Raw genomic sequence first — 551475 nt, 5'->3', positions numbered from 1 at the left:
ATATTGTTGAGGAAGCAAACCGAAATTATAGAAATTCGATAGTACTTTGGTAATCACGGAATCGTAATCGTAATAACGATTAAATTTTTAACGAATTCGTAAATTACGCGATCGAAATTTATGGCGTTCAAAACGTTAAATCGCGGAGAAGGATTCCCCTAACCGCACGCCAGCCGGACTCTCTTTTGTAATATTAATTAATAAGGCAACTTCCGTGGACCGAGATACTTGCTGCTAATTAAGAAATACCTACAGAGCGCTCTTTTCCAGAATAGGGGCGAAAAGACGGAAAAATAAGAGGTAGAAATTCCACGCTGCTCTGGCGCCTTTGGAACGAGGTAAACTTAATCCTCGGCCAAGTTAAACCAACTGCTAAGCTTCTCATTATGCCAAAACGAGCACGCGGAGGAGAAGATGCTCGTCGAACAGAGCTACCCTTTTTTCACCGATATCGGACGATAATGTTTAATCTTCGTCTTCGAGTACACGGATTACCTTGAGAAATTCTTTAAGAGCCGACCTCTAAGCTCCACAGTATCGATATCCGTGAGTTCAACGTAAATTATAACTATACTTTCTTCCTTATTTCCGTTTCCGCTTTGCGACAGGATATTTCCCAAAGGTGTCGTTTACGGTTTAAAAAAAAAAGGAAAGAAAAAATACGGAAGAAAACTCTGGCAACTTCGAATTCAAGCGACGCGAAAGTCGACGAAAAGTTTTACGAGCGCGACAGCCGTACTGGTTGGCCGGCAGACTGGCTGGTTTGAATTGCATCAATTAAAAAAAGCCGTTCCACAAAAATTCCATAACGCGACGCGAGTGGAGGGCTGCGTGAAATGTCCCTGCACATTCGCCGCTTTCCACTTCTACCGAACAGTAAAACCTTTTCATTCTTTCGCGCCTCTTTTTCGTCGCATCACGAATAACGATCACCTCCGCGATTTAATTTGTCAATTCGCTTGCCAAACTCAACGAATCTCTATCCTCTTATAATCTTTTTCCGTAACGTTCCAACGAGTCGTAATAGATAAAATAAATAGAATAAAATAAGTGTAATAACAGGGAGTTGCGAGTGTCCGAGAGGAATACGATTCCAAGGGAAGCAACGTAACAATAGTAGACGCACCTGCAACGATAGACTTACGTAACCTGTAGCGAAAGAATGCCATCTATGTTCTCGTAATACTTTGTCCGGTGGGAAAGAATATATGAAAGAATACATACATATATTCGACCCTTGGTCGAGGATCGCGCGGCTGGGACAGAGCAACGGAAACAAGACGCGTCGTATGGACGGAGAAATTTTAGTCTCCGTGCGGTCTAATGGAAAATTAATTTTCGAATAGGTCGGTTGCGCGTAAAAGAACGTTCCTCGATACAGAGCCGATATTGTTTCGATCGTATATCCTTGTTTTAGATAATTCAGAAAAGTGTGATAAAATATGGCTGAACGAAACGATGCACGAAAAGAGCCTAATACGTAACAAAAGTGATTGAGTTTAAGAAGTGCTTCTTAAATGTTTCTTAACGTTTCGTATCGACTAACCTCGAACGAGGAAATTCAAGGGTTTCGACCTCCTCGCGTCGAAACCTTTGAAAAATCAACCGGTAAAAGGCCTCGCTACCCGCGCCGTTGAAATAGTATTTGCTCGATTGTGTTACGTAATTTAATTTAGGAACGCGATACCGTTGGGATAAAAATTGAAATAATATTTGTAACCGTTCCTCGACTTTCGCGAGGCTTTTCGAGTTGTACAATTTCTATGGCTATACCCGCGAATAAACGATAAATATATATTTACCGTATTACGTTGGAGGGAGGTATCGTTTCGAGTGCTAATCGGCAAGGATTTTTCCCGAAAAGGCACCGGGAAGAGGACGACGATTCTTCGGTGAGTTCCCGAATGAATCGAGCAATCTTGAGGTCCTTTGTTTTCGAGATCTGCCACTTGTAAATATAATTACCCCGCTCCTCTCTGTCGTCGTCTAGCCCCACTCCTGGTACTCCTTCCTCGTGCTTCCACCTGGCCCATCCCACCGTCTCTAATTTGATTCTGCGGTTGTTTTCACCCACCTTCGCCGCCTCCTCTCCTCTGTTCTGGGCTTCGCCCACGCATTGTCTCTTGTCTCTTCATTCAAATTACCCTCCGCTTTCCCATTCTCGCGCTGCTACAACCACCCTCCTCCCTGGCAGACCCCGTCGTTTTCACCCTTATTGTTGCGGTTTTATTGAATCCGCCGTGCATTGTCTGCGCGCGAGCGAGACGCGACCGTTGTTCAAAGAAAATTGGCGCGCAGTTCGAAATACGCGGATACATCCCGTCTTTCAGTAGAGGGGTCTCTCTCTGCGGCCCGATGAGAATCGAGTTTCACGGATGCGTAAGTACCGTCAAAAGGTACGCCGTGCCGCGCCGCGCCACGCCGGTACGCTATTATTCTACTCTGATAAACATATTTCTTTTTTTTTTCTACTCGTTTTGTTTTTGCAGTTGTCAAACCAGTAAATCGTTATCCGACAAAACGGTTCGCGAAAAACAAAAGGATACAAACGGTTCGTTGCAAATTGAGTTCGAAAACGTGGCTCGAAAAATATTTCATCGTCGAGACGTCAAAGCGTCGCGTCGCGTCGTTCGTCCAGAAAACTTGACGTTCGCTCTCGTATCGGAATTACCTACGAAGATCTGCTTTGTTCTATATTATCCGACATTGTCTCGTTTCCTCGAACGCATAAATATATAAGAAAGTGGTATTCGTGCCCGGAATATGTATGTTACGAGGGCCGAGGAGAAAGGCATTCGCCGGGAGGGTAACGTCGATAGGACTGCTCGAAAGGGATGCGGGAAACGTTTACGTACCAACAATCGAACGGAAACCACCCGGACAAAGTGTCAACATACAAAGACCAATTGCGTTTACGATTCTGTTATTGCTTCCGCGCGTCCCTTGGACAGAAACAATAATAAATACTTTACGTAAGTTTTACGAAACTTTTTAAGGCAGACAACGGAGATCCGTGGACAGGCTGAGAAGAAAAAACGAATGCTTCCTAACTACCCAGCGCCGGTGACTGTTGATTCGTGTAATGAAATCAAGAGTAATCGAGAGGGCGATGGCTTTTGTTCGGGAAGCAAGAATTTCGTCGCGAGACCATTAATTATACAAAATTAAACCTTCGCGAACTTTAATTAAAATGTTTAGAGTCTCGCTCGTTCAGATCGTCGGTGATATTGTATCGTGCTGATATATTAAAAGGACGCAAATTCATTCATCATGACGGTTCGATGCACCATCTCTCTCTCTCTGTACCAAAAACTATATTCTCGGTTGCGTTGGATGAAACTCCAAGAGAAACTTGACCGACAGAATAGATGGAATATGCACGATCCGCTTGAAACAATTATGAGAATCGACTTACGCGAAACGTACGACTCGACGATCGTTGACTTTCAAATCCAATAATGTAATTACTTACGCCGTGGTTCGATAATATTCGTGTAATTAAAATTCCGCGCCCTTCGGCTGCAACCTTCGTTCGAATCTCGTGCCTCTGGTACCACCATAGTCCCTGACTCTTGCGAGCAAACGATTCTTGTTTGTTTTGCAAATAAAGGGTTCCTCGTAAGGGTTGGAGAGACTTGGACGGAAAGAGAGCGCGAGGTCGGAACAGAGAGAAGACGAAAGTGAATCGTAGGGGTGAGACGGAGGGGAGGAAAGTGAAAAGGGGGTGCTGGAAAACAGAGGCAGAATTATTACATCTTTTGTTCGAAGGCTCGAACCGCCCCATTTGTGGAATTGCGGATCGCGATCCGGCCGCGATTGCAACCACTGAATGCCACGGGGTCGGCGAGGCTTTTGTTAGTTTTGACTAATTTCCGCCAGGTAATCTGCTTCAATTCGAATCTCCCGGCCGTATTAGCGCGAGGAATTTTGGTAAAATTGTCTATGCGATCGGAATTCCCGATTAGTTTACGGCCACCGACGACGGATAACCATTATTCCTATCGTTCCTACCCGAGAATCCTGACAATTTTTGCATTCCCGAATGTTCCTGCCAAGGGAAAAGGAACATCCTTTTTGAAACGGTTAGCGTGAAATTTTAATCCTCGCGAGTCGCTGGATGCATCGACGAACCCACTCGGCAACCCTTGAACAAGTTTAATTCTTGCGGGTCCCATCGGTGACTTTATCGCAAGAAATTGCCACGGCCCGGAAACAGTCGTTACAGCATCGTTACCGTAAGAACTTACTGCTAGTATTGTTACGGCTAATGTTACCGAACTTGGTTAACTTTCAGTTTTACCGCCCGATTCGGATTAAGAATTTACGGTAACGGTCGACTCTTCGGTTTATTCGCCGCCATGGAAGAACGGAGGAAACGTTTTCGAGAGACGCTTTAATTACAGCGGTTCTACGTTCAAATAAGTATCTACCTGGAAGCGAAATTAACCGTGTACCTGTTATGTTTCGAGCAACGATTCGCGTCGGTGAAAGGCGTTTATCGATTCGCGTAAGAACACGGCAAACGAAAAGAAATAGAGAGCGCGTAAGCAAAGAACAAGTCATTCAAGACTGCTGCGGTTGGAATTCAATGCATCTTGGTTAGAACCCGTCCTTGTCGCGTATAATTCGATCCGTCCATCGTATCGTCTTACCGTCGCGTCGATTCGATAAATCGGACGGCCAGGTTGGACACGAGATCGACGAAACCCGCAGGGAATCGAGCATACCGATCTCATGTGTCGTCTACTTAACACCGGATCGGGGCTTTCACCGGCAGCCAATTACATTAACGAAGAAACACAGGCCGCCAAACGAAGAAGAACAAGAGCCAGACGAGCCGGAAACTTATAAACTTCTCCCTGGTAGTTTACTATTTTTACTTCTTCTTAACAGTTTCCTCCGTAACAATATACCCGCGTCATGACGTTCCAAGTTCCGTGGCGTTCGGCTAACTTCTGCTAATAACGGCGGGACATTAATTTCGACCGATTGGACCCGGCGGACTGTAGCGACAAAGGCGAAAACACGAGGAGCAAAGACGCGTTTGTAAAGGATGAAAGAGCCTCGCTCTTCTCGCTCAGTCCGTTACCCCTCGAAACCATTCGAATTCTCATTCCGCGACGGGAGGAAGACCTATTTTAACCCTTCTTCTTTACGCCGTATAATCCTTCCCTCTGGTAGATCTCTCTTGGCGGTCGGTATAATCGTGCCACGCCGGTGTTCCCGCGGGTGCCGTTGCTCTCGACACGATTCCTCCCAAGGATGAAACGACGAAAAGTTTAATGAGACCACCGCCTACCGCGTGTCCTCGGTCGGTAAAATTACCTTTCCATTCTCTCTCGAGGACCTTGATTCGAAATTAACCAACGACTCAGCAATCGAATCTAACAATGCAAATTCCTTTTCCGATTCTACAAACGATCATCGATGCACGATATAGTCCAGGTGCGCTCTGCCACAACTGGTTCGCTTCAGCCATTTGTATCTCAAAATTATTTACTATTACATAAGCCATTACACTTTCTTGAAAGAATTTTACATCTCGGACAACGATAAGTAGAGTGCTTGTCCTACCTCGAGTGTACAAATACCTGTGGTAGTCGTTTCATCATTGAGGTAACTTAAGTGCGACGTCTCTTCGAACTCTTTGATTGGTCGAGTCAAACAGTTGTCGCGGACTGTACGATCTACTTGAACAATTCTATGTCATAAATATGCGTATATACCGTTTAGTCGAACGCACTTTAAGGTTCTGTGAAAAGTCGCCGTATACAATATCAACTGTACGCTACTGGGTAAGGCTTCACATCTGTTTCTCAGCATTCCGAAACATAAACGCGGCTGAGCACTAATGGACTAACTTAAATATGTAAGGCCAGCCTGCCCACCGGGTAGCGGGTAACAATAAACTAACACTTAAGACGTACTCAAAGACACAATGCGAAGTCACACTCTTCGTGCTAACGATCTCACCTGCCGAGCTGTAAGCTTCAAGTCTCGCACTATAGTGTCTCTAGAGACTGTTGTAACTGGTGTGGGATATAAAAAGCACGAAGGAGCAGCGAAGCAGTAGCAAATATTTAACCATGCTAACAAATATGTATATTGTTATTTTCGCGACCCATGTTTATACGAATTCGACACGGTACAATGGGCCATAATGGAAATAATAATAACAACTCGCAGTTGTTGGTTGATCATTTTTAGTCGACATTCTTTTAATAATCAATTATAGAATCCGTTGAATATACCTCTCCAAAGGCAAAGGGTTCCTTAAATGAACAATACGAGTCTACGGTACTCGCGACGTTATAAAAGCTAACAATGATGGAAATATTAGTTTTTAAAGCCGCGCAGGGTGTCGTTAACGGCCTGAACCTTTCTCGTTCGCCAGCTAAAAGTTGCTACCCCCTAGTTGCTCGTCAGTTTTCTTACGCCTCGTGTTTATAGGCTTTCGTGAGCTATAATCCCTCCTCCCTTCATATATTGCTTGATACGTATGAGAAAGAAACCGTGTTACCGTTCGTCCATTTTATAAGAAGTAATACGGCTTCGTTGCAACCGATACGAATAAATGTTTCATTTCTTAAATACCTATAATACTTTATACAGAGTGTTGTATTTATGTAAGTCGATCTACTTAGCATCTCCATTGCTTCAAGAATACAAGAAATTGTATAAGGAAGAAGTTACGCTTATATTTAACGATACTTTTGTTTTGAGAACATTTTTACTACTCTTAAATTTGGTCGTCGTGCCTCTTGATCGCTACAACCGATACGGGGGGTCATTAGAAATTTATGCGCTTTTAACAAAAGCCACGTTAGCTCGTACAGCCATTTCGCACGCAAGCGGCACTTCGCATGTCGCATTCCGGACGACTTGCCACCCTTGTTTGAACTGGCGAACCGGTGTTGCGCTCAAAGTCCGAATGCATAATTAATCGGGTTATCAATTAAAGGAGCACCACTGATTCGTGACCGCTTCGTACGGTCGAATCCCCGTTACGTCCATACTCGATCGCGACACCGAGAACGGAAACGCGTTCCTATTTTCGCGGTGACCTTTAAATCAGTCTCGTCGACCCAAATCGAAGTTACATTCGCAGCTCGTCAAACGACATCAAACAAGTTTATTTTATCGAAAGTATTTTAAGGACAATGATACTAAAAAACGTAGTAATTTATTTAGTAAATTTTACTTTACTATTACCTCGTGAACAGATTGTCGGAGAAACCTTGCTGACGTATGAAACACGATAAAATGTATGATCAGTGTCGAACGTTATATTGTTTCAACTTCATTATTATGTTTCAACGAGATATTTACGGAGAGGAGGAAAGCCCCGAAAATTCAACTTATTTACCTACGTAACCATTTAATTCTCATTGATCGAACAACACGGAGACATGTAAACGCCGTTTGAAACCAGCGAACTCAATCATTCTCTCTGTTCTACGACATGGCAAGGGCCAACACGGTCTGTGTAAATACAGGGAACCGAGTGCACTTTGCTCGATATTTAATGCGAACGTCAGATCCTTCTGGCACAGTTCCGATATAGTTCCGATCAACGAAGCGGAAAATGTATTACACGGTCTTTTTGTTAAGTGGTTCTGCACTCTTAAATAATCGACCAGGTTTAGGAGAAAAATATCGACATACAAGATTGATTAATAAAATCGAGAAAAAGATATTTCACATCATCGCACGGAAATTACGAATTATTCGTTTAAATTTACATCAGCCATCTTCTCAAAAGAGAACAATACCAGTGAATTTAAATTTCAACTAAATCTATTAAGACCTATTACACACCGTCGATCATGTCGCTGGCGACCGGTCGATGAGCGACCAGAATCAAACCAACCACCGCGCCGCGCCAACGACCACGTATGCACATAATACGTCCATATATTCCCTTATACGCACAGCGACACTGAATCTCTTTATATAACGCTACAAGTTCAATTAATGGACACTGGAAACACCAGATTCTATCAATTAAAACCTTAAATTGTGAACCTTTCACCTTATGGACTTTCGTGACACAATCTGACTGCCATACCGAGCGAAAAATTCGGAAGTGATTTTAGCGTCCTCGTCAGTTGAGAAACTATTCACTGAATTAGGATTGATGGGCAGACAGTTGTAACGTGTGGGATTGTTATAACAAGGGATTGAAATTCATTTCTAAATCTGTTGGTAATGTTGCGAGTGACACGAAAATGGTAATAAGGCTCTAGAGTCCCAGAGAAACGGGCCGAAAAAATACATTAGATGATAGGTCTACTCGTATACCTCGTCGGTGCTACTACTATAATTGCATGCGTGAATTTTTCTGTGATACGGTGGATCATGACGCAGGTCATGCCATAGGTCGATAAAGTAATCGTTCCTAGACATGAAGTACCGATTGACGGAATTTTATGTGTCACAGACGAGGTATACGAGTAGACTTTACACCACAGATGAGGTATACGAGTATACTTTACATCACAGACGAGGTATACGAGTAGAGCTTACATTCTATGTATCTTTTCGGCCCATTTTTCTGGAGCTCTAAAGCCTCATTACCATATTCGTGTCACTCGCAACATTATCAACAGGTTACACAAATGAACACAAGAAGAAGTGAGACAGAAAATGAAATTACAGAAATTTTATTGTTTTTTAACGGTACGAAAGCTGTACACACGCGTTGATCTTTTAAACATACGCATAAAATTTCGGGGAAGCATTTCTGGCCTCACATCATATTTTCGGTAAAGAATTTTTCTTTCGAAAATGCGTAGGATTTTGGGGTTATGTGTATTCACTAAAAATGATTGTAATTTGCCCTCACAACTGAAAATAAATTTTTTAGAACGATTTAAAAATTTTTTTTTTCGCCGAAAAATTTAGGCACCTAACCCCTGTCGATTTTTCTTTAAAATTTATTTGACGCTGTACGGAAATATTGTTTGATACTTTTTTTTTTGTCAGTTGAAAAACTATGGACCTGAAATGGGCTAAAAAAGTACATTGAATGTAACGTCTATGTACTTGTATACCTCGTCTATATAATACATATACATATATCAGAAAATTCAAAGCACTACAAGAGGTAACATGGAGGATTATCCATTACGCCTATTTTGGGTCTAGACTTTTGGTTTACTACATGAAACAAAGATGTGATAGGAAGGGATGACTTGTACTCTTATAGTTTATTTCAAAGTATAATCAAATATTGTAACAACTCTGTAGATTCTTCTCGCAATGTCTGTTAATGTTGATAGTTGCAAAAGAAATGTTGCGAAGTGTATGATTCTGTAAAATATTAATGTATAAATGTAATGGGATTTAACAGGCAAGTAAATAATTTTTCAATTACGCTTTAATTATGTATTTTATTAGTACATGAAATGCTTGTATAATACTATAGCTTACGCTTCAATGTAATTTTCATGTCATAGGAATTAGAGAGAAAAAGATTTTGTCATTGTAACATTCACCTTTAATCTCGATGGTCAATTTGATGCCCTATTTCCAACTTTACACTTACAAGGTTTACAACAACACTCGCTGCCAGATTTACAATCACACTTATCTGTAAAGAAAAATTATGATGCAAAATCAATGAAATATTAATTAGTAATTTGTTTCTCTATTATCGTATCGTTTCCGAGAAAATGATCATATTATACCGATTAGCCTATAACCTATAAAATTCGGGCAACAAGAAACTATAATCCTAACTGAACCGTTGTTAACAATAATTACGGTAAAATGGTAAATTATTTAATCCGGAAAAAACCACATTGTCAAACTAATAGACCGTAACTACCGGGTCACACATTCGTTCGTATTTAACTGTTCGAAGAATAAATGACACACAAGAAGAGAAACAGTATGTACAATGACGTAACAAATGTTTTCGCGTAATAACATAATCGTTGCAATTTATTTCGTAAAAATTAGAAGATGGTATATAATATTAAATGATAATAATTACCTCCACATTCGGAAGTGCAGCAATTGCACGAGTCGCCACATTTGCAATCCTGACACTTATCTGCAACATATTGACGATTTAAATTTCTAAATGCTTCTTGTAATGGGATTTATAATATTTAAAATAATGGTAATGATAACATCACAAGTGTAGATTATTCAATGTAAATCATAGGTAAATTTGTCAAACTCATAAATTGAGTGCATCAAGTGATTGAACTTGATAAATTATTTCATTACTTCCTGTTTAGTTTAATAACTACATGACCTGCTACTACAGATGTTTTAAGGTAATTCCGCGTCAACCACCAATTTCATTTTATTAAATTCTACATTCGTTTAAAAAGCACAGGATCTTCGTATACAAAATTTACATCGTAATATTTTCAGTAGAATAATTCATGAACAAATTAATTAGAAAAAATTATTATATATCATTTTTCATAACCCATTAACTCGGAAATATTTAAATACTTTATTTTGAGTATTTAAATATGATGAAATATGTACGTTCGAAACGTAATTACACATAAGAACATAAATATAATAACTTTAATGAGATTTAAAAAATCAGTCGACCATTAATTTAAAACTACAGCTTACGTTTGAATGAAATTTTATAGTATTAGAGGAATACATTATAGTTTATAATTTTGTTAATAATAAAATATCACATTTTCGTTTAGTTTCTTAACTCATATATTTTCTAGAATTTGTAACAATTCTTACCTGCACACTTGTCGCATCCTGGTCCCGGCATTTTGTTCTGGATTGTTTCGCAACTGACTCTTCGACTTCCGTACGAGCACAATGACTACTTGACTGGTCGGTTGCACTGCTTCGAATTTATCGATTACTCCTACCACGATCTCCTTTATACCGAACACCTGAACGACGTGTGCAACTGGAAATGTTCGTGCCATGCGCAAATCAGGGCTGTATTTATTCTGGTACGATTTAGATTTAAATTATTTTAACTATTTCAAATTGTTCGTTTATATTACGTGTATTTATGAAGTCGATATATACATTTTAAAAAGTCTTATTTAAATATGTTAGAATAGTAGATTTCAAAGTGGTTCCTATCCATATACTCTCGTATAAATAATTCTCGTCATATTTTGTATGACTGTTTATCAAATTGTACTGTAATGTACTGCGTAATTATGAATATTTTTATGAAATCTTCTGTAAGTACGCAATGGGCAAAGTGCTACAAATAAATTACATATGTTATCGATGGTATAAAATATTATAAAATTAAGTTATTTATTCGTGCTTAATTTTAAATATTGTTGCCTTGGATTGCTACGGAGCATGAAAATACAATCACGTCCCTGTACAATTGTAGCACGAACCCAATGGTAAACGTTACAACGCAACAGTGGGAGATAAGGAAAGATCTTTTAACGAACGAACGACGTCCCAATAGATTCCAAAAGTTTCACTGATTTAAGTGACACTAGGCTTTGGTTAAACGAAAGTTTTTGCACTACGTTTCTTCGACGAATAAAACACATATATGTATAGATGGAAATATGTATTCGATGTAGAAACGCGATACGCAGAACGCTCGTAGATTTTATTCTCTCTAGAAACGGTGTAGAAAACGTTCGTAAGAAGGCCCTATACCACTGGTGGGTGACTCATATAATTGATACATCACCTAATTTTTATTGCTTTTCCTTTAAATCCACTAGAAAGTAGAGTTGAGGAAAGAATTTTAAACGGGAATAATGTGAAATAAAATATATAAACTTCATTACAAATTCTTTTGTAAATGTAACATGCAAAGCGACATTACATAAAATATAACTTTTATTAAAAAATAATGCTTTTTTTTTAATTTGAGGTTTATTCCACATAAAAATATAAAATATTAATTATACCGTAAATATTAAAGTGCTAATTAAATATTTCTCTGTTTGTGAATAAAATTCGTTTTATTAGCTGCCTCTTCAATGTGTATACATAGATTGTGGTTCATAGTTAATTTCCAATACTTCATTATTTGCTATTATTCCTGCATTCTTCTGTTTCTGGATTGAATTAATTCTACCTGAAAATTTTTGTGTAAAGTGGATTCATATTTTATATTATTGTATACAATAATAATAATACCTTGGTGTCGAATAACAACTTTGTTTTGTGCTGACTCGATTTTGTTGACAATTTCTTTACACAAGCTCCTATCTTGGGTGATTTTGTTTCCTTTATCTATCAAACATGACATGAAGGAATATGTATAGTAGTGTATATACTATTTCCAAAATAGGAAGAAGATAATATTAAAATACATACAGTCTTAACTTGTAATGGAAGTTTGTAAGAAACTTTAGGCAGTAAAAAATCACTTTTATATGTACTGTCAACCTCAGATGCTACCAATGTGCTTGTCTTTAAAATACAAACAAAATTATAATATTTGTGACAAAGTAATTTTTACAAAATATTGCTTTTCAGGTAAATCTAGGAATATATGTATATACCTCTTTTTTATATGGTAAATGTGTTCCTAATTTTGGAGATAAATTAACTTTCAGTGACATTTTTTCTTGAGTTTTAGAATTAGTTATGTTTGGTGATTTAGTAGTTCGTTTTGAATTTCTATTTGGAGATGCTTTATCATTTTTTTTAACAAATTGAGGCGATACATCATCTGTTTTAGCACGTATATTTTTTACAAGTTGTATATCAGTACCTCTTATGTACATACCAATTGGTGAAGTTACAGTATTATAATTTGTTTTACACAGCCCTCTTGCATTTGAATTTTTCAAAATATTTTCCTCTTTTGTATCTTTTGTTGGACTACACATACTTGGAAAATATATCTTTTTTTTTTTATAATGTTTACTTGGAGAAGTTTTACCTGGTGTAAAAAAAAATTTAGCTTTTGGATACTGTGTTTCCTCTTTAATTTCTTTGTTTCTATTTCTTAATAATGGTGATTTATATGTATAAGATTTTACATTTGGACTTAAAATATTTTTCTTTGCTTTTGATGACAATTTCATATTAAAACAATCTGCATCTGAATTCTTAATTTCTTCATCGTTTTTAAAATAAACGTTTCCCTTATTCTCGAATGTAATTTCAGGCACGCAAGATTCCGAGTTCGTCAGTAAATTAAAAATAGGTTTCTGTTTTTCTAAATATGTTTGATAATCTTTACAAACTGTTAGGGTTTTTAAAAATTTAGCTTCGTCGCAAGTCAATGAATTTGATTCGTTCTCGGTAATCAACTTAAGAGACATCCCCAATGACTTTTCTTCTTCTGTCAGTTTAATATCAGCATTGATTTCTTTAATAAGTCTTGCTGTATCAAGACATCTTTTTCTTTTCTTTGCTATATCTTCTAAAAGTGTCCGTTTCAAATCATCCATATCAAGTGATATACAATTACATGTAATTTTATCATCATTTGCCATGTTAATGTCGAAGTTTTCGCTAATCTTCATAGATTTTTTATATAATTTAGGACTTAATTCTTTTTCATTTTTCGAATTGTTCATTAATGAACTTTGATGTAAATGCATATCCAATAAATTAGGAGTACTTAGAATTGTGTTTTCTGTATCAGATGTATTAGAAACATCTAATAAAGCCATTTGTTCTTTGCAAATATTTTCAATTTCTGTCATACTTAACAGAGAAGGCACTGATACACTTCGTTGTAATGGCTGAAAACATTCTTTTTCATCAGGAAATAATCTTTTACATTGAACCTCCAAACGTTCAAAAGACTCGGTACTAGATATACTTGATGATGTATTAATTAAATCATTAGTGTTCCCATCAGAATTATTTTTTGATATTTTTTGGAAGAATCGTTTTTTAATTACATCTATAGCGGATAAAGGTGTGGAAGGTGGTAGGGAATTTATGGGTGAAATTAATAATTGTTCATTTTTAGTAACTGGAATAGATTTATTACATATGGGACTTGTGAGCATTTGTTTCAAGTATAAAGGAGGTGTAGACAATGGAGATGAAGGCCATTCAGGAGAAGATTCATCTTCTATGAATTTACATATTTTTCTCAATTCTGCTGTTAATCTGCTTAAATTTACTGCAGATAAGTTACATATATCATCACCATTATTAATAATAGATTCTTCAGTGATAGTTACTAGTTTTTCATTAAATTTTCTTGGAGAATGTACATATTCAGAAGATAAAAGTTTCAAAATTTGTTGTGGTTTTGATGATTCCTTTGTTTGATTTAACCGAGTATCTAATGAATAGAGTATAGTTTCAAACTTTTTCGTTTCATTGGTTACTTGTCTACATTTAAAATTTGTATAAGTTATATTTTCTTCTGATACAGGAACTGCATCAAATTTATTGTCATCTATGTTATAATTACTATCTCTATTTGATGCTTCATTTGCTTTATTGCTTTCTAATTTTTTATACAATTGTAATATGCCCTTTTTGGGTGTAGTCAATGTTAATTCACTTACTAGTTTTTTAGATGCTCTGTTCTGTAATTGTTTATCTTTCATTGCACATTGAGGACTACAATTTTCTTTATCTTCACCTTTGTTACATGAATGCATAAAACCATTATCATATTGAAATTGTTCCTTCAAGTTTCTACTATGAAATAAATTAATACGTTTATTTAAATCTGGTTCAGAACGAACAGATGCAACAGATAAAACGGGTGTATCCAGCATAAAAGAATCTTTTGTAGAACTACTAGCCAAAATAGTGGAATGTTTACATCTCTGTGTAGAATCTTTGGACATGTATTTTCTTGTTCTTTCTTCATCCAAACTGTCTATGGAAAGCGAACAAGGCGTAGAAGAATCTATCTCAGAACTAGTATTGTTTTCTGAAAAACAAATTGTTCGATTAACAGATAAATGTATTTCAACATTTCCAATATACATAAAACATCCGTATCACTTCTGCTTACGTAAACTGTTTATCGAATCTGTAAAATCACCAGCATATCTTCGATGTCGATTCATTTTAATATTTTATTAAAATCTTAACTACACCGATGAAAACAGTTCGCACAACTTCATTCCTTTCCTTAAAACTATAGTCGTAGAATCGCAGATCGTAACGTCTGTTAGACACATTCGGATACGTTACACCGGCTACCATTAATTCATTTTGAATCTACTCACTACTCACACTATGCCAGATCACGCGTACGTGAGCTCGTGGAGTTTCGGAAACCCGACAAAGGCAAAATGACGCATGCCCTCTTTCTCGATTATTCCGAAGCTGCCCGAAGTAATTTCGGACCGCCTCGTGGAAGTCGAGAGAGAAAGGCTCACATTTGCCTTCTCGCTCTTAATAATCTCGAGTCGTGATTCTCGACTGCCCAGGCATTTTTACTTTCCGACCTATGTAGGCGCACATAAGCAAAGTACCCATAATGGAAAAAAATTTTGTAAAATTTATTTTACGGAAATACACGTTTTAAGACCCCCTGATCATATTTTAATTATTGAAAAAAAAGAAATTTTTTTTTATTGTACCCATGTATGAGCGTGTATATATGTTTGATTTGGCTTAATTTTGCATAAAAAAATGATTGTATCGATTGTATCTCGCTCTTGAACACCTAATATCCAACCTCCCGTCAACAGGTCTCCACTGGCCTCTGCTGACCGCTGCTGACCACTCTTGGAATTTCTGACAACGTATAACGATTACTACTTGTTACTGCTTGCCCCTGCTGGACTCTACTTGCCTCTGCATGCCTCTGCTGGCCTCCGTTGGCCTCTGCTCACTGTTGCTGACCACTGCTGACCACCGCTTATATTTCTGGCAACGTACAACGATTACTACTGGCTACTGCCGGCCTCTGCTGATCTCTGCCAGCATCTCCCGACCTAAGCTGGCCTCTGCCAACATCTCCCGACGTCAGCTGACCATCGTTGACCACTGCTGACCGTTGCTGACAACTTGTCACATGATGTAATATAATATAATATGTTTAATATGTATTAAAGTTTTGTATAATGTAAATCTATTGCAATAAATGATATAATTTCAAAGTATTCTATGTATTCTCATCATTTTTTACCCCTTTTTCCCTCTCCAAATCGGAAATGACATCATTTCTAAGATTTCCTGAAAATTCTCGGATCCCTGAAACTTACCGGCGTCCCTGAAACTTCTCGGAATCCCTGAAATTTCCAAGAAGTTTCAGGCAGCGGCTAAAATTCCTGGCCTGAATTTTTCGGCAAAAGTTTTAAAGAGCCGTTACGTAATATTACGTAATATTACGTAACATTACGTAACATTACGTAATAGCTCTCTAAAATTTTTCGCGGCTGGAATTTTTCGGCAAAAATTACGTAATATTACGTAACATTATGTAATATTACGTAACATTACGTAATAGCTCATCAAAATTTCTCGCTGCCAGAATTTTTCAGCAAAAATTACGTAATATTACGTAACATTATGTAATATTACGTAATATTACGTAACGGCTTTTTAAAATTTTTGCCGAAAAATTCAGGCCGAAATTCTTGCCGCTGCCTGAAGCTTCTTGGAAATTTCAGGTATTCCGAGAAGTTTCAGGAACGCCGGTAAGTTCCAGGGATTCCGAGAAATTTGCAATCTTTCCGGGGAACTTAGAAAATTTTAAAAGATTCGGAGTGTCTTATAACTAATGGAATGATTTCGATAGGAAAAGAAGGGTAAAAATGATGAGAACACATAGAATTCTTTGAAATTATATCATTTATTGCCATAGATTTACATTATACAACACTTTAATAGATATAAACATATTATATTATATTACATCGTGTCACAATTTGTCAGCAACGGTCAGCAGTGGTCAGCGATGGCCAGCGTTGGTCAGCTGACGTCGGGAGATGTTGGCAGAGGTCAGCAGAGGGTGGCAGAGGGTGGCAGTAGCCAGTAGTAATTGTTGTACGCTGCCAGAAATATAAGCGGTGGTCAGCAGAGGCCAGCAGTGGCAAGCAGAGATCACCAGGGGCGAATAGTAGCAAGTAGCAAGCGTTATATGTTGTCAGAAGCATCGGAGGTGGTCAGCAGCGGTCAGCAGAGACGAGCAGAGGCATGCAGTGGCAAGCAGAGATCAGCAGGGGTGAATAGTAGCAAGTAGCAAGTGTTATATGTTGTCAGAAGCATCGAAGGTGGTCAGCAGCGGTCAGCAGAGACGAGCAGAGGCATGCAGTGGCAAGCAGAGATCAGCAGGGGCGAACAGTAGCATGTAGTACTTGCTATACGATGTCAGAAGCATCGGGGGTGGTCAGCAGTGTTCAACAGAGGCCAGCAAAGGCATGCACAGGCAAGCAGAAACCTGCAAAGGCAAGCAGAGACTTGTAGGGGCATGCAGTAGTAAGTATTAATCGTTATACATTAGCGGAAATACCTGCAGTGGTCGGTAGCGTTCGGCAGAGGCCAGGAAAGTTCAGCAGAGACAAGCACACGCTGACAGAGATCAGCAAAGACCAACAGAGGGTAGCGGAAGTCAGTAGTAATCGTTATAGATTGTCAGAAATATAAGCGATGGTCAGCAGAGTCCAGCAGAGGCAAGCAGTAATCAGGAGCAGTCGGTAACAGTCGTTGTATAGTGTAAAAAGTTGTCGGGAGTTCTACAAAGTCGGAAAGTCGACAAAGGTAAATTGACTGCTCTCCTTCAAGAGTCTCTCAGAGATGCCAGAAAGGCACCGAAGGTGCTCTCTCACACTATGCCAGATCACGCGTACGTGAGCTCGTGGAATTTCAGAAAGTTGACAAAGGCAAACTAACACATGCTATCTTTCTCGATTCTCTAAAGCTACCCGAAGTAATTTCGGATCGCCTCGTGGAGTCTTGAGAGCTGCCCAAGTTTGCGTGTAGTAGTTCGTTACCTTCAACGCTAGATGGCGCTCATTTCTCGACCTCAAACCCTCTGGTGTTAAAACGCCCAAGTTTGTCGTGAAATCCATCTATCGTGGACGATAAGAACTATTCCACGACAAACTTGGGCATTTTAACACCAGAGGGTTTGAGGTCGAGAAATGAACGCCATCTAGCGTTGAAGGTAACAAACTATTCCACGACAAACTTGGGCGTTTTAACACCAGAGGGTTTGAGGTCGAGAAATGAGCGCCATCTAGCGTTGCAGATAACGAATTATTCCTCAACAAACTTGGGCGGCTCTCTCGACTCCCACGAGGCGGTTCGAAATTACTTCTGGTAGCTTCGGAGAATCGGGAAAGAGAACAATGTGTCAGTTTGCCTTTGTCGACTTTCCGAAACTCTACGAGCTCACGTACGCGTGAGTAGTGCACCCGGTATTCAATCTGGCATCTCTGGAATAGGGAACGTGTAGGGTTTTATAGGATTATGTTATTTTGCCGCGCCACAAATGGACTACCATAGTACTAAATATTTCTCTAGAGATCACAAGGAAAGGGAATATTCGGGAAAAGAAATTTGAATTCTACTTTAGGTTTCTTTTCATAGTTCTATTTATTATTTATAACTCTATTAACACTTCTACTGAAATGTAATCGTTACGTCACATTAATTGTTACAAATATAATAGTTGACCTTCAGCAACATAGGGTTGACCGATAACGTCGACCTTGGTTTCTCATAAGTTCTGATTCTGAACCTTTGACCTTGTACGTAACGTGATTTAAAGTTCTCTAACGTATACATATATTAAGTTGATTATAATCTAAAGTTGCTAACTGTTTAACTGTATAACTATTTATAATTTTTTAATTATTTAATTGAGAAACAGTAATATATTATTACAGTATTTTGTATTTATCGTGTTGTTACGAAGGTGTTTAAGAGTGTCGTGTGAGGTAACACGCAGTATTATCATACTGTTTTTCATTCATTACATAATCACCGATTTCATTTGTGTTATTTACATTTTACATAATATGATTTCAAATAATTTGCATTTTACGTACACATATATAATTTCCATGTACGATTTTTATGTTTTTACCTCTGTACAATGACTTCCAGTCAACATTTAATAATCGATCCTATGATATACGATGCAAAATATTCAGAATTCATAAATAATACGTTAAAAGAAACAGTTGAAAGTGTTGAGAAGGAACAAAAATGTACGTACATATTTTATAATGTTTTGCAATTATGTCACAATTTTTACAAAGTATAGTCAATGGTTTTAGTATCTGACAAAGTGCTGTTAAATTTATACAATATCTTTGGTGGTGTATTTGAAAGGGCACTAGAGTTGTATGAAAAAGGATGCGTAACTCATATTTTTCCATCTGAAACTGTCGTTACTGAACCTCATAGCAAAAAGGATAATGGTAGATATTTAGTACAAGTTAAAGGATTATCAGGATCTATATATACATTTTTTCCTGATATAAATTATTGCATTTGTGCTTCTTTTAGGTATGAGATCTTTAAATTCCTTCTAGCATTTATTAAACAAAAATTTTAGATGTTATTAAATATTAAACTTACAGATGTCACATATTAAATGAAAGATCATTATTTACTTGCAAACATGTTTTAGCAGCTTGGCTTGCATCAGTTACCAAACATAAATTGTTGTGTCAATATATAACAGAAAAACAGTTCCAAAATTTGTTATTATATCAAGTCTCTTATGAACAATATGTACCCTGATATAGAAAGTTATAAATTAGTTGCAAAATTGGGAAACCTTAAAACCACAGTACAATTATTAAAGGCAATTAATTTTACAGAGGTATTGTACTATCAAACATATTAACCTTGTGCAAAAATGAAATGTGTATATTTGACTTATTGTTAGAAATTTTTGTATTCTATTTAGAATGCTACTTGTTTTGGAACTGAAAATGGTTTAAAGGTAACAGTTGAAGATACAAAATGTATGCAAGCTAGTGCTTACATTCCTTCTTATGTGTTTCAAGAATTTAAGTTGAAAGAGGATGTAATTTTTCGAATAAATCTGAATATATTAGTAGAATGTCTTTGTATGTTTTGGAACAATATAAATTCTCAAGGAAGCTCTGTGGCTTTACAGCTTTTTTATAAAGTATGTGTAAATTAAATGTTTGGTAAAGATTTCATAGGCACAATTGAACATTAAAAATTAACAATACTAATAATTTCTAACAATAGGGTACTGGCCATCCAGTAACAGTTCTTATAGAAGAAGATGGCATTATAACAGATTGTTCTTTAAAAACTCAAGACCCTGACGAATTGTTAGACTTTCACCTTGAACCAGAAAATGTTTTAAATAAAGTAGTATTACAAACTGAATTGTTAAAAGATATTTTATTTGAACTTGATCCTACCAGTGAATTAATAGAGGTAGAGTACAATTTTACATTTATTTATTTATTTTTGCATAGATAGTTTTATAGTTTTTTATTTTTATAATTCTATTACAGTTGCTCTTGTCACCTTCTGCTCCTTTTTTTCGAATTAGTGCAGCTGGTTTAGCTGGAATTTGTCACATCGAGCTACCACATGATGGTGATTTAATAGATAGTTTTGAATGTACCTCGACAGCAACATCTAGTTACAAACTGTCACATATTAAACCAGCTATGAAGGCATTATTATGTGCGAATAAAGTTTCCTTGAGAACCGATACATGTGGATTGTTATGTTTTCAATATATGATTAAAATTGACGATGGACATACATGTTACATAGAATACTATGTAAGAGTAAATTTATTTTTATGTTTTGCTTACGTAACTGGGAAATGCATGAAAGCAATACATAAAAAAAAATATATGAAAGTATTGTTTCAGATTTCGCCCGTGGTAGATCCAGACGAATAATTTGTATTCTAAATCATAATAAAATATTGATTTGGGGGATTGTAAAAACGTGGACACGATATTACAACATTTCTTCTAATCCGAATCATCATGTTAAAACCTCGTATTATTTGTAATTGTAATTATATGTATATTTGTACCAATTTTGTTATTTATTAAAAACTTGTTCGTGCAGAAGCAACAATTTGAATTACATTGAAAGAAGCATAAAAAATATACAAAATATCGAAGTTGTTGAAAATTTATTTAATTAACATATATAGTATATGGATTATACGCATCCGAAATATTGTGCGCGCTGATTTTCATTTTTAAATCATAGCAGCAACATTTATACGTGTGTACGCATACTTTCTGCTCCCATTTTGTAAAATTCTTAGACCCTGCAAGAATTATTTTCAACGTTGTCGATGTATCGTCGATCTGAAAAATATCATTTTCTCGGATAACGAGTTTTATTCTTGGACTTTATATACTCTCGTGCATATTATATCGTCGACTTTCATGACCTGCAATACAAAAAAATTATTCACATTATTAAATTTCCTCATTTTGATGGGGTAAAAAACGTGTATTCATATAGAAGATTTGTAATCGTTTTCATTGTAAGGCCCTAAACATATAATACAATGTGTTTTCAACTACTTCTCAAGGCTTTCAAATAATTGATTATCATTGACTCCATTATTGAACTTATTAAATTGCTCGAGTCACGAATACAAGAGGCATGTGGTAATTGGCGGATCTTTTGACCAATGACAAAGGCATTGTTATTATCATTAAACGTTCGCCGTGTTATCTGTCGTGTCGTTCAACCTTGCAGAACTGCTTCCATTGCACGAAACGTAACTCAATTGAACCGTTAAACTTATAATTCTTTAATGATCCCTTATGGTGCGAGATTACGTAATTGATTATCGGGCTGTTTGTTTTTTTATTAGATTTAACGTTTGCCGTCGAATAAAGCAGTATAACACATTTCTTACCAGTTTTATTTATGCGATAAATTCAACAATTATCTCCCTTAATTTTTTCTAATCTGTTTATTAATACTGCTATACATACTGCTTTCATTTCCTTTGGCGTGAATTCCCTTTCAATCGTGGTCTGCTTCTCGCCCTTTTGTATTTGAACAAGTTTATTTCCTTCTAAACTACAGACGCTCTTTACTTTTCTTCCGTCCGGCGTTTCTTCGTCGAATTCCTCGCCAAGCTTGAATTTTATTTCAGAGTTTTTAAATGGACTAGTCGTTTTCAGTGTGTAGAGCCCGTTGTTCTCCGTTAATTCAACTACAGGACTCACGCTGCTACCCATTTTACGTACCATCAATCCTACGCCTAGAAGAAACCGGGATTTCATTTAAAACTATAGCCACAGATTTTAAAACGCTTCCAACGTTTTTCGAATATAGAAATTACAAGTTTTTGCTATTTCCACTTTGGCACGCGAGGTGATTCTTGTTTAAAATATACCTGACCTAAGGCTTTCATCATTTCGTCAAAGTTTTGGCTGGATTGCAGCTTGTAACGTTTCCCATAAAAGGCCGAAAGCATGTTTAACAGTACGAGCACGACGTGCAACCAACGAAAGTGAAAAGCAAACTGAATATGTGCCAGCTTGGCTATTATCTCGCATCTTATATTGCAAATAATGATATCGCCGAGTTTCTTATCAATTATACATATGTATGTATACGTAAGGGAGCTTCAGTTTCATTAAAACACGACGTGAAATTTTGAACTGTTTACGGAGAGTATTGTGTATCTTTGAAAACGACAATCGTAATGTTATTTAGTTCGGTCGAGTTGCACGAAGAGTATACATATGTATGTAGAATTGTCATAATTTTAGTTTTCTTTTATGTATACGCCATACATATTGCGGATGCACAAAAACTTTGATTAGCCGACGTTATACATATGTATTTTATGTAACCTACTATCGATAAGTTTTTTCTACATATGTATACCTCCAGTAGTTGCTTCTATGTATGTATACTCCATATATCTTCGTTTGAGAAAGGAATAATTTACGTTTCTTCGTTCAAGATAAATTCCACTAAATCATAATCATATAAATCACAACGACGCGACATACATATAGAATTCATGATATTTTGTTACATCTTAAGTGCACGCATATTTGACGGAACTTGATGCTATCTTATATCCGTGACTTCCCCCGCGTAATCTTATAGTTTCTTTTCTTTACCGTTCAAGTTATATGTAAACAAAACTCTGTTGTGTCTCTGTATCGAACATTTGTACAGGACAAAAAAGTTTCCAAGTTTAATTTCCAACAAATTGTATCATAAATACTTTTGCTGCTAAAGCAAGTGTAAGCGAGAATCGTACGTTTAATAGATTTTATAGTTGACGTCCTCGATACCCCCCTCTCCTGACAACAATTTTACGATGTTATTATACAGCTGATATTTTAAGATGATCTACTTTAGGAATGTGTTCTCATCACGATACCTTCAGCCGTTTTCACGCGACGACGCTGTAGCAAACAAACACAATAAAGTTAGAGTGTGATTTACTTGCTACTTTATAGTATAAAGGTTTACAAGTATCGGGGTTTCATGTGCCGGTCACTAGCAGTGATTGGAAATGGATGTTTTAACAGAATTCGTATCAAGGAAGGTAATGATTTTAGTAAATGTACATACATGTAGATTGCATTGTACAGTGTAGTATGCCGAGCAAGTAACAAGATCGTAAACGATTCGTTATTCTTATTTTAATGCAGGAACGAAGCATATCCATTTCATGCATAGGCATGTAAACGATACTGCGTGATCTTAGTCATTCGTTCTACAGTATGCATAACCTTGTAAAGATTTCTTAGTTTACAAACAAATAGTATATTTATTTTAACGAGTTGTAGCAACGGTAAAGTTTGCACTTATAATTTTGAAACACTCTGTACATATATCGTAATGTAATTTTATTAAGTCAATTCCATAAGTACCATATATTAGCGCGATTCGACTGACAATTGCGATTTATTAATCTTGCCGGTAAATTAATTCAAGTGCTAAATTGAGGTACAATCGGACTCTGTCTGTAGCACATGGCGGGAATTAAGCGTGAGGTCAGGTCGTTGCACGGCCACGGGAGCATAGTTCAACACATTAAAACCGATTATCTTATTTATCATTACAGTATGGTTCTAGACCCGGGGGACCATTCTCTTTCCTGACAAGATTTCATTTTTCGTTAAGAGGATCAGCACTTTCGAAATATTAATCGCGCGTTACATCCATCTCCCAACACCGTATTACCGAATCAGAAATGAATTTCAATCAAAATTCGAATTAGAATCAATAATAAGCACCGTTATCTTCCGTGGATCTACCGATTACTGTTACAAGTTTAAATTGGAAACGGACCATATTGTACGGCAGTAAGATGTCTAAACATCACTTTTAAAATTAGAACCATGTCGTACAATAATTTTTCTAAATATTCACGACATGCAGTTTGCAGTACATCGACGATAATAATATTCGATAACATAATATGTCGCACTGAATTTATACATACTATACATACATAGACTGTTTCGTCGGACGAAATCAACGTTAGAATGTCAAGTTAATTACAACCGAGGAATGTCCTATTATTGGTATGCGATCGGATAACGTTCTATCGATTCATACGTACCGAGTGCCTTCATAAATTCGTCGAAATTCTCGCTGCTGAACAGCTTGTATCTCTTTCCAAGAAATTGTTCGGCCGGCATGACGATCGATCGAAACTGTCTGGATTCGAGCACGTGACTGAGAATATAGGTCTAAAGGACGATCGCCTATGGTGAAATAGAGAAACGAGTAGAACGGACCCGATGTTCACTGACTTGTCGTCGGCTCTAGACTGACTAGGATCTGGGAGGACGAAGAACGTTAAAGGTACCTACCTACGTCTGTGCATTCTGAACCGACTACACACCTCTCTCCTCCTCTGTCCCACCCATCGCCTCGTTGCTTTATCTCTCTCCTTCCCGTACACCCCCTTTACGCCCTTCCTGCTTTCAATCTCTCTTACTCGTTCGACTCTCGCTCTTTTTATCCTCTGTTTGAAAACGTCCTTCTCTTTTTGCCAGTTTAGCTTGCACACGTTTGGTCGGCCCCTCTACCGGACATTTGCAGCTGCAACGCAGAGTCGCTGTTCGTCGTTCTTGTACTTTGTTCTTTTTTTTTTTTATTGCAAGTTGATAAATTGTTTTGCTGTTTTCTGCTTTCTCATTCTCTTTTCTAGTTCAAAACTCTAACACTCTTTCTTTTGAATTTTTTTTCCATCGTGTTTTTATTTATTCGGGAAATAACTATACATATGTATGTATATTTCGCTCGCTGGCAAGACGTTCATCACTTTTTAATAAACTCTCGTGCAGTTTATAGGCTCCGAAGTTTGCACTCTTGATACCTATTATATAAAGTAGCAGCTGTACATTATTACAATAAATATTTATAATTTCTCCCAACATTTATGAACAAAGTGCTCTTTTAACCATCTTTTCGAGTCTTTGCGCTTTTACTTATCATCGATGCGTAATTATTTAACCGTTTCATAAAATAACTATACCATTAATTTTATTCAATTATTCAACGAACAAACTGTGTGGAATCTCGAATTGTGCGCAAGTACTTATCTCGGAGTACGTATATCGATGCTTGCTGGTTATTGGAGAGCGAATGTCTGCACGCGACGCGTAGCCAATCACAATACTTGACACTTAAACTATGAATGTAATTATTTTTGATAACTTCCGAACACTTTCAATCGATGATTGTTATTATATGTATATGTATATTATTATACGAATAATTGCCATAAGGCATCGTAATTAAGATAGGCAATATCTTAATTAGGATGCCTTATCACGTACGAAAACTCAGGGAGGGATAGAGGAAAGGGACAATACGGGCGATCGTCCTCCCCAAAGAGATATGAAATTGAAAGAAATTATAATTATTATTAATTTTATAAATATTGTTCAGTATACGTTTGTATACGTATACGTATGTATAAACAATGGATCGAAATTCCTTTTGGATCCGCTTCTGTGCGTCTATCATATTTAACGTACGAAACAACAGATATTCTTGGATTATTCGTCGTACGATTTTCGATCGACGACAGACCATAAATCATCTAGACAGTGATGAAAGTCAGAAAGATTCTTAGATTACGAACAAAATAAGTGTTATATAATTGGTCGAGTAGCCGGCGTCGATTTCACCGCATTTGCGAAGTATCCCAGTTCCAGCATGGTCGATAACACCGCGGTAGAAACGCGACGACGTGGCCGCGGCGCGGCGTATCCGCGTCCGTTCCCACTGAGCACGGGGCCCACAATCACGTAGCAACGCGCCACTTTCGACGTTCCTGTACATACATACATCCGCGTACATTTGGCAACGTTGAAACAACGCGAAATCCGCGTCCATCGCGCGAGAACGGTGTAAACTGGTGTAAACGCAGTCTCGATCGCTCCAGCTTATTTAAAAATGTTCCTTTCCAATTTGTCGCATAGCGAATCGAAATATTCCGGTATGTTGGAATAATCTGATGCTGCATCCCGAAATATTTTCATTATTTAATCGATCGATTTATTTATATTAGAGAGCGATGCGCGTTAATTCCTACAACCGGTTCCACGGACGATCAAAACGTTATTATAAATCCGGCGCGGTCGAGGCGCGTCAGTATCACCGCATTGGAAATACGGGTACGAACCATCGATGATGGTTCGCAGGAAAGGAGGAGAGGCGATTGCGGGATCCGTCGCCTTTCAGTTCTCGCCGGTAGATTTGGCAACGCTGCGGCATAGCAGCGGCATAGATTCCGCTCCGCAACCGCAACCGCACGCCAGCCTAGCGCCATGATGCCAAACCAAGCTGGCCGTGCAACGGTTTCTCCGCAGTGACGCGCAAGCTGCCGGCGACGGCGTAACTAACATCTACATATACGTAACAGAATCGCCTGCGGGAGACGCGTTTCCGTCCAAAATTTATTTGCCATTCTTCTCGACCGGTTCTCCATTTTCACCGTTGATCTCGATTAATCGATTTCGCAACTCGTTGACCGCGAATATCGGTCCGCTTGTATCGTCTGGACGGTCGAATTAATTCCAATTGATAATTCCGTATCTTGTTCGAGACGTTGAAAAACAGTCGACGTTTCTTTTGCTAAAACCTCGTCATCCCCTTCTATACGGTATCGTCAACTAAAAGCTCGAATTCTCTCTGTCCTTCGTCGCGTATTTAACCGCAAATATCTCGAATAATAAAAAGAAACAAAAGTTCAAGAGGAACAACATTAGGGAGAGACGGAGGAGATAATTGCCAAGGGGGGTGCTAGTGGCGGTCTTGTTAATATTCAGCATGTTCGATACGGAAAAATTTATCGTGGAAATAGAGAAACGACCGGCGATTTACGATGTGAATCGTAGCGAGTACAACGACCGTAACGCCAAGATGACCGCGTGGGACGAGGTCTGCCAGGTGATGGTACCGAATTGGGCGCGCTTGACGGACGAGGAGAGAAACGTAGAAGGTATACAGCCTCTTGCGATCGATCGATCCGGATTCCTCCACTTGCACTTGCTCGGGGTGACCGTACCTACTTGCCGTCCTTTTAAGTCAATTACAATATTTTTCTCGAGCAATTATAAAACTGACGATCGTTCGATCGTTCTAATCGAATAAATGAAAAACGGGATTCAAATTGTATTCCATATGTTTTTCTCAACTTAATATTTTACTTATTTCGATTCTTTTTAATACCAATGTATACCAGACGGTGTTGTGCTTACGGTTTTCAGAGAAAAATTTACGAGGAAAGTGGAGAAATATTCGTGATTATTTCATGAAGGAGCTCAAGCTTCAAAAGTCACAGAAATTAGGACCAGCTGGTCGGAAGCGAAAGAAATACATGCATTTTGATCAGCTGCTGTTCCTCATGCCAACGGTGGAGAATAAACGGTTGGTATAGTCAGATACCGTGTTGTTCGATGGTAGATCGTTCTCTTAAACGACAAATGCACGGATAGCCCTCTCTACGTACATATATTGGTACAACTATACGTTACAGAAACGTCGGCGGAGTGACGTTAAATAATTGCAAATCCGAGGAAAGCGAGGGCGAAGTTGATAATCCGGTGATCGAGGAATACGATGTACCATTGGGCCACGCTGCTCCTTCCATAACAACGGGTAGGGACTATCTTCAACCAGGCGCATCCTATAAAATGTGTCCCCGTTATCCGAAGCAGCTTTGCGAGACGTCGTTCACGTCCTTCGATAATGAAATTCACGATATGCTGTCCTCGCACAGCAGCCAACGCGTTGCTTACGACGAGGACGATTACGACAAAATGTTTCTACTATCCTTATTGCCGATTATTCGACAAGTACCGGAAGAGAAGAAGCTAGACGTAAGGATACAGATGCAACAAGTTTTGGCCCTGGCGCTTCGTCCTCCGGACAATAAGCAGTGACAATTTCGCGCGTTTTACGCACGATCGATCGTAATTTCTCAAGTCCGGCGCTTAGAGACTTGGATACGTGAGTACGATTGTCCGCGCAATCTGTATTTTCGTTCTTATCACGAACGACGTTACGTTACGAGTGACGTGATACTATCATCGCTTTTCTCCTGCCATAAATGGCATAATGTTCGTTTCTTTTTTTACAATTTTTACCTTATTTAACGATGCACGCTTGTAGCAACGTGAGCTGCGTCTAATATCGTGGATCGTTCGTTTCATCGATATGGTGCTGCGATAACATTTACGTACGTTTAAGATGTAATTTACTACGAAAGAGCACGATTTATGGATAACACTTCGAGTACCTATATCTGTGATATTATGCGAAGAAACTTGTTTCGACAAATGCAGAAATAGAAATAGATAGGATCTATCCCCCCGTCGATGTTGCTGTATCGTTAGGAAACGCGATACAGTTTTTCGCATGCAGGGCAACGGTATATCTATGTATTTTCGTAATTTCAAATAAATATCACTGATGTGTCATCGATATTTTTTCGACACGAGTAAATGTGAAACGAGATTGTAACGAGAATGAATACGTAAGAAATAATATGTTACTTTTAGTCGATATATGGTTTGTTTGTCTTTAGGGAAGTGTGGACAGGTGGCAGCACCTGTATCGTGCTTTCGAAGCTTCTACATGTTTTCCGTACAAATAACAAAGTACTTAATTTAGGAACCAAAGTAAATACATTATAATACAAATTTCGCCACGATACATAAAACATATAACTTTACCGGTTGGACGAATTTAGTTTACTTGCTACTTAAATATCGTACCGATAGTAATATGTACATATTTGTCATCGAGTACTTGTATTTACTCATTTGATAGTAATCGCGTTTATCACTTTCAAATGAAACGATTCCAACACTCGGTATATCATTTAATCGTTTCTAATATCATGTAAATCAATTAATGTTTCTTTAATAAAATTCTACGCAAATTACCTAGTCGTTTTGTCAGCAATAATTTTTCAAGCAAAGGCGAACCTTGTACTTGATTCGTATTATATCTCATCTCCACTAGCACCTTTATTTTCCATATGTTTCCTTTTCTCACCCGTACTGTAACAAAAATGTAACCTTTTCTTTCTTTCTACACACCGCATTTACGATAGATTATGTCCGGAGGAACTTATCACGTCGAGGGTAAGAGTGTTTTCACATGGGTGTTTCACGTGGTAGCCGAACATACGAATAATTAGGTAACTTCCATCGTGAAGGCTCTTCTACACGTTTTTGCGAAAGAGTTCATTTCGTTTGTAGCTTTGCTTGTTTTAATTATCTCACTCGTATCCTCTGCGCGCGTAGCATCCTCTTGTAGTCGAGCGTAAACTGGTTCTCTCGCGACATATTTAATTATATAGAATAAAAAATACCTACTATAGAGAATTATTAATTCACGATGTCTTGTCTTTGTTCCGATGAATTTCATTTATGGTCCTAGTTTTGTAAAAACAAAGCGTAGAAGCCTATTCGGTGTCCTCGCGTTTATATTTAAATGTTCGTTATTTAAATTTTTAAATTTAAACGTTCGATCCAGTTTCGTGAAAAGATATGATAAATCCGCAAGAAATTCCGGCACAAGTGACATTTCCTTTGTCATCGGGCATTTATGACCGAACGTTGAAACAATGAGGATCGCATCGTGTCTGCACGCTATTGTCTCGGTTTTTCGTAAAATTTTTGATCGTCAAAGTGAACGAAACAAAAGATGAAACAGAGTATACCACGAAATATTTTTCAAAACACGGAAACTATTCTACCGAATGTAGAATCCGAGAATAGATTGGTTCCTTGATTTATAATAAAAGTAAATATTTTTGTTTCGAATAAAAATTCCGTTGGCAAATAATGGATTCGCGTATCGGTAAGAATAATCGGCACCAAGGTTGAACGTCAGGCACGTAAACATTCAAGGGTTGCCAGCAACTAGTGGCGTTCGTTGAAACTCTACCCTCGGTGAACCCTCCTTTCCCTTCCATTCACTCCCTCTCTGAATAGACACTTTCCCACTCTCCAACTCTCACGATCTCCACGTATGTATCAACCCCTACCTCGCGATCGTTTCTCTCACCCTCGCTCGTTCAACGTTCCCCTCCTTTCGGTGTGTCTCTTTCCCCCTTGGACACGCGCGGCTTTCTCTCGCGCGCGCGTTCTTCTGCCTCTGGAGCAACTCGCAGCATCCGTCGGCCCGCTCCGGACTTCAGTCCATGTCGAGAACGCGGCACCGTCGGGACCCTAAGGACCTTCAAGGACAGCCATTGATCCTTAGACTTGGCGGTAACGAATCGAATCTTCTCGTTGCAAACAAACAAAAAAAAAAAACCGAGAAATGGCCGCGTTCGACTTAAAAAATAATTTATTTTAAAGACCAGAGACACGTAATCTTGTTCAAGACTCGGTGGTACCCATCGGCAGCACACCTGAACTCTGATTCTCGTTTACCGCTCGAGAGAGTGGTATACATGTATATCAGAAGCGGACAAACAATCTTGATCGTTTCTCGCTAAACATTCCTCTCGCATTCGAGAGTCTCGCGACTTCCTCGACGACCCCCGTCGACACCCTCGAGTTTGTGTTTCCGGAGGATACGTGCGATCGGCTGCCCCACGAGAACGGATGCCTTAAGGGGTTGCCGGAATAAAATTAGGTAATCGGGTTTGTTGCGGATAGGAGAAACGCGTGCGAAGCGTGATCGTCGAGGAAGCGAGAGCAGGAAGGGAAGAGGAGCCACGAGGGTCCGCGGGGAGACTGAAGAAGAGGGATTTCCCGCGAGACTGCCGGGGGTTGTTGCCCAGCCCCGGAGAAGCGGACATCGGGCCCGGATGTTCGCAAGGACGAGACGCCGGAAACGCTGCCACGTTGGAAGGGAAAATATTGACGGCCGTCAACAAGTTCCTTACGACATCCCCTTTGGTTAACAAAGTCAAGTTACTGATGGTAAGTACTTTGCTCTCTGTTTAGCCTTCGTTGGCACAGTTTCTCTCCGACCTTGTTCAGAATAGTTGTTGACGCACGGCCTTTGCCACGACTATATCTATGTATTTCTAATCAGTCGAAGAAATTACTTGGAAGATAGTTCAACAGTCGAATAGTGGAATGGACGAAACAAGTGAGAATCGACTTATTATAAATGCCGTTTCGGTATTTCACGGTGTTATGATACGTTTTTCATACGTTCCGTTATGTTTCGCGGTGAATCGTAAAGAAAACCTCGTACTGTCATTGTCAGTCAGGGACAAAAAGACAACGCGAATGACGTTAGAATAGCAGCGGTGCGTTTTACACGGGAATAATGGAGCTTACAGCTTTATAATGCGACACCGTTATTTTCTCTTTGGAGAAGAAGTCGGTATGTACATGTATGTATGTACTTGAGTTTTATCCGAGCGCGGATCTTTTGGTCTACGCGGTCGATAAAACGGTGATCTTATGCAAGTGAAATGGATACTTCTGACTCGGTTTTCTGAGCCGAGAATGCAGCTCGAGTGGCACCTTTAATTGCGCACGATTATTTACATCCGTGCTTGTTTGCACACCATTACGTCTTCTTCTTTAACGTATCCAATCTCATGCCCTCGACTTTTATCTTCCTTTTTCAATTTCCCCTACAGTTTCTCAAGAGTTGACAATTCGTTGACCTCCGCGTCGTATTCGTGCTAAGAAATGGCCAGCCGGTAGAAAAAGTAATTCGAGGCCGGTGAATTTGGTGTTTTGCCAGAAAATATGTATTCCTAAGTGTATATGTGTTCCAGAGTGGCCGAGGTAATGCGAATCGATATGTTGTACATATCCACGAGTGTCCTTTTACATGCTCGTCACATTTTGTTTGAAATTGTACCAAGACCGTACGTGTTTGCCATTTGCCAAACGCGGGCACCGAAGAAACATATCGTTTTCTTTATTTTTACTTGTTGCTCGATGTAGCTCTTTCCTATACGACGAGTGCGTACGTGCGTGCGTGCGTGCGTGCGTCCGTCCGTCCGTCCGTCCGTTCATTATCGGTTTCGAGTAAATGCCCGGTTTCTATTACAGTGAAATTCCATGGAATTTACCGATGGTATGTAGTAACTATGACTACAATTGGAATGATCAAAGGGACATACCCAATAGTTTCATGCTAGATCTGAATCATAGAAACGGATACAACCAGCAACACGAAGGAAGCGCTACAAGTTTTATTCGTAATGACTGTTTTACTCGTATAGTACATCATTACCTGCACGTTTAAATATTCGAATCCCTAATTTATAATTTCTCGAAAAATAAAATCGAATGTCAAAGATATACCGATACGTTTGCAATATCTAAGAGATATACATAGTTGGAACGTTAAGAATAACAATTCTGGTGTTCTTAGTCGTAGTCTCGTTTCGTTCGCTAAAGCGTCGCGTCGGCCGAAACTTTCGAACATTGTCCTCCGTAACGAGTCTTGGACAAAGTTGTACTAATTCTGTAAGAGTTGACGCGTTCTCCGCCATTCCCGGCGTACATTTATCGTCGATGAACATTCGGTACACGAGAACACGACGTTCCGAATGCGTACGTCGTCGGAGAAGAAGACAAATGGTCAGATCGTACGCAGATGGGGTACAGCGATTGCTGAAAGAATGCACCGTTGGCCAACTTTTGCTCTGAATTCATCTGTAAGCACATGAGTACCATTTGCAGACCGCAGATACACGAGTTTTATCAGTAAGCAAACAAACAGTCTATCGAGCTGTTTATCGCTAAAAGCGTTCTATCAATTCGCGCAAACGAATCTGCACCTAGAGTTTGGCAAGTTATTGACTTTCTGTAGGAGATGAACGTTGTGCGCTTTCGTTTCAAACAATGATATTCTAGTTTTATCGAGTCGATGTAGATTTTCCTACGCGGTTTTTAACCATACTCTACAGGGTGTTCGGCCACCCCTGGGAAAAATTGTAATGGGAGATTCTAGAGGCCAAAATAGGACGAAAATCAAGAATATCAATTTGTTGATGGAGGCTACGTTAAAAAGTTCTTAATGTTTAAAGTTCCGCCCGTACTGAATTTTTTTCTCGAAAATGCGCAAGATTTCGGGGGTATGTCTATTCACCAAAAATGATTGTATTTGACCCCAGAACCTAGATATAATTTTTTTAGAACGATTTGAAATTTTTTTTTTTCGCCGAGAAATTTAGGCACCTACCCCCTGTCGATTTTTCTTAAAAATTACTTTTTCATTTTTAGTAATTTTATTTGACACCCTACAGAAAAGTTGTCTAATACTTTTTTTGTAGGTACCCATGAGCTCTACTTCAGAAAAAAGTTTCATTGAAATATATTCACAATTGTAGGAGTTATGGCTGTTTGAAAATTGGACCATTTTTATGGGGTTTTTCTCATTTTGCGGAGTCAAGGACCAACTTTTCGAATATTTTTGCGATTTGTACATATTCTTCATCAAAATACGCGTAGTTTGCTTTTTTAAACATTAAAATCGTCCAATCCGTTCAGAAGTTATAACGTTTTAAAGATTCGCATGAAAATTCAGGGTAATATTTCTGGTCAGACATTGTATTTTCGGTAAGGAATTTTTTTCTCGAAAATGCGTAGGATTTCGGGGGGAACAACTTTATCAAAGAAATGTGTCCGGTTAAACAACAAAGTATAGAAAATATATTCAAACGATTTATCGAGTTTAAAAACAGCTAGTCCTGCGGTCGAGGAACGAGTAAACTTTTTATTCGTTGGCAAAAATGTAGAAAAGTCGACGAAACATAATTTGAATACCAAAATTTATATTTAATAAAAATATTTGCAGCAACCAAAGTTTCAAATTCTTTTATAAATTATTTTTATAGTACCTTTATAAATAGCATTTTTTTGGTAGATTATACTTGAGTTATTAACAACCACGGGCACGTGAAAGCGAATTATGAAGCGATATAAATCGAATTTTTGTCGCTTATTTACCTAAATGTCTATAAAAAATCTTAGGAAGATTTTCCCGCGCGTTGAAATCCCTGAAAGTTCTAGTGTTCCGTGGTCCTCTGCATTGAAGCAAGTTCCAGCAACTCGGTCAACTGATCTTCGAATTGCGACGGTATCGATTTGGGTCACTGAATTAAAATGCATTAAGTTTTAACAGACTTTTGGCGAGATGCCCGAGGAATACATTTTTCTCATCGGGCCTAAGTTTGCTCTTAGACGTAAAATAATTAACCGCAGCGACGCGGCACGGCGCGGCGGGATGAGGCGCAACGTCATCGAAACGGGCAAACGTTTCGAGCAATTACTGTTTACTATAGCCTAGGTTGGCTTCCTTCGTTTAAACTGACGAAACTCAAATCGTAGTTTAAAACAGTCGAGCTTGAAACCGGCGCATCATATGCATATATAATTACACGCTATTAACTGTAGATTAGCGGAGCACGTCGTCGACTGGAATTTCTGTTTAAAACTGTACTAAAAATGGCTCGTGTGTCTCATTTTCGACGATACCATCGTGTCGGCCTCTTCCCAAAGTACCGGGTCACTTTGAGAACGTTAACGAGCTAGGACGAACCAAACCGGTAACCCATTATCACCGTACACGTTGGTAATCTTCGAGCTCGTCGTTTCTGAAATTGTTCTAAATAATTAAAACGAAATATTTCAACTTTCCAAAATAACCGTCGATATAAAATGAAATTTTTTACGAATGGTTGTTATTAGTGCCGCAACATTCGTTGTAAGTGGATAAATCGATACGTCTAGGATAATATACCTTAACGCGTTGGGTCCCGAGCGCATTTTTCATGCTCTTCCGTTCACATCGACCGCCTCGGATAGTCGTTAAATAAAATAAAATTGCACGCGTCTCGTTTAACAGTAATTGAGTATATAACGTAGTTTATACTAATACAAATTTGCGATTCGAAGATGTGAAAAGGTATCGGGGTTGGCATAGAACCGAGTACGTACAAGGAACAAGTCCTCAACGAATATTTTGGTATAAGATTAGTAAAATATGCTGATAAAAGTAATATCGATTATTCGCAACACTGAAGAACCTTTGTGATTAAACGTAGATCGTGATTAAACCATTTTGAAAGCGATACGCGTTCGCGGAATAGGTGAAATGTAGAGGGAGAGGAGCGAGATAGTTGGTAGAAACAAATTTTGTTCAACATTCTCGACTTAGTTTTACATTCTGTATGCGTCATTTGATTTGACATCGTCATAATACGTGTAATGTAGTTCGCATTCTTTCCTTTGGTCGTGCATCTCGGTGCTTCGTCATTCATTTGCGGTGTTCCTTTGCAGCATTTTAACAGGTATTTTTTTCTACGCTCGCGGAACGTAGAAGGGTAGAGACGCGATAGTGAGAAGAGACGCGACAGAGGAAGGGTGAATCTAATTAGGCTATCCCATTTTCCGTGGTAATTTGTAAGAGATAGGTGAACGTTCCGTTATTTTAATTCGTTCGGACTCTTTCCGGGTCTTGTTCCACGTCGAAAGGAGAAATAGCTCTCGCTATACTGTACCAGCGGTACCAAGGTCCATATCCACTTGACTCTATTTAATTTTTAATTTCAACGTAACGTTTGAATTCGATTAAAAACGCGCAGTACGTATGCGTACTTTGGTTCGTTTCGCGATAAGCATTGGAATTTCTTTTAAGTATCGGAAAGAATGTTTTCCGGAAGCGTTACGCGCGTAACAATGGCGCTTTATTGTAGAATTTATGGAGATGCTGATCCATGGTCGTTTTCAACATACCGCGAGGAAAAAAAATGCTCGCCTATAGCTGTTTTTGATGTGCGGCGCGTCTCATAACGAAATTTTCAAAGGTACAAAAGGACGAAGAATGCGCGAGAGAAGCACGTTATACAATATAACCTTTCGTCTATCAATAATTAGATCCTCGTAAACGACATGCGTAAAGGATCACGCTGAACGACGACCTCCATAAAAGTTTCATTTCGACGAGCCAGCGATAAACAAGAGACAAATTTAGTTTCTTCCAGTGAATCGTAAAAATACGGAGTGGTAGTTTCCGAAACCATAACCATTTACGAAGCCAAAACATTTAATTGATATCGGAACATAAATTTTACGAGTCTTTGTATTCGGATAATATACTTTTACATAGCTGTATATTGTGAAAAATAGACAGACACGTTTCATTTCAACAGCAACATAAATTTTCATAACTTGAACGCTAAAATATTCTTTCCGATTTCTCTATCGACCTTTCTCAATCGAAATTCCATAGCTTCTGACAATGTTTCGTTCGCGACTTACGAACAAAGCTAGAAAGTGATTCGCTCGCCAGTTTCCAGTTTGATCGTTTTATTGGAAAATTCTCGGAAAACCCGCATTACTTATGAAACGAGTAAATATCTTTCGAATTGAGTTGGATGTGTAGGAATCGGCCGACCGACGAATACTTTGAATCCGAGAATCGGTATTCGCGTGTTCTTGTCTCGCGAGGTCCGATCGAGCGTGCGTTTTCGAAGTATGTATTCCAAGCGTTTGCGCGCACAATATGATTTCTCGATCGCGTGTTTCGAATGACGGATCCGCGCTTCGCACACGTTTTTTCTAATATCGAACGCTTCTGTTCGAACATTCGTGTCCTCATTCGTATCCGAAGCGCGTAACGCTTCTTGCATCCTTTTGCCCGAAATGGAAACTCTTCCGTTCTTCCGTTGCGTTCGCACGCGAAATAGTTTGCCCTATTGTTTATCGATGGAAGAAGCTGTGTAAGCGTTTCGTACGCGTGCAGCGCGAGCTTTTCCATCGATTGGCCGTTTCAGGAGATTCCTTTTGATAAATTCTCTCGCATGGGCGATAAAACACGCGAGTTTTTTAATTAAGCTCGAGCATTAATTACGCTCGAGTTGCGCGTATGAAAAAATTGGACGAGTGTATCAATTCGGATAGAACGTAACCAACAAGAAAGAAAGATACGGCTTGGCATTTATTTTGATCGTTTTGGCGAGCAGAAAAAGACCAGAACGGAGCTCTCGGTGAAATGGTTATGAATCATTATTTTACAACAATAGCAGGCTGTTCCATTAACCGCGTCTTCGGCCGCGCTGTTTGAACACCTTGAATGCTAATTGGCTATGTTGTATTGTCGCATTTGTCTGAGTAATTAGTTCGCACGGCATCATTAATATCCAACGAGGCGAGAACATAACTTCTCGAACAGGGCAAGTTTGGAAACATTCGCGACACCTTTGTCGACGACTTAAGGGACTCGTATATGTAGGTCGTTTGCGTTATTAACGTCTTGTATTTTTCTTCAAATAAGACAACGATTATATTGCTTTTTAAATATGAATTTATCTATTTAATTAGTCCGAACGGCGTTATAATTACCAGTGTAAGGCCGAGGCCGAGTTTCGTTAAGTATATTCAAAGTGCGACGAAACGCGAGAACGTTGCGTTCGCGATAGATTAAAGTTGATTTCGGCGAGAATGGGGTATTTTTATGACGCCATCGTCCGCATTAATGCGCATTTCCTTTCTGAATATATTAAGCAAACGAGTTCGCATTTAATTCAACTTGGCCATTCGCAGTATCGTTCGCGGACGGCTGAAAGACGTTTCACGGTAACTTTGCGAGGTAACTCTATTCATTGTCTTAACTTTCTTCTGGAACTTCCAGGTTCGTGTATATGCGTTCTCCATCCTCGATTCTGGCGCTGAACACGAGCGCAGGAAACGAGGAGAGACCAAACGAAAAAATCTGCGACGACGAAGAAGTGTGTCGCGTAAGGTGAGCGTTCGAGGGATTAGTCCGGAAGCGTTGCGTGTGGTTAAAATTAAAGCCGGATAGTCCGTATTTCAAACAACGAAAATTTTACAAACAAACTGTTGGAAGAAGCTGTTGGAAATCTGCAAGACCGTTACAGGTGAAAAATACGCGTTTCAACAAAAATTAGATTAATTATAGTTTGAAACATTACCGTATTGCAATCTAATTCCGAAGCTCGAAACTTAAAGGAGAATGTTACAACTTAATTTTGACGTTCTTCGAAATTTGATATATTCACGAACCAGGCTGTCCGAGCATTTCAACAGAGCTGATTAAAGGTGAAACGGTCGGATGTAAAAGACGGAATTAAGGTGCTGCGTTGTTTATTTTACAAGTCTCTCTTCATATTTCACCTTTGTTTATATTTTACGGGCTGCCGCAGAAATTCGAAGACGATCACGATAAATTCAAGACACCGGGCTCGTTTATGAATACTCATCGTAATAACTTAGAGCACATCCGACGACGGAATTGCGGCCACTGCGCTGCAAAGAGAAACACCACTATAACCGTAAAATCATCGTCTGTCATAACGTTTCGCTATTTATCGTTGGCGTTAATAAAATATACGATCTCTGCCGTGTCTGCCGTTAGCGTTTTACGTACGGTTCATCGAAAGTTTGAAAAAAAATGTCGACTGCGCAAATAAATGTTGGTTTTGGATAATGAAACTTTTCAAAGTATGAAACTTGTGTTATCTTTATGAGAAACGATGCATGTTCTCCCATCGTGTATGTAACACGTTTTAAAATAATGTAATAAATTTTGATTTCTTTGCTCTTAAATCAACGGATGGTGTGTTTATGATATATGTATTTGGTAACAAACGGCTTCAACAGTGACTTCTGTTCCTGTATTTTCCTGTAAAGTGTTGTTATCACTGACCGAAACGTCATAAAATTAATATTACGTTACACTTGCCTTCATCGTCAAAAATAAATATACAAATATATTTATTTCATTGTTAATTCTGATTCACGGTAAATCTGTCAATTGCGATCCGGTTGTAACGAGAGTCAACGGTTTCTTGTTGCAACGAGAGAATAGAGCGATTCGATAAACCGTTAGTTTTATCAAAACCGTATTGGGCACGGTAGGTAAATACGCGATACCTGCCGGCTACGCGTTTCGCGAAATTACATGGCGTTATTTGCGGTCATACTGCTACGAACATCCAGACTATATTCGTTCGTGTAATATTGAACAATAATGTTCTCTCAAGCATTTTGTTATTAAACGTTTCCATTAATTTATTTTAGCCCTCCTAGGGAATGATATACGATATCGATCCAGAATAAAATTAATTATAATATAAAGAGGAATATAAAGTTAATAGGTTGCAAAAAAATGTGTGTAAACTTATCGCCTAACATGTTGAAAAGAAATACAATATAAGGTTATTACCCACGAGTAATACATTCCATTATTCGACGAACGCGTTTTCGTACGTCGAATCAGCGCGATTCATTCGTAAACGTCGCGTTGATGTTCGTTCGAGAGCCAGTAAGAAAAAAACAAGATAGATTGGCGGCAATTAACGCGGGGACATCACGATACGATACGACCACAGCTCGCGGCGTTTTAAATTAAGGCACGTTGCATCGATCTCGTCTTATCGACGATAATGCGGATAACACGAGTGTGTTTCGATCACAGCACGCCACCCTCGCCCAAGGACAATATCTGTGATTCATCGAATTTTTGGGGGAGCCAACATGGGGTCGTGACTCTTTGAAACGATCCGATACCGCGAAATTAAATCGCACAATCGATCACCCCCCTTCCCCGTATTTTTGTTACAGCCGCGCACCGCCCACGAATATTTTTCGCACAGGGTATGAAACTTTTTTCCCCACTTATTCGCCGCTCGATTACAATCCCGTACAGCGATTAATTTGCATATTCATCGATTGAATATGCAAACGTTTCATGTATCACGGACAACAATTTACTCGGCAATCCGTTTTCTTTGGGTATTGTATGCTCTCGACTTGATATACGTGCCGATTTCATTGCCTAATGATAAGGATCTCTTGTTTAGAGTAACGATAACGAAGTAAAATAATATTGAAACGAACCTTCTACTTCATTAGGGTAAGTTACCTAGGAATAAACTGTAAATTGTTGGATCGAGATTCTAATCGGAGTCTTGTTAATGTTATTGTAAATGTTTAGAAATGTACAGAGTGTAACCGAAAAATCTGCGTTCCTTTGTTCCTTATTCTGTCAGTTCTACGTAGAAATCTAGCACACTACGTATTCTTCTTGTCGGTCCACTTGGGGAGGACGCTCGGCTTATAATTAAAAATCTCGTTGGTAATCGTTGCACTTTTAGACAATTAACGGTCGAGCAACTGTGTTCGGTGTAATTAACCGGTAAGAAGCTCGTCCATTCCTTTTCAACTCCCCGTCGAGCTTCTTGGGAACAATTCGACGAGACTAACGAGTTTTCTTCGTCGACGCGAAAGACGAGAACCGTAATGCGAAACGTCGCTGACGCAGCGACATTTACCGAAATGCCGTCTTCTCCTGTTCGATACGTGTAAAACTGAAACGGGGAACGTTCGTTTCTCTTTACGCGTACCGGGCAGAGCGTTTCAGCGTCGCGTCGGCCCTCTGGGCAGCTTTGCCATTTATCTGCCAGCTAGCTACACTCTATTTGTCCAGATTTGCATAGACAACATTCCACCTTTTACATGGTGGAACACGATACCGTGTAACATGTACGAGCGTCCATTTGCGCGGCGCAAAGCGTTGTCTGCGCAAAAGCTGATGCAGTTATAGGTTTCCCCTGACGCGAACTTCCGCGGTGCGCGAGATGAAATTTTAACTTTCATCGTACGGTCGTTGCTCTAAGGTGCGACTTCTTACGTCGCGAGCTCATATTTTACACCGTTTATTTCGCGGTTGCCGATGAAATTTACGATGCTCGAAAATTTTTGCCGCACCGGCTCTCGTCTTTCCGTCCGTCACGCGTTCTACCTATGTAAGTACTTCCGTCGACCGTGTTCACTCCTCGTTAATTATAACGAATTCGAAACCCAAGATACGACGGTTTCGGAGCACCGTCGGGACGATTAAACGAGAAAAGCCTTAAGTGTTCTTCGTGTACCGCGTTACGAGCCGCCTTCGTGCATCATCCTTTCGAGTCGCCTTTGCTTCCTTCTCTACAAGTTGATCCAGGCGAAACGGAGTTCTCGGTAAAATGTAGCCGCGCATTAGGAGGTTTTTCAAAAAGGTGGAAGCGCGTCGCGGCCGGAAACACGTACTTTTCATCGGGTGAAAGCCCTCGGAGAGAAAAATACACTGGTATGCGTGGAATGGAGATAAAGCTTTCCCCTGGATAGGAACAGAGGCGGGGTCCACTAAATTCTTTCGAATTTAGGTTGTCGTACTTGACGCGCTCCTGCCCTTAACTTAGGACGTGATTCTGGCGATTCGAGCACGGTATACGAAAAATGCTCTACTTTGGATACCGTTTTTATTGCCAACCTTCAACTTGACTCGTATGTTGTACCTACTGTCTCGATCCGCCTCCGTATCAAACGATTAACGTCGATTGCGATTCCGCCTCTCTTTATTAAAAGATATGTAATGTTTCGAAAAAGGTCTACGTCTATGTTTCGAATACGTCACGTGTTTTCTTTCGATCGACATTGTTTTCCTTGTCTCTATGTTATAACCGTTCTTCCCGAATGTGCCGTCAGAAGATAAACTGTTATTCTACCTTGGAAGGAAAACGCGACGACGTTTATTCAATCGTCTATCGATAATTCGCATAAGATTTTGTCGCCCGAGAACAGAGTGCATTCTCTGCTAGGAATGTAAACATTGTTCATTTTTCTTGTCGCGCGCGATCATTTCCCCTCTCATAAGCGAAATTACAGTCACGTACGGCTCCGCTGCGTGAAATCGGTCGTAAACGGGTGGTCAGCCGCAGCGCTAACGAGTTCGCCCTCGACGCGTTTGTCTCCCTTTCCAACCAGCCGATTAATCGGTTAATTCTTGGTGATTTCGCGCATTCCCAATTAGCACCCAGCGAATATGCGCCACCATTCACGTTCAAACAATTCAAACTTCTCTCGTTCTGAATTTCGCGAAACCTTACCGTCGAAGGATTGTTTTCTCCGCGTTCGCAAGTCCACCTGCTGCTTTCAAACATCGCGCCAGAGAACGTCCGTTTGCGACCAGAAGTTAGGCTCTTGAGCTTTTCACGGAAAGGGGAAAAATGCCATAGCAACGTTCCCCAAATCGGGATCCACGAACGTATCGACGGTGATCCATCCGCAAGCTCCTAGAAGATAAAGAGCAACATATTAGACGGTGAAATAAAAAAGATACTTTTCGCAGTAGTAGAGAAAATTAAAATAGTATAGAAAAGGAAACTGAAAATGAAAAAGCTTAAAACTTTGAAATAACTGAAATTTCCTATTCATTGTTCGATCCGTTCTGTTTTCCTCGAAAACAATGAAAAATAGAATTTTATTCGATTTTTCGTTTCCAATGTGATAGTTTTATCCAATGTATTTTATAAAATAAATTAATTCGTTATCAAACAGTCACATTTAAATTTAAAAATATTATATCCTCGAGACCGAGCCACAATTTATAAAGTATAAACGTTTTCCTCTGAATGTGCTCGAGAAATACATATAATAATGTAATTCTACCCCGGGAAAGGGAAGTTTGAGAAACACTGTTGTGCTCCGGTATCGTATACATATACACGTATGTATTAATGGCGTGCTTCGCAGCTGATTTAGTAGGTTGTGTCTTATCTAGATATCTTGAAAAATGTTCTCGAATATTAGAAGGACTTTAGATACTGTAAGGTTGGGCAATTCTAAGTAAGATGTTAATCCCTCGTATATTGGATGGAATCAACGAAGCAGTTACTCGTTGGTTCATAAGATACAAGGTTGCTGGAATTGTTTGCTCGATGGAAGTCGAATCACAGTGCAGTCTGAACATCAAGGGAAACGGCAGCTGTATGTCGTTTACAAATTGTGCTAATCCTGAGTGAAATTTCCCGTGTCGAGCTCGGGCCCACGGGATCCGAGACGTTACGTATGACTGCATACGTTCACTTGCTTAAAAGCGACGCGCAATTTGTCGCAGAAACATGAAACATGAAGCTTCCGCGCAAACGGAATATTTGGTGTCGAACAGGCGTTAGTATTTGTGTGGAATACATACACGAGGACCTCCAACTTCGATTTAAGCAAAATCCAGTTTAGCGATAAAGTAGACGCTATTGAGAAACATACGTATCCGTTTTAGTTGCGGGGGTACGAGTTTCGGGGACTAGGGGATGAAACTATTATAAAACTTTTACATTGTAACGTTCAAACTGAACAAGTTGTCAAGTCATTAAAAACTCCATGAATTTTATACAATGTAATCGTTAGTTTGATCTACCGATAATTCAATCTTGCATCTACGTTAAACGATGTGTTTGCGACGCGTTAATTAAAGCAAATTACCAAAGAAAAACAAGGTTTAACGTGAAAGTTTGTAGGACAATTTTATCCGTAAATTTCGAGTTTTCGTAAGCAGATGAAATACACGGCCATCAATTTTGTTTGTTACGCAAATATGCAAAGCTTTATCAAAATCGGCATTGATTTCTTGTTAGCGGCCATTAATATGACGTGAATATCGAGCAGCAATTATCGTGACACTTTCCTCCTTGTCCTCGACACTCTCGCAACACTTTAAAACGCCCGGTGATCGTCCTTAGAAGAAAGATTTAAACGTTTAATGACAGCGTAAACTACTATCTCCTTTATGCAGGCTACGATGTTGTCGCATGCAAATTGTCAAGCACGCGTGGAAAGTCAGTCCAAGTTTTCTCGTTTCACGTTCAATCAAAACGCAAGACAGCGTGATCGAGTACTGTCTCTTATCTTTCTTCCGCCCAACGCTCGTAAATTCCCTTTTTCTTAGGCTGTCTCTTTTCTTTGACCCAACTTCTCCGTCGTGCGTGTTTAGTGCATCGTAACGTGGTTTCTCTCTATAATTTTCTTCTTCGCGTGTTTCGAGTTCTGAAATTGTTGATTCAGGAGTCTGTCGGGTAACTGCATTTTCAGTTGTAAATGTTAATTCAACGATTGTCAAATAACTCGAATCGAGATACTAAGATACTTACACGCAACATCCAACGATATCATCCAACGATCCATTTCTTATCCCGAAAATAGATTTGCAGAGCCATCGAGCGCGAGGACTCGTTACGCGTCTTACGCGGCTTTCCTCTAATTGCCTGACAAATTGTTTAGCATACGCTCAGTTTGCCTGAACTGGTCGTCGTTTAGATGCTCGACTGCCAACACGGGTTAATTAAGCGACACGTTCGTATCGCGAATCTTAATCGAGTTCGAATAGCTCGCGCACCTGCTGCAAATAGAGTGAAACCCCGACCCGGCGAACAAAATTATCCGTCTTTTTTCATTCGCGTAGCCACATGGAGATACACAGGGACGAGAACGAGGGAGATGGTCGAGAACGATAATAGCCGTGGTAGAGAGTGTCAATACTTTGCCAGCGTGACTATCCCTCTCGTCAGTCTTTTGCCCGTCCCTGCGGTTCACGAGTATCAAACAAAGCAATTAGCGTCGTCGCCACTGCCGATCAAGTTTCCCTTCAACGGCAAAGTATTCAAAATGAATTTAAGAGCTCGTCCTGGGTTAAGGTAGTCTTGGACGACGTATCTGTCAGCACGGCCACAGATCGAATTTAACGATATGCACCGGAACGGAACGAGTGGGAGTACTAAAGTTGGTCTCGAGCGATTCTACAGGAAGCACTCGATGGCACGGTCGAAACGCCACCTCTGCAGAGTCGCTGCGATCGAATCCCTTGAACGTGTTTTCCAGAAATAGCCTATAACCTGTACTGTGCGAAGTAACGCTTCCTAAGATTGTTAGTAATGCAATTTCCTGGAGATCCGGCAGTCAATTGCTTACGCGAATCGCCTCGCGTTGTGTTATTACATTAGTTTGCGGCAGAGTGGGTAGCCAGAGTTTGGGAAATCGTTGCGATTGAGTTAATTACATGGAAGATTGCGCAAACCAAATGTTTCTGTACAAAAATAATGTGCAATTAATAATGTAACGTTCGTAGAGAAAGTGAAATTTCTTTGTAATTAGGCGTCGGAGGTACCGGTCCGTACCGTTTGCAAAGCCGAGCGTAATACGAAAAACGAACGATCCTCGAATCGAAATAGGATACGTTCGCTTTGTCCGCGCGTGGCAGCGATGAAATGTAATTTAAATCGGCGCTCGATCCAAAGAATCGTCGTTGGGGACAAAAGTGTCACGGTCGATCAGCAACGCTTGACGGGTTAACGAGAATCCGATTTTGCCATTGCGCGCTTTTGCTCGGGAAACAAACGGAAAAAGAAGACGAAACTTCCAGTTAGAAAACTCGATCCGCCTGCCACTCCTTTTATTATTAAATTTGGAAAACTTTTTCTTGCGGTTGACTACAAATTCGAAAATCTTGGTCGGCCAGACCAAGATCGTTCGTCTAACTCTCGTTCTGGGTCAGCCATCGATGTCGGGGTGTCGAAAGACCTGCTCGGAATTTAATGAATCCAACTTCGTTTCATTCCTATTTGTACGAACATATTCTTTTATTTGTTTGGCCACCAAAGACGGTCAAGTTTTTTCCAGCCTTGAGTTTAATTCGTTGCTTTCCCGACGAAACGTGTATAGGAAAATATTTGCGCGCGAAAATTACGATAATATAAGAGGCAATATCTCTTCGGCGGGAAAACCAAATTTACGATTCACGCGATACGTGACCTCGATTTCATAGGAAGATTAAACCGATATCGTGCTTCCGCGGAAATCTTTCGTTCCGCGCGGCGAAAAAATACAGCAGTTTGGCGGGTTGTCTGCTGCGAGGTTTATCGTTATGACGTGTACGCGGCATCGAATCAACCAAGGTAAAAACTTGCGGAACAACCCGTGTTTTATTGTCGTCGGTGTACACGCGCATCACGCTCTCTAAACAGAGTTAACCGCGTCGTAACTTTCTGCGCTTGAAACTTTGGATCTTGAGCGACGTAACTTTTTTTCTTCATAGATCAAACGCGACGAAGATACTTTGGGTGTCGATATCAGTTTCTTTACCACGAACTCGTAGAAACGTCGTACAAGTTTATTCGGGGCACAAAATCTCTACATCCGAGCTAATGGAAGACAAAACTTGCCGATGCGTCCAACCCGCGCGAAAAAATTTTATTCAATGTTTTCGACTTACTTCCCCACTTGGAATCATTTTATTTACGATTGCCGCACGATTTTTCTACAACACTCTGTATAATAATTATTTTATTTTATAGCTGGTGCAATCATAAATACAAATCGTGAAATTATCTGCTTCCCTAATAAATATGAAACGAAGTAGAATTACGTCAGCCGCAATCAACTATGTATGGAAAAATTACGTCTATTTAGGTCAGCGGTTGCTGATACGTTAAGTAAATTTCATTCGGAATGATACGTTTAACTTAATTTATCAATACCTCTTTTCGAGCAACCAGTTATAATTTTCGAAAATTCATTCGTAAACAAAGTTTACATATTGCATTACCGCTGTTCAAACTAGTACTTACGAAATTACTTGTGTACAAATTTTACGATTAAAGGTTTTCCGTTGAAATTGTGAACGCTAACTGCGATTGATATCTGATTAAGTATCACAATAGCGTCAATTATTCGATGCTGATACTGTCGGGGGAACATGTTTGAAATAGTGGAAGTCATAAGCATTCAATCGATTCGTCTACCAAAGAGACACGATTACCGTAAACAGCGCTAAAACACGTTCGTGGTTGGCCTCTTAGTCGCGGTGCCGATAAACTTTGGTCATTGAAAAGCCTCTGGCACGTGCTTTCAAGTTTTCGTACAGAAAATTGCGAATAGAATATGCGTTTCTCGCTTATCCTCACAAATTATCATGGTTCCTTTTGTTATTCGCGTAAAACGAATAAATATTACTGGATTTCTCATCGCATATTCGTTCTGTAATGGCGAAAGCAAATAGAACTTTAGACTCCGTTAATCACGTAGATGTTAATTTCAGTGACATTCGAGCTATACTGCATCTTGAATATGCCTTTGAGATTTGGGTCTCGTAGCAGGTTGCGTATGTACTAGAAAGAGCACGACAAAAATTCTTTCGATCTGGGACGTACGTATATGTAGAAAGAGCGTTATGGACCATAGTTATGATAGAGTATCGCATAAACCGAAATTGCCTTCGCTCGAAACTGACAGATCGATCACCGATACGCTTTTACCGTTTAAACCGATTAATGGTTTTATTCGTTAGCCGCGTTCGATCCAAGTTAAACAAATTTTCACTCTCTTTTTTAGACAAAAGCTACGTGTTGTTCCGTCACCACAGGCTACCTCCCAACCAGTCTTTACCGAGTGTTTTATATTGTTAGTAATAAATATAATAGAATTACGCTGTCTTTCTTTGGGAGAAAATGTAATTTCAGAGTTGTTTTACTCCTCGTTTTAGCCAGCCGTGTCTTAGTGTCTTTCCCGTGTAGCGGCGAACTGTCCATCGTTAGATGCGTCGTGCCCACCTGTGGCTATCGAGCATTGCCCGATGCACTATGGCGTGCGCACTAAATTACGACCTATAAAACTCGTGTTCCGTCTCGAGTACATACAATCATCCAAGACGGAAAAATATTCTCTCCTTGATAATTGTACCGTGTCCGAAAGAAAAGATCGTTTCGTCGTGGAAATGTCGACGTTGAAAAGTATGGTTGGTTAACTCGGTCGACTCGGACTATTTACAGACGAGACAGAGTAGCGCGACAGTAGGGAACAACGAAGAGCAAGAGGGGACAAGCAGCTATTCGCCAAGGACGTCGACGACATCGATGATAACGATGACGATGACAACGACGCCGACAACGCCGATGTCAACGACCGCAGTAACGTCGATGGCGTTGCCATTCGTGTCCACGGAATCGGATGCATCGATATCGTCCACGACGTGTTCGCAGCTGCATCACCAACGCCGACGGCAAACGCAGGATGGTGGCCAGTCCCAAGCCGCGACCATCGCGACCGCCGCGACCGCCGCGACCGCCGCGACCGCCGCCTCGTCATCCGCGGGGACCAGCAAACTCTCGACGAACGTCCTTTTTTCCCTGCCCGCATCGCCGAAAAGATCTGTTGCTGTCACGTCCAGTAAGGCGCCCAATATAACCAAGTCTCAGATGAAAGGTGAGTTCTATCGAAATGGAGAGTACCGGTATTTTACTTTTATTGACGTTGCGAATGGAGCGTTTAAAATCCGACACTTTCGCTCACACGATTTCTATATAACACGCTGATAAAGAAATACGAGCGTTCGATCCTTTCTCGAAAATACGAAATACGATTTTGCAGCTGTATAAAACAGTCATCTACAAAACTAGTTGAAATCGCTGGTCGACCATCAATGGCGAAGCAGAGACGTAGCAGAGACTGAAAGCAAAGGATGTCTCGAAACGGAATCGGAATCAAAGAAGTCTGAGTCTATACATGTAGTATGTTAAAAGAGAGGACGTAAATGTGCCGTTCCTTTTTCTACAAAGTGACATACAACGTCGACGACTTAAATTCCGTTGCTTCCATTCCACATGGATTTCTTTTTTTTTTTAACGAACATTCTCGGAGTATTTCGCTCACACACGCGTTAAAAAGTCCGATCATTCGCCATAATCGTATTACCTTCTGAAAGAAATCATTCATCGATGAGACATTCGTGGAAAACATTATCGTAAAAATCCTTGCAATGGTATTATTAGGTATTCGCGATACTCGTTTCGCGTTACATACGCCTAGGAAAATGAGTAAATGCTCGTAGCACTCGAATCCAATGGTTCAATCCCGATTTAACTTTATCGTTATTTATGCCACGTGCGCAACGGTGTTTAAAATTCAATCTGCAAAAAACTGTTGCGTAAGGTCTGCCTAGATTTACGAAGCCGTCGCCTGTTAATCGTTTTCGCGGTGTCTCGAATATTTGCCGAGCATCGATTAATTCGTTCCATGGTCCGTCTTTCGTTAAAAAGATACGCGAGAGGTAAACTATCATAGAATAAAATGTACAGGAAACCGCATACTCGTGACCGGGTTAAGCGTAATCTATTTGTTTGCTCTTTCTTCCCCGTTGGCCATTACCGTTAAATCGCGTGCGTTCTTTCCTTCTTTCTATTTCTTTGTTATTGTCTCACTGGGCTTCTAGCCGGACAACAATGGCGCATAGATACGTCGGTGCAAAACGTGCTTATAGGAAAACCATAGCCGCCGGTACGTATAAAATCAATGGGCCGTGAAACGAGGCTATTAAACGGTCGAGTCAAGCACCGACGATCCAAGTCAAACCTAACCGCTTGTCCCCTCTCATCGTGTTCGCCGCGGGTATCAAACATCATGGAATGTTATCGACCGGAGCGTTTAATCAACTCGAACGACCGATCCTCCTAGCTCTCGGGTTGGAAAAAATGTCGAGGTCGAGCAGAAAGCACGATTCACGATTCACGATTCACGATTCACGATTCACGATTCACGATCCACGATCCACGATTTCTCCGGTGTCTTGGTCGGGATCAGGTCGGGATCAGGACGCATCGAAGCTTTTCAGATTTCATTCGGTGCGCGTAATTAGTCGGGTCCAGTCCGTTTCACGGCGTCCGTCGCCGTTATTCCGTTCTTTGAACTAAAAAGTAACGACACTCGAGGATACTTTCCCTCCCGAAATCGAGGTTTCTGTTAATTAAAATATCGCCATGCGATTCTATTCAGACTAGTCGTGCATTAAGACCGGAAGGAAACTCTCCCCGTAGTCGTTATGCGTCACGGTTCTTAACCGTGCTTTTCGCGTTCGCTCTAATGTGTTACAGCCCCGGCTGGTCATTATGCTTCGAAGGAGAGCGCGCTAAAAATTAAAGCGAACGTAGACTCGGTAAACGTAAGGTATCTCATTGTTATAGAATTCAGGGAGGCTTTCAGACTGTTCGACAAAGACGGCGACGGTAGTATCACGAAGGAGGAGCTGGGCAGAGTGATGCGATCTTTGGGACAGTTCGCGAGAGCCGAGGAGTTGCGAACCATGTTACAAGAGATCGACATTGACGGTGAGTTCGTCAAACTTTACATTTATAATTGATTAACCGAATTACCTGAAAGCTGTTTCAAATAGGAAACGTTTTAGTGTAAGTTTAGACCGAATTAAGTCGACCGATGAATATTTTTTAACGCAATACATCCTCAAATGGTCGTTCCATTGGCAAATTTACGATGCTTTGGTGCATCTCGTTGACAAGGTAGCGAGCATTCGGCTATTAGTCGAGAACTATGAAGTTTACCATCCGTCCGTGTAACCACGTTGTCCCACTTACAACCTTTCTGCCCAATGGCATCGCCTTAATTGCAGGTAATTTTCACCAAGTGTTCTCCCGCTTGACAATGGGAAGGACATTCGCGAGCGGAGCCTCTTTATTAAGCCAGATTCACTCTCTCTTCCTCCCGAACTCTTTCCCTTCGTTCGACCGTGCTCTTTTCCCCTTTCTGACCGACTATATCCTCATACCCCTAACGACTATTTAGACAGTAGTCCTCTTTTTCCTCGGATTCGTTCGCTCGCGTTTTGGAGCGCGAAGGAATTGCTCCAGAATCTTGGTCGAATGGTCGCACCTAGACGACAGTTTCCATCGTTTTGACGCTCGATGACAAGATTCCCTCGAATCGAGTCGAATCACCACTGAAATCTTGTTGGTCTTTTCGCTTTTGTATCGGTAGGGACCATCGAGAGGTAACCTTCGTTGAAAATTAAATTCCAATCGTTATTCTTCCAGCGAAATGCTAAAGATTGGTATACTAGAAACTAAGGTTGTCTTTTGGTTTTTCATTTTTTTTGTACGTGATGCGTACAAATGTATCGATACCTGTTGCTGATTCCCGACCAAGTAGAGAACAAACTTTTTACGCTCTAATAGTGAAACTACCGTTGGTTCTCTGTTTGCGACAGTTTCTTCCACAAGTTTCAATGGTAAAAAGTCAAAGTTTAAAAATACATTTGTAAAAACGAAACACGAGGTGTTAGTAGAGGAATAGCTTTCCGTTGTACGGTTCTATAGGGTGGCACAGTTTTTCTCGGACTAGCCGAAATTACGCGCACGTCTAAACAAACGTCGCGTCGGGTCACTGGTTCCGTCGAATTCGCAAAGCTGTCGTCGTCAATTGCGACTCGTGTTTACCGCGCGTAAAATTTTTCCTCTCTATACGTCAAATACCCAGACCCGCGATACGTAGCAAGGTGTATCCGTGGACACGTTGCTCGTGAAAAGCATCACCGCGGTGACAGAATTTTTATTAATTCCACGGTCCACTGGAACTAATGGAACGCATAGCAGCTTACCACATTGCTGCATTTCAAACGTGCTCGAAGCTCTTTTATCGTCTCATTCTTCTCGAACACGCTGCTAATCCAGTTAGTAATTATACGGATAGAGTTTTTATTAATTCCTTTATACTTTGCACTTGGAAGCAAGTATTTTTTTTTTTTTTTTTTTATTCGACCGTATTGCAGAGGAATTATACAAGTCGAACCAAGTAATATAGACCGATAGACATTATTATTCTTATTCGACGTCAAAATATACTACTAAAAATTCATCGATATCAGGGAAATGTGGTTAAAATTGTATTGCACGCAAGCGAGGATTTGCTCGACCGAACGTCAATATCGTTGTACGAGAAAAATAAATTTGTTCATTTTGTTTTCTACTCGTTCGCGTGCCCCGTTGATTCGCGAGCCTAATTTTGACAGAAATTCTGATATATGAACCACTCGCCACAATACTTGCGATTCTTTCGCGCGTTTCCTAGCTGTCGCGTGCCCTTTAATGGGAACGGTTGTCATTAGTATTCCAGAGTGTTATTCCCTCTAATCGACTGGCTCGTTTAATTCTTGCGGCGAATACCAGGACGAAGGAAGGAACGCATTTCCACCGATTCGAAAACGAATTCCCGTCGACTCGATAAGAGCAGCCGTCGAATATTCATTCGTGCGATATCTCTTCCCTGGAGGGTCACTTCGAATTTCGATACTAAAAGTATTGAAGGTAGAGAGTAGATGGTCGCAGTCAGTGTACGAGTAATTAGAAGCAGCTACGGCGAAACGAGACCATCGTGCGCGCCTACATAATCGAGACTCGTTTCACCGTGGGTGCATCTCCCGTTCGCTCCATGAATACACCGTTCTCTCTGTGTGCGTGTATGCCATCGAATAAAACAGACACGCACACTACGGATAAACGAAAAACCAAGGAGATAAAAGAGAAAAAAAATATTGCGATACACTGATGAGAACCAGCTCATAGAAACGTTCTGATGCGACATCCGCTACGTCGTTTGAATGCGCTCATCGAGAGGGGAACTTGCTATGACTCGGTTTGGGCCAACTAGTCTATGCGTATGTGCATGAGAACGCGTGGCATACGTGTACAGGTCGACCGCGGCTTTAACACATCAAATGTCAATTCAACGACATTACGTTGTGGTATTTAGCAATGCCGACGAAAGTTCCAACTGGTCGATAGCCAACACCGACCAGCAGAGTTGACTTCGAGACGAAGGACACGCCTAACCCAGACCGTTATTCGTCCGCAGAACGATTCGGAAACCAGCGAGTTTCGGAAACGAGGTCCCAATTAATTTTCACCAACCGCGAATTAATTTTCATTCATCGCGTGTATTTTGTTCCTTCCTATTAAATGATAATAGTTTCATAGTTTGTACTTCGCTTATTTATACGGGTATAAAATAGAGAATAATCCCTGTCACGCGTTAAACGTACAATCGAAAAGGAAACACCCAGCAATTTAGCAGAATAAGTAATCGCTCGCGTCGAAATTGTTTTGAAATTCTAAAATTACAGTGCTTTGTCGAAACGATAGTCGAAGAATATCGTTATTGCGAGGAAACGCGAGTTAAATGGAAAAACGATTTTTGGAAAAGCAACGTTTCAAAACACCATGTTAGTTTCCACGTTGTATCTACTCGCTGTTCGCTCTTATCGATGCCGGATATTATTGTTTTTCATTCGAGCTTCCGATTCGTACTTGATGTGTCAGGAACACGTTACGATTAAAAGTACATATTTTGTTCGTGGGGCTCTTTGTCGATGAATCTCGACCAGCTAGCTCGTCCGGGTGTTTACAATTTCCAATCATTTTTAAAGGTAAAAATCTCGTGAGAGGATAAGTCGATGGTCGGACTGCCGCGTCGTGGCCCTTGCTTCGTTTCTTTGCGTTAAAGCGTCGACGTTGCTTCGATTTACGAAACGAGGGAATTACCGGAAGTCATCGATAATCGATTCACCGGCTGGAAACATCGTGATTCCGCGTTACTGAATATATAACGAAGCTTTTGTCGGCAATCTCGCGCACTCGTTCGAGTTCAAAGCTCGGTCGGTGCGCATTTCAAAGCGACGCGTTTCACGAGAAACGTATTAGGTTCCATGATCTGTCTGCCACCCTGTCGTTTCCGGAGAATCCGAAGCCGCGTCATCTGGAATATCGATGCACGATGACTGTCTGATTGTACTCGATATATCGGACTATTCGTATGCTCGGGCCCCTGCGTCGCGTTGCGTCCTCCTGCCGTAAACGTCAAGTAAAAGACGTTCGAAAATTCGAAACCGGATCGTCGCGTCGTAGCGTAGCATAAAAGGCGAGAGTCGCTCGTTCGCCGGGGTTGCATTCGAGAACGCGATTTCATGACCGGTACAGCATTTTCCTCGCTGGAAATTTAAAACAAATTGGATAAGGATGGGGGGTGTGCCGTTCAACCGATTCTTTCTTACGTTTTTCTCGTGGCTCGACCAACGACGTCGTTCGACAAATTGCGATTCGAATAGTCTCGATTCGCTTCGTTCCCGTTTAGATTTGCCCACGTTTAGCTACGACTCTCGACTCTCGCGAACGTCTGGTTGATTTCTGTTTACACGTGCCGGATATCGCATTCGACAACAATGAATGCATTCTAAATTTAAATATACTGGTTTTCGAATCCTAATTGATGGGCCTCGCTGTTCACCAAAATCCCGGCGAGTATCTATTTCTAGCGTGACTGGCGGCCCGTGATGTAGAGCGAAACAATCGAAACGAGCGATAAGTGTGACGCGAATGTTAGGGTACCCGAAAAGGCTCTTTGACTACCAACGAAATCAATCATCATCGCGTAACGGTAAATCAATCGCAACTCTCGCATACTGGCTCAACTAACAATATCGTTTGCTATACGTGCTGGACGAAATTTCGATCGCGATCATTGCTTTTCGCGTAGTTTTCAACGTGACCCACTTTTATTTACGAGCGAGAAAGAAATTAAACGGGAAACGCATTCACCCCTGGGACAGTTTTTGCGTGTCGCAAACCGCGCTCTATTTGTTTCAATTACAGAGTGTCTTTCTGGTCCGCGTTGAAAAGAATCTAAATTCCGATGAAAATATTCAATGATTTCGAAACGTCCTTATCACTTTTCTCTACCGACTGATTTCTATGAAATTCGCGTTCAATATTTACGATTCAATGTACTACTCGAGAAGAAACTACTACCAGTGGATTAAAACCGGTCATCCTCCACGTATTGGGAGAGTACATGTTTTAGTTACAAACAATAATAAAGTTTATATAGGCAATATTAGTACAGACTTTGCTGAACATCGAAGTTACGCTCGGACCGTAATGTCCGATTTTACTAGTGCCCGAAGGTCGTAATTGAACTGCGATAACATTTATAATGTCAAGTATAGGACGACACTTACGATTCGAGAGTAAATCCTTGGACTTGGTAAAGAAGAATTAATTCGTTAAACTCCTATTAAATTGAATATTAATGCGAATCGCTGCATGGCTTCACGTATAGACACACGTTCGTTGGGTGAAGGATCGCATCCGAGTCGTGACTTTCGTGGGAAATAAAATCCGTTTAGGCCGTTGGCAAGAGGAGGAAAATCCCTTAGTGACAAACGAGACGCGTCAGCTTAAGCACGTTCGCGTTTGGCAGTACGCGTTATCTCATCTTTCTGTATCCTTCAAGAGCACGTTCGCGCGTGGCCATGTAGAAACAAACTGTTCTTACTGCCAACAAGGTTTACAACTTTCCTTCTTTAAAAATTTAAGTAAAAAATTTATCGAAGGAGGTCGTTGAAGCAACGAAAGACGACAGGCTGTTGTACCTACAAGCTCGAACGCTTTGGTACTGGTGGTTTACTTATTACGAATGGGTTTATAATACGTAAAAAAAGTCGTTACTTCAAGTTACAAGATTATTTAAGTCTTGTTAAATTTCAGACATATCGTATAATAAGTTTACCTCGAGGTTTTGCTCCCCATGGCGCAGTTGTCGACGTTACGAACGCGAGACAACAACTGTTATGCACTTTGTACACAGAACTTCTCCATTCGCCGGAGGGCAATCAACAAAAAGGATTTCCCCCCAGAAGTGACTTGCGTTTATTTAAGAGAAGTTCGTCGAAGATACGACTAAATCGCTCGATGGCTTTCAGTCGTTCCGCGCCATGAAAAATTGTAACCGCTTCATCGGAAATTTATAGGCGATCCTCATGAATTTCAACGCACCTCGCAGATTCGAATTCCCGCGGAAATCACCCGTCGAGAAATATCTAACGTTCTTCGATCGGAGAATCCTTCTTTCGTTTATGGTATTTTGTCTTTTCGCTGTTTTACGCAGGCCACGTGTCTCGTGGTCACACAAAGAGGGGTAGAAAGATGCAAATGATGGGAAACGCGATTTTCACGATGAAAGCGTCCAGAACCGAGAAAGCAGCTTTTCGTCTGAGAACTTGGCGCTTAGACTCGGAGTTGCAAAGTTGTTCGTTAATCTCTCGATGGTCGCGACTTCGGTGTTCTCACCTTTTGACGCTTCTTCTTCGCTTATTCGAACGGAACGAATAGCACGCTTCAGGTATTAGAATTCTTTACTTTGACTTGTATGTATGTCGTTGGGTAGTGTAGAAAAAAAGTTATCTGAAACAAGAGAATAAAAACGGCAATGTGTAGGAGGCTAACGGGCCTTTTGGCCTGGAAAGGACAGGGTACGGGAAAAACCCCTGTGCCCAAAGCGTAGGCCGTTGTTCCTTATTGGAAAAAGGGAAAGCGGCGAAGGGATAGGAAGGCCAAGGAGGCAATCGAATAACGAGCCTCGTGCAAAAGTTAGTTGTAGCGAGGACACTGACGAAGATTGACACGAACACTCGCGCGCGCCCTATTACTATATCACCTGTTTATTAAAATATATCAGTTATTAAGAGTGGGAGGTTTTATTTCGGACTCCTGACAACGTCCTTTTTACCCTCTACACCCTCCTACAAATGGAACGCATTGTGATGGTTTTTGTTTTGGTTCTTTTTCCAGGAGATGGAAACGTGAGCTTCGAAGAGTTCGTAGAAATCGTGAGTAACATCGGCGCGAACGAAGCCGCCCCTACTGATCAGGATCAGGAAGAGCAGGAGTTGAGGGACGCGTTTCGGGTACGTTTGCCTTTTATCTTTACCTTTTGTTCCTCGATCCTTCATCCGTTTTAACAAAATCATCACCACGGAAAATCGCGTAGATACTGTTGCATGAAACGAACATGCGCTGTTTGCTGAACGATTTAGCGATTGTACGATACCGTTCGAGTATCGATTCTCTGACCAGATCATGTACTACCGATCGAATGATTTTTATAGAACGATTTCTCGCATCGAAGTTCCGAGTGATTATACGAGTTCAAGTAGAAATTCCATTCTCGTGGTAAAATGAAATGGAATAAAATCGATCTAATAAAATATGAACGTGTTAACTATACGTATAAAGTGCTTCGAATAATGTAATTGCAAAGAGATAGACTAGCACTTACTTGTAACCGAATTTACTTATTTATGAATTATTCGATCACGAATTCGATTCATACGTATTCTGTGTACTGTGTTGCGAGTGGAATCCAAGCGCGGGCGTATCTGCGGTCTCTCGTATTAAAATTTTCGGCACACGTCCGACCGAGCGAAATACATATAAAGCCCTGATGACGGTAGCGTGCATTCCTATGCGCATATATAACTTAGTGCCCGTACGTGAGAAATAGCGATCCGTTAAGGAAAACAAATCTTTGGAAGAACCTAGCCCCGTGGACGATGGAAGTTTTGGATTTAAAATGCCGGGGAATACGCGCACGTGGTACGCCGAGCATCCTTCTTTCTGTCTTTTCAACGGGAAATAACGTCGACGCAGCTCGCGACCGTAGAAAATAAGTAGAAATCAAGTTATCGAACCGCAAACCATTTCCATCTTAAATTCACTTCGTTACTAGAGATGGATGCATCGAAGAGAAGGAAAGGAAAGGAACCAGGACCGAATGGGAAACGTCACCAATGTGACTACGTAGGTACTTGTCCGTGGAATCCTATCGCTCCAAGTGTCTCTTGTTCTACGCTCAGAGATTTAACCGAATCTGCGCGGTATTGAAGCCAGTGTAAGAAACGTAGTTGGTAAAACGGTTAAGTCAGTCGCGTGATCGAGGACACCGGTGCACGTTCCATTGTTCAAAACAGGCGGACTCTGGTACGTCTCCTTGATTCGCGCTCAACTGGTTCGCCGAGCGTATCAGATCCATGGTTGAATGCAAACGTTAATAATAATTGTCAGATAACGAGCACCGAAGGACAGATTTTCGTTCTACGGTACAAAGCTTTGGACACGCCGAGAGTTTACAAAACGTCCACAAAGATATCTCGCGTCCGCATCGTTTTGCGTCCTGACAAATTTCTGAAATCTTCTTTTTATTGCTAACGTTTCAATATTGCATTCCGCGTTTTTCTATATTTTCTGCAATGGCCGTTTCCAGTGACCGCTCGATCCGTGATTTTTCTTCGTTCTCGAGGATACACGAGCGTAACGAGCAATGGAAATTCGAAAATCAGCGTACCGAAAGAAATTTCAAAAGAACTTGAAAGCTTTGCGGGAAGCCGTTTGCCGGTAGTTGGAATTAAAGCGCGTGAAATCGGAATTTAGCGAAATCGCGTCTGCCTTCCTCAGTGTCTCATCAGACTGGTTTAAAGAAATCGTTGCTCGCGCTACGGATGCGCGGAGTTGCATCGTTCAAGAGCCCCTCGTTCGACGAAGACCGTTAACGACGAACGGAGACTCGATCGTCGTTCATTTCAAAGTTCTAATTGATAAATTGAAGTCCGAATGAGTTCCACGGGCGATGAAAGCTCTTTCGGCTATTGTGTAGCACAAGGATCGTTTCGAAGCACCGAGATTCCGAGAAGTCTCCGGAGTAATTTAAAATTCCCTGGAATCTAAGTTTTCTCGTTTGTGCCGTCTAGCTCGAATCAACTATACTCTTAAACGAGGACTGCATTTCGAGGCGTCGCGTCGCGTCGTGGAGGACAACCGCGAGCCGAAGGAATTTCTTGCATCCGCCAGGTTTCCTCAATTTTTCGTCCCAAGCTTTCTAATAATTTTGTCGAGCAGCAGGAATACCTGGCAAGATCGCTGAAACTTGAAAACGGTCACCGTCAAAGAAATACCTGCGCCTCGACGAACAACTGAAACTTCCTGTCGCGGAAGGAACGCGATTTCAGATGTCTCGGAATGTAAAATCGACGACGTTTACCGCAGGATTCTATTTGGATTTTTCGGTCGTTGCCTATTCATTCTGCAGCAGGAAAAGTTCGGCTCGCGAAAACGAAGGCGACGAGCGTTGCCGCCGCGCGTGACGTAATCAAAACAAAATCGAAACGTCGAAATTACGGTACTTACTGGAAATACGTGTTAAGTTAATGTTCTCTATCGTGTTCGACTCGTTTGCCGTTATTTCGATCGAAAGAACGTGCCTGCCATCCAGAATTCATAGAACACATTTCGAGCGCGTCCAAAGTACGAGGGTCGTTTCAAAAGTTTACGACTTTACTCACCAATAATGATACTGTCTAAGTTTTGTTCTCGTATTTTGAAATGTGATTTGTTTTATACATAACTTATAAATTTGGTGTCGATAAGTCCCATAATATGGCAAAGAAGTTAATTTAAAGAAAGTTATCTCGATAACACGAGACGATACATTGTGTCGTGATTAAATTTTTAACGAAATAAAAAAAAGTTTCGATACCGCACCATCACATATTATGATAAAAATGGTATCAGCTTGGAAGATGACCCGCGTGGTGGCCGTCCAAAAGCCGCAGGACTTTTATCCTTTCCCAAAATTGAACGAATGCGTCAAAGTTCTAGGAAGTTAGATTGTTCTCCGTCTCTTTTTCCCTTAATTATCATTTTCGATTCGTTTAAAACGATACTCGACTAGAAAATTTCCGTCCGGTAATTTGCTGAAATTTCACGAATTTTCTAACAGAATCGTTTAACGCTTCGTTGCTCCGAGTTGGTCCAAGCTTATGTTGAGTGACAACGGGAGAGAATGCTGTGTAATGTAACGACCTACTTCTATTACGTATGCATATGAAATCCCATGATTTAGTTTCGAGGAGACCGAAAGGTAGCGGACAAAGCTCGAGGGACATCGGGTAATTAAAAGTCGTTTAATACGGATTCCTTTCTCGCGTTTTCAAGTAAACGTCAAATACAAAAATTTTGTGCTGATCGAAGCAAGCATTGGCTGGTTTTCTCGGAGGAATCTGATAAGATTGACACGGTCGCGAACAAGTTTAACTTTAGGAAGTTGAAAAGGGGTTAAAATATGCATGGTAAAGAGTCGCGTTAATGGAACCGTCTTCGATCAATTTTCATATCAAGATTTGCGTTCAATATTAAGGCAGCAATTGAAGTCTAACGATGTCGCCTCAGTGAATAATTAAAGCAGCTCCGGAACCGTGGTAAACGATATTTTACCCCCGCTACGACAGCAGTCTAATCCAAATTTCGTACAAACGGTGGTATATACTTCAGTTACCGTCGGACCTATCGGTTTCTTTGCTAACTTAAACGATACCTTTTAAACGTACAATGTACAGGGAACGAAACGAACGGGAAACTCCTGGTTTCGTGCAAAAGCGTACCCCCATTAAACTCTTGGTACCGTAACTCCGCGGATCATTAATACGACTCGATAGATTATTTCAAGATTCCCGTATCGTACTTAACGTTTGTGCCGACCGAATAAAAGTACCAAGTTGTTTCTAAACGTTGGATAAAAACAAACATACGTATCGAGAAAATCTATTTCGTCTAATATTTCAAGCTAATTTTATATCCTGTGTAATTCGCACATTTTTCACAATGGCGAAATTAATTATTTTCCACGAAACTATATGGTTTGCTTATTAGAAAATTGATATTATTTGATACGGCGAAAATTCCTCAAACGATTGATCGACTATCGTCTTTTTCCTCCTCTGGGCAGAACCGTGCTCGTGTTCTGGAAGTCGATAATGTGCTTTCGACACGCGATCGTACCTATTCGTCCTCATTTCCACCGCAACGATAATGTACCACCCACGTGCAGTTATCGTACATATTAGTTAGTCGAACGAGCTTAGCTACCTCGGTACGCGTTCTATCGAAGTTACTTCGTCGTGTGATCGCTTTAAAGGCCGTTTCTTGTTCGTCCGCCACGCGTTTCCCGTCAGGCGATTCTGGTTTTCCGCGTTTCGAACATTTCGACGTGTTCTGACTGCACAACTTCCCAAAATACCCGATGCAATCTGTATTTCTTGCAACGATCACGCGACCGTTTTCCATCGGGTAACTCTCCAACACGAAGTCGCCTGTTTAACGATTCGTTTTCACAGAGAATTCTCTGCGCGTTGAAAAAGCGCCAACCGACAGAGGCATGCGATAAAATAAAACCCCTTGTTGTTTTAGTTCGAAGTAACACATTGGAAAGAAAAGTTGTTGCAAAAATATACGAGAAATACTATGACGATGCAGGAGGCAGTGCTTCGGGGCGGTTAGTTTTACTTGCTAATTACAGGTAACGTGAAAAAGTAAAATTCCGAATTTTAACCAACCCTAAACAAACCTATTATTTATTCATTGTATGTATATTCTGTTAGTCGGAGAAGAAACGGATGATTTTAGTAATGTAAATTTTTGATAATCAAGATACTGACACAATAGCTATCGTAGGGTTTGATCAAATTAATCGACGCGAATGCTTTCTCCTTGAACCTGTGACAGGAAAACGGCTTCCATCAAGATCCCAAGACACCTTTTTTCTTAAACAGACATGCGTGGAAGTTCGTATTAGAGTACCCGACGCTCTTTACCCCATTATCTCGTATATTACGGTAAAGTTCGGCCGTGGATACGCACCACTTTGTATGCATAGCGTGCGCGTTTGTGCAACCGTGGTCGCGACACGCGAAAAAGAAAGAGCAGAAACGGAGAAGTGTTTCGGTGGAACGCGGGGACGTCACAGGGAAACCCGTATCGCAAAGGGAGCGTGTCAAACCGTTGCACCACAATACATTCTAATGACCATAGCTTCGCAGCCCTTCGTAAGGACTTCCAGAACCTCCCGCCATTTTCACACTCCATTCTTCTTCCGTGATGTCGTCTGCCTACACTTTTCCAGCCATTTCGCCGCCTTTGTTGGTCGTCGGCATGTCTTTTCACCAGGCGGTCCTTTTACTAACGCTATCTCCCTCTTCTCGCCACGTTTATAGTATTTCCTCGAGCGTTTCTCGATTATCGAGGAAATCTCTGCCGTCTTCTTTGCGAATGATCCTTCATGCATATATTCAACGAAATCCGCGAATGAGAACCGTGCTCGCGGTATCAATTTAACCGTCGTCTTTCGTTTGTTCAGAGATTCGTTGCATATTAATTGGACCATACGCTGCGAATCATTCGTTCTCCTGTCGGTTAACGAGGCTCGCGTTACCATCCTGGCTCGTAGTCAATTTGCAAGCCGAGCAAACTATAGCTATCGGTATTATTTGAATTGTTATCGAACGTTTGATCCCCAAGCTGGGATATCATTTTCATCTTTCATCGGTGTACCATCGATACCAGCGAATTCTATAGTTGCGTGTGCTCTGTTTCCTCCGATTTCCTATTAACCGACTCTTCTTATCGCTCTCTTCTCCATTCTCGGAGCCATTACATGGTTACGCGCGGACGCACGCCGCTGCTTTATCGTCGCTGGACACTTTTGCCGCTCCATTTACGTCTACTTTTTATCAAAACTAATGCTCGTCCTATTCTCAAATAATTGTCTGTTTCCACTGTCTTAGAACAGTTTAATAACGCGTATTAAGAATACTAAAACTTTGGATGCGTGCAGTTCCGAAACTACTAGTGCTTTTGCCATAATTGAGGCATTGTTAGCGGCGGCAAACCTTCCTCTTTAAAATGGCTTTCGGTTTTTGACGATCGGACTTTCCGTTTCGGAGATATCGTAATTTATACGAAGGGGTAATTTTTCTTAATTCGACTATCGCTGTCTCCGTCTGACGCGTCGCGCCGGACCTCTCTTTCTCGTACGTGACTCGTGACCGAGTGGCCGAGTGACCTAGTTACTACGAGTCACGTGCGGTCAACGGCCTTGACAAGGCCGTAGTAAACAAACTCTTCGGACCCTTATATCTCCGGAACTAGCCACCGCACGCGACTTGAAATTAAAATCGCTATATCTCCGGAACTAATAAACCTATCGACTTGTTCGAACGCTCGTTTTAAAGGGCATTTCATCCCCTATCCAATGGCCATATAAACTATTATAATTTACACTGTATTTTATGTTTATTTTTACATTTTCTCTGACGCTACATACCCATAGTAGTTTCAGCACTTTCTATTGATCATACGACTGATGTGGGATAAAACTGGACTATAAATTGTTTATTTAATTGAAAATTAATTTAAATTTGTATACAGAGTGTTTGCATAATTACTATGCCATTTTTTCGTAAATAATTGTTTTCTCTGGAATTAACTACGGTATCGACATGAAAGAAAATTTGTTTTCAAGAGCGTTTTATCTTCTATCCGATGAAAATTACTAATTTAGTAATACTATTAAAGTACTAATGCACGTTTAGAGTAAAAGTATTGAATATTTTTGTATAGGTTCTTAGAATTCAATGCTTTGAGAAAAACTATGCGACATAAAAGAGAAGGATATCTTACGAATAAACTTCAAAAAACAACTTTCTATACATATAATGCAAAAATTAGAAGTGCGTTGCCTCGTAAAAGAGAAAAAGAAAGACTGGTCATTTGACCGGTCGTGGTAGGAATGAAGTATACATGAAGTGCCGGTAGGTTTAGTGTTAACGATCGGATTGCCGGACGAGCACTCGCGTCGAAAGATTCACCTCGATCCCTTTAAATCGCCCGACGCGCGCTTAAAGAGTTTAACGGGTCGGCATTCGGGTCAGACGCGACGTATCGCAGTTACCGAGTCGATATTTTAATCTCCGCGGGCTGGTTGGCGCGCCGGCAGTCGAATCGTGGCCGAGCATCGTTGAAAAAAAGCGGTAAAACGCGGAAAAAAGGAGAAAAGCGAACGAGCGAGGGCACCGGTGACGGGCCACCGAGAAAAACCTTTCAGAAACGAGGATAAAACGGCCAAAGATATACTGGTAACGTTTATTACATTTCAGAGAGGAAGACGGACAGAGAAGGAAGGGGCTAGAGATAAATATTCGCGAAAGAGGAGGACGAGACAATGAAAAACTATGGCAAGGATTGTTACGTTCGTATAGACGACTATATGGTTTCTATTCCATACGTTACAAGTTAAGCATTTTTTGCAGAACCTCGATTATACATATAATAAAAACTAGCCCGGGGACATTCGGTTTTATCGAACACCTTGCAATTTAACGGAATAGTTATTTGGCAATTTTCAGAAATTTACCAAGAAACGCAACTGTTTCCGTTTTAATCGTCGATCAAGAGATTATGCGTTATTTTTCGAAACCTTCGGACTCGGGGAATAGTATCGACGGAAAAATTAATGAACATAAGCGAGGGACTACCGTACGTGGGCATCAGCAATTCCTAACTTATACAGCGTACCTATTTTGTCTGGCTCTTACGGTATTAATCCTCTTAAATTTAAGCACACGTGCAGCGTTCGAAAATCCAGCAAGCGTAAGATTTGAATTAATTTGCATAATTTTGAAATTGCTTCAAAGTTTGAACGTAAATTTTGAATCGATTGTTTTCTACATATACGTTCCCAGTTTATAAAACTTTTGTTAGGTTGAATTTGAAAAAACTTATATCTTTATTTCGTATCGAAACGGTTCGTTTGCGTTTCGGTCAAGATACGCTTTCATGCGTATCAGTTTCCAGCTTATAATCGCTTTATAAACAACATTGACAAGTTTTACAAGATCCGACTAAAATGGCTTCAGGGTAAGAGGGTTTACGTATCGTAACAAGGATGCTGCGTTGTACCACAGCAACGATGAATATGTAAACTATGCCAAGTAAATAGCTTATCGTCCGCAGAAGAGAACAGTAAGTAAAGTAGAGAGAGAGAATAAAGCCTGGAGAAAGAATTCCACGATTCAGAATAGAGCGAACTGAGAGGTAAAGTAACGCTGTAGTAGCAGAGGACCAGGTTGAAAATTCAGGACGTGTCCCTGGAGCAACGGAGCACAAATACATTGTAGATTTGCGTGGCTGGGCCAACGGAAAGGAACAAGCGGGACAAATGTAAACGAGGAAGAGTGCGGCATGTATGTGTATGTTCATCGTGTTAACGATCAAGCTCGTTACTCGTGGATCGTGACCATTCGCTAACTAAAAATCTACCTTTCCGAACGATAATTGACCATTGCTTAATCAACGATAGTATCTTTGTAACGGCGGTTATCGATATCTGATCAATTTTAATATCACTAAACTAGACACGCGTTCCTTTCCCAACGATGGAAAACCGTCGCTCTGAATGTTTCGAATGTGAATTCACCGTCGTGTTTTGCATTTTACGATCACGGTTTTGTTTCTCATTTTCGTGGACGGTGCTGATCCTTTCTTTGTTTCTTTCTCGCGAGAGATTTAAACGATTTCTCCTGGATTCACGTAGACACGATAAACCACGCGAAGCCCGCCAAGTTTTGTCTGTTATCAGACGCGATACGCCAGAAAGAACGCGGCCATGGTAAGAGGGGCATGATTTATTTCGTGACTTGCGCATTTCTGCGTGACAAACGAGCGACGGAATGGAGAAACACGCCGAAATTTTAAATCAGAAATCGCGAAAGATAAGGCATAATCAGATTTGCCAAGAACTCACCGGATTACTGATAACAATGCCCAACAAATAAAAATCTTTTTCCCCGTCTGCAACACACAACGGGTGAAATTACTCTATCACCCTCCGAACAAATCCATCGATAGGTGGATGATCTTTGCACCATAGTGTCGGTTTGTCATACAGTAGACAACTCGAAAAACCTAGATCATTGGTTTTACCAGGGTATGCGCGTTAAATTTGAATATGCAGACGACAATGGTGTTAATTATGACGTTCGTGTTGTCTACTCGGCACTCGTACAAGTGGATACGCTTGATGAAACAATGGAATAGTTAGGGAGCTAAATGATTTGGTAATTGCTTTAATGGTTGCCCGAGTGCGATTTCCTACATTCAGCCTAGAATGGTCGGGCTTCTATCTAGTGTCTGGGATTGCCGCGTCGTCGACGCGTCGAGCGGAATTTTTCCTGCGACGACTTTCCTCGAGCCCCTTTTCCCATTTCCTTCCATGGGACAACATTTCCTTCGCTCCTCCGGCTCTTGTTCCCGGAAACGGAGCTCAGTCAATGAGTTCCACCGACCGAAGAAACAGAAAGGCGTGTAATCGTTAAACTATAATATCAGAGTCGTGGGAATAAGGACTCTACAGGGTGGATCGATTCGTGATCCGTGATCTACGATATTGTCGTTTTTGATCTCGTAACGGAAAACCTTTAAAAGAACAAACAATACGAATCTATGTATCACGGTTCTGTGTGTGCCCTTTTAACTGAAAGATAATTTATTTTATTTATACAAGAGTATCGATCAACTGCTATTTCGTATAATGCGAATGTGACTTCTTTGCTATTTTTAAGATATAAAAATTATATGTACGTTTGTTGCGACACTTGCATTTGCGGTTAATTATTAGGAAGTTAGGAACTTCTATGTTTGATTTTGGACTTGAACTCTTCGAACTATTCCTGTTTCTCAATAGCGATTGACGTATCAAAAGCCTACGTCTTGCACACCTTGGCGAGGGAAATTAACGGATCGATGAGATCTTCCACTTCCCCGAAAGTACGGTAATCGCGCATGATTCCGGCTGCACGTCTGCACGATCCACCTGAATAAATCATGCTGCAAAGTGGACGGAAACGTTCTATACTTAGAAAACTGCCTTGAGAACGCGATTTTTCTAAAAATTTGCTTCATTAATTTTCTCAATATAAAGTGTTCCAAGACTCTGACAAGAGATAACATGTTTTTATTTCTACGAACAACAAAATATAGTAACGAATTGAGCTAACTCGATACAAATGTACTGCTATTCCGCGGTGAATGCTCGGGGCATAAACGGAAAGATAAACCTAATTAGTTTGACGCTTAACGTACGAATCCTGAATCACACTTCACCATGAATCCGGGCAAAGATGGTTCTTTTTTACCTTTCGGCGCATAGTATCAGACTATGCGCAACGTACGACCGCGCAAGAATATTCGTAGAGTCGTGGTTGCGTGGCAGCCGAAATTCTTTTGGAAGATTTTATCTAATCCTTTTATACTCGGAAGAACGAAGGAAATCCACGTACGGTTTCATTAAAAAGAGAACCTGCGTCTGCGTACTACATGTAAAGAAGACCTTCTCTAAGTTGTTTCTCTACCAAACTTTTATCTTCGTTTAAAAAAAGCAGTTATAGTGCGACCCAGTTTCTAGAATTACCCTCTACTATACTGAGGCTATTGTAGGAAGATATGAGAGGAAAGATAGGACGTCAGCCCTATAATATGAGATGATATTTCGCGAAGATACGTATTATGAAGAAAATATTCGCAATGAAAATTGTTTCATTTTTGCGATGAGAATGCTATAAAAGATTATTCAAGATTTACTATATCTAAATGACACGACATCGATTCCCCCTCCAGGAGTCGGCCCAAACAATGACGTATTAACAAAGAGTCTAAATGGGCGAGCGAACACTCTCCGAGATTCCTTGCGGCGCAGTGTCTCCTTTTTGTTGTCTAGTTCAGTCAAGGCCATTAATTCGGATCTAACCAAGTAATATTCAGAAAGAGGATAACAACCGTTGCCGCTGTATTAAGCCGGGCCATCCGAAAGAGTCGAAGGCCACGGATAGCGTTCCCCAGAGCGGCATCAATTCCGATTCTATTTTCTGCGAAAGTCCAATGGTTCGAGCCGCGTCTGGAAACGGCGCGAGACGATAAATAATAGGCGGCAGCGTCGTTATTATTCCCGTGGTGGCATTTTTTCGCGAGCCTCGGTTATCACGTCGCCGCAATAGCCGAGCGCTTCAAAGAGAACCCTCTCTACTCCGAATAGCGAAAGAAAAAGCCTTCTACCATTCTCTCTGGCCGGATGTTCCATTTACCTCGAAATAAATGAATCTATTTCGCCGATTATTTTCTGTCCACGAGGTCTGTGACCCTCTTTCCATTATTTCGACCGGGCCTATTTCACGATGTTTCTATTACTTTTCTTTGTTTTCTTGTATGCTTTCAGGTGTTTGACAAACATAATCGCGGCTACATCACCGCGTCCGATCTTAGAGCTGTGCTACAATGTCTCGGAGAGGACTTGTCCGAGGAGGAAAGTACGTATTAATTGTCAGGACTTGGTGACAGTCATAATAATCTAAACAATAGTGTAACAGTTACGAATAGAAACGGTTTTTGTGTACGTCGATTACGGTTTTATTTTATTTTCGACGCTTAGAAACACTTACTATTTGCTGAATCACGAGTGACCGTCGTGCGCGGGTAAATAGTATTTAATCGCTTTGCAAGTTAATCGAACCAGAGAATCAGATCCTGGAAAATTGACGCGTCGTTTACAAACTTGCGAACAGCGAAGAAAGTTAGTCAAGAAGAAGACGATACTTTGGAAAATAAAACGAGCCGAGACGCACGACGAAACTTTTCGATCGATACCAATTCTGTTTTTTGTCGACGATCATTTGTTTCCTCGATAAATCGATTCCAATTTTTCATTCTCGACGCGTTTGTCAAATCGTTGTACAAATTTAAGGATAAAGTTTGACAAGTACGCGCGGAGCGGTTGTCCTTTGCGCGAAACAGGAATTCATTGAATTATCGAAGTGCTCAAGATCTTTGGAATTTGTATCATCGAGTGAAATTTTTCAATGGGAAAAATACGACCATCATATTTCCTGCAAAAGGATATAAGAAAAATTGATTACGCTTGAAAAAGAAAATAATGTAACTTTATATTCTTTGGAAGATTGCAACATCTAAGAAAACGTTAAGGAAACTGCAAGCGACTGTTATTACTCGAAACAGAATACATACGATACTCTTCTTGGTTGTATTTGTCTCCATTGTTCTCGTTTCTTCGTTTTCATCTGGTACGGGCAGAAAATCTACCATTTTTAATTTTATTTGACGAGTCATTACGACCTTTCGCGAATCGTGATTCTATCGCTGGATTTTTCCAAGTCATGGAAAATAAGATATGCCGATAAACAGTCCGTTCAAAGTTCTCGTTATTCCTCCGTGAGTCTGCGGCGCGTCACAGAAATGTTGTCAACTTTTTTGCAATTTAAAGCAAGCATCGCATCCTGGCGTTCGGGCCGATCGCTCCGAATCCTTTATCTCCTTCGTGATAAACTTTTGTTTCGTGTAATTACGCTCGATAACATGTTCGGTCCCATATCAAGTTTAAAAAGAATAAAACAAATCAAAATATGCAAATTCCCTGTGCGAAGGGAACTCGAAAAGTCCTTTATCGGAGTTAATTAGTGTCAGAAAGGGTTTGAAATTGGATGAAAATATTGTCAAATTCGGGACGCGTTAAGAGAGACAAGTTAATTGAAATATAATTTGAGAGCGATGCGCTTTGCTGACCGTAGCAGCTGGTTGCGCGATTACGATGTCAATTGTAAAACACTCTATCCTATAAACGATCTTATTTCCTAGAGGAACCTCCAAGAAATACGCTCATAATTTGTCGGATTTTTATAGACAGACAATGAAAACAAATAACGAACTACAACGTATTTTAATTTCGATAAAATTGTTGACATCGACTGCAAAAACGATCAAGGTACCTTTACCATCGGAAACAATTATTATCGGCACATATAAAAAATAGAACCTCGAAAATTGAGTCATATCGGATGTACAAGACGATTTAAAAAGAGTCGAAGAAGACAGGAACATATACAATAATACTTGGAAAAGTAGATGGAAACTGTCCGGTTAAAATCGATTGGTAAATTCAGCTTGTTGGAGCAATTCTCGATTTTCTATTCTTATTACCCTAACGAAAGAAGATAGGTCGATCCTAATTAGTTGAATTTTCTTATTATCTTGCATTAAATTTTCCTAAAACTTTTATCGCGAACAATCAAGGAGGTTTTTAATCTCGTATAAATTTTTCAGCTTTGCGTTAATAGCGATTGCGTACGAACGCGCGCACAAACCCCCTCCTGCGAGACGCTAAATTGAGTTCCCTCTATTCACCTCTGTCTATAGTGGCCGACGTAATAATACGTCGGTACATGGGATGGGGTTACTAATTGATCGGAATCAATTTGTGCTGTACACATAGTATTTCTGCTCGTATTAATAATTGCCGCGAGGCATTGAACCGATTACGTTAATGGTGAGAAATATCCTTCGGGAAGACTGCTGTTTGTATAATTTGTTTTAAGAACGATCGGAAGCGGTATTTTTCTAGCGATATCGAAAGAACGAACAAGTTCAGGATGGTCTTGAAATCGATTTTCCTATTGTCATTACGTGGTAATTGTCCTCGTGGATGGGGTTGTTGGAAACCCTAGATCTGTACATCTTCGTTCTTTTCAGTGGAAGAGGAAATCCTACGGAGAAATAAAGTTGGACGCTAAGGGATTTATTCTCTGGTTCTAGGACAAGTTCAACACTAAATTAAACGACCGCAAAAAAAGGGAGAGCTCGTTGGACTTGATTCGTGAATAACGGGATTAGTTGCACGTTCGTCTCTTGCTAACGTTCTAATTATTTCGATAGAGATTGATTAATATTAATTCGCAACGACGAGGATGTGTTCTTGATTGAAAATAATTTGAAAATCACCCTCAAGTTACGGGACTAGTTATGAATGAAATTCGTCTACGGGAAAATTCGCAATAAGAAAGATCGGTTGGCTGCTTTGGCATCTTGCTGAATCTTGTCAAGTTTGCGCGTTGCTATGCATCGCTACGAATAAGAATTATACCTAAAATGATAAGATCTGTTCGTCTCTATCGCTAAATTGATTTCGATGAATACTGAATTCGAATTGAATAGATCGCTCGTTCGAAATCACCGCAACAAGCCAAAAAACGTTCACTCGCGGCCAACCAATTGTTTTTTCCTCTTTCAGGTTGTACGGTTTATCGGTTTTACGCGGCGAATTGTCGGTGCACTTTTCATGACGGAAAAGTAATGCGGCATATTAATACCTCGCGCGATATCTCGTCGGACAGATTTAACGGAAATCCGAGTGCTGGCGCGGCGGGGAAGTCGAGTTAAAAATTAAATTGCACGCCCGTCGCGTCGATTAGCATACGATCGTCCATGGGTGATTTTAATCAAGCCAAATGCAATATTTGCCATGTCGGTGAACGGGTAGCGGTAATAGCGGCGATATTAATTTCCACCTTCCGTCAGTCTGTCTGACCACTCTGTAATCGTTCTGGTAAAACGTACGTAGTTGTAAAATTTGAAAAGAGAGAGAGGGAATCGCGAAAGCGGAAAACTGCCGGAAAACTAACCACCGACGGTTCTTTCTGTCCGTCTGAGAGACTTGTGAAACATTTCAGCTTGAATCAAGTACAAGATACAAGCTGCTTTCACTGTGTTTCAGTCGAGGATATGATCAAGGAAGTGGACGTGGACGGGGACGGACGAATCGATTTCTACGGTAAGCTTTCATGCACGCGTTTTGCCAATTACACTTTCCTCGTTTTGCGACCTCGGTCATGAAACTCGAACGGTACGCAGCAAGGAATCGCCTTGTGCTTCGAAACCGATAAACTTTCAATACAATTTCGTTTACCCAGCCCTACTTTGCTGGCAGCTTGATACAAATTCTTCCTCGAGTCCGACGTTATTCGGGTGTTCGAACGTTGTTCGCTAAGAATACGAACAAGTATAGATCATTTTATCGTCTTATTTTTCTAATAAAATACTTTACTCGAATAGAATCAGAACTCTGAGCAGACAATCGAACGAGGAAGCTATTTTATCGAGAATTTTCTTGTTTCAGAATTTGTCCACGCGCTCGGTGAGCCAGGAATCGACGACGACGAGGAGGACGAGGACGAAGAGATGCTGTCCCCGGGTTACTAGAATTTTACCTATTCTCGTCTCTGTGTTAGATAAAACGAATTAACGATGAGCCAACAGCGACGAACGACCGCGATTTCTGCGCCGTTTTTCCTCTGACATTCACTGTTGCGAATACAGTGCGCGGAGAAAAATTTTATCCGACGTACAGCCCGAAAAATAACAAGGAGAAACAACACCGAGAAGGTTTAGAATTCGCGCCGACGCGCAAGATGATTACGTTTCGCACCGATAGAGTGTGCCACTCTCAATTTCGAATCCAACGTTTCGATCTAGCCGCGACGCTCGCGATCTTTGGTAAATGTCAGAGGAACGTTTTGATAAGCCCTAATCGCACCTATCGTAAGATTCGTAGATACGATGTCTTGTGGAATTTTATGTTATCCGATTGTATTTTAAACTGATATAGTCGATCGATACTCGTCTCTTGTTAGAAGCACGTCTACTTCAAACAGTGATTTTACTTTGCTATTCGTTACTTGAACCGACAAAATAGTTTGTAACAGATTTATTTGTCGCAGATCCGCGTTAAAGCTTTCTTAAATTGTATGCAGCACAAAAATCTTGCGTAAACTCGATGCGAAAAGGTAAATTGTAAAATGGATATTTAAGTAAAAACCAGGTACCATGCCAATCGTGCCTGATCTATCGTACCTACGGAAACCCACGTATCGCGTAACATAAAATTTCAACAGGTCTCGTAAAATCTCAAACGTCTAACTTCCTTCGTTATCTGTGCTGAAAACTATCTACTGATAAATCTTGGTGAATCATATTCGGTGGTGTACGGTGGTGATGTAAAAAGCGAGAAATCAGCGAGGGAGGCAGGAGCAGTCCGCGAGAGAAACCTATCGACGAAACGGAACATTTATCGACTCTAATCGAGTTTCGTCCGTCGATATATGTACTCGCGACTCAATCGTAATTAATTTTTTCCCGTAAGATACGTGAATTTTTCGATTTTACTCTTGTCTAATCTAGTTCGCATTGTATCTCGTTTAAAGTAACCGTAAGAACAATACGAAACGATACCGTCAAACGATCGATCGACGAAGCTGAACCGAAAGCTACTACGCGTTCCCATCGCGACAGAGGGACGAAACATAATTTGTCGACGATCGACAATTTGCGCTTATACGTACTTTGAAAATCTCTCGATGGAATGCGACGCAAACGGCCTTCCCTCTCCGGCGGCCGATTTACGGCCGAAAACATAAACGGGGCTTTGAAACCTGGTTTGAGAGAAGCTACAATGAAATTTTAAATCGATATTGATCGCTTTGCTCTCTTCGAGCTTCGTACTCTGTACCTTATTAAACGATATTTCACTGCTACGCCAAATAACAAAAGTCGCACGCTGTTTCAAATATTTTAAAGGGTCTAATAAATCTAATAAACTAACGTTTTTTCATGGTACGTTATTTCTTACCGTTCCCGGTCCAACCGATACGCAAATAAAATGAACGATAACTCAGTCCATACTGAAAGAATTATAATACTAAAACATAACGAGGCACGTATCCACGTCCATCTTCTCGATGTTACGTGAGTTCGCGTCTCCGGAACAAAGCAATGAAATGGAAAGAGCTTAGATCAAAACGGGGTACTCGTTTCCACGACAAACAGACCGTTAACTGTCATTTATTTTTCTTAAACGTTCATTTTTATTAGCGATAAATAAACTTACATATCTTTACAGTAACAACATCCTCTCGTAACTCTCGGAAAATATGGTATTATCTATCCACGAAAATCCATGTAGATCAAGACTTCCATTTCTCGTTTCACGTTATTGTTGCCGTTTACGCTGCTGTTAACCCATGCTCTGTCGTAACGACACGCGTTTCGTCTCGCGACCGATAACGAAACGAGCCTTTAAACGAGTCGGACGACGCAAAATGCGTGTAGAGAATCTACGGCTGCGTATGTTCCGCAATGGCTGCCTACGATACGAGCCTTACTTCGTAATTCTAATAGTAGCGAGCGTATGACTAACGAAAACATAAAAAAAAAGAAAAAAAAAACACGAAAACGTAAGACTTTCTCGTTAAGTATCGTGTCGATCTATCGACCGGCACTTCGACACGAACGTTTGCGACTCTCTCGTATTTGGTTACTGGCGCGTCCAACTGTCTTACATTTTAAGTTTTTCTATGCTATCCAGCTTTTACACCATTAACTGGCATTCTTTCCGCTTGGTAAAAATATCATCGCGACTGGAATATTTTGTTCTATACACCAGTCCATCGGTCGAATGACAAGTAGAATTCAAAGTGCTTCTACGCTTACGTTGGAATCAAAGGTATCGCGCGTATTCTCATTCTTTCCCATCGACAAAAAAAAAAGGCTATACAATAGTCAAAAAATATGATTCGCCAATGATCTCGAACAAGGCGATATATGTATATATTTATAATGTATATGTATACGTATGTACCAGTTAAGAGGAAAAAGCTTTCGTTTAATGATATACCATGTTCCTTCGGCTTCCTCGTGACAAGCATATACTATGTACACGTATTTACGAGTATATGCATGCGCGAACGCGCACTTTTCTGTGCGTGCAATCGAAGTACGTACGGCTAAGAATTTGTCAGAACCTTAAGCCCACGATCTCGTTCTATCCTTCGTGCGTCTAGACCAGACCTAACCCAGGTAATTTTAACAAATCCTTCGTCGATTAGTTTCTGCGCTTTCAAGTCGGAAATCGCACGGTTCCTACTTTACGTAAAGTTTCCCTTAACGTTGCCGAATTGCCAAGGGCGACATTTTCGTTGACCGCAAAAAAAATGAACGCCCTATCGATTCGCTAACGATAATAGAACTCAAACGCGTTTTCTTTTCACCCCCGTTAGGAAATTTCAGTCGCTTTCGATAGTCAAAAAAATGATCGAAAAGAGGACTTGTCTCGACCATCGTCTGGTGACAATTACGATTTACAAAAAATTTTGTATCTTAAAATCGTAGTAACTCTAAGTATCGTCGAAGGGGGACGCGTATTCTTGGATTATCAAATCACAATTATATAAAAAATTAAGTGTTCTTTGTACCGCGTGGCAATTCTTTGAGCAGTCGAGGTTTCGGCGTATCTTGAGTCGCTGCGTTTCTCGTGTTTGCTCGTGTACCAACACCCAAGTATGTAGATGGATTAGATCGATTCGCGCTAGTTTTTAAGTCCAACCGAAACGTCGAATCGTGTACTCGCTAAGCAATATCCTTTCACGTTTTACCAGTATACCTGCTGGATTGCTAATTACAACGACAAAAGAACAACGACTCGCGTATTTCTTAGACCAACTGCGCGTAAAGAACGACCAGCTGCTTAAGTTTTTGCCGTCAGTTTCGCACAATCGCCAATATTCAAACGGTTCTCTGACCTCGAAAAGTTCAACCGAAGTCTCCAAGTGCCGTAACCATTAACGCCAAGTGTCCATAGGTAAGAAAACATTTAACCGCGCACAACGTTTTAAGTAGTTTGAAGCATTTCTGTTAGATACAGATGGATCCAGATCACATCTGGTTGAAAGACAAAAACCAGTCGATACCGTCGTCGCGTCTGCAGCTCGAGCAAAATTTCCTATTTTCGTGCGTCGAAGTTTAATTACGAATCCTCCCCTATCCGAAAATATTCCTAAACTTCCGTGAGTATTTTCGTATCAGCGAACAAGAAAACCTTTCCAGCTCACGATCTTGAAACGCTCGACAAATTCGAGCGATTAAAACTGTCAAAACACGCGCCACTGACACGAGAACTGTTCGGTAAAGAGGACGAGGCTTGCGACCAACGCGCATTTCAACCGCGAAAACCGAAACTCGTCTCCGTTTTTTCCAAGCGTCGACGATCCGTAGGTCGCGGTTCGGCTACCATCCGAACCCTTAGCATTCTCCCTCGGGATCCTGAACGTTTCCAGTGGCGACGACAGCCGCGAAACGTAATCGCCTTCTCCTGACGACAGAGAAGGTCGGCAAAGGTAATTTTCGACGATGGTGCACGGATGAGATCGAGAAACGACTGGAATCCCATCTCGCGACGGGTCTCCCTCAAAGGACCGGCTCTTCGTCGGTTTCTTCGTCGCCATCGTGTCCCTGCGATTGCACCTGAACCGCGGAAACGGCGGTCAGGGAATTAATCTTTACTCTTCGATGTCTCTTCTGTTGGTTGTTCGCGTTATTGTTGCCGCTACCGAGGCTACAACTATTCGCGCCGCTACCTCCCACGCCACAAGCACCGTCCGAATCGGTTTGTTGTCCATGGGCGTCTATCAAAGGTCGCAGAGCCGATCTCAAGGACCAAGACAGACGAGGATGGCTGCGGTCCTGCTGGACGATCAGCTCTTTGCTCTGATTCCGCTTCTGGAAAGCAATTTAAACGCATCGATTCAAGTATATCTACGGTTGGAACGAGTCGAAAAAAAATTATTTTAAAATTAACTTTCCGATTTTTTTACAAACGATAGAGCAACTCTGGTTCCGAGTTCTTAGCGGATATTTCGAAACTGAAAATGATGAAAATTTGTTGGACGGTGCTATCGATCGCGTTTAATTAAAGACGCGCTCGCGCGCGCAACCGTGACAATTATAGTTATAAATAACGAAGTTACCTCGGGAAGGTCGCATGACCCCGTTTCTCGCAAAGTCAACAGCTTCTTGTTTTCGGCAAACTGCCTCAGCGATTTCTCTCTAACGTAAACGAACGGTCTGACGACCCTGATATCGTGTCGGCGTACGTAATAGTGGGCCTTCATGGTTTTCAACTTGCCACCGTGAAACACCGAAACGAGGAAGCCCTCGGTGAGGTCGTCGAGATGCTGGCCGATAGCCAGCACGTTGTAATTGTGTCGCTTGGCGACCGAGTACAGCTTCGCTCTGATGGTTCGATTGCAAAAGCTGCACGCCCCGCTGGTGTCCAGAGGATCTTCCGGTCGATTCTCGCTGCTGCCAGTGCATTTAGAGTCGACGGTCGTTTGTTTCTCTTCGTAGAAATAAGGAACGTCTAGGGTCTTGAAATAATTAATTATCGCGATCGAATCTGATTCGTTCGCGTCCACCGTGACGGCGCCGATCTCGAAATCCACGCCCTTCGACCTCACGTAGAATCTGTATTGGTGCAACGTGTGCAACAGGGATAAAGAATCCTTACCGTTGGGGGACAAGCAGACCAAAACTCTATCGTTGTCCCGAATCATGTCGAATTCTTGCATAGCCTCGACCGTTGGTTTCCATACGTTCTTCGGTGGACAGTGCCACTGCACCTGAGACGATGCTTCGGTCTTGCCATCTTTGGACTCGAACGGCACCGCTTGATCCTCCTCCTCCTTGAGATCGCTCGAGCACTCCTCGTCTTCCGAAAAGTCGTCGCTCTGGCGAACCTGTTGCTTGCAGTTGGATTTGCTAGACATACCGGTCATGGACGCGGCTCTTGGCTTGCGACCGTAGCTGTTCGTGGAATTGGACTCGGCGCTGCTGCTGCGCTTCAAGTCCACCGAGTCTAGAGATTTGTCGCTCTCGTGGAAGGACAAGTTGATGCCGCTGTCCTGTGAACTGACCGAATTCACCGCGGAATAGATTTTGGGAAGAATCTTTCGCGCGTCACCGATATCCAAGCCGCCGCGTTCGTGAGCGTCGTCCTCGTTTAGGTCATCGTCCAGATCGTGCACCACTTCCTCGTCGTCGGTTTTCGACTGATTGCGAACCAGCTGCTCATTCTCGGCCGGTTTCATCACGTATATCACGGTCTCGTCGGAGGAACACTCGCTGGACATCTTGCCTTCTTGCTGCGTCAGTTCGCCGACCTTTCCCGAGATCTCAATCGGTCCGCTTCGTCTGGCGCTCGAGAGTCTCGGCGACGCGGACGATGGAAGGATTCTGCTCCTATCGGGAGAACCGCAACCGTTCGAGGACACGTCGGAAGCGGAAGCGTCCGGAGAGTGCCTGTGAAGTCCGTCCACCGCGTTCACCATGCATCTGATCTCGGACTTGACCTCGCTGGCCATCTCCTTGGAGAACTCCATCAAGTATTCCGCGATGTCGCTAGCGGTGAACGAATCGTGCCTGAGCTGTTTGTCCTCGGCCGACAGTTGCCCGATCGCAGCGAGGTTGCGCGAATGATGTTGCGGAGTACTCTCGGACGTGTTGGTCTCGGATAGCGCGTCGTCGACCTTTGAAATCACCTCACGAATCTCCGACTTGATTTCCGTCGCCAGCTCCTTTGTTACCTCTTTCACGTACGCGCTCAGATCGTCCTCCGATCTCTGTCCGCTGTTGGTGCAAATCGGCGACGACCTACCTCCGCCGACCAACTTTTCCGCGTAATCGCCGACGGACGAGTACGAAGACGGAGGCGAGGCCGTGTTGTGATAATTCAACGACAAGATCGAGTGACTCGGACTTTCATTGTCCAGGTCCACGTAATTTAGTTCGACTTGAATGCCGCAGCTACAATGGTGTTTTTTGTGTTTCGACGAGCTAACGTTGCTTCCAGCCAGGCCCAAGCTGGTCAAGGTTTGCGGACTCAATGGAAGCGGTGGTATAGGCGAAGACGACGAGGACGCTACTTTGCGATTACCCGAAGAAGGGTTCTCCCCGGCGCCGGTACTACCTAAGGAATTGCACCTAGCACGGCCAGCGTTCGCGTTGTCCAGCAGATCCCTTTGCTCTTTGGTCGGCCTGTTGTTCGGGTAAGGGATCGCACCGAGAGCCGAAGGCGTGACAGCTTCGCCAACGGCGAATCTGACGGGCCTCGGTGAACTCGGGCAAGTAGCCGGCGACCTTTGACCGGCGGTCGATTCGCTGTTTCGCTCGGTGCTCTGCGATCGTTCTTGTTCGTTCCGGCTACAACAGGGACTCGGGAACTTTGACTTGGTCTCGACAACGTTCGTCAGAGTCCTCTTGACGGTGCTCAAGGCTGGAAGGCTACGGTGTCTGGGCGACATGGCCGAGATCGGAGCATTTCCCGTTTGAGGAATGTCGCTGTTTAGCCGCCGGATGCTGTTGGCAAGAGCTAAGCAGTTCACTAGACTGTCGTGCGTGGTCGTCGGCGTATGATGGCCGAATCGGTTCCACGACAACGTCGGATTGAAAGGCACGTCTTGCTTCACGTTTTGCGAGTTACCGAGAAGAAGATCTTGCGCCTCGCTCGGCAACATGAACCATCGCAAACTTTCCATCCGTTCGGACACAAAATTGTGGCTACGATCAATCTGCAGAGGGTATCTCTGTGCCATTTTCCTTGCGCGGTTGAAGATATTTCGCGCGGTCTGCAAACAATCGCCGTAATTCTGCGGAACGACGCCCGACCCGGACACCCGTCTCTCGGACGCGTTCATTTTACCATCCGTATATCTGATCGAACCGAGCCACTTCCGTTCTTTGAACACGCTGTTCGTGTGATGCCGCCACTCGCCGGTATCCGGATTCAGCGCGTACTGAGGCAGCAGCTTCCAACCCTCCGTGGCTACCATTTTCAGTGCTTCCAACGCGAAGGCAACTTCCGCCTCGGACATGAAATACGGAAATGAGAGTTTCGCGAAACCCGGCCTCAGACCTTCCGCGTTTGTCTCCTCGTTCGCGTTGTTCCGCTCGCTAAAAATAAGCATAGTTTCGTTAGAAAATCTAATTTAATTATTCGTCGTGAAGCAACTTTTATTTCGGACTATATTCCTACCCCTCTATGAGAACTTTTTGGTATTCCGTGGCGAGCTCTTGGTCGATTCCCATCAGGTCGTGAGCGTAATGACCCGCGCACGCGCACCCACTGCGCGCCTGTATGCCGAAGACGTCGTTTAATACGGCGCACACGAAGTTGTGGTGAAGAAACGTGCCCCGCGGATGACGCACCATGAACGAAAAGATGGGAAGCCTCTTAACATTCTGCGAACCGCTGCCTAGCAGAATCAGTTCCGGAATCGTGCGTACGTGAGCCAACACCTGCCTAATGGGAGACGGACAGGAAGCGAGCGGGTTTCGATCTCGATAATTTTTATTTTAAAAGGTTATTCTTCTACCGTCTAGGACAACAATCGTACCTGGATATTTTATCTTGACGAGCGACGATCGCTCGCGGTGTAACGCTCTCCTTCAATTGAACCGCGAGTCCGCATCTGATGGTCTCGACGGCCCCGGCGGTGCCGCTTTCTTCGCGAAGCTCCGGGTCTCGATGATAGTGATGGGAATCCCTCATGTCTTCCGTGCCAATTTTATCCTTCAAGAGAGACCGTTTGGTCACGAGCACACCGGGTGATTGAACCCCACCGATGAACTTGTGTCCGGCGAAAATAATCGCGTCTTTGTGAACGGCTGTCTCTCCGACACCGGGCAAGTGAGGATTCATATCGATCTGAACGTACGGAGCTGAGAAGACGGAGATAAATTTAGAATACGAACAAACGCTGTTAAGAGATCAACTTTCCTAAGACAAATGCGAACGATAATGTATCTTTGTTTTACGATCGAACGATAACGTCCGATATTTTAATACCTTTCATTGTTTCGACCTCTATCGGCTGATCATTACCTGCGGTGGTGTAGTCCCAGACGCTAAGCGCCCCATACTGATGCAGAAGAAGGGTCGTAGCGACGTCGTCTGCCAAAACCCCGGTTATGCAACTCGCAGCGCTGAAGCACCCGATCATTTGCGTAACACCGTCCGCTCGCACTTTCATTAAACTTCGCTCGAGATCGTTCAGATCTAAGAAACCTTCCCGGGTCTCGGATACTCGTACTATCTGTAACGGACGTTCGAACATTAATAAACGGCGACGCTTGTTATTGTATCAAGAATCCATTCGCGAAACCGAACACTTTTATGAAAAATATTACGGTGGGTCGCAAAAAACAGCACACTAAGCCGTTTCGATCGTACTTTAAAATGCTTGAAATGTCCTCCCTCCGCGACAAAAAGTGCCATACGTTCGCGTTTTATAAATCAACGTTCGTAAGCAACGGTCGGTGAATTAGAAGCATTCTCGATAACGTTCGAGTATCGTTCTAGACCATGAAACGCTACACCGACGAGAATACTTTTGACTCACCGCTGAAAAATTCTTCCGTGTAACTTTGAGCGCGTTATATATTTCTTACCCTGACACCGTGTTCCCGCCAAGGCCGTAGATTCGCGTGATGCTCAAACGGTCCCACAAAGACGGCGGTGGATCCCGTGAGATCGAGGTGTCGCAAGAGTGCGCGAAGGGCAGCAGCCGTGCCTTGACCCGTGAACAGCACTGCATCCTGCTCGCCGGCCCCCACCGCGTGTCTGACGATGTCTCTGGCTTCGTGTCTGTAACGTCAGGATATATCGATTTGTCCTTCCGTCGACATTAACGATCGTAAAAACGCGACTGGTAGATCTACCGAGGGCGTACGAGAGATTTTCTCGTGTTTCTTGGTAGCTTTGAGGTCGCGACGTCGAGGTCGATTTATCCCACGGACGATCAAAGTCGCGACGCCGCGCCGAGAGGAGCAACGATTCCAAAAACGTCGACGGTAGTATCGAGAACACCAGCTCCCGTTCGACCACCGAAATTACACCGCATCGAACAAACTCGATGGCGATCGATATTAATCAACCTCGATTAAATACACGATTGTTATCGTGATTGTTGATCGGGCGATCAGCTGGTAAGTGGTCGGCGCTCGCGTCGGTGGATATTGATCCGGGACGTCAGTGCCAGGGAGCGGAACGCCGTATAAAACCACCCCTACGTTCGTTTGCATAAGATTTAAGGATAACGAGACTGCTCTAGCCGCGAAACGATTCGTTCGCATCCAAGACTACACATACCGTAGCCGATCGGTTTCGAACCGTTCGAGTTACGGGAAACCAACAACGTTAACGTACAATCGTTCCTACTCCGAGCGAAATAGAAAGGCAACGCTCGAGCGACGCAGAAAACGAATCGCGTTTATCGAGGATACCGTACATTAACCGGAATTGTTGTACACGCTCGTATTAATGTCGCAGGGTCATAGGAAATCGATAATTAGGAATTTTTAACGCACCACCGATCGCTGGATATTTTCCAATCCGCGATATATTTACGAGGAAGGTTCGATTTTCATCGATTTGCCGCAACGATTATTTCTAACAGAGCTATTTTCCAGCGGTGTAATTGGAATTAATTCTGGGAAACGATTGGCTCTAATACCGAACGCGGATGTGTCGTTAGTCGCCGTTAACGAGCGCGCGAATTCTGTTCGCGACCTCGATCGTTCGATGGCGTGCGTATCTTCGGAATGGACTTACCTAAACAGAGAGGACTGCAAGCTACAGATGGACGTGGACGTTCGCGTATCGCCCAGACATGGTAGCACCTCCTTTGCGATGTAATCCTCGAGAAACTGCAGCGACCTTCCAGAGGCAGTATAATCGCAGTAGACGACTGTAACGTAAAACGGAACAATCAGTCGTGGCCATAGACGAGTCGAATGCCGGGGAATCCCATTGGCCGACTTTGCTCGCACGAAAAATCGATCGGTAATCGTGACAACATCTCGCTGTAGTTTATTCGTGCATACGTTTCCGAGTACATGTTTTCGAAAATGTCAGGGAACAGCGTCGAGCGCCGTGATCTCGCCCGCGCGAATATCCGGATGTTCTCTTTTTCCATCGTTTATTTATCGTTGCTTCGACCGCGCCTTCGACACCGAAATATCCTCTCTCAAACTCCCGACAGAAGTCGTAGTTTGGTGAAACTGCGCGGCGGCGTTATTATTTGCGATCGTTGATCATCGCTCGTGAAACACCAGAGCCTTGAGAATGATCGAAACGAAACAGTGTTTGTAAGTGCTTGAAAGTAAGGTCGCGTTTGCATGAAATTTCTTTTGTCGTTTTCGCGACCTAAATTTACCTCGCGAACGATAAGCTCGCGTTATAATATGTATACATCATCCGTATGCGTGTATGTACTCGTATCGTGGACCGTGTCGTGGCGCCGAAGCTTCGTGGCCGTCGCTTCGGTTGCTATTTTCAGCGCCGGCCAGCCCGAGTTTATAAGAAAATAGAAAATGTTTATTCAGGAACGGAACGCGTTTCCCTCGATTCTTTCTCGACAAATGAAACTCGCGCCTGTTACGTTGTCGTTGTACTTCTGTAAACGCAGAGTACGAAAGAACCAGAGAAGATCTCGTTCGAAAGTTTGCGAAATACTTGGATTAGCGTACAGACACGTGCGATTATTCTGTGCCATTGATCGAGGCGGAGGAGAGCGCGGCTCCATCGTTTTGCGAGGGCAAACCGAACCGCTTTATTGCCGGGGAAAGCCAAGGTAGGCAAGGGATAATGACTCGCAGGTGTTTCTTACGAAACAGCCTGATCGACAACCAGTCGCCGCGTTACGAACGAAATTCTGCATGTGTGCGACTTTCAACGCGTTTAGGCGTACCGGAGCAAATTGTAGATGGATTTGTTTAAGGAGCGCGTCAAACTTATTACGGACGGAAATTTCTCCCTTCTCGAACGGACAAAAACCTACACCCGCCCCCCCCCCTCTACCCACTACGTATAAGATTATTGCTCTTGCTATGGTGTTGCGTGACTGAAATTTTCTGACCGCGAATTGGCCACCAACGGTAGAATTGAAAAACAATACTCGTAACCTCCATTAGGTATCGACCAAGTTAATCAAATTTAAAGTAATCGAAACGTATCGTTACTAAAGACATATATATCAATGAGTAATAACTAATTTGTAAGCGGTATAATATCGTGAACGAAGGCAATCGATATCGATAGTTTGTTGCTACGGCGCGGCGGGCGGGTTCAAGGCACCAGGAACTGCAGGGGATTCGCTTCTGGGCGTAGTTTGACCTAAATCTCGAAAGCAACAACGATTGCCCGAACGACCGTTTGACCCCGAACAACTATTCGCGTCGACCGCAGCATCGTGTCCTCCGGAACTAGACCACGGGTGTGTAGCGCGAACGAAACAGGTCGGGGAGCGAAAGAAAACGTAGAAAAGAACTCGCACGTTAAACCATAGACACCGCGATAGTCGATGACGCGTTCCTCGTCTCGGATAAACGGTAAATTACCAGCACTCCGCTTTCCAATTAGCCTTTAAGTATACGGACAACGTTGACCGACGACGGCACGCGTCCATGGGACGTTTAACTTGCTAAATGATGGGTTCCTCTTCGAGTGCGAGTTTCGAACCGCCGCAATTGCTTCGAGGAAACATTTACTTACGAATTGACCGATTTAGCCCGCCGATGAAACAAGGAAACATCTTATCGCAGCTGTTGAACAGAATAATTCTAAGGCGCGTTCTATATTTCATTCGATCATTTTGTTGGAGTGTACGTAACAGGTTCGTTACGGACATTTATGGTATTACGAGATAGTATGGATTTCCTAAGACCCGTAGAAAAATATCCTGTAAAAAAACTTTGATCGTTACCAATTACTACCATTGTCCTTGTCGCGCGCGAATGCATCGTTCGATCGTTGCATTCGCGATGCATTTCGATGTTTCACCAAAGAGGGGCGCAGGGAGCAAAGTTAATGCTCACAATTATCGAAGACAACTGGCGGGCAGGAACATCGTATCCGGTTCAAGGGCTACCGAATCAAGTTTATTTCTGTGTATCGGTAGACTTCGATAACTGGATTATGCGGAACCGTGCACCGCGACGCTCGCCCGTATTTTACGCGAATCGTTCCAGCCGCCAATCGCTTTGTTCGCTGTTATAAACTGTAAACTGGGAAATTGTCGTCGAGATCGGCTGAATCCATCCAACGAATGTATACGACCACTCTGCTTGATCATACCGTCTGCGTGGTCGTTCAACCCTCGATGCGGCCGAGCAATCAAGCAACGCAACATTTCAAGTTTTTAAGAAAGTTACGAGATATTATTTCAATTACCTACATTTCGTTTCAAAAATTTATCGAAGGAAATTAAATATTATAATACAAGGAAAGGAGATGTAGACGTTCTTGACGAAACGATTCGCACCTATCAATGTAAACGCAAAGCGAACAGATGGACGATGACAGTTTTGCAATCCTATTAGGTAGTTTTGCTTGCAATGCCTTAGTCGAATTAACATATCTAAATCTGTCGTGAAAACCAAATAAAAAGTATCGTTAACGCCTGTCCTTGATTGAAATTGGAAATATTTATATGCAATGCAAATATCTGCGCAGCGATACATGTAAAAAAAGCAGGTCTGAGTTAGGTATGGTCGGCGTATCGTTTTGTTCCGTGAAAATCTTTTCGTTTTATCGATATTTTACCATCGTGTCAATTCGACGCTCGGACAAATTAAATTGTAAAAATGAGGGATAAACGAGAATTAACCCTTCGAGTACGAGGTCCGTACTATGTGCCAATCCACAAAGCTTCGTTAATTGTTGACACTTAGTCGTCTATTTTTATGTTTACGAAGAAAATTTTATCACCTAAAGACCGTGTAGATGTCATATTTACTTAGTTTTTTAACATCTTTTTTGTGACGTACCTTCTTCAAAGATCATTAAAGTTTAAACGACAAGCTTTATCGTTTCGCTTGAGATTGACTGTTGCGTCGTACCTGAGGGATTGAACTTGACGGGACAAATCGTAGAAAAACCTACGTTATGATTTTCTTTCGTACGGATGCTCGTTCGTGAAACGTATCAAGAACGCTTGCTGCGTGGAAAACGATTCCTCCGAATTCGTTTTTTCCTTCATGAAAGCTTCCTTCCGGAGGAAGTTACGATTCGGTGGATCGGACGATCGTCCGATGAAAATAAAAATGCATCAGTTATACCGTGGACAACCGTATTTGACAAACTGTTTATCAATCCGTTCTCCTTTTCCTCGTAAATAACGTTTGTTAATATCGTGAGTACGTATTTGGTACATCGTACATCGACATGTGCAATATTGTATAAATTTAATCTCCTCTATTTTCATTTCAATGGTGTGTCACGACCTAGGGAAGATTTAGATAAGAACTGGCAGCTTCTTGGCCAGACAGCCGATAAGAAGCGAAAGCAAAACGAAAAAAGTATGATCTATGAGGCGAGGACAGGGACGATGCTGTACCGATCGCGTCAAATGCGACCCAATTTCGACTTGGATTATCCCCACTATTCTTCGTACTCGTGACGATAGTCGACGCAAACATTCTTTCGAGTTCTTGAATCGTACAGTGATACATCGATCCGGTGAACGAGTTCATTTTACCGATACAGAAAGTACTATTCGCTCCTCAATTCGATTGTAATTGACACAGCTGCTCGAATGCACTTTCCTTTGGAGAAATTGCTTCGTTTGACCTTTTAACAGTCTCTATTACTGTCATTTTGGCGAGAACCAAATCAGGTTCTTGCGAATCGATTAGGTATCTTCGGTGCTCTAAACGATACGTGAAGAAACAAATCAGTATCGTTAATCATCGTGCTTTCTTTCTTTGTATCCCTGCTTCCAACGCAATAAACAAAGGTCTTGTGCACGGTGCAAAGCACGCGCGAAGAAGCTTTTAACCTCTTGCGCTGCTACTGATTCACGGATACGCGTGACTAAACCGTACACGATAATTGGGAGTAAGGCGCGACTTGAACATCAAGCGTCTTGGCAAGGTCCCGTGCTAAGAATTCCTTTATGATCAAATCATTTGTTTTTCCTATTAGAAAAATCAGCCTAATTTATCTTTTGCAGACAATCTCCTGCGGTAAAGCGACGGAAAGTCTATCGGATCGCAAGTCAGCCTTCGCGCTCCAAGATAGACAACTTAGATTGTGCGCAATCGCAAGATAAGGTAATCGATCCAGTTTAAGTTAGTTTTAACCTAGAAATCTGTGTCCGGATAAGACGGGAGTGCTTCGGCATAAATGTTGATTTACGATCGCACGTAATTCGGAGCGGAGTGTGTACCGAACGACGTCAAGTTACACGGATAGAGTGGGTTGGTATATACGTAGGCGTCGAGGCGCTCGGTGCGGTGTCCTCTTTCGTTCCCACGCTTGACCTTCGCTGGAACAATAAATTTCAGATTGGTCGATTCACTCGCGCAACGTCTGCGCCCTGACGTTGTCTGAATCTGTTAGATGCGGCTCGGATAATTTAAGGTCAAGTTTGATCTATTCTTTTTCTCCCGCGTTCCTGCAATTTATAACGTCGACGATGTTTCCAGCTAAGTAAGCTGCGCCAACTCCATCAGATTTTCCGATCCTCGGTAACGTTACCGGATGACCTGGTTCGCAAGTAGAAAGATTCATGGTCGCGAAATCATGATTTAACCCGTCGACTCGACTCCTATTCGTTTACGAAACTGACGATGCGGCTGTACTCGAATCGTTGATCGGTATTGTACATATCTTGCGTCTATTAATTATCGTACAACGATTACGAGCAAGTATCGTGACAGAGGTTGACATCATCAGACTATAGTAGATTTCGGTGAATTGGCGATCGTGGCGCGTCTCGTGTGTATGCGTGTGCCGATGACAAAGTAAGCATGCAATAACAGACGAAGACGGTTTCGACAATGCACGGTTCCGTTCTCAGAATCTTTTACGAGCGCCAAAAAGTGTTGGTCGGAGGGGATGGAAGCCTTTCGAGACCGTGCCCAGCACTAAATTTGGAACAAGGCTCGTATCCAACGTTGCGCGGTTCGGCACAAGGCGGCGGGAGAACGTGGCTTGCGACCTAAATACGAGGGACCGAGATGTACGTGCCACCGGCTGCGGGGTCACTTCCATGAAACTGCCAGACGAAAATAGTCTTTCTTTGTTCGTTGGAGCGTGCACGGGGCGTGTTCACGACGACTGGTTGTACAGTTCCGTGGCTATCTCTCTTTCTCTCGGCGAACGTGGCGAACGTGGCGAACGAAGGTCTCCAACCGGGAAGAATAGGCGACGCGCGTGGTCCCGCAATCGATCGACACGGAAACAACGGCTGAAGGCGTGGGGCGGTTAACCGACGCGACGTATGGCGGCCAAATCGTCTTCCACTTCGAGCCATCGCGAAATCGGAAACGAACGACGCGCTCGAGGACGAAGCGTCGATCATAACTGGATCGAACTACCGTCTACCGGTCAAGGTGCTAGCGTCGAATGGTAAAAACCGAAAGCGATCGAATCGCTGCCGCACGCTTCCTCGAACCGTTTAACCCTGGACCAATTACGCATCAATGGAGACAATCCGCTTCGCGGTTGAACTTGGGACGCAAATAATGATTTACGTACGAGCGCGAAACCGGTTAACAACGCGCCGTTCGTGACCGTTCGTGGTCGTTCTTTTCATCGGTTGCATCGATCTTGCGTTCCGTGTCGATGAAACCCACAATGTTGATCGGTGCGCGTCGCATTTCCTCCCATCGACGTTTCTTCAAAGGAGAACCTGTTGGCGGATACATCCACCGAACTGTCCGGGAAACGAACTTCCTTACCTTGAGGAAATTCACATGTTAGAGATTTTAGCATGCTTCCTTATTTGATAGTTCTGTGACGAGTACTGAATGGTTCAACTCGGGCTTCTTGCCAGGAAGTTGACATCTTCCCCTCTCCGCCGGCAGATTCTTTACTACGAATCCTTATTGCTTATGAGCTATCAAGCATCACGCTACATCAGATCACCGGCCTCGTGCGCTTTACCGTCGCCCCGAAATTATACATCCGCAATACCCAGAATTGCACTTGTACTAACGTACATAACACATATCATATTTTACGTATGGATCGATTTCAGTATTATCGTTCGTTAATCTCAGCTCGCCGTTCTTCTTGGAGCTCGATCTACTTCGTCTTCTAAACTATATTTCTCCAAAAACACGTTTTTCATAAACTGTTTGCGAATCACTGTGAAATCTCAATTGTTCCTTGGTTCTATTGTTTCGTGACCTGGCACGACGAGTGTAAAGACTAGCGGAGCTAACGGTAAACTTGACCACACGGTGTTGTATCTGATCGCCAAACGTTTTTGGAGGATCCGTTCGTACGATCGCAACTTATCCGCGTAAACAGCCCATCCGTTGCACCGTACGAACGACGCAATGTTCCGTTCGGTGCAATTACTGTAACAAACTCGATAAAACCTCGCGCGTTTATTTTACGCGTCGGTCGACTTTGTAATCCCGGAGCAAACAGAAGCGATCGAGCGGCGATCCGCCTCCGGCAGTCATCGACACCGATAATTTACACGCGCGCTGGCTCGATAGACTGGGGATTCGTTCGCAATAATCGAGCATCGCCTAGCAACATTATTAACGAGATCGTACCGTGCACGATAACGTGCGTAACCACCAGAACCGCTCGAACGCCTCGATAGAACAGACGTCGATAGAACGTGGAGTCAGAGTTCAACGAGGCTGCATCGATCTCGTGCAATCCTCTATCTCGGCTGTTTACGAGAGATCGCCGATTGTTTCGCCAAGTCGAGATTCCAACTGGAATCGTTCGTTCAGCAGACACAACTGACCCGATCGACCGAGCTAATCGAGCCAACGACAAATTCCTTCCTAATATTCCGAGCGATTTCAAGTGTGTTCCTCTCGGAGTGTCGGAATAATACTCGCGACTATTCGATTCTCGTTATTAATCGTACAAATATACAACATATTTACTTGGAGGGCTTGAATCGGATCGCAAAGCAAGAAGTCTCGGGTTGACCAAGACGCGGTGCATCCTACGTTGGACCGCGTGCAGCGATACAAGGTAAGCACACGAGGCAGCCTACGTGACGAGCATGTGGCCACGCGATCAAACCACATTAGGCATGTGTTGCATTAGCACGTGGTTGGTCCGTTGGCTGCGAATTACGTAAGCACGAGGTAACGGGGGGACAATGTCAAGGCTAGACGCTGCATTGGCGTAGACGTTGCGCGGTTGCAATTCCTACGGCAAACAGTGTAGATAGGTGGATTCGCGATAACGCCTCTTGGACAGCGGGAACCAGGGCGTGACGCATTTTCATCCGACGGAGAAGCGAGCCTTGGCGGTCTAGGTGGTCGCCAGTCATTGGATGCGCAAACAGCGAGCGACCATCGATTTTGCGATATCGTGACCGACGGCAACGATTCTCGATCGCGTGGTTGTTTGCTTCGGAGGAATGCCTTTTTCTTTGGCTTTGTATCTTGGATACGGCTCCTAGAAATTTATACGCGCGTGGTGCATCGATTCATTATCCCGTGTTCCACTTTTGAGTTATGCTTTTGGATTCATACGCGAATAGGAATGTCTGGCTATAGTTTGTAATACGACAGTCACGAGCATGTGTTCGAGAATACATAACTTATGCTGAAATGCATATCGTTTTATGCTCGAATATATGTTTCATCGATCGTCCGTCGTTCTGACTGCATTTCTTTCATTCTTCTCTTACGTCAACTGGCATCGTCGACTGTAAGATATTTAAGCGGATTCTGAATCACCAAGTTATTAATAGTCATACATCTAAAGATCAGTACTATGAATGTGATCAACGAGGCTTGAGATTAAAATCAATTATCGTTACGATTGCTCTTGCGATCGAGATGTTGAACTTTACAATTTACTCCAAAATTGGATGGAGCGACCGAAAGAACGCAGAGAACTCTAAGGTACCGGTTTGCGATGGAAAAGAAGCGAAAAGTAAAGAAGCGATCAACTATTGGAAAATGATCTTAAAATAACTCCAGGCTCTCTCGAAGAGCTTCCTTCGGATTAACTCGACCGATCGATTTATATGTATTTAATATCAACGTTGACGCATCGTTAAGACAATTTAAGCGACTTCGTACGTCTTGTTTCAGTCGGAGAACGACGGCTTCCTGTTTGACAGTCGGACTGTTATTAAGTGTTTGCCGGCAGTTGTATCGATGCTCCGTCTATGCGTTAGCATTCGTGTATTGTAGATAGAAGCGCGGCATTGTATCTGGACGTTGCGTTGATGTAATATCAGCCGATTCACAGCTGTCTCACGTGAGTTAATCGTGGCCGGCTTCTTATATTGCATTGCCGCGTTTCTTTTTAATCGAGCCGACACTCTTGCGCGCGTTGGCCGTTTCCTCTTGAAAACCATCCGATTACATCGTGCTAACACCTTAGTTTTTGCAATGCTAACAACGCAACGGCGTAAATTCAAGTCTGTTTTAACGCGTTCGCTAACACGCTTGTTTTCTATGCCTACGGTCGGCCTTGACGTTTATTCAAGTTTTAGTACGAAGAACAGAAATATTCGATAGTTCGATGGTGTTTTTGCCATTGTACAACGTTCCCGATAACATTACCATTTTTTGAACATTTATAAACAATAGGGTAAAAGTCCGTTTCAATCGCTTGAAAGGAAAGTTGTTATCTCGAAACATTGCATAGCAAAGTATTCGCACTGATAAGTGTGCTTAGCATTGTTCTAGATACCGGAAGCTTTGGAGTATTTGTCCAATAACATATTCTACGAAGAGGCAACGTGACAAACAGAAGGAAAATTTTAACATTTTTTAGGTAATCGATCGTTGAGATTTTTTTGACCGTTTTCAGATACGTCGATCGACGCAACCTTGTTTACGTATTTTATCCAAGATCGTTAACAATCGCCGGAAAAAAGACGAAACGTCAGAAATTATGCAAGTCATACGAGATGAACTTGTTGACAGCAACGGCAAGCCAAACAAGGCTGTATTATCGGTATCAGAGACTCCTTTGTGCTGCTATTGCACAAAAACGATTGCGAGCAACATCGAATTTCAATTCACAATTGGTACGGAAAAGCAATCGTATTTTTTCACCGTCAAGGATTTTTACGATCCTCCGCGGTAATATGTGCTCGGGCTGGAATCGCTATCGAACGACGATAAAGATTTTAATTTTTTGCAACGGTGCCGCGAGGTCTATTCGCCCTATCGTTATCTAACGATTAACGTTCCGTGACAAAACTCTGACCACATGTTTTCAGCGAGAAATTACTGCGCAAACACTCATTTAATCCTACCGGGATAATTTTTAAATCTCTCAAGTTCATACCAGAACGAAATCAAAAGTTGTCATTCGATAATGAATACGTATAGATAGAGATATTCATTTCTTTATGTTTTTCCGCTTGCGTTAAAATACTTTGCAATGTAAAATTAACAGTTTCGCGCGCAAAATAACAAGGGAAATCATTTATCGAAAAAAAAGTATAAAATCTATCGATAACCTTCAAGTTTGGAAAGAGTTTTACTTTAGAGAAATTGTTTTCTTATTGTTGTTTGTCACGCCGAACAGAGTTTCTTCGTACATCTATAAGAAATTCTGATACGAAATTATATTTAGGCGTTACAACCGAAAGAATACATCTCTTATACTGATTAGATCTACATATATCGCGGTGACGAACACGTTCGATAATGTCACCAATGGCTTGAACGATTGGTATCGCACGCAGCTATTAACCGTTGTTTACGATAAGCCTCGGTAAATTACCCCAACGGTGCGAGCAACAGCGCACAGGAGACCCGATGGATCATATAAATAACGCCGTGGCCATTTCGACAATGTCTATTTTCATCTGGCCAACCGATTTAACCGAAAACTATTTTATTCGAACGACACGCGCCGCGACTTCGATCCGCGCTGTTTCGTCACGGACACCCCGGTTTCGCGATACGACGTGCAAAATTCAAAATTCTCGGTCGCGTTTCTAGTCAACCTCGACTTTTCGTACAAATACGAACGAACGAATCTCGTTTCTACGTTTCCTTTCGAATAGTCGAATCGCGTGCAATACTATCGAGTGGAGGTTTCGTGACGAACAGCGTTGGTCTTTATTGCGATCGCGTGCCTTATTGCACGATACGGTCGTCGATGAAACACTCTCAGAGTACGAGAATTGTCGCTTAATCCTGCTACCGCAGGACACTCTACTATTCGAACAAACTGCTGTATCAAAGCATTTCTGATTTTCTTCTATCGCACAGTGTCCGATCGCAATTATTATACGACAATCGATAATATAAGTAAGCGTGATATACGCTAGATTTGTATAATATTACACGCTGCTGTTTTAGCTTTTACGGTTCAAGATAACATGTACTAACGCCGCACGATTATATAATCATTCGTCCGTATTTATGTATACGTGCGCGCTTACGTATACGAGATGGAGCACTTAGAACAAATTGCTAGGACAACTCGCGTTTAGTTTTATAGATAGAAAAGAATGTTTCTTTTAAAACAGAACGATATATTTATTTTTATTTATCTTCTAACGGAAGATTCTAAGAAGACGAATACAATGACATACGGTTTAAGGTTATCCAGAATCGTTAATCACCTATTTACAAAGGAGAGTATTTTGTTTTAAGAAGCAGATCTACGGTGTTTATTTTCATCTACTGCAGCGTATGCTTTTATTTGAACGGTTTACAACCGTTGATTTTGTTTCAACAAGATGAACAACACACACTTTAACCATTCTCCAGTAGATCAAGATTTAATTCGTATGTATCGTGTCTAATCGATACTCACGAACTATCGCGAAAATAAGAGAACGCGTCTTCGTCGCTAATCCTCGAGAAAATGTCTGGTGCGATTTACTGGCTGGTTGTGCAGCGGCTGGTTCCTCGCGGCTGTCACATGCGAGGCTGTCAACGGGGTCGTCGGTGCAATAAAGAACAACTAATAAAACGATAAGCGTCGCGTTCTCGAATTACAACGCGCACATGCACGCAGTTGCAACGCGCTGCATGGTTACAGTTACGTAAAGTAACTCTTCTCGTGGCTGGAAACGTTGAAACAATCAAATTGCGATCGAGAGAATATTCGAAAATGCCCCGACCGATCGACGAAATGCATATGTAATTGATCGTCATAAAAAAATCGCGACTTTTGATATTACAGTTAACGTAGAGAACTTTATTTGAAGCGACTCGCACGTAGAATTGCTGCAAAGTTGCGTTAAAATGTATACAGTTTCACTGTGAAAGTAAAAGGTAACAGTGCAGTGTTATCGAGGAGCTACCTTTCAGTTTCAATGTCAAGTGCATATTACGTGGTCTTTTCATTAGGACATGAAGTCATTTCTCGTATCAGGTAGATAGAACGAATACCCTGGCAAACAGTCGTAATTAAGCTGATTATTTTCAACGTCTCGTGTTGAGTATTTCAGACATTTTCCACCGTGAATACTCGGTTGTTTACGCTCTGTGCATCGATAACGAATAATTAGTTTAATTATTGAATATAACTGTGGTCCGGAACTACATAAACAATTGAAGGATTTGCGTATAGATAGTATACAAGATCTTTCGATAGACTGTAAAAAAAGGATAAAGGAAAGACTATACTCTAGACCACTTTTTCTAAACTTATCAAACTCGATGATATAGATTTCTAAAATAGACCGATAAGAGCACAATTTAGAGTGGATGGAAGGTGCAAACCTGCAAGCAGCGCGTGTTTTGTTGTTGATAACAGAAAATCCAGACTCTAGACCTATCAAACTTTGAAACGGATTCTTATTTCTCGACACTCGATGATATCATCTACTCGTCTTTCGTATAAATAAAATTGCAATTTTATCTGTAACCTAAAATATCAGCTATTATTGTAAGGACGGTTGTCGGTGACGTCGATACGAAATATATGATATCTTGTTTATACTTGCTTCCGCAGCAAAGGAATTTATGACATAATTTGTAATTTGTCTATATCGTAAATCTAGCCTACGGTGGTGTATCGGGCTAGCCAGAATATACCAGCAGAACATTTTCGCGTTAGCTGTAAACTGACGCGCGCGTGCCAATTTTCTGAGATCATTTCGAACGATCCCGTACATCGGCCGTGTGATAGACGCGAAGCGATTAACATTCAAAATATTTGCACGACGGTTGCTCGCAAGCGACGCAACGACGACGTTTCTCAATCGTAGGATACGCGTTACGTAATGAGCATCTCCGCGCGCAACCATGCGCGAACAATACGCGTACGTGGAAACTTCTATGTACGACAGATCGAGCTCGGCTCTCGAGGACATTATCTCGACGAGTTCGAAGAACACCGACGACGCGAAAAGCCGAGCCACCGATGACGTAACAAGCACTCGCCGTGAAACAGCAAAGCGACCAACACACCGCCATTCACGCTAATTACGCCGATCAATCTACGATTCTGTCGGAAACGATTTTTCTCAGCAGACAATAAATTATCATCGTATCCTGTCGACGAGGTGCGTTTTTACGGTCGCGAAATACCTTGCTGTAGGATCCTCGTAATTCGCGTGCGTGCGTGCGTGCGTGCGTGCGTGCGTACGTGTCTCACACGATGTCGCGATAACGCACATACCGGCAAAGTGGGAAAATTGTCGATAAACCTGGCTACGTTCGCTTCGAGATCTGTATTCCGTTAAATAGATGTTTCTACGCGCGTAAATCGTGCCATTGCCGGTGGACATGTTGCGACAGAGTTAGACGAAAACCCACAAAATAACCAAACGTCCTGTTTACCTGCGACATCCGTGCCAAAATCACGCGTCAATACGCAGAGCTGCGATTCCGCGTTTACTCTCTAATGGTGATTAAGTTTCCACAAAATAACAATACAGATAGATGCGAAGGGGGAAATAAAACGATCTTTCGATAAAAATATGTATCGAAAGAATGTATGTTTGTCGGGGCATTATGCTGTTTTCACAATGTCATCGTCGTTGGAAACGATTCAGTCAGCAACGCCACGCGATTTCGACTAGCATCGATATGTCGGTTTACTTGGCAAAAGACCAAACCATGAATCGCGTCGCGTAAAGTTGGTAAACGCGGTAAACGCGGAACGCGGCCCGAGATGAGTCACCGGTGGTGTTGTTCGTTAGAAAATCGTTTAAATCGCTCGACGACGATCCGAAAAATGGCTCAACTTTTTCATGAGTTAACCGAAAAACTTTAAAAACTGGTTACGATTTCGTTCTCGTTGGTCCATCGAGAGAAAATGGGACGCGAGCACGCGGTGGTTTGCGCCCCCGATCGACGTTAGCAGTCGCCGTCGCTTTTACACCCCATTGCGACCAACTCGTAAACGCGGTACGACGCAACGTGCAAAAAGACAGAACGCCCCTTCAGGAAAGCAGAAACCGATGTTGCGCGCTTTTATCGTGTCTCTAGAGCGTGTCATGGGATATGGACGACGAAAATAGAACGTCGTCGCATGGCAAACAGCGGCCGGACACCAGGACTGCCGGAGAAACTTGTGGAATACATATATTGGCACTGCGCGGAATAAAGAAACTCTGACTTTGAACCGTGGTTCCCGTTTGTCGTATCTATTCGAGTAAATTTAAGTAGAATTGAAACACTGGTGAACGATTAGGGGAGGCGTAATCGATTTTTCGTTTCCCAGTGGTGAAAAGAAAAAGGATATTGTCGGTTACCGAATAGATAGGCGTCGGACACCTTCGTTTGAACGGTGATTCGTTAACTTAAAAATACCGTGCTCCTCTGTAAGTATCCTAGCTAGAAACCGGGGGTTGATAACAGATGCAAAACGAACCATGCAACTCCCACGCATCGTGGACAGGTAATTCCGTTGACTCAATAAACGAACGCCCAACAGACAGACGGACAACCGAACGCATATATGTATATATTCTCCGGTTGGAATAAAATAGTTTCCTGCGAAATCACTCGATTTGCATGCGCATGGATGAATAATGCACGACTGTCGCAGCGAGTTGGTTCACGCGTTTTGGATGTTACGTGACCGTTAGAATACGATTATTGTTCTATCAATAACAATAAGAACGATCGAACCGCGCGTTACGAATCGCATCGACAAAGTGTGCGTCAACGACCTATATCATCGTTTTTTGGAGGTCCATGTGCAATTATCCAATATCCGATGCCCTAGTTTCCTGTCTGCGAGTGCTGGAAGAGGTAAGACGAACGACGATCGCTAAAAAGGTATAGCGAATTCCTCGAAGCATAGACAAGTGGTATGTTAATTTGTCACCCTAGCGGGTCAAACATGTATACGTGTTATTCTCTGCTTGTTTCAGGGTCGCGTATCAAGTAAATTAAAAATGCGATTCGTTACCGAATGTTTGTAATTAAGATTATGCCTCTGACGGTTCTGTTGAACCATACGAGTTTTATTTTTGGTGAGTTCGCTGGATGATTTTATTGTAATCCGTACGTGAGAATTGCGCAAACGGAGCAACGGGAAATCGCGCGGTAAAACCAGTCACCATTCAAGGTCTACCGTTGCTGGAAAGATATTTCGCTCAGAGTGTCCATAGCACGCGGGACAAATAATACACCATTGTGTGCGGTCTCGCACTGGCCGAATCGAATACGTAATCGCCGGCGAGTTTTATGTACATACACGCGCGTACACTTATCACGGAGGAGCGTCGGTGATGTAATCGGTAACGTAAACCGCGGGGCGACGCCGGGTCTGCCGGAGTCGGCCGATGGCCAACAACCAATGGGAAAACGTGGCACGTTCGTTCCTCGGCCCGTGTACGATCCTTTCGCTGGCCTCGTTCTCTAGCTCGCGTTTATGCCCGCCCCAGGATCAAGGATACCATGCTAGTAAGAATTAGTTTGGCAACAATTCAGTTTCGGTAAAATTTCATTGCTCTTTTTCCAGTGAACCGTTCTTGACCATTCCCTGGAGAGCAAATTCCGAACCTTGACAATCTCTCGTGTTTGTTGTTGTGTACGTGATTTGGCACACGACGAACTTACCGATACGTTTATTTAGGTTTTTACACCGAATGTTGTCCTCGTTTCGATACGATTGTCCTCCTAAGGATCATGTGCATCCTTATAAAAATACGATCACCGTAGAATATTTTCGAATAATTTTATGCACGGTCGGAGACGACATTAATTCATTCTCGGTTCAGGAGAAAGTCACTAGCATCGGCTTCCTCTTACAGAAACGCTCGTAGTTGCCGCTTTCCCTTATATCGGAAAATGAATTAACGTCTTGGAGTCTGCGTATTACGCTTGTTGTAAAGATTAAATCGATATGTTTCAAAAATTTATCTTGATACCTGAATACACTGCGATGTTTCTTAAAACGACTTTGACGACTTTTTCTTACTTGGAATTTTTAAATTAACAAGATCGTATCAGGTATGACGCACCGATATAATTCTGCTCCCTATTTACGCGCATGTCCAATCTATGATGGCGGATAGAATAGATATAGCGAAGTATTAAAGTCGCGCTCCGATGACAGAAAGCGAAAGCGTTATGGGAATAAATCGCCAAACGTATTTCTTGGTGCTTGCTCAGTTACCGAATCTACATCGTGTTTAAACAATATAAAATACTAAATAATTTTGGCTCCTGACGTTCAAGCGTGTTACTTCTTGTACGACCACGAGGCATTACTTCTTCCAATAAAGCGTATCTAGATCGTGATTACATGCAACTCGGAAGCAGTAAAAGTATTTCAGGCGTCTACGAGAAAGTCGAGTAAAAAGCAGAAAAAATCAGTCTAGCAAGTTAATTGCTCCATTTAAAACCGAGTGCTTCATTCATAATATTGGAATAGGTAGGGTTGTGGGACGTATGATTGATTAAAACGACAATGATTACTGGTAAATTTATTAATGCTTTTATATCATTAGACATCGTCATTATATCGTCAGACATATACAATCGTCACTGGAGATGATTTTTGTAACATAACAAGACGGTTAGGAAATCCAACACATAATAAAACCTACTCGTTTAGATAGCAGCACGGTATTATCTCCGCGTCGATTACGTTGCAACGACTCGCAACACTTTGCCAGGCCGAAACTGAAATTCTAAACTACCAGCGTACTACGTGTATTATTTGATGCGAGAAGAGAGGGAGCGAATACTACTTTATCCACTTATCTTGATATATATATATATTTACAATTAGATTTTATTTATTTATCGTTTGTACTATTTATTTGTAAGCTTATTCCATCGGGAATTACATCTTGGCGAAAAATACGCTGCAAAGGCAGCAGAGGAATCAAACTGGAAATTTTGATGCACGGTAGAATCGATAATGCTGATTCTGAAAACGTAGCGACTGCATTAAAGCGGCAACTTAGGCGAGGCGAGGCGAGGCGATACGAGACTCAAGGAGATTCGTTATTTGCATAGCGTATCGCCGTGTCGCCTTTTCAATGGTCCGTTCTTCCGCGCGACGGGAATTTGTTCGCGAAGAAGCAAACAATAAGAGCACGGATTACTCTCTGCTTATCAAGACTCGACGAGTATTCGTAGTTCTCGTAAAAGGCGACGCGACGAGATCTAACGAACCTGGAGGGATGGAAAAACGCACAAGACGGTTCGCGTATTTGCAATTTGTCGTGAAATAAAGTGCAACAATCAACTTCCGCGTTGCGAAACGATATGCAGCGAACGAAAGAAAAATGTCCTCGTTACACCAATAGCCGGAAACCGGTCGCGATAATGTTAGAAACGTTGGCATTTAACGCCGCGATTGACGGTTGTCAGCGAAATTGGATAATATCACCGCGGAATTTCAATCTTCCCATTTCCTGTCCCGCTACCCGCTGTATTTCCTACCACGTTAATCGATCGACAGAGTCGGAACGCGTCTATTTAAGTATCACCTTCGTCGTTGCATCGATTATTGAATTCGCGTTAAACCGTTTTGCCCGCGAATGCGATGCGAAATTTCAACGGCCCGAAAGACCTTCGACTCAAAGCAGAGCTTCGACCTTCCCTCCACGCACGAAATGGGTCTTTCAGGAAGTAGATGAAGCACCGAATGGAAATTTCTTTTCACGATGACCTGAAAAATCTAATAACGACATCCTTGACCCGATTCGTCTGCTCAGGCTCGTATTCGTTCGATAGTGGACATCGGAGTAGAATATAAAGGTGGATCTGCTCGTTATTAATGTAAATACAATATTATGTTGACATCTCAGCGATTCTCGCTGAGATTCTCGAGTGTCTTGGAATTTTTATCGTATTCGACGGATAACCGGGTAAACGGAAGCGCGCGGGGCGTTTGTTCCCGTTTCCAGGGCACTCCCAGCAGTCGGCAGCGATCGATCGCAGAAGCACGATAGAAAGCTATCCCCCTAAGACTGGTCGGATAAAATCAATGAAAGCGCGTCAGTGTTCACGGTCAATCGTAAGAAGTTGCGAAGACGCAAGAATTTGCGGCTCGATAGAAAAAACCAAAACGATTGATTTTATCGTTTGCGTGACCCGAGAGATAGCATCCAACTCTACCTTCTTCTCCCCACCGAGGCGCTTTCCCTGAAATCCATTTAACGATCTCGCCAATCGGCACTCACGCAACCTAGTTTTCTAGTCGTCAGAATCAGTGACCACGACGCTACGTGGGACACGATCCGAGCGTAGAAAGTGATCGAGCGTTTCCGGCTCTCCCTGCAGGCGCTCGCGAGTCGAACGATAACGAAAGGGAAGATGCGAGAAAGAAGCTTCGAGTATTGGGGGAGGAGAGGAGGTATAACGAAGGCAGGAAATCGTGCGCTAGTGGTCGATTCGGTGCGAAGGCGAACGCGAACAAGTAGAGAGAAACCGAGAGGAAACGGCGCAGCAGAGCGCGCGGCGAGCCGGACGACATGGACAGGGACGTAGTCGTCGTCGTCGTCGTCGTCGTCGTCGTTCTCGAGCTGGCTCGAGGGAAAGCAGAAAAGAGTTTTGCTTCGACACGGTCGACTTGGTACACGTGTGTCCGCGAGCAGATGCTCGCACTTTTATACGAAGAGGATCGACGACCGTCACGAACTCGATAGAATCGCGGCTACTCGACTCGAGTCGCTCGACGAATACAAAAAGAGGAAGAAAAAGAAGAAGAAGCATGTGACGCGTGTGTGTCGGTGGAACTGGCGGGTATCGGAGGTGAGGTCGGGTAAAAGGAAGCTGTCTGCGCGATAGATAGCTGCTCGAACCAGAGAGGAGTCTATAGACACAGCTTGGCTCGTCTCCAGGGCATTGTCTTTTTTTTTACGATGACAAGTAGCCCCGAGAACTGATGCCTAGTCGGAGGAAGGGTAGCCTCCGGAGAAGGAGAACCGCGGACCGGGGAAGAACGGAAAACACACCGCGGTCTATGAATGCTTCGACCTGGAACGGATCATCAAGGGTCAACGTTCGAACGAGAAGGAGATACATACACTTTTTATTTTTTTGTTCGTTGCATTTAGATCGAGGTATAAATATAAACGGAATCAGTGCACGGCTGTAGCCGACGCGAGTCAAAGGAAATAACGATGAACGAAAGCGTTCGTTCGGCTATGCGACGAGCAAACGTTCGCGCCTTGTCGCGAGAGACTCGCGGAGCGAACGTTATTTAACAAAGACCGTTGCCTTTAAGCGGCAAGCGCGACGTGGATTTTTAATCCGAGGAATGGGTACGCAACGATGCTCGTCGCATTTCGATGCGCATGAAATGCATGCCGGCAGCCTATTATCGCCGTTTGCGCGACCTCGGGCAATGCGTGAATTGTGATCCGTCGACGCAAGGACTGGAAAAGCGCGCGCAAACGCAGTAATGGTCGTTGGAAACATCTTATCCGTCCGTTCGGTCGATAGTAATTTCTTTTACCAACGGCACGACGATTCATCACGGTAGACGCAAAATAGGAACGACGAGTCGCGATGGAAAAGCTTCGACGAGAAATTCTTCCGTTCCGTCCGACGTCGCGCGTCGTCCCGCCGATGAGCGGAAATGAAATTACACGGCGATCGATCGAAAGGTAAATTATTTGATTCCGCCAACGGAACTCGAACACCGGTATTCGCACCTTTCGACAGGCACCTAGCCAGGAATTTGCTTCGTTGGCTGAAATAAGTAACCGCTCGCGCGACGTCAGCGCGATCGTGAAAGTGCGTAGTCACGTGTTGTCTGTGCGTAATGGCGGTGCATGGCTTATTCCACTGCGAATGCATTCCTTGCTCTTTTCGGACGAGAGCGCCTTTGTATCAAAACAAACAACAAACATCGTTACATCGTTTAGATAGTTGTTCAAAAACCTCGTTGGATCAATTAAGTCTAAGAAACTGGTTCGCCTTGTTTATAAACGAAGCAGTCCGCATTCCGATTATTTAATCTTCGCCAAACTCTGATCAGAATGTAAATATCCAGCTAAAGAATGTTGATCCGGACATGTTTGTTAAATACAAACAATGCACTAAAAAGTTTCAAGAAACGTACAGGAAAATGTTTAGAATGCAAACGAGTTACGCATCGACGAGAGTGCATTTTATGAATACTGGCATATTTGACGTTTTCTCTAGTCGTTGTAAGACGCGTATAACGCTTGACGCAGTCCAATTAATTTCACCATTATTCTCCGGTAGCGAGCCAATTCCCGTCGCTCGCATACTTCCACTCTCAATTGCAAAATCAGTCGCGCGGGTTATGTTACGCGATTCGCTTAACTGTTGCACGGTGCACAGGGTTTCCACGATGCAACCGAACGACTATGAAATTGCTCGGTGCCCGGCATTTCATCGCGAACGTCAGAATACGTCGCGTACACAACGAGATGGAAGTGACTCTCTGGATGAGAGTAAAGGAATCGATTGGAGCCGACAAACGTATAAATGTGACACGTTCGTTGGGTCGGTCGAATTCTCGGAAAATCATCCACCCCCGTGGATTTTAATTATCGAGACGGAACAAAAGCTTCGCTTGTATTTTTCTCCTTTTATTTCGGTGGAACTGAAACGCTTTCAGAAATAACCGACGTATAAACTAGGACAACGTGTGTGTACAATTTTTATAGAATATTCGTTACATGGAAATTTATAAAATTTAATCTTCGGATAAAGTACTTACAGATCTATATTTATACGACTAAAGATCGATTCATTATCTTAGGAACATCCTCTATACCTATGATCGAAATTGTCTGTAAATGTACGCTGGTATTTGCATCGAGAAATGCTTTCATTTTAATTTCGCTCTTCGATTTTAGCTTCGACGAGCTAATAATACCGTCCTACTTCTAGACTGTTTGTGGGAGTGCATACATAAGAAAGTCAGTTCATAATCTAAGGTCTGTATATCGCAAACGCTTGTATCAAGAAATATGTATACTTTAGCTCGAGAAACATTTCTTTTCGTGTTTCGAAAGCCTCCCGTGTCCACTTTGGTTACTTTTTATTACATTTTCTTTGATTATTCTTTAAATATGTTCAAGTTTGATACCGTGCGTATTATGAATAAAATTCGTAATCTGTCAAATGCCATGAACGATGATATTTAGTTGTTTCCGAGCTTCCATTCCCGGTGGGCGCCGCGACGTCGTGGCGTTAGAAGCGAGAAAACATGCTACTCGACCGAGACGACTGATTCTTTTAACGAGTTCCAATTGAAAGAAAATGATGTAATAAAAACGTAATATAAACGACAGTGCACCCTTCGTAAAAAGGCGTCGAACACGATTACACCACGGATGACCGTTGCTTTGTAATTCTAATTTACGTTTCCGCTCCCGAGGCTGACCGCGTTCAGGTGGCATCGTTGAATTGCACATTCGTCTAAGAAACGAAGTTACGAATACTCGGTTGTAATTCACACAAGAATCTGTATGCCTTCGATTTCCGAGAATGCATTCTATCTATGCGATACTTGATTCTAGGTGTCAAAGACCCTGAGTGGTGGTTCCTCTAGGTTCTAGTCGGCTTCTCGTCTAATTTACCAAACGCTTTGCGTCGCCAATTACCGGCGGTTGGTTCGTTAGCACCGATCTTCAGGATCAGAATCGACAAATACGTTTAGGTCATGGACACGCTAATATTTTCGATAGCGTTCGTGGGTGTGAGTTAGTTTTACCATCGGCAACCAATCGCGCCAATGGTTAGCTTCGCCTCGTTCGATATACATAGAAATATTCCCGTTTCCCGGTATATTTACAGAGAGTCACATAGCTGGCAACTGACAACGAGACATCGCGAACCACTGCGCCGAATGGAAATAGAAATCGTAATCGGGACAAGGTGCGGAAAGCTCGTACCCTTCACGTGGTGTAGTCGTGTTTCTTTTGTTTCGACGACCCGTGCTCGATCACGATCGCTGGCAAATGTTTACCGAGCCGTCCCCATTAATTTTTCGAGCTGATCGGATTTGATTAGGCCTGGATAATAGTCGATTTTCCGACGAGATGCGATTCTTTTGGAGGAAGAAACTATATCGCGATACGTCGTTTCCGTTCGTACTCCCATTCCCTTTCAATTTATCGTCGAGAACATATTATCAACCAATGACGACTGCGCGTGTGTATGGCGTTACTAACAGAACCGTGGAAAGCGACGGTGATGTCATTATCCGATATAGACATGCAATCACGGATTCCTTTATTAGTTTTAAAAGTGAAATTAGCACTGCAACACATTTTTTCCAAACACATTTCTATAGAAAGCCTTTCTCTCCCTCTTTTTTCTAACAAATTGTGTGAAATTGCAGTCACGCTTTAAACGTGTACCACTCCGTTCGATACTCTCACCGTTCACATGCAAACCTTCTTACGGAAGTGTCACCGATTGGCAGCGCTCGAGCTTTCGTAATATTTATACATACAGAGATGGGAAAGCGACAGAAACGAGAGGCCGATGAAATTACCAAACCAGTTGTGTTGCGACGAGCAATTGCACAAATTCGCTACGAGTCTTCTATCAATATCTATCCATGTCCGAGAATTCCTCGATCATAAACACGGAACAGACTGAAACTGGGAAATCGAGCGTCCCTAGAGTTGCTCGCGAAAGTATTCAACTGCGAGCCAAACTGTTAGCGGACGTTATGTCTCGTTTATGTCGCTTTAACTTTAAGCTACACTGGAAGGAGAAAAAGTTGAACCATTCGGAGATACAACGAGAGCAATGTAATTCGGAGAGAGTGTTGCAAGGGTGTTGTGGGAGGTGGCGGATCGATAGCACGACCTTGAGACTCGTCGTCACCTCGATACGCCCGAGCAACCTTTGATTTTCATAAAAGAGAATTGCCGTTGAGAAAAGAGGACAGTTCGTGGACATATCCAAACGCGCAAGTTCTCTGGATCGGCGACTTCTTGGAGGGGATAGGGCAACGGATGAGAAACGAACCAAGAAAAAGATGGCGAGAGTCGGGTGAAAAGGGTAAAACACGGTCACCGACAGAATGTAAGGGAAGAGCTAAAAAAAAATAGGCCAAAAGTAAACCAAACGATTTTACGACGTCGCTGGCGTATGTCGTTTTATTTCGAGACACGCTATCACGATCGGCCGCCGAATTTACTTTTCTCGCTCCGGGCATGGCTATTTTTGCATACCGCGTCCGCGATAATGCACGCTTCTGCCGATCGCTGGCATCGCTGACATACGGCCATTTTGGATACGATGACGTCAATGACAAAATCTGCGAAGCGACCACGGAGAAAGGCGTGTCATCCGACGCGTTGCCTCGATCCGACATTTTTCCTTCTATGATCATGCAACCGCATAATGTCGATCAGCGACTCAATTTGTGCGAGAGTCGCGTACCGAAATTTTAAAGGCTCTCTTTTTTCTTTTCCGGACGTATTTTTTGCAACCTCGACAGAATAGATCGAGCATGTAGCAGTTTCGAGGTTCTTTTTTCTTAGGGAATGAAAAAAGCAAAAAACCATACTTGGAGCCGAATTCATTTTCATTCATAGCAAACGGGTTCTCGTGCAACAAAAGGTGTACGCTCGAAAATGCTCGAGAACGCTCGTGCAGGGCGAACGAGCATTCACCGGTCAATGTAATGTCACGTTCTCGTCGAAACGGGGAAACTTGTACGTACATCCGGTGCATGGTATTGTGCAGCGTCACGAACGACTGCACGTTCATGGTTTGCACGTATCGGGTTGAAACGAAAGCTCTTGTCCTTCGTTTCTTGATTCTACTTTTTGCTCAATGGAGTCTCAACGCTTTTATGCTTAGGTCAGGCTTTAATCGCTCGGTAGTTTCAGACACACGGAGGTGGGGGTTACGTTTTATAGGCGTATTCATCGCAAGACAAAGAAACAAGAACGTATTTATTTTTACACGCAATAATAACGAATAACGAGTTTAGAAAACCGAGAGGCAGCAAATCGTCGTTACAATTGGCAGAAAGCGGTGAAACTTTCCTTCTCGTTCTCGCTGCACGCGTAAAGCGACAACTAGTAGATAGCTATCGAGTGTCCCGTAGAGACAGCGGCTGCTTCCTTACGGTGGCCGCGGAATTTAGATAGCGACGCGTCTCTTCCGGTTACACAGCTTACGTAGTACGTAAAGTGTTACGTAACACGCGAGTATAAGCGTAACGATCTATCGTATCTACTTACGCACCATACGGTGCGGGTGAACGTTCGATGCTATTCGTGCACGTTCGGATTTTATCACGGCTGTCCTTGCAAATCGACCAATCTACAATGTTGTGCTCTGGCTACATCTGTTGTACGAACTTCTCGTACTCGTTACTTTCTCGTTCCGGAAACCGATAGAAACGCTTTTACCATCTAAATCGTGTCTACTCATTTTTTATTACATAGCATTATTTTTCTAAATTGTCAACAACTACTATGTAACACAAAATATTCTGTCGGATGATGCAGGAAAAGTACATATTTACAATTGTGTTAGACACGCAACATAGTTTCGACATCGCGTCAACGATTTAAAAAAGTTAACCATACCAGGAAAAATTATTGTAGCCTCAATATTAGAATCGATGCCGCGTCAACCACAATCTGATCGATGAATTAAAAATAACGATTCTGTAAAATGAAATACGTAATTTGCAAGCGATACACACGCTAGTAGATTTGACCGCTTTGGCCAATAGTACGCCACGGTCGAAACTGTGTCTGAGCAGAGGTGGAACTAAACCACTGCGACCAATCGGACCCGCATTTCTTAGATTCCTCGAGCAGACTTCCCGCAGTATGTGATTTGGCGAGCTTGGCTTGGCTCTTAGAAGCTTGTAACGAGTTCGAATCTACTCGTAGATACCTTTCTCGTGGCTTGCCGTATCTTGGATCTGTCAAAGATAAGCGAGCTCGATTTACTTTTCGGCAAAGACGCGAACGCATCCGTTGCCTGTGCAAAAAATCAAAACCAGAATTTTCTTTCATGTATATAGAATTGAACATAATAAAGAACGCCTGTCCACGCGAGACTTTTCAACAAATAGTACTTAATGTATCGGTCGAATTCATCTGCATGTACTTGATTGTTCGGACAGAGTTGTTTTCACAATAAAAATATGCAAATTCCTGATTACGCTTATGAATAATCAGAGGTCAAAAGAAGCAACGTTCGTATAATTCTCGTATGACGTCTTGCGAATCGTAGATAAACACTGTATAAATTGATACGGTATGTTAAAATAAATTAAAAGGTTTTAACGAACATGTAGCTAAGAAGAATAATTAGAAAGCGTCCTAGCAAAACCCTGAGGACCTTTGTCACTTCCTATCGAACATCATCCTTAACGCGACGTTTAAACCTTGAATGCACGAAATAATTTCAGCAACATCGTAGACCAAAATAGCATTCCGGCTGCACCTTTCATCTTTGCGCACTCTATTCTCTCGTATCTTATCTGTTGGAGCAAACGAATATGTATTTAGTTTGCACGTACAGTGTTACAAAGTTTGCACGGTAGAGACGTTAAGAAAAACACTCTGTGCGTTATACATATAATAATGTCTCGGAACGTTTTCTGAAAGACTCCAGGAATAGCAATGTTTCGTTTTCCGGTAATTTCTATTTAGATGTACAGTTGTAGATACTAACAATTTATTAACATCCTGTGCAATTTTGCTTTCCATAACATCCTGCAACGATCACTCGCGTTCAGAATGCCTTCACGCGTCACCAAAATTGACAAATTAACGAACATACACGAAGATGACGCACGTTCTACGATAAATTATCAACAGACGTCGCGGTCGCGTTATTCACAAGCGTAAATCATCCCAATTAAACGATTCTTTGAAAGACCCTACCGAAAAAAACCTGTTGCATCGTAAATGGTCAGCCAAAGATCAGTCCGCGTCACCGAGCACTGAAACCCGATAGAATGCGTTTCGATTGGCAGTACGAAATTCTGAGTCACGCCCGTGAATACATTCGTCTCTTTGGCTGTTGTTCTTTGGTCTCTGCTCATCCGTTTGAATCCTCGTCGATCGAGCGAGTCATTCTCCGACGTTACTGCGTCAGATACGCGTTTTCAGGAAGAAATCAGGACGTCGGAAGAGGAACCTGGTCTCCCGGATTTCATTTTATCCCGTTACCGGACTTTGACATAGATTACGATCGTTTTCCGTTCCCGTTTCCCATCTTCGTGCACGGCGAACCATTTATGCGCGCAACTCGGTCTCTACGCGTCCACTTAGTGACCTGAATCCAACCTGTGCGTGGATATTTCTCGGTAGTCGCGTTGCCCGTCAACCTCGATTAATTCTATTGCCGAAAAATGATCAGTGTATCATCGGTCGGACGCCACGGACCGTGACTATCGGAGCCGTTCTTGTCCCTCCAGGGAAACGAGCGAACGCTCGTCCGACATATCTTCGTATCGGTCTGTGGCGAAAACCGGTGAAACTCCAACACGCGTCGAAACGCCTAAGTTCAAATCGGCCGCGACACTCTGCTCGCTGTTTATCTTTTCGTGAAAGTAGATATTTTCTCTTTCTCTCTCTCTATCTTTCTCTCTATCTCCCCCCCCCCCATCCCGTTTTCTTGGCGGTACGCCGAGCAGTAATTTCGTCCTTATACAGCGAGATTACGTGCGCGAAGACCGACCGTTGTGCATTCTTTCCCACCACGAAAGGACATTATGCATAAATAACGCGCCTAGTGTGTACTGGCGCACGCGCACCACGTTACTTTTCCGCGGCGAGAAATTATTGCGGATCGCCAGCACTGGGAAATGGGTGTGGTAAAGCGATTTCGCTGGTTCTCTACCAGCCGGGCTGGGTAAACGATTTTCGATAAATCATAGATTCGATCGAGACGGAGCCAGGATGATTGAAAACAAATTACCGGTATCCGTCGAAACGTTCTTCGAGAGGTTTTACAAGGAGGTAATCATCGATCTCTATCTATTGCCGATCGGCATTCTTCGATAGAATGTTTAGATCGTCCGTGTCGGCAACAAATAACACCGGTTTCAAAAGTGTCTTTTCGATAGTTATGCTGGATTTCTATCCAGCGGTCAGTCAGACCGAGTGACTTCATATCTATTTCCAGTAGCGACGGATATTTAATATCAGACATCCGCTGTAATGGGACCTGAGATCGCGTTGCGGTAGTTTGGTACAAACAAACGTAATTGTTATCTCGCGTGTCTTATTTAACTACTGTGCGAACCAAGTATGCGATACGAGAATCGCACGACCGCTTCCACGTAAATATCCAATTTGTATCGAGCATCGAGTCCGCGAGCCGAAGGCACGAATATTAGCGAGTGAAAATATCACGAGAATTTTATAGCGTCGCGGCGTAGTGCCTGGCCGTAACAGTAGTCGTTGCAAAGATACGACACCCGACAAACTGCTGCTCTTAAGATCGTGAGAACAACATGCGTGTAGACTATACATATAAACAATGATAGGGACCGCTAGTTCGAGTTCTTTGCCGAGGGACGGTTTAGCATGCCACGCAAATTCGAATCGCAACGTAACATGATTCGCTCTCTAGCGTTTAAAAACGAACCACAGTTATACGACTCGCGAAACATGTTTTGGTGAAATTCCTTCAAATTCTATGTCGCGAGCTATTTATCTAAAGTTCCAAATCGTGGATCGAGGTCGGACTGGACGGCTTTCTGCAAAAGAGAAACGAGAAAAAACACGATAACGATTTGATAATCGGGGATCGCGCGATCTTCATTTCCCTTAGGAGCGAACCGATATCTAAGCGAATTTTACACGAGTGTGTATGTATAGGGGAGAGCACGTCTTTTCATAGCCAGAGTCGGGTAAATTTTATTTACAAATGACGGATAAAAATATTAGATCCATTCGTAAATTACCTTTTTTCTTATTTACGAATGAAACGCGAACGGAAATTTACGAATGAAATTAACATTTGTATTCGTTAGTGGTGAATAAAATTTATTCAACTTTGACGTTCGTTTACGCGAGTTTTCACAACACGCCGCGTATTGGACTTTCAGCTTTGCACGATTAATTTCGTGACTAGTCATCATCGTGTAATGCGAAAACTTGGCAATTTGCATTACCTGTATCAAAATAATTTTCGTAATTGACGACACAACATGATATAAGAAAATATTGAAAAGTACATGAGTTGTCGTTAATTATTTATTTATTATACGTATGTATCTACTCAAAAATATTTAGAGAATTAAATGTAAAACGAATAACAAATATTTTATAAATTGAGGCAGAACGATCGCCTCGAAAATAGCAGATAAATATTGATTTTCATTCGATAAGATGAATCCCCACTGTTCGTGGCTCGTGCTCGACTTGTCGTGTGATCGTCGGTCTTCTACCGTCAATCTACTCTTGTCACGATCGAAAGACTTACACGTTAAACTTTGCTCGCTGCTAAGCGACCACTCCTTCCTCTTCGCAAGAAACGAGGTCTTGCATTTATCGACGTTCTACCGAACAAGTCAAGATTCACCGATGGAAAAAAGTCGGAGTATTTCGCTAAACGAGCGAAGCGATGCGACAAATACGCTGTCAACGCACGAGGCAAAGAGTATAGCCGAATAAAGCCTCATCCGTCCCAAGTCGAATTTGATTTATGGTCGTTTTTTACCACCTTATTCGGCCATACCTTTTGTCTACCGACATTGCTTGCCACCGTCGCGTAATTACACGATGGTATTGATATTCGTAAGAGCGTATTTGGAATTTCAAGCGGCTATTCGCGAATGAACAGAAACGTATCCGCTTGAGTAATATTATATCGATTGCCGTTACTTGCTTCCCGACGCAAGTACTTGTCGTTATGCCATTCATTTTTATTGCGTTTCGCGCGAAACTATTTAAACGCAATGACGTTGGGCCGGTTTCCCATAATGCTTCCATTGGTGAGTAATTCTTCGGGATTAAAGCGAACGAAGATTGCCCAAATAATGCGCGCGCAACATCGTTATTTTCAATACGGTAGATTTGTGGGCGTTGTTCCACTATTATGTCGGGCAAACTGAAATTGGGTCGACGAGGTGTCGGTACCGTGTAACGAACTGGGTCGCGGCGCTCGTTTGCGAACTACGCCGCAGTAATCGGCCTCCGTTCGTTTTGAAAATATGTATTGCGCGTCGGAGAAAGTGAACTAGGCGTCGACGCGAAATAGCCGACATTGGAATTTGCTTGGCCGATTATCTTATCGCGTACCATACTCGCGATACGCTCTCGCGCAACAAAAATATAAACAGAAGTTCGTTTTGCGTGCGCAAACAAACAGGTCGTGCCAGAACTCAAACTATTATGTATTCAATTTCTGTCTTTACGTATTTGCTTTTATTTCAATCGGAAAATTGTCAGTTTTTTTGGATCTTCCTACTTCGTACAAAATGTCACGCCGAAACGCTCGCAGCGTCGTTTTTCGAACGTAAACAGTGGTGGGGATGAATCCGTTTCAGTTATACGGAATAAAATTATGTCAGTTATCCAAGTATTACTTGCGAATCTTTATGAGCATTCTTCTGTCGTTTATCGATAGCAATTCGAAACACGAATGGACTGCAGGTACTGTTCAAAAGCTTTCTGTTATACGAAATTGACGTTAAGTAGTAAGCGACAAGGTACTTTCGTTGCTCGAAATGAACATGTTAATCGTTAATTCCGAAGACGTGCCACGGAAGCGGGGAGGGATACGAAAAATCTGTCAAGTTAAATCAAGGACGGATGTACGGATGTACTTGAGCGGTTGACCTTGCACTTGATGAAGCTATCCACGTGGACTATATCCGAGCGATGACGGCATCGATGATGTCGGAGTAACGACGGACTTTCAATTTCGTTCTCTTTTGAGGTGTTCTTCGCACGAGTCCTTGACTGGGTCCACTACGATAACGTTATTCGCGTAGTAAAAGTGTCGTCTTATCGCGTTCACGCGTTCGGTGCTATCATTCTCTTGTTCGCATCCGAGAGGTGAGTCATTACCGTCGCCATCGTGTTGATGAATCTTCAATATTCGACAAAATCCGTACGTTTAGTTTCGATTGTAGATGATGCACCGCGAGAAATAGTACACGACTATGACAAAAGATACCATCGTGTATCTCTTCGTAGGCCAAACAATAACTCACAAACGAACGAACGATGCACCTAGACGCGCAAACTTTTAATTATCCTTTGAAACGAATCCATTGTTAAACGCAAAAAAAGGACACTCGACGCCGTGTTCGTATCTCGTTGTAGAAAGAACGATCTCAAACAACCTGGGCGATTACCGAGGCAATTACGAAACGTCGTTTATCTATTATTTACTCGACTATTCTACACCTAGATCGGCTCGACTCGGTCGAGGAACGATCACCGAAGGCGGCCGAGAGACGCTTTTCGAAAGAAATCGGATCGGATCGGATCGGGTCGGGTCGGGAACGTGAGCGTATAGCAGAAATGCAAGTGCTCGCTAATGGAAGCGTTTTAACGCGCGACGCTGGCAATTTATTTGCATCGCGCGCAATCCACTGTGCCCGGTGATCAAGAAAATGCGTACACCAAAATATCGGACTCTTCTCTTTTCTCCTTTAGCAAACATAGTCAACCGGGTAAACGGTTTGGGTAGGTACGTCTAACTCGATTAAACGATGCTTGACGTCGCGCCGTGCGTACCAAGTGCCCCGGAAAAAAAACAGAGGCCTCGACAAACAGATCCGACACCTCCGCCGAAGCTAGCGCTTCGTACTTTCGAGCAATCACGGCGTTCGTAAATCAAAGAGAAATCGAGCGAAACGAACGCGTATCGCGCGTTACGAATACGATTCTGTACGATGCTAAAAGTGATCCGGAGGGTCAAAAATGGGTGGCCTTCGGGACGATCGTAGGCCAACGACACCTGAATAACGCGACGGCGCAAACATTCGTGTCCCCTAGAATATTTAATAGATTCCGATATACGAGTTTTTGCACCAGACAGCGACGTTTACGTTGACGAACACATATATTACCGACGACTCCTTCTCTTTATCTCTCTCCCAGTTTCTCGAAAGCAAAATAACTCGATGCGAATCAATTATGCGAACGTCGTAAGCGATCAGGCACGTTCGTTGGGCGATAGAAGAGGAAGACCTCTGGCGGTGTTCTTTCCAACAGGATTTTATACGTTGCGTCGTCGTCGTGGTTGTTGTTTATTTTCGCAAAATTGGAGCAATAAAATGCGTACGCATTTTGATGCTCTTAATTCGGGATACATAATTCCAATACACAGATGCACGCGAGAGGTTTCCGCGCAGCTCCCAAGTATCGAGTTACGAAAGGTGTACGTCGAGTACACTTGTTGGGTCTCCCTCTGCTGGCTAGTATAGCGAGACTGACCAGCAACGGCTCGAGAGAACCAGGCTTCTGTGACCGATTCTAGAAAAACTTGTCCGTTCATACACGGTGGAGGTTTACCGCAGGTTTGGCCGCCGATCGTCTTTCTCGCGAAAAAGACCAACGAGAAGGGCGGACGGATAAACCCGCGGGAATACCTCCGACAAACGTACTACAGCTGGAACGTAGACAGCCACCCAACGAGCGAAACTATCGGGGTCCTGTCGTCGAACAAGAAGAAACCTTCGACTTTATCGATATATACATGTATATATTGCACCGTTGCATCGATCGCACGATGTTGACAACCTCAACGAGATGTATTTCGTGGACCGAGCTAGACGAACCTCTTTGTGTCGCGAACGATGCGTGTTGTCGGCCATGGTCGGTAAGGGGGGTGTGTGATGGAGGAGTACGAGGGGTGGGCGGGGCAGAGCGAAAGAGGGCCGGAGGGAACGGTAGGGGTAAAGACTATATTGATCACTGACCTTTCCTGCGGCCGAATGGTCCGAAGAACGTGCCATTCTTGCCGATGACGTTATCCTCGATGTACTTAAACAGTTTCGTGGTATCCTCCCCTTTTCTAGCGGCGATCGACCTGATAGGACGCGATGGCGCGGTCCTCTGGTTGACGCTGCTGACCGTACTTTGGGCGACGATGTTGGTCGTCGTCGGCGTGGACGTGGTGGCCGTGGTCGACGCAGACGTCGACGCTACGGCGACCGACGGTGCGACCAAACCCGCGCAACTAGCACTTCCAGTCGTTGGGCACGTCGTTTCCTCCGCGAGGGAATTGATCCTTCGTTGCGATCCGCTCCAACTCTTGCCACACGAGATCTTCACCGAGCAGCTCATTCTCTCATAGTAGTCGCGATTCTCTTGGTGTGCATAGTAAGAGGAGTCAGGAAGTGACGTTCGCCGTAACGCACTCGACCGTTTCATGCACTCCAAGGAACAGCGAAACCGAGAATAGAAGCGTCGTTCAACCGGAGAACAACAGGAGCATCGTTTGGATCCAAACGAAAAAGAAACGATGATCCAATCTCAGTTTCCTTTTCTTTACTTTAATTACTCTGCTGATCGACACGTGTTTAACGCGAAGACGTTAATTAGAACCGTATGACGCGGCGACGATTATCGTACCTCGACCGACGTACTCCAACAGTTATTGGAAAGGAAACGCGAGGCGTATCGCGTGCTGTTTAATTCTCCGCGCAAACAACGGAGAGAGTAATTAAAGATCTATCTAAATATTTTTCACCTTTTTTCGATGTACCAAACTTCCAATCGATCTCGACGACCCAACGGTTTTACGGTTGTCGCGCACTTGGTTTTCACTCTTCTTCGATTCCGTTTCGTTGTATATGAATTTGGAACGATACCGCGATAATAGTAGAGTTCCCAAGTATCAGACTACTTCCGTGATATTACTCGGTCAAGCAACATGCGCTACTGATACAACCTCCTTCGAAGTTGAGGCGAGACTGAATGTCTAGCGGACGAGCTGCCCGGTTCGCCAATGACGTCACATGGCCACGCAGGCGCCGTTGAGTCTCGCTTCGCTTCGGGGCATTTTCTCTGGGTTAGCTGTATGCGGTACCGCGAAAACCTGGAGCACGCTTTTTCGCCAAATTCTTTTCCGATTCATCTTAAATTGCACGACAAATTTCACGTTTACTTCTTCTGTTGTTCCGAGAAAAAATAGGTATATCTACTATGGCCAACAAACACAGCAAAAAGAAAACATTCGGTTACACGATTGTTTTCTTCTCTTCTTGTATGTACGTCGTAACTACATGTTTCGAGTACGCTTCGCTACAGGTTATACCAGATGGGGGAAGAAACGGGAAGGGGAATTGGTCCTTTTAGTTTAAGATAAATATGATTACTTCCGAAGCAGAATCTCATTTTTATGTTATTTATATATGTATATGTACATATATCGTTATATGTTCAAGTAGCGGGAAATTGATTGGTTTTACTGAGATTTCGAACGAACCTCGACAAACATGGAATCGATAAGGACGAGATCAATGAAGTCGATAAAAAAATAGTACTCGTATATGCACACACGCGTACTCATACGTCAGAGACACGCGTCCATGACGTTTTCACATGCACAAACTTAAACTACTTACATATATCTTGAAAACGAAATCGCAGACTGCAAAATAGTACAGTACCTTATAAGTCAAATCATCGATACCACAGACATTTTTCTTTTGTTACTGTAAACATATTTCGATACGCTATAAACTATTGTACAAGATAAGTTTAAATAAATTCAACAGTGATTCGATTATGATTGCTGCGAATGCGTTCCAAGTAGATATCGCTCGTGAAAAAAGACGATACGATAGTTTCGCGGGAGTTGTTTATATTAAGCACGTAATATAGAGCTCGATATCGGCTAGCGTCGTGATGTCATCGTAACGAGACAGAGCGGGGAAAAGTGCTTAAGCTTCAAAAGATAAAATTGTATATGTATCATCTAAACTATCGATTCTTCTCCTTAAAGTGCGTTTCTTCGATGGAACTTACGATCGCTAAATTGCGCGAGATGAAGGAATAGGTATACATACGCGTGCAAATTAAATGTTCGTCGGAGATATGGTGTTTTAGTTGATTTTCGAGTTTAGAATAATTTGAATAGATTGACTCTAAGTCGAATTTATATTTACGCAATGTAATCCACATCCGCTTTTATAGTCACAGATCCCTTTTCCACCATAGGGGTGGAAAATTTTCATTCGGCGTGTACAGCCTTGCGTGTTCTGCACTTACGCCACAGACGCCATATGGCCCGATACGGCGAATATAGGTCACGCCAAGACACGTGTGTTTTTTCACTAGGTAGAAAACAATTACTATTATTTGGCACATTTAACACATTGACAAAAAAAGCAACACGTGCATAAACATGTGCTGAAAAACAAAATATCTTTACATTTTTTATGCCCTCGCAACGATCGTAAAAATAAATAAAGTGATTGGAACAATGAATAAAAATGTTTGATTTTTTTACATGAGTATTCAGGCGAACGAAGCCACGAACAAACGCCAGTTTACGTATGTATTTAAAATTTTTTATATTGTTTATTCGCGAGTAAAATTTATTCAATTCGGGCCTCCATAAATATTTACCAATGAAATTTCATAGCTGTCACCTTTCCTTCTTGTATTTTTCAGAAATATCATCCATCGAAATAACGCGATTTTCCAAGAAATGAGTCATGTGAAATGCATCGACTGAATCGATGAACAAGGAAACAAGGCGATTACGTCCTTAAAATCTATTTCATGTCCCTATGCACAGGAACAGCGTATAATGCACAATTCTTTAATCGTATCCGAATAAAAGGTGTAAAGAATCGTTAGTTCTGGATGCTTTCGCGACGATTTATTCGAGTTTCTTATGATTCACGTGACGACTCAACCCCGGAATATTCTATAAACAGTCACGTTCCGCGGCTTCCGTGTAAATCGGTCAATTCAGACCCGCGCAGCGCTCTCGTTACTGTTTTTTCATTGTTACAAACATATACATATGATCCGCCTGATTCACCGTATGCAAATAAAGACACGAGCACGAAGTAGTCAAAGAGTTCGAATTCTCTCGTTTCCTCCGCAATCGTACTGCCACTACAATTACACGACCGGTACGCGCGTCCAGCAGCGATAATACGAGACCGCAAAGTCATGCATAACGACTTTCGCCGAATCAACAGATAGTACAACGCATGTTTACGCTTTCAACAGCTGTTCTTCGCGTGACTCCGTCGTGCAAATGTCCTGACTCGCTGAATAATCGATGGTCGTATATGTGTCAAACAAAGACCGACATCGTCGTAATTAAAAAATCAGAAATTTAAGAAAGATTCGAGTCGATCGAACAAGCAAGCAATACCTGAATCGGAAACAGCGACTTGTTTGCTTCGACTCAATAAAAAAGACACACATTGTTCTTGCTGTGACTTCCACAGATGTTTGTCGATAAGGTGCAGTGGATCGTGTTAAAAAAAGTTTTCTAAAGTCGCATACGATATAGAATTATTACAGCGAGGGATATAATAGGATCTACTGAAAAAATCGCGTTACCGGTGAGTCCAATTACACAGAGTGCGTCACGCAACGGTGACGAGTTATACATATACAGGTATACATATAGAATTTGATAAAATATAGAAGAAAACTATACAAGGAAAAGTTGAACAGCGTAGTATATAATATCTATTTTTCTACGACGTCTGAGCAATAGCATAGAAAAATCGATATTACCAGACATTTAACTTTTCCCTTTAGATATGTTTTTTTTTTATTGCACGACACACCTTGTGCACGAGTACACCAGAGATAATTAACGAGAAAAAAATACAAGCCTTGCAACACAGATTTCGAAATATACAATTCGGCACGGTATCTATTGACATGAAACGCACCATGGTAACGAATTCCACCCGATCTCCGTGGCTTCTTGGCTAAGCTCCCTCGTGCATCGATCACTATTGTTTCCAGCAATCCTCATAGTTACGGTTGAAATCTAACACGATGTTAAAGTTCCAAACTGTCACCAAGGAAGATCTGAAGCTCGCTGCTTCTATCCAACGCCGAAGGCAGATAGAAGAAGAGAGAAAGCAACGTATATTCAATCCTCGATTCAGGAAAATCGGGGTGAGTACCAACCACAGCTTTTTTTTCGTCCTGTACGATGGACAGCCCCGAGCCCCGTCAACTTATTATAGATCCGACTTGCGTTTGAAACGTGTATTCGACACGCGAAAGAACGACTTTATTGCATTCGGAATCCGACATAACGATCTCTGCTCGTAACGTTTGCAGATAGACAAGGAATTCTTGGATAAACAGGTCGCGGAAAAGAAGCAGCAACGCGAACTGGAACAGGCTAAAGAATCCGAGCTTGACGAGAATTTGATTCGCAGCAGTAAGCTTGCCTTGCTTCTCGAAAGACAACAAAAAGAGGTAAAAACCTGTCAATTACGCGATTAGTAATAGGGGAAACTATCGCGATGACATGTTCCACACGGAATCAGCGTTATTTAATATTACCAGCTTTGATCTTTATAGGAGAGGCGACAGAGAAACGTTGAGATTGAAAATTTTCGACGACACTACCAGCGAACGGAGGATCGACGAGATTACGACCTATACGATCCGAATACTCTAAAAAAGTGTCCGGTAACAATCGACGATGACACCTCACGTTTCGGATCGGGCTTTGTACAGAAGTAAATATTGTCTTTCCTAATTTCTTTCTGTCGACGATGTAAATACTGTATTTAATCGTCGCATTATGCAGATTCGAGGGTGAGGAAGGCGACTCGAAGGAACGCTCAAAGGCGAAGAAAGAGCAAATGAGATGGTGGATAGAAAAGCAAAAGGATGAACGTACGATGGCGGAGAGAGATCGGCAGGAAGCCGAGAAAGCGTACCAGGAAGCCGTCATCTCCAGGGACAAGCGTGCCATGACGTTAGATCGAATGGAGCGAGAATGCCGTCGAAGGTTGAACGAAGCTACCGCAACATTCAATCGAGCCCTGGTAAGGCTTTCTCCTGTTTAGTCCTTCGTAGGTACAGCGAGAAACAACAAAGCGGCAGGAACTGCGGACCAGATAAGAATCTTATTATCCAACGATTCTATTTTCCTCGAGACAAAGAGAGAGGCGAATCATGTTATCGCTCGGATGGAGATCCGATCGTCATTCCTGTTCTCGTTGATCGTCGACGTTCGCGGACAACGAGAAAGCCAAGAGTCGGATAATTAACGCTCGACGACACTCCGTCGCATTAATTGATTTAGGGTCCTCTTTCGTTAACTCTCGCGACCGAAAACGAGCCGTGAAATGTCAGAGTTTAACAGCACCGAGATCTCGTCGTTCTCGATATGTTTTTTGCTCGGCGATTAATGAAAATAAAGTGCACACACTCTACACGAGCGTGAGCTGCAACGAGCATATATGTATGTATGTAAACCTTCCTCGAAGGTGAGCACTGTTTGCTTTGGCTATGAGATTGCTATGAACGATGAGCAAACTCGGTGACGTCACCGACGTATGGTTCTCGATAATAATACGGCGAACGATCGTCGCGCTGCTTCCCCATCCTGAATCCATGCGCACCCGTCCTTGACGTTTTGCCTTCCAAGTGTCACGCTTTGTCGGCCGCGCAAATTTAATCGAATGACCACATGGTCTCTTGCCCCCTCCCGTCGTAAACAGGCAGAGGAACAGGAACGACACCGCCATTGCGAAGCCCTTCGAGACGAGGAGGACAAGAAAACGGAAATCTACAATCACGTGACTGGGGACTTCCTCATGGAAGCCAAAGAGCAGGCCGACAGCACTCGTGGACCGCACAAGCCGTTGGCCTCGCGCTACAAGGGCATGTCCGCGGACGAGCTTAAGATTTTCAGGGATGCGCAAGCATGTCAGATGAAAGAAATCGAGGTAAAAGTTGTGAAACGTTGTTTCGAAGACGCTTTAACGGCCTACCGTGAAAGGTTGAAGCGAAGCCAAGCGTTTGTCGCGGCCGTGAGAGGCCTCGGCAAACGGGAGAAAGAATTTTACATGCTCAAGGAAAGCTTCTTTTCTAGAACATTAAATTAGAAGAGAAGCAAGTGAACGAAGAATGGGACCGACTGATGAATTCGCACGCGCATACCGCGAACGAGCATCAGCGAGAAATTGATCGAAAGAGGGCGTAAGATTTTATGCTTGGAATTTTGTTGAAATAAGTAAGTTGAATCTTTCCGATATTGTTCTATATTGTGCTCTGTTGCAGGGATATTAAGAAGAAGATAGCCGAAGAAAATTTACAACTCGCGGAACAACACAAGTCCCATCAGGAGTATCTGAATAGAATTCTTTACAAAAACAAACCAACTGCCGCCTTTTTTGAACAATTTAATAGAGATGCTCGATGAAATAAAAATTTGATTTTTCACATAACAACATTAATAATATCTTTTCTATTATCAATATATACGATACAAGAAAATTGTATATTTTGTCATTTTTTTACGGTTTTACATTTCTGTAAAATTGTATGAATTACTATTAAAACCATTTATTGATGATCGATAAGTTTGGGATCTTATAACACAGACGACATACAATACGAGTAAACGTTACATTCAATGTACTTTTCTAAAAAGCTAAAGTCCTTCAAACCGTCCAGAAATTATGATTTTTTAAACGTATTTCGGGATTACGTGTATTCACCAAAAATTATTGTAACTGACCCCCGCAACCGAAAATAATTTTTCTAGAATGATTGGAAATTTTTACGTGACGCAAGATCGGAAAAAAACTCAATACGCCGTGTTTGTGCACGCGACAAATCACCTTCTATTCTGAAACATGTCCCACGTATTTGTACCAATTATGAGAATCAAAACTAATCTAGCGAAGAAACTCTATATTTGTGATTACCTACGCAACGCGAATCGCAGCCTAATTTGCTAATATTACTTAGTTTTTAATTCATAATTGTATTACCCAGCTAAGAGTGATACGATTATTAATTAAACCCTAAATAATATTACCCAGGTCTCACCACGTGGAGGTTGCTACGAATGGAGACCCGCCCTAACCGAATCCCAACCACCCTCCATTTCTAACGACCTATATATATATAACGAAATATCAACGAAAAAGCAACCAACGATGATGGCAAGCAACGCAGCAGCGAGGTTCTCAGAAGATTTTGCCGGATATAGGCCAACGACAAGGAACAAAGACGATCGAATATGAATTCAATATTCTGACCAAAACGAGATTCACACACAACCAAACACATAGCAAAGTGTTCCAACTCATTCCTATTCAATCAGCTCACAACACAGATGAACATATGATTTTCATTCTTGCCCTGTCATTCATTACACGTTATTAACAATTAAATTCAAAAATTTCAAATCGTTCTGGAAAAATTATTTTCGGTTGCGGGGGTCAATTACAATCATTTTTGGTGAATACACATACTTCCGAAATCCTACCCACTTTCGAGAAAAAAATTCGAGTAAGTACTGAAAGTTTTGGGTAAAAAAAAAGACTTTCGAATCGTCTTGAAAAAATTATTTTTAGTTGCAGGGATCAATTGCAAGCATTTTTGGTCAACAGACAAACCCCCGAAATCCTATTCAGTTTCGAGAAAAAATTCCTTACCGAAAATCTAATTTCTGGCCAGAAATGTCTGCCCGAATTTTCATGCGAATCTTTAAAACGTCATAACTTCTGAACGGATTGGACGATTTTAATGTTTAAAAAAGCAAACTACGCGTATTTTGCTGGAAAATATGTACAAATCGCAAAAATATTCGAAAAGTTGGTCCTTGACCCCGCAAAATGAGAAAAACCCCATAAAAATGGTCCAATTTTCAAACAGCCATAACTTCTACAATTGTGAATATATTTCAATGAAAGTTTTTTCTGAAGTAGAGCTCATGGGCACCTACAAAAATGTATTAGACAACTTTTCTGTAGGGCGTCAAACAAAATTACTAAAAATGAAAAAGGATTTTTTAAGAAAAATCGACCAGGGGGTGGTGCCTAAATTTCTTGGTGAAAAAAAAAAATTTCAAATCGTTCTAAAAAAATTATTTCTAGGTTCTAGGTGTTTGGCCATTTTATATGTATATGTCGCAACACTAATGCAAAGCGCCTGAAATATAATCGCGATTCGTTCGTACTATTTGCAACGCGATTAATATTTCGCAACTCTAACGCAAACCGTGATCGATTCTTATTCGCGATGCTACTCTGAAAGAAATCGCGAAAAATTCTCATAGTACGCAACTCTAAATGCAACTGCAAAACTAATTTGCAGAATTATCTAGACAAACAACGCGAGTATCATTCATGTCTCGCAACGCTAATAGCAAACCGTGATCAGTTCTTGTTTGCGACACTAACTTGTAAAGCAAACGCGAAAAATGACCGCAACTCTAAATCTAATCACCGTGAAGTTAAAATACTAGCAACGCGATCGTTCATGATTCGCAACGCTAATGCAAACCACGATATATGCCCAACTCTGGATCTGTAAAACTACAGATATGTATAGTATACTACAACTACTGGCAAGCGCATTGACAAAAGTAGTAACAGAGAATGACTCTTCATCTTCATCCGAAAATGAAGATGAAGAGCCATTTGTTGCTGCCCATTCTTGCGACAATTTGTCAGGGCCTCTTCGTAACTCTTCTTTCTTCGGCGGTCCTGCCGATACCTGAAACTTACGTAAGACTGGGCTCGAGATTTTGTGCAATACGTAGTCTTCCAACAATGCACGAATTGTTGGAAGAGCGCACGTGGTGAATCTCGAGGGGTACGAGCGTTTCGAAAGGGGCCTAGCCACGACCACGAACACGAAGAGCGACTTCAAGAATCGAAAGTACATATATGTATGTATAACAACAAAACAAACGGTAGAGACCGTTTGGAATGTCTAACTTTTCAACTCCCGAAATCGAACTACAGGTACAGGACTGCCACGCGAAAACGCGCCTACCCGAGTTACTAAAGTGGACAGTCCTGACCTGACCCTACCTACTTAGATCTAACACGCACACACACCAGAAAGTAAGCTACCTACCTACCTAACGCTATATTTAAAAAATTCCAAAATGCATTCTCTCAACACACACACTCCACGGTTCTCATACAAAATGTTCGGGCGCGGCCTAAACTAGGGAGGAAACCCCGGGGTTCCTCCGACACCCGAACATTGCAAACATTCACACTCTAAGATACGTATACATATGTATACCAGACCCTGAAATCGACTGACAAAGGCTAGTGATCTTTGCGTACTTACTATATTATATGTATATACATATACATTACGTTATTTTCGTCTAATAAAATGCTTGATAAAATATACTATTTTACGAATACTATTGTATTATATATTTTTAATATAATTCATATATAACTGTTCAATCTATTGTTCAATATATCAATATGGAAAAAATATCTATAAATTGAAATAAAATTGTCTTTGCAAAGTATAATGAATTTTTAAACGACGCAAATCCACATCCTAACCACAAACACACACATGTAAGAATTACGTCGCGCACGATACACTAGCCAATATCAATCGCATACATGTATGATTGGTAATTATTATAAACTAAGTCATCGTGCCCATTGCCTTCACTCATGCAAGTAGCACCTGGGCACTTGAGTGAGATTTGGCAATTAACACGGAAAAATAACCTGAAAATCCTGCCTAGAAAAAATGGTTAGAATCTAAATAACGATCTATAACGGACTAGATTTTCTTGTTTCATTTTAATATGTGAAATTGGTATTTAAAAAATGTATTTCTCTAAGAGAATTCTACTACTGAAAATTTCATTATAAAGAGAAATGACACTAATCATGACTTTGAGATAAAATAAATTACTTTGAAAATCTAAGATAAAATATCTAACCAAATTGATAAAAATATGTAACCCTCGGACGATTCAGTCGTCAAAGCATATTTTTAAAACGTAAAAATAGTACATAATGTATGTTGCTTTGATTCTAGAATCTATCCGTCCCGAAATATCTTCTTGCATATTAATCGAATCATATTTTTTAATAAGTAAGAAAAGACTTACTCATTAAAAATCAAATTAATTATAAAACGATGTAAAAGACCATATCGATATTCATTCTAAAATGAATGTAATTATAAGTAAAACGTATTACAAGCGTGACTCTATAATATACTTTCAATAGTAAATATTCGTATCAAAAATGATTTATCATACTATGATATTTATATTAAAAATCGCGATGTACAAGAAGACTCTAAATAAAATATCCTACGTAAGATAAAACAATATGTGTTACTACTCGCAGGTATAAAAATACTTGCGGTCAATTCACTTGCCAAATAAAGCACGTATACAACCAATCACTCATGTCGATTCGGATCTTTCGTCCTACGACATGGGGACCGGAGGAATAAAAATCACATGCGACTCACCCGATCGTTGACTGCGATGGAGAATACCTGTGCCACGCGTCCAGGATGATGCTGCTGCCCAGGGTGAATCACCGACAAAGTTGTCTGCCTGGTCCTGTAGAAGTCATCGATTCGGAGATGAGGCTAAGAAACTGTAAAGGAGAAGAAAACAATTATAATTTCTTGTTAAAATTATAGAAAGTTTTAATTTCATATAAAAATTTCAAGATATTCAAAATTGAGCGATACTTACATTTTTCTCTCGTGGAGAATCGCTTAAAATTCCTCTTCAGTGATGCACTGATTCTAATACCGATAACGAATGAATTTAATTCTCAAAAGAAAAATTCTAATATATGTGAAAGACTAATGTTAGTTAATTTACGCAATCGAAAATCAACATCGGCGAACAAATGATTCTACAATCGCGACTCATAAAGAAAAATGAACCCCGATGCTCTGAAAGATATTTACATATGTATGCGCAATAAACACTGACTCTACTTTCGCGTGTCCCTAAAATCCGAACGATAATCTACAAAAAGCAGCTGTGCTTTGAAAAAACACGAAACTCTAAACAACGTAAACACTGCATTTACTGGCCGCATTGCGCTCGGCCCTGAAAATTCCTGGAAGAAAAGGTGATAAGGGCCACAAGAAGTAACAAATAAACACGTCCGTGGTTCCCTGCTTGGTTTCTCGATGGAAATACTGTTATCGTTTTAAAACTACAAAGACATCGTGTAATGAAAATTTTCAACAAATATAAATTTCAATGTTAAAATATTGTTCATAAATAGAATTCAAATTATTATTATAGCTTTTTGTTATTAGAGTTGTAAGTACGATCACATTGATTATACCGAATTGTAAAATATTACCCGAATTCTATAAATATTCTGAAACTTTCCAAAATTAAAGTTTCTTTCCTACTGATGTCTCACTAGTACATTCTAATTTCACATTTACTACGTTATTCTACGCTTACACATAGAACTGTATACAAATGCAATGCAATAATTTATAAAGACAGATTTGCGAACAATTAATTAGTTATTCGATATCCGGAAATATGTAATCGCGATCAAAATATAGGAAAATACACATTGTTCTAATTTAACGACGCCATTTTAAATAATCACACGATCGAAATCACGTACGCGTCACGAATCGAAATAGGAAAAAGTTCGATTAAATCTTTTCCTTTTCAATCCTAACCCAGGCCTATTATACAATTATACGTCGTACTTACAACAAACAATAACTTGATCAAAAAATAAGAATGTATAAACCCGAATGTATACGTTACTTGTAATGTAGGGTTAGATTTTACCAATATGTAATCCGCGCCAAATTCCTTCAACTCGATATTTCCAATCATCCTGGCGTCCTTCCTTGAAGTCGACTTGGAATTAGAGGCAGTAACAGAAATAAAATACAAATTACGATCAAATTCATTAAATAAAGATACTTGCACATACATCGCAATTAAACAACGATTAAATTCGAAACATGCTGTAAGAAATTGTAATTTAGAGAGATATAATGATAATTGAGGTTAGTTATCGATATCGATGAAAAGGCGCGAAACCGATTCAACTATTTTCACGTTATCGATTAAATTTGTAGTCAAAATGTACTGATATTAAATAAAGGCACCGACAGAGAGTGACGGAGAGTAATCGTAGAGATTAGAAGTGTCTAGATATCGTTAGGGTAAGAGTATGTACGTACCTTATTATATACCAGACTCCAGACAGGTCTAAACAGGTCCGAACACGTTTACTTTCACCGAACGAATGACGACCCCGTAGTGCCCCCCCCCCCCCCGCACCATCTGTCGTCACCTGTAGCCAATTGAGCGAGGAGTGGGGAAGGGGTCATCTCTCGACTTTCGAAGGCACGATTAAACCCTGAATCATGAATAATTTTGATGATACCGTGTGGTCAAGGTTACTCTAGGTAGAAAACAATAGTAAACGACATGCAATAAAGATTCCAGGCTAACATTTAATCACTTAATGGTTAATGTCACGTTTTACTCTTGTCACTATGCGAAACATCCGTCTTTCGATATTTCTTAAAGATTAAATTCTCGATCGATAATGGCGGTTCATAAGCATTAATAATGTGTACATGCATATGTATACTAACTTTCGATCTAACTTTCAATCAATACCGTATATTCAATCGTATACTCTATAAGTAATTTTCAGTCGATATTGTACCATCGTTTTTTGTAGCTTTCATATTTTGTAAGAATAGACAAATTTTACAGATGAACGCACGAATTTATAATATTTTATTTTATTGTAATGCTTTAAATATACTACTGAATACTGAAATTGTATTATTCATAGTAATCTACATACGTCCATACATGCCTGTTGATAATGAAAGAATTGTTGATGTTTACGTGAAGAACGTGAATGACGAATCGTTTAAATTATGTCGCAAACATAAATTAAACGAACCATATATTTATCACAATGGTCTCTCGATTGAGATAATATTGTAAAGTATAAATTCTTGTAGCGATAAAATGCTCGATACAGAACAGGATAATGCTTTGAAACAAGGGTTAGTTTTGAGGTTATACAATTTGTGTTTACAACATCTTTACGACAATTATTCGATAAACTTTCTTTTATCGACAGCACTGAACGAGATATAATACTCGAAGAACATCAAGCGATCGTGGAGGATCTCAAACGGGACTTGGAATTATGCAAGGTATATTTTTTTAATAAAATTAACTGCACGCTATACATGCTTCTAAAGGCTGTGTTTTACAATCTTTAGGTAGAACAAAATAATATACGAACCGAATTAGAAATTCTGCAAAATGAAAGCCCCAAAATTAATAATATACATGAATCTTTTAATCGAATTCGTATGGAAGAATGCAATAGCCAAGATACGTATAAGAAAGAAATAGCAAATTTACAAGAGTGTATTGCACTATTGGAAACCGAAAAAGATTCGGTTCAGCAATTGTGGCATATTTCATTGAATACAGTAAGTTCCTTAGAAGAAGAATTAAAAAGGCTTCGTACAGACGAGAAAAGTACACAATTTTATCAGGAACATGCAAATGCTATTAAGGAGAGTTATTCTGAAGCTATTAAAATGTTGGAGGAAAAGCTTTTGCAGACCAAAAATAATTTTGTTAAACAACAAATGCTGTATCAAAAAAGTAAAGAAAAAGTTGAAAATTTAAGTAAAGAAAAGAATGAACTTTTGGAGAAGTTTGAAAGTTTACAAAAAGATGCTCAAGATAAAGGTCAGTAACACATATTTGTAATGTTTTGTAATAAAGTGGGAACATTATTGTTATGTTTTAAAAGATAGGAATAACCAGGTGATGATAGAGACACTGAAAAAAGAATTGGCTTACACTAAAGCAGAGACTAATAAAATAGTACAAACGAAATTGGATTTGGAAAAAAAATTGAACGAAGTTAAGAGATATGCTGACAATATAATGGAAAAGGATAAGGAAACCAAGAATAAAATGGCAGAAGCCATTGAATTAATAGAATCTGCAGTTAAGGAAAAGGATTTAGTACTTCATCGTGAAGTACTTGTTTTGGAAGAAAAGGCCAGAGTGGAACATCGGTTATCGCTAATAGCAAATGAATATGATGCAAAGATACGAGAATTAAATAAAAAAACGCAAGAAGAAATTGAATTAAGTACAAATAAATATTTAACAGAAATTAAAGAGCTTAAAATAGAATTACGAGAAAAGACAGTATCGATAGAAAAAACTCAAAGAGAATTGAAATTTGCAGAAGAGGCATTGTGTAAAATACGTAAAGACTGCGACGTAAAAATATTGGATTACGAGCAAAAAATAAAACGCTTAGAACTTCAGTTACAGGTGTATGATGAAACGATAGCTAAGAATAGGTATGATATAGAAATTAAACAACTGAAAGAAAAAATTACTACTCTCGAAGGCGGGCTAGTTACTTCGAACGATAAGTTACAAAAATTGGAACAACACAGTATAGAAAATCAAATAAAAAAAGCGGATCGTGAAAACAAAGACATAACAAAGCAATATTCAGATTTAGAAAGTCAATTGACTAAAACATTAGGCGTTAAAGAAAATCTCGTATTGCAATTAAAGTCACTGAAAAGCGATTTTGACTATGAAATACAAAAAAGAGATAATGAAAGGCATTCTCTTGAAAATAAAATTCATGAATTGGAAGTTAATCTTCAGAAAACAAACTGTACAAAAGAATCTAAATTACAAAATGCTTTGGTCGACGAAACAAATCCGTATATGTCCGATATAAAGCAGAAGCGTACTTTGGATATAACGTAAGCGAACGAAGCTTTATAATATTTCTAACTTTCCTACACGTAATATTTCTATTCCAGGGTAGAAAATAAGTGTCATTGCTGCCAAATGGTTTTTTCGGATCATATGAATAAATTACAAGAAAAATTTGACAAAAAAACGAAAGAATTAATCTATCACGTTCAAGTTCATCAGAAATTAAGTAAAAAGTATGAATATGTTATACATACATATCTAGATAACTTGATTTCTTCCGCCAGAAGGCTTAAAAGGAATCCTAAACATCACGACGATAATTTCGTGCATGTACAGTCGTCGCTCGATGTAAAGATCGATACATATCGCTATTGCTTTATCAATCGATCATTGTTGACAACTACTAAAACGGAAACGACTATTTGAAGAAAGAAACAGAATAAACAGAGAACTCTTCGTCGAGTTACGACTGTAAACGCATACGGGATTATCGCTGCGGTGCTTAGATGACGACGTTCAAGTCGCCTGACAGAAGAATCACCTTGTGTGTTGAATTTTATTTTAGATGGAGAGACGAGACAAAATTATTGACGGCTAAATTTCAAAGAAAAACTAAAGAACTTAAATGTAAATTAAGTACACTACAAAAGGAAAATCATGAATTAAGCACAGAATTGTTAACTTGCAAGCAGCAAATGGCGCAACATACATTGCAGGACATACAAAGGTACGTGTTTGATGTATTTTTATAATGATACTACATTCTAAAACGACTAAATGTGTTGTTTTAGATTTAATGAAGCAAATGAAATAAGGTGACAATATTTATCTGAACAAATTTTACACTGGATATCTGATTGTGTACATATTATAAGAGTATGTAAATTTATTCACATTAAAAATACATTTTTCACTACAGATACATTTTCCGTCTTTTTTTTTAAACATTACCTATCTATTGATGTTGTATTCAATATTCTGCTTACTCTTTGGATATAATACACGCTGTAAATAAACTTGGAAACCAATATAATATTTCATTTTCACCTTGTTCATCTAACCATGCCAGTCCTTCTTTTACCATGTGATCCAAGGCTTTTTGAGCACGATCTAATTCCCATCGTAAATCTTTGCAGAGCATAGATTTTGAAACATATGCATTACCAGATAAACTAGTTTGTTGCAATACAGCAGTATGATCCATGCTTAGTTCGCCTGGAACAGACTGTACCAAGTATTTACCCCTTCCAATTGAGACAACTGAAAATCCACTTCCAAAGATTCGTAATTTCTTAGCTGCAGCTAATAAATCTTCATTTGTTATTTCTTGATGTTCTTTTCTACGACCTCTGGCTTGAATCAATCTTGTTCTAAGTTCATCCAATGATATCAAGCCACCAGTTTTATAATTTGTAGCCATGCAAACTTCAACAATCTGCACAGCAAGTTCATAGTAAAAGTCTCCTATGCCAAGGACCGACCAAAAGCCTTTTCCAGAAGCTAAAGGGTCTACGCCGATGGATGCACACATTTCGGTAAACTGTCGTCGAAATCGTGCATTCTTTTTAATTTCATTTTTATGCTTTGTTGCAAATTCCTCTAGATTGACACGAAAAGTTTCCATTTGTTTTGTCATTTGCTCAAATTGGTTTTCTTGAATCTCTGTTCCTTTATCCTTATATTTTTCTTGCTCCAGTTTTTGTTTTTGAATTGCGCCAACGCCTGCTTTTCGCCTCATCGTGTAATTTATGGTACGTTTCGGATTACAAGTATACAATTAAAAATCGTTTATCAATGTAAAATCGAAATTATTTTATCCAGCTTTCAAGCAATTAAGATAACTGTCATGTTCCTTCCAGTATGTAATTAGTTTCTTTTCCGAAAATACAACCTAGTATCGAGACATCGACATAATACACATTTTCACTATCGACATTTTGATGTACAACTATTTCTTAATTATAAAATTAAACATCCAATTCTAAAATAGTATAGTACTTTATCGTACATAACAAATGTTTAATAATTACGGAAATGAGTACTGTAATTCGATGAATGGTGCGTCGTATTTTGAATGTTTTACACGAGGTGTCAGTTGGCCACTAATATCAAAGTCTAAACATGGCGTCAGCAATGGATATTGACGATGAAGAAAACGATTTACCAACTTCTAGTAGCAGTAAAGGAGAGAAAAAACGTTTCGAGGTCAAAAAGGTGAGACAAAATGACCAGCGAATACCATGTTTCACAAAATATGTATAAATATTATACATTTTAGTAGTGTGATTACTGAATCCTAACCTTATTGCTTTGTTAAACACATGACTTGTGTTCGTTTTAGTGGAACGCTGTTGCACTTTGGGCATGGGGTATGTGCTTAAAAATTTTATTATCTTGATGGATTCCTACTAATTACAATATAGTTACGGTAGATCTTCATTTATGATATTCATCGTTAATCGTACACTTAATTGTTTTTACAGATATCGTGGTAGACAACTGCGCTATATGCCGAAATCATATAATGGATTTATGTATAGAATGTCAAGCAAATCAAGCATCTGCCACTAGCGAGGAATGTACTGTAGCTTGGGGTGTATGCAATGTACATATTTTAGATACACATTTAGTATCAATTGGAATAACAATATGTTTTAACACTTTTATTTTAATATTTTAATCATTTTTTTTCGCATAGCATGCATTCCATTTCCATTGCATCTCACGTTGGTTGAAGACTCGACAAGTTTGTCCATTGGACAATCGGGAGTGGGAGTTTCAGAAGTGAGTAAAAACATACAACAATACATAGCAGGCTTATTAAAGTTTTTGACTATTGTTTGTGCATTTATAGAAAAAGCACAAAAGAATCTAGCAAATTCTTTTATCGTGTGTTATTTAGATACGGACATTAGCAAAATGTATTCAGCTACCACAAGCATCGGAACCCTCAAGAATGTCAAAGCCAACACAAGTTTAATTATGTGTTAACAACAATAAACGGTTTGTTGTTACATGGGTGCAGAAAATCAGTGATATACCTATGAGCGTTTTAGAAGCTCTATAAAAATGAAAATAAAGAACTAAAAATTTGTTTCAGTGTTTAGAATGTTACTGCACGAGCATCAAGTGCTACATGTTTTAAGATGGAGAAGTAAATCCTAAAAATACGAGTTACCGAAACTTTCTTATTCTGTCGGTTATGCATTATGCCACAATGTAACTTATAGTCTTAAGTACTTGAATAAAGAAAAAACTGTAAGAAATACAACAATTTCTTACTTAACCTTGTATAATGTTACCCACTTTTAATATAGGTCTATTTAGTTACTAATAATCTATTAACCAAAACTGCACACGTATTATCGAACAAAATCTTTTATATTTGAGATTGAAGAGGAGGAGAAAGAGTATCTTAGGTTGATGCATTTTTCCGCGAATTTTTTTTACCAAATCTCCCAATAATCCGCTTACCTGATTTTAAGAAATACCGTCCGGCAAAAGTTTAGTCCTCGTTTCTAGGAACGGTGATTTCGCCTAACTTACTCTTCAGCAATAATTTGTATTTTTCAAATAGACATTGATTTTGTCGAAACTACGTAATGTAACACATGCAGTAACCTAACAAAATTTACAAAAAAAATCAATTGTGAAAGTTATACGATTTTTACAGATACAGACATACGAGTATCGATAATCGATATTGGCTTCTTAATGGCTAGATCCAGTGTGGCCAGATTTGACATAATTGAGTATATCGACGGCGACACTAGTAACGACGAATTTCCTTAGCGTCTAACAGAGACATGATCTAGAAAGTGTTAAGTTTTGATAACTCGTATTTTTGGAACTTGCTTCTTGATGTACTTGATGCATTTGATGTTCGTGCAGTAAGATTCTAACCACTGTTTAAAACAAATTTTTAGTGAAGTTGCTTCCATCGAAGTAGCAGCGACAGCTTCTCATAATAATAGCTTTTACGTTGCACTGGCCTGCACGGTTATCTTACTCTCACGCTCTTATCATTAATCGACGCTATTATGGGTACGTGGATTACCAACTAGACATTACGGTCGTACTTCGCCGCGACCTGTGACGTCACCGTCGAGGCCAATCGATCGCTCTGAAATCATCTCGGAATCTCTTTTTCAGTTCCAGCGTATTCAAGAGGCACGACGGCCAATACTTATCAAGCGGTAGAACGCGGCTTCTAATCCGGGCATACAGCGAAAATTACATCCTCGACGAGCAAGCGACATTCACGCGTACCTGCAAGGGGGGAGCATTAGCCAGCCATTCTGGCCTCTGACTTTTCTTCATATGTACCATCCACATTCCCATTTTTATTAAACTCTTCTTTGTGTAAAAGTAAACACGGTCTGATACTTCCGAGGGAAATGGGATTTATTTAAACTTTAATTTTTCTGCATACGGTTTCAGGTTTCAAATAAATCGCAATAAACAAACGACGCCGATAATACTGTCCGCTCGGAAGGTTCTTCAACAATTTTCAATTGCACGTTCAGTCCCGAACTCGAATTTCGCTTCGTTGGTAAATATTTATAATTGCAATATATTGAAAAAAGGTGATCCTTGTTTGCCAGAGATTGGGAAAGGTTGGGGGTTGCAACGATTGAGTGGGTGTGTAATAATCCTGTGTATTCGAGTGGAGTTGGAATAATTTTCAGAGAACCAGTTTCGCACAATACATCGTAACCGGCGGCTGCTCAAAATATTTACCTGGTTGCGAGAGATGGAATATAAATACGATTTGCGTCTTCGTCCCGAGATAGAACGCGATAGAGGGTTAGGTTAGGGGAACGGTCATAGGCAGGTCGAAGGGCGGTACGAAAGATGTTTTGGGTGGAGGTAAAAGAGATGAAGGATGGGAGTACGAGTCGCGAAAGCCTCATTTCCGGCGGAAACAGAGGTTCCCTCACCCTAGCTGCGAGTAGTCACCCTCTCGGCCTCTTGTCCTCCTTGTCTCGTCCAGATGGCGGCAGAGTCCAATCGAATTAAATACATTCCCGAGGATCGTCCAATCGACGACCTCCGATGGTGGTTTTTGTCTGGTAGTTGTTCTGCCAATACCGCTGTCATTTCTTTTTCTTTCGTGTAGCACCGACATGATCTTATAATTTGCTTCTTGGTAATTGTTTCTCCTTTCCTCTGGTAATTTTAATAGTATCGACTATGGCATCGACATACCCGGTGTATCGAAAATTTATTAAAGGTCCGCGTAGTTAGAATTAATTACGCGTACTTAAATAAATAAATAAATAAATAAATCGTGATTATAACGACAAGAATAATTTTATTTAAATACAGCAACAAGGAATATTTAACCGACGTATAAATCACTGACTGAGTAAAGTGTCTCGAAGTCTAAATCTATTCTTCTTGAGTGCCATTAGAGAACACGTCTTTAAAAATAAATTTGAGGGCTGCTCGGAGTCAGCAAAGGGTTGCTGGTGTCGCGTTCGTTGCTCCAGGTTTATGATATAGTTGAAATGTTTTTTTAGAAAAACGTTGAACCCGCTTGACTTTGTACAGAATTGTTTTAAGCATGCATCTGGTCGATCGAACGAAGCTTGAAAATATTAAAATTTTATTAACGATGCTAATGTTTCATTTATGCTTCTCACTCAGTGGACAAATGTATTTTTGCGTTTCATAATTTCACGTTCAATACGTTCTCGTCGTCCTAGTAATCGTAGGTAGACGAGAGGAAGAAGAGAAAACCAATCGTTGTAGGTGTAGTTTCGCGGAAGATTATTTTGCTGTTGAATTCGCGAGAGAGAAAAGCGTTTTCCCGTTATTGGTTGTTGTAAGCGTATTTTAAAACGCTGCGGGACCGAGGCTCTCCGCTGGTTGTACGTTATATTATTTAAAAAAAGTTCCCCTGCCGGTATAGACCATCCATTATCCGCAACTTGGATAAATCCGCCTGGGCGTTCTAGCTCCTTGTGTTTGGCGGATATATCAAGGTTTGTCTCGTCTCGTCGCTGTTGCGTTTTCTGTTTTCTTGCCATCTGTTCCCTTTTCCATCACGGACTTTCGAATCCATGGGAGGCTCTAGAGCTGTCGACAGGTAAACCCGATAAATCGCGAGATTTTTCCGTGGTCAGCCAAAGCGTCGCGTCACCATCGGAAGTCGTCACTTTTGAGACAAGTAAGATAAATATCAGCTGTTTCATTTTCTTTGCTTCATAAACGGGCTCCGAACTTTGGTTATATTACCTTTTCAACGTGTTTTGCGTATTATTATAATAATTTGGTCGTTAATAATAATCAATACCTGCGCCGAGTGTTCAATTCGCACTGAAACGATCATTAATAGCTATTATTAGATTACGTGTTATTCTATCATTCGACGCGATTCGACTTTAATTCGATAACGGATCGAAGCGAGTAAATGGAATATAAGAAGGAGACTGAAATTAATCACGGGTAGTTACCCCGAACCAATACGTTCGATTCGAGACGAAATTTTGGGAGGAACGATTCCAAAAACGCATCTAGCACAGGAAATGAAAGATTTCTCCTCGACGTAGAGAGATTTCTACGGGTGCGATGCAGATTGTACTGGTAGTGGTAGGGTGACAAGGTAGGGAATCGTAAGAACGGTAAATCCTCGTTAAATCCACAAAAAAAGTAACAGAGCCTGTGGCGAGCGTTAGGGAGCTGTGACACGGTACTAACATTTTCTTTTCTTCCGTGGTTCGTCCAAGACTCGTGCGGTCTTTTGCAAAATTCTTCAAAGTTACTTACGCATTTTGTCGTTGCTTTTTTCAGACGTAACACAATGTAATTACGCGCATTGTATCGAAATAAGTGGTCGTAGTTTGATAATTTATTTGATAATAAATCGCGATAAAAGCAGAAACGATCGTAGAACGTTTTGAAACCCATCAGTGGTGCTTGATAATGTCGATAACCGAAAATAAAGGAAACAGCACGTAAATGGACGGGTTTTGATTCTCGTGGAGAATTTATTTACACGGTGTACTGCAATCGAGGTTCGCAATCACGACTCGCGGGAGGCGGAAGGACAGTAAGTGGAGCATTAAGTTGGAAATTTCGGAACACGATGTACACGGGCAGACCGTATACACGGTATTCTTGGCGGACGAGTCCGAGAGCACTCGATAGGCTAAGTAAATCAGAGGCCTTTGGTCAAGAGTAGAGCCTCCACTCCGTTCGGTATGGGAGTGGGAGAAGCAATAGCGGCGGCAGGAGCAACAAAGGGTTGGCTAAGAGCCTCTTCACCCACCGTTCGCTCGCTTTCTCCAACCACCGAAGCATCACCTACTTCTCGTTGCAGCGAGGCTTGCCTGGTCCCGTGATGTGATTGCTACCAAATGTGTTTACCGTAAACCGTATCAAACTGTCGATGTCCACCATCACCGTTAGCTCGTGTCTTTTCCCGTGTACATCGATAAAAGAGTACGCACCTCTATCGATTCGGCAATCGCGTCGCGCTGCGTCGGCCAGCCAGGAGCTTCGGAGCGTCTTTTTCGCCCTTTGTCACCCGGTAGCTTACAAGTTCCACGCGATGGCAGAGGGTAGCAGACACCGTCGGGAAGTTTGCCTTCTACGACCTGTAACATTGTTATTTGCGAAAGGTCGCCTGCTTTCTCCTTCTTCTTCCTTTCGTTTTCTCTCTTTTTAATAGCCCGGTAATTAAAGGGAAGGTTGAAGAGGAACGCAATTTCGCCGGGTTCGTTCGAGTTTGCTTTTCGCGTAGCCCAATACGTTCGTTAAACGATGCTCGACGTTTGTACAATTTATCGATCCGTAAATTATATACAAGGGATGGTTTTCGATCGTTATACGTAGATAAATCGTTGACTTCAATACGGCGTTTGTACAACGCTGGTGGACCTGCACTTGTAACAGGTCTTCCATATCTCGAACAGGCATATGGCAGAGTGAAATCGATAGAATATAGCAAGCGGCATAGAAACGTGCGTAATGATCGTCCACGCCCAAACGCCGAAAAATTGTAAATGATCCGGTCGAACCCCAGCGCGGGATTTTTCTAAAGTGTTCACCGTCCACAGGGCAATGTTGACGACTATCAGAAAGGTGATTAGTTCTTTGCCAGGCTTGTCGTTTCTCGAGCACCGTCTTCCCCACGCGATCTAGAAATTGAAAGAATTCGTTCCGTTAATGTGATTACCCGCGACGGAAGATCGAATATCTTACTTTAATGAGCAAAGTTTGGCTCGTGCTCTGCATCAGGGCCAATAAGTCTGTAAAAAGCGACAGCACCCAGATCGGTCCCATCGTCAATATGTCACCGACAACACCGAACAGACAGTGCAGATAAACTCCGGCTTGAGCCGCGGCCAATAATGTCGTGTCCAAGTCTGACGGCTTGATGATCTTTTGTTGCAAGGCTTGCAATTTCAGAGTTCCGGCGATCGATGCGATCATGCCTGTAAATTTCATGCTAACGAACACGTTGCTCGGTTATAAAGATTGTATACGTACGCCATCGTGAAATCTACCTAAACCGAGTATAGTCGCGTCTAGCGCGGTCACTTGCACGATAGCTATATTCATTTTGGCCTCCTTCAAGACGAAGAACATAATCAAGCTGAGTATCGTTGCCGCGACGACCAGAATCCCGCCGAAAAGACCTCTGAAAATATTTCGGTGATCAAGCAAAGGTGCGCGCATAATCGGAATCTCTTAAAATCTCAACGATATCGCATTAACAAATTAATCGAATAGCCTTATCGATTTAATTAAATTCTTGTCTGACCTGTGAGAGCTGCTGCAGTCTATGCTAAGATGATACGAAGATCTCGTCGGACTCTCGTTCTTTGCATCGATCTTCTCGTTCACCCTCTTCCACATCTCGAACAGTATCACCGCGCAAATTAAACTGAATTCAATTGTGCATGGAAAAAGGAACGGGCTCGCGTCTCTTAGAAGGGATTTTAAGATCCCGTCCTCGTCGTCGTGCGTATGGCCCAGTTGATCGATTTCGTGTTGCGTTTCTTCGACGAGTGCCTTGGAAAACAAACGGAATGGCTGAGGGCACGTAAAAAATTCACGATGCAGTCGATCGCGTATCGAAAGCAGCCGGGCTGCGAAATTACTGTTAATATCTGTCGCGTTTCTGTGCGCGGAATTAAAAGCCCGATGTCGGAATAATTTTGCTGATGATAAACACGATTACTTCGATTTTCCTGGGAATCTGGGAATCTGGAATCGGGAATTGGGAATCGGGAATCAGGAATCGGGAATCGGGAATCGGGAAACGGGAATCGGGTCTCTGTTCACCGCTAGCGCGGGATACATTTCCACAAATATTGGAATAAACATTTCATTCGACTTTGATAAATGTTGAGTGCTGTTAATCGATACTATGCTGGAATTGAATGGTCATCGAAATGTAATGAACATCAGCGGAGCTCAACCTTTCTTCTTTTATCGGTTCCGACAAATGCAAACGAGTACCTGTAACCATTCGCAGAGATTGGTCGCGATCATATGCATCAGACCTATCTTTGCGAGGGCTGTGTGTTTCGACATGCTGAGACTTCTGCTGTTCAGGAATATGAAGTGCATCTGGGCCGTGACCAACAGCAGTCTGGCACCCGGTGTAATCGCCCTGAACGGACCGGAAGCTATTTCCGCCCCAATTTGCAATCCCGTAAATACCAGCGAGCCAGCGCCAAATCCCACTGCGCCGAGCCTCAAACAAAAGCTACCGTACTGTTGCATCTGTGAAACAAAGATTTTTACAGTAAGCGTTGCGTAGTCGAACGCGCCACCCCGATTAGAAATCGTCCATCGAGCCACGAATCGGTACGGTCGATGGAAAATGTTCTCTGTAAATTATTTAACGCGGAGGATATGCCAATCGTTGCGACAGGTAATCAAATCGCGATCGCCCTACATCTTACAAGTAATTAGTTTCGAAATGTAAAAGTTACCTGATCGACGTTCTCGCGGTCACCTTTCTCGTTGAACGCGTAACTCTGTTCTTTATTCTCGTTCTTCCGTGCCAGATTCTTTACGGCTTTGTCTCTCAACATGATGACGTACATCGCGATCACGAAAGCGACGCTGACCAAATACAGATACAGGTAAAATCCCTGCAGAAATAAATCATTTTATCCTTCGTATTGAGCGAAGGAGCATAATCAATCGTAAAAGATTAGAGAATTAGGGAAATTCGTGAACAAATTTTCGCCACTGACCTGATTCAGAGAAGGCGGAACTCTTTCGGTGACGCTGGCTGTGATCGGTACGGTGATTCCAATGACGATCAGCAATTTTGCGTAAAGGGTGCTTACGATCGATATCATTTCCCGGTGGCATTTTCGCTTCTCCGCAGGTTTCGATCGTTGATCCACGATTTGCTGTTTAGCAGCTGTTGACGAAAGTTTCGGGAACATTCTTTTAATTTGGAAACATCGAAGGTATCGAAATTCCAGTAGGTACGGTGCGCTTACTTTTCGCGGCTTCCAGAGCGTTGATGGGCACGCAAGCTGCATTGACGGGCGCCAATGGTAAGAAGTTTGGTCGTTGCTTTTGCGCCTCGTCGTTTTTCTCCGCGTGAGTTTGATTGTTCAGAAGCGGCGTTTGTGCCTTGTACCCTGGCGGTTGTCCCGTCAAGAACTCTTGATCCTGAGGTATACAGGACGGTAGGGACATGTTACTGCCTATTCCTGAAATCAACGCTCTGCGGAAGGGAATGAGTTCTCGTTTCTTACGCGTATCGAGTCCAGCCTGATTAGTATGTAAATATGATTAAAAATATATCGGTGAAATATACTCGATGACTGTCGCTCGTTTACAGGACGTCGATGACATTTGGCTGCGCTCGGCGTCGCTTTCGCATCGATACACTGAACGATATAAATTTAAACGAATCGCTGATGCATCGCGTCGAAAATATTTCGTTCGAAAACTGGATTCAATGATCGTAAAATTATACGCTATTCGCGTGGCTGTGCGGCTGCGTTTTACGGCACACCACGCGCGAGAGGTATCGTATTTTAGTCTCGATACGCTATTAATAACGGGGGCGGTGATTCGCGCGTGACAAATGAAAAATACGAAGGAAAATTAGAAAAAGAGTTGACATTACCCGAGGAGACCCCTTCTATGGTTTATAACGGCAGTCAGGGACATGCTTTGTCTTCGGAGATGCGAGGTTCTTCCTCGAGGCGATGCAGCGTAGTCTTTTCCATCAGCCTCCGACATGGTTATCGTTTGCATCGCGCCTCGATTTTTGAATTCCGAACTGTCACCATGTTACGATCAAGATTATCGTCGTACAGTTTCGTGTAATTTCATTCTAAGCGTTACTTACTTTGTTGTTATATTCGATTGATTATTCATCGTTCCTGTTCTAATTCGATGAACGCGAACGAGCTGAAAAAGAGAACGCGTTTATACATGTACATATTATACAAGACACGGTGTCTTCGTTTTTTTTACTATCATTTTGGAATACTAGAATGTAGGTACGTAACGCACGACGTACATTGAAAAGGTATTTCTCCGTTAAAAAGTTATTTCTCCTTTCTTCTGGCAAATGTTGCGTAACAATCGTTTCGGTTTATTCACCGACAATGCGTCAAACTTCCTAGTTTGTTCCGGGGTTGGGTAAACTCGCCGCGCTGTATTTGCTCGGCTGTTCTCGCGGAGAAAACTTGGAAATTTATTCCCGGGGAAATTCGCTCGCGTTTTGAATTTTTAGTAGGCTGGCCAACTTCTTTCTTCGCTGCGCCTCGTGGCGTTCAAGCGTCTAGAAGAAAGCGATTCTCTCAACTTCGATCCAAGGCCCAACGGTAACAAATTTTTCCAACCATGGTTCTCTCTCTCTCTCTCTCTCTCTCTATCTATCTATCTATCTATCTATCTATCTATCTTTTATACAAGGGGGAGTCGGCGATTATCCATGATGTACTTATTGCTAAGCTTTGTTTTTTTTATCCCTTAGGTATGATACAGTTTTGATTCGCTAGAACCGTAAATATGGAACCTCTTTTTCATGGACGACGAGGGTTGCGAATCTCCTTGAGCGAGTGTCGATTAGCCACGAGTCAAGAATCAAGGATTCGATGAGTAACCGTTTTGCTTCTCGAACAAGGAGGACCAGATTTTCTCATTTATCCCTGTTTACTTTGAAAACAAACGACCATATGTTTCTGAAAGTTAAGTATTACTAGGAGTTACTACTAGTTAAAAACTCGGTCCTCCGTTCTTGCATCGAAAACAGTTGTATAAATCTAAGAAATTTGTTTCCACTCCGATTGTTTCCAATACTTGATTTCCATGTTTCTTCGACTGCGGTACAATGATCCAAGTATAAAGTTGGTGTATAAATAGGTTTGCGGATAAAATGATTGACTCACCCCCGTAGGTTGGAAGGCTCGTTCGAGGCGGCTGTATTGTTTGCAGGTTGTTCGGGACGTAAATCTGGAATTCGTATTTCATTGAAGGCGATTCTCGACTATGTGCCGGCGACACGGTCGACACTGGCTGTCGTGTAACCGCACCAACGTCGGCAACTTTCCTATGAATCGCGTTAAACGAATCCCGGTGAACCGTGCGATTCTATCGGCGCGTCAGTCGAAGGAAATGCTCCGCTGCGGGCTACTCGCGGTAAATGCCTAACTGTTCTCGCGGCATGAATCGCACAAAAGCCACTTCCAGCACGCCTTTGCGGAAGACGAGCGCTTTTATGCGTCCGTCGACGACGCGTTGTGCGACGTGGCCGCGAAATCTCAAACAACGAGTATCTTTTGCAGGCCGCGGTCGTTCTCGAGCGTCACACTTTTACAGGTCGTCGTCGAACCTGATCAAGATTTGCAACGGGTCTCTTTTACGAACTTTTTTGTGTCAGCAATCGCGCGCTTCGCGATTCAGAAATTGCTTATCGTCGATGAGGGGGCGGCGAGGATCGACAACTTGGGCGGTGGTTCGCGTACTTGTGATGGAAAAGACGAAAGGATGCAGCTGGTGTACGTTTCAATCTGGAAGGTCAACGACAAACAAACAGATGTCGTCGCGAAATTAGCGACAGATTGCGAAAAACGGTGGGAATCGAACATCGTGAATGAGAAACACACGCCTCTATACATACATATGTATGCATCCGTTAAATCCGTACATTAAGACTCTGTATTATTAATGCGAAAGATTCAACGACAACATGTTCGCCGATCGATATTCTAAATGGATGTAATTCGCTGTAGCTGTCGATTGTTTATTTATGCGGAATATTTCGAAATGCGAGCAACGGTAACGCGGCGATTCGGTGGCCTCGACATTTGCATTTGTATTGCTTGATTACCTCGGAATTCAATTTCTCTTGCGGTTCGAGGAATAATCGAAGCAAGAAATGACGTACATATTTAGTATTTTCGAACCCTAAAGCCAGCGATGATTTGCGCGGCGCGACACAGCGCGCGGTACCCGACGATTATAACATTAACGGTTATCGAGTTCCGTGGATCGTGGCGTAAACGAAACGGGTGTTCGCGCGGCTCGCGGCTTGATCAGAAGACATGTAATCGGCGTTCAGGTCGGTGCACGCGTATCTATATGTTCTGATGATGGTGACCGAACGTTCTGCATAATTTTACGAGACTTTCGCGGCGGCCGGCGAGTTTATAGGCTGATTTTCTGACGCGTAATTCGTACAAACGAGCCGGTTAAGTGGAGTGTAAGCCGTTAATGAAGCCAGTATTATCATCCGCGGGGAACGACGCGATGCGTTTGTCGAAACAGTTCGAAAATTTAGACCATGTTCGCTAAAAGGTACTAATTGTAGGCGCAGCCGATAATAGTTAGTACCCAGGGCCTAATTATCGTTCCAGTACGCTGGTCGATCGATTCGACAAATCCTGATTTAAGTTGGCTCGCCGGTGTCCTTGCCACTTTCGATCTCTTCCGCCGACCGGCCAGCGATTAGACGTAAACGATTCTATAGTCGCGCGTCGTCCTTTTCACGGATCGCTCTCCGCGAGTAATCTACGAAAACAAAGAGAGAACGATCGAACGAGGCGCAAAGTGGTACAAGTGCGAATTAAATTCCCAGCAGAGTTCGGTTCGACGAGAATAATTCTGCTAGAATCCGTCGGTTTGACGGCAACCTGGCGCTGAATAATAATGTCTAGATTAGATGCGGTCCTGGTTTAGTAACCACATTTTACCTGTGACTCTGGGAGATGAAAGTAGTTCATCGGCAGACTTTCTATATGCATAAAATTGAAAAAATAAATCGAACAAATCGACTATTCGTCGGTCGGGAGAGTTTGCCGTCCATCGTATCCTGGACCTGGAAAGATGTATCCAGCGACAAATCGAATATGTACGAATTACGGTAGAACGTTCCGGTCCGTATTGTAATTAGAGAGAAAAACTATTCTTTTTGATGGGGGGGGGTTCTTGGTCGTGAGAGACGTTCAAACGAGGCTCGCTTTGTCCAAGTTTTCCATTCGGGCATAAATGATATATAAGGGTAGAGAAATTGTTATGGATTTTTATTTTTCAACTATTCCGTGGAATTTAATATTGTCCTTTTAACGGTCTTAATGGTAGGAAATTCAATGGATGATTACGGTAGCGACTAAACGAATGCTGGGACGGTGCATAGGTGAGATTTCATCCTCGACGAGGTCGCTAATGACGGGAACAGTCCTGGCAGCCCGGCGAGTAATCAACCGGAAGCGAACTCGTCGCTCATCCGAGCCAGAATCCCTGCCTATCCAACCTGCGGCCTTTTCGTGCCTCGATTCTCTGTCGCTTGTCTCTCCTCTCCCCGGGTTCCGAGCTCTCTCTTATCGGGCCATTCAGTCGGGTTGCCCTTTCGCGAGACTTCTCTTCCCGGGGGCGGAACCAGGGAGAACCGGAAGTGCCCGGATATGAGTTTCCGGCGCGGACAATTTGCAACGCAAAATTGAATGATCGACTCCGATAACCGTCGACGCTCGTGCCTACCTATGTAGCTTGTCACGCTTCAAATTCCAAAGCGGCGGCGTTGTCGCCGAAGCGTCGACAACGACCGATTGCCTGCCGCCATTACAACGATTCGTTATCGTCATTACCGGGACTTGGAACGAATCTCGCAGAGTCCTTTCGCAGGCCTCGGGCAAGACGTTTCGCCGAGTAATTTTCCACCCTTTCCAGATTTATTTTCCTCTGGTGTGCATCGGTATCGGTAATTATCGATGTTCTTGTTCTTAAAAGCTGTCCTCGAGCCGAGTGTCGACAGTGTTGAAAAAAATCGCTAATTGAAATTCGAGACGGTTAAAAGTGACGTTGCGATAATAAGCTGTTCCTTTGTGCACACTTTCTCGTACAAGGTGCAAAGAGAGAAGAAGGGCAGCAGGTTCAGGTCCATTTGCCGTACCAGCGGACACGGAATAAACTGTTTCGAGGAAATAAAGGTGAGGTTGCGCGGCAGCGGCAGCGGAGGAGGGTGGATAGAGTGGATCGAGGGCGAGAGGATAGTCACGGGATTGATTTGAATTGTCAAAACGGTTGGCTGACTGCGAGTCGGTTCCTATTTTTGAGCAGCGAACCCTCGCTATAAACTCGACCATAAATGGCTATTTACCTCTTCTGGACCGCTTGCTGAAGCTCCTGTCCCTGTTCCACTCAGTAGCCATCCAGTTACTCACGCCTCCCTTCCCTAACTGTTCGCCTCGTCTCTCCCTCTGGCTCTTGCAGCCACTCTCACCCCTATCTCTTCGAGCGATGCCCGTACAGAACGGTGGCGCGGCAGTTTCGCCCGACAATGTCTATTGGAAGATTTATTCCAATATTTTCAATTAAAGTTAGACAAAGCCGAGTTTGATAACGCCTGCGTATTTCGCCGCTCTAGTTGCGGAGGTAAAAATAATATAGTACGCGCGAATGATCAGGAGTGGCTTTCATCGACGCCACCCTGCGCCGGGAGAGGGATGCTCAGGGAGTGAGTTTCGGTAGATGGTGAACGCGTCCGATGGGACGGGTCGACGCGCGCTCGAACAAGGAGAGTCGCTTCTCCGCGAAGAATACGGGATTTCGCTTTTAGTATCAGAGAGCCAGCTTACGGGCAGCGTTTTGTTCGATTTATCGATGTAATTAAGTACTCTTTGACCGAGAACAAGTTGCACCAGCGAACTCATTTTCCGCGCGGCATCGGTGGTAAATCTTTTCCCACCTATTCGAGGCGGTATCGTGTATTCGGTGGAAAAATATAGTAGAAATAATAGCCCGAACTCAAAAACGAATTCTGTATAGTTTTTGGACAGTGCAAATTTAGACAGTTGTACGAACAGGTACATCAAGAGTAAATCCTCGATAATATTCCGATGGCGTTGGAAAACGCTTCGATGATCAAGAGACAAAACGTCGTTTCTACCGTGGGCGATGAATTTGTTCAAGCGGAATTCTACTTTTCGTTCGATTTACAATTAACCTGTCCAATGGGGGAACGATTGTACGAAATAGAGTTGGTATTTTCCGTTTTCCCGACATTCAGTAATTATTCAAGTTGCATAGTTAAATGATTCGTTGACACCTATGACGATAAGGGAGGAAATTATCGTTGCGCAAGTTAAACGGTTGAATGTCTTAATTAACGGTGTAGCTGCACCGTGACTACCGCATTTGTAATTAATTATGCAATGGTAGTTTCAGTCATGCGACGTGCATCGATAAAGTTCAACGATCCACCGAGCTTACGAGTATACCATCAAACGACGTTGTCGGATGACCTCTTTTTAACATTCTCAGGTAAACGCGCGATGTCGTTTCTTTCGTATTAATCGTTTAAACCGTTGGATGATCCAGAGTAAAAGTATAGTCGTGCATCTTGCATAGCCAACAATAATTAGATGCCTACTGGAATACCCGCAAACGTCGCGCGACTGTCACGACAGCTGTCATCGCCTTCTGTTGGCACGTCCGGGTCTCTGTGTGTGAGAAAATGAAAGCGAGAGAGAGGTATAACAGAGCGATGAGTGAGAGAAAGAGAAACCTAGCGTCGGCACACTGATTCGTTCGGACAGTTCGATCATTGCGTTCTATACTTGCGACCAGACTGGAACGCGTAGTATGGCGGTCGAAGGTGGCGAAAATGAAATTTGAGTGCCATCCGGCGGATTCGATCTCTATTTAGGGTTCGGTGTAAATTTTTGTTCCAGCTATGGTACAGCCATCGCAGTTACACTTTCGATTTACGTGAGTTCAGGTTTCTAGAATTGGAGATCTATCGATCGGCGAACGTTCACGGGCCAAATTGAACGGTACGACGCGACGCGGTGCCGGTCGATTCTTTCGGAAATCAAAGTGGCAACGGGAACACGATGGCGCGCATTACTACGAGTTAATATTCTTCCATAACGTGTCGTTTCTTCGGGGATGCTTGGTACGCGTGCGAGGAACTCGTTCGAGCGTGAAACGCTACTCGGCCTCGAGCAGGTTATTCTTATCCTGCGAGTTCATCCCGAAGGTTGAAGGTGCACGCATGCACTCGCGAGAGGCAAAAATCGATCCCGCCTCGGCTGAATACAGCACCACTAGGATGACCCTTAATAACGCCAAGTACGGGAGAAGGGATAGGAGGGAGAGGATGTTGGTGGAAGCGCAAGGACGAAGATGATAAAAAGGAACGCCAAAGTGGGAGATATCGAGTAATCGAAGAACAGAAATGGCTCGTCCAAGTAATAGGGTCGCAATAGCGGAACCAGGTATTGTGCTTAAGATGCTGGCGAAACTCGATGAAAGGAAGCGAGTGATTCTGCGAATACGAGTAGCGATTCGTGTAGAAAATCGATAACCGTCGTTACCTGAAACTCTCTTTTCGAGAGAACGATCTGCCTGTTAATTTCTCAAAGAATTCCGTCTCTGGGAAATTGAAACGTTCGAGGCTTTCGCGGTTAAAGTTTTTACGGTCGACGCCGTTCGTCGAGTCTTCCTCGATACAAACTATTTCGTTAGATTTGTCTAATCGGGATGCGATTTATAGCCAGAGGCGTCGAACGGAAACGATTGGAGTTGGTAGATCGTTTATGCTATCGCAGTTTTTCTATATTTACGCGATTCGTGTTACAAGTTATTTCAAACCGGACGAACGGTCGATGCTCGCGATACGGATTCACGTTTCGATGTCGCTCGGACTTTGGTGTCAGGATAGAACAAAAATAACAATACGAGAAAAAAGGTGAAACCAATTTGTGGATACAGGAGGGTGCAAAACCGGGGTCCCGATAATGTTTTTGACGTTTCTTTCGTGAAACGCGTCGCGTTTCCGCGTCTCGTGACGCGACGCGGTGACACGAAAAATTTTTACCACCGCGTCGCGGCGTCGGCCTCCTCCCTGCCTCCGATGGGAGGTTTCGGGACGTTTAAACGATTCTCGCGCGTGCGATACGAATTCGCACGCGTGTTCGATTCGACCACCGATTCGGCATCGCTATTCACACGAAGCGACGAGTATTGAACGGTAGTGGTTCGTGCGGAATCTACCCGAAGCGTACCAGGCAGCTCGAACACACGCGACAGCCCGTATCGACGCGTTCGTGTACGGGGGCACACGCACACGTACACGATCACACCATGCACGGGCACACGCACACGGCGACGTTGCTGGCTCGTCCAGTCGTTCGTGGATGATAGACAATCGCGGGTAGTCTCGTTATTATGCCGTGCGCGGTGTGATTTCCAATATGTTGCGACCGCCGCGACGACCGTCATAGCAGGCTGTCGAGCTTCTCTGTTCGGCCTTGGACGTTCAAATGACTGGCTGTGCTGTTGCGAGAAGAGTGCTCTGCTCGTTCGACCTGTCGCGTTAATGGCCAATAAGCGACACATTTCCGATTGTCTCGACCTCGTTCGGAAGCGTAACGATAGAATTGGTATCGCGCTGACGCGTCATCCAACGCCACCGATGTGCTGCGCGCAGGTAAATAGCAGCAAACGGTGTAACGAGGGATAACGATAACGATGTTACCTTAATCGGATATTAACCCCGCCGAATAACGACCACCCTGTTTTCTTGTTCCTCTCCTCGGGTACCGGGATAGCTGGGCCAAAGCACGGAAATCTTGCAGGTTCGTTTACGTTCCAGGATCACGACGAGGCGGTGGGTGGTTGTTAACGAACGGCTAATATCCGAACTAGTCACATTTCTAATGTGAATTCGTGTGTCGCGGAACACGCCGCGCCGAAAAGCGGAAAGAGTCGACGCGGATGGATGAGAAGAGCAGCCAGAGAAGGTTCAGGAGGAAACTAAGATTGGGACGAGAGAGCGGGAAAGAGATTGCCACGCGCGGTGGCAACGTAAACTGCTAATGCCGAACCGAGTGGTAATACCTAATAGCAGCCCGAAGCGGTGTCGGGGCCAACTCCTTCTAAGTGAATTAACCCCGAGTTAATCTCGAGTTAAGTAAACCCCTAAGTAGACCTCGAATGTCTTCCGTTCTTCCTTTCCTGCGAACATCGCCCATCGCCCATCGCCCATCGCCCACCGCCCACCGCCCACCGACCTCCGCCAGCACACCTCTCTAACGCAACTCGGAGCAAGTACATGGCGCAAGTACCGTCGTACGATCGTTAACGATTAGGATCTTCGAACCCTTGGCGCGGTTATCAGTCACGCTAACTTCGAAGCACCTTTTTCTTTTAGTTTCCCGCCCCTTTCCTCTCGATCCTAATCCAGCGAAACGAGAACGTCGCGGCTCAGCATCGTTCGATAATTTCTATCAATTTATTCCGTTTACTCGGCCTTTGTCCATTAATATTAACGATTAAGAGTCACGACGATCGGCCATAGCGTTACTTTTTCCACGAGGTTGCGACGTATTAATCATCTCGCGACCACGCTGCGACCCTGTCCTCGCATCATTTTTCCTCCGTTTCAGAATTTGCTCTTTTTCCGTCTGGCGCCGAGGCTCGGGAAAACTACGGTCGACGTTACCTTTTCTACGATTTTTCGCGCACGCCATCGGGCAACATCTATCTTCTGGACACCGTTGTCGTATTTCCTACCATTAGACCGCTTTGTTCGACGCAAGGCTGTTCGTACGGCCGAACAAACGAAACGCGAAACGTTCGTCTTTGTTGCTGATGCACCGTCGTCGTGGTTGCAGATCGTGCAGGTTTCGTTGACAACGAACCAAGTCGTAAAGAACGGCTCGCCTGTCACGAAACCCAGACGTCTGCGTCCATAATTCCCGTCACCTGTCGTCGACCCTTCGATTCGTGATGATCCTTCGTTTTCTTCTTCCGCATCTCGTATCGATCCGTTTAAAGAAACGTCGAGGAACGATGGTCGATCGTTGGACGATCCGATGCCACGAAACTGCCGGTCGCATAATTGTTATCAACTTCATTTACATCGCATTAACGTCTAACGGAATTACAGTATGCGCTCGTTATCGGGCCCGAACGTTAAATATGGTTCGCATTTAATCGGCGTGCACGGAATTACGCCGAACGTGCAACAAAATTATAATTCGCTGGTCTCGTTCGAATATTTTCTCGTTTAATTAACCGTCGAATATGGATAATAAGCACGATCGATGCGCATCGATCTCCCTACGATTATTTCTACCTTGGACGACTAGAAAAATAGAAAAACAGAAAACGTGTTCAACACTGATATCGGTTGTTCGTTTAATTCTCTCTGGGGGACATAAAAGTCTTTTAGAGTCGCTATCTCTTCGGTAACAAAAGTTCGAAAAAGCGGCCAATATCGTACAACGGGAGGATGTTGGTTTCCGTGTTGCTACCAAAGCAAGTAGGCAATAGTACGACGTTATCGCGAAAATAATGTATTCTACCGTCGCGTCGGTCAGGGGTGAGAAACCGATGGGCTGCAAGCCGCATTTAGCCTCTGCTCAAACTTGCTCGGCACGCAGAGCGATAGGAAAGCGATATCGTACACAATCGTTTTACTTCTACAATGCTTCTACGCTTCGCTAGCCATCGCATCTGCTCCAAAGGAAAGTAAGTGGTGCGAGTAGTCGCTAACATGCTGATAGTGGGAGATCCGGTTAACCGAAGATGAAGTTTGTGCGGTCTCTGGCGGAGAAGTTGGTTGCGTCGTGTCGCGTCGGTCCGATTGTATAAGGGTATCTCTTTTACGAGCTGTAAAGGAATGCAATCTATCGATATAATGTAGACATTACTGTAAATTACGTTGCGGAATAATCTCCGTTGGAGGTTGAAACTACGTTAAAATAAGAAAAATAAAATCCCGGTTCTAATGGCCCAGATGCACGCGTCCGGTCAAACTACTTCCGTGCTTGTAGTATACCGATAGTAAACAAGCGATAGATTGTAATGGATAATAATAGAGGAACCGAGAGTCGAGAGAGCGACAGGAACTTGATGAAATTCGGACGATACTTGCTCGAAAGACAGGGTGTCTCAGGGAGAGAGGTCTCCTGTTTGCTCGTTGATACGCGAAGACGCTCAGTGTTGTACGAGCACGTGTACGCGTGCCAATCATCGATGCAGAGTTTACACGCTGTCTTCGTGTATACATAGATGTGCATGTGTGTCGAGATGCGTCTGTGCCCTTTAGCTGTGAAAAAGTTCCTCGAAAGCACCGGGAAAGAGTGCTTTTTGAAAAGCGTAACTGACAGGCCTTCCTATTAGTAAACGAGGAAATATTGGACGGAAGGCTGGAGCGAGACGAGGCGGGAAGGAGAGGCCGCAACGATGGGAGACCGGGTGGAGCGAGGCGATGTGTAGATGCAAAGGGAAAGAGACAAAGCGCGAACAAGTCGAGGCGTGGGGCCAAGTACTCGGTTCCTGGCTTCTTCTTCTTTTTCTTTTTTTTCTTTTTTACATTAAGCGGCTAAATTTCCGTGTGCCAGCTATGCTGAACATTCGCCCGGAAAGCCGGCCGCTCGACTCGCGTCCTTTGATGTGCTCGAGCAGCCTTTTGGTTGCACACCATGAAAACGCGAATCGATTCTGCGCCGATTCGCGTCAAAGCGTAGGAGTTTCGGTTTCTCCCATCCGTTTTCAGATTTTTCCGGAAGCCGCCGCGAGGCACGATTTGCGTCACTTCTAAACGCCAGCAGCAAGGTATCGCCTGTTTCTGTTCGACTCATAAAAGTTGGACAGATTTTTCCCGCGCATCGGAAATGCCTTTTGACCTTTAAGTGGCGCGATACATCGATCGTCCGCCGCTAGCATATCCCGTTAATAAACCTTGTTCTCCGAAAAAATAAATAAACAAAGAAAACGCGGACGCCTTAACGGTACTTTTTCTACCCGATATTATGATCATCGTCTACGCGTCTACTCGTTTGCTTTTATCAGTCGGACGGTGTAACGTAACGTTTCATCGAACGATTGACCCGATTGACGTCCGCCCTTGCGCCTCTACCCCATCACCGTCGCTCCCCCGTGTTTCTCATTTTCCGCATACGCGTCCATTGTTCGCCGAGTAGGAAGGCACGAGAGAGTGGAGCGGAAATCAGCGTGTGGATCGTGACCAAAGTTCGACCTTTGCCACCGTTTGTCCCGAAGGCATCGTGCCGCGGAACAATGCGACAGCATTCTATAATTATGTTAAGTGCGCCGCTGGAACACGGCAACTAAACTACCACCACCGCCCGCGTACTTGGTTTACAGAGATTCCCTCTTGTAGACAACGAAGAGGGGGAGCGCATATTACGTGCCGGCCTATAACCTAACTCTGTTACGGAACAGCGCGACCGACCATCCCTGTGTGATCAGACGGTAACTAACCGCATCCCTGTCGGGCGCGCGCTCCCGCACCCACGATCTCGTACTTATCGTCGAGTGTGCCTCGTGTGTCGAGAAACGGTCAATTTCCCAGTAAAATCGTGTATTGCGTTCGTCACGGCGCGACGCACCGTTTCATTTCGATTCTCACCGCACGGAATTAAGACCCGGCTTCGATTGCTTCCGATCACAAACGTGTAAATAAATATTCGATTAGCTCGTGTTACCTCTAACAATTGAATCGCCCGATAGAGTTTCGAGTTTTCGTCTCGAGCTACGTATGCACGCAGCGTTTCGTTTTCCGTGCGGTAAAAGCGGAGGAATAACGTCGCGAGATCACGCGATCGGCTGACCGACACTTTATTTCTGATCGTGCGCCGTTTCTGTTTCCAATTGACACCAGTTCGCAAATTGCAGAACCGGCTACTCGATCTATCGTTGCTACGATAAAATCGTTACCAATTAGCGGAACCTAACGAACAAAATAAATCTTGTCCTTTTCGCGTATCGCCCTTTGGTCTTTCGTTTGGCTACCGTAAACGCGGTCTCGTAAAGCCGATTAACTGCAACAGATATCGCAAAGAGAGTCTCGCCGTCGCGTGCTCGCAATGTTTCCTCGAACTTTGGAATTACGCGTTAGCTAGTAATTATCATCGAGGCTCGAACGTACCTGCGTATCTGGAAATATCGAAACTGGTGTCAGCGGGAACCAGGAGTAAAGAGGGATCGGAGCTGAATCGCTGATGGCTGACGTATCTGCATTCCGCAGTGACGGCAGACAAGCACGTATATCAAATAATTAGATTTCAGGCTGAAACGTCAATAACCATGTCAAACCATTAACCGTACGAGACCCTGTCGGCCGGTTCGTTACTGGTTGGTCGGCGGACCGGCCGATCGACGGGGAAGCTGCCAACCTCCAAGCCGCGCGCCTGTCTGCCTGCCTGGCTGCTCGGATGACTGCTCGCGAGTTTAACCATGTTAGCAAACAACTCATTTAACAAAATTACAGCCCGGAGCGTCGCTTAAAATCGGAGAAATAAAATTACGCGTAGAAGCAAAGGGGTGGTCCAGTGGAAAGTCGGATACCGAGAACGGATGGGGTCAGTCTCGCTTTTCAACTCTGCTGCTGCTGCTGCTCGAATTTCCGACCGTGGTCGCTGTCAAACCGAGACCTATGTTTCTTTAGGAATCCGCGAATCTTTCGCCCGATAACGGAATCGAATGCTAAGTACATCGTCTTAGAGCCTGTAAAATTGCTACAAACGGTTCGTCGTAAGTCTCGGGAATGAATTTTATGGTGACACGTTACGACGGAAGTGCTTCGATCCGATCGTTCACGTTGTTGAATTAGGATTCGGATGCTCGAGAGAATGTCGGTTAACGTTTGGGTAAATTGTAATAGGCGACTGGCTCGAGCGAGAAACGTCGAGGAAGGTAAAATGGTCGCAGATAAAAGGCGACCGGCAAGGCAGACGCGCTCAGATAGCGGAACTATAGGTTTGTTTAAAGCGCGAAGGAAACGTCGGCGATGTCAAACGTCGCGGCACCAGCGAAACAATGGATGACGTCGCGCCTTCCGCTCGAGATACGATTCGTCGTAGTCGTCTCGTCGGTTGCCTGTACGCGTTCGCGGCTAGGCAATCGCGTACAATTGTGCACGCGCACACATTGTGGCCCGCAGAGCGCGCCAACAGCCGCCGAGAGACGGTGCGCGACTATCGGTGCTTTGCCATCTGACAGCCTTCCCTCGACTCGGCTTCTCTCCATTCTAACGTTATTGTTCCGCGTGCACCTATACAAACGAACATCCTCTCTCTCTCTCTGTCAACTCGCGTGCAGCTAGGTGACGAGCAAACTCTTCGAATCGTCGCTCGACCCTTCCTACTTCCTAGTTCTTTTCAACCAGGAAATTAGAACGCCGATGTTACTTGGACTGGACGATTGCCGGTAATCATGGGTCGAATGTTTTCGAGGGGAATTGCAATTATTTCCGAATGCGCGCAAATATTGTACGTACGCATCGCGTCGTTGGCAAATATTTAATATATGGACGACTGAAACGAAAACCAGTCTACCGAAAATATCAGAGAAACAAAATGTCTTTTCTCTCGTGAAGGATTTTATTTTCTCGCAATAGTTTGTCGTTATTGTCGTTTCCCGACCATGTTGTTACTAACCGAGTCCACTGTTGGAAATATTTTAATAAGTGTGCCGAGTACTCGGGTCATCGTGACTTTCGCAATTTGAGAAATTGCGTATACCACGGTGACGGAAAGACAGGAACACGACAGGGAACGAATATGGACGCGCGGTGTACTTGAAAATTTCAAAGTGCCAATTATGAAATTTCGCGATCCTTGATGCCAACAGAGGGCCGTACGCGTGCACATTCTTTAAATTTTTTTTCAGATTGGTCGCGGCAAGCATTTATATTTGAATTCCTCGCATAACTTTCCACGCTTGTTTTCGTTATGTTGCGAAAACCGCCAGCGGAAAAGTTCTCATCGATCGTTCGTAGCGGTCAGACGGAGCAGAAAAGAATAAATTACGCAACAAACAAAACGCGTTGCGCGTTAACCTTTATCGCCGAACAAACAAACAACAGTTTCTTAGTTTCTACTTTCTCTATTGCCGTGGCGTTCATCTTCCTTCCTCTCGCATCGCCGGTTTCCTCGGTGTCGTCGTTCTCCTCTATCGTTCTTTCATCCAGAGATCAAAAGGTTCCCCCTGGTTCCTTATTTAATTAAACTTTGCGAAAAAGACGCTAACGAATACAAGTATCTCGATGCATTTCGTAAAAAAAAATACGCTCCACCAGTCTTTTTCCCGCGAGATTGCATTCTCAATATACATACACCGACACGTCTCCAGGCGAGGCGAGCGATCAAATCGGTCGCAGTAGAGCGAGTCAAGCCTTTGGCGGACATCGGACAACGAGACACCAAGGCGCGCGCTGGCGTACAACTAAGTAGAAGGCAGCGTTCTTGATCAGACCGTGCACCGACGCGACGACTTCTTTTCGCGACTCCACGATTCAGCTTGCTTTGTTAATCTCTTATTAGGCTGATTGTATCGAAATTAAGATTAGGGATTATTTAATCAATAGGAATCAATGAAAGAAAAATGTCGTGAAAAGGGGAAAGCAGCCAGAGGATTATTAACTGGCGGTTATCCGCTTATTAACGAAATTAGTTCTCATAATAAATTAATTTCATAATTGGACAATTTAATATTCTCAATTATACGCATTAATAATTAGTTTGAATCAATTGTATTTCGGTACTATCGACACCGGTACACAAACAACGGTTTATAAGAGTTTTCGAAAGGCCGCGGGGTGAAAAACAGAGATTTGGATTCCGTCTTTGGACGTTCAAGTAATTTTTATACAAGACTACAACGATCAAAGGTCGATTTCCATTTCCGGTCTCATCGCGGTTTCCAATTAAAGATCTCGCAAAAGTTTCCAACACCGCCCACACCAATTTCCTCGCGCTCGCCCGACAAAGCGGGTACATGGGTACAGAATTATCAACGAACAAAGCTCTCCTTCACTTTAATTCTCGATGTGTAATCAGACGTGAAACAAATGAAACCTAAGGTGCCGCGGGGGTGTTAGATTGTTGTTGATCGGTCTGAAGGAGGCGCGTGGAGGGCCCTCTGACTCGTATAAATCAATGTCCGTGATTGCGGACATCGTGAGAACGAGAAATTTTTCCGGTAATTAGCTCGTCCCGGTTTTAGGGACGTAAAATCGAAGCATTATTCAAGGATGGTTATCGATTCGATGCAGGTTGAACCGATTCGAATCGAACGAATCACCGGTCGTTTCGTCTCCAATACGCGATGTTAATTTTCGTTACTTTCGCGTAAATAGGCGTTAGGTTTAACTGCCCGTGAAGGCGCGGCGACGAGCGCCATAAATTTTGCCACATCGACCGTGTGTTCGTACTTTTGCCGGACCGTGATCCTGTAAACCATTTTGCGAAACTCTGGAAAATAGAGAGAGAGAGAACGAGTTTCGGTTCGCTTCCGTTAAGCCCACTAACTGAAATATCGCCTCGATAACGAGAACGTATGCGCAATGGAAAAAGAGATCGTACTCGTGCAAAAGGAAAAAAAACGAGCGAGCGGGACACGAGAAGCGTTACTGTATCTATTTGTACCAGTGTACCCGATACAGCCGTATAGACTCGGCCGTACATAGACCGGTATATACCACTAGATACACGTACGGGTGTGTATCATGACCCGAGAGCGGAGAGCTTATCGGGATCAATGGTCGTTTAGTATCATTTCGGTCGAGGGCTTAAGCGTTAATTTTTGCAAATAAACTGGGTGAACCGTGCAACGGTCGTCGTGTCGATTCGGCCGTACACTCGGTATTTAGCGAATTTACAAGCAGTCGATCTATTTTGGATTTGCCCGCGAACTTCGGTTCGAATTCGATTGCGGTTTTCTCGATGATCCATTTAGCGCCGATCATGGCCCGCGCGATCCTGCATTAATTACGAATCTCGAAACGGTTACGCGCCAGTACAACAGGGAATAGGCTAGATTGGAAATTCCCAACAATCACTCGTTTCTCTTCTATTTCTATCGGTTTCGGTTAATCGCTTCTACAGTCGATATTTTTTTCGAAGGTCGTTTCAGAAATCCCCGAGCCGAGCGCGCCATGCGCCGCCTCGTTTATCCAAACGATCGCGGAAGCGTAGACGCGCGTTAATTATTTATACTACGCGGATTGAATTCAAGCTTAGCTATCTTGAAATTGGATACGAACGATAATGGTAACGCGACGTTATTTTCTGCCGTTGATCCTTTTGTTCGATCTGATTTGTACCACCACGAATTTCGAAATATCGTCTCACGGTCACGGTTCCTATCGAAAGTTAAAATCTGCGTGGAATACTGTTTTTATAATTGAATAAACTTGTATGGAAAAGGCAGAGTAAAGCAGATTGTTGGTTGATCCGGGCGTTCAGGTTCTTGGTTTGGTACGACTCTCCCGTATCCTTAAGTCGACTTCTCAAAGGCGAGTGGGAAACGGTTACACGGTAAATGGTCCCAATTATCAGGTCCAATCGGATAACCTAATCCCGGAAGCGATTCCACGAGCTGGCGCAGCTGGTCTGCGGTTTAATCGCGACTCGTCATAGCTAGGATAGCGGCGGGCGCTAGAGCGTGGACCGAAAAACGGCGAACACGAGGCTGCTGGGCTTACGCGGACGGTCCAGAGGAGCTTAGTATGCGTTGCACGGATGCCCCGCGCGTATATCCATTATATCACGATCCCTCCTCTCTTCTTCCTTCGTCCTGCGCTGCTATATCCACTGGAAGAGATTTTCTCCCGGATGGTTCTCCGCTATTATCCGGGTGCTATCCGTTTCTCTCCTCTCTTCATACCCCATGTACGCTCTCCTTTATGTGCACCCGTTATATGGAAAGGTATTTACCCGAATGCGATACCGGCTGTGCGGCTCACGTGTGTGCCCGCGGCGCGGAGCGGAGCGGAGCAGTTCGCGCGAGTTACCCACGGATATATCCGAGAGCAGTCTGCGCAAAGCGAACCACCTATGGCCCTGCTTCAACCGCAATCCAATGCGAGTAGAACGCGTTAAAATGCAATCGCGTGTGTTTCGTGCGTGCGCGTTCGTACGTGTACTAGGAGAGTCGTGATATGCACCAACGCGTCTACATACGTAGCACTCGGTCGTGACGCGATTGCTCGAGCGCGTCAACCGCCGATCTTTTTACCCAACAATTAGAAACACATCGTTAAAATCGAATCGAGTTATTACACGTTCTTTAAACTCTGTAATCTTGATAGACAAACATTTCTCGCGCCCCTGCTATTTCGCGTTGCTCGGCCATATTTTTAGTCGCTAATGGTGTCTGCAGGTGGACGGCTACGAGCATTGTTCGGGCCCCGGAAGAACCAGACGCCGCGCGACCGGTCCTGCTCGAATTGCCTTCAAGGGTGTAAAATAAAATTTTACAACGTTTCGAGGCTTCGTGTCTAATTTGATCGTAACCCGTTTTCCCACGGGGCCGCTATCACGCTCCATTACGAGGGAATTTAATTTTTTCCTCCCACTCTGTCCGCTCTTTCTCGTTCCAACGTCATTAACCGTTACCGCCGACAATTTCGGTCGGTTTTCGCAAACGATTCTCGTAGACACTGATACCGAACCGTTTTCCAGCGATCGCGATGGGAATAGCGTTTAGAAGGTAGAAGGGTGACCCGAGCGTCTGGAGACTGTTTCACCTAAGTCCAGATATCGTTATCGTTGCTGGCCGCTATCGAAACTATCTCAAGAACCTTAATTGCGACAGCTTCTGTAATCCCGGAATTCGGCGCGAGCGATTTAATTATTCAACATTTTCTCTCCTATTATGATTATTCTCTGTTTTGCTTCGGGTAACAGCCTGTAACGATTCCAGATAAAAGTTTCGATCGTACCTCCTTCTCATTACGTGGATAGATCCAGGATTGAACTTTTTTTTTCTACGCCACGGAGCAGCCTGACAGACGTATCGTTTTCCTCGATTCGCTTTTCCTTTAACTCGTTCATTTGTTTCGTTTTCTCCCGATCGGGTGGACGCGTTCAGACTCCGACGAGTAAATGGTGGAAAGTTTCGCGCGGATAGGAACAAGTTCGTCCAACGAAGCGTACAGAGGTTTCCGCGAAATTTCACGGTGATTTTATACCATTTGAATCACGACATACTTGGTTAATGTTCGCGAAGAAAGCAACAGTCCGTTAATTTGTCATGGGGAAATGGATTTATCAAACGCGAAACTAGGCGACGCGACGCGACGTTTCGAAGCTACGTCGCCATCGGTTTTGTTTGTTGCGTTTCACGAAATTTGATTTCGTTCTTCGCGAATAGAGTTTCGCGTCGAACGTAACGTTATTTCGAACGAAAATTTCCGTGGCGTCTAACGCTGATTACGCGCTGCTACCGGTTCGCGTGGTGATTTTGCCCTTTAGTCGCGATCGGAGGAAGCGGACGCGATTCGAAACGTGTTTAATCAGCGCGGAAAAGTATGGATATTGGCGAGAAATTTCCCGGTCTGGAATCAATCATTTTCTGAATTCATCGTTGCCCCCGTTCGCATTCGAGACCCAGACCACCGGGTGGATGGCGGCTGCTTCAGCTCTTCACGGTTCCTTTCACGGCACACTCAATCCCCTTCCTCGGCGAACGAAAATACGTAAACGAGGATAGACGTATGTATATACGTATATAGAATCGAGGAATATGTGCGTCCTCACCGATGAAATCGCCGGGAGTTTGTTGACGATATTTTATCCAAGGTATTCCATCGAATGTTATTAAGGATCGTTTCTTTGACCGTTCCTAGAAAATATATTCCAACGATTGCATCACTAGACGCGTTCGAGAATTCGCTAAAATTTCAATCGGATCGGGGAACGTTGAACATTCTCGATCGTGCGGACGTCGTATGCGGTTGCATAGGAAACATTTGTCCGGGAGTGATCGTCGGAAGACGTTGGTAAACGGAAAAGATGTTAAAAATAAACGATACACGATTGATCGATCTCGCGATCGAGTCAGTTCCAAACCACATGGATACACGCATACATTTACCTTTCAAAGATTAATCACCTTTCCATGCCGTTTCGGGTGAACCGTTTCTATCCCCTAAATCCATCCTCTAACTCCGGCCATAGTAACGGTCTGGTCGTTCGATCGGGGCCCGTTTGATTATCGATCCAGCGCCGAATTATCGCTGCGTCAAAGTATCGTTGTTCGCTCCAGCAGCCAGCCCGTCTCTCTTCTTCCTTCCCTTCCATTCTCAATTTGGGTTTTCATTCTCTTTTCCCTCGATCGTCCCTCTGGCTCGCTTCGGAAGGCTGCGCCTCGAACCCCGTGACTAGTGAACCGTGTAAGAGGCTCCTTGCTTTTTCTAATCTAGCTACCGGGATTGACGGGCACGATCGAGCTTTAAGCAGCAATTTACATGTAAGCTTCCACCTCGTATCTCGACTCCGGCGTAATTACTTTCGCGCCAGGGGTAATCGTTGCCTGTCTTTACCAGAAAATATAGAGGCACGAGTAGCGCTCGATGATCGTGTTGACATCATTCTTCGCACGGCGTGTTTTTCGATGGGGATATTATCGATCCGTTCCGACCGCACGAACCCGAGGATAATGCTTTTTCGGATTTTAACGCGTCACTTTTTGGAAACGTATCGTACACACAGCTAATTGATCGTAACACGCAAGAGTTTGCCTTCTCTTATTGCGTCCAAGATTTGTCGCCTGCAGACCAAATAATCAGACGCCTTGGAAAACCAAACACTGCGAGAAAATAAAAAAAGGGCGAAAGTAACGCACCATCGCGCAACTGTCGAACGATTGGTTTATCCGTATTCCCGACGATTAAGCTATCCTTTCGCGTCGTATGTTTAATTATTCCGCATCGTTCACGGTGCCCTATTTATACGCAGCGATTCCATAAGCGGTCAGAATCGTTTTATTAAACAGCGAGAAAAAAAAGATCGGAGTAACTCGGTATCGGAAATCCTTGCAAATTAATTTCTATTACGAGCGAAGGATATATTGTCACTATCGTCGGCTACGGTTGATTCGCGGTAATATCGATCGAACGGAAACTGAGAAAAAACTGTTGACCGTGAACAATCCTACCGAAATACCTACGTATCTCTTCGTTTTCGTTCGGTTTCTCCGCTATCACTATTTTCTATTCGTGGGCCAAGCTCGTAGCGTCCATTCGTGCATTTGGCGCAACGAGACCCCCTTTTATCGGTTTCCAATTTTTCTTTTCTCTCGCGGAGAAGGCGACGTTCGGCCACCGGCACAAGAGCCGAGTCAACGTCGAGAGCGTAATTGGGACGAGTTCCGGAAAATAGAAAAAAAACTCCCTAGTGCCTGACCATCGTAAATTCAGCGGAGAAAAAAGAAAAAGAAAATACCAAATTGTCCACGTTACCACAGATGCAAGGAAACGAGCTGGACTCGATTCGACATCCGACCGATTTAATGCGAGGACGGCCGTTTTACCGATCGAATTATATTTTGTCCGCGATAGCATCGACAAGTATTTCCGCGCCGAGTGTACAGCAACACTTTGATGATCTTCGACAGCGTGTCCCGGACCGGAAAAGACCGTGCTCGTAAATACATATACGTCTCTCAAAGAAGCAAACTAGATTCGACGTCGGCGAGGTATAGAATTTTCCTCAGTGATCCTCTTACGATATGCGCAGAAAATTCGACTGGAAGGGTCGAGAGGATCCGGTTTCGCGCCACCGGGTCCTTTTCCTCGGTGGTGGGGGCAGGCTTCGCCGCGGGTATAACGAAATGTTCCGGCGAGGAAAGGTAACTCAGTGAAATATCATGCACACACAATTTCACTTTGTCGAAAGTTTCTTCCCGGTCCCGGACATTATAACGGCGCTTTGTTATCCATCGTCCCATGGTCGTGCGTTCGAAACTCTAACTTTCTGAAACACTGCAACTCGTGGAAGCGACGCGAGGCGACGCGACGCCACGCGACGGACAAGCCAAGACCTGTCTGCGAAAAAGAAAGCTGGAAACCGAAGGTAGTGTAAATTGAGCTTACAATCCAATCAACCACCCAGCCTCCTTCCAGTCTCGTTGCCTCCCTCTTTCCCGGTGTCTCGAGCTGGTCGAGCTTCGTCAAGTCGAGAGACGGAAGTAAAACGAGGAAAAAAAGGAGAGAGGAGAGCAAGCGGATGGGGAAAGGAACGGGAAGAAGATCGCGCGAGACGGCGCGGATGGAGAAGGAGAAAGAGACGAAGACGGTCGCGACTAAGGAAGAGGGCGGATAAGAAAGTGGAAATAAGAAATAGCCCCGCAGGGTTCTAGCAGGGATCACGAGAAAGAGATAGAGAGCACTCGGGAGCACGCAGAAATTTTCAAGTACATTTTTGATGGGATTTTTAAACGAGCCTCAATTGCGTTAAACGTTACGGTGCTCGACTTAAGGCAAGATTTCCTTAAACGATGTTTCAGGTTCTCGGGATCGTTGGGCCGCCTCGTTAAGGGATGAAGATTAAGCCGGCGACGTCTTGTATCTCTTCTTTCGTCGCGGTATACTTACTGGGCGTATTAAGGAACGGCGATTTCACTCTTAATCTGTTCGAACTCCCGCAATCTTCCGCTTCCTCGTTTGAGGTATTAAAACGAATCATCGGACGATCCGATGATACAACGACGACTAAAAATTGGAAAACTTTTACTCTGTTTCGGGGAACAATTTCTAACCAGAGAGAATTAACGACGATTTATATTAACGAAAGTGTCATATAAATCCTGGAAATTTTAAGAACAAGTTTCACTGGTTAACTGCCCGATAGTTGATTACGAAAAAAAGAGAAAAGAGACAAGGGGAAGGCAAAGGGACCACGAAATACGTTACGATTGCAAAGGTTTTGCACGGAAAACATTAAAATCGGACATTGGTGGAAAGGAGGCTGAGAGAAGCGGCACGAGGAGCGCCGTATTATCTCGACGAGAACGGAAATCGACAGAGGGAGCAATAGAATCTGCAGCAGCCGACGCTGTTACGAGTTTTCATTCAATTACTAATGCTGCCACGACCTCGGGATTCGTTCAATTCGGCCTACTCACTCTCCAAACTCGATCGTTTTATTACAAATTCGATGCGAATTCGTTTATTTCATGATAATTTACAAAATTTATGGAATCAACATTTTTGTTTGAATAATTGTGATTATGATTTTGTTAGTTAATGGCAACCGTTGTCGACGATCGAAATTGTTTTAGATTACGAATAACCCTTACCGGCGACGGAAATTATCTTTTATTATTGCCAACTATCGCCGATAGTGAAAATTGTGTTTCGATTACCAATAATCACTATCGAAAGCAAGAATTTTATTTTGGTTAAAGTTAACCAATATCAACGACGAAAAAGTTTTCTAGTAACTTTCGATCATCGTAAATTTTGAGTAGCATTATCGATAGCCATTATCCATGAAAATTCTAAATCAAATCGATAGGTACAAAGACACGCGCGTCGATATCGACATCGAATTGACGGCTCTATTGCTATGAGAAAAAGGTACACGCCACTCGATTCAGCGTGGAAAGAGTTTTTTCAGCTTTTTATCGGAATAGTTAAAAGTGCATATTTCGTAGTCCGTTTGAATGAAATGTGTTACTTATGTTATGGTAGTTTGGTGAGATCGGTTCAAGGCACGTGTACCGTTTCAATTGCAGCAAACGGTCGATAGCTGTCAGTTTCTCGAGGCACGGAGTGGACTCTAGAGGACCGAACTACGATACCTTACTCCCCTCCTTGAAACGGAAGAGATATATCGAGATCTTGGGTCAATGTTTCGTTACGATGGGAAATTTTGTCGAATGATCGATATAAATGCGTATGCGGCGCTGACGGTGATACAACAACATTATGGTCACGTTGTTCTCGTTATCAGCGGTCGATTAGTAGTCGTCTCATACCGGGCCTTCGCTAATGGATACTTATCGAATTAAAAGTTTGGTGTGCCGCGCAATCTCGCGGTGCTAAGAACCTAATTGGCATTTAATCCTGTTAGCGGGGACGCAAATGCCTTCGGATAGTCTGGCCAGTGATGATGCGCGTCACATACAGATAACGGCCGCGAATCGTGTATTTCGGCTAGCTTGGCACAGTTTGCCAAATAATTAGTTCGTAGGAAACAAGCGTTCGCGCGTCGACGACATTCTGTAACGATGTACGGTTTCGTCTACTCACTCAACGATTCGATATAATTACGTTCGTCTCTAGGTTGTAAAAATGGAATTTAAAAGTTTGCTTTGCTGCGCAAGGCGTACTCCGATATTCAAACGCGACGAAATGGAAACACGTTACGCGTACGCAGCGAAGCTATTTTCCGATGCGTCGACTTTGATAATGTTTGTTACGCACGATACGCAACAATTAATATTTTTCTTTGTTTTCAAGCTGCACGATAAATATAAAATCGACGATGAAACGTAACGGTGCGCCGAGCCACGTCCAATATGGAATTACGCGTTCGATTTGATCGGTAAACCAGTCAATATCAAAGGTCTCCACGTCCCGTTTCACTGAACGTGTACCGTATACGCGACTAAAAACTACAACACGAGAGAATCTCGTATCCGTCGATCCATACCGATGCAAAACCGAGTCAACCATTTCGTCGTCGCTTACGCTGGTGTCGCTCGCTCGACGTTCATCGATTCGCGGCGGGAAGTATTCTATCGATTGGACCAGTCGTTGATAGAACTATCGGGTAAAAGCTTCCCTTATTAAAAGAAACGATAAGCGAGCTGGCGTGTTGCGTTTTAAAAATACATACACGGTCGTGTAATAATAAATTAAATAGGAAAACCTGTCGTTAATATCGATAAACGTTCACGCGGAAGAAATACGATTTATCGATAAATGAAGACGTAACAGAGAGGCGATTAACAAAGTGGAGTTTGTATGGGACGAGAGAAACGTTTCGTCGTTTAATAAAATAACAATCGTTAACGCGGTTTGTTTACGAATATCGAGTAAACTTTTGATTCGAGATAATCGAAAGGACGCGACACGAAGCTGTTCTAAGCATCGATTTAAGGGTAAGCGAGTTTGAACATTTGCAAATTATTCGATGGTAATATTACCATGCATCGTGCTGTGGTAGTACTACCATTGATCGACTCAAGTTGCCAACGAAATAGAGAGATCGTAGTTACCTGACAGTTTCTTTTGTCGGGTCCTCCAACGTAGGTCGTTTCGCTCGGCGGAGAATTTAGTTTGGTAGAATGGTCATCTGGTCGATCGTAGATTGCTCGCATCGGTCTATCGGCAGTCACAGGCTAGTCTTTCGCGCGTGGATGAGCAGATATCGGAGAAAGAGGCGGGTGTACCAGGTTCGAACGGGTTACGTTGGAAGAACGAGTGGGTAGAGAGGGTGCAGTGGGTGGTGGTGAGGGGATGAGAAAAAATCTGGCTGGAAGGTGCGGAAGCGCGTTGAACCAAGTACGTGCTTTCCTTCGAGAGTTTGGCGCGCGACTGTGCTACTGAGGCCAACCCGGGCCACCATCAACCCTCTTATGGCTCTGTCCCTTGGTTCCAACCCCTCTTTACACCCCTCTCTCTACGCGCCACTCATCTCTCCCACCCTGTTTGGCACTCCCACCAGAATTCTGAGCGTGACGTACATACCCCTCTGGTTCCCTCCCTCCTCGTACCGTTACTCTCTCCCTTTTTCTCTAGCGGGTTCTCGCGCTTCCAGCCTCTCCTTTCGTTCCGTGATCGTTCTCCACCCCTTCTTCATCAACCTCTCTCCAGCGTCCACCTCTCCCGCGCAGCTTCATTACAACACCCTTTCCTCCGTGAGCAGCTTCATACCCCTTGTCTCTACCATCGACTGTCCTACTCTCTCACCTCTGGCCACTTGCTGGGTTACCCACCCCTATGCTGTCCACTCCCTCTCTCTCTCTCTCACACACACACACACACACACACACTCACACACACATACAGAGCTTCTGTTTTCTCACTCCGCGTCACCTTGCTTCCCGATTCTCCTTTGTTCTAGCTCTTTTTCACCTACTCGTTATATCTATTTCTCTAGCTGTGTAACTGTACCTCTCGCTCCGGTATTTCGTCGCCTGCCTCTTCTTTCCACCGTTACGACGCGTCGCGTCGTTCGATCCTCCTCTTCTTCCCTCTCGTTTTTCTTGGTCCTGGTGCCGTTCCTCTCACACTCCTTTTTACATCTAGACCCTGCGTTCGCCGTGTTGCTCGTCGTCCTCGACGCGTCTCTCTCGTGAGAGCAACCCCTTCCTTGAACTCCATCGTGAAATCACCAGCGACGTGGACCGACGGTTAGGGACGGTGCGCGCGCCGCGATTCAAAACTGCGGTTAGCAGGGGTCGCCGAAGATAAGGATGAGCCCTAAATATAGCGACATGCTGCTTAAAAGATCCTCACACCCTCCGGGGACGGCTCCTTTTCCTTGCCTCGCGTGCTCCGTTTAGCGCCGCGTCATCGCGAATTCTCCGAACTTCCCGCTCGAACGGTCAACAGCCACTAAACCGTCAAATGCGTCGTACGATTTCGAAACGCGGGACCCACGTACGTTGTTAATTCTGCAATCTTCGGGTAATGGGATTCAAACGTTGGATTCTCGCGAGCGGGAAGTTTCAAGACCGACCGAGAAAGAAGATACGCGAACGTTCAGACTGAAAAGTTTCAAGACCGACCGGGGTACGCGAACGCTGTAAACTCGGAGCACGTCTCGCGAGTGTTTGAAGCACCGGAATCGATGTTGATACGATGTAAAACGGGAAGCGATGGTAAATAGTCGTGTGCTTTCCGACCTCCCTTCGCGTAATTCAAACTCCCCGTTCGAGTTTAATAAAAACTTGAGCTCGACGATACAACTCGAAAGCAAAGAATATTTTCACCAAAGACAAATCGTATCTCGTTACTGTTTTCCATGTCCGAAACGTTTCTTCTTAATTTTACGAGCTCAGCGCCGTTCCAATGTTTTCACCGACAGGTAAAGCGTTAAATGTTGCACACGATGCAAGAAGTATCGGCGTGCGGACGTGCGTCGCAGCGTGACGCGTGTATAAATAAAGATCGGCTAAGCCTCGTCCTGGTCTGTAATTACGACGGAACTAAGCTGGGTATTCTGCGGATCGGTGATCCTTCGTCCTGGGCGCGGTACCGCCGTGGGATGGATCTCCGCTCGGCTAAAACCAATTTGGAATTAATGTAACGTCCTGCGAAATTAACGCGATGTCGTCCTGCGTCCCTCGAACCTCGACGAAACGTCATCGATAAAAATCTTTCGCTTTAGATGAATTTCTCTTCCGGGCCAAAGAGACGAGAGGACACTGGTCCGGAAATTGTACCGACATCTATGAATTTAAAGGTATTTAACGGGAATTAAAAACTATGGAAAACGTTTCGTTCTATTTAATATACAGGGTGTTCGACTACCACTGGGAAAAATTTTAATGGGAGATTCTAGAGGCGGAAATGAGACGAAAATGAAGAATATCAATTTGTTGATTAAGACTTCGTTAAAAAGTTATTTTTAACTTTTAACGGGGGTCAATTACAATCATTTTTGGCGAATACACATACCCTCGATATCCTACGTACTTTCGAAAATTTCGTCCGAAACCTTTAAGAGTATTTACTTAAATTAGTAAAATGGCAAAGGTGCGATGAAATTGTTGGTTTTCCTGACAGAGTTGATACTGCTAATGAATGCGAGTCACGTCGACGGTCTGATTTACCGTGTAGCAAGGTTGTACCGGTAACAGCGTAGCCGTAGGGCACGGGGATTACTCTTGCGAGATTAGATACCGAATCGCGGTGCGTTAAACGAAAGGCGACATCAGAACAATAAGTACTCTCTTTGCTACTTGACGTAGAATCGAAAGAATCGAGAGGTAATCATTTTTTCCGTAAGTAACGGATTCGTGGAAAATTTAATGAATCGTTTCGTGAATAGGGATCGTTTAAGGAATATTTAACGAGTCGCGTTAGAGAATCGTCGACGGAAACGAAGGCAGTTCGTGGAAACGCAAGAGGCTGGTATCCTATTCGGCATTAGATGGCTATTGTTTCGACGGCGATTGTTTGTTACGACGACCGACTGTCGGGGTTGGCGGTTTTAAAATATTCACTAATATTCCCGTCCCATTGTGACTTCTCCTTCGTTGTTTCTCGAAATTGAAAAACACGTAACCGTGGTTGTTTCGTTAGCGAGAACTAGGCGTCCGATTATGCGTCTTCGTAACAGAGCGCAGTCGTTCGCGAAACTATAACTGGAACAACGTATAATTAGTTCGACACACGAATTTCAATTAAAGTTCGGTCCGCTCGTTCAATTCTCCGCGAGGAGGGATCACTGTCGACGAATCGGGGTTACGGGAAGCAGCAGGGGCCGCGGGGATAGATTTAATTTAGTTTTAATTTAATTCACGAACGCAACAACGTTTCCCAAGTGTCGCGTCTCGTTGTTTTGGCCGATCGAGGAGAGAAAGAAACAACAGGCGAGGGATTATCGAGGAGCGCGACTGGCGAGGAACATGAAATTAGGAGCAGAAGAAGAAAAGTGGAGTGGGCGAGGAGAGGAGGAGTCGGTCCGATCGTGCCAGGGTGGGTGGAAAAGAGAGTCGGCTCTGGGTCTGGCTCCGACACCGGTACATCGGCAACCCTTGCCGATAAACTGACACGTACGAAACCCTTTCCCACCCGGTCGGCAGTTTACTCGCGGTTCACTTGTCATCGGCAAAGATACAAAGATAATTGGTCATTGGGGTATGCCGTCGCACGAGACGGAGCGAGATGGACGAAACCAAGTACTTTGAAGAGACCAAGCACTTTGAACAGATTTGCTTTGGCCGTTGTTTCGGCCTGGTATTTTAGTTTAGATCAAAAGACTGACGCTACTGGCCAATTCAGCCGTACCTAAGCTGCCGACTCTCTCTGTCTCTCTTCCATCAGTGTTCCCTATGATCCTGTCTATTTATCTCTAACTACGTTCCTGTGGATCACCGTTGCGGCGGTGGCTGCTCGAATTCTGTTGCATATATGAATATGCATTTCGCCGCCGTGTCTACCTTTGATATCTCGTATAATTCGCGCTTGGACGCGGCGCGAAAGGGGCAGGATCAGAATTGGACTAAATTATCTGGCTCTTCGACAACCATTTTTCCCCCCTTGGCTCGATTAATAGATTAGCACGTGGCAATGGCGATAAACTACGTAAGCTAGAGTTCGTCCGGTTTATTATCGAGGAATCGGTCATCCTTCAACTGGATTCCGTGTCGCTTAGTTTTGCGACTCTGGTAGTTCTGGATGTTGCTAGAATTTTCGACTCTTTCCTAAAGTATCGTCGGATCCAGCGACTTTGCGGTATCGAATATAATGAGGAGAGAGAAGATCCGTAGAAGAACGAAGAAGAGAGACTGATGGAAATGGTAGGACGAACGATGACGGGGTTCGGGAGGCGGGGAAGCGACATCGTCGAAGCTAGGACAGACATGTACGGTTCGCGGATTTGCATGTCAATGGCAAGTAATATAAATTACACGTAATTACCTTGCCGTTCGAGAGAGCCGTGAATTTTATTCGAGTCTATTTCGAGGCGCAGTCACTTGGAGCGAATCGCGAGGGAAGATCGGATCGATCTTGTCCGAAAGCCGAATTTAATCGTACGAGAAGCCCCGTGATTTTGTGGCTATCGGTTCTGGTGATTTGTATTTTAGGAGTCTGGAATTGGAACGGCTCGCGGAACCGAGTACCAACCATTCTCGACTCAAGTAGTTAGGATTCCGTTGTTTGACGCGTCGGTGTACAATTATAATCGTGGAAACGTATGCGGCGCAGTTACAAGAAACTTTTTCAGTAAGTTGAATCGTCCAATTATTGTCCGTGTTTTCCAAGTCTAATAATAAACATCGAGCACGATAACGAACCCCGTTCTAGACGCCAACAAGCTATAGCGGTCGAGCATCTTCCGACAGTAACGTATCTAGAATACGCGCTCCTACGTTCCGTGTCTCGAGCAGCCCGACAACGTGCTATTATTTCCAAACGCGCTCGTATTCCACCGTAAACAGAGAACACCGCCCTTAATCCGGCGCTTTTAAGACGCTACGTCGACTCGCTTCATCGCTTTTGGATTACATCCAGTGGCTGTTACCTGTTACGGACCGCGCGATATTAATAAATAGAGAATGTAAATGTCCAAAGTGTACCTCAGAATTTTTTATCCGAAATTTCTACGCTGCTCGACGATTGTTAGAGGCTCGATATTTAGCTCGCGCGAAGCGGTCTTTAAGATTCTAGGCTCCTTTTGCGCCGTCCGTTCGCGTGGCGATACCATCGCGGTGTTTAATCTTTCAAAGTTTTTTCCTCGAAATGGTTCGCCGAAGTTTTCCAGTTTGCCGAGAGGAGGTAAGCCGAGCGGCCGCTAACTTCGACGCCCCGGCTCTTTTTAATGTTTATGCTTTCGAGGCGCTTAACGCGGCCCATGAATATGACTACTACTAGGCGCGCCTTCCTCCAGTCGGAGTTTTACTTGCCACGGGCCGACTGAGATAATTAGAGAAATATCGCTTAATAAAGTTTAGCTCGCTCGAGCACCGAAAGGTGCATCGCACCTGATCCTGCCCGGCGCGGCGGTACCCCTGGCTCCCATCCTTATTCGTTCCAGCGAGGATATCTGCTCGCGGGGGGACGTTAGCTGCTGGGATGGGGTTCGCGCTGAAAACATGCACACCTAGTATAATCGAAAGTTTGCCAAGTGTCTGGCAACGGGGCTCAGCTTAGTCGATCCAAGGTACCTTCTCCGGCAGGAAACACTTGTAATTACACGAAACTTGAAGTTTCTCTTACTTTGATTTCAATCTGGCCTGCGTGAAACGACGCGTAAGGTGTCCTTTAGCAACTTTCAAACGAATAATCCATTCTCGGCCAGCGTTCGCGAGATTATCTCCGTTTGCTCTGTACAAGTTCATTAAGAACGAGAATCGGTCGATTGTACGTTTCTGCGTATTTTCGAAGCATGCCATCCTACAAGATTTAAACGACCGTGATTTTAACGAGACTCTGTACGAAGTAGACGACGAAACAACGATTCCGGGTCGCAGGAGCTAACGATTTACAAGCTATAAGTCAACTTGGACGCGCAATTATCCCCCCTTCACCTCCAGCCGACAGAAACCCTCTCTATCATCGTTCGCCACGGGATTCCTGTCGTAATTCGACCCCGCAGGGTTATATCTTCCGAAAATGACAAAAAATATCGGAGAGAGGCGCTTTCGGACCACAGACGCAGTCCTCGTTCGCTTAAAAAGCTTGGAAAATTGCACAAGCACCACGATCTCCTCTATTTGAATTATCTTTAATAAGAAATTCCTGATACGCAACAAAGATTTCGCTATCATTGCCTTGTAATACAAGATCCGTTAGGGGTTACGCGCGAGTGTTAGTCTCTTTGCTGCCCGTGTCTGTTTTTAACAACAGCTTTTCGTCTATCGATCGTACAAGTATCTTGTAACGTATCGCGCTTGAAACTAGAAAACTTTGTCGTCCGATCGAGTTGATAAAGTATTCGGATCAAGTTCCAGAAGTTTATATCATCGACAGAAACGAAAGAACGAACGAACGAAGATAGGGAGACAGAAACGTAGAATAAATTGGCAGCCGTCTATCGCAAGAAACGAATTATGCAGAACGTTCTAATAAACTGTAAGAGATCACATCCTTGCTCGCAGCGTAAAGTCCATTTAGCGTTCAGTCGTAAGTATTGTCTCCGCGAAATGGAACGGCTAGCGACGGGAAAGGGTCATTCTCAATTTGGACGAGCTAGAACTCGAGGGAAACGACGATCCTTGAACGTCGTAGCGTGACCCGTGCGGCTGATATCGGCGCAAAGTAAAGGCTTTGACCGAAGCACCGTATGTAAATATACTTTGCAGCCTTCTCTGCAATGATACCGTCCTATGCCATCCCCGGACAAGGCTTCCTTATCGATCTACCGCATCCGAGTCACTCCAATCCAAAGAAGGAACGAAACCACCTAGCAGGGTCGTCGTGGATTCAAAGCGGAGAAGGCTGACCCAATACCAGCGTTATCTAGCTTTCCTGTAGTTGGAGTGTCTGGCATTTCTACGATTTTAACACATTACTTACCAGCAGCCGATTAATAGGCTTTACACTGACAGAATTTTCGATCCCCGAATTTTTAAGAACCGCCCCGAGGTTGGACGCGTTAAGGGTTCCACAAATAAAATTCTATCGTTTTTTTGTATTTTCACTGCAAGCAAGTTTGCAGTTGAGCGATACAAGGTGCTCGATTAAAATGAAACGAGGCTGGCTAATCGAGCGTATATTTTTTCGTATATGACAACGTGTCGATGAATCGCGTCCTATTTACGGTCAGTTTGGAACAACGCGACCGAGGGTCCACGCAAAGGGCTAAAAAAAATAGGAGACGACGTACATTCGTCCGTGGATGAGGAGGGTTTGGTGAATCCATCTGGAAACACCGGACGGTCACACTTTACCCTGCTTGCGTCATTACGCTCGCGCACCTTTTCTTTCGCACTTCCGTCTAATTGCTTTGCTTACGTGCGTGAGGGAAGGTGGGGAGGACCGGGAGAAAGGGGGGAGGGGGGGGGGGGCGGCGGCGGCGGGGGCGGCGGGGGCGTTACAAAGTCACGTGTCGGCGGTGCCATTACTTAAAACCGAGCCGCTGGAAAATTTCTCTCGTTTCCCTTTGTCGAACGCAAAATCGTAGAAACGTACCTTCAATTTCACTCCCCGTAAACGTTTCTCTTCATCCGTATTACACAGGGTTAGAACCACCGCGGCGGCGGCGGCGGTAAAACAAGAATTTTGTCTCCATAGGAGCGAACTGACCGCGACGCGACGTTTCTTCGATCCGGTGAACCACGTCCACGCATGGAACCGACGATCAATCGCAATTGATCGCGGGATTACCGTGTCCGCGAACCCACCGACTGTCGGCGTGCCATCGGGTCAAAGGACAACGAGAGACTGGCCGATCCGCGAGCTGGACGTCGTCGACAACACGCCGTCCTTTGCCAATAAAACGGTGACGCGCGACAGAAACAGAAGAATCGCGTTATGCCACTGTGCCACGGCTGTGTAACTATGCCGGGAGCAGCCGTGATGGGAGCGGCCTTCCGGGTGAAGCCGGATGTTCGTTCAAGTCTATTACGCGTCGCTGTTCAACATTGTGCAATGCCGACGTTCGGGGAGTTTGTTCAAGTTTAACGGGAATTTGAAGAATGGGGGGGGGGGGGGGGGAGAAGCTAAAATACAACTGAGCTCGTCGAACCGTGGACAACGGGAACGCCGCGTAGTCTTTAAAGTATAGTTGTCGTAGTTTTGTATTATTTTTACGTGCTTTTGAAAGCGACGCGTTTCAGCTATTCGATTTTGAGCTCCTTCCGCCGCGTCGGTGCTTCTTCGTTTTCATTAAACCTGACAGACCCGTTCCTTTTTTCCTTATCTTCGTATCGTGCTTTTCCGTTCGCTCGGCCATTATCCACTTTCCAGCGGATAACTTGCTTATTAAACAAAGCCAGGATCGCCCGTCTTAACGATTTAATCAAGAAGCCTGGGAAAATGTGTTTACTCGCGAACGTGCTTTGGTTCTACGTTGAAAATTCGATGAATCGTCTCGAAGATGCTAGTTTCGGGTAAACGTAAGATGGAATGGTTCCTTCGTTTTCGCGCGGAAACGGATAAAAGGGGAAAAGTCGATTAATATTCGTAGTAGAGTTGTAGTTTTGCCGATCGTGAGCGGAATAGTGGAGAAAGAGGCGGAATTGGCCGAGCGGACGAGAAAGATGCCGAGATAGAGGACGAACAGACACATTTCTGTTATACGTACTGTCACAGACTTGACGACAATAGATCGAACTGCCGCGAATGGTTGGGCAGGAAGCGCTTCCCATTTCGTTTGTGAATAGCTACGTACGCGCTCACACGTTTCGAGTTCTTGTGTAAGTCGAATGAACGTAGCGAACCGGATCGCCCTAGAACCGCGCTTCTCTGGGACCTATGTTCCGGAACAAAAAACCGGCCGTCCGATTCGATCACTCGCCAACTCTGCTCCTTTCGTAATCGGGTACGTCGTGTTTGTCGTCCGTCCGATGATCAAATTAAAGGTTCCGATACTGGCACACGCGCGCGAGTTACGTCTCGTAAAATCCTCCTAATGACGCGCAGAGATTCGCACCTGGTTCGCCTCTACGCGATGCGCGAACTGAATCTTGATCTTGTCGGGAATAGTTGGCTTGAAAAGTAGCGATTCGAAGTCGAACGGTGGAAAAGCAGAGTTTTTAAATGCAAACTGGATCGCATGAATAAAAGATCTCGGCCGGGAACGAGGACCGGGAATGCCAATGTAACCCGACAGCAACGTAGTTCCGTTACGATCGGTAATTGCTAATGTAGCACGATGCTGATCGTTACACGCCTGTAAACACGTTCTCGGATCGATGGAACGGTCGTTTTCGATCAACGATAAACGTTTCTTTTTCGGTTTACGCTCCAAGTACAGAAGAATTTCGTTTAGAGAGTAAAATCGAAGATTTAAATTGAAGTAATTAATAGGTAGGCGCACTGGGGGAGAAGGCCAGAAAGTTTCCTATTGTCAGTCGGGAGCGTGCGGCTTGTTAAATTTCTCGGTCGAGCGCGAGTCTATATTCCAAGCGAAGTGAAACGGATGGCCAATGATGACTCTCCGTCCATCTTCTGGCTCTGCGACTTTTTCTCCTTTCTCCCTTCCGACGACTTTTTCAGAATCCTTTATGCTTCTTTTTTAAGGACCTTTTTTATTCTCTTCTGCCATCTTTTCCCCTATCTTCCCTCTTTCTATGGACACCAGCTCGTGCGAAATCCCTTGAAAAGGAAGCATAAAGACCAACGCAGCTAACGAATAAAAGAGTCGCGACACAGAGATTTTATAAAAATTCTGCCCCGCCTTTTTTCGAATTTAATTAGGGAGACTCGAGATTCGTAGAACGCGATAGAAGCGTCTCGGAGGTATGTCAGCGAAACGTGCAATCGATGTTGGTTTTCTAACAGTATTAATCGCGTTATTCTACTCGCCTCGGTAACGATTTCTCGTCGGTCGGCAGCGGAAATATCGATTAGCGGTAGCGAGAGGATAAATTGTAAACGAGGCGATTTAGGATTTCTCATTTTCGTTGAAATTTTTCCGGTTTCGAATCGTGAATAAAGACTGTGATTTTGTTATGCGTTCCTGCTGTCGCGTACAGACAACCGCAGGACACCCGGTCTTCGCGATACGTTTCCAATATCCCTCGACGTCTCGTTTGCATTGTCGGTTGTGAAATTATTGACATCGGTAGTAACGAGGACGATTCGTTCCTCGGTCAAAGGAATCGGTTGGATTGACATCGGTCCATGTTGGGTGCGATTCATTATCGTCACGTTGAAAGCACCGTTCAGCCTCGTTTCGCTAGCGTAAAATAAGCGAGAGTTGTTCATCGTCTAAAACGAGAAGCGTTCCGCGTTATTCTTTTCTTTTCTGCAACGGTGATCGTTAAACGACGTGTTCGCGCTAGTTTATCTATGGTTGTCGTTGACGAGAATCATCCTCGAATATTATGACCGTTTGGTGTGTTCCGTTTCCGAGCGAGGTCGAAATACGATCGATGCTTGATATTCGTGCAAATAATGATACCGAATGATCTGCCAGAAATTCCTCGCGGCCGGTACGTTCGTACGAGGCTTCAGAGGTTAACCCCTTCGTTTCGGACGTGAAACGGTGCTTTTGACATCGTGTCATTGACTGGTCGCATTTGTTACGCGCACGCATTTGGCTCGTGTATAAATGAAACAGAGGCGAGAGATTCTGAAACCGGTTGGCTGGTAGGCGTTGATTTTGGACGCTCATTTTGCATTCGTCCGACGTTTACTGCTTCGCAATTAAATGTAATTAAAATATTCATGAATCGGTTCGATTTAAAACGACGAAACAGAACGAGACAAGTTTCGAAATTATATAAATATTGGATCGAATACGTTAACACAAGGGGAAAATATGTAGAATGAAAATCGTGGGTACTGCAAAAAAATATACCGGATACGAAAGGAAAGAAACATAGTAAATCCGTTCATTCGACATCGTCGTCGCTGTCGACCACTCTGAGATTTTTAATTTCATCCATGTCCAACTCGAGATGCGCAAATGCTTCGTCGTCCTCTATCTGCCGTAAAGCTTTAAGATCCATTGATACGATTGTCTTCAAAGCCTCCGGTGGTGGAACCTGTAACAGCAGGTAAGAGGATTTCGACGCATCCTTGCATAATACAATATCATAATACTCGGAAGCGGTAGCTTTAATTATCCGCTACCTTTAGCATGCTATACATTAGACGAAGGTTGATTTAGGAACAAATACAATGTGGGACGTTTAATACAGGTCACCTGGATAACTTGTTTACTTTTAAAGACAGACGAGATAATTCATATTTTACGTTAGAATATTACTTTATTCCAGGCGGTGAGTTATACTCGCGCGATGATTAGTAGCGACAAAAGGCTACGAATACGCTTAGTCTTTTAAAAATGGCCAGCAAATATCAAGTGGGTTTCAATCGGACGAACGAAGCGGCTAAAGCGTGGGACTTTGATACCGTTTCCGCTCTGTATTGTGTCACAATCCGAGCATTACGAGCCAGTGCCCTATCCTGTTCATGTATTTTACATTGCATCGTAGCTAAAACGGAACGTCACAACACGCGTACCGAGGATTCCACACCACGCATTAAAACTTTTATTCTTTCGCTTCTAAAATTAATTCCTTTTCTCTAAATCGATCGGGCTAAGTCGCTTCGTCGCTAAGCCCTACGATTTACATTAAATTCTACATACAACTTCGATAACTGTATTTGAATAAAAAATTCTACCCAGAATAGGAAGAGTACTTCGAAACTGGAACGATAGTCTAGCCAACATTTCATTGCCTAATTGACACTAAAATTACCTCCGGGTGCCGTTGAAGCCATTCAACGAAACCTCTCACGCTTTTCAGATGCGTTATATCCTTCCAAACCACGTCCATCGTTTCCAGATCTTTCGGCACGTACTCGCACTGCAGCCAGTTCTTTTTAACCTGATTATTAGGTGGTACAAATTGAAGTTTCCAAGGCAAAGTGGTCCCGAAGGCTTTTGTTTTCGCGGGTGTTCGTTCCGCTTGTGCATCTCTCATGACGTGTTTCCTTGTCATGGAGAGCTTACTCGCACCGGGGGAGTTTCTTGTTAAAGCCACCTCCGCGGGCACTACTGGTATTTCTTGAATCGATACCTGTTTACGGAACCAAAGAATTATGCATCCGAGCGCTTTACGGAACGAGATTGCTGCATCGTTTCTCAAGCAAAAGAATTAATGTTACAATTTACGACATTTTGGTACAATAACTATCACGTATACTGTATGTCCATTTAACCTGCATCGCTCTACAAGCTTCCGCGTTGAAATCAATTTCGAACGTATCTCTGAGAACTTCCTCGTCGACAGTCTTATTCGTTCCACCTAAAGTTTCGAGCCACTGGCAAAAGTCTCTGCATATCTTTGTTAGCACGTTGTCGGCTCTCATTTTAAGGGTTGCGTCCGGATCGTAGCCTTCGAGGTCGGACTTTGTCAAGGGACGCCAAGTAATAACCTATCGAATAAAATTTTTATTCGAACGTAACCTTGATTATCAATCCGATATCGCACCTTGCGCCTTGGTTTCTTCAAAAATAGAGCATATGGATTGTATCTACGTTGACCCAGTTTCTCCGCATTGCTGAGTGATTCGATGTCTCTCGGTGTTGGTGGATGCACCTTGATAATTACAAAAAGAAGTAGCTTCAAAGGATATAATAAAGTAGAACAACTTTTTCAAGTATAAATAGCGAGCTGTCAATGATGAAACGTTTTCATTAAAGAAAGATGCAAACCTGCCTCTAAAGACGTTACACTGTAGTCGTCGCAGGACTCTGTTTCGCCATTATTATGTATCCGATCGACACGATTTCTCGCATCTGTATCCTCGAACGAAATCTGCTTCAGCGTATACCATTCTGGCAATCCCAGCAAAGACGCAACGAGATTATAGGACTTTTGAGGTAGGATTCGTCTCAGGAGGCGGGGGTTGCAAGAGGGCGACTGATTCATAGATAAAAGTAAGTCGGAAGGAAATTTCTCGGGGCACAAATAAAGCCTAGAATCTACTAACAATCTCGTCAATTTCGCGGCCAGTTTGTTATGTCTTTCGTTGTTCGAATCCAAGTTCGTAGCATGTTTCGCGAGGCGTTCCGAAAACTCTTTGCACAATGTTTCTAACATACTTGCCGACGACGCGTTCTCTTTGAGATTATCCAAGAATTCGGCGATCTCATCGGTCCCTGTGAGTGGCAGTTTCGTGGCAGATATTGAGCAGTCTGGTACAGGGGTAGCTTTAGAGAAATCATTGTTCCGAGTCGAGTCCAATTCTTGTAATTCGTTCCTTGTCGCGTTATCGGACACAGTATCTCTCGATACGGTAAGGTTCAAGACACTGGTTCCTCTTTCGAGAACATGTTCTTTTCCCTCGATGAGTTCTGCGTTTTTCAGTGACAGGTTCACCGAAACAGATTTCGCTTTGGTTAAAACTCTGCTAACCGGTGAATCGTTTTTTTCTCCGCTACTTGTTTTACTTTTATTCGCAATGTTTTTAGATATTGATTTTGGTTTTTCTGGGATATCGTCGTAGTCGTCGCTAGAAGCGCCCCTCATCGTCGATGTCTCGATCAGAACAATTCGATCTTGTAAGCTCGTTGGCTTTTTGTTTCTTAAGGCTCGTAGAGGTTCCAAACTGGGTCTAAAAATCGTAGGAGCGTGACAAGGTGCCAAATACTGGGACTTTGATTGGTCGTCACCCACTGAAACGGCAAACGAATCGTTCTCGTCGGAACTTTCGCTGCGAACCGAAGTAGAAAGTTTCGATCTTTCTAAAGGCGCGGCTTGCTGCGTAACGTTTGTAGCGTGCTTCAAATTTTTTTTTACCAGAGTTAAGTCACCGTCTCGTTGATCCTCTTTGGTTTTCCGTGTGATTATTTTTTTCGCAGATTCTGAATCTAGAACACTTTTCCGTTCCACTGTTTCCATTGTTCTTCCATGCTTTCCCTGAGTCAAGGAAGAAGTATCCTCGACGATTAGACTTTCAGGACCACTGTATATATGCATATTGCACGTTGCATCTTCGATCTCGATTTGGTGATTTAATATTTTATCTGTTTCGTCTTCGTAATTTAATATGCTCGTAAAACTTGACTCGCTCTCTTGAAAAGTAGACGAATCAACGCATGCATTCTGCGAAATTATTCTTTTCTGTAAAACTGTCATGGGAAAAGAGATCTTTCGGTCTAGCGGAGTTTCGAACGATTTGTACATGCACACTAAACATCTGTCGCGATTCTTTCTGGGATAACCGGACAACCTAGGAATCGATTCGAGAACACGACTCGAAGGACCTTTCCAGGGCTTGGGGTGCACGAATTCAACACTCGGCCCTGACGTAAAACGCGTCCTGGAGGAAATTGTCTTCGACATTGTCTTTTTCAATTTTGAAGTCGTACTTTCGATATCGGTATCTGTAAATCGTGAATCCTTAAGCAACTCTCTTTCCAATTTCTTTTCCAATAATTCTTCCTGCTCTTGTGTGAATTTCTCACTGTCTCTGGGTGTAAATAATTTCATACTCTCATTGTGATGCAGTAACGAATTATCGTTTAACTCGGCAAGTAATTCTTCGGATAAATTCTCGATTATTTTTGGTTCAAAGTTCAATTTTTTATTTGGGGTTAGACGTTTTAGTGCTTTGTAAGCGCAACGAATGGAATACTCGAAGGAATCCTGATCCTGTACAGAGCTTTGAACTTTTTTTCTACCTCCGTCTACTGTATGTAAACTTTCGTCTGTGTTCATTCGCGCAATATCGTTGCGGAAGTAATTCTTGGTCGATCCAGCAGATTTTGTTTCTAGAGAGAGTCTTCTTTGCGGTAATTTAGGTAAAATAGCTCGTGAACTCGATAATGGATGAGTCGAGAAATTTTTGTTTCCTATTGGTTCAGTTTGCACATTAAATGGAGTACGAATACGATTTGACTTTCCGGAAAAAATTCTTCCGAGACTAGGTTGAGGTTTAGGACTACCTAATTTTGAAATTTGTGCAGCTTTGAACGATGTGTCTAGATCACACGATGCAGCCGGATTTTTTGAAGGAGCTTCGGCTGGAACTCTCGATATTGACATTGGAAATGATCCTCTACCGTCATGACGATCCTTGCTCGAGTCAAACTTGGACTTGAAAGGCGACAATTTATGCAAAGAGTTTTTGAACACTTTACAACTCTCTATAGGACAATCGGAAAAAGAATTTAAATTAGGCGTTTCGTTGTTCATGCGCGTATCGAGGTTGACGGGCATAGTTTCAGTTTTAGGAAAAGAATGACAGAATAATTCAAGGAAAGGATCTCTTACTACGATCATTTTCTTCTCTTCATCGTTGCAGAATTTTTCCCAATATTCTTTCGACTTTGGAATTGGATACTCCCACCTGACAATAAAACAAAGAGTTTTCGAGGAACTGAATTGCAAGAGAATGAAAATATTGTCGCACGAACCGCGTACTTTCTTCCACTGAGTTTCATTTGCCTGCGTAACGTTATGCACTCTTCGTATTTCTGTTTGAACAAATCACTCATTTTACCGGAATTTCTTCGAATATAACGAATTCGCGAACATCGATAAATATTCCCAAGAAATGTTGTCTTTTAAACCCGGTGTACGGTCTGCATCGTGACATCTACTGAGAAATACTTTTCCACGTAATTTCGACTATCGATCAAACAAATTTCGACCTAATTCAAATCATGCGAACAGAGCGAGAATAACTTGTACGCTAACGGTTGCTAAAGGAAAAGATGACAATAGCTTCTGAAGGTATGTGGCGACAGTGCCACCACAGACGAGGTATACGAGTAGACCTTTCACCACAGACGATGTATACGAGTAGACCTTACACCTTATGGACTGAAAGTGGCCCAATCTGACTGCCATACCGACCTGAAAATTCAGGGGTGATTTTAGCGCCCTCTTCTCATGGATGCTGGTCAGTTGACAAACTATTCACTGAATTAGTATTGATAGGCAAACAGCTGTAGTGTTTGCGTAAATACATGTGAGTTGACTATGGAAGGGATTAAAATTCATTTCTGAATCTGTTGGTAACGTTGCGAATGACGCGAAAATGGTAATGGAGTTTCGAGAGCCCATAAAAATGAGCCGAAAAAATACATTGGTTGAAAGATCTATTCGTATACCTCGTCTTTGACAATACTCTAGAATCTTTGATGAATCAATGAGAATCAAAACTAACCTAGCGAAGAAGCTCTATGTTCATGATGACCTATGCAAGGCGGATCGCAGCCAATTTGCTAATATTATTTAGTTTTTAATTAATAATTGCATTACCCAGCTAAGAGTGATACGATTATTAATTAAACGTAAATAATATTACCCAGGTCTCACCACGAGGAGGTTGCTGCGAATGGAGACCCGAAGGGAGATAGATGGAATCCAAGTTCCATCGATCTCCCTTTTACATCCTTAGAAACTAGATTAGTCATGCCAAGTAATTATTTTGTTTAAAAAGGGATGAAGCTAAATTGTTGGAGGCGCGACGCGACGCGATGCTGAACCGTGCAGCAGATCCGAGGATCGAATCGACACTACCCTTGGTAGATTGATTTCTATTTCTAGAAATCGATCTATCATTGGCAGGCGACTAGATCTTTCGGACAAACTGGACGGCCGATCACATGTTTCGTTTGACGAAACAGTGGTGACCGAAGCAAGAAACGAGAGAACGAGTCGAGAGAAGCTACTTGTTAAATAATTACTTGGCATACGCAGATACACTAGAGACTTAAAATTAACGTCGAAGTTCAAGTCTAGTCAAGTTGAATCTAAAATTCGGACGATAGAAGGAAACAAAGTTCCTTGGATGTTGTACCAAGCAATTATATGGTTAAAAAGAGGGATGAAGCTAAGTCGTGGGATACGCGACGCGACGCGATGCTGAACCGCGCAGCGGATCCGAGGATCGAACCTACTGCCCTTGCTAACTCGATCTCAACAAGAAAACAGAGAACTGCAACCCCGAATCGAGGTCTCCATTTCTCCAACGCAACCCGCCGGGAGCCCGAAGGACCCGACTTAGGCTGTCTGACAAAGAGAGAGTACCTGAGACAGAGTCGACTTCCGCTGGAAGGTGTGCGTTTCCGCAGAATACGGAAACTCCACACCTTCCAGCGAAGTGCCGTTTTCCCTCGATCAAGCTTACCAAGGGAAGGCGATTAGATCTGTAGGACCAGATACACGGCCGATCACATGTTTCAATCGATGAAACAGCGGTGACCGAAGCTACGAACGAGGGAACGAGAAAACGAGAAGCTACTTATTCAATAATTGCTTGGTAAAACGCGAAAATATGTACAATAAAGAAATCTTGGACGTTAATTTTAAGATTCGCGACGAAGCTTAAATCTAACCGACTTGGAATTAAATGTCCCTCGGCGGATGTGGCGTACTCCCTCGATGTCCCTGCGAATAATCTGAAACTAAAATTGATACCCATATTAGTGACATACGAAAGGAAATTTAATAAACACTATAATTAGTCGTGCTGATGTACCTAAAAGTGAGAATCTATAAGATTCTCGATGCTAGACCTACCTAAGGAAATGTACAAAATTTACACATGTTACGAACAAAGTATTCTACCTATACTTGCGTAACGAGAGTATAATGTCGAAGTAAAATAGCAAATGTCTACAAAAAATTGTCCGAAGAACCATACAAATTTCAAAGACGAACAGAAACAAAGATTGAAAATCCAACGCAGAATTGAAAATCCAACGATGAAATCAAAGAATGAAAATACCCAAGAATTAAACAAAATATCTTAGCGAAATATAACAAGAATAAAAATCTTATTCTAATTAGTGACATCGAAATTCATAAAATAATATACAAACAAAAATGGTACATGATCCAACACAATTATGCCAATTCAAAAAATAAGGCAGAAGTAGAAATAGAGGAGGAACACATAATAACCAGATAAAACCGGACAGTAAAACAACACCGAATTATGAGCAAACAAATAAAATAAACTGGTCAATTCTGTGATAATAACATAAACAAGTAAAGTGAACTTACTACTTGTTGAGCATTAGTTACCATTACCAAGGAACCAGCACCAGAGGTCCAGCTGTAACATAAGAAACGATTCGTAATTTAGCAAAAGCGTTGGACAGTTCCATAACGTTGAATTGGTATCAAACGACAAAATAGAAGTGGGGAGAGCAATTTTAAATAGTTCTTACCAGTGGTCATCACGGTCCGGCACTGGTCAGTAGTGGTCAGTCATCGGATCTCCACTGGTCAGCACTGGTCAGTAGTGGTCAGTTCTGGTCAGTTCTGGTCAGTCCTGGTCAGTCCTGGTCAGCCCTGGTCAGTCCTGGTCACTCCTGGTCCCCCCAGTGGTCAGCGGTGCACGAATGGCCTGACTTCGGCCCGCGAGACCCGATTCCCCTGGATGCTCCAGGGGTACTGAAGAATTTGTCCAGCGGTAGTCTTCGAGTGGGGAAGTCGAAGAGTGGGGAGACAGTGTCAACGTGAAGAGTTAAGAACCGCTTGGTCTAGAGAACAATACTATTTCAATTGGTCCCACCTCTTGACCATTTCTGGATCTTCACTGGATCGCTGACCTTGATGTCAACCTCACTGTTGACCACCAATGACCACAAGTTAGCGACCCATTAAAACCATTACGAAGATTAAAGCCTTCTTACGAGGTTCCCCTTACAATTTGATGCATGGTCTTTTTAACATTTTGTTTCACTTTGGAGGAGAGTATCTTATGTTATAAGACACTCGTGGTACAGCGATAGCGTTCATCCCACTAACGATAGGTCTAGTCTTTACCTCGGATTTCAGCTGTTTCGAAAGCAAGAAAGAAAGACTCACATTCGCCTTCTTTCTTGAATTCTCGCAGGTGTCCATGCGTAAATACATGTGAGTTGCGGTATACGTATCATTGAGATACATCCTTAGCTATTTTAATAATCTTGAAATTTTTAAATAATCTTAATCGATTGATTACTCCAATGAAATTAATCGATTAATGCCCAATTATGAACCGTACAGCTTTCATTTCGTTAAAAAATAATAAAATTTCTGAAATTTCATTTTCTGTCTCACTTCCTCTTGTATTCATTTCCAAATCTGTTGGTAACAGGTAACTGAAAATTCGGTCAGTTGAGAAACTATTCACAGATATCCGTTCTCTACCTTTCCAATATTGCGAGGGTGACCGAGGGGTGTCGCTACTGTAGTTGCTTTCAGCGCAGACAAGGTATACGAGTAGAAGAAGAGTGAATAGTTTCTCAACTGACCGCCATTCGTGAGAAGAGAACGCTAAAATCACCTCCGGCTGTGATTCTTACCACAGACCTCGTCTATGTTTCCTATCATAATAAGCGCTATGATCTTCTTCCATATTCTGTTGGTAATGTTGCGGGTTTACTTGTATACCTCATCTATGATTTAATCTTTTAGTGGGCAAAGCAGGATTTTTTAAGTAAACGTATAAGAAATTTATTGACAATATTTTTCGATCGAATTGTTTTGCAATAGCTACGTTGATATTCATTATATCCGTTCTCTACCTTTTCGATACTGCGAGGGTGACCGAGGGGCGTCACTACTGGACTTGCTTTCAGCACAGACAAGGTATACGAGTAGACCTTTCACCCAATGTATTTTTCCGGTCCATTTTTCTGGGGCTCTGGAGCCCCATTATCATTTTCGTATCACTCGTTTCAGGTCGATATGGCAGTCAGATTAGGCCACTTTCAGACCATAAGGTGAAAGGTCTACTCGTATACCTCGTCTGTGCTTACACCTTATGAACTTTCGTGGTCCAAATTTACTGTCATATCAACCTAAAAATTGAGGGGCGATTTTAGCGCTCTCTTCTCATGGATGGCGGTCAGTTGAGAAACTCACTGAATTAGTGTGATAGGCAAACAGACTAGTGGTGTGTTACAGCATATGAGTTGAGAAGTATGAATTATTTGCGATTCTTTGATTAATTAAAGTTCTAAATAATTTGCATCTAATCATCGAAGTGAATAATGTTAACAAATTCAAGGGCCTTCCTCCGTCGCGCCACCTAATTTGCGAGCGTTACCGAGCACAGCCGAAGGGCCATCATTCGTATTCTGAACATTAACCTAGTTAGACGTGACAAGACGTATCGGCGTTTCGCGATCGAGGTGCGTAATTCTAACCTATATTCATATTTCGTCATTATTACTACTCGCGTTTTAATTACGATCTCTTGCAATACGGTTTCGATTTAATCATTACTCAACTATAATAATCGTTTATGAACTTTAATGGATCTTTATTTCGTTTCTGTTACAGTCTCTTATTGGAATTCGAAATCAAGAAATTCCTTTTCGAAATATGTACAAGAAATAATAAGACGTGTTCAGATATGTCAAGACGTGTCGGCGTTTCGCGACCATCAAAGTACGTATTTCTAACCTTTTGATATTTCCTCGTTATTATCAATTATTGTTTAATTATGATTCAATTTGTATTTTATTTCTGTTGCAGTCCTTGATTGAAATTCGACGCCGTGGAAAGTTTTATTGGCGCGTAAACGACACCATAACAGATGGCAGACAACTCGACAAGTTTTGGAGGGAATATTGGTAACGTTGAAACTATTATAACAAAAATTAACGTATATATGTATATTTATACATTTTTATTTCTTTATTAAATTATTCCTTGCAAGCATGATTATAATTTTCTAAACGGTCATTGTTAAGATAAAATATGCAAATCGTTGACAAACTTTTTATCCACTTCGATATGTATCGAAGCATATAGAAATGGCGTCGGTAGATATCAACGATAAATTGGAATAGTTTATATTTAACTGTATTCTGATCGCGATTGAATATTTCCAAGTGTTATTTATTTAATTGATTGTTTATATTTCTTTCTTTATGAATTGTTGTAATTGTAATTTGCATACATTTTCGATGCAAGTTTAAGAAAACGTAGAAACTACATAGTTGGAATATGCTATTCAAGCATAAATAACCAATGAACTTTAATTGTTGCAAATTTCGGAATATTTATAAAAATTACGGGATATTCCAACGTTCGATAAAGTAAACATAATCATGCTTACAACTCTAACTATGAAACTTGGTGATATATTTATAAATTTAACAATTACTTGTACGTAATTATTTTCGTATATAATATTTTATGATTGAAATCTCATTGATTGAGAATATTTCGCCTTCGTGGCATTGAACTTTTACGTGGCAAACTAAAATCGTATTTCTATTGACGAACTCTAGTAAGAAGAAGAAAAAAGAGAACCAGTAGGCAAAGTGTACAGGTGTATACATATATGTATATAGATTATAAGATAAACGAGCGTTTTGCCGTGTCCTAATAAATATTATCGAGCTCCGAACGTGCATATACTATACATACAGGGTGTTCGGCCACCCGTGGGAAAAATTTTAATGGGAGGTTCTAGAGGCCAAAATAAGACGAAAATTAAGAATACCAATTTGTTGATGGAGCCTTCGTTAAAAAGTTATTAACAATTAAATTCAAAAATTTCAAATCGTTCTGGAAAAATTATTTTCGGTTGCGGGGGTGAATTACAATCATTTTTGGTGAATACACATACCCCCGAAATCCTACCCACTTTCTAGGAAAAAATTCGAGAAGGTGTGAAATTTTTCGACGGAAAAAAAAAATTTCAACTCGTTCTAAAAAAATTATTTTCGTAGCTCATTTCTAACTTTTCGATAGCTTCTCTCTTAAATAGGTATTCGAATTCCTCGCCAAAGGAAGCATAAATAACCAACGAACACTCTGAAATAAGTAACTCTCGGCACAGATGAGGTATACGAGTAGACCTTTCACCTTATGGAAACATAGAAATTAGGCTGGAAATAGACGAGCGACATTTTCTCGTTGCGATGTCGCGCAGTGATTCTATGTTCTTCCTTGTTTTGCAATTAAAAGAATAAAGACAGAGAAAAATCGTGGTTTCTATGTCCGTCCTGCTTGTAGTAACTGCAAAACAAGTAAAAACATAAAATTGCTGCTATATCAAGAAACTCGTCTGAAACAAACGAATGAGTATCCCAGTATAATCCTTAATCTAGTTGACAAAACACATTCCGACCAGCGGGTTGCTAATTGGCTCGAGATCGGTATTCTAACTACGGCCTCATCTATTGGTCAATCAATCTTCTCCATTCACTCGTTCATTCGCGTGGTTCGGCAATTCTCGAACGTGTCGCTGACTAAGATCGATATTTCGAAATTCTCGTTCGCGGTATATCGCCGTCCGGATGGGTCTTTGATCCACAGCGGTGCGCAGTGCGGGACTCTACCGGGATACGTGCTGGAATGAGTAATTCGTGGTTCGGCGGAGTTTGACAGTTCGCTAAAAAGCTCTCTGTATCCGCAGGAGGTGGCTGGCAGTCAAGAGAATGCGTCGTGCCGGTGTATCAGTGCGTCCGTGTGCCTTCGGTACGGGACCCGATACGAGGCGCGCGGTTCTAATGCCGTGTTCACACCGGCCGCGATCCTCACCGCAAGCAGGCCATTAGCGTGCGCGAAATTCAACAACCGCGCGCACGTCCGCCGATCGTTTTCGACGCGCTTCCGATATATCGCACTGGCTCAGCTATCGTCCCTCCAATATCTTCCAATGCAAACGATACACTCGGACGATTATTCTTAAAACGAACACCCATACGTGATTCGTGAATTGAATCTTTCCATCCCTCCCAACTGGGCCGATATCAACATGCATGCACACCTCTATTGTTCTCGATCGCTCAATTAACAACTGCATCCATTGTAGAGTACCCGAAACGGTGAAACTAATATACTAGAAACTTATCGATGTCCGCGGGGTATTATTAACTATCGTGTAACAGTCGCGTCGTAGAGACGCGCATCGACGTAACGTTGATTAATTTTCCGCGCGGTAATCGTTTTCTCGGAGGGTATGTAGCTCGACGTGTATGTACGTAACTTTGGAACATTACCGGTGGTCGATGTTTTGCGAGAACGTGACTAATAAAGCTAATACTTGGTCGTGACTTGGGCGCAGAGGGGAGCATGCATCCTCGTCTTGTCCGCGAATGTTCGCATACGGCTTAAAGTCAGCCGGGACCCCGGAATATTTGCGTAGCTAATGTCTGAACGGTATCGGGTATCAGTGTGCTCTCGGTGCACATTGCTCCGACAGGAAACAGCGATGTGACCAAGTTAGTTTCGCGAACCTGATGATGAGGATAACGCCAAACGAAAAACAACACGAGTCCGATGGGATCAAGGCCCATCCCACGTTCTTCTCATTCTTTTCTGAGATCGGTATCGCTATTTGTGGTGGATAGGTTCGCGCTGGGAGAGTCTTCAGATATAAAACTCAATTCTGCTGTTGTATTAACAAGACTTTATTTAAGCACATTGTGTTTTCTTACTTCTTGCTTTCTCGTAGGCGTCGAACAGACTGGGCCTTAAAAAATCTCTGGGCCAAGAAGAAGGGGTTGGCGCCAACTTAGATCTTACTTAAACTAACTAAAACTAGGGACTTAACTAGATGGCGCTTGCTACGCCTGTGACGTTAACCGCCATATATTTTCTTTTAGTGGTACCATCTTTTAGCTGTTGGAATTAATAAACGGTAATCCCCTCTGCGTTGGCTAGTACAGTAAATATCAGCCAACGCACGCAAACCGGACAGTCTCTTTCGAGCTATCCTTGTAGTAAACGGTCACAACTTTTTCTCTGATTATAATTTTTATGGAACGTTGAAACGCCCGGTCGAAGTAGTTAATCCGGATAAAACAAGGGGCTCGTAGGAATATGGGGGGGAAAGGTTGGTATGCGGTATTACCGTGAGCGCCGAGTTAACGTACGGGGCTGAAACAAGGTGAGAGCTTTCGGAGCTCCCGGACAGCTTTAATTTAACTGCTGCATACGTCAGACATATTAAAGATACTAACTCTTAGACTCGCGTAGCCTCGTCGTTGTTAACCGGACCGTAGCTTCTTGAAACTGGCTCTTGGAGCGTCTCGTGAAATTTTATATCGACTATCGTTTTATCGGAACACCCTCTTGTTCGGCGGTTGAGAATTTTGAAATTAAAGACGCGACCGAGAATCGAACGGGACGTTTTGTCGCGTAACGCGTACACGAAATAGGAAATCGAGTCTGTTCGAATCGAATAAAGCGAAGCTTGGACGAATCTGGTAGCAAAAGAGAGGTGATTTTCGACGACGAAATAAATCGAACATGTAGAATAAGATTTGATCGTACGAGGCTTTGTTCTCGGGAGAACTGTCGTTTGATTTTGCTGACAATAATATATATATATATATACTCGGACTGTACTCGGCGGGGAGAAAATAAAACGGCCGAGCGCACCGATCTATCGATTATTCATAGCACAGCCAGTAATTAGAATTTTTTCGCGGTAACGTTAAACCGATTGGGAGACGCGGTTTTGGCGCAGCGGCGCGCACAGGTTGGCGGAATAAATTTCAGAACAATCGGTCTTGGGCGAAACGTGATTAGAAAGGTAACTTTGTTCGCTGATCAGCCGGCTCAAGAATTTCAACCCCACCGAAGTGGATTCCTCCAGAATTAAGGTAACTCTTGTTACACGCTCCGTTTGTCTCGATCGAAATAATTTACCGCGAAGGTGAATCGAACAAGCGCCACGCCACCGAGTTCGATTTGTTTTCACCCGTTTGCGCAACACGGCCGAGCCTTCGTCGTTCCTTGCGTGCATCCCCCTTGAACCGTTTCATCGAATTACGATTTCGTTGCTCGTTCGTCAACCTCGCGGTACACCAGCCCCAGTCGCGTCTCCCTCTCTCGCGATCTTTTCCAAGTTAGGTTTCGAATCGTATCGGCGAGTCGCGAGCTTATTACACGAGATACCGGTAGAAATTACTTTGGCCGTAACGACGTCGAAAGAAAAGCTGGGTAAGATCTCTGCTGGAAGTTGACGCGAGTCGTAAACGGCGAAGAGCACGCCGCTCGATTATGGAAAATCCCCTGGTGTCTCGTTCCTCGCCTCTGATATTGTCGTCTTTACCACTCCCCTCGCCGTACACATCCGAGACATAGCGAGAGACCGGACGTCTTACGCGGATCCATGGGTTGGCATACTCGCAAGTGGAACAGACGGGTGCGGTGGGAGGAAGGGCTTGAACCAGAGGACGAGGAGAAACGGGGTGGCAGAATCAGAGGAGAATGGACCACCCCCTGTTATCAGCTTGCAGCCAGCCGCCTTCCCAAGCCGACAAATTACTACATCCCCACCATCGCTATTCTGGTACCAAATCAAGCCTCATACCGGATGCCCATGTCTCTCCGTGTCCTTCGCTCTCCAGTGAAAGATTCACCCCCCTGATGCCTTCGGTCCGGAAGCTCGTGTTGCGGCGAACGCCCACAGCGACCGAGATGTCAAACAATCGCGGTTTATTCTGTCCAAGCTTCTTATTCCTTTCAGTGAACCTAACGGTGTTATAAGCCTCTCGTATCGATAAAATCCTCGCTCTTCCTTACCTATTCGTTTATTCGTTTCAACTACTCGTGCTGTAAGCTGAAAATTCGAGTAAATTTTCTTCGCTATCGCGTAACTAACAAACGACTACTCATGCTAATCGAATCGATTGCCGTTTATCAGGACGTAACGCGATCGTTCAACAATTAGAGTCGGTAGAGTCGAGAGTCCAGAGTCGATGAACGAGACACATCGGTTGCAAATTTGTTGTTGGTTCGCTAACGAACGGGTAATCCGAACCATAGATTTGCAACGAGCCCCTTCGAAGCGTTTCGATAAAGATTCGTCCCCTTCGGTCGCGATCGAGCTAAATGGGTTCTTTAACGAGACAAAAACTGACTAGATTTCCAGCGACAATAGAGCCAATGTAATCCTTTTCCTTGTTTTTTTTGTTCGTCGTCGCGAATTACCGGCGGTTGCAAGCAGCCGCGGCATCCGGCGCAATTTCTCGCGAAACACGCCGGAATTTTTCAACCGATAACGTATTGTTAATAAACCTTAACCATTTCTCTCCAACTACGTTCGTCGGATGGAGACATCGTCGTGGATGTAAGAGAGGTATGCCGGTAAAAGCGGAACGACGTCGAAACGTATGACCGCTGATTTATAAAGGAAATAATTTCGCGAGCGCAATTTCTTACGTCGGGTATGCGAGAGCGTAGCTCGAACAGCTATGGGGGCTCATCTACCGTTAAAATTCATTACTTCTGCTAACGGTTGCCTTTAACGTCGGGCTGCAAAACCGAGGCTTTTTTAGCCGACACCCTCTGGCGTCGTTCTTCTCTATATGTTCGCGCGAGGATCGAGCGATCACATGCTCGGAACTCGGACGATACCGCGCGGGATCTTTAGCGAAATGTTTTTAGAACGCCAGTGTTAGATTGTAGCTACGATATGATATATGTATATTTACATGCACCGTAGTACTGAAATTACACCGGGGCAATTTTTGCCCGTTGTACTTTCGTAATTTAGCCGTTTCGTCCACAAGTAAAGCGGTCGCTGTCCATACAATAACCAGGTCAGTTGCACTAAAATTTTTATTGTTCCAGACCAAGTTGCGCGGACTGGAAACCGACCAGTAGGAAGAATAGAGAGAGAGTAACGAACCGGGTTTACTCTGGCGACCGGTAAGCTTGTTCGCCGTTTTTCCCGACGAAACGTTTACATATTTTACGAATGCGTGGAACTAATCGACGAGTTGTTCCGCGAGATGTATCAAATTCTCGAATCAAACCTCTGCAACATTTACTTTTCCGCTGATTTAGCTGTTGCTTTTAGATATTGATTATTGGTGGTCGTCGATTGCGTTCCTGCACGTTCGATGCTCTTTTCATTGTTCGTTGATCCGAAAGTTTGGGTAAAAAATATTCCGTACCGTAATACCTTGAACCGGTTTAATCCGTATAAATTGACAGTTATCAGACGAGTAGAGTTTAAAGGGCAGAGTAATTATCCAATATTTGGGAAACAATAGGTGCTTTTTTGCTACGAATGCAAGACGCGATGCTCTAGATGTGGAATTCCTGATAAAATACTCACGATTCGTCGTCGCCGCCACCGCCGCCGTCGTTCTAAGACCAAACAGAGTACCTTGTAGGACGGACAACAATGTGAAGGAAGGAAGAGGGCACGGTGAAAAAAAGGTGGCGTAGACTTGCTGAAGGCGGCGAAAAAGAAGGAATAAGAAAGTTGATGAAATATTGGAGAGCGGCTTAGGCGGGACAATATTCTGTTGTAAACCGTTCTTTTCCCGCGCCAATAGATATCGTTATAGAGCGTAGTACGCGTACCTTGGTGTATCTCCGTTTTCTTTTTCTCTCTTTCGATCGTTCGAGTTAGCCTTCAATTCGTAGAAAATAAAATATCGTTAGAGATATAAAAAATTGGTAAAACCGTGAGATTGTGCAATTTATCCGGATGGAAATGCAAGACGATACAAATGTTGCTTCGGCGTTGTAATATTTTTTCGCGCACATTTCCAGTTTTATCGTCGCTGGGCAGACACTCGATTATAGATAGTTCGGCTGTAATTTCATCCGTTTGTCGAGATCGTTCCAAGTGTCTGGAGTACCATTCATCGGTAGGACGATTCTCTTCTTCGATTTGCAATAAACGGGTGGACATCTCTTTTCATCGTTCGCCCGCGACGATTCTTTCCCCGCAATTAAATCGCAGGGAAAAATCTCGGCCGAGACAAAAGGCGTCCGGCTTCTGCATTCCTTCTTTGAAATTCGCTTTTCTCGATGGTCCCCCCTTCTCTTTCTCCAAGCGGATGATGGAGGACCACTTCGACCGAGAAAGAAAGTCCTCCGGGCTCGTATTTACGTGCCAGTTCAGCAAAGTACCCCCTCGTGCTTGTAACACCATCGAACGATCAAATGTCTTGGAATCGTCTCGAGCACCGTGAACCGTCGTGTCGCCGATAAATCTCTTCGATCCTAGTCTTCGATTTCTAACCTCCGGTCCGTCGCGTCGCTACGAAGCCAACGTATCTCTAGATTAATCAAACGATTTGACAACCTCCAGTTACCCGGATAATTAATTAAAATTCCATTTAAAGACGCTACAGCTGCAGTAACTTCCGTAGGAAGTTCCAACCGTTTCAGCTAATTTCCCGCACCCTTCCGTCCGTCCCAGAGGGCAGAGAGTTCGGAGAGTCTAAAAATTCGATGGTAAGGGTGTCGACAACTATGAGCCAACTTTTGCATTCGTAGTTCGTTACTCACCCTCCCTTAGTTCCTCTCTCTCTCTCTCTCTCTCTCTCTTCTAGCCAACGAGAAACGCCGAAATTCCTTCGTACAGCTGACGAGGGAGGAAAGTAGAAAAGAAATAACGTACGACATTTCGGCCGGCGCGGCGTGACATTTATTAGACATTAAGTAGTAATACCCGCGAATGGGACGGACGGGACTAGCCGGGTAATAAGGGTGGGCTAGGAGAGCCGTCATACTAATTGTAGTAATTCCGGCATCCACTTTGGATATTTAATTAAGTTTCCGCTGACAAGCATCTACTTAGTGGGGAGAGGCAAGGCGGTTCTTACATAGCGACGCGCTCGGTGCTCCCTGCTTCCATCAACCCTCTGCTTAGCTACTGTGTAACCTACCGACCTGCTTAACTCCCGTCTCGAAACCTGCACCGTTCACTAATTATTTAGTATCTTGCTAGCTACTCGCCTTTATTTCGGAAAAAAGGACGGATTAACCAAAGTTTATCCTTCGTCTTCTAGAATGGTACGTCGAATACTCTGAAACGTGAAACGTGAAACGTCGAATAGCAAAATAAAGGATTTATAACACGTACAAGTTTTTATTTTCGTTTTCACGTAGATGGCCGACTTGTTAACTAAATCGGTTGCACGTTGTAACGCATAGAAATTAATCGTACGCGTAAAATCGAACAAGACTGTCTTGGACTATGGTTGTTTGACCGATATTTCGCGATAGTTTATGGAGAGCAGATATGAAAGTGAGGATTCGCGGAAGCGTGGCCACCGCCTGAATATCGGTGCAGACGATCCTTCTCTCGAGCGACCGAGGGACAGTATTCCTTCTATTATCTATTGTCCGGGCCAAGATTTTAGTGGGGTAGTATATAAGAGGAGCTAGACACGAATGCGGTCTTCCATTCGATTTCGTAAAGTATGAAGCTATCAAACCCAATGGTCCGCAAAGGCCGACGCAATTACCAATAACTCTTTGACATGCTCCGTCTACGTTTCTTTTTCCACTTGAAACATTTTCGTTGCACCGTCTCGCATGACCCCCTGTACCAGAATTCGTCAGAATTGTTCGCGGAAATCGAACCGATCTCTTGTCTCCCACCGAAGAGACAAATGTGTCCGGAAATTTTTAGGGGACATTCTGTAGCGCATGCATCGAACCGTCGCGTCGCGTTGCGTCGATTTTATTTCGAGGAGGCGAGGAAACAATAATAGAAGAGCATAATGACGAGGAAGAAAATGTTGCTTCACGGCCCGATAGCCCTCCCGAATTCCTCGTTTCTTCGCAAAATAATGATTCTTCCGTTTTCGAGTGCCGAGAAGTTTCATTTCGCGGACCGATCGGTTCGCGGAACGAGCACAGACGTCGAAGAAGGACGTCAGAGTCTCTTTTCGCTCGGATGAATTTCTCCAGTTAAGTAATCCCTGCTCGTGGATTCGGAATGGAAACAGTGCGAGCGCACGGATAAGAGGGATAAGGATCCTCTAACACCTCCTTCTGCTTTTCCTCCTGCTGCTCTCGTCCGTCTTTCTACTTGAGCGCAATCCTCCGTTTCCTGCTTCCTCGCATAGAATGTTCGGGGAACTCGTAGTTCCCGGTCTGATATCAGCCAGCCATTGTTTACGGAATATCGAAATTCTATCGTGGTCTAATACAGCAAAATCGACATTGCGGTGAGTTTAAAATTAACCGGTTCTAATACCGCGTCGACAATGAAAAGTCAAGTAACGGAAACGGGGGACGCGAAGGCTAAACGTTGACGCGGAATTTAGAAAATGGTTTACTCGGCCGAGAAGACGGAAACAACGTATCGATAAGGATTAGTTGGCGGGGAAATTAAAAAGGAAATTACTTTCCGGTTTCGTTCAGCGTGCAATAAAGCGTGTGTTCTTTCTGCGCCGAGCTCTTTTATCGTTAACAATGGTAACAGCACGGCACCGTTCATGTCTTCACCCGTCACAGGAATGCTATTATTGACCTGCTACGAAGGAACGAATATTTTTAAATGGGTTCGGTTCGATTCGATTCACGATTCCGAATTAAAACCGTTAGCGATGATTATTGGTAACTACACCAAAGAGATAAATACGGTGGTGATATAAGGTTGGGAAGACGTATAGGAAGGCGAGGATTTCAAGTTGGGTATTACTTAGTAAATTTGAAAATACATATTCATGGGAGGAGACATCGTAGTAAGGGATGAGCGAACGGGAAGGATTTCGATCGCGTACACGTCGCATTAATTATAGCTGTTACATGCGTGTCGGTCGGAAAGAGGCGTACAAAGGGCGTACGTCTAGAGATACAATTACAACGGTCCTTATGTACGCACGGTAACGCAGTCTGCTCCTCCTATAGTCATGCTAAACAACAGGCTGAGCCCGTGCAGGGGCATCTCAAAGTGACGGCAGCGTGTGTTTGTTGTCGGACGTTGGACGTCCATGAATAATTAATTTGTTTCTCGAACTGTCTAGCAGTCGATTCTAACGACACAGCGTTGCCCCTCGTCGGAGAACGGGCGAAACTTGCAGTTCCGAGTGCGAGTTACGCTAGACGTACTGGCAAATAATTCGTCGAGGAATCTAACTCGACGATAGATTCAAACGGTTAAACGTTGCGCGAGAAGTAATTGGGAAGTCTGGATTAATTAAGGCTGTTCGTCTGTTGGCAGCCTTGGTTGCCGACGAAAACCAGCTGCAATTTTGCGGGGACTTTCCAAGTTTCCCACGAACGTATTGGCGTTGTAAACCGCCCGCTAACGATCGCGATTAATCGACGAATAATTTCGACGCGTCTTCGCGGTGAATTGCGCGATTAATTATTCCTCCGAGACAGAGTCCCTTGTTTCACCGTCTAATCGGACGTCCAATACGGTTTTCCGCCGATGTAAAGGCAATCAACGATATCGTAAAAAATAGAAGAGAACTGCAACAAATCTAGATTAAAGTTTGTACTCTCGCGGTGGCCGTGAATGGCACGCGGTGGCACGGAATGATCCATTCTACATGAATTACATTCATCTCGATCTGGCAAGCTAATATATCGTTCGAACGATACTGGAGCGCAGATTCGGGAACGAGTGATACTTTATTTTGTTTCTCCGCTACCTGTTGGCTCTTACGATAAATTAAAAAACTAGTTCAGACAGGTCGTCGATACCAACGAATGTTTCAATCTTGCGAATCAAATTTTCTCGCCTAAAGGGTGAGAAAGGTTAATCCGAAGTGTTTGATATCCAAGCAAATCTTTTCCTTGGATGGTAAATGACGATTGTTGGTGTTTCGAGCTCGCGCCGCGCCGCGCCACGCCGCGCCGCAACGACGATAGAGGGGTAACAGTTGCTCGATAAGAAAGGTAAATAGCAGTGTAGGATAAAGTATCGCGCGTTAATTAAGGCAACGTTCCAATTAACATTTCCGTGGGTGGTCGCACGCGCGCGTGGCGTCCGGACCACGGCGAAATTTCAGATCGACCGGCTACAATTTGGACGAGCGTTAAGCACCGTCGTATCATGCATAATGCACGGAACATCGCGCGCCGGCTGGCCTTCCGAATATAAGTGGCTCCCGTTGGAAACGCAAGCTTTCCATCCGTCCCGCTCCGCCAGGCGCCGGTGTTTCCTCCTCTGTTTCTCTCAATTCGTCGTCCCGGGTGCTAAGTACCTTGGGAGAGAACAGACGGAGGAGGCTGAACAAGCCGGATTACGGATTAGGATCAATTTCGAGTAGTTCAGGGATATACACTGTCTTGCTCACGGCTGGCGCCGAATTCATTCTCTGGCGCTTCCTCGTTTTAAACGCGGCAACGTTTCCTGCCGTCTTAAATCAGTCGGATAGCTCGGTACTCGATCCAAGACGAAAGAAGATCGACGCGCTTTATTCGGGGTTGGCACGTTACCGAGAACTCGTCAGGCCAGCTCGCGTGCCATTGTTCCGTCCGTTTAATAATATTTACTCCTAATACCGACAAGAACGTACGATAGTTTTTTAACAAATTTAACGCGTCTTTTATAGACGCAAACGTTATGGGTCGCCCAAGTATCCAGAACGTTATCTATCTAAAGTGTAATTCGATCAAGTTCGATACACCAAGAAGGACAAATTTCGACGATTGAATTTCATCGCGTCGGTACGTTGTTTGAATGAAAAATGTCTGGTAGGAAGAATCGTTTTCTGGGCGGACGACGGAGAGCTTGTTTGTCATTTCGTACGTAACGCGTGCAACGGCGGCGTTAACTAAAATCGAAGTGATTTTGCGCCGGCAGGAGGCGTCCACCGATCCAGACGAATAAACTATCGGAATATTGAAACATCGGTTCTCTGTGAGGGTGCGGTAATCGTTCGTGGATAAACGTGCACGTGCGCAAACGAGCAAATCGCCGTGCGCGTCGAGGTTCTGTGTATGTGTGTGCGCGCACGGTGCTATAGTCACGAGAAAAGCAATCATCTCGGCCGGACGCAATCAGCTCCTAACACACGTTCCGCAGAGGTTCCATACGTTGCTGGTTGGTTCCGTCCTGGGCGTACCAAAGTCGTCTACTGCGGGACACCCGTTATACGGTGGGCGTAACGCGAAAGTAGGTACTGGCTCTGCGAGGGGATCTTTTCAGATATCAAATTATGCAAAAAAAGAAAAAAAAACCGAATAACTTGAAAAATGCTTTCGCTTTATCGAAACACAATTCGTGACTGCTGATTTTGTTCCTCAGTCAAACTATCGATACCGTACGGGAGCGAAATCGAAAATCTTGGTACGGATGTTGTTAGGAATTAAAGTTGCTACTCTGTTAATACGCAACTTAATCTTCTCCTGGTGTACGTGCAGTTCAAACTTCGTTATTACTAACGAGGGTCGACTTCTCCGGAAATTGTCTCGTCTTCGGTTGAATGTTGATCGTATAGTACCCATTTCTCATCGCCGATGACATCGCCAATAGAATTCGGTCTTCCTACAGAATTTTTCTTTCGATAAAACAGCGATAAACAAACGAAGATTCTGTACGCAAACAACGAGTTTCCAAACGATTCGATTGATCGTTAATTATTTTTGCTATATATGTTCCGATAGAACCTAGCTAGCGGATTTCGGGATAATGCAATCTTGCCAAAGCCTCGTCAATTCCGTGACAATTTCGACGTTGCTTTCGTCCGCACTTTTTTTTCTGGATCGTACGACGAGTGCATTGCCGCCGGTCTCATCGTCGTACGAACGGAAATTAAGAAAATCGTGTCACGCGAGAAGTTTTGTAGTTTTGATAAAGAATCGAACCACGCAGGGGTTCGAAAGATCCAAGTAAAAGTCCGACGCGTTGATTCGCGGATGACCGTCGGTTTTTAAGGCAGTCGGGGTGAGGTGAAATTTAATGTCGAGGTCGAGGCATAGTACCGTTGCGTCACGGATTTTCGAGACGTTTCTCTTGGTTGCAATTTATGCTGTTTCGCTGGAATGGGCGAATTAATGTCCGTCGTAAATACAGGGTGGAATGTTCAGGGAAGATGCACCGGTAAACTTTGGATGACGGCAGTTAACCGAAATCAGGCCGAATCGATTATAACCGTCGAATCGTTTCAGCGAGATAGCATGAATCGACAAGGGGAATTTAATAGAAAACTCGTCGCTGCGCGTCGCCGAGCGTCGCGTGAACGTTGCGGCGTTCGATTCGCACCCGTGGTAGTTCATAAGTCGAGTTTCTTCGATAGGAGGGCACGCTCGAGGGTGAAAGAAAGACAGGGTACCAGGGGTTGAGAAGAAAACGGGAAAAGAAAAAGCGGCGGTCTCTATGGAAAGGTTGCGAGGCTCGCGAGACTTTTTGCTCTGATCGTTAATGTGAAATTTCTAGAGGGTGCGAGGAACCTCCGCCGGATGTCACGTCACTGACTTTCAATTTCCGGGACGCGGGCGTTGGTACGTCTTACAGAGAGAAATGATAGGCACTGCATCTGGTCTACGACTACGATACCTCGTGTACTCTCCGAATTGATTGTCACTGCGACGAAGGTGCAAGATGTATGCCGGTTTCGTACGTAAATCGATTCCTGGTGCCGCGACGGAACGAGGGCCGATCGAGAGTCAAATATTTCGGCGACTGCGTTCGAGTACGATAAAGATCCGTTTTCTACGTCAATGGCCCTTCTACGTCACTCCGCAATGGTTCCAACTTTGTTTTCGTACGTTTACACGGTTGGAAAGAATAGCAACAAGTAATTGATACCGCGCGTCGAATTGCGAGGAACGCTCGATTTTCGCTTCAGGCTCTCTCTATTCTACTCGAACGCGTAGAAATGTTGCGGTAGAAAGATTTGCGTTCGTAAGAGACTGTTTCGTGTTATTCGAAATTAAGCGGGACAACCCTATCGAACGAGCTCGGTGTGTTAAACGACGTAGTTAGAGTGCGTCTGTCTTGGGCGTTTAACAACATCGGAAATAGCCGTCCCGTCCGAACATAACCCTCAGGCAGAAAGGTCCAATTCCTCGTAGAACACAAATAGTCTGCACTGCACAGAGCACCGTCCGGAAATTTGAAAGTTGACGTAGCTTTCGGGGGTAGAGCGCGGATGCGGTGAGTTCGCGACATTGAAAAACTGATGGGAGCGCGTAATTCACGATAGATTTGCGATAAATTCGAACCGATGAACGACGTAATACTGCAACCAGCTAATGGACGAAACGATGAAGCTAATTCGACGCATACACATCAGTCGTACACGCGGTCCATCGTACATTTGTTATCGCGAAATTAATATACTTTGATACGCGATACGCGATACGCGAAAATATGTTGGCGACATTTTATTACGAACAGACGCGTCGTAATTTCATTTCGCTGTATGTTAACGTTTACCAAGTCGATTCTACGCACACGTAATATCGCGTTGGAATTTTCGACGCGATTATTACGCGTAAATAAACGTTGATAATATTATATAAATATTTTCTTTATCCAAGTTGCGGTCTGTGCGTCTGCAATGGTCTTACTGGGTACTCGTTTTGCATCGCCCAACCTGTCCTGTTCCTTGTTATTACGACATGTTTCGATATCAGCTTCGTACAAGCTCCTCGGCCGAATCTCCACAATGCCCAATATCATCTAATCGTAACCGTGCGAATAGCTTTTTGTGGTCCTTTAGTCGACGCGTTGCGACATCCAGTTTGCCGTTGTCGCAATTTTAATACAGATTCTGAACCATCCAGGACAGTATCACGCCGCGAAATAGAGTGCCCGGTGAGTGTGCGGAGCAGATATCGTGTAAGTCGGACTTAAAACCCTCTTCGGTACTTTCGCGGAACAACTTGCACTTCCAACGGAGGGACCGACTGTGGACTAGCGTGCAAGCACGTCTGGTATTCGCTGCAAAAAGTATTTCCTTATTCGTCAGCACACTGTTCGATCGATGGACAAGGAAAATGAAAGTTGGTCTTTTTCAGTTTATCGACAATTAATGGCTATTATTATTATTGGCACCTTTGATACCTTGGTAGCCAGAAAATTGGGGAGAAACGTGTCAAACAGAAATTACACGATGTGAAAGAAGCCATCGTACTACGGTAATTGTTTGTAACTTTGTTTTAATAATGGAACGTTACGGTCCCGTAATTTCCAATATATCGAAGATGCTAAAAAATAATTACGCTCCGAAGAATATCGTATCGTCGATTGGGTTTATTTTTAAACGAGTGAGTTATATACATATATCAGTATGTATATACTATAAATGTCACCCGCCATTGATCGTTCGTTTTGATCTATTTAGTATGAACCAAGTTAATAGATAGCGCGTAATTACCCGCTGATCATTATTCAGCCCGTTCAGTGCGTTATCGTGTCCGAGTCGATCAACGATTCGATCGCGTGGTATCTCGTACACCATCTGCGGACAGGATGATGTAATAAAGGGTGCTGTCAGAGAGGGTGGGGATCGTGGAGGTTAATCGCTTAACGTACCTATTCTTCGTTTATCGTTTCTCGGTTGTAACCAATTAGTTCAGGGTTCGATCGACGTGTATCTAAACACTGCGTGAATTTTATTGTCCAATTTTCTCTATACATATATTGTCGTACTCTACCATTTAGTCAACCTCTTGACCATAGTTTACGCATTTCTAATTACATTAATAAAAAATGAATTTCCTACTCTTGGTAGGATTATTATGAAAAGAATAAAAATAAAAACGTTGCCTCCAAGTATTTTCGCGTTCGGTGAGGGCGCTTAAGACCAGCCCAAAGCATCGAAATGAACGCAGGCCAAGGGGTTGGCTCTGATATAGCTGAAATCGTCAAGGAGGAACCTGAAAGATCCTGAAAGTTCTGATCGGCCGTAGTTTTTGCATCAGGTGGAAATTTTTCAGAATACAGGGGGATTCGGGTTTCATCGATGTATGCGTAGCGTGTATACGTATTAGACACAAAGAAAGGGTAAAATAGCGGTGTACGGGACGGGAGTTCGCATTGTTGTCGAGGTGAGCTCGTTGGTAATGAAAAGAACTCCAAACTCAGTCTCTCTGTGGTTTACCTTTTCTCGTTCTCTCTTCTTCTCCGTCTCGAATTTTTCTCTCTTTGTTTCCGTAACCGGCGCTCTCTCCTTCGCTCTATTCCACCTTTCTTCCCGTCTGTCTCTCCCATTATGCTAGAGATGCCCGGGGAAGAGATGCCAGTACCTGGTCCCGCCTCTCGTACTCCAGTTCGGCTCGGTCTCTTGTTTTAATCACGGCGCCACAAAGTACGCCATTGTCTTCTCAGTATCGGTCTGAGAAAGCGTCTCAGGAACGGGGGTATGGCCATCTCTATGCATGGTCCAGTGGGAGCAGATTGTAGAAAAATCCGTCTGGGAAACCGCTTGGCTCGACGCCGAGGGTACACCTGTTTCCTTGTTGCCGCTAATCCGGCCAGATCAAACATAAATGAGAGGGGAATCGTTGTTTCTCGAAGCGTTTCATTAAATTTCCTCGTTTTGGGCGAAACGTCGCGTCGGCTCGCGCTGTTCGATGAAATCGACGACGACAACGACCGGCCATGTCCGTTTTTCGATCGAGCACGTGTCGCGAATTTCGATTCGACGCGCGTCGAGTTTCGCGTGCAAAATCAACGGACGCAAAATCGAGAACGTAAATCGCTACAGCAAATCGAGGATACGCGTGACGTAAAACGTAAACGTGGATAGAAGGTGGACAGGACGAGAGTGGGTGGCGTCGGGAACCGTGAACGCTCGAAACGATCGCTTCCCGCTGGGAACTTGTAAAACGTTCGGTTTTCGAGTGGACACAGGCCTGTAGAATTGGTTTGTAACTTCATTTCGTTCGCGCTACCCGAAAGCACGAGTCCACACATGGCTGTGAGAAAGCTTCTGGGACACGAGCTGTCCGCGCCAGATACTATCGAACTCAAGTTGTAGAGCTGCCCGGGTTCGATCGACACTGACAAACCTGCTCGTATTAATCGCCGAAATTACCTAACTAACTGACCATACGTGATCTTTCTCGTTACCTTTCGCTTGGTGCGTTGCTTACAGTTAAATATACCAAGTACCAATAATGAACCTCGCGCAACGCGAGACACTGTGAAACGCAAGATTCGGAGACAAACGCCCTTAAAGGAAGCATCTACGTACCTTGAGGGACGAAGGGGCGCGCACGGGGTCGGTAAAGGTTAGATTGGCGAGAGAGCAGGGGAGAGCAGGGAAGTAATTTCCTTGGCGGAGGCGTGAGAAGCATGACGAAGGGGTGGGTAGAATGCGAGAAGGTGGTCCAAACTAAACTAAATAATATTGATGGCCAACGGAAATTGAAAGCCGTTAAGGTCTTGAGCGTTGCGGTGCGAAACGGCGTCGCTGCATAAATAAGACGACGTACATTAGGTTCAGTCCAATGTCTCTCATCGTTCGATCGGTCATTTTTTCGCGTTATACAAACGAACACGAAATCAAAGAAGAAATCGTAACAAATCGAAAATAATCGACTTTGAAAATTCATCGAGTACGCGTGGGACTAGGTGCATACGTACCATTTGGACTCGATCGTAAGTAGAAACAGCGCGTATTGGACAAACGCGCCGGAGTAACTGAGATTCCAGTTATCTCGAAAACGAAGCCTCGAGAACGAACAAATTTTAGTTTTCATTTTCGATTTATTTTTTCATGTAGAATCAACCCTAATCGGTCGTATCATCGATATTCTGTATAGTATTGGCAGGGATGCTGGTACACCGCTATACACGGGAGGACTACCAGAGAGTGGGGAAAAAGTCAGTTTGCGTGGACAACGGTATCAAAGAGGTTATGATCTACTGGAAAAGACGGTTAATCACGAGTTGTAGGGTGAGAATAAAGGGACGGTAGGTATCCAAGCGACTTTCGAGCGGCGCCACGCAGAAACGCCAAAAGTTTCTCGGAACAAGGCTCGAATCGTTGGTTCATGCAAATTCGACGTAGACGTATAGCGTAAATGCTGAAAAATGGCCGGCTTAAAATATGCGAGAGTGTACGGCCGGCGATAGGTGAAACTCCGCCGCGCAACACGCGTAATAAGTCGGTCGATGTTTCGGTCCTTCTTCTTTTTCTTCGTCGAGTCGCAGACCGTCCCCGGTTTGTCTCATCAACCGACACTTTTCTATCGTGCACGGGGGTTCTCGATTCCTCTGCAGGACTAGATACATCGCGTTTATGCTGCAAATTTCAAAGTAGAATTATTACACGTTTCCTGGGTCAGGTATGTGTGACAGAAGGGTAAGATTTTAGGTAAATAAAAATTGGGGCGAAAGCCGTGTTCTGTTTTCTATGTTTGTAAGAGATGTTGGTAGATACTTTTTATTTTTGCGTACGGTACCCACGAGATAAATTTTGTTGGCTAATAAATCCTCGGCTAAGCTTATACGCGTTAAAAAATTACCTGTTGTAATTGTGCGTTCCGAACTTGCTCCGAAAACTGGTGAGCTGTTGAACATAATTATGTTCTCTAATATTGCCGAATTTTCTCAGGTATACGTCAAAGTTGTAGACAATAAAAAGTCCTATATATTCCTGATTTGTTTGAACACGTATCGGCCTCGAAAGGATACTAATTGTTCGTCCACTGCACCTACGTCTGATACCTCGCATACCGTTTTGTAATTTTGTCTGCGTTTCTAGCGACATTCAGGAAAAATACGTCGTGCTTGCAACGTTGATTTCTTCGCAATTTCAATGTATCGTCTCTTGCGATATGTCTGGCATTGCGACGCAACAGGCGTCTTTATTTTTGTACCAAAAGAAGGATCCAAAGAATTTGAATCGAGATATCGAGAATGTGTTATTTCTTCCTCGACTAGCGTTCCTCTTTATTTTTTGAAATATCGATATCGGTTTATACGCGTATTAGAACATAATTTATATTTAATAAACATGTGTCATGATGTGCCGGAACATCATCCGTCGATAAATATATAGTATTCACTGCAGTTGCATAGAACGCTGTCGATGGTTTTTAATTCACCGACAATCTCACGTCACGGTGTCGTTAATTAAGATCGATCGGGTAATCAGCATCAAACGTTTCGTTCCGCAAAGGTTGATGCGCTCCTCCCGTTTCAGCGTTCATGCGAAATTTTATAACGATCAACAGGTTATGGATGCGTATTCATAGCGATACACAATCCCCACTCCTCTGTGTTTGTATCGCGGGTACATTTTGCAATTAATATTCGATTCTCATTATCGTACGTTATAACCGTTTAGTACTAATTACAAGTAATGGGGGAGTGCGGTAACAACCGGCGGGCATCGTTTTCGAAAGGCCTCAGCGATGCGTTTTCATCGCAGCCTAGAGGATCCAGTGCGCGTACGGTGGAGGTTCGAGACGCAAAGGAATCTCACAATCAGTCATTTGAGATATCGTTTGGGCCCGCGGTTGAAAAGGGAGAAATCTCGCCTTGGCTTCATTATCCTGACAATGGTCGAGGCTGCGGTCCAAAGCGCCAACCCTCCATGGCCTCCTTCCGACCCGTACCGTCAGCTTTTCCTTTTCCCTCCCCGTCGACCCTTCGCCAAGCCTTCGCCAAGCTTACCCCTCGAGCACCGAAAACCATACAGACTCCGCACCTCTGCCGTCTCTTTTCCTCCCCATCGGCATCCTGACCGGCCGATGCACGCATAATAGCAGCGAAGCTGTGCCATAAACCGGTATCCTGTCATAAAGGCCTCTTCAATCCGGCCACCACGACGAAAAGGGGAATCAGAATGGGAATGCTCTCCGTCCTTCTACCCCTTTTCCGAGTCGCCGCTTCTTCTTCCCTTCGTCTTTCCATTCTCTCATCGCCGAACCTCCGAAGATACCTCGGCAAACCAGACGATTACGAATTTCCCGAAATCGTCAACAACAGTGAAAAAGGTTCAGCTTTATTTTGAGAAATCTCTATATTTTTTCGAGAATGAAAATAATTTATTTAGAGTGATACTATTACCGTAGATTAGAAAACATTTCTTTTGTTGACGATTCCTGTCCACGAATAAAAATAACAACGAGGGAGGAAGCACAAGGGGGTTCTTGATCTTTTAGCGTGCCGGCGCGTTTGATTCACAAGGATAAGATAGTTCCTTCTTAATTGTAACACCGCTGCTGCCTGCCTGCCACATCTCCCTCCAACTTTTCTAATTCTATGTTTTCAAGTTTCTTCTTTTCAGCGACATCTGTTTCCGTAGTTTCCTTTTTTCATTAAAAAATTTTCTATTTTTCGCCGGCCTGGAATATTTTCTGCAATTTGGTTTCTTTCCGTCGCCCCCTCGCGCTACGATCGTCTTTATTTTGGTTCTCTTTCACGTTTCTTCTCGACCAAAGCGCATCTCTCGCATTGTGGTTTAATTTCAAGCGATGAAACGGTTCGAATCGTTCGCGTTGGAAGACGTCGGACTATAAACCTGGAACACAGTCGGACACAATTTTCAGTGATATTATAGTTCCTGGAAAGGGAAGATAAATTTTTATGCAACAAGATGACTGGCCTGCGAGAAATAAATTCAACTCGATGGTATCGGTGTCTCCGGCAGGGTGTACGCTATACGGATAACCCCGCGTAAATGCTACAACCTTGTCCTTGTTCGTGTTCGCAGGCCGTAATAAAAGATCCGAGAACTCAAGAAGGAAAGACGAATAGGCGCGTATAGCGAACGGAAAGAAGAGCAGGGCCGCCCGTAGATAGGGACAGACTTACGAGCGGCTTATATTTCAATTTGTTCAACCTCGAATAAAATCGCGTTTTACGAGACATTGGGACACCGTCGTCCAACGAGTACCCTCGTTTCCTCGGTGTACCGTGAACACCATTTTTCCCTCGTTAATAGACCCCCGTTACGAGTAACTACCTGGGAATCCATGGAGCCGGGCTGATTCCTGTAAACTGCTCCAGTAACAGCACAGCGAATTAATTTGCTTGTTCGTTTCGCGATGCCGCGCCGCTTTCTCCGCAGCGAAAAGCGAACTCGCGATTTTTGCGTCGGACGTGGATTAATTTTCCTCTCGAAATACGTTTGTTGCGCTACGCATTCCTTTGAATTAACACCGTGATATTTTCTTCCCGCGTCTACGATTATTCGAAAAGAAAAATAAATGAAAAGGAATGCTTTTCGCGCGTGAAAGTTAGTCGACCAAACCTCTGTGCGTATGAGCTGTTTAAGATCAATGGCGCGTATAAGTTTGGTATAATCGAGACATTGAAAATGTTAGGTCTTGGGAACAGCCTAAGTTTTAGCCAACGAACGTAATGTCATTTATTAGGGGTTCTTGCTCCGGCTGCTGATTGCCCAGATAACTAAGGTGTCGGTCTTACATTATGTAGAGAGAAGCAGTTGCCGGGGGACGAAGGAAAAAGGGACGCGGGAAAGAGAAAAAAAAGAATTTTACGTTTCGTCCTAGGCTCGCTAGAAGACTCGTCGGTAAAGCTCACCGACGATCCCTGCCTCGGAAGCAGTGGGAGGAGGAATGAGGGACTTCATTTGAAAACTTATATACGTACATATATACGCAGGGTGTCATGCAATTGGGACGAGTTATACCTCGAATTTGGTACGAGATAAAAAAATTTGCAGAGGGAAAAGTTGAATGATATGGTGATGTCTACTTTTTTACGACTTCACTTTTTTAAAAAATGCAAATGCACAATTTTTTTTACTCGTATCAATACCTCGGAACGTTCCGCGTAAAAAAAAAGTATTAATATCTTCCACGAAATTACGACTTATCAACGATACGAGAGCACAAACCTCTCGTTTCTGCGCCTTTATGGATATTTTCAGCAATCGATACCTCGGACAGAAAACTCGAACGACAATTTCGTTATTTTTCATTTCTTTCTTATTCTAGCATGCAAAATCACCCTTTAAAGTTTCTGACACCTGTTGCCGTTCATTCTGTATAATTTAAATCATACGGTATCCATCGTGCACAAACACATTGTTCAAGTAATTTATAACGATTTAATTTTTAGTGTCTTTTATAGACATTTGCCAGGGCCTTTAATCCAGAAAAGTTCCTATAGATCTTGAACGTTTGATAATTGCAAACCAGAACTCGGCCTTCCCGAAATCTCATGCAGAGAATATTGCTTAAAGAAATCTCGTACCTAGATTCTGCTGAATTTCATCCGCAGGATTCGACTTTTCGCGATTGTAGAATTCACGAATCGGAAGCACTCGATGCAAAAGTGACTATCAAACTCTCTCTGGCGCGTGCAATCAGCTGCAAGAGAGGTGTCGCGATCATATGCGAAATGCAAGATCGTCGAGATTGCTCGCAGCCTGAAGGCATTCGACGATCGGACCGAAGTACTTCCGTCTAAGTTGGTTTCGAACGTCGGTTAAGAACTATGTATCTTCTCCGTCGATCTCCCTTCGGATCTACTTTCGTTTCGATCGATCGACGCGACCCTACACGAGAGAAACAATCCATCAATCCGGTCTAGGATCTTTTATCCTTGTGCTATAGCTTCGCTGTCGTCTTGACTGTTACCGGTAAAAATCCCAGAAATCACGAACGAGAAACAAAAGTAAGAAGATGAATAGACGAAACGGGTAGAAGAGAAGGAAACACAGGGAAAGATCGATCCTATATTTTGCGATTTCCATTTTCGAAGCGGCATTGTTTCAGCCCCGACAGAATCGTTCTATCGCAATCGGTTCGCTCTTCTGCCCCATTCTTGCATTCGATCCCGATTACTCGCGTACCATTTGCCTGGTGACTTAATCGATCGAGCGAGGAAAAGCTGCGCACATTTCGCAAGACCGATTCAGTGGCACACCGTCAAACGGTCTGCAACAGGTTCGTGTGCCGTGATTTAACTATCGTACGAGACAGATTTCTGAAAGAGGATCTTACGTTGCGCGATGTCGAGGAATCGTCGCTGGATCCTGCGAGCAAACAAAACGAAAAAGACAAATAATTTCAAATCTATTCGAGCTTGCAATACGTACGTTAACCATAGAATGACTTGTTCTTCGCGAGTTCGGTTTGTGAATTTCAAATGTGTCTGGAATTTGCAAACTATTCCGTGGTAGACCAAACCGTATCGCCCGAGTTACATAATGCTGTGATTCCTATTTTCACGCTTCTGCGTTAAAATGTTAGGATTCGATAACGGTATCGCGATGTTCGTACAATTTATTAAGTGACCCGGAGATACGATCCTTCGCAAATACGACACTCGTCGCATGCCGGCGAACCCCCGAGGATGGGAAGTAAAGCGTGGATGATAATGCGAGCAGGTATGGTTCGTAGCGTAGGACGCACAAGCGGTGAAAACAGAAAGTTTATGGCGGGAGGCGTAACTTGCAAGAGAAAAAAGGTGCACCTGCAGCGAGGAAAGTGTCGCAATATCGCGCGCACAATTTCCTTGTTTAGGTGACACTCTTGTTTATCAGCATTATATTAACGGTTATTATTTTAAAGGTTACATTGAATTCACCCAAGTACACCTACGGTGGATTAGTAGAGACAGGTGAATTAAAAATTCAGAGGAGGGAGTTCCAACAAAATAATTTCGAGGTTTTCTAGAGGCTAAAATAAGACGAAAATCAAGGATACTAATTTGATTGATTGAGGCTTCGTTAAAAAGTTAGAGAAACATTTCCGGCCATACAGTATATTTTCGATAAGGATTTTTTTTCTCGAAAGTGGATAGGATTTCGTCGAACACCCTGTATACTCTCTCGTTTGCTTCCATTAAATGTTGTTGAGCGTTCGATCTTCTGTGATTAAAAAAAACAAGAAAGCTGACCGTTTGGAGCTATAACACTCTGGAGGTTGCCAGGTCGTATAAACATGTTCGAAATTTTCGAATTTGACAAACCACCCTGTATATTTGGCCGCTATATTTATGGCTATATCCATTGTACTCGACGAAATATTTTGTCGTTTTCGATTGTATGGCAACTTGTACCGATAGGAGATACTTGTCACTCGTACGATGACATCTCAAGGAGCTTATCCAGACAAGGGTAGAGGAAAATAAAAGCGATAAAACCCATCAAAGAATAGGAAGAGAGATAGAGATAGGGGCTGTTTAGCGGGAAAGGATAGAAAAGGACAGGGTGAGTAAGAAAGGAATGGAAAGAGGAGAAATTGGAAGGGAGAAGGGGTCGGTGCATGCGCAAGAATTTCACACGTGAGCCCGCGAATCCGCGAGAGGCTCACCTCGGGCGCCAGACGTCCAGGCGGTTCAGTGTCGTGCGCGATTTCGAACGCGACGCTCGGCTGCATCTGGTCATGACGGAGTTCGTCGCGCGGAACTGATACTTTCGATCTTTCTAAACCGTGTCATACAACCGGAACCTCCGACGGGCCGTGCAAAACAATTCGTTCCGTGAACCATGAGCGAGGAACGGGTCGAAAGAATCGTTCCGGGTTCGGGTCGTAAGGGCTATCGTAAAGGAAACTCAGGGCTCGGTTGTCGATGATGAATCATCGTTGAAGACGAACAATTAATCGAGACCGCAGCCTTGCAACGACAGGAATAAAATTCTCGAGCGATCGCTTTGACGCTAGAGGGGGAAAGAAAAACGAACGCCGCCGGTCAGAGAGATGGAAAAAAGCGGGAAATAAATTTTCTGGGGGGATTGATGGGTAACGCGTAGGTATAATTAAAATCGGTAGCTAGTGCGAGTTCGGGGTGGAACGGTCGGTAGAGTAAATTTTCTGACAGATTAAACTGAGCCGTAGCAGTAATTTTCCCATTAGCGGATGAACGGTGGTGCTCGTGATTCTGCGGGTAAACTTGGACTTCTCGTGGCGTGGGAATGATCTAACCGAATCAAGGCTTCCGGCAGTTCCGAAAGAGTACGGGATTCGATACGAAGTACCGGTGAAATGCGAGTTCGAAAACCGGGATTCGAGAATACGGTTCTAAATCGATTATGGTAGTTACCCCGAGCCCGATAACATCGACGGCTATCGCGTGGTAGTCCTCATTATCTTCGGGATCGTTATTATCGCGCGATAAATCGTCCGCGACTACGATTAACTTAACCCTCGCCACAGTCTCCGAATAGCCGAACACCGGACACCGGACACCGGCGTGCGGTGTCTTGTGTGTACCTGGTGTACACGATGGAATGCCTCGCGTAATGACTCGTAATTGCGCGAAGGAGGAGTCGACGTCGTACTGGAACGATTCAAAGAATACCTAACGCCGCTTTCTCACCCCAGCCTCCGTTCACGGTTTGGCAATCATGATTAGGTGCACGCGACTTTAAGAATTACTCGGTTTAAGTGTAGTGAACCGGGGGGATAAGGGGTAACGGTGTAAACGCCGATTTCGCGGCCAAGACACCGTTATCGTGATCCAAGCGGGTATTCCTCGATGTCCCGCGTAAATTACAGATCAATCGTGAGGTTGTTGTCGCGATCCACCCACCATCGAAGAGGATTCAACGAGATTTAATTAAGGGGTAGGTGTCAGTTCCGCGCTAGCACCTAGTCAACGCGGACGCTGGTGCTCGATTTTATTTTCAACGTTTCGTTCTATCGCCCCTTCTTCTTCGCTCGACCGCCCCTTTTTATTCGTTCTCGCGCCGTGTTGCGTCGCGTCGCGTCTCTGGTCGGGTCGTGGTCGCGCATCATTCTCCTTAATGTCCGTCGACGACCCGTATTTCCTACTGAAAAACGTACTATCTCGCCGTTGGTTCCTCTTCCTTTTCTGTGCACTCGTTTTCTCGCTCGTTCGCTCGGGTCCCCACAGCTCGATGAGCTTTCATCCTCGAAGCTAACGAGCTCGATTACGCTCGTCGGATTTCTTTACGACGACGGCCGTGTTCTGGAATCACCGTTCATACGCTGCGATATCGATCACGCCAGGTTCTGTGGCGGTCCTTGGCTTTAGCGCGAAAACCCGAATCGCGGGAAATTTCGTTTCGCAGGGATACTCGTTTTCCTTCTGTTCGGTCGAACAGACACAGAGGCGGTATCGCGTTATCGCGCCGCGTCGAACCGTTATAATATCGTTGTTATTTCCCCAAGGTCGCGATAACAATTTTCATAGTAAAACGAACATATTCCAAGCATGTCAGCGATGCATTCAATTTGGCTAGAAACGTCACCGATACGGAAAATTATCAAAATGCAACGCTAAAATTTCACCGAAGCCATACGCGTATGCTGGAAATTCTTTTTAGAAATGATCGTTGGAAAAATTCTCTAGAAAAAATCGTTGTAAAACCTTTCTGATACTGTTCAAAATCCTGCGTGTACGGAGCTAGAATTAATAAGAGAATCTCGCGAACCAAGACTACAGTTGTAAGACGCATACTTGGCTTGGAATTCCTACGGAAGCATTCATCATTCCCGTAACAGGCTTCATTAAACTAGCTGAATATGTTTGAACTTCATTCGTCGTTGCTTCACGGTCAAACATTTCGCGTAATTGAAATTCAACGTAATGAAATTTCACGTTCCCCCATATATTTGGTTTCGCAAAAAAAAAGACAATCCTTTTTTCCTCGGATAAAAGAGCACGGTTCAAAATTCGCGAGCGGTCAGTCATTCTCGAATTCGTTTCACTTTCAGAGCAACATGGATACGTCGCCGACGTTAAGTATCGGTGGATCGAGGGCCAGAGCAGCTCTTCTGACTACTAGCGGCACCGGAACCGGAAGTACCGACAGACGAGTCGTCTTCTTAGCAAGTCAACCGAACGTTGGAAGTACTCTCGAGACCAAGACTTGGCCGCATCATTGGTCGCCTCATACAGTAAGTCAACCGACTAACAATATTTTAATAAAGTTTCCGTATCTCTATGAGATGTCGTAACGATGCACGGTATAAATAACCTCGACGAATTATTTCGTTCTTTGACTCGCACTGCTCGACTCGTGCTCACGTGCCTTTTTACATTCAAAACGTTGTTGCTCAAAACCTGAACAACCTCTCGGCTTTACCCATTGTGGTGTTACACTCGTAGTTTGCATCTAACACGCCTCGCAATTCATTTATTCTTAAGTACGTACATTTTAAGCGAATTATTAATTTAACAACGATGGTTTCAATCTTGTAGACACGCGTATCATCGAGATAGTTTCGGTAAATGGAAAATTTCATTGACATTACTATCTCGAGCAGTATTTCCAACTGCTCGAGAATAAAGCATCGAGAAAAATGATATGATTCGAGTTTACAGTTTATCTTATGAGATGATGCTTGATCCGACCATAGAAAGTACGAATGATACTTTTGCGAAAGAAAGACATCGTTACGAGTTCACGAGGAACGTCACCATCCAGAGAGAGTGTGTGCGAGAGAGAGATGGTAAAAGGGAGAGGTCAATCTTGGCCGTGCGTGGCTTTATGAGCACGTTTCCTCGTAACTCGTCTATAGTATAGGGTGCTATCAGAAGTCTTTGCTTAACCCATACAGAAATTTGCATAGTTATTCACCGGGCAGGATGGGAGTTGTTATAGGCCAGCTTCGAGAATTCCAAAAGCAAAATTACTCGGACCTGAGCGTCGCATTTTCTCCCCTGTTGTCCAACCATTTTCAGGCAAACTTTAAACGACAAATTTGTACTGCAATAGTATCGTTAAACATATACATTTATGTATACCAGTCATTACTCTACGCGCGTGAAAGGAATTTCCCGGCAGAACCAGAGTCATTAAATGTGTGCTTAATTCGTTTTTATTTCGCGTAACGCGTAAATATGGGAGAAAACTGAAAATATATTTTTAGCCACATCATACCAGAAATCTTTTACACTCGAATAAAGGTGTTTTCGTGTTAACCCATTGAAGGATAACTTACTTCGTAATGCTTATCAAAATACATTTGTATCATTTTTGAATAAATATCTAAAATATTTTGTATGTACGAGGTTGGTAGATATTTTTCCAATATATGTATATGCAGTTTTATCTCAGCAGCATTGATCAAGTCGTTGATAAAATACACACCTGTCGTTCTATCGCCGTACGAATAAACGCGCGATTTTAGCACGTCAGCCAGAAACAATTTCAGTCGTACATTGTCGAGTAAATTTGACTTTTGCAAAAATCGTTCGCGATTTGTTCGTAGTTTTCGTCTGCTTGCTTTTGCTCTATGTCTCTTCCCCCCCCCCCCCAAAGATATCTACAGGCGAACGTCAATGAAAGTTCCTATTCCCACGAGCAAAAATTTCTGAGTTTCCGCCGCGGACACGAAGTTCACCGCACCGATTTCCCTACGCCTGTAAATCAGGATCGCTCGATGACATTTTTCCAGGACCATGTTCTCCATTTTTCCCTCTACCTGTTCCCCCCTCCCCCCTTCCCCCTCCGCTCAACCATGCTCTTCTCTCTTTCTTCCGCATTCGTGGATATTTTCTCTCTTCGTTCCACAATCCTCTCATATCTCTTTTTTTCACGACCCTAGGGCTCGAGACTTTTCCTCGAACTCCCCCTTCGGTACCATTCGCGCAGCTCGTATATCCGCCGACGTCCATTCGTATTCCATGGTCCGCTATATCTGGCGTATCAACTGTTTTGTCAGTTTTCGCCGCGGTCGACGAATGAATGGGACTTCTTCTTAAACTTCTTCACCTTCGTTAAAATTATCGGTGCCCATTCGTAGTGTCCTTCCTACGGTATATCGAACAGTCGGTAATGCAAAAATAATAATTCTGGGTTTTCGTTGATCCGCGGAATATATACATATATACAGGGTGTTCGGCCAACCCTGGGAAAAAATTTAACGGGGGATTTTAGAGGCCAAAATAAGACGAAAATCAAGAATACCAATTTGTTGATGAAGGCTTTGTTAAACAGTTATTAACGTTTAAAGTTCCGACCGTACTGAATTTTTTTCTCGAAAATGCGCAAGATTTCGAGGGTATGTCTATTGACCAAAAATGATTGTAATCGACCCCCGCAACTGAAAATAATTTTTCCAGAACGATTTGAAATTTTTGAATTTAATTGTTAATAACTTTTTAACGAAGCCTCCATCAACAAATTGGTATTCTTGATTTTCGTCTTATTTTGCCTCTAGAATCCTCTATTAAAATTTTTCCCAGGGGTGGCCGAACACCCTGTATATCTTTGCATTTTTGACAATTTCTCTGTTAGCTGTTCAGTAGCGGCTGCTATAAAATTAATCTACCTTGCGTTCCTATTGTCGTTCACCAGCCTCCGATGAAAGAGCAACTTTACATTTTTCGTACTTTACATTTGAATCCGGCGTTTTACAGACGATAGATAGACGTAATTCCGAGTCACTTAGGAAATCGTTTAAGAAACAATGCTACTCCGAGGAGCTACAACTTGCACACCTTTCGGAACATAATGTATTCGACGGTTGATGCACTTGATCGATTCTCTTATTCCTGTGGCAAGAAGTTCTGCGAGTTTTGTTAGGATTTCTTCTTTACCGTAGGATTGAAAAGATGAAGTTCATCGGTGCTTCCTAGTGTAAAGTACGAGCGTCAACAATCGTTTGAATTATTCAACCATTCTACCGAGCTAACGCTACGTAAATCCAAACACATACAACAGAGCTATGATAAAAGCTTATTTTCAATTCCAACACAATTACGATTTCGAGGCTCTCTAAAGATTTCGATAGACGAATCAGCCGGGAAATACTCTAGTCCCTTGAACGTACAAAGCTATTTATTCTCTGAAAGATAGTTGAACCTTCGTAATTCAATTATCGTCAATTATACAAATGGTAGGCGTCCTAAAGTATGAATCTATCAAACGGAGAAATTATTATGTATCGGAAAAATGTATATACGGGTCAGAACATCTGTCCATCCGAAGTATTTCCGTTCACAATTTCTATTGATTTTAGACTATTAGTAGATTTTATTTAATACTATTCTTCTTTCCAAGACAATTTCTTGACTTGATATATTATCGTACGTTCAACTGCACAGAGATAAGCTTTAGTTTGTGGATTTATTGACAAAATAACATCGTTGATTGCAAAAAAGAAAAGCGTAACGCTTAAAACTAAGCTTCCCAGGACTTGGTTTTTAATTACACGTATATTTGAAAATCGATTATTCGCTTCAACTTTTGTACGTCTTGTTTTCAAAAAGTTAACAACAAGCGTACATGTCGTTCTTCCGTACGATATATGTTTCTTCTATATCCCATACATATGACCGTAATATGCTGTTTATTGGCAAAGGCATTACACATATAAATTTCAACATCGAATTTTCACATTTGTGCGAAACAGTTTAGAGTTGTTTTGATAGAGATGAGTTACTTACAGCAAGACAAAATAATTATGACCTAATATTATAAAGAAAGAATGGTATATACGATAACGCGTTGCTCCTTATGCGGTGAAAGTTTTGTGTGCAAGTATTTTCTGTGTCTAAAAATAAGAGAAATATTTGAGATGAAGAGAGTTTCTGTTCCACCGTCTATATCTGTAGTCCGTGGAGAACATTATTTCTGCATTCAGAGAATGAAAAGTTGGGCATATTCGAACGGGAAAGTTGGACGCGCTCGTCTCGCATAGAGACAATGTAAGGTGTACTCAAGTTGATTGAGCTACTGCGATTTCGAAGGCGTTGATGTATGGGAGCCTATTTATTTGGATTCAGGTCGAACGAAAGGCCCGTCCTGTCTTCCGTACAACGCTGCTTAAGTGGCGGAGGTACACGAAGTTCGGGGTTGACACGGAGACCGGGGGACAAGGGTACTGAATTAGTGCCACTCGAGTACAAGTCGACGAGATTGATGATTGCTAGTCTCACCCCGTACCCCTCTTCTCACAGTTCCCGAAGAAAATCGACGTTATCGAACCCCTTTCGGAGAATTACAATTGGTCATATAATAACTGTCGATGGAACGAAACGGCGCTTCGGGTATTATACCATTGTCTAGTCAGTCTAAACGACCGTTCTAAAATATTCCAATCGAGCGAAACCGACTGAAAATGTCTCCTACGTTGAATATATTTGCTTGGCTGAACGAACAGTGTCGAAAAAGCGGAAGGCTTCGACGATAACCTCAGAAATTGCGCCTATTAATGTACCTATAACAATGACCGTGCTCTTTCTCCTTGCGGTAATAAACTTGTAGCATTATTACCGTGGCAGCGGTACATTCGCGACGAGCACTCTCTCTTGATGGCTCTTCTACTCGCGTTCATACGCGCCTTATTGATCCTTTTACCGCGTCGAATAATATCCTCATGAGGCAGCCATGCTCGCAAAACTGCCACACTTCATCCGACAATTTTAGAGATTCTGAAGCGCAGACGTAACCGCGAGATGTTTCTCGTTTACGCGACAACGCGTGAAATTAACGCATTCCGCGAATACGTTTCGTTGTCGTCGGTCTGGAATATCGATGTCTTCCGATGGATGGAAAATACTTGACGTGTACGATGGAACCAGACTGGGTATATGTTACCTTTGCATCCATAAAACCCGTCTCGTCGTGCAAGCTAGCTTTTTCGAGTAAAGTTGCAACTTCTTCAAGGGCGGAAGAGCAGTCTTGGAATGGAATTCTTCGGGAACTGAGAATACGCGGAACCCCATGCTCGGCCGGCAAGGATCTAACCGGTAGAATGAGTTGGCTTTGACCCCCTACCGCCCTCACCTTGAAGCAAATTGAAAATGGGAATTGGTCCTTTGAAGTTCGAGCAACGAGCCGTCCATAATCTTCTTAATAACTTTCCCTCTGCCTCTTTTTCCCTCTTCCAAGGATCATCTTGATTCCGCCGTGGACTATCTCTTTCCTGGAGATTGCTCGCTACATGGTTTCTTAGGTACGTATGCTGCTACCGGATGTTAGTATACCCCTTGTAATATACCAACGAACACCATAGAAAAGAAACGGGGAATCTCGATTCTCGTGTGTCCGCGGATGTATTAACGTTTAAAGGACGATTCTGGATTCGAAAAGACAAATAACTAACACTGTAAAATTAAACACGATTCAGAACCGGAAAGGATAGTTTAGATAACGTTTTAAGCTTACGATTCCTAATACTGTATGGTCGTTATAGAATTTTCGAGAGATTTCTACATTTATCTAACAAAGTGTAGAAAATATTTGGTTCGATTTTAAGAATTATCTGCCAGTGTGATCCCTTGCACAATGATGGAATTATCGCGTTAGAGGAGCGATTATTGCATCATCTTTTCATCGCAAATACACCTAGCGAAACCCTGATGCGGATGTAAAGTAGATCTCGAAATTACCTGTCTGTTTAATTAGGAAGCCCCATAAATATCAAAGGCCAGTGCGCGGTCCCTTCGCATTCATTGAGCCAGAGGCTAGCGTTAAACACGACAAACGCTTCAAAGTGATTTATTAATGGTTGTAACATACGTACCAACTATGTGGGTGGGTGGTTCACGAGCGTTGCGCGTTCACAAGCGCACCCGGTACCCTCGAAGGAAATATTTTTTAACGAGCGCAACATTTTCTTTTTACCGTTTCGCTAATGACTCGGCACTACGGGGGAGAAATTAAAAACGATTTTCCCTCGCGAAGCGTTTCTCTGCCGACTCGTCAAAGAAAATCGTACACTAACACGGACAAGAAATAATGCACGGTCGAAGACGAGAAGTAACCCAGTTCTCGAATATTTTTCTTCGGTTCCATCTTTAAATGTTCAATTCTTGAAAACGTTTTCACGAGTGGCGTTTCTCGTTACGCCAATCACTGTACAGGAAGACAAAATACGACAGACGTGGCAGTATTTCCTGTCTTTGGTACCTACTGCATTTAACTAATAATTTTCTATCTCGCGATCCAATCGAGGTAAATAATTTCACATAGATTTGTCAGAGATTCGTCACAGTTTTAAAGAGGGCAACATCTGGGCAAAGGTTCTTAAAAAATCTCGGGCATTTCCAGTCCCTTCTGTCTCCTCGGTGTGAAATTAAACGTTCTAATGGCTTAAATTACGATTCCACGAGGATTTCACGTTTTTCTATTCGGCGTCCATATTTTATTCGATCAGACGTCAGGTCAGAAGCACCGTTGCGTCTCCACGGAGTTTCTCGCTCCGGGATCTCTGGTCGATTCTTTTTCCTTCTGGCTCCGTCGTGAAAAACTCGGCCGAGCGGAGCCAGTGCATGCACATTTCTCTCTCTCTCTCTCTCCCTCTCTCGATGCTGCGACAATAATAAAGTAGCCGAGTGAAGCGAAGCCTGGAAAATAGGTACCGTAAACTGAATTCATCGCTCGGCGTGGGCGCGCACACGGACTTGTCGTTAACATAGCCGCCTATTAGGACTTACGGCTTCCTTTTCTCTACGTGTGCACCTACGGAACGTTACACTTCGTCCATACTCTCAAACGTGCCGTGTATCGTGATACTTTGCTCGCGATCGATATCAACGCTTTTCTCGTAAAAAATGTGTCAGCGAACGTACGGTTTTGCATTCGTTTGACGCAATTATGAATTACCGGGTCGATTCTTTCGTTAACAAATTCTTGAGAGTGATTCTCGGAAGAAGAACTTTTTCCTATCGGAATAAATGGCAATTTACGTGCATCTTGTCAGCATGTAAACTTATCCTTCGAGTTTTGCCCTTTCGAGGCTGACGACTCGTTACCAAAAATAGACGATGCTGTCGTCAATTCTGTTTACCTTGGGCAAAATATATCGTTACTTTGCTCGTAGCTAAGCATACAAGAAACGACATCAGGCGCGAAACGAAGGGGAAAGGAAGAACGACAGGGAACACCTGCCGTTCCATATCGTGGTTAGGCAGGTACGAGCGAACCGTTAATTTCATTTAGCGCGAACCACGAATTCGATTTACGTCGTGCCTGACAATCGAAATGATCGTCGACACCTCGACATTGGCTGCCATCGAACCGTTTCTGCTTTCCATCCCGCGTTGTCTGAGGGCCCTGCATTTCCGATATTCGTAAAACGTTCTCGAGTGCCGATAACACACGAATTCACCGCGTTACGTTTCGAAGCAGTACACGCATTGATGATCAGACATATAAATCGTTGAAATAATGGCTCCACGGATCGTTAGGAAGTTCATACAGCGATTGTTTTCGTTGATATTTGTTAATAAAATTCGAGACTCGAAGTCTCTTGCAAAGTAAAATGAAATTACTTAATCGTTTCGATTAGTTGTTTAAACTTAACAGAATATAAGAAGAATCCATCGTTTCAGATTTCTCATATTTTCGAATCATAGAAGGAACAAGTATTTAAAGACTTTTCTTGCCCCAAGTATATTTGATCGCAAAGACTTTTTCTCTTGGGTCTTTCTTTCTGAATAGAGTCCATTACTTGTACAACTCTCCCAGGAACGAAACCCGGAGAGAAGGAGACAGTTTGCAAGGAAGTATACTTTCAAATGGTTTAGGTATAACATTCAACATGGAAATTGGTCTATAATTTTTTACATGGACCAGCGAATGTTATGAAAATTTAAAGGTTAGAAAGTCTGGTACGGTTATTTTGTCGAGGAACGAATTTCAAAACGAAGCGAAGCGCGTGATACTCGCGTCGTTGACGCGCCACGTACCGTGCGGTAGGTTGTACCTGCTCGTAAAGAGAATTTTGGATTCTGAATTAACAGATGTAATTTCGTCGACTGCACGAACGTTATCGTTGTAATTAGAAAGTGGAAATGCCCACAAATAAACAGAACCGAAAATGACGTTCTCGATGCCAAAGCTGAACTTAATAACTATACGGATGGGCACCGAATTAGGCGGTAGTAGTCAATTTTTCCTTGGGCTGTACGGTCGAAGCACACTAGATAATCCATACGATCAAATTGAACTCGATCCTAGCTTGAGTTGCCGCATGTGATAGAAATTGTCCTTTTATTTTTGGCTGTTTTACAAGCTTGCAGAGTAAAAATCGTAGTTGGAAAGACGTCTAGACCGGTAAAAGAGGATTAAAGAGCCTGGTGGAAGAAAAAGCTGGTGCAACGAGTAGCTATTTGCACGTAATGTTTCTTTGGTTGTATCCGCTATGGTCACCCCCAAGAGAGAAAGAGGCGTGTCGATCGACGTCGTGCTTGACCCCGGAAGACAGGTCGTTAATTTTTTACACACCCCGGCAACGAGGCTGCAATGCAAACCACCGGCCGTCTTTCACGTGCCGTGAACCGAAGCGATTAAAGATGCACATGCAAAGTCCTGCGTGGCGCGGCTGGTAACGCGTGGAGAATTTCGCGCGGAACCTTATCCGGTATCGCGCGCCTGCGAGTTTGCTCGATAGCGTGGCATAAATCATTTGGCAATTTGAAACGGGGCTGAAAAGGAATCCGACACCGGCGCGATTAGTTTCATCGGTGAAGCATGGACGAATCTTTTTTATCGATGAACTCCTCTCTCTCTCTCTCTCGATGAGGTCGCGAACGCGAGCAGGCGAAACTCTGGGTATTCCTGGGAGAGGTAGATAGTCGCGGTATACATATACAACACTTGACCGAACGTATTTCGAAATTTGACACGGGGACGCGTTTCCGGTGCAGCGCGATCATTTGTTTGCTCCTTATCCGAGCGTTCTTTAGGCGAAAGTTGGGTCGAAGGCGCGGCGGAGTGCGGCTGTAATTCCGCCGCGAATCCTGCAAACAGAAACGCTACTCCGATCTCGAGTAAAAGGGGAGAAGGCTCGACAGCGAGTAGTTAAGTACCAGCGAAGGGTAGTCAGGTTTAAGCGCCACCTGTGCTTGTCAATTAAGTTTACGCGTCTCTCGGTCCAACGTTGTATACAGCTTGCCAGCCAGCTCTCACCATCACCCTTAGTTATTCTCGCTCTCGACGCTCGAGCAGTTCCGGGCCGCACCCCTCCTTCTTTCGCTCACCCTTGCTCGTTTCTGTTGCCCTTTCTTCCAGCCCGTTACTCTTTCCCGCCTCTCCTTTCACCGTACACTCGTCCTTTCGCTTTTCCGTTCCTTGATCCCGGGTTATCGCGATCGCGACCGTCGCGTTGCGAATTATTTGCCCGCAAATATAAAAATGTTGCCGAGCAATACCGTGACCGCGATTACCTTCCGCTCGAAGAACACGCTGCGCGGCTTTTACCCGTGTTACATATCACTCATGTATGGGACCGAAACGTTTGTTGGCTTGGGCGTTGGCCCGGTCATCTAGCATACAACCCCTTGAAAGGGGTTGACTCATGCCATACATGAGCGCCCGGCCCAATTTTCATTGCCTTATATGTATGGTAATGCCCCGCCACTGTAAGGGCTCAATTTCTAGTATATGTATAAGGGCCGCGTTTTCTCACTCGAGGAGCTCAGTTTTTCCTAAAAACTCTCGACACAACGTCTCAAGCAACGTACCTACCTTAGCGGTTTCGTTAGTGAGTGTCCTTATAAATCTAACCCCGTGGCTCCCAGGGTATAGAGCCCCTGGTTCGTCCGGAACTTTTTTCTCTCTCCCAACCATACCTAAAACCACCGGTCGAGTACTGCCCTCGACCGAATCCAGGATCTCGCGCTCGCGCTCATAACACCCGCGTACCTAATGAATGCGACGCGAAACTAAAGCCGTGTAATAACGCGCCAGGATTCCTGGATTAATATAAAGAGAAAGGAATACAGAAAACGTCGCCGCGCCGCGTGGCGCCGAGTGCCGCGCACGGTTGAAAACCTCACTGAATAACGACGCGGAAGGTCCTCGATGAAAAAGAAACAAACGATATGCTTGGGCTTGAAATTCGAATCTCGGTTTTTGGATACGATTGATAAAAACCTCGTGCGTAGATATATGATACGCGCTCGTTAAACGACGCGGAAATGTTCGTGCTCGTTCTTGGAAAGAAACCCTTATTCGCGAATATTGAAATGGACTATTCGAACGGGTCGTGACATTTTTCGGTCTTTTTTCGGGTATATGGTAGCCCTTCGAATGCTGTCCGTGTCACGATTCGTCGCCGTCTTTCGAGTAACAGCCGTTAGCCGAGGTGATTTCGCCCTTTTCTTTGGGTAGTTACTGCTCCGGTGTCTGTTTAGGAGCGCTTCGCCTGATTGTAAAACCCGCCATTTCCGCGGTTCGGATCGAGCCAAATCGGAAGGTACGAGTCTTTTACGATGCAAGGAATCTTGTGTATCACCCACGTATACCCCGCGAGTAAGTATGCCACGTGTTTACGCGTCGTTTCGCGGCTCACGGATCCCTTGTAACTTTTCGTCGCGTGGCACGCAACAGAATTATACAGTATCTGCGAACATGGCGGCTAACAATGCGACAATGTCGCATATCGTACCATTTTCACGAAATCCAAATATCGTTCCTTTTAGAACGCATTCTTCCGTTTACTATTTATGCTTATGTAATATAAGATGAGGATACGCCGATTAGCATTCGAACACAGGCTCGAAACGGTATCGTATGCGATCCACGTAGGCAGCGAAACGCATCGAAATAGCGAGTATCGCGTCAGAGAAAAGAGCAGCAAGCTGTGGTTGATTGTAAAGCGCGGCACTCTCGCGAGTCGTACGATGTCGATAACGCTTTGGGTATTGTAACTGGCGCATAATGGCCAGGAGTCTCGCAGGAGCGCGGGACGGGCCGGTTGCGTTGAACGCATATCCGAAAAATCGGTGTTTGTTATTGCCGAGGGTGCATGTATACACGGTCCTATCCGGTAGCGTGTGGTCCGCCTCGATATCCGGAAAAATGCACTCACAGATATTGCGCCGACACGAAAGTAGCGCTCGACCATCCGTAGCTCTTCCTCCATGGCTGAGTGCACCGAATTGTTATTGCCGAACAATCGATTTCTGATTCCAGTAGTCGTTCAAAGTCTCCTCCGAGGACCGTTCTTCTCGTCTTTGTTTCCTCGTCACGGTTTAGCCTCCTTTCTCTATTCTTCTCCTTCGACGTCTCCTCCTTTATTCTACTTGTTAATTTTGCCTCGATATTGCTACTCTTTATTTCCAGGACGTTACGATCGACCAATCACCGAATCGATGATTTCTACTTACGAAGTAAACGCGTGCTTCCGTTAACGCAAACGATTAAGTTACCCGAACGCGACAACCTTTATGCCTGTATCGATGTCGCTTCTAGTTCGCGGACAATCGCCAATCGTATTAATGCATTTTCCATGTTTGCGTTATTTGTACTACGGTTCTTGGAACGATATCAATATCAGGAGTAAATATTTCACTTCTTGTTGGCATCAACGGTACCGAAATACAATGTCGTGTACCGCTCGACAATTTCCAACGCAATGAAATTAAATTCTTGTAGACGGAGAATTGTGCGCGATAGAACCGCTATGGAGTTAGCTGGTCCGAAAATAATTACGAACAAATAATTAATTAATTAATGGAGTTCGGTCCCTTTAATTACGACCGTCTTGGATTCGTTCGATCGGGTACTGTCTCGGATACGACGGGTGGTTCTTCTGGCGCGAAAAGAAGAAACTGACTAGTAGTCGGAAAATAGCGTCAAATATCCTCGCGTATTTCGGCTTATCGCGCGTCAAGCGCAACTTGGATATTTCTTGCTAATTGAATTTGTCAGCGCTAATTAAATGTAATTGTACCAATGCGTGAATTATTATTCTAATTATGAGAAGCTGCAATTGCACTTTCTATAAAGGAACTATAGGAAATATATAGCAAAGATGAAAGGAGATAATCTTCAGTTTCCACTGTCTTAAAACAGTTTAACAATGCGTATTAAAAATACTAAAACTTTGAACGCGTGCAGTTCCGAAACCATTAGCGTTTCATTAATTATTGAGGCATTGTTAGCGACGGCAAACCTTCCTCTTTAAAATGGCTTTTGGTTTTTGTCGATCCGACTTTTCGTTTCCGAGATATCGTAATTTATACGAAGGGGTAATTTTTATATTCCACCATCCACGCTCTCTCCGCCTTAGAAACGTGGATTAACGCATATTAAAAATACCAAAACTTTGAACGCGTGCAGTTCCGAAACCATTAGTGTTTCATTAATTATTGAGGCATTGTTAACGGCGGCAAGGCCTCCCCTTTAAAATGCTTTTTGGTTTTTGTCGATCCGACTTTCCGTTTCCGAGATATCGTAATTTATGTAAAAGGTAATTTTTCTTAATCCGACTATCGCTGTGTTCGTCTAGCGCGTCGGTGCTCTCGCACGCTCGTGCGTCGCGCTGACCTATCTCGCGTACGTGACTGCCGTGACCTAGTTCCGCGTAGTGTTTCCAAGAATTTACTACGCGCTACTACTTACGCGCGCGCGGTCATTCTTCTCGCGTCAATGAAACGTAAACAACGCTGCGGTCCGTCGTATCTCCGAAACTAGCCACCGCATCGACTTGAAATTAAAATCCTCATATCTCCGGAACTAATAAAGATATCGCCTCGTTCGAACGCTCATTTTAAAGGGCATTTTATCCACTATTCGATGACTATACCAACTGTTTTTAATTATACTGTCTTCTTGGTTTATTTTCACATTTACTTTTACGCTATGGATCAAACGAAGTTTTAGCAATTCCTATTGGTTATACGACTGGTGTGCGATAATACTGGATTATGTATTTAATTGAAAATGAATTTAAATTTGAGTACAGGATGTTTGCGTAATTACTAGCCAGCATTTTTTCGCAAGTAATTGTTTTCTACGTATGAGAAAGACTTTAAGCCAAGTGAACTTTCGTTCGGTAACGCTTCACTCGCAAGGAACATCGCGTTAGCGTACCTCGCCAAATTCTTTTTCGTTTTTCCATATATTATACTGCAGCGGTTGGCAAACGGTTCGTGGGCCACATCTGGCCCGCCACGTATTATTGTACGGCCCGTGAGGAAAGAATTTTTTTAAATTAAATTTCGTGGAAGAATCACGAATAACCGATATTAGGTAATAATATTAAGTAAAAATCTGTAATTTTCAGGTAGAAAGGCTGTTGCAACTAAGAAAAGAAAAACTCGCTATAGCTTAATCTTTCGATGGTATAAAACATCTCGATAATAGTCGCAACGTTCGGTCCACTCCACGACTTTTAAACAAGTTTCTCGACTTGTCTGCGGATGTTGGCGAGCACACCTCACGCGACTAATCCAAACCACTTGCTGGAGCTCCACACTCGTTCTGCCAGTCTCTCTTGCCCGCTTCTTCTTCGTATTTCGTTTCCATCCGACAGTGAGTCCACGAAAACCTCGGACTCTCTTCTTTCCGCTCGTTTTGGTTCACCCCTTTTTAAGCACTCTAATTTATTAGAGGAAAAATCTACCAAGGAAAGGTTGCATTTCATGATTTCTGGCGAAAGGATCGTGCTCGATTATACATATAGTCTTGCGCGTCTTTCTCCGTCGAGGATTTGCCGAAATTTGCCGTACGCGTGCTGTTTGTGAAAGACGGAGGAGGAGGAGGAGGAAGAGGAGAGGGTAACGGCGTTCTCTAGCGAGCGTAAAAAATATTACCGGTGGTACTCCCGTGTTCGTATATCCAGCGCTTTAGGTACGATCAGCATCAAACTCGATTTCGCCTGGATATAAATCTCGGAGGCCCCGACAAGGTGTATCGTGCTTTTCCAGAAGGTTATAGGGAGTCTTCGTGCCGGTTACACGGTGGTAGTTGTGGCGTCGAAACGACACGAGGCACGGCTTGGCTTGGCGAGGCGCGGCGCGGCGAGGCGAAAGAGAGGAAGAACGGAGGACAGGGGGTTGGGAGTCGAGCGCACGAATATAGATGGCAGGTACGTGTTGTCCTGGCCAACCAACCCCCGAGCTGCACTCGACTGATTTACTACCCTCGTCTTTGGCTCCGGGGGTATCGGATTCGTCGAAGGTCCGGTCGAGGGTGCCAATCGAAAGTTGTATTAAAACGACGATGCTTTACACGATACGCGCGGCCATGGAAATTCTTCTTCCGCTGTCACTTGTCGAGCTCCTATAACGGAGCTCGAGGAAAGAACTTTTTCACGAGGGCAAGTTTTTCTGGTTACGACGACGATACGTCGCGTCGTCGCCGAGATCTCCTTACCTCTGCTTTTATTGCGGGAAAACGGATATGTCAAACGGCTCGGGGACGATTCGCGGGAAACCAAGGCCGAAAAGCTTTACGATTGTACGTTGCTCTCGATGCACGGTGATGAAACGCTCCGCGGACGACGCGGAGGAAATTTACGGTGGAGAAAAATCCTATTTGCGCATCCACTTTTCTTGTAATGACAACGCTACGCTACCGATCGTAACTCCGCTATCGTTCTCTCGTCGAATAACAAGAAATTCTTTTCTTTTCTCTATATTTACAGGTTTAATGGTCGGTAGTTTATATTTTATTTATTTATATCAAAAGAATATTTCAGAGGAGAAAAATTAAACCATTTAAAAAGACAATAAGCTCCGTCGTAGTCTATGGACACGCGCTCGTCGAGTTTCCTTTCCTTAAAAAGATAGACAATGCGAATGATCGAGTGGGAGAAAAGAGCCGCAACCGTGTCGTTAAAAATTCACGGGCACGACGAGACGAATGGCGGCGATCCTTATCGCGGGTTGTACAGGCCACTATTAACAACCGCCGCAAAAACCTGCAATCTGAGGTAGAAGATAAATCGCTCCTCGTTGCGCCACGATCTTCTGTGTAACTTGACGTAACCGCCATTTGTTCGGTGCTGCGGTTTTACGTTTCACAGGCCGAAAGAATTCGCACCGCTGTTATCGTCTCCCGTGTCGACGAGATCACGATGAATCCGCCATCGCGAGCAAGAGAAAATATATTGCGAGCAATAGGGACGATAGTTGGGCAAAAATGGGATTGCCGTTTGTTCGCATTACGATATCCGGAGATTATTGGATCGGTTTTGGTCAAATTGTCCTTCTCCGACTGGACGTTATCCTTGTTGCGTGGGAGCCTTTAAATGCCTCGTTTATACAAAAGATTTTCGAGCTGTCAGGACGCGTGACATATTCTCCGTGAACCGTGTCCTTTATCTACAGGACAAGAGAAGCTAAAGTCTTTGTCGGTAAACGAAAGAGAGAGAGAGAGAGAGAGAGAGAGAGAGAGAGAGAGAGAGAGAGAGCTTTTTCCCTTTGAAAAAATAAGGAGGAGAGCAGGCAGCTGCTCTTACGCGATTTCAACAGCGAGAAGCTTCGAAATAGAAAGATACGTTGGCTTTCATCGGAACATAGGGACGATGGCTCAATGTTGAAATAACGCAATCTGAATATCATACAAGCCACATAAATAAATCGCGAGAAGGGACCGAGTAAGATATCCCGTTGCGATGAAATATCGCCTCCGGATGGCTTCTGCGAGGGAAGCCAGATTAGGATTCGGATGCAGTCGTGACCTTACTCCCGTGGGATGCATTCTCGGTGGAATAGGCCGGTGGAAAGGTTCCGCAAGTAAGGTCAGGTGTATTATAAAATTTCCTCGACCCAGAAGGAGAGAACATTTACACCGGTTGACCTTTCGGCCAGGATCCTAAATAAATCTTGATTTATCTTTGGCCGGGCAGGATAGAAAAGTTGAAAATCGATCGAAGCGCGTCCGATGAGAATCCTCGAATTATCGCGAAGACAAGAAATTCGACGAGCGTCACGTACGCTAAAAATTTCCTTGGTTTCCGGTCTTTGAAACATCCACTACATAGATCGAAGACTCGTATGCGCGAGCGAATCAAACGTTCGAAATAGGTCAATGTTTTTCATAAAAGTTGCTGGAAAGGACTCGCGTATCGATTTCGATATTCATGAAATCTAATATTAAACGCGACTCTCGTTCCTCCGTTTACCGCGTTTGCTCTTTGTTCTTCGTTCTCGTCTCGGTAATCTTTGGAACAAGTTCCAGAGACGAATCGTCCCTGGGGAGAAAAACCGAGGCTCGTCCGTAGCCACGGTGTTTGCGCAAACAACGAACGGGGAGCAGAGTATGAACTCGTGGAAATAATACAAGAAACGATACGACGCTACGCGACGGCCAGGATAATGCGCGGCCGTTTTCCTTTTGCCAGTGGGTTCGTACGAACAATCGCGAATTGGGGATCGTAAGAGCGCGAACGAAAGTAATACGTCGAAAGCCGTAAAATTGGCGGAATAGCAGTAAAAGCGATATATTCCGGTTTTAAGCAGTGGTAAAAAGGATACGGGTTGACCCTCTTAGAAAACGGTTTTACTTTCCGGCGAAACGACACCGACGTTATGGCTAATAACCGAAAGGAAGGTGTACGGTTATTCGAACCGTGGCACGACGCTCTCGGGACGAGCCAGAGTCGCGAGAATAACGATGGTCGATGCATCGCAAAAATATCCGATCGAGGTCGACGACCAGAAGGTGACGCGTCACGAATTCGCAAACGCAGTCCGACCTAAGCCAAAGGTTAGATCGGAAAACCGCGAGCCGCGAGTCATGTTGGCGGTACGCCTCGGAAAGGCGACGCGGGCCGTCGTGTACGGTGTCAAAGCAAGCCTAGAAAGAAGGATGCACCTTGGTAAATTCTTTGGGAGGACGTGCGTGTCAGGAGTCCGGTCACGTCTTAGGATCCTGGCGTGAGACACGAGTTTATGTAGCTACCTTAACCTTTGCTTTTTTCCCCTCTCTTTAGACCCTTTCAAAGTGTATCTCGTGTCCCTCTTCGTGACTGCATCCCAGATGCCGCTAAGAGAGAAAGAACTACGCTACTCTTTCCGGATTTTCTCGACAACTTTGCGATACGTTAAGTTTCAGTTTCGGCCGGCACGCTACCCGCTACAGTCTGTCGCGGAACGAAAGTTTACGTTGATAGAGACCGGAACGTGGCCCTTCTAAATAAAATGGAATACCTACCGTATCGCGCTTTGGCTTGTTTTTGGCTCCGGTTCTATTAAATCAAGCTGGTAAATCCCTGCGCGCGAACTTGGTTCGTTTGATCCATCGATCGATGATACGTACTCCGTTACCGTTTCATAAATGTATTTCCGGCGATATACTTTATTTACAAAAATTAAGAAAAAAAACAACCGAAACGAATAGCCACTAAAAAGTTTTCGACAAGAAAAACGGACGGAAAATTAGTATTTGGAATGGATTCATACGTTGGACGAAGGAAATAACGTTTTAGCCAGAACGGAGCGGCGTTAATTCAGAAATCCGGGAAATAGACGTTGGTGTAGAGCCAGCCGGGAAAAGTCGAACGGTTTTTGGGGGAAAACAAGGCCGGACTGCTTGTTCGAGCGGTTATTTAGTGACGCTGGTCGGGCACGTTATTTGAACGGACACCCTCGGTTTGTTTAGCATTTTACAACTGACGGGTCCGGTGCTCGCCGCAAATGTATACGTTAGCGCAGCAAATTTTGCAATCGTTTCTCCGTCCGACCTCATTTACGAAACCTGCGATAGCGGTTAACGGAACATTAATAATACGTCCGATCGATAATTGGTCGGCTCTGGTTCCTCGAATGATCGCGTAACTCCACTTTCCGTCATCGCAATCGATGATATTTCAGCGTAACAGTTTCGAAAGATACACGCGGTTTCGAATAACCCATTATGCGCGTTACACGATCTTTTATTCAACTTAACGGCAACGAAGGCGCAAAATACGTAGAAATTCTAGTGCACCGAATGTCCGCGTATGCTAGTATTTTTTGGACGTAACGATCGTTGAAACGAGCTATTTATTTAATTATTACCAGGAATTATGTATTTCAATTAATATAGTAGTCTTGCTGTACGTAATTAAATATAATCAAGGCGGGATTGTTCAATCTTTGTAACCAATGTAACACGATCCATTGAAAATTACATCCATTCGGCTTAATCATTCCGGTAATGGAATCGGCAACGTTAGTAGAACAATTTCGAAATTAGTCCAACGAGCATCATTCAGATATTGCGTCGACCGTTGAACGGATATAGAAAGGCTTTTTGAAAAATACAAAACGGTATTTTAACGCTTTCGTAATGGTCTAAAAATAAGAACTACATTGGTTCTTGAAATGGAACGAGAATGAAAAGGAACGAAATTGCTTTGGAATATCATGCTTGCAACTTGCCTGAAACTGAAACAAGTTTACATGGTACAGGCGAAGAATCTACCTACCATTGTTTCGTACGAGATATTTTAAAAACAAAACCAGAACATTTTTTCATTTCTCATAAAATTCGAATGAATCATAGAATCGTTTGGTTCCCTATAAATATAAAATTACACGAGCGGCTGCGAATTTCCTGCTGCCGTTCTTGTTCGCGTCATTCCATCGAATATAAGGACGACGCAACGACCAACATTCGTTTCCCCGCTGTAAACTTCGGAAATGCACTTAACGAAATCGGAAAGCAGGCTTCCAACTTTGCGACTTTTCTTTCTTTACTTTGCGCCGCGGCGCCGTTGTCTTTCCAACGCTTTCCTGATAACCGAACGAACGCTTCGCTGGTTCGCGTACAAAGCGTTAATTCATTACGGAGTTTCCTTCGTCAATACGTATGGAATTATTGCTGCAACAATTTTTCCCGTTAGCATTCCCGGCTTTGGGATGGATTTTTATTTGATGTTTGTGCGATATTATTCATTCTAAAAATACATTTATTCGATGAAGACTTTCACGATTCGTTTGCCCGAAAATATTAAACATTTACGCTGTTGGCAATGTTCTGGCAAAGTGTCAAACTCTGCGACAAACACTCTAGATTTCGTAAAAATTACACTTGTAATTCCAGGTCCAGAGAGTAGTTTGCGGTTATTTGATTTTTGCTTTACAACGACGGAATAATAATTGTTCAAATTAAATTTTTCATGAAAAACTGTTTGCCTTTTTAACAAATAACGAACGGAATGAAATGTTTAAAAAATTGCAATTATCCTGTCCAGCGTTTCAAACATCAGAGTTTCGAGAAAATCGCGTTTACTTTGTAATGGTACAACGACCAACCTCGCGCATCGTTTGCGTTACCGGGCTGCGAAATACGTAAAACTAGAAATTGCAAAATGGAAGCTTGTTTTGTTGGGAATAATTCTCCGTAGATCGTCGAAAGTTCTGGTCAGGAGGAAGACGTTTGCGATGCAAGACACACGGAAATCGAACCGAACGACTACGAACCAAGACGTCCTCGTAATTCCCGCGGTCGGTGGCGCAAGAGGGCTCAGTTCATTTGAAATTTTCCGGTCGAACGGTTCGAAAATTCGTAACCTGCCGCGGTTACGATAGAATCGTCGAATCGTATTAGCCTTCCGATCGAAGGCATCCGTGTAACGTCATTACCGCCGCGCCGGCCAGAATCTCGTTCAACAATACCACCGCGTTACAGCGTTCGGAATCGCGCACCATAAACGTTTTCCTTTATCGCGGTAAGCAACGAGCACGCAACATCTGTCAGACCGCGGAAAAGAGGCTGTATTTTATTCGGAAGTAAATCCCGCAGTCGGCGCGTTACGAGATTTCTGTTTTTTGACCGAAACTAGGCAGTGTGCGCGCGTGTGTGTGTAGTGACGGGGGAGGACACGGGGTCCGTCGATTCCATCAAAGGGCAAAGAGAGACACGCTTGCTCTTTCCAAACGACAACGATTACGTCCGCCGGGAAAATTTGACCGGAAACTCGGTGGCTCGGCGCGACTGAGGAGGCACAGGGATGCGGGAAAAATGGCGAAGGGAAGAGAGGGGGCCAGGAGAACGAACGAAGCCAACTGGACGAGAGCAGAGAGGGAAAGCGGAGGGAAGGTTGGAACGGGGTCGAAAACGGAAAAAAAGATATCGCCTCGCGGTGGACGAGGAGATTGGCATTCACGGTTAGTGAAGCTTCGCTGGCCGCGAATGGAGAACGAGGTTTTCGGCTGGGATGTGCTGGTACAGGGAGGGGACGGTTGGCCACGGGGTTCGGGGTCGGGGGCAGGTGGGCCAGGGGGAGGGAAAGCACCTATCCGGCACGGTCGGTCAATTTAAACGGAAAATACAAAAAGTAAATTAGCCGGACAGAACGAGCGTTCGGTGGTTTGGCCGATGCACTCCAGCTAGCCGAATGCGAGCGCGCGTCACGTGTGTCGGATCGTGCGGTGCCTGCGGTTCGCGGATTTTACGGACACCCGGTATATTATTAGAATAGGACGCGGCGCGGTACCGCTAGGGGAACACGCCTGCCTCTGCGCGACGCGTGCGTGTGCGAATCGAAACGCCATATGTCCCTGCGACGCGTCATTATGTGCGCTAAAATGTATCCGGCTACTCGATATTAGCGCCATGAAAAAAACAAGGGAGAAAATATGAAACTCTCGTGATATCGGCCTTGACTTTCGTTCCCATGTAACTTTTACACGGAAAACACGCTCGGTACGGAGATCGGTGCGCTCCGGTGCGCTCCGGTGCGCTCCGGTGCGCTCCGGTGAATTTATGAATATACAAAAAGTTGGTACTGTAGCGTCACAACGGGGAAACGAGTTTTTTTTCTTTTTCTACTTTTTCTCGTGATACGACATTCTCGCCGTTGCCATCGGTGTATCGACGTTCCGTGTATAGGTAGTAATTTTTTATTATGAAAATCGTGTCCGGTCGAAACAAAAACTTGGATAAAGGAATTTTTTTTACAAGGTACAAGTCTCGGGATTTCAGGTGCCTTGACACGCCAGATATCGTACAGTTTTTACGCGAGAATTTTCAATGGAATTACGCCGTTGGGGGCTTTTCATTCCGCGCGCAGACTTTTGCGTCGATTACTCGTCGCGCGGTCAACGAACGAGTTAATAATTCGTCACACCGGCTGAAACCTTCGGCGATGTTTGTCCCCGTTCTCGTCAGACCGTAAGTTTCTATTAAGCACCAACCCCTAACGTAACTCCTATTCACGATATTCCTTGAAGCGCGACGGATTTTATTAAGAGGGCACCAGACATTAAACATACCTCTTGTTTCCCCTTTCTTTCTTTGTTCCTTGAGCGCACTTTGTTCTCTGGAGGAAAAATTCCTTCCCTTACCTTCTCTCTCGCGTTGAATTTCCCGCTACTTTCCTTCGTCTTAGCCAGCCATGCCGCTGATCCTGCCACACCGCTTCGGTTCCTATAATCCGCACGACGGATACAAATTTTTCTCCGCTGTACAACCCTCCGCCTCCATTTTACCAGCAGCGTTGCGCGCCGCTCGCCCTGGCAAAATGTTGCTCGGCCGCGGAAATAAATTACTGTTCGCGATTCGGATGATCTACGCCGGAGTTTTAAACGAGCCCCGGAAATTCGTTATTGTTATTATCGTCAATCGGAGTACGGCCGGCGCTATCGATTCACCGTTTTCAATATTAAATCTCGCGATGATATCAGTCTACGCGCAATATACTTTGCAAACAATCCTCGACCTAGGATTAGGGTGAAAATCGTTTGAATAAAAAATGTTCTCATTCAAAAAAAATAACTGTAATATTTCTGGGGTAAACGTTTCGGAGACTTGACAGGTTTACATTGTAGAATTTATCCTCGACGATGGAACGACGAACGGACCACGATTCAGATTCATCGGCCATTATTTTCTGCAATAGACAAGTAGCTCGAACGGTGCTTTATTTCGTTCTCTTTCGTATCTATTCTTTTTTCCTTTTAGGATGTAAATTACCGATCAATGATTTCATGTAGTCTGGAAATCCCTGGGGTTCTGGCGCGTATTCCACGAAGCGTTGCAAAATACGTACCTGCAGTTCTCGTTTGCCGTGGTTGTACGGCGGCCAAGCGTGATTAACAATAGCTCTTCGGCGCTGTTTCGTTTGTGGTCTGTTCGTTACACGGGCGCGATATTTATATTAAAATTCGCGAGCTGCGAAAGTCGGTTTAAGGAAATTTTAAGGCAGAATGCTGGAAGAACGCGTTACTTTAGCGGGTAAGCCCAGACATTTTGTCGGATGGACTTGTTTTCTAGTCTCTAGCTTTTCTTTTTCTTTCGTAACTCACTCGAATCACGCGTAAAATTTTCAATTCTGATATTTGATATTACGCGTTGTTGTTGTCTCTGTTCGAAATACGATACGCCACGATTTTTGTAGACAATTAATTTGTCGTGAAGCCAATAAAAGCAGACTATTCTTTCCAACATGACGTTTACCGGGTTTTTATCGGTCAGGGAACCCAGGGTGGGAGCACCCTCTTGTTCGATTCGTCTTTTTATTAGGAGTAAGGAACAAGCACCGATAATCAGGAGTGGCGCGGTTGGGAGGGGGGGGGGGAAATGAGAGGTAAGCACTTGGGCGGAGCAGTTTTTGAAAATTTATTACGTCGCTCTTTAAGCATTAGTAACCAAGCAGACGCTCCTCGGCGATATCGCTGATTCATCGATATCGTAAATAGAAGTTTAATTAATTCGCCGGTCGGTTAACCCGGCTGACAGGTCGACGGAAAGGAGAGAAGATTGGGATTACGCCGACGGTATAAGGGCTTGCTTTAAGCTGCCGTAATATACCCTGGCCTCTTATGTTCCGAACCGTTTCGAAGGGGCGGGTTATGCGAACCAGCGGGGTCAGCAGATAGAAACTAGACCGGATACGACGGATTCGCTAATGTCCACGATAACGACCTGAGAATCGTCGTCGAGACTCACGGTCACCGCGGCCGACCAGCTAAATAACGTTGACCGTGTCAATAAAATCGATAAAACATTCGACGCGCGAACCTCTGTGACCTCTTTCTGTTCGACGAATTTATCGTCTTGGTCGATTTAACGAACCCATGAATTAGCAGGTCTTTTTAACGGGGCAAAATTTATGAGCAGAATTAAAATTAAATATCGCCGCGTCTCTATAACCGACCGACTTGGATGTGCTCGGTCATTTCACCTTCTGACGTTCGTACAGAACGTTCGATTATTCAAACTCGTGTTCGATTAATCACGCTTCGACGCGATGAAATCTGCTGACTGACGCTCGTATCGAGACGTTTAACCATGTAGATGCGGTTAACCGTTCTTGTATTCGAATAAAATATTTGTTATAATGGTGGTAGTAGTATTATAGTGGTGATAGTCTGATAGTTTCGATCCGATTACGGGACAAAATTCCTTGCTTCGGCTTCGTGACGTTTACGTACTATTTTTTAGAAACGAAAGAACCCAAGATATTTCTGAAAAATTAAAGATAGCACACATGTGCCGTCATTTTGTCCGGAACTTTACTTGGTCATCGAAACGGTTCTTCATTATTTCTGTAGATAAGTGGTTTACCGTGAGAGAGTAGTCTTCCGTCAGTCGTCGTTTAGTCGAGAGTCGATAGTGTATCTTCATGGACGTATCTCTGCCCGTTCTGGGGAAGTATAAAGTTCCTTTATTTATCATCCAATACTCTTAAGGGGTCCTCCTCGTTTCTGAGACTCGCCCAACCCATACACGGCAGTTTTCGATCCAATCGAATTAGGAGAGTCCACGTTAATAATAAGATAAGTTTCGATAACATGAAACTGAACGAATCACCTGCTGCCGCTGCTGCTGCGTCTTTTTCTATCGATCTACAGTCGTATGAATCTGACGTGCGAAACAATCCATATTTCATGTTCATGTTCCACGATAGTTTTAAAACACCAGTGAAAAATACCAGTCGAAACTGCAAATAATTCCGCTGGGCGTTTTAATAATTATAAATGTAATGACACGAGTGAGTTACCGAGAACATGGGGCGAATCGTCGGCTGAATTTTTTAATCGGTTTCGATGAGTCACGACAAGATTGCTGACAATATCCGCGAACGTGAATGGGCTACTCCATTCTTTACAATCTCCGATCGTCCTCCTCGAATTTACGGTGCGAGTCGACGTCACGCGTAAATCTCCGCAGACGCGGTTCATGGGAAATTGGAAAAACGAATCCGCGATTGGTGATTCATCCGGGCTAGCGTACATCGATGCATATTTTAATGACGAATGGAAAGGCGCGATCGTTCGTGGCTTCGCGACAAATCAATCCAACCGTTTTGTATTACCTCGATTTCACTTATTTTTTCTTTCTCAGTTGTACATTTTATTCTTCGTCGATCTTAATTATTTCCACCTTGTACTGTTTTTCCTCGAATAATAACGATAAAAGATAGCGTTCTAATAATTATTGCGGTGTCTCGCAAAAGTCACTTTGCTATCTGGTTACTTTCAGATCGTCTGTTCGTCGCCATGGAATGGGTGGATCGTCGTGTTTGAAATTATATTTTAACATAGTAACGATATGTAACAGAGATCAAAAGAGCGAACATTTTTCTAACTGTCGCGTTTTTGTTTCGGTATAGAAACGTTTGCAGAATTCGCAAAAAGCCCCGTTGAAACGTTTGAAAAACGAAAGCATGCACATTTTGATTCAATGGTCGGGATTGATTTTCGCGAGAGCGCGTTGCTTAATCAAACGCGGGAATCGACATGATTATTAGAACCGTAAAAGAATATCAAGGGTTGTTCTTTCGGTTTTAAATGTACAATTACGCGGAAATTGCGCGCGAAATCGCTGCCCATGGAAATTACGTAACGGCGTAACGGGACGGCGGGAAGGATAGGGAGGGGAGTGCGGGGGGGGGGGCAGAGGAGAGAACATTTCGAGCAGAGAAATGGGAATTAAATTTTCATAGATCGTTATTGCAGCCGACGTTCGTCGCAGATTTCCCCGGGTCTGTTCGTTCGTCTCCTCCATTAAACGGAAACAAACTGTGGTACGGCTTTCTTTTAATCTGAAAACGTCCAAGACGATAAATTCGTTAACACGGTGATTTACATCGATAGGAGCAATGGTAATACCGTAGATCAGCGATCGAGCACATATATCCTGGTTACTGTTCGACGTAGGTTTATTGTCAGAACGATACGCTCGAGTTAATCAATAATTACGCGAACCGTGTTCAGAGAGCATCTCTAATATTCCTATTGTCTTTGAACAGACGTCTCGGCCGGTTGTCGGTGCACGGGGATTCTATAGGGAGAAAAGACAAGGTCGGAAGTGGAAATGGTTGGCATCCAAAGTTGGTCCCGTCTAATTTCACCGTGTCATTGTATTATGTACATAGGGAAGAGACGCAAGCTCGTTCCCGTGCGAATTTATCTGTGCATACGCTCGTATAATATAATACAACTCGATACCGTCTTGATCTAAGTTTCTAGCCGCACGGCGTGCTCGTGATTAATCCCAGTTATATGGGAGGAGTCGTGAAATCATCACGAGGCTTTGCCCAAGTTCCGTCCGTATTGGTGGAAGAAGCGATACAGAGACCGACGATGCAACCGTCACGTTGGTAAACTTCGGAGTTGCGACGAATCCGGTTGACGACATTAGTTGCCCGATGTCGCGATTAAGCGTTGCAATAAGCAACCATTTGCGTTTAGCGGTGCAGGGACGTCTTGGATGAGAAATTGAATAACATTTCACGCGGAGAAGGCGGTACGAGTTCGAGCGTGTTTCGCTTCCGGAATACTTTAACCAGTGTTCCGAATCGAGCGCAGATTACGGGCAACAAAATCAAAGGAACAGCATGAGCATCGTCGATCGTCGTTCTCGGAGAAGCTTAATCGAGCAACGTCGGTGAAGGAAAGATCCCAAAGTTGGCCGACTCGCGTTACGAGAGCGCGGAGCGTACTTGTCGCGCGTAATCTCAAGATTGCAAACCGGAACGAAGGAAAGGAAGGTTGGAAAAGAAATAGGAGGAAAACCGTGAACGGGGAAAGAGACGGGAGCGGGGGTGGGAGGGAGAGAAAGAAGATGGAACGGTAGCAGGAGTCTATCCGTAGGAACGTGCGACTAAATGAAAGGAATGTAAATCATAAAAAGTTACGAGCTTTTAAATCTCCTACAAGGTGGTGCACGTTCGCTTTAATTACCTTACATCTCTCATTCCTCCCTTGGCCTCCCTTGGTCGTTCTCTACCCCATGCAACGAACGGCAGAGAGAGTCGAATGCATTCCTTCCTTTTGCTCCTTGCTCTCTTTCCCTTCTTCGGTCTCTTCTTATTCCACCTCTCATTTGCATTCCGCGAAAACGAGTATCTTCTTCTCCCCCGCTGTACGGTCCTCCCTCTATCTCGTTCCTCCGTTCTGGCATCTCTACCGGTGCCGGTGTCTCGCTAGCAGAAATTTCCTACCGCGAATAGATCACCTTCAGGGCCGCACGCTCTTGGGGATAATTAGCTACGTGGCCGTGGAGCACTCACGTCCTGATATGCGGTGTGTACCATAGAGGAAAAGGAAGAGGAGGAAGAAGCAGGACGCGCAGGGCTAGGGATGCGCGCAGACCGAAGGAAACGGAAGAAAGACAGACAGTGGCGAGACGAGAACGTGCTGGAAAAACCATACATACACGTTCTGGGTTCGTTATTAACGCCGTCGTCAAGGGATTCACTCGCGAAAGCTGTGCAGCGAAGATATGCAATCTTGCCAGGAAGGGCTACAACCTACAACCACCGCGCGGAGGATTGCTTTCAAAGTGATCGCGGGATAAGTGAAACACATTCCTTTCCGTCACGATGTCTTCCCTATGAAGCAGCTATCTCCAAAATAGGGACTATCCGTCCTCTTTCTTTCTCGTTATTTCCCAGCCATTTACCTCGAAAGTTGCACCTATCAGACGGCTGGTGGTAAGATTCGCCTCCCGTTTTCTACATTCAATGTCGCAGCTTTCTGATCGAAAAGAACGTCTAACGCGAAACGTTGTTCGAACACCAGCTGTGTGCCGAAGTTCGTTAGCGGAGGACTCGCCTCTCTTCTCTTGCTACCTCTGTCGACGGAACCCTCGGGGACCTACTCTTGTTTATGTTACGAGGGATGTTCGGAAGACTGGTACTGCCAGTGCCTCCGATCGAGTATCTTCGAAATTTCATGACGTCAGGGTGCTTACTTGGGAACTCGTCGAGAACTTGGTTTCGTTGAAAAGGACTCCCACAAATTTTGCGATCGCGTACCTCTTCAGTCGCGAATTATTTTTTCCCCGCCTCTGTTTACGAGTATTAAACAAGAGGAAATCCCGATGAAAAATCTCGCGCGATATTTCCCGACGTCCGATGCAATGCGTGCGAGCTTGCATTCGCATGTGCTGTTCAAGCGGAGGAGCAGGGTAGGCGCGTGTAATACATGTAATATATAAAGCGTTGTAATACGTTACGGAAAGGGTGGAGCGAACGTCGAGTTGGATGGGACATACGTCATGAAGTGACAGGCGGAACAAATGGAATCTGAACCAGCAATCCTCCGGTGTAAACTGCTTATGTATTGAAATTTCACATACCGATGATCTAATAACAGTGTAAGTACCGAACGATATCGTGTCCTCGTACAATTTAATTACATTTACGGTGTCCACTTATCGAACAATAGTATTGGAAACATACGTGCTTTTAAACACTGAAAACGTTTCTAATTATTTTCCGTTTCTATTCAATTCCAGTTCTTGCTGAAAAGCTTAAACTTCCTTTAAAATACTATTTAATTAACGCAAGAAATGCTCGTGATCGTTCAGATTCTGTAAAGTAAACAGTCTACGGTAAACCCTTGTCCGTCGAGCAACGAAAGAGTCTTCGTTCTTTGTGCCGCTGTAAAGAGAATCTTTGTGTGCAAATACGATACAATTCAATCAAGTCAAACATGATAGATCTCCCGCTCGTGTACGAGAGATTGAAAAAAAGTTTGATCCCATATTTATTACGCTTTTAGACGAGTCAAGCGACGGATAATGCGATTGTTGAAAAGGCAGCCAGTATATGTACACGCTGTACAGGCAAAAAGGGAAATCAAAGTCATATTATGGCTGAAAGTGACCTCGTTCTTCGATCTTTTTCAAATGTAGGTTATCCGAGGTTTCGGAGACGAGACCTATCGTCGAACGCGAAGGTGTATTATTCAACCTTCTCGGGCCGTCGACAAATGGATATCGTGGCAGTGCGCATTAGCAGTAAAATGCTCTCCTTTCGATTTCTTACACGTTCGAGTAACCATATTTTCCACCAGGTAAATCAACTATTAAAAAATGGATTTAAAGGCATGGAGAATGTCGTTCGTAGAATCGCGATTTCTATTGCCAATGATTCGGAAGTTGTACTTGTACTTTTTAACGGTAAACTCTTGGACAGACTTTTGCCGCGTTCTAAAAAGCAGGTCTCTCGTCGTATATCCTCGGTAGTGTTCCCACGACGGATCAGGATTCACGGTTAGACCGTAGCTGATATCCGTTCGAATTAGACAATTTCCGCTTATCATTTCCATAGAAACCCGGCTCGTATCTTCGCGTTGAATGGTTCTCCGGTTCCTGTAGCAGCACTGAACGAACGCGTCAGGCGAAGGATTACGGCAAAACAGCCACAGGCTTCTCGTATCGTACGGTCCCCTGACGCCGAGCTACCGTTAGCAGATAGGGAGATCAAACAATTGCCACGAATTAGTGGCGAGCGAATCGGCAGCGACGAGACAATAGATCGCGCGACAATCATTGCCGCCGCCACTGCCACTACCACTGCCACTGCCACACCGCCACCGCCACCGAGCGAGCAGAAAAGAGAGACGCAGGACAGAAAAATATGTAACTTGTTGACACGGTCGATCCCTGTGGGCCAGAATGTGATTATGCAGTCAAATGAGATTGTGGCATATGCATGAACTCGGCCCTAGATCTCCCTTCGTGGCTGGCTCCAGTCCTCTCGATTTCTCCCCTACGCGCTGCTTCTATTCGCTTCGTCCTGTCTTGCTCGTTCTCTACCCGTCTACCCTTTTCCAGTTGCTTGCAATTCGGGGGTGTCTTCTTCATCGCGAACTCTTAACGACGCACTCAGGTGTCGTTAGAACGGTGACGATCTATGTCCCGACCCTCTTAACTTTCGAAGGATCTTCATGCTTAAGTTGCTGTTCGTGCTGTTAAGTTCTAAGTAGTTCGAAACGAGGACTGGCTACGGAATCGCAACAGTTCATTATTGCGTCAAGTTGGCGCGCGCTCGAATCAAGTTGCAGCCGGGGAATCGTATTATCCCCGTGTTTACACGGAAAACATTCGGAGATTGCGTGTTCAAGGTGGCTGGAGTTGGACCGTCTCGGACGGTAGCGAGCAACGGATGTACTTTTAGATACATATCGTGTTCCCGATGTTCGTCGAACGCGTTCAACGAGTCGCGGAGAGCTATAGAGACGATCCGTCGTTTAATCGACTCCTTGGCTGTTCGCTCGAATGGATTTGAAACTCCGATCGTCAGTGCGCGATCCCGTTTTATCCCGTGGACGGTTCAATTACGGCTAATACCGAGATTTCGTCGTTTCGACGGCAGGGTTTAACGAATAGGACTTCCCATTCTGCGCCGCGATATCGGTGAATCCGATTGGCCCGTGTTTGTCCCGAGACTTCGTTCGCGGAAACAAAGGTAAACCATGATTTATAAGATGTAGCGGGAACGCAAACTCCAGCAATGGTATTCGAGGGACGTAGACGAGGTGGAGAACGAAGGAAACGCCGCGAGAGGAAAATCACATTCGTGTACGAGACATTCGGTGGGAGCGAAGGCACGATACGGGGAGAAACTTGTCGTCCCGCGGTTTCATTACGGTGATGTATCATTGCGTCAGATTTACGTTCTTGCCCGTTACCTTCGTGCGTACGTCTCTACGCGTGTACTTTTGTCACTGGAATATGTTATTTTATATTTATGCGTCTACTTGATAATTCATGGAATTTTTCTCAACGCCGCGCCGCGCCGTCGATCGATATGTTTGATACAACTAGGCAATCCCACGGATGGGAAAAATCGTCTTTCGATTAAGGGCGTACGCGTTCGAATGTAAAATCATTTTTTTTCGAAAAATGGAACTCCATATTTCCGAGTTGTACCATCGATTCGAAAACACCACGTACGCCATCGATTTCCATTCGTTAATTACGATCGAACGAAGAATAACGAATAAAGTTTTCGTTGAAAGTTGAAAGCTCTAGTTTTGTAAATCGATATTATAGTAATAGATATATTCGGACAACTGTAATAAGTGGGGCACAGTCTGGTACGCGAGAGAGTGGGTGCGTGTACGACCTTATCTTTGCACCAATTCGTACATCTGAAAGCTTCGAGTGGTAATTCGGTTAACGTTGACCCGTGCGTCGCGAAAATGGAAACTCGGGTTACGCTGAATATAGAACAATCGATTCTGACTTTTGCAATGGTGTATGTTATGCTCTTATTCCAGTGATGCATTTTAAGAAAGGTCACGAGTTCGACACCGAGTTCACATAAATTTCGTCGCAAAGGTCTTCTCACAGATACGTTAGATTATTTTTAAAACGGCTCCCATTTCGCTTGGTTTATCTTTGATGTAGCGACGTTACGCGATGGTACGCCGTGTTGATAGGTGGCCCCATAAGCGTTACTATCTTTCCCAACACCTCGTTAAAGTATTCTATTGAAATTACGAGAAAGGAATAGAGGAAAGTGTGGAAAAGTAGGTTGCCATCTAGATACGTGTGTCTCTATTTGCACAAATCGTTATCTGTGTCAAAAGGATAGGTGTACATTGCTTACAGTTTCATCGATCAATCGTACGCTTCTTAGAAAAATCACGTTATCCGAATATATTGCATACGACGAAACGAAACGTTGCGTTGCACATTAAACCTAATCCTGGTATTCTTAATTGGGGTACGTAGCGTCGTCGTTTCGTGTCCCTAGATCCTTGCCAGTTTGGAAATCGAAACTTTGGCCGGCGAGTCTTTGTCCGTAGTAACGCCGACAATTTTGGGAATTCCTCTCGAGCGAGGACTAGTATACCGAACGAACAAGAACTTGGCGGGATTCTAACCGAGCGACACGACGCGGGCCGCATTATCTAACCAAGCGAGTCTAAAGTCTTCGAGAGCCAAGACGATTCCTGCTGCCAATGACTTCGGGATTTCTGGCCGGCGCCTTTAGTATCCATTGGCCAACCGGTCCTCCGGAGAGATTCGTTCGATCGATGGTTCATCGAAAACCCTTCATCCGTATGGGATCGAATTTCTTGTCCCGGGTCGACTCTCGATGTTCCTGGTCATGAATCACCGTGTTGCATCCCAAGTTCGATAACTTCGTATCATTTACGGCAATTGCCCCCGAAGATCATCGAAGAAGCATCTCGGGAGATAATAGCGTCATTTACATTATGGATTAATTCCATTCGATCGCCTAAAAAATACAGGTTCGATATCAGTTGCATACCGCTACAGATACGTACTCGTTTATTTCGTTTTACGTCGCTTCTTGGTAAACGTTCCACCAAAGAATACCTTACACGCGCCAGTTCGATTAAATTAGGAACTTAAAAACGGTTGATTAGCAGTCGGAAACGAAAACGGGGGAATCTTGAACGTAAAGATGCGACGTACGGGAGCAAAGAGCTCTTGCGCCGGAACCAACTTCTATGGCGGTGAATACGTGCATATACATAGAAGGAGGAGAGAGTTAGTCTGGGATTCTACCCGAAGAGAATACCAATAGCGGTTTAATCCATGGTAGCTACCACGGCTAGTAAATTTACGGTCAGCGTCCAAGTGTTATTATGTCGACTGTTCGATTGCACAACGCACGGGTATAGACTGCGACGAAATTTACGGTGCCTCGCGGACACGCCGGCATTGTTTCGGCCCCTACCTCCCATACCTACGTTTTATGTTTCTATTTTTATTATATATTCGTGATTATATTTGGCCGACCGAGCGTATTCACCACTTGTGCGATCTGGACGCGTGTCGGAGAACAAGATTGGATAGATGATTCGGAGAGCATGCTACACCGAATTCGGAGAAACAAGGTTCTTTCGAAAATGGAAATCTGTTTTCTCTCGCGGCCGTACTTCCGTTTCTTAGTCTTTGTTTATTCGATGTCCGAAATATTACGCTGGTCCAGTATCGATCAGAGACGGTATTCCTATGTGACGTCAAAGCGGTTGATCGACACTGGAGTTGCCAACAAAACCAAGGATCCATGGTTAAGGAAAAATCTAATCGACCATCCCTCGGTATATTTCGAGAACGGTCCTGGTCTCGGGACGAAGACGTTCGATTTGCCACTTGTTCGTCCTACCCCTTGCCTGCGCTACAACGTAGTTATGTATTTGTGTTGGAACCTGGTTCGACGACACTGTTCCTAATATCGATTTAGCGTTCAAAGGGTACAATTTATATCGCTTCGATAGAGACTCTAAGAACAGTTCATCTTCCCGAGGCGGTGTTTTGATAGCTGTCCGTGACATATTTTCCAGTCATTCGATTAAAGTACACGTTCAGTATATCGAAGAAATTTTCGATAAAATCCGTTTTAACAACGCTTCGTGTATCTTTAGCACGGTATATTTATCTCATGCATCCGATAAAAATCTTTGCGAGGCCGTCTCCGCAAGATCGTCGATTCGAACGGATATGCTACAAAGTGTTTACTTAATTTTGTTCGATGTTAAGAATATATATTTCTTGCTACAGTTTATTAATTTCATTACGGCACGTACGTCTCTATACATTATTTAATTAATATAACGTGCATTCCACCGCATTGAAATTACACAAGAGAAACTCGTTCGGTGTATTAAAAATCTCGCTGTCTGTTGGTATTTTATTTGCGCGCACAATTTGTTGAAATTCATGGGATCCAGAGCGAACAGCGGTAGGAAAAATACTAGGACGAGAAGTTGGATCATCCCCGGGGAGACCGAGTCATTTCGTACATAGAACCTTTAACCTCGAGGGCAAGAATATACGTGAGCGATATATCGGCACGCCAGGTTTACATCGCGATCCGCAAACGATGCGCATTACTTATGCAGCGACGTGCTCCGTCTCTTTGATTTTCTCGAGTCTCGCGTTTAGCCTCGTTAAAGCTCCTTTCAAATGAATTTCGTCGGTTAAGAAATTATTTTTTCTCCTGCGAGAAGATATGTACTTGCAAACACGGGAACCAGTCACCGTAATCTCGACAGAAAAAGATCGCTTCCCAGTCGAACAACGAATTGTTTCCTCGATGCGTTTACTCGGCCAGTCCTGCCAACTTGAACGAGTTTACAATGCTTCCGATACTGGTAAAATAAAGAAATTATTGTGCTGGAACTGCGCAATCTCTGTTTGCGAAATGTCTGGTAATGTTTACGGATATCGATAAAGACACTACTCGCTTTCAATTATATTTACGTTGGATCGGAGAACAACTTACGCTATATATAAATTAGATGGTTAAATACTATATGAACGTTCGTAATATAAAAAATAAATAGATGCTGCGAACCAATCAATTTCGTGAGAATCAATTATCGATATATCGCGCCGCGACATTCTGCCCCTCGCAGTGAGCGCTCTACGCCTCCATTCCTCTCTGTCACCGGGTTTTTGTCTTTTCCTCGATGGTTTATTGCTCTTTCTTATTTAATCTTTCTCCTCTTCAATAAGAACGTCGCGCGTTGGTGCACACGCTGTGACGGTAATGGTGGTTGTGCAGAGTACAAGTTGTAGCATTATGTCTGATGTCCACCAAACAGTTTTCCTCTCGTTTCGCATAGACACACGAAAGAGCTTTCGTGCTGGAAGTTGCCTGGCTACTCGTAACTATCGGAAGGTCAGCTAGCGCGCGTTCGTGTGTAAAAACCCTTAACTCTTGAGAGGGAAACTCTCGACCGGTAGCCAAGCATCAGGTATTATATTTGATGTTTGTTTGTTTCATCGTTTAGAGCCGGCATCGAGAACAAGAACAATTGGAAGAGCTATCGCGGTTCAAGTTTCCTCGTTGCTCGCGAGATCGGTAGAAACGTTCACGCGCAAAAGTATCTTTACTCTCGATGCCCCATCCATCGGGAGTCTTACCATCGACAGCAACGTTTGAGAGAAAAAATAGTCCGGCGTACACTAGGCACAAGTTGCATAGTACGCACGCGTCGATCGGATGCGATTCGATTGTAAAAGGGATGACGGGTTTTAAGGCGTTTCGCACGACGGAAAGTACGCAAAAGTTTACTGCTGATGGAGTGGTACATTCTTCGATTCCGGCTTTACGGTAAAACGACCAAACGGCGACGGCATCTTCGACCCCTCACGCTCGCCGTTTCTCCAACACCGCCATTGTTCCGCGAGCCAACACCCGAAATCACTTTCACGATATTCCAATACGCGAAACAAATTGAGAAGAATCGTGGCATTTTTCGTTCGAAAACAACAACCGGCGCATTATTTATTTAGATTTTTTGCTCTTCGATTCCTTCCGCCACCTAGGATGGAGTATAGTATTTCTCGTTCGTTGTTCGACGACGAGTTTCACAGAGGCTCGATAAGTGTATCGCGTAATCGTTAATTTTGTCAATGTAGTCGTGCAATTGACGTGTATGGTAAGCCGCGGCAGCTTGGCAATAATTAGACGATGCGAACCAGACCGACGCGACGCGGCGGCATCGTCGCGAGCAGAGGCGTCGATTTTACGCGGCGAACTCGCGTACCGTGTAACCAGTGAAATATTAAACGACGACAACGAGTACGGGACGAGCGCAAAGTACGTTTGATGTAGTTCCGCCATTAGCAACGAGAAACATTGGACGCTTGAATGGCGCCGGGAGTGACGCGCGTTACTTACAAGCGGGCCGTGTAACGCTAAACCGGATATCGGGAAATTGGTGCAAACGGTTTTTCTACGCAAAAGAAACCCAGCGATCTAATTTCCCCCCGACGCAGATTCCTTTTTCCCATTTTTCTTTCGTCTGTGTACGTTCGGCGGGAAGATACCGGTCATTCGGTTTTTACGACGTTCCCAATTGATTTCCGATCGGTCCTTTTTTCCGCCCGGAACGACGGAAACTATACGGGTCCAACTTTTCGCTTCGTCGTTTTATTTATTCGATTACCCAATATCACGACGATATATTTATGAATTTAATATCGCGCCGTGTTTTATGGGCGTCGATGTTAAAGGTACAAAAGAACGTTGGAAACAAATCGGAATGAAATGAAAAAAAGTATAAACGGCGGTTGCACAGTCTCCGTTGACCGATTTTAACGGTCGACGTAACGGCGGAGCAGGCGCGTAAACTTAAAAATTTTAACGCGTCCCAACGTCCCCCTCCAGCCACCACCTCCCCCGTTCGCCTGGCCGGAGTTTAGAATAGCCGGACGTAAAAAGCGGCAGGTTCTCGGTGGCGGCCCGGTCAATAATTGCGCTTCCGTCGATGGCGGCCCGCTGGCATCCGGTTATTCGAGCGCCGGTAAAAGTCTGGGTCGACCGCGGGGTGATTAACGCGGTTAATTTGTTGCAATTTGACCCGACTAGCGGCACCGTCGATCCAGGACGATACCCCTTCTCTCTCCTTCTCCCTCCTCGCCCCCAACTCCTCCTACTCCTCCTACTCCTCGCCACATTCGTTCTACTTGGACCGTGTGTTCGTAAATAATTTACGAGTTGTAATTGTAATCTCGCATCGGTTACTGACCACCGAACGCGATGTCGCCGCGCCGCGCCGCGTCGCGTCGCGTTATCCTACGACGAGCGACGGTTCTTAAATGCCGATTGTTCGAACAATTGGGATCGTCTTTTATCGACATTTAAATGGGCTCGCTGTCCGGTCGTCGATTAATCGAGACGACAAATACTATACCTTGAAAGATTCGGAACGTCAGGCGCAAATAGACGATTAAATCGAAACCAATGTTCGATGAAACGAAAAGGTTTCGATGGTTTTGGAGAAGCACCAAACTCTGTCCCGTTTAACGTTTCGTCGATAATATATTAGGTTATTAAGTTGAGAATCTCCGAGAGAATTTGTCAATCGCCGAGCAACGGGGCACGGTAACGGAGGAAGGTGTTTTTAAATTGAGTTCGATACGTTGTCGAGACACCAACGACCGGCGTTCTTTTCTTGCGAAGGGGTGACGTTAAAGATTGAAAGTTGCTCTCCAAGTTGTTCCTCGGCTTGGACGGTGCATCGGGGATAAAACTTTTCCCCTCACCGAGTTTTACGCTCAAGTATTTATTATCTTTTTATTAGCATCGTCGGGGTTTATCTCGACGGGGAGAAGGAACGTGCGGTATAAAAACGCCACGTTTAATAATGGCGTCGTCGGTGAATATTAAGTACATTCCGCGAAGCTCCGGTAAATATTTTATAAAACTGAGAGATTCCGGTTCGGCTTCGCGAACGCATCGGCCGGGGATATATGTATGTAGAGAGGCGCGCGTCGATGCGATTTCTCGAGCGCGTTTCGACCAAAAATCTACCCTTGAATCTCTAATTGCGAAACATTAGTCCCTGCGTTCCAATTCCTTACGTTGGAACCTCGGGTCGGAGACAGTATCCCTCGGGAATCTCGCCCCTAGACTCGGGATTCAAAGTAATACGATCTTAGCGTGTACGCGTAGAACAAGGTAGAAGTTTGGCCACGGGACGAACACGATAGAAAGGTAGAATCTCCCTCCTCTCGTAGTACGAAAGAGAAAGAGACAGGGCCGCGGAGACGATCGCAAGAAAGGCAGGATCTCGTTCTCGTCTTTGGCATTCCTTCCCGTATAAAATTAACTATCAAAACGTGCTTCCCCGTTCTTTTATCTTAGAGCTAAATACCTTGCCGTTTCGTTATTAATAACGAGATCTACGGCATAATAAAAGGACGTGCATTATCTCAAAGTGGAATTCATGAAATCGTTTTCATAATAAATTTCACAGTACGATCTCGTGTATTTAATATTGCACCTTTGTTAACAAACGCTTGCTCGTTCTAACAAGGATACGTACCCGTAGAATTTAATAAATTTATCAAGTTCTAGCTTTTCAATTTATTTTAATGCTTTTATTTAATTGTACGAGCCGATTGGCTCGCCAAACGATACGCGTTTTACAGCTGTTTGTTCTTTTTTGCTTTTTCATGTCAGTTCTGATTCGCAAACGCCCTTTGGAAGTAAGGGATGATCCTTAGCGTGTAACTCAAAACCTCGTGCGTGAGCTTAAGGAACAACCCGGACGAAGACAGCCGCTTAATCCGTTTAATCCGGCTTACGAGAATACGACTGGTTATCGTGAACCCCGCTTCGCATTACTTATACCGCTACCCAGCCGTTTCAAAATTCGCTACCAGCCGTGCGCTTCCGGTTGCTTCTGCGGAAGGAGGAACGACGGAACCAGGTAACACGATTCTATGTTCTTTTATCGATCAACCACTTTTCGCTAAATAGCTACACACGCACCATAGAGTAGGAAACTTTCACCAATAACGCAATCCTAGTTTCTATGCAGTCGAGCCACGATCGATTAACTCTCTTAAACTGTTTGATAGCCGCTCACAGGATGATGAACGACGCTCGATCGAGAATTTTAATAGAAACCACGCGTCCAATAAATTTCGCCTTCTTAAAATATACGGTACTTTTCCCATTTCGTTTTTCACCTCCAACGTATAAGAGGGTTCGTACGTGTTCCCCCGGTACAATTAGCTCTCTTTCTCTCTCTCTCTCTCTCTCTCTCTCTCTCTCTCTCTCTCTCTCTCTCTCTCTCCGTAATCCTTGATCCAACGCGCGGAGCTATTTAATGCAAATGGCTGACGTCGAATATCAAGGGTAAAACGCCGGCTTCTTTGACCAGCAAAGAGCGTCGGAGGTTGAGAGGTCTAGCCAGGGGGACGAAGCGATTCGATCGGTCGCGGATTCGAGATCCACAGGTTCAGGTGTCGTAAAGCTTGGAGCTTGCAAGCCCGTAAGATAGGCATTAGCATGCATAGGTTGGCCCGACGCATTTAGCAAACTCATCCCACCGGCGAGGCGTCGTTCCCTTCTCGGTCTCGTGGCCTGTTCGGCAGGTCGTTCGACGCGACGCGACGCGACGCAACGCGAGGCGCGACGTTTTGGATACGGTGCTGGAGTTACTTCGCTCGAGCGAGCCGCGCAAACTGAGGGATGAGTTCCATCCACCGTCTACCTCTACTCGCGACACACACCGTCGAAAGACTTTCTTTGCTTTTTCTCCTCCTCGCCCAACCTGACCGGTTACTCGCTCAAGTATGCATAAATTTCACGCTCGTACGGCCACGAGCGTCGCGCCTCTCTCCATTCTTGCCTCCTACGACGAAATACTCTGCTTTGCTGTTTATTAACAGGCGAAATATTTTGACGGAATTCCCATTCGTTGCAGTTGTTTTAATTTCTTCGTTGGTTTAATTTGCAACGATAGATCGAAAAAGAGAACATTCGAGATGGCCTCGCGGGCTCGGATAGAATGGCAATAGAAAACGCGAAGAAATCTGACCACTTGGAAAAGTTGTTAGCCAACGAGCAGGAGCATTAGATCCGTCGAAAAATTCATCGACTATATACGATGCAGACGATCACGATTCCCGAACTCGGGAAACGCGATACGCTCGACTCGGAACTCGATGAAAACTGATACACGTGCTTCATCTCTGCTTGGACTCGATGGAGAGGACTCTGAATCTCAGGAGATTTTGGAGGACAGAAAAGTTTCAGGGGTGTTTCGGAGGTTCTGGAGGTCAGGGATCGCGAACGATTTCGGAGTATTCCGTTAAGGTTTCGAGGATCTTGGATTTCTAAGAGATTCCTTCTCGAAGATTTTGGAAAATCCAGGACGTGCAAGGCTTCCGAGGGAATTCGAAAGGTTTTAATGGATATTTTCTATTGGATGTTATAAGGAGACTCGAAAATATGCGACTCCACCGTGGAATCGTGTGTCCTGTTTGTCGGCGTTGGTCTTCGAGAGTCGTGAATCGTTGGTGTTCCACGATTTTCAAGTTGACGGTATAAAATCTTGCGAGGTTTCATTAAAGTTGACCCTTTTCAAGGGTTTTAAGCGTATTCTTTGAGAAAGTGTCGCAGCAGTAATTTTACGTAAAGTTCCCTAGTTCGCGAGAGCTAAAAGAAAATCGCACTCCTCGTGTCGTCGGGTCTTATAAGACTCGTTCTTTTATTAGAGCTTTAGTACAAGTCCAACCTGCAAAGAAAAGCTTCTCTTCTTTAGGATTGCTAATTTGTACCTCCGAAATTGCCTGTCGCGATACAAACGAAATCGAAACCCCGTCGATACTTTGTTTCTGTATTACTTTAGAGCCTTTGATTTCACCTATCGATTGTTCTATTAATGAAACAGGATTCGAATAAATTGTGTTCCGAGATCGTATTTCAGCGTTTAACGCGGTGAACGACAGAGGAAATAAAACAGAAGGCAGCACAGACGCGCGGTCGCGATAAATCAGAACCGCCGTCGATAAATCACGAAATTTCTTTTACCCTTGTTTGGCGCGCGATGTATATATCCCACCGGATGTCATCTAGCGAGTTATTCGCGACATCGATCGTGAATATTCGAGTGCTGGGAACCGGCAGCTCATTGGGTTCCGGGAAATGTAGTCGGGTAACATGTGCGAGATAATCCGAAACTGTTCCCGGCGGTGCCGTCTTAACCCAATTTCTCTGGTGTCTATCCTTAAGTTGGACCGGTTATTCACCATTTCGGTTCTATCCTCTCCTATATCCTTTCTCCATTCTACGGCGTGCTCAGTTACTTAATAACATCGAGCCTCCTGATGCAGTTAGACTCGTGTGGGGTTTTATCTTGCGGTTCACGCCAACCTTCGACGCTTAATTGCCGCGTTATGCATCAACCGCGTGCGCAAATCAATTTATCAAACTTTTCTTCCATTTGTTTAGCAATCTCTCAGGCGTCGTTCGAACTTTGTCCAATTTGTGTCGCGTCGTGGACACTTTTCACCGAGAGAAAAGATTCTCGAAGCCAACGCTAATTACCGGTGATACAAAGTTTTGCAATTGTTGCGGGCGGGCGTGATATAAGGAACGAGACGTTATTAGTCAGTTATGGGTCCCCATAGGTGCATAGGTGCGTGTTCCAGCAAGTTGGGACGTGTGGTTGTTGTTCTTACGATAGTGTACGTGCTCACGGTTGCCGTACACGTGGAACTAAGCTACTATGCTAATAACGGCTAGACTCCGAGTGGACCTCGTACATAGAATCGCACTCGCGTTACAAACTTCAAGACTGAATAATTTTCCTATTAACGTTTTCGCGTCGATTCGACGTTATCCTCTCTCTTTAACGGAAACCAGCCACTTGTTTCAACGATTCACGATTCGTCTTTCGAGACTTTGCGCACGATCGATGGAAGACATCCGGTCATTTTTTTGTCGAAAATATCTTTAGCTCTGAAATATACGAATTAACCGTAAATCGGTCGTTTACCGAATCTATTTTATACATGTGTATACACGATAAAATCATAAACTAAGATAATTATAGACAAAGAGCACATTTGTACATCTTTCTTTTTTTAAGACTGCTTTCGGTAAAATGTCCGAATCGCGCGAACGGGTTGATTCGCTTCGATGAAAACGCGCAACAAACAAAGGAATCTCGATCAATTTGTAATGGGAAAGTTTCGATGGGTAAAGCACGAGGCAAGCGGTCCCCAGATATTTTTTCGAACAAGGACCATTGAACTTAAGCGAATTGTGTATTTCAAGTTTAAAGAGTAATTATGCTTACAACTGATTAAATAATCCACTCGCGAAAGAAAGTTCCCCGCGAGAAACTGGGTTTCGTTGTTCCCCCGGGTGTTTTTTGAACTTGTCACCCTCTCTCGTGTACCCGTGGCTCTTCAATTCTGGAGTTTCTCCAAGTTGCCGGAAAAGTTTCGAAAATAATTTGTTCGATTCTTTCTGTGTTCCACTGTTCCAAATCGAGGCCACGGTAACAAAGAATGTCGATAAAAATAACAGGTTTGTATTATTTTGATTTCCAGAACGATGACGTCCCAACTATTTTCGTATTACGTTATAAACTTTCTTTTAAATGTCATCTATTTTTTGCTGCACTTGTTGCAAAATTAATTGCGTCCTGGAAATATTCTATGACGTGTTCGTCTATTACGTTTGTACATATGGTATAGTATGGCCGAGTTATTATAGTTAATGTTTTACGCATAGCAACAACGGCCTGTAATCTACAATTATGTAAAAGTGGGTTAAGATTGCTAATTCTGTCGTGTCATTTTGTAGAGATTAACCTTTAAACGGTTACGTACAGTCGGGTGTATTTTGAAATATTATGAACATTTTAAGAAATTCTCCAACTTGAAACAGTTTGACATTAATAATCGTTGTATTTCATCGATCGATATTATCGTTAAAGCATATCGAAAGATCAGAATTTGGTTTCGCTTAAATACTTACGGGGTAAATTCGAATCGGTAACAGTGGAATCGAACGGAATTTTCCATTCGTTGTTTCCATTCGTTGTTTGCCAATAAAAGTCACTGATAGAGGTGGTTAGCTGTTAATCTAGTCCGGCAAGATGATGGATCGACACGGTGATGAATGCGAATGCTCGATCGACGGAAATGTTCGCGATCGGAAATTGTCACTTCCGGTCGACTAATGCCCTTCCGTCGAAGATAACGCCGGCTGTTACGTAATTCGCCCGAGAGTGATGAAGTTCTCCGCGAGTTTTTCCCATTGTGTAACAGTTTAACAACTCGCGATACTTTCGACTGGTTTGCATATATCTTTAGAGATATTTAAGGGACCGGACATCCCTCCAAGTTCGGTATTTCCACTGTGTTACGGTGGTTGCGATTCGAGGATCCTACCTCTCGGAACGATTCAATTTCCGTTCGCGGAAGCTGTCTATAAATACTCGTCGTGCTAAGTCGGAGAAAGCCGAACTTTTCGTTTCTGCTTTTCTTTTCCTTTGGATCGCATCATTTTCTATTTCCTGGGACTTTAAGAACGTTCTCCTAATCAGCATATATCGTAAATATCCCTGTCTCCACGATCGCGTCGCCGTTGCGCTTTCGCATTTTTCTAAATTAAGAGCAGATTCTCGATTAAAAGCACGTACACTAAATTGTTTCTCATCTTTGACGTTGACCGGTTGGTCAACCTTCCTGGTTGGTCGCGCGACGAAGAACGGCCGAAAAAAAAGAATTTACTAACGGTCATGCATAAACGGCTAAGTCGGACTTGGTTGTAATTAAGGCAATTACCAGACTCTCGACCGTGGAAGGCGGACGAGGGCGTAAGTACTTTCTCCTGTGTACCACCTACATGCCTTACAATGTCGCAATTATGCGAACAAACCGCATAAACTGCCACTATTAAAACGTCGACGGTCGGTTTGATGCGAGTAATTCGTCGAACAATTCTCTGGTCACTTTCTTCCGACGAAATATTTAAAATATTTCCTGTAACTATCGAACGGATAGGGTCTAAAAATCTTTGGTGTTTGAAGGAGAAACGAAAAAAACGGTGCTTCGAATTGGTTATTTTGCCGTGGAGAAAATGGCGCGTGGCTCGATAACGGGAGCAATAATTGCGCGGCTCCGCGGGCGTCGCGACGCAGAGTTCAAATTAATGGGGACGCTTACAAGACTAGGTGGTTCTCTTTAGCGGCGCGCGTATTCCTGTTCTTCTCCTCTGGATCGGGATATGAATTTGTAAAATTAATCGCTATTTGTACCGCGGGTGGTGAAGCGGCAACGCGGGCTCCGGACACGCGAGGAGCAGCCGCCAGTAACGAGGTAATTGCTAAAGTTTATCTCGCAGAAGACAACAAAAATTAATTACAGGGAGATGGCTCGACGTTTACGCTTCAACATCGTCTTACTTTATCCTTGTGTACGCATTATAATACACCGTGGAAGTGGTTTAACTTGGAACGCGAACGTTCGACCCTCGTAGTTTCATGACAGCGGCAACGAGAGGAACGCCGGTAGCTATTTCGTGAGAAAAACATTCCTCGCGGAGCACGGCGGAAAAGATTCAGGTGAAAATCCCGCGTATTGCAGGACGTTTCGCCCCGGCAGAGAACTTCCGCAAGTTACATACTTGAAGCACGCGTATCGCAGTCGCTTAACCTCGTGTGTGTGCTTCGCGTTAACTCGTAATTGGCCAAGTTCATCTTGGTACTGGTCGTGGCGCGGATATTAATTAGGGGCCCCGACCAACGCGCCGCTTATATTTCAACGTCCTTTGCGTGTTCCCTTGTCTCTCGTCATCGCGTTCTTTGTACGGATTACCTTCGAAACTACTTTCCGACCTCCTCGTTTCTATCCTATCTTTGTCTCGTCGCAATGCGTGGAATATCCGTTGTCTTTGTCTTGGTTCGTGCCTCTAAGCCGTCTATTCTCCCTCTATATTCGCTCTTTCTCCGGTCCTCATTTCCTCTCGCAGATGTATGCTCGCATGCACCTTTTTTCACTTCCCTTTTAGCAGCGCTGCCGGTCCTTCTTTGTACTTTTCTCCCCATCGCCGCCGGCATTATTTCCATCGCTTATTTCCGCACAAACAACCACCGGGTTGACGCAAAGAGAGAGCGACAAGAAAAATAATAGAGACCGGCGTGGCGCAGGGAACAGAAAATATAGACCGAAGACGAAGCGCCGCAATAATTATGCGTAATTACGCATCTCATCGACGAGGACACCTCCCGCGTAACAAGATTACAATCGATTTGATATTTCTTTCCGCTTATTTTTAGAAACATTACGGATCCCTAACTCCCTAACCACCGTGTTTTAAAACAGGGCTACGTTACCTTCGACGTTCGACTCTCGCTCTTTTTTCGCCGGTTTGTCGATTATATTAGTCCATCGTTACGACGTTATCGAATCACGCGAGCAATTAACATCGACAATTGGCAATCTGGCTTATCGGGTTGTTATCTCCGGGACGTATAACTGTTTGGGTTTGCGACTCTACGCACATCCGCGACAACGTTAAATTACGATCGGTATATTTTTCTGACGCAATTATATTAATTACATTTACTTGCGTTTCAATTAGTAGGAGCACAACTAATTATTCGACGGTGCTGGGTGCGGTAGAAACCGCGTTTAATACTGCATGGCGAACCGATAATTAAATGTCCGCCGTAACGTTGTTGTCTACTTCCGTCTCGTACATACTATTATTATTTACTCGACCCATTACACATGTTTTCCCCGATATATTATTTTGCAAGCTATCTATCTACGTTCACTGTGGATTTTCAACCGACGCGACGCGACGCGACGCAAAGGAAACGAATAGATATCACCAACACGTTCAAGCTTCTGATAACTTTCTCATTGAACGTTCACGGTATAGGAACAATACCGTCTCGAAGAAGTCGTGTTCGTGTTCCGAGCAGTAATTCGGAAAAAAGATTAACGACGTCTTGGCGGCAACACGAGCGAAACAAATTTCCCTTTAATTAATCGAGCCGCAGGCCACAGCGCGTCGCAAATTTTCTTGCACGATCGACCGCTCGCGACAGAGTTTGCCTCGTTTGCGCGAGTTTCGACGTCGCTTTGCACGTATTAACTATTCGTTAGTAGCGTGGTTCGTTCGTAGCCTCATTAGCGAGCGCGCTACGTAGGTACAAGCGCACGCGGCAGCGAATTACCGAGTACTCGCAGCTGTAATACAAATTGCATGAAAACTGTAACTGCTAGACTTGGTGTGCAACCGGCACTCTGTCCGCACCGGCGACGAAACACCGATGCTCGGCCCAGTAAACGGTATTCACCCCCAACTTAACGACTCGCTCGAAAAATTTGCATATCGGTCGATTTTTCGGGACTCGACGGTCGACTCGGACACTCGATTCTCGCGAAACGGTTCCCCGTAAAATGGAAATCGGATTACGATCTCGGTTTGCTTAGCATTAACTCGCCGTGGCGTACGTTTAATCACGATAGGCGACCACCAGTTGATTTCTTCTCTCGTGTCGCGCAATTAATAATCCTGGGCCACTGCGTTGACGTGGTCGCACGCAACTTAACGTCGAATCCGCGCCAAGAACGAAACACACGACGATAACGTATACGAAATAGTTTTATCTCACGCGAGCATCGAGTGGCGTTAATTCGACGGGTCAGGAATTTACGGAGAAGACCGGCCTTTGAATCTTGGATGTTTCGTCCGGTAGGACTCTTCTTTGCTAAACCATTTAGCTTTTACCTCGAGGAGCAGGAACGCTCGGCTAGTAGTCCAGATAGGAAGAAAAGAGAGTCGCAAAAGGGATGATGGTGGTATAGGTCCGTGGAAAAGGAGCTCTCGTTCGAAAGAACTCAAACCCTCAAGCTCGTTTTGGTCCGTCCTATCTTTTGGCTCTTCAGTGGCTGGTTAGTTGGGAGTACGGAGTAATACTGCTTCGAATCTTCGAATCTTTTCTATATAGTATGTATATCGAGCCACGCTAAATACCGACCGTTTGATTTCCGGACGCGCTTCCGTTTTCCAAGCCAAATACACTGCTGGCCGTTTCATTAACATCATTGCAACGCAAAAAACCACTTTTCCCCATATTAAAAAAGTTGTAACTAATTATTGGTGGAACGAGCTGCCAGTTGGCGATAGGATATCGCGTCGAAAACGGGGCTATGGCAAGCGCCTTGCAGCGAGGCGACAACTTTTGCCCGCGATAGTACGTATACCGAGCAGGGGGTGGCTGGAGGCTCAGGCACGAGCCCAAGGTGTTGGTTGTTTGGCCAGGAAGGTATTAGGTGCTATCTACCGGTCGTGTGGGAGTTTGTCGAGGAGGCCTCAAAGTATGTATATATCTCAGAGGCGTGTGCGGTTGCGTCTGCGTCATCGTGTGTACTTGGTCAGGATTCGGAGTGTTGGTCGGGATCCTTGGACGTCGTTCGTCGGTGTGGGTGATTGGCGAACGGGTTGCCCGCGTCCGCGCACGTGCGCGTTCGCACACGTAGATACGCGCACGTGTGCCCGGGGTCGGTTGCAATTTCCCTGTCGTCGTTGTGTACATCGATAACGGACTACAGTAACGGAGCTGTGTTATAGCTAGACGTACACTCTACGTACGGTTGTGTGCGGAATTTACACTGTAGATGCACGTACAGATATATAAAGACGGCAGTGCCAGCGGTTAACCTATCTGGTGGGGCGTGAATAGAGTGCGCCATGGCAGCTACACGATGTCGGACAGCACCTCTCGCTTGCCGACGCAAAGACGAAAGGAAAGAGACGCAGAACGCGGAAGATATCCTCGAAAGCTCGTTCGCGGAGAACAGTCGCCTTCGAGTTACGGATTCAAGCATCAAGGATAGCGTTCTTTTGCTTCTTCTAATCGAACGAACCAGAAACTTTTGAGAATGGCTGAACCGAGAACACAGTTGTGTAAAAATCACGTAACGTCCGAGCACGGTAAAACGGATCGGAAGGCGTAGCCAAACGAACCAAGTCGAAATCTGTGTAGAGTGACCCCCACTTTATATTCTGCGACGTGAACGCTGATGCAAACCTTACCACCGTGCTCCTTGCCTCGTTTCTCCTTTCTCCGGATAGATCTCCATCCCTATCGACCGAAACTGCGCCAGCCAAACGTAAACCAACCCTGATCCTCATCGCTCTCCGGGCTTCTTCACGGCGTTTTATTCGCATTCTACGAGAACTGCACGGCCGGACAGCTGAATCAGACATTGTTATACATCGCTGCTATGGCTAGTTGTAAACGACTTGTACGAACAACATCGAAAGCATCGAAACGTGCATGCTCGCTAGGAAGTTTCTTGCCTCTCGAGTTTCTTCGTTTGCGAACGAATCCGCGCGTTAACTTTAGCCCCTCGTGCTTTCCAGTTATACAATTGTGATCTTCCGTCAAGTTTTTGGTCGATCCGCTCGAAGGTAAATTAATGGTACCGACGAGGTATACGAAAAGACCTTACAGAAATTTTGAATCGTTCTAAAAAAGTTATTTTCGGTTGTGGGGGTCAATTACAATCATTTTTGGTGAGGTCAGAAATGTTTCAGCTAGGTTTTTAAACTTCAAATTTGCGTTCGCGTTAAGAGCTCTCGAGAGGAAGAAAAACTGAGCGAAGCGTGGTGATTTTTGGATCGCGGTCGGACAAGAAAGTTGGACGGTTTATCGAGACCACTATTAAGGGAAAATCGACACACGTTAACGTGTGCAACCGCGTGATGCTGATCAGATATCGAATAGCCGCGTTTAGGCGAGCGTCAAATTAATTGCGTGTCATGATCCGTATTCGCCGAAAATCCCTTTAAACAACCTTATACGTATTCCGTGGCGCCGCGCCGGTTCTCGTATCCCGATTAACGATTTACGAGAGAAAAGAAGAAAACGATACGACCGTGGAAAACACTCGCGAATAATGCCGCGATGCGAAATGCACGGTTCACCGCGCATAATTACGAGCGCACGACACGCCGGAAACCCGAGTTCTGGAATTATAGAGAGAGACGGAAACGCGTTCGAAGACGCGGCGATTAAAAAAGGACAAAGGAGTTCGAGGGAAAGAAAGTAAGAGAAATAATAATATTCGGGTCTTTTGAATCTTGGAACAATTAGCCGCTGCGGTGCTTCAGGGGCCGAACTGTTTAAATCTAATAACAGCAGCTCGTTTCCCAGATCGTTCAGCTTGCGTTTGATAATGGTCATCCGGTTACGACGATACTTTTCTTACGAATTCTTTCAGTCTGCTTTCATTCGCATTACCAACTTTCCCTGGTATTTAGCGAGGATCCTTTAACCTCCAGAGTGCTTTGTTTTATTCGTAGCCCACCGAATTGTACAATTTTCAAGTATCGTCGGATGTAATTAAATTAAAATGAAACGTCAGCGAGCACGAAACGTTTCGCGAGAGGTTTCGGATTTTTTTTATATCGTTGTTTTTGGTGGTAGGATTTACACAGCGGTGGGTATAAAAGTTGTGGGTACATCGACAAGGTTCAAAAAAGGAGGTATCGTGTGATTGCAAAGGATAAAGTTTCGCTGGGGGATATTGAAAAAAAAAAAAAAATAAATAAATAAAACGAAATGAAAAACACATCGTTCTGGCTAGCAAGCGATAAATAAACAAACAAGAAACAGTGTGTCACCTGAAAAAAAGATCCGTGCCAATGACAGTTCTGACGCGGGAGCGCGTATTCAATAATCCGTTGCTATTAAACGGCAAAAGCTGAAAATGAATACGGGAAGCTTTTCCCTCCGCGATAGCTTTGTTGCCTCTCGAATCATGCCTCGAGTAACACGCACTCCCGTCGCTCGAAACATCCAAAACCGAACGCGAAAAGAGCGGTTCAAGTATCGGATTTCAATAATATATTTCCACTCGGGAAGCGTTAATCGTGGACGTGGTACTCCAAACGGTTCCTCTGCTTTAACGATTGTTTCAACATTTTGGGTTCTTGAGTTTTCAGTAGCAATCGGTCGATCGTCCCTATAATCGGATTTATTTCATCGAATCAGTGTCGGACACAGTTTTATTCGAATAACGAGTAACGAAGAAGAAGTAATGAACAACTTTTTGGAATGATTTTTTGTTAGAATACATAGAAAATTTTGATTCTTCTCCGTGTTGGATCGTTTAGTTTCCCGGCGGTTCTGTCCTTTCTTCGAGAAGTTTGTTTCCTCGGCGTTAGCATCGGATTACAGATGCAAATTAGGACTCTCGTCCTGGTTTCGACAAACCAAAGAACGTTCCTAGGCATTTCTATGTCGGTTTTCTCGATAATCGGGGTTGTAGAATGGTCCGTTGACCGGCGGCGATCTTCGCAGGTCGCGGTCTCGTTCGGTTTCGTGGAATCGCTGCGTTCTGACGGCGGTTGCCGTGGCTGTAGACGGAGAGTGAGAAATTAGGGAAGGTTTAACAGTGGCCACAACGTGGCGCCCCGCGCTCTAAGTGATCATGGATTAGCTGTACGAGGAAATCTAGCACCGCGGGGATGGCAGTACAGGGGCTACTTGGCAAAACCATGCGCCAGCCAACTAATTACTATGGCACGGGCCACCGACGGCGGTTAGAGCTGGTCCGCCAGCTTCAGTCATGATCGTTACGGCCATCCGGCTACGGAGAGCGAAATTCCCGGCGTTTGCCAGCACGCCGCCAACCTCCAAGTCAATGATAGTGTAGTTGCGCTCATTACGGGATGTGTACTTAATGGAACAAGTTTAAATCGCCATTACGCTCGTATACGAACAACCGAATCAATTCGCGGTCCAACTAAAACTGTGTGCTCGCCGTGCGCACAGAAGGAAAAAATGCCTTCGTTGACGCACCGACGCGTGTTCGTGCGTGGAAAATTTCGACATCGCGAAAATGTCAGGGACGCCGGGTAGTGTCGCCGATAGGAAATAAAAATAAAAGTTTGTGCTTGTTATTCGAGGATGGTATTTGCCCGCGAACGCGTTTCAAGTCGCGAAAGATGATCACGGGGCGAATCAAGATTGTGTAATCTCGAGAAGAGAGGCGAGGAGACGGACGGGACGCGGCCGAGCCGAACAGAAAGATTATCGTCGTTTACTCGAGGAGGACGGAAAATGACTACGAGGGTGCTAATTAACCAGCTCCGAGTACCCTTCGCTCTCTGACACGAAGGCCTCTCCTCAAAAGATGTTTACGCCGTGAGAGAGGATGCTTTAATCGAGTTGAAGAGACGAGTCGAGTAACCCAATTAACTCTCTCTTCCGTTACTTGTAGGCTGTCGGGGCGCTCCGTGTTCCGGGTTCGGCCGCTTCTCTTTCCGCGAGCGCGAACGCTCGTGCGTTCTTCTCCGTTCCGATGATTGCCACAGGACGTTTGCATTGCGCCGCGAGCGTAAACGTCAACCGAAAGGGCTTTCTCGCCGAGGGAAAAACATTTTCCTTCGCTACCGAGCCACCTTGGATTCCCCGCGAGGAAGATTTCACTTGATTCTGACGCAGCCGGTGACGGGGATAATTAATTTTCATAATTGAAGCCTGTACCTTTCCGGCGCGATAACTAGCTACTACCCTATTCCACGGGAAGAAATTCAAAACAGTCTTTCACGCTTTCCACTTTGCGTGTATCGCGCAAAGTGTTTTTTACCAACCGTCGCGTTAATTGGTCTTGGATCGAAACGAAAATGAATTGCGAACGGTTTAGATGGTTTTAACTATTAACGTTTGTATAACGTAGAGACAGGTTTTAATTAACACTCGCGGCGAAAATTCGAGATTTATGCTGAAAAAGAGGAACAAACGCGCGCGCGCGACTTACGGTGGAACCTTTCGCCGGGCCCAAAGAAGAATGCAGTAATTATAAGTCCTTCTGGAATTTTTAGGGCGGAATGTTTTTCCCGTATCAGCGACGAGCACCGTCGAGGTGAGCTTTTTCGAAAAAAAAAGTTTGCTGCATACACCTTCTCCACGGCACGCAACGTCATTAATGAATACCAAGCGTCCGTATTCGCGATGTTCTCGCTACCGGTTCATAAACGTCACGTCGCGTCGGTACGGTGCAATTTCACAGTCACGTCCACGGCTACATTCGCAGCTGCAGATCGTTGGAACGCATGCTAAAACAACACGCAACGTTCGCCGGTACCTGCGACTAAATTCTCTTTTTCTAACGCGTCTAAGCTTTCACGAGTGCTCTGACAGATTTTCTCAAACCATTCGCTACCGGAATTACATGCACGTTATTTCCCAATAGATCCAGAAGAATTTCAACGAGAATCAGACCTTACGAAAACGCGTCGAATTATTTCTTTTGTCAAACTCCTCGTCTATATTCGCGTTCTGTCAAAGAACTCGAAGAGCGCAGAAACTTTTGAAATGGTATAGCTAAAACTAACGTTTACGATCGAAAGGTTTTTCGCGGGGTTTCCATGCTGTCGTTAAAGGCAATTGTCCATTTGCAGTAAACCACCAAATCATGATAACGCGTCGTCATCCGCGGATACGAAATTGCTCGGGGAGGTTGATACTTTCGCATAACTCGAAATTATTACTCTGAACGTCGCTAAATTGAATGAAAGCGGTCGCAGTTTCGAATGTAGGTGGATGAAATGCATCTTGTCTGCGCGTCACGGGAGAAAGAGAGACGAGACGGGGATACTGTTCCCGCGGTTTAATCGAATTGCGAGTAAAGCGGGTACGAGCGTAACGCGTACCTATCCGTTCAAGCTTATCGCCTCGTGACTTTTCTAAACACGCCCGAACGTCGGAATAACGCCGATTAAATCGTCGGTAGGCGTCGTTCTCTAAACACGCCACGCAACGGACCGCTGGTTACCAATTACTCGTGCTAGCAGTTTAATTGCTCCATCATTTGCGCGGATTTGAACTGGTTAGGGTGGAAAATCGATGCAGACTGACCGGTTGACGGTCACTCGTTTCGCTGTTATAGTTGAAGGAGTTTGTAAAAAACAAGTAGCGGTGAACGCGTAATCGCGTTAACGAATTGCGATCTGGGTTAGGTCGCGCGAATAGGACGCATTACGGCCGCGCGTAATCTTGGCATTGGGCGAAATGGGAAAATAATGCCCGGCCGTAAGTGCCGAGTAAAGGGCCCGCTCGTAATTACTGTAAAAACGATATGATTATAGGAGAAGAGTGGCTCCCGGTGGCCGCATGCTCGCATTATTGTTCCACGATCGTCGCCTCTGCCAGTCTTTCGACACATGCGCGTGCAGCTTACACCCACGCAGAAAATAGTCTGCCCGCGCGTGCACGCGGCCCTCTTTTCCAGCCCGGTGCGGTGCACGGGCATTAAAGCCCAAGAGGTGGGCGCTGTGGAGGCGATTTGTAGCTGCGTCGGAGTTATGGCTAATAAACTAGGCGCGCGAATATAACGGCTCGAGTATGCGGGGAGAAAAAGAGGGGGGAATCGGGGCTTGGAAGGACCGACGTTGCGGCTAGGCCGCAATAAATGAATATTTAATCTATCTTCTCGCGTGGATGTAACTAATTTGAAGGCATCGCGAGAGAGCGGTTGGGCTCTTAAGCGGCGTGCTAAATCTTGAAAGTTCGCGCCTCCGAGGGCGCAAAGGACGCGAGCACTCGACGAACCTTCGCGCCCCGTAATCTCCAAGCCGGCCGTCACGGCCTACTTGATCGACGTCCTCGAGATTCCCTATTTCCGTTCGTGTTCCGTTGTCCTTTGTGTATAAATACCCCGCTGTGAAACGTACGAACCAAGTAACGGGCCGAGAAGGCGTACTGAACTGAAACATGAAACGAGCTTGGCAATCAACGTTCCTCTATTTCGTTACTCTTGAATTTAACATAAGCCTCGGTATATACGCAGGCATTCAGGGTGTCGTTTTAATTTACGTACGGAAGTATATTTGCCGGTACCATGGACCTTTCGATTAAGATCAGCTTTTTCATTTCTAAGGGAAACGCTAATGAAACGTTAAAACAAATTCAACGACCTATCGCACAGTAGTTTAAATTATTACAGAGGTGATCCACTTTCTCTTAAATAAGTAAACGCTGCCAACGGGAAAAGTATCGAAACAATGGCTGAAAGAGATGCGTACAAAGTTGCTTTGCGTTTTTTCTCCCTGCTGCTTTTGTTCGTCAAATTTTCCTCCGCGGAATCTCTCTGCGGAGACGCAACAAAGAAGAAGGTCTCGCAGCTACGAGACGAGAATGAAAAAGCTGTTATCGCGTAAATGTTATCAATGTTCCGCGTATATTAATTCGTCGAGGCGCGTGCAATGGAACGGAGGTGCGCAAAATTATTTTACCAAATATTCCTAGTCATTAAATTTCGTGGGACAACTCGCTACGTGTTAATAGAAAGGGAAGCTTATCATTTTCCTGGCCACCATTAACGAGTTTCGTCGTGTCTGATGCTCGAACGGGGGCGACGAGGTTGATGACAGAAAAGGTAAAATAAAATAATATCCCTCTTAATGGCGTTTAAGTAAAATGCTGGTTGGACGTTCCGCGAGCGGAGAAGGGAGTCGCGAACGTTTCGCCGGAACGAATTGTACTTCCGCGTTCCTCTTTTCCCCCTCGAATTTGCTCGAGTGGTATTTGCCCTGTAGACGAGTCGTGAATTCTGATGCACGAGTAACGTGCAAATATTGAGCCAATGCTACTCACGACTGTCGTTTGACAATTATTTTCAGCTAATAAAGATAACCTCTGTCCTCTACGTTGTATTTTGCAGTCAAGGTATCTTCTAAAATCCTAACGGCGTAGCCCGAAAATTGGACTGTGCTTTGTTCGTTGTTCGTACAACTTGTGACAGTATTTATTAATATTCGAGGTAAAGTGCCCACGAAGCGAACAAATTCCGCCAACGTCCTGAAAATATTTGGAAATATTTTTCGGTAAAGGGACGAAGCCAAACGTAAAATTGCTTTACGAACGCTCCTTCTATTATCCAAGTTATTCTACGGAATCGCAGCATCGTGGTCACTGGAAAGTTCGCCAGTCTGCAAGAACGAGAACCTTGGCTCGCAAAAGGGGAAGGATTACTGGCCGAGCAAACGCGATATCTCGTAATTATCGCGCAGTTTCGGTGAAACTGCAACCGGCTCCTTTGAAGGCTGCCGAGAGTAATCAGAATCTTCAATACGGTTTGTCTAATAACTGACGCGCCAAAAGGCACAAGATTCGCGGAGCTTCATTAAGCTCTACGAAAACTTACAGTGTAATCAAGACGGAAGTAACTGTTAATGCCGACCACTTCCGTAAGATGACCAATAAACTGAAAGTTCTATTCGTCGAGTTGCGGCCCACGAAACGTCTCTTTCTCTCTATTCGAAACGAAAACATTTCGCTTTTACGGCTCAACAGCCCCCTTTCGACAAGAAAATTATGTCGTCTATGAAATTTTTGTATCTTACGGTACGAAAAGGTTCCCCAGCTTTCCCGTAGACAAGTACGTCCTTTCTTCGCACACGTAAAGATGCAAACGACACGTATCAATCACTCGTTTTTCTTCCGTAACGAAAGGAGCAATCTGTCTTTTGAAGGAAACTGGAATTTTCTCCGCAACTCGGCACCCTACTGTTCTCATTGTCTGTAAACGAGCGTCGTTTTTTCCTCCGGTGGACATCTCGGAGGAAAAAGGAAAGCGGCACGGGAGTAAAATTTTATTGACCTGCAAGCCGTGAGCCGACATCGTGTGGTCGGGCTAGGTACAGGGACGAACGGAAGGTAGACTTACGCGATTGAAAGCTCGCCGTGAAACGACTAGGGAAGCCTTGATATTATGCATTATGTATGGGCCTATGGTACGGCACCTGTACTTTGGCACGCGAGCTCCCCGCGTACGAACGATGGGCAATTCTAACACGTCAACTCGAGCTCGCTTCCCTTCGAAGCTTCGATCGGACCGATTTTACCAACATTCGACCCGGCTGCTTCCCATCAAAGCGTTGTTACTTGTTCGTTTGCGGTTTTAAAGATTTCCGTACAGCGCGGCGTTTCAATGGACCGTAATCGAATCGTTTCTTTTGCGCGCGAATGACAGAATTTTCTTGAAATTTGAGTTTCACGCGGTCGATGCTCGGAGCGTTTTCGCCAAGAGAACACAATGAAAGTTTTCGCAAATGCGAATGCAAAGCTGTACGCTCCGGTTGTCCCTGTGGCGTGCAAAACTCTTATCGGTCGGCGAGAAATAAGGAGAACACGAGGCAAGTTGTTCGGTTGTTTTTTCCTCTGTCGTATTTCTGTTCGTATCGCGTTCGTTTTCCTCCTTTCAGCGAGCTTGTTCCTACGCTGCCGTTAAATCTGTCGTGTTTCCTTGCGTCCAAGGGAGAAGCCGCGGTCGAGGAGGGCAGCGGGGAAGAAATCTTGGAGGCCGAACAACGCATGCTCCGAAGGGAAAGAACTTTCGACTAAGTACGCTTAAATAAATCAACGGCGCGTTGCGTGCAAGCTTTAAAACGAGTTTTTAATTTAAACGTATCCCGGTGCAAATACGTAATTTCCATGATTTAACCGTTCGCTTTCTTTTTCTTTCTTACGCCCAGCGAGGCGCTCATTTTTTTCTTTCGCCGAATGAAATTAAAAATGAATCTTTACGGCGGAAAAACGAGCGGCTCGGCTACTCGTTGGGGATATTTAGGATAATAGGTAACGGAAAATCGCCGGCCATTACATTTTCGGACGATTTGTTAGATAAATACGTTAATAGATATCCGCGAAGACGGAGATATATGTATGTACATAAAGTACGATAATTACATATATTAAAATTCTCCGGTATTTTTCGCGGATCTATTTATTCTTATTCGAGCTTATTACTGTATTTTTTTCTGTAATCTTTCGTATGTAATCTTCTGTCGTCTGTAATCTGTCATATATTATATTATCAACAGCAGCATTACGCGGTGGAAACGTGACAAAATGTCGGCAGACTTTTCACGTTGAAACAGTCTGAACTGTCCATAATGAGATTGACCCGATTTCAAGGCAGAGAATCGATTAAACCGCAAGGAAGGAAAAATTTTTTCTATTCCATTCTTGCATGCGTTATATTCTAACGTAATTTGCAGTCGTTCGGAGACGGCACGATGAAACGAGTAATGGTTGCCGCAGGATTCCTAACGGCCTAACGCGGGATCGAAACGCGAAACGTTAAGCAATTTCTCCGGTTGATTTCAATTTTAAATTAACGCATTCGGGATGCAAATTAACCCGGATCGATGCCGCGTCAATATTCATCGCGGATCGTAAACGAGTTAGGATTTTTCTTTCGTTTCGTAACTTCTCGCGGTCTTTCGTTTGGAATTTTTCCGTGGCGAGCACGCGGATCGGTCGGACACTTTGCGCGAAATCATATCCTTCGAGTTCCCTCGATCGCAGTAACTCGACCGTTCGCGCGACCAGGTTAATTACCATCGAGATTGACTCGAGACAACTGTAATTAAGACGAACCCTGGGCTTTGAGATCTCAGGGGTCGGTCGGAGGAAAACGGATAGACGGTCGGATCGAAGCGAATAGGTGACAAGAGAGCGAGACAGAGAAGGGGGTGCAAATGGAGAAAACACGAGAGAGAGAGAGAATAGAAGATGGGACTGCAAAGACGGTGATCAACCGTACAGAGAGATCGCTGACTTATTTGCATGTAATGGCTCGAGTCTGACTCGATAACGAGTTCCTCCACTGATCGTTCCGTTCCGTTCCGTTCCGCGGTGCTGTCGAAATGGTGCCCGGTGCTTTTATTTCGATAACTGATTTTTTTCACTAACCGCTTCGCGTTCGCGATATTAAATATTCATACGCGAATTAGCCGCGGTGCGCGGTTATTATGCAAATTAACGAGACTAAAGCGCGACTATCTCGGTTCCTTAGTTTGAATTCGCGGTTGGTAACGTTTTGTATTCTCGCGATTAGCGTTTCAATTCCTTTTTCTTTCTCGTCGTTCGCGCGGTCTTTATTTACTCTCGTTACGCGGCTAAAGGATTAGCCGGGTTCTAAGATCGAGCGCGGTTCATTACGGTCACCAGCCGCATTTAAACTAGTGCACTTTTCATCCTTGGATGTCGAGATCTTGAGCACCAAATCCGATTTAACCTTTTTGCGCTTATCTTCTCCCGTTCCCCTGGCCATCGCCTGAAACACGCGCGCGCATGCAAAGAACGAGCAAGTTAAAAAGCGGAAGAAGCCAGACCCGGCTGCGGGACGAAAGGCTAAAGAGAAGCAGAAATCTGCACCAAGTCGAGACTTTAAGTGGGTCTAGAACGAAATTCATCGCAGGAATCAGGAACGTTTGCGAACTCAAAGAAGATCCTGATTCCTCCGCGGAAGGAACACACGGCTTCCGACTTTTTGATGTACCATCCGCCATTCTCCGCCGTGTCTTCCTCTCTAATCGTGTTTCTCCGTCTTTTTTCTTCCTCCCCGACTGTTTGCCCCTCTAGCTCGTCGCATTTCTCCTCTTCGTGATTTTGCGTCGTCTAGAGGAATAAAAAACAACACGTTATTCTCGATTACTGTTGCGGTACTCTGTTTGGGTGAACTTGGCCTCAATTTTCCTCAATTTTCGAAAAAAAAAAATATATATATATATGTACATATACAGGATGTTCGGCCACCCCTGAGAAAAATTTTAATAGAGGATTCTAGAGGCCAAAATAAGACGAAAATCAAGAATACCAATTTGTTGATGGAGGCTTCGTTAAAAAGTTATTAATAATTAAAATCAAAAATTTCAAATCGTCTTGGAAAAATTATTTTTAGTTGCAGGGGTCAATTGCAAGCATTTTCGGTCAACAGACATACCTCCGAAATCTTACTCAGTTTCGAGAAAAAAATTCCTTACCGAAAATCTAATTTCTGGCCAGAAATGTCTGCCCGAATTTTCATTCGAATCTTTAAAACGTCATAACTTCTGAACGGATTGGACGATTTTAATGTTTAAAAAAGCAAACTACGCGTATTTTGCTGGAGAATATGTACAAATCGCAAAAATATTCGAAAAGTTGGTCCTTGACCCCGCAAAATGAGAAAAACCCCATAAAAATGGTCCAATTTTCAAACAGCCATAACTCCTACAATTGTGAATATATTTCAATGAAACTGTTTTCTGAACTAGAGCTCATGGGTACCTACGAAAAAGTATTAGACAACTTTTCTGTAGAACGTCAAACAAAATTATTAAAAATGAAAAAGGAATTTTTAAGAAAAATCGACAGGGGGTAGGTGCCTAAATTTCTCGGCGAAAAAAAAAAATTTCAAATCGTTGTAAAAAAATTATTTCTAGGTTCTGGGGTCAAATACAATCATTTTTGGTCAATAGACATACCCTCGAAATTCTGCGCATTTTCGAGAAAAAAATTCAGTACGGGCGAAACTTTAAACGTTAATAACTTTTTAACGAAGCCTCAATCAACAAATTAGTATTCTTGATTTTCATCTTATTTTGGCTTCTAGAATTTCCCATTAAAATTTTTCCCAGGAGTGGCCGAACACCCTGTATATAAAAAGAAGCTCGAGACTTATTGAAAGCAATTAACTGCACCGCGTTCCCCCTTCGCTAGGCAACTGAGAGACGTATCGCATTCCGTTCAACGGGCGCAAAATGCATTCGCACAGGGGCGAAGATGGCGCCTTTAGAAATTCCCGATAAACCAGAATCGAGTATGACGCGGCTTGCTCGTAATGGATGCGCCCGCCTCTAAGTATCCAAGCATCGTGTACACACCCGCGACCGAACGTACACCATTCGCCTGCAGGCTATACCTATGCGAGCATATGCATCAGGCCGATGCAGCAGGACCGCCGCCGCCGCCGTCGTCGTCGTTTTCTCGACGATCGCAGCTGCATCGCCAAGGCGGGTGCTAATCAAGCCCGATAGTGACGCTCGTATTTCACAATATCGAAGTTACCTGGGGAAATACTTGGATGCAAACATTGCATCTACCTAACTGCATTTACCGAACGTACCATGACCGCCCTCGTTACGCGAAACTTCTTTTTGTCGATTTAGACGGCCGACGGGGAGGTGGTTGGAGCGTCGCCGTGGGATTTCAAGCCGACTGACAAAAATCGAACCATTAATAAACCTGGATAATTGAAATTTATCCAGATGCAAGAGTTTGCAAATTTATGTATTGGCAGGGTGATCAGGCCGTATGGGGACGTATTCTTGGGAATAAGGGAAGAGGCGAATATCCGTGAACGCATAGCTCTAAACGCGTCGATGAATTTCGTTTTTGCGCGAACCAACGCGACGTATGGAAGGAAGTTGAACAATTTGTTTTCATTTACCTGTGGATCCGGACATAGTTTTGCCATTCGATTGTTTTCGAGTTTCATCGCGCACGATATTCTGGTTTATCGATGGCGGTATCGTATCGAATATCGGAAAATTACCGGTTCGTGACGTCCTACGTCTCTGTCGCAATTATATCGCGACAGGAAGTATGATTTCGTTACGAATGTGCGATAATTCGTGGTACATGAAAGGTATACGTAGAACATCGGGATCGTTGCGTTATCATCTCGTTCGCGGTTCGAGCGTATTCGCAAATGGAGTCAGTCATCGCGGACTGTGTAAATTTCGCCGTCATTAGCCGCGTGTATATTCAGCGAAGTTTCGACGTCGTAATTCATCAGCGTGTATCGAGAGCACATTGTCGACCATTATTCATTGGTATCTTTGGCCGTGCAAAATATACGCCCGTTGGGAGTTTAAAGACGTTCCGCTTGCACACCAGTGCAAGCACGTTTTCGCTTGAAAATTGCGATAGATTCGAGCGATCGGTAAAATACGAAATTTTTCCTCTTCGGTCTCTTGGAATTATCCGGCTTGAAATTTTCCAAAGTTCGTTGTTCCTGTTTCAAGGATTAAATCAGACCGTTCTGTATTCAACGGAGCGTTCCCCCACCACGGAATTTCATTCGATATTTATCAACACATTAGGCGTCTCCTCCCTATTGGGAGCCGCGAGTTGTCAAAGATAAATTAATTTGTAGCCCCCGGAGCTTGATTAGAAGGGTGGAACTGAACCGCGTGCAGGCAGCTCGGTAAGCCCCGTTGCTACGTGCCTGCGCCGCGATATAATCATTCCGTACTGCGTTTCCGTTTCCCTCTCTATCGTTCGGCCGGTTTCATCAACCACGGAAAGAGACCACTAGACGTTTGGACGTGGATCGTCCATCAATTGCGCTCTCCTATCAAACCGTCGATCTCGCGCTGAAAAACTACCAGCGGTTTTCCTGCGATCCGTACCACTAAAAATTGCTGCTGTTCCTGTCGCTTACGCGATATTAATTTGCCTCTTGGTTTCCCGAACCTTTAGCCCGTGCTTCGTCGTGAATGTCTCGCGAACAAAGTCGAAGATTGCAAGGGACTGGGTCGAATAAAGATTGGGTAAAAAAAGTCGAAAGCAAGAGCGGTTGCAGGGAAGGTGGTTGTCGTAATCCATGATGTTTAACGAGTGCATCGTATAAGAGTGAACCCTCTTCATAGAAAGCGGCGCCACGCTCCGTGTCACCTAGTCAATAGCCTCTAGGACGCCGGTGGCGCGTGACAGTGTCAACGTGTCAACCCCGTTATGCTATATTGCCGAGCATTATGCTACCGTATTATCAAAGCTTTCTACAGCTACAGCCAGCCGTGCTACATTTCGGCGGAGTTCTCACGTACTCGATGCACGCGTACGTGTGCGTCCCGGATTTCGATCGGGCCGGAAACGTGTCAGAAGCACACCCAGTGATACGTATCTGTCACGGGTATCGAAACGATCGCTATCGATGCTCGTATTCTTCTTACATCTCGAACGTCTCACGGTTCGACGTCCGGAAAAAAGCAACAAAGACGATCGCGACGACGCGAGGCCTAGGGAATTTTATCTTTGTCAGGATTGCTGATACGTCGAGTAAATGCGACGATTCGCGCGAACGAGCATCGGTCCGGCGATGCTTCGTCGATGAACGCAAACAGCATTCGTTGAAAAAGACAGAAAAAAAATACAACTAGATTGCGTTGTTTTATAGCTGGTGATGCAGTTGCTCAACCTATCTGCAAATATTTGAGTCGTCACGGTGTTAACGAGTCCACTGGATTTATTTGGCTTTGCAAATATAGTGCTCCGCGTCTACCGACGCCGATCGAGCCTGTATCGCGACTACCTAGCGACCTTCTGCATTAATCGAAGCGCTTAACTTTTTTTCTCAATTATTAACGCGACACAATCGCGTTAGGCGCCCGACTCGTCGGCGGATCGTGCGAAACCCTCTGAAATATGCAAAGTCCGCGTAATAAAGGTATGTTTAATAAATAGCTGGTCGAAATCGCGCCGCTCTCCTGACGTTTCGTCCGTTTTAGCCCTCGAGCTGCGCGCGTGCACGTGTCTCTGTTAACAGTGTACGAAATTAGAAGCAAGGGATCCCGACTGATCTTCTGACAAAACTGTATCGGGACGCCTCTGTTTTCTAAGAAGACGCGCAACGAATAGAAAAGTCATTCTGATATCGTGTCCGAACGATCTATCGAGGAACGTTTGAAAAATTCGTTTCGTCTAGCAATTGCTTCGCGTATACATAAAAAATGAATGTCTCTTTTGGTGCACCGATAGAAAGTAGGCAATGAAGTTTCGCGCACGGATGGAGCGTAATAAACCAGGTATTAGCGTGACTAGGAGAGGGTGAGAATAGGCTGGTACTCCTGGCGATGGTTCAGCTGTGCTCGCTACACCGGCGATTGCCTCCGCGTAACGGGCACCAACATTATTGTAAGCGGTGTAACGAGAGTGACCGATAAAAATATCGATTCGAATTTAATCCGCGGTAAGGTTACGCTCGATAGAGCGGAAAATCGGGAAACGCTTCCCCCGCTGCTTGTCCTGCCCCGTTGCTCTCTTATCCGTCCCAATCCCGATACTCCGACCGACGGAACTTGCACCGACGTAAAGGTTTCAGCTTCCGTTCGAAATTAGATCGATCATCGAAATCTACACCGGCTATTATGTTCTCCTTAATTAAGGAAAAAATTACTTTCTTCAGGACACCTCAAGATCCACGTTAAACGATCGACCGAACGCGTTCGAACGTCTGTTAAAAGTATAAAATAATGTCGTCTTAAACTTTTCGGTATCTTCGATTCGAGGTCTCGAGAGCTTTAATAAGAGAGATAGCGGAGGAATCTAATTTCGCCGGCAACAACAACTTTAACGCCGTGCTTCTCGAAACTGATTTATTCGAGCCGGTATCTTGGAAAAACTTGGGAACCAACGAATCGTTTCCTTTTTGTGAAATTTATCGCACGTATACGTTGCGAGCGCTTTTTTATTTATGATATTTAACGTATACTTATTCTATAAAACGTCACTGTTTTTCGGGGTAGTCTTTGTTTCGCATTTTCAACTTGATAAGTTAATATTTCTGTATCGAAAGAAATGTAATATGTTGGATAAACAGAGTTTATAAAACGTATTCTTATATTACCATTGCTGGAGAAAAAATATCGCGAGAAACGGTTCTTTTTAGCGTTCTAGACTAGACGGCTTCCTCGACGCTTTAATCAAAAGAATACAAACGGAACAAGATGAGAAGATCCTTTTAGTGGATTATTCAAATGTACAAAGTTACTTTAGCTGCTGGAAATGTTCTTCTCTCTATTATTCTACCAGGCTACTATTGTGTTTTAAGACAGTCCAACTATTATGGTTATCTAAGATATTCTGTTTCTCACTGGCAATTAAAGGGCTATTATCGATTAAACGTGGCAGCATCGATCGAATTTGTAGACCTGATGGAAATATGTGGCGCGCGGTATTTACGATTTCGTAGTACGCTTCGTAAAACGGTGGTCCCCGGTATCGCGATCCAAGTGTTTCGCCGATAGCGCGTCCCAAGGTCCCGAAATTACCGCGGGGAGACGTCTAGCTCCCAGCAGGTAAGCGTGCCCTCGCTTCCAATCTCGACCAGTCGCTCGGTCCGTATTTTCATGGCGACACGAGCGATTTTTTCTGCGGCTCGGCGTAAGGGCTATCCGGTCCGACGAAGAAGCTTTCGTCTTGTCGTCCCGAGGGTAGGGGGCTGAGGAAAAACGGAACGGAGACAGCGACGGTAACGGCGAAATCCGAGGGAAAAATTTTCGTCGCACAGGGAGGGAGCCCGCGGCTTCTGGCATCGGATATGTATGACATCGCGCTACCGATACGTTTCAGATTCGGATCGGCCATGTATTGGATCGAGAGGAGCATCCGTGCGTGATCGCCAGAATCCCCGGGGCTTTCCTGATATGCATGTGTACCTGCCTACGACCCTGAATGCACTCCGACCTCCGGTGTTATCATCGGGAACCATTCTCTCACTCTCGCGTTCCTCGGGTGTCTGTATTTTTTGCGCGGTTATCCGAGATTCCTATGCGATTAAAATCGATGCGATCGATGGCTTTCGAGGTCCCTACGTCGAGCGAATAACAAGTACAGAGTGATTCTTGGTCCATAAATTTGCATCGCGGTTCTTTTTACCGGTGGAAAAATAATAATTATCACTGGGAACCTTTGTTTCTCGAACGGTCGATCGGTTCCGATAAGCTCATGCTCTTTCCGGCTCCCTACAAGTGTAGGAATCTAGCGGATCTACACGAGTTGGCTTCTTCGAATTACACGCAGCTCGCACGCGATCGTGATTCTCTTTTCCTATTTAGGATTTGTATCGAGAACGATTCTGATCGTGGACGCCGGTCGCGATCCCGTTAGGCGGATCTTCGTCCCTGTATACGCGCAATTTTCGTTATGATTTGTTTCCCTCTGGATAAAAAGCTGCCCGTAAACTATAGTTGTCTTCATATTTTCCGGAGTTTCTGGAGCGTCGCTTGCACTCAGCACGGGTAAACTCCGGTGAATCTAGAGCAAAGAGGAACGTTAATCTTCGTTTCCAAAGAAACGTTAGTAAGAAGTATTCTAGTTTTTCACGCTGATACATAGGACACCTGGCCCAACGCGAGGCTACCAAAACCACGACGATGAAACGCTCTCACGGCCCGCGTACGTTCTCGCGTAACGACGTTTCCCACCGCCGAGTCGCGTCGCGTCGGCGACGCCAACGAGCAGCTTGCTAGAAGAAACCGAAAGTCATCCAACGGGGTCCCTCTTATCGATCCTGTTTCCCCGTTGAGCCCCGACGACGCACAGAGAGCTTCTCGCACCGTTATCAGATCCGTGGACGTTAACTGCCGAATAAAAAGCCATCGTAAAGTCCGTCGGTGATTCGCATCGACGGAAATAATTAATTTCGTCTATCGCCTCGGCGAAATCAGCCCGCAAAGTGCTGCTGGCTGGCCCTGCGTCCCTCGAGGATGCCTGCTGCTCGTAGGCGTTGTTCGCCGAGCGTCCTGATAAACGGCTAATCTATCCTCGAACGCCATCGAGAGGGATTGCAAGTTCGAAGAATATCCAAGAAAGCCTGCAGGGAGGGGGTAGGGGGTTAGTTGTCGAGCAGAGTGCGTGCCAGAGAGACATGAACTCTGACGGAGGTGAATAATGGGCCGGGACTTTGACACCGTCGAGCTGTTGGCTCGACTCGACTGCTGCGAAGGTGGTGCTGCCAAGGGCGAAAGCAGAAGACGCCGGGTTCAACGAGTCGAAGCGAATAAGTAGAGAAAGAGCGAGAGGCTGGCTGAAAAGGGAAAAGAGATCGCGAGCGAGCGAGCAAGCTCCGGCGAACCGAGCGCGAAAGACCGACCGAGCTACGAAACGACGGGGAACGAGCGGCTCGTGATTTATATTCATAACTTTAATACGAAGCAAGTTGCAGTCACGTTGTCGTGACCCGCCGCCACCTAGATAATTTATGTATTTCTCTTATGTCAACCTTCGAAAACGGATAGGCGAGGAAGCGCGGCCCGTGGTATCGGAATTAAATCGAGCACCGACCTACCACGAACCGTTGACTTTCTTTTAAATTTAAATGACTTTCGATCGTTCGATGCTCTAAATTATAAGAACGTATCCTGAGCATCGAGCGAGATCTTCCTTCATTCCAAAACGTTTTCTCCATTCTTCTCGTCGCGTCGCGTCGTTTTGTCGATTGAAAGAAAGTGACGGTACAATTAAGCAAGTCGTTCGTAAAATAATTCTGCGTCGTTGTTCCAACTCTCTCGACGAATCATCGAGAAACGATACTCTTAGGGCGAGAGCAAGAGAGAACTGATTTTATTACGAAGCGACCGAAAGGTGGACCGTAAAAGTGGCAATAAGACCGAAACAAACAAACAAACGCGGCTGTGTTTCGATAGTAGGCGAAGGAGCTTTAGAATCCGTAATTAAACAGCACCGCTCGAGTCGCCGCAGTTGAAAGTAGAAGAGACTTTCGAGTATAAAGGTTTTATTCTCGGCTCGGTTCTGCTCTCCCCCTTTAACCCACGTCGTTCCGTCTTTTGTTCATCTTTGATATCTGGTTTCTTCCTTGTCTCAGCACACTGGTGCTCCGTAAATTGTACAATGTGTAAGACCGCCTTCGGACGCCCGAAATTCCATAAAGTTCCATACTTTCGAATACTCGTAAAACGTCCAATATTTTTTTTTTCACCGATATCACCGACCCCGGTTATTCGGTCAGGGTTCTATGCTCGAAAGTATTCATTTTTGGAATCGCAGAGACGTAGGATGAAATTTCTGATCGTCTGGTGAAGCGTTCGTTTTTTGCGGATGGTCGCGGCGACCGTGTGATAATTACGAGGTCACAGGCCGGTGCTCGAACACGATCGCGCGAGCCTACGAGCACCCACGACGAAGGAGGAATAAGAAGCGAAAGGCTTTTCACTAGCGGGTCGAATTCCGGCCGGCGCTTAAAACGCGAGCGAAATGTTTAATTTACCCGCCTTACTGCCAGGGTAGTCTCGTGCTTCCGTTTCAAGTCGTGAATATTCGCGAAACTCGGCGCTCGTTAAACAGCCAGGCGTAATCGGCGATTTGTATAACCTTAATGACGGCCGCCGCCCGTTCCTCGTCCTCGCCTTTCCGTTCTTCCTCCGGCAGCTTTCGTTTCTCTCGATCGAACGACTGGGAACCCGGTCACGGCAGTACTTTATTTTTAATTAACGTAGTTGCCCGTTACGTTGAAGCTTATAATGCACCCTCGTTTCGCTGGTTTCGGAGGAGACGCGACGCGAGCGAAGAACGGAGAGAACCGGAGTCGAGGACAGGGGAAGAAAAATTGTCAAGACGCTGACAACGACGAAAGCCGTTCGTTGAATCGGAAACTCGGCGAAGAATTTCAGCAACTTTTACAAGCGTACGCGCGCGATAAAACATCCTGCCTTTCGTTTGCTTCCGTCGAAACTATGCACTACATAATTGAAAATGTTGATAAGCCCGCGTATCGATGCATAATGCAAACGCGTCGCGTGCAAATTCGCGTTTCGCTTCTCGCCGCTTTCGCCTCCTTCGTTGGGGAAAATATACGAACGCCGCATAAAATACGAGTCTTTCAATGTCGTCCTCGGGAGTGCTACTTAGCGGATGCTGCGGAAGATCAGTGCCCCCCAACTTCAGACCGTTTCTTTCATTTTTCCATTCTTCGGTCTTCCCGGTTCGCCTCGTAGCCCTATTCGCGATCTTCCCGATTCTCTCGAGCTCGGTCTCTTTCTCTTTGATTCGCTTCTCTCGTTCGGAGACCGCTTTTTTCCTCGTTTTCCTCTGGTCGAGCTTTCTTAACTCTCCGCGGCGGCAAGGCGGAACGCAAATGGGAGAGTGAACTTGACTAAAGTTTAATATGCGGATCGCAGGGACCCGGGCTACACGCCGGAGAGACGGAACTTTTAAGGTTACAAACTCAGCCGAACTCGTTGCCCGACAGTTGGATTGATTTTAATATCGACTTTGTTCTCAAACTCGACTACTGCCGGCTCGCTACTTTCGCGGCTTCTTTCTTCCTTTCCGGCCTTTCCTTCCATCCTGGCTCCCCCCCCCCCCCCTAAAAAAAAGGCTCCTGTTTTATTCCGTCTCACCGGATATATCAAAAGTTCCTACGGTCCCTCGTCCCGCCTATCGCGCGTACCCTTTCTTCCATCAAAATAGTAATTACGAACCGAAACATACTCGTCGCCCCGTTTACAGCTATTTCGTGTCACTCGCCGTGGAACGTTTGCTGATACGTATTCTCTGTTGGAAATTTAACAATGTTAACATGGACGTATTCAAAATATGGATTCAAGTCCGTCCACGGACGGGCATAAAAACTCTTTCACCCATATGTTTGTAACGCGAGATACCATATAAATAACGGCGTTCTTTGTGTCACGGTAACCGATTGAAAACGCGGATGTATCGTTACAGGTGGACAAAAATTGCAGATTCGAATCGAACGTAACTGGTTACATCTCGTCCAGCCTTATTCGATGCATTTAATGCGTTATCAATACCCCGATCGCTCATCAATAGAATTACCGTTATGTTATTATTGGGTGTAAAAATATTTCCAGTTATATAAAATATTTTATCCGCGGCTGGTTTGCCGCTACGTCGAAAAACGGGAACGAATTCTCATAATTCACGGTAGGTATTATATTGCGGTCTGCGCGCTCACCGATAACCCTGTAACAATTTTCAATCGTTAGCAATTTCATCGGGCCCCCGATATTACTTATTAATTTGATGCGCGTCAAATTATTGCCGTTCCCCTCGCATATTATTTTAACAAATTACGTCGGAATTATCGGTCGGTCCGTTAACAAAGTGAAATGCGAAGCGTATTAACTATTGATGAAACGTGTGCTGCCAATCAATGTTATTAAGTAACAATACGCGGAAACAGGTCGTTTTGTTGTTTGTATCGTACGTATCAATTCCACGCGTTTTATACAACACGCAAAACAATGCTAATACGGAGACGGTCCGCTGGTACAGCCTGACACGCGCCGAACGTTAAACTTTACATTTTATCTGCTGCGAATATACCGAAAATTACGTCTATCTCGTGGTTGTAGTTTCTAGAAATGTTAACGCGTAACGTAACGTCGTACCGGTGAGGATAAAGAACGTAGTTTTTAAGTATCTTGGTGACGTCGTGCGTTGCGACGCGACGGTTATTTCTCCCTTCTTGCATTCACGGATTGGAAAGCGATCTTGTCGCTACATCCTTCGAAAACGGAAGGAAGTTTTAATTAGTTGCAGAAGGAATTGACGAGCAGAGCTTTCGCAATCGCAAGACTTGGTAGTTAACTCTGGAAAGTCGAGCGCCGCTGTTGAAATTCGCTTACTTCCGCCTTTTCGCGAGAATCCTTGGTCCATAACCTGTTCTCGAATCACCAACACGGTCCGCGAACGCGTGTTACTCTTCGCTGGTAGCAATTACGAGATTGCGGCTCCGTACGCGCAAAGTAACAACGATTGCTCAAAACTATGTTCGCCTCGTCTGTTTCGCCTTGCTCTTTCGAGTAATCTTACAAACGTCGTCGTCGATCTGGATCGTGTTGCGCTCCGATACGTGGCATTGAAATTAATTGAAAGATATTAAACAAATGCAATGGAAATTTAAACGATAATTGAGCCGCGTGTACGTTCCAGCTTTAACCGTAGAAACGGATTCGTGAGACGCGACGAGCGGACGATTCAGGCCCGAGGGAAAGAAAGTGGAAGAGACTGTGTTCCCTTGTAGGAAACTTTGCGAGACAAATTGCTGTTGCGAACTATTTTAACCTCATTTAAATATCGAATTATGTCGGTAGAGCGGAGAGATTATCGCGCGTGCCTCGGCCTAGAAGACGCGTGTTCACCGGGAACGGTTGTTGCACGTAATCTCGGAAATAACTAGCCTGTCGGGTTATTTAAATACAACGCCGTGAGCGGAACAAATTTCAAATTGGACACATCAATCGCCGCCGGATGAAGCGCGTTCAGCCAGCGGAGCGAGAAAACTCGCTGCTCCGGAATTATTCTCCAAAGCGGCTATTCGAGAGCGAGTATACACCAGGGCGGTTCTTAGCTATACGTTATTGTTAATTATAGAAAGTTGTTGCTCTTAATTTCTGTACGTATATTCATTTTTATACGAGACTACTTGGTCGTGTCTGACCGTGCGTACTACGATACTACTTGGTCGCGTCTGACCATGCGTATGTACTACGGTACATACTACTTGGAAATAGATGGTCGAAATGTCCTCGTCTCCAGAGTGGTTTTATAAAAAAAATATCGATAGCTGAGCCTGACGTTGGACTGTCGAAAACGTCTCGACCTTGAACAAGACCGAACAACACCCTCGATATGAAAAATGAAGAGTACACCGTACGCGTACACGTAATCAAAGAGGTCGGATATCGTCCGCGGTGCCAGGCCGACGGTGTTTAAATCGCGGGACAGCGAACGTTGCGAGCGAAACATAATATATCGGCGAAACGAAGTAACGAGTGGCTCCTTTAACCATTTCCGTATACCATCGAGAATTCGAGGCACGCGCCGCTAACTGGATGTATTCAAATCACAACCGGCGTACCGGAGAAGCAAGAGAAATAGTTTCACTCCCCCCTTCTTCGCCGTTCCATCCATTTCTCGGATCGTACTGTTTAGCCAACCCTCCCACGCCGGTCTGTCCGTTCCGGCGACCTCCCCCCGGAGGAGATGCAGTCAGCGCACCCCCGTCTCGTTCCCCGCTGCCGGGAAATCTAATAATCGTGAGACTTCGTTTCGCAAGGCGACAATCTCGACGCCGATCGAGCAAACTCGATTTTTACTCGTAATTAAACTCGCTTCCTCTCCCGTGTTCCGCGCAAACGCCTATCCCATTGGTACCCTTGCCCCGCACTCTATCCGTTCCGCACTTGAAATTACAACGACCAAGGAACCCGGCTCGGCTCGGCTCGATTTTTCAAAGTTGCACGCGCAACCTACCTCCTACGCACGCTACCCCTAACGCGTACGTAACGAGGATTTTTTACTCGCGGCTACTTGCCTGCACCCCGGGCAATTTTACTCTCTCTCTCTTATTGGTCTCGGCAACTTTTTCGCGGTACGAACTTTTTGAGATATTGTTACGAGGCTATCTGGCTGCGTCTAACAACGAACGGTGCATTATCGTTGCTGTGTGCCGTTTAATTGTCGAATCAATTTCTTCTCCCTTGCTCCGCTTGTCGTTTTTCTCTTTCCGTTCGACGAGAGCGCGGAACGAATCGATCGCAGGGTTTCTTTCATTTTGAAATTACCCTCGAACAACGAGGAGGGAAATCTGGGTCAGGTTAGAATCACCTCTAATACTGGTCTTGCTCCCCTTAAGTGCAGACACTGAAAATAAATGCTTTTAATGGAACCAGTCCTCCTTTTGCCGGCGTACGATTTTTCCTTAATGCCTACGCGAAACCAACTCTTCGCCGCGATGCATGAAAGGAACAGAGAACCAAGTACTATATACTATTACGCGATTCGCGCCAGATTAACGGTACGTAATCCGATGAGACAGACGTTGGACGAGCTCGAATTAATTTTCACGACTGCTTCGAAAGATTTCAAAATCTGTTCTATTTTGCGACCGGTTGAAAAAATTTAGCGATCCGAATTCTGCCTGAATCCGAATCCGAAAAGTTAGCCTGCCGAGCTTAACCGCGTAATTGTACAGCGAAGAAGAACGTGCGCAACGAAAGACGAGTGCAATTGTTACCGCGGTCGACCCCTCCTTCAGGAAAACGAACGAAGCTGCGAGTATACGAATAGAGAGGGAGAAGCGAAAGTTAGCTACAACGGGGCAAACTTTTTCACGTGATTCTATCCGGTGCCGCGGAAGCGGAATCGCATTATCCACCGTACGTTTCGTTCCTCTTCTTTCTCTCGTTGTTCGTTTTTCTCGCGCGTTTTTCTCGTTCCTTCTTTTCGCGCATCCCTCCCTCGACCGATTTCCCTTTCTTGACACCGTGCTCCTGATTCACGGCCCGAGTGCCTTTGCGGCACTCGATATAGATCAGATTGATTTATTTCTGTCTTGGATCTTATTTTCCGACGAAACAATATTCGAAACTGCGCAAAACATCTTTCTGGTACGCGCGGGACACCCTCTATAATGGAACGCGTCGACGGAAATTAGTTGGCTCGTCGGTTAAAACGCGCCAAGGAACAGCTTGTTGCAAGACGTACGCGTGCATCGCGTGTACAATTTGAAGTAAACAGTGTAATACGTACAGAAGTCCGATTAGACAAATTATGGATCCTAATGGAGTAATGGTAATTAGACTGGTAGCTCAGACATGGTTCTCCGTCTCGCTCTCTCTCCGGGTCTGTTACATCCTGCTCGTTTCCCTTGTTCGTTCGCTCTCCCATCTCCGTTCCCTCGATAACGTTTCCGCCGACACTTACGGATCATTAATAAAACTAGAGATACTATATACTACACGCTCCGTTCCGCCGTCGGAGTATGAATGTAGATGCAGAATGCAAATCTAACCCGCACCGATGGAGCCGAGCAAGCGACCAGGGGGCATCCGATTTGCATATAGAAATCTTAAGAGAACAAATTTTTCTTAGAGTGGCTTCCTTCGTCTATTCCGGCGTTCGCGCTCGCTTCCTCCCCAGTCTTTGCTTGGTTCCCCGTCTCGTTTCATTCTTCTCTATTTGCATACAAGATTGCGCATGATGCTCTTCGGCACGGCACGTTTCTCCTAACTCTCATTCTTTTGCCCTTCTTTCTCCCCCGAATTGCTCCTCGTCGCCCGTCCTTTGTCGTCCCTCTTGTTTCCCACGCCGCACCCTATCTAAAACCAATGCCGAAAGGTATCGAACAACGTGACAAGGATTTTTAAGCCTCCAGACTTTATACGACCCCTCCTCGTACACCCTTCTCGGCTAATGATAAACGATTTAATAAATTAGCCCCACTAATCGTGATACCGACAGCATCCAGTTTACAATGTAGTCTGGATCATTTTCGCAATCGCCGCACGCGAAATACGAACACCTGTTTAACTTTGCTTCATTCCTCGTGGCTACATCGTCGATTCGAAAACTAGCCATATCGAATAGAAACGCGATTCGAATACCAACTCGAATATCAATCATCGTCCATTGTTTTTCAATTGTATCCACGAGAATTACCATCGCGGGGGATTTTGAAGAAAAGTTCTCTCGTTTTATCCCGATTGAAACTATCGCATGCTGATTTCTGTCAGGGTAATCACGATACGCGGCACATACAAAGCGATACCTATGAATAGCATCGATATCTAGCGGAACGTGATCAGTTCGCTTCATAGTTATTCGAACCAAGTCAGGACCAGAGCGCGGTTGCTTCGGGGATTCTGGTGGATTTTGCACACGAAATACAATACATACTTGGAAACCCATGGTCCTGCCGGTTTGTTCGTTTCCTATCGCGCGTTACATAACCGATGCAACGCTGGTTACGAGTAAACGTAGAGAAGCTCGTCGAAAGTAGATTTGATTATAATCACCGAAACCTGGTTTGTCGCTCGGTTCAATAGTTTGCAAACTGCGAACGTTCGAAAGCCACCGAACAGTCTTATATCGGTTTCTTCTTTTCTCGTAAATACACGAATATACATGCGCCATATTCCAAAACCCAATCTATTCAAGTATCGATCCGCGTTCGCGTTTCAATTTGCTCGAGCGTGCTTTCTCTTGTTCAGCGGTCGTCTCTAGCGATCCCCTTATTTAGAGCCGTTCGAGACTCTCCTGGAAACTGTGCTACAGTGTTTAACGCAACCCCGTGGGAATGCATATCGAAGTTGTACAAAATGTGTCTCCAAATTGCTATTCCAATCGTAAACGAGAAGACGTAGACGATAGCTCCTGAAACGTTAGGTTCGGTGACAAAGAATCTAGAAACTGGGTGATTCGATCGATCGCTGGCTATTCTTTTCTTTTCAGAGTCGATCTTGACCAAAATTCGACTTTGCGCGATTGTATTTTGTATTTGGAGCAGTCTTTTGCATTTTCCGAGAATCGAGGCCACTAATCGAGCCGGTTCGGTCGTAAACGCCAGCCGTTTGGAATATTATTCTCGTGTAGAAATAAATAGAAACGACTTGCTTGTAGTTGCATCTCCCGCCTCGGCTCGAAGGTTTTGCAATTGCGAAATTTCTATTACCGCGAAATCCCTGCGTCGCTTTACCACCACCCAATTTTCGGTACACTACTTTATACCTTCTTCGGAATTTAAAAAAGTCGACGGCTTTACAAAATCCGCAGAAATAAATTCACCCAGGAATATTTTACGATTACGAATGTTTAAAAACGCGATAAACGATCCAGGCGCGATATATCTCGAGCCGTTGGTAAGTCGAACACCGTGGCGAGAAGCAATTTTGGAAGGAGAAAATAAAATAAGGTCGTGGGTGCTGGAAGACCCGTTTGTAGCGTCTTTTGGAAAGGAAACGACAGTCCGGAAGGGAACGTTCCGGCGATTCAGGAACGATATCGCGCATAGAGGAAAGTTCTTTGCAAATGGGTTCACGAGGCCGGAAAATATCAGAGTCCACGCGGGTGATGCGGCTCTCTCGCGTATTCTGATTTATTCGGTAAACTCGCCCGGCTGTATTTCGCCTCCTTACGGCATACTGTACGCAGCCAGCCAGCCGGTGTATAGGCGTGTAACGTATACAAGGCTGTCCGGGTAGGCAAACAAAGTATCGTATATCGGATACGGTGGTGGCAGATGCCGCGAGCATAACAGAGATCCCTCCGCCTCCCACGTTACTGCCTCCCTCGGTTCGCCTTCTTCGTAAACTCACGATCTTATTTCGCGAACGGGAAGAACACGCCGCCCTTTATGAAAGCGGTCGAGCCTTCGATATTAGCATACGAAGTGAGAGCGTCGTCGTCGCGATGCCCTTTCTCCCTTCTTCTTTCGCAACGCGAGCAAAATTAGCCGGTCCCCTCTTCCCTGGACATTTCGCGGAACAACCAACGAGTCTTCTCGAAAGATCGATCTCCCTAGAAAGGGAAATAGAATCTTACGAGCGACCGTTTCTCCGTACGGTTTACATGATTAATCGCCGAGGCGATTGTACCTGTTGAATTACAAGCAGAGTATTTACGGCCGAGACGAGACAGAGCCAGAAAGTGGGTTTAATCGCGCTCAAGAAGTCGTAACACGCCGCATGCAACCCGGCACGCGAGATCGTATTAATACGGAATGCCGCGGGTTCGTAAACCGCGTTCCAGACAGTTGTTTAAAATGTAAACCCCTGGCAGGGAATGCACGAGTTTCGTCCGTACCAAGGGATCTTCGGGTCCCTGCACCGATGATAAAGTCAAGAGTTTCGAACAACGAATCACGAAGCAGCAGATGTAGCATCGTTCGCCCAAACGCTACCATTTCGCGCAGCTCGATTTCAGCGATAATAGTGGAATTTATACGCACGTGAAATGTTTCGTTCGCATATTTGCTCAACCCCTGGAGTGCACCTAATTGCAGAATTGTACGGACAAAGAGAAAATAATTACGAATGCGATTTGAATATGCGACGTTGCCGCTGGGAAATTAATTACCGAATAGATAATAATTTAAATAAATTGAAATTCGTAAATTTTGTTCGGCCAACAAACAGACGCGTTTCGAGGTTCGCGCCGGGACCTAACCGGAAACTTGGTCGTTAAGTCGCCGATGTCGAACATAAATTTTCAAGTCACGGTTGTTTTAATTAAAATTTATTACTCGCGGAGAGAGTCGCGGACGCATTTTCTACATAATGTTCGTCTCAGTGAACGGCGAAGCATCTGATTCCGCGAACAGGAAGGTAGGCATAATTGCTTTTCAACTGTTCGCATTAAGGCTTGTTCCATAAGCTCCTCACCATCCGTCTGCACGTTAATGAAAAAGACCGCGAGCACACTCGGTGGATTCCAGAGCCACGATTTTCTTCAATTTCGTATAAATTTAATTACCGGCAGATCTGGTTGAAACTTCCGCGTCCTTATTAATGCGTCCCACTAATTTCCGTCAAAGGCTTCCCGACCAGGCTATCTCCATTTTGGAAATTGATTTAGATACTCTTGCTCGAGAGTAGACCACAAAATTTTTTCCGAGCTTGTTAGCTACTTAAACGACGAGAAGAGATCGTATATAATCGTGTGTCAAAAATGAAACGACACTTGAACGGTCCGGATCGCTTTGGAACGGTTGGCGTAAAATAGATCGGTAGCTATACATATAGTTCCGAAATAGAGTAAAGCGCGGCCCGGAGAAGGAAGAAATGTCATTACCGATGGGGAATCTCGTTGAAAGTGCGACGGCAAGGACGGCCAGCTTAAAGAAGTCAATTTTCCGCATCGAAACTCTAGGAGGTGGGTGGAGGCGTGCGTAGAGAATAATTTCCCTTACGACTGCGAGCGTTCCGGTCTCATTTCCCGTTCAGGGATCAAGGGGTCGTGGTTTTCTCGTTGGTTGTTTGCCACGCGCAGCCAAGACTGGAATTACCTCGGTGTCTCGGTGTACACGTCTGGATATTCCTCCGAAGGAGGAAGAGGCGGTTGCGTCGGTTCGCTGGAGGGACGTGGCTAAACACGAAAATGCCCTCGATAAGCAGGCTCGAGTTGTTAATGCGAAACTGATCGAGGGAAACGACATTTTCAGGGCGGCGTTACAAGGAGACGCGGTCGGGTCGCCTGGTATTTTCCGGCGAGTTCACCCCATTAAACATTTTTGCTATCTCGCTGGGATCTGTTCGAGGGTAGACACGAGAGCAAAGAGAGAGAGACGAAAGATGGAAAGAGAGAAGAACCGGTATATAAGCGTCGGTGGGAGGGTAGGGGGTTGGCGGAAGGCGCAGAGGTTGCTTGCTATCTAGACGTCGGCACCTGTTGCTTTTCCAGTCGGCCCTAGCTTCCCCTTCTCTCGCTCCGACTCTTCCTTCCTTTTCTTTTTTCTTCCATTATTTGTCTATTCTCTGTTTCTCCACTTTTCCTCCCTTTCTCAGCCGCTTTCCCCGATTCTTTCACGGTGCTAGCGGTCGCTTCCAGAGATTGAAACGCGTCTCTCAAAACCACTTACGCAGCTCCGTTACAACCGATCGAGTTATGTGTTTCCCGATACCGTTGCGTCAACAACCAACAGAGACCGTTTCGACTCGCGACGAACGGGAATACGTTTGTTACGAACGCTCGTATACTCCAACGCGCGCGATTCACTTTCGTTGTCTGACCGGTGACTGGCATATCTACTTGAACGCGACCCTACTGTTTCGCGTTTCCACGGTATTCGATTCGCTCGTCGCGACCGTAAAAGAATTTCTACGGTTCTCGGAGAGCGAGAGAATAAATCTGTTAAGAAATTTATTTCAAGGGTCACGCGCGACTCCGGTATTTTCGGTGCTTGAAAACAAAAGAGAATCCCCCGGTAGCATTCTGCAGAAATAAAAACTATTTCTTCCGCGCGCGAAACGAACGGTTGTAACTGTAAACGATCCAGAGCACTCTCTCGGCACGGGCAAAGCGATGTTCACGACCGCACGAGTGTCGACGCGTATAAACGCGAGCCGTTAAAGGGCATAATCCGACGCTCTTCGCGTCGGATGGCGCAATAATCAGCTGGGGGCTCAACATTGATATTACGCGTCCTATATTGCGGTGTACGACGCGCAGATAGTCCCATTCAGCAGGCACGGCACTCCAATACATACCCACCCACACGAATGTATTAGAGGAATACCATTGTGACGTGGCTTGATTACGAGGCTCGTAGTTCGCACCGCGTCCCCCTCGCGCTGATAGGTCGCCGCCCCTTTTCCGTCGACGTGCACCACGTCTACGACGTATTCCACGAGGGATCGTATTGCCAGCAAGTCCGGCACGAAGCTTACCGGATATCACCGTGTATTATCTCGATCATTACGCATCGACAACAAAGGAACCGATACCCATTGGTCTTAGGAAACGGACGCGTTACGGTGATCTGGCACGGAAGTTTGACGGCTCGTTATCGAGCCTCGATCACGACAGGCGTGAAAATCCCACTGGATGCTGTGCTCGTTGCACGGAATTCCATCTAACCTGGGCCAATCCACGCTCGTACGTCGTCTTTCAAACATCGTTAAAAGAGTATGTAGTGTCAATTACAATCATCTTTGCTCAGTAGACGTACCCCCCAAAATCTACGCATTTTCTTTCTTCATAGACATACCCCCGAAATCCTACGCAGTTTCGAGAAAAAAATTCATTAACGAAAATATAATATCTGACGAGAAATATTCTTCCGAAATTTCATGCGAATCTAGGAGTTAATTAGAGGACACTGTAGGGACAATAAGATAGTTCGAGTACCGGATCAGTTAAATCGTTCGTATCGTCGACGACAGTAGTGTTCGGTATCCAGCAGTTTGCCGTCGCCGATTGATTAAACGCGTTTCTCTATTTTATTATTTCGTGCTCGGTAAATGGAAAGAAGTTTTTCGATATCGCAGCGACAGGTGGGAAAAAAGAAAGCTCGATCTCGTTCAATTACCCTGTAGTCGCGAACTACGATGCGCGTGCCAAGCGAACTGTTGGCAATACGTTTTTGGCTTCGATATGCACGTGGAAGAGCATCGATTGTGAATTCAGCTCGAAGTAGCCTCTCGGGACCGATATCGGTGCGGCGAATCGTCGATTATTGCCCTTAAAACGATCCGACGATTGCTGCTCGAAAAGGAACTAACGGGGCTACTATGTACCTATGAATAATTTATCCGCGAAGGTGTTATTAATACTTTTTCTCTTCATAATTTTGAAAACAGCCGGGCAGGCGGTGATTTGAAGCGGTTGTCGGGACCGTTTCGGGCTTATGCTCGGCGAATGTGGCGACGATAGATATACTGCCAGAACATATAATGGATAGCGTACATGTAACACTACCAGGGCGAATCATCGATCACATTGCCTTTTAATAGCTCAACCTATGTGCTACTTAAAAGGGATCGTGACACTCTATAGGGGATACGTCTAAGATAAATCGTCGTCACTGCTAGCTTAGAGTCAAGTATACTTTAGCCCTTTCCAGCGTGTCGGGCGCTTGTGTCGAGAAGCTGCGCTATAGTTCTCTTTTCTATGCACGGCTTACAAATATATTCCGTTCGTTTATTTTTCATGAAAATATATCATAGTAAAATTCATCCAAAAAGGTTACGATACGAGTATTTGCTTTTCAATTTGCAAGGATAGTTTAAAAGTTGTTAAGGGTCGTTCTCCATTATATCTGTTTTTCCGTGAAATTCCGTGCGTTCGTATTCGAGTCCGGTTGGAAGAACACACCTTTCTCTGGGCCGTACACACCTGATCGATCGTATTTAGAAGTTACTCGGTTCTCGAACAGACTAGCCGCTTCTCGATTCCAGCCGGTGGGGCAAAGTCATATCCTGCGCTCGTATCTTGGCAGGAAAGCGAGTCAAGAGATCGAGCGAAGGGAAGAAGGGACGCTTAGGGGCTGGCCAAGATCGAAACGAAGCGAAAGGATGCCGGGTGTTTCTCCGGTGCTGCGGAAAAGGAGCTCAGGGTCTGGCAAAGGGGACAACGGTCGCGGTGCACGGCTAGACAGAGAGGAAGATCCTGGCGAGTAGATAGCACCGGGTGCCGAGAGCAAACGAGTTTCGCCGAGTTTGGACAACACTTTAACCGTTTAGTAGGTGGGCGGCGAGCGAAGGTGGTTCAGTCGCCGCGCCGGCTGGAAGTGACTGTGCGACGAGCGCGGGGCTGTTCACCGAGCGTTATCCGATGCTGGCGAACCGAGCCGGCGTAAAACTGTTGACCGAACCACTGCTTTTAACCCCGCGGACCGCGCGGCAGACCTCGAACGGGGTAAATACCCGACGCTCGTTAAGAGAACCGCTCCACACCGCGCGCACACGGCTTCGTTGTACACCACTTACGACGTGCTGGGATTAGCACGAGAGCCTGACGGCTCCGTAGACGCGCGCCGATCCCGTCAAAGTTCTTTGCCGGGCGGTTTACACGCGTTCCAGCGACGCCGTTAACGGCCAATTTAAGCGCGGCGAGACCAACTTTTCTCTCTGCTCGACGATCAGAACGCTGTGACGCGACGACGCGAACCGTGCTAAAATTTATCCGAAATTAATTGGCCGTGTTCGGTAACCTGACGCATCCGCTCTTCACGAACAAACATTCGTTTCCTCCCGTTGTTAGCCTCGCGAAACTCGTTCGGTTCGAGCCGATCGGTTTCGAGTCGTTGGCCAGCAGTCTCTTTCCAAGTCGAAGAGTAAACGACACCATGAGAGAGACCGAGTAGTACCGGAGGAGGAGGAGGAGGAGGGAAGTTGCACGAAAACCAGGAGGACCAAGAGGCAGCACCGTTGCCCAAGAGGAAGAGGAGTCACGAAGCGGCTATAAATACGCTGCGCCACCTGCACCTAACGTCCACCAACGTATAGAGCAGACCGTGGTGCCTCGTTCCCAGACCGGCGCGAAACGCAACACGACGCCTACGGTAGCTCCGGTCCGGCTTCTCGGCTTCGTTCCTCCGCGAATTAATGCATGAAATTGTTTCTCTTCCGGTCGAAAACGCGAAACGCGTGTATCGCTCGGAAAGGATCGAGATTCATCGCCTCGAGAGCCTGCCGATTATTCTCGTATTTCGCTGGCGAACAGGCTCGTGTTCGAAACGCCGTGCAGCATCGGGAATAGAATCATCGAGGGTACTGTTCCCAAGAACGAATGAATCTTTGCTATCGTGACCGCGATAGCAATGATGCAACACCGTTTCCAGAATTTAATGGAGCCGAGAATCTTGGATAATTGAACACTTATCGACAACGATCGGAGATAGAATAGAATGGCCGGCTTACGGGCGAATAAAATATGCGCGCGGACGTTTCTCCGCGATCGATCGTTGCCTATGACCCCTCGTAATTCCTGTTCGCGTCAAAGAAACTATAATTTTCAGCGCTCTGAACCCCGTAACGACGACGATTTGACGTCGAAGGGATTCCCTCGACGCATCGCGCCCAAACAATGTGAAACCGGATCGAGGTTTACTTTATTCATCCGTGGTTCGCGTACAGAGAGAACAGCGAGGTAGACGTTACATAGAAGGTTACTCGATGCTTCCCCGAGCCAACAGTCGCGGTGCACGCGATATCGTCTGGATCTGGTAAAGGAATAATAAAAAGAGAAAGACAGGACGCGCGCAGAGAGGAGAAAAATAAAAAGCAGATATTCGTTGTGCGACGATATTAAAAGCAACGAGCTCTGGGCGCACGCGCGTAACCGACGACGGCATTAAAAAACCCAACAACAAAGCACGCGCCTCGCGTCACCCCTCTACGCATCGCCTTTTAAATCCGACACCCTTGAGCGCGGATTTTAAGCAAACAAACACCTATCGAATGTATCACGGATAAACGAAGGGCGAACGGTCTGAGCGAAAAGCAAAGAGGGCGGAGCAAAAAAACCATAAAGTGCTCGCACACAGAGAGGCCGGCGAATAAGGAAGAGAGGCAAGAAGAGAGGGTAGTCGGGCCGCGCGGTACAAGGGTAGTTTACTACGAGCGTGTTAATTAAACAAAAAGCCACCCCGTATACCAAGCTAATTAGAGTGGCTCTCTTACCAGCCCGAGCGCGTTCTTCGCTTCAAAAAATATTTTCCTCCTGCTTCTTCGAGCGAGAGCAATCATTTTCCTTTATTTCCGTGCATTTTTTTACTTTGAGTTTCCCTCTTCGACGCGGTCGAAAGCTCATCGTTCGCGACCAGACGTCTGCGCAGGATCATTACATCGCGACAACGTCTAGAATTAGTTTTCGTGGCTGCACCGGAACTAGAGAGCGCGTTTCCTTTTCTTTTCTTTTCGTACGACTCGATTCGAATTGTTTATTCGACGTTTTGAATGCTCGCGCGACACGTATACATACACGGTAACGAAGCGGGAAGATTAAACGGTTCGTCCATCGGGGCGCGTTTTATTCGATTCGAGCGAGCCGGTCTCACGCAGTGGCAGATTTACGGTGAAAACGGGCCAACCGCGATTAGGATTCGCTAACGCAGCCGCAAACAAACACTGTGGTCGGAACGATGGTGGACAGAAGGTAGAACAGAGGCGCGCGGAATGAGCAACAGGGACGGATAGTAGGTCGGTAACGAACGGCAAGGGACGGAAGAGAGAGGATAAAGGACCAAGGGAACGGTACAGGGTTGAATGGAGAGAGAAACATCTGCGATCGGATTAGCGGTGAACAGTGGCGACACTTCCGGGTGATTAGGCTGATTCCACATCCACTCTAAGCCCGCGCTTACAACGCTGCAGTTCGATGGACTACCAAAGCTCCAAACCGTATAATTCGCATTACTGCTTGCTTCTGTTTTCCGTCTATGTTCCTTGGAAAATTTCCTGATCGTCGTGCCCTTTCTTGCCACGATCGACAGCGGAACGTTTCGCGCCCTTTCCATCCCCAACAAACGAAACGTAAAACGATGGAAGCGTCGCGCGACGTTAATTCTCGTTCGGTTTCGCCGGTACCAGCATAACCTGCAAGCCGATCGTCATCCGTTTCAGTCGCAATTTATTCAAAACGAGCGATAAATCGCCGACACGAACGACAAATTCAATTTCTCGCCAACTTTAACGCAGTCGACGCGAGCTGGACAATTGGCTTCTAGGAAAGAAGACACGCGAGCGTGTATTCCGGACGAGAATAGCTGCACGCTCGCTGGATATTCGAGGAAAACAGCCAAAGTTCCTAGCTGTTTAGAGACGGGACGTCTGGATCTCTAGCATTCTTTACCGTTTCACCTATTCCACTGGTTCGGTCATAGACGCGACGCTATTTCAGACCGACTTGCCTTTTTCTCGGTTCTTCTATTTCGTTACGTGAAAAGTGTCTATTCTCTTGTCGCTTCCGAGCCGTGAAATGGATTCGCGAAACTCTGTACGCTGTACAGACGGCACGAAATTATTGTATAAAGTGTCTCGATAAATTTTTAACCATAGAACGTCGAACCAGGGCACGCCGTACTCTGCGAGTTTCTCTTGGCTGTAATTTTCAGCCGGGCGAATATTTTTTAAATTCCATTTTCTTTCGGAAAAAACAAAAAAATATTTAAAAACGGTCATTGTTTAAGGTCGAAATAAAAACAAATCGCAGTTCGTGACTTTAACGGACGCGGGGATAAAAATTCATTTGCGATTGCAGTTTTCGTGCGAATCGATGGAAGCTGGAAACTTTGAGGTTCTGTATTTTTTCAATACGAACAAAATCTTTGACATCGGGGCATAGAACGACGATACTTACGTTATGGAAGAAAAACTACAAACCGATAATATAATTAACATTGCGAGTAATTACACTTACTCGTTATTTGCGACACGCTATTGTGCAAAGCAATTGAAAGGGAGTATCGAAAACGTTTCGTTGTTCGACAATTTATCGGATAAAATGTACTTATCAACGTTGGGCCGTTCCATTTAAATTACTAAATTGTTTCAAGTACGTAAAGGATGAAGCAAAATTAATAGAGCAATCAGACGATTCGCAATTAATTAAACAAATTGACTAGCAGTGGAGTATTCGCGAACTAATTACACCGACTACACCGAACACGTGTTCTCATAACTGCATTACGATATAGACTATGCAACACGCTAATCAGTTTTCAACCGGGTCAACGAACGATTCGGAGGAATATGTGTAGGTGCGGGGATGGGAACCTTTTATTAAAAATAGAAAACACTGGTACTAGAATATATCTAACAACGTTCTCCCCTCTACGTCCATTCGTTTTTCCGAAATTTACATCTGTTTCGGATTCGCCGTTATTAAGACAATAACAGACGCGACGCGCGAGAAGGTTAGACCGGTAAACTGCCGTCTCGACGGTTACCGGTGTGTACCGGTTTCGAATCGAACCGAGCCGAAACGCTTCGATACTGAGCTCAGTTGTCGTATCGCCGCTGACCGGACCACTCGAAATAAACTGTGATTTCTATTCCGCGAGTGATATCGGTCCCATACTTTTGTGCCTCATCTTTCCTCCTCGTACGCCAGTGGTCCACGGCCCTGACTCCGAACACCATCATCCACCTGCATGCAGAGAGATATCGACTCGAAAATCGTTCCATCGAATCACACACAACACCTTACTCTGAACGTTAATTCGCGTTGGAACAATCAACGGCGAAATTTACTGTTTACGCAGGTATGTTCTCCGGTAGCGTTGCGTATTATTATCATCGTTATTCCGCTCACGGTACGATAAAGTAGATGCGAATGTTTTGAAAGCATGCAGTAACGACTCGCTGTCGGAAAACTCTCCGAGTGAACCTATATATAATGCAAAGCCTTCGAGCGAGTAATTTTCAACGTGTCCCGTCATTCTGTCCCGCAGCGTATTTCGGTAGCGGGTTTACCTTCTGGTTCTCCTTCTTGGCCGTGTTCGCGTCCCCTCCTACGCTCGGGATCTCTTGTTCGTTCCTGGTTGCCGCGACGAGCCCCTCCCTGGACCGGTTGATAGCGATTCTCGTGCCAAGAGCTACTCGGCCGGGCCAAGCGCAACTTGGCCCGGGCACAATCGAGTGAAAGTCGACGGGGGTGGAAACGCTCGACTCGAGTCGAGTGAAAGTCGACGGGAAGAAAATACGGATAAAACTAGGTACGCGGAGGTTGGTGGCCGCGGGACCGTGTAGAGCCGGGAAGCTGGAAATTACGGTGACTGAGCGGCGACTCTGGCCAGGGATGAAAGTTGCCAGGCGGCGTTCAGGTCGGATTACGAGGTAAATGTTTGCACGGCAGGTGGGCCGAGTTACGAGAACGGGATAACTGCAGGGCATCAATACGACCGTCGCTCGTCACCAGCCGACTCGACGTTTCCTCTTTTCTTTCCGCGCCAAGCCGCGTCGGTTCCACGAACAATGCCCGACGCTCGTCGGATGTTCGCGGTATTCGAGCGTCCCGTACGTCTCTGCCAATTAGCGAAAAGATTGAACTCGTAATAACGACGCGTCGCGTAACTACCGTCGAGTGCAATCCTTTAATAATACCTGCGACCGCTATTCAATTTCCCTGTGAATCGAAACAATTATTATTGTCCGGCGACGCCTCGCCGCGCCGCGCCGCGCCGCGCCGAACGGGACGCGACCGTCCACCCATTGTCCCCGTGACCGTAGACATTTCCATAACGATTAATACGGCCATCGTTGCGCCGATTCTCGTCGTTATCGCGATTCAGAAAACGTAACCGGTTCTAATTTCCAATCGTAAGTTCGTTGATATTGGCCAAGTGGAGGAACATTCTCGTCGCGCGAATTTCATTTGTACGAAACCGAAAAAGAGAAACGCCCCGCGCGAACCCACTAATCGCTATCGGAGGTAATTGTATCATTCCGCTAATAATTGGCGCGCGGTAGCACCGTCGATCGGAAATGTAATTGCATCGTCGATAACGCGCGCCTCTCTGTTTGGTTTGGTTTCGCGCCCCGTAAACGTCGAATCGCGCGACTTGGACGGGAAAATTTGCACCGTGAATCGCTCGTTTGCGAGACCTCCTTCCCGTCCCTTTTTCGCCCCCGCTTTAATCGACATAAATTCTAGTTACTTTCACCGGTGATATATTCCGCCGGGTATTCCCAGATTTCATTCTCCGCGTTCCGCCGCACCGACACCCGCTGGTTATGTTAGGAAACGTTAACTACAAATTCGATATTCGCCGGAATATTGCCGCGGTAATACGTACGAGTCAAGGGAAATTTATGTCGTCGGTTTTCTTTAGTGGCTTTATTGCCGATCGATGCCGTCAACAACTCCGGTTCCAACAACACCAATAACTACAGCTTCCTCCGGGTAACGTTATTTTCTGATATTCGCGAAGCTGGAATTTCGATATTAACGCATCGGAACTTTAGAATCGGTGCTGTATTAGAACGGTATCGCGGACACCCGAACGAGACCAACGATCGCGACCGTGTTAGATAGAAAACAAGCCAAAACTTGAGGAAGCTTTCTAGAAAGTGTTTTATTCTTTCCTTTTGCTTTTCAGGCCGGCAACAGTTACAAATCGCCCGAGGAGTCGCCGCATTCGGAACACAGCAGATTGAGGTGAGTTTCAGCTTTTCTACCTACGCTTCTTCGAGTTTACTTGCAATTGATAACGCATTAAACGTCGCCAGCCACGGAATCATCGAATAAATAACGTTAGGCTTCACTTTGACCGCGGTAATCTCAAATCTCTGATTTCAAAAGAAAAGTCAGGTTTCATTATTCGTAACGTAGAGAATTTATGAAGAATTTTTTTTACGTGTATCTTATTCTTCATTAGCAGAGTAGAATTTAAGAAGCGCCCCTCGTATTTTCTCGTTTAAAATTTAAAAAGAATACGGATTCTTCCCAACGACGAAGAAACAATTGGAATTATGCTGGTTCTTTTCTGGTTCTGCACCTTACAGTGCGCGCCAGCCAGCAAGGCGTCGTTTCATTTAGCTTTTCGATCGAGAAACAAATAGAAGAACGCAAGAAATAAACGTATAAAGCACGGCGAGGTTGTTTAAAGTCGAAAATTCAACCAGAGAGGGAGTCTCGCAGAGACGAACGATCGGAAAAAATATCATTGCTTCCGCATTTCACACGAATAGTGGAAGGATTTGGATCAAGTAAGGAAATTTTATCCACTATTCGTCCAATATCGGTTCTTGCTGATAGCCGAGTATATTTTCGTCTCGTAACCGTGATATCCATTCCCGAGTCACTTTTAAAATATGTGTAATACCAGGTATATCATTTTCCAGTATCATTGATTCGACGTTGCCATAAATCACTTACTCGTATAAATATTAACTTGAAATCGAGTTTTGGCGGTTAGTTCCTCGTCGATCGGCATACATATAGTTTTAAAAGGGAATCGCGAGTTTCGTGTCGACGGCGATGTAACTGCGGTGAAAGGGCGAGTAGACGGGAACGATTATCTTTCATTACACCTGCGATTCCCAGGTGCAATGTGTTCCAATTAATCGCAACGACCCGGGGTTAAAGTCAGCGTGCAACGGGGACGAGGCGGGACGGCAAGCTGGTCAGGCGTGGCACGAGACGCCGGAAGTTACGGGTCCCGGACGTCATGGATTCGAACGGAATTCGCTAAAAGTGATACGTGCTCGCGATACGCGTATAGAATTTCGGCGTCGAGTTTCGGTGGTCGATAATAATTTCTCGGTTGAAATGGCTCGTCACGTGCGGTCGCGTGTAAAAGTTGCTTCCGAAAGGATAAGAGAAAATTATTCTGAAGCTCGAAAGTAACGAAAAAAAGCCTCGGAATACGATATTCGCTAACTGAACGTAATTTTTCATGCAAAAGAAACGAATAGCATAGCCACGTTCAGTTTTTACGTTATCGAGATAAAAATAATTGTTAAAAGAATTCTACGTACACGTTACGATAGCAATGTGCACGATGTTAGACGGTAGAAAGCCAGAGGGAATCTACATTTACACGAGCTTGTTTCATTACTCCGGGGCTCTGAAATTTATACTCCGCAGACTGATATTCTACTTGAAACTTGTTAAGTAGAAGCGCGGATAGTCAGACGGGGGAGCCAAGTCACTTGTTATCCACATTTACAAGGTTGTTGGACGACGAATAATGTACAATTATTACCTTATATTAAAATACACATATTTATAAAGCATACTATATTTATCTATCTACAGAATTATAAATAATTTTCTACCATAACGTTCGTATGCTTTCGCTACCGACTGTATCATAATTGGATGTCCGGAACGTCCGTATTGAATTTTTTAATGCTGTTTCGAAGGCAGCGGGTGTCATCGAAATGCGCCGTATTGCGGCAATAATAGTGGGAGTTTGAGAAGGGACGAGGGTCAAACCGGATATCAAGCACACGAGGTAAAACATCACGGTGCAACGGCCACGTTGTCTCGCCTCCTCTCTCGTCTATTACGTCGTCGTCCGTGTGATAAATGGCCAACTGAAAAAAATATAACGGAACCGTGCAATTCTTTCTCTCGCGAACGCTTCTTCCTCGACGACCTATAATTTTTCGTGGCCTCTCGAAAATAAATATTGCGATCTGTCACTATTATCCGTACACGGAAACGTTTTCCTTCGATTCGTTAATATTCCCGAAACTCCATCGAGTTAACTTCATACGCGTTAAAGCATGCTTCGTGGACGAACGAAACTAGAAAATTCAGAATCAAATGCACGCGACGCGACGTCTGACGAAGAGTAATCGCTGTCCATCGTCGTTCTAATCGAAAGAGATTTTTCGCTATCGCGTTCGTCAGCCACCGTGTTTGTCGAGGTTCAAATTTTATCCTGTCTATTTATACAATAGTATTTCTAACATCTTCGTGTGCCTCGCTTTGGTCTGCAACGTCAATATGGAAAGCGATACGGCGATATCGATGAGCTATGTGATTTAATAATTGCTTAATGATAAAACTACGTAGAGCACATATTTGAATATTTATAAAATGTTCCATTTAAAAACATCGAATCAAAAAGCAGTTAGAGAGCTCCCACCGAATCGAAACTATTGCAAAAATCGTCCAGCGACAAGCAACAGTTTCCGCATGAAACGGGCGGCTATTAAAGCGTTCAAGAATTTTTAATAGTTGTTCGCGGTTTTATGCGGATCTCTCTACGTTTCGGGACATTTTTCGTTGAGCAATTTTCAAGTTTTGGCCGTAGAGAATAGACGTAAAATCGCAGATGGAGCTCGAAGCTTCAAAGAACGCGCGTAACCCATTCCGGAGTTGGGTTAAACGAAGAGATTTTCTTTTCGAAGCGTTCATTTGGAGGAAGTTAGCAAATGACTGGCGGCAGACACGCGGTGCTAAATGACTGGCAGGCACCAGGCACTCTATCTTCGTGTACAGACACGTCGCGAAACGAGCCGGAATTCCTCGTAGGATACTGCATTCGAAACGCTTAAGCGCTCGTATGCTATATCTGACAAGCGATTAATTATGAACGCGCGATTAGGCCTAGGATTCGGGGCTTTTCGTCGAACGTTCTGCGAACGAATTCGCCCGGAAAGATGCCCGTATATGGATCGACCGAGAATTTCTCTAGTGCCTCGTCGACGTAGGTAATTGGCTCTGGGCAGTTGCAACCTTTTAATTGGTTCCGGTCGTACGTTTCGCCAGGAGCGCGCGCCGGACTGCGGTCCGATGATTTTTCATTTACGTTTGGTCGAAAATCACCGTCAAAAATAATAAGCGGGGATCGATGAAAGCTCGGGATCGTATCGACGAGATGATATTCTCACGGTACGACGCTTCTCTGGCTAGAATTTAATATCTCGAAGCTAGTCGAAAGGAATTTAATGCGGTACGCGTGAGCTATGTAGATTTCATCATTCACAACCGCCCACTGCGTGCAACAACATCATGAAATTGTAGAGTGTTTGTCGAAAAAATTAGAAACAATCGGAATTATGTATATGTACGTATAACAGATCGTACTAGGCTGTATTTTATTGGAAAGTTTTGCTTTTAAAAATTCAGAAAGATCTAGATCCGAAGTACACGATCGACTAAGATACGCGAATGGAGCGACTTTGTTCGAGTTTTAGAAATTCGATATTCGAAACGAACTTGATACGATATCACCATGTGATCAATTTCATGAGTTACCATAGAGAAAATTCACAAATATTATTTGTCGGATTAACGGATTACCTGCGATCTCTGGCGGAGCGGACGAAGCAATTATTTCGAATTTATCGATTGTATTCTGGCTGATGGTGGTCATGTAACATCGACGCTCGTTATAATCATACTGGCGCGGCAGCGGTTTTCTCCCTTTTTTTAAAATCTCGTTAAGAAAGCAATATTTTTTCTCTAGAGCGAAAACTGTCTGCCACTGGATTAACGAATTTTGCTGTCGCCACCTTCTGCACCGATGAAAAACGATTTTCTTGATCCTTGAAGATACAATTCGGGTGCGGCTCGAATCCTTATCCCGTCGGATTGAAAGAAAATACCGCGATGTTATTTCAATCGTACTTGGTTCATCCCGTAACGAAACCCTGATTACTCCATCATTTCGTTCGTTTCTCGTCCAGATATCGTATTAAAGCCGATGCCTTTAACCAGCGAAAACAGGAACGCGTTCGCCGTACATCTCTGCGTTCAGACGAACATATTCTACTTGGAAAGTTTTGTTTCGAACTATACATTGCGCTTCGTATTTATATCTTTTAATATCCGGCGTAACTGCTTTCCATTCATCCACAAATTTCGGTAGAGGAGACCAAAAATATCTAATAAACACGGCTCTCCCGTACGCGCATCGACCATATTGCTGCGAAATGCATTTGACCGTCCGATGGCGCGTTGCCAATACAAATCTGGCGACTTTCGGCGTCATTCGAACGCTCTCCGTTTCGACAGAATTGCGTTTCCTTACGCTTGTATTATTAAAATAGCAATTAGCTTGCTAAACGGGTTTCTATAATCTCGTGGAAATTAAGAGCTCCTTTACGTACGTGTACGTTACCGAACAATAAGCATGGAGTACACGCCGCGACGGATATGCCTCTCTATACGAGCATCGTGGCTTGTTTCCAAGTTAAACTTGGAGACGTTCGTTGTCGGTAGGGGTGCACAATCCTACGCTCAACGCGGAAATACAGATACCAGTATAAATAAAACGTATATTTAGGCCGCGTAAGGTGTTCCTGCGTTTCACATTAGATATGATTTGCAACCATGGTTCGACCGTGCTTTTAAACTGACTTACTTATCATGCGTTTCGACATTTTGGAGATCGGCAAAACGTTCGATGCAATGAAAATCGATAGGATCGAAACATCCTGCTCGTCCATTTTCCGTCGAAAAATATCGTACGGATGTCCAAACATTGATATTTTAGCTACGAATAACGGGATTATAATCGTAAATCCGCAAACTATCTCTCGTCGAAGTAATTACTTTCGCATCGTTGGACATCTGTAAGAATAAAAGTCAACAACAAATGTTTATACTCTTCGATTTTTCCCCGACCGTAGTTTCGTACAATCGGGCAACGAATTAAATACTTCTCGTAAGTTTTATTATTCGCTTCGAGCGGAAGCATTTACAGCGTACAAAAATTGTGGTCTAGAAACCTGTATTCGTTAAATTCCGTTCTTGTTTGGGCAAGTAGGATACGCCCGGAAAACTTTCGGGCAACAATCTAAAACTGTAAACCACTCTGCTTAAAGCTTGTGTGTGTTTTGCGCGAAGGGAACAAGGGACTTGGGTCAAAGCTCTACTTTATCGCGAAGGAGAACCGTGAGTTTCAAGAGTGCGTGATGAATCGCGGAAACTTTTCCGAATTATACATTCTTGGGAAACGCAGAAGTTTAAAACTCGGTTTTACGGAATCTTCGTTAGAACGTACAGACACGCCGAAACGAAACAGCAGAATATGTGCTCTTATTAGAACGAGCCGCGTTCAGCCACGTTTTATTATAATCTTGCCAAACCTACGGGGAATTGGTTCGTTTTCGTTCATGCCCGAAGGTAACGCATCTTGTAAATAGTAAATTCGCCTAAACTCCTTGTAGTAAGGTCAACCGTATCGCCGAGAATCGGGCAAAGGCGACGAAACTTCGGGGTAAAAGTTTGCGAATAAACTTTCCTCTCGCGAGACGAAGCGTGGAAGAAGAAAGACTGACAGCGTGAAGAACGATAGAGAGGACGAAAGAAAAAGCTATTCGGCCTGGTTGAAGACGCGGTGTCATCTTGACGTAAAATATGGATTATTCCGGACATTTGCATTCGGAAAATAAGCCGACGAACTCGCTGAACGTGGAATCGGATCTCTCTTCCTTCTACTATCTTCTGTTGGGTTCCGGGAACTTGTCGAAAAACTTTTCTCGGTAATTATCGAATCGTTTGCCAATTCATCGGCAATTGACGCGGAAGCTACACCGTTTTCCCGGTTCGAGAAAAGAAAAGAAAAATCTCCACCGGCCTCCCTTGAAAACAACTTTCTTCCCGAATACTCGTAGCCTCGGGGCCCTGGTTTGGGATCTTTTCAACGGCAATCTGCCGAAAGTCGTGGATACGTAATTAGCTTCGTTTGCATTCAACGTTACCGTACGCTGTCAGAATTCATCGATATTAATTACCTTCCTCGGCGACGTTAATCGATTCGTACGCGTTCTCGATCGACGAAAATCACAGCTCCAGCAGCACGCCATTGTCAGCGGTCATGCGAAACCGTTAATCGATGCTGTTACCGTCATTTCGACGATCAACCGTCGTCCTCTCGATCGACGGTACAAATTTATATCCTCGAAGCACGTTACGAAGAGCCGCGAGAGTAATAGTTATTGCTGGCGACAAGCGAGAGCGAGTATGACAAGATTGCATTACTCGCGCGGTGCGGCTCGTCCCTGTTTTCCGACGCGATTTCGCGGCTTACGATTTTCGGTACCGTTCCTGGAACACGTGTTTTTCAATATATCGTCGATTAATCCGTCAGCCATCCTTTATCAATTCGCCTCGCGTTGCTTGTCCTGTCACGGTTCATTACTTTATATCTCCGCTCTGTTGTTTGTCGTATCGCGACCGCTTGGAATAATCACTCGCTTAAATACGACAATATGTTCGCGCGCGTATAGAGATATAAAGTCCAGCCTTAAAATGCGAATTTCATTCGTAAATCCGTACGTATGAATAAATCCGTAAGAGTAGGTATGTTTGCAACTTTGGTTTTTCTCCGAATTTCCAATATTTCGGAGTGTTCGACGCTACTAAACCCAAATATATTTTCAGTATTTATTTAGTTTGTACGTTTGTTTGTCTGTCTAAATGTTTGCGCCGACGTAACTCGAAAATAGATCAATATATTTCGATAAAATTTTGTACGCGCCGAGACATCTGTCCAACTTTGAGAATAAGCTATTTTATGTCGGATTTTGCTAGCTGTAACGCATCGATCGTTTATTTTATATTCGTACAAACAAACGTGGAATGTATCGTAGGCGATCGAGGAAAGATGGAAACCTTTGTCGGATTCAAAAAGTTTACATTTCATATGGTAAACTAAGTAGCTATGCCCCGAAGCTGTCGGAACTTTCTCTATTGAATCTATTTCGGACTGTACACGTGGCAGTTATAATGCAGCTAATAATAAACGAAACCCTATCGTTCGTGTTCCATTTAAACAACGTTAGATTAATTCTACAGTTTGGAAATTACGTGTCGAGTTCTCGAGGAGAATTCAAACTATTCGACGCAGTCGAACGTATTAATAAACCACAGAGGATTGTTCGGTGTCGTTAACGAAGGGTTACTACTTAATATAACGGCCTGGCCCGTTAAATTTCACAACCATTCGTTTCTGCACCGGAGCACGCTGCTGAAGTAGCATGCATAACGTAGTTGCCGCGAAGTTCAAGTAGATTTATGCCACCGCCAGTATATTTCGATTAATTTTACGTTACGCGTATGTATCTACCTGTACCACTGTTACAGTTCAGAGCAGCTGGTTCGGGAAAAATTTCGATTAACCTTTTTACTCGTGGTGTTTAAACACTATCCGCTGCCCCGTAATTAGCTAATTCAGCTTCGCTTAACAATCCAAAGACTGACAGCGTTCCTTAAAGAATTTTCATAAAAGTTTCGTTCTCGCGAAAGTTTGCGTTTTATCGCGAGCCAAGTAAATTCCCAACAAGTACGGACGAAGCTCGAAAAAACATTTTGCCAGCCGTGTTTCCATCACGTCTCTGCTGTTGTTTTCCAGCGGCCGACGACCGTCCGTCAATGATGCTCCGCGGTTTTTCGTCTCGCGCGTTTCGGTGCCGTGCGCTCTCGGCTGGGAAATATTGATACGTAAAGCCAGAACAGCAAAGCCGTAAGAGAAAGTCGGAGGAAGTCTGTACTCGCGGATGGACTCGGATAGGCGCTTTGTGCGAAAATGAGAAAATCACGAGGCCGGAAAGTAAGAAACGTACTACACAGGTAGATACGCTCCGGTTGGAAATATCATTCCACCGATACAAATGCGCGAAACGCGCTGTACCGAGGCCCACGACGAACAGTTTCGTGCGTACGTAGCCGTGGAGGGACCGTTCGTATACGTGTACACGTACGTATGCACGCGTCGAAACACGGAAAGGGAGAAATTTGTTACGATCAACCTCGATACTGTGTACTGCGCGTTCGCGAGAACTTGGCTAGCGAAAGAAATACATACAAGTCTGATTGCTGCCTAGATCCCCGCGTATCCCCCGCTATCAAAGTGGGAATAGGTGGAGCAAGCAAAGTACTCGACTGTCTCCTGTGCCTGCCGTTTCGCTAGCCAACTTCTAGCGGATGCACAGTACGTGTACGCGTCAAGAAAATGTACGCGGATGGCTGAATTCGATGAGCAACGTTGGCGTTCCTAACAAATTTCCCGTAACTCGCGATAGTTTCATTAATTCGGGAATATTTCAGACAGCGTCGTCGCGTTCTCCGTTTTATTCCGCGAGGATCGTGCACGGAATAACGAGAGCAGGATGATCGAGGCGTTGGAAGGACGCGGACCCTGCGTTACGAAAGATCGAGCGAGAAATTCTTCGTTCCGCCTGGTGCACGGATGTTGAGAACGCGTCGACGATACAAGCAACGTTTTACAGGTGGCAACGTGCTTTGATAAACCACAATACGCGATCGCTATTTCGATATCCAGCAACGTACCGTTAAAGGGCTTCGCGACTCTATGAATACGCAATATTTCCCTACTTTCGAGTTACGCGGTATACGTTGCAATGCATCCGACGACTTCAGAAATAAAGCTGGATTTCCATTTCATCTGCATGCTGTTTTTCATACACACCGCGTGTCTTTGTGCCGACGTTGCTTGGAACGATCGCGAATCAACGGATTCGCTTCCTATCGATACCTATTAAACCACGTCGTCTTCTTGCTCTCCTTCGTTTTGCCTGGAACTCTGAGAATCAATTTGCGACGTCGATCCGCGTTAACCCATTTGTCCCGAAACGCTCGATTTCAAATTGTCCGAGACACGATGCCCAGGTGTTTCTCTCTTGTCAACGTCACGGCGCGCCGCGGCGCGCCGCGGCGTCGTCGATCTCGAAAACGAAAAATACTTTGTCGTCGTTTCGTTCTCGACACGCGAAATGTGCTTGACGGCGCGCGCCCGTTTGATCAGCATCGACTTTTCTCCTTTCTTTTTTTTTTTTTCTTTTACCTGCGAGCACGGAATAGGAAAGAAACTTCCCCCTTCTTGTCTCCAGCATGTTCCATTGCGTACGTCCTTTACTTGCCGCAGACGGTGCAGAGCTCGTCGGGAAATAAAAGGAGTCGCGAGACAGGAAAACCTCAATCAGCAAACACACTGTCGAGACGTCATGAATATCGGAAAATTGGAAATCGGTTAGCCCCTGGGATTCGGCGACAGCTCGCAGCCTACTTCTACGTCTGCGACGGCGCTTTCTTTGGATATCGTCTCGAATCCCGTCGAAATCCTCGGTAGACGTCCTGCGAGGAATCTGAAATTAACGTTCTCGGTCGTATCCGCATCTCGATCTCTTACCATCCTCGAGAACTATCCCCCGTTAAGTCTCTCCGATATTTGCGTTCCTCGATTTTACCGTAATTGCACGAATTCGATCGGATAAAGAATCCAGCATTCCTCCGACCGAGAAATTCCTTTCGATAGTGTAGATTAACAAATTGAAAATCTCCATATTATCTTACAGTTACCCATAGTTAACGTAACTAGATTTGGGGGAGTGGGGTGGTGGAAGTCTACTATTTTCCAGCATTCCTACTTTAAGTAGCGTTATTTACAATTTTACAAGCAACGTGGTTCTTCCGTTGCAAGTTTCAACTGCCGATTACCGGTGCAACAGAGAAAGGCGAATACTGTATCGAGGAGACCGTACCGCGAGGAACACGGGTAAAATAAATGGCGGGCGGATCGTGCCGCTGTGCCGCGCTGGCAGGGAAACGAGAAACGAAAGACTGCACGCTCAGGATCATTGCCAGGAAGAGCAGCTTCCGTTAGATTTATTTCCCGTCTCTATTGAGACACGATCGTTTATATTCTCGGAAATAGAAATTCGATCTCGAGTCGCGTGCCTCAAACGTTTGTTCGTTTTATGGCACGATCTACGAATACAACAACGATCGTACGTCGGACGTGTTCCGATGTCTGATGTTAACGCGCTGATGATTCGGTAATCGGTTGCTTTTGCTTAACGACCAACGAAACGAACGGAAAGGATTATCGTGACGGTCTTTGCTCGATGCAAATGCATTACAACCTCTGAAAATCTGTCCATAAAAATTCAAAGCTATTCTATAAATTCTCTGCCCCGTATCGTAGTAATGTACCGGATTTTACGCCGAAACGTTTGCGGCCAGATGGTTGGCCACAATAGCGAACAAGACGAAGTAGGTCAACGATACGCATGTTAGAACGAATGCCCGGAGAATCTTCCTCGAGCAAGGTTAAAGTCGGAAGACCGAGGAGACGGCAGCTCGGAGGCGCATAATGGTACACGTTCGCGAGAAACGATCGTGGGCAGGATCTTTGGGTGCAAGGAATCTCTTATTTCTTGGCCGAGCCGTGTACCTGCGAAGACGCATTTACCGCGCGGAAGGAGAAGGATGTATACGAACGGCAGTCATGGTCCAAGAGACGAAAAGACTCCCGCGGGGCTGCATTATCATCCTCTGGCATTAGGTAGCTTGTTCGAGGAGAGTCCTTGGTGTGTATAGCGTACGCGTACCTGTATTCAACCGTACACGTGTATACGACGTGCATTACGTGTGATTTCTATGGGAACGCGGCCAGCGGGGCCGAGTTTGCATCCGAAAGATAACCCTAGATGCCCCTACTGTGTCTTCTCCCGTTCTCTCTCTCTCTCTCTCTCTCTCTCTCTCTCTCTCTTGCGTACTTGCACCGCCCTACGCTTGCAATTTCAACAGCCTCGTGTCAACGGAACAATCATTTTCCAGGAGAAACTGTCACCGGACACAGATTCCCTCTGTGTTCCGATTTGTGATGTATGCATGTGGTGGTATCGTGGTGCTGCGGCCGAGTCGCGTCGAGCATCTGCAAGAGGACTGCGCGGCACGCATTGTATCAGTGACGAGGATCGACAAAGTAGCAACGACGGACTATTAAGGTGAATAACCATCGAAGAAACGCACGCGACCACAAGCATAGCGAGTGAACAGCCAGGAACATCGTGGATACAAAAACTGAATAAAAAATAAGTATCTCTCGCTACTCGGCCGCAGGCGCCATGATACCACCACATGATACCGTCCACATACATCACACGATTAAATCCACGTGGGACAGAACCAGGTTTTACGTCAACACGATGCCATTAGGGTACGGTACGCAGAAGGGTGATCTATCGGACAGGCAACGAACACTCTCCGTTTACTCTAGCAAGGCCGATTTTGGACACTGCGTTACAGCAATCTACTCCACGATGTTCTATCGTCGCTAAAAATCCTCACGAAAATGGCTGAATTACCTGCAGCCGTTTTCCGTCAAAGGGAACACGTTTCTCTTTTCAAGAGTCGATCGCTCGATAGAACTTACGAACGCTTTCGCAGCGTTCAACGATACTTCGTACAGACGAATCGTGACAAGACAGTGCTTTGTCGTTGTCCCGACTAAGTCGTGTTCGGAGTTAATGCTAGTTGCTACGCTTGCAAAGTACTCGGAATTAGACACAGTTGGGAATTTCTCGGTAAACGTACATACATCGTCCGACAGCAGCGTTCCGTTTTCGTTTCCCCGTTTCTTGGTGCCGCCATGCCATTACCATTCTCCGAACTTTTCGAATCGACCTCGCGAAAGCTTCGAGAGGGTGCAATTATTCGAACGGTATCTTCGAAGTCTGCTGCTTCGAGTTCGTCTCGCGAATGGAATTTTTGAACCATGGCCCATCGACTAGTCACGGTTTATCGCTTCGAGGCTTCGTTAAATTTCAACATAGTATATTTCTCAGACCGTAGAATTCTCGAGAAAACATGGTAACAAGGTTACGAGCAACCGGGTAATAAATAAATTAGCTGCGCGAGGGTTGCTTAGTTTTTAAGACAACGACGAGTGGGAACGATGATACGTTTTCGTCGAGAGTCGAATTAAGGTGCCGAGTCACGAGGAGCAGCGTTCAAATGGTCATCATCAACAACGGTGTTGATACCGGCGGTCTTACGGCAGCCCCATAAACTCCAGACAATTGGCATTTAAGAGTTTATCGTTTCCGGGACGGGAGAAGTGACGGCGTTGCGGGAAAATACCGCAAGAAACTAATAGACGGGAAACCGAGGAAAGAGCGGGCCGTATAAAACTCAAAGGAACGAGGATCGTCTAATGATGGAGAGCAATGGTATTCCCGGTTTCGTTTTCACCGTACATACGCCGAGGCTCGTACGCTCTCGCCAAATGTGCCACACGTACCACTCTGCCATTAACATTTTTATGAGATCACGTAACACGCTCTTACCAGACTCTGCGATTTCTTTCGTCGCGCGACGAACGCAATTTGATAGGGAGAACGAAAGCCAGGGCACTCTAAATGCTTCATCCAAACCATCGATTCCTCGAACAATAGTAAATTTATCTATAGCGAAACGACGAACGCAACAAATTTAACAAAAATTAAAACAACCACCGATCAGAAACTGTTTAGATCCCCTAGTTTTTATTCGCATTCGGTTCGATCAGTTCCCTCCGAGAATGCACCAAGTCGAAGGGAACAAACGCACACAATAGGATGGCTTCTAATTTCCGGCGAGCAACAAGAAACAAGAAAAATTGAAATCTCGGTGGACGGCGTCTGGTGGAGTCGATCGGGTTGCATTATTAAAGGGTCTCCGGAGCTACGACGAACAAGGTTTCAAACTGTAGTTTATTTAGTTTAGAAGTTCGTAGCGAAAGTCGAAGAAACAAGGGACGAAGAAAAAGAGCAGAGGAAAGAGGTGTGGCGAGGAAGGAAAACGTAAAGAGATACGGGGTCATGTATCGCACGTGCACCACGAACCTAACGTATCAGCATACCACGAACTTTATCTTTCCTTCTAGGAGAATCCACGATGCCACTGTGCGGAGTTGGCGTCGCCATCGACGCCAAACACGACGCGGCGCCTCGTCGAGCCCGTGTCGTGTCTTCTTTCCTAACAGTGTGTAGCGCGAGGCGAAACAGAGTCGAAAGAAAGACACACTCCGTGGGGAATACGAGCTTTACAGACGTATCTGCGTCTTCGCCCGCCCAAAGATTCTAAAAGTTTCACAGGACGATGTTAGTCTGTCGCTTGTCCCGCTTAAACGTCGCGTTAGATGCGCAGACTTCTCGAACCAACGAGGGAGTAGTTCTCTTACCGCCTCGAACATTCGTACCAAAGTAATCCGAAACATTTCACAACGTCACGGTTGTCAATCTCGAAAACGTGACTAGTTCCTGGGACTCGTGTCCGTTGAAATCTTGTTGCTACCGAAACGCGTTTGCGTCGCGACAGGACTTCCGGTTAATTCAGGGTCATCGCAAAATAATCTTATTCTTCTCGTTAAGCTTAGATCAATATTTGACGCAATAATAACGATCTTGCGTCAACGATCGGCCGGAACAGTGAACGCGAACTGATAAAAATAAGACCGGAAAAAGCAGTCGGTCGAGCCTCGTAATTCAGATTAGAGAACGTTTCCCGTGCTTTTTGCATTCCCCTGTCGACCTTTCAATTACCGGAAGCCACGTTTTATTTTCCCCGTGGCGCAGCGCGCGGAACGGTAATTAGGTGGCGTATATAAATTCGTTAACTCTTTAAAAGGTTAATGGTCCACGCGGCACAACCAAAGAACTACCTTCCATGGTTCCGTCTCGTTTCCCACCCGAATTATTTAGGGTCCGGAAAACAAGATTGAATGCACTGGGGACAAACAACGGTTACCAATAGACTCGAGCCGTTCCATATTTCCGTGGAACCGTTCTCGGAGAATTGCAACTTCTTAATTAAGCACCCTTCAAGATTTACAATTGCTTTTACTCCGTATTGCGTCAGTTTATCGAGTTTGCCCGACGTTAAGGGGTTAATTGTTTACAGCTTTCTCAGAAAATGTAACATAGAAATCTGACCGTATAACGATTCTTCTACGAGCCATGTATGGTTTAAAGTTACGCACTGTTAAGAAACAGTCTAGCAGAGTATGATTCTGTCGAGCAAATTCTCCTTTTTTACTTTGCTCTCTGTCTTCGTAATTACTCTTCGCGTTATATTCGTAATCGTTACAGCGAATATTACGTTTTCGTTATTGCGTTGCTTTCAGTGTTCCTTTGAACGAACATCGTACTTTTAACGCGACAATTCCGGTGCTTCAATGATATTACTATGCCGCGCGGTTTAACGTATTATTCGTTCTGCGTATATAACAGAATTTCTTAATCCGTTTGAACACCGTGTAACTCCCTCGTATTTCCTTAAAACGAACCTTTCGCGAGTGTTCGTCCAAGGTACAAGTATCGATACCAGAGACTTTGCGGACACGATAGCAAAAATGTATAATAAAATTCTGGGAGTTGAGGCTCAAGAAATGCTCCCTTAGTGGCACGCGTTCCAAGGTTTCAGATCACGGAAAAACAGAAAAAGCGAGAGAGAGAAGGGTGGTAGGTGGGGAAGAAAATTAGGTAGAGAATTTACAAGGTACAGAGAACTTCTTTGGTGTTGGTTCCATAGGTTGTCCAGCATCGGCAATCCGCTTCCCTTTATCTGGAAAATCTACCCGACTTTCCCCCTTGTCCCACCCTCTTTGCATTGTTCACCTTTCTAGACACGTTTTATTAAATAAATGCCTGAGCCTTCTCGTCGGAGGTTCGTACGCGCTCATGCTCTACTAATAGAAAAGTGCTCTTTTACTCGACGTTATCGCAAAGAGAAAATCGCGATGAGCTTTTCCGCTTTGAGGTATCAGCTCCGCCAACCATTCTGTCGAAATAGCGGGGGGAAAAACAACGCGGCATCGACTGCACTTTCGTACGGAGCTGTGATCGCTCGTGCGGTTTCTCTTTTCGATTATAATTCGATTCTACTTGTCGCTTTGCCGGAAACTCGACGAAAGGGTAACGCATCGTCCATGACAATGCATAGGAAATAGAAATATCGAGGTACGTCGCGGTTTTCATCCGGCCACCCTTAATCTATTATTAAATTTAATTCATTTTTAATTGGGCATTATTTTCATAATCGTTGGATCAACGAGCAAGAGCAATTTTCAATTACTTTTCCCTGAAATTTATATTCGAAGCAGCCAAATCGGCTACGATTAAATTATATATTGTTGCACATTTTAAACATAGTCCAGTAAACAGCTGATAAACAGTACCGAAATATCTAATGTACACATCACCTTATCGTCGAACAGCTGCTCGCCTTCGCTGTGCATTAGTACCAGCGTTCATCTTCTTTGTAAACATCATATATATCCATTTTGTACCGTATCAACAATGCTCGACGGGCATCCTCTCCCGCGTAACAATGCAAATCGACTGTACGCTTATTGAAATACCGTTGAAATATTTGCCCCGACGTGTAAACTGCCGCGATCACTGTTATAATTGTCAGAGAAATTGACCCGTTTTGCAAGCATGTCGATAATTGGCAAACGTTGAAATTGAGCGGACTGGAAAATATGGTGGTCAACGATTTGTTCGACGTTGCGCGTTTACGTCTATTCGTACATGAAATATATCAGCCAATAAACGAAACAACTTTTAGTAGATCTCGATCTACTTAGATTGGAATCCTGAACTTTATCGTTCTATCTTTGATAACTAGAAACCATAGTTAACGAATTTCAAAGGATACTGTATGTTTAGAAAATATCTGTCGTGTAGTATGAAGGGACGGTAACTTGAGCTTTGGTATCCTACGGAAAATTCATCGACTTATTTCGTATTCTTCAGATCGAACGTTTCACAATGTTACATATCTCCGCTGCGGATGTCAAGCTCGTTGAACAGGACGCGAAAGTAAAAAAAAAAAAAGGGAGAAAAGAGAAGAAAAGAAAAAGAGGTGCAATCGGTTAATCTCGACCGATAAGTTTTGCAGGATCGATAATAGATGTTACGAGGCGTAGGAAGTTAACCGGAGACAGGAAACGGAAAAGAGGGACGTTGAGGGCGCGTCGAGCAGCGAAGCTGGAAAAGGATCATTCCCCGTGAACGTCGAACCGACCGCTTGTGACTTGCTTTTATCCGCGGACGAACAACGACTCGGCTTCGCTTTGCAGCCAGCGAGGTCGCGTTCCTCGGCCATGAAAAGACGACGCGCGCGGGGTGGACTGTGGACGTCGTTGGAATTTGTCCGTTTCATTTACCAGGAGATATTTTCGGTGAGCCGTGGAACAGAAAAGAGCCCCGGTCGTACGAACGAAAGTTATATTGCATTTATTGCGAAATGAAGTTCCCCGAACGGCTACTCCCTCTCCTGTTGCAGCTCGGTCGACGACGGACTTTCGTCAGAGCCGAAACGTTTCTGGCGTCGTCGATACGAGACAACGAACTTCTCTCTTGACGGTACTATCCTGCTCATCCAGCTTCGCCCCACGCCCCATCCTGGATACCGTATGGCCATTGTCGAGATTTTCATTGTGCGCCGCAGAGGCGAAGAAGGGGAACAGACTGTCCGGTAGTTTCTAACGAATTGGTCGACCGGATACCGTCCTTCGCCCGGAGCAACCGGCCTGGACCCTGGCTAAATAGGAGCTTTCCTGCGGGTTCCGGACGTACTCCGTTATTTTCCCGTTTTTTCCTCGGCTTCTCTCCTTTCTTCCTTCTGGTCTCAATGGCGATCAACCTGCCGGGAAAGTCACGAGACGGAGAGTTCGTCGTAGCTTCCCGAGCCTATCCAACCAGAAAACAGTTCGGAGAGGCGAGACCGTGCGCGTTGTTGCGCCCCGTAATTAACCACCCCTCGAGAGACGTGACTTGGCTGTTCGTGAAAAATGTCCTCGGAGAATTCCCGAAACCCGTAACCCGAGCGAACCTTGACGCTTTCACCTATCAAACCCCCCGTGTGTCCTTTGAAGCTCCAACTTTTCAACAATCCGATATTTCGTTCGCGGAAAACTTTAACGACCTCGACGCTTCGTAAGCACATCGGTTCCCCGCCGATAACAGATTTAGTGGATTCGATTTCGCCGATCCGACAACGGCGAGCCCCGGTGTACACGCGTCACTTAGTCGGTTGCCGGTAGTCCTCGTCGACTAGCAGGATGGCGGTACCGAGAGTGCTTTAGAAAGTTTCCAAAGACGGTAATATTAGTTCGCTGGGCGAGAAGAGACGAAGCTGTTGGCGGATGGGCGAGGATCGAAGGCACTGGACGAAGGCGAAAATTGAAACGTCGTATAGCGGCTCTTCCGGGCTTTCCTCCCGCGTCCGTTAGAGAGATCCACGAGGTGAAAGGAGCCACGCTTTGTATCCTCTCTCTGCTCTTCTTACCTCCTACCCGTACTTTCTTCCCATCCTGGCGTCGGGAAAAAGGACGAGCATTTTGTTGCCGGGAGTAGTTTTAGTCCTATCACGAACCGCCAGTCTTCTTTTCCCTAGCTGTCAAGGGCTCTACTTACGCGCGGTATCGGCAGATCTGGCGGATTCTTGCTCGAGATCCGGAAACAGAGAAACCGATTGAAACCTCTAGATTCGTTCGTCTACGTCTCTCTCCGTTTCCAAAAATACTCGACAGAAATTTATACAGACGACTCTAATAGCAAACTATTGCTAATTTACGAGTAATTCGCATTTATAGATTATAATCGACGCGCGAGGAAGGATCGTGCAAGAATGCATCTTAATTTGTAATCGGTTGGGACCATGTGCTGTACGATACGTCGTCGATGTGTTTCAATCGGTAGCATGCGAGTGAGTTGGCATTGCTCCGTAAGTTACTTGCGACTAGGAACGCAGATGTCCTGACATTGCGCCGCTCTGTTGAATAGTTCTAATTATTCGGATTGTTGGAGAAGATGCACGGAGAGGTGTTGATGGGTGATTTGCGGGAAAATTCTCGAGGGGAAGCACCAGTTAGTTCCTAGGGGATGGGAAAAGATATTCGAAATACCCGTGATCTGCTACAAGCAAGGTAAACGCGTTGCAAACTGTCGTCGGTTAAAGTTTTAGATTATTCTACGCACGTACGGAGTATCTATATGTTTCCAAAGTTACAAATTCTGTTGTGTCGCAAAGATTTGTGCGCGACTTTTATAAATTACGCGCTAAAGACTTCGTTGCTCGAAATATCGTTCGAAAATCCAACCAGTTAGGCCTAAAATATTCGAGTCCGAGAGAGATTGAATTGCAACGAGCGGCAAAATAATCGTGGCCACGTTCGGAATCACTTACCCCTGCAAACAGAGTCCTTTAAGTAAGAAGAAGTTTAAGCGTGATATACGTTAGCCATCAGTTGTCTCGAAACTCTGGTCCGAGGTGTATTCCATGGGGTTTCTCGAGACGTTGTCTCGACGATAATGGAATCAACGTGTGCACGCTACGAGGTCTACCAGGGTAAAGAATGAACGCAGGAGGTTGACAGAGGGTGAACAACAAAGAGGCGAACGACAAAACGGGCGGCGGAGGAGGCAAGATAAAGCAAAGAGGCAACAGGATGGCGTCGGTGAGAAACAAAGTTTAGGTCGAATCCCTCTTGGAACCGAACCGACGCTCATCTTACGGAGTTAACCCGCCTCGCCGGTTAAATACTACATTCTCTTTATCGTGTCCTCTCCTTCTCTCCGTCTTAACAACCAGGCAATATCATTTTTCTCCAAGCATTCCGCACCACCGTCAAGTTACGAGGGAACGTACACAACCCGTATGCTTTTCCTAACTCGTTCTTCTCCGCGCTTGCGTTCTTTCCTATAACGACGAAAGCAGCTGCGTTCTTGACGAAAGAGACGAGAATATTGGCCTTTAAAGTCACGTCGGATCTCTTTCGTTCGTTCTGAAAACTTGAAAGCAGATCGGTTCGAAAGCAACGCGCCAGAGGGTGCATTCGCGTGTAATCTACCCGCGAACACGGTATCTTTAAAGGCTGAGAAAAACTTTGAGAGCTGAAAAGAAGATGGGAACAACACCGCACCGATGTCATTCTCTCGGGGAAATTACGAGCGCGGGTTCGACCGCGATCCGAATCGTCCGAGTCGTCGTTAATTTTGCACAATTACTTTTACACAGTTATATATGTCCGTCTCCGAAGACGTACGTTCGCCGGTGGTGCAAGAAGAGCGACAAAAAGCGAAGAGAAACCGCGTGCGAGCACGGAGGTGTACGAAACGATTCTTGGCGGTCGGCGGATGCTTGGCAAGCGGTGCGGGTTGAATAATGTATCGTTTTAAAGGATCTCGCGAGGAGCGTTTAGCACGCCCGAAATACGTCCGTCGGTTTTCTCTCGTCGGCGAGGTAAATTCGCGTCGACGAGAATCATCGTGGGCTGCGAAATTTAAAAATCCAAACTTTGATACCGATCGACCAGGTTCAGCGAGGCGCTCTCTCTCTCTCTCTCTCTCCGCGTCGATAAAATTTTCCCAGGAACCGGACGCAATTTCCGTGCATAATTAAATTCTGTCCGAGACGAGTTAACTTTCCCGTCGAATAATTCGCATTCTGGGGTGGCCGGGTGTTAACGGCGTTCGTTCGTTGGCAAAAAGCCGGCCGTGACGTCAGGACGAAGATAAGGCGGATCCTGCTGGAGGCTTGTTACACGCGGCGACGGACTCAGCCCGTATAATCCGTAAACGGGACAGGCCGAAAGACTCGATTAAGGGAAATCGAGCAAACTCGACGTCACGTAGGAGAAGCTGCCGCCGCGGAGACAGAGTCTACCGGGACGAAGTCCATTCGAGAGACGAGAGAATCGCCGCCGTTACGAGCGAACTAGCACGACCTTATCTCCAGCGTAGATACGTGCCTGTCGGATTAACGCATTACGGAAGTTCCGCGAGAGCTCGGCCGTCCTGTAAGCCGGGGCCACCGACCGACACACGGAGGTTATACCCGCCAGGGGATCCACCGTCACCCGCGCCGTTCGCGCGTACGCGAGCCGAATCTCGACATTCCAGACGATGCGACGGTCCTCCCTACCTGGGAATCGTCGCGCGCCACTTACACCCGCCTGCTTTAACTGCCTTACCACCGACGATCGTAATTCTAGCTACGCCAGTCATCGCGATGCCTTCAAACTAATGCACCACGCGAAGATTCGACGATGGATCGAGCTCGCGAGATCGGTATTCACGGCGACCACGGTTCGCGCGTTTTCGTCCCGACAGAAACGAGCCAACGCGAGGACCAAATGCTTGGAAATTTTTCCAATCTCCAAAGTCTGGGTTCTTACGTCCGCCGCGAGCCGATCTCGAGTTATTTTTACTCGGAGCCACGACAAATTCGCGTTATCGTACCGTTTGCAAGGAAACGATCTCCTCGAAGTACACGCGATAAGAATGTTCCATCGATATTTAAAAAGCCTCACAGCCGAAAGTAGGAAAAGAGGTGCCGTAACTATAAAATCCAATTGGTATTTGTTCGTTTGTTCGGTTCGTAAGTCTCGCGAGTAACTGGATAATATAAGCTAGCAGGATACACAGAGGCGACGCAGTTTGACTTTAGCAGCGGTGTGCCCGCGCAAATGTGTGTCCAAGTGTGCGTATATACGTAGGGGCTAAGAGACGGGGAAACCACAGACGAGGAGGGCTAGAGTAGGAGGCTACACCAATGTTTGAGTTCCGTCTCGGATGTCGCTTTGCTCGATCCTCGATCCTCAGTCGCTTTGTCTTTCTGTCTCGCTACCCCACCGTTTCCGGCTGCTCGTTTTATCTGCCGGTCTGACCGCCATGACTTCTGACCTTGCCCCGGAAAAGTTTCGTCCTGCGAGCGAGCCCTCCGACGTTTCTTTCAAACACGAATCGAATGTGCCTGGACAGCTGATCCAACGATGGGAACTCCTCGTGTCCGATCGGTCTTTTCTCGTCCGGTCTACGAACCTCACGATCGCCGAAATTTCTCGTAACCAGGTTTTCCTATCTTTAAAGCGTTTCGCGAATCGATCGAGCGTGCCAAGATCGAAGGAATGCTTTTCTCATTGATCATTTTGAACCTGGACGCATCTTTTAGGGAACGTTCCCTCTGAAAAGGTTCATAGAGGCGTGGATATAGAAAAGAGGAGATCTTTCAGACACTCGGACGGTTTCTACCCGGTCTACTCTTATCGAATAACCAACAGTGTTTGGAATACAATGGAAGACTCTGCGTGGTAACTTTGAATACCATTTTACGGGGAACCACACTAGCACGACTCATATGCGCTGCTGTTGCCGAAAAAGACTGGTTATCCGGTAACTGAAAGCCTCGCAGTGAGATTTCTTACCATCGATCAATTTAAGATGATTTCAGGTACGGCGAACGCCTGATCTCATCCCTGTAATACGAGTTCAATGCATTTTCAAATAGTCTCTTTCGATCGTAAGCCGCCTTTCAAGTTTATCAGTCTGAGTCATACCATTGGTCGTAGCTCGGAAACTACAGACTCTGCTTCTATTATCGGCGTTACAAATGTTTAGAAATAGCATACGAGACGAAGAATATTATATTTATTAAGCCAGCAGACATCGCGAAGCACGAGCTGCCTTCTTAATATTAAGGTAAAAATTTAGCGAGATATCTGATCGATGGGACGTGTCTCGCGAATGAAACAAGAAAATCGATGGAATCGTTTAACGGTGATGGAGATCGGATTGCTTCGAGTCCGTAATTAGTAGGATTAAAGTTCCCGGACAATTTTCGCGGAGTTTATTGACTTACCATTAGCTCGATCCGAACAGTTGTTCGGATCTAAAGTGATGGTATAGCAGTTTGAAATTCAACTTGGCTCAACTGTGCCGCGTAATGCCGTACAGCGGTGTAGCTGTGCCAGGATGTAGAGCCAGAAGTGGGCTAGTCGACCGAGACGCGTCGAGTTAGCAGACAGCTGACCCCAACTCACGGCACGGAATCACGTTACCCGTCGACCAGCAACGCGTTAGCGCTCGAGAATTGTACTCGCATTGTGCATCAGCCGCTGCCACGCCGACTGGACGACAATCCGTTTAGTCTAATTCCGTCGGATGCGAACGTAAACTCGCGCCAAATTAATCAAACGCTGTCCCGGTTCGCTGTTGCGTTGTCTCCAAGACTTACGCCCCCGGTAAACTTTTCGCCCGAACACTCCCGAGCTTTTCCTCGGCCCGCTGTTACTTTCCAAGTCTTTTCTTTCGTTGAAATTATAATTACAATTGCTCGAGTTAATTTGCCCGTGAGAGATGGGGGCGAGAGGCGTCTCTCGAAATTTGTAATTATAATTACACCCGTGGGAAATGCGTCGTCTCGGCTTCTTTTAGCAGACCACTTTAAATTTTCCCTGGCTAAAGACCCAGAAACACTTCCGTATCTTCTTCTCTCCGTCGCTGTCATGTTTTTATTCGAGGTTAATTAAATGATGTCAAGAAATACGTATGCGGAGTACATAGTTTATTTTCGTCCCGTCCCAAGTGTCCGTCGTTCAACTCCCTGGAAGAAGCGAACCAAGATCTATTTGCCGGAAAATTTAAAATTAATCTAGAAAGCAAAACCTTGAGGAAACTTCTTATCGACGGCGTGGCTCGTTACTTTTAAACGCGTAACATCTTCGCTTTGTCGTGACGAGAGGGACGCGGTGGTTCAAAGAGAAGCACGTTGCACGGAAATATTCTCGACTAGGAAGGAAGGGAGTTCGAAAACAATTTATCGTCGTACTCTCGCGGTGTTCGTGCAAAATTCGAACAGCTGCACTTTCGACGAGCCATGAAACGCGAAGCGAAATGTTTGCTCGACCAACTACGGACTTCTAGTCCTATCGAAATGCAAGGATACACTTGCTCGCAGTCCCTCTGCTCATCTATTAAAGGATCGATGCTGAAGTCGAATCCGAAGCCACGCAGGACGAGCATTTAATATTTCCTTTACGAGCGGACACGATTCCATTAGCAAAGTTTCGGGAACCGGCGGCAACGACCAAGAGGGACCGACCTGTTCGTTACCGCCCGCTGTTTTATTCATTCGATTAGTTTCACCGGTGTGTAAAGGCACGACGTGGGATTTTCTGTGTAGTGGATATACCCGTGTGTGCGAAACCGTAAGCAACGCCATTTTCGAATCCGTAGAATACAATTAATAGCGCACGGACTCGATTCGAAGAGATCGTCGACTCTATTAACACTAAACCTACCGGTACTTCATGTATACCTATTCCTACCGTGACCGGTCAAACGACCAGTATTTCTTTTTCTCTTTTACGAGGCAACCTACTTCTAGAAAATTGTGTTTTGATGTTTATTCGTAAGATATCCTTTTATTTTATGTTAAAAAATTTTTTAATTTCCATCGGATAGAAGATAAAACGCCCTTGAAAACAAATTTTCTTACAACTCGATGCCGTAGTTAGTTCTAGAGAAAAAAACTATTTAAAAAAAGTACTAGTTAGTAATTACGCAAACATCCTGTACTCAAATTTAAATTCATTTTCAATTAAATACATAATTTATAATCCAGTATTATCGCACACCAGTCGTATAATCAATAGGAATTGCTAAAACTTCGTTTGATCCATAGCGTAAAAGTAAATGTGAAAATAAACCAAGAAGACAGCGTAATTAAAAACAGTTGTTACAGTCATCGAATAGTGGATGAAATGCCCTTTAAAATGAGCGTTCGAACGAGGCGATATCTTTATTAGTTCCGGAGATATGAGGATTTTAATTTCAAGTCGATGCGGTGGCTAGTTTCGGAGATACGACGGACCGCAGCGTTGTTTACGTTTCATTGACGCGAGAAGAATGACCGCGCGCGCGCGTAAGTAGTAGCGCGTAGTAAATTCTTGGAAACACTACGCGGAACTAGGTCACGGCAGTCACGTACGCGAGATAGGTCAGCGCGACGCACGAGCGTGCGAGAGCACCGACGCGCTAGACGAACACAGCGATAGTCGGATTAAGAAAAATTACCTTTTACATAAATTACGATATCTCGGAAACGGAAAGTCGGATCGACAAAAACCAAAAAGCATTTTAAAGGGGAGGCCTTGCCGCCGTTAACAATGCCTCAATAATTAATGAAACGCTAATGGTTTCGGAACTGCACGCGTTCAAAGTTTTGGTATTTTTAATATGCGTTAATACACGTTTCTAAGGCGGAGAGAGCGTGGATGGTGGAATGTAAAAATTACCCCTTCGTATAAATTACGATATCTCATAATCCAAAAACCATAAATATCGGTTACTATTAGAGACGTTACTATACGCTTTGGGAAACTGTATCCGCTGTTGCGACGCTGTCTCATCGAAAGGAAAAGATCGAACGGACGATGTCCTTTGAGCAAGCCGATTTCCCCGAGACACGAATTCCTCCTGGACATTTAACTCTCCGAAGGATCCTGCTAGCGAGCGATCGTTCAATCGATCAGGATTTAACGCGTAAAGTTGGTCGCGACGCGGAGCATGGGTCAGGAGAATGGAAGGGGCGAACGCGGGAATGGCGGCGCGAGGAAAAGGCGAAAGGGGCAGGTGAATCGGAACATAAAATATTGCTAACCGCCTCGCGACCGAATTTAATTCCCCGGGCTGAACTCGGGGAGAACGTCGAGCGGCAGAGGGATTGCCGCGGGGGTTCGTGGAGGAAGGAGGGTGGTCGGTGGTGCTGGCCTCGTCGAGATAAATCTTCCTGTCGATGGCTCACCACCGCTCGGATTAGAGTCTACATTTGCACCTACTCTGGCCCACTAGCACCGTTCCCCTTTTCCTCCTCCCCTTTCTCGGCCCTGCCGATACGGCCACCCATTGGCTCATACCACTTCGTTCGGCGAAAAGGCCGTCTCATAAATTCGCTGTGGCTCGTTATAAATTCAACCCTCGTCGGACACGAACAGCCAACCGACTACCGAGTCCCGGAGACGAGACTGACGCGACGACGACTGCGACACTGAATCTGCGTAGCGAGAACGATCGGATACCGAAACGTTATTGGGGGTGTCGTGGGGAACGGAAAAGGGTTCAAAGTGTCTATCGACGTTAGGGAAAAATGCAACGTTCCAAGTGGTACCGAGGCTACAAATTTTAAACCGTGTACGAAAGTGATCGATTTATCTCCATTAGTACATTTTCAAATAGTAACTGAAGGCTGACATTTCGATAATCGAATTTTAGGCGTAAAAAAGTTATTCGGAATCTAGATTGCTGTTGGAACAGCAGTGGCATGAAATTTTCATGTACTCGCGTTGCTCTTATCGCAGAAGAAAAATTGTTCCGTACGAATTAAATCGGCGGTTACGACCCGTTTATTCCCCTAATTTCACCCAATTGTTTTTTGAAGCAGCCTGGAAATGCACGCGACGTTGAAAGTCAAAAACGCGAAATTTTCGTAGACACAGACTCCGAGCTATTTTTATTGTACTTGGTAAACAAAAAAAGACGGTAGCTGGAAAATAGATGAGTTCGTTTATGCGGAGAGCCAGCGCGTTTCGACGGCTGAAAATTTCGCAGGTTTCGAGCACTCGTGCCGAGTCACTGCTCGAAAAAGTGCCATTTTACTCGCGGTACAACCGTACAACACGCACTCTGGCGAAGTCACCGAAGAAACTGCAGTGATCGATGTCGGGTCTACGACGTGATCGATGGAACCGTCATTTTCATTCGCACGAAAACCTTGTGACCTGATTCGCCGATTACGTATCGTGGCGCAAGTATAGCCGAATCATTGAAAATTCTGGCGACGTCGGTGTGGAGAAATCATCGATCAACGTTCCTGTATCCTTTATTCTGTGTTCCTCGACGTAAAAGGTGATGCTAAATACTGTCAAAAGTAAATAAAATTTGAGAAAAATTCAATGTTTCGAAAACTCGAGTAAATATGAAAGAGAAAAATCGATCGCTCGTCTGCAAAAGTATCGTTGAGGGTCGGCGGCAACGTCGCGCGTCATTTGCACGTTAATTGAAATTTTAAGGGAGGTGTACCGGTGACACGTAACTTATCTGCAAACTCGCTTTAACTAGCTACTGCACGAGTTTACAGTTCACCATACGGCCGCTTTTGTGATACTATACTGACACCTCTCTACGATTTTAGTTACGTTACGTGTCGAACTTAAGATGATACTCTTTTTAAAGTACAAATATCGCTATTATCCATGCTATAAATCCATGTCATCCATCGGCAACCAATAAGGCAGTTTTCCTATTTCGTTCTTATTTAAAGTTTGCCCACATGTTCTCGCGCGAGCTTTCTCGATTCCCAAAGCACTCGTGCTAAAAATAGAAAAACAACAAACGTGCTCGCGGTTCGAATAACGTGGGCGTCGCGCGAGACAAGGTAGTCGCAGGATAACGACCTGTACTTCATACGAAGTGAATATCGGGGATGTTGGAGGTCGGAGTTGCGGGTTTGCGGTCTCAGATGGAAAATGCCAGGCTCCGCGTGCCCGATGGGAAATGTCAACGAGACCAAAGGCAAAAGTCAGCGGATATCCTGGTGTCTCGTAGCGGAGATGTCGCCTTTCGTTTGTCGAATGCTAGGAACGCAGGGCACGCGGTGGCATTTCACGAGAGTTCCAGTTACGCGGAGGCCTGTTCTCGTGACTCAAAAATTATTACTTCGCCTGACGGGTACGTCGGGGACGCGGACGCCCTTGGAAGGGCTTCTGAACTTTATTATTCATGCTACATCTGGGCTGGGACGAAGATTAAAATTACCCTTCGCCGTTGGTTTCCGTGAAACGTTTTCAGGGAGGACGATATTATAACTTAAGATGAGTTTAAGAGTATTTGACGTTATATAGAGTGGACTTTAATACGCAAGAAGCACCGCAATCGTTGTTCCGTCGAGTAAAAAAAGAAGAAAAGTTTTCGGTTACTCGGATCGATGATCAAGAACTTGTATCTTTCGTTTGTCCGACTACTACTTGAACCAATTGAACAAAATGTCCTTTTTAAACTCGAAACCACCGTTTAATATTAAGCGAACACCCCTAAATGTTCAAGACTTCGATCGAAAAGTTCATGGGAAACGTTTTAAGAATTCTCAAGTCTTGTCTTGGACTCGAGATACGATTCGAAGACGATTTAAATCGAATCATTATCTTGGACTACTTTGGCTTCGCGCGCAGAAAAATTTAATCCAACGAACCTATTCTCAGGAAACGCGGTTAAGAAACGAATGGAAACAGGCTGGAAAGTTTATTTTCGTTTTATTCTTAGTTCGTAGCCAGTAGGTAAGTGGAAACGAGGGTTTCGTTGGGGCAGGTTACGGTCAAAGTCGAAATATCGAGTTTGGTGAGAAAAGGCGGCCGGGGATAAGAACAAAATAGGGGAGACCGCGAGGGAAATAGTAAAGAAGAGAGGAAAGGATCGTCCCTAATCCGTGAGATCGAGCCGGTAACGCGATCAAAGCGGCTCCCTTCCGGTCTCTAAACCGATTTCCTTGGATTCGTAGAAACCTACCACGTGGATCGATGGATTTTCCTCTCTTGCCCCGAAACTTCCTTTTCCTCGAGCGTTTCCACCCGGCAACCTTTCCTTCCTTCCTTCCTTCCTTCCTACGGCTTGATATCAATTACTTCACTATCTCCTCGCCCGTGATATATGTAACAGAATAAAGATAACAATATTTTAAATTTCAACCGCGGCAATGAACGCTTCTATAAATCTAACCAGACTATCTCGTTTCGTTGCATTTATCGATAATTGTTTCGATTCGTTTTTTAATCGATAATTCACGCTCGAGTCGTTAATTTGTAATTGAACGACGCTGTTTGAATATTCGTATCAACAAAATGTTTGTACCATCGGGCGACGCTTTCGAATAAGTTGGCTGTTTCAATATCTCATCTGTTTCCAGCGTACTCAACAAAAGTACTCGCTTCGTCTTCATCTATATAGACCGATTTAAAATTCGACAACTTCCTGACCTTTATGATCAATTCGTCGAGCAAAGTTACTCGCACACCGAGCAACCGTAGTTCCCGGCGTCATTTTTGTTTATGCTCGCCGATATCTTTTAATGGAAGAAGCTGGTCTATGGTCGTTAGGTTCGATAGAGCAGAATAATTCGAAAACGTTGGGACCGAGATTCTGGTAAGCGGCCAAAGTGAAACCGTAATGGAGCTCGTAGCCAGTGCGATATTCGCCGGTTCGGTGTCATTGAAAATTCCTTAAAAGTGACTTGCGAACACGATCCGATCTATGTACGTGTCTCTTGTTAACTTTTCAATTTTTCGTTTCCAGGCGATGCCAAAAGTTGGTTTTTTAATACCCTCCTTTATACGACGCATTCGGCCTGTTAAAGAATTATGAGAAATCGATGGTTCGTTGGGATAATTGTTCTTACAACGTCTCTGTTCGTTTCGCAATAACGGTGAACGTTAATCGCGATCGAACACCGTTATTAATATCGACGAGGCAAACAAAACGACGGCAAATAATTTCATCCGATCATGCTTCTGATCTACAGATTTCATCCCCGGCCGCTAACGGCTGGGGATAAGCTATTGCCTTGACGATATTATAATTTTCATTATCTCGTGTGCTGCGAAAAAGGATTCGAGGGTGGATTATTAAACTGTACCGCTGGTTATTTGGTGTATCGGTGCGCGGTTCGCAAATAGAACGTTTCAACCCTCGTAATCGACGTTTATTTCAAGCTTGTCGAAGACACAGTATCGGGCCGCCGATCGATCATTGGAGACTATCGCGGGAAAATAGCGGAATGCCGATGACGATGATTGATATTAATGACGCGACTCTGTGCCCGACCGAAACCAGAGAGAAACCGGTTTTGCCGCTGGTATATATGCGGGCGTTAATAATCGACGCACCTGCCTTTTTAATTTACTTCGTCGGCCGTTTCACCGACGAAACGACGATACGTTCGAGTGACCGGCCTGTAAACGCTTATCTGACCGTTAAACGTGATCATCTCGCGCGCGGCCCGCATACGATTCGTCGACGTGCGCGCCAATGAAATCGGAGACACAGCCAGAAATCACGGTAAAGTGTTTATTTTTGCGATTGATGTCGGTGCGTTTTTAATGTGATGTTGGACAGGCCGTCCGACGCGTAAATCACCAACGATTTTAGCTGTTTACAAAATCATTGGAAGCCGACGAGCTGAAAGGCGAGAAGGCGCGCGATCAATGCATCGCAGTTGCGATCCTCACGAATCGCCAAAACCATGGGATTTTTCGTGCGTTCTCGATACTTTTCGTTACATTCGTTAGCCATTCGGCACCCAAATCCGAATAATTTATCTCGTGCGAGAAATTGCAACGCGCCTAGGACCTACTAAGTTTGTCGCATTGCTTATTGTCATGATTTATGCACTTTGTTTACAAGTTGATGAATCAGTTAATTATCTGTGTCGATATTCTGCATAGACTGAATTTTCTTGCTCCGATTAGCGATCGAGAGAGAGAGTGCAGTAGAGTACCGGTTGGACATCAGTATAAGTAGAAATAGCCAGTAATGGGCAGACGCGGCTAACAAATCGTATCCAATATATTACGTTTTCGACTTACTTCTGTCGCATAGAATCATTTCCAGTACCGCTGAACGGAGTACGTAAATATTCTTTGCATCGTGATTAATTTTCATTTAACAACAATGAAATTGAAAAGTCGATGTTCCACTCGACGCTGGAAAAACGATCCCTCGGAGGAAACATTATTTGTCCGTCACTCTCGTACGAGCTGACGAAAAATATTTTCGGAATAATGACGTACACGAGGGGTTATCATGGTTTCCAGATTCTCTTGTAGCAAGTACGAGGCCAGTCGATGTTTGATCTCACGATTGAATCGCACGGCCAATAACTGACCGCCCTTAAGGGGTATTGCGAGACTCTCGAGAAATATCGGACCTCTTGATGTCCTGATTCGGGGATGCTCTTCTGCTTGCGGTTCCCGAACACGACGATAAAAATATATCGAATCGCTAACGCGATCGTAACAACCCTCGCAATATGACTTGCAATATGACTTGCACATAAAGAATGCAGGAAAATTGCGATATAATAATTTCTCGTTCGTGGTTTCGTACACGCGTGCATTTATTTAACCATTTACCGCGCCTTCTCAAAAATATCGCGAAAGATCAACGGGACAATGTACTAACAGCTGGATAATCTACTTTCGAATGAACGCGCGCGGGGTCGTCGAATATCAGTCAACGGAATTTTATTTCAATGAAGTGCCCGATGCGGTAAAATTGAAAAGGGCGGGGAGCGTAATTTCCGTGGCAAACTAGACGAGAACGGCGCGCTTCGAGCGGTCGTACTGTAAACCTCTGGTATTTTTCATGGAAATTGCCGAGCAATTTCCGCGCTGTCCTGCCAGGGGAAGAATAGCCGGGAAGAAAGTAGGCGAGTGAGAAAGGGGAGGGTGAAAAGTCGGAGATGTAAAAGGGGCTCGTATCTCCGTCGAGTGCTTCTCAATGCTATGACGAACGAGTCTATTAGCGGCAATTCGAGTTAAACTATGTTTGGCTTGCGGCAATGGCGCGCCCACCGCGAACCAACGTCACACCAGGGATTACGACGACAGCCGCCGCCAACGACTTCAGACCTTCATCGACGTTGCCCACCGAGACTAACCAGCCTTCCAAATCACCCTCTTTGCGTCGTTCCGTCCTCGCAGAAGCGCCACAGGCCTGCGGCTTCAGACTAACCACCCGATAAGCACTTCACCTTTCCAACAACAAAGGCGTAAGGAAAATAATTAAGATGCGTGTTCACGAACCACCTATTTCCGTCTTTCCCCTGCAACGCGCTTCCCGGTTAACGCGGAGAACGACGTTCGATAATATCCAAGCTCTTTTTAACCTTTCGTTCGACTCTCGTTTCATAACTCTCTTCTCGAAGATTCTCTCGCATCGAGGTTCTTTCCAACACTGACTCGTTCGCTCTCTTGCAGCCGAAATCTCCACGTGCATCCTTAGAATTTATTCCCACGCGCGTTTCACTCGTAACCGATACTCCGAGCTCCACACATTCGAAACTCGACGACCAACACTTTTCATTTGCGCTAGCAATCGACCATAGGATCCACGAAACCAATGTCCAAGCGCCTAAGGGGTATTTTAAAAATTTCTATCTCAATTTTACGCGTAACTTTCGTTCCTTTTTCCTGTACACGCGCCAGTTGTGGCAAGTGGACGAGCACTTTATGCGGTCGACTGTACTTTTTACCAAGCGACAACTGTTTGAGATTTAAAATCCCCTAGTAGAGTCGCATCGAAGCACATACTGGACGACAGAGATAGAGACCAAGAGTCGTACTCTCTCTCTGTTACAGGCGTATCAAGTAGAGGAGGAAGATGGCTGATAAGAGGAAGTTTCACGAGCAACGACGCTACTTTCTCGTATCTTCCCACGCCGATAAACGAGTTAAAAAGAGAGACGCGACGACCCCTGCTATTTCTCTTTCTCTCCCTTATGTTCGACTCTTCTCGCTGGATGCACCGTATATCTATTTGTCTATGGTTTAAGGAGCAAATGTTGCGTACAAACTTCTGTCGGGCGCGTTCAGAAGTTTCTTGCAGAATTTGCGCCTCTTGCCGTGATACGACGCGAAAGCAAATTGCACAAGTAACGCAAACTTCTGTTACAGTTGCGTGTAATCAATTATAAAGGAAAAATATTTACGAGGAAACTGTATGCGGGTTGAACAAGTACGCGGTTGCGGTTAATCGATTGCCCCTCGAATCTCGCTTTTACACGATTATCTTGTACAAAGTCCGGTTCGATATAATCGCTCGATCTTCGTAAAAGGAGTTTCCTCCGTTGAAATAGTTTGATTATAATCTATATTTTCCTGGCATATGCGTTCCAGCTCATCGGCGAGGAATACGATCGATTGTTCCTTTTTTTCATTCAACGATCGAACGAACGGAACAGCGAGAAACGCAATATTGCAGAATGCATCGAGCCGCGTATAATTCCAAGATATTTCAGAGAGTTTCTTCAGCGTCGTCCGCGACAATGACCGGTCTAAACTAGTTCCGGGACTTGGCGGTGCCCGAAATTCTCTCAGAGCGTCGTTGCTGCTCCTATTGAAACCATACCAGCCATCCAAAGGATCCTGTCGATCGTAAGCGGCCAAATACAGACTGCCCCCATTGTTCTACCTCGGTTTCACGGAGTTTCACGGAGTAGATTGACCTTTCGGATCGAGTCAAGTAGACTTTCGAATTTTTGCTCATCACCGAGCAGGAATTATTCCCCCATGCGCAGATTTCGTCCAACTTTGAATTCGCATAATTCTCGAGAGTTCGTATTATGCCTGAAAGTTTCAAGATCTTTCTCTCTGTAATGTGTACCCTGAACGGAAAGCATTTCTAAAGAACGTAATCCTTCGCTAAACTTCTTTGAAAGGTATCTTGCGTGTATACGTATCGCGGCGAACCCACTTTCAGGTTTCTATCGAACCAGAGCTTGATTTCCTTCGATACATCGAGACTATGCTGTGCGCTTCAATTTTCGAGGTGTTCAAAGTACGCCCAATATCGTTGGATCCAAAGAAAATTGGGGGCCAACGTAATCCTATAATTTAATACGCATGAACTTTCCAGATGTTAGTTTTAAATGTCAAACTCGGGGTTGTAACCTGTATATATTTATTCCTTTCGTGTAACGACGCTTCCCCTGACGCTTCTTGGCAGTTTAAAGTTCTCGTATTTATTCGTATCGCGTTTCTCGCGTTCGAAATATACAATTCCGCGAACCTACCTACGTAAACACGGAGCTCGTTTAATTCGTTTTAAATAAAGCACTAATTTATCACGGAGCTGCACGGCGATGGTCAATGGCCGAGAACCGGGCGCAAATGAGACGGGGAAAAAAGCGTGTAACGCGGCCGTACGTTAGTACAGTGATAATTTTGCAACTTGTAATGCTCTTTGGGCTTGAAACTGTGAAATTATGGTGGTCGTGATAACTTCGCGTTACGTCAAAAGTTCCAGCGACCGTTTAACATACATACGTCTGACGGTATTTATGACCCACGAAATATTTCCGCGTTGTAATTGCCTCTTGAGGCCGAATTCATGGCATTCACGTTCCGTTTTCTCTCCCTTTTGCCTGTCTGTCACACGCTCTACGTACGCAACGCATTCAACGCGTTCAATCTAATCCCACATATTCGCAGACGTTTATCCGATGAATACAAAGAGGGTGTCTACTGCCTATACGAATTATGCAATAACACGGAAAGTAATGAGAAATTTGCCCCGATCGAAAACCCTTAGCATAGAGCTTTAGAAAGAGGGGACATAATTTCTGTATTTTGCGCTCGTCTAAAGTTTGCATCGTCGACGGTTGAAGAATCAATCGTTTCGACATAATCCTCCCACGTGGTACTTTGTTAACGACATCTCGGAAAGCGAGGAGAGCGAACAGGCGGCAGAAATTAATATCGAAAATCGCACCGGAATCTGGAAAAGCTCCGCAGATCGAAGACCTTCGTTAAATGCAATCTGCGATGAAGCGTGCAGCTGCGGCAGAGTCCTTATAACCGCTAACATCGCTGTTGCTGAAAATCGTGCGCTTCCTAGTCCTGAAAAGCACGGTAGCGGGTCTCTTCCCTCGCGGGGGCTTATCTTCGGAGCTTTTAATTTCGAGCGACCGAGCTCTTTATATCCGCGAGAGGTATAATTATCCGCAAGAAGGCAGAGGGGTAGCATTGAATATTTTAGCTCACGGTCTGCTCTCTCTTCCTTCCTCTCCATCTCCTTTTCCGTCGTTCCTGACTGCCTCGCGTTCGCGGCGTTTTCGTTCTCATTTTCTGCGGCGGTTTAAGCGAAACAAAAATAAAAACGAGTCGGTACATTCTGAACGAGGAACGAGGAGAAAGTAAAGTACAAGGAAGCGTAAGTAAAAGACGATTCGGGTTCGAGCCCTCAACCAGCCAGAGATTAGGGCGCAAACTTACGTCTGGTATTTTGCGGACAGATTTACATAAGTTCCCTCGTTTCCTTCCGCCACTTTATCCCACAGTTTCTTTTTTAATCGTTCCTCCGTCCCGCGTCCTCTTTACCGTTTGTTCATTTTTCATACGTACGCCCACGTACAGTTGCTAATTATCCGTCATTTGATAATTCTCCCATTCGTCCCAACTTCTCCGCGCGGAATTTTAGTCTCCTCTGTTTGCCATGATAATTTTACGTCCGCTGCTTTCGTCCCTGTTGGACGATCGAGGTTTCCACGAACCGACTAAGCGATCTTCCGCGTCGTTGTTAGCCAGAAAAGAATGCGTTCGACGCTCAGGAATTAGCAGAGTATGTCATAATAGTACTTAAACTCGAGATAAAAATTATACAAACAAGACAACATTTTCACGAATAATGTTTTGAGTACGCAACGAATAAGATTTCATTCGGCTTATCCTTCGTTAAAGAAATTTCTCAAGACAAGGTACGCGATTTCAAGCCGCGCGTGTAACGACCGAATTGATTTGTTCTAAAGATCGTTTCTTTTATCCCTCGTAGCGGATAGTATGGATCCACTATGTACCGTGTAGAACAGAAAAGATGATTAGCGGGATGGCACAGAGGCAAAAGGGGTAATCCGCACGCTCCTCCCGATCCCTATCTCTGACGCTCTTTTAGCCACCGCCATCGTTCGGCTCTTAGTGGCACTGACATAGAACTAGGTCTGGGTTTAATAAATGTAATCGCTTCGGTCAATAATAAACGACGGCCGCAAATGTGTGCGCGGGTAAAGGTGTGACTAATTTATCATAACCAATCGAACTTGCATTCAAGGATCGAAAATGTTCCGAAAATAACTGTTTCAATTTGCTATATAAAGGTTCGGAATGAAACGATTACTCGAATGGTTCTGTCTCGGGTTTAAATGTATTAATTATACGACTATTCTATCATTCATTTCTATTTATTGCACGCGATACAGTGCCAAAGTATAAATATGAATGAAAAATTGATATATTTTTTTCAGAGCATGCGGAATGCAAGAATAATACATAATTAACTCGAGAACAGTTTAGAATCGTTTTAGAACCAACATAGATCCGTTCCAGACCCGAAATAATAACAGTTCCGTACAATTGTAACCAGAACCTTTTTTTATCTTCGTATACCCGGTTTTTATTTATCAAGTCACCGACATCCTGCACGTTAGTTTCGTTGTAACGACTTTGTTTGCACGACAAAAATAAGTTTTAGAAGCGAAACGGCAGAGAAAGAAGCAGATAAATATTTTACCGATATGTATTTTCGCGTGTTTAACATATGAAAGATCAACGTGTTTCGCGATTGCAGGATGTCCAGAGGGCAAGGAGGCTGGTCCGACGAACCGTGCACATCAACCGGTGGTCGAAGCGTCGTACGACAGTCGGCGGGACCATCGTCGAGGACAACGCCTCCCATCCTCGAGGATCGGACATCCGGGAGCGCGTCCTGCAAAGGTGGATTCAGATTAGGCGTCTACGGCTGGAGGAAAAAGTGTTTATACTCTCTAGTGCTGACCCTCATGGTCATAGTAATCCTGAACCTGGCACTCACGGTGTGGTTGCTCAAAGTCATGGGATTCAGTTCCGTAAGTCCATAAACTACCGTTGCGCTTAGCGTCAATCGACCTCGATTAATACCCATTTTTCGAAATGGACTTTAAATCGCCGCATTGCATGTAAATTCGTACGTAGAGCAAGCCCACGGTCCAGAAATTAAAATTTGTTCCTTCCTGGTCCGAACGAAAAATTAATAACCACAAGGTCCTTCAGCCAGCGCAGCAACGAAGCGGCCTTTTTCCGGTCCGAAATTATTTCCGGGATTCGCAAGCTACAGTTCTTTGTAAAATACAGTCACGGTCATTTTCCCTTAGTCTCACCGTTCCCTTTCTCTGCCATCGTTGGACTAGCTTTTCAAGTGCATCGCCGTGCCGTGCCGCGTCCATTCCTGTTATTTCCTGCGTACGGCTGGCAACAGCACCGGGATGTTGCCATGATCTCTGACTTTGATATCCGTAAGCAGAAACGGAGGCTCGAGATATAATACAACGCGACGGAGCACGTTTTGGATATGCAAACCACCGGCCAACCGTCCTAACCGAAAATCAGAGCTTTTGTTCGGTAACGCAGCTCGCCTTTTCTCATACGAAATCCCGAGCGTTGCGTACGCTGTTTACTTTGGAAAGTCGTCCTGAAATTACTCGAAATTATTCGCTTTATTCGCAATATTACGAGAATACGCAACAAGTGGATACGCGTCTTTAGAATTCGTTCGCTCTCTTCGCGAAATCGCAATCAATAATTGCTCGATCTCTTTCGAGCCAATGTCGAGTACTTGCAACAGTTTACTCGTACACGTTAAACGTATGAGACTCGTAAATTACAGTTCAATCTTCTAACCGATCTTTCCTTGCGTACCGACTCCCCTAACGAGGCACGTTCGCGTCCGATAAGTTACTGGCTGAACCACTAGCTCCAGACACTCTGATCTTCCCCTCCGTAACTTTGTCCTTATTGGCTGGAACAGGCCGACTTGGTATAAACCGAGTCTCGATCGTCTATTGCTTCCGTGGCGTGGTGCTAGCACGACCGTTAATCGAATTTATTACCAGATATTCCGTCGATATTACTCGAAACCCGGTGCCTAAAACTTGGCAGTTCACGCGTAACTACTCTCATTAAAATCAACGCTTATCTCGCGGTTAGGAATTAGTTTTGCGCGTGTTCCCCGGTTGGAACAACAGGCCTCGGCCGGGCCGTCGAGGATACGATTCGACGTGGTGCGAGCGAGAGAGGAAGAGGAAGCGAGGGGGATAGGCGATTGCACGAGGCGGCAAGGTGGTTAATATAATTGGCCGTAATTACCGGAACCGTTACATCAGGCCCGCGGTGTTTCCCTCGCAGAAAATCGTCGTTTGCACTTGGTCCTTCTTCTCGCGGAGAGACGCTTAATTATAACGGAGATTCTTCGGGCGTGAGGAAGGGTCGCGGACGGTTGGGAGGGATTCGTTACAGCGGCAAGTTTGATAACAAGCGTCGAAACGAGCGATCGGTCGTTAGAAAAAGCCGGCCACCGACGCTCGTTGTTTCATTATCGTTATTGCCAAAATCCAGTCGCGGGTAACGCGATATTTAACGGCGTTGAGTAATATCGCCGAGAGCCGGGCGTAACCTTTTGGCCCGGCGCGGCGCGGCGCGGCGCGCGGATTTATCGCGACCGCGTGCGAATGTCGCGAGCGTAATTCGATGCTGAGCGTAATTAACACTGGCGAGCGTTTATACGCGCGGCGAACAATTTTCACGCTCGATACACGATCGTTGGAGGGAGGCTCGTTGAAGCAATTTTGCGCGTCGCGTCGGTCAAACGCGAGGCAGACTTCCGGTTCGTGCGAATCCTCGATACCAGCTCGCTCCTCGATGCGCTTCCACCTTAACCCTGTCGATTAAGGTAAAGACGATAGAGAAATCCCTGTGTATCCCTCTTCGTAGAGCGCCGAACCCGCCTATATCCGCCATTATCGAATTTATTTGAAATCGAAAGGAGCCTCCGCGATCAGGCGCAACGATCCCTCGATAGGGGCTAAACTCGCTGGAAATTGAGTATCAATCCGTAAGTAAAGAGTCTGCGAGCAGCAGGGATACCCCGTGGGAAATGTAAGCCCCCGCCTTCCTCACCCGCGCCCTTCTTTTTGCCGGCATCCAACCCCGCTCGCTATCTCCGCTCGTGCCGATTTCTTCCTCTCCGTCTACCTTTTCTGATTCCCGTTCTTGTCTCTGTCGGACGCGTTCCCTGCCCGCTAACGCTATTCTCCCAAACGATTCTTCTACACGGGACGCGAATAACGTCTGTCGCTTTTCTGTCCGCGGATCGTAAATAAACCGGACGATCGAGACTAATGTCTCGACGGAAGAAGAACCGTGAATACTTTGGAAAATAAAAATAATACAAAGTTGCCGGACAGTTACAAGACAAGACAAGTATTTCATCTATCGAGGTCCGGGTCATCGACTCCTTTTGCCTAAGCCTAATATTCCGAGCCAACTACGCGGCAACAATTTATGGCTCGTTATTTCCAAACTCCTGTCCAGCTGCGAGATCTCTTGTACAATCAGCGAGTGGACCGACCAAAACTTTCCTCGTTAATTATCACTCATCGACATGTTCGGTGAGTTTATAATCACTATCGCTACTTCCATCGCTGTTCAACGGAACGAAACATTCTCGAGGGAAGCGAGTCGCGCGTTAAATAAAATGATAAACGATGACATCGAACTGTTTTTAAGTCGTGGCTTCGTAAAAATCGCGTCGTTAGAAACGACTGTGGGAATCAAGGGGTCGAACGCCTAGACGCGGATCTGGAATTTCTCGAGACGCGCGCGGTTGATATCCATTCGGAAGTTCGTCTGTTCGTCTTATCCCAGGAAAAGCGCGATGCACTCGCGAGCCAGGAAATATTTTATACCCTCCGTGCTCCCCCACCCGACATTCTGCACCTTTATCCACCATTCTTTTCCACCTATTCATATTTGATGAGAGAGTCTCGACCTCCTCCCTTCGCGGATCCCTCTTTACCACCGTATCGCGAATCCTCCTGGCTTTGCTCGATCCCTTCGCGAGCAGGATCTTTGAGAAATTAAATCTTCTCTTTCGGGGAAGATCGTGATCGTCGCCGGACTCGCGATATCGTTATTCCGGTCGAATTAACAGAGAATAATCGCCTGATTTGTTACTAGAAAGCGAACGCAACATTTTTTCATTCTCCCGCGCAATAGGGTAATCTAATAATTCGATAGTTGAAGTTTATCGATCCCTCGTTTTCGTATACACCGTGCCCTCCTATTCGGTCATAAAAGTTCGTTCTCTCACATCGCGGATCTCCGCGTCGCTCGAAACAGAATTTACTGCGCGAACTCCGTCGTAAAGTTCGCCGGGTAGAACGAAATTCATAACTAGCAGCATTTCCAATATCTAGCTCGGATCGAAAGGTCTTACGAGATCTTCGATTACGAACAATATATAATGCAACCTGAAACGTTATGTCGGACGGCACGGTGTACAGAGGCTATATTGGCACTAACGGCTCACCATATACACCCATACGAAACAGATGCCCCGCCTACCTAATATCGCTCACAGAACCGACCCCTATAACCCTCCTATCCATAGAGAATTCACCTGTACATATACATTCCTTCGTATATTACTCGACGGATAGTACCAGCGTGGTTACATTCGTACAGTGTGTCGAGACGAGGCGAAGCTTCCTTCGCCTCCGAATATGTCTCTATCACCGATTTAGCGTCTCGTTTCGCTTTCCCACGAATGCGACCTATGATTCTTCCTTATGTCAAAGTACTTTTAATTTCACCTTCGATCGAACTCAACAGCAGAGAGACCCCTTCAGTTTTTTAGGGTGTCAAACAAAATTACTAAAAATGAAAAAGGGATTTTTAAGAAAAATCGACAGGGGGTAGGTGCCTAAATTTCTCGGCGAAAAAAAAAAATTTCAAATCGTTCTAAAAAAATTATTTCTAGGTTCTGGGGTCAAATACAATCATTTTTGGTCAATAGACATACCTCCGAAATCCTACTCAGTTTCGAGGAAAAAATTCTTTAGTGAAAATATGATGTAAGGCCAGAAATGCTTCCCCGAAATTTCATGCGTATGTTTACAAAAATCATAATTTCTGGGCAGATTGGACAATTTTAATGTATCGGGGCTGTAGAGCCTCAGAAAAATGGGCCGAAAAAATACATTGGATATAAGGTTTGCTCGTATACCTCGTCTGTGGTTGTACGTCGCCGAAGTAACAATGAATTACCAACGAACGGAAACTAATTCGTCCAAGGTACGAGCTTACGGTCAACGGACCAGGCGATCGATATTGATTCATCGGAAAAGTTGCTGCCCCGGCCAATAAATGCGTGAGAAATGGCTGGTCACCCTGTATACATTACGTACAAGCGGTGTGTTGGTACTAAAGGATATCTATTGTAGTGGTCGGTTAGCAAGTGCAAGTGCGATATACTGGGCACGTCGCCATGAATTTTGAGCATACAAGCGGTGCCATAGTTGTTGGCTGGCCGAACCGGGTCAAACAACGATCGGTCGAGTTTATCGGTTTCGGTGATTTTAGGCTGAATCTATTTTCTCTGCTCATATCGTTTTGTCTCGATTCCGTTTTCAAGTCCTTGCAAAATGTTCACTCCTTGGAGAGTTTAATGCCAAACGATCATCGATGCATCGACTATAGTTTTCTACGAGCCTGTACCATCTATCGATTACCTTTCTGATTCCATCATTAAAACATGTTGAAAGTTTTAAATTAAAACTCGTTCGGTACTGATTTTCCATGTTCGTCATGGTTGGAATTTCTGCCAATTAAAGAACGTTGAGGTGTACGGTGAGTTCAGTTTTCTAATTAAAATTCTCAATTTTTAATCATAATTGTCCATGCATTACGATTGACTAACGATGGTCATTGTTCCATTAAAGATGCTCGTTTCTTTTTGGACGAAAACTATCGATCGCACAGACTATCGGAGAAAACGGTTTTTAAGAGACGTACGAAGAAGTTTTTAGACGACATTGCTTATAGGATGAGTTAATACTTTCTTTCTTGCCCGAATCACGAATCCAATAGAGCGAAGGAATTTGTTCGAATGACAGGAGAAACGAAAATTCGTATTATTAAAAATGATAAAGAACACGCGTCGTTCGTATGGAGAGTTTGGAAAGTGTGTCGCGCGACGCGATGGTCGCATTTATGAGCTTTCCACGTGTTTCGTTGCTCGTTTAAAGTCGATTCCGTTCCTCGCCGTTCGCGTGCTTGTTTTTCTGGCTCATTTTTAATTTCGTAAAAAGGACATCGTGCTCGCAAGTAACTCGGTCGCGGAAGGAGGAGGACCTTCTGTCTTCGAGCCGGGACGGTACCTTCGAGGCAGAGATTAATTAGAGAACGAAGAATACAATAAATGATTATATCGAGGAAGAAGAAAGTGGCAAGGCCGGTGACGGAAACCGAACAGAGGCCGAGACGAAGGGGAAAACGAGACACCTGGAAAAGGCTAGAGCATTATAAAGGAGGATGCCAGGACCGAGACTGTACCGGCATTAATGATGCCCTTAGGGCGTCCCGTCTCCCGGCATCTTCTTTGTAAATTATATAAAGAATTGTTCCCATTACTGTAAAAGATACATATATATGTTTATAGATATATAGAGGGTATATGTATATACGTATATTTACATATGGATATATATTTTTCTATAGGTCTCTATATATTAGTATAAATAAGAGCGAAAAACAGTGAGCCGTTACAGCTTCGTATCGGTTACCGTCCGCCTCGTTATCTTAAGAAAATGATCTGCAAGGGCCGCTCGTTATAAAGTACGACCCTTTCATGGAGCTGTCCTTCGCATTTTATTCTTCGATGCACGCGCGCGTCTACACACAGACGCGCGCCCACAGAGGTCGTGATATAACCAGAAAGGAGGGAGAAATGGGATGTCGATATTTGCCGCATTCCAACGGACGACTACGGTGATTGGTTTATCAATAGATTAACAATTCATTTCCCGCTGGCGGTAATGATAATTGTGTCGATTCGATCCGTTCGTCCGTGTAAAATTAATACGATCATTAACCGCGATCAGAGCTTGAACGCGAGTTATGCTTTTCGGCTCCATAAGGCGTGAAACCCCTGTCTGGTATACTCCCAAACGAGAATTCTTCTCTTCGATTTTTACCGTTTTGAGTGTATTCTCCTTTAAACGTTCAAAAGAATGTTTTTAATATAAATTACATTCCATATAAAAAAACCATCACGGTAGGTGAACACTCTGTATAAGGTGAACGAGATATCGTCTTTCATTCCCTATTCCCAATATTTCTTCGATACACGATCCTTCCCTTGTTTTCAAGCAAATTTCATCTCGAACGATCGATAATCTAACGTTTACATTTAGAAGACGAACGTACGTTTAATAAAAAAGACTACATGGTTTGCCGAAGAAGGTAAAATCTTTAGTCTGGCAGTTTACCCTCCCAGCGTGACCTTTTCACTTTCAGCGTCTAGTTAATTCCATTTCTCGTCGAAAGACTGAAACGTCGTCTTTTTATTCCCTTTTCGCGTCCACGAAGAACGAAACGAACTAATCTCCGCGGCTGGAGCATCGACGCCACCGGGGAACCGTACTGCCGCGTTTCAACCACGAAATCATACCGGACGTTAGTAAATCCTGGCCGGATAGCAGGACTGCCGGCCATCAGTACACTCCACGATTTAATCCTTGCTCCGTACGCGACATAAAATAACACGAAATTGCAATGTCGTCGTGCCGCGGTACTGTACGGGGGTGGTCTCGACCCGGTCGCCGAGGGTGAGACCGACCGTAGGTGGTGACAGGGCTACGAGTCGGATTACTCGCGGCAGAAGTTAGGCGACTCCTGTCCAGCTCGGGATAATTACGTGAGGTGCATTAACGTGGTGTACGTACCGGGTACATATGTACGATTACCAGTGCGGTTTACGCGAACGCGCACGCGCGACTACCCCTCGAGGGCAAGTGTGCGTTCGCGAACAACATTACGGCCGCTGGATCGCGTTCGATTTGTGCCCCGCTTCAACAACTACAGAATAATCCCCCCCTCTGCCGACCGGACAACCGTAGAATTTAGACGAGAACGAATCGCGAGGGGGTTGTTTTATTTCGAAAGCTTGATCGGACTCTCCGCGATCGCTGGACGAACAATAAAATTAGTAATATTTTATTCGGGGATTTTCCACCCGAACTTGATCGGAAACACGATTATTTCGAACGCGTGGGAACTGTATTCGAATGAAAAGAAACAGGGAGCTATGAAAAATACGCTGCTCGTAATAGTATTATTCTAATTATACAATTACATTCGTGTATAATCCATACTGTGAATTGAAATATTAGAATTTGGCCGCAAATTATGGCGATCGATCGGTGATAAATAGATAATGCCACGAGGCGAGGCTGTGAAAACGAGACCCGCCTCTTGTAAACCCTGTAAGTAACGCGCTTTGTATTAATTTATGGACGCCGAGCAACCAAGCGACGTCGTTCGAGGACGTCGTTATGATGATATATGCGTGCGAGGGGTGTTATTTGGATTTCATTACTTTCCACGTGGAGCACTCCCCGTGAGCACTTGCTCGTCCAATGGGGCCTAGAGATCCTGAGAATCTCGAGCACCCGGGGGGAATATCAGGCCACCTTGCCACCCGGTTGTCCGCTCGACGCTCGCAGCTCGAAACGCTTGAGCTTTTAAACGTTTCTCTCGGCAGACCGTGGCGAATAAATCTGGTAATAAACGCGGGATGCATCGTTACGAAGGGACGCTTTGAAATCGAATCGATAGAACTTGATTCCGATCGTTGACGTAACCCATCCGATATAGTTCAACGATGACCGAAAATTCACGTTGAAATCGATCGCCTGTCGGACGCCTGCTTGATAATTTTCGCCACTGTGATTGACGGCTGGAATTTACTCCACTGCTCCGTCGCAAACTTGCGAATTCGAATTAACGTTTAACGTATGACATTTAAATCTCGTCTTAGTCGCCTGCTTGACGTATGACTTAATTACAACTCATTGTTCGAACGTATTGGATATTATTTCCATTCGTAATCTTCCCTGGTCATTTTTATCCGTGGTCTGACTTTGGTCAAAAGAGAGTACTATACGAGCAGTTGCTTACAAACCGAATGAATGTTCGAATATGTATGTTTATTAAATTCAAATGAAAACGTGGAATGCTTGAATTACAATTCAAGCAGAAAAAGCAAACCGCTTCTATCGTAAGTATTAAATCTACCCTCGCTGTTTCGCGTAAAATTTCTTCGGAAATTGCTAAAAGCCGAAAACCCTTCGTCGAAGGTATTTTTATTGAAGGTAACGCCATTTCAATGACGCTTACGGCAATAATGAAGAAAAGAGGCAGTTGTACGATACTTTGTTTTCGTCGGGAACCGTGCAAAAGCACATTGCAAATATGAGTCGAAAACACACAGAATTTTACGATTTATAAATAACAAAAGATATCAACGTTTGTAAAGCTTTCTCTTTATCGAAAGCTTCCACAAGGGCTGGTAGAAAAAAGTAATGTTTTTAAATTATTCTTAAAAAAATTGATCTAAAAGGTTTCAGGTTTTCAATAACGAAAACAAATTGGACAATTTGTGGAAAAAAATGAAAATATAGCGCTATTTGTCTTCTTTATTGGTAGATTTTCAAAAATGTGGAGACTTTAAAATTGGCTATATGAAAATTGATTCAATTAACGTTGCATCGAAGCGTATCGAACCTGCCGTGCAATATTAACGGTCAGATGACTATAGGATTTTCTCTATATAAATACATATACAAAGAAATGCTATCAAATATGCATTGTGACGAATCGAATGAATTTTGCAACTTGAATAACTGCAAACATTGTCCAGGTTTTTAGCACGTTCGTAGAATAATTGTGCAAGGTGTATTTAAAAAATAATGAAACTTTCTCGGTACAAAGATGAATTGAAATCATCTTTCATTTTAATAATAATATTCTTTCTCTCGAATCTGTTAAAACTTGCAGAGTGTTTCTTTTATCTTTCTGGTGTTAATGTTGCACACCAAACGAATATTTTCTCTCGTGAATAACATTTAGACGAGTAGCAAGATCCATCTTGAACTAAATACATTAAAAGCAATATCAGCGACACGGAAAAATTATGCCGAAAGTTATACAGACTTTTATAAAATGTATAAGAACAGTAAATATCGAAATTGTATATGTAGAAACAGCAATGCTAGATTTTCAACGTGTTGGAAATAATTCGGAATATAATAATTTGTCGATTATATTCGACGGGGAACAAAATATTATAAACTGATAGCATTTGATGAACATTGGTGGAAATTCTATCGGCCCCAGATCCTGTGTAAATATAGAAGGCGAACATAATAATACTGAAAATCTCGTTAATATTAATTTCGATGCGAGAGATATGCAATATTTCTCGTAGTTTGTTACCATGAAAATAGTATTGAATATGTTCCGAGTTATGCACAGATTCAGGCTAATTAGCCAACTGGACATTTATAGATGGGCAGTATCAACGACCTCATTGACACGTGGGATGAAAAAAGTTTGCAGCACTAGTTACAAATAATTTTATTTCTCGTGAGAAAGTAATAACGCGAGATGGATCGTTGTCGATCTAGAAATCAGCTTGAAATAAAAACAAAATGAAATATTTTATTCGGTACGTAACAATTTATCGCCGATCGACAAGAATCAGCTATCTTCCACTCGTGCGCGGAATTAGCCCTACATCCATATACGTATGTCAGCAGATTTTATTCGACAAACCAGGTCACTCAGGTTCCCGTATATTTCATCCCGTCGCGTGTTGCGATAAAACTGCGAGTTAATTCGATATCGATCAACGATCATTCGATGGTTCTTAGCAATTTTATTATTCTATATAAAGTGAAATCGTTATCGGGCAGCTCCATTACGAACTGTCCTCGCTAATTCAGAAGTCTTAGCCGACGGAAACTTGAATGCAACGAGAAAATCGAATTAAGGCGAAACGGTTTAGGAAAATCGAGTAAATATAGGATCCGAAAGTAAACGTTTTCAGCTTTAAAAAACCCGAGCGCGACCTCCTTTTCTGTTTCGATTTAGCGAAAGCTCGCGTCCTCCGACTTTTTCGAATTCGAACGTCGCACTATCTCGGAAGTTAGGTCATCGTCGAACCACCTATGATACTTAGGATACTCCAAGTATTACTCCTTTTTATCGCGTTATTTCTTGGCGTAATAAATCACCCCCGCCCTATCGTGCTGGCCGTCTCTAACGTTTTAAACTTTTCCTAGCTAAAGGTACGCCTGCTGAATAAATAAATAAATAAATAAATAAAATAAAAACTAAATACGCGAACCGCGTATCTCTCGAAATCAAATAACGAAGGAGGCGATCGACGATCGGTCGAAACTTTGTCGTCGAACTTTCTCCGCGGAAGGTTGAAAGTTTAACGCGCGACCTCTCGGTTTTTGCCACCATCGATCCACCGATTCCTCCGCCGATCTACCCTTCGACCGTAAGACGATTCGGAAAAGCAGCCGCGGCAATGACCCTCTCGACGCCATTGGGGTTTACGATTACGGTTAAGTACAGAGGAAAGAGATCGTATCGTTTTCCAAACGATTTGACTAATCGAGTGGCGGCGCGATGGAAAGTAACCGCGGTCGCAGCTGTGCGCATCCGGAGCAATGCCAGCACTTCTGGCTGCGGGAATTTAAACAAGGATCAAGAGCGCCGGCCACCAGAGAACTGGAACATGCCGGCCTTTTCTGATAATGGCTGCGATTGTTTCAATTTCCAGGGCTTGAAGGTTAGAAATATCGAACGATTCTACGGATTGTTCCGCTTTCTCGCCCGAGAAAAGCTGGAAAAAGAGATTTTGGCATTGCAAGATTAAAAATAATATTCGAAAAGAGCGTGGATGCGCGACAGCTCTTGGCGTTTGTATTGGCGAACGGTCGGAGTGGAATTACGTGGTAAAATTAATCGACTACTTAACTCGATCGTTTGCAAGCGTCTCGCGGTACGAGCGCAATACGTTTCGCTGGAAAGCCAGAAAATCGTAAAGGCAGTTGTTCGGTCCGACTTGGGTAAGCCGGGTCGAGTTCGCCGGTGTACTGGCGTCTACCCAACTGCAACATTTCGTTCGGAAGAATCGTAATAATAAGCGGAAACGGCGCGGTGCGGCGCGGTGCGGCGCGACGCGGCGGGACGGGACAGTATATGCGTGGCAATTGCTTCCAATCGAGTGGCTAATCATCGGAAACCAATGTAGACGGGACCGGGGACGGTCGTGCGCCGAAAGGAAGGAAGCATTTTTTCGAGGGAACAGTTTTAAGGTCGAACCGATCTCCTCCGTTCTGTTACCCGTACCAAAGGCGATAAGCTCCAAGTCGCTTGAAATGCAATTACTACGCGTTATCGACGTTTATCCGAAGGTTCGAGAGGAAGGGCCCCTAGGAAAAAGTGAATGGTCGATCAAGGCCGGATAGCTGCTCTGCGAGAGGGAGCAAGTAAAAAAGAAAAGGGGAACGAAGACGCGAGAGGAGACGCGAGTCTCGCGTCGAGACGCAATTAATGTAACGCGAAATTGAATTTCACGAGCGGAATTGCGTTCCTCCGTGGTCGGGATAAGTCTGCCGCGCGGAAGAATACCCGAAGTTTATGAGACGAATACGAGAGAACGCGCAATGTGTCTTCTTTATAGCGCGATTCTCCGTTCGTCTCCGCGCGACGCGACGGTTTCGCTCGGCGCGTTCGCTCGGCGCGTTCGCTCGCTCGTTCCGCTCGATACACTCGAACCTACCTATCCCTGAGCTGCTGCTAGGCGAACTCGACGTCGAAATAAAATTTTGCCTACGCCACAGTTCCAATATTATGCGAGAGATATTTCAAGCTAGGGACGCGTACAACCCGGCCGCCTAGCTCATCGTTGCATTTATTATTCAACCGTCTGAAACGGTAATAACGTCGGTCGGTGGTATTTAATTTCGTACCGGTTGAATCATGGTGGTCGCGAAACTACATCAAAATATACACGATGCTTCAAACTGCGGGAGCTCGTTCCCCCTCCCTGCACAACGATAAAGAACGTCCGTTTAATCGCACGTCGGTAAATTTCGAATTCCGTAGTTATTACGTTTTAGAAGATATACCATAAGCGCATACCACTCGTCTCAAAATAAGCACGGATGCGCCGTCGGATGTGCGTGCGCTTTACGCTCTATTACGAGCACTCCTACCTGCATTTTCAATACGTACTTTCCGAATCAATCGGGTCCTTCGCTCGAGCAAACAAAACGTACGCGTAAATAAAAGCGTCAAATGTCTACGTCGAGACGGTGACAAGTACTTGGAACATACCTCTTTCACTGAAAAGCTCTTTAGAGCCGTACGCTGTCTGTGGACGACTCGTAGCGACGATTATCGCGACACAATGTTTTCTCGCGCACCGCGCGTTTCGTCAAAGCGTTTCCAATCCGACTAATTAATTTCTTAAATGAAATTCTTAAAACGAAGAATAATCGCGCATAATTGCGCGTATAGATTTTTCAGCGGAACAATCTCGCAAGTCTTGGTCACGGATATTCTTCGAGTCTGTATCTCTGGCGATGTAACCCATGAAAATCGGAGGGTCGAGAAAAAGTCGGAGAAAGGAAACGGAAGCGGAGTCAGAAACGGCAGCGACCGAATTTTAATACCAAGGCCTACGGTTCCATTTTCATCGACGATCGCGAGGACGTCGACCCAGAATGCCTCGACAGAAAGCTTCGTTTATTTCCTGACAGTCATTTCCTCTTCTTTCAGGAGGGAATCGGCTCCCTGAAGGTGGTGCCCGGAGGGATCGAGCTCAGAGGTCAGGCCGCCGTTCTCGATGCCCTCGTGGCCTCTAGCCTCAGATCCAGACGAGGAAAGAATCTGTTCCTCGAGTCGTGGAGCAACTTCACTGCGTCGGCCAGGTCGCACGATGGCCGACTACTCGCGCGACTGACAGTCGGTGAGAACGACTAAATTTTTTGCCCACGGTTTCATACATACTCGAAGAAACGTTCCTATGTTCCGATCCTGTTGCGGTTCTCCGGTTTTTCGGGTCGCTTGCAATTTTATCCGGTTACAAATTTTGATCGACGTAATCCGCTTTATGTTTCTTTCGCGCGCTTGATTTTATTCGTTTCAAGACGCGACTCGAGCAAGTAGGTCGTTTCGTAAATTTATAAAGAATTGAGAAATAGCAATGCAGGCTTAAATTACCGATTAGTTGTCGTTAATTATTGATTTTAAAATCGATACCGGAAAGCGATACTAGAATAGCAACAAGACGTTGAGAATAATTTAAATCGTTAAATGTTTAAAGGTAGTGCAAAATAGATTTTCCTGCTATATGTTATACGTGACTTCATTTTTAGACAAAGCTGAAAGTCGATAAATTCATTGTCTCCTCGAATTAAACGTATTCCGAGATTCGGTTCCGACGGGTTTCAACAAAATATACGAAATGTAAAGCAGAGTGCTCTCGACTCGCAACTTTGGACGATATTACGGCAAAAAAGAAAGTTCTAAACGTCTCTATTGTTACGAAAAATGTGAAAACTCTGTCAAGGACAAAGCGAGACCCCATACACGTTGACGCAACAATTACTTTCCTCAAGGTTCCTGTGCTTTCAAATCTCTCAAGGTGAACGAGCATTTTTTTCAACGTAACCACGTATTTTCCCTACGTCCTTGTGAAAAACAAAAGGAGGAATTCGAATATCGATAACATACGACAGCGTGTCGTTTGGTGTGTCTGTTAATGGACACGAACATTTCGGTCGCATCGGTTTTACAACCATGAAACCAAATCGCGCAACAATCTCCGAGATAAAGACTCCGGTACAATGTATTACTGTCGACGACAATCAGTATTTTAAACGGTCTCTGAGATAGATCCGCCAAAACAATGGAACTCGTTCGACTCGTCCTTTTGCTCTGGAAAAAATACAACGCGAGGCAGCAAGCTTTGTCCTTGGCAAAATCCCTCTGCCTTAAAGAGTATCAGAGACGTTTATGCATTCTCGTTTCGTGCGCTTCACCTTCCATCGAAATCTATAACGACTCGACGAATTGATTCCGACGACGCGACGTATCGCTATCCTGCGGTCACCGTGCATCGATTTTAAATCGATCGATCGACGAACGATACAGACGTTTATCGAAGAAAGAACCAGCTTGGGAGGTCTATCGCGACAATATAATATAAGAGAAAGATGATGCAATGAGTTTACTGCCACTCTAGGTGTCTACCCGGAAACCGCTGGAATAAGACAGAGAGTCTCGTTCGTGGAACAAGTTCGTCCTTTCTTCGGTCCCGCTATAGTCGCGCGACGTCCCTTTTGAATTCTCCGCAACGCGTACTTCGATTGTCGTTCGTACCGAACACGATTGCCTCGTGTTTCGTCGAAGAATTTCATTTTTCCGTCTCAAATGCGGCCGTCCCGAAGGAAAATGCTGGATGGGTGTCTTTTGTCCGTTTCCAGGCGAAGATCGCGTGGACTGTGTGTCGAGAGGCTTCCGAATAACTGACCCTCGAGGAGGGATTCTCTTCTCGGCGGACAGGGAACAAGTGATGGTGGGAGCGGAAATGTTGAGGGTAACTGGCGACGGAGGTGCTGTTTTCCAGGGTAGCGTTCAAACGCCTCTGGTCAGAGGGGAATCGGGCCGTGGTCTCAGGTAATCGCAAACAAGAAGAAAAATTTTCTTTCCTTTGCCCCTATACGCGAAATCATTCACTGAATATTTCACCGTGCATCAATATTGTTGCATACACACCCATAGCCGAGCATAACCTCCCGCCGGTGGCTGTTCCGTATTTATTTTCGTGTCGTCTAAAAGTAGATTCAACCCCGGCTCGATTAACTTCCGTTGCATTTTTAGTCGACGTTCTGGCTTTGTTCGAAAATTATTCTCGATCGAGAGAACAAATAGTAACGAGTAATAGAGCTCGGCATCCGTTAATTCGATACCAACGATGTGTCCAGAAATAAATTTTAGAATTGGGAATACGCGATGCGTATAGAACTTTAGAACTTGGCATAAAAGTAGACTTGCTAGTAATAGCTTTCTTAAACGATGTTATTTAATTTTTTTGGACGATATATTTGTGGGTACTTTAGGTAAACGTATTTTTTATACATATTTATTTATTATTTATCGAGCAGAAATTACATCCTCGCGAGTAGTTCTTAACGATAGAGTATAATGCTAAAGAAATACAGAGTTTATGTTAGCGGATAATCGTAAAAGCGAAGGAAATATCACGGATGAACGAGTGAATATGCGATGGCGTAAATGTATTTGATTTATGGACTTGCCAAAGTTCATCGTCCGATTCGGATATCCTTCCCCGTAAAGTTTTCGTGTCACTCTAGAGCGTCCATTGGTAAGGTCATATACGAAATGGATTTCCGACATTTCTTGATTGGAATAACGTCATTCTTATCGCACGATAACTCCCTTAGCATGCAAATTATTTCCACGCATTGATAAAAAAAGGTTCGTGAAACAGATGAAAGCAACATAACCGAATATATTTCTATTCGCGTCTAAACGTATCGAGTATAAGTAGTATAAGTAGTTATCGGTAATTGCATGCTCTGCGTAATCCCAAGTTACAGTCTAAATTTACCAACCACTCGAAACCAATAACAGACTTATTCCCATCTTACCGCCTGTCTATCCTAACGTTTAATCTCCCGTCTCGATTTTTTCACCGAAACAAAAAGATATCGTTCGATAAAAATTGTTAGGCGTAAACGGAACGATCGCAGTTTTCCATGACCAAGCGTCGTCGTCTCTGTCGGGCGAAATGTCAGCGTGCTCGAGGTAAATGTCCTCAAAGTATCAGCGGAATTGACAATTGCAGCGATTCTTCGCAAGCGAAAGCGACGTATCGCGATAGGAGCAATCGAAAGCACGGGAGAACGAGGCGGTTCGAAAGGAATGAAGCGCTAGTCCCGCGGTTATTGATAGCGTCGACCAATTTACAGACGGATTTACGATTACAATAAAACTTTGCTCGCGCAGAAAATTATATTCATAGGATTGGATTTATGCCAGATATGAAATACCGAGGATTCCTGCGTGCGGTGGCGAAGCTGCAAGCAATAGGTCGTCGACGGGGGATGGGGGTCGAGAGCGTATTGGAAGAAAAGCATGATCGAAGATGCCGCTTCACCACTTCTAAGAAAGGAGGATCGATTATTGCGAGTCTGACGTTGCAGTCGTATTATTTTGTCGTCCGATATTGCACGCAAGTTATCCGGACCATATTATTTGCTAGTGCGCTCGGTAATTGGAGGCCGGGAAACTAGCAAACCTTTCGGCGGAAAGAATCTTCCGTTGATCGAAACGAAATTTAACCGAAACGTTCTGTGCCAACAGGCTCGAGTCGGCGACCAGATCCCTGAAGATCAGTGCTCCTCAGCGAGTGGTGATCGAATCCTGGGCCAACGAGATATCAGCGTCCTGTTTGACCGATCTGAAACTCCAAAGCGTCCACGGTGCCGTCAGGCTAGACGCCAAGACGGTATTCATGAAGGGCTTGAAAACCGCGAATCCGAGTCAGGCACATTCCTCGAGAGAGCAGCAGCAGCAGCAGCAGCAGCAGCAGCAACAACAGCAGCAACACTCTTCCAGGACGTCTTCCCATCAGAGTCAAAGAGACACGACCATCTATCAGTTGTGTGTCTGTGCTAACGGGAAACTGTTTCTCGCCAGGTCCGAGGGAACGTGTCAAGCCGACAAATCAATTTGCTAATACGTCGAGTTTCGACTCGGACGCGAACGGACAGATACTCGAGGATCAGGTGGTTCGAGGGCGAGTTTTTTGTCGGAGCGCGGCAACGATAAAGGACGAATCCTGACCGCGGTGAACTGACGAGGAACCATGTCGCGGGAAGTCGTAGATATTCGGGCAGGTGACGGTGTACAGTAGTCCAAGAAGTCCCGAGATCGCCCGAGGCCTTTCGCTTTTCGCTGGTGTTTCCTTTCCGAAGCAGCGCGACGGGACGGTACTCCGTTAGAGCGCTGGACCTAATCGAGGAACTGTACGATGTATGCTCGAAACTCTGGCGAAGCTGCATATAGGTGTACTTAGCATTGTCGACAACGCTATTCCGTGATGTGTATCTTGTATATCAATAAAAGTGCCCGATCGTCGATAGGCAACGGATGATAATTGGAATCATCGCCTCGTTCCTGTCTGTCCCTGCTCTTTAGACCGAGTCGTTTCCCCGACCCTGGTTTCTTTGCGCAAACGTTCGATTTGCAGTTCCTGTAAGCCCGAAGAACAAAGAAACGAGAACGCGTTACCGAGCCGAACATTCAAACGAACAATCGAGCAACAGCGTCCATGTATATGCTTCTTGCGAGACAACTGTTCTCGAAGCGGAAATAATTGGCTTTCCGCGTTCCCTTTCGTTTTATTCGCGCCAACAAAGACCAGAAATGTAGCGACGGGGTAGCCAAATGCTATAGTGACCTTTACGGGCTAATTTATCATACCTCGGATATAGTTTCTGGAAACGACGTCCATTTGTTCGGTTTCGATGCGCCGCGCCGGTTAGAGTCGTCGCGATTAGAAGAAGGTTTATTTTGGAGTGTGTTTTACGATATTGGAAGAAGCGTGTGTAGTTATTGTAAAGGATCATGTTGTGATCCAGCTTGTACGCTGTACATCGGCCATGTCCATCTATTTATGTATGTGGCAATAAAGTCGTTATTGTTACTATTATTATTAATCGCAGTACAATTCTTTCTAGTTTCGTCAGCTTTCGTTGCGGATGGGGACTCCGGAGGTCAGGTATGTATCTTAATTTTCCGACGCGAAAAACGTTCTCGGCGTTTATTCTCGACCCGACGCAATTAATATCGATGAACAGCTCCGAATACTATAGATAGTCGTTCTCGAGAACGATGGCGCGTTCGCGGACGAGCGAGCTAGCTAACTCTGGCGGCACGATAAACGATAACGGGCGCGAAATTAGGCGAAACGAAAATAGTTTCGAGAGAAGCCGATCTCGCTACATAATATAGTATACCTATGTCAAGCGGCATGACAGGTAGCAGGGGCAATCTCACCTAGTAGCCCCTTAAACGGCTCTGACGGCAAGGTAATTTTCTCGGAATTCGAGATTAAAATTGCATCCAGCTCGGAAGGGAACAAAGTAGGCACTGCCCCAGCCACGCTTTCCAGCGGTTGGGGGTAACGGCAGCCGGGGGATGGAGTAATCTAACAACCAGGCCGAAGAGACTGTGGACGGTGTGAATTAACGTCGACCGAGAGAAAAACACTCCCTGGATGAAAAATGCTTCTTTCGATCTCTTTGTATTGCCCTAATACGAAACGGTTTGGAAAGCGGCTAAAGATCCGTGAAACACCTTTCGTGATCGATCGACGTCGATCAGGATCGACGCGTTCATCTTTCGTACAACGGAGGCGAAATTCGACGCTAGTCTTTCACGTTTCGCCTAGCGCCAACAGGGATCGCCCCAATTGGGAGGGATAAAAATCAGATTCAACTTAGGAATCATTACCGTAGAACTGTGCCTCTGCGCTAATCAAACGACCGAATCGGAAAAGACGGAAAAAACGGATCGAAGCTTTTCCGTTCCATGCGTATTGATATACGACTCCGTGACCCGCAACTCTAGAGTAACCCATCTCTCTGGAGCTAAACCTGATTCTCAAAACAACTCTCGATCGAGTTACGGGCGAACTAAAGCCGGGTCAACGTCGACTCGTAGCTCAAAGCCACTTTGGAGTTATTCCTATCGTAGGAACACGCTTCCTGTCCCTCAAACGGAAATGAGAAGCTAACATGGCGTGCAAATAGTCTTGCTCGACGCTATTGCCGGTCGAAAAACTCTTCTTCTTTGACAGGAAATCGAGTTTAATCCGCGGTGCGTAATTCTCGATGATCGGTTCCGTACCGTTGATCACACGATAGCGAGCTAGTAAAATAATTGAATACGCCGACAAAGATATTTGCCGTTGGTTGTCCCCGTTCGAAATGCACGAAAGTCAAATTCGCAGCGAGTTTCTTTGGATCGTCTAGGAAAAAATTGATTAGTCGCGGTAAAAGTTTTCTGACACAGCGATAGACGAGCAGCCTCAAAGTAATAGGGGATAATTAATCTGGAATCTATTCGGGAGCCGTCAGTGTGCTCCAACCGGGGACTGATTAATTAACCGACCGCTTTGTTTACGTAGTCTCGGGACTGTACTACCGAGTACTTTGCCAGTTAAATTACTTGCACGGTGCTCGAGTGACGCGACACGGTTGCAGTTTTCTGTCTGCTCGAGGTAAGGTTGCTTCTCCGCATCCCTTCGGCTGGTGGAAGCCCGAATCTCGGCGAGGACGAGAGGCGGTCGAGTCGATGGTGGAAGCGGCTGTCAGATGGATTCCGTGAACCGTGAAATTGTTGCTCGGTGTACTGGCGCGGCCGATAAAGCTTTAAATACGAATTAGTGGCACACGTGCCATGCGAAACCTGGCGTCGCGCTACGTCATCCCGGACGTTTCCACGCACGCGGTATTTGGGCCGCACCGTCTCTCCGGTATAATTAGTACTCGGTTTCCGGGGATGTTCAAGAGGGACAGTCGTTCGTTCGGTTACCACCGATATCGTAATTAGTTTTACCCGAGAACGGACGTAGCTAGGAGTTTGTTGAAAATTCGCTGTTCCGGTCGCCTGTTGGCCCGCTGCCCGGAACGAGATTTATCGAAATCGCGAACCCGAATAGTCGAAAGAAATTAGTGGCAGAGGCAATACGTTCGGACGGTGCACGCGTAATGGACGACACCGAGTATCGCGAAATCAAAATTCAGATATCCTCGAATTTTATTAAATTATTTTAAAGAAATCGTTAAGGCGTATCTTACGCAGGATCTTGCGCTTTACAATTTCGGTATAATTGAAAATTTGTACGACTTCTGAATGTTGAGCGGAGAACGGGAAAGGCAAATTAGTTTCCTCGACATTATGCAAGATTAAGTTTGAAGCTGCTTTCTCGCGTTCAATTAATTCCTCGAAAGTGGGGTAGTTCCTGAAAAGAGCAAGCAACGAAGACACACAGAGGACAGTTTGTTCTCAAAGCAATTCTCTGTATCTGTACATCTTGCGTATCTTTCGCCAAACGTTATCGACTTTGGTGCGTTCGATATATAGTCTGGATGTTGTGGAAAATTATTGTCAAAACGTGGGATAGAATTGCGAGAGAAGGTTTTTTTAGTAGCACGAGGAAGCTGTTGGCTGGAACTGAAAACCCGGTCGTTCGGTCGTTCGGTCGGTCGGTCGGTGTAACGCGGCACGATTAACGATAAGAATTAGAAACAAAGGAAAACAATCGCAGACGTTTGGACGGGAACTCGAGGGAACGAAGGATCCCAGGGACCGCACTAACATCGTCATTGCCTGGCGTGTTTGTTTAAAGTGTAAATGCAAATTACGGAGCCTCTATAACAGGTTGTTGCTTCGCGAGCAGAGCCGGGAAACGATGGAAGGGTGGTTCGAGCAAACGTTTGCAAGGTAAGGAGATTGCTTCGACGTTCGAGGCTCGCGAGTAACTCTGCCCGTTGGAAGAGAAGGAATTGTCTGACAATGAGAGCGGAGGTTGAAACACTCGCGCCTCGAGGGCCGCCCTCGCCCTCGATCAAATCCACCGAACAGATAAATTACTCTGCCTTCCCACGCACGCGACTCTTCGATCGGGCCTGTCGATTCGATTCCGGAGGCAGGTATACTTGCAACATTAATCGGTAACCCCGAGGAAAGAAGAGGAAGAATTGTGGCGTTTCTAACCGAGTCCACGGCTGTCGCATTGTCGCGTGAAATTCGAGACTTCCCCGGTCGTTTCTGGCGTAGCTTCTGTATTCTCCGACGGGCGTGTGGCTCGGGGAAAATGGAACGCGATAAAAGATTCACGGGGACTCGTACGTACCGTTGTTCAAAGGCGCGCGCGTTACGTTTTCCCGAGGAATAACGATTCGCCGATCCGATGGAAATTTCACGAGCGTGCTCCCGCGGACGGTTTTAATCAGGCGAAGAAGAGCGCGAATGAATTTACCACGAAATCTATTCTGCTAGCTCGTGTTCGCCGTTCCTCCGAGTTGACGCGATATACCCGCCGCGGGCGTTGAGCTCTCCGACCTGAAACATTTACGAGAAGCGTCGAAAGGTCCGATCGAACGCGCGCCGCTAGCCGCTGCGAAACGCGAGATTTGCAAGCGGTGTTTCAACATTGATCTTCCTTAAAAAATTTAAAGAGTCGAGGGCCCGATTGAAAATTCACGATTCTCGTGCGATGTTTGCGAAAGCGAAACTAGCGTCGAGCGTGCCAGGCCGCGGTATCGATCATCGACACAAGCGTAGCCGGGCAACTTGTGATCGAGGAAAACGGAGTCGCGCGAACGGAGCTCGACCGAGAGGGTAGCTAAGGATGCGCGAGGCCACTAGGACAACGGAAGGGGCTGGCGGTGGCCAACAGCCGCCGTAATGGCGGCTAAATTCCTGCAACGACCGGATGCAATTTAATGCCAGTCGTCGTGGCACTATCATCGCCTCGCTGATGCAATATCTTTCGAGTTTCCGGCGTCTAGTTAACGCGGAACGAGCTGTTGATAAATCTCTCCCACCTTCGTTATCCCCCCACCGTCCCCCGTTCGCTACCACCTATGGCTTTCCACCGATTCCACCACCCAGTCGTTCCCCTACGTTCAACCACCCATCGCGCCACCCCCGGTGCCTCGGTATGTGCAGGCCATTTCTCCGGAACGGAATTACATCCCCCAAATTGTAATTTTCTCGGGCACCGCTCTCTGCCAACACTCGCATTATTTCCCCGCCGTTCTCCCCTTACCTAGGGCACCGACAACGAGCTCGTTCCCCGCGTTGTTGCGTTCTCTTTCCAACGGCTGAACGCCTCGGGACGGACTAACTTCACCGCGCTCGGAACGACGTCGTTTCCTTCGCGTGACACGTGTCTGCGAATGAGCGTCGATTTCCGGTTGCCACCGGGACGACTGCTCTTCTGTCTGCTCGAAACGCGAAACAGGAAAGAGCATTAGTCGTTGCGGTCGATACGCGGAGACAGAGGCCGTTCGAGAAACCGATCGAACGGGGGTGGTCGGGTGTCGATAAGTGGAGCAGAGACGAATTTCACCGGGTAAACGCGTTCGGGGGATAAAACTTATTTTACGAACGACACACGGTACTCCGTCCAACGATGATCTATTGTCGATCGTTTCTTACTGGCTGCCTGGGTATTTCGATCGTTCGGGTCTGCTGTCAATTTCTTCGACTCGCGACTATTTCCAGATTAGCATCGGCTCCTATACAGTACAATTCCGTTTTCATCGAAATTATTATAGATTCGCTGCGTGATATTTCCGCGGGGGAAAAGACGAGAGAGTCTCGTAACGTTTGACTGGTAAATTTTTACGGAAATGCGATTACGTCGAACGTCGAGTGACCGGAAACCCGGATGGATGGTTTCTCAAAGTCGGAAGAAAAGTTGAGAAGACGCGAGCGACGATGACAAACTTTAGCAGAGTAGCAAGATTAAACTGATCTTTAAGCATTACCCGCAACGGGAAGTTTAACGACGTCGTTAGGAAATTAATTATTAAAACCCTCCCGATAATCATCGTCGAGCAATAAAGTAGCCCTTATCCCTTTTTGGCCCGAGACGTCGAGGTTACAGGGCAAATTTTATTGGATTACCTCGCGATGGTATATATACCCTGTGGCTTACTCCATGGGAGCGCTCGACCGACAAAATTAACGCTAAACGAGACCACAACTTTTTCGAGCTCAAAGATTCTGTCCTGTCCCATCGATGGATGATTCTCTAACGCCAAACTCACGGATGGACACGAACGACGCTTGTTCAGTTACGAATTGAAAATATAGTGAGTTTGTTGTACACAAATTGTTAAATAATAATTTTCCAATAGTCTCCACGAAGAGAGAAATGGAAAGCGACGTTGTCGCGCATAGAACGCAAAAAAGAAAATCTCCTTCGAAGCGTGCTGCCGCCTTTGAGAATCAAATCCTTTTCAGTGCACACGCGAGGACGTGACTTTATGCGAGTACACACACCGTAAAATATACCGGTACGATTCGACGAGAATGTTATAAAATGCCCCCCAATAATGCTACAAGAATTACGACGTCTTTCGTAAATCTTTGACACGCGCGATTTGCTTTTTACTCGTTTAGAAATTGTTCGACGTAGGTGTCACAAGTATTAAACAGTGCTTTCGTTCGCCGTCGGAATTCTATCGGGGCACCGACGGCCATAACTGCGTCGTATTCGGATCGAAACTCGCGCCAACGACAGAGTCGGATGGTTTTCCGAACTTGGAACGAGAAGAATTCGCCGACTATTGGATTTTACAGGGATCTCACGGCCATCGGTCTGCCACCGATGCTCACCTGTACGAGTTTCATCGTCGCGTCTGGATCGTGTCCGCGTCCGGTTTAAAACTTTCGAAATAATTAACTAAACTAATTAGCGCCAGCAAACGATACACCGACGTCACGGAAATGTGACAGCGTAGACGCCGGACGAGACACGATGGTCACGGCTACCCGATAGGTTCATGGATAAACTGGCAAACTTTGCATAAACGTCTCGCGTTGATGCTATCGATCACTCTCTCTTTTTGCGTTTTAGCCTGTCGCACAGCTATACGAGGAAAAATTGGTTGAAAACTCTAGTTGAAAACGCGAATAAAATATTCGGAAAACAACGGGGGTCAGAGAGGTCTCCGTAAGCCGGATAATTTTTCAACGCATCTGCGAATTATTTTTGTTCGCTATCGTAAAGTTGAACGAGACACCCGTTAAGGGGACGTATGACGAGGAATGTGAATCGTACGGAAGGGTACGAGGACGTTAACGGCGTTATTAGTCCCATTGCGCGAGCAGGAATGAGGAAAGGGCGACGACGGAAAGGAACGACGGGAGGAGCTGTTCTCTGAAATCGAGCTCTATCGTACTCGATCAATCAAACGGAGGCAAATCGAGTCGAGGGAAAGAAAATGGTGCGCGAACGGGGCCGAAAGAGGAAAACGAAAAACGAATCGAAGCGGAGTCAGAGAAAGAGACAGGATGAGAGGCCGGAGAAACATCACAAATCAAAGAAGCGGTGACAGTTAATTCATAACTCGTAACCCCGTAGCTCTTTCGAATTCCCCGGCCACCTTCGCCCCCACCCCCGTTTCAATCTGTACGCCCTCGGCAGTTGCGTGCGACGTATGCATCTCGACGAAACACCCTGTTCGCACCGATACACACCACAACACCGCATTGTTGCACTTTTGTTCATTCCCCTTCTTTCTCTTTTCGTTACCGTCTTGTTGTTCTTTTTCTACTTTGTTCCCCGACTCTTGCATCAACGCTGCGTTACGTCGACTAACCAGGATACATATTAAAATTGTTTCACAATTGTGGAATTTATCAAAGGGGCGGAACGCGTACGGCCGAAAGAAAGGGATATTCCTATTCCTTTTAAAAAATGGCGACGTTCGAACATTCTGTAACCAAGGACGCGACGCACGGTGCGATTAAAGAATCGTAAGGCGAAAGATCCGAGAGATAGAGCGATCGCGACGCGAACATTAAGCAGCGGTGCAGCGAACGGTGAGAACGAATTACAAACGCACATTCCCCTCTATCTTTTCTGTCGATCTTCTTTACGGCCGAGAGTTTCGTGCGCCGTACGTGCAGGGAATCATTCCCTGTTCATAATTCATTTACATTAATACGGGCTAAGCACGAATGTCTATCCTCGGGATATCATCGTCCGCGATAAAAGCGATGGAAACAAAGTATACCGTGCGTACGTAAAGATGCGAACCACCGGCTGATTGGTTCTATCTAAAAATCGTTGATAGAGGAATCGGGAGCTCGAAAATAGACGGGGCGAGCGACACGGATCGATCTTCGATCGGGAAGGGGGAACTTGGAGCCGTTGACGGGACGTAACTTTGGACGCAACTCCTCTAACGATGCGTTCCCACGAAACGGAAGTTCCCCGTAATCCATGAACCGGTAAGTAGTCAGAGCTAGCGCGCACCGTTGAAATATTTAACAGCCACTCACGGAGCTGGGAATATCGAACAGTCGCCTCGCTGCTCGATGATGGAAATCGATAGAAACCGCGTGCCCTCGGACGCTTTATTCGCGCGTCACCGCGTTGCGATTATTAAGAAAATAGAATGATTTTGTTACCCCATGCCGCAAAGCGGTCGAGCAAGCGTCTCTCGATTCGAGTAATTCGTCTAACTAGCACCTGTCGAGCGAGCCACCGATGCGCGATCGCCGGTGCTTTAAAGGGCCTAATCGCCGCTTGATAGGGCAACATTATTACCTAACGGCGGCCCTTCGGACCGTGTCATTATCTCGGCCGGCGTCATTACGCACACCGAGAGCCCGCAACGCCTCCTTTCGATTCGCGGATTATGCCGTTGCATCACGCCATCTTGCTCGGCCGATTCCGAGCTGTCGGCCTCTAGACTTGGACTAATAGACGAAATTAAACTTAACTCTGGCTGGAAGAACGACGGGAAGGAAGTGGCCGGCCAACGGACGCGGTGAATGGCTCGAGTTGGAATTATTGTTGCCCCTCGGCTCGGTTTTATAACCGGGCTGCACGATTTCTAAGAAAAGAAAAATGGAAATGAACGATCACCGGGAAAAGTCGAACGCGAGTCACGACACTGGAATCGCGGTGTTCAAAGTGCAATGGAATATCTGGTGGACAAACAGCTCCACGTTCGATCTTGTCGTTGGTATAGATGGTTCGATCGATGCGTAGGACGAGATCTTGGTCGCAGGACAGAGCTAGTTATGCGCGTAGCCGTACAAGATACACCGAACGAAAGTGACGCGACGACAATTTTCCGGCGGACGGAGAACCCCGAGAGACGCTTGGCCACGAGCGACGAGATCGAATGCTAATTCCTTTAGGCGCCTCGGGGCCGGAAATTTGAACGGAATTAGGTCGGGACAGGGCGCGTCTCTCCGAAAATGTTGCCCATGAATAACAAAAAACTAGACTGTCCTCCGTGAATTACCGATGTGCGTCGTCCGATTCAATTATGCTCTGCCTGTCCATGCTCGACTATTTAGATTCTAACAAGTCCAGTCGAGGCAACGTATCCACTCCGAGACGCAAGGACGAATTCCTGCGTACAACTATTTAATGAGTTTCTTTGCTTCTTGTTTTGCTAAACATCCCAGGGCCTTTAATCGGAGTGCTCGAACAGATAGGATGCATGATCGATCAGTTTCGCTGTTGTCGGGTGTACGGTGACTAGTCCAGTTTCAAAGAGAATGGAGCAAATTAGTAACGTAACGCCAATAGTTCCTCCAGGAATAGTCCGCAGTTTGTTCTTTGCAAAGCTACCGAGTTTGAGTTTGATTGTAAAACAGCCTTGTTCTCCGACCCCGTTTACCTTGTTTCTATAATTACGGTAATTCTTGTACTTGGATTATCTTTAATCATCGCGTGGATTCGGCTTCTTCTATAAAACACCCTTTCGGAGGTTTCATAATGGAAAATTTTAAGTCCCGCTTAATCGAAAAAAATTTAAGAACACGACGCGAATGCAAATTAGTAGGTTTTCTCGACGTGTTCGAACGGACCGGGACACGCCAATGTTACAAGGGTATTTAAATGTCCGGTTAGATAGGAAAGGTTCGGTGGAGGAAACAAGTTAGAGACTCGGTAACTCGATTCGAGGAAAGAAGGAAGAGTAATCCCGACGGGGTAGCGATTACCATCGAGAGGTGTAACGACGGTGTGGGAGAAGGGAGAAGATGAATCTTCGGGACGCACGTGCCACGGATTGCGCGGGCAGACTTAGCAGGTCCCTGGAAGAGCTTGCGGGAGCTTCGGTGGAAAAACCGTCACGGAAACACGTGCTTCGTCCTTTTCAGTTAGCGTATCGATGAGACGACGGTCGGAGGGCTGAAACCGGGTAAACGATAAGAGGAACGAAGAGGAGGAGGGATGAGCAACCTCGGAAGGACAAAGACGGAAGAAGCTTTGCCTAATGGCCTGGATCACACACCGCGGATCACCGAGTACGTAGGCTGCATCGCACGTCTCGCTCCCGCTCTCTGGTTTCTTCTACCGACTCTCCTCGTTTCTCTACGGGTTCTTCTCCACCCTCGGTTCGGGACGGTGTCTCCGATCCTTCAATACCGAGAATCCTGACATCCCCTGACGACAATTTGAATAATCATTATATGCGCGGTCGTACCTCGCAAACGAATCCGCTACCGGAATCGTGCAACCCCTTTTCCTTCGCCTGAAAGATCCAGTCCAAGGAATACGAAATGAATTCCGCGCGAAACGCGTTGCTCGGGAACTGGACAACGGCCACGTAATTCGCGGGATTACGTGCTAATTGCGTAGACGTGGAAAATTAAAATCGGACGGATCGTCGTGGGATAGTGCTCTACCTAAAAATTCCGAATAAAATATCAACGAGGAAGATGACGACGTTGATTAGCAATTTATTGAATGTTAAGGCCTCGAAGGGAATCGTAGTCACATATTTGCTAACCAAAGTAACGCGATAGGTCGACAAAGATGACCGTCTCGTGCCCGTAGTCGTGCCCCGGCATACGTGCGTAAACGATCGTGAACAAACAAATATTCTTTTTTTCTTCGGCGTTCCTCCACCTCCAACTTTGCTTTTCTTTCTCTACCGCCTGAAAGCTGGTTCCGTTTTGCCCTTTTATTCCGCAAACTTACGCCCATGCCATTTGCGCGTACAAACTAAAGGGAGAAAAACGTTTGCTCTCTAATGGATACGCGTTCGCGTGAATAACACGCGCGTAAATCGCCTAGTCGGTCGACCACTGCCGGAAGGTTCATTATCGTCATCGATGTACCCACTGGCGTCGATATCGTCGAGCATTTTCCACCAACGACGACACTGACATGCATTTGCGCGGAAGAAGCGACTTGAAAAGAACGACTCCTTTGGTAAAAATTCCCCTCCCCGTTTCTCAATGGAATCGGTATACGATATTTAATCGTATGCGCGTCTTTCACCAATTACACGCGACATTGAACGAACGTTTCAACATCGATGCTGCAACGAAATTATGTCGTATTTCGACGGATTAACTTCGTGTCTTCGTTATTATCACAACCGTTACGTATCTTTTTACCGTACTATACGATCATGTACCATTCTTCGTTTCGTTAAAAGTTTCTATCGGTGCCGTTAAGCCTGTATTAGCGAAAAATTTAATCACGGCACGATGCTCGATGTTATCCATTTCACGGCGAGAAACGAGATAGCTTTTTTAAATTGACTTTTTCAACCTACGAAATTTTCAAACACCTGGAAATACTAAAAAATCCTTTTTTCAATTATTATTCCCTGTCCAATTTAAATCTTATCGAAGATGCAACCTTAACCCAAAACGTTTCCAAGGATTTTTATGTTCCTTTCAAGAAGCTTATCCTTATCTTGCGAAACGATTTCTTTAAAGTTTAATCCTGTTGGTGCGTTATGCCCGAGCAAGTAAAGATTTTCAACGCTGATTGAAAAACATTGATTTAACGAGGGTGATCCTTAATAAAAATAACAAGGTTATGAACCCCTGGCCTAATCTGTAGGTCCTAGCATGGCAATTCGTGCTCGGTTGATCACTGATACAAGAAAAGAAAATGTTTCGTTTCTCGGAATCGTTTCGCTCTTCGTTTTCGAAGCGTCTACATTGTCATCAAGGTAAGCTTCTTAAAGTCTCCTCCTTTATCCCTGATCGTTCTCTGGTAAAATGGTTGCCTTCCCTGTCCTTTTTTGATCCGGCAACCTCATAATCCGGTCATATACTCCTTGAAAGGAACGTTCTCCTGGAACGATAAAGATCACGGTCCACCAACGGACGAAACTTTTCAATAACATCTTTCGTATGCTTTACGATCCACGGACGCCGTTTGCTAAACGACGTCCGGGTCTGTGTGAAACTTTTGTCGAGATTTTTATTTTCATCGACTCCGAGGAAATAACTTCTTAATCTTGGACGCGAAACTCGTTCGTTGGAAATAAAAATATTTAACGTCCTTTTAATTTTGATGTTATCGTGCGTAAAATTACGGAAAACTACCGTACGATAAATGTCAAATGTTTCGCGGAAATCTTGTTTCGAACGTACCAGTCTGAATCGTAAAATGAAATATTCCACGAGCAATGATTAATAATACATGCAATGATTTTGAGTTTGGGCTCGCATGACCAGCCGCTTTACAGCCGGGATATTAATTTAACCCAGACCTAGCCTAATCCACCGATCATGTTAGATTAGATTAGGTTAAGTTAGATTAATATCCCGACCGTAAGGCGGCCGGTCACGCGAGCCCAAATTCAGAATCGTTCGATCGGTTAATCTTTAAGTTCACTCGTTCGTATTGGTTGCTGACCGCCGGCATGCGTCTAACGGATTGCGAAATTAGATCGTTTCCAACGCGTGCTTTCAAGCTTGCTAACCAAACAATAACAATCAACGGTTTATGTCTAATTTGTTGGTTCGTAGCCGTAAAAAGGTAATGCTCTAAATAAAAGGTCAAGCGTACGCGAGAGTGTTAGCACGATAGTCTAGAAATTAATGACCGTAACACGAGCGACCGATCGAAAAGCCACGATTGAAACGTCAAATATAGGAGTTCTTTGGCTTTGAGCGAAACGAGCGCTGACACGGGTATTTTTTCGTTCTAATGGCCCCGCAGGGGTTAAGTGGACGAAGAGAATTTCGGTGGGACCTGTGGCCGCGTACGACCGCGGTCGAGTCTCGTTGCGTTTCACGGCTAAATTGCCGTTTCGCGATTGGCAGCCCGTCAACGATTCGATGCTCGAGCAGATCCAACCACTGTTATCATTATATGTACGCGCACCGGCAGGATGTTTGCGGTTGGCTGGTACGCGACAGTAGACCGCATAAGCCGACGTACGTATTTTTGTCATCGAGACCGCCATTGCACATGATCTCCGTCCGGAATGACATTTCGCTCGATAGGGCAAGGGAACCGAGGCAACGAAAACGCCCGGGACGGTTACATGGCACCAATTTCGACGACCTTTTGACCACCAAGAACCACCGTCTGAAACGTTACGAGAAGAGGAGAGAGCCACCTTGAGCGGTGCGCTAAACCCGATTCTCTCTTGTTAATTAACGAAATAAACAGCATTTATTCGGAAACAAATATGGTGGTTACGGCTTTTCTTTTCTTCTAAACACTGAAATCGTCTTAATCGTAAACGCGAACATCCTTGTCGATCGGTTAACGAGTCACTTTCCCGGTAAATGAAATTTTACTATCCCGATAGTTTGAAGCGTCTCCTTTAAGAGCAATAACCGTGACCCTAAAAGATTCATAAAAATGGCGACGCGTAGCGGTCGACCCGACTTCGTAAGAAAGACCAGCGTCGCTCCGAGCGACGCGTCGGCTTGTCTCGGAGATCCCGCGGCAATAAGTCAACTCCGCGAAGAAAATCGAGCAGCTCTGAAGGGACGTCGGATCGGAAGATGCACGGAGGAAGCGTAGAATTTAATAACCATAGGTTCTGACGCGAGGGCGGCTCCGCGTAAGACATGGATGTAATCTTGGCGGGGTAACTCATACGTTAGGATCCGGAGGACACATTCCAGGGTAGCTAACAAACGCTGCCAAGCCCTCGGCAAGTACGGCTTGTCTCGTCGAACCACCGACACCGGGGGTCGTGGCTGCTGGAGGGAGGGCCGACATAATTCTAATTTTATTGCCAAGCCAAGATGCGGCTTGCAGAGTTCCGCGAACGAGACTTTCGAATTTATGGGCAATTTTTCTTATTAATTTTCATAAGTTCGACATGTGAGCCGGTAGCGCGACAAAGCCGTCCCCTCTCTTTATATTCGCCCCTTTCGAACAACGTAGCTTGCAGCACAGAGGCCCGCAAAATGCCGTACCGAGAACGCCGCATTTTCATCGTTTCTCCGCAACCATAGCGTATCGTCGTGTATTTTGGTAGTTACACAGACCGTTCATAAAACGTTCGATAAAACGCATCGTTTTTATGTAAAAAACTATCCAAGTAACAGCGTACGTCCCACAGCGAACGTTTGTATTCGTTGTAGCTGCGCATGGATCTCGTAAAAAGACGCAGCTAGAACATGCAGTATGAAACGAACCTTAAAGAAAGATTTAGTACGCATAAATGTTGAAACCGCCAAATTAAACTTTCATCTCGATAAGTGCATAACGTCGACGAATCCGAGATCTTTGTTCCGTTTTGGCGAAATGATTATATCAGAGTACCGATATAAATCGAAAGTATCTGCTCGTTTAGTTTGATTAAACGAACCTAAAAATTTATTTTAAACTTTACGCACGTGCAATTCCGAAACCACTAGTGTTTTATTCATTATTGAGCCACTGTTAGAGGCGGCGAGGCCTCCCCTTTAAAATGGCTTTTGGTTTTTGTCGATCCGACTTTTCGTTTTCGAGATATCGCAATTTACGTAAAGAGGTATATTTTAAATTCCGCTATCCGCGCTCTCGCCGCCTTAGAAACCTGTATTAACGCATATTAAAAATACCAAAACTTTGAACGCGTGCAGTTCCGAAACCATTAGTGTTTCATTAATTATTGAGGCATTGTTAACGGCGGCAAGGCCTCCCCTTTAAAATGGTTTTTGGTTTTTGTCGATCCGACTTTCCGTTTCCGAGATATCGTAATTTATGTAAAAAGTAATTTTTCTTAATCCAACTATCGCTGTGTTCGTCTAGCGCGTCGGTGCTCTCGCACGCTCGTGCGTCGCGCTGACCTATCTCGCGTACGTGACTGCCGTGACCTAGTTCCGCGTAGTGTTTCCAACAATTTACTACGCGCTACTACTTACGCGCGCGCGGTCATTCTTCTCGCGTCAATGAAACGTAAACAACGCTGCGGTCCGTCGTATCTCCGAAACTAGCCACCGCATCGACTTGAAATTAAAATCCTCATATCTCCGGAACTAATAAAGATATCGCCTCGTTCGAACGCTCATTTTAAAGGGCATTTCATCCACTATTCGATGACTATACCAACTGTTTTTAATTATGCTGTCTTCTTGGTTTATTTTCACATTTACTTTAACGCTATGGACTCAACGAAGTTTTAGCAATTCCTATTGATTATACGACCGGTGTGCGATAACTCTGGATTAAAAATTCCTTTCTCTGGTAGTATTAAGTATGCACATTTACTTTCTATAGATATAATGTAAAAATTAAAAGTACGTTCCCTCGTAAAAGAGAAAAAGAAAGACTGGTCGTTTGACCGGTCTTGGTAGAAATGGGTATATACGAAGCGTCGGTAGGTTTAGTGTTAACGGAAAAGATTAGGAACGGAAAAGCGATTCGTTCGGCATATTATTGGTATATTAAATTGGCTAAATCATGGAGGATATTGCAGAACAAAGTCAACCGGTTCGGTTTCATGAATTTTTAAAGCAGACAGGAAAGAGGAGAAAGAAGATTCGTTGAACGTTATGAACAGAAAAAGATGGCGAGGATTGAAGGCGGACGAAATTTTTCGAGCACGCTGGAGTGGAAAGAAGTGTCTTCGATGTTTCGAAGTAGTAAATAATGGAGGGTGACGAACGGATGGCGGCGGTGGATGTGCAAAGAAGAACGACAGGAGGAGGAGGGCAGAGAGAGAAAAAAAGAGGGAATGGAAAATTGCACGGTAAATTCGTGCCACCGTTTCCACTTCGGCATGGTAAATTGAGGATAAACAGGCGCGGACGAGGAAGAGAAAATATTTCATAGCGGCGAGAATCGCAGAGGAATTTGCCAAGTATGAATACCTTGAAATCTGTGCGCCATATAATCGAAACGGGAGCTCGACTTAATCAATGACATTATATTAGCCGACAGCCCTGAAAAATAGGATTTCCTCTTTCGCGGAACTGCTCCGTCTCAAAACGGAAACGCGTGCTCGTCGCATAAAACACATTTCGTTTCGTGTAATTATCTTTGAAACGGGAAGCCCTAGATTGAAAAATATCTACGTGACACTGATTCCTGGCTGTGCATCGTTTCTTGCTTGATCTCACTTTTCAGTACCGATCTGGGTGGTCCAGTGTGTTTCGCACGGAACCGCAGAAAGCTGGGGTGTTTCGGAATTTGATCTAACCGAATTCTTAGGCTACCGGAGATACTAAAGATTTCTCAACTGTCCTCCTTGTAAACGTAACTGGTTCGTAGGTCGAAACGTAGGAGAAACGACATCGTCTTTTCAAGAAAAATGTCCTTCGACGAACAAAAACCAAAGTAGCTTTAAAGTCTCGTTACGTCTGTTATCTGTTTGTTTCGAAGAATATGGCCAAGACGCGAAAGCGAAACGTTTCGGATCGCAGGCGTTGCATTCAGGTCGTCCGTTGGCGAGCCGGTATTACGCTGTCGGCGAAGTCTGCGTCCCCCCTCATCCATCACTGCGAGGAGGACGCCGATTTCAGGATCGCGACGCAAGAAGCCTCGGAACCATCGGGGGCTTCCGTCCGACATCTCGAAGCGACGTTACGATTTGTACGCACGCGATCCAGCCAAAAAGTCGTCACGAACTTCGGACGTGTCCACGGAAAGTTGGAAATCGCTTCGTGACGTTCACGCGCAATTTTCACGGCGAATCGAACCGCTTGCATTCCCCCGGACGCCAATGACGAATCGAGTGGAAAACGCGATGTCGAAAACGTCGACGGGAAACTTTCTTTCGCACTGTACCCCGGGAATCCGGCACTTTTCATAAAACAACTCCAAGTCGATCCGTTCACAACGAAACTCTTTCCATAAAACTTCTATCGGCGATTTCTAGAAAGACTATTCGCTAGTAGAATCGATCAAATTGTCCAGTCTTTGCAATCGTATCGTGTGTCGTGTGTTGCACGATACTTTTAGGTCTGGAAATTTTCCACGCACATTCCCATCTTGTCTCGACGGATCTCCACTGTTTCTACTGTCTACGCTAGTCACGACCATACGATTCTTCTACCCTCTACATTAAACACGTATCTGAACGATCCACGTACACCGAGAAACAAACAACCTTACGCGCGCGTCATCGTTTGCTACAATTCCCTGACTCTTGGCTTGATAAACTGCCAATGGTATTAACGGAGGACGAGGGACAAACAACGATTTCCGGGGAGATCTTAGGAGGAGAGCGCCCAACGGCGTGGAATCGCGGCTGGGCACGAGGTAAAAGTTGGTTTTATCGTTGTAAAAGCTGCGAAGGGGCGGTTATTATTAATTGCTCGAAAGAGGGTTTTACAACCGGAACGGTTAAAGCCTCGGGTCTTTTTACGAGCGGCAAACGGGACGCGTTCGTTCCTCTGGTTCTTTTTCCCCGTTGATCGTATCGCGCGCAGATCGACCAGCTGCCGGACACTCGACCGAAAACTTCATTTACATCGGCAACGTCTATAAAACGGATTAATTGCAGCTGACCGTGCAACGACCACCGGCACGTACGCTGGACGGACGTACGACAGATGGAATTTAACCGCGAAAAGATTCACCAGCGTTCCGAACTCGCCAACGATGCGACGAGATTCCGCGCGGTAACTGCCTCTTTCTCTGTGTTTATACATCCGACCATCTATCAGAACGTCGAATAAACGACTAATACACATATCTGTCCCGCTACCTATGATAGCTAATCGCTTTAGCCGCCGATCGACCTGAAAATTTCAAATTCAATTTTCTTATTCCGCGTCGGGGAGGAACAAGTCGTATCGCGGGGCTTTGAAAAGGCTTCGTTAAAATAACGAGCTTGACTCCCTTCAAATTAGCGATTTTATCGGAATTAAGGTTTCGTCCGTAAAGTTCGACAGATTGCCACAAGCTTCCGTGATAATCGGCAGCCGTTCGACAATATTCCATGGACGACGGTAATTTCACGTTATAACTTGCTATTTTTACCGGGTAAATTCAGACGAAGATGGTCGGAGAAAATAGACATCTTAAGGAAGAAGTTCAAAATTGTCGAGAGCCAAGAGAGTACGTAATCTTGCAAGAAAGTACCCTCTCCCTGGCGGACGATGATCATTTCGCATCATTTAACGAATTAACAATTATAATTCCCGATTAGAATTCTTGTCTTTAGCATAAAAGACAGTCAGCGAATTTGAGTTCCCTAGCGATCATACGAATATCCGAAAGGGAAACTGCGACTTCTAACTAGTTTGAAACATTACGAAAAGAAGGGATCCAAACGAGTAAAACGTTGAAAATTAAGACAGTCCTTGTGAAGAATTTATACAAATACGTTTTAAAAATTACTTGGAAATAACCGACGAAAATCGAGGATCAATAATGCGATTTTTGGAAAAAATATTTGCAGTTCTGCATTATCGGAACACATGTTTAACAATCGGAAAATTTGACACGTTCCATCTTTCATGAAAACCCATAGTTCTGAAAACCGTTCAACTTACCTCGCGTTGAGAATCTATGTACCTTCAATTGGAAAAGTGGGAATGCAGCGCCGATCGACTGGTAAAACGTTTTGTAACAAAAATAGAAATTTAATAAACATCAATGTAATTGAAAGCGTAATCACAGATGAGGTATACGAGTAGACCTTTCACCTTATGGACTGAAAGTGGCCCAGTCTGACTGCAATACCGACCTAAAAATTCGGAGGTGATTTTAGCACAGACCAGGTATACGAGTAGACCTTTCACCCAATGTATTTTTTTAGCCCACTTTTCTGGGGCTCTAGAGATTTTAGCTTCAACTTGACTAGACTTGAGCTTCGACGTTAATTTTAAGTCTCTAGTGTATCTGCGTATACCAAGTAATTATTTAACAAGTAGCTTCTCTCGACTCGTTCTCTCGTTTCTTGCTTCGGTCACCACTGTTTCGTCGAACGAAACATGTGATCGGCCGTTCAATTTGTCCGAAAGATCTAGTCGCCTGCCCATGATAGATCGATTTCTAGAAATAGAAATCAATCTACCAAGGATAGTGTCGATTCGATCCTCGGATCTGCTGCACGGTTCAGCATCGCGTCGCGTCGCGCCTCCAACAATTTAGCTTCATCCCTTTTTAAACAAAATAATTACTTGGCATGACTAATCTAGTTTCTAAGGATGTAAAAGGGAGATCGATGGAACTTGGATTCCATCTATCTCCCTTCGGGTCTCCATTCGCAGCAACCTCCTCGTGGTGAGACCTGGGTAATATTATTTAGCGTTTAATTAATAATCGTATCACTCTTAGCTGGGTAATGCAATTATTAATTAAAAACTAAATAATATTAGCAAATTGGCTGCGATCCGCCTTGCATAGGTCATCATGAATATAGAGCTTCTTCGCTAGGTTAGTTTTGATTCTCATTGATTCATCAAAGATTCTAGAGTATTGTCAAAGACGAGGTATACGAGTAGATCTTTCAACCAATGTATTTTTTCGGCTCATTTTTATGGGCTCTCGAAACTCCATTACCATTTTCGCGTCATTCGCAACGTTACCAACAGATTCAGAAATGAATTTTAATCCCTTCCATAGTCAACTCACATGTATTTACGCAAACACTACAGCTGTTTGCCTATCAATACTAATTCAGTGAATAGTTTGTCAACTGACCGCCATCCATGAGAAGAGGACACTAAAATCATCTCTGAACTTTCAGGTCGGTATGGCAGTCAGATCAGAGATGCCAGAAAGGCACCGAAGGTGCTCTCTCATACTATGTCAGATCACGCGTACGTGAGCTCGTGGAGTTTTGGAAACCCGACAAAGGCAAAATGACGCATGCCCTTTTTCTCGATTCTCCGAAGCTGCCCCCAGTAAGTTCGGACCGTCTCGTGGGAGTCGAAAGAGAAAGGCTCACACTTCCCTTCTCGCTCTTGAACAACTAATATCCGACCTCCCGTCAACAGGTCTCCACTGGCCTTTGCTGACCGCTGCTGACCACTCTTGGAATTTCTGACAACGTATAACGATTACTACTGACGTCTGCCAGCCTCCGCTGGCCTCTGCTGACCGCTGCTGACCACTTCTCTTACTTCTGACAACGTATAACGATTACTACTAACTTTTGCTAACCTCTGTTGGTCTTTGCTGATCTCTGTCAGCGTGTGCTTGTATCTGCTGAACTTTCCTGGCCTCCGCCGAACGCTACTGACCACTGCACGTATTTCTGATAATATATAACGATTAATACTTACTACTGCATGCCCCTACAAGTCTCTGCTTGCCTTTGCAGGTTTCTGCTTGCCTGTGCATGCCTTTGCTGGCCTCTGCTGAACACTGCTGACCACTCCTATTACTTCTGACAACGTATAACGATTACGACTGGCTACTGTTAGCCTCTTCCAGCCTCTGCTGGCCTCTGCTGACCACCACTTATATTTCTGACAACGTATAACGATTACTACTGACTTCTGCCTGCCTCCGCTGGCCTTTGCTGACCGCTGCTGACCACTCCTGTTACTTCTGACAACGTATAACGATTACGACTGGCTACTGTTAGCCTCTCCCAGCCTCTGCTGGCCTCTGCTGACCACCGCTTATATTTCTGACAACGTATAACGATTACTACGAACTTCTGCCTGCCTCCGCTGGACTCTGCTGACCGCTGCTGACCACTGCTGACCACCGCTTATATTTCTGGCAACGTACAACGATTACTACTGGCTACTGCCACCCTCTGCCACCCTCTGCCAGCATCTCCCGACCTAAGCTGGCCTCTGCCAACATCTTCCGACGTCAGCTGACCATCGCTGACCATCGCTGACCACTGCTGACCGTTGCTGACAACTTGTGACATGATGTAATATAATATAATATGTTTATATGTATTAAACTTTTGTATAGTGTAAATCTATGGCAATAAATGATATAATTTCCAAGTATTCTATGTATTCTCATCATTTTTTACCCCTCTTTCCCTTTCCAAATCGGAAATGACGTCATTTCTAAGATTTCCTGAAAATTCTCGGACCCCTGAAACTTACCGGCGTCCCTGAAACTTCTCGGAATCCCTGAAATTTCCAAGAAGTTTCAGGCAGCGGCAAAACTTCCGGCCTGAATTTTTCGGCAAAAATTTTAAAGAGCCGTTACGTAATATTACATAATGTTACGTAATATTACGTAAGTTTTGCCGAAAAATTCCGGCCGCGAGAAATTTTGAAGAGCTATTACGTAATGTTACGTAATATTACATAATGTTACGTAATATTACGTAATTTTTGCCGAAAAATTCCGGCCGCGAAAAATTTTAGAGAGCTATTACGTAATGTTACGTAATGTTACGTAATATTACGTAATATTACGTAACGGCTCTTTAAAATTTTTGCCGAAAAATTCAGGCCGGAATTTTAGTCGCTGCCTGAAACTTCTTGGAAATTTCAGGGATTCCGAGAAGTTTCAGGGACTCCGGTAAGTTCCAGGGATTCCGAGAAATTTGAAATCTTTCCGGGGAACTTAGAAAATTTTAAAAGATTCGGAGTGTCTTATAACTAAGGGAATGATTTCGATAGGAAAAGAAGGGTAAAAATGATGAGAACACATAGAATTCTTTGAAATTATATCATTTATTACCATAGATTTACATTATACAACACTTTAATACATATAAACATATTATATTATATTACATCGTGTCACAATTTGTCAGCAACGGTCAGCAGTGGTCAGCGATGGTCAGCGTTGGTCAGCGTTGGTCAGCGTTGGTCAGCTGACGTCGGGAGATGTTGGCAGAGGTCAGCAGAGGGTGGCAGTAGCCAGTAGTAATCGTTGTACGTTGCCAGAAATATAAACGGTAGTCAGCAGAGGTCAGGGGACGCTGGCAGAGGTTAACAGAGGAAGGCAGGAGTCGTAGTAATCGTTGTACGTTGCCAGAAATATAAGCGGTGGTCAGCAGAGGCCAGCAGTGGCAAGCAGAGATCACCAGGGGCGAATAGTAGCAAGTAGTAAGCGTTATATGTTGTCAGAAGCATCAGAGGTGGTCAGCAGCGGTCAGCAGAGACGAGCAGAGGCATGCAGTGGCAAGCAAAGATCAGCAGGGGCGAACAGTAGCATGTAGTAATTGTTATACGATGTCAGAAGCATCAGTGGTGGTCAGCAGTGTTCAGCAGAGGCCAGCAAAGGCATGCACAGGCAAGCAAAAACCTGCAAAGGCAAGCAGAGACTTGTAGGGGCATGCAGTAGTAAGTATTAATCGTTATACATTATCGGAAATACCTGCAGTGGTCAGTAGCGTTCGGCAGAGGCCAGGAAAGTTCAGCAGAGACAAGCACACGCTGACAGAGATCAGCAAAGACCAACAGAGGGTAGCAGAAGTCAGTAGTAATCGCTATAGGTTGTCAGAAATATAAGCGATGGTCAGCAGAGTCCAGCAGAGGCAAGCAGTAATCAGGAGCAGTCGGTAACAGTCGCTGTATGGTGTAAAAAGTTGTCGGGAGTTCTGTACTTTTGTCAGCACTGGTCATCAGAGGTCATCAGAGGCAAATAGAAACCAGGAGTCAAAAAGCAAAAAGAGGACGGAGTCACCTTATGTGCAGGACTGTCCTGAGACATATTAATTTCAATGCATGTCGCAGGTTCTTTCGTTATACATATACTTCTATATAGACAGAGATGAATCCAGAAGACTTGTTTGGATGAGGAGAGGCGATATAGGTTAAAGAATAATTTATTTATTAATACTTAAACTATTTAAACACGATAATTAGTTATTTATACGAGCGCATACTCAAAAACATTTACAAAATGTAATGTATTATAGTTAATAATTTATGTAATAACGTTGACTTTTCTCGAGCTTGCTAAATTTATTCAATTGTTCTACTCACCCTACCTGCTTCTGACGTTCACCTGGCCAAATACTATGAATGTAAATACTATAAACTAATGGATTGTATCTCGTTTATAACAATAAATAATAATAAAAGTATCAACGTAATCTAGACAAATCAAAATATCAAATATTTATGGACAATTTTAATTATATTATAATACATTTGTAAAATTTCTTATATAATCGCAGGGACGGCAGTTACCGCTGCTTAAACATAAACTACCATATGTATTACATCATATAGATATTCATGACTTTGAAAAAACAGTAAGGTCTCCTTTGCAACTTAACTTGAAAATGATTCTATCTTTTCGAAAATGTGACGGAAACCTTTTTGCAGTAATTGACTTTCATCGCAAATTTTTGAACGAAGACAATTGACTAAGATGACTCTGCTTTTAACTTCGTTCAACCGAAACGATAAATTCTGCAGCTCGTCCTCGGTTTTCGACCTTTCCTGCACTTCTGTGTCCAACAATGCGTTGTTACTCGACAATTCTTCTCTTAATTTACTATTAGAATCGATTATATCTAATAACTGCGATTGCAGCTCAGATATGTTTTTCCTGACGGAGTTACGTTCTTTCTTTGCAATCCTTATTTCCTTTGGTTGGCTTGGGTTTCTTTGAAACCTCAACAATCTCTTCGGTGAACAACTTTTCAACGATCTTCTGTTGTGTCTCTCCTCCTAAATCGAAATTTTTACGCGGTCGAATATACGTAAAAAGGTCGAAATTTCGTTAAATAGGACGAAAACTTACCGATTGACACAAGCGTTTGCTACTTTTACATACTAATTGACGAATTTTGTTCCTCCTAAGTGTGTTTTTTAAAGAAATGTTCTTCCAGTTCCTAATAAATCGTTTCTTCAGCGATTTGCTTTCCATCGTCTCTCTCCTCCTTCTTAAAAGCTTCAAAACGACTTGAAGAGTATTGATATGTATATGATTTTGCGCGAGATCCATCTTTACGAGCGTACTGTTCGATTGTAAAAGTTTTACGATGGCCTCTGCACCGTGTTTAGTGATCCCACAGTGTCTTATGCTCAACGATTTCAGCCAGTAGTCGATATTTAACGCAGCCATTAATTGTCGGACACCGTTGTCCCCGAACTTTGGATTTTGATTTAAGATCAATGCGTGCAATCCTTGTGTCTGGAAAAAGAGATCCAACGCGTCAAACGAGAATTAAATAAACCACATTCTTCTTAAGTGTGCATCGGAAGTCAGGCTCACTTGTTTGGTGGAATTTTCCTCGCAAGATAGCAACGAAGACTCCACCCAAACGTTCTGCAACAAGTCCGCCCTTCTCCTATTCAGGAACAAGGACAAACTCGTGGCACTTCTGTTGGTCAGACGACAAGCCGATAGGTTCAGAACACGAAGGTTGGGATTGTTTGCCAAGCAGCCTAACAATAAATCGCAACCTGAGCAATACAAAAATTCTAATTAAAATCCATAGAGTCATAAACGAGTGGCATGTATTTTTAAAAAAAGTGATACATAAAACGTCATGAGGATATATACCAACCGATATCACCGATGCGACATCTCGTAAGGGATAGATGCATCAGTATTTCGTTGTTTCTCAGACCGGAACAAAGGATGTTCAGATACCTTTGCGTCAATGGAATCCCATCGATTGTAATCGAGATCAGCCTGGCGGAATCTCTCGAGCAAACAGCCACAGCATCGAGAAGACAGCGCAACAAGAAATTGGTGTATAGGATTGGCCAGGTTCGATCCTTCCAGCATCGCCTGGACGTGATGTCAAAATGCCACGCTCTTTTTTATTTATCATAAACACGATAGTGCATCATTGTTTTTCTCTGTCGTTTCGATTCTCTTTTCCCTTCGTTCGCTTATCCTTAATCATTCTTTGCTTTACATTTACGCTTTACCCCTTTTCCCGACTAACTGTCGGTCCAGGCGATGCGACCTGTAAGCTTAAACTTTCTCAGAGTAGTATACGAAAAACGAAACAAGAACATTTTATGAGAAAATTGTAGCATCAAGTGAAAAACTGATATTTCATAGAAAAGTATGTGACAAAAGGTTCTAGAATCTAATATCGAGCGAAATTTCAGATTACATTTAACATCGTAAAAACAAAGTGAACATAAATTACATAGGAGCATTCGATTATGAATAAATAGAGATTGTAGTTAATTCTTTAGAATTTCATTTTCGTTTTTTAATTCGACATCAAACCGAGGAATATGTCCATATAATAAAAGTGTTGGTTTCAGTAAATATCATTTTTATAAAGCCAATCGATCAATTTCAAACAAAGTTTAAGCTCGAAGAAGCAACGAAACAAACAATCTCGCTAACTGATTTCGATAAAATATGCAACACTCGTTTAAAGATATTGCTTTTGTTAATATCGAACAGTATGATTTCTTCGTTTTCGGATCTTCGAAATGCGTTAATTACCATAATTTTTCAAGCTTCTCTTCCGTGTTAATTGTTTCCCGTGTCCTTCTGCACAGACTTCGACTATATAGATAAATTTTCGACAGGCTTCGATTCTCCGCGATACTATTTAATATTGGCGACCAATGTTTCAGACCTACGCGATCCACGCAGAATCGCAAACAGTTGTCTTTCAAGTACGCTTGCACAGCAACTAGTGGTTTTACAGACTTTTGTTGACACAGAACCTTGTTAAAAAGTGTCATTCATATTATACAGCAAGGCATTTTCTAAAAGGCTATGCCTTTGGAACTAAAATCAGCATTCTTTAACATTGAAGTTAATTTTACTAAACGCTACTTAGTAATCAGCAATTTTGCATACATATTCCTCTTTGATATCTACGGACGAACATAACTGAATTTACGAATTACTTACCACGTTAATACCGACAGTGATGTGACTTACAAACAATTGAAAACTATGTGCAGGGTTGTGCGTATAGCTTAACAAAATATTCGTTAAAACAGCGTTTCTCGAACTACGGACTGCAACCGTGTTTATAGGTGAACATGAGTTCTTGGAAGAATAAACAGCGTTTAACTATAATTTTATTAGGAAAGCCTTCTTTCTAACTTAGAGTAATATCAAATACAATCGTGATTTGCGTACTTATCGATGCACACTTGGAGGGCACGCTTTATTCGTTAATCATGATACTCAACTGAATTAAAAAAAATAAGATTTTGGTTATACTTTAAGGGGGAGTGAAGTTTGAGAAACACTGCGTTAAAAGATTCTTCGTGTTTTACTATTAACAAACCTTGTATAACCAACCAAATTGCCTACGAACCGCTTTCTTCGCCTCTTTGCTATTCTGCATAATTTTTGTTACAGTCAACCTTTGTTCGTCACGGATCTCTCGTTTTATCACTCATCATTTTGACAATAAAATTTTTGAAAGTGTTTTAAATACTCAAAAACGAAAAGGAAACGGAAAAAATTCAAAATACCATTTTTCATTAAAATTAATCGGAAAATGACACTTCCAGATCCTTGAACATTTGACTACAATCTCATTCATTCGATACTTCATGCGTGTCAGTGAAAAATTTGTCTCGATACGCGCTATGCGATTATTAAAACTCCCAACGGATACTTGTTTCTGAAACACAGAAAATTCTCAAGGAAAGATACTAGTAAACGTTCATTCTTATAAATCCGTCTTCTAGTTAACAATGTTTGTAAATTCTACACGAAAAATAGATAAGCATAAACTTATTATTTTACAGGATTAGAATGTTCGTGGCAAAAGCAAAAAGCGACCAAGACAAGCAGCAATAGTGTTTCCAATAATACAAAAATTTGATTGTATTACCGTGCAAAAACTTTTCATCTCGAATGTTTCTCACCTTCCGAACACCCTGTTAATTGTATAATTGTACATGCATGCATATATGTACAAGTTACAAGAAGCTTAAATAAGACTAATACACGAACGCAACTTACAGTTAGAAATCGAGGAGCAAACAGCAATTATTACTGACCACTGATAATAAACGTTTGCATAGACTTTTTCTTAACTTTAGTACGACCGACCTTGCCAGTCTTTTTCTCATCGAAAGATGGAAGACACCGATTTATTTCATTGTAAATCGATCCCAGATGCTTCCATGCTAATGCTATAAACTTTAGGTTACAATACGAGGTTACAAATATTCGACCGTGTCAGTTCTTCTTAATTAAACACATTGGGAAAGTAATCGCTAAAAATGGAGGATAGCGATAAGCACTTAAGACTAAATAGCTAACAATAAAATACAATAAAAAGGATAAATTTTTATTTTATACTGGATGTATTTTTCCTTTAATAATAAGTACAAAATCTCCTGGAGTAAATGCAAGTACATGATGGTAATTACACGAGTAAAAGATCGATACCACGAGCCAGAGGATATAAATATACTATTAAGAAAGCAACGTGCAAGATCCGTTTCGTCGATGCTCGCACTCGCATGCATGCAACTGGTGGCGCATATTACCTATAGCTGTTCAAGTGCCATATGCAAGCTGTCAAGTTCCGTGTAAGGCGTAAAGAGTAAAATAGTTACGAGCACACGATGAGCTAACAGACAAAGATAATTTACGTCGAGGAAACTAAAGCGCCCCTAGACATGTACTCGCTTTGTACCACCGCGGTCTGTAAACTACTGCTAATAACAATTGTTGGATCTTCCTGGTATTTGCCATGTGCAAATTCTAGATATCTTCTATTTTCTTTGACTATCGTCGAGCTTTACGATATCTCTTCGCTTTCCAAATTCCTCGGCTTATAAGCTACGGATTTCATTTGCACGAAAAAACAAAGTAGAAAGTTCCGTTTTCTAAAACAGATGCTCAACAGTTTTCTAAGAATATTTTCCTACTCATCGACTCGTTTATCCAATAGCTAAGTTTTCTTTTAGATTCAAATTTATTCGTTTGGTGGCAAATGTTAGTAAATTTGCTGTCACGTGTCACATCTGCCGATCATTTACTATTTTATAGACTAATACCACATTCAGAACATTCAGTTAGTCTAATACATTTTATTTATACAAAGATAAAAACATATATTACATTAAATACAGTCATCGGAAACGTTACTTTTCTAACTAGATGGTGATAGCGTGCGTGTTAAACTTCTGGTGCGGTGTTCTTTTGTAATTATTTTTGCAGACTTGCAACAGCTTGAATATTTCTTGGTAGTGTGTGCTTTCGATCTAACAATTTAATCTTCAACGAGCGGGCAATTCGGCGAAAATTTTGTCAATTTTTTGATAATAATTCACTATGAATGGGAATAAATCCTTCATTTCACTACTGGTGTTCGATGGCTTGACGAGCGTTTTTGATTTCATACCTTCCGCAAAAATAACCGGATCGCAATGTACAACTGGCTGTTCACGATTCAAAGAATGTACGTCGTTATTAGCCTTTCAAATCGAATAATACTCTCAAGGAGATTCTCCTGAATGTTTCATAACGTGCTGTACAGTATCGATATGCAAAACTATCACGCGTCATTGCGTGTATCGTTTCGGTTATGTTTATTCGTTATAACGTAATTTGCAACTTCTTGTGCCTACAAATATCAGTACAAATATAAAAAACTATTCTCATATTCTGTGTTTTCAGGTTTTTAAAGACTGGTTAATTTAATCGATTGTAATTATGTTTGCCTGATAATTCTCACGACAGTTGTTTCGAGCTGCAAACTTGATCGGTCTCAGATGTGTCTGCTGACTTTGCTACGAGGCTTGTAAAATTATTGCTAAATAGCTGTTACGATCGATTGTATCTTGTAATATAAGACAATTGTTTTTAAATATAATAGTTTTTCTTAAGTACAGTGGATTGCAGGAAATTTAATTCTCGCTAGATTAAATTAAAGTTGATTCGAGATTTCCTGTTCTTCGTCTGGTATCTTGAATCTGTATAAAAACTTTCTAAACACTTTTATTATTATAATACAGAGTGTTTTTACGCGGTTACGTGTTCAGTGTTAAATATTAATATTTAGTTATTGGGTTTTTTGTTTTGAAACATGTGTTATTATAAGTATAGATGATTGCCTTGATAATAATGAATTACATGTTTTGTTTTGTATTTACATTTACCTTTGAACGTACATCAGAAAAATTTCATGAAAAAAAAAGGATAAAAAGTTAACTAAGTATATCAAGGCCACAAGTATCCGTGCAATTTTTATTTCTAACTACTTCTCAATTACGGCCTTCTAATTTTTTATTATTTTAATTCAAGAATTATTGACTAACACGTTTGAAAGCCTGGACAGGTAAAATTCAACGGTGGCCTGTTGCGCATCATCGCGACTCGAACGCAAACGTAGTCTTACCCTTAAAAAACGATCAACGTCGTCGACGCACTCCCGGTGCAAATAAAATATTTGGCTAGTCAATCTAAAGAAGAGGGGCAGAGGCATCCAATTCGTAGCCTGTTCTTTTCGCGCGTCGACCTCGCGAAATCGGAAAGTTTAGTTAGTAGTTTGGAGGCCATCGTGCCATCTGCAACTAGGTTTAGCTTTATTGAAACATCGCGCGCATCTCGAAGCATCGTATCGTCTAACAATGGATCGAGTGTCGCGCGGCTGTTCACAGTCCATCGGTGAAAATATCGTCGACTCGTCTCGTTGTCGTTGGCCGATCGCGACATCGAGCTGTCTGATCGGTGCGGTGCTCTTATAAGAGCGACAGACGAACTAAAATTCCTTTTCGAACGGAGTCTGATTTATTTCTTCTATTATATAATACGTATGCACCTTATTTCGAGTTTCCTCGCGAGTGAATATCTATAGCGATAAACGTCAGATTGTTCGCAACGAGTGCCCGTTTCGTCGGACCTTGCGGTCAAAGTGTCTGTGGGAATCATCCGTCCGATGTTGAAACGCGATCTCGATCGGACCGACGCGGCTCGATGATTTCTCAACTTGGTCCGCTTCCAAAGAGATCGATCGTTCATTGACAACCTCGAACATTTAGGATGATCGTACCTGTGCGTTGTTCTTTCTACCTGTACGAAATGAGATTGAAATTTCCATGATACACGTATGCATCGATCAGTGTTTTGTGTAATTTTGAGAGAATTCCGCGCGAACGAGGGACATGCTGGTGTAATCTTGCGAACCCGAGTTGGAGTTCGTGACTTCTTTGGAGAATGCTGCGCTGCGCTTCGGATACGACGTAAGACTTGTTCAATTACGCCCAAGTACTCGCGAATAACGATAGGATAAAGCAAACACCGGAATACTTTACCTTCGAGTACTTAATTTGAAACGTACAAAGTAATTTTGCTAAAAAATTATGACCAGATATCGTAAACATTGCCAAGAGATCCGAGATGATTTTTACCGCATCCGTAAATATCCGTAGTTCGATCGATTTACAAATAACGCCTCGTCGTTTGCCAACGATCAACAGTACCAGTGCAGTAACGTTCATGAATATTTATATCCGTATATTATGGTTGTCACTTGGTCGTGTCTCTTCCTCGCTCGGTGGCGTTTCCTTTGCCACCGCGAGTCTCGAACTCGTTCGACGACATTGAAGAGGGACGTTCAACTTGTTCGCGCCTCGGAAATATACCGAAATCTTGTTTCGAATTAATTACGCAAGCCGTGCAGGATTTCCCGTTGAAAATCTATTTTTTGCTACGATCGCGCTAGCCAATTTATTCACGCGCTTCCATAATGTATATCCGTTGGCATTATCGAAACCGATAACTCGACGTTCTCGATCGTGCGGCTGACAGCGACGAAACATTTTTAGAATCTGCTCGAACGGCTGCTGACGATGTGGAAGAGGATTAATGGATACAGCACAAAGTGAGAACGTGCTTCGAGAATGGGATCCAAGCACAGCATGCTGCAATGTTTGGAAGACAAAGCGGATACGGAGAAAAGCAAAGCACTAGAAACGGCGGAAGAAGAACGCCGAGTCGCTGAAAGTAAGTTTCCGGGTACTTTCAACCACTACTAGCCAAAAGTTATTTCTAACATTGTTATTTTTAGTGAAATTCTACTCAGCAAGCGTAGGTTCGTTAATAAATTAAAAAAAAATTGATAAATTTACGCATTGCACGCGACGACATCGCATTTATCATCCAGTATCTTGTTTTCTCTCATTACAAGGTGTTCCTCGGTACGCTAACAAGGTATCGTTATAGAAATATCGATGGCGGTGTCTCGCGTAGGGACCGTATCGTATCATCGGATCGATTTTCGACGTCCGTGTCTCGATACGTAACAGGGAAAGCGAATTCTTTGACTCCCGGCGGGCATAATCGATCAATAAAAATACATTGCAACGTGCCCGAGGCATTGCTGCGTCACTTATGCGTACTACGTTTCGCGAAGGTAGTCGGAGAGTACTTCGGGAGAATAGTGATTCTCCTTGGCCTAGTCTACACTCCGTCCACGCTGTACTCTTGACTGGAGTCGTCGGTTCGCAACGTGAATTAATCGAATCTGCGGCTCGAAAAACAACGCTCGGTTCTACCGAGTCTCCATCGAACGAATCCAATGTTCCGAATACCAAAAAGAATCGACCAAACAATTTTACATTTTTCTAATTAAATATTGCAGTTCAAGCGAGGACAGCATTCGAGATTTCGATTCGACTTTCTGTCAGTACCATTATACTTTCTTCCTATGGCATCTTCCTTTATCGTTATCTCACTTTACCGTTATTACGTACACTTGAATAAATATGCAACGTGGTTGTTCGCTCGAAAGAGATATAACGACACTGTATATCTTTTCCAAGTCTTATCTTTCGCGAACGCGGTGCTCGTCCAATATTATTGATCGTAATTTTTCGACGCTATCTTTTATTCGATCGTCGTTTGAATGGCATTTAAATATCTTTCTAATTTCCCATTTGAAATTAAGTAATTTCGAGTCAGAGGCGCAACGGTACACAAATACCAAGACACTGTATTTATTCTTTGATAAGGCTGCGTATATTTAGGTCGATGGTTATGAATGCGAATCAGATACAGATCACGTGAGATGTTAATTCCATTTGAATTTTCAGAAATGCGTAAGCGAATTAGTAACACCTACAAGTATTAGTGTTCGTTTGTTATAACTATTCATAGTGGCAGTCAACAGCGCGTTAACAATTCAAAGCATAAGTTTTTAAAGTAAACAAAGGCCCAAGTTGCATAGAAAGATATCAGGAACAAATTATGAACAAATAGACTGCTCTAGATAAACTACTTGTATTGAAAAGCGTAAAACAATATTTTTCTCCCTCGACTGATCTAACATTTATCGTTTAACTAAACAAACTGAATGCGACGTGACATAAACATACGTATTTCTAAGTAATTATTTTCATTTTTAACGGTGAGTCCAAGTATATCCTACATACCATGCACAACAAACACTAGGATAGCAAAAAGAAGGGACATTTTCTAACCCACTATATTCCAAACAGTTAACAGAAGTTCCGAACAAGACAGTGACATTATAATAATTTCAACTAATAATAAATAGCATAGGTACAGAGGAGGATGCATGGACAAAGCAGAACGTTAAACTTTCATCTTTTTGTGCGTTCAGTATCATTTTTCTACGACTATTTTACGCTTAGTGTGTCAAGAAAACTGTATAATATGCGGACCGACGTAACTTAATCGAGCCAAGGATCGAAACTATCGTCTGACGTTTCCACTTCCACTGTCCATCGCATTCGCGTAAACATTTTCAATCTGCATGCGAGGATAACTTTCTTTAACGAGTACCTCGTACTGCGAAACTTTATTCTTTCCGCGTTATTCTTTGTAAATGTTCGTATTTAACGCGTGTAGGTATCGTACCGAGAGTTTCTCCGATGACCCTATCTCGATCCTGAGCCCACTCACTCACCAGCAGAATTTTAACCCGCAGAATTTGGTTCTCCCGGACAGTCGTTGTCTTCGAGCCGCTTACAACGCATCGTTCGGTGTGCGGGCTGATCTTTTTCTCTACTTTCGACTACGTGATTTTAATATTTCACGCGTTCGTGACGCAGACTACGTCTTGCGTACTCTCCTTCCTTTAGAAATAACGCGTAACGTGGAAATAAATTATGCAAACGGTGTAATTCACAGTGTAATATTTAAATACACTCCGAGTGGATTCTTCTGTTCGTCTTTTTTCTTATGTTACGGCAAAAGTAACGAGCCAATTATTTAAATCTCGTATTGTTAACAATTCCATGTTTCAATGGTATACTTATTATTTTTATAGGAGTCGATAACTAGTCGATAATTCCTTCGATCGAAAGATACTATTTTTACTGGACGTCAATAACTGAACTGTCGATAACATGAGGACAGAGTTAATAAAATACCAATGGGTATCTAAACTACTGTGAAGTTGACATTTTAAAAATTCATATGGCATCCCCTCCGAACAAGTATTTTTTTCCGAACCAAGATGAAAAAACTTTGGAGGACGTGTTGCTTAACGATGGTAGGTGAATAAAAACTCTCCTGAAAACTCTTACTTTTCGTTTCCTTTTTGAAACGTACTTTGCATTTCGGTTAAAAACATCGGGTGCTTGTCCCTATACTGCGCTCGTACTGTGCAATTAAGGTGCCCTACTTTCGACCAATTATCTTTAAACTCCGATCCATTCGAATTGCTAAATGATCCTGCCGTAAAAGGTGAAGATAAGTTTCGCATGCTCGCCATTGTTACACGGACTTTTAATGCGCAATAATATTCGTAAGATCGTTTATATTATTGTACGAGCAAAATCGTAAACAATCGGAAATAGCCTTTTTAAAACAATAAATCAGCCTGTGAATGCCACGAAGGACTTTGAAACATTTTTTGTGCTTGCATCGATTGACTTAATTTTCATTTAGAAATAGATCGTAAGCAACGATCGATTAATTTTGTTAATTAATCTTAATCGTTGATCCATCGATAGGGAATTTTCTCATCGGTTCGTAACCAACCTTGTTATTGTCAGAGAGATATCGATTAATTGCTCCGCTAATGAATCGATTCACCGAGCCTTCGATCGAAACATTAATTGTACGAATATATTTTTTACGGATACCGTGTCTTCGTGGAAATTAAACGATTGTTTCTCTTTCAAGGGAAACCGGAGTATGATAGTTTGAGAGAAAAGCCGTTGTTCGAAGACATCTCGGCAGCGGACGAGGACGTAGATTTTTCACTAACGGTAAGTAAAGTGTTTTCTGTTTACTTCCGTACATTTTTGCAGCGAACGATAACATTTCGATTTACAAAACAGTGTGCTCGTATCGACGCACTGTACACGCTGTAATCCATACTACGCTTTAACGATAAATGACGTGAAAAGATAATGCTTGCGTCGCTGTCTCGATTCTTGCAACTGCAATGTAAGATAACGGGAAATAATTAATGTCCCATTTCGCATTTTGAAAGCAAACAAGAGACAATCGAATACACGTGTCTATTGTTACTAGTACTAATCAAGCAATATCATAGTCCAAGTACTAACAGCAATTGATTAAATAGTTCCTTCCTGATCATCAAACAGGGTAAGGGATAATCTGAACAGAAATTAATACAGGGAAAGGGAAAAGAAACGATCGACCGAAAAAATACCAAGCGTCAGTCTTTCGTTTTCCCAGGCAGCTTAATCCCGCAACCCACAATTACCCCCTTCGGTAATAATGTAATCGCAAACTGTTTCGTTTCCAAACAGCTGCGTCGTTCCTAATGTGTCGCGCGGTCTCGTGAAAATTGCATCGAATGTTTTCACCCAAGTTTCCATCGACAATACACAAACTAAGCCGACTGTTTAAACATTCAACAACTCTGTCGAGCTTTGATTGTCGGTCTACGCGAAGAGTGAAGACTGTCGATGGAATTATTAATGGTCTCGGAGCACCCTTTCGCTTTCCTAGTTTCTCCGTAATCGCGATGCTCCAGTTTCTTTTTTTTGCTATTGTGTGACAGAGATCGTCTACAGACAGGGTATAAACTCTGTGGTCTATAGACAGTCTGTAGACATAGCTGGCTCGTAGTCAGAAAAGTCGGATCATGGTACTACGAGCCAGATCTACGAAGTATCTTGCGTAATTCGTTGACGAAAATCAGTTTTTTAAAAGCGTCAATTTAAAAAGAAGAAAAAAAAAGGAATCGGTACAGTCGCCGTATCGCATATACCAGTCATGATTTAATAAGATATTTCATGAAAAGGTTACAGTCGATAACGAAAATATAACACGGCGCGAACGGAAAGTCCAGAGTGGAACGTGTACAACCGAAACGAAATTAACATGGAAAGTGTTAATTTCTTAGGAACATTTATTACGCATTGGGAGCATTCCTTTCCGTTAGAGTTTATTGACCACGATCATCTAACTCTTTCGTCGAAATCTGTACTTCTGTCTGTCGTGAGATCGTGCTCGTTCTCAATTTAAAAACATTTCGTTCGATTTGTTCAATTTTATCTCGACCGGAATAACAGATTGGACTAAACCAATATTTGGATCTCGTCGCGGATTATAGTTTTATCTTGATCTTGTTTAAAAAAATTCTCTTCATCCGCAGCGAATAATGTCGGATAACTTCGTGACAAACAATAAAAGTTACGATATCATTTATTTATAATCAATTTCTCGTGACGCGCATCTTTTATCGACTGTTTATACGATACGCTATCAATAATTGTAAAAAAAATGCTCTAGTTCTACAAAGAAGGTTTGTTATCGAAGATAGACGAGGGCTTCTGCTCCTGATAGAACGGAAGGATAATCTGAACACGCGTCGCTGCTCGATCAGTGTCGCGAATGAACGTCCGCGAACGTGTTGCACATCATCGATCGATATTTAATATTGTCGCTACATTTCAAAGAACGTCATCGATCCACTTTAATTTCGATTAACGATGCGAAGAAACGGGAACGTACGCCGATCGATCCGAGAAATCAATTTTGAGACAACGATCAAATAGATCGATCGTCAACGATTTTTAACTTAACAATTAGCGAGTGACTAAGAATGAACGACAAAAGACGATCGACGCAAACACAGATCTACGTTTGTCATGCCACAGACTGTGCGGATGTAATTCGCGAAGAGCCGACGAGACCTTGGTACAGCTGGATTTTCGACGTATTGTGCGGCAGAGATCAGAAAAAATGGTACGCGAGCAAGCGTAAAATAGAAGTGCACGAAGCGCTTCCGACGCTCGTGTTGCCAACACAGGTACATATGCAACCCTATCTGAAGAATACTATTTGCGAAAGTGGATCGAGGCTTTTGTCTTCTACAACTGGCCGTATTCTACGCACTAAATTTTACAGCGAACAGTTTCGTCGATCGAGCTAACATCGAAAGATGATTGCTCTTCGTAGAACGATGTTCGCCTTCGAAAAGAATAATTTTCTGTCTTTTTTGCCCGCGAGTAGTTTAAACTGCGGCTTTGGTAATAATTTCGTTAATCGTAACAACGCTTATTCGATAGCCAATCTTCACAGAGCGTTGCTTGATTTCTAATAAACGATGAATCAAAAATAATTTTTAATAATGATATTTATAACCAATTTTTGTTCTACGAGCAATATTTTAATCGATACGTTACAGTTTCCGTTTGTGACGAGAGTACTTCTCTAAAAAGTCATTTGGTTGTTCATCATTGCGCACGCGTATTCCATGTTCGAGGTACATTCGTAAATAAACAATGATTGAAAATCGTTTCGACGCTGTTGGAGACGAGTGTATCTCGTACTTGAAACGTTCCATGCGCTCAGAATAAAAATTCGACACCGAGAGATACTCCATTTGTTTTACAGCGTTTAGAAAACATTTGCAACGGTCTCTTCTAAACTGAAGGAATCGTAAAATTGTCGATAGATCGAAATTATCGTTGGTCCCGTCTTCGTTCGCAGAACGACCAACTTCATCGACCCACGAGCACTTGGTTTTTCGATTCGTTTGTCTCTGTGACGGTATCCTTAATATGCATAGGTTATATACCACATGCACGCAGCTTTTAAAATCGAACACCGTAGTCAATACGAATGAAAAAGTCATCTCAATATGAAAAGATTAAAAACGTGAAGGAATCTCCGCGCGCGCGGCGACGAGCAAAGGTTTACAGTGAACTCGCAGTAGAATATGCCAGTGAGGAGCGTTCGGTTGTGGTATATTTCCTTTTATGATTCTTAATATCATCGATACAAGTCCTTAATTTCATTCTCGAAGGTAAACGATCGATCTATCGCGAACATTAAAATTTACTATCTTTATTGTATGTTACAGAAAGGGCCACAAGATATCGATGATCATCCGTTAACGAACAGTGTTCCTAGTTTAATAAAAGTAAGTAACGTCTGTACGTTTCCATTTTAATAGACTCACACGAATGCCAAAAATAATTCTATTGATATTTCTGGCTTTATCGATTTATTGTTTATTTCGAATCGTACTCCTCGAACGTCAGATATTGTTGGTCTTCTCCAAAGATGATCAGCAAATGGATATTCTCGCTACCACTTCGAGGAGATTGGGGTGGAGCGTGTCGGTAGCAAAAGACGCGGAGAAAGCAGTTGAGTTTTTTCAAAGTCGATGCCACGAGCTAATTATCATCGATCACAGGGGTCAACGAGCCGCGGAGGCCGACATAATTTGTAGGTACGATACGAAACATCGACGAGATAGCTCGGTATTGTTCGCAAACGTTGCTGAAAATTTTACCAAACACTCTGATTAATTAAGAAATTCGTTAATAGATTTTACTGGTTGGTTTCAGGACGATCAGGGCTAGTCCCGTTTACCACAATTCCGTTATCATAGCACTCGTGAAAAAATCGTAAGTTACTTTGTACGTTGAACGTTTCTCCGTTTACGCAATATCTCGCATTATCGTTTACAATTTTCTTTCTTCCGTCAACTTCTACAGATACTTTATGTACAGCGACAAAAATAAAATCGTGGCACTGGACTTGCTGGAAACGGGATTTACCAGAGTAAGTTTTTGGAAGTATGCTCAGGAACGGAGAAAAAACGTTCGTTCTCTTTTGCGGTTTTCAGGCATTAATGGAGTGTTCCCACGAGGGAATACTAATAAACGAGTTAGTGGGGATTTATACTAGCGCGCTACTGCCAAGAACTCAACTCGCGGCTGCCAACGCGCTCTATGCGGCTCTCGATAGATGCCGTGACATGGTGCACGTCACGGACGACAAACACATTGTACAGGTAACGTGAGTAATAAACAACTTCTTGATTGCGTTATCTAAGAATAATCCTTCCTGGATACGCGATGTTTACAATATTCTTTAGAAACTATTTTCCCAGAAAACCGACTATTACCAGTCGAAACCTATCGTTGTTGCTTCATAAATATTACGTACCCGTTGTACCTGACGCTGCCAAAAATTCTATTATTATTTGTTTCATTCGTATCGAGTTGAATCAGAGAACCTGCCTTGCGCGTTCAAATAGACGATTTCACGATTATTTTGACTAATGCATTAGTTTCCTGCGTTCTATATTCGAGTTGCCTCCTGTTGCAGTATGTTAATAAAATCAGCGAAAAGCTGCTAGGGTATAAGACGAGCGAAATGTTGGGAAAAAACATCGCCGAGATAGTATATTACGAGAATTTTGTTCTCATGGAACAACAAATAAGCAAAGGTCGAGAGTTTGAGGGAAACATGAAATGTAGACGGCAGAACAACCGAATGATCACTATTAATTGCAGAGTGATACCTTTCAGCACCACGTCCAAGTAAGTCATCTACGTAAATAGGATTTCTCTTGTTGCTCGTTTCTTTCTAAACAAAATTTTCTCAGAAAACCGACTCACTACATATACGTATACGACACGACGTATTTATCGGAGAACATTAGCCCGCTTAGCCCGCCTCCTACACCGTCGCAGCCAACTTTTCCTAAAGTGGGCGCACCTTTGTCACAGAGGAGATCGTCCGACGTCAGATCTATTACCACCGAGGGTAAACGTATCGCTTCTTTTTTTTGCATTTTCGAACCAACGATCCGCTATCTTGAATTTCGATACGCTCGAAACGAGAAATAAGACTATCGGAGAACCATCGACCCGCCGGACGGGATTTTTAAAACGATACTCGTACGCTTGATATCGATAATCGTCTATCGCGATTGCAAATATGTCCTGGTCGTTCCAATACCGATCGATCTTGTTAAAAATTTAGTTACTTTCGGTTCGCAGGTCGCAGACGATCCAGTTTGCAGAGGCTGCACTCTTTGCAATTAGAAGCCCCCATCACGAAAGTGATCACTCTCCTTTCTAATGCGATCACAGAGTCCACGACTCCCGAGTCAGCAGCACAAATCGACAAGGTACTTTATTTGGTTCGCCATTCGTTAAAAAATTGATCGATAGTACTTTGAAAACGAATTGACCTTTCAGGCAATAGAGATACTCAAAACGACCGAATTGTATACACCGAACCTCAGGGAGGACGGAACCTACGCCGATCCGGTAGCGACTGATCTCGTCGGAGCTTTAATCGCCGTAAGTATTTATGAATCTCATTAAAAATGTATAGCGAATAATTTCGACGTTCAAATATCGCTAATGGATGCAGTCGCCGCAAAGGGCATGGGAATCGAGAAGATCATCGGCAGAATCCACGCGAATCACGACTGTTCCGAACATTTCGCGTATGCAGATCAAGGGTTTCAGAGGGCCGCAAGGGATTGCGGAAATTTTAGACAGATGTTTAGACTGGAATTTCGATATATTCAAGCTGGAAGTTCTGACAGAAGGAAGGTACGAAATTTACTCTCTGTCGTTGTATCTCTTCTTACTTCATTGAATTCGTTACAGACCCCTGGTCTACTTGGGAACGACCATCATGAATTTGTTCCGCGTCCCGGCCAGATTAGAGTGCGACGAAAAAACCGTCCAGAACTGGTTGGCCTTGATCGAAGCAAATTATCGGGCTACAAACACGTATCACAATTCGACTCATGCCGCGGACGTACTGCAAGCTACGGCCAAATTCATGCAATCGGAAAGACTAAAACGGATTTTGGAACCTTTGGACGAGGTTGCGGCTTTAATCGCGGCCGCTGCTCACGACGTTGATCATCCGGGTAGATCGAGGTAAATCCAAACGAAATTAGAAAAGTCTATTAATGCATATTAAAAATACTAAAACTTTGGACGCGTGCAGTTCCGAAACTACTAGTGTTTTATTAATTATTGAGGCATCGTTGGCAGCGGCAAACCTTCCTCTTTAAAATGGTTTTTGGTTTTTGTCGATCCGACTTCCCGTTTCGGAGATATCGTAATTTATGTAAAAGGTAATTTTTTTAATTCGACTCTCTCACTGCCCGTTGCGTGTACAATAGCCTATTCACGCGTATTAAAAATACTAAAACTTTAGACGCGTGCAGTTCCAAAACTACTAGTGTTTTATTGATTATTGAGGTATCGTTGGCAGCGGCAAACCTTCCTCTTTAAAATGGCTTTTGGTTTTTGGCGATCCGACTTCCCGTTTCGGAGATATCGTAATTTATACGAAGGGGTAATTTTTCTTAATTCGATTATCGCTGTCTCCGTCTGACGCGTCGCGCCGGACCTCTCTTTCTCGTACGTGACTCTCGTGACCGAGTGATCGACTGACCTACTTTCAATGTGCGCGCGCGGTCAACGGCCTTCACAAGGCCGTAGTAAACAAACGCCGCTTCGGACCCTTATATTTCCGGAACTAGCCACCGCATCGACGCGAAACTAAAATCGCTATATCTCCGGAACTAATAAAGCTATCGACTCACACAAACGCTCATTTTAAAGGGCATTTCATCCTCTATTCGATGACTATAACAACTACTATAATTTATGCTGCCTTTTATGTTTATTTTAACATTTACTTTAACACTATTGGTCAAACGAATTTTTTTGCAATTTCTATTGATTATACGACTGGCGTGCGATAAATCTCGATTAAAAATTGCTTTTTCTGATAGTATTAAGTATGCACATTTATTTTCTATAGATATAATGTAAAAATTAAAAGTACGTTGCCTCGTAAAAGAGAAAAAGAATGGGTATACACCAAGTGCCGGTAGGTTTAGTGTTAATTTAAACTCGTTTCAGCCAGTTTCTCTGCAACGCCAACAACAAGTTAGCGATTCTTTACAACGATATATCTGTGCTTGAATCGCACCACGCGGCTCTGACGTTCAAGTTATCGTTATCGGAGGACAGTGTTAATATTTTCAAAGTGAGTTTTACACTAAATCGATCATCTTCGCGAGTTACAGATCTTTTGCTCTTGTAGAATTTGACACGGGACACGTACAAGCTAGTCCGTCAGAACGTGATAGACATGATTCTGGCTACCGAGATGACAAAACACTTCGAGTATCTGGCTAAATTCATGAATTTCTGCAGCGTAAAAATCGGTGACCAATCGATAGAGGTACCAATCTTTCTTTGACAACAATACATTTCCCTAGTATCCCTAATTTTTCAACACCTTGTTACTATAATATTAAGAATAGCAGTTCTTGTGATTGTTCCTTGTGTTGTAAACGTTTCGAAAATTTTAACGCAGGGCTACGCAAATTCCATGGACATGTCTGTCGTGCTACAGCCAGAAAACGTAGTATTAATCAAAAGAATGATGGTCAAATGCGCCGACGTGTCAAATCCGACCCGGCCAATGAAATGGTGTATCGAATGGACCAGACGAATCGCGGAGGAGTACTTTAGTCAGGTAAAATTTACTTACGTGTTTCGACAAAGCGACGATTATCAAAGTAGTTGATCTTTGAATTTGTTTTATTCTCTCAAGTTCGTCCACACTTATTACATTAAAATCTACTAAACCACTTTGAGGTCATTTTAATACTTTCTTCGCAGACTGAGGAAGAGAAAAAACTACAGTTGCCTGTCCTAATGCCGATGTTCGATAGACCAACGTGCTCGATACCAAAATCGCAAATTGGTTTCGTCGATTTCATCATAAACGATATGATCGAAGCGTGGGATGGTTAGTAACAATTAACTACTAGAACCTTTTCGGTACTATGATTTGTGTGGAAATTCCAGTTACGCGTTTCTTAAATATTTATATATGTCTATAGCAGCCAGAGGGTTAAACGCGTGTTCAAGATTTTACGAAGAATTGCATAACTTTGTCTTTTGTTTTCAGCGTTCATCGACATGCCGGAGATTGTGGGGTACATGAGACAAAATTACGAAAAATGGAAAGAATACAATGTAATAATCTCAAATTCTTAAATTTCGTTTAGTGTATATACAGGGTGTTCGGCCACCCCTGGGAAAAATTTTAATAAAGGATTCTAGAGGCCAAAATAAGACGAAAATCAAGAATACCAATTTCTTGATGGAGGCTTCGTTAGAAAGTTATTAACAATTAAATTCAAAAATTTCAAATCGTTCGGGAAAAATTATTTTCGGTTGTGGGGGTCAATTACAATCATTTTTGGTCAATAGACATACCCCCGAAATCCTACCCACTTTCTAGAAAAAAATTCAAGGTGTGAAATTTTTCGCCGAAAAAAAAAAATTTCAAATCGTTCTAGAAAAATTATTTTCGGTTACGGGGGTCAATTACAATCATTTTTGGTGAATAGGCATACCCTCGAAATCTTGCGCATTTTCGAGAAAAAAAATTCAGTACGGTCGGAACTTTAAACGTTAATAAGTGTTTAACAAAGCCTTCATCAACAAATTGATATTCTTGATTTTCGTCTTATTTTGGCCTCTAAAATCCCCCATTAAAATTTTTCCCAGGGGTGGCCGAACACCCTGTATACAGTAATTTATCGTTTAACGCATACTGTTTTTGCCTTTGTTTAAACAGGAGCAAGGTATAACGACTCTACACGACATTGAAAAACTGCAACTACTCCCCGAAATGCACATATCTCGATTCACGTGACACATTGAAAAAGTCGACCCTGCAGTTTCTTCGTCCATCCCCCTACATGTTTTTACGCTGTGTGTTGTGTAACGATTTGTAAAATATTTATAATATTTAAGAATAGAATATGGCACGTCGTACGCTTGTAAGTTCTTTTTTTAGAAAATACATCTCATTTTCCTTTACGTTTCGGGTATTCATATTCCACCCGCTCCTTCCGTTTCGTTTTCCCTTGAAGTTTAATTTTAAACTCGTGACACTGCAGAACGAAATGACTAGTCTCGTATGGATCTATCGTTAGCCAGAGTTTCTTTCCCTAAATATCAGACAGAAGAGTACGAAGGAACTAGATATAGAATATCGCATGCATTTTTTTCGACTATTTTTAATTTTGCTCCATTACTCATTGACCTAATTCGGCTGAATTTTAACTTTTACCGTAAATTGTACATAAAATTTCGAAGATTCGCAAAAAAAATTCAATATTTAATAATTACAGTACCTTTTCTCTCCAAGGAAGGATCTGGTTTTATCTGGTTTTGCTTTCGAATGGAAAAGACTTCGTGTATGTCAAATATTCACTTTATTGTTTCTCAGCCAATAGAAGATGTTTAAATACTAATTACTAAATGTTGCAAAACGTTACAGTATGAAATGTGATATATCATTTCGGATCGTCAAAAATTTAACACGTATAATTTTTTATAAATTTCTAAGGGAACGACACGCGTTTGCAGTTACATAGTCTGTTTTTTTTTTTACGTATACGATGCCTGTATGCGAGGAAAACTTAACGTATTTCAGTGTTGCCATAAGTAGAATGTAAAATAATATGCATACGCGTCCTGATTCTCTTTAGGATCTAACAGTTTTCGTTATTGTAACCTAAGCAACGAAGCAACACGTAGCGCAATCGGTGAAAGCCATTTGTAAATATTACAAGAATCGATACAAAACTTGTTACTAAGTCACAAAGTACAGGGAATTACAAACACTAATTCGCAGTATATACTTTTATATATGTATACAACACACGCAGAGATAAACTCTTAACAGTATTCTTTCATTATTTGGGCATTCGAATAATCGAAGTCGTTTTATCCAGCATCAAAGAGACACGTAGTTTCATCCTAATGGACGATAGAGACAGTTTCACGTACATTTTTGTAGTAATATTTTAAAAAACGATCGTAAGATTTATCCGACAACATTTAAAACATGAAAGTACGTAGAATGATGTAATTGGATTTATTGATTTAGCGTATTTGAGGTCGATTACGCATTACCTAATCTTTATTAATCATATTAATCCTATTATTATCACTATATAATGCCGCACAATGACTTATCCTGAGGTGTTGGGTAAACTTAAAAATAAATTATATACGTACACCCTGAATATATCTAGTTTTACCAGCTAACAAAGTGCTCTCTCACGTAAGTTTTCCTTTAATCGTTTGCATTTTTTTGTCCCGTTAGAAGAGTTGTTTCTGACTACATTGTTGGGAGATTAATATTTGCGTTTGATTCGTGTTACAGTGCGTAAGTTAACGATAACGTGGTATCTATATAAAAGAATTTTTATATTTGTTGAAAGTTGCAACACAGCATGTCGCTGTGATTCACCGTTAAGGAGAGGCTCAAGACAGAGTTAAAAAAACTCGTATCTCCGAAATGTAATTTCATTATTCTGGTCGTCTGCGTGCCATTGTCCTTACTATAAACCTCGAAAATACCAACCAGAAAACTGCACATAGGTAAAAATGCAAAGTACGTCCCTTGAACGTTCTTCGGCGACCGACTCGCCCCCACAAATCGCGTACCCCCTTCCCAAGGCATCACGCTGAGGGCGCACTGGAAGGGAGAATTCGACTTTCGATTTTTTTTATTAGACGTCTCGTCATCAGTCTTTACTCGTCAGAGTCTTCACTTGCCAGTTACAACACCTACTAATCACACATCACTTAAATTTATAGGAAATCGGAAGCCAGTAATTTTTTTTTGTGCGTATTATATTCGCACTTTTCGCTAACAATAAGTAGGAATAATAAATTGGCCAAATAACACGTATCCTAGTCGATAACATACAACGCTATAATATAATACAAGTATCGTAAATAGTGAATAATCAAAATTAAAACAAATTCTAATCGAAAATTTTTTTGATGACGAGAATCGCGTTAACACGAAACTCATCCTTTTTCCTTTTTTCTTTAAGTCGTTTCCTTACAAAAACTAACACAAGGGATCATCGAGCACTAAAAAATTCAAGAAACTGAAAATTGCGTGCAAGCAGAGTAGTTCGTTCTTAGCATAAACTAATGTTTTTGTTCGTGCGGAATTATAATTTGAGACGAAATCGGTACCAATCCGTAGCATTATTTAAGCATGATTATTATGTGCTTGATTCTGTCGATATTCTGTCGCAAGTTGTACTTTTTTACTTATTTATTGCACGAGTTTTATTGTACTTGCAGAAGAGAATTTTGTATCTGCAGCATTTATTATTGGCGATAAAGATGGCCAAGATGGAAAAGCCAACTTAGTTGTTGGAATGTCGCGAAGTGTTGGAAAATCGGGAAATATCATTCAATATATTTAAATATTGAACCCTGATTAGGACACGATCTCATAGGCGACACAAAGGATAACGATACGAAGAGCCTAAGAATCATTAGCAATTTGGAAACCCCAATTTTAGTATCGAGGGGGAAAGGGGTGCGAAGGCACAATAAACGAGCTATGCAAAGCAACCGCACCACGCATTAAAGAATGGAACGATCAAGTGCTGGCTCAGTTAATATAACAAAATTCCCCGTTGTCTTCAACCGTATAGAGCCCTTAACGATACTTTCAAGGAACGATAGACCAACATTTATGCCGCCATATCTGATGTGATATTGTCGAGAACCAATCTTGGGGTCCATATCTTCGCAAGATGTATCCCAAAGAATATTTTACGTCGCTATAAATATGATAAAGATTTCATAAATCGTTCTTCCTAGATTAATTTAAGATCATGAGCCTTTTAATAGAGCAGGTGGGAGAACTCGGAGGTCGCCGAAAACGCGGTGCCGAGATTCGAGAGAAAGCGAGAAATATAGTTAAGAACTCGGTAAACGGACTTGAAGAATCTCAAACCCTAGCAGCGATTACATTGTTACAAGTATTACAACGCGTGGTATTGGAATGGGAATTGGCTATTTGTTTTATATAGCTTTTTAACTACCAGAACATGCAATTACCAAGTATTTATTCACTTCATCGGTCGTCACTGGTCATAATTGAGCCTGAATTAATGCTTGTATATGTAAGAGAGTATTTGCGACGCTTAGAGGCGAGTTCAACTACTGCCTTTCGTATGATCCAACATTAATATCAGCCTGACTAGAATAGCTTTAATCTTAATATGCACTTAACGCATGGTTTGCACAATGAATAAGGTAACAACGGTCGAGTAATGCATAATGCAAATTTTATATCGATATATCGAGTAACGTGACGCGTACAGATTTTTTACGACTCGCTTTCATTGAAACCGTTAACGTCGATAAACCGTTAATTTCAATTCGTTACTAAAAACTACGGTTCAACAGTCGTATGTTATTACTGATCTACACTTTCAACGTTTACCACTATTAAATGTGATTTTCCCTGTTATGCTAGTAACTCGCGTTATTTTTATTTCGACATCCTGAAATCGAGATTTCGCACGAACGAAAAATAGTTTTGCTTCACGAACGAACCCGCCGATTCTGCACGATTCTACATTTTTTGAATTTTCAAATTCGCGATTGCCCCTCGTAAAATATATTACTATAATTTTAGTCGTATTTCGTATTGTAATATAATACACATATGAGTTCAAATGTTAGAAACTCCCTTCGTTCGAAGCAGGGATATATCATCTCGACTGTAACATGGAATGACGTTACGTGCAAGATTAGATTGGCTGATATACACATCCATATGTATGATGTATGTATCTACACATATATATCACACCTTTGTTTCGGTAAGATTGTACAAAACAAGTGGTCAAAAGGGGCATGGAAGATGGCCCCAAGGAGCCTTTTTGTCGAGTAGTTAATGTACATGATACAAGCAGACATAGGGAACAACTTTCATCGTAACACAAAGCTGAAACACGCGATGCGTTTTTCTCTCGACTCTATTTTGGTAAAACAAATCAAACGATAAACTGGTGGTCTGGGTGGGGGTATTTTAGTCAATACGTACACTCGCGTTAGTTGAAAAACTACTTCACAGCAGATATACATATATCCACAGGACACTCTCCTACGTACGACAGTGAAGGATATATGCAAATTGACCAAAGCAATGACCGCATGGGTGCACGAAAGGTTTGACGTTGGAACGCTCGTGGGGCCAAGATTGTTGTAGAATCAGCTATTTTGTCCATTACTCTTCAGTTCTTTATTACTATTCTTTAGCAACACTATGACGCCTTCACGAATTTAGAAGAGAATAACAGATGCATGTATCAGAATGACAAAATTATCAGAACATTGAATCATATTGGATACTAGCGCGAGAATCCTACCCCTCCTCGCGCCTTTAACATCCATTCGGTGTATTTTTAGGCAGAAACTCAGTGTATACGTCACGTGAACGTTATGTGGGAGTATCTGAAATTTCGTTGGTTCTACGCGTGGGCATCGGATCGCTCATACGGACAGCCTATTTAAGCTTCTCGCGTTTCCGCGATCGAGTCAGTCAAATTCTTTCGTCAACAGCTTTAATCCGTTTCAACGGAGAAAAATCGGAGTTGTCTCCCGATTTGCCGAATCAACGTTTCCGAAAACACGACACGGTAGTAACTCTGTTGCTCGTTTTGTGCTTACGATCGGTCTGTGTTCTTGCTTTCGCCGGACTAAAACGCTTTCCGCGAAATAGTAACCTAAAAATAGTGAGAATTCTAACCGGTACTTAAATGCTAATACACATCTACGATAATTTACATGCATTAGAAGTAGTGCTGCTTTTGGTCTGAGTTCGCATCGCCTCTTCAGATTCGATCGTTTCAGCGCGAATCGATGGTTATTTTCAACGCGTAACGCGATCCCCAAAGAGGCTATTATATCTAGGATACGTTTTATTTATCCGTAGTTATTAACTACTAGTTAGTAAATATCGAGTAACTTAGCAGACTAACTTATTCGTTAAATATGCCGAAAAGCACTGATCTTTAACATCTAAATAATAACCGTTACGATACCATACGACGCGTTCAACCACTTCCTTTCTTCGTCTGTTCCTTCTCAAAACTGTGTGCGTTTAAAAATTTGTCTCAAGTCTGATAATTTGTATCTCGAAGATAATACACACTGTCAAGAAATGTATTTCTGGTATTACTGTAATCGAGATCGCTTTATACGCGGCGGACAGAATTAATATACCCTTTTAGCAACCTTCGCGCGCTTTAGTAGTTTCACTAACGATTAATACCGTGTTGTTTCTCATCTAGCGCCTAAATTATTAACCTAACTGACCCAGATCTAATCCTAAAAGCTAACTCAACTTAATTCCGCAGGGTTCGATGAAAATGCACCGCTTTGTTTACCTTAACGCGTGGACAATGGCTGACGTGCCTCGAAACAACGCGTACCGTTTACGACTTCCTATCTCTTTTATTGTTCGACACGATTTTAATTCTAAATTGACGTTTTCATTCGTGAACATTTACAGAACACGAGAAAGTTCGTCGCTTTCGATGTCAATTTCTAAAAAAAAGAAAAAAGAAAAAATAACGCAATACGTTCCAAGGTTGTTCCCGTTGTATCTGCGAAATTTTGTTTCATGGTTAATCGGATGTTATTTTTGCTGATCATCGTGTAGCGTTTAAATGATGATCGCAAACACAATCTAAGGTGTATCTACGTTCACAGTTTGTCAAACATTTAAAGAAATCAAACGCGTAAAGAAAAGTAATGCCTTCAATATCGATAATTCCTACACATTACGTTATTACTTCGTATTTTCGTAAATTACGAAACTTCGGTATCTTCTCAACGCACTAGTAGAACCGAGAAAGGAAATTTTAATCGTCGCGTATTTTTAATTTGTTATTAAGATATGATGCTCGTTACTCTAAATAGATTTGCAGTATCACCGTAACGATGCGATTACCACATTCGCGCGTTTTGAGTCGAATAAATCTTGGATCTAGCACGTTTTAAACTTAGCCTAATTCTTAATCGGCGATCGATTACGATTATTCCTCGTACACGTGTTTTTATTATCTCGAACACTCATTGTACCCCTTTTTCTCACATTTCACGTTCGAAAGCGGAAAGCAAGAAATAAACCAGAATTTGTTTTCTTTATTCACCGGTTCCACAGATGTCGGTGGTACCTCTAATATTTCGCGACTGGTGGGACGATTTCGATCGCCCAGTGTCCAGATTGATGGACCAGCATTTTGGCAGCGGACTAGACCGAGATGATTTGGTATCTAGATTCTCTGATCTAAGTCTCGACAGACCCCTGCGTTCGATTATTGGCAACAGATACTACCGTCCGTGGAGGAACATTACGCGACAACGCTCTACCGGATCTAGCACAGTTCAGATCGACAGCAAAGACAACTTCCAGGTTGGTGATTTGATCGTTTTTTTTTTTTTTTTTACGGGCAACACGCGTAATTCTTGATCGAAAGAATGATTTTCATCGCTGCTCGTCACTCGACTTCAAATCGAACTCGGAACTTGCAAAGCTGGTGCGCGTTTACAGCGATCAAAAAGGAAGTGTCGAAATCTTTCGCTACTTTCGTGGGTAGAAATGGCAAACAACGATCAATAACGACGGTTTTGTTTTTTTTTAAGTCATCGTGATAAACTATTGCGTAGAGAAGCGCGAGCCATATCCATAGTTATCACTCGACGGTACGCACCACACCTATTGCCGAGGACAACAGGTATGGTGTTGCGATTACCTTTTGGGTCGAGTGGTAACTATGGATACGGATCGAAATATATCGATTGGAAAACTACGGCCGCGGCTAATAAGATGTTACACCGTTTGTCGATAACCGAAAGATTCTAAAAGCATTCGATATCTTGTGTTTTGTTAAAATTGTCTTTGGAATTTGGTAATTTTGGTTGAATTCGAATTTCGAGCAATTTGAATGGCACGCGGTTCTCAGTAAATTTTAAGTAGGTGTACTGCTGCTGCTTTTGCGGGTGTACTCCGTTTTAAGGGTTGAAAATGTACACTCGGGTGGTGTTTAGTTAGTTTTGAATACGAAGACTAAGCAAGCGATGTGTACCAGCCATATCGAAAGTGTCGGATATTCTTTTCAACGTTATCGTTTAATGTGGTAATCAATTGTCTTTGAAGGGTGGCGAGTAGCGGATATTATAAAAAATTATTTCGATCGGGAAAGGACATAGCGTGTACTTTGATCTTTACCCGTAGGTGTCTACCTCGTGTAGCTTACGTGAGATTACTGTCAAAATTTATATCTAATGACAGAAGATGAAAAGCGACCTCGAATCGATGAAAGCTTTGCACTGAACAGAACAATTTCGTAATTAAGATGCTTCAAACTTATCGCAAGCAATGTTTCGAAGAAAAGTTCTATTATAACGAACGGATCATCTCCCGTGCTTTGCAAGTTCCCAACTCGCGCACAGAGAGATCTAGAAATAAGGATTACAAAAGTATTATTAAATCGTGCGTCAACGGAAGAAAAGCCTAAAAATAAATCCAACGAAAAATCGTTTCTTCTATAAAGAAGAAATTTTCATTGTCAGAATTTTCCGGCACCTTGAGTTCAAAAAATTCGTCCAAGAGTACTACAGGTTACTTATGGCGGTGCTTCTTTAAACCTGGAGAAAGCTTCTAACGCGATTTCAAGCATCTGAGAAACGCTTATGAAAACTTACATGAAATTTTGATAATACGATTTCGAGCATCATACATATGTATGTTTGGAATTTACGTTAACGATAACTTAATTTAGTATCGACCTTGTATGTAGCACCACGAAATTAACGACTATCGCACAACTCCCTAAGAACAGAAAGTTATGAGATAGCCGTCGTTATTCTTACAGGACATATCTGTAGAGGGAGTGATGAATTTGGTTCTGAATATACGAATTAAAATTTTACCGGAAATACTAAATATCAATTTGAAATAATATATTTAAAAAATATATTGAGTGAAAGAAACAATGTTTTGATAAAACCTAAGTGTTCTCTAAACGGGATCGAAGAATTATCGTGAAAGAAGGAAGCTTCCAAATTAATTTAAAGAAAAGGCACTTTTTCCGCTTTTCTTCAAAACAAAGCAAAAAGAAAAAAAAAAAACGTCGAATAAATCGGATATTTTGTCTCCTTGACTACATGTCGATGTTACAATTAGAACTGGATAAAACATCCGAAATATATTTCTCGTGAGCGTAAAATGTTACACGTACAACCACACGCACACAACCCCTTGTAATTAAGTCTATACCGACAATACGCGTCCGTTTAAATTGTAACTTAGTAACTCGGTAATGATTTCAACTTGTCGATTAACATATTATATCGGTCGCGAGTTATTCATAATAACTGCTAATTAGTTTTCATGGCCCATGGACAATGTGAATCTTTGCTTCCGAATTTCCGGTACGAAGAGCGAAATATATCATTAAGTTTACAGATTAACGGTTGATAAATTAGGCTGAGAGAATTTAAAGTGTACCTTCTCCTTGAATTATTTTTCTCAGATTTTTACGAATCTTAAACAAATGTAAGAAACAAGACAATGCAACTACCATACCGAAGAAACAGAAAAATATAGTGAAAATTTTAAATGGTAACTACTCTACGAAAGAGAATGGCGTCTAACGATCGTAAAATAATGATCAATTCGAAAAGAACGGAACGGAAGTACGGTAATGCACATTTTAGAAACTCAGTTTAACAAAACGAATTAGAAAACTGGAACACCAGAAGGCCCGAAAACCGATTTCTGCCACTAGAACTGCTAATTCTACAGTTTTTCGTCGGCATTTACTTCGCAGACTTCTGCATGATAATATCTCGTGACACGGAAATATGCTTTTGATATTCCTCTCGCTCTTCCACTAATGGTTCACGCAATCGCGTATGAGTGCAAGTTGAAACGTTTCGGGACCCCTCTGATATAGAGGGGGGTAGATTGGCGGGATAAAATCAAGTCTCGAAAACTACTTTTTCTCTCAACGCGACTCAAAAATCGTATAAAAAGAAAGTACACTCCGATCGTACGCGGTATTAATTCTCTGACGAACACGCTCTAACACCGGAAGTACGTTCCTAAAAATCACAGTTTGGCTTTTGCCACGTTATATCTTTCATTCTCGAAAGAGTTTCTTTTGCGTTCCGTTGCATTTCTGAACGTCAAATAGACTCTTGAAAATTCGAAAAAAGTGGATCGTGTCGCGCGAATCAGTCTTTCCGTTTTCTGAAAAAAGAACCGAGAAAGTGTGTGTCGGCGGAGCACCCCCTGAAACGGGGGCACTTGGCTTCCGGGGCTAAAACGGTTCTTGAAACTTTCGGATCTCTCCTCCCTTTCCACTATGTATATTAATAATCTCTATATAAAAATAAATACTTCTCGAGTGATCAACGGTAAAATCATAGAAAATGATTCGGATACGAAATTCTATGTACAGAAATTTAGGCGCAGTGTGTCTGTGTATGCAGCAGCGGCACTCGCAACGTGTAAAATATTTATCATTTTGGTCTTTCTCTCCTACTCTCGAGAAAAAATTTCTCCCTCTTTTTAGTGCGGTATTCGAACAGTTTTTGCCCCTATCCGTATGGCAGAGAAGAGATATATTGGTTTACGTCTTGACGAGTTAAATTTTAATTTGTATTTACTTCGGTGTGATTTTTTGCAGGTAATATTGGATGTTCAGCAATTCTCACCGGAAGAAATCACGGTGAAGACTGTCGATAATAACGTTATCGTCGAAGCCAAACACGAAGAGAGGCAAGACGAACACGGATTTGTCAGCAGACGCTTTGTTCGCAGATACATCTTGCCTCCATCTTACGACGTGATCAACATTACCTCGAGCCTTTCTTCGGATGGTGTCCTAACTATTACGGCACCCAAAAAGGTACAAGACGAAGAGAGAGGGTGAGAGCCGGGGCGAATCGCGAAGATTCGCAACCTACGGCCGCGTAAAAACCTCGCTCGCGGTTTTTTGTTTCGGTTCGGTTTTGTCTTTTCTCAATTCCAACGATCCGTGTGCCCTCGTGGTAGATATTCGGTTTAAAGAAGACGGTCCCGACGATTTATCTCGATCAAATTATGACTCTGCTCTAAACTATAAAAAGAACAATCTCGTATTAAAGAGTTTCAAGCGAGTGAGGCAACATTCGTAAAATACGCGTTTATCGACTTTAACTAAAAATTTTAAAGAGCCGCACCCGACTCGAGTTTATATCGGTTAAAATCGATAAAGTACGACTAGCAAAGTGTTCCTCGTTAGAATTATAAGTCGGTACTTTCACATTCTGAATATCGAAGCAGGTATCATGAAAATATACCTACTGTACACAACCTATTAACATAGGGACTAACAGCGAGACACTACATATTCCGTGTGTACAGGGTGTTCGGCCAACCTTGGGAAAAATTTTAATGGGAGTTTCTGGAGGCCAAAAAGACGAAAATCAAGGATACTAATGTTGAGGCTTCCTTAGGAAGATATAGAAACATTTCCGACCACAGAGTATATATTTTCGGTAAAGAATTTTTTTTCTCGAAACTGCATAGAAATTCGGGGATATGTCTATTCACCAAAAATTATTGTAATTCACCCCCACAGCAAAAAATAATTTTAAAACTATTTGAAATTTTTTAATAACTTTAACAAAGCCTCAATCAACAAATTGATATTCTTGATTTTCGTCTTATTTTAGCCTCTAGAATCACCCATTAAAATTTTTCCCAGGGGTGGTTGAACACCCTGTATATGTACATGTCGATACATATACGCAAGGTGATTCCAGTAACTATGGCAGATTATATGTGTATATGTCGTCACTTCTAAGCGAAGATAAAAGAAAATCAGAGGAAAATTTAATTGCACCTTTTTGTAAATTATCTAATCTTGATTGCAACGATCGATTTCCTTAATTCCTTTTGTCTCTAAAAAGAGACGATCATCGTGAACTACTACTGTACTGTACAAATGTACTAGAAAGAATGAATACAATTGATACAGTGATATTTTTCTATCCTCGCTTAGAATGGAACCACAGAGCCTGACTCAGTTACTATAATAGGGTCAGAGTGCCGCTACATTTCATGATCATGTTTACCTATAACATGTATTTCTCACAAATTTGAACTTGGAATTAACTTTTGACTATCAATAGACGTAAGAAAATACCGAGTAGCGACACCGCGAGCCATAGTTCTTATCTAATATGCGCGTCCATTTTCAAGAAGCTACGTCAACGATTAGAGAACGTAACAACATAATTGAAATACCTCGGTGCAACGACCGCTTACCTAATGCATGTGATCTCGAAGTGCTCTTCTCAAACAATTCGAAATGCGGAGAAATTTCGAATTAGTCGGACCAATATATCGTTGCGCACGGATAGTTCAAGCACCGACCCCGTAGGGTGCACTACAAAAACACAAATATATAAAAGTCTCATCTATAGCTTACTGAATACTTGCTGTTTTTTATTTTAGGTCGCGACACCTAGCGGAACCGAACGAGTGGTCGAAATTGTGAAGACTGGGGAACCCGCGAGCAAGCCTATCAAAATAGAAACTACTACGGAACAAAATTAAATAGTATTATCTTCAAAAAAGTTCTACGTTGCGTTTATTTTTATATTAAAATTTGTATTAAATTCTTCGTATAGCACAATGTATTTAGTAAAATTTTGTAACAATACAATACGATAGAATCATATACAGAACATTATACAAGTATTTGAAAATTTCCTTAGTAATCGCGAACAAAACGAGTGGTTGGTTACGATGAGTTAAATAGATAAACGAAAAGTAATATCGACGAAGCGGTAGCATTCGACGCAACAGACAAAAAGAACTACTAAAAAAAAATAAAGTGTAATATTTGTAAAGAAATACCCACGGTAAACTGTCGCACTCCGCACCGGATATACCTCTTGTCTACATTTTAACGTCCTGTTGTCAGCAGCCTGGTGAGACCACGTAAAAGAATCGAAGATGTGGTCACTGGTTGATGGGTCTTCGGGTGTTCGTCACGTCCGAACTGAACGAAAGTTAATTTACAAATGCGCCGAGGCGGACCGGCCGGCGCTCTTATATAGGCGTGCGGCGACGCAGTGTAGAACGTTCGAGACTCGCACCGGCACCCAACATATTACTGCGCACATTCCTTTCTTCAAAAATTTCGACTCTTTCCCAATTACTTATTTCCTGACCACTGATACAGACATGTTCCCCGTGTCGTAAACTGTCATTTTATGCCACGTTTATGACAATTTTCGTACGTTCGACGGGAAAAATATGAAAATACCGAGTATTGATCGGTAGACGCGTGACGAGATTTCTAGCACGTTCCGCTGCTTAAGCCCCACCATAACCGACCCTACACAAGCCTGTATTTCTTCATTCTCTCTTTTAAAACGGTTGGGTCGTGTGTGTGCTGTAAACGAATAACGTAACTACGAACGATTTATTTGTTTCGATGGTTAGATCGTAGGGTAGGGCTGTTTCCTGGTGCGTAGTTTCTCGAATCAAGGGCAGGCCGAGGTTGTACTTTATTACGATGCCTACTACGCGACATTTCTGAAACGTTTTCGCATCTAAAGTGGTTCCTAGCATATTTATTGTTAATTACTTTAACACCACAAGATCATAGATACTATTTCTCAATACATATCTCCTGCAACGCGAGTTTACACTCGACGAGTCGATCGGTGAACGATGCTCTTTTTTATTCTTATTGTATACGCTCTGTCAAGATAAGAGCTCGACATTCTCGTTAGAATGGGTACTATTGTAAAGTAAATGGTAAATGACACTTTGCGTTAATGTATCAATATAGCGTAAGACCGTCATAAAACTTGCGATCGAAGACGCAAACATGCGGTAATATTATACGCATCGTGTTATCGCTGTGATGACGTTTCAAAACTGCCATCGTCCCTTTGCGAAGGTTACGTACTATTGCGCAATATCTACACGTTCTCACGTCGCAGCTGCAGCTTTATCGATTTTCTTTACGCATCTTTCGATTTCTATGTGTACGTGTCGCGTCTTGAAAACATAGAATTAATTCCATTTTTCATTCATGGGAACGAGGGTCATGCCGAAAATGCTTGGTATCCCCACGATTCAAACTCTTTGTGTAGTGTTCGAGCGCATAATACATACTATAACGTCTAACGGAGCAGGATTAACTTTGGGACAAGGGTAAGGAGCAACGTACCGTTTTGCGGAAGCGAGTACAATGATGCGCAGATGCTTCGAGAGACGTAAAGAAAGCAAAAGTAGAGCGGACGTGCTGGTTGACACGATCGGACAGATGTAGACTACATGTATAGACAATTGTGAATACATTTTCGTGCATGTACAAACAGATAAAACTTTAGAAACGATCCATAGGTGTATACAGCGAACGAAATTCTCATAGTTCCATCAATCTTTTCTAATAAAAATTAAGAAGAATAAGTTCTATCAAGAGGTAGTAGTTGTAACATGAATTTTGGAAAGCCCACAAAATTTTTTTGAAATGCAAAACTGTATTTTACAACAGGACCATCTAGCAGTTCACGAACCTTGTTTTGCTAAAGAGTGGTTTTCGTCGAATTATTTTCCTTCAAAATTGAAAATCTCGTATTTCGAGTAATGGAGTCTGTCGGAGAGTGGAATGTTCTATGGGTAGATGCAGCAGGTAATCAATAGTTGCAGCTCTCGAGTTTTATACGTATACAGGGTGGGGCATTTAAAACAGGTCATCCGAATAATTTACTTGCTTCTCACAATAGAAAAAAAGTGTCTAATCAAAGGTACTCAATATTAATGACCTCAAATTATAGGTCATTGCACTCGTCTCAAAATTCTTTATCAGAATGTAAACAAAAAATTATATCACTCGATTGGAAAAACAGGTTCACTTTTTACTGCTACTACCGGTATTTCTACAATTTTCTAAATGTTTTACATTCCCCGATGATACGGTTTTTCGTGTTTCCAAATACGATAAAATTCGTTTTAAATGCACCGATGAAAGTAACTAAGCAACGTCGAGTTCGAAAAAGCTGTAACATTTGCAATCCCCTGCGTGCAACCCATCTAAAACTTCTAAACGAAATCTAACCCGTTTAAAAGAACTGATAATTATAGGTTTATACCCTACGTTAGCTCGAGTAAATTCGTGCGTTGTGCAACAACGTGTAACTCAAGAGAAACAAAGTTTGCACCATAACTTTTGCTATACGCTGTCTACCAACGAAATTACCATTGAACGGTACGCTGATACTTTTTTAGTAACAAATTCAACCTCCAAAGCTAAAATTCTAGAACCATCTATGGTTCACCCCATTATTGATTCAGTTTCTGGCCACGCTATACCTCTGAAAACATATGTACAGTATTCTATCGACGAAAATAGACACTTTCATGCTTAGACGTAACAAACGTTTTTAAAAACTATACTATAATACAATAATATAAATATGCTTAACGATTATATGAATTTTCAAAATCAGATACAATCCTATAAAAATAGAAAGATCCTTAAACGTTGCCTTAATGTTGTAAATAATATCATCGGCTAGAATTTGGGCAAGGGTACCATAAAAAATAATATTCTCTTTACGTATCTTAAACTATATTTGTGCTTATGTATATTTCGTTTATAAGAATAAGATTTTCAAATTTTATGTTCAAATATTTGCATTTTTTTAATATTTGAAACTTTCTTCAATACCATAATACATTTATATATAACGTATTGTCAAGGAATATTAAACAATGTGAATTTTTAAACAAATTATTCTGTTTGGTTGTATAGCGTAACGGAATAATAAAGTAATTGAACTAAACGTTCACGTGCATATATAAAATTCAAATAACATGGGCAGTGAGATCAAAATTATTTCTCAAGGGAAATATAAAGAACGCCATTGCATTGGGTTCGATATAGTGGCATCGCTGGCAGTTCCTACGAACTACTTGAATCATCATGGAAGACTGTTACCAGCCAATGGTAACAGATATAAAGTATATACAAAATGTATAAAATTTCGTACCTATTCGTCTTTAAGTGTTAACATTATCCTCTCAAGCTTGTATGACTTCGAGACTTTCCACTTTAATATTTTCCTTGGGTGGATTTAAATTGTCATCGTGTTCTGGATACATTGATCTGGTAGAATTTCTCGAATTCATTTCTATGAAAGTATGTTCGTCGCCAGTCATGTTCGTTTCCTTCTCCAAAAACAGAAGCTGATAAGTGTACGATCCAAGAAAAGCTCCTACGGTCGGTCCGAACCAGTAAATCTGAAGAAAGTTCAATTAAAAACCTATTATCGTAACCTATAATGCAATCTAATCTGTGCAATAACGAACATGTTTGCACTCGTCTTATTCTGAATCTATGAAAAAACAGCGTCGAAACGATAACATCAGCAAGGAAAATCAAATGTAACGAGGCTCGTGTGTTCGTTATCGAGAACGCTGAAGATTAAATCGTATATAATATCGCGCAGAAATAATTTGTAAATCTTTGAACGAGTCGATCAATCGCACGAATTAAAAGATCGAGCTCACCCATTGATCCTTCCAATTCCCTAAGAAAAGAGCAGGGGCGAAACTACGTGCCGGATTCATGCTGCAACCAGTATAGGGCGCCTAAAACGAACAATATCGTTTAAGGTTACCCTTGTTCACGGTAGTATAGATTATCGAACAATTGTAGTGTTCTTCGAGAATCGTAAAGTAAAATAACATTTACCGCTGCGGCTGAAATACCAACAACTGCAAAACCAAATTTAATCGCCATGGAATCCGCGACATTCCCGCATCTAGGGTCCCAAGTAGCGCATGCTGTGCAAAGTATAACCGACGTGCAAACTATCTCGATTAAAATCGCCTGCACGCTAGTGACGCCTTCATAGACGGTAGTCACGCAAAAGTTTGACGCCGCCGACACATTTCCGTTGTGGAGCAACTCGGGTGGAGTCACCACCTACCCGAGTTAAATTCTATTATAAACGTGTATACACGAGAAACAGATAAAACTAATAGGTACTCGTACCGTTAGCATTCCGAATCCAAGCATAGCGCCAATGAATTGACCCACTATGTAAACGATACCAGTTGGTATAGTTTTAAGTCCGACGATGACCGCCCCGATCGTGACAGCTGGATTGAAATGTGCACCGCTTATGTGACCCAACATCTACGACAACGGTCATGTTTTCTATAGTCGCAATAAAACTATGAAAATGTGCTAGAACAAGATGCGCAGATTTCTCGTATATGCAACTCCTTGGTACGAAACTACTTTTTCGAATACGATGCGTCATTTATGAATAACGTGTAAACTTTACTTACAGAATTATGTCGTTTGTGCACTAATGACACTAATATTTCGCTTCCCGCTCAATCAAGTTTATGTGTTAACGAATCAAGTATTCTTACCATGATCAGCACATTGACAGTCATACCAAACGCTATGGACATCTGCAGTTGCGTAGGTACCGGGGATTGCATAGAACCGACGGAGCCCATGCAACCAAGAAATAAAAGTACCGCGGTGCCTATCACTTCAGCGAGAAACATGGTAGTCGTACCCTTTTGCATAGACCATATCGATTCTGAAAAACACCAGGAAACGTACAGTTTCAATGTACGGTTGTCTCTTGATCGATTTCAAAAACTCACTTTGCGATTCGTTCTCCATGATGATCGAGTAAGTCTTTCGCTTAAACCAAACAGCTACTGTAACGGTACTGTTGTAATAATCACAGCTGAAATTACTTTAACAATACTAATCGGCGGATATCGCATTTCGCAATATTATATGAAAAGAAACGGGTCTTATCGATGAGCGTAACGATACGTTGCTTTCTTCATCGAATCAGTGCTCGATCGTACAGCTTGACAAAGAATTTAAAAAAGTTGTCATGCTCCTGGTACTTGAATCTCGCCAAGGTAAATAATGTTACACAACGGACCATACAGTGTTTCACATAAGAGTGATGCATCTTACAATGATATTTTGTAACACGAGGAACAAACAATGGAATTTCTACCATCCTGGATAGATTACAGAAAATCATGGAAATGAGACTGTATATCTTTCGAACTTTAAATCGCGTTTTATTCATGGGGAATTGCTTCCAGGTCGTACACCATCGGAAATTTCACTTCTAAACAACACTTTAAATTGCAATATCCGATTCTACTTTCATAATTTGCGGTCTAATATAGACGCAATGGTACATTTTACACGCGCCAATCGCCGTTTACCAACGTTTTTTTTTCTAATCACTATCAGAAGCTGGAAAAACATTTTACGTACATTATGAGTCGGATACCGAGTATTGTAGGTTTGAACGGAATGAAAATTTGTAAGAATACCGTAGTCGAAAAAATGTGATATTTATAAAACGCCAACGATGCATCAACCTGTTAATATTTTATATTCAATGTTCCACTTCATGTAATCGTCATTCGACTAAGTATATAGAATATCACCAAAACGACATTCTCTTTCGTATAATCGTTTCAATCTCTAAAAAAAAACTTTTTTCTATCGAGTACATCACTTGCTCATGATTATAGGTTCTATTGCCGTCACAACTCACTCGCAACGCTTGCAAACTTTCCAGACGATGAAGAATATTCTCAATTTTCAAGTCGTTGAACAAAGTTGCATCTATATTACCAATAAACATCGTGATAACAAAATAATCTATGATTTATTTCATCTTTTATGAAATAAATCATAGAATATTTATATACATATAAATACATATGAAACACCTTGAAACATAATACATTTAAACATCACAAGACGATGGTAAATATACTCGATGTTGTTTCAATGCATTTAAATTAAATTCTCGCGATACTCCACCGTACAACACTATTGCGAACTATCCCTCGTGGCACTAATCGCATTTCGCAATACTATTTATAAAAAATTTGGTTTATCGGCGCGTGTAACGATACAGTGCATTCATTATCAAATCAGTGCTCGATGATGCAACTTAATAAAACACCGCCATCAAGTTTATGAGCCTGGGGCACTTCAATGTCACCGATGGTAGATAATGTATCGCATAGCGAACAATTCCGATTCGCATTAATCGTAATTTTAACTTGAACGTGAAAATCTGTAAAAATCAGTACTGTCCTTTACTCAAGAGCAATACATTTGTTCTATAATGTACGTACTGCAATGATATGTCGTAGCACGGACATAACGAATAATCAGTCGAGTGTCTACCTCAGGGAATAGATTACTGAGAATCTTATACGAGGAAACGTTTTTCAAACTTTCAATTGCGATTTACTCATGCGAAATCGCTCACAGTCTGTACTTTTCCGAAAATTGTTCTACGGTACAGTTCACCACGCGCATTTTACTTTCGTAGTATGCAAACCCCAGCATAATCGTATTAGTTCAATCTTCCGGAATCGTAACGGTAGATTTAAGCGTCTTAAAATTACAACCGCTATGCACACGGAAAATTGTTCTGCGAAACTTTTTACGCAAGCGCCAATCGGGACGTTCTCTGTCGACACTATCGCTAGTTCTTCGAAATCGACGCAGCGACTTGGAAGAGATCGGTGACGAAGAAGATAGTTCGGGTGATATGACGGAAAACGAATGTAAACAAAACTATCGAAACGTCAATTACAAGTCGGATAGCAAGTATACGATCCTCATTGCTAGAACGTTGCTGAAACCAACCGGCATCTGGCCATTGGATAAAGACGATTCGTTACTACGCACTGTCAAAACGTTCGTTCACATCGGAATAATTTTCAGTTTGATGTGTTTCTTACTTGTACCTCACGTAATCTACACCTTTCACGACTGCGAGAATCTGACGCGGTACATGAAGGTAATCGCCGCGCAAGTATTCAGTCTTTTGGGGATCATCAAATTCTGGACAATGATCATCAATAAAAAGAACATGAGATACTGTTTAACAAAGATAGAAGAGCAATACAAGAACATCGAATGCGAGGAGGATCGACTGATTATGACAAGATCTGCAAAGATCGGTCGATTTTTCCAAACGGTGTATCTGGGATTTACTTACGGGGGTGCTCTGCCCTATCACATCATCCTGCCTTTCATGTCGGATAGGGTTGTCAAACGGGACAATACTACACAAATACCTCTGCCTTATCTGAGTAACTATGTTTTCTTCGTGATCGAGGAGTCGCCGATCTACGAGATAATGTTTGTTTTGCAAATGGTGATCAGTACCATAATACTGTCCACTAATACCGGAATTAGCAGCCTGATCGCCACCACCGTGATGCATTGTTACGGTTTGTTCAAAGTCGTCAACAGAAAGATCGAAACTATTTTCAATGGCAATAAAAAGGAAATACAAGAACGCCTCAAAACCATCGTTGAGCATCATCTGCAAGCAATCGAGTAAGGATGTTATAGCGTATTAAACAGTATAACGAGCTAACGACGAAAATGGGTTGTAGGTTTGCTGAAATGATCGAAAAAGCTTTGAGCATAGTGTTTTTTTCGGAAATAATCGGCAACACCATCATCATATGTTTTCTCGAATACGGAGTGCTTGTGGTACTGGAGAATAGCTAAAAACACCATGGTAAACTACATTCGACGGTTCTATTACTTTGAGAATATTTTCTAGGAATGGGAAGATCATAAAACATTCAGCATGATAACGTATTTCGTTCTGATGACATCCATCTTTGTCAACGTGTTTATAATGTCGTTTATCGGCGATCGTCTTAAACAGGAGGTGACTTTTTTAAACAAATTTCACTAAAAATGAATCAACTGGTGGACATTGAATTTGTACGTAATACCTATTTTATGGTATTTTGTTTATCGTAAAGAGTGAGAGAGTAGGAGAAACAATGTACTTCATACGGTGGTACGATCTTCCCACCGATACAGTCATGAATATTAGAATGATCATACTTAGAACTAAGCGTCCGACGAATCTAACCGCTGCTAATATATTTGACATCTCGCTTCAAGCATTCTGTGACGTAAGTTTTGATACATTAATTTTTTAAGTATCCGCGAAAAGCATTCGAAAGAAGAACAAATTTCTCTAGGTTTGCAAATCTTCTGCGGCGTATTTAAATTTCGTGCGAACAATAACTGCATGAAGACATAACAGGCAACCATAATCGGAGAAAGGTGGTATTTATAAAACACTAACGAAGAATAAAAACTATTATTATTGTTAAAGTTGTCTTACTCGTATGCAAATTTGAACAAAAAATTGTTATTCTATATATATTTTCGATTGATATTTTTCTTAAGAAAGTTATTTTCTTCGTTATTTTATTATTTTATATATGTCGGAGAAACCATTTCATTGGCCATTTCTCTAGGGCTACTTGTATCAGGTCCTCTCGGACGGCCAAGCCTCTGTCTCGCCATTCTATGTATTTTTTTTTTCATTAAATCTTTTAACTAGATAAACTAATAACTATTTATTATCACACAAACACTTTAACAACACGGAAGAATGTTCAACGTAAACCGATGAGTCCTTTGCAGGGATTCTTTTTCTAATTTCCCTGCACGTCCTTTCCGTCTGGTAACCCTTTTAATTCTGTTCTTTTCTTTTTCGAATACTTTTTTTTTCAAGGGTTTCGGTAACCAGACAACCAACTCAGACGCACGTTTGCGTTTCCGATGACATTCTTTGCATCGATTAAATTTAAGTATCGATTAGGTTATTTACACAATGTGAAGTAACATTCAATTTGAGAACAAAAACTTTTTAATGGATTCCGACATATAATTATTTCAATAAAAATTCATTTGAGCACACTCCTCGCGATTCTATGCCACTATTATCGAAATAAGTATTTCTCAGATAAATCTCCTAAATGTATGTTATATGTTCGCGTCAAAAAGTTAGAAATATAACAGGAAAGTTTACTACCTAGAAATGAAACGAATTTTGAAAAGATTACGAACGGTTTCAATCACTGTCCATACTATAAAAAATACGCAATACGCAAGATGCAACAACACTCACGAGCCATATCCAATTCTGTTAATTTTTTTTAGTATTAGAATAAAAAGTAGATACCTGAAATACAATATATAGCAAAACGAAATCTCAGAAATTGCATTATCCAGAAATCGATAAACAGTACCTGTTGAGTGGTCTCAGTGTCTGTGGTCTAACAACTTTTGAAAGATCAATTTATCGATGTTCGACAGGCATCATCCTTATATTCGCATTTATAATGCACACGGCGACGAACGTAAAATGTTGCCAAAGAAAGAGTTTTGAACCCTCTGAGGGCAGTTGGTTTCGTTCTACACATTTGTACAAGTCCGCGTTCCCTTCCCAGAGGGCTCAGGAAAGCTGCGCAAGCGCAGCCTTGTTTTCCTACGAACGGTAAGAAGACTGCGAGCTTTCAGTACGTATCAAGCGAGCGTAGGAGCTTTTACGATGCAAAAGACAGAAACCAGTAAACTAGAATCTCCAACTGCGGAGCAAGAGCACAGGAAATACATGAACCTCAGCATTCAATGGAATCAGTGGCTCTTAAAACCGATGGGTGTCTGGCCAGATTTGCATAATACCTCAGGAATCGAGAAATGCTCTAAGCGTCCAATAAACGTAGTTTGTTACGGTTTGATAAGTTTCCTTTTTATACCTTGCGTCTTTTATGTGGTACTGGACGTAAACGATGTCTACAACAAAATCAAACTATTCGGTCCGTTGAGCTTCTATGTGATGGCGTACTTGAAATACTACTCTTTGATCGTCCATCAGAACGATATTCGCGAATGCGTTCAGCGCATCGAATGGGACTGGAGGAACATTAAACACACGGAAGATAAGAACATCATGATAGCTAACGCGAATTTCGGAAGACAAGTAGCAAAAATCAGCACCTTTTTCATGTACAGCGGTTTCGTGTTCTACTACATCGCGATGCCTACTAGCACCGGAAAGATTACGGCAGAGAATGAAACTCTAACCTTTGTTCCAATGGTGTTTCCTTTCTCGAGATGCATAGTCGACACCCGGTACAGTCCCGTCAACGAAATTTTTTTTTCGATTCAATTTCTAGGGGGTGCCGTGATTCACGGAATAGCGGCCGCAGGATGCAGCCTGGCTGCTGTTTTTGCGGTGCACGCTTGTGGACAGATGAAAGTTTTAATGTGCTGGCTGGGTCATTTGATAGACGGCCGAGCAGATATGTGTAAAACTATGGATGGCAGAATCGCAAACATCATAAATCAACACGTTCGAATACTGAAGTGCGTAAAACAAATCTTTCGATGACTTGGAAACTGTACTCAATTCGATTTCTTGTCCAATTGTTGTCTGTAGAATCGTTCCTAGTCTGGTTTACTATATTTTTGGACAAAATTAAGTACTTCGATAATTTCATTGTTTGCAATTACAGATTTTTAGCGCTTACAGAGAAAGCACTGCAACAAATATCTCTCGTGGAATTCGCTGGATGTACATTGAATTTATGTCTTCTTGGATATTATATTATCATGGTACGCAAGTGAGAAACATACAAAATTAAAAGAATAAATTAATGTGTCGACGTTACAGGAGTGGGACTGGGACGAATTAACTTCTGCTGCGACGTACTTTATCATACTCATGTCCTTTCTGTTCAATATCTTCATATTTTGTTATATAGGCGAGCTTGTCGCGGAACTGGTAAAGTATCCATTCAATTACAGAATTACTTTTTACCTAAAGTACTTTATATTGCATTATTATCGTTCTTCGATAAGTAGTTACGTTGGTTATGGAAAAAAATAAAACTATTCCCTTTTTCATTACCATAATGTTCGCACGAATATATGTTTGTCAAAAGGTATACAATCTATATCCTTTTTAAGACAAATGATAAATATAGAAGTATTTCTTTAACGTTTCAACATCTGGAATTGGTTCTAAAAGGATATTTTCAATTATGTAACGTTAATGCAGTGCAGACTGCAATGTTTAAAAATTTTAAGCGAAATATACTTTGCAACAGTGTAAACAGGTTGGCGAAATGTCTTACATGGTTGAATGGTACCGATTAAAAGGAAACAGAAAACTTAGCGTGGTTTTGATAATTGCAATGTCAAATTTGTCGACGAAACTTACTGCAGGAAATATGGTTAGCCTATCCCTCAGCACTTTCAGCGATGTAAGTATTCAAACATTATTAATATCGATTATACATCTGGATTATAAAATCTACATTTTTTAAATGAATAGGTTGTTAAGACATCCGTCACTTTCTTGAATATGTTGCGAGCATTGACGTGATAGTTTTCCGAGATACTAGAACCATTGCAATTAAAATGTTTGAGGCGAAAAGTGATGTATCATAATACAGAGAATTATTACTTGTACCATTAAATACTTTAACTGTTGTATTGCAAGTTGAATGAGAATGATATTTCGAGCATGGCAAGATTATTTCTTTCCCTATATACGTTTCCGTACCACTCTGCAGGAGTCATCATCCTCTTGTCCAAGCGCATAAATAACGCATAACGCATAAAGTGGCAAATTGAAAATGTGTTACAATGAAGGCTCGAATCAGTTCTCTTCCATATTCTGTTACATGTGTGTTCCCTTCCGAGTAGAATCAGAAATCAAGCGCAGGCGCAACATTGGTTGCCCGCGAACTGTCATTAAACCGCGCGCTTGCAGTATCAAGCGAGCGTTCAAGCTTTCACGATGCAAGCACCAGAAATGACGATACCAAAGTCTCAAGCAACGGACCGCGAGTACGAAAAGTACGTGAATCTAAGCATTCGGTGGAATCGATACCTTTTGAAATCGATGGGTGTCTGGCCAGATTCGCGCGATACTTCAAGAACGGAAAAATACATCAAACTGCAGATAAATATCGTTTGTTACGGTTTAATAAGTTGCATCTTTATACCGTATGTCGTTTACGGTACACTGGAAGTGGAGGATGTCTACACTAGACTAAGGCTGTTCGGTCCATTGAGCTTTTTTGTAATGGCGTACTTGAAATATTATTCTCTAATCTCTCACGGGGATGACATTCGCGAGTGCATTGAACGCATCAAATGGGACTGGAGGAATATCGAGCATTTCGAAGATAGACGCATCATGGTGGACAATGCAAGTTTTGGAAGGCAATTAATGAAAATCTGTATGTTCTTCGTGTACGGCGGTTTCGTTTTCTACTATATCGCAGTACCTATTAGCGTCGGGAAGATTACAGACGAGAACGAAAATTTGACTTTCATTCCGATGTTATTTCCCATCTCAAGATACATAGTCGATGCTCGGAACAGTCCTGCCAATGAGATCCTCTTTTCGATTCAGTTTTTAGGGGGAACCCTGATTCATGGAATCGCAGCAACCGGATGCAGCCTAGCTGCTGTTTTCACGATTCATGCTTGTGGACAAATGAAAGTTTTGATGTGCTGGCTGGGCTATTTAGTAGACGGCCGAGCAGATATGTGCAAAACCGTGGATGGTAGAATAGCGAATGTCGTCAGCCAACATGTTCGTGTACTGAAGTGCGTAAAATAAATCCTTCTAAAGGCCCGTAGAGCGTACTTTATTCAATTCGAAGCATTAATGATTATTATTGCGAAAGAAAGCTTGTCGAACGATTAGACTTCCTCGACAAATTCTGCAATACGAATCAAAGAGAGAAGAGGATGTCGGATTTTTCGGTTTCACTATTTGCAATTTGCAGGTTTTTATCGGTTACAGAGAAAGTGCTGCAACAAATATCGTTCATTGAATTTACGGGATGCACGATGAATTTATGTCTTCTTGGGTATTATATTATTATGGTACGCGCGAAATACGCTAACAAGTAAAACTGAACATTCTGAATATAATTTTGATGTGCTACAGTCAGCGTTAATACACGTATTCTCCTCTTGGCATTGCAGGAATGGGATTCGAACGATCTAACTGTTTCTGCGACGTACTTCATCATACTCATGTCTTTTCTCTTCAATATCTTTATATTTTGTTATATAGGCGAACTCGTCATGGAACTGGTAAGTGAATAACGAATACTTTCAGATTTTAACACAGTTTGCAGCGCAACGTTAAAATAAATTAAAGCGAAATATATGTTTCATAGAGCAGACAGGTTGGCGAGATGTCGTACATGATTGATTGGTACCGATTAGTAGGAAGTAGAAGGCTCAGCTTCGTTTTGATAATAGCTATGTCAAATTCATCGATTAATCTTACTGCTGGAAACATTGTCATTTTATCTCTCAGCACTTTTGGCGATGTAAGTATTTAAACATTATTATTGAGATAGTTTATCTGGGAATAAAAACCGGACATATCGAATAAATATGTAGGTTGTTAAAACATCCGTCGCTTTCTTGAATATGTTGCGAGCTGTGACGTGACAGTTTCTCGCCATACTCAAAACGATGCAAACAAAGTACTTATTGCGAAGACTGATATTTCGTAATTTTAAGGAACACCACATGTATCGTATGCTTTTATTGTAGTATCAGAAATTGAATGATAATTATGTTTTATAGCAATCAACGCTGTTTTTCTACATCATTGATATGCAAACTTTTAGTGTCAAACGAACGCTCGAGCTTTAAACGTTTCTCCACGATCGCCTAAACACTTGACGACCAAAGAAATAGCCGATTTAAAAATATTATAATTATGTTTTGATAAGTTTTCGTTTCATACTTGCGGTCTGTACGCATTGCTGGAAGTGGATCGTGTCTGCGACAAAGTAAAACTCTTTGGTCTGTTGAGCTTCCGTGTAAACCATCAAGCGCATCTGGATTCAAATAAAACATTCTAAAGTCAAATACGTTATATGGTAATGTTACGAATCGAAGCTAGATGGATTTTATTACTATCTGAGTGTTGGGGACAAACTGATGTTTGATTACCACGGCGTAGGTATTTTAGCGTCCAGGGTAATAACGTAATACGACGTACTTTGCCCTATTCGTTTTAACATAGACATATGTGCGTGTAACACGATCAGAGTTGTGCAAATTTTATTCGCGCACATTTCTTTCGCTTGTAATATTTACAAAATTGCTTATGATTTTATTGTATTAGTGTAATCAACACTTTATCAAATGAATGCTCATAAACTCGTATCATGCATAAATTAATAGAACCGAATCTGTTGAGCTTAAGGTTTGTTGCTCGTAGACAAATCAATTTATCGATGTTGGAGAGTTATCGGTCTCGTGCCCGCACTTATAATGCATAAAGCGACAAACTGGAAGCGGGCTACGATGAAGGGTCGAACTCTTTGGAGATAGCTAGGTTTGTTCTGAGAATCGAGCGCAAGCGCAACATTGTTTTCCTGCGAACCGTCATCAGACTACGAGCTTTCAGTATCAGGGGAGCTTTCGAGCATTAACGATGCAAAAGCCAATGACAAGCACTACGAAATATCTGCCAACGGCGGAGGAGTGCGAACAATATATAAATCTGAGCATTCGATGGAACCGGTGGCTCCTGAAACCGATGGGTGTCTGGCCACATTCCTCTAGTAATTCGCGAATAGAGAAATGCTTTAACCGACAGATAAATGTCATTTGTTTCGGTTTGATAAGTTTTCTTTTCGTACCCTGTGGCCTGTACGTGATGCTGGAAGTGGAGGATGTCTACAACAAACTCAAACTATTCGGTCCGTTGATTTTCTGCATAATGGCATATTTGAAATACTTTTCGTTGATCTTCCACGGGACTAACATTCGCGAGTGCCTCGACCGCATCGAACGGGACTGGAGAAACGTTAAACACTTGGAAGACCGAGACATTATGGTAGAAACTGCAAACTCTGGAAGACGAGTAGTGAAAATCTGCACTTTTTTCATGTACAGTGGTTTCGTATTTTACTATATCGCAGTACCTATTAGCGTTGGGAAGATTGCAGCAGAGGATGGAAATCTAACCTTCGTTCCAATGGTGTTTCCGTTCTCAAAATACATAGCCGACACCCGGCACAGTCCCGCCAACGAGATCCTCTTTTCGATTCAATTTTTAGGAGGCGCATTGATACATGGAATCGCGGCAGCCGGTTGCAGTTTGGCTGCTGTTTTTGCCGTGCACGTTTGTGGACAAATGAAAATTTTGATGTGCTGGCTGAATTATTTAATAACCGGCCGCGCAGATATGGCTAAAACCGTGGATAGAAGAATCGCGAACATCGTGAGTCAACACGTTCGAATACTGAAGTGTGTAAAATACAATTTTGTGTAGTAGAACTGTCTGTGCAAAGTGTTTCGAGATTATACATATGTCACGACTATTATAGCGGGATTTTACAAATTCTCCTCGACAAGTTTCAAACCTTTTGTCGGATGTCTGCCGACCCGAAGGTGTAGAAGCCGCCTATAAAAGTTACAAAACATGAATCGAAACACTTTGTTCATTGTAGCTGATGTGTTTGAAACTGTGCGATAGAATTCTGTACGCAATCACATTGTTAATCGTATGCCTAGAGAGTTTTTACAATTACAGATTTTTAACACTTATAGAGAAGGCAATGTCAGGAATATCTCTTGTCGAGGTCTCCGGTTGTACGTTGGATATGTGTCTTGTTGGATATTATATTATCGTGGTACGACGCATAGCGTTCAATCCGAATTGTACCTTTCTATTCAAATACAATTGTAGGTACATGTTCGCCTCTTTCATATTATAGGAATGGAATTCGAAAGATCTAACTGCTGCTATAACATACATCATAATACTTATATCTCTTACCTTCAATATTTTCATATTTTGTTATATAGGCGAAATTGTCGCCGAACAGGTAAAAGTATACAATTACAAAACATATAAAAATATAACTTTACATCGATAAGAAGAAATGTCAGAGTATAACGCTTACTTTTTGATCAGCTTTTGCATACTTGTATGTGTTAAGGTACCAAAGCTAATGGTACCCGGCTTTGGAGACAGACGGATTATTGTTTACACAAGATATTGAAAACATTAATCACGAATATGTCATAAACAATAATCCGTTTACCCCAAGAACCAGATACAATAATACAATAAGCTCAGGCTTCGATACAAACTCTACCTGTTTAGAGACTACGGTATCGATGAATATAAAAGAAACAAGTATTTTATGATAGTGTAGAAAAGTTGGCGAAATGTCCTACATGATTGACTGGTACCGGTTACCAGAAAATAAAAGACTCGGCTTAGTCTTGATAAATATGATGTCCAATGCGACGATGAAGCTCACCGCAGGAAATCTTATCAAATTGTCTCTTAACAGTTTCAGTGTCGTGAGTATTCAAAACGGAATCATAAATGGTGTAGGTATACGAATAGTAAAAATCACTTTCCAAATCAATAGGTTATTAAAACGTCGGTTGCTTTTTTAAACATGCTGCGGACGTTGACGTGAAGTATACAGACAAAATCTTTAGACCGTGAAACAATTGTGATTCACGGAAATGTAAGTGAGAACCACTGAGACCCAAGACACAATTTATATCTAAGTGAGTGCATAATTTTGACAAAATTAACTATACACAAAGTATTAAGTGAACTGACAATACCAAATGATTCTCTACCTCTGCCCTAGATTATTTGGGTGGTCGCACCAAACATCAATGATTATATTTTTATTTAAGATACACGACAGTAACCATTTTTAAAATATTCGATGTAGTAGGTACAGTGGAATAAAATTATTTAAAACCCCATGATTGCGTTGAGCAATGTAATACGTTGACCGCCATAACATATTTGGGTTAATAGATAATTTACAAACGTGTTTCACAGCACAGCAATTATAAAATAACGACATACTATGGATATACATAGTACTGTTCAGTGTCTATAAGGATAATAACCGTTGTTGCAAAACTATTCGTAATATTATAGTTTCATAATTTTCTTACCAAGATAAATAAATTGAGTGGCGAACCAAGGGACGTGATCCTCACGAAAAATACGTTCGATTCGTGCTGGGCGGTGAACGTGTCAATAGAATAACATTCATATCTCAACATAAACATCATCGCCCGCATTTGGACTATTCGACACGTACAGAGGATAGGGACAAAGTGGTTATCACTCACCTCGAAAAGGAAACGTCGAATAACTTGTACAATGTCCTTACCAGCAAAACTTCTTTTGCTCGTCGAACGTGTTTCGAAAAGAATATTCACGGGAGCACTAATCGATCATGTCGTATCGGTGTAACGCGAACTAGGCAACACGTCGAGACCAAGGATAGAAAAAAATTCGCGCATGCGTCAACTTTTGTCGAAGCAACTCTGTTGTGAGTTACTCGTTCATTTATGAATCGGTCTCCACGAAACAATCATATTGGACACAACAATGACCAACGTCGTTCATGTTCAAGACTACGAGTACACCGTGCAGGTGAATCGTTGGTTCCTAAAACCGATAGGGGCCTGGCCCAAACTAACCGAGTCCACATGGGCCGAGAGGATCCTCGTGAAACTGTTGAACCTCGTCTGTCATACGTTGGTCGTCCTCACGTTCCTACCCTGCGCGTTATTTATCCTGTTCGAGGATACGAGCATGGAGGCGAGAATGAAAGCGGTCGGCCCGATGAGCCACTGGCTGATGGGCGAACTGAATTATTGCTGTTTGCTGGGAAGAATGAACGACGTTCATTGTTGCTTGAAACACGTTGAGAGCGATTGGAAGACGGTCGGAAAACCGAAGCATCGCGAGCTGATGTTGCAAAACGCGAAAGTTGGTCGTTTCATCGCGTGCGTAGCCGCGTTATGTATGAACATCAGTGTCCTCTCGTATAACATAGTCACGGGCGCGAAGACGACGGTGTTTCGCATCGGTAACGAAAGTCACTCGATGTACCTGTTGCCTTGTCCGTTTTATACGAAATTGATGGACATCAAGTACAGTCCAGTCAACGAGATCATCTTTGTCATGCAACTAGTTTCCGGTTTGATCGTTAATTTCGTGACGGTGGGTGCTTGCGGTTTGGCCGCTACGTTAGCGGCGCATGCCTGCGGCCAGCTGAACGTCGTCATGTCCCGATTGGACGATATTCTGAACACGAAGGCGCAACAATCGTCCGCTCGGAACAAATTGGCTTTCATCGTCGAACATCATCTACGCTCGTTAAGGTACCGTTCGTGTCATTCGTTCGATAGCATGTTTCGACGATGAAGTACGTTGAGGATCGTATACTATCATCCATGATATTGACGTAGAATTAGTGTTCTTTTTATTCATGAAAATATTAATTTCAGTCTTGTATTACGTATAGAAAAAGTTATGAATCTCATATGTCTTGTTGAGTTAGTGGGATGCACGTTCAACTTGTGCATGCTCGAATACTATATCCTTACGGTACGTTCAACACATCGCAACATGGATAAAACGAAGTAACTCGATGCCGATCACTTTTGGTGCGGGCAAAACAATTTGTCATTTAGAAACAACTTCTAGTAAGTCTTCGACCTCCTTGATCGGCTGCTGTTAAATACGGATATTATTAGATTAAGAAATCGAAACTTCGAAAGGAAGTCCCCCGAAAGTACATGTTTCCAGTATAGAAAAGATAATAATTTTAAGATCTATTAGGTATATTATGATTCGACATATCAAATGACGAAAAAAAGAAATACAGATTTATCGAGTATCTATGACATTTTCGAGCCACCACTTATTTAAACATTTTTTGACTTCCTAGGAGAAATCGAAGGAGACCGTAGCTTCGTACGCTATTCTATACGCATCCATGACTTTTAATATCTTTATATTTTGCTATATCGGTGAGAAACTCACGGAACAGGTAAACAACTGTTACTAAAAAAAACGTTAGACACGAAGAATGTTGTGTTTTATACCAATTATCCTTTTTGCGATAGTGCAAAAAGGTTGGCAAAATAGCATACATGACAAACTGGTATCGTTTACCTCACAAAACTGCTGCTGGTTTGATCCTAATAATCTCAAGATCGAGCCAAGTGACTAAAATCACTGCTGGAAAATTAGTCCATCTATCTATTGCAACTTTTGGCGACGTGAGTATTGGAACGAGAAAGAATTATCCTTAATTTTTTAGTCTAAAACGTTAATGGTATTCCAGGTATTTAAAACGTCTTTTACGTACTTCAATATGCTTCGCACAATTGCAATGTAAATTATCATATTCTCGAAATAGAACATTATGTACAACGTCGTGTAGATTCGTTAGAATAAAAAAAAGAAGAAATTCTCGTAGTTATTCGATGCGTTTCTAGTTGCAACGTGTTACACTGTCGTTGATAGAAATTCCTTATCGAATTAGCGAATATAGTTCGTTTATAATACGATTTGAAGTTATTTGTAAAATATAATGATCCAAGACATGCTTAAACGCGACCAAACTACGTTTCTAAGCGTCTACGATAAGCCACAAATGTTTCGTACACACTCACCGATTCAAGTTGCTGCAAGAGATGTATCATGTGCGTCATCAGAGGCTCAGAATACTCTTCTTCCACCTAGAAATAAGATTTTACATGAGAGAAAACTATTTGTTAGAATAAAAAAAAATCTAACATGATAGAACGCGAAATCGAGCCACTCTAAAACGTACTTTTGATACCTTCTAAACATAGCAGCGTTCGCCAACTGTAACATGTTGCACCGTCCAGACGAATCGATCAGCGAACCATCGTTCATAAAAATCTGCGCAAGCGTTAAGCCGTCATATTCGCCGACTCGTTCCGTTAAAAATGCTCGTTTCAGTAAGTTGCCGAGCTTCTACGAGTGATCACGATGATCGACCAATCTACGGTCATCGAGGCGAACCTCGACGATCTGAGCAAGTACAGTCTACAACTGAATCGATGGTATTTGAAACCGATAGGTGCCTGGCCACCGTCGCGATCCGCTTCTAGGATCGAAAAGATTATTTCGATCGTTCTGATCGTCATTTGTTACTGTTTGATATTGTTTACGGTAATCCCTTGCATGATGCACATCGTTTTCGAGGACGAGGGTATTTACAAGAAACTGAAAGTGCTCGGTCCTCTGAGTCACTGGTTCATAGGCGGTGTAAATTACACCACGTTGCTAATGCGCAGCAAAGAGATACGATATTGCGTGGAACATCTGGAGACTGACTGGCGGTTGATAACAAGACCGGAGGACCAACGAATAATGCTGAAAAGCGCAAAGTTCGGTCGCTACGTGGCGGGCTTTTGTGCAGCTTTCATGCAGGGTAGCGTTTTCGCGTATTGCGTGATAACGACATTCACTACGCATCTCGTTCGAGACGGTAATGAAACCAGGACTGTGCGTATGCTGCCTTGCGAATTCTACAGAAAGCTACTCAACGTCGAGACCAGTCCCACCAACGAACTTGTCATCGCCTCGCAATATTTATCAGGTTTCATCGTAAATTCCAGTGCAATTGCTGCTTTTAGTCTCGCCGTTGTCTTTGCGAGTCACGCGTGCGGCCAGTTAAACGTGCTGACGAATTGGATCACCGAATTCGTCAACGAGTACGGAGAACAACCAAAGGAGATCTACTGTAACAAGATCGGAGTGATAGTAGAGCATCATCTTAGAGTGTTGAGGTACGTTGACCCTATTCTCTTCCGATTTTTACTCTCCTACCTACAACGAAAGAAAGTTTTAACCCTGCTCTGGTACTACTTCCACATCTTTTCTGATCACATTTAGTCTTAAAAAAGAAAAAAACAAATCTTCTAGAATGTACGTACAGTGGCGAATATATGTTAGGTCATGTTATAAGTCGTGTCAAAAGACCTGAAAATATTGTAAAAACATAATTGGAATCGTGTGTACTTGAGTATAGAAAACAGCCTGTAATGATTGATTTGGACCACACGATATATTCATCGTTTGTAAAAATTGTGAGAAGGAAATGCTTATGACTAGTAAACTTTAGCGACTACTGTGTGTATGTATTAATTGCAGCTTGATATCGCGCATCGAAGTCGTGATGAATCGAATATGTTTCTCGGAATTGTTTAAGTGTACACTGAATATATGCATGCTTGGATACTACATTCTCATGGTATGCTAAAAATGCTAAGAAATGTATTATTATTGTGTAATACATATTCATCGAGCGGTATATGTATATTATTTTGGCACACTACACTGTCAAAAATTAAGGACAATTTTACATAAATTAATTCTACGTACGAATTCAGTTTGCTTACATTTACCTCGGGAAATTGTATTCCCCAGTAACAAATACTTGCAATTATCCAATTCATACTGCACCGACACTGCAAACAGAAAGATTATATATTCAAAATACACGAAACTACTTGCGAAGCTTTCGCATTACTTTTTCATACGCAACTGCATTTATTCATCTATCATTTCTTTAACCATTTCTAAGAAATTCTTCCGATTCTTTTGAAAAGGGTAAAAGTATTTATTTTTCTAGGAATGGAACTATCACGACATTAAAAATCTAACTATATATTTTATGATACTGTTTTCTATGTCTTTCAACATGTTTATAGTCTGTTATATCGGTGAAGTACTGACAGAACAGGTAACGGAGACACGTAGGAGCAACTAATTAATGATACCATCGAGATTCACCGAGTAAATTCTTAATAGTGCAAGAAGGTTGGTGAAATGGTTTACATGACAAACTGGTATTATTTGCCTGCTAAAACTATCCTCGACTTACTATTCATCATCGCGAGATCAAGCGTTGTCATTAAAATCACTGCCGGAAAGATAATTCATATGTCTGTTTACACATTTGGTCACGTAAGTACGTTTGTTGTTAATATCGATAGCTACTAGTCTATCGAACGTTATTAATTTCATAAGATCGTGTGTTATTTCAGATGGTAAAAACTGCTTTCGCATATATAAATCTATTGTGGCAAAATACGTGACACGAACGCACGTGTGCAGAGTTGTAGATGAATTTGCATGATTCCGTACAGAATGTACAATAACGATGTTACTTATAAAATACAATGATTAAAGGATCATTAGACACTAACGAATCATTTGTATTCAACTAAATAACATCGCTCCTTTATTCGTCAACGCCATTCTTTCGCACTACAACGAAAATCCTTTTACTAGAACGTATTATGTATAATATTGTTCTGAATTTCTTTTACGTATATCCACATATCGTTATGGTGATTTTATTAGATACCTGTACACTGTAGTGCCTCGACGAATCAACTGGTGGCTCGGAGACTTCAACTGCACTGGCATATCCCTCGAATGTATATTATTACGAACCAAAGTGGTAAGCACATGCGCAAACCCAATACTTGGGCAATCAATATAAAACTTTATTTATCGTTGTACCTGTCACTGGAGTGTATACTTTCCACCGACTAAGTATCATGACTGGCTCAACCAATTCTTCGGATAGAGATTGGATGTATAGCGTTCAAATAAATCGTTGGCTGCTGAAACCGATCGGCGCGTGGCCGCTTTCGTTATGCACCAGTACAACGGAGAAAATAAATTCCGTGGCTCTGACGTTCGTAAGTTGCTTTCTCATAGGATTTCTTCTCGTCCCGTGCGCTCTGTGTACTTTACTCGATCAAACGGCCGATCTGGATACGAAAATAAAGATGACTGGCCCGCTCAGTTTCTGCATATCGTCCGCGATCAAATACTACATCTTCCATATGCGTAACGCGAAAATAAGCAAGTGCATCCAAGAAATTCGCTCCGACTGGGTCCGGATAAATTCGGAGCGTTGCGATCAGGACAAGAAGATCATGATCGAGAGCGCGAGGTTCGGTAGATCGTTGGCCGTTTTTGCCGTGGGATTCATGTACTCGGGCGGATTTTCTTATACCATCATCATGCCTTTGGTCACAAAGAGAATGGAAATCATCGACAACGAAACAGTTAGGGCTCAGGCTTTTCCGATCTACCGAGGCCTATTGGATCCACGGACCAGTCCTTCGTTCGAGATCGTGCAATTTACGCAATTTTTGGCAGCGTTCGTCTTATACGCCATCACTTCCAGTGCTTGTAGCCTAGCCTCGGTGTTCGCCATGCACGCGTGCGGACAATTCAAGATCCTTACGAGTAAACTCAACGAGTTAGTTGACGACCTATCGAAAACAAACAAATTGGTGCCTTACAAGAAACTATTAGGAGATATCGTCGAACGTCATCTACAGATACTTCGGTAAATAACTTTGAAATATTGTCGAAACACGAAGGCACCGTTCGATACTGGAAAGATCGCGATTATGAGAAATCGGTAATTTTACAGTTTTATATCTGAAATCGAAGAACTTTTTAACGAAATAAGCTTGATCGAACTCATTGGATGCACGATGAATATTTGTTTCCTAGGATATTATTTACTCACGGTAGGATATATGCTGAATGTTGTATTTTAACATCGGATTTATCTTGTTTAAATCACGATTGTCATATTCTGTTGTCAGTTTTGTAGGAATGGGAACAAAGTGAAACTATAGGAACACTAACCTATTGCACGTTACTTATATCCTTAATGTTTAATATTTTCATATTGTGCTACAATGGTGAAATTTTGTCCGAACAGGTATTTCACTGATAGTAATGATTATTGTTCCTCGCCTAAAATTAAATATAAAACATCTATGCGTTTCGTTTCAATATCGTAGTGCAAAGACATCAGCTTGTCAGCGTATATGATCGACTGGTATCGTTTGCCGGGGAAGGACGCGCTTGATTTGGTACTGATATTCGCTATATCGAACTTCTCTATCAAATTAACAGCTGGAAAGTTAGTTGAGTTGTCCTTAAACAGTTTCTGCAGCGTAAGTAAACCAAATTCTATTATACGATACGAGAATATCTTTCTATTAAAATCTTCCCTATTATAGGTAATAAAATCATCGATGGCATATTTGAGTCTGCTTCGTACGCTGACCATGTGAAAAATCAGTTCTTCGATCGATCATAAATCAACGTACATATTTTGGAAACTCGTTTTACTACAAGGTCGAATATCTAACCTACTTTCGTTAAAATATAGAAAAGATATAGAGAACTACGAGCATCGTGCATGTAGAAATTATTTCAGAATTTTACCTTTCGTCTTTCACGATGAAATTAAAAATCGTAAATGTCAATTTTCATGGAAAAATTTTCGCTTTCATTTCCGAATAATTCAAGGTGCGTTTATAAATAATATAAACAGTTTCTTAATCACATTTTCTTTCCTCGTCGCTAAAACAACTATCTATCGATAAACTAAATTGCCTTTTGTTTATTGGTCGTGAACCATTCGTTGGCGAACCGTAAACGGCCGATAGCAGCAACTCGCGTGTTGCTACATTGCTATCGATCAGAAAATAGAGTTTCATTCACTGGAGATATCATCGTTGCGCTTGCGTCCGATTCAACCTGTATGTCAGTTCCGTGTGGTCGTTCAGTCCACGACGCGCACCGCGGGCGTCAGGATGCGTCGATTGTCTACCCTTGACGACCTGCTGCGGAACGACCAATACGAGAACGACATACATTACGCGTTTCAATTATGTCTTTGGATTCTGAAGCCGATCGGCATCTACCCTCTTATCTACAGCCGTGCAAACAAACTCCAACGCACGGTATCGGTGGTGTTAATACTGATATGCTGCTCTGTCGTGCAATTCGTCATCATACCTTTCGGTCATTATATTCTATTCTACGAGAAAGACATGAACACGAAGATCAAATTCCTCGGTCCTCTCGCTTTCTGTCTGACATCGTTTTTCAAGTACGGTTGCTTGGGTTTCAAGGGACCAGCCTTCGAACGCTGCATCGAACATGTAGAGAAAGACTGGAAATTTTTGCGGGACCAGGATCATCGTGCCATCATGATCAGACACGTGATCATGAGCCGTAATCTCATCACTCTGTGCGCCGTTTTCTTGTACACTGGCGGTTTATCCTACCACACGATCATGCCGTTACTGTCGAGAAACGAGAACAAGAACGGCACTACCGTCAAACCGTTAACTTATCCTGGCTACGAACAGTTTTTCGATATCCAGAAGAGTCCCACGTACGAGATCGTATACTGTATGCATTGCTTGTACGTTCTGGTAACCGGTAACATCATGATGGCGGCGTACAGCTTGACCGCCATTTTCACGAGTCACGCTTGCGGACAGATAGAAATACAAACGTCTCGGCTAAAACGCTTGACCGAGAAAAACAGATCCGCGGTAAAGTGCGTTCGCCCCGAAGACGATTTAGCGATCTTCGTGAAAAATCACGTTGAGATAATAAGGTAAGACAGATTGTTGTCTTCGAAATCGGTATCGATTACAGGTTTGTTGGAGTAGGAACCATGAAATTTCAGATTTACGAAAAACGTGGAGGAAGCGTTGCAGGAGATGTTGTTAATGGAAGTAATAATGTCGACTTTACTAATATGCTTGCTCGAATATTACTGCATGATGGTAAAAAACCGTGGAACACTGATCGTTAAATATGAGCGTAGACGAATACGTTGGTCACGATGCGGTTTTGTCGCCCCTTTCTATTCCCCGAATAACTTTCAACAGTCTCAATATACAGGAAGTTTCTTCGTCATTACGGTCGTTAATCGACTCTAAAATTAGTGAACAAGCTACATACACCACAGCTTAGTAAACAATAGATCTGGAAACAGAATCGCAATCGTGATCGGTAATCGCTTGTCTAGATCAATCTTTAGCGAATAATTTTAAACTAAACATTTCTACTATCGTACTATAGAAACGTACTACAACTGTTAACATCCTTTAGGAATGGAAAACTAGCGATTCCATCGCGATACTAACTTACGCCATTCTATTGGGTTCTTTCATCTTCAGCATTGCCATATATTGCTACGTGGGAGAACTTCTTCTTGGACAGGTATCCGTAAGAAACGCGTAATTAGGTTCGTTCATGCCTGGTCACCCTGTGTATACTCATTGTTCATCGTATTTTTGAACGAAGACGCGAGGATGTTTAACCTTTGGCATAATAGACATGAGTCTTGTATCAGGGTAGCAAAATAGCGTCAGCTTCGTACGAAGTCGACTGGTATAATCTGCAGGGAAGAACAGCACGTGGTATCGTTTTGTTGCTCGCTATATCGAAATATCCACCTAAACTAACGGCTGGCAAGATAATTGATCTGTCGTTGAACACGTTTGGTGTTGTAAGTAATTTGTGTCCCGTAGACGACACTTGGCAACAGAAATCTTTCGTAATTGAAATTTTCATAATTTTCAGGTGTTAAAGTCATCCTTAGTTTACTTAAATATGCTCCGAACTATCATCGATTTTAATTAAAATTATCAAGTAAACTCCCATACTTTCGAATCTACAAAAAGAAAAGCAGAGTTCGATTAGAAAAATATACATATAAAATGTACAAAGCACTGGTATACGTATGTATATGTATACAGGATGCGGTAGGATTCGTGATACAGACTGTAAAAAGGCTGTAAAACTATAAACATTTTTCGTGTCAAGCTTCACTTTTGAGAACATCGATTGAAACTTATTTGCAAAATATCTCAAATGAAAAAGATTTACACGAAATTATTCCGCCGCACCGTGTATATCATACAGTGTTTCATAACAATTAAAACTACCAAAAGTATAATAAAATGCACGAACGTACGTAAAAGACGACGTAAAAATTGACTTATTTAATTAATCGAACGAACTGTTGATAATCTTTTTGCACCGATTCTGCGCTTGCGATTCTCAAACACGATTCTACCCGATCAATATGCTTATAAATTAGAAAGAATCCCGCGCACGGTTATGGAGAACAGCTTAAATTGTTCCGAACTCGTATACAGCTCGCAAAGTAAAATGTTTACGCGCTTGCGTTGAAACAATGTTGTCTCGCAATTTTCTGCCGCGACGTTCAGTCGATGGCGTACCGCTGAAGCATCACCATGCATAATCGATCGTACAACCGAGTCGTTGGTCTTCCGAACAACTCCAATTACGAAAGCGATATAAACTACACTTTAGAAATGTGCCGATGGGTTTTAAAACCGATCGGCGTCTGGCCGCTCATTTACACTCGTACTAGCAGACTGGAGAAACTTGTTTCGATCGCATTGCTGATAATATGTTTCGTCTGTTTGTTATTCATCATCGTACCTTCCGGTCACTACATCTTTTTCGTGGAAAAAAACATACAGATAAAAGTGAAGTTGCTCGGTCCTGTCGGCTTCTGCCTGTCGTCTGCGATTAAATACTGTTATCTTAGCCTGAAGGGCACAGTCTTCGGACATTGTATCGCTCACGTGGAAAAGGACTGGAAGATGGTGAACGACCCCAGTGATCGTACCATTATGTTAAAGTACGCGTCTATCAGCCGAAATCTCATCGCCTTGTGTGCCATTTTTCTTTACAGCGGTGGTATGTCGTATCACACCGTGATGCAGTTCCTGTCCAAGGACAATGTCAAGGAAAATTCAACCGTAAAACCATTAGCTTACCCTGGCTACGACCAGTTCATCGATACTCAGTCTAGCCCATCTTATGAAATCGTATTTTGCGTTCATTGTTTATCCGCCATGATTATGTACAGTGTTACAACGGCCGCTTACAGCTTAGCCGCGATTTGCGTCACGCATATCTGCGGTCAGATCCAGATTCAGATATCACGATTGGAGAACTTGATCGAAGGAAGGCAGGGAAAAACCACCTACGACGACCATTTGGCCAATATTGTTCGAGATCATGTCGAGATCTTGAGGTAAGAGGTACGGTTAACTGTTAAATACGGTATTCTAATTTTTCTTACGTTTTATAAAGCGCATGAACTTTCGAAAGTCGGTCACCATGGACATTTCAGATTCTCGAAAAACATCGAAGAAGCTCTTCGCGAGATATGTTTGATGGAAATCGTGGAGTCTACAATGGTCATATGGTTGCTCGAATACTATTGCCTAGTGGTAAAAAATTGTATCAATCGCAATCTTCTTAAATTACAAGTTCGATGCATCGATCTCTTCTTAATTTATCAAATGTTTATCGGTGTTGCTCTGTGTTCTAGGAATGGCAAAATAGCGACGTGGTTGCAATATTTACATACTTTATTTTGCTGATCTCCTTCACTTTCAATATACTCATATTTTGTTACATAGGAGAAGTTCTATCCGAACAGGTAATTTACGAAAAAGTTGTGTCCAACTTAATAAAGCTCGATGACTGTTGCGATAAACACTTTGCTGTTCTATTAGTGTAGCCAAATTGGCCCAGCCGCCTACGATATCGAATGGTACAATTTACCAGCAAAGAAAGCTTGCGGTCTTGTTCTGTTGAGCGCTATAGCGCTTTATCCGCCTAAACTTACAGCCGGGAAAATATTTCAACTGTCACTGAATACTTTCAGCTCTGTAAGTGACTTATTCTAAAGTAGTATTTCTCATTGAGAGAAGAATGCTCAAACAGTGAAGCCCTAATAATTTACAGGTGTTAAAGACATCGGCAATTTATTTGAATCTGCTTCGGACAGTAACTAATTGGTAATGAAACTTTCATTTGTTACTATTATCGTGATGTAACTGTCATTGTATACATAATACAATCAGCTTAAATCTTTTACAGATTGTCAACACGCCATATCCGTACAAACGTTTACGCGAAATAAAAGACTAATTAAAATCAACAACATCCCCACCCTCCCACCCACTCGTAGATTTATGTTCTCGTCGACAAATTTCTTTTATGTATATAGGGAAATGAAATTGTCGTACGACAAAAATCAAAATACGAGGATCATTCGATAAGTAAAGAGATAAATAACTTTTAATTTAATATCAATCTCATAGTATCGATTGATCGGTCCAGAAAAGTACGCAAAGAAAGAAACTATTTTAATCATACCTTATTCAACTTTCGGGTCCTTTCCGGTATCACAAGTCACATCGAGGAAATGTTTCATTTACTCGAATCGTTCCATTGTCCTGAAACACGTAAATACTAGTATGTATTATAATTAAAAATTCCACGTTTACACATATCTTCACATAGTAAACTATTTCTCGAAATAGTTTTTCTTTATACATATATCACTTATTTGTACAAAGTTATTGCAAATAAAACTAGGTATACAAATATCTTTTTGACGTACATAAAATATTACATTAAAATTTACTATCCAATGATTGTACAACAGAAATATAAAAGACAGAGTATCGAACGGACCAATGGCAATATCTTCTTTAATCTTTCATCAACATTCGACCATTCTATAAATCAACAATCTGCAAAAACTTGCCCGAAGTTACTGCACATACCTCCAAGTATCGCACGTGTACTTTTTGTTCGGGTCTTTGCGCTTGCGTTCAAACGATGGTGTACCGCAACTTGCGTTGCATCGTTCAGTCTAAAACGTGCATCAAAGTTTCAACCATGCATGATCGATCACGTAAGCAAGTTGTTGAATGTCAAGAGAACTTCAATTACGAACAGGACATAAACTATACACTAAAAATGTGCCAGTGGGTTCTGAAAACAATCGGTATGTGGCCTTTAATTTACAATCGTACTAGTAAATTGGAGAAACTTGTTTCGACCGGTTTGCTAATAATGTGTTTCTCCTGTCTGCTCTTCTTCCTTATACCTTGTGGTTACTATATGTTCTTCGAGAATAACACAAAGCTTAAACTGAAGCTGTTCGCATCGGTAATTTTTTGCCTGTCATGCACGATGAAGTACTGTTTTCTTGTTTTACAAGGAACAGGCTTTAAACGTTGCATTCTACATATAGAAAGAGACTGGAGAACTGTGAACAACCCAAATCATCGTAACATCATGTTACGATACGTAAACATCAGTAAAAATCTAAACATCTTGTGTGCCGCCTTCCTTTATACCGCTGGACTGTCGTACCACACCATAGTGCCACTATTCTCCAAGGGAAAGGCAAAAGTAAACAGCACGGGAAAATCATTAGCGTATCCGGTCTATGATTCATTCTTCGACACCAAGTCCAGTCCAACCTACGAAATTATTTTCTGTATTCAATTTTTTACCAGTCTCATAAGGTACAGCATTACACTCGGTGCGTTTAGTTTGGCCGTGCTTTGCGTAACTCATATCTGCGGACAAATCCAGATACAAATATCACGATTGGAGAACGTGGTTCAGAACACGAAAGACAAACATTCCAATCTCAACGCTTTTGCCATTATTGTTCGAGACCATGCTGAGATCTTAAGGTAGAAGGTTTGCTAGTTCCTCTTACGCTTCTGCAATTATACGAGCGTTACAAAATCCTCCTCAATGAACATTTTAGATTCTCTAAGAACGTCGAAGAAATTTTAGGCCAGATATGTCTGACGCAGATCATGGAGTCCACGTTGGTTATATGTACGCTCTTATTCAATAGCTTGAAGGTAACAAATTAATGTATCAATTTCTTCGTAGTTGCGTAAATCATTTACCAACAACGTCGTATTTTTAGGAGTGGCAAAATAGAAATATGATTGCAGTATCGACGTATAGTATTTATCTGATCTCCTTCACTTTCAATATATTTATATTTTGTTACACGGGCGAAATTTTGTCTGAACAGGTATTTACAGATATATCGCTATCCATTTACGTTATTTATCAGAAATCTATGATATATTTCTATGATATACTAATCTTCCATCAGTGTAGCCAAATTGGTCCAGCCTCTTATGACATCGAATGGTACAATTTACTACCAAAGAAAGCTCACGATCTTGTTCTCTTGAACGTGGTATCGCTTTACCCGCCTAAATTGATGGGCGGAAAAATAATCGAATTATCTATGAATACCTTCGGTGCTGTACGTGTTTCCTCCTGATATAATTTTATTTATTTAGGAAAGGATAGTTCAGTCCTTAAGATTTAACATTTTTTAGGTATTGAAGACATCAGTGGTCTATTTCAATCTATTACGGACACTTGCTGATTGGTAAAGAAACATTACTTTCATACCGTTATCGTGGCGCAATTATCATTGTGTAATCAAATTAAATCTTTTGCAGATTTTTTCTTTACCACATATATGAAACACATTTAGCGATTTACTCAAATTTATGTAATCCTGAGCCTTGTAATACAAATATCTGTCGAACGTTTTTATTGACCAACAATGATGTTTCAAATCAGTAAAACTGTTTTCGATGTACACTCTATACTTTATTTCTGGTTATTTTCAAATGATGTGGAGATAAAAAAATACTCCTATACAAAAATCGCTCCAAAATTATATTTATATTATACATATTACAGGTTAAAATATTTGTAAAATGCCTTTAGAACATTTATAAATAAACATAAAGCATTGTTATATAGTTAGAATTTGAAAAAAAAAATACTAATTGTAAGTCCAGAAGAGAGACTCAAACCTACGGTAAAAAAAACTTCCAGCGGTTCCGCAGTCGGACATTCTAACGTTGTGTCACCGATGCCATTGAAAACATCGTTGATTTTTTAGGATTTATTGCGCTCAACAGTTGCTTTTTTACTCGATAGGTCAAGAAAAATTGTACAAAAATATGATTTTCGTTTTCACCCCATTACTACTCCCACGGTTGCGATTTCAAGTTAAAAATTGGCACATAGAGTTTTTTTTTGATAAGCTATCGAATTACCCATCGTTCGTTCAATTCGGTTTAGGGGCACATTTGACCCCCTTATTCGGATATACCCTTTCATTGTTTTTAATTTACGATTACAACTCATTTTATAGGAAAGCGACTGCAGTTTGTACTAAACATATGACAAAGTATAAGTATATAGATGATTTATCAAAATTGTAGATCGTAATTAACTATACCATCGACGTGCAAAAGCCAATTAGGTAATTATTCGATTATTTGTCGGGGAAATTTGAATAGCTAAATCTGTTGCTCGACACACTGTGCCAAATAGAAAACTTTCTTTGATGTTAAAGTCTGATGAACCGTGAAAAATCAATACGTTTTTAAAAAGTACAATTTGTTTTAATAGTACCTATAGTAAAAAGTATTTCTCAATTGTAGTTATCGATTGATATATTAATTTTTCTAAAGATCCTCCGTATTATCAGATATTGTTATCTTTCTTTTTAATTAATGATAACGAAGCAACCACACTTATGGTAAAAAATAACAACGTAGGTCGCTAGATTAAAATTTGCTTGTCGGAATATCGCACGATAACAATGCAAATGTTGTATTGATCTCGAGCTTGGACTCCCCGTACTATTCGAACTGTTCCATAAATACATAATCCACAAAAAATGTGTTCCGACTATCCACGATGAGTACATGTGTTCGGGTACATGTGTTTGGGTATCCGTGTTGTTCCAACTTTCGTAACCACATTTGCGCGCTTGCGTTCTGACAATATTTGAAAGAAACTTTATACCGCGTCGTTCAGTGCATAACACGCATCCAAGTTGTCACCATGCGCGATCGATCACACAATCCAGTTACCGACATACGTAACATGAATTACAAAAATGATATAAGCTATAATCTGCAAATGTGTCGATGGATTTTGAAGCTTACTGGCATTTGGGCGATCGTTTACGGTCGTACCAGTAAACTGGAAAAAATAATTTCGATCTTTTTACTGATACTGTGGTTATCCTATTTATTGTTATCAGTCATACCTCCTGGTCGCTTCGTCATTTTCGAAGATAATTCTCTATACGTAAGAGCAAAGATGTTCGGTCCAGTTGCCTTCACCCTAACGGCCACGATTAAATACATGTACCTCGTCCTGAAGTCAACGGTTTTCGTACGTTGCTTCCTTAACGTTGAAAAGGATTGGAAAATGGTCGAAAACATAACTCATCGCACTATCATGTTAAAAAACGCATCTATCAGCAGAAAGCTGAGCGCTCTGTGCGCCATTTTCATTTACGCAGCTGGATTGGCGTTTCACACAGCGATGCCATTCTTATCCAAAGCGCGTACGGAAGGAAACACGACCATAAGGCCTTTGATTTATCGTGGCTACGATGCGTTCGTTGATACCCAATCTAGTCCAAACTACGAAATCATATATTCTCTTCAATGTTGTGCCGGCTTCATGAGGTACAGCGTTACGGTGGCTTCGTTCAGTTTGGCTGTGATTTTTATAACGCACATCTGCGGACAGATCCAAACCCAGATAGAACGATTGAAAGATTTAATTGGAAAAAAGTGGAAAAACGATTCCCGTAATCGTAACCCGTTGGACGGCATTATTCGAGATCACGCCAAGACCTTAAGGTAAGAGTATTCGAGTACTTTTATATACATTAGAATATACAAATGGCAAATAAACTGTCGGAATGAAATATTTTAGATTTGCTAAGAATGTTGTAGCAGCTTTGCGCGAAATATGTTTGGCGCAAATCGTGGAATCTACGCTGAGTATATGTTTGCTCGAATACTATTTTTTGAAGGTAAAAAATTAGCATAGCGATTTCTTCGTAATAACGTGGAGTATTTATCGATGTCACCGTGTTTCTAGGAGTGGCAGAATAGCGATGCTGTTGCTATATCAACATACGCCATTTATCTAATTTCTTTCACTTTCAATGCATTTATATTTTGTTATATAGGTGAAATTCTATTCGAGCAGGTAAATAGAACCGTATCACGAGCAGTTTATGTTTTTTAATTACGCTAAACATTCCTAATGACTCTACACAACTTATGTTGGAGAAATGTACTTAAATCGTACCCTCTATGGAACTTCTGCCTTTGTGGGTAAAGTCTTTGTTAAATGCAACTACAAATACTCTAATTTTACGAAACTATAAATCTATAATGACAAAACGATATAAGCACATTCACCCTACATCTTTCATCAAATTCTTATTCAACGTTTTAAAGCCGGTATAATATAAATTAATTTTACATCAGTGCAGCCAAATTGGTCCAGCTAGTTATGAAATCGACTGGTACACTTTACCGCCAAAGAAAGCTACTGATATTATTCTAATGAATGCCATATCACTCTATCCACCAAAACTTACGGGCGGAAATATATTCGAATTGTCTCTACTTACTTTCGGCACTGTATGTATATAAATTCAGAAATAATTTAACTAGTTCTGAGAAAGAGGATTGAGCTCATAAGACTATTTTTCAGATAATGCAAACTTCGGTGGTTTATCTGAATTTACTTCGAAAGTTTACTGACTGGTAACAAATATTTCATATCTAATACTATCTTGGTGCAATTGCCATTATGCGGTGAAATTAAATCTTTTGCAGATTCATTGTTTTCCTCGTATGTGGAAGATTATTAGTGCTAAATGTCTGCAAGAATTAATATGTCTATTCAGATTAATATAACATTAAATCTTGAAATATCTGTTTACCAGTTTCGTTTGCAACTGGTGGACTTTATAGTAAATAAATTGTTTCTGGAAATGAGTATCGATACCTTTTAATATTGATAGTGAAGTACTTAACATGCTCAACTTGAATAGCTTATTTATTACATTGTACAGTAGAGTTACGCATGCATCATTTTTGGTGAATAGACATACCCCCGAAATCCTACGCATTTTCGAGAAAAAAAAATTCGAGTAGGTGCCTAAATTTTCGGCACCTATCGGCGAAAAAAAAAAATTTTTAATTGTTCTGGAAAAATTATTTTCGGTTGCGGGGGTAAATTATAATCATTTTTGGTGAATAGACATACCCCCGAAATCCTACGCATTTTCGAGAAAAAAAAATTCGAGTAGGTGCCTAAATTTTCGGCACCTATCGGCGAAAAAAAAAAATTTTTAATTGTTCTGGAAAAATTATTTTCGGTTGCGGGGGTAAATTATAATCATTTTTGGTGAATAGACATACCCTTAAAATCCTACGCGCTTTCGAGAAAAAAATTCCTAATCGTAAATATAATGTATGGCCTAAAATATTGCCCGGAAATTCCATGCCTATCTTTAAAACGTCATAACTTGTGAACGGATTGAAGAATTTTAATGTTTCAAAATGCAATCAATGCGTATTTTAGTGAAGAATATGTAGAAATTCCAAGAATATTCGAAAAGTTGTTCCTGACGACCCTCTTGAGATCATGCAAGTTTTGGGCACAATTCTTCTTTCGATGTATAATTTACAAGTTGTTCAACATGAGCATATTAAATGCATCGCCCTGAATATTTCGCTGATGCAATTAACCAATCTAAACTCTTAACTCTGACGCAATCGAATGATTAACTGTGGCCAGAGAGTGTCTTCTGATCTATGGTTCTGCACGGAAGGTTGCATCGGTAACGTAATTAATAATATTTTATTACACGAACTCTGACAGGGTTCAAGAGGCACACTGTATATTCTATTCTCCTGTCTTGTGATTAATATGCCTTCTTTTACAGAAAACCAATTGTATCATTTTTAAACACGATATAGGAAAATACATTGAACGCGTGGAACATCGTAACATTAAAATTAAGCGTGTAACTGTGTACATTCGCAGCTTCGTAAGAACAATTTAAACTTGTCCAATAAACAAAGAGCCTTGATTTCGTTTCCTTAGTTGCTATAATCAAATTTCCACCAATACTTACATTCGTCGAAGCGTGTTTAACGTGACAATACCTGGCTCAACTCATTCGAAACCCCCACGGGCTCAGGATTGAGGTAACCATGAATTAGATATCGTTTTCGAAGCCCCTAAATATTCCCGCTGGTCGAGGTAAAACGTTTCTAAACTTGTACTTTCTCTACTACTACAGTTGAATATACGCACATGGCAACTCCAGCGGCAAGCCGCGACTCTACCTCACGATATGGGACTATCGTAACAATAGTTGAACCCCTTCGGTCCGTGCAGGTGGAATAAGACCTCCCCTCACCTGGAGCTCAAGGAACGGTGACCAGAAGGGTAAGCATAATAGACGCGCTCGATCATCGCCAACCCCAGTATAATTGTTTTACTGCGGAACTTTTGTCCCGCTACACCAGTCGTATTTCCAATTATGTTATTTCGAAACTTATCCCACCGACCCACCCCTTCGGATATAACCCTGCCATGTAGCAACTACGTTTTATTTATAATTGTTTACGATTTGCCCCTTATTGGGAAAGATAAACAATCAACACATTCACTTTTATATCTCGCATGTAACTTTTATCCAACATCCTTTTCAGTGTTAATTTCCATCCCATAAAGTAACTTTTCACAGCAATTTAATATGCATATAATTATATAAATCTTCAAAGTTTCAGAATTTTTTTAATTACCGAGTTATGAATCATTCCTTGTAGGCGTTTCTTGAGTCAACGGAAGATACGTAGCAGATATATTTGAATAACTTTCGCAAATATCAACATCCATAATACAGGTGATACATACTGATTTAAAATGTAAACTTTGCTTTGAAATACGAAAGCTAAATAATGGATCGTAGGTATGAGAATCTCTTCTCGGCATTGATTCCGAGCTTAGTCACCCTTCATCGTTCGATCTGTCCCATAAATATATAATGTACGCAATATCGCTTACGACTATCCGAGACTGTTACTTACCCCTGTATTCTGAAACTCGCGTGCATTACGTAGTACGTGTGTAATTGCATTTACGCGCTTGCGTTCTGCCAACATTTTACAGAAACTTTCTACCGTGAAGTTCAGTGCGCAGCGTGCATCAAAGTTGTCGTCATGCGTGACCGACCACAGAATTCAGCTACCGAATTCCTCAACACCCATTACGAAGATGATATGAACTATACTCTCGAATTGTGCCGATGGTTTCTAAAGCCGACTGGTATTTGGTCAATTGTGTACTTTCGTTCCAGCAAACTGGAAAAAGGACTTTCGATCATTACGATGATATTGTGGCTCACCTATTTGATGTTCTCCCTCATACCTCCCAGCCTATATCTAATTTTCGAAAAGATGTCGCTATATTTCAGAACAAAATTGTTCGGTCCAGTCGCCTATTGCCTGCTGGCTACGATTAAATATGTGTACCTCGTTATGAGGGGATCGTCGTTCGCACGTTGCATCATTCACGTTGAAAGAGACTGGAGAATGGTCGACAATCCAATTCATCGTACTATCATGTTACAAAACGCTTCCATCAGCAGAAAGCTCACTACTTTGTGTGCTCTTTTCCTTTACACCGCGGGATTAGCATTTTACACTGTGCTACCATTTTTCTCCAAAGGGCGTGTGAAAGGAAACACGACCACAAGGCCGTTAATTTATCCCGGCTATGATGCATTTCTCGATACTCAATCCAGTCCAAATTACGAAATTCTATATTTTCTTCAGTGTTTTTCTGCATTTATAAGGTACAACGTTACGGTGGCTGCGTTCAGTTTGGCTGTGATTTTTGTAACGCATATCTGCGGACAGATCCAGATACAGATGGTACGGTTGGAGGACTTTGTTGGCAATAAAAATGCAAGGGATATGCATCCACATCCATTAAACATCATCATCCGAGATCACGCAGCGATTTTACAGTAAGAGAATACGTACAACTTTCACGTATATTAGAATGTACAAGTGTCAGACAACTGTCAGAAACGAAAATTTTAGATTTGCTAAGAACGTAGAGGAAGCTTTGAGGGAAATATTTCTTACGCAGATCCTGGAGTCTACGTTGACTATCTGTTTGCTCGAATACTACTGTTTGAGGGTAACAACTTAATATATAGAATTCTTCATAGTCGCGCCAGGTATTTATCTAAATGACTATGTTTTTAGGACTGGGAGAGTAGCGATCTTATTTCAATAATAACGTATAGCATTTTTCTAATTTCATTCACTTTCAATACATTCATATTTTGCTACATGGGTGAACTTCTATCCGAACAGGTATTTATTACTGTATCATACATAATTTATGTATGAGAATATAAGTACACCTATATATTTTCCGTACAATATTATAATATATACTAATCTTTCATCAGTGTAGTCAAATTGGACAAGCCTCTTACGAGATCGACTGGTACACTTTACCGCCAAAGAAAGCTTCGTATCTTATTCTAATGAATGCCATATCACTCTATCCACCAAAACTTACGGGCGGAAAAATATTCGAATTGTCTCTATTTACCTTCGGTACTGTATGTATATGTATAAATTCAGAAATAATTTAACTAGTTCTCAGAAAGAGGATTGAGCTCATAAGACTATTTTTTAGGTGATGAAAACTTCTGTTGTTTACTTGAATTTGCTCCGGACAGTTTCCGACTGGTAACATATATTTCTTATATATTATTATAATTATGAAATTATCATTTTATGATCAAATTAATTCTTTTATAGAATCGGCATACTTCTTACTCGTGAACCATCATTCGTGCTGAATTGAATATCTACAAGAACTAAAATGTCTACCCAGATTTATATGTATAATACCGAAGACCAAAATGGTAATATCTATTAACCGGTGATATCGTCGACTGGTGAAGTTTATATTAAATAAATCATTTTCGTTGTATATTTTATACTTTGTCCCTGTTCTATACAGGGTGTTCGGCCACCCCTGGGAAAAATTTTAATAGAGGATTCTAGAGGCCAAAATAAGACGAGAATCAAGAATACCAATTTGTTGATGGAGGCTTCGTTAAAAAGTTATTAACAATTAAATTCAAAAATTTCAAATCGTTCTGGAAAAATTATTTTCGGTTGCGGGGGTCAATTACAATCATTTTTCGTGAATAGACATACCCTCGAAATCCTGCGCATTTTCGAGAAAAAAATTCAGTACGGGCGAAACTTTAAACGTTAATAACTTTTTAACGAAGCCTCAATCAACAAATTAGTATTCTTGATTTTCGTCTTATTTTGGCCTCTAGAATCGCCCATTAAAATTTTTCCCGGGGGTGGCCGAACACCCTGTATACTAATATTTTGATTCTAAAAATGAATGTTTAATGTACAAGATATCCTAAGTTTCAATGGCCAAACTTTCTTAATATATTCTACAAGACCAAGAGAAAGAAATTTTATACAAACATAGAACGTTGGAAGCTTCATTAAAAAATGTTGAGAAAAAATGCGAAATACAAAAGGAACTGTATGAGCTGCGATACATGCAGGAATACATAAAGCGTACTTACATTTTCAGTTTCTGTCATGGGAATGTCCGTGCTGCTACGAGGAAGAATCAACTGTCATACATAGCTGAACCCCTATTTTAGCCTCCAAGGACGCCCGATCTCATATCACTCGACATTTATCTGTGAACAAGAAGAGGACATTTTACTTTAGTACTATCGAAACATCAATTTTTTTATTTTACACCCTTTTCTAAAAAATTTAGCACAACTGAATATACTAACAAAGTTTAGCCATTAGAACGTAGGCCACTGTATAAAGAATGACGGGTAAATATTAAACTTGTAAATTATATCAAACATTATTTACTCATAAAACAATATAAACTACACCTTAGAAATCTAATTGACTTTTACATACGCGTACTGTGCAGTATATTTACCAATTCCTTTACACATGTGTAAAGATGTATTCCTTTTTATCTTGCTAACTCCACTGACACCACAAACGATTTGCACTTAAATATTTTGCGAATGCACTATTAAAAGAATTCTACCGAAAGTGTGGATTTTCGTTTGTTTCAAGGAAAGCACCAGGGGGATCTCTTGCCATGAAGAACAAATTAAATATATTTTTGCGGTTTTTCTCCATCCATAAAATTGATCAAAACCATGCGCATGTATCCAGAATAGAATTTTTTACAATTTTTTATATAATTTTTGTCTGGAACTCAGTTTAAAATATGAATTGAAAACAAAACTTAAATAATGGAAGGGATGAAACCCACTCGCAGTATATTGATTCTAAGCTTAGTCTCCCCTCATCAATCCGTCTGTTCTATAAATATACAATCTACAAAAAATGACATACGACCATCCACGCTTACTTAACCCTGTCATATTCTGAACTCGTGAGCAGCAGGCAATACATGTTTAATTATATTTACCCGCTTGCGTTCTGACATGATTGTATCGATACTTTCTGCCGCATCAGTTCAGTTCACAGTTTACACAAGGCTAGTCAAAATGCAGGATCGATTAGCTAACCGAGTTGCCGCTGCTCCGAAAAACTCTAATTACGAAAAGGATATAAACTATACTTTCCAAATACCTCGATATTTTTGGAAAATTCTCGGCGTCTGGCCATGGTTGTACCACGATACCAAATTATATGAAAAATTTATATCGATCATTTTACTAGCTACGTTTTTCTTCGATTTGTTCTTCGTCTTTATACCTCCCGTTTTGCATGTTATTTACGTAGAGAGAACCGTATACAGGATAATGAGTTACATGGGTCCAATCTGTCATACTTTCGCGTCTCTATTTAAATACTATTTCTTAATACAGAAAGCAACAAGTATGACTGTTTGCATCATTCGCATGGAAAAAGACTGGGAAGCTGTGGACAACGCCAATGATCGTGATATCATGTTAAAACAGGCAAAAATGGGCCGAAATCTTATCAAAGTGTGTGCGATATTTGCTTACGTAGGCGGCATATTGTATATGACAGTGTGGAATTTGTTGCAAAAAAATAAGTTCAGCGGAAGCAATGTAACAACGAGGACGTTGTCGTATCCTGGTTACGACAGATTCGTCAATACTCAACTATCCCCAACCTTCGAAATCATACAAACGCTTCAGTATATATCTGGCTTACTTAAGTATACCATTACAACGGCTTCGTATAGTTTAGTGGTAATATGTGTAACACATATACGCGGTCAAATACAAATCCAAATGTCTCACTTGGAAAACTTGGTTGAGGAGACAAAGCAAAATAGTACCGATAATACTTATTTTGCTAACATTATTGAAAGGCACGCAGAGATCTTAAGGTAAGATACTCGGATATTATTAAGTAGACTACGACTCGTAGATGTTTTTTACATTCTTCAACGTATGTGAAACTCAAAAACAATTGCAACAAATATTTTAGTTTCTGTAGGATCATTGAAGAAGGTCTAAACATGTTATGTTTGATGCAAATCGTGGACTCTACTTTACTAATATGTTTCCTCGCAAACCATTGCCTCCTGGTAAAACATAGTATTCAAAAAATTATACTCAAATTAAATATGTATATATATTAATATTGCTCTTTTTCTAGGATATTCGAGATAACGACTGGATAGCAACAATTCCGTACTTTATTTTGTTGTTCTCCTTCATTTATAATCTATTCATTTTCAATTATACGGGTGAAACTCTGTCTGAAGAGGTATTTACACAAATATATTAATATATTTATAATAAAATATTCTGAAAGATTCTATTTTCTCTCTCTAATATACACTACTCTTCCATCAGGTTGGTCAAATTGGCCAAGCCTCTTATGAAATCGACTGGTATACTTTACCACCAAAAAAGGCTTCTTTTGTTGTACTGATGAATGTTGTATCGCTACAACCGCCAAAACTTACTGGTGGAAAAATATTCGAATTATCTATCTTGACCTTCGGCGCTGTATGTACCGTCTTCTGAACTAATTTTACTCATTTCAAGCATGATGATTGAACATTTAAGACCATTTTTCAGGTGATGAAAACTTCGGTAGTCTATCTAAATTTACTACGGACATTTAATTAATTGGTAAACAAACTTCTTTTCATTAGCGTTATTACGATGCAATTATCAATGTAGTAATCAAATTAAAACACTTGCAGATATTTTATCTGTCGCGTACGAGATGCGATGATACGTAGCGATCAATGTACATACATGTACATCAGTTGAAACGTTCACAGGAAACATAATTCTGAATCATACAATGATAGTAATAGAGACATGTTGTTACCCAAAGCTATTAAAGCCTGAATTTCGTTTACGTCCGAACCCACACCATTAAAATCATCTAATTTGATGCACTAAAAATGAATTTTGGTATTCATTAACACGACTGTCACAACTGTCTCTCGTATCTAGGAACGTCTAAGACATTTGCTTAAATATTAGTGCCAAAGACAGAGATACTTATTAACTCAAGAATGCACTTGTAATTTTGCAACGTTTCCAACTACACTAACATTATCTAGAAGTATATAAGTATTAACGTTTATACGTTGGTCAACTATGATCACCATGGCCGTCAACGTGTTAATATAGTTTATACCACTGTATTTAGATAGTTCATAACACTCACTATTTCACATCTACTAGAGATAACATAAATGGTATTATAATCAGTGATCTAAACGTTGATACCGGGTGCTTTGAGTACACCTGTATCCAATAACTAGTCGAATGTATACAATATTTTAAGATACACTTGCCTATACTTCGAAAATGTATCGAAATAATGTTAGAGATATGTATTACCCAACATTATAGTCGACACTTGTTGTACTGTAAATACGTGGAAACAGTAGTGTGAAAATAACAATTCCTGATCGCCGTACACTTCTGCATAATGCTAAACATTCGATCCATTGCATTATCTGTTACTTCAAAACACGATTCTACCGAACGTCTACTTTCCCCGTAATTCTACACTGTCTGTTGTTCATCTAACGAGTGGTAAACCAAACTATGCGAAAGATATCGTTCGCGTATTAAAACACAACAGGTGGATTCTGAACTCTATTGGCCTTTGGCTAGCTGTACTGACAGGGGTAATGCGTTTTCTACCGAATACCACGTTTGGACTGTGCAACATGGTACTGTTTTCCGCGATAATAACGTGCTCCTTGCATATCGTGTAGGGGGTAAAGGACACGTCGATGCTTCACATCGTTATTGAAGTACTGGAATATCAATGCATACAATGGTTAGATCCTAAAAAGCGTGGTAGCTAACTTTAATACCCTCATTACACGTATATAGTGACGTACACTTTGCATTTATCTAACCTCATTGACACCACAAACGTTTTACACTTGAATATTTTGCAAAGGCACGCTTAAAAGAGTTTTTAAAGAGTCGATTTTCATTTGTTCACACATTCCTCTGCAGTCTCGTGCCTGATCGTATTAAAAAAGGAAACATGTATTTACAGTTTCTTTGCATCCATAAAAATGTTTAAGTTCATGTACCTTAAACAGAAATAGAATTTTTTAAGTGAAACATAGTACGGACTAAATAGAAGAATACGATGTTCGAACTAATCCAATTCTGGACCTTCTAACTGTTGGTTGAATTCACAGAAGACATACACACGCATAACTATCATAAACATTAACACTTATAATTAAACTGATATACGTTAACAGAAAATGTATTACTGACGCAAAAGGAATCTAGCTTAAAGTTTACTTATCGATTAATCCCATGACAGGAACGCAAAACTTAAATAATGGAAATGAAGGATGACAGTGGTATTACATTGATTCCAAGCTTGGTCTCCCCTCATCAGCCCGTCTCTTCTATGAATATACAATCTACAAAAAATGACGTACGACCATCCACGATTTCTTAACCCTGCGCTACTCTGACCTCGCGTGCAGCACGCAACACATATGTAATTACATTTAGGCGCTTGCGTTCTGACATCATTGTCTCGATACTTTGTGTCGCATCAGTTGAGTTTACATGTTACACCAGGCTAGTCAAAATGCAGCATCGATCACATAACTTTGGAGTTGTCTCTATTCCGAAGAATTCTAATTACGAAAAGGATACAAACTATACTTTACAAATAGCTCGATGGTTTTGGAAAATTCTCGGCGTCTGGCCTTTCGTTTACCACACTACCCAGTTTTACGAAAAGATTATTTCGGTCGTTTTACTAGTAATATTTTTCTTCGATTTGGCGTTCGCCTCTTTACCTCCCTTTTTACATTTGGTTCGCAAAGAGAGAAATATGTACAGGATAATGAAATTGTTTGGTCCTCTTTTTTATATCTTCTCGTCTATGCTTAAATACTTTTATATCATCCAGAAAAGAGCAATTTTCACTAATTGTATCATTCGCGTGGAGAGAGATTGGAAAGCTGTGGACAACGCCAATGATCGTAATATCATGTTAAAATACGCAACCATCAGTCGAACTCTTATCACCGCGTGTGCAATATTTATTTACACCGGCGGCCTATTTTATCAGGCACTAACGCATTTCTTTCAAAAATTCACGCCAAAGAGAGACAACGTAACGAGGACGTTATCGTATCCTGGTTACGATAAATTATTTGATACTCAAGCTAGCCCAACCTTCGAAATCATACATTTCCTTCATTATTTATCGGGCTTTCTTAAGTATACCATTACAACGGCTTCGTACAGTTTGGCCGTAATATGCGTAACACATATATGCGGTCAAATACAGATACAGATATCACGCTTGGAAAACTTGGTTGAGGAGACAAAGCAAAATAGTACCGATAATACTTATTTTGCTAACATTATTGAAAGGCACGCAGAGATCTTAAGGTAAGATACTCAGACACTATTAAATACAGCTCACCGACATTTTTTATATTTTTTAACGTATGTAAAAGTTAAAACCGATTGGAATGAATATTTCAGTTTTTCTAGGAACGTAGAAGTAGCTCTGCGCGAAATATGTTTGACGACAATCGTGGAGTGTACACTAGTGTTATGTTTGCTCGAATACTATTGCCTGACGGTAAAACGTTATATTAAGCAAATTTTACTTAAATGATACTTGTTTACCGATATTGATATTTATCTAGGAATGGCCAAATAGCGATATGATACCAATATTTACATACGCTGTTTTGATGCTCTCCTTCACTTTTAATATATTTATATTCAATTATATAGGTGAACTTCTGTCTGAAAAGGTATTTACAAACGTATTGCGTTCCATTTATCCTTTCTACCGACAGCAGGGCATCGATTATTGTAAAAAATCAATTCTGAAAATTAGTACAGTAATCGAGGTACGGTATCGAACGAATAGTAGCCATACGTTGCTTATCCTCGCTACTACTATCAACTTTGTTTGCTGCTTAACGCCTATTCTTTATCCTTATTGACACCGTGCAGCAAAAGAGGCTCTCGTGCAATAATCGAGGTTTTACTGTGTAGAGTGTATAAAAATGATATGGCACAACTTACAACTAGATTCTACGCAACAATCTCAATGATTCTATTTTCTTCTGACCAAGTTGTTTCTAAACATTTTGAAATTAATTGCCGCTATAACATGTACTAATCTTCCATCAGTGTAGTCAAATTGGACAAACCTCTTACGAGATCGACTGGTACACTTTACCGCCAAAGAAAGCTTCGTATCTTATTCTTGTGCATGCTGTATCGCTCTACCCGCCAAAACTTACGGGCGGAAAAATATTCGTATTGTCTCTATATACCTTCGGCACTGTATGTACATTACTTTTTAAATATAATTTACCTATTTCCGAGATAGATAATTTACTACTTAGCATCATATTTCAGGTGATGAAAAGTTCGGTAGTTTATTTGAATTTACTTCGAACAATTTCCGAATGGTAACATATATGTATTTCTTATATGTATAGAATTATAGCTATGAATCATTTGTGATTAAATTAATCCTTTTACAGAATCGGTATTCTTCTTACTTGTGAAACATCATTTATGCTGAATTGATTGTCTACAAGAATTAAAGTGTCTACCCAGATTTATATAATGCCGAATATCGAATTGACAATATCTGTTATCCGGATTCATCATCGATTGGTGAAGTTTATATTAAATAAATCATATTCATTGTATATGTTATGTATACTTTGTCCCTGTTGTGTATACTGACATTTTGATTTTGAAAATGAATGTTTAATATACAGGGTATCCCAGGTTTTAATGGCCAAATTTTGTCAATATATTCTACAGTACTAAATAAAGAAAAACAAGTGTTATACAAACATAGGTCGTTTAAAGCTTTTTTAAAAAATTATGACGAAAATTAGACAAAGAGAACAGTACGTGCTGCGATACAGTGTAAGAATAGATAAACGGTACTTACGTTTAATACGTTTGTTATAATATTTAAAATTCATAAAGAAATGAATGAAAAAACTGTCAGTGAATATTTCGGGGAGGAAACTGATTTTTCACAGACTGGTCTCGAGATATGTACCTCTATTTTCGTTAGTTTTGTCAACTCGATTTAGTCTTCACAACTTTGCAGGCCATCGCATTACTTAGGCAACAAAACGTACAATGAAATTGGAAATAATTGCCGTAAGCTTATGCATAATGCTCACCCTTCGATCCATTCCATTGTCTGCGGCTTCAAAGCACAATTCTATAGAATGTCAGCTCCCTATTGCAAATCCATACTGTTGCTCCTCGAAAAAGTGGTAATCGATTTGAAGCTGCAATCAGAGAGTTGCATGCACAGACCAGAGTTTGCACGAGCGCAAACGACCTTGCAATCAATGCTACTAGTCGTTGGTAAACAGTCGTTTTAGAACTACGTCTACGCGAGCACAATTATGCAAGTCCTCGTTCAAAATCCCGATACCGGCAAACCGCGAAATCCGAATTACGAAAAAGATATTGTTCGCATTCTAAATCACAACAGGTGGATTCTGAAGTCCATTGGCATTTGGCCAGCTGTTCTGACGGGAATTAGGCGCTTTTTACCGAATGTCACGATTGGATTCTGCAATTTGGTACTGTTCTTCGCGATAATACCGTGCAGCTTACACATCGTGTACGACCTAAAGGACACGACGATGCGATTGAAGCTACTTGGATTGCTAAGTTTCTGCTTAACGTCGTTGTTAAAGTATTGGGCTCTCGCGGCGCGTAGACCGAAGATCAAGGAGTGCATCGAATTGGTGCAAATTGATTGGAAGCAGGTGATTGACTTCATTAATCTGAATTTAAACAGCATTCCGAATCCCCTGATAAAACACGAAAACTGGAAACGATGTAACAGGTGGAGTTGAACAAGGATCGCGAATTGATGCTGAAGTACGGTAAAATAGGTAGAAATCTGACGATAATCTGCCTCGTATTCATGTACACCGGTGGCACTATCTACCACACGTTCATGCAATACGCGATCGGTACTTTCATTGATGAACACAATCGCACGATCAAGCCGTTAGTTTATCCCACTTACAGCGGTTTGTATGACGTACAAAGAAGCCCGGTTTACGAACTAGTGTACATCATACATTGTATGTGTGGATATGTTATCTATTCTACAACGATTGGTGCTTGTGGACTAGCCGCGCTTTTCGTAACGCACATTTGCGGACAGATCGACATCGTTTTATCCCGATTGGATAATCTCGTTGATCACGAACGAAACTCCAATTCGAACGGGCGATTCATAGAGATCATCGAACGTCATCTAAGAACATTAAGGTACGACTTTTTTAAATTTTATTTCGTTAGTTTAATCGATCATCGACGATAAAAATACTTCATGTTACGACTCGTTACAGATTTTCAGAAGTGGTAGACACAATTCTGCAAGAAGTGTGCTTATTGGAATTCGTTGGTTCCACTTTTATGATATGTCTACTCGAATATTACTGCATAACGGTACGTTGACAGCCATGATTTTGACAGTGGAATTTCTTTCAATTTTTATTAGCACGCGAAACATACAGTACTGTGCGAAAGTTTATCTACCTAATAATAGCACATCGTTACTTCTTAAATGAACGACATAAATGGATGATGTTAAGTGGAAAAATATGAATAACATGTTTTGTCACCCTTTGTCCAATTGTACCACACGCTCTGCTCCACTCTGTTTATGTTTGTCATACAATTTTTACTTTCGGACAGTGCCGTATCCTGTTTTTATTCAACGCGCCCAACCTTTAAACAGCTCACGCAATGTTAACCATTTACGATAGGATTGGGAACAGGGTAATACGATTGGCGTAACAACCTACAGTATGTTACTAATATCTCTGACCTTTAATATATTTATACTATGCTACATCGGTGAACTCCTGATGGATAAGGTACTATTTTCGTTGCATCGCATTTATACGTGCAATTTTTAATAATATTTTCCATTTAATTTTGCACGAAATAGTCATTTTTTTCATATACTATAGACTAGTAACGTTGGAATATCGTGTTTTATGATTGATTGGTACTACTTGCCCAATAAAACGATACGTGGTCTCATACTGATAATCGCCACGTCGAATAATCCGGCAAAAATTAGTGCCGGTATGGTAGCTGATTTAAACTTGTCTACTTTTGGAAAGGTAAACCCTTATAACTGTTTCATTTATAGTACACAGGGTGAGACTAAAATATTTGCACCCACCGTGGTAGAATATTCTACTCTTCCTAATAATGAAAAGAGATCGTACAAGCATAAGCCCGAAATCTCTTTCTTTTATTTTGACCCTGTATAAATATCGTAATTACTTCAATTTAATCGAAGATTAAAATAAAGATATCTTTGCAGATACTTAAAACCTCATTGGCATACTTAAGTTTTCTTCGAACAGCCGTTGTGTAGTAATTAATTCATTACTCCGTTATCTTAACAGTTAGTTGTAGAATAAAAAATAAAGAAATCAGTTCGTGTAAAACATCTTGTGTCATCTAACATCTTTAGTGGAGCTCAAGAAACTAAGTGAGGGACTTCACCTGTGGACATTTTTGTTTCATGACCTAAATAAATCCCTATATTTCTTTTACAACTGGTTCCATCGTTCGTGGAAAGCTGCAACTATTTCACTGCACTAGTAATAAAATGAAATTCCCTAAAAACACGTATACCAAAATTTTTGACATCATTATTACTCACTAGCAAAATTATTTGCAATAGTCAATAGTTAGCTACTGCGCTTTTATGCGTGTATACGTACACATTGCTTATGTTTACAATACAAGGTATGAGATTTTTCTCCATTGGTGTCATAAATTATTATTTGTTCAAATTTTGTTATGCAATAAAACAGCATAAAAAAATGTATTCAACTATGTAATATACTACAGTAGGTGAAATGATTAATGTCATTTAAATGATCTTCCTGCTTGTGGAAAATATAAATTCAATGTTAATATTTTGTAGTTGTTTAGAAGAATATTTGATTATGTTGTAAAGAGCTATTGCTAAAATGGCAGAAAGAACAATGGTGGGAGGCATTCCACTTGAATATTTAACTGGAGAGCCTGCAGTAATTTGGTCTGGTTGGCGTTCATTGGGAGACAGAGAACTTGTCAGGGAAGCATCTGCAAAAGGCACACATATCCCTCTTGCATACAAGTGTTTAGCTTATAGACGAAATTGCTCTATTAATGATGCTCAACATTATTTCAATAAAGAAGTGGAAATTTGGATTACTGAACTTTTGAATAAACACCAAATTTTCAGGGCTTCTCATGTTCTACAAAATATGGTACATTAAATTAAAATCATTAATGTATAATACCTGTTATTATTGCAACTTATATGAATTTTTTTATAGGAAAGAAATCCAGTGGAATATATATTTCAAGTATGTATGAACTGCAAGGAATCCATGTTAAGGAATTATTTATCAGAATATCTAATAAGCATTGCACGTTTTGAAAATGAACACATAGATTCATGGAACATATTAAAGAATATTATACAATATGAACAAAAATACATGTAAGTTTCTTTGGGTATAATTATTCAATTATGGTTAGTTTTGGTAAAATCCAAAATTAATAAGCATAATTTTTTTTAGGATAAATGATGGTTTAAGCTCTTCTGTCCGTATAACAGATATTGTAAAATTACCTGAAAATATAAAGCAAGCATTATGCACAGAATTATATTTTTCTATAACTGAACAGAATCTCTTAAAAAATATAACTAATATCGTGCTATGGGATTATTTGCTATCAACTAATGAAATTGAAATGATAAAGTTTTGGATAGATATTTACTATAATGAAAATGCTATAAGGGAGTCAAATGACATTTATGAAAAATATAAATTCTTGTTTACTACCATGGATATTATACCAGACATGATTGATGCCATTGATTCTTCAAATGCTAGTAATCTTGTGAAAGATTTAATTAAAAATCATCTATGTAGGTATGTCTTCATTCACAGTTCACTGATATATGTAATAAAAGTATGGTGTACACATATTTGTTTAATACAATTCACAATATAAATGTATCAGGTATGGAATATTTGTACAGAGAGAAAAACAGGATATAAAGTTAATATTAGCGCGCATCTTCGGTAGTGCAATAACGCTATCAGAATTTAACACAATACTGTTACATAAAACATGCAATATTAATAAAACTGATTTTTTTCAAATTATCGATAAGGAACTGTGCCTTGCACATTGCTTAACTGAAGAACACACACAAGAAGATGAATTTAGACTTTTGGAGTTATTTGATATATTAAAACAGATGTGTGAAAGTCAAGAGCATGTTGAAGATATATTAATAGAAGGAATTTTCAAAACAATTAATTATCTTTCCGACGATATAAATGAATTTTTAAAACAAAATTATTTAGTAGTTTTAGTATTAATATTTTCTTATTTATCGAAGGAAAATATAGCAAATAATAAAAACGAAAATATATTAAAAAGCATATTCACGAGTGAAGATGATTTACAATTGGGCGCTTATAGCATTTCGAACGAAGTTCTTCAAAATACATTAAGACATGTTCCAATTCTTCAAAATATTATAGAAAATAAACCAAAGAAAGAGGTTACAATATATCAATTATTGGATGGCTACAAAAATTTAAATGTAAAGCAATTGTTTAAGTGGCGGCTTAATAACGAAGAAATGCCTCACTTTTCTGACGAAACTCTTATTAAAAAATATGGACATACCGAAGCACTAACATATGAATATTACTTGAAAGAAGCTCGTCCAAATATGGCTATATTAAGCTTGAAGCATTCCCAAAGAAAATTAGTTAAAAGTGTATCTTCAAGAAGGTAAAGAGAACTATGGTACAATGTGTACTTTTAGTACTCAATATTTTTTATTTTGTACCTATAACATATTGATTTCAGAAAACGTAAAGCAGGTTTTTATGCACACATTCTTGCCCTACGAAATTTAGATAAACCGGAAATACTTTGTAGTTGCGTTTCTTTCATTGAAATGTTAGATATTAATTCAGATATATTAAAACTTCATATAACGGCGGCAAACTATGTGCAAAAAGAGACAAATGTTCCTATTGGTATTATTTTTTCGTTTTCTTTAATAAATGTAAAACTCGAAAATTTTGCGCAATATATTATATTTTTTAATTTGTAGGACATTTGTTAGAAAATGTAATATACAAAGATGTGAATGATATAAAGACTTTAATGTCTTATCTCGAAAATAGTTTCCAAAAAAATTTGAATGAACATTTAATTGAGGATAGTAAACAATTTATAAACGTACTGAAAACGTGGGACGTTATTGTGCGATTTGCAAAGATACACAATTATTTTTTGCCAACCAGTCTATTAAAATTTTTAGCAAAGCAAAATCACTGGTTTGAATTTATCCTAGTTTGTCAAATTTTTTCATATCCCTTGGATCAGGTAATAATTTGATCTTTAAATAACTTGCATATTAAAATCGGAAGGACCCAAGTACAAATTAAAATTATATACTGTTATAATTATTGAAGGTATTAAAAAATACTAAACATTTTGAAGATGCAATTATAAGAGATCACTTGCTAACTTGTTTAAATAATACACAATTTCTAAAATCACAATCAGTTATACATGGTGATCAAAAAATAAAATCACGCGATGTTAGACAATCATTATATTACAAGATTGGAGTTAATCAAAGTGTAAGTTACATGCTTTTTAAAACATTGCACGTTTTAAACATGGTAAAATATTGCAATACATTATTATGAATCAGGAATTTCCTACTTCTGGCTCACATACATCAACAGATTCAGGGAGCATTGATTCTTGTAGTATATATGAATATCCCATAAATGACAGTATTTGTTCTCTGAATGATGATTTATGGTTAATTATTCTAAAATGTCATCAAAGTCCAGATCCACCTGGTGCACTAATCAATGCCTCCCAGCTTACATCGAGACCTTTTCTCGCGGTTTTAGCAACTTGTTATGAGGTATAATTGCATCAATAATTTCTATATAGGATTTATGTATTTTCTTTAATATTTTTAGTATGCTAATATCAATGACAAAAACTATTCTAGCCATCTGCAATAGCAGCATATGCTTATTCATGGATGGTAATATCTGCTTCAGATAAAAATATCACTTCTGATTACAAAGAATGTTTAGAACAACAAATATGGACAGCTAATCAAGTCTTAAACTTGTTAGATAGAATGGTGATATGTGGTTATATTGGTATCCTCAATAAAGCTTATAAAATTTTCATGCCTGTAAGTAAATTTTATGCATATTGACACTATAAAAGATTTCATCCATATTATTAAATTGTAGGAGTGTCCTTTTAATTCATTTTTTGAATTCCTTACACAATGCACAAATTATGGGGACTTTAAAGATAGTCAGAAAAATTTGTTGGAATTCAATACACAATGTTTAAACCTCAAACGTAATGTATGTTTCAAATATTATGACGATACTTAATACTCTGATGCTTAGGTACAGGGTAATTTTACCGCTGGTAGACACAAGAAAAATACTATCGCGTAAGCATCGCGAAGATAATCCCGTGTATGAGATTGTGTAAGAGATCAATATCAACAATATAATATGTAACTATTATGACGGAGACAACTATGTTTAAGAAAAAAAGCAGGCAGAGACACGACTGTAAACATACTCGGGATTATTGCCACGCTGTTTAGGCGGCGACGTTCTTTTCAAGTCTACTAGCGGGACAATCATCCTGTACAATAACAAACTAGTTTATCTTTTTAGAAAGTTATGGATTGGGATTGTTCGGACAACACGTACATGGAAAATTTATATTGGGTTGCAATTGTTGCTATTAAATGTATTATTGCAACACTTGCTTATGGCCTAAGGAGTACGCATTCACAAATAAAATTTCTTGAAACTTTAATAACATGTAATTTTTACGAAGATTTTCCAGGTATGATGATCCTGTATATATTAATGTTTTACTAACATTAATTTGTTATGGTAGAAAACATTAAATTTTAAACAATTTTGTTCTACATTACAGTTTACGTCCCAAATTTTCAACATCTTTTACAAATTATAAAGATTCTTCAAGAAACTACAGTTACATTAAACTTCACAGCTATTACAATGTCAAATAATGTATATAATTTTGATCTAGAAATTCAGAGATGTATTGATGATTTATTAAAAGTTAAAAATTATAACAGTGCATTAGAATTATCAAATGTAGCAGGCTTAAATTCATCTGACATTATTTTAGCTCAGGTACTGTGTTAATATAAGTTGATTTTTCTCCCCTTTTATGTCTATTCTCCATTAATATGTAAATAATATTTATAGTATCGAAATCAATTTAAATATTATATGCAGCAAAATGATAAAATTAAAAATGAATTTTGGAACGAGTGTGCGCTGAATTTTAAGAAATACAATGTTTCATGCGAAAAAACTGTAGAATTTTTTATTGAACATGCTGAAAAGGTTATTTCTCATAAAGAAAGGTATACGTTCTTTGAAATAAAACCCCTAGCTTTAAATAAATAATGAACAACGAATATATGCTGTTACAGATATGAAATATTACACTTAGTTTTTGAAATACTAAAAAATGTGGAAACAGAACAGGAGATTATTAACAAAATAGAAGTGGCAATGTGGAAATCGTGTATATTAGCTGGTCCGGAAAATGTACAGTTAAATAGTGGACCTTATATTTTTAATAAATTAAAAACAGAATTATTATCAGAATTAAATACAGTGAAATTTAGCTGTACATTAAATTATTCATATGAAAAGAATGCAGCTGAAAATTTGATTAATAAATTAATTGATTTAGGTAAATTGGATATAGCATTGAGAATTAGAACCATTTTTAATTACAAACATAAGGTAAGTTTGACTAATCATTAACAGATGCGTGTACCAATAATGTTTAAAATATTTTCTTGCATATAGGATTTACAAATTCTAATGTTATGTTTGAGCTTGGCAGAAGGTGAAATTATACCGAGTGAATTAGCTTCTGAAGAAAAAATTCTTTTAAAAGAAGTAAATGATAGCAAACAACCAATGTACGGTGCCTTTAAAAATCGCGGGTTGCAAAGATTCTCGTCGTCGACTTCATGTAATGATTTCTTTTATATTTTTTTTGTAATACATTATTAAATGTCGTTTACTTATAGTAAATTTTTAATTTTAGTAATCACTTCAAACAACATAAATGAAACATATAAAATGAAAGACGAAAATGTACACAAAGTTCAAATGGAATGTTTATCAATATTGCAAAAATTACACAAAACCTTGAAACATGGAGCAGACATATGTTTGAGAATAGTATTATGTTATAAATTGGCAGTACAATTAGGAAAAAGTTACCATTTCTTATTAATGTTGAACGATCCTTTTCAATTTTTACAAGAAATCGCGGAAAGTAATGTCGATAATAAATGCGAAATTTTGAATGATATAATTATTGCGTATAAAGTAAACAATGATAGTGTTGCAACATTTTTGACTGAAAATATTACAATAAATGTTACACTCGCCATAGAAGGTAAACAACGATGTAGTTGTGGGGCCAGTACAAGATTATTATATGTTTTCATTTTTTACAGGCGGATACGATAATAATATTTCTTTGTGGGGATATTCTTTAAATACGAATTTCCGAATAATTATGGAATTATGCAATGATATTTCGCTTCTTGGATGGCAGCTGTTAAAAACAGCAAATAACTTACTTGGACAATCTCACGGTGAAAACAAAACCGGTATTACAATAAAACATTATTGTTATTGCATTCCCATATTTCAATTTGTCACTTAATGTTTTTTTATTGTCAGTGTCAACTTTAAAAACAATCGTAGAATTATTAATTCGCTCACACGATTGTTTTACAACTTCTTGTAATATGGAGGGTATAGCGTCAATTCTACGTAAATGTCAAAATCTTGCAAATGTTTTGCAAAATCATAAGCTGTGGGCGTTATTGGTATGACATTTAATAAAATACTAAATAAAATCATCTTTATACAGGGTGTTCGGCCACCCCTGAGAAAAATTTTAATGGGAAATTCTAGAGGCCAAAATAAGACGAAAATCAAGGATACTAGTTTGTTGATTGAGGCTTCGTTAAAAAGTTATTCAAAAATTAAATTAAAAAATTTCAAATCATTTATGGAAAAATTATTTTCGGTTGCGGAGGTCAATTAGAATCATTTTTGGTGAATACAAATACTTCCGAAATCCTACCCACTTTCGAGAAAAAAATTCAGTACGGGCGGAACTTTTTAACTTTTTAACGAAATCTCCATCAACAAATTAGTATCCTTGATTTTCGTCTTATTTTAACTTTTAGAATCTCCCATTAAAATTTTTTCCAGGTGTGACCGAACGCCCTGTATACTCATTTATTACAATATTCTAGGTTCGACTTGTAACAGGTGTCGGTCGTTTTACCGAAATGAATTACATATTTCACATATTAAAAAATAATGATCAGTTCGAATATTTGCTTGGACAAGGATTAGATAAGGTTTCTTTGAGCACTTACTATTTCTAAAAAAATACGTATGTCCCGATATGTATAATACACAATGGATGTTACAGGTGATGGGTTTAAAAATGGCATTACTGGAATTTTTAAAACACCATTGCCCTGAAAACAGGGATCTTTTTACTTTAGTAGCATTACATTTTCAATTGTATCATGAAATGGCATTTATGTGGGAAAATGAAGCAAAGGATGTACTTAAAACATTAATATCAGATGCAATAAAAGTTCCTGGAAAACTACATTTTACTACTCAACGTGAAACGAAATTTTATAAATCTGAGAATGTTCAGAAACAGTTGCAATTAGCCATAAATAATTTTACTCATGCAACACAATACTATTTGCAGGTAAATCACATTCTAACTAACAAATAATAGTTCCTCATATTTACTAATTAAAAATATGTATTTACTAAGGCTAATGAACTAAATCTTGCTGGTCAATGTTCTGATCAGACACAATTGGTTGGTCTTCAACTATCACTTCTTAATACAGTATCTAATAATCAACAAGTAATCTCCATACTTAATTTAAAGTCTGAAGATGTTGAAAGAATATTGTGTCACACTTTAAATTTCTCTCAAGCTCTTATTGTTATACAAGCTTACAATCACCATGTGGATTGGGCTTGTCTGATATATAATCATTGTATATTGAGTGGACAAACAAAATATTTGAAAGATTTTTTAGCTGTGAAGAAACTAACTCCTAGTCTGGTAGAAGATTGTGCACGTAGGCAAGTTAATCGTGATTAAATGAATTATTTTAAAAGTTAATTTTCGCATGTAAGGTTTTTTCTGATACTAAGTAAAAGTTCAATCTTTTATAGGTACAGATTGGAAAAAAACATCACTCATACAATGATGGACAATATGAAAACGTTAGTGTCTGAATTATCAGATGTGGAATGTAAATACATGTTAGCAAGTCAATTAGGATTTAAAAATATTATAGAAACAATGCTCAATGATCCCATGATAGGTGCATATCTTAAAGATACTGTATGGAAAAAGGGTTATAATACCAACTAAATTGTTCACATTCTTAACCCCATGTATTTATCAAAAACACTTGAGTAATTTAATTTCCCAAATACATACTTATATGAAAATACGGGTTCCCGCTATTCGTAAAAAATAAGTGTTGTAAGTGTATGTTTTTATTAGTACTTTTCTATAAATAAATATTTTTGTATATTATTCTTCAATTAATTTATATATAGCGTATATTTAAAGTTATGACAAATATTACTTTCGTGTACATACCCACATACTCACTATCATTTATTTGACAAAAGAAATCATGTCTTGAACTTCATACTCTGTATGAAATAACCGACTTCAAGCGATAATCATGATATACGAAAATACGTATAATAAAAAGAGTGTTAGGTGCAGTATATCCGAAAAAACAACAATCACGAAATTGGATGCATACATAATGAAATACGAAAGGAAATTCGGTAAAATATCATCATTAGGAATTTTGTCGAAAAAGCAGTTACAGTTAGTCAAACTCGTTCGCAAATTGACAGAAGCTATTGAAAAAGAAGAGATGAACAAACAACAGGGTACAAATTTGTGGCATCATCGAATGTTATTACAAAATTGTATAATATTCCATTTTATATTATAGCATTTCAAATACTTAAAGCCTCTAATGATGCAATAAAAGAGACAATTTCTAAATTGCAAGATTCAATGAAAATGTATAAACAAAACGTGAAATCTGAAATCGCGAAGCTTGACTATTTAAGTACAGATCGTCTTTTAAACATTAATTACACGTGCATATAATTTATGAATGTTATATATTTATATTGTAATATTCTCGTAATAGAACACAATAAAGGTATATTTTTAATAATAATTCATTTATTCAAGATGTATCCCGCTCGCAATGAGAATTATTTTCTTGATAACATTTTTTGCTTTAATATTGTTATTAATGCAAAGAATTTCAAATATTTATAAGAATGTATAGGTCCCAATTAAGGAAAGATTCTAGTTTGAAAAGTAAAGATCTATATTTTGTATTTTTTATGTTCTTTAGGTACATAAAATATACTAGTGAACGAGTAAAAAAATTGTTTATAGTCCGGTATTTGTTTTCTATGGCACTTCACAAACATAAATCCTGTACTTAAATAAAATAACTAGAACGCTAGGCAACATAATGCATTATTTTTTACATGATGTCATTTTCGACACACATGTTTGAAAACTGCGTCACATCTAGAGATTTAACCACGCGGCATGAATTTATTTTGTTAAAATAACCTTAAAATACATGTGTACCGTTTTATATTCACGGTACATATTTAGTATCCCAATCCGGTATTTGCTTTTTCTGTTAATTTAACAACAAAATTGAATAAAATATTTGCTTTCTTTACAATGAGCTTAGAAAGTTTCTGTCAATCTTTGCCAAAATTGGTGTGTATTTTTACAGAAGTTTATGATATACGACGTATCGTTTTTTCTGATCTTGAGTGATCAGAAATGATTAGAAAATGAAAATTTGTTTGTATGTTTAATAGGAACTTCATGCACATTTGAATGGCTCTCTTAGCACAGATACCTTAAAACAACTATATAAAATGCAAAATCCCGATTCAGAGGACGGCGAGGATATAGTTATGAACATAGAAAAATTTTCATCGTTCGGCGAGTACGAAAAATAATCCTACTTTAAATTTTGTTTATAGCTACAGGAATACATACCATATTACATTGTAGTAAAGCATATTTCCACAGGTGTTTTGCAGTATTTGAAGTGGCACATTCGTTAACAGTAACACCACAAGCAGTTTTCCATGCTACCTACAATGTAATTAAAGAGTTTAATGCAGAAAATGTAATATATTTAGAACTCAGAAGCACACCTCGTGCTGTTTATGGGAAAATGTCAAAACAAGAATACATAGAAGCTATCATAAGTGCATTTCAGTAAGTATAATTTAAAATAAATATTTTCATCTCAGATAATTATGGAACTAGATATATTTTAATTTGAAAAATTATACAATAACCCCAGGATTTGCAAGACTGACTTTCCAGATATCATTGTTAAGTTATTAATATCTGTTAATCGTAAGCAAGGATATAAGGCAGCCAAGGAAAATGTTGATTTAGCAATAGATTTTTTTATAAAATATCCACAGTATATTGTTGGACTTGATCTTAGTGGAGATCCAAAAACTACAGATGTATTCTTAGAATTATTAGAAGAAGCTAGAAGAGCAGGTTTGAAAATAGCTGCCCATTGTGCAGAGGTAAATTTTAGTATGTTCGGGTCAATGTTAATTTGGCTGAATTTCTAAAAACTTCAAACACTATTTCATCCCCCTGGGTATAGATTTTGAATGAAGTTGAAACAACAGATATCCTTGAATTCAAGCCTGACAGATTGGGTCATTGTACTTGCATTCATCCAAATTTACAGGGATCAAATAAAATACTTGATATGCTTTTTAATTCGAAAATTCCTGTAGGTGAGGATGATAATATTATGAAAGTTTATCAATTATGGTATTTATAAATATATCGAATTTATGGTTCTTGTATTTTGTCTAGAATTGTGCCTAACATCCAATGTTCAATGTAAGACAGTACCTTCTTACGGATCTCATCAGTTTAAATATTACTATGAAGCTGGACACCCTATTTGTCTTTCTGTGAGTAAAGTTATCAATATTTCTACAAGCAATTATTTAACATGTAAAGTAAATTTTATGGTATATACTAACACAATTTTTAGACTGATGACAAAGGTGTTTTTTGTACATCCTTGTCCAGAGAGTATGAAATAGCTAGTTTAACATTTGGTCTACGACAGCAAGAACTCATAAAACTCTGTATGTTATCTGTACAGTATGCTTTTGCAACAACAGAAGAAAAGAATCTATTACTATCTAAGATCAAGAATTTTAATCATAAATTTTGTGAACAATAAATTAAAAATGTCATACTTTGTACCGAAACAAATAAATAAATCGTTCCTAACGAAACAATAAATCTATGCTATTATCTACATACGTTTATGATATCTACAATATCTGAATATCGTTAAAATGTTACATAGTTGCATGCATTTAAGAAATAAATACGTATATAAGTACACACATGCATACAAGTTGAACCAAAATTAATAGTACAAATAGAACCAAGGAGATATGGCTTAAAATAAGACGAATGTGCATCGAAGGCTTCGATTTATAGAGAAATGTATTCGAAAATCAATTTTGTATACGTGCACTTATTCATAACCGGTATTACCGATTCCATCATAGACGACTACCGTAATTTCTTTTTGTATAGGATACAATGTCATGCATTATTCATTATTAACTCTTACCTCTATTTCAAACTGTTGTTAAGGATTACAAACGTACACAATGAATGTAATTAACTGCACTAACGAATTACACATTTTAAAGATACTGTTTAAAATGGCGACCGTTTCTAACCGTTCCCTCGTAAAAGTCATACCCCGCGAATTAAATTATATTTGAATTTCTTGTAACAAATTCTGCATTATAACTCGCGCAATCCCAGACATGGTTTTCAATTTTAATTGGTCCTGGATTATCATGTCTCTAGAATAAACTATATTTTGTGCATGCCTCTATAGATAAAAATCTAGGGGACACTAAAACTGGTATGGTGCCCCTGTTCTTCCTACCACCGATTCAACATTCAAAGTGCTCGCTTAGAAATCGACGTACGTTCGTAGTGTAAAGTGCTTCGTTGTGTTGAAAGATTATGTTTAATGTAAGGAGTAGTATAATATCTTCTAGTAATGAAGATAGACCCACATACGTCACTTCATCTCTGTTGGATGTGTTTTTCCGATGTCATGAAACGATTTTCAGCTACGCAACAATGTGAGTTTTGAATTTTACGATTATTACAAATTTTCGAATACATTTTTCTCCAAAATGGAGTCTCCGATACAAATTTGTCATTCTTGATTTTCGTAATATTTCGGGCCACAGAATCTCCTTGAATTATATTTGGAAGTTTATAGATAGAGATAGAGTGCTACTAGATAGCAGTACTACTGATATAAAAGTAATGTCGATTTTATTCGCTATGATATTCGTGGGCTCGTTTACATAGATTTACAGATAACTAAGTTGCTACTTATGAAGAACTATAATAGTTAAATGTCATCAGTGTTCTGTTTTTGCCTTCGATAATATCATATATAATATGTACAACATTCATAATAATTATTACAATATTATGCTTGTAAATGTGGTGCTGCATCTTTGTTTCGGTATTGACGAAGAAATTAATAATACCTATAAATTGGTGCACATCGCGCGACCTGATAAACATTAACAATCGCGTCGCAAGCTTCGTACGAAAATCACAATTTAACGTGACAAAAGTACAACGTTGTGTATTTTTGCGAGTTCTATTTTTGACATAGCATACTTCCAAAAACGTATCGTTCTATCGATCTTTCACTCGTTAATTTCCCGTTTCGGAATGGATAAAAAATAAAGGGGGTAAACGTGGTACATACCACGCGATAAAAGAAACATCGTGTATCTCTGAAAAGCAAAATTTCTATCGCTCTTAATTCCGAGATCATCGCGTCAACGCATTAATTTACTTTCGGTTCTGCGCAAGGTAACGCGTCTTGCGTAGAAACAAAAATCAAAGTCGCCATTTTCTCGCAACATGGATTCCGTTTTTTTTCCATTTTGACGCGAAAAGTTAATCTTTCTTTCATTTTATTAGAACCGTTACTCGCTATCACGCCGTAACAAGGTGATAATAGTAAATAGCTGCGATAATACTAATAGTAATGATTAGGAATAGTAGTAAATATAGTCATAATAATAATATTGACGATTATAATATCGTTCTTAATAACCATGATAAGAAATTATTTCTACTGTATGTATATAATATTCATCCTATGTAACAGTCTTTTTGGCCTAACCTTCGAACTATAAACAATAAAACAGTTTCATCCCACTCGTTTGCATCGTTATCGACTCACGTATGTATATCACCTAAGATGATCGAAAACTATCAGTTTTATTTCTCACTCTTTCCGCCATCTACCCAGAGATCGGTGAACAATCGCGAACTCTTTTTAAACTATTTCCCATTCTACTCATGTCGCGCGCGCTACATTGCTAATATCCTAACTTTACTAAATCTGTAATCCTAACGGCTATGACTATATAAAAGGATGTATTTCGGTTCTCAACGCGTCGCGAATACGAGTCTATTTGTTTGCCTCTAAAAACGTGTGTGTCCATTTTGTAAGATTCTTTCTGCGTGTTACATACATACATACATACTAAGCATTATGTAAGATTAACAATTCTAATTATTTATACATTTAAAAATTTGTTTGTTGATGTTCCGCGATTCACAGCATCCTGCCGCGTAACAGATAATGTATCGAACTGGCCCAAGTTTCGATAAATGTGTCGTATTGTCCACCGTTCGAAGACTGCATGGTTCGATACAATGGTATTGCGATGCATCGATCGAACCTTAAAATCCAACGCAAGAGTAAATGCCTTTGACCAATGCTTGTTCCTCTCGCATCAAATGATACATACTAACGAAAGAACATCGAGAAGTAAAAGAAACGAAAGAAGCGAGTTCAGACGAACCACGGTGGTCCTTTCGTTCGGTCGAACGAAAATGGAAACGATTATGAACGAGAACCGTACGATCGTGCACCATTGCCGCGCCTGATTAATTGTTCAGACGGTTGGATTGCAACGAAAGAGATATTAGAAGAAAATAAAAATTAGTCCTGCGTAGAAGAATAAAAATTATGATACACAAACTTTTCTTTTTCTCTAAAACTAACAATAAAAATAAGAATAAGAATAATAATAATAATAGCTTAACCTCTTGTATATTGTCGCACTGAGCTCTGTCCCTTGCAAGTGAGAAACCACAAAAAAAAAGAAGAAAGTTCGAATGACTATGTACACTTAACGAACGAACGATAAGATGAACAATCTTTCTCGATACTCGAGAGTTCATAACTTCTGGATGGCTATTACGTCTATGTTTAGTGATTTGTCGACGTTTCGCAATCGTTGCAGTTTGCATTTTCAGGGCTGGAGACTCTAGTTTGAGGTCTCCTGTTTTTTGGAAGTCCTTATATAGCGATGGTTGTTGGCCCGAAACGGTGCATTTATAAGCTAAATAAGGACTTTGAAAAACCAGGAGACCTCATACCCAGAGCCTTCAGTCCTGAAAATGCAAACTGCAACGTTTGCAAAATATCGGCAAATTGCTGAACATAGACGCGACATCCATCCGGAAGCCATGAACTCGAATATAAACTCAGGCCGCGAGAGCCTTAAATCTCAAATCTTTCTCTATGTATATACATGTGTATGTGTTCATGTACATGCGTACTTGTGTATGTGTTTGTGTTTGCTCTACATGCGCAATAATACGATAGTCGATAGTCGCGGTAAAAACAATTGTACACGTACTGATTTAAAATGCTATAAAACATCGGAAAGAGGCCGATTTCTAGAAACTAACAACACACTATAGTTTTGAGGTGTCGAGAAACCGGCAGCAATAAATAAGTTAAGATGTTTTGATTCGATGATAGAGGAATAAAAAAAAAAGGAGACAAATGATCGATCCAGTTCGGAAGTTCGTTTCACAGAGCGTCACTTCAATTAGGTCGAGTGCTTTCGATCAAGATACTTCTGGAGAATAGTTTCCAGACGGATTGCGTCGCCCGTGCAACATTGCTTTTATCATTTCCTCTATTTTAATTTTCTAATGTGTAATGTTAGATCGAACAAAACGGAAGACAATACGAGATCATTGACGAGCGACGCTTCCGAGTATTCTTTGAACGAAAGGAATGCAAGGCATATTGAGAAATAAAATTAAAAGAAAAACAAAAACACGACATTTTTTCATTGCACGCAAATCATACATACGTTACTATTCACACGACATAATAATACAATCGTCGTCGAAGTTGGAGCAGCCTACCACAGATTTATTTCGCGTGTATACAATTCCCGGCTGGTCTGGCAGATACAAGTGTATACATACATGTATGGAGCTTAACGAGATAACGATTCGAGTTTTCACGCGGAAAGATGTGAAAACCCAAACGAATGCACGAGAAGCTAGCGAAAACGCTCGATTTGTTGTCGTTCATCCAACATCGTTGTCGTCGTTGAGAAAAATATGTATCTAAACGGATGTAAAGTTTGTCGAAGTATACGCCGCGATTACCCGTACACGGTGAAGCGAGCAAAACATAGAAACGAGAAATCGAGCGAGTACCGACGACCGTTTGGATGAGCAACTAGTATCACAATACGAACTCAGAACCCATCGAAGAAGAAGCTGCCGGTTTGTTCCGACTGAGGATCTTAACAACGAACAATAAATCCGTGTGAAAGCAGAGTAAACGATCCCCTGAGCGTCTTGCGAATAAAGGGACGCGCGAATTGAATCAGAACCAAGCATCTTCCAGACCGAATGCCGACTTCCGTGGAAGAAATAATGCTCTGAAATTTGTACAATTGCAAACATCGTTCGATCAGCGACCAAACGTATGGCAGACTGCTTCGTTCGCCCACGAGGCGGCTATTATCGCTGCGGATGAATGCTACGATCGTTAATTAGGTATCGAGACACACAGTGTGGGCAGACTGTATGTATGTATGTGTGTGTCGTTCACGAGACAATACTTCGCGACGCTTTCGTGCTACTATTGTTGTTATTGGTTGTCGTACTGGCCGTGGTCCTGCTGTCGTTCTGGGCGAAAAGAACACCTTGATACATTACTCCATTTAGCTCCATACTGACTACCAAAGAATTGTCGCCGTTTCTTCCATCTCCTACGATAAAATAATCAAACGTTCAGCGACTTCTTACACGGATATTTTCTATTTTAAAATTCAATTACCTCGATTGGAAATTTTAATGTGCGTGCCTATGGAAGTTGGAGTATTTTTTTCGTTTGGACTATCGTCGTCCGAGAGTAATCTTTTTGCTGGTGGAGGCCCCGGGGTTCCGATTAAGTCCGGATCCCTTTTTACTTGCATGCTACCGCCCGAGGAGGGCGAACTTTGTCTCGCAGGTGACGAAGACACGGGCGACGACCTGTAAAAATGAGTAACTCGTGAAGAGGGTGGTATCGAGGAATCAATTGCAACGCAAGTGATTAAGATGGCGTAATAGATTATCTTAGATACCGACGCGTAGGTGCTTACCTTAGTCCCAAGTCGAGAGCTTCCCTCTGTGGTTCCGGGCTAGACGCTGGAGGTATCGGCGAATGGGAGGCTTGGGGCGACAAGGGTGGCTGATGACCGACTCCTGGGTAGAGGGTATTATTGTTGTACATATTCCATAGGGTCAGTCGAGACATCTCGAGAGCGCTGAATGCCCCGTCCCTCGGTGGTGTCGACGACGGTGGAGAAGCGCTTCCTTGCCGATGGATCATCGGCGGTGGGGTGCCGGCACCCGCGCTCCTCAATTCCTTGTTCAACAACTTTACGTATTCGACCATGCGTGCTTCGAATTCGGAAGGAGCCATTCCGGGTATAGGTCCTGCGATAGATCACGAGTAAATTTACCATTAATTGTTTAAAAGAGAAATTCTCACGATACGGTACAACTCCATTCGTTGTTATTCACATGCTTGATATACTCCTACAATAAAAGTTCATCAATTTTGTTCGTTGATGGATGGGAAGATAAAAGGAGACGAGGAGTTTCTAAAGGGTAAAACGATATCCAATAAGTGGAAATCCGAATCTGATATCTCGAAAAGAGAAAAGAAGTATCTGTCGTATGAGAAGTTGAAAGAGCTAGCACGAATTGGATGAAAACGCAAATCAAGGGGCGGCGCGATCGGGGACCGAGCAGGGAGTGATTGAAATTGGTCCGATGGTGCGTCGGAGGGTGGCCAAAAAGGGCGAAATGGGCGAAACGCGGATCGTAGTAGGGGCGGGAAGAGGAAGAAAGGGGTAGGGAAGTAGGAATGCTCGTTAGCGAGAGTCATCCGTTAACGCCTGTCTCCCGGAGGATCGTACAATCAATTACGCCTCCTTCGCTCTCGCATCATCATCTCCGGGGAGGCCTGGAACCCTAACTACCGATTTAAAATAAACCCGCTCCTCTTCTATTCCCTCCTCGAGGTATCTCTTTTCTCCTTTCGTGTCTGTCTTCTTGCGCGGCGCTAACTTGTCATTCGGACCTTCTGTCATCCGTTTCGATTTCCCCCAATTTCGCTCGAGTTACTGGTACGAAAGTGATCTGTTTGCGATAGAACTGGGAGAGCAATACTTGAGAAAAGAGATCCGATAGACGTGACGCTTCTGGTTGTTGGAATACGAGGAACGTATTGCACGTAAAGACAACAACGTGCAGGAAGTTGAGTCGAGTTTACTGACCGGTATTCGGTGGTTGTCCAAGTGGTCCTTGAGGGTGCTGGGGATGGTGAGGATGGTGGGGCAGTGGTGTGTGCGCGGCACTGCCGTTCACCAGAGATTGTGGCCCGTGATGTTGACCACCGGCTGCCACCGCCGTTACCAACGACAGCGGCGATATTTGCGCGTGCAACGCGAGAGAGCTCGGCGTATGCGGATTCCTCTGTACCAAGCTGTCACCTGCTCCACCCCCGCCGCTCGCGTACGCTCCGTAGCTACTTCTTCGTCCTTCTCGACGATTTCCATCGATCGCCGCCTGCAACTCCGCTGGCGTTGATAATCGTCTTTTCTCGCACTCGTACGGGTATAGGTATTTCATGTATCTGAAAAAACGGCAAAATTAAATCGTATAGAGGGCGACTAATCGGTACATTTAACCCTTTCGAGACGGATTTTCCGATGAAACGAGAACGTATGTATGCGAGAGTGGCCGAGCATTAGTGTAATTGGAACGGCGTCAAAATGCAGACGGCATTGTGCGTCGAACGGAGGAAGACGTCGCGGTCAGTTGGACGCGAAATTGGCAAGGCAGATCCGGATGACGCGAGAGCGTCGTCTTATGAGTCGCCTAATTTAATCTCGCGTCTAGCGCGATACTCGACGGGCTTTGATGCTTGGCCTCGACCACACCATTTGCACCTGTACCATGCCATCGTTGAGAATCGTTCGTGTACCAAACGAGAACCGGGAAGGCCTGTTGGAAATCGAATCGCTCGTTAACTTTATCGCGTGCCGAGTTGTTTATTTTACACGATGCGAGCCGAAGTGAAATTTTATTCTATCGTGTCACTTGTGAAGCTTCGTTGCGGCTATGTTCATTGTTTAAAGTAAGCTTTGTACATTTTTACTTAACCCTTTGCGGTGAAAAAATTTAAATAGCTTTTATTGAAAGAGAACACGTGGTATCGTGTAAAAATTATGCAATTAAAGAATCGTCCAAACTTGAAGATCATCAAAACGAGGAGAACGAAACATTGAAAGTGAAAGGTTGCTGCGCGGGTTAGAGAGGATTTTAGTGAAAAATAAAATTCCAATGGAGCGCAGGTAGGCAGGGGAGAGTTTGTAAACCACTGAGAAACCGCAACGCGAAATCGACTTTTTCGAGGGTATGGAGGCGGGGGCAAAGGCGAAATAAAATATTGTTTATTTAGACACGCTATCGGTTCAGATGGAGGAGCGAAAGGTAGCAGAGAGGGAGGATGCGATACTCGCACACACGTCCGTGAATAGACATATTCTTGCAAGCGTACCGTGGCCTATAATTCGTGCGGGGATCGTTTCGCTTTTACGATTGTCTGCCAGACTACGGCCGAAACTAGCCCTTCGGCCCAATCGTTCCCTCCTCCACAAACCCTTCTTCTTCTTTTTGGTGCGTGCTTGCAACGATGCGACCACCGCACCGGCTCCATAGTTTGCTCAGGTTCCAGGTATCATGTCCACGCGAGTCCTTATCCAAATGCTCGAGCCTGGTGGTGCCGAGCATAAATCTTTCTTTCTGGCTGTTAATCAAATTTGAGTTTGTTTTCTATCGTTTAGCGATTAAATGTTACCCAAAGCGCGCGAAAGCATCGCGCACAGTTGGGTACAATGGCGTGACTACCTCCCTCGCGGTATAAATAATTACACGTTGGAGGCGCGTGGGGCTCGATATAGTCGTAGGCATCGCGATATGCCAGTTGCAGCAGCCGGCGTCTCCTTTTACATTTTCGTTTCCTCCGTCTGTCCCTGTTCCTCTGGCGACGATAACCGGTTGCGGGAATGATGGATGCGCCAGCGTCTCGACGTTCTGTCGCGCGTCATGCACCGAGCGTCGTGGGGTTATTTTCACGTGTAATTCGTATTAGCTAGCACTGCTTTATAATCTGTCGCGCTCTCTCCTCGCGTCGTCACGCGTATCGTCTCTTCTTCGCACAGTGTTTCCGATTGTCGTACAGATTGGACGCGAGAACCGAATTAACGAATAATCCTGTTGTCTATTAATGTGAAAAGAAAGTCTATCTAAACGCCGCGGACGTTTATCCCGGTAGACGATAATAAATAGTCGGTGATTCGAATTCGTCGAAACCACGAAACTCTGCGCGTAGAGATCGTCCGCGGGAAAACGATTGAACGCCTTTGCGAAAGAAAACAATTGGTGCGCGCACATGGCTTCTCAAGCCGGCTGTTTGTTTTTCTTCTCGATTGGTCGAGATGTACTCGCACGAAACGATTTCTTTGTCGAAACAAATTAGCGGCCACCGATTAATTTTTCATCTTCCCTCGTGTGTAAAACTGTTTGTTAATCACGAGTGACAACTATTGTTACGAAGATCGTGCGTACGTTAGGTTTAGATATCGGTTTGACCGATCTGTCTGCTGGTCTGCCTGGTCCAAGTCGATCGCGGTATGGCTTGGGGATTCGAAAACGAGGTGAAAGGTATCAGTCACTGTCAAGTTTACAGAATCCACGGCGATCTCGGCGAAGTAAGTCGCAAAGCTGGCGTAACGTTGGAATAATGCTGCGTGCAGCCGCGGCTTGCACACGGAAGCTCCGACTAATAATAGTCGAAGAACACTGGCCGAGGAAGCCTCTGGTAGACTTTGATTCCAAGAAATTGTCTCTTATTTTTCCGAGTACTTCCGTCGCGAACAGCACGAAACGAGCGCATTCGGCGAATCCCAGCCTCGAATGGACATGTTGTTTTGACAACCGCTTCGATCGTTGGACCCGGTCGGGGACGAGGCGCGGAAAGGCTCCGTCGGCTTCCTCTGGCAGGTGACGAATGGGGTTAAACCGGCACGAGCCACGCCGCTCTTGGGCCTTTCCTCGGTTCTGAGTGTTCGCAACGCGGCCAGGAACGCTAATAATGTGTCTTCCCCTGGCCGAGCTTCTTTTGTGCCGCGGCACTCCGTATATTTTTCTTTCGCGGAGAACACGCTGCTCCTGATACAAACCGCCATCTTAAGCACACAAACAATCCACCTTGGTGTTCGCGTTCGCCACCGGTAATGATGATAGCGTTTTATAAACAACGGCTGTCCGGAAGGCATAGAGCACGCTTTGATGTCTCTTTCGATGGCCCCGCGGCACCCTACGTAGCTTCGTTTTCATTTCACCTACGCGTTCGTATCGATTTCGCCGGTAAAGAAAAAAAAAAATCGGTCACGGGAGAGCAACCGAAAGAAAAGCGGCGCGCCAACAGCTTCTCCGGAAAGCGCAATAACGTAAAAGGACGGGTTCTTAGTCATCGGTGCAGATTTCATGCTCAGATGAACTTTTGTCGAGCGTGGGGACTCATTGTATGCGAATTACCAGCGAATAGGCACGAGCAGAATAGGGTCCCGGATGAGAAACTTCACGATCTACTTACTGGGTGCGCAGAGTGAACGCGGCGGAAGTGATGCTCGATGGCAGGTGGAGGCCTTTGATGATTTCCTGCCAGAGCTTCTTGTTGATTACGTCGACCAGACCGCCTCGAGCGATCACCAAGTTATACAGCTCGTAGAGATCCAGCACCGACTTCGCCATGATCGGTAGTCGATTGATCGGAGTCCCTAAAAGCAAGACAGACTGTTATCTACGATCAAAATCTGTCGTCAAGTATTTCGGATGTTCAGAGATAAAATTGCACCCATTACCGTGGGTTATCGTTCTTTTCTTAAGCGTAAGAAAAGAAGGGCAGAAAAATGCGGACAAGGTCGGTCTGTAAGTCGCGTGAGAAACAAAATACGATCTAAAATCAGGCAATTGATTATATCCAGCGAAATTACCGACACTAGAGCGTTATAATTTAACGATAGATTCAACGGTAGATACTGTTTTAATGTTACTTTTATTTTACACGCAAAGCGCGTCTTGTCGTTATAAAGGCTAGTTTATATTCAACATGGCTAGAAACGAACGTTAACGCTAAAAGAATTATATAGATATGTCTCCTGATCGGTTTTTTAAATTACAGTTAGCTACTGACCATCGATTTAAAGTAAATTTTGATATGACAATCCGAACGCGATTACTAGCGTACGAGGAAAATAAAGCGATAATAAAGGAGAAAGAAGGGTTAAAGCGAAGGTGTATCGTTCGGTTCGAAGCAAATTCGCTGTTCCCGAGACTCCGGGGTCTTCTTATCCGTCACGTGATCGACTCGGGCGCATTTTCGACGACGTTTCGCACAGGGTGCATGGGCGAAATTTTACGAGGTTTGTCCAAGGCTTCCAGCGAGGGGCGTTAACAAGAGCAATAACGAATTCGTAACGATCACGCGAGCGCCACAACTTTTACGATCTCCTTACTTATATCGTAAGCGCGTGTGCAGCAAATAGAACAAAGAAAAACACAAACGACGCTAAACGAGAAGGGTTGTTGGGTTAGGGGGAGGGTCGGATCAACGGACGACACGATTCAAGCTTTTATTATATCTATATGGAACTTTTGTACAGCGGAATCGCGTCATTCGTTACAAGGACCATCGACAACTTTGAATCTTCGATTTGACAAAAATCTCAAAAGTGATATTTCCGCCTTAAAATACACCTCAAAAGTGTTTAAAATGAGGTTACGCTTTAGAGTGTAGCCTTAGAATCGTCGTACATCTTGTCCTTCGAACGGATTTCAATAACTTTGTGAGATTTCATCTACACCGTCGACGCCACGCACTGTGGCGTTTTCGGATTTTACGAGGTTGTTCAAGATTCGCGTTAACGCGATGTTAATAGGAGTAGCGACGCGTTTGCGACTATCTCTACGTATACGTAAACGTCGGCTTTACGAGCTTTCGCGTTACCATAATCTGACGCGTTGCCTCCGTAAATATGCGCGCTCACGGACGAAAATAATCCAGAACAACGCGTGAATTTTCAGTCATACGCGTTGAGCTATGCACTGTCGTCGCGATAAGTACGTACCAAATTTGATGTCTACTCCAGCATCCAACTCTTGCGAAAACTATGTCATAAATTTATATATTTTTATATAATCCCGATTTGTTTAGTTCCTCGGCAAAAAGTCCTGTCACCCATACTTTTTTTTCTTTAAACTGCAATGTTTTGGTGGAGAGAGAGAGAGAGAGAGAGAGAGAGAGAGAGAGAGAGAGAGAGAGAGAGAGAGAGAGAGAGAGAGAGAGAGAGAGAGAGAGAGAGAGAGAGAAGGCGAGCAAAAGTACTCTCGCGTTGCGATGGCTAAGGCTGACGTTTGCACTAAACGCATAATTCCGACTCGATTTAAAGTCACGCGAAAATTCACTGGCAGCCGTGTACACTGCGTGGTAGACTCGCCGGCTCGAAGCCGGTAAATTTTACGAGTTTGTCCAGAGGTTCGAGTTAACGGGGCGTTAACAAGGGCAATACTCGTGACTATCGCGCGTGCGAGCTCTCCTTTGCGGCTCTTTACGAGCTCGCGAACGATTCCTCGTACGAAACCTCTCGCTGTAACAGCAGCAGTATCACCACTAAGCAACAACAACAACAATAACAACAACACGGAGCAACGAGAGAAATAATAACGAGTGGAGGCAGTGGAAACGACCGTAGTATCTGTAATAATAATAGGCATGTAACTAGTCTTGGTATACTCGTGGAGCCAAGCAAAATTCCTATCGAGAATTTAACAACGGCTTCGATATATGTACATACTGATCGATATTATTCGAAATCTCTAAACGTTGCCGAATTGTTTGCAGTTTTGAATGTCTCGTGTCTCCTCGCCAAATCTTTCCAAGTTTCCAAGAAACTTATATACGCTGCACGATTTTCGTGGGTACGGTGATGATCAAAAGTTGTCTCAATTCGAATTAATAATTCTATTTTTCTACCAAGTGAACGATTGATTCCAAATTCGATTACTGCTCGTACGAAATAATAGAAAATTGATAGAAGAACATTGCTCTAGAGCTTACGATAGAGAGAACACTGAACGCCCATCACTACTGGTCGCATCGTATCGCAGGATCGTTTATCCGCCATCGAGAAGGACGAAGGGGGCTGCCGCCATTTCTGTTCTCGAGAGTGGAAGCAATAAAACGTAGCAGGTCGGGGTAGGGGAACCGGCAATTTCGGGCTATCGAGCGTAGCCCCTCCGGCTTTATTATTGGCCCTGCAATTATTGTTGATATACGCGCAACCCGGCAACCCAAGCATAATGCTCCTATATAGGGCGCAGCGATAAAAGCTACGCTCGCAAAATGGCGCCCGATTCTTTCCTACCTCCCATACTCAGCTGCTTCGCCAAGCCTGCGGACTCGAAAACCCTCGCTGTCCAATCGATCGACACGTTTTACGGTTTTTCAAAGCTTCCCGCTATTTTTCCAAAACTTTGAAAACGTGTCGGATCCAAATCTGGCAAATTTCTACCATTGTAATCCGTGCGGGGCGTTTGAGATGATCGTGTCCCAAGTTACGAAAACTGTCATGGAGGTTGCGCGAAAACGAGGTCCACGAAAATGCAAGAGCCAGAAAGGAAGGCGTAGGAGGCGGTGGTGGGAGAGTCATTGTTCGGCACCAAGCAGAAATCCGCGAGCAAAGGGGGGAGAGAGAGATGTAAAGATAAGGAGAAAGACATGGCGAGGGGAGAAAGAAAAGGGAGAAGGACGGAGGGAAGCATGGGAGAAGAAGGAGGCGAAGGGAAGAGAGAAGAGGCATTTCAGGATGCGATTACGACTTTTCTTGGTAGGGCGTCCAATCAGCAGTTATTTTTATAATGACCGCCGCCACCGCCGCCACCGCCGCCGCCACCGCCGCCACCGCCGCCGTCGCGGCCGCGTCCCGCCAGCGCATTTGAGCCGTAGCGAGCCGCAATGGTGGCCATTGCATGCTCGCTTCGACCAGCCAAACTAGCCATTCGACTGGCGTACAGGCGTTATGTACTATCGTTGTACATAATTTCGCGCGGTTCGTCCGGAACAGAGGAGGTGGGTGAGACTGCCACGATATACGTACCGAGCCACCCTACTCGCTCACCCCTATTAACCTTTTCGTTCGCGCGAAAGTCGAGTTCTTTTCGAATGAATTCGACTTGGGTTGATACCACGATACGAGACGTTGAAACTACGTCCTGACGTTTCTCGAGGAAACTTGACCGGCTCCATTCCTACCAACGACCCTGAGATTCTATCGCAGTTCCAATTCACCGAGCGTAACCCGCGGCGGCAGCATAATGGCGGGCTGTGGCTTTTCACGCTATCGTGAAAAATTAATATTCTTTTATCTATTCGCTCGCGCCGTCCATTGCATATTCAGCGAACGAGGCCTGACATGAAACGAACAAACCTAAACGTTCTCGCGTACTCGTAATATTCGAATTCGCGCTGCCGAATTAATTTTTAGCATTTTGGTATCATTTAAAACAACAGATGTTAACGAGACACAGTGTGAACGCGAAAAAAGCTCTAGAATTCAAAGGTAATGACAAGGTTCTTTCTTCGTCCACGATCGAAGCGAAACGAGCGGTCCTCGATGGTACAGCCGACCCATCGACGCGCGCCAAGGAGAGGGTAATTGGTATACGAAACAAAATGTTGCATTTTATGGGTTATTGCGAAGTATATTGGGCGGGCAGGATTGGTGGGCCGGGGGAGTGCCCGATCTAATAACGATCGACTATGTCGGAGGCCTTTATTAACCGACGCAGAAACTGCGGCCTGCGCGGCCGTTTTAAAAGCCTTTCAGTCGCGCGCGAAACGACTTTTCCCAGAATCTCGCGTGACGACCCTAGAATCTATCGAATAAACTGCCGACGGACTATTCCCCCTCGCGTTACCGTATGCTGCGCCCTTCCCTTCGAACTTTCTTCCACAATGGCCTATAATTTCGATTCCTTATCGAAACGTTGGCGGTTTTGCGTTGAAATTTCGATATTTTTTATCGCTGTATAATTTATTTTCGAAGCAAGATGGTTTTCAGACTTCGAGCCGAGTGAAACGAGGTCGTTAAAACGTTCGGGAAAAAACATGAGTCACACACATTCTTTCATAATGATTTATGCTATCCGAAAATCTTTCGTAGCATCGTTCGGAGATTATAGAGTTATTCTAGTTGTCTTCGCAGTCATCAGGGACAGAAGAAAGCTGACGACCCCGTTCGTACGAATCAAATTTTACTTCTCTTCTAGTTCGGTTAATTTTCCTCGAATAGTTTTACTCTTTTTTAATTAACGGTTCGAAAAGCGCCTGACCAAGAAAGATCTTGCGTAGAATCTTGAGTAGAATTTCTTCGAGTACCAACGAGGTCAAAGCTAAAGATTTAGCTTTAGAAGTCGGTCGAATCTTTCCCTATCCTGATTCAAAGCCAATCATCGCGAAGATTACCAAACACATCATCTGCATGACTGTCTTCTAGCAAGAAGCATTCCGTCGGCAGATTAACGAACCATCATCGTCCACTTGGTATCCGCTTAATAACGTTCTGGTCGTGTATGCTTCGCGATCCTCGAACGGACAAAAGAAAAGACGACAAGGGAGAGTAGACGGCGAAGAACGTCGTTGAGGAGCATGAAATGGAGGAAGAAAACGGGGAAAAAAAGAAACGACAAAGGCGGGAGCAAAACTGAGAGAGAGAATGTCTCTCCGTGCGGGTTAACTTCGTTAGCGCTCGGTATTATCAGAGGAGCGAAAGACCCAAGATTGGCATTGCGAGGAATAGCCGGGAGGGGGTGGAGTTTCATATGAAATACACGCGACATTTACGGCCTCTACAGACTTGGGCCCCTGAAAAGACGCAAACGTATTATAAATAGATCTTTTCTCCCCTCCCTGTCCCTGTTCAGTGTACACCCTTTACACCATCTTGCACACAGTCTCTCTTTCCTTCGTCTTCGTCCTTCGGTCTCGAACACCGAGAAGGGTCCGCAGGAAAAAGGGAGAGGACGGGAGTCGCCGCCGCGAACAGTGCTACAATCTGCTTTATAATCTTGTTAGGATTTCGCGGAAATATTGGCGTAATTTACGATCCGTCTTAACGGAGTTAACTGTCAAGGGAGTCGCGATAGAACGTCGAGGGGTTGCGCCGGGTCTCGCCTCTGCCTCGTCAAACGCGAGTCGAGTAGACACGCGTCTCCTCTCTCTCTTTATTGCCTCCCTTCCTTTCCGCCTCTTTTTGTTCGCAAAAGATCCCTAATGCGAGTTCTGGTTAACGCTTTAACATTGTTCGTTCCCTCGGGTCTTTAACCCTTGCATCGACAAAACAAAATTTGCAAAATTGTTCGATTATCGGGGGACCTGACTACTCGAAGCAAAAAGATATACATAATTCTAAACAGTGCTGAAATTATTACATTGTTAGTCGCTACGTACATAAATATTGTCTTTTTTCAATTGGAAGATAAACTAGAAATTATTCTAGTGCAAAGTATCGGCTGCCTGCTTAACATATATCGGTAATAACAGTATACCCAACAAAAAAACAAATAACGTACGTGTATTATAATTCCCCAAGCATACAAATAACGAGGTATCTTTCCACAGAATTAGCAATCGAAATTATGTTAAACAGACAGTAAAATGATCGTGTGGACTGGTCATTAATATTTCTAGCGTCCACGCGTCCATGGGAGGGTTTAAAAATTCGTCGCGACGCGATCTCGATATATCGTTGGCTGGAGTCGGATTATCGGGCCGTGGGTCGATCCTGTCGGTGGTAGGAGTCTTGCTATCGAGGCATCGAAATCTCTCCGACTAGAATAGAAGATCCCCCGCGAACCTCCCCGGAGCCACTTGTTGCTCGCCGATCAAATAATTGTATCTCCGTCGGTGGCAACCCCCTGGACCGTCCCCGGGAGTAGCTTACGTCTCGTGGGTGGCATCCTCGGTCTCGTTCCAGTCCCCCAGTCCCCTAATCCAGGAAAACAAAACGACCCTACATCGCGTGCCACGAACAACCAAGCAAATAGCGTCATCCTTTCATTTAATTCAGTCTCGGATCTAAATTATCATTCGCATCAAACTTTTAACCCTATCAAATTGTATCTTTTAACAAGGATTAAAAGAGAAACCACCCCTCGTATCAGAGTAGCTCTGAAAGCCAGTCTGGTAGTTTACAGCGTTGTTTGTTGTTTGTCGAAAAGATGACTTGATCTCAGATTCAAATAATTCGCTTACTTGGATGCAATTTCCTGAACGTTTCGCTTTAAGAATTTTTTCAGCTTGGAGAAAAGTCCTTCGCTATCCGTATATGGTTGACGTGGCGATCAACGCGTTAATATTATAATACTACAGGTATAATCCTGCTCAGAACTGTAATAAATAACAGTTTCGCGCGTTCTTGACGTTCGTTTCTTGACTCAGCTGCCAACCAGAATTAGTATCCGTGCACGATTCTATCCGTTGTACGTCCGCGTACGCGTCGGGGGATGATGTTTCCGGGCGACGTGGATCGGGACAGCACTTCAGAAGATAGACAAAACACGATCCGCAGCCAGGGCGTGGCGCGCGAAGGAATAATTCCAGCTCGTCCGTCTTCGTCCGTCTTTCTTTCGGCTTGTCTTCCTCCTCCTGTTGGTCCACGGAACTCGCAGAGGCTACGACTTGGGTGGGCCACGACTCGATAGCAACGGTGGAGCCGCGACCTATATACGCCGCGTCGCCTTCACTAGCCGAGCAACAATTAAATTATATCGCGAGCCATAAACTGATATATGATAATTCTTTCTGCGGATCGATCGGAGTCAAGGAGAGGTTTTCCTAAAACTTGAGTGCAATTTTCTCGATGTTTCGAGGACGAACGAGGAACAAAAGGAGAACGAAGGAGACATGGAGCAGTTTCGAGCGTCGTCGTCTGTTTGCTCGCGGGCGGCTGGTACGCCGTGACTCCATGGTCGCCATCGCGAGCATGAGGGATGCGCGGCTCAGAGAACTGCCAGGCACTTGCCAACAATGTGGTGAAGCTTTGATGTGACGTAAAATGGCACGTTAACCGGTACTCTGTCGCTGTACGGGCGACTGCTCCCGCAACTTTAGTTCGATGTACGCGCGAAAAGCGTTTTCGACTCTGCTTTGATATACAGAACATCAAAAACGAAACATTGTTCGAGCAATTGACAGTGGCTGTCGTTGGGAACGAACGATCGAACGAAGCCGGAGATCTCGAACGTTAACTCCCGGTCCGTTGGTCCGATCCAATGTGTCGACGAGTTCTCGGGAATTAAAGCTTCCGAGAAGCTGCGAAGAGAAGACGTACGCGGCTATTTACAGGGTTATAAAATGCCAATGCAGACCGCGATACTGCGGCCGAGTCGCGTTATTGTCCGATGCCAGGCGTAAATCAACCTGTATATCGAGCTCCGCAGAAATAACTCTCGATTCGCGCTTGTCATTCTGCCAAAATAAGGGTTTAAGCTCGTCATTGCAACGAGCACCGCGTCGCGTCACGACCCAAATATTCCCCGCGGGTTCTATGGCCGCGGCGCGTTCTTCTCCTCTATCGCGACGCGGATTCGTCAAGGATCGTAAACGCGCCGATACGGCTGTGAGCTTTAACGACGTTAATCGCGCCAAGGCGGCTCGTCGCGCGGTAATTACCTCCGCTTGATCCTTTTGCCGCACGTAACCCGGTCGAGTCTTTGAAGAAAAGCTCGTTAAACGACGCCCCGAAAGCTTATACGCTCGAATCGTTTGCAGTGCTCGCGACGCGCTTACCACGAAACCAGACTCCTCGGTATCAACGACGATACGCTTTTAAAGGGGTAGTTTCTTTTTTGACCGAATAAAATTGCCACGCAAATATGATTCGACGCGAGTGGATAAAATGTTATTCCATCTGGAAGGAATCCCAGAGAAAAGAGTATTCGCGTCAAAGAAGAGAGGACGAAGGAGGCAAGGGTCGAAGAGAGAAAGAGAAAGCGAAAGAACATAGACGAAGGTGCGGGAGGCGATATATCAAGAACCCCCAGAGCGATCGGCACTGTTGTGAAATATTAATAAGCAAATTAGTTCAGACTTAGTGGCCCCGCCAATACTAAACCGGCAGGATGAAAATGGCCGTTGGCTGTCTAGAACGCTCGTATTTCACTTCCCACGCCTGGCCGCATCGACGAGGCCGCAGAACGCGGAACCCGTTCTCCGATTTCTTCCACGCGTCCGTAACAACCCTTTGCGCGTCTTCGAGTCCGCTTCGACGTGAGAGGCACGATCGAAGCCGCGAGTCGCGACGAATCGCGAAAAAGGAGAGCCCGAACGATCATTCTTGTCACAGGCCGTCGAATCGCGCACAGGCAGGAGAACGGAGTGGGAAGGTGCAAGTCGAAGCGAAGGCAAACTGTAGGAACAAGAATTCGACAATTACGTCACGGGAACGTAACGGATGATCGGCGAGAACGGCCGGCGCGGCGTCGAGACGTCTAGAATGTGCGAACGTCATCCTGCTAAATGCTTTTCGCTCGGCTCGGGGAGCTCGCGTGCGCGAGCTATCTATAGCACTGGAACGTGCCGGAGAGCCGTCCTGGGCTCTCTCTCTCTCTCTCTCTCTCTCTCTCTCTCTCTCTTTCTCACGGATGCTGGAAGCCACCCGGTCACTTGTCCGCCGCTGGAAAATGTAGGTCGAATTCGAGCACGAGCGAGAAACTAATTGGACAGGTGTACTAACGCCGCCCGCTACTTCCGCTCGACCGCTTCGAGACCTTGTGCCACGCGCGCAACCTGCTCCACCGATTCGACCATCGAGCTGCTCCTTCTTTTCTTTCACCTCCAAATCGACCATGTCGAACTTTTCTTTCGTTTAATCACTTGTTGTGATCCCGTAGAACTTTGAACTTTCTTAACCCTTCGAGTCCGACGCTTGTACAATGTACGATTTCGGAATCTTTGTTCTCACGTTTCTAGTATATTTTTATATTTCTCTTAAAACAAGTAGAAATTAGACAGAACTCTTCTCGTTTATCGAGCCACGAAGGTTGTTCCGGACGATCGTGTTACGAAATAAGTGGAGCAGTTTCGACGCAGCGTGGGAGATGAATTCGCTAAAGGGCGAAACTACTCCAGTCGGTCGAATTCCTCGGTAATTTTCTGAAAAATGACACGATTTACATGACGGGGCCTGGTTTAGGTTAGCATGCGAACGAAAATCAACTACTGGTGGTTGGAATGTCGGCGGTTTGGTCAGATCTCATCGGATTCGCATTATAATAATTAATGTCGAAGGAATTTTTGGGCTTCTGCACGAAACCGTGTCGATCGCCACGCAGCCTGGACCACGTTTGCTCCGAGGCATCAATCATCATCCGGTGAACGAATAATTGCCGATGATTGCTCACCCCTTTTTTCCTCGTGGCCGAGCGGAGGAGTCACGGATTCTCCGGTACCACTAATCAAATCTTATCACGAAACTTCTCGGAAATACGAGAACGATCGGATGGGCGTTTCTCCGATTCGCAAGCACTGAACGGGGTCGACTATGCCTAATAATCAACCACGTAAAAGAATCAAGACTATTTTACGTTTCGAAGATGGAGCAAGCCCTTAAAGGAGCGTTTCCCGCGAAGAACGGGACGAGAGGAAAGTCTGTAGGGGATGACCCAAGGATGAATTTCGCTGTCGTGGAACGGACGGTGCAATCCTTTGGCCGCTACCAGAAAGGAGGAGATACCGTACGCAGGATCCTGTAATCCTAACGTAATCCCGACTTAAGACCCTCTAAAAACAGCGGGTGGCCCCTAAGCAGCCTGATCCGTGATTCAGCAACGACGCGAAGCGCGAGCGAGCGAGCGAGCAAACTGCGGTGGTGCGAGAGAGCCTGGAAATCCGTATTGGCTCTCTCCGTTTCCGAGAAAACATTTAGAGGAGGTTTACGAGCGATCCGTCAAAGAGGAAATCCATCACTCGCAGGACCGGGAGAGTCCGCCCATCGTCGGGACTCGACGATGCGCGCTCGCGCGCGGGCTAGGACTTTATTTCGTTTTATGGAGGTAACCGTGGATGGGTGTTTATGGACAAGCTGAATTGACTCTGTCTGTCGTCGTCGAACATCCACGCTGGCTCGTACGTTTGCTCGACAAGGTCGTAAACGCGATAAAACGACATTGGAGCGGCTCGCGAAGATACAAATAAAGGTAGAAACTCGAGGCGCGCGGAACGGACGAAGACCAGTCGCTAGAGAAACGAGCGACTCTCTCGTTTCTTCGAACGATTCGACAGGAAAAAGCCCGTTATCGTTCCGTATCTTCTAATCGTGCTTCGGCCACTTAAAATCGAACGTCTCGTATCGATGGTCCCCGGCCGCTACGTTTGCAGATTCAATTTTCAGATCCTGTACGCGTCGCTCAAGGCGACGAAACGTGGGCTGCAACGACCCCGGCCGTCGAAACTTCTATTATCCATTTGTTTTCACAACCTGCGTCTCTAATTTATAGCTATCTATTTATACAGGGTGTCTCTGAAAGTTATGTACTTCTAAGAATTTGTTAATCGAATCGATTTCCATGAGTGCGGGAGCAAAGAGCAGAGGTCTCGTTTCCCGCAAGGTTGTCTCGCGTCTCACAAAGACGCGCGAGAGACCGTGGCGTACCAGCAGGGATCGTAAACCGTCCGAGAATGGATCTACTCGAATAAAAGTAAAATAGCGTCGTACGAAAGAGGAGCTGCCTTTCGGCACAGAGGAGCACAGCGTCTCTCTCCTCTCGACTTTTATAGCCGTCCCTTTGGACCGGTCGAAGATCGATTCTCGGTAGTGGTGCAACCCGTATGAATTTTAATATTTATTATGTAATAAAGCCTCCGAGAGAGACGGACTGCCGTTCGTTTCGTCGAGCTTTTGATTCTTCCCTCGGTGTTATCCAACAATCGAGAAAGGCCGTCGCGTGTCCGCGATTCGCCGTTGGTCCGCGGAGGCGAAACTATTTTCGCGAACCAACGCTCAAAAACTAGTTGCAATAGGTGGTGTATGCCGTGACGACGCGCAGTTATCGAGAAACGGTGTACGAACGTGCTCCCGGCACAAAATACCGAATAATAAGAAAAGCACGAGAAAAAATAATGCCCCGGAACGAACAAGGAGAAAAAAGATCGCGCGTCGACAAATCACGTCGTCCCTTTTCGCGTTGCATAACGAAAGCGCAACTCGCCGTTCGCGTGTATTTTGTTAACGTATGAGGGCGCGATGTCGCGGATGCGAATCGATGGAAAACGAAACAGACTCTTTGATTAACGTTTAAGGGTAACGAGCGAGCAACACGGTAGCCCGTAAACCGCTTTTCGACGATTTCCTGGGCCAAGCTAAATGTCTCGCGTGACTCAAGGTTACGATCGATGCAATTATCGTTATTTACTATAAACGAATCTCTTAAATACACCGATATACAAGTTCGGGGTATTTAAGAAGAGAAATACACAAATTAAAACTCAAGTTCGAGATAGAAAGCGCGCTCGCGAAAAATATTTCTACGGGTCGCGACCAAGCGGTCTAGAAGTGCGTTGCTCGCTTTGAGAAAAATACGTTTTTACGCGCCGCGGGCAACGCATTAGCCGCGCTCGGAACACGTGTTCGGCACGAACACTTTTCTCTACACACTTGTGAACAGGCACGTCGTGCGTGCCGTCTGCGTACACAACGCGGGTTACATAGGTTACGGCGTTCCCTCGCACCTCCATTCTTCTCGATACTTTGTACGTCTCCGGAGATTATCCAGCCTGCGACGGATTCTGAAATGGAAAAACCACCGAGCGAGCGAACCCTTTCATGCGCGGCCGCGCCGCTTTACGCTTTCTGGATCAACGCGCTACCTAAGTGGAGAGCGAAACAAAAGTAGTATGGCGTTTAACGCTACATTTACGGATCTTGATTGTACATATTTCTAAAATCTAGTGTTAACAAAGTTTCGTAAACACCCAGGAAGTTCTTTTCATAATCGCGATGTGCGTCGCTTAGTCCGGCGTGCGTCGCATGAAACGATTAACTGGGTTTAAAAAACTAAAACAGTGTATCGAACGCGAAAACCTTATCGCCCGTTGAAATTGAGCGGATATCATTAATGCGGGGAGAGCTCGTGGGAGTGTTGGCGCGTAACTGCCGGCCCGGGGAACATCGAGGTTGAGGAACGCGCGCGGCAGGAGGAAGAGGAGGGACCCAGAGGAGTAAGATAATAACGTATTCGACGGAGAATGGCATTGCTCTCGCACGCGGTCATCCGCCGCAGTATGAATTACATCGGCGATTGAAACTCGTTCGCGATGAAAAAAGCAACCAAGAGACCCCGGGCTGTCGGAGGTGCTGGGATTTGCATATTAAATGGCTTGAGATTTATAACGGTCGGCCCAGAGAGGTGCTAGCAATACGCGCGATAAATAAAGAACGTTCCTCTTCGATAGACGCACCGAAGAGCCCGTGACTGTTCTTCGCGCCGCGCCGCGCCGCGCCGGCTGCCTCCTCTTCTTTCCGATCCTATTCACCGAACAGCGGAAACGAAGCATCCTTGATAGGCTAACGATACTCCCCTGTCGCTCGACCATCGTCGACAATTTTTATTCCCTCCATTTAGGATGGTCGACGCTCCGAAAGTAGTTTGATAACTGTTGCGACGAACGCACGGTGGGCTCGCCCCACTTGTCGTTTCACCGGATTTCGGAATCGCGAGCGTGTCGTTCCTCGAAACAAACCGGTTTCCAGATATCGCCGCTGATTATGCCCTATTTACTCGAATTTGTGCGTTCCGCCTGCCTCATAGTGTCTACTACCGCATCGAATTTAGAGGTCATCGAGAGATATGTAACTTCCCATCGATGATTAACTTTGAATATACGTAGATGCAGCCAGGCTAGATTTCCAAGGAGTTGGAAGTAATCCAGCGCACAGTCATTTATCGAGTATACTTAATCCTACGACATGGGTTGTGCCAATAAACATGCAAAATTTCACAAAGTCTGACAACTCGTAGAGCTCCCAAAATCGTTTTAAATTTGTCTTCGTCTTGGATTACGACGCGATTCTACATTTTCAAAACGGAATTCGATTCGTGGCAATTAATTCGATCGAGATTCGATACGAACGAGCTGTAAGATAGCTATTCGAAGAGGGCGTCGATAACAAACATAGATTGCCGATAGCTTGGCTAATATAGCCGGATGTGATGAATGGTCTTTTATTACCCATGGACGTGGCCGAGGTGTTATGAATCGCGTTAGCGTCGAATCATTGTTCGCGTCGGCACAATAACGGGCCCCGCGGGGGGTTCTCGCCCCCAGCCTCTCCCGTTGAGCTTCTACCCTTTATTCTCTCGTACTGTCTACCCTTTTTTCCGCGCGATTTTATAATCGAGCTCGTAAAGACCGCGTCATTCGTAGATCAATCGACAGTAATTGCGAATTTATACTTGGCAGCGTTGCCAGCCAGCTTTGTCCGCGAGGTATTTCTGAAATACGATCGATCGTATTCCCTACCTTCGTATTTCTTCGATCCACCGACGTATTATATCGTTCCGTGTCGAATCCTTTGTAAGTTTTACTTGGAGCTTTTACATTCTCGACATTTTCCCCTTTCTTTTCCACGATCTTGCGATATAATTTCATTTGTTGATTGTATACGTCAAAGGTGTTATCTGAGTCGTGAGTCAGGCATGTAGATATTTCGCGATACGCAAACTGCATAGTGCACTTTGCATGCATTTATATCGTGTAGAATGATACTGAATTCTGTTTCAAATAAACGTTAATTACCTTCGATACTCACTGACAGAGACCGTGACCCTAAGCAGAATGATCTATCCGTTGACGTATTTTGAATCGTAAATGTAACGAGTTTTATCTTTGCTGCTTCTTCGTACGGCCCCAACTCGACCTCCTTAAATTACTCGTAAACTATTGGACACATGAAAATATCTTCATATATCATCTTCTAGCGAGGTGAAAAGTATGATGTGTAGGATATTTGTTCAAACGACATTTATTAGCGTGCAAATTCAGTTTCGTAAGTACTTCCACGAATTTTTTAAACACTCTGACCGCGAAACAGTTTACGATATTGAGAATGGACGAGTCGGAGGCCTTGCCGTGTACGTTATTTAAAATTCTGCGTTTGATAAACGATCGTTGTTCTACTCGGAAACAGTTTAAGAAGTTGCTTCCCTCCTCTCCTGCCGGAAGATAGATATCTTGTCGTTACAACCGATGTTTTAGTCAGGTGTAAAGGATTCGGTAGACGCGTGATCGTGCTCATTAGGAATTCCGGCGATCAACGTTTCGACGAGGGTTGCGTTTTGTCGTTGCGAAAATTACGAGGCATTATTCACGCTGTTCGCGGCGGCGCGGCGTTTTAAAGGCAACGCGACACACGTGCGACCCGCATCTCGTTTCCTGCACACGTGGATTCCCGGGACGTTTCGCGCCTAGCCGCGTCCGAACGCCTCGTAAACGTCCACGTGGTTGAAAGGTTCGATAACACGTTGCATCTGCCTCCGTCGGACGATCCGAAATTAGATTCCGAGATGGTCGAAACAACCAAGCCGCGAAACTTTGTCCTCCCGTTACTCCTCGATCAGAGGATTTCTCATTTTTCAACGTCCACCCAAGAACGTTTAGACATTTCGTTTTTGTAAGCATCTATCCGTGAAAAATTGCCCAACGCGATCGTTGAAAACATACAGCAGCAAAGCAAACATGTTCGACAGATCTCTCGTAAAATCTGTAAAGCCTTGTTGTTATCGTTATTATTTAATCAATTAACGGTTGCGAGTCCTTGATACCATCTTGCAATAAATAAAAAAAGAGCGAGGAAAGGGAAATTTGTGTCTCGCTCGCAAGAGTTCGTTGCGCCGAGGAGAGATCGAATCGCGCGCTGGTGACTCGTCGTCCCAGCTTGGCCGCGAGTCGCACGGCGTATTCACCGAATTCTAAATACCTTGGCACGGTTTCCGAAGTTCGCGCGACGACGCGAATACCGCCGCGCGACAATGCAGCGGTTGGTTGTCGGCAGGTGCGCAAGCTATAAATAACCGGCAGATATCGTTTTCGCGCCGATTTTTTCATTCACTCGTAACCCGATTTCTGCGAGAAAAATAAGAAACGATATCCAATTTAAAAATATACCGCATTGTCCCGATACATGACAACGAATTTCTCCGCTTATACGACCACGATCTACCCCCACTCGGCATCGGTGGCTCGGGCTAGTTTTCGACGTTATTTATAATTCAATAACCGAGTCCCGCCGACTCGTTTTTGTCGTATATCGAATTTTTGTTAATGAAAATTTTATACTTGGAACATCTTATGAACAAATTTAAAGAGAATTCTGTTTTCATCGAATCGTTTGTTCGAAAGAAGAGTGCATTTCTGTCGCAAAGCGTAGGCGGTCTGCGTAGGTTAAATCCGGAGATTCGTTTCGGGATTTGGAGGCGTCCCGGTGTTGGACGTCCACCGGATTATGACAAAATTGCAGGCCCGCTTGGAACGCGAATGCGTGCCAAGAGATCGTAATACGTCTTCGCCTCAACGATGGAGACAAATGCGAGGACGAGTTTGTTCGCGGACGGAACTCGGTGCGTCTGTCTTCGCGAGAGGATTCTTTCGCCAGTCGTCGAATCTGGCCTTGGACGTCGATCGGAACGATCAATATTTGCGGAATTAATTCCCACATATGATTCGCGGATCGGACGATAATAAACTGCGACGCGGAGATGGCTCGAGAAGAGCGGCGCATTAATGACCGCGGTCGTTCGCGTGTTTGCTTCCAAGAACGATACACCTTTTTATTGTTTGCCTTTCAAATTCAGCCGAGAATCTCGAGTGCCCGAAACCTTCGAGTTTGAAAAGAATTCTGATAGATTCCGACGAGCAGAGTGCAAGACTTTCCCGGTCACCGAAACTTTCTATATTAGTAGATTGTAACTCTCTCTTTGCGAAAATATACGATTATCAGAAACTCGATATTTTTCGAGTTCTCAACCTGCTTTCTTTCGTATTAACTAAAAATAGCTATTCCAAGTTTTGTTTTATATTTAAAATAAAATGTTGAAAGTACGCTGTAACAATGTCGCCGGAAGACTCACCTCGTTTCTGCATGTAACTGAAAAGATCGTCCAAGAACTCCTTCCTTTTCGGATCGTCGTTGATCTCGTACAGCTAAAAAAGCCAGAAGAGTAACGGTAAATACGTTGCGTCAAATGTCTCGGGACGTGTGTTTCTTTTCCGTCGAGCAAACACGGCGTTGCGATATCTCGCGATCGCCGGAACGTAGAAACGGAAAGAGAAAGAGAGCAACGCGTCGTCGATCCGATATAAAAATTGATCGTAGCGTTATCTCGCGACGATAGCGCGTCCCGTTTCTTCTCGCTGTTCCTGCCAGGAATAAAACGTTAGTCGGCGGGTCGGGCTAGTAAAAACAGGAGTGGAACAAGTATGCTCGTAGCGACAGGCAGATTAGTTAGCTCTGATTATTAATGATTCCGTTTAACCTGCCTCATAACCCGAAACCCAACCCCCTCCCCTCGACCGGACGAAAGCCAAACTCCCTTCGGGCTAGTGGTTCCGTATTATCATATTTGTTATGTACGATGTGCTATATCTAATCCAAGACCCTCTAATTGCTTTTATAATACGAGTTGCTTGCCCCTTTCGCCGACGAGCTTTCAGTCACCGGCGGTGCTCGTCGCTCGAACCATCTTTTATTCGTAGGAACGATTCAGACGGTACGATTATTTTAAGCGATTGCTCGAAGCATCGATTTTTCGTGCAATCGCACGTTCGACGAACGATCCGCGCTCTTTGTTCACTTTTCCGGCAGCGTTTCTGGTCATAGTTTCGAGATAAAGTACGCGAAACGTGAGGAATCGTACGATTCGCCGATTCACAGTTTTAGAAATTACGCGCGCCTACGTCATCGTGTTCGCGAAACAAGAAACAATAAAACTTTTGTCCGATACGAGGTGCTACCGGTATCGAACGTTTAGACGCGGCGAGTTACAATTTACGAACCGTCCCAACAGTAAAACAGTTAAAAACAGTGTTGTTCGCGCTCCTCGGCATCCTGGTAATCCTTTAAACGCACGCGTCTGCCGTCCTCGTTCGCCGCGCGTCGCTTTCCGACAACCCCTCTCTTCTCGTTCCTCTCGGCTCGTAGATTTGCTTCGACGATAAATTTCATTGAACGAAACGCGCTGCTGCCTCGTAACGCGGCCTCACGCGGGGTGAATAATAATTAATTTGCTGCCCGGTCCCGCCGCCGTTCATCCTGTCTAGTTCACGAGTGGCGGATCTTGCCGTCCACGAGCGAAAAGATGGATATTTTAGAGGGGAAACGGCCGAGGAAAGAGGAAAGCCTGTGTACGGATGTGCGTATCAATGGCGAATCTACGAACCTAGAGCCTCGTTTAAGATGAGCTTTATTACAAAAGAGTATTCGCTATCCGTGCATAAAAGGCGTATTTTTCATCGATTACCAAGATATGGAAGATCTCGCGATCATCAGCACCTACGATACGCAAATCGAAGAAGGTTCGACGGTTCGAAAAGCGATCGTTCTCCGAAATGGCCGCTATCGTGGCCCGCTTGTGCACGCATTCCATTCCGTTTTGATGGCAGCGGCCCAGCTCGATCTTATCCACCCTCTGCGCACCGTCGAAACGAGCCACTCGACAAACAAACGAACGAACGGACGAACGGATGGACGGCATTTCTCAAGGGCCATTTTGTACCACTTTCTCGTGTTTTTTCTTTGGTTGCGCGAGCGATGAGCTCGTTAGAGGTAGTCCGAGGGAGAGGACGGGGTAAAAGGTCGGAGCAAGAGAGACAAACGACGAGGACCGGGAGCGACAGAGAGGAAACAGAGTCCGAGGGTTCAGCCAGCGTATATTGATTGATCTACAGCTAAGCGGACTGACGGCAGCCACGTGAAGATCGGGTAGAACGGCTCCGTACTTTCTCTCTGTTGCTCCTGCTCGTTCTCTCGATCCTTTTCCTATCCTTCGCCTACCCGTAAAATAAAGAGAGTCCAACGGAATTTGCTCTCGATGATGCATGTTCCGCGGCCCCGCCCTCTCCTTCTCATCGACTGACGGGCTGTGAATAATAATTCCTGATACAGCCGACGTTGATCGGGTTACTTTCGTCCCTGTGAGCAAAGGAGGGACGCAACCCGCTTCGATGATCGATGTACGACTCTTCCCTGCTAGCGCCGCGTCCTCCGCGTCCTCCGTGTCTCTCGAGACGCGATGCGATTGCGTTTTTGTCGTCCAAACGATTAACGGTCATTAGCGGCCAATCGTCGCGTCGTTTATCCCGAGGATAGGGATACGCACGAGCAATAAGACTCGCCGTTGATCGGTCATTCGCGAATGACCATCCACTCTTCCAACGCCCACGTTCAAATCTTCTCCTCCATCGACGCGTAAAAACGCAAATCGAGATTTATTTATTCTAAAAGCAAAGAGAGAACATACACAAGTGTCTCCGATTCTCCAGAAACGTTGCTGTTCGTCGCTGTGAAATTCGCGGAAGACTGGAACGAACCCAGGGAGACGCCACGCGTTGTTACCTTTACGAGGAGTAATTATCGATGCGCGGCTCTTTCTGTCGTCTCTGAGATTCAGATAACCCGCTCTTCCGGCTGATAAGGAGCAACGATAACCGTGTCGAGCGTACCGTTGCAGCGATACCGAACCTCGTCGAGTGTTTGCACGGTGTCTTTGGCAGATTGCGATCGCAGTTACGGAAACGACCAGGGCGACGTACAAAAGAGCCGTCGAGGAGAGGTCTCGATCAAAATCTTACGACTTGGAACAAATGTCCCCGTGAGATTGGAAAGCTACGGTTGACGACAAGAAATTCCAAGAGACGACTCATTGTTGCAACCGAGTAAATGCTTCGTTTCGTTTTCGCACGGAAGGTGTACCCGTATGAGCACTTGCGCCCCCGCGAGTCGACGGGGTCGACTTCCGGCCGTAAAAGGTTTTATAAGGGCGCGTCGTGTCTCGAGCGAAACCGGAAACGGGTGCAGCCTTTAATAATGTACGGTGTCGAGGTTAAGAAGGTCGCTTCTTGGAACGTTCTATTCTACGCGCGAGCCCAATTTGCGTTCAATGAAAATTCAAGTGTAAACGAAAGAAATTACATTAGAAACAATGTCGTTTGCGTTTTCTCCGAAGGAAAAGGTCGCAGTTAGCGCAGGATATCAAGATCGCGCGTTATACGAGCGGCCGTAATGGCGGTGCTACTATAACCCGCTTCCAGGACATTAAAGATAACGCGGCAAATTATAATTATTACGATGCGAACAGAGTGTACGCACCTCTGCGTTACGCTCCTACGAGATCTTCGAAACGTAGGAAACATCGACTGTTCTTATTTCTTTTTTTATTACGTCGACACCATCGATTTCTCAGTGAGAACTTTTAGTGCCATTTTTTCTAAAAGAAATCTATATTCAGGTGTCCTGCAAACGTACTAAAATGTTGTCGCGCGTCGATTAAACACGGTTCTGGAAACAGCGTCGACCAAAGCGCGTTTCCGTTCGCGGAAACTCGACGAAAGCGTGCAACCAGTAAAATATCGAGGAACACGGATTGTTTGTACTACCGCCAAAGAAGCAATAAGCGTAACGCGGACCAGCCCCCTCGTATATCCGAAGGAAAGGTCGGAGGTTTCGTTTATATCGAGCTGGTTTTGTCTCCGGCCGGTTTCTCGCGCGAGCGATCACACAGGACGGAGATAATAGCGGCGGTCATTGCTGACAAATCGACAGGGAGCTCAATAATTGCGGTGCACGGGAAATGTGCAGTTCGACCAAGATTGCGAAGCCACGAATCTCCTTCCGATTCTTCTCCGATCTTCCTTGTTTCTATCCTATATCGAGATGGAACTAAGTAATATTTGCACAAGTTCGTGGAACCGAATAACTCGTTTGAAAGAGGCAAACGGAGACAAGGTACGCTGGTCGGCGCGGCGGCGGGGGAAGAAAGGCGGACACGGTCCATGGTTTCCCATTATCGGGACGAAATCAATCGGCTTTATTCCAGCGATATCGACGCGCGGAGAAAGAAGAAGCTCCCGTCCTTGGTCAGACTCTAATCCGAATGAGATTCTACTCGCGCGTTCATCCGCCTCCCTTTGACCGGTCGACAGGATGCCCAGGAAGAATCGGTCACGTTTTTCAAGCGATTCGGCCAAGTCTTGCGAAAAGCAGCTTCCCGCGTCGTTTCTTTATCCCCTCGCGACGATTACGAGCACGAGCTTCCAATCAGCTTCGAAGAATAACCTCGGTGCGTTCGATTGTCGTTTTCGTTCTTCGGGAATGAGGATCTACTTTCGGAGCCGACAATTTCTCCATTAAAGTTCCAGTCGTTTAATTAAAATCACCGTAGCGTGTTCACGGGCAGTAGATATTCAGGGAAACGGTCAGATTGAGATATTAAAAAACGAACCGATAACTCCTACGCGACGTCAACGATTCGAGCCACGATCCGGAAACCGGCCTGGAAACACAAATAAAGAGTCCGACGGCGACGAAGGAGGTCGTAGAGCATTTTTTTACGAGGCGAAGGGTATAAAATATAAGGAACGAAAAGGAGGTTGACGTTCGATGACGCCAGATGTCGGCGTTACAAAGAGCACCGGCGTAAAGAGCGAAGTTCGTGGTCCCTTGACGTCCTTCCACTCCCGTTCTCTCTCAGAGAGTCCCGATACAGACGGATTTTATGCCCGTAGCTGGAAATATTAAATCGCACCTAAGCACGTTTTATGTCGACCGCCTAATAATCTCCACAAACTGTTTCTCTCTTTCATCCCTGGTGCTCTCTCGTTCTACGCGATAGAGTCCGTCTTTTCGTCACTGTGCCTCGCCTGAACCCCGTAACAACAGTTTCTCTCTTGATTCCCCGCAGCTCCTTCGTCCTGAGAATGATCGTTGGTGGTCGGTCCAGCTGTCTACGGGCAGTTTATAAACTCCCAGCGTTACGAACGTTTCGAAAAACCTGCAGTTTCTTTATTCTGTAACCCTTTCTCGCGACCTCCTTCTTCGATCGTTCCAACGGTCAGCAATTTATACCTTGGAACTGTACTTTAACGAGACAAGGACATTTAGCAGGGTATTCCATGGTTTAAATTTGCTAAATTTGGAGAAGAATTAATAGAGATTTATAGATTACGTTGCTATGACCAATTATGTGCCAAGAATAGTATCGCACGGATCGGTAATCGTGCGAGGAGGAAACTATGGACCGAAGGAAAGCTCGCGTCTGCCGGGTTCAAGAACCTGGGCGTGTTAACCGATGCGTTAATCGTCTCAGCTCCTTGATCGACGCGCCGCAGTTGGCGTCAAAGTACTGTGCATCCGCGAAACGTTGGCCAGCGGGACACTACAGGAGACAGAGGAAAGTATCAATCAGACCCGTCTTCCTTTCTACAATCTAATAAAGGCTAAAAATACCAAGGGTGTCCGAGTGGACGATTTACGATCGTGGAATTTAATTCGGTAGCACGTTCAATTTGATCGCGATATCGTCCGAGCAATTTGCACGGAAACAAATTATACGTGGAACGGATGCAACAGCGTAATTCTAGTTTGTTTCGTCGACGAATCAACGTCCGAGGAAGATCCACCGTAACGATCAACCGTAACCGTTGGATCTCCGGTGTGAGAAGGTACGAGCTCGTTGGTTCGGTTGCAATTTAGTTGCAAGGAAATTCGACTACGCCATTGGAGTGGGGGTTCGGGCGATCGAGAAGAATCGGCGAAGAGATAAAATTGCGCGGTGAAGATCGATTAACTCGGTGACGTTCGACGTAAAATACGGCTTCCAAATGGCGTACACGCGTAGGCCCAGGGTGTTTGCGTCCTTCTCGCGCGTTCGGAGCACCGATTCGCGTCTCCGGCGGGGCCGGGAGAATCGCACGAAACCGAGGCGAGGAAAAGAGGAGCTGGGGACGATAGAGGGAGAGGCAGAGGGGCCCACCTCGGTGCGGATCAAACGGAGCTGAGCTTCGATTATAATAAATCAAGACGTAAATAATGAAGGAACGGATGGGCCCGAAAGCGATGGGCCAGGGGGAGGATAAAAGAGGACGGAGAAACACGGCTGCAATCGAATTCTCGGTCCGCTCGCAACCGATGCTTCTCGTGGCCGTGTGCAACGCGAACGGGGCCTTGCAACGGCGATTAATGTTTCTACCCCGAGGGACCGTGATCTCTCTCTTCGTCACCCGCGGAACGAGTTCGATTTTATATCGTAATTTATTTCAATGGTCCGTGTAATGGGATTAATACTCGCAGCAGGCAAGTTGAAACTCTTAACTGTGAAAATTGACCGTCACGGTGATGTATTTTAGAATTTTTGGCGAAGATAGATGAGAAAGCAACGGAGAATTCGCGCTGGTTCTGCGAGCGAGGAAGTGATAGTCCCACGCAAAAGACAGCCGAAGCATTGTCTACGGCGACCACAGAATTACCTGGACTCGGCTATGGGAAGATTATGCGTCTGGCTTGAATCGCGTATCAGTGGAGGGAGAAAAGATCTACGGTTCGGGAAGGAGAGAAATACGGAGGGGAAGCTCTCTTATTAACGAGGAAACGAAACAACTCGCACCGCCGTGCTAATCGAACGAGCATACAGAACGCATAGTCGTTCCTGGCCGTCGTATCAACGGCCATCTTTGTTCCTCGTACCTCCGCGATTCTCGGCCGATGGGAATTTATCGAACCGTGAAAGCTTGCCCTCCGTATCCCGACGAAACGTTCGAAAATATGCTTTCTCGCGCGCGCATCGAGATCTAACGAGCGTACGTTTGACGATCGAATTAGAGAGTCGACGTGTCCCTCGGCGAGACGTTCAACGAACCCAGATTTTCGCCAGCAATTTGTCTCCTCGCGGCTGCATCGTGCATTCTGCGATCGATAGGACCGGAAACCTCGTCTCGACTCCAAGTTGGATCGAAATTCGAAATTGAGAAAGAAGCGAGCGAGAGTGCGGACTAGCGCGAAGGGAAACACGAAGGTGGCGGCGGTGGCGATCGAGGTGGCAGAGGCAGGGGGACCAAACGAGGGGACGGAAGGGGGAGGCGGGTGAAGACGACGGCCGGCGTCGGCAAGAGAAGGCAGTTAGCGCGTGTTTACACGACAGCGCTATGTAGCCGGCGACCTCACAGAACAGTCTCTCGAGCCGAGCGAAGTGAACGTTTCTATTTGTCCGAACACCTCTTTCCGTCTCTTTCGCGCCAACCGCCTACCCCCTACCAGTCTCGTCTGCCTCTATCTCGCTCCAGCTTTCTCCCTTCTTCCAAACTACCTCCTGCTCGACCCTTGAACGCATAATGACCCTCGGACCGGTAGACCGGGTTAACACTGTGGGGTCCGATCCGGTCCAAAGATTGATATTTAAATGCGGCCAATTATCCAGGTGCTGGTCCCTCGTTTCGATATCTCGCGAGATGCTGGTCCGCTAACAAGCGAGAGTCAGTCGGACGCGGCGTCAAGTCGATCGGTACCAACGCGTATCGCGTGCCAATGTCCGCTGTACGACGCTGGAAGAAACGATTTCACCCAGGATTTGCTTAAATCTTTTCTTCTCAGACATTGTCGCATTGTCTTAAAGTGTACCCAGCAATGGCATCTGCGTTCCGCGTGGAACCGGAAGCGTCGCGGATCCGCGAAGAAAGGATCGAGACGGTGCGGTGTACGGTATCCTTCGAGGCGGGTGTTCCTGGCGAAACGCAACACCGTCGGGACATTGTCCTGCGTGGGACAGAATCTCGGTCGTAAAAAGGCAAAGTCGATTCGATTTGGTCGAACGGCGTGGATCCTCGAAAACGTTGCCGCCCCGAGCACCCTTTTACGATTCGGATACGACATCTAAAAAGCGATGTTTACAGGGGCGACGCCGATGAGAACGTTTTTATTAATAATTTTTAGTGCGTCCTGCCGCTGGTCCTCGTAAAAGCCACCGGGTTGGCACTTTCGTAAGTCGGCTGCCTCTTGTAAAAGATATCCGCCCGGACGTTTGTTGACCATATCCATCGAAATTAGGAGGCCTACCGAGGCTCTTTACGAGATTTTAGACGAGTTTTACAACGACGTCCAGTCGCGCTCCCTCGGATACCGCGCCGTATCGCGGGATGATTAAACGATTACCGTAACGAAGAACGTTTAAGGCGTCGTTTAATCTTTATCGGTGCCTCTCGGCGTTCCAGCAACCGACTGGTTTTTCGGCTTCCACGCCGAGAAGAGAATTAATAAGCCCGCGTACGTGGAAGCCCGCGATGCTTGCCGTCCGCGAGGTTCAGTTGCTGACAAATTAGAGACTCGAACCGATTGAAAACGTCTTTACAGGCAACAGTAACCTTCCTCGATCATTTCCGAGACGTTTTATTCATTTTCAAAGATAGGGATCCGTGAAGGATTCATAAGAGTTACACGTACCCAGTTTGGTAGCCACTCGAACAACCGATTCACCGTAACCTTTTGATTTCAATACCAAGAGAGCGACGACTTGCCGCGTTTTCTTTCATCCGCGCCTCGACGCCTCTCATTTGTATGTCTGTACACCTATTAGTTGATATTTTTGAGGGATAAGTGGCGCGTAATATATTCCACCGCCTTCATTTGTCACGCGTTACGGTAGAGGTAGAGGGGAGTCGAGGCGACGCTGGCGCGTCGTCAAAGGGATTTCGAGAGTGTCGTATTGTTGAACGCGCTGAAAGGACGACGCGAGGAGGATAACCGTGATTCTTTCTGTAGATCGAAACCGTGCGGCGAAACGAGAACACCGTGGAATGAAAATTAATATCGTCGTTTTCGCTCTAACTGGCCGGTCCCTATCCACAAGAAACTATGTTTCCGATCGTTGACGCGAGCGTCAGGATATTAATTGGTTCTTCGGTGGAGGATCGGATTCTTGCCTGCGGAACGAAATCTCCCGGGACAAAAAACAGCCGAATATTTCAATAATCCAAGGAGAGGTCGAGCGGAGAAAGGGGATTCACCGAAAATCGTATCTGTCGAGCAAAAGTCTTCTATGTATCTTTTCGCCGCGTCGTTACGCGCGGCGATATTTTACCAGCCATAAAAAGACGATTAATCAGGTGTCGGTCGTTCCCTCTCGCTCTATTCCCGCGCCGATCGCCCGAACACGCTCGAGTCACGCACAATCCTAGCTCCGATCTTTTTATATTATATCATCATACCTGCCGCTCATTTGTTGGAAATAAAAGTCTCCCCCGGCCACGTCCCGCGCACCTTGGATCACTACCTGCGACTCAGGGACCAACACCTGCACGAAACGAGCCTAACACGAGCATCGAAAAACTTGTGCACACACGCTCGGGACCCCTAGTCTCCCTCTTTCTCCCTCTTCCTACTCATTCGACTCCTCTTCCGAGTTATGACGTGTTTAACATATAAATGAAAATCAGGCCTATAAAAGTTTAACGCCCGCGATTATCTCGCGGCTGCTCGACTTCCCCTACCCTCCTTCTTCACCCCTTGCCAAGCCGCTCATTTACACAGGCTGGCTCCCCCGGACCGACGAATCTATTTCGGCGTATTTCGTGCGCGCGGGTTGCACCGGCAAAACGAGACCACGATTCTCCGCTCGACGCGTACGTCGCTCCAGAGTTTCTCGATAAAGATCGATCGATCGATCGGTCGATATACGGCGTTCCCATGCTCGATACAGTGAAACCGCGCACGAAACACACAAGAGGGTCACTCTAATGCCTGGTGCCCATCGATAAGTTCACTCTCGAGAGTTAAAAGTTTCTATTTTTTAAAGCAGTTTTATTTTCGAAATATTTCAAATTTCCTTCTCCACCTATAGTTAACGCTATATTGACGAAATTTAACTGAACGAAGAGATTCGTGCGACGATTCTATCGACTCGATACTCCTTCGTTCGATAAAACGCTTCGAGCAGTCTACCGCGGAAATTCCTTTTAGAATCGCGTGTCTAGAAACGCACCTTGTCAAGCATGTTCGTGCAAGTCGAGCTGGAATTCTTCGTGGCGACGCTGCACGCTGGAATTTTGCTCCGAATATCCTTCAACGGCGCGTCGAACAGCCCCGAATCCTCAAGTCCCATCGAATAAGATAACTACATTGACGCACTACGAATTTTTCACAGACTATCACACACTACTACCGTCCCACTCGCCACACGTGTTTTTTCTTTTGCCACCAGAAGTCCAAGTGTTCCTTTAAAAGATCGTGCTAGGAAAAACGTAACCTCGTTGCGAGGCCGACCAAATGAAAACTAGCCTCTCGAACAACCCAGCTTGGAGGTTTTTCGTGGCCTTTCGTGATGCGGCTGTCTCTCTTTCTCCGTCGCGAACCCTCGACACTTTTCCGTCTCGCTTCGTATGGGGCAGTTTCCTCGGTCCGCATCCCCACCAAGCTGTACCACCCTCTGTTTTATCTCGACACGCCCGAAATTCGTGCAGGAAACGTTCGTCGCCTATCGTTCTCTTGTTGCTGTCTCTCGAGACACTAGTCGGTACCGATCTTGATCTTTCTCTCCATAATGTGTTTTTTCCGTTTTCAAGTTTTCGCAGTACTGGCTAGAATTTCTATTCGTTCTCCACAATAGCTAATAAAAAACAGAGATTCTGGTGGCCTTTCCAACGATCTCTGCTCGTCCCTAGGTGGAAATGGACCTTTATTCGCCGCGAGTACCGTAGTTGTCAGAGACGGGGTAGAAATATTCCGGTAACCGATGGACAGGGACCGGAGAGACAAAAGCGTTTCTTCCGCTGTTCGCCGGGTGTCTCCGTATACCTGACGATTTCTAATCCCTGTTAAGAGCCAATCTGGCCTCTTCCGTCAAAGAATTATCTTACCTGAGTGCAGGGAGCCGCTTCTACATAATTTATTGCTTCTGAATCTTAACATTGTTCTAAAATCGCCGATACGGACGACTAGTTCGAGGGTCGACGGAGGCCGGATTAAGGCGCACCTTCGTCCCGGCTTGACCGAAGGGACGACGGGCCTCGTCGAAAACGTAATTAATCAAGCTTAAACGCGGTCTAATGAGCCTGTACCGACCGACCGGACGGACGGACGGACGGACAGACGTCGTTCTACGAATCGACGATCTAATAGCGCCACGTCGTCGACCGAGCGAGCTTCGTAGAAACCCGTCGATCGAGTTTTCAGAGATCACTCTGTTGCAACGACGATGGTTGACCAATGGCCCGAATCGTATCGTGGTAAGATCGGATTAAACGAAAGTTGCGGGACCGAGTTTCCTTTCGTTTTTCACCGGTTTGCAGTACGATGAAAAGCGAACGATTTTCGCTCCCGGTCAGTCCAAGTTCTCCCGTAATAAAGGGAGGAACTGGTTACCGGAGACACCGAAGCGATTCCTGGTAGATGCGTGTCGGACGCGTTCGTGCTTAATTTTAGAATACCGGTACGCAGTTCCCTCGTCTTCCCTTTTCTCCGCTCCTGACCATTCTTTCACTCTCCGTCTCTCCGCGAGACGAGTGAATCTCGAGTGCTCTCGACGAGTGCATAAGCAAGCAAGCCTTAAGTAGGTAAGTACGAAAAATTGGGAGCCGAGTGCACGCGCGAGCGTCGCCGCTGCACGCATCCCGGCAACCAGTGACCGCGTTTCACCAACTTGAACCAATCACCAATATTCCTATCGAACCGACGTTAAACTTTCCTTTCGTTTCGTATTTCTCACGTTTCGTCAATAATTCGAAAATAATAAATGACGCCTTGGTTTTATATCAACAAGATTGGAAAATATTTCGAAGACAAGCACGTAGTACGTTTCATGCTGGAAGTACGCGTGGCAAATTTGGTCCGCTTATTATCAGCGCCAAGCGTAGTTGCTCGAAAGGGTTCGGCATAAATTTTTTATCGAACGCGGCAAAGATTTATCGGTCGTCGAGGTTTCCACGCGGCGCGATACGATCGACGGTCGCGCGGCGTGATTTATCATTCGCCGTGCTAGAATTCGACGCTTACGTTATTGCTCGCAGACAGTGCGACTTTCCTGTTATCGCGGATGATAGCACACGCACGGTAACCGCCGCGCTGTTTAAATCGGTTGGCGGACTGCCATCATTTGCGCCCACGCCTCGCCGTTCGCGGCCTTATTGGATTATCCGAAGCGAATCGTAAATCTCGCCCGGAGTTGCCAATTCGCGGACCCGTAAACACCCCCTCCTGCTCGCCGCGTGCAAAAAGACCGAAACCTCGCGATACCATTAATTCCTTTGGGCTCTTCTCACGCATCCTCCTTCCTCCTTATAAAAATACTGTCTGTACGCGAAAGGATTTTTTCTCCCGTTTACCTAATTATTATTAAGATTACAGCTTTTTAAATGCTTTAATCTCAAAGTTTTAAATTTTTACACTGTTTGTAAATTGAGCTTACGGAACTGTTTACGCAAAATATCTCTTGGATCGCTACGCAACGCGGTCAACGTCCTGTTCAGCGTTATTACGCGAAAACTTGGAGTCGTGCCTACAAAGAAAAGTCACCGGTCGTTATCTGCAAGAGAAAAGTTTCCGGGGATCTTCGAGTTGCTCGTCGAGAGTTGAAACCGAATGGACGGACTGGCGGGGCTACCGAGGATCCCGGAAACGGGCGTTAGAATAAGCATGTTCCAGTTGCAGAGTGAAAAATGGACGGGAGGATTCGTTGGGCCGTTCGGGCAATCGTTTTGTCTGGTCAAGCGTCTACTTACGTACCCCCACGGGCGAACTGGTCCGAGCGAATGGACATAAAAAGGGGCGCGGAGCAGTGGTCGTCGAAGGGGTGAAAAATAATAATTACTCGTTGTCGGTGCGCGTTGCGGTCGTCGCGGTGGTGAAACCGGGGCTTCGAAGGCGCGATTAGAAACGAGAGGAGCAAGTGCACGAAGAAGCGTCCGATGGAGGAAGGGAGGCCGGAGGAAGATTGTTCGAGCAAAGCGTTCGAAGCTACTCGAATGGTCGACCGACAAATACCGGGCCACAGGGAAGAAGGAGGAACAGGGGAGGAGGAAAAAGAGGAAGACGGAGAGATACGTGGGGAGGGTGAAGAGCGGAGGGTAGAGAGGGAGGAGAAGAAGCGATGGCGTGATAAATGATCAAGTATTTAACACTCTTTACGGATTAGCATATAAACTACGGGCAGTCCATAGATCTTCGTGGCAACGCATTAACGGACGAGGAGCAGACCACGGGGATGATCTCTCTCTTCTCCCCTCTTTTCGAGGCTCCCCGCACCTCGTCGAGCGTAAGCGATCTCTCTGCGGATCGACTCGGCGCGCGAGTTATTGTTTTGCGGTTCTTCCTACGTCCACCATCCACCGTCCACCATCCACCATCCACCATCCCCCCGTGCTGTCTTTCTCCTCGTTCTCCGTTCCCTCGCGTTTCTCTTCCTCGAGCCTCCGTGAGATTCAGCGAGAGAGTCGCGCCGCGGCGCGCACCACCGCGAAAAGCTCGTTAATTCGACGATAAAGAACGGGCCCTCGTTACGCGCGAGCGAGATACCTGTCGAGATAACGCTAGTCGAGGATTAGAGGGCGCACGGTCGGCCTCAAGGCGTAATTATTTTATCCTAATTGATATTTGTACCGATTAAGATCTCGCGGACAGTTATTTCCTGCCGTTTCGCAGACGGAACGAGATATCCCCTCGGTGGGTCAGAGCTCCGCCGACGGGGCGGGCGAGAAACTTGCCCGATTACCGTAATTGACGACAAAACGCGCGCTTGTTTATATCGTTTTACGAGGCGCGAACCGTACAACCCAGCGCGGCCCACGGAATAGATCATCGAACAAGATATAAAAATGCACGACGGGGTTTTGTGCACGCAGATCGATAGAACGATACGCGCGGGTTTGTCCTCAGAACGAGTCACTTCCGTCAAGAAGCGCTCGCGCCTCGAGGGAACCTCCTGGTGTCCGCAATTAAGTCCCGTGTTGGAGTTTATTTCCCTCGAGGTGCTGGGAATGCTCGACGAGGCGGTTCGACGATTCCCCCGCCCGAATCACTCCCTTCTGGGGGGAGAACGAGCCCCCTTAATCGGCTCCTAATAAACCGAGAAGAAGAAAATTACGTGGTTACACGGCGCAGATAAAAGCGAGATTCGCTGATTAATTGATTAGGGAGGCGCCAAAGTCCGCCCCGCGCATTATACCGGACCGTACCCCGTCATTAAGGGGCGCTCACGCACACACGCGACCAACTATCCCGCCACACCGACCCTATACGCATTCGTGAAAACGAGAACGAAACGCGCTCGATCTATCTACCTTAATGGCTTCATGAGCGTGCTTCCCCTCTGCCTTCTGGCTCTTCGCGACAACCCTACCGCGTCAATCTACAGCCCCGAAACCTTCCACTTCCGGTCACTGCAGCACGGGTACACGATCCTGATCCGTGTCGTTGATTGTCGCCCGACCGGTAATAAGCGAAAGATACCGTGGACGTGTCCCCGATAAAATTGCAAGATGCAACGACACTTTTAGCAAAACGATCGTCGTTCCGTTTTCCAAATCAGCAGAGGGCCAGGTTGTCGGATGTATTAAATGTACAAATAAGTTTCAGTTCTCTCGCTATAATCTATAATATTAATAGTTGGACGTGTGTCAGATGGCGGTGCGCCACGAGGCCGGACAGACGTCGTCTGGCAAATCAGCGAACACGACGATCCAAACGTTGGGATTTGTAACCGTGGAGAAAGCTTCGCGGGCAATGGAATCGAAACAAGCGAACAAGGCGAGGCGCGGAGAGCGGAAGGGTATGTTTCAGTTCGCTCGAGGACCCTACTAAATCGCTGAATGGTACCAAAGTCCGAATGTTTGCTCGCTGACGGAGGGGCCGCGCGAATTCTTGGTAGGCATAAAACCCGACTGATGTACGCCAACCGAGGCCAGATCAAAGACGCGGCTTTCAAACAATGTTAACGTGTTGCGCGTTCCGTCCAGCACGCCGCGTTCCACCACCTCTCTCGATTACCAACACCCGCCTCTCGTTCGCTCGCAATCGCCTCCAGCCTTTTCATACTGTCCACGATCACCGACAAAAGATGCTTCCGCGCTCCGCTAGAGAATAGAGACACTGGACCAAATGTATCAAACTTTATCGAGACTATATTGAGAAATAAAACATTAGCCGACACAAAGATATGCATTTGCAGCCAAGATTCGATCGAGCCAACAATTTCCACAGATGCTAATTGGTAAAACGAAAGAATGGCTTTTCCCTTCCGGATACGCAGAATTTTCGCGCGACTGTTTAGAAAGTCGCGAAAGGCCCGCGACGCTTCGTGCTCGAAACAATGCCCGCGGTGTGGCACTAACGAGTTGGTCTCTTGAGCGCGACCGCCCGGCTGACAATATTGTTTTGTCCGGAACTTGTCGGTGGTCACGAACCAACGTACGTACGTTCCCCGTCTGGACATTTATCGCTCCGTCAACCGCCGTCTACGCGCGTTCTGTTTCGCACCCTATACATAGTAGTTCAAAGTCTTGGCACGAGGGAGAGGATCGGAAACGCAATTACACGAGTAATGTAACCGGGGTTCCTTCTTATTGGATTGGTTAACTTGATAGGTGTGCAGTCGTTTGCAGCTCCGTCTGCCCCCAGTTATCATGATTCCATCCGTGCTTGCATCATCGACCGTATTTTAATTGTCGAATGTACGAATAGAATCTGGGGCCAACGACCCTCATAGGCGTCTGCAATGTTCCAAGAACCGTTGGAGTAGGAGAAAAATTCATCGTATTGCTATTTTACAGATATTTTTCGTTGCAAGAGAACAATGTCGAAACTAACGCGAATTAAATGAACTCGTGTATAGGTCGCTCGTCCGCACATTCTGTTTAGACAGGTTTTGCTCTTGAAACTAAGCCTCTCGGAGATCATATTCCACCCTGGAGCATATCGAGTTTTTCGATCTACGTGCTCCAACTTATTCGAACCGGCTTTGATGTGCTCGCGATTGGTTTCCCCGGGAGGAAAGGCTTTTCCAATAGGAACAGCGTCGAGTAACCATTCGATAAATGCGAATAACACGCGAATGCAGGTGTGGCACGCGACCGTCGCAAATTCACGCAACGGCAACGCACGCGTTCGATGCACGCGCGCATTATGGCTCGACAACATAGTGATCGTCTTTGTGGCTCGTGTCGCTGTGTAACGCGATATCGCGTTAAACCGTGCCCTTTCGCCCCTCCTGCTATTTCTTGCCGACTTTTTCTCTTCCACCCGCCGCGCATTTCGCGTGCCATTCTCCCTTTCTTCTTTCTCCTCCCGCTTCTTTTCTCGGAGAACGTTTAATGTGGGGGGGGGGGGGGCGACTTGCTCCGAAACGAGTTCCCAAAACACCCAGCCCTTTTGATTTCTGTGAAATTGCGAGACGCGAGTCTTCTCCGAAAACTCGAGAAATCATTGTTCGGAATGGACAAGTTTAAATATCACTTACGAGCGCGTACGCGACGTATTAACGTTATTAATGCGCCTATTTCGATCTGAAAAGATTAGTACTCCGAACAAACGGTAATATTTATAATAAAGGGGTCAAACGGGTTGTGAGATTTAATCGATCGAACCGCGAGTTTGACGCGTCTACGTTAGACGGTCTTAGTAATCATGATATACGCGCTCGTAGTATCGCGATGAAGTTTCGTAATCGCTACGCGTACCTCGTACGCCTAATTGAATTTGCGCGAGTAGTTGGAATAAGATAAATGTTAATTGCTCTATTTACAAATAACTTTATTTGAATGCGAGGCGAGAAGCGAGCGTTCGAGACTGTCTGAACGCATAGACGCGATGACTACGAACGATTGTACGGTACGGTGCATTTGTTACTCGAACTTTAACCCTCCGCTCGATCTATCTTTTTTTTCTTTATTAAAGGCACGTACAGGTTTATATGCCTTGCAATGGTGAGAAAAATAACGGCATTAGCTTCTAAACAGCATACCGCAACAGCTATAAACCTTTGTTTAGATTAATTTTGTTCAGTGAACAAATCAGTAAATAAGAATCAGAGATCTCGAAGAACAGGGTCCATCCGGTACTCGAATATCGAATTGGCGTGTCTTGGTAAATGTACGCGTGGCCGAAGCGTGCCAGTGGGAACACCTACCGGGTACGGAGAACGCGCTAACAATTTTAATAACATTATTAAGAGCGAAGCTGGAAAGCGGTCGTCGGTGTTCGCCGGTTTCCAAACGGCAAATTGGACAATTACAGCGCGATGCTCGAACCGGTCGGGTAATTCAGAACCGAGAAAGGTCCGTGAAGCGACCGAAAGCAGGAAAGATCGCATCGGTTTGTCCGAGGAGGGGTGCGTTTGATCGAAAGAGGAATCAACCTCGTGGGAAAGCACCGCGCGTCACCTCGGCAAAAGACGCCTCTTCGCCTTAATTGCCCCGAAATTGAGCTCGATTGTCAGGGGAGAGCGTGCGAGGAGGTCGACAATTTTCTCAAAACTCGCCAATTTGTCCGTCGATCGTTCACGCGATTCTGGATTGTCCAAAGAATGGAACCGCTCCGCAACGAAAAGGTGGCGTACGAAAACAGCGTCGCGATAGGGATCTCGAAACGGCGACGGAAAATTACGATCGACGCTCGAAGGCGTCGGTGTCCTCGATGCTTGGCACGCACGCACGCACGCTCGCTCGCTCGCTCGTTCGCGTATTCCGATCGAAAATGCGTTGGCGGACGAAAGGAGAATCGGATTATCCGAGGCTCGTGGGATCCGTTGGTCCACAGGACGGAAAACAAATGGTCGGCATTTGTCAACGCGGAAGCGAAGAATCGAAGAGTCCGGGGACAGGTTACGGGCAAAGATTTCGTTCCACGTACGCGCGGAGATTCATTGGACGTCAGAAGCGGGTACAGAGGGTTCGTTGAAAGCCAAGCCTGGCCGACAGTGGCATTCTTCCGCCCGATGACGGACGCACGGAACGAATTCATGCAGATGCAGAGAGACGGTTGGTTTTTCTCGCCGACTCGGACACAAGAAAAGGGCTCCTCCGAACCGTATTACGGATTCACCGAACGATCTTCGGACTCCGACCCATTATCGGTTCGTTAATAATATGCAGTCGAGACGCTAAATCACGGCACAAAGGATTGCGACGCGAGGTGGCGCGGGAGCCGGTGAATAGCCGACGGCCGCTCGGAGGATTTCAATTTGTCTCGATCGCCGCGACGCGAATATTAAGGAACCTGAGGAGATCGCGTTCCGCGACGCCGATTAGCGGACGAGCGCACTTCAAGGCCAAACGCGGAAACAACCAATCGCGAATACTTGCCTCGGAGACAAACGACGTCGACGACGACGACCACAACCAACTACCGACGCCAGAGTTCTCGATATCGATTCCTCTCGTTTCAAAGGCGTCGATAGATGCGATTTTCTTCGAAATATTATTTCCACGCATCGATCACCGCGCGGCAGGGTCGAAACTAGCGTCCAAGTAAATGAGATGTCGCTCAACCGCCTCGATAAAATCGCAAACAAGAGAGGAGGAGAAAGAACGAAACACGGTGGTTCGGCGACGTCGACGCGTACGCGGGCCCCAACACCGATCATTTTTCATCGTCGATCGCATTAATTACCATCGAGATAGTTCGATCGCTCGGCACGGTCGTTAAAAGCGATCGATTAAAGGGGGAGAGGTCACACTCGTCGACTGTTAATAGTATACGGTGCGCGTACGTTTAGCGCGATCGATTAAAGATACCGTAATGATTCCTCTCGTAACTTCTCGTCGCTGATATCGCGTCGATCCGTTCTCGAGGTACCCCGAGGAGAGACCGATCTCATTTATCATTTTGCATTGCAAATGCGGAACGCGCGCGGCGTACAGTCCCTCGAAAATTCCATTCGACGCACACCGAGCTAAACAACCACTTCAGCTATACAAAACACAAACAAACGCACACCCCTGAGAATCGTAAAATTTTCGTTCCCTGCTAACGACTACCTGGACATCGTAAAATAATAGTTTCACGCACGGGATTTCCCGTATTCGGTGCGAACTCTAGGAAAACGTATCTATTTGCTTGGCTCACTGTACGTATCGCTCTGGAATTTTTAACACACCACTTAGCGGTTACCCCTTACTGGATAATCAAAGGATCAAACTAATTGACAAATTGAGGAAACAGGGCTTTTCTCTTCCACTATCGATCAACCGATCATCCTTTAGAAATCTGCAGCAATTGTTTGTAACGGAATATACATATTTCCACGATAATCTCCTTTGGAGGTTGAAACTGCGTTAGAAAAAAAAAAGGGACCACAGAGTGATAAATTTGGAGTATTTTGGTGAGATAAATCGCGATTTCAAAGCGCGTTCCCCCTTTTGTCGGTGATATCATCGGTGTATCTTAACGGTACGCTTTAATCGTCGAAAGCACGAACGTGTTCCGAACAACTTCCAGCAAACGGACACGCAGGTGGAACGTATTGTCGCGCGACGCGTTCCAGATGCTCTTTTCGCGGACATTTTGTTGAATTGCACGATACACGGCGACAGTTTGTTTAGCGATAGAAACACGGTTTACGATCCGTGGTATCGATCGCGAAACGGAAGAGCCACGCACCGCAGAATCTATCATGGTCCAACCAGGCTAGCGAGTCGAGCAACCTAGCTCCGCGAGGAAGTTATGGCCGCTACATCCGCTTCCGTCCCACGCTCCTATATTTTCCTTTTCAGTCAGCTTTGCTCCTACTCGTTGCCCGATACTTAACGGTTTACGACGTACGATCTTATCAACCCCTCGATGGTATTTCTCGAGGGCCTGTGTTCGGCCCTTCCCTCGCCAGTAGGCGACCATGGTCGTCTCCTTCCAAACGAGAACGACCAGAGAAGAATTCTTCAAACGACCAAATCTTTTTACTCGACGTTACCGATTATCCGAAGGACCTTGTTGCGCTGAACCACGGTGAACATTCCTGCGGTAGGCGAGCACTTAAGGAGCTCGAAGCTTCTTGTTCGTCGGCCAGGCGATAAAAACTGCGTAAAGAGTCGATACTCGACCGATAATCCTTTATCGGTACTCCTACAACTTGTTCCACGAGGGAAACTGTTTTTCCTGGTGTTGTTTCCCGAGTTTACGTAGCTGCTCGCGAACGCTCTTCTCGAGCATTCTTAAATACGACGTGGAACGTTGTCTTGGAGGCAAAATAGACATCTGCCCAAGAGACCTAACAAAATATACATCCGATACTTGGACTATTATATATTCCCTTCGGCGGATCTAGCGTTATCGAAACCGAAATAAAATTAGAGAAGAGCGACGCGTAGAATGAAATAAGATGTTTACCGGGGACGCATTGCGCGGTAGATCAGCGCACGCGACGACGCGTCGCACGCTATCGCGGCCCGAACTGGAGGCGGAAGCAACGGTAGCACGACTCGTAACGTACCAACAACGCGAGAAACTCTTATTAGCGGCGAGCGAGTTTGTTCGAAGCTCGCGAGCGGGATCGCGGTACACGGTAGCGGGGAAAAACGCATGCGACAGGTGAAGAAACCGCAGGGGCGATCGAGCAGGGATACGGACGGAAAGACAGAACGAATCCGCAACGTCTAATTGCTTTTGCACTCGTAACTCTCGTGTCCGTTCGCGAAAAAGCAGTACAAACTCGGCGCGTGGTCGACGAAATTGCTCGGCTTGCACGGCTCGGCGCTCTCGTCGGCCCATTTATTGAGCAAACGGCGTACAAAGTGTGGCACGTGCTCCTCAGGACGGGGATGCCGCCCCCGGGGAAACGCGTACGCTCGATTGAACTCGATCCCGAGAATGATCCGGACTCATCGAACGCGCCAACCATGCTTTTAACAGGGTTACTTACTTTTACAACCCTTTTCTGCCGATCTTCTTTCTTTGCCACTCAACTTTTACTACTCCAGCGGCGTCCGCGCTTCAAGAAAGGTATCGATAGGCGCGTTTAACGAACCGTTCTGGATTAACGTAAAATCTATTCTACGGTCTACGATTGTTATGTATTCGGAGCAGTGTACGACACTGGACGCATTCGATTGAGTTTCTATGAAACGGGAACATCGTGTTCAGCGTCAGCCACCGGTAGCCAGAGGCGATAGATCGTAAAATGCGTCGCTAGCGAAAGATTGTTGTCGTCCTGGCAGGGATAGAAAAAGATGCTCGAAAAGATTATCGCATCGCAAGCTGGGACGAACGTGCGCGACAAAACGAAACAACCGGTACCCAGAAAAAGCCGCCGGTAATACCGGATCCACCCTTTAAAATTCCGCAATCCTGCGCATTCTCCGAATCCCTGATTTATTTCCGAAGAAGATATCACTGTTGGCGGGAAAGCCATACCGTATTTCTCCGAAACGGACCGCGAAATAGCTCGGGTTGAACGAGTATTCCCCAGGAAACCACCCTTTCTATATATACGCCGTGCAGGCTGCCCTTGCTCCGATGGATAATCTTCGAAATACGGAAAGGACCGAGTTTCCCCATTTTCTTTCTAAAATTATCAAGAGCCCGAGACGCAACAATGCGACACGCGGCACGGAGCTGCAACGATGCATGTGGAGCGCAGCGGTCGGTCGGCACCGAGTTCTCCTAAAATTATCTCGTTCGTAGTATCGGCATCCCGTTTTACTAGACGCTTCGACGTATCTCAGCGTTCGTCGGGTCGCGTGCCGTCACCGGGAACTGTTCGATGATGGTCCCGTCTCTCTACCGTTTTTTCCGTTGCATTCTAGTTTCCTGGTCGGGCGATCGTGTCGTCTCGCTCGCGTCTGCTTCCTAACACCGTCTGGAAACGACCCTGGCCCCTTGCAGCTGCGAGCTACCGCGGCAGCTCGTAACTCTTCTCTGCGAGAGGACGGTAATTTAAAACGTACTATTGCGTCCGCACATGGAAAAGCCGCTAACTGCGCTCGTAACGACCAGACAAACGCTGGTGCCGCGACGCGTCGTCGCACGCTTCTGCGTTCCGCGACCTACGCTTCGATCGCCCATCCAAATTTCACAGTTGAATATTGCGCCGACAGGAGACCCAGAACCAACCGGAGCGCGGGAATTTATAGACTGTTATCTGCTCCGCAGCCGCTGTCGCTTAATTTCGATCTGCAAACTATAATAGAAACGAAATTCGACTCGACGTATACCAAACACTTTTCTCCCCGGCATCTTTTGCATTTAAATCCGGTTTGGATGCGCGTAGCAATCGATAGCGTGCGAGACGAGGTTAACCGAGAGATCGTGCGACGCGTACCTAGGATTCAATTCCCTGGTACAGAACGAGTTGTTTGCCGAGGAGGTCGGTTTTTGCTCGCCCACCGCGTAACACCCCCGTAACGCCGCCGCTTTCATTTAGAGTCTAGACGCGTCCCCGGGGCCGGGTTCCCGGTATCTCTGATATTTATAATCGCGAAACTCGCCTCGCATTAAAAGACCCGATTCTCGGATTAGCGGAAGCCAGTCCGGTCTTAGATCTCGTACGAGTAGACGACCGACACATGTCGTGTCAAAAGGCAGCGGCGCTCCTCCCCCTACGCTCGCTCTCTTTCGCTTTATTCCCGACGTCCTTCCGATCCCTCTGCCCCTCGACACGACATCCAGTTTCTTGCGCCACTCGATCTCTGCTTCCCATTTTCCGTTCTCCGCTTTCAAACGTTCCTTAAATATACCGAACATCATTTTCCGAGTCCGAATCAGTGACGATTCTTAAAACGAACCCGAAACGCGATTCGTAAGACGAACGTTTCTATCCCTCCCAACTGGGGGGACCTCCTTCGAGCCAACGAAGCGTCACGGATATTTGAAATATGTACACGAATGTCGGTCGACTGTATATATCCCAGGGACCCGATATTATTTCAATGAAATTGCGCCCGCGTCCGACGCGAATTTCTCGCGACTGCAAGGTGATGCGTGTCGCTGGTGTGCACCGGTCCTAAGTCACGCGCGTCGCCGCTGGTACACGCGTGGACGACTAATGCGAACGAACGTCGTCGCGGATAGCGCAATTAAGCAAATGACGCGTCCCACGCGCGCCTTTCCTTCTCCTTGTCCTTTTCGCGCGCGATTTCCTACGTCGGCCGCGCGACAACGGATCCTCCGTTCTTTTCCATGCCGCGGTGCGACGCGCTCTCGCGCCGAAATTAATTTCGTTCGAGTACACGTTCAACGACGGAGACAGACCGGAATAATTCAATAACAAACACCGACGACCCCAATACACGCGACAAAATTTGACAGCCGGACAACACCGTCGGTGTTTTTTCGACAGCTGTGCGGCCTGATTAAGGGCACGTTGTCGCCGATTATGTATAATTTGCGGCAAGAGGTGTCAATGCCCGAGTCGTGTCACCTTTTGCGGAATTCCGAGTCCGCGGAAAAGAAGACAATTACGCCGTTTAAATGACGGCCCGTTTAAGCGCGCGTATGTGCACCTTCTTTCCTTTGGTGCACATTTCCCGGACGAACAAAGCCGTTGGCGACACCTGCAATCACGGAAGTAACGCCGCTGAAAGATCACACGGTTCGATAGCGCCGGCGGAGACAACGATGCGACGCTTATTATACCTACGCGGAACGGCGAGCAAATTTTTGACAAAAACCGTTTCCTGTCGCGCGCGCGGCACCTCGTGTCGCCTTATCGATGCGGAGGACGGCTTTGGAAATTCCGTCGCCGGTGTCAGCAGCGGGCGTCGTTTCCGCGATAGAGATCTGCGCTTCTGGGATACATCGACGATGAAAATTGCGCGGAGTATCTGTTTGAACGGGGAAAGAGTTTGTTCGGCGAGAAATTGTCCTGAAAACTCGAGAGTCGAATAATCGGTGAGATTTTAATGACCTTTCGGTCTTGTTGCGCGCATTCCATCCCGTACGCGCGGCGCGGCGCGGCGTCTCGAAAGAGTCAGCGGCATCGAGACGCGTCCATTCACTGTTCGCCGGAAGACAAATTACGGGAGGATTGATACAGCTACCACGCGGCGGGAAGAGAGCGGAACGATCTGTAATAGTCGCGCACGAGTAGGAAAGAAAATCGTCTGACAAAGAACGATCGGAGATAATCTCCTTTTGTGACCGCGGCTTGAATCGCGAGACACCTTTGTGCCCGCTGGGACACGAACGAGCCGTAAAAAAAGAAACAAGATTCCGACATTTGTCTCCTCTTTCCGCACGGATGAACGAATGAACGCAGAGGGGCGGAGGTGAGGCGATATTTTACATACATACGAACACGCTCGGTTACACGGTTTCAGCCATTCAGCCGTGTGTGCGTGTGGAGATACGCCGGGGAGACGTACGCACGAATGTAAACCGTGAATGAATACGGCCGACACTTGCACCCACATGATTCATTGAAATTCAAATGATATCTCCGACGACTCTCTCTCCTCCTGGACCAGTCTGCGTCCAAGGGACGCGCCTGTGCGGCTGCTCGTGCGTCTGCGTGCCCGATAGGACGCAACGCGTCGCATCTTGTTGTCTGAGACCGGCTGACACCCCATGGAAACGCGCGTGCTTTACATATATGCTTATAAGATATTCATTATAATAGCGAGCACTCGGCCCGTGTAATATAATGCTGCTTTGGTATGCTAACCGGGGTCAAAATACAACTCTTCCGACGGTGTCGAGATTCGTGTCGGCCGTTTGTCCTTGGCGCGATGGAGACATCCCCGAATTCCAACGCTCACGCTTCCTACGCTGCCACCCTCTATCTCGACCTGCTACCAACGCACGTTGATAAGAAATGAAAAACAACTGCCCAAAATACTGTCTTACGAGCATCAAAATAGTCGAAAGCGATCAATGAACGAGTTATCTTTTGGAAATGCGGAGACGGAAGTTACGAGAACGCACCTCCTTTCGATTGGATACCGTCAACGAGCGTACGTGCGAAACCACGGAAAGCGTAGGTAGCTTAATAGCCATATTTACTACAGTCTCATCCAATTATTGGGTAAACACAAACAATTCGCGGGTCGATATAGCGGCTCTTTGGTTTTTCTTAGCGGGGAAACACCGACGCCGGCAGACCGTTTACGAGTAAGTGATGCAGGTGTTGTGCACGGCCTAAGTAGATTAGTCCGCCACGGTTCTCAAGCGTAGTCCGCGCGATCTTGGTTTTCCATGGTCTCGTTTAGGCTTCTTCGAGAAGCTCTGGGGTCGTTGTCGCCGAGGGATGAAGCTTCCGCGACGCGCCGCGCCGCGCCGCGCCGCGTCCTTTTGAAGGAACGCGCGCGCTCCCGAATGCAACAGAAAATAATTAACAAACCGTTGCACCGATGCGCGAGAAACGAAGGGTGGTACAATGGAACCACACACGCTCGGACAAATCCCTCTCTGCGAACGAGCTTTCGTTCAATGATCGTCCCGTTGCACCGTGCCGTAATTGCGCTTCTGCATGCACGGGCTTGCTAATTGATCGATAAGCGAGAATACGGAGATAATGACCGGCGGGAATTTCCGTGACTCTAAAAAAAAGTAAAGGAGAATCCGCGAGAAGGGTTATTAATCGACCGACGACTAATTGATACATCGTGACTCGAGCAAAGCGCTCTTTCTCCTCGCCTTGCAATATCGCGGTAATGTTTAGCAAAAATTCAGTACCCCGCAAATTAAATACTCGAGACACGAGCGCCGTCAACCACTCGCGTAGAAACGACGAATAAGGGAACGGTTACGAATTATAATATTGCTTTTGAGACTGGAACTAATCATTTTTCTCATTTTGCATCATTAATCTGTACCCGTGGCCGTTCGTCGCTCGTATTCCGCCATTCGACGATGCCGCAACCAACACCGCGTCCATTATAGATCAAAATTACGACACGCCATTTTGTTTGTTGCGCTCCGATGAACGCATCCTACCTAGCAATTATAAAATATTCGATAAGTTCGTGCGTGTCGTGTAACGTATTCGTTTCTATGCAATTTTTCCGTACAACCACCTCTCGTATCGCAAGGACATCGAAACTCGAACGGCTTTGTTTCGCGAACGAGCAAAGAGAAACAATTCTCAGTATTATCGTTACTCCATATTCGCGTGCAACGATTTCTTCCTCCGATGCGCTCAATCTGATAGTTGGACAATTATGATGCTTCTCCCATCGTCGTTCTCCCATTACAGCTATCGAAACGCGTAACAACAATTATCAACGTATTTAACAGGATGCTCGTTACTCCCCTAGCGGATACGGAAATAATTGTACGACGAAGCGAAAAGAAAATTTCTGATGGTATAAATTTGCGCGACTCTGGTCGCGCGAGGGATGCCGAAGCCATCGACGGGAACAGCAGCGACAACGACGAGGACAGTATCGCGCGTTTCAGGCGCACGGACGCGTTTGCATAATGACAATGCATTTACATAATCACAGTGATAATACGGGGTGGGATCCAGAATACACGGAACCTGTATCCGAGTGTGCGGAGATGCACGCCAGCTCGCATACGCGTCGTAAGAACGCGAGCAGTTCGAACGTAACGAGGCCGTGTAGTATGAGGGCGCGAGAGAGTGCGTTAGTGGGTGTGCAGTTTACTCGTTGGAAGCACGCACAAACACAGATCTAACCCAGGACGGTGTAAAGAGTCGGCCGTACACACGTATATGGGAGCGAAATACCCGGCAATTTGCAGGTTTACGAGTTATTTCGCAATGGCTGCAAAGTATAGTGCTACAGTATTATACTGGCCGTGGTAGCCAGAGTGCACGGTCAGTGAACGGTGTTGCAAGGAGGGATGATGCGCGTCAGGATACGTGTAGGTGTACTTAGAATGCCTCGTACCATGAACGAAGGAACGAGCAGCGTCTTGCTACCCACTGGTAGCCACACGGTGGATGCACCACCGCTATTTTATTGAAACGCAGACTTTCGTCCTCGTTGCGAAACCGAGAGAGCCACAAGACATCCCCGGCCCGGTACCCTATTTCGAGAAAACAACCGTCGAGTCGTAAACTCCTCCAACGCCGAGTACACTTTCATTCCGACGCGTTAGCGTTTAGTTTTCCAACTGCGCGAAACGTCCCTTTGGATTCAATAACGCGGCGAATTCGAACGAAAGGTGCTAGAAATAGTTTTCTTTCAAACAGATATTGCGAAATACTTTCTGCTCGATCGATCCAAAGTTTGTCTCTTTTATTTGAAATAAATTCGAGTGTATCGTTTCCGTTCGCGACTTCGGTTACGCGGCAAAATTCGAGTAAATTGTTCGAATAGAGGGGAATCGCGATAAACACCGGTCGCGGGAACGTTGTTCGCCTTTATCGTAGCGAAATAATTTGCATTGTTCCATATTCCTATCATCGACCGATAAAACGCAGCGGCGGTGGTGGTGGCGGTAGCGGTGGCGGCGGCGACGGCCATCGGTTCGCTCGGACGAGAACCTTTCGAATCGATCTAGATAGAGGGGACGCGAGGTTATATTCGTTGCGTGAGATCGTGCCGCGCGCGAACGTCTGCTCGCGTCGAAAAACGGCCAAGATCTCGAGGAAGAGGGGAAGGAACCACCATCTCCGCGAAGAGGAAAGATTAAAGACCCGGCAAGTACGCCCCCACCGGAATGATGGATGCGATCCGTGAGACGCGGGCGCCGCTCTTCGAGTAGGTGGAGACTTCCATTTTCATTCCTATGCTCGTTCCTTCCTCTCTCTACCCTCGGTGTTTCGCGTTCACTCGCGTCTCTACGCTTTAATCAACGATGCGCCTCGCGCAGACTCGGCTCGTTTCTGACATCGAACCAGCAGACGTTGTCTGTCTCGCGACCGTGAACCGTTCCTCGGGCTCGAAAGGGGTCGGATCGAAACTCCGTATCTGCGGGAATCCGAGAGGAAATTGTTCTCGCAGGGGTCGAAAGGAGGAGGATCGGAGGATCGCCGCGAGAGAACCATGGAAGAAGAAAAAGTTTAAAGAAATCTGGACGACGCGTACACGTTTCGTGCGTCGTCGAACGAAGGCGGTTTGGTGTTTGTCGCAGGCGGCGAACAAGTATCGGCGAACCGTGCGCGCGGCCGCGCGCCCGCGCGCGAACAACAATCTAAATGGTAATCCAATACCACACCCTCTTTACAAAAACTGAAAACCATCGGTCGGTAGCGTGGACTCGGCTGACCGGACCGACAACTCTGGCAAAAATCTCCGTGCGAGCAAAAGGCACGACGAGACGGGAACAAAAAGCATTAACAAGGATGCGAGCGCGTCCGGCTAATTCTATAACTCTGTCCACCCCACCCACCCCCTCGACCCGTCAACCGTCTACGTTCCACCCTGCTTTCTATCCGCGTTACGCTACTTTACCGTCTTTCTCTCCCTTCTTTCTTTCCATCCTTTCACCCTTTCCCCTTTCTTTATTCCCCGCTTCTCACCCCCGTCTCCCTATTCTTTCACCCTCTCCGGGCCCGCGTTTCGTTTTTCTTGCACACCGTCGACGAACCCGGCGTTCGGGGACGGTCGGTCGAGTAATTATCTCCCGGTCGTGTAAAAATAATAATTAGCTCCCATCGTTGCATTAATTAAAGCCCCCACCACGCGGGAAAGCGTTCCCGCCACCTCTTCTTCCCGCGCGAGAACGTTCGCCGCCCATAATTACGCGTCCCTTATAGCACTAACCACTGTGTCCCGCAAAGGGCGACCGCTTTACACGCCCACGTCACTCGAGCGCACTCCTCGGCTCTAACCTAACCGCGAGACACGTTACAAACTCCGTCTTTCGAATACGCTTTCGTTTCGCGACGCTTATCCTATCGCACCGATACCCTGATAAAACCAAGCAACCAACATAGATGTGTACAGAGAGTTAGGTACTTGCCTGACGCACCTGTTTGAACTGCTCTTCGAAGCTCCAGCTGGTTTGCTGCTGGTGATTCGTTCCCGTCGAGTTGTTCTGCGAATGATTGCTGCCCTCCCGAGGTTCGCCGCCGTTCCGCGCGCTGCCCTGCGACGATTCGCTGGAATGCGAGCTCGCCGACGATGTCATTTGATTCCCAATACCACCGACGATGCCCGACTGCGGATGACTGTTCTGCGAGTGATGCTGTGGCGTTAAAAACGCGGCCGGCGGTGGAAACGAGAACGGCAGATTAAATCCGCCGCTGCCCATTGCCGCTTGAAGCGCCTCCAGACCACTTTTGTTGTTTAACGCGTCCACGTCGTTTTGCTGCTGACAAACCAACGGGTTCGTTTCGAAAATTATTCGCTTTTTCCGTAAGAGAATAGTCTTGTTACGCGAACGATCGACGGAATTAAGAAATCTATGAAAGAACCGCGGTTGCGACAGTCCCTCGCGGTTCGTTCTACTTTTTCCCTCTTTCCCGGACCAACGAACGTTTAATTTTCTTCCGATCGTACCCCCGTTTCTCTATCGACGCGGCGCGCGTTCCAACGTTTTTCTCGAGAAACGATTCCGCGACAAGAATTAAACGAACCGTTGAAAAAAGGCTGAAATCTCGTTTCTCACTGACCTCCATTTTAAGCTTGGCCAGAAAGTGCGGATGGTGCGTGCTCATCAGACTGTTCAAGTGCGTTAATGGAGTAGGTGTACCGGTCGGTACGGATGCATTGTCCGACGAAGAGTGTGTGTTACCCTGAAGTGGCTGCTGAGGTAACTCCTCCCCGCTCTCTTCATCCTGGAGGTCGGGATCCGACAAATCCTCCTCCTGATGCGACTGAAAACAGATCGACCGCTCTGGTTAGACTGGTTGTCACGACGGTCGTTCTCTGCGCGATAATGCCGGCCATTTACGACTTATTAATTTCGCCGCTCTCGATGCACGCGTGCAAATAATAACGAGCTGAATTTTCGATCGACCCTTTCTTCGCAGCGACGCGCGTGTCTCACGCGAGAATCGCCAAGACGCTCGAGCTACCAACTTTTCACGATGCCACCGAATTAATTTCATTCTTGATCCGTAAACCCGCCACGAATAGAAATTACGAGCCAAGATAATACGCGTACAAGCGTATTAAGTAATTAAGAATTTCTGTTCATGAATCTGTGTGAACGCATTTCATTATCGGCGACGAAAGAACTGTAAATCACATTTTAAGCCGTACGTGTGATAAAAATACAATTATTTTCGATTATTTCTAATCGTAGAAACAGGGATCTCGAAGTTTGCAAGGAATAGGCAATCGTTTATGTACCTTATTCCGTGTTCGAACGAGTTGGAAGAAACCCTGGGAACATCGATACGCGACATTGACGGTTCGGGTGCAGTCGCCTGGTTAAGGAGGGCAGATATTGAAACATTAAACATTAATTAGGAAAATGGCGAATGAGGCGCGTTATATACGACCAGATAGGCGCTATCGGGCAGCAGCATTATTATGCTACGGGTGTCATAAGTGTTTTACGGCTGTGGCCGTGTTGCACCGGTGCCGAGATAAAACTATACAAAGTGACACTGCTGTGAACGGAAATGGACGTCGTAAACGACGCGGAAAAAACGGATGTTTCGTCGTCTTCGTCGATAATCAATTCCGCCTTGTAATCGGCTCGCGCTTTATCGCGCAATACCTAGCCGAATAAGGACTATTATTCTTTAACCGATATCTACTTGGCGCGTTTTTTCCGCTCGTCGACTAGTTCCTTATCAACCCCAAGAATCGTTGGATAACAGCATAAAACAATTACCCTACAGTTTTCAAAGATTTTAGAGAAAAACTATTCAAGTTAACTATTAGAGAAAAATTAAAAACGCAGAAAAATACCGATTTCGTATTGAACCTTTCGAGACGCTAGATTTATTTAATTACTCTAAATGCGTATTGTCATTGGTTATGTCCCTGAATTTTTTCAGATTTTTTGGCGGGGTGTGCCGTAGTAGCAAAAATCAAAAACTAAAAATATACCCTTTAAAGGAAATGGCAGCGTCGATATCGCGTGGAAAAGGGTACCCTGGTAGCCGGTTATCAACATAAGGGTTAACACCATCCGTCGAGCCGCGAAAGTTGTTGCTTTGGCTTCGAAATCGGCGTTATCGCGAAGCCGACAATTGCTTTCTCACGATCGCAACGCAACACGTCATTAGTTATTACCACTTTCTACGGGTAGAGCGAACACAGCCGCACTGTGCCATATAAGGTACCTTCACCCTATATCTTAAAAACTATCGAGTATCTAGACCTAATATTTCACCTGTAATACGCTATCACCTTACAAAGACTCGATGAATGAAATCCAAGTCGGAAAGTCGGGGTTCTACCCTTGCAAGCCCACTTTTTCACTGGACCAAGGAAACAGAATTCGAGGGGCGTTCACCTAACCGGGCGAGTGTGCGCCTCCTTTATCTACGACGCGAACATGCAAATAGATCCATCGAATCCTCGAGTATATTCAAATGTCGCGGCGAGCGTCTACCTGAAAAGGGCGGACTTGGATAAATATATACCTATCGGATGCAGGTGCCACGCAGAGTGTACCGACTTTCCAATCGAAAATGGAATTCCGATCAAAGGGGGGAAGGAAGCAAAATGGATGCAAGGACACGGTCTCTGTCGGCGTTTTGAGCACGTGTGATAATATTGACCCTTCACGGTGGTCAACGGTGGACCGTTCACGGTAGATGGAATCCTAATCAAATACGAAACAAGCTCGTTTCCAAGTACAAAATTGTGGATATTCCTGCCCTTTCCGTCATTAAAACGGTGCAATCCCGAAAACGCGAACGATGCTCGTACGTTCAAAGGCTACAATTAATATTCAACCATCTCTCCTATCGTTGTCTCCGGGACGTGTATTTTACAGTCTTAAGAAAGCTTTCGGTCACATTTGTTGCATATTCAGCAAACTCCAGGAGCAGAACTGTCCCGACCTACATACGGGTCAGTGGACAGCGAATGCTTTGACGCGTCGTTTGATGTCTTTGTAATATAGTCAACGTCAAGAGTTTCTTTTTGATAAGACGACGTGAAAGTTTGTCGGAAAGGCAGGCACACGCCGAGGCTGACCGTTTCGCGAAAGATACGCGCGTAGAAAGTTTGGCCGGGAGAAAGAGACAAGCGCGAAAATGAATTACGACAGTTAATGGTCTCGCATCGGTATTCCTGACGCGCGTGCACGGGACTACAAATCACAGGATCGAAGAGGTCCCAGGATGCTCGCGGATGGTGTCATTACGATAATCATGGCAGAGGCGATCGGGGTGCTATTGTTTTAACTCGGACCGGTTGTTTACGCGTGGGCGTTCGAATCCTTGTCTAAGGACCGCCAGGGGAAACGGGTTTCCTTTCAAATATAGCGAATAGATGATTTTTCATTTCCGTTTCGTTCTTAATATAATATTTGCGCATAAAGTTTTAAATGGTGCGTTCCACTTTTCCCCAGTTCGTCTCTTGACGACGTATTTCGCGATGCCACGTTTCGACGAAAGTCCTCTCTTTAGGAGGAACAAACACGGTCGATTCGACGATTTATTCTCCGAGTTCCATCTCTCTTTCTCGTTCGCGATACGAGTTCGAGATGAACGGAATAAATCAATAGAGAACGCGGCGAGAGACCGAGCGGTCCTTGCTTAAGCTGTACCACCCAAAGCTTCAGGTAAAACTGTTACCCTGGGCAAACAAGTGGGCGCGGCCAGTTCCTCTGGAAGAAGAGAATCACTCCCACGTTTCTGTCACCGGGAATACCTGTAGGTGATTGTGTCCCTGCATAATTCGTAGGTTCGCCTACCGAAAACACGTTCCAGGCCACTCGTAGGCAGTTAATCGAATCACAAGAGCCCCATTCACACGCCGACCAACCGCTCTTTATTAGCCGCAACAAACAAACACCTGTACTCGGCGATGCATCCACCAAATTGCTTATTAAACGTTATCTTATTATTACGCGAATTCGAAAATAACTGGCTATTTATATATTTTCGTAAAAATTCTACAGGAATATCACGTCGAATAAAAATCTAAAAGTTCCAGGAGTATGTTTAGAGGTATAGAGGGTGTTCGGCCACCCCTGGGGAAAATTTTAATGCGGGATTCTAGAGGACAAAATAAGATGAAAATCAAGAATACCAATTTGTTGATGAAGGCTTCGTTAAACAGTTATTAACGTCTAAAGTTCCAACCGTACTGAATTTTTTTCTCGAAAATGCGCAAGATTTCGGGGGTATGTCTATTCATCAAAAATGTTTATAATTGACCCCTGCAACCAAAAATAATTTTTCCAGAATTATTTGAAATTTTTTAATTTAATTTGTTAATAACTTTTTAGTGAAGCCTCAGTCAAGAAATTGATATTCTTGATTTTCGCCTTATTTTGGCCTCTAGAATCTCCCATTAAAATTTTTCTCAGGGGTGGCCGAACACCCTGTATACACGTTTATTTCGGAGGTTGCGTCAAAATGGCCTATTTCAATAGAGACAGACTGCGACGTCCCTGCGAAATCGTCCCTCAGTCTCATGAAGACGTTTTAACGAGATTTAATATATCCTAGCCACGACAATAGCTAAATTTACCTGAGACCAGACCGCGATGCGTTATCCCTTACGAGCAGCGACAGATAACCGCGCGAGTCCGTTGTGATTTATTGCCACGCCGCCACTGTACGATTGTTTTATTGTTTATACCTTATAGTTTGCACGGTTCGCGGGTGTAACCGTGGCTTCGGTAACAAAGGCTCGCCCGACCGTGCGTTCATGCGTGCGCGTGCTTTTCTCGCGTACGAGCGCGTGTCCGCGTGTCCGCGTGTCCGCTCGCATCGTGGCTAGTAAATCATCGCCTAAACGCTCGAGACGCTGCAGACGGCGCCCGACGCTAAATTTCCTAATTATTGTCGCGACTCGTCGAGGACCCTCTACTTTTTCCATCGCTTTGTCTCTCTCTCTCTCTTTCTATCTATCTATCTATCTATCTATCTAGCATATTTAGGATCGTTCCCTTCTCTTGATTCATGGAAAATGAAAAATTATCGTCAACGATAAATTTACATTCAAACACAGGTGTGTTTGTACCAAAGGTAGTGTAATTAAAACTCGAGACCAGAATTTTCCGTTACGAAAACGAAGCTGGACGGTTCGTAAATCCGCGCGTCGAGAGAAACGCGACAACGAAGGTGGAAGATTTTAATTTTCTCGTCAGACACGGCGAATTAAATCCCGAGACATCTGTCGACTTATTGCGGTTTCGCAAGGTAACGGAAAATGGCGACAGAGAAGGAAAGGAAATACAATAGTGCGTGCGCGAAACAGGAGACGAAAAAATGACGCGGTTCGGCGAGCAAACAAAGATGAAAGAACAACCGGTGAAGCGTAGTCTGTTCGCTTTGCAGCAACGCGACGAGATTAAACGGAGGTTAAAGGCTCGAGAGCTAAAGGCTAGAGTCTCGCCACGAGGCTCGTGGGTGTCTTCGTGACGAAGTGCCGGGTGCAAGCCGGTGCACGGAGGGGGGTCGAAAAATGAAGAAACAGTACGATTCCGGGCGTATTACACGGACGATTAATTTGACTTCGCCTCGACTGTGCAAGCCGCTGTGAGATATATCGCACGGCTAGAACATAGCATCGCGCGATTTCTCGATTATTCAACGCGACCACCTCGATGATTTTCGCGATACAAATTATCCACCGTGGAAACGTACGTTTTTCAGACCCCGATACACCGTCTCGAATTTTCTTCCTATCTTGTAAATCCTACATAAACGAGTTTCTTTTACGATTCTGGGACGTAGAGAAGCGTCACTAAAATATGATATACGTAGTCAGAACTTCCTCTAGGCTGCTTCAAACCAATACAGATAATGTTCCACCCGCTTTATAATTAGAACCCTCATGAACGCGTTTCTCTGTGGGCCGAGGTATCTTTATGGAATATGGAAACGCGTTTTCGCTGCCCGTAATTTAAAACAGGCGTAAAATTTCCAAGTACGACGACGAGCAACGCGTTATCGTGAAACGTTATCAAAACTCATTTCGTCGGTAATGGAACGGACCTAGGTAGATTTTTTTATAGGAATAGTCTCGGTTCGCACCCGGTTCCATCGAAAAAGGTCGTCTCGATCGTGGGGGCGCCTTGCAAGAACCATTTTACCTACGCGACGTGGTCGTATAGAAAGAAGAGTAGAGGGAGCGCAACGATTTAATGAATGACCCGGCGTTCATCGACGCGCAATAAAAACGAAAGTTTAAGTATCTACACGAGTTCCGTTGGGACCCCCTGCGGTGCTCCCACGTAGAGATCACGGCTTCATCACCAGATCTCTTTCTCTCTCGTGAACGTACACGCATCGAGTACCCGTGTACTCGTGCGGTCGTGAAATAAATTCATAAGTGGCCGATGATAAACAGCTACGAATCGAAGTCGTTTTGGCAGATCGATCGATTTAGATTGAGAGATTACCCCTGCCGGTCACCGTCGTGCCAGGGACGAGGGAGGCCGGGGGAGGGGCTGATTTATCGACTCGGCCAGCGCTTTTGTCAGGTATATAAATTCATTGACCATCGGAATCGTCATCGCTGTAATCGCCTTTATTTATCAATATCGCCGGGAAGGCGCATCGATCAGAACTGTCTATTTAGGTGAAGCTTCCTACGGGACACCTCATCGAGGAACATCGCCGTGATACCTGCACGCAGAACCGATCCACCGGAATTCGTCGAAAACGCGACTCCGCCGATCGTTTGCGGACATTTGAGTGACTCGGTTTTCAAACGGCCACGATTATTCCCTCCAACTAACTAAACGGACTACGATCCCCGCCTTCTGCGAGTACCAGAGTCCCGTTCCACGTGTTTGCCAGATTCGAGATCTCGAACCTCTTACGGCAGCCATCAGAATTATTTTTATCAATCTGCTCTCTTATGTAACCCCCCGCGCCCTTGGCAGGGGGCAGTTCCAAAAGAAGCAAACTTCTACCTACGAACGAACGGAGCAGGACACTCGATAGCTAGCTCGACGATACCAAAAATAAGCGTTCAACGTTCAGCGCGTTAAATAAACACCGATTGACGCGTTGAACGATCGCGCGACACCCATAGATCAAACCACGACTAGCACCAACCGGAAACAACGCCTGACGCAACCCAACGCGCTTCGCATCTTTCTGTCATCGAACTCCCTATACCTTTACAAATTTTTGCTTTGCTTTACAATCGGACGACGGACATGCTGCGTTATTTATTCAAACAGAACACGCGGTGGAAGTTACCTCCGTCTCTCGTAATTGTCGCAAGGTCGATTCTCGCGACTCCGTTCGTAAAAACCCTTAAAACAAGATTCTCCGGTGGACCGTAGGCCTACGATGTATTACTTTTCGCCTCCTTGTGTTTTCCGTGGGTCGTTTTTGCGTTTCGAAGATACGGTACATAAATCGTAGCTCCTCTAACGTTCGAGCAACGTGTCAGAACTCCTGCTGCGTTGTCGAACTTCTAGGCTGCATGTTCCTAGTTTCTCGTCTATCAGCGTCGTGTTTCCGTTTCCGTGGTTGACATCGTTCACGGTTCATCGTCGGTTCTGACCACGTCGGGATTACCACATGTGGCTCCCATTGCTAATTTTAATATCAAGCTTTAAGCATTATTATTTGCTAGAATCACATTTCTTCAAGCTACCACTACCAAGCTAAAGTGACGGATTGCATTTTTTAATAAGATGAAACAGTTGTTATATTACTTTATTTTTTCCTTTTAAATGTTTTAACTACTAATTACCTGCCTAATGGATATCCAAACAAACCAAGACCAAAATTATTGTGTACTTTTCAATGTACGACACGTTTCGTTTAAAGAATAGACGACTTTAAAATAGTTTTTACCGTTATAAAATAATTGTACGTTTGCAACCCGTGTCACGCCAGCAAAGTGCAAATTATCCCGCAGGCCAAAATGAGTTTGACACGCTTGCTCTGCAGTCTTCGAGTATTCGTGTGTCCGAATATTTATGACGATGATTATGTATCGTTGCTTTTCGAGTTTTGTCTTGTTTACGTTTTCTACACGTTGTTAAATTATATCGTATACGCGAGGGTTATACGCGTTGGAGGTTCCTTTCGCCATTTGGAGCTATCTCTATTTCTAACGAGGACCTCCAGCCCGCGATTAATTGGGAGTTTCGAGGTTTGAACGGCGTTCGATCGAAAGTTGGGGCTGCGAATAACCAATCCGGCAGAATGTTAGCCGATTTGTTCGAGCAGAGGCGTCGCGTCGTATCCAGAGCATTCGGAGTCGCGAGAAAAGCTGTCTCCCGATCGGCGGCACGTCAGGGGGAGAGCTTATACGGTATCCCAGGCTCCGAGGGCGGTCCGCAAGATCAAGTTCGGGGAAAAGGGTCCCCATCGCGCGAGCCATATTTATAACCGTGGCGCATTTCGTGTAAAGTAAATCGGAGACGCGGTGGAAAGACGGACGGACGATGGCTGCTCCGCCAGATTTAATTAATGACCCGCCGAGTTTGATCTGCCGCTACAAAGACCGAAGGCAAGAGCCCGATATCTCTTTCTCCTTTTCCCTCTTGTTCAGCCCTCCTCCTGCCCGCTGATCTCGGCCGCCAAGCTCGTCGTAAGAGCGAGCAGGAGACCCGAGAGCAACGTTTATTTCGGTCTTGGAGCGAGCATACGCGAGAAAGGGCGGCCTCGACTCCTTCCGTCTCTCTTATTGTTGTTCGGGAGCGCCACGACCACCGCGTCTCGCTCTCGCCCTGCCTTTCGACCCTTTTACCGTTTTATTACGCCGGGACCCCGCGCGAAACGCCGAACGCCGAACGCCGAACGCCGACCGACAAATTGCGCGACCGAAACTCGACTCTCGTTCAGTCCGGACTATTTTACCCCACACAGAGTATCGACAACATTGTAAAACAATTCCCGATCGTGGGCGACTTCTCTCAACGCCGACCGGTCGCTTCTATTCGCGGCCAAACGAATCGAGAGTGACTCGGAGACTATTGAGAGTTATAGCGATTTTGGGTCTCTACCCCTTGGCATGGAGCGATCAGGGGGTGGATCAAACGATATTTAATTAAAGTATAGAGCCCAAAGAGCCTCGATACACCAACGCGACGAGGCGAGGTAACGCTCGCCCGGTGTCGTATACATATATGTATAGTTATTTCGAACTTGACCCACATTCCCGCCTTCCTCGAGAACACACGCTTTGACGGATAGCGACTCAGTCAACCCGGCGGACGTTCGCCTTTTATTTTCACCGTCGGCGGAGGTGCCGAAAGAAGCAGATTGATCGATCAGGGTCGACGAGTGCGCGAGACGCGTCTTTATTTCGTACGAAATTTCTACGGGACTGACCAACGGTACGCGTAAGATTTATTTCTGTACCGCAATCGCGTGTAAACGCGCGAGTGATTTACGCGGAGGTGCAAGAAACGACCAACGAATCGAATCGTCCAACGTTCGCGAGATCGCGATCGTACCATCGCAACTGTTACGCGCATCAAACTCTCATCAAAACTTTGCAACTTTATCCGCTTAAACCCACACCGTTCGATCCAGTCTATTCATTCCAATTTCGAGACATCCGCTAGTACAACTTTATTGGCGTTTGTACGTCAATATTCGACGCTCGACGAGTTTACGATGGCAGACGTTCCGAAGATTGAACCGTACGTCGTGCGAGCAAAAGACGCCGGAGCGAGGCAATAATTGTCATCTAAATCCAAAAGGCACGTTCATGCGAATTCCGCGGATGGAAGAGCGCGACGAGAACGCGAGTTTCTAGGGGGCGGGTGTGACGCGTTGGACGCCGAGGGGGAGGGTGGGTATAGAGCAATATTAATAGCGTGGGTGGTGGCGGAGCGTCGTGAGGAGATATTGTTAGAACTTGGGGGCTGCGTTACGCGGTCCAGCGGGGAGCTCCTTGCTAATGGGGTTTTAATGACGGCCAGCTGTCCGTCCGTCACACACTTTTAGACAACTATTCGGTATTTCTGTATCGCCATCTCTCGATCCGATTTCTCGACCGGCGACTCGAAAGATCGCGCGTGCTAGCTTCCCACGCAAGCCTCGGTCGATGTAACAGAGGAGAAATCCGGAACCCCGCCCTTTAACCCTCTGCGGCTCGACATCGAGCTGGACTCGATCTTGTATAGAGCGATTCTCTAGCCAGTATCCCAGCAGCTGAATAGAAACTCCAAAAATGATTCCGAAGGAACGATCCATCGAGTCTTGTCGATTTCAGCGACCACGTGCACCTACAAAAGGGTGGCGCGGCTCACAGGAAAGCGGCAGACCACGGTGCAATTTTATGGTCCATCAACCCATCCGGCTGAATGACTCGCGACGTGGAATATTAACCGCGGCTTCGACCAGTCGCGGTACAAATTGAGTCAGGTAGATTCCAAGTAAGATGAAAATTGAGAATTGAGATTAGTATTATCGTAATTTAGTTAGCAAAAAAGTACGCCGTAATCGATTCCACATAATGGAGTAAACTGCACTGCAACGCGACTTTCGTTTCCAACGATCGATCGAGCTTGAACAAAGTTGCCTGCGTAGACCTTGAAAATTTTCGAGAATCCTCGAGACCCCTGACTACCTGAAAGACTAATTACGCTTGACCCAACAACGGTCCGAAGTATGCTCAAACGATGACTCACGTCCAGTGGATTCCCGGTTCCTTATAACACCGAAGCTTTCCATCGATGTTTCCATCGGTTTATCGAGGAATCGCGATTGGAGTGTTGTTTGTTTTAGCGATGAACGTCTCCGGAAAGGCCGGAAAGAAGGTCGGGAGAATGGAAAATATAAGATTTCCCGAAGTATGCATGGAATGTCCATTAGAGCGAAATCGTCGGACCATCCTGCACCCTTGTCTTATCTTGTCCAGGTCGTTCGCATATATCACGAATCGTCGATTAAGATGGCGACGGGAAAAGCTGTACACGCCCTATAGAGACATCGTGAATTCTGTTTTATCTCGGAATGCGTTCACGTAGCGTCAAACAATTTTCTCCCGGTCGCGAAAGGTGCCGGAATAAATGGTCCCGCACGCTCTAAGGGAGTACTCTGGATTAAAACTCATATAATTTCAGGTGTTTCCGCTTGCAAAAAACAACTGCGAACGCTCGGGATATGTGCGTAGAGCTTCGATATAAAACAGTCTAGGGTTTAAGAGGAAAAAACACACGGATTTACGACGAAAGTACGGCAAAGTAGAGAATTAAGGTTCGATTCGTTAGCGCTTTGGGCGAACGTCTTGTAGAGACTGTCCTACGGTTCGAATAAACGGGAAATCCCGAAAATCTATTGTCAACGAACCGGGAGGCCACCATCTGTCGACCACATGATCGACTCTCTCGCTCGCTCTTCGCATCCCTCGCCCTACCTCCTCGGTCCTAATCCCCGATTTTCCTTCCGCGAAAGCGTCTGTCTTAGACCATAACCTAGAATAACCGAGATGCTTGTGGTCTCTTCTTAGTCGGCACTCGTAAGAATGGAACGAATCGGTGGAAAGCCGTTCGAGGAATTCGACGAGCTCGGTACCGCGAACCGCCCTCGGATTTGCCCATTGTTTTTCGAGGCTCCGACGAATCGCGCGTACTCACGTTCCTCGGAACCTTTTGTTTCCTCGATCGACAAATATTTGCCCTATCTCCCTTTCATACGATGCACCACCACGTAACAGCCTCTACGATACTGTTGTTGCTTTCCACCCGAAATCAGCGCGTAATGCTTCCTCTGCACCACTTAAGAAAATTAAATACGAAATAAAGATACGTTTAACATTGATACGCCGCGGTGGCCAAACTGGACGCGTAATCTGCGCATTTATCATCGGCACGAAAATAAAATAAAAACTCTGTCGGACGAAAAGTAAGATCGATTGCCGCGCCGACCCCGAGACGACGACCAAGACAACGCGCGTTCTGAAATCATGCCAACGACATCGGATATCAGAGGAATTTTTAACGAACACCCACGAGGCCTATATTCATCGCTCTTCCTTTCTTCTCGAAGGGAACGAAGAAATCGAGGCTACTCTGGTTCGTTGAAGCTCGACCGTCTCTCCGGAGTTTCTGCTCCTAATTTCTCGGATTCCGAAACGTACAAATTGGAACGAGATGCTAATTCGACGGGTGAAAAAAAGCATCGAGTAGAAATCAGATTGATTTCTCTCTCGAGGATAGAAACCGAAAGCGTTGCGAGGAAGGACCGGTTGTTCGGCCTTAAGTGTTCCCGATGTAATTTTTCCTAGTTATCAGCGGCACACTCTCAGATAAGAGGAACACCGTCGACAAGCAACATTTTCCACTTGACTCGCCGGAAAACATTCTAGAAGCAGCCGGCAGAGATCACCACCCCTGCGCTATTTCTCTTTCCACGATAGATGCGTATTAGTGACTCGGTCGAACCGAAAGACAAGCTCGAAAGACGCAAACGGGAACAGATGAACAATATATTGCGTCAATTTTTAAGAGTTTAGAGAATAGAGACAGAGAAAAGAGATGCACGAACCTTCGCCATTTTTTCTGCACCCCTAATGACGGTAAAGAATGCAGGGGTTACTTTAAAGTGCTGTAATTTGGCGTAAAAAAAACCATAGCGGCTTGACTTTTTTGCCAAATTAAAGAGGAAGGTTCGAACTTTACGACACCGTAAACGACATGTTAGGAAAAACTTTTTTCAAGTCCATAGAGGGCGTTAAACCTTTTGTTAAACTGAAAATCGAAATATCGGTCCAACGATACCGTGGATGCGTCCAAAGTTTATTTGTCGACAACTTTATCGCAACGATCGTTTGGACGAATTTTTCGAGCAGAACCAGAGCACGGGAAGATACCAGATGCTCGTGGAAAGAAATAACCTTGACCTTGGACCGCCGAGAGATTTAGAAGAGAAGCGCGTGCCCGCTGCACGTGTTTCGAACGTTCTGAAATCGTTATGCGCTTTTCCCGGCTGTTATTCGATCGTTGTATCTTCGCGAGGAAAAAGCAAAAAGAGCGTAAAATTCTCGAAGCGATTACATATGTATGGTCGATGGAAGGGTTGGAATCTCGAATGGCGGACGACTCTCAATACGATTCCAAAACAACGAGTGGGTTTCCGTTTCTTTTGATCGCCGATCGCCTCGATGGCAGATGGACGGCTTGAAATTCCTCGCCTTCGATTTCTTGGAATACGTGTCTGAATAAGATGGACACTTTGAGGCAGAATACTCGACCGCGCGCAATTTACGACGCGACAGAACATCGCAGTATCTCTCGCGGTCGATCGCGGAAGTTGCACAAGCCCTCGGACAGCAATAAATACAATTTAACGAGTTTAACGCTTCCGCCGCGCAACGGGGCCATCGTTGCAACATTTCTAATAATTTCACCTTGATTTCTCTCTCTCTCTCTCTCTGACTTTATCGTTAACGTATAGTTTGAAAACTTTCTGGACAAGAAGCTTTTGGGAACGAGACGTTAATTAATTTCGACACGTTCAGATGTCGCGATCGTATAGGTTTCGTTTCGACGAATCGAAACATATTCGTGGTTGTAGAAGCCTGTCGATCGCTTACAAAAGTGTTTGGGAGCTAGAATATCGAACGACTAAATACGTACTCGCGGCGAATCGAAAATCGAGGAGGGCAGGGTGCGAAATGGTTAGCGTGATCCAAGGTTACCGCGAAGAAACAAGGGGAGAGGACCGAGAAAGAGACGAAGGGACGATGCGACGACGATGACGATAGCCGATCGCGTGTCAGGGCCGAAAGAACGGGAGCCGACAGTGGCTCTTTTGGCTCCTTGAATGAATAATCGCTCCGTGATTACCCGCTCGGATACACACGGAAATCCAGCGAGGGCTGAAATTACGCCTCCGCGTAACCGTTTATTTAACGTTAATTTAATGATACACGAGCGCCCCGACAAAACGACCATTTCGCGCGGGACTAGCCTCCTTCCGTTCGTAGGAGGGTCTCCTCGATGCCGTGGAATTTTCGGTAGAATCGCCTCGAGCTGAACCTAGGACCAACGGTCCTAGATGCCACACGAAACGACTAAAACTGAAACGATCCGATACACCTGGAAACCCGAAAAAATTCGATAACGTTTGCTGGATCTCGTCGCGAGCGGATGTTGGGCGTCGATAGAGTGAAAAATGAAACGCGCTCGAGCAATTAGGTACGACGATTACCAGCGAGGGTTATATTGTAGTTCGCGCGTCGCGGCTCTCATCGCGATTTTCGAGAGACAAATGCGCCGTTTAAGACATGGTTCGATAAAAGACGGCCGTTTCGAGAGATCGCATCGGGCGTGACGGCCTCAGGCACCACGAACGAGACAGTCGAACGAAATGGAGAGAAAAAAAAGTAAAAGAAAGAGCGCGGAGGGCCGCTGCACAACCTGGACAGCAAACTCGCCGCGTTCGAGGCTTTTCGACTAACGCAATAAAGCTGCGCGCGATAATATTGCGAATAATAAATATCGGGATGTAAATCCGTTGGCAAAGGTAACGTCGGGCATAAATCAACGGCGGCGGTGAGGCGAGAGGGCGACGCGGGCCGGTCGGTCGGTCGCGTCCGTCCATCCGTTTTGTACCCTCGTAGAATCGCGTCGTAAACTCGTCAAACTCGCCTCGCGAAATAGCATTAACTACCGGGATAATACAATCGTCGTTCGTGTATATGCGGACGCGAACGGGGCTGGAAGGAGATCGCGCTGATCCGCAGTTCGCCCGGGGGGGGGGGGGGGGGGGGGGCGAAAAACGCCCAGTCCTCCAAACGCTGACCAAAACACTCTTGCCAAACCCATTCAAACGATCCAGCTCTATCGAATTCAGTTCGATTTATCTAGCTATAATAGGCAAGCTTACGATCATTCATTTCATCAAAAATTCTATAGATAAGCCTCAACTTCGCAAATTCGAATCTTCTTCGTAAATTCTAATTTAGCAAATTGTTCCCTGGACTCGTGACTCTTGGATCGAGGGATCGATCGTTTCTCGAAGGGAAATAAGCAAGCTGCGGGCTGAAACTACTTGTTGCGCGAGAAATTTGACCCGCTACCGAGAAGAATCTTACTAGATTACAGGTATCCCCCTTCGACAAAAAACGCTAATTAATCCAATTATCGGGGACGCTGTAACCTAAACACGAGATCAAACACGATCCTTGTGTGGGTTATTATACAGATTATTCGCTACCAACGTTTCAGGAACATCTGCAGTCACGCAATGTCCCGATAAAATTCGTGGAATAACTTTATACGGCTCTTTAACCTTGCTCTCGTCTCGTGAGAGCGGTTCATCGCGGATCGAATATCAAATATGCCTCAAAGTAACGAGAGGAACATTGTATCACACGCGAGGTATACGAGTAGACCTTATACCTTATGGACTGAAAGTGGCCGAATCCGACTGCCATACTGACCTATACTGATAGGTGCCTAAATTTTCGGCGAAAAGAAATTTTTTCAAATCGTTCTGGAAAAATTATTTTCAGTCGCGGGGATCAATTACAATTAGTTTCGGTGAATAGACATACCCCCGAAATCCTATGGACTTTTGAGAAAAAAATTCTTTATCGAAAATACTCGACGATACTGAAATTCGCATATCCAGGCGATCGCTCGACTCGCAATTCTTTAAGCCCTTGCAGTAATTTGAAACGAATCATAAATGGTTTATAAATGTTGTACAAAAGCAGACGTATATCGTCCAAGGACGAAGGCGGTTCGGCTTTCGCAAACGTTTTCAAACTTTTAACGCTCGCGATGCATTGGTTTCGACACACCATCGATGGCGAAACTTTGAAACAAACGATGCAATGCGTTAGAGAGATCGACTGGGTTTTTGTACCTACATTCAGCGACACCAATTTCAACGCCACGGACAATTATAAGCGAACTGTAACGATCCAATAGCACAATCGCCACTAAAACTTGCTGTTTGCGTTACGCCAAAGATACGAGTGAGTTTTATTTTTCTCCATCTGGTTCGTCCATACCTATAAAATCCGAGTGGCTTGGAAAAACTGATTTCGTTGGTCCCGCGTTGAAAAAGAATTAGTTCGAACGTGTCCAAGGAAACAGGACACCGTGCATAAATCGCGGGGTTGCAACGCGTTGAATCAGTGTTATGGGGCTGCTACCGAGGTGGTCCTCCCGGTCCGTCGAGCTTAGCAGCGGCTTCGCGAAGACCGCGTAAAGGCGTGTTTATAATAAAGTACGCCAGAGCGGTCGTTGCGAGACCGTAAACTATGTTTCGTTCGAAGCCACGCGGAGATATGTGAGAAAGCGAGAGAGAGGTGACATATTGGCCTGTAAAAGCTTCCAGGGTGCTGTTGACGTTGCCATGTCAAACACCGAGCGCGTAACCGTATTTACGTGGATAGAACGCCGGGACAAACCGGCCGCTGCTATTTTAACGACGAAAGTATTCGGGGAGAAGTAATTGAGAGGGGACTAACTCTACCGGAGATACGAGTGACGTTTTTCCAAACATTAAACGGCTCCTCGTTCGCGTTTAATTTGCGAGCCACGAAACAAACGACTCTTGAACGAATATTTTCGTTAAAATCTACCTTGGCGAAGCAGATTCGAACAAAGATAAAATATTGCTCGATTCGGGGCGAACGTCGAAACGTGGATCGACGCCACGTAATCTCAAAGCGGTGCAGTCACGAACCGATCCGCGCAAACAGTCGGCGGCACGCAATTCGACAAATAAATGGGACCGTTAGAGAATTACGTGCGCGACACGATGGATTTCAATTACGAGTCCGATCGGCCGGCGCTCGCTAATGAAATTCGAAGAAACGCGTTTTCACGACTGGACGTCGATTACGGTGGCATTCGGACGTGTGTACACAGCTAGCGTCCACCAAATAGCCCGCGGTTTTAATGAAGATAAAACGCTCTCTGTTTGCGAGCGAGCGTTAATTGCGTATCGTCGCCAAGAATTCTTCGCCCGGACCAAAGACCGTCGTAAATCTGGTAGATCGCGCCATTAAATTAAACAGTTTACTGTCCAGATCTTCGCGACGACTCAATACGAAGGATGTTACGGGGCGGTTTGCGAGCGAGGAGTTTCCCGTTCGATCCGATTTCGATTCTCGGCGACTCGTGCCAAGTGCTTTCGTAGCCGCGGTCCCCTTTGAAAACTGGTCGTCGAGTCAGCGAGGCAGATTCGTAGCTAAACAACCGCCAGCCGCAAGTAGACCGCTCCGTTTCCACGCTCCTTTCGATTGTACGCTGCTTCGCCGTAAAATCCATGGGTACACCGACTCGAGTACCGCTACCGAGCCGCTACAAGCGCGTAAAACGAGCAATTAACTATCGCCGGCAGACCTCAAGTTCACAGCTAGAAAACACAATCCGAGGATAATATTGATCGTGACGAATTGGAGATGAACGGAAATGCCCGGGGAAAACAAATTGGACCCCCGTATTTTACTCCACGGTTTAACAGTCGTATTCGCTACCGTGCGAACCAAACTTTGCCAATGCGGATATTAACCCCATGCGGACAGTCGAGTTGTACTCGCGAACGTAGTTTTACAAGTACCGGGCGTAGAATCGGTTGCGAAAAAACCAAGAGTCGGGAGGATCGGTGACGCAGAATTCGCGTACAGGGCGCCAAGGAGGTGTATAAACGAGAAAGAAACGGGATACCGTAAACACGGGGCTTCGCGCCACAGACTTAAGGTCTGCGCGTTGGGGAGGTTGTGGTGTCAGCACGCGACCTCACGAACACGCAGCTCGTGCGTGCGTGCGTGAACGAGCGAGTCAGTTTGCGCGTGCAACCCTCTTGCTTGCACAGGCGTTGCACAGGCGTTGCACCGCGATGCAGCCTCGTTGCACTTTGGCCGGTCGAAGATGCACACGCGGACGCAACGCGAGGAATCATCAACGGCCACTTGGAGACCATCGATGACTCCGAAGGTTCGAACTCGAGAAGAACGCGTGGGGATCGTCCCTTCCCTTCGCTCCCCACATCCGCCGGAAATAAACCATTCCGAAGTTGATCCTGTCTCCCGGTGCACCCGCACGTGGTGTGTGTTTCGTCTTCTTCGATGATCTCGAGGAAAAATTCTATTTTTAAGAAGAGTCTCTCCGTCTCCCTCCTCGATAGATAGATCCCGCTCGCGACAGCCTTTGTAACGTTTAATTCTCTCGCTCGGAATATTTTAAGAGCTCCGTTGCGGAGAAATAAAACATACAGAGGAGAGACTTCTCCGGTAGTAGGTGGAGCGCATAAAAATTTGTCGGATAAAACGGAACGGTTTGCAAAGATGGTATTTTTCCGAGACGTCTCGACGTCGGCAATAAGTTTCTCCGGAGCGTAATTTACGCTTCGATTTACGAGGTATACGGGTACACGTACGCGTGCACACAACGGTTGGATAGCTGGCGGTCGATCCGTACATTTACTTGCGAAGAAAACGCAACACACCCGCCGCCTCCGCCACTCGCGGTGAGGTAGGTAATATCAAACGAGGCAACCTTGTACGGATTCTGTTACTAATATGCCCCGGTACCGGAGGAACCCCTGCGCTGCATATTATCCGATACCAATAATGCGACTAATCGAGTTAGCCTTACCCCCCTTAAGCTGATATGCAGCTTTATACGAGCTCAACCCGTAACGATTGCAACGCGATGCGCACGACTGAACGCGATAGGCCGGAAACTCTCCGTCCGTCACCGTGAATATTTACAATTAAACGATACTCGCGCGACGCCCGCGGTGCTAGCTACTAGTTGTAAGCCAGAAAATGACGCTACAAATTTCCAAGACGAACGGCCCTCGCGTTTCCACCGGATCCCATCGTCTCCCGTTTTACGGTCTAACCGAGATCGCAAAAAAACACGATCGCGAGGAAGAAGCAAACAGAGAATGCAGCAGGTGCGGTACCTCTGCTAGACGCATGGTAATTCTCATTGAACGCGTAATTACATTAATTGTTGGCTTTCGACCGGACAAATTGCGGCTTTAAACCCGTCGAGTCTCTCCGAGACGGCCGAAAAACTTCCACGTTCGAGTGGAAGACCAACTGCTGCTGCTCTCTTACTCGTCTGGTTTCTCTTCTCCGAGTCGTTGGGCAGAAGCAGCTGCCCAACCACGCGTTTTCCAGGGGAGTGTGTTACTTTTATCTAGGACCAGATAACGGAAGAAATCAACGACCTATCCGATCCTAGTTTTATATTTAACTGTTTAAAAATGCATCGAACGTTGAGCGTCAGGGAAGAAACGTCGATCGAAACCACCGAAGACTATACTAGATGGACGACGGAGGGGTTCGTTGCGTAGGACGGTGCCCCAGTCGAGCGCTTATAATTTCCGCTGTAGGGCCGAGGATGGTTTGCTAGTCGTTGTGTGCGCGCATGGAATTCGGCTATTAAGCCGAAACCCCGAACAGCCTATAAAATTCGTCTGGTCTCGCGTTGTCTGCGAGCATGCATTAAACGCTTGCGGTTATAGTCTTGTATACTCCGTGCAGGTGCCTCGGAGTATGGAACCTCGACGAAAAGCTGGTTTTCTTTGGTCAGCGAACGCGGGCTAACTATGTTTCTTCTGCCGCAAGATCTCGCCGATCGACGGGATTTACATTGTCGAAATTATAGTTATCGACGTTGAACAAAGTTTCGTTCCGTCGAGTATCCGCGTTGCAGCGTCTCTGGTCTTTCTTCATCCGGCGCAACCGTTGCTCGATCTTTCCTTCTTGTCTCATCGAGGCGCGAGCGGCCCTCTTCGACGCTTTACGATCTTTAATTATAACGATTACGCCGATCCTTTACGGGTCGAACTTTTGTTTCTGTTGCCGCGATGTCCAGCTTCTGCGAAAGACGCCAGGAAGAGGAAAGAGGACCGCGAAGCCGAGGATCGACCATAGAGAATCAGACTGGCGGTGGATTCCTCCAATCCGCGCCTCGAATCCTGAATCCTGCGGCCGTAGAACGCGTTCGTTCGGTCTGGTCTCTCGGGGCGGTGCGATTTGGCAGCCCCCAGCGATATATTCAAAACGATCCTTCCCCTCTCTCCCCAACGTTATTCCCTACCAATCTTTTCTCCTTTCATTCCGCTTCGTTCGAGTTCCATCTTGGATATCTCGCGTAGCTCTGCTTTCAGCGAAGCCCCCACTTCGTGAGTCACGGAACTCCGGTATCGGCGCCCGTAAACGTTAGTAGCGGGACCAGGATACACCATGCATCGCGTCCCTGGGGCTAAAATATGTTACGAGATATTACCGAGATTGCACTTCTCTTCCGAGAACAGCCACGTCCCGTGCGTCAGTCGCCAAGATTTACATTATTTACACCGAGATCGAGCCTCGCTTCTCCGTTTTTGTTTCAACGAGCATGTTTTCATCGCTTCGACCCTTTACCAACGGAATAGTTTTTTACCTATAGTCGTTTAACGTTATCGAGTTACTCGACACACAGATCAGGAAATCTTACAAGGGCATATTTTACAAGTATGCTTTACCACGGCATAGTTTCCAGACGGCACTGTTTCGATATTCGATCGGGCACGGATAAAATTGCTACGACGATCGTCTACGACATTCCTGATGCGAGAGATTTCGCGAAAAGCGGATAAATTGTATTTGCATCGACGACAAAGGACGCCGACTGGGGCTATCATTGGGCGTTTCTCGTAAACCCGATCCTGAGGGATCGTCTCGCCACAGATGTAACTTGGATAGCCGCAACAACGATAAACCATCGGTGGTAAAAACGTCGGAGCGCGATCCATGGAATCTTCCGACCGATAATATTCGTAATTCAGACGGTACTAAGTTCGCGTGGTCGGGAAGACGTCTCAACAACGTCGAGCGTCTAACTCTCTTGCAACTAAATCCCTGGCCAATTACGCGGCGTGCCATTACCACCGCGCGAGTAGTTTCCGAGGCAACGATAGCTGGCAGCCAGCAGCCGTAACAACGTTTTTCGAGTTACGAGTACGTTACTGGCTGCATTCCGTAACGCGACGTTCGACCGCGTAAGAAACGGACGACGCGTCCAGAGTATCCACTGATAATGCCGATACGGTATACGCGAGTGGCACGCCACTACAAAGAAGTGTCTTCCGAGTTATGAGAGTCCGTTATGTGCATTCTGCAGATAGCATTCGCGTCTGCGTGTGTGTCGGTGGTATATACCCGAGACACGGTACATAAGCAACCTGGTGCACCAGGGCTCAAAGACGAGAAACGAGAGGGAGAGAGAGGATGCGCGGTAAGTACATAGGATGAGACGTTTATATACCCCCGACGATGTCTATAACGCCTCGAGTTACGAGACGCCTTTACGAGCGAATGCAACTCGCGCCAGACGTCAAGAGGCGAACCCCCGTTCCGAAGTTTGATGGCGCGACACGGGCCCCAACTATAACCTCCGAAATATCTCCCTCTCTTCTCATTCGTTCTGGAACATCGACCGCCCTGGAACATCCCTTTCTTTTCTCTCCGTCTATAGATTACTTTTTATTAAAATACTTGAAATACTTGTTCGGAAAACAATGGAAGACGGTTTGCAACGGCAAACGAGAAACGTGCAATCGCACACCGAGTCGGCGAGCGTCTCTCGTTCGATGGAGTTCCAAGTTTCCAGGCAGGAATGTCTTACGAGCTACTCGACAACAGGTGTCTTTAACGAGAAACGTCGGCTGATTGTCCTGGAAGCGCGTAACGCGAATCGTCGGAAAGCCGCGCGCGATTAGAAACCGTCGGCGAAGATTGCAGCGCAGCGCATAGGTACAAAGTCGATGTCACGCGAACCGTGGCTATTTTTTCCATAGAGAACGCACGACGCAGGATTTCCATTCGGACGCGTCGCTTCCCGGAGTCGTAATTCCCTCACTCCACTTCTCGAGTAGTCGGCCCGTGCGGCTGTTGGCCATTAAATTAATAATTTGTGGTCGACAACGGCATTGTGAGATCCGATGCAATCGTTATAATATGCAGGATTTTATTATCGGCCCCGATGGCGTATGTTAATTTACTGCTAATTGTATTCCGCGGGCGACAATGATGCCTTCTGTTGGTAGAATGCAATCGCTGCCGCAGAGACGAACAAACGACGACTGTCGACCGACACAATGCGGCCGCGCGTGTACCGTTGCACGATTGTTGGAATATCGTCGTTCTTCGTTCCTTCGACAACAAAAACAAAAAAATAACCGATCGTACGATTTCGAAAACGCTCAAAGATCTTCCGAAAATACTGCACGATTTCCAACAAGCACCGTGGCAGTCGTCGCGATAACGACAACCAAGATTTACAAGAACGGAAATTGAAAAGCTCTTTTCCGATAGCTTCGAAAACGAGAGCTTCGAGAACATACGGTCGGCACGTGCGGCTCACCCTCCAAAGTCCCTTTTCCTAGATTTTTTTCCAACCTCCAGTGATTCTCATATCTTTTCTTCGAGTATCTTACTCAAATATCCTACACGAAAATTTAATCGTGCTCTACCGATTTTCTTGGACAAACAGGGCCGACGAAACCTTGTTACAGGAGATATCTGCTTCCGATATTCAAGATACTAATTTGTCGACGCTTTTTACGGTTGATCCCGTTACCCGGAATTTGTTGATATTTTCTCAGCGTCGTTCGTTAATGAAAACAACGCTCGGTGCGTAAACAAGGGAGGATTACCGTCAGGAAGGAAGCGACGACGGAGAGGCTCAAGATTCTACGGGATGCAAATAACGGGGCCCACGACCGTCTCGGGACCCCCAACCGCGAGGGTCGCTCGATCGATAATCCCAAAGAGATACGAGGGCTCTCGATACACAATGACTATCGATATCGTCGCCGTCCATCTAGGAAAACTGTTCGGTCCGCGTAGTTGGTCTGCGAAGGCAAAATACTTCCAACTCTTCCCTTTCCATCCGAAATTTTACCTCGTAACGGAACATCCCTTGACTTATAGTCGTTGGATGGTAATTCCTCGGGCCCTTGGATCTTTCTGCGGGTTCGTCGGTCGCTTGGAATATTCCCTACGCTTTCGAGAGAGCTTTTTCGAAACGAACCGTTCTCGTACCATTGCCGGGCAATCAAATCGTAAATTATCTCGTGTTCCCTGGAAAATCGTTACGCCGATCGGACACCCGACTTCTTTCGACCATTAGACGAGGCAACCGAGTGAGCACGTACACCGTCAATACAGAAACGGCGTAATTAACGACGAAGGCGCGAAACAGCGTGTCCTCGTTCGAATGAAAAGACCGCGAGATATTCTCGCGGCACGTAATCCTCCAGGCGAGAGACATCGACAAAGCCACCAGCGCGATCCATAGATTTATTAAAACGAAAATAGGGCGCGAGTAAGTCGTTGGTAACCGCGGAAAGCGATTATTATATCTGTGCTCGGTACGATCGATCGGGGATAATAAATATCAATAATTATACGCTCTCGACCAGTGGTCCAAGAGTCGTTTCAGCTGTGCGGTACGCGCGTATAATTATTACAAAAGAGCCAATAATACAGGTGGATGCGGTATAACATTTTACTACCGTTAACTCTCTGGATAACTTTCGCTTCGGTAGAAAATCTGGAACGCCATCCGTCCGTGCATCGATACGTCTCGCAAGTCTAACGGTGGCGAGCTTTCGCGCGCATCGATTCCAAGAAAGAATAATTTTGTCGGTTCGAGCGAGACAATAAAAACGACAATTTCGAATCTACGAAGGGTAACGAGGGTAACGCAAAAACCCACGGACGACCTTCGACGGAGGACTCAAGAATGCGAGAAGAAAGCTTGTTATGACCATCATTCCGGCCGAAGCTCGGGAAGAAATGGCAAACTTTATGGAACTACCTGGCTACGCGTCGAGCACCGTCGAAATGAAAACGTCGTGACGTCACCGGCGGAAAAAAGGTACGGTACCTGGTTTTCCGTCCTTGCACAAGTTATAAAGTCATCAAGCCGACCTCTGACTGGCGACACAGCCACTTTCTACGAAATTATTCCTATTGTCTGGAACAGGGCGAGAGAAAAGAAAACGAACCCTGGGATGCGCGCGACCTCCGGCTCGTCGATGGCTTCGAGGAATACCGATCGTCCGAGATAATGTTAAAAGGTCTCTTTCCTCCAGCTTTAATCCTTTTATCTTTGGATATTCCTCGAAAACACGACGACGACGACGACGACGACGTTACGGGAAGATCGTGAACAACGGAAGTTGACTTCCGATCGACTCGCAGAGTCTCTCGAGTCTCGTAAGGTCGTGCGTTATTAAAAAATGAATAGCCGAAACTGGAGGAACCGGGTAGAAGGTGCAACAACGTATCGGCTCGCTCGTTCGGCAAAAAGCTCCTAGAACGGACACGAATTTCTAACCGACAGCGTCGACAGCCACGGCTACCGTTAGTAAAATTATTTTGCAGCCGCTCCTTTTTCGCCGGCATTCCCAGGAGAATCGGCCCCGATCAAAACGGTACAGAGAAAAACAATTGCCTTCTCGGATCCGGAGTATTTAGGTTAGAAACCTGAACGCGATCTCCCCGATCGCGGAGCACCGAGACGGCCGTCCGAGCATTAATAGTCACGGAATAGAAGCCTTGGCTCGGATCGTAAAAATATAATTGCGCCGATTGCAACAACGTTATCCAGCCACCGTTGCGGATAATGATACGTGAATGAACGAGTTAGTACCTGGCACTTGACTTGGCCAGATATCCGCGAGTGTGTAGGTTAGGTGCACGGTTAAGTTCTCGTGTGCGTGCATTAAGTCGCAAAGTGTACTGGTTGCGCAAACCACCATTACGCTTGGCGCACACGGTTGCGTATCGCCGAGCACCGCACAGACGCCCGTCGAACGTGCTTTCAACGACAGAGCCTACGATCAACATTATGGAACCAACCTATTCCCCTCTATTAAACATATTAACCAAAGTTATTCCCCGATAAATCATTGTACTTTAATGGCTTCGAAACTATGGCCCTTCTACGGTACGCAGTTTCACACCGCTACGCGAAACATACAATATGCGATCCCTGTTGCTGGAACAACGTTGAGCCAAGAAACTCGACGGTACACAGCGAGGAAATAGTCGAGGACGGTGCTCTAGTCGTCGGAGATGGAATCGTCCGGCGACTTTACTTCATCAAACACGCACAAAATTAAATTAAACGAGTCTTTCCGTTTCTCGCGCGGTTCCACGAACCGGCCAGGTAAGAAGTCGACGACCCGGCCGACCTGGATGAGGCCGGTGTACCGAGAGGAGCAGAGGACTCTCGGTCGAACCGACGCGGAGGAAGAAACGTCAGAGGCACGTCGGATGAAGAGAGAGCAAAAGGCGCGAGTAAAGTTGAAGAGTCAACAAGAGGGTTCGTGGTCGATCGTGGCGCGTCTCCAAGCTCTCGGTGTTTGCACGAGTTCGACGATGAAACCCGTTTCGCCTTTTTCCTCCGCGCCTTCTTCGTCGTCGAGCATGCAAGAACGTCCGCGAGAGTCCATCGAGTCGGAGTTTACTTAGGACCGCGCGATACACAAGGTGGCTCAAATTAAATATCCTAACCGAGAGTAGAGGGACACACACCCGAAAATACGTACGATTTCCCTTTTCGAGGTTACCGGTCACCGCGACGCGGCACGAGTATCGGGAATCCCGAGCCAAAGTAAATCCGATCGATGGCTCCGTTTCGTGAAAACTGCTGAAAGGGATCTCGACCACTTTACGATGCGTGCCCTGTGACTCGTACAAGGAAAGACATCGAGAGAATTCCTCCGTTTATTCCTCCTCGTCTGTCTCGCGCTGTCAGGACGATTCGTTTCCCCTGGCGCAACAAAGGAGACAAGGAGCATAATAGGAGCAAAAGGAACGCGTCGTTGCGAGAAACGGCAGTTTTATGGAAACTTGTCCGCGTGAAATCGGCTTAACCGTAGAAGCGGTGCGTTTACGGGCGGTGTATACGCGTCTCGACAGAGGGGAATCGGTAGGCTCGTGCCAGGCCCATTACCTGCATGGGGTCTTTTCCAGCTAAGGGGACCCTACGACCACCTTGGTGCCAGTAGCCACCTTATAAGTCTTGCCTAATGGTTGCTCGTACCTTTTCTTTCGAGGCAGGACGGGGTGCGATAGCCAATTGGGTGCTAACCTTAAAGAGGTCCACTTGACTCGTAGAAGACAACAAACAAACCCGAGAGACTGCGACCGTTCTTTACAAAATCTAATGCGACGTCGTTCTCCACCTTTTACACGCTCCCCCCCTCACCATTCCTCCTCCTTCGCCACCCTCGTATCCTCTCTACTCGCGTCGTTGGGATCTACAGGTGCTTCGAGATGGATCAAACCTCGCGTAGGAAACAGCCTACTAGAAAATGTGGGACGATCGGTGTTCGTCCTTCCTTCAAATCGATTAAATAATCGACCGTCGAATAGCTACGACAAAGAAGCTAATAGAATATTCAATGTCCAAAGGCACTCGACGATGCTCCGCTTGACACGCTAATTTATGAATCGCCGTCTATTGACCACAAACTAAACCAAACCTTCGGAATTGTATTTCTGCGATATCGTTAACGTCGCATCGTTATTCTTTTCTCTGTTCCGAAATGTAGAAATACTTAATAAAGACGCATACGTTATATAATAACGAATGTAACGTTACTAAATCTATGAAAATTATCGCATTCGATATGGGAGATAATTTTAACGTAGTTAGATTCAATTATAAGTCAAATCGGGCACGTGCAAACAAAAACCAAATGCGATTATGCAACGTCAAATATCTGCCTATAATCGTATTAGAATAGAAAATGCATCGATAACCCCTTTTAGACGCGACGACCACTATCGGTAACCACAAAGCAATAAATACTTTCAAACAATGTGGAAGCGTTGAAAGGAAGGAAACGTCGCGGCGTCGGTGTGACGCAAAAAATGGATGTACAATGTTTGGCGTTGTTTCGGGAGAATAGATAACGCGAATATTAGCTACGTTGGTAAAGAATCACGTCGATCGACGATATTGGTCGATCACGGATACACGGTGCCAAAACACGTGCAATTCTTCCACGTTTCAATGCATCGCGATTCGGCAAGAGTGATACGTGAGTTTAGCTCGAGCGATAACAATGCCGCAAATGATGCTGATACGTAAAAAAAAAAAGAAGGAAAAAAAGCAAGAACAATTATTTGTCCGACATGAAAATGCATGGCAATTTCGAATAAACGACGGCACGTGTCAGGCATTATTCCGCGAATGTCGCGGCGTATCAGCAGACTGCCATTACGGTTTTCTACGCGGTGCAGGGAAATCGAAATCGAACCGTAGGATATCGTCGCGTCGCGACGCGGCGCGTCCAAGGGAGCCGCGCGCGGCGCATAAATAAAAGCAGGCGTGACCGCGGCACGAGCGTGGACCAATCGCGATTCAAGCTGGTCCTCGGCTTTTTTTCTTTATTCCATTCGGTCCTCCGCCCCCTCGACGTCCTCCGAGCACACTGATTCCCCACCATCGATGCCTTTTGCTCGTGCTCGCCGCGTTGGATCGCGATCACGCGCATTGCAGCTGCAACGAGGAATACATGCGCGATACGCGAATCCCAACGATGCGCTCCTGTGAAATGCGAGCTACCTTTTGACGCCATCGCGATAAAATCGCCTACACCCGATGCACTCGCTGTTACCAGTTCTGAAAATCGAGTTCCGTTCCCTTAACTCGTCGCGATTACACCTTTGCTTTCAGAGTAACGTCTCCAACGTTGCGACAGGGTTCTTTCGTGCTTTGCATCCCAACGTCGCGACGTTCCCATTTTTACACGCGCCAATTCTATCTCGCGAGATCGCGCGTTTCGACATTGAACTTTTCTATTCGCTTATAGGTAACGGATGACCGAAACGCACGTGCAAAGGCTATCGCATTAGACTATTACCTTATCGGTTAATCGTCGTTATTCGCGCGCGCGCGCGTGCGTGCGCTGCAACGTGCCAGCAACCGTGCGACACGATGACTCGTTTAAATCGATTATCGAAACAGAAACTTTGTCCGTTTTTGCGTTAACGTCGCATTGAAATCATACCCTGGCGTCGAACGACCGTTCGAAACGAGTCGAGAGCTAACTTTCGTCTCGACTTGGAACGCTACGGGTGCATCCGCGAAACGAAAAGAAAAAGACAACCATGGGGGGAGGCAGATTGGTGTTTGCAATTTTAGGCCGGTCTTCCTACGGGCCGGGCATCTAAGAAGGGTCCAGAGCTCCGGCAGGATATTACCTTCAAAATCTAATTATGAGATTTTTATAGAGCTATCGTAAAACGGCCGAATAATAGTTCGCAACCATTCGAGAGTCGGGCCTAGGTCTGTGCCCCGCCGCAATCCTCGCTCAGGATAATGGGGAATAGCACGACCAAGCCCTCGAAAATAAAACATACAAGCGTTCGTCTGTGCTCAGCCACTTTGTCAAGGACATTTTTCTAGACGTTACTCCACAGGGTGTTTTCACTTTCACGAACAAGGTAAATAATTATTGTAATTGTAAAAAATTTATCGTACAATAGTATCTAAACGTCAAACTTTGGTTTAAGAAAAATCCTCCTGTACTTTTACCGTTTTTATAATATCTATTCGTTATAGCGTCTAACATCGTTTACGTAAGCCGCATCAATAACAAAGAGTAGGTATTGTAATTAATACATCGATAAGAAATATTGTTTCGTTGGTGGAGTTATATGGGACTGAAACTGAATGCATAGAACGTTACGCGTACAAGATTCGACATAAAATTGTCGGATAAGAAAAGATTGAAAGGGAACCCTCGTTGCAGGGTGGCGCTCACGGCACTGCTACGACGATGGTACCGCACATGTTTTACCTGGTCTCGCTGTAACGAGACATGACGTCACGACATGGCGTCTGCAGGTGAAACAGCGAGACCAGCAGCGTAAGTGAGCGCACTCGCTGGTCGATCCGATTGGCCGAAAGGGGAATCCCCGCCCTTGCGCCGCGCTCGGCACATCGTTTGCCCGACGTCGAACCCGGCTGACCCCCTCTTCTTCTCGCGCCCTCTCGCCCTCGCTCGCTATCGCTATCTCTATCTCGCTCGTGGAGCTTTATCGAGCTCTTTTTTCTTTCTCCTTCCTCGCGACACGCGCAATCGCTCCCCCCTTTCTTTGTACGCTCTTTTTTTTTAAAAGCAACCTCTATCGAGGAATAATTTCCGACGATCCGAACCACTTAACATTCGACTGAGATATAAAAAGAGTTTGCAAAAGAATAGAAGCAAGTCCTTCTTTCCTCGCGCTTCGTTTCGTTCGGTAATCACCGGTAAATGTAACTGTTTTCGACCGCTGTGCGAGGCTGTGTAAACTCGTTGGGAAGCGCATCAGAGTGCGTGCGCTCGTTGGATCGCCGCGCGCGCAGTGTAGGAGACATTTCCCTCGAGGGGAATATGAGAACGAGTAATTAAAGGGAATAAAATGCGAGAAAAAGACAAATGGACTGGCTCGCGCGCTCACGTCCGAAAGAGGCCTAAAAGAAGGAAGACACCCTTTTACTTAGTTGGTCGACAACCCCTCTCTCCGTCTCTCTTTTCGCGATGCTGCATCCCTCCCGCGACAGTGCGTGCAAATACTCGACGCAGAGAGTACTGGTGGACACGGACTCGCTCACACATGCACACATGTACAAGAGATCACATCGTGCTGGACCGTGTTTACACCTCTCTCCTGGCGCAACGACAACGCGGCGCGTCGCGTTGCGTCGCATCGCTCGCGCCGGATCTCCGCGCGACCATTTACCGATAAGGACCTTCCGGGACGAAACCCTCATTAATCCGCTCTTATCGTCCTCGTTTACACGGCTATTATCGTTCCGAGCGACCATTCCCTCCGTGGACCCGCGAATCCTAGTACGCGTATCGCCGGTGAGCGTTACGTAAAACGGTGCGCGGGAGGGGGTCTTCTATCGATCGTATTTTTAGAATCGAACGTACCATATCGAAGCAACGATCGAAAAGCACGAGGATCGTCCTGGATCTTGGCCGAATGGCAAACGGGGAACGGACCAAACCGAAATAGGTACACTTTGCTACGGATTATCATTAACCCTTTGCACCCAGAGACTTTTCTTGCCCGATATTTGCCTTCCATTCTCATAGACCTTGTTTATACAGACAAAAAAAGAAAAATCAAACTTTTACCTCTTACAGTTTTCTAACGCGCGATAATGTCCGAAACGATCATCGTCACGCAACGCAGGTTCGTTAGAACAAGTAACGCAGTAATACTTTGTCGGTTATCTAGAGTTGTTCTATTTGAACACACAAGCGCAGTGAACCCTCCTATAACCCGGTTAATTCGTTCCCTGTTGTATCGAGAACCGTGTTAAGTGCAACTTAAAAGTAATACGAGTCCAATAACAAAAGCGGAGGTGTAGTTCTACAACATAGATTTATGAACGTTATAAGAAGGTGATTTTGTCTTGTATAAAGAGTTGATCGAAATTTTGAATGTAAGATCGCTATTGCGCGTGAAAGATCGAGCAAGAGTATAAAAAGGATAATCCACACCCGAGACGATGGAAATTTCAACGCGTACACGCTTGCTTTATTATAGGAAATGGTTGATAGATAGCAACTGACAACGACTGTATTACGATTTGTGCGGCGCGAAACGACCATAACTGGACGTTTCCATCGGTGTAAATCGCGATCAGCAGAACATTTATATGGGATCAGGTATTGACTTATAATTTATCGGCTCTTATTCGTCCGTTTGCGGATCGAACACGATAAAATTAATCTTGTCCGCGATCGAGAATTTTTAGTAAACGGGCCTTAACGATCGTGCACGATACTTTGCTGAAATTACTCGGCAAACAACCGATATTTTACATATTTCACGGATGACGTCAGTGGTCGAGCAGAAAATAGTACACCTAATAAATATATCGAGTCTCTGTCGGAAATACAAGCATGACGTCACCTTCCGAATATTAATGACGTCACGGGACATTTGTAATTAGAGGAAAAGCTATTGGACGGTAGGTTACGATCTTTGAAATTCCATTTCCAATAAAATACTGCTATTTTTATTTTTTAAACAAATAAATACCAGACGCGTTAAACCCGTATTGATTTAGAACGGTAACGATCCAAGATAGGTGACCGCAATTTAGGATAAGAAACGAGCAAAAATATATTTTTTTGGATAATCAGAAAAGTGAACAAATTATAATGTTATTACAAGATTAGCGCTCTGAAAAAATAATAATGCTCGCAACAAATAGGTCGAGTGGGCCACAAATTCCAATGCTCGAGGCCGTGTGTTTAACATGCCTGCTTTACACCTTCTCCAAACTTCCGACTAAATATTATCCCAATGTTCGCCATTGTAAGCATATAAGAAGCTTGAATTATCATGTTAATGGATCGTGCGAATAAAATAACACGAAACATCACGAGAATCAACATCGGCCGGTGGAACAAAATCGAAAACCAAAATGCGAGCCAAGACTGTCGTCGAAGGATGTTGTTTAAGACTAAATCGACCGTGGACATACGTGCCAACAACAACAGCGCCTAATTCCGCTAGAGAAAACGACCGACGCGTCTTTTTATTCGATGAAACTTTATATCGCGGTACCAAATATATCGTTAAAAGGCAAAAGATTTTTAAATGAATAACCATAGATACGCGGAAAAACCACGATCGACGAACCGAGTAGCCGACGAAACGACGAGATTGGCATTGTTTGTAAACTGTTCTGGCCTTGTAGCAGGCCGTAGCATTTCGCTGTTCATATTTCCAGGGATACTCGACATAAACACGTAAAAAACCGATCTTTCTTTATTATCGGGTAATTTTATCGATAGTTGAACGACTAATAACACGAAACGTCGTTATTTTGCAACGCGTTACGAGACCTTGGTGTTTCTCGAACCGGCAAACAATAAGTTTGCCTCGCAATGCGTATCGCTGCACCGTAAGTTTCCACGAATTATTTAGTAAAAGAAATCAAAACATCGAGTCAAACTTTTACAAGGGCCATAGATGTAGTTTGTTCTACGACGAGTCGTACGTCGATTTGTAATCACAGTCGCATGGTTGTGCAACGATCTCGCTTTAAAATGATCGTTGAAACAATCGTATGGACGGAAGTGATGAAAATGATATCCGTTAGACCTATCCATAATATATACCAAAAAGTTCGAGATCGTTTCACTTTGCGACAACGTAGTAGAACGTGGAGGCAATGCATAGATCATCTATCGACGGACAATGATAGAAATCGCAAGCAACGAGGAGGAAGAATAGTAACGAAAGGAGCACTTACCATAGGACTGTCGGGCGTGTGTCGATGATGGGCTATGGGTATGTTGGCCATCGCCACCCCTCCTCCGGGATTTCCCATGTCTTGGTACTCGTCGCTCATTTCCATCGCGTAGGATGGTAACGGTTCTCTGTTCTTCACCCGAATTTTGGCTGCTTTACCGCGGGTGCGGTCGCCACGACACGAGATACACCCCCACAGCCGAGCACGCTGACGAAACGCGTATTCTCTCTATCCGGGAATAGTCGAAGGAACCGCACAGTTCCGACGTTTTGCTTTTTATTCTGTCCGTTTCTTTCGAGAGAAATTCCACCGTTGTAAAGGAACGCGCGCGGAGAGACGAGGACTGGACGAACGGAACCACGAACGGACGACCTTAGATTTTTTTACGACGCACCGGCCAATATCGTAACCACGAGAGTCGCACGTGTCGCGAAAGAGGAGATCAATATCGACTCCGTCGATAACTGGCCGTGTTACCGGTGGAAAGATCGAGGATCGAAGCACGTTTCATCGACACCGCGAGCAAACACTGTCCACCGAATACGTGTCCATGTCTCTGGTTTGATCGTTTCTGGTGCGAGCTCAGGCTGCGATCCGTCGTGGACTCTTCCTGGTCAACGTTCTCGAGCTGTCATCAAGGTGAAAGAAGCACACGCGGCGCACTCGGTGACTGACATGCGCGCGAGCTTTCTCTGCCGCGTACGTTGTCGGGTCGTCGTCGTTTGCGGGAGATACACAACAGCACAGAATAAAAAAGGTGGAAAGTTTAGGATCGAACGCGTATGTACGTGGTCGAAGCGTGTACGCTAGGATGGTAATACGCGCACACCGCGACACCGAAAGGGACTGACACTTGGAATAACGAGTAACGAAGGACGGGGGAGAAGCGGTGAGAGTGAGCGAGAGAAGACTCGTGGTTCGGTCGGGAAGGGGAGGGGGAAAGGAAGAAAGAAGGAAGAGGACAGGATGACGAACGGGTGTGTCGCGAGACGCGAACGAACCGATTACCGATATCGAGAGTTAGGCGCGCGACCTCCTGCTGTTTCCTCGGACTGTGATCGGCATCGCGACCCGCGAGACCGTCGCTCCAAGACCGCGTTACGCGAAACAATGAGCCAAAGCACGTTTACCGGAACCGATCGCGCGAAACGGAACGAAAACGAACCGGCAATCGAAAGAAACGATGGAGCGTGAGAAGACGGAGCTGACGCGCGCACACTCGCGTCCCCTTGCGATCTGGCGCTTCGAAGCTCGCTCGCACTGCGCAGTCCCCTCTACTCGCGCACGCTTCGGAAGAGGGTTCGAGCGTTTGCTGGCTGACAGGACGAGCAGGCAAGCAGGCGGAATAGCATCCAGTGGGCGGAGGCCTAGAACGCCAACGCCGTCGACTCGCACCGCGTATCGGGTTGCGGTAGGTGGTAAACCGATGGTCACGCCCGGTATCGACACCTCCCCTCTGACTAAACCTCTTTGTCTTTCGCCGAACTTCTCCCTTTCGTACTCCTTATACCCCGCGACCCCCTCTTGTACGCATTCTTTATTTTTCACCCACCCTAT

The 551475-nt window shown here is 43.7% G+C and overlaps 34 protein-coding genes and 2 long non-coding RNA genes across 59 annotated transcripts; 25 read left to right on the top strand and 11 right to left on the bottom strand.

Annotated features, from left to right (window-relative positions):
- Nucleotides 1-9364: 9364 nt before the first annotated feature.
- LOC143341102 (uncharacterized) lies at nt 9365-15148 on the bottom strand. Its single transcript, XM_076763724.1, has 7 exons — nt 14921-15148; nt 12486-14836; nt 12298-12393; nt 12118-12213; nt 10726-12055; nt 9998-10057; nt 9365-9592 (listed from the first exon to the last, which is right to left on the bottom strand). The coding sequence occupies exons 1-5, from the start codon at nt 14973-14975 to the stop codon at nt 12014-12016; spliced, it is 2640 nt and encodes an 879-aa protein (XP_076619839.1). The 5' UTR covers nt 14976-15148; the 3' UTR covers nt 9365-9592; nt 9998-10057; nt 10726-12013.
- A 3030-nt stretch (nt 15149-18178) lies between these two features.
- Nucleotides 18179-19785, top strand: LOC143340955 (zinc finger SWIM domain-containing protein 7-like). Of its 2 annotated transcripts, none has more exons than XM_076763404.1 (3): nt 18179-19073; nt 19143-19374; nt 19449-19785. In XM_076763404.1, exons 1-3 carry the CDS (start codon nt 18959-18961, stop codon nt 19609-19611), a joined length of 510 nt encoding a protein of 169 aa, XP_076619519.1. In that variant the 5' UTR covers nt 18179-18958; the 3' UTR covers nt 19612-19785. The 2 variants fall into 2 exon arrangements, with proteins under 2 accessions (XP_076619519.1, XP_076619520.1); XM_076763405.1 differs by having other exon boundaries at nt 19143-19286; nt 19449-19572.
- Nucleotides 19601-22090, top strand: LOC143340954 (cell cycle checkpoint protein RAD1). 2 transcript variants are annotated; one of them, XM_076763403.1, is made up of 5 exons: nt 19601-19693; nt 19781-20005; nt 20092-20286; nt 20367-20642; nt 20736-22090. In XM_076763403.1, the coding sequence occupies exons 1-5, from the start codon at nt 19601-19603 to the stop codon at nt 20763-20765; spliced, it is 819 nt and encodes a 272-aa protein (XP_076619518.1). In that variant the 3' UTR covers nt 20766-22090. The 2 variants fall into 2 exon arrangements, with proteins under 2 accessions (XP_076619518.1, XP_076619517.1); XM_076763402.1 differs by having other exon boundaries at nt 20367-22090.
- Nucleotides 20991-24675, bottom strand: Fabp (fatty acid binding protein). Of its 2 annotated transcripts, none has more exons than XM_076763406.1 (3): nt 24434-24675; nt 21831-22102; nt 20991-21274 (listed from the first exon to the last, which is right to left on the bottom strand). In XM_076763406.1, exons 1-3 carry the CDS (start codon nt 24510-24512, stop codon nt 21221-21223), a joined length of 405 nt encoding a protein of 134 aa, XP_076619521.1. In that variant the 5' UTR covers nt 24513-24675; the 3' UTR covers nt 20991-21220. The 2 variants fall into 2 exon arrangements, with proteins under 2 accessions (XP_076619521.1, XP_076619522.1); XM_076763407.1 differs by lacking the exon at nt 24434-24675 and adding an exon at nt 22243-22396.
- A 1904-nt stretch (nt 24676-26579) lies between these two features.
- Nucleotides 26580-29094, top strand: LOC143340981 (uncharacterized). The gene is made up of 3 exons (XM_076763458.1): nt 26580-27328; nt 27597-27756; nt 27866-29094. Exons 1-3 carry the CDS (start codon nt 27157-27159, stop codon nt 28269-28271), a joined length of 738 nt encoding a protein of 245 aa, XP_076619573.1. The 5' UTR covers nt 26580-27156; the 3' UTR covers nt 28272-29094.
- A 1409-nt stretch (nt 29095-30503) lies between these two features.
- On the top strand, nt 30504-73262 carry LOC143341260 (uncharacterized). The gene is made up of 7 exons (XM_076764063.1): nt 30504-31271; nt 47927-48359; nt 50114-50257; nt 56564-56679; nt 67869-67959; nt 71214-71270; nt 71616-73262. Exons 1-7 carry the CDS (start codon nt 31269-31271, stop codon nt 71696-71698), a joined length of 927 nt encoding a protein of 308 aa, XP_076620178.1. The 5' UTR covers nt 30504-31268; the 3' UTR covers nt 71699-73262.
- Nucleotides 73263-73484: 222 nt separating this feature from the next.
- Nucleotides 73485-114972, bottom strand: LOC143341240 (uncharacterized). The gene is made up of 8 exons (XM_076764001.1): nt 113562-114972; nt 81936-82071; nt 80774-80969; nt 80208-80418; nt 79720-80044; nt 79359-79625; nt 76297-79276; nt 73485-76048 (listed from the first exon to the last, which is right to left on the bottom strand). The coding sequence occupies exons 1-8, from the start codon at nt 114013-114015 to the stop codon at nt 75737-75739; spliced, it is 4881 nt and encodes a 1626-aa protein (XP_076620116.1). The 5' UTR covers nt 114016-114972; the 3' UTR covers nt 73485-75736.
- Nucleotides 114973-117580: 2608 nt separating this feature from the next.
- Nucleotides 117581-120013, top strand: LOC143341257 (RIB43A-like with coiled-coils protein 2). The gene is made up of 7 exons (XM_076764057.1): nt 117581-117744; nt 117913-118053; nt 118159-118319; nt 118391-118631; nt 119310-119537; nt 119684-119790; nt 119872-120013. Exons 1-7 carry the CDS (start codon nt 117622-117624, stop codon nt 120011-120013), a joined length of 1143 nt encoding a protein of 380 aa, XP_076620172.1. The 5' UTR covers nt 117581-117621.
- A 5918-nt stretch (nt 120014-125931) lies between these two features.
- On the top strand, nt 125932-129256 carry LOC143341058 (uncharacterized). 3 transcript variants are annotated; one of them, XM_076763593.1, is made up of 8 exons: nt 125932-126012; nt 126411-126630; nt 126708-126783; nt 126853-127333; nt 127398-128382; nt 128443-128571; nt 128904-129065; nt 129130-129256. In XM_076763593.1, exons 2-8 carry the CDS (start codon nt 126593-126595, stop codon nt 129155-129157), a joined length of 1899 nt encoding a protein of 632 aa, XP_076619708.1. In that variant the 5' UTR covers nt 125932-126012; nt 126411-126592; the 3' UTR covers nt 129158-129256. The 3 variants fall into 3 exon arrangements, with proteins under 3 accessions (XP_076619708.1, XP_076619709.1, XP_076619710.1); XM_076763594.1 differs by lacking the exon at nt 125932-126012 and having other exon boundaries at nt 126345-126630; XM_076763595.1 differs by lacking the exon at nt 125932-126012 and having other exon boundaries at nt 126618-126630; nt 126832-127333.
- Nucleotides 129191-130076, bottom strand: Lsn (vacuolar-sorting protein SNF8). The gene has a single exon (XM_076763596.1). It carries the CDS (start codon nt 130074-130076, stop codon nt 129321-129323), a length of 756 nt encoding a protein of 251 aa, XP_076619711.1. The 3' UTR covers nt 129191-129320.
- Nucleotides 130077-130446: 370 nt separating this feature from the next.
- Nucleotides 130447-131612, top strand: Roc1a (Regulator of cullins 1a). Of its 2 annotated transcripts, none has more exons than XM_076763598.1 (5): nt 130447-130552; nt 130680-130707; nt 130822-130943; nt 131037-131122; nt 131241-131612. In XM_076763598.1, exons 1-5 carry the CDS (start codon nt 130460-130462, stop codon nt 131251-131253), a joined length of 342 nt encoding a protein of 113 aa, XP_076619713.1. In that variant the 5' UTR covers nt 130447-130459; the 3' UTR covers nt 131254-131612. The 2 variants fall into 2 exon arrangements, with proteins under 2 accessions (XP_076619713.1, XP_076619712.1); XM_076763597.1 differs by having other exon boundaries at nt 131193-131612.
- Nucleotides 131613-135130: 3518 nt separating this feature from the next.
- LOC143340900 (proton channel OtopLc) lies at nt 135131-139953 on the bottom strand. 2 transcript variants are annotated; one of them, XM_076763297.1, is made up of 11 exons: nt 139848-139953; nt 139674-139735; nt 139449-139604; nt 138811-139040; nt 138556-138728; nt 138289-138450; nt 137810-138076; nt 137109-137359; nt 136852-136985; nt 136547-136779; nt 135131-136482 (listed from the first exon to the last, which is right to left on the bottom strand). In XM_076763297.1, the coding sequence occupies exons 2-11, from the start codon at nt 139700-139702 to the stop codon at nt 136192-136194; spliced, it is 1926 nt and encodes a 641-aa protein (XP_076619412.1). In that variant the 5' UTR covers nt 139703-139735; nt 139848-139953; the 3' UTR covers nt 135131-136191. The 2 variants fall into 2 exon arrangements, with proteins under 2 accessions (XP_076619412.1, XP_076619411.1); XM_076763296.1 differs by having other exon boundaries at nt 139818-139939.
- Nucleotides 139954-139963: 10 nt separating this feature from the next.
- LOC143340901 (uncharacterized) lies at nt 139964-144035 on the bottom strand. Its single transcript, XR_013079520.1, has 3 exons — nt 143931-144035; nt 140722-140785; nt 139964-140111 (listed from the first exon to the last, which is right to left on the bottom strand). It is a non-coding gene; the product is annotated as an uncharacterized LOC143340901 (long non-coding RNA).
- A 30734-nt stretch (nt 144036-174769) lies between these two features.
- LOC143341381 (uncharacterized) lies at nt 174770-179543 on the bottom strand. Its single transcript, XM_076764269.1, has 6 exons — nt 179315-179543; nt 176606-179240; nt 176378-176485; nt 176106-176321; nt 175643-175963; nt 174770-174922 (listed from the first exon to the last, which is right to left on the bottom strand). The coding sequence occupies exons 1-6, from the start codon at nt 179386-179388 to the stop codon at nt 174770-174772; spliced, it is 3507 nt and encodes a 1168-aa protein (XP_076620384.1). The 5' UTR covers nt 179389-179543.
- Nucleotides 179544-183964: 4421 nt separating this feature from the next.
- Nucleotides 183965-348774, top strand: Scgdelta (sarcoglycan delta). Of its 5 annotated transcripts, XM_076764051.1 has the most exons (9): nt 183965-184026; nt 184178-184285; nt 184373-184470; nt 211127-211309; nt 295441-295499; nt 330764-331040; nt 343867-344056; nt 345576-345768; nt 347479-348774. In XM_076764051.1, the coding sequence occupies exons 4-9, from the start codon at nt 211133-211135 to the stop codon at nt 347852-347854; spliced, it is 1272 nt and encodes a 423-aa protein (XP_076620166.1). In that variant the 5' UTR covers nt 183965-184026; nt 184178-184285; nt 184373-184470; nt 211127-211132; the 3' UTR covers nt 347855-348774. The 5 variants fall into 5 exon arrangements, with proteins under 5 accessions (XP_076620166.1, XP_076620163.1, XP_076620167.1 ...); XM_076764048.1 differs by lacking the exons at nt 183965-184026; nt 184178-184285; nt 184373-184470 and adding an exon at nt 208804-210012; XM_076764052.1 differs by lacking the exons at nt 183965-184026; nt 184178-184285; nt 184373-184470 and adding an exon at nt 248216-248465 and having other exon boundaries at nt 211170-211309.
- Nucleotides 348775-371077: 22303 nt separating this feature from the next.
- On the bottom strand, nt 371078-382398 carry LOC143341259 (uncharacterized). Of its 3 annotated transcripts, XM_076764061.1 has the most exons (5): nt 374000-377462; nt 372480-373966; nt 372185-372375; nt 371711-372103; nt 371078-371637 (listed from the first exon to the last, which is right to left on the bottom strand). In XM_076764061.1, the coding sequence occupies exons 2-5, from the start codon at nt 372517-372519 to the stop codon at nt 371236-371238; spliced, it is 1026 nt and encodes a 341-aa protein (XP_076620176.1). In that variant the 5' UTR covers nt 372520-373966; nt 374000-377462; the 3' UTR covers nt 371078-371235. The 3 variants fall into 3 exon arrangements, with proteins under 3 accessions (XP_076620176.1, XP_076620177.1, XP_076620175.1); XM_076764062.1 differs by having other exon boundaries at nt 371078-371634; nt 372480-382398; XM_076764060.1 differs by having other exon boundaries at nt 372480-377462.
- Nucleotides 378728-390984, top strand: Pde8 (phosphodiesterase 8). 4 transcript variants are annotated; one of them, XM_076764011.1, is made up of 19 exons: nt 378728-378868; nt 382016-382101; nt 385176-385235; nt 385357-385547; nt 385666-385725; nt 385816-385882; nt 385947-386114; nt 386432-386646; nt 386712-386872; nt 387109-387239; nt 387310-387414; nt 387488-387672; nt 387730-388008; nt 389005-389131; nt 389189-389329; nt 389465-389626; nt 389773-389902; nt 390065-390132; nt 390740-390984. In XM_076764011.1, exons 1-19 carry the CDS (start codon nt 378766-378768, stop codon nt 390815-390817), a joined length of 2517 nt encoding a protein of 838 aa, XP_076620126.1. In that variant the 5' UTR covers nt 378728-378765; the 3' UTR covers nt 390818-390984. The 4 variants fall into 4 exon arrangements, with proteins under 4 accessions (XP_076620126.1, XP_076620127.1, XP_076620125.1 ...); XM_076764012.1 differs by lacking the exon at nt 378728-378868 and having other exon boundaries at nt 382040-382101; nt 385379-385547; XM_076764010.1 differs by lacking the exons at nt 378728-378868; nt 382016-382101 and adding an exon at nt 382414-384119.
- A 381-nt stretch (nt 390985-391365) lies between these two features.
- LOC143341274 (uncharacterized) lies at nt 391366-403270 on the bottom strand. The gene is made up of 3 exons (XR_013079577.1): nt 402918-403270; nt 402320-402440; nt 391366-401126 (listed from the first exon to the last, which is right to left on the bottom strand). It is a non-coding gene; the product is annotated as an uncharacterized LOC143341274 (long non-coding RNA).
- On the top strand, nt 395529-402766 carry LOC143341267 (protein lethal(2)essential for life). Its single transcript, XM_076764073.1, has 4 exons — nt 395529-395633; nt 397163-397414; nt 400695-400916; nt 402509-402766. The coding sequence occupies exons 2-4, from the start codon at nt 397163-397165 to the stop codon at nt 402608-402610; spliced, it is 576 nt and encodes a 191-aa protein (XP_076620188.1). The 5' UTR covers nt 395529-395633; the 3' UTR covers nt 402611-402766.
- A 2400-nt stretch (nt 403271-405670) lies between the features above and the next one.
- On the bottom strand, nt 405671-408222 carry LOC143341262 (aquaporin AQPAe.a). The gene is made up of 6 exons (XM_076764065.1): nt 407702-408222; nt 407459-407634; nt 407073-407216; nt 406770-407003; nt 406586-406666; nt 405671-406315 (listed from the first exon to the last, which is right to left on the bottom strand). The coding sequence occupies exons 1-6, from the start codon at nt 407718-407720 to the stop codon at nt 406097-406099; spliced, it is 873 nt and encodes a 290-aa protein (XP_076620180.1). The 5' UTR covers nt 407721-408222; the 3' UTR covers nt 405671-406096.
- Nucleotides 408223-408397: 175 nt separating this feature from the next.
- LOC143341380 (uncharacterized) lies at nt 408398-414471 on the top strand. Its single transcript, XM_076764268.1, has 11 exons — nt 408398-408501; nt 408605-410438; nt 410498-410597; nt 410671-410781; nt 410879-411034; nt 411104-411151; nt 412318-413282; nt 413432-413531; nt 413590-413700; nt 414026-414181; nt 414253-414471. Exons 2-11 carry the CDS (start codon nt 409642-409644, stop codon nt 414301-414303), a joined length of 2595 nt encoding a protein of 864 aa, XP_076620383.1. The 5' UTR covers nt 408398-408501; nt 408605-409641; the 3' UTR covers nt 414304-414471.
- A 117-nt stretch (nt 414472-414588) lies between these two features.
- Nucleotides 414589-416787, top strand: LOC143341255 (odorant receptor 10-like). Its single transcript, XM_076764055.1, has 5 exons — nt 414589-415538; nt 415721-415820; nt 415923-416033; nt 416120-416275; nt 416349-416787. Exons 1-5 carry the CDS (start codon nt 414721-414723, stop codon nt 416397-416399), a joined length of 1236 nt encoding a protein of 411 aa, XP_076620170.1. The 5' UTR covers nt 414589-414720; the 3' UTR covers nt 416400-416787.
- Nucleotides 416788-417070: 283 nt separating this feature from the next.
- On the top strand, nt 417071-419702 carry LOC143341270 (odorant receptor 4-like). The gene is made up of 5 exons (XM_076764077.1): nt 417071-418214; nt 418501-418600; nt 418685-418795; nt 419124-419279; nt 419351-419702. The coding sequence occupies exons 1-5, from the start codon at nt 417397-417399 to the stop codon at nt 419399-419401; spliced, it is 1236 nt and encodes a 411-aa protein (XP_076620192.1). The 5' UTR covers nt 417071-417396; the 3' UTR covers nt 419402-419702.
- A 554-nt stretch (nt 419703-420256) lies between these two features.
- Nucleotides 420257-422183, top strand: LOC143341272 (odorant receptor 4-like). Its single transcript, XM_076764079.1, has 5 exons — nt 420257-421121; nt 421248-421347; nt 421691-421792; nt 421869-422024; nt 422090-422183. The coding sequence occupies exons 1-5, from the start codon at nt 420343-420345 to the stop codon at nt 422141-422143; spliced, it is 1191 nt and encodes a 396-aa protein (XP_076620194.1). The 5' UTR covers nt 420257-420342; the 3' UTR covers nt 422144-422183.
- Nucleotides 422148-424959, top strand: LOC143341271 (odorant receptor 82a-like). Its single transcript, XM_076764078.1, has 5 exons — nt 422148-423566; nt 423931-424030; nt 424412-424522; nt 424591-424746; nt 424827-424959. The coding sequence occupies exons 1-5, from the start codon at nt 422764-422766 to the stop codon at nt 424875-424877; spliced, it is 1221 nt and encodes a 406-aa protein (XP_076620193.1). The 5' UTR covers nt 422148-422763; the 3' UTR covers nt 424878-424959.
- Nucleotides 424960-425345: 386 nt separating this feature from the next.
- Nucleotides 425346-432288, top strand: LOC143341379 (uncharacterized). Its single transcript, XM_076764267.1, has 11 exons — nt 425346-426148; nt 426236-426335; nt 426422-426532; nt 426615-426770; nt 426837-426886; nt 429872-430693; nt 430793-430892; nt 430994-431104; nt 431181-431336; nt 431413-431465; nt 431548-432288. Coding segments are annotated over exons 1-11 (2463 nt in total). The 3' UTR covers nt 431549-432288.
- LOC143341263 (uncharacterized) lies at nt 427525-429087 on the top strand. 2 transcript variants are annotated; one of them, XM_076764068.1, is made up of 3 exons: nt 427525-428230; nt 428303-428402; nt 428731-429087. In XM_076764068.1, the coding sequence occupies exons 1-3, from the start codon at nt 427656-427658 to the stop codon at nt 428860-428862; spliced, it is 807 nt and encodes a 268-aa protein (XP_076620183.1). In that variant the 5' UTR covers nt 427525-427655; the 3' UTR covers nt 428863-429087. The 2 variants fall into 2 exon arrangements, with proteins under 2 accessions (XP_076620183.1, XP_076620181.1); XM_076764066.1 differs by having other exon boundaries at nt 428303-428865.
- A 468-nt stretch (nt 432289-432756) lies between the features above and the next one.
- LOC143341378 (odorant receptor 10-like) lies at nt 432757-433892 on the top strand. Its single transcript, XM_076764266.1, has 4 exons — nt 432757-433163; nt 433241-433340; nt 433604-433759; nt 433836-433892. Exons 1-4 carry the CDS (start codon nt 432757-432759, stop codon nt 433890-433892), a joined length of 720 nt encoding a protein of 239 aa, XP_076620381.1.
- A 2053-nt stretch (nt 433893-435945) lies between these two features.
- Nucleotides 435946-441123, top strand: LOC143341377 (uncharacterized). The gene is made up of 10 exons (XM_076764264.1): nt 435946-436178; nt 436255-436354; nt 436423-436533; nt 436818-436973; nt 437047-437099; nt 440207-440380; nt 440457-440556; nt 440625-440735; nt 440834-440989; nt 441067-441123. The coding sequence occupies exons 1-10, from the start codon at nt 435997-435999 to the stop codon at nt 441121-441123; spliced, it is 1200 nt and encodes a 399-aa protein (XP_076620379.1). The 5' UTR covers nt 435946-435996.
- Nucleotides 441124-443209: 2086 nt separating this feature from the next.
- LOC143341376 (uncharacterized) lies at nt 443210-444517 on the top strand. Its single transcript, XM_076764263.1, has 4 exons — nt 443210-443766; nt 443868-443967; nt 444239-444394; nt 444467-444517. The coding sequence occupies exons 1-4, from the start codon at nt 443210-443212 to the stop codon at nt 444515-444517; spliced, it is 864 nt and encodes a 287-aa protein (XP_076620378.1).
- A 1702-nt stretch (nt 444518-446219) lies between these two features.
- On the top strand, nt 446220-448511 carry LOC143341375 (odorant receptor 13a-like). Its single transcript, XM_076764262.1, has 7 exons — nt 446220-446318; nt 446805-447292; nt 447389-447488; nt 447556-447666; nt 448052-448207; nt 448283-448335; nt 448411-448511. Coding segments are annotated over exons 1-7 (1008 nt in total). The 3' UTR covers nt 448412-448511.
- Nucleotides 448512-449304: 793 nt separating this feature from the next.
- Nucleotides 449305-451540, top strand: LOC143341256 (odorant receptor 4-like). The gene is made up of 6 exons (XM_076764056.1): nt 449305-449673; nt 449754-450187; nt 450268-450367; nt 450688-450798; nt 450895-451050; nt 451257-451540. The coding sequence occupies exons 1-6, from the start codon at nt 449305-449307 to the stop codon at nt 451308-451310; spliced, it is 1224 nt and encodes a 407-aa protein (XP_076620171.1). The 3' UTR covers nt 451311-451540.
- Nucleotides 451541-451616: 76 nt separating this feature from the next.
- Spg11 (spatacsin) lies at nt 451617-459923 on the top strand. Of its 5 annotated transcripts, none has more exons than XM_076763995.1 (23): nt 451617-451687; nt 451869-452196; nt 452266-452432; nt 452512-452868; nt 452960-453745; nt 453824-453996; nt 454074-454348; nt 454438-454608; nt 454683-454904; nt 454995-455186; nt 455248-455367; nt 455692-455866; nt 455960-456183; nt 456259-456419; nt 456489-456807; nt 456874-457042; nt 457118-457474; nt 457536-457691; nt 457765-457913; nt 458349-458456; nt 458531-458824; nt 458894-459213; nt 459307-459923. In XM_076763995.1, exons 2-23 carry the CDS (start codon nt 451915-451917, stop codon nt 459506-459508), a joined length of 5379 nt encoding a protein of 1792 aa, XP_076620110.1. In that variant the 5' UTR covers nt 451617-451687; nt 451869-451914; the 3' UTR covers nt 459509-459923. The 5 variants fall into 5 exon arrangements, with proteins under 5 accessions (XP_076620110.1, XP_076620113.1, XP_076620114.1 ...); XM_076763998.1 differs by having other exon boundaries at nt 451644-451791; nt 451877-452196; XM_076763999.1 differs by having other exon boundaries at nt 451644-451791; nt 457536-457676.
- LOC143341273 (uncharacterized) lies at nt 459831-460340 on the top strand. Its single transcript, XM_076764080.1, has 2 exons — nt 459831-460047; nt 460113-460340. The coding sequence occupies exons 1-2, from the start codon at nt 459831-459833 to the stop codon at nt 460271-460273; spliced, it is 378 nt and encodes a 125-aa protein (XP_076620195.1). The 3' UTR covers nt 460274-460340.
- Nucleotides 460341-460565: 225 nt separating this feature from the next.
- Nucleotides 460566-462573, top strand: Ada (adenosine deaminase-like protein). Its single transcript, XM_076764058.1, has 7 exons — nt 460566-460912; nt 461017-461147; nt 461234-461425; nt 461514-461751; nt 461835-461970; nt 462053-462153; nt 462237-462573. The coding sequence occupies exons 1-7, from the start codon at nt 460874-460876 to the stop codon at nt 462429-462431; spliced, it is 1032 nt and encodes a 343-aa protein (XP_076620173.1). The 5' UTR covers nt 460566-460873; the 3' UTR covers nt 462432-462573.
- A 221-nt stretch (nt 462574-462794) lies between these two features.
- On the bottom strand, nt 462795-551187 carry Retn (retained). 3 transcript variants are annotated; one of them, XM_076764020.1, is made up of 9 exons: nt 549919-551187; nt 518228-518431; nt 517576-517926; nt 488876-488948; nt 472287-472470; nt 468901-469259; nt 467719-468055; nt 467412-467608; nt 462795-467343 (listed from the first exon to the last, which is right to left on the bottom strand). In XM_076764020.1, exons 1-9 carry the CDS (start codon nt 550021-550023, stop codon nt 467180-467182), a joined length of 1974 nt encoding a protein of 657 aa, XP_076620135.1. In that variant the 5' UTR covers nt 550024-551187; the 3' UTR covers nt 462795-467179. The 3 variants fall into 3 exon arrangements, with proteins under 3 accessions (XP_076620135.1, XP_076620137.1, XP_076620136.1); XM_076764022.1 differs by having other exon boundaries at nt 517585-517926; XM_076764021.1 differs by having other exon boundaries at nt 517576-517923; nt 549919-551186.
- Between the last annotated feature and the right edge of the window lie 288 nt (nt 551188-551475).

This window comes from Colletes latitarsis, chromosome 4 (genome assembly GCF_051014445.1).
Source record: "Colletes latitarsis isolate SP2378_abdomen chromosome 4, iyColLati1, whole genome shotgun sequence".
Taxonomy (NCBI): domain Eukaryota; kingdom Metazoa; phylum Arthropoda; class Insecta; order Hymenoptera; family Colletidae; genus Colletes; species Colletes latitarsis.
Note: the sequence above shows the minus strand (reverse complement) of the source record. Positions and strands in the feature narration are given on the sequence as shown.

What these genes read in the sequence shown, in the direction of transcription:
- LOC143341102 (XM_076763724.1), bottom strand. Translation starts at nt 14,975, where the DNA reads ATGAATCGACATCGAAGATATGCTGGTGATTTTACAGATTCGATAAAC. An exon ending in ATTTACCATATAAAAAAGAG is followed by an intron (nt 12,394 to 12,485) that starts GTATATACATAT and finishes TGTATTTTAAAG; the next exon opens with ACAAGCACATTGGTAGCATC. An exon ending in TTCCATTACAAGTTAAGACT is followed by an intron (nt 12,214 to 12,297) that starts GTATGTATTTTA and finishes CATGTTTGATAG; the next exon opens with ATAAAGGAAACAAAATCACC.
- LOC143340955 (XM_076763404.1), top strand. Translation starts at nt 18,959, where the DNA reads ATGACTTCCAGTCAACATTTAATAATCGATCCTATGATATACGATGCA. An exon ending in TGTTGAGAAGGAACAAAAAT is followed by an intron (nt 19,074 to 19,142) that starts GTACGTACATAT and finishes CAATGGTTTTAG; the next exon opens with TATCTGACAAAGTGCTGTTA. An exon ending in TGCATTTGTGCTTCTTTTAG is followed by an intron (nt 19,375 to 19,448) that starts GTATGAGATCTT and finishes TTAAACTTACAG; the next exon opens with ATGTCACATATTAAATGAAA.
- LOC143340954 (XM_076763402.1), top strand. Translation starts at nt 19,601, where the DNA reads ATGTACCCTGATATAGAAAGTTATAAATTAGTTGCAAAATTGGGAAAC. An exon ending in CTTTACAGCTTTTTTATAAA is followed by an intron (nt 20,006 to 20,091) that starts GTATGTGTAAAT and finishes TTCTAACAATAG; the next exon opens with GGTACTGGCCATCCAGTAAC. An exon ending in CTACCAGTGAATTAATAGAG is followed by an intron (nt 20,287 to 20,366) that starts GTAGAGTACAAT and finishes ATTCTATTACAG; the next exon opens with TTGCTCTTGTCACCTTCTGC.
- Fabp (XM_076763406.1), bottom strand. Translation starts at nt 24,512, where the DNA reads ATGCCGGCCGAACAATTTCTTGGAAAGAGATACAAGCTGTTCAGCAGC. An exon ending in CGAATTTATGAAGGCACTCG is followed by an intron (nt 22,103 to 24,433) that starts GTACGTATGAAT and finishes GGTTTCTTCTAG; the next exon opens with GCGTAGGATTGATGGTACGT. An exon ending in CGCCAAAGGAAATGAAAGCA is followed by an intron (nt 21,275 to 21,830) that starts GTATGTATAGCA and finishes TTTGTATTGCAG; the next exon opens with GTCATGAAAGTCGACGATAT.
- LOC143340981 (XM_076763458.1), top strand. Translation starts at nt 27,157, where the DNA reads ATGTTCGATACGGAAAAATTTATCGTGGAAATAGAGAAACGACCGGCG. An exon ending in CGAGGAGAGAAACGTAGAAG is followed by an intron (nt 27,329 to 27,596) that starts GTATACAGCCTC and finishes TACGGTTTTCAG; the next exon opens with AGAAAAATTTACGAGGAAAG. An exon ending in CCAACGGTGGAGAATAAACG is followed by an intron (nt 27,757 to 27,865) that starts GTTGGTATAGTC and finishes TATACGTTACAG; the next exon opens with AAACGTCGGCGGAGTGACGT.
- LOC143341260 (XM_076764063.1), top strand. An exon ending in AACCAAGTCTCAGATGAAAG is followed by an intron (nt 48,360 to 50,113) that starts GTGAGTTCTATC and finishes TCATTGTTATAG; the next exon opens with AATTCAGGGAGGCTTTCAGA. An exon ending in GGACTTGTCCGAGGAGGAAA is followed by an intron (nt 67,960 to 71,213) that starts GTACGTATTAAT and finishes ACTGTGTTTCAG; the next exon opens with TCGAGGATATGATCAAGGAA.
- LOC143341240 (XM_076764001.1), bottom strand. Translation starts at nt 114,015, where the DNA reads ATGAAACGGTCGAGTGCGTTACGGCGAACGTCACTTCCTGACTCCTCT. An exon ending in CGTCAAGATAAAATATCCAG is followed by an intron (nt 79,626 to 79,719) that starts GTACGATTGTTG and finishes GTCTCCCATTAG; the next exon opens with GCAGGTGTTGGCTCACGTAC. An exon ending in CAAAAAGTTCTCATAGAGGG is followed by an intron (nt 79,277 to 79,358) that starts GTAGGAATATAG and finishes GCTTATTTTTAG; the next exon opens with CGAGCGGAACAACGCGAACG.
- LOC143341257 (XM_076764057.1), top strand. Translation starts at nt 117,622, where the DNA reads ATGTTAAAGTTCCAAACTGTCACCAAGGAAGATCTGAAGCTCGCTGCT. An exon ending in TCGAAAGACAACAAAAAGAG is followed by an intron (nt 118,054 to 118,158) that starts GTAAAAACCTGT and finishes TGATCTTTATAG; the next exon opens with GAGAGGCGACAGAGAAACGT. An exon ending in CAACATTCAATCGAGCCCTG is followed by an intron (nt 118,632 to 119,309) that starts GTAAGGCTTTCT and finishes CGTCGTAAACAG; the next exon opens with GCAGAGGAACAGGAACGACA.
- LOC143341058 (XM_076763593.1), top strand. Translation starts at nt 126,593, where the DNA reads ATGCTCGATACAGAACAGGATAATGCTTTGAAACAAGG. An exon ending in AAGCGTACTTTGGATATAAC is followed by an intron (nt 128,383 to 128,442) that starts GTAAGCGAACGA and finishes TTTCTATTCCAG; the next exon opens with GGTAGAAAATAAGTGTCATT. An exon ending in CATCAGAAATTAAGTAAAAA is followed by an intron (nt 128,572 to 128,903) that starts GTATGAATATGT and finishes ATTTTATTTTAG; the next exon opens with ATGGAGAGACGAGACAAAAT.
- Lsn (XM_076763596.1), bottom strand. Translation starts at nt 130,076, where the DNA reads ATGAGGCGAAAAGCAGGCGTTGGCGCAATTCAAAAACAAAAACTGGAG.
- Roc1a (XM_076763597.1), top strand. Translation starts at nt 130,460, where the DNA reads ATGGCGTCAGCAATGGATATTGACGATGAAGAAAACGATTTACCAACT. An exon ending in TGTTGCACTTTGGGCATGGG is followed by an intron (nt 130,708 to 130,821) that starts GTATGTGCTTAA and finishes TTGTTTTTACAG; the next exon opens with ATATCGTGGTAGACAACTGC. An exon ending in CGGGAGTGGGAGTTTCAGAA is followed by an intron (nt 131,123 to 131,192) that starts GTGAGTAAAAAC and finishes GTGCATTTATAG; the next exon opens with AAAAAGCACAAAAGAATCTA.
- LOC143340900 (XM_076763297.1), bottom strand. Translation starts at nt 139,702, where the DNA reads ATGAATAATCAATCGAATATAACAACAAA. An exon ending in CAATCGAATATAACAACAAA is followed by an intron (nt 139,605 to 139,673) that starts GTAAGTAACGCT and finishes ACATGGTGACAG; the next exon opens with TTCGGAATTCAAAAATCGAG. An exon ending in TTCCGCCTTCTCTGAATCAG is followed by an intron (nt 138,451 to 138,555) that starts GTCAGTGGCGAA and finishes TTATTTCTGCAG; the next exon opens with GGATTTTACCTGTATCTGTA.
- LOC143341381 (XM_076764269.1), bottom strand. Translation starts at nt 179,388, where the DNA reads ATGAGTGATTTGTTCAAACAGAAATACGAAGAGTGCATAACGTTACGC. An exon ending in ACAGTGTAACGTCTTTAGAG is followed by an intron (nt 176,486 to 176,605) that starts GCAGGTTTGCAT and finishes GTAATTATCAAG; the next exon opens with GTGCATCCACCAACACCGAG. An exon ending in AAGCTTGTAGAGCGATGCAG is followed by an intron (nt 175,964 to 176,105) that starts GTTAAATGGACA and finishes TTCCGTAAACAG; the next exon opens with GTATCGATTCAAGAAATACC.
- Scgdelta (XM_076764051.1), top strand. Translation starts at nt 211,133, where the DNA reads ATGGATACGTCGCCGACGTTAAGTATCGGTGGATCGAGGGCCAGAGCA. An exon ending in TCGGAACACAGCAGATTGAG is followed by an intron (nt 295,500 to 330,763) that starts GTGAGTTTCAGC and finishes TCGCGATTGCAG; the next exon opens with GATGTCCAGAGGGCAAGGAG. An exon ending in ACTCGCGCGACTGACAGTCG is followed by an intron (nt 344,057 to 345,575) that starts GTGAGAACGACT and finishes GTCCGTTTCCAG; the next exon opens with GCGAAGATCGCGTGGACTGT.
- LOC143341259 (XM_076764060.1), bottom strand. Translation starts at nt 372,519, where the DNA reads ATGCATCTATCCCTTACGAGATGTCGCATCGGTGATATCG. An exon ending in ATGTCGCATCGGTGATATCG is followed by an intron (nt 372,376 to 372,479) that starts GTTGGTATATAT and finishes TGTATTGCTCAG; the next exon opens with GTTGCGATTTATTGTTAGGC. An exon ending in AGGAAAATTCCACCAAACAA is followed by an intron (nt 372,104 to 372,184) that starts GTGAGCCTGACT and finishes CTCTTTTTCCAG; the next exon opens with ACACAAGGATTGCACGCATT.
- Pde8 (XM_076764010.1), top strand. Translation starts at nt 383,913, where the DNA reads ATGAACGACAAAAGACGATCGACGCAAACACAGATCTACGTTTGTCAT. An exon ending in TCGTCGGAGCTTTAATCGCC is followed by an intron (nt 387,415 to 387,487) that starts GTAAGTATTTAT and finishes TAATGGATGCAG; the next exon opens with TCGCCGCAAAGGGCATGGGA. An exon ending in CGGAGGAGTACTTTAGTCAG is followed by an intron (nt 389,627 to 389,772) that starts GTAAAATTTACT and finishes CTTTCTTCGCAG; the next exon opens with ACTGAGGAAGAGAAAAAACT.
- LOC143341267 (XM_076764073.1), top strand. Translation starts at nt 397,163, where the DNA reads ATGTCGGTGGTACCTCTAATATTTCGCGACTGGTGGGACGATTTCGAT. An exon ending in ACAGCAAAGACAACTTCCAG is followed by an intron (nt 397,415 to 400,694) that starts GTTGGTGATTTG and finishes GATTTTTTGCAG; the next exon opens with GTAATATTGGATGTTCAGCA. An exon ending in CTATTACGGCACCCAAAAAG is followed by an intron (nt 400,917 to 402,508) that starts GTACAAGACGAA and finishes TTTTTATTTTAG; the next exon opens with GTCGCGACACCTAGCGGAAC.
- LOC143341262 (XM_076764065.1), bottom strand. An exon ending in TTGGATTCGGAATGCTAACG is followed by an intron (nt 407,004 to 407,072) that starts GTACGAGTACCT and finishes TAACTCGGGTAG; the next exon opens with GTGGTGACTCCACCCGAGTT. An exon ending in TTGGTATTTCAGCCGCAGCG is followed by an intron (nt 406,667 to 406,769) that starts GTAAATGTTATT and finishes TGTTCGTTTTAG; the next exon opens with GCGCCCTATACTGGTTGCAG.
- LOC143341380 (XM_076764268.1), top strand. Translation starts at nt 409,642, where the DNA reads ATGACGGAAAACGAATGTAAACAAAACTATCGAAACGTCAATTACAAG. An exon ending in CGCTTCAAGCATTCTGTGAC is followed by an intron (nt 411,035 to 411,103) that starts GTAAGTTTTGAT and finishes AAATTTCTCTAG; the next exon opens with GTTTGCAAATCTTCTGCGGC. An exon ending in ATTTCGTGCGAACAATAACT is followed by an intron (nt 411,152 to 412,317) that starts GCATGAAGACAT and finishes CTCTGAGGGCAG; the next exon opens with TTGGTTTCGTTCTACACATT.
- LOC143341255 (XM_076764055.1), top strand. Translation starts at nt 414,721, where the DNA reads ATGCAAGCACCAGAAATGACGATACCAAAGTCTCAAGCAACGGACCGC. An exon ending in GCGAACTCGTCATGGAACTG is followed by an intron (nt 416,034 to 416,119) that starts GTAAGTGAATAA and finishes TATGTTTCATAG; the next exon opens with AGCAGACAGGTTGGCGAGAT. An exon ending in CTCTCAGCACTTTTGGCGAT is followed by an intron (nt 416,276 to 416,348) that starts GTAAGTATTTAA and finishes ATAAATATGTAG; the next exon opens with GTTGTTAAAACATCCGTCGC.
- LOC143341270 (XM_076764077.1), top strand. Translation starts at nt 417,397, where the DNA reads ATGCAAAAGCCAATGACAAGCACTACGAAATATCTGCCAACGGCGGAG. An exon ending in TTGGATATTATATTATCGTG is followed by an intron (nt 418,601 to 418,684) that starts GTACGACGCATA and finishes TTCATATTATAG; the next exon opens with GAATGGAATTCGAAAGATCT. An exon ending in CTCTTAACAGTTTCAGTGTC is followed by an intron (nt 419,280 to 419,350) that starts GTGAGTATTCAA and finishes CCAAATCAATAG; the next exon opens with GTTATTAAAACGTCGGTTGC.
- LOC143341272 (XM_076764079.1), top strand. Translation starts at nt 420,343, where the DNA reads ATGACCAACGTCGTTCATGTTCAAGACTACGAGTACACCGTGCAGGTG. An exon ending in CATCATCTACGCTCGTTAAG is followed by an intron (nt 421,122 to 421,247) that starts GTACCGTTCGTG and finishes TATTAATTTCAG; the next exon opens with TCTTGTATTACGTATAGAAA. An exon ending in TCGAATACTATATCCTTACG is followed by an intron (nt 421,348 to 421,690) that starts GTACGTTCAACA and finishes TTGACTTCCTAG; the next exon opens with GAGAAATCGAAGGAGACCGT.
- LOC143341271 (XM_076764078.1), top strand. Translation starts at nt 422,764, where the DNA reads ATGATCGACCAATCTACGGTCATCGAGGCGAACCTCGACGATCTGAGC. An exon ending in CATCATCTTAGAGTGTTGAG is followed by an intron (nt 423,567 to 423,930) that starts GTACGTTGACCC and finishes TATTAATTGCAG; the next exon opens with CTTGATATCGCGCATCGAAG. An exon ending in CTGTTTACACATTTGGTCAC is followed by an intron (nt 424,747 to 424,826) that starts GTAAGTACGTTT and finishes GTGTTATTTCAG; the next exon opens with ATGGTAAAAACTGCTTTCGC.
- LOC143341379 (XM_076764267.1), top strand. Translation starts at nt 425,346, where the DNA reads ATGACTGGCTCAACCAATTCTTCGGATAGAGATTGGATGTATAGCGTT. An exon ending in CGTCATCTACAGATACTTCG is followed by an intron (nt 426,149 to 426,235) that starts GTAAATAACTTT and finishes GTAATTTTACAG; the next exon opens with TTTTATATCTGAAATCGAAG. An exon ending in TCGAATACTATTGCCTAGTG is followed by an intron (nt 430,893 to 430,993) that starts GTAAAAAATTGT and finishes TCTGTGTTCTAG; the next exon opens with GAATGGCAAAATAGCGACGT.
- LOC143341263 (XM_076764066.1), top strand. Translation starts at nt 427,656, where the DNA reads ATGAACACGAAGATCAAATTCCTCGGTCCTCTCGCTTTCTGTCTGACA. An exon ending in AATCACGTTGAGATAATAAG is followed by an intron (nt 428,231 to 428,302) that starts GTAAGACAGATT and finishes ATGAAATTTCAG; the next exon opens with ATTTACGAAAAACGTGGAGG.
- LOC143341378 (XM_076764266.1), top strand. Translation starts at nt 432,757, where the DNA reads ATGTTACGATACGTAAACATCAGTAAAAATCTAAACATCTTGTGTGCC. An exon ending in GACCATGCTGAGATCTTAAG is followed by an intron (nt 433,164 to 433,240) that starts GTAGAAGGTTTG and finishes TGAACATTTTAG; the next exon opens with ATTCTCTAAGAACGTCGAAG. An exon ending in TCTTATTCAATAGCTTGAAG is followed by an intron (nt 433,341 to 433,603) that starts GTAACAAATTAA and finishes ATCTTCCATCAG; the next exon opens with TGTAGCCAAATTGGTCCAGC.
- LOC143341377 (XM_076764264.1), top strand. Translation starts at nt 435,997, where the DNA reads ATGAGGTACAGCGTTACGGTGGCTTCGTTCAGTTTGGCTGTGATTTTT. An exon ending in CTTCGAAAGTTTACTGACTG is followed by an intron (nt 437,100 to 440,206) that starts GTAACAAATATT and finishes TGCATTTATAAG; the next exon opens with GTACAACGTTACGGTGGCTG. An exon ending in CTCTATTTACCTTCGGTACT is followed by an intron (nt 440,990 to 441,066) that starts GTATGTATATGT and finishes ACTATTTTTTAG; the next exon opens with GTGATGAAAACTTCTGTTGT.
- LOC143341376 (XM_076764263.1), top strand. Translation starts at nt 443,210, where the DNA reads ATGAGTTACATGGGTCCAATCTGTCATACTTTCGCGTCTCTATTTAAA. An exon ending in TCGCAAACCATTGCCTCCTG is followed by an intron (nt 443,968 to 444,238) that starts GTAAAACATAGT and finishes CTCTTCCATCAG; the next exon opens with GTTGGTCAAATTGGCCAAGC. An exon ending in CTATCTTGACCTTCGGCGCT is followed by an intron (nt 444,395 to 444,466) that starts GTATGTACCGTC and finishes ACCATTTTTCAG; the next exon opens with GTGATGAAAACTTCGGTAGT.
- LOC143341375 (XM_076764262.1), top strand. Translation starts at nt 446,220, where the DNA reads ATGGAAATGAAGGATGACAGTGGTATTACATTGATTCCAAGCTTGGTC. An exon ending in TCGAATACTATTGCCTGACG is followed by an intron (nt 447,489 to 447,555) that starts GTAAAACGTTAT and finishes ATATTTATCTAG; the next exon opens with GAATGGCCAAATAGCGATAT. An exon ending in GTGAACTTCTGTCTGAAAAG is followed by an intron (nt 447,667 to 448,051) that starts GTATTTACAAAC and finishes ATCTTCCATCAG; the next exon opens with TGTAGTCAAATTGGACAAAC.
- LOC143341256 (XM_076764056.1), top strand. Translation starts at nt 449,305, where the DNA reads ATGCAAGTCCTCGTTCAAAATCCCGATACCGGCAAACCGCGAAATCCG. An exon ending in TCGAATATTACTGCATAACG is followed by an intron (nt 450,368 to 450,687) that starts GTACGTTGACAG and finishes CATTTACGATAG; the next exon opens with GATTGGGAACAGGGTAATAC. An exon ending in ACTTGTCTACTTTTGGAAAG is followed by an intron (nt 451,051 to 451,256) that starts GTAAACCCTTAT and finishes ATATCTTTGCAG; the next exon opens with ATACTTAAAACCTCATTGGC.
- Spg11 (XM_076763995.1), top strand. Translation starts at nt 451,915, where the DNA reads ATGGCAGAAAGAACAATGGTGGGAGGCATTCCACTTGAATATTTAACT. An exon ending in TTTCATATCCCTTGGATCAG is followed by an intron (nt 454,349 to 454,437) that starts GTAATAATTTGA and finishes TAATTATTGAAG; the next exon opens with GTATTAAAAAATACTAAACA. An exon ending in TTTTTACGAAGATTTTCCAG is followed by an intron (nt 455,867 to 455,959) that starts GTATGATGATCC and finishes TCTACATTACAG; the next exon opens with TTTACGTCCCAAATTTTCAA.
- LOC143341273 (XM_076764080.1), top strand. Translation starts at nt 459,831, where the DNA reads ATGATATACGAAAATACGTATAATAAAAAGAGTGTTAGGTGCAGTATA. An exon ending in AGAGATGAACAAACAACAGG is followed by an intron (nt 460,048 to 460,112) that starts GTACAAATTTGT and finishes TTTATATTATAG; the next exon opens with CATTTCAAATACTTAAAGCC.
- Ada (XM_076764058.1), top strand. Translation starts at nt 460,874, where the DNA reads ATGAGCTTAGAAAGTTTCTGTCAATCTTTGCCAAAATTG. An exon ending in TAGCTGCCCATTGTGCAGAG is followed by an intron (nt 461,752 to 461,834) that starts GTAAATTTTAGT and finishes CCCTGGGTATAG; the next exon opens with ATTTTGAATGAAGTTGAAAC. An exon ending in GACACCCTATTTGTCTTTCT is followed by an intron (nt 462,154 to 462,236) that starts GTGAGTAAAGTT and finishes CACAATTTTTAG; the next exon opens with ACTGATGACAAAGGTGTTTT.
- Retn (XM_076764020.1), bottom strand. Translation starts at nt 550,023, where the DNA reads ATGGAAATGAGCGACGAGTACCAAGACATGGGAAATCCCGGAGGAGGG. An exon ending in ACACGCCCGACAGTCCTATG is followed by an intron (nt 518,432 to 549,918) that starts GTAAGTGCTCCT and finishes ATCTGTTTTCAG; the next exon opens with TCGCATCAGGAGGAGGATTT. An exon ending in TGGCCAAGCTTAAAATGGAG is followed by an intron (nt 517,927 to 518,227) that starts GTCAGTGAGAAA and finishes TTGGTTTGTCAG; the next exon opens with CAGCAAAACGACGTGGACGC.